Here is a 576,716-nt window from a genome sequence, read left to right as displayed (position 1 = left end):
AAAACCCTCCAATTTCACACAATGACCTCAAAATAGATGGTGCGCAGTTATTATTTGTCTAATCAAAAATGTGAAAAATATCCAATTTTAATAATTTGTCATAAAATTTGTATTATATCGTGAATTTTAAAAAAATGAAAATTTAATATTTCATATCAGAAAGACATTCTTCGTATTCAGAATACGAAAAATACTGTCGAAACGCTCAAAACGCTCATTCCAGATCCCTTAAAATGACCAAATGAGGTTAATTAAGGGAAGGGGTATGAACGTTTGGACAGTATTTATTGTGGGACATTAGAGCACATCAGACATATCGAATTGCATTCTGAATACGAAGAATGTTTGAAATTTGCAATGTAATACACATTTTATGGCAAATTATTAAAAATTGATGTTTTTGATATTTAGTAAACTTTATAAATCTGATGATTTATACTTAAAGTGTATGTTGGTGGGATGAAAAGCCGACGATCAATTGAAAATTTTGACCTTTCGTATTAAAGATATCGATTTTTTTCCCAAAACACCAAAAAAAATTAGGTCTTTTTGGGAAAAAAATCCATATCTTCAATATGAAAGGTCAAAATTTTCAATTGATCGTCGGCTTTTCCTCCCAGCTACATACACTTAAAATATATCATTAGATTTATAAAATAAAGGAGTGTTATATATCACAAATGTTAAAAATATCAAATTTTAATAATTTGTCATAAATTTGTATTATATCGTGAATTTCAAAAAATGAGAAGTATTTGATATCAGAAAGACATTCTTCGTATTCAGAATGCAATTCGATATGACTGATGTGCTCTCATATCCCACAAAAAATACTGTCGAAACGCTCAAAACGATCATTCCAGATCCCTTAATAACTCTCAGAAGTAGGCCTACTTTTCCTTTTTCATTGGGGGTGAGCAGGGAGCAAGGGTTCAAATCGGGGCTCACGAACCCTGTCCCCCCCACACACACACACACCCCCACACACACCGCGCGCTAGTTACGCCACTGGTTTTCCTATAGGCCTATATTGGTAGCGCATTCCATGAGATGAGATCTATTCATTTCTATCTCACTTCAATGGGCATGGTAAATAAAAATGAAGTCATGAAAAGATTACGTGTTTGTATTGTTCTCAGAAAATAACTTCGCCCTTTTGCGCTGAGTGTTACTTCCGGTGTTGCAGAAAATATTCGTGCTGTCTATATACTCGGGAAATTACAGATGCGATATTTAAATTACCCCAAATATAATAATGTTTCAACCCCTTTTCTAATCGGAACCCTTGAATATAGTCATTTCAACCACTTAAAGGGTCATTTTCTAATTGTGACCCCTGAATATAGTAATTTTTTGACACTATAAATAGGGTTATTTTTTTATTAGGGGTCAAATCATTTTTTGACCCTAAATATAGTCATTTTTAACCACAATTTGGGTCAAATTTTTCACTAGATCACCGGGGTCAAATTTGACCCTTTAGTCGGTGCATAGTTGACTTGGAAAGCGGGGTCAAAAATGACCCTTTCGTGTTGACCCCATAGTTTTTTTTTTTGTGTGTGTAGAGTTGGGCAACTTTTGGCCATTTCATCTATGTAAATGTGATATATGCAGTAGGATATTTACCATGGAAATTTTTCGTGCACATCGGTAGCTTTATTGATATAATGACTCACTTCGAGGACTGCTATATATCAAAAATTTAAAAAAAACATGAAATTTCAGTTTCATGAATTATTTTCCATAAAATGTGTATTAGGCCTACATTGCGCGAATTTCAAAAAAATCAAAATTATTTGACATCAGAAGCTCATTCTTCGAATTCAGAATGCAATTCGATATGTACGATGTGTTCCCATGTCCCACAAAAATACTGTCCAAACGCCCATACCTCATCCCTTAATGTTTTTGTTTCTTTCCTGTCTTCAGGTCTTTGTTACAAAACAAGCAACATGAGGGGATTGGTCATTGCTTGCGTGGTCCTTTTCTGTGCCGTTATTGTACATTCAGCTGACACGTTTTGGGAAAAAAAGAGCGCGGTAAGTAACCCTTTTCCCGTTCAATCATAGAATTGAGGATGATCGATTGTTTATGCCCGTGGCAGAGCCGAGGCCATAAACAATCGATCAACTTTTGGGGCACCGAGGCTCCTTAGAGGGCGCACTAAAAAGGCCCATGGAAAACACTAAACGCTTTTATGCAAATTTTCTGCTCGTTGCGCTCCCAACATATCTAGACCATTTAAGGTTTGCAAAAAGGTTTGCAGGTTTGCAGGGGTATAGTAAGGGGGTACTACACCCCTGCCCAATTTTGTGCCTATTTTTGCAATTTTCTCAAAAAATTATAGCGCATTAGTGACAAGTAAGATATGTATATTATAGGGGCAAGGACTACAATTACTGCACTGGGAATTTTATTTCAAAACAGACAACAGTTGTGGAGTTAGTCAAAATGAGGGAAAACCAATATTTGATCAATAAATCAATAACTACTTGCCTTGAGTTGCTGAATTTTCAGTGCAGTAGTTGTAGTCCTTGCCCATATAAGTGTATACATATATTACTTGTCACCAATGCACTATAATTTTTAAGAAAAATGCAAAAATTGGCACAAAATTGGCCAGGGGTGTAGTAACGCCTTAATGTTTAAACAAATTGTTGACGAATTATAAGTATCCGATGTATTGATAATACGTGTGTCATAAATCTCTTCTACAGGTTCAGGACTCCGGGGACTCTGGGAAGAAGAGCGCGGTAAGTAATTTTTCTCAATTTTACTGGGAAATTTAACATGGAAATTTGCTTAAAAATTAGTATAATTTGCCGTTGCCATGGAAACTGCTTTAAATTCTCCTAATAGCTTAAAATTAAAGAAGCCTTGTAAAACAATAATATATATGTCTTCAATAATATAAAGTGTAACTTTGCAATGCAAGAAATTGCTCAAAATGGTGAAAAAGGGTCAATTTTTGGCCTTTTTTAAGGGAAGGGGTATGAACGTTTGGACAGTGTTTATTGTGGGACATTAGAGCACATCAGACATATCGAATTGCATTCTGAATACAAAGAATGTACTTCTGATATGAAATAATTTTGATTTTTTGAAATTCGCAGTGTAATACACATTTTATGGCAAATCATTAAAATTGATATTTTTGATATTTAACAGTACTTGAAGTAAACTTTATAAATCTGATGATTTATACTTAAAGTGTATGTAGGTGTGATGAAAAGCCGACGATCAATTGAAAATTTTGACCTTTCGTATTGAAGATATGGATTTTTTCCCAAAACACCAAAAAAATAGGTCTTTGGGGAAAAATCCATATCTTCAATATAAAAGGTCAAAATTTTCAATTGATCGTCGGCTTTTCCTCCCAGCTACATACACTTTAAGAATATATCATTAGATTTATAAAATTTATTTCGAGGACTGTTATATATCAAAATTTGAAAAATATCAAATTTTAATAATTAGTCATAAAATTTGTATTATATCGTGAATTTCAAAAATGAAAATTATTTGATATCAGAAAGACATGCTTCGTATTCAGAATGCAATTCGATACGTCTGAGGTGCTCTCATGTCCCACAAATAATACTGTCGAAACGCTCAAACCGCTCATTCTAGATCCCTTAAATGCGTCATTTATTCTGCTCCAAATAGAAATAGCTAGTGTATGTGATTTCGGATTACGCAATCGTATCACGTGGGATGTTTGGTCTTGCAGTCGCTTTATAGAATTGGGGAGTGCTAGTGTTAATGTTTAAAATTGAGTATTAAGTATCCGATGTATTGGTAATACGTGTGTCATAAATCTCTTCTACAGGTTCAGGACTCCGGGGACTCTGGGAAGAAGAGCGCGGTAAGTATTTTTTTTCACAATTTTACTGGGAAATTTGCTGCTCCATTTAACCTGGAAATTTGCTTTAAAATTAGTATTATTTGCCGTTGCCATGGAAATTGCTTTGAATTCTCATGTAATAGCTTAAAATTAAAGAAGCCTTGTATATCAATAATATAAAGTAACTTTTGTAATGCAAGAAATTGCTCAAAATGATGAAAAGGGTCAATTTTTGGCCAATTATTAAATGTGTCTGACATTTATTTAAATAGAAATATTAAGTGTATGTAATTTCTGATTATTACGCAATCGAATCACTTGGGATGTTTGGTCTTTAATGTTTAAAAATTGTTGGCGAATTTTAAGTCTCTGATGTATCAATAATACGTATAATTATCATAAATCTCTTAACTACAGGTTCAGGACTCCGCCAATTCGCTTGGAAAGAGCGCAGTAGTAAGTGATTTATCAATTTTACTGGGAAATTTACTTAAAAATTAGAATATATTGCCGTTGCCATGGAAACTGCTTTGAATTCTCCTAATAGCTTATAATTAAAGAAGCCTTGTATATCAATAATACAAAGTGTAACTTTTGTAATGCAAGAAATTGCTCAAAATAATGAAAAAGGGTCAATTTTTTGGCCAGATGCGTCATTAGCTAGTGTATGTAATTTCGGATAATTACGAAATCGGATCACGTGGGATGTTTGGTCTTGCAGTTGCTTTATACGCCGTAGAAGTGACGTAGTTAATCGCATTATTAACTACCATAGCAATAGATGAATACAATTTTGACTATACCGCCCTGCACTACAACGTTTACGCGGAACCGATGCATTGAATCATAGATGCCAAAGAAAGGCTGATTACTCGCACCTGTAAGATAAGTATCTTTGAAAAGAGCGGTATTGTATTCAATCTATGTTTGCTGACTTTCACAGGTGATTAGTGCAATCTGCTTGTAGTGCAGGGCGGTCTGTTCAAAAATTGTATTCATCTATTGCTATGGCAGTAAAGCCGATTATGACGTCACTTCTACGGCGTATAGAATTGGGAATTGCAACAAAAACTAGACTGCTTTGCATTCCCTTTTTGATATATGCGAGGATGGGAAATGATGCAAGCCCAAGAAACTGTGATTTAATTCTATGATTTAATTTAATAAAACCATGATAAAACATGGGTGTTTTTCGCAAATATTGCTTTATTTTGTCTTCTATTATAGGATTTTAAGGAAATTTAGGGTGGGTGGGACGTGTAGGCCTACCTCCGCCCCCCCCGCTTCCAAAAGTGTGCACGGGTAGGATTCCCTTTTTGTTGTTTTCTGATCACAAGATGTATTACTTTTATTTTCTTTAGAACAAGACTTCAAGGCAACACAATACAAGACAAGGGGTAAGTTACACATTGAAATTCAAGGTCATTTTTGCAACAGAAACTAGACTGCTCTGCATTCCCCTATTGATATATGCGAGGATGGGAAATAAATGATGCAAACCCAAGAAACTATGCTTTAATTTAATTTTATTTTATTTTATTTTATTTTATTTTATTTTATTTTATTTTAATTTAATTTAATTTAATTTAATTTAATTTAATTTAATTTAATTTAATTTAATTTAATTTAATTTAATTCATTTACACAACCTCGTGTATAGAGAGGGACCGATTGGCTGTTTTAAGAGCTTGCTTGGTATTTGATGGGCCAGTGCTCTTTTGTGCGCAAAATTGTTCAATCTTATCTTATTTTGGTCCAAAACATGGTGTTTTTCGCGCTAAAAAGTAGATGCACAAGGTAATTATTGCTTTATTTTGTCTTCTATTGGGATTTTTATGAAGAATTTAGGGTGGCGGGACGTGAACCCTCCACCCCCTTGCTTCCACAAGTGTGCACGGGTTCGATTCCTTTATTTGTTTTCTGATCACGAATGTTGTTGTTTACTTTTATTTCCTTCTGTAGATCAAGACTTTGAGGCTAAGACAAGGGGTAAGTTACACATTGAAATTCAAGGTTATTTTTGCAGCAGAAACTAGACTGCTCTGCATTCCCCTTGTGATATATGCGAGGGTGGGAAATAAATGATGCAAGCCCAAGAAACTATGCTTTAATTTGAATTAATTTAGTTGATTCTCGCGCTACAATCAACTTTCAATTTCAGATTATTTTTGCCCAAATTGAAGGTAAATTTTACTCTATTTTGGTCCAAAACATGGTGTTTTTCGTGCTAAAAAGTAGATGCACAAGGCAATTATTACTTTATATTGTCTTCTATTAGGAATTCCTGCATGGAAAAATTTAGGGGCGTGCCCCCCCCCTTCCGCCCTGACTGAATTTGTTGTCGATTTACTCCACTACTTTAATAATTTAGAATTCACACTACCCCTGTGGAAGATTTAGTTAAAATCTAAATCTTCCACAGAGGGAATGGGAGTTTTGAATAGAATAGACAATTTGGGTAACTTCCATTTGAAATACTCACTCCAGTTGAGGAAGATACAGGTAAAGGCATGGAACAGGGTGGAGTAAAGGTTTCAGAATAATTAACACTGACCAATTATATTTGAAAAAGATACTGCCCCTGTTTAAGATATTTCCAAAATATTCCACAGGGGTAGTGTGGATTTCAACTGCAATAGCCCATTGAAGATTAAAACGCCCTCGTCATGCTCGTCAAGACATGCAGTATCTGCTATAAGACGCATTGTGTTGAATAACAACTCATCGGACCAAGTAAAAAGGCAGTAATTTGTTTCGTCATGCAGATACTGCGTATTACCAATAGACCGTATCGAATAAACTCAAGCGGAACGGTATAACAATTGAATGGCAGCCACGTTGGTTCTAAGTTTTAGTGACAGAGGGACAGGTGTCTTGTTCGATCACGTGTTTTATTGTACTATCATGCGAATTGCCCTGTGGTTCCTTATGGTGGACAGAATTTTATTTAAATGAGGACGAGTGACGTAGTATTCGATAGGGTCTATTGGGGTCCAACGTATAAGAGTCGCCGGCCTCGGGCCTGCCGGCCCTGCCTGCGGCCTTGATGTTGTTTACTTGGGAGGGAAGAGGTATCCTTCTGTTTAATAATAATACATAATATATCTTATCTGTTTTTACAGAGCTTGCTGGGGAACTGCGTTTAATGCAGTGGCTGAAGCGTGAGCTTAAGCTTGACTAGCATGTGATTTGAACAAGAGCAAGTTAATGCTGCAGCTGAGATGGACTACGGACACCGTTGATTCCTAACACAAATAGGACATAATTCTTTTTAGTACTAAGGGAACGTTCATAAATACCTTGGTGGGGGGGGCTGGAAAATTTGTAGGGGGGGTCAAAAAGTTTTGACCTTCCAAAAAGGGGGGGGGGGCAAAAAAGTTTTTGACATGGCAAAAGGGGGGTCAAGAAAGTTTTGACACCCATAAAGGGGGGGGTCCAAAAAGTTAAATACAAATTTGTGCGCGCTACGCGCGCACATTGTCACAATAAAGCTCTTTTCATCCCGATCATAGGCGTAAATAGAGTAAAATACAAAATTTTTGCACTTTACGCGCGCAGTAAAGCATTTTTTTAAAGCTCCGGTATATATGTATGTAAAGCAACTGCAATTGTTTTTCGTCTGTGCTGCAAAATGTCATCCCCCACACCAAGAAAGCTGGATACACCCCTGATACATCCATGCAATAACTTTTGAGACCTTATTTGAAAGCAATTTATTTATATTTTATGATGTCCTGACAATTTAGGCCTAATAAGGCCTGTAAGAGTGACACTGATAAATGATTAATTTATTGCGGATCTGTTTGCTTGAATTTGTAACAAGGTTGAAACTGTATAAGTTTAATCCACTGTACTAGTAAAATAAAGCATTACCTATAGTGGAAACAAGAGTGGAGTATTTTAAGTACTAGTATACCTTCATTATGTGTGTGTGTGTGGGGGGGTAAAAAGTTTGGGTGTTTACAAAAGGGGTGGTCAAAAAAGTTTTCAGTTCATAAAGAGGGGGGGGTTCTAAAAGTTTAACATACAGACAGAGGGGGGGTCAAAAAAGTTTTGACATACCGAAATCAAAATTTTCCAGCCCCCCCTACCAAAGTATTTATGAACGTTCCCTAACCAGTATAGCCGAATAATCCCATCATAATGTTGTGCATACAAGTGCTCTGAAAAACTATGGGTCCCGAGCTGAACCTCGTACATTGTGTCACCCATTAAAGTTGCCACAAAACATTGTATCACAATGTTGTTGAGGTGGACAACTGGGTTTATTAAAAACGTTTGCAAAAAATAGTTTACAATGACATTAGACAACAGATACGGACCGTAATTTTAAATCAATTTGTCAAGTTAGAATATGCCCAAATAAATGTAACAAACTGCTAAGTGCTTTTTCAATTTGGGCATCTTCTCCCTTAAAAATTATTCACTGACGTATGCCTTACGATATTGGTAAGCTTATTCCGTGGTTTCAAACCAAGTTCAGCTTACCGTATCGGCATAGGTATACAGTAACGTAAATATTCGATTATTTAATATAGGCCTACTGCACATGCTGCATAAGATTTTGCAGTTGATTTTTGTCATTATATTAGTTCATCAATCAAGGCTTGACCTCTATGGTTTCTTCTCCGTAATATGGAACACATTAATGAAATCAACATTAACTAAATTAGAAGTGATATCTAACAACTAAGTTGAACTAACCAAAGAAACATTCAGGGGCGTGTCCAGAAACCTTCAGCGTGGGAGGGGTTGCGTGTTCTTCGGCATAACCACAGTGTACGGTGATGTGTCACACATATATACTTTAGGATGCTGACATTCTCTATACCAAGTTTTTGGTGTTTTTGCAACCCATCAGTACCATCGAGTACTAGTACCATTTCTTTACAAAGTAGGGCCTACCAACATTTGTCCACGTTGGGTTCTCTTACGAGCACTTTTGCCCAAAGGCGTACAAATGGGTGCATGCATTCTTCACTTAAACCCACCCATCGATATACCAAAATTGCTGAAAATGTACACCAAAAGCGTGTCATATCCCTGTGTTCATTCTATTTGAAATTCATACTCCCCCTGTGGAAGATATTTCCAAATTCTTCCACATGGGTAGTCAGGCCTTGCCGTTTGAGGCGAGCGATCGCTCTCGCTCGCCACCGCTCGCCCAAACTCAATTTCTAGCGAGCGATTTTCAACTCGCCAAATACACTAAATATCACTCGCTGCGAATCGCTCAAAATTGAATCCAATATCAATTTACATGCATGTTTCAGAACTTCAGTGTATCCTGTATCCGATCTACCGTATTACCTGGATACGAAAGAAAGGTTGTGAAGCTTTGTGAACAGTGTGTAATATAGTTTCATATTATTAGTATATATGAATGATTTTTCAGACCTAGCGAGTGATTCGATAAAAATGTAGAGTGATTCGACCACTCGCCTAGCATCATGCTAGCGAGTGATTGACCACTCGCCTTTAAAATCTAGACGGCAAGGCCTGTGTAGTTATGAAATGAACTCGGGGCGTTATTTTCACAATCCTGGGCAGTGCAGTGGGCACCTGATATTAAAGATAATTGCTAACAAAAATTAAGTATAACCATTAAAAATAATATGAAAGCAATAAGTAGTATTTGTGTCTTTATTTTTTGTATTACATGATTACCCCCGGGATGATTACATGCCACTGCAGACATAAATATTCGATGCAACATCTGTTCGTTATTTAATCTACTACCAATCTATTTTACATAATGCTGAACTTCTAACGAATGTTTGATGGCGTAAAATCGATCATAAATATTTACACCAGACATTCGACATGGCATAATTGATTTTACGTCAACACCCATTCGTTAGAAGATAACAAGTAGAGGGCATTATATTTGTACACAGATACGGCTATACCTATACACAAGGGTCTCAAAAGTACAATGTCTCAAAAACACACAAAGGTCTCGGAAATAAACACACAACAAGGTCTCAAAATTATAATAAGGTCTCAAAAACACAAAGCTCTCAGAAACAAACACACAGTAATGTCTCAATAGCACAATACGGTCTCAAAAACAGAGAAAGATCTTAAATACAGAGTAAGGTCTCAAAAACAGAGAAAGGTCTCAAAAGCAGAGAAAGGTCTCAAAAGCAGAGAAAGGTCTCAAAAGCAGAGAAAGGTCTCAAATACAGAGAAAGGTCTCAAATACAGAGTAAGGTTTCAAAAACAGAGTAAGGTCTCAAAAACAGAAAGGTCTCAAAAGCAGAGAAAGGTCTCAAAAACAGAAAGGTCTCAGAAACAAACACACAATGTGTCAATAGTAAAATAAGGTCTCAAAAACAGGGAAAGATCTTAAAAACAGAGAAAGGTCTCAAAAACAGAGTAAGGTCTCAAAAACAAAGGTCTCAAAAACAGGGAAAGATCTTAAAAAAGAGAAAGGTCTCAAAAACAGGGAAAGATCTTAAATACAGAGTAAGGTCTCAAAAACAGAGAAAGGTCTCAAAAGCAGAGAAAGGTCTCAAAAACAGAGATAGGTCTCAAAAGCAGAGAAAGGTCTCAAATACAGAGAAAGGTCTCAAATACAGAGTAAGGTCTCAAAAACAGAGTAAGGTCTCAAAAACAGAGAAAGGTCTCAAAAGCAGAGAAAGGTCTCAAAAACAGAGAAAGGTCTCAAAAACAGAGAAAGGTCTCAAATACAGAGAAAGGTCTCAAAAACAGAGAAAGGTCTCAAAAGCAGAGAAAGGTCTCAAAAACAGAGAAAGGTCTCAAAAGCAGAGAAAGGTCTCAAATACAGAGAAAGGTCTCAAAAACAGAGTAAGGACTCAAAAACAGAGTAAGGTCTCAAAAACAGAGAAAGGTCTCAAAAGCAGAGAAAGGTCTCAAAAACAGAAAGGTCTCAAAAACAGAGAAAGGTCTCAAATACAGAGAAAGGTCTCAAAACAGAGAAAGGTCTCAAAAACAGAGAAAGGTCTCAAAAACAGAGAAAGGTCTCAAAAACAGAAAGGTCTCAAATACAGAGAAAGGTCTCAAAAACAGAGAAAGGTCTCAAAAACAGAGAAAGGTCTCAAAACACGTTATGGTCTCAAAAACACGTTATGGTCTCAAAAACACGTCAAGGTCTCAAACCAGGTATTACAACCGACCGTTATATGTGCAGTACCACATGCAGTACTGCACACATCAGCTTGCAGTTTCGCATGCGAAACTACACATTCCGTCACGCACTTCCGCATGAGGAACTACATATCCCAACTTGCATTTCCGCATGCGGTGATGCAGGTAGGGATGTGCAGTTCCGCATGGGGAACTGCAATATTTTTGGTGCATTTCCGCATGGGGAATTGCAATTATTTTGCAATTGCACGTTATCGATAACCGTTGGAACTATAATAGAATGTGGTCACAATGTCAAGTTGATCATTATTATAATAGTCATCATTAAGGGAACTGGAATGAGCGTTTTGAGCGTTTCGACAGCATTTTTTGTGTGACATGCGAGCACATCAGACCTATCGAATTGCATTCTGAATACGAAGAATGTCTTTCTGATATCAAATAATTTTCATTTTATGAAATTCACGATATAATACAAATTTTATGACAAATTATAAAAATTTGACATTTTTCACATTTTGGAGATATAACAGTCCTCGAAGTAAATTTTATAAATTTAATGATATAGTCTTAAAGTGTATGTAGCTGGGAGGAAAAGCAGACGATCAATTGAAAATTTTGACCTTTCATATTGAAGATATGGATTTTTTTCCCAAAAAGACCTAATTTTTTTTTTTTTTTTTTTTGAAAAAAATCCATATCTTCAATTCGAAAGGTCAAAATTTTCAATTGATCGTCGGCTTTTCATCCCACCTACATACACTTTAGGTAGAAATCATCAGATTTATAAAGTTTACTTCGAGTACTGTTAAATATCAAAAATATCAATTTTAATGATTTGCCATAAAATGTGTATTACATTGCGAATTTCAAAAAATCAAAATTATTTGATATCAGAAGGCCATTCTTCGTATTCAGAATGCAATTCGATATGTCTGATGGGCTCTAATGTCCCACAATAAATACTGTCCAAACGTTCATACCCCTTCCCTTAAGAGGCGTGTAAAATGTATTTTAATAAAAATTAATTTCATTCAATACTAATATTATAGGCTATACTAAACCGGCCTTTCGGACAAGACTTTCCAATATATATTTTCTTTTAATTACAACAAATGAAACGAAAAGTAAAACGATAGTAGGCCTAATATTGAATTGAATAAATTCATATCTACATTCGGACATGCGACAGTAATTATTATATACATGCGACATTAATTTAATTATTCTCCTCAGCAAGACTACAATAAAAAATAAAAACTCTTACCCACTGCACATCTCGTCTTGTGTGTATGTGCAGTTCCCAGTGGCGTAACAAGTTTATCTTCAACATATGCCATATTTTTTGCGCGCTTCGCTCGCATTTGTACCATAAACTTCTTTTGTCGCCAAAAGGTGTTGGATTCACTATACTTCAAGACAATTTTTCCAACCCCATCCCTCCCATGTCAAAAAAAAAATCTACGCCACTGTTCCGGGGACACATTCCAAGCAGATCCCATGACTAACTTAGACTCCCCCTTCCCCGTGTCGACAGTGCGGCATAGTAATTTAATTTATCATGATGAAATGCCAATTAAAATGACGCATAGGCCTATTCACTGCATGTCAAAGCACATAGTCATTTGACTTAAACTTTCACAAAAATATATATATAATACATCCCATTCGGAAATACACCAAACATATTGCAGTTCCCCATGCGGAAATGCACCAAACATATTGCAGTTACCCATGCGAAAATACACCAAAAATATTGCAGTTTAATTCCCATGCGGAAATACACCAAAGTATTGCAGTTTGTCATGCGGAAATACACCAAAAATATTGCAATCCCCAAGCGGAAATGCACCAAAAATGTCCCGATGTGCATCACCGCATGTGGAAATGCAAGTTGGGATGTGTAGTTCCGCATGCGGATGTGTGCAGTACTGCATGCGGTACTGCACATATAACGGTCGGTTGTAATACCTGGTTTGAGACCTTGACGTGTTTTTGAGACCTTTCTCAGGATGTAGATAATACAAGGCACCTTTAAACATTGATGGCAGCAGTCTTTCTAACACACTTAATGAGTCCTCAAGTTCTTCCAGGATGCCTACAAATAAATATTCCTCTTCTACATTTCTAATAGGCCTAGCTTGGTTCAAGGCCAACGTAGATGGGATCCTTAAAACAACAAGAGCAAACCAAAATCAAAATTTAGGAATATAAAAATTGAGGTGTACATACTCATAATAACTATGTAGGCCTATCTCCATTTGGCCGTCTGTCTGTCTCAGTGGCGTAACTACCGGGGGGCAGAGGGGGGCAACGTGCCCCGGGCGCTACCCTTAGGGGGCACCAAATTGACCAATTCAGCATCGATTCTGCGCCCCTCCAAGCGATGAAATTCAAAAAGCACAAAATCAATTAAAAGAACATTTGAAGACAGATATTCAACTTCTATTAACCAAAATTAATTAGTGGTAGGCCTTATGTGTCCAAAATTTCGCGCGCATTTGTTTCAAGAATGGGGGGGGGGGGCATTATGTATCATTGGCCCTGTGTGCGCGCCAAGATATTCTCGGGTGGGTGGTGGGGGGAGTAGGGGCGTCAATTTTGTTTCTTGCCCCGGGCGCTACCAACCCTAGTTACGCCACTGGTCTGTCTGCAGAAGCAAGATCTTACAGGGCACAGTGTCATCGACCCTATATCTTCATGGCAGAAATCGCCATGGTAGGTTGAATCCACAGCCACGATTGGCCATTTGGTTCAGACCTTTGAAGCTCTTTGAGACGAATAATTAGTCGAGGGACATGACTAAGGCTACTCACAATAGCCGGGTAATTGATCTTGGTTGTGCGTGAATAAGCTTGTATACCCCATTGAGGTCAATGGTCATCGACTTTTATAGTAGTAGTGAGTGCAGCTGTACTACACGCTGTAGTCCATACAGGACCAACGCAATATAAAATTAGAATTTTGGTCAGATTTTGAGTTCAAGACGCATGGCCGTTTGTCAAAGCGCAAACACGTATTTTTAAGTGTATGAGACCACATCTGGTTTCTTGAGAAAAAATCATTTACGGGAGATATTCATCATTTTCTAACCCGGTATCCGAAGATTTTCGTCTGATATCAAAATCGTGCATAGCAATTCACGTGTATCGATCCCGTGTGTTCATTTTAGTGTCTCTGATGCACCAAATAATTATTAGCCAGGCGATGTCGGTGTGCAGGGTGGTATAGAGGGGGTGTAGAGGTCATTTTTAAAGGTATTGAAAAAGGCACACAAGCAACAGCCAGTCTGAGCAACAAAAAAGACACACAAGATGGAAAAAAAGACACACAAGAGGTCCGTCAGGCGTCCGTCATGTGTCCGTCGGGTCAAAAAGACACACAAGAAAAGTCACACAAGTCTCACAGACACACAAGTATACCGGGGTGAGTATGTCGGGGTGTCTGTCTGTCTGTCTGTATCGAACACACCACATACACCCACAAACTAAAAAAAGGCACACAACCTGGATAGTAGTGTAATTTGTAACTTACCTGCAGCTTTTATGCTGGCCACAGAAATAGGGAACAATATAAGAAAGCATCAGAGCTAACAACATCGGCTGATGACGAGGAGGTTCCTCGAAAGCGCTCCCGGTAAGCGAAATAAACAAGTATAGTGTTGAAGTTTAAATTAATAATTTTCAATATAAAATGTGTTAAAGCTTGTAGTATATTCCCTTTTTAATTGTAACACGCAATCATCGAAAGTCTGTTAATACATGAAATAAGAAAAATGATACACAAATCATTAAGGGTAGGCCTACTTGCCCATCAATTTCATTCAGAGGACACCTCTGGCTACATAATGTTTATGTATCAGAAAAAATTCTTGCAGATTAATTCGTTAGCAAAAATATCGTCATATTTGAATACCAGACCGAAATTACAAAATTACAACAGTGGCATAATGGACACATGATCATGCATAACTAACTCGCAAACGCAAAATTGGATGCAACTGAAATTTTGGGAATGAACTGTTTTCTTGGATATATATAGTTCATAAAACGAGGATGCTAGGATCACGAAATATTCCTTTAAATGAGACATTTACTAAAATCATTTGCTACCTGGTATCGTTCTTCTTCTGGTCCACTGTACCTATCCTTGTGCGTTCCATTAATTATCTTTCCATCCCCAAACCTTCTAAAGTAGTACTGTGATACCATCCTTGCTAAAGGATCTCGAATTATGTACACAGGGGGCTTGACGCCATAACTACAGAAAAAGACATGAAAGAAATCCCAAATTACTATGATAATGTGAAAATACTCCGTTTATTTTTGACAAGAACATAGTTTTGTAGTTAGTTGCTAAGGATTAGATTAGTTGCTAAGGGGATTAGATTAGTTGCTAAGCCTAAGAGGATTAGATTAGTTGCTGAAGATTAGTTGCTAAGGGTTTCTTGCAAGCTCTGTTATTACGTGTAATTTGTGCGTGCTTTACGCGCATAGCTGTTACATACAGGGTGTCCCAAAAAAGAGGCTCCTTATTGCGCCCTCTTTTTCTCCTATTTCTGAAAAGTTGATCAAATGTATTTTGGTATGTAAAGAAACCTTATATCGTTAGCTTTAATAAACCAAAACAATTATTTCAATCGGCTCACAATTTTTGAAGATATGCCCTCTTTAAGAAATGTACCCGTTTTTCACTCTGTCCACGGATGAGGTTTGGCTACATCAAAGATTTAAACGAAACACACGGTTAATGACATGGATAGATAATAGCATTAGGCTTGGGAAAGCATTCACTATGACTATAAGCGAGGATCACCAGCTAGCTTCAAACATCTTCGCAACCCCGTATTACTGCTGCATTCGCAAGTATCCGGCGCACAAGGATGGTACGCAACGCAATTGATGCAATGAGGATTAGGGCTGAAACCTGTATTCGTCAAGGAGGCAACCAGGTAGAGGGCAGAGCAGCACAGTAAACTCACTTCCAAAGAACCAAAAACAAACTAAACAGCCCTTTTCCCGCATTTGATACGGTGTATCACCGTATTTTGTTGCAGCGGTTGAGCCAAGAATTTGGCATCATTGGTGGTGCCCATATAGAGTGTTCCAGTCCTACCTTGAAAATCGCAGTAGTCAGGTCTTTGTGAAGGGATGCTATTCTGATAAGGTTTATCTGCCTTATGGTGTCCCCCAGGGATCGGTCATTGGCCCGATATTGTTCACCTATTACATTCATGCCATCGGGAACATTATTCGTAATCACGGCCTCCAATATCACCTCTATGCTGATGATGTTCAGCTGATTATCACCTTTAATCCTGCCATCCCGGGTGATGCAGCATGTGCCTTGTTCAAACTTTCCAACTGCATCCATGAGCTACAAGCTTGGCTCACCAGTAACAAGCTCAAGCTTAATATGGCGAAGACTTAGTTTTTGCTGCCTCTTCTGATTATCACTACATTAATCTCAAACATATCTCGCCCTTTATTTGGATGGGTTGGAGATCGCTGTATCTTCATCCATAAAGAATTTAGGGGTCATTTTTGACTATGACATGAAGATGTCCAGTTATGTTGCGCATATGTCCAAACTTTGAACTGGCAGATTGCCAATATTTGGAGGATTAGGCGGTTCACATCGTCATCATCCCTATATCTTCGTGTCAAAAATTGCCGTGATAGTACAGCGAATCCTCTCGTTTTTCAACAGCTACGCATGGCGATTTTGTTCGAGATAGGCCGAGCGACTCAGGCTAAGCATACCATGACTATCATATGAGATACCACAGAGTTTCTATATTCTACACATTATTACGATTTGTGCATGATCTAGTACCCCATATGATGTTTCTATTACAAGAAAAATCGATTTGTTTTCAGGTAAAACCAGGGTTTTGTTTCCAGTACACTAACTCGAAAAGCAATACACTAATTAGCGGGGCCTTGCAGCTTGCTGTGGATATCTTTTACTGCATTTTATAAGTAAAGATTTTGAAATCCAAAGTAAAAATTGTGATATATTTAATTTTGAGAATTACAATTATACTTTATAGGTATAAAGGAACACGTTTAGCCCATTCAGTTAAGTTCCAGGTGCAAGTCCTATAACACAATGCATATATAAACTTTCTTTATCTGTGTCAATAATAGAATATTGATTTCAACGGAGTATTGAGCTGTATGGAAAAAAAATATTTATAATACAGGGTGTCAACACGCTATATTATAAATTTTTTTTTTTTCATAAAGCTTCATACTCCGTTGGTGATCAATACTCTATTGTTGACACAGATAAAGAAAGTTTACATATATGCATTGTGATATACACGTGCGATCGAATTTTCTATTATACACGCACCTGGATCATAAATGTGTTCCTTAATTGTAATTCTCAAAATTAAATATCACAATTTTAACTTTCGATTTAAAAATCGTTACGCCAAAAATGCAGTAAAAATGTATCCAGAGCAAACAGTGATGGCCGCTAATTAGTGTATTTAATTTCAAGTTAGTGTATTTAAACAAAACCTTGGTTTTACCTCAAAACAAATCGAATTTCCTTGTAATAGCAACACCATATGGGATACTAGAGCATGCGCAAATCGTAATAATGTGTAGAATAGAACTTGATGGTATCTCATATGATAGGCTATCTCGAACAAAATCGCCATGCGTAGCTATTGAAAAACTAGAGGATTCGGCGTATGATCACGGCAATTTTTGACACGAAGATATAGGGATGATGACGGTGTGCCTCAGTTTTGATGCGTGTACGCTGCGACTAACCTTAACTAGTACTAACATCAAGCTAGTCAAGCGACTAACTAAAGGCTAGTCCAGCATGCTGGACTAAGACTAGTGTCCGAAGTTTTCCGTTTTACGGAAAACGGAAGAAAATCACGGAATCGGAGGTACAACACGGAAAATTACATTTTTGTATGATGTGACAAAAATTGTTAAAAGATAAGAGAAATAAATGTTAAAAACAATCATGAGTTGTGTATGTCAATTTTATGATAAAAATACTGTTTAATAATACCAAATTAAAGGTATATTACCAAGACATGAACACCCTATATTCCTCCAAACATCGTAATAGTCGGCCTATTATCGTGAGAATATTCCAATCAGAGCATATTGATCGCGATATTGAACACTTTATTATGACATTAATATCATTGTTTATACATTTTAAGCTTTATTCATGACACGGATTTACAAATTTAACAACACGGAAAATGGATTTTAGAAAACGGTAAACTTCGGACTCTATAGAAAGATAAGTTAGTCATCCTTGTTAGTCCAGCAAAACTGACTAGTTTAAAGCTAGTCCAGGTGTGCACCATCTGGACTAGCTTTAAGTTAGTCCAGCTGACCAATTTAGGTTTTCAGTGTTGCTCCCCATACATTTTTCAATTTTTTAACATAGTTTATCACTTTCTACGCATTTTTTCTGATTTCTGATACATATCACTGTCTGTCAATAGATATAATTAAGGGTGTGGGCAGGCGGCTGACACTGAAAAATTTGCATGGAAAAATGACCCGTCTCCTCCGCAGCCAATTTGGTTCCGCTCCATCGAAATCAAGCTGGTCACGGAGGAGACTACCCTCCTTTGTGTTTGTTCATTTGTGTATGGAGAGCCCTTTTTGGAGTCCGGAATGACTTAGGCTACGCTCTCAGCTAGAGTCCGACGCTGCATTGCACTAGAAATACCTTTTCTGTGAAATCGCTATAGAGCCAACCGGGAGCACGTATTCGTTTTGAAAATATAGCATTAAAATTAGTATCACCCTTGTTGCCCCCGTGCAGTGGAAAACCTTAATTCTTTCATTAAAAGGAAATGAAAATTAAAAAAACACGGATCTACTTGTGCACCAATAAAATTGGCACAGCAATTTGTCTCAAATATGAATGAATTTTAAGAAACATACCTCCTTAAGCGGTTTCCTTCCTTCCTTCTTTCTATCTTTCTCTCTCTCTTTCTTTCTTTCTTTCTTTATTTAAAAATATCATAAGCAATATAATTAGACATGTTATTATTTATCATTATTAGTATCACTTTTATGCCTGTTTAATATTAATATTATTATTGTTGTTATCATTATTATTTATATTATTTATATTATCATCATCATTATTATTATTATTATTATTATTATTATTATTATTATTATTATTATTATTATTATTAGTGTTATTATTATTATTATTATTATTATTATAATTATTATTTATTACTATTGATATTATATTTTTACTAAATATTACTTTTTGTCATTTAATATATTGTTAGTTATTAATTAGTTAGTATTCATAGTGTTGCATTATTATTATTGTTGTTGTTATTTTCATTATTGCTATAAATACTTTAACTTTATACAGTATAAAAAAACATATTCAATAACAGAATTAATTAAATTTAAACAGTTTAATATTATTCATCTTTATTTCATTTCAAACATGCGCATGCGTTAAAAGCGGTGACCTTCTATGCGGGGATGAATGCGGGGATATAATCTCTAATTGCCCATCGGTACTTGGTCAATTTCGCGGTCCTTACAAGTAGAGCGGTGCTCTTATATGCGGGGATAATTGCCTATCGATTGGATTGATCATGGATAAATGTATCGGCTTATCTATGGTGGACAATAGAATAAGCATTTGATTGACAAGGTTACCCCTGCGTCCCCTAGCCGCTTGTGGTATGATGAACATTGACCTGACGCCATGATAGTAGGATCTATTAGTCATTTTATATACAATGTATATACCGTATTGTCATAATACCAATATTTGTCATTATATATAATGAGTAATATCTAGCAACGTAAATGTGCAGTTCATATGCACAAACGAATACTGATCTTTATGATATTCAGGTTTTGTACATCACATATAACATGTCACATAGGAGGTCATACGTGTTGACCTTCATCTATTGTATTTGTTCATCTGTGTATGGAGAGGATTAGCGCCATTAAACGCCATTAAAACTCCATCAGTATTAGGGCGTAGTTCAGTGAACTCACCGGATTGATATTCCAAGTACTTTGATGATACAGATAATATGTATTCATGGGTCGAGAGGATTGCATTGAAAAACCTAATAAATTATTCATAACAGTTACGTAATCAATCGATAGTGCGGACACTTTTCATTTGCAAACCACCAAAATTCGTGATCTTTTAGCGTTGGAAAAGAAACCACGTGAATAGAGTGCCCTCTCAAGAATATCAACTCTCTGGTGTGGGTTTGTACCGAAGGCTGGACTTCAAAAACGTCAATGGGGAATGCGCAAATGGTCACTGAACACTGTCAATGGAAAAAGAGCTGTTTGAAATCTTTAAAACTGAAATGTACACAATTCACAATAATTATGCGTTAAATACATACCCAGCAAACACAAAAATGATTTTAAAACATTTTAAACAATTAGTTATATTTTGGGGTTTGGTTTATTTAAAAACGTTTTAATAATATTAAATGTCGGGTTATAAAGGTCATGAAAACTTTTTAAAACGTTACTGTATGAAAACGTACTATTTTCAAAATGTTATTATATAGTAAACAATTTTTTGCAAACATTTTTTACCAAATATCTTGTCAACACTTCAATAACATTGTTAAAATATTTGCAGTAGGTTATCAAAAATGTTTTTGAATGTTATGAAAACGTTTTATACTCTTTATATACCCTTTATATAATCTGACATTTAAACGTTTTCTGACAACCTTTTATAACCTTTTGCGAATGATGTCGAAACGTTTTGTGTTGTGAACTCCGCTATCTACTGATGATAGTGTACTAGTACAGAGTGCCCCCCCCCCCAAAAAAAGAGGTCCCTCATCGCGCCCTCTTTTTCTCCTATTTCAGAAAAGTTGATCACGCATATGTTGGTATGTAAAGAAGCCTTTTACCCGTTAAACCGAAACAATTATTTCAATCGGCTCATAACTTTTGCAGATATACCCTTTTAAAGAAATGTATCCGTTTTTCACTCTGTCCAAGGAGGAGGTTTGGCTATACTTCAAAGATTGAAAAGTGCATATACCATGCATGAATATAAAACATTCCTCGATTATTACATATTTGTTTCTCTGTATAAAATATTATATTTATGTTAGTAAATTTCAAAAAAGAAGCCTAATATTGTGAGTTGTAAAGTTTTTATTAAAAATAATAGAGAGACTGAATATTGTATTGCAAAAAAAGGGGAAAACTCTCGCTTTATTTCAAAAATGGAGGTTTGATTTTTAAATTTTTCCTGTGGTTTGCATGTAGTTTTTGTTTATTTTTTAGACTATGGATTCGAAGATACATGACTTATGTGCAATATTTGTTTGTTTGATTTTATACATGGTGAGATGTTCAATCTATCTCTTTCTTCTTCTTCTTCTTCTTCTTCTTTTTTGTGATTTTTTGTGATCTTAAATATTTTTTTCTTTAATTTTTCTTAATTATGTTTCTGTATAAAAAATGTTTGCTGGGTATGTATTTAACGCATGATTATTGTGAATTGTGTATATTTCAGTTTTAAAGATTTCAAACAGCTCTGTTTCCATTGACAGTGTTCAGTGACCATTTGCGCATTCCCCATTGACGTTTTTGAAGTCCAGCCTTCGGAACAAACCCACACCCTTAATTATATCTATTGGCAGACAGTGATATGTATCAGAAATCAGAAAAAATGCGTAGAAAAAAAGTGATAAACTATGTTAAAAAATTGAAAAATGTTGGCCTATACCTAGGGGACAACATGGGTAAAATTTCATAATCATGGATCAAATTTCAAAATTGCTGTGTTTTTTTTTTAAATAAAAAAACACGCCAAAGTATTCCTCTGGTCATAACGATTCAGAAAAGTATAGTTCGAAAGGTAGGAAGGTCCTAGAGGTGATTTTGTACCTGTTTGTCACATTCTTTTCGCTGGCATTTTATTCTATTTACTTTGCCTTGATTAGTATGTGCAATATTTATATATAATATCTTTGTAATTGTATATAAGCTAGTGATGAAGCATAATAAGTAAATAAATAAATAAATAATAAAAGTTTGACCTATCTGCGACAACCGTTCTTAAGCAAAGAGGCCAAAATTACGGGTTCCGTTTTTTCGGCCACAGAGGTCAAGAACTAAGTGATTCAATTTCAGTGAAAATAGTCTCCAATTGTTCGTCATCAAAATTAAGTCAAATAAGGAATTGTCCTCACCATCTAGGATGCTTCGTTACCTAGGAAACATTGCAAAATATGTCATGTTCAATAGGCCTTATAATAGGCTGCAATTAATGGTTTTCGGCCTTTATTGTCGTATTTTGGTAAAAACAAAGCATTCTAGACAGTGCAAATTGTCCTTATCCTTAACAGTTCCTTATTTGAATTAATTTTACATGACGAACAATAATTTGAGAACATTTTCATGGAAATCTGAGCACTTTTAGTTTTTGACCCCTGTGTGATTAAAAAAGGAAACAGGAGAGGACGGAAATACAACAATCAATAAAATAAAAAGATGACAAAGAAACATAAAGACAACATGGACAAAAAAGAAAGCAGCATAGGCTTATATGAACCGGGCCCGGGAACCGGGGGGCTGGGGAGAGGGCTCAGCCCCCTCAATAATTTTGGTGCGGGGCTGAATACCTTTCAGCCCCCCCCCGGTCCCCAATGGTCCTTGGTGAAGTTCAAAAATTGTGATAAAACAGGGAAAATGGGTGTTTGTGACTTATATTTTGCAAAATTTTCTGCGGGCTAGTTTTGACACGCCCCCCCCCCATGTTGAAAATCTTCCAAAGCCAACTTGAGCAGTATAGGCCTAATGATAGAATAGATTGAACGAGAGTGGGAATGAGAGAGAAAACAAAAAAACTTAACACGCTGAGAAGACTGAAGCGAGAGGAGTTCTTAAAAAGTAAGTTACCAATTACCATCGTATTTTGAGAAGAGGTAATCTTGATACCAAACCTTAACCTGTCATGTCGCGTCGTCACCGGTTCCTGTGTGCATGGCTTCACTTTACAATTAACATAGCGCCACCTGTCGCATTGTATCGGTCAATTAAGTTTTTATCACAAAAATAAAACTTAATCCTAATTTATTTTTCATGATTTGAAATAATTGGACAGTAATTGTTTTTATAGTTCGGTCATAATTTCTAATTATCATTTACAAATATACTGTCGTATCACAATTGTATATTGTTGGTTTAAACAAAATCCAATCTAAAATTTGTACCATTTGAGAAAAGTGAGAAACCGCAAAAGTTTAATACTAGAAACGCTTTACTAAATAGTAGAGAGGCCACATCCCCGGGCCACATCAGTCTATTTGATCAAGTTAAGATTTTCGCGCAACATTTTCAGACGAAAGTGCCAGCCGGGTTCTAGAATTAACCATTAGAGTCTCATCTTTCTGTTTCTGTTTAACCCGGCTGGCATTTCTGAAAAGTGTCGTGAGCTGATATATTTGGGTTGAAAAATGTAGTTTTTGTGATTTTGTTTTTTTAACAATATTGTTTTACCAAAAATGCCAATTATTAAATTTAAAACACATACAACTTTGAAAGTAGGCCTAAATAAAGTAGGTCTATGAACTTCATATTTGCTGTGGACTATTAGGGCCTTTTATATCACATGTAGGCCTATGCCTATTAGTCAACAGATAACCAGGGCTGTCAACTTTTTGGAATTGCTTGGCGTGAGACAGAGACGTACCGGGATTTGCCGACTCCAATGTACATTTTGTACCATGATTTGAGCCACGGCGCTCGATAATGTGAAAAGGGGGGGGGGTAGGAGCAACAAATTATTCATGACAATGCGTGAGATTTTACTCATTTTCTAGCTTTTTGCGTGAGCTTTACTACCTTGGCGTGAGATTATACTACCTTGGCGTGAGACCGTGAGAAAGTGACCCAATGCGTGAGACTCATGGCCAATGCGTGAGAGTTGACAGCCCTGCAGATAACCCAATTCAATGTTTATAGCAAGGCGAATGTGGTAAATCCGTTGAAATCGACCTATCCCAGCACAATTAATTGGAGGTTTTAAAAGTCAAAATCTCTATACGGTGTTCCTTACCATACTGATTTTTAAGATTTTATGTCATTAAATGAGAGATCACACTATATTGTCCATAATACTAGCTTCACTTTAATGAGTAATGGCCAATTTTCTTTAAATTGCAAATATTGTGCAAAAAGTTACCGTGATTTTCGCTTGTTTTGTCATACGGTTGTAAATTCAATGAACTAAGACTTTGCTAAAGAGCGCTTACAAATTGATATGATTCCGGTTTATCAGACAATATTTCAAACATTATGAATTTGCAACAAACCAAAATTATGAAAAAAAAAATCACCGGACATATTTTTTGCTACTTCTCCATTTACGATCCTGCCCAATTCGATATAGGCCTTCGTCACATAATGCCTAGGCACATAGAGTACCGAAGTGATGACGTCACAGAAAACTTTTTTTTGCATTTCAGCGTTTTGAATAGGCCTACAAACAGTTATGAACCAGGCCAATTTACACTGATTTCAATGGGGGTAATTAGGTATTCATGCGGCCATATCTCGGGCCCTCATGATCCGATTCCCACCAAATTTGGACTGTGGGTGTTTTTTATCATGTTCTACTGAAATATGGTCATGAAAATGCTGAAATGAAAAAAGAAAATTTTATGACGTCACACTTCGGTACTCTATAGGCCTATAGAACAGAGAAGAAGCGTTTTGGACGAATCACAATCATTACATGGCCACTCTAAATCTCCCGCTAAATCTATCATCTCCCTGCTATTAGCCCTATGTATTTAAATGTATAGGCCTAAAAGTGAAAAATCCCAAATAATAGGCCCTATGTATTTCATGTAGGCCTAGCCTATCACTCCGATTTTTTTCAATTCAAACATCTAGCTCAATTCATTGATATACATCAAGTTCTTGTCAAATAAATAAGTTTTTAAACCAAAACAAATAGCGTAAAAATGGGCATTTTGGGTTAAAAGATGATAAAAATCATGAAAAAAGCATGTTTAACCCCAAGTCAGTTTACAATGATGGAATAATTTTGTTCATAGTGCATATGCCCCAAGTTTTTCAAATTAAGGTTGCAGTCAATTTTCTTTGAAATTATGGCTACTTTCATACTTGATATTTTTGGGTTAAAATTGAAAAAAAAATCACAAAAAACACATTTTCCAACCAAAATATCTCAGGCCAAACCCGACTGGCACCTCTGTCCAAATCTGTTGCACGGGATGGACCCTGTGTATCCACAAAGTGGCCTCTCTACTACTGGTACTTTTGTATCTTTTCCAACATGTATGGACTTCACTCGAGCATCAATATACGTATAGTCAAGTGTTTCTATACGTATCCGTTGAAGAGATGGACAAAGTCGTCCATCCATCGATAACTTGTAAACAATAATCAATCAATGCAGCGAAGAAAACTTTGCGAAGGAAGTCGGCCAGGTTGCTAAAAATTAACCAGATTTTGGCACATGTAGTGGGCAATTATGCAATTCAAAGATGTGTACGTTATCCTAGTAGATCAAAGCTGAATGTAACGAACGAGGGGAGAGTTTACTGCCCCTGAGACAGACAAATGAAGTTAAAGTTCGCTAGTACTAAAGATCACAATGTGTGAATGTGATACACATGAATCGGTGTAGTGCGGTGTCCCTGAGGCCTGAGAGACTGTACACGTAGCACTCAAGACAGTACATCATTATGTAAGCTTACTACATTTTAGGAACCTCATCAGAAGTAAGAGCTCTTCATCTTTGTCATGTTCGCTGATGGAAAATAGTGGCATTTGCTTGCATTGTACCAGTACCTGGTCCTGGCTGTATATTTATGAGTTAATTTAGTAATTTGTAAAATTACAAGTAACTCAATCTCAAAGTCGACAAAGACGCAGAAAACCAGAACTAAATGTAATAAATGGTATGATGTTTGAATTTTCAACTTTGCTCAATTGCTGGGCAGGTTAGCGAGCAACTTAATAATAATAAGTTGTAAGCTTTAACATCGACATCGTGAACTTGGATTGTTTGTTGATTTTGTGCCAATCTTTGTACAATGTGTAGGCAATATTATTAATTGTCTGAAACTAAAGAGTTCCCATCCCAAACATCAAGAATGACATACTGTTGGAATAAGCACCAAAGAAACCACAATATATTTGTCAGAATATTAATTGGAACACGCATCGTAATTCAAAGTTAGAAGTGAACCAGAGTGTAAAATGGCACCCAAACCAAAGAAAGTTTTATTTGGTGGATTGTTATTGGTGTCAGCGACAATTGTTTTGACATGGATGCATTATAGCAGTAGAACTCCTGTTGTAAATATATCGGAACCTTATGAATTGAAGAGCAACATGAAAAAATCTGAGATGGTCCAGCAGACAGAAAAGTCTAAAAAATTACTTCAGGTTCAATTAGAACTTGTCAAATCTTTAGCAAAGGAAGGCAAGTATAACTTATCATGTATCAATTTAGTAATTGACCTTTTCGGTGAACCCCATAAGGCTAATGAAAGTTGATTCTCAGTTTCCTGTTACCCTACTCCGCTCAAAACAATTTGCTGGCCAAATATTTCATTATTTTGAATAAAATGTTGATTTCTAACAAACTTTAACATACAAATAAATAATTGTGGTTTTAAATATATCATAACTCTCTTTCTGTTGATTTTCAGGGATTTTCTTTGCAGTAGGAGCATGGTATATGGTTAATAATGAATTATTAATGAATACCTACTCAATTCTCTGTCCCGCACTTTTTGATCTGCTCTGATCTCATCCCGTAAAAAATATTGTGAAACTTTTGTAAGTTGTACAATCACCTTCATGTGGTTGTAAACTACATCTGTAAACTACAAACTGTGATTTATCACATGTATACATGGGTAGTTATTGGTTTACACCTGTAACAGATGCAATAATGAAATGGTATAAAATAATGAATAATGAATAATGAAATGGTCACCTACACAGTCATGAAAAATAATGTAACAGGAAACTGGGAATTGACTTTCATTAGCCTAAGCCTTTGCGAGTACATCTGAGAACTTGTCATTTGACGTCACGCCGACTTGAAATGCGCAGTGACGATGTTCGATAAGCGATGTGCGCATTGGCACAGATCGGCGTCACGTCAAATGACGAGTTCTTAGGTGTACTCGCAACAAGGCTTATGGGATTTACCGAAAAGGTCAATTGTAGCATAAGTATTGTTCCCATCCCTCCGTCCACTTTAGCCAAGCAAGTACGGTACTAAACAAGTCAGTTATGAGTTCAGAGTACCGTTTTTAGCCCTTGAAGCCCCTCCCCAGGACCAGGTCATCAATTAATTGTAACATAAAACTATATATGTCTGCTTTTACAAAATGAGCATAAGGACTAAGTTAAGGTGGTATTACATCCCTTGATAAATTTGTGACTATTTTTGCATTTTTCTTTAAAAAAAATAATAACACACTGGTAACTAGTTGTAGTAACTACAAAAAGTTATATTATAGTGGCAAAATATGTGTAAAAAAATTAACAAAATTGCCGACCGACCTACCCTAATTTTTTGTTTATGTTACGCCAATCAAACAATTTTTTTAGGCCTAACTAGATCACTATGGTGCATGTAGCAGATCTATATTTTGAATTTAAAAGCACTTCGCTCCTTCAAATTCTACATTTAGCCCTCTCTAAACTTCCTTTCTTTTTCATCTCATTCTCATCTCCTTTAACCAGCAATCGCTCTCTACTGCTCGCCTGAAATTTGATATAGAGAGTGAATTTCAGCTCTTTTTAGTTGACCATTCTCTCCTTTCATTCTATTGTAAATGCTCTAAACAGCTCTCCTTGAATGCTCCAGAAGAGCTATTTAATGCTCTCCTGCAAATTCCATTTAAGACAGTTCCTGTGATTTGTGTATAGATAGCCATACTGTACTTCCCGGATTTGCATCTAGGCCTGTTTGTTACTTGGGCATAATGTTGGTTGCTGAGCAACAAAGACAATACAAGACATAAAGTCCATTTTATTGTTGTTGTTTTTTCAAAATTCTAAGGATTTTGACACTTATTTTGACCTTACTTAAGGACAGCATATATGTTTTACCTTTAATGTGAGTTTTTTAAGGTTAATGTGTGTACATACACATGTACTATGTTGTATAAATAAAACAAAATGCAAACGGGGGCCTACCGGCCTAGTGTAAATTACAAATCTAAAAGCCTGATATCTTTGTAGAACATTTTATACATAACATTTATATTTTTAGATTGGTAATAATCGGTTGATTTTGCTATAAAATTATACAGGCATTTTCATTTGCATTCATCTCATTGACACAAGATTGTCACACTAATTTGGAAAGGGTTATTTTACAGTGATTAATTCCTGATTAGAATGACATAATTCCACTATGACATAATTCAGGAATTCCTGAATCTGGCTGGCTATCTATTCTGTAATTGACCTAATTATTAGTTATTAATTAACAGTGCCCCTCCCCTAACAAGCACCGCCATGAATTTTCGAGATTATACAAATTGAAACATCAAATTTAAACTAAAGGAGGATTTTGTGATCCTAGCATCCTCTTTTTATGACATTTTTCTGTACAAATAATGTAGATATCTATGAAAAAAGCCTATACCCAAAATGTCAGTTGATTCCGATTTTGCGTAAACAAGTTATGCATAATTATGTGTATTACACTTTTCCATAGGCCATTGTTGTAATTTCGTTCCAGTTATACCAGAACGAAATTCAAATTTGGAGATATTTTTGCTAAACGAATTAATCTGCAAGAAATATTCAATGGTACATAGCCAGAGGTATCCAGTGGTATAAAAATCTCAACTTTTTTGAGAAAAGTGGGGGGATGATGATGCGGATCACAAAATGCCCTTTTAATTCAGATCTTACTTTCAGAAACTTTTCTTAAATTACTACCACCAAATGGGATGCTTATGTTACAGTAGTGCACACATCCTGTTTAGTTTGGATAGGGGTGTGCTCAGTGCTGCTGAGAATTTGAAAGGGGACCTTTATCAATAAACCAATTTTGATATAAAATTGGATTGATTGAGCCCATATTTATAGGTTGAGCTATGAGTTTTAAAATATTGGACGAGACGTATTCGAGTCCAATATTTTAAAACTCATAGCGAGACCAATAAATATTGGGCGTAAAGTATCCAATTTTATCATTATATGTTTTGGTTCCAATATTTTTACACACTTGGATTCATCAAAACATAATAATCAAGAAATTTGGACCCATCGATATACCAAATTTCAAAATTTTTGGCCAAACACAAATTTTGATGAATTTTCATCAAAATTTCGGGGAAATTTCAAAAATGTTGGTTAAAGTGCACCACAATTGGGCTATTTTCCGTAAAAAATGAGAAAATTATGAAAAAAGGACCCATCCATATGTACCAAAATTGGCCTAGACAAAGGGGTCATTGATATAAAAAAAAAGACTGAAAATACTACCCATGTGCACATCCCCATATGGTCATCCTCATTTGAACTGATTACACCCTTGGGGCACACATGCACTTGTCAGTTGCCCTATCAGCAGCGTTCAAAATTTGGTTGTCCGGTTGCCCGGGACAACTAAAAAAGTCGCCGGACAACCAAAAATACTGATTCGGTTGTCCACCGGACAACCATAAATCTAGCCAAAAGTCACATTTGTAGGCCTACGAACAACCAAAAACTTAGACGGACAACCAGAAATTGTAATCTGGTTGTCCGTGGGACAACCATTTATTTTTCCTAAATTCGATCACTGCCTATCAGTATCCAGTGTGATTCTCAAATCCACATTATTCATAAATTGCAATACCTTCCCTGTGTACAATTATTTTGTGTAGGCCTATAGGATAGCTCAATATAAATTTTTCATGATTTGAATTGTTGGAAGCAGAAATTGTGGATTCTTGTATGAATTTGCAATTCAATTACAACAGTTTTCTGTGGGATTTGAAGGTTTTGGTTATCCGCAAAAAGCGTGAAAATAAAAACCTCACAAAAATTTCCTCCTGCAGTATCCCAACATAATTTTTTTAAAGTCTATGATCCCAAGCACAAGCAATGACCTGTTTATAAATCTGATGATTTATACTTAATGTGTATGTAGGTGGGATGAAAAGCTGATGATCAATTGAAAATTTTGACCTTTTGTATTGAAGATATGGATTTTTTCCCCAAAACACCAAAAATAAATAGGCCTTTTTGTGAAAAAAATCCATATCTTCAATATGAAAGGTCAAAATTTTCAATTGATCATCGGCTTTTCCTCCCAGCTACATACACTTTAAGAATATGTCATTAGATTCATGAAATTTACTTTGAGGACTGTTATATACAGTAGCGTAGCCAGCGGGGGGGCAGAGTTTGTCCGCGCTACTCGCACACATTGTAACAATAAAGCCCTTTTTTAGCCGGATAATGGGCGAAAATAGTGTAAAATACCATTTTTTCGCTCGTATTTCATCCCAATAATGCCCTTTTCGTGAAGCTCGAAGACATACAGTCTCTAGATGTATTGTATGATGCAACTGCAATTTTTTTCGTCCGTGCCCCCAAAATTTTATTTTGCCCCCCCTGACCAAGAAAGCTGGCTACGCCCTGGTTATATATCAAAAATGTGAAAAATATCAACTTTTAATAATTTGTCATAAAATTTGTATGATATCGTGAATTTCAAAAATGAAAATTATTTGATATCAGAAAGACATTCTTCGTATTCAGAATGCAATTTGACATGTCTGATGTGCTCTCATGTCCCACAAAAAATACTGTCGAAACGCTCAAAACGCTCATTTTAGATCCCTTAATCAAACTGTTGAATTTTGTTGAAATTCCAAAATCTTTTCAATTCCACACAGGGAGTGATTTCAAATGGAATAGGTCATTGGGTCTTTGGATGTTGAGGTACACAATGAATAATCCAAATGAACCAAGATAGGGGACATTATTAATTAAGATACTTGCATATCTTTATGACATAAATCCAAATAATATGGAGCATGTGTTAATTAATCATTTTATATGTGATAATGAAGATGACACATAGGATAATATTTGTGATTTGGTCCCTCTATTCTAGTTGATTATTAAAGCTACCCTTGTGTGACTGTACATGCATCCTCCACAACCAGGTTCTGTCAGAAATTGTAAACATGCCCCATTGCTCCAGTACAGATATTGTTCCAAACTTCCAATACATGTATCTGTGGTCTGTGCCCCCAAAATGTGGTACAAACAAACTAGTCTTTGTCAAAGACCTCACGATCGTAGGGGGGGGGGGCACGAGCGGCGAAGGCGCGACAGAGTGGCCTAGCCGCGACAGCGAGCGGCGAAGCCGGTGGCGCTCCCACTACGATGCTCCAGGCAGAGCCTTGTTGAAATGCTACAAACAAACAGTGCACATAAAAAACAGAACATTTAAAACATTCATTAATCTCCTGAAAGCACATCTTTTCTATACAATTTTGAAACCTGAAAACATGTAGAAAGTGTTAGAAAGCAAAAGGTTAAAAAAATCATAATAACAACAATTAGTTTATTTATATTTTTCAGAGGTGAAAGTTACATCAGAAGATTCATCTTCCGACTACTCTTCAGATTCCGTATTCGATGAAGTCAATGATGACGACGAAAACAGAGACACAGACAATAAACTGGTCAATAATGGATCACACAAACCTGCTCCACCAGGAGACGAGGAAGAGACAGAGAGGGACAGAATCCTTGAGATTGAAGATGAAAATGGGGAAAATAATGAAATAGATGATGACACTTCTGCCTCAGAGAGTGGGTTTTCAGAAACCAATAAATGGCCATGGGTGCAGAAACAAAACATACCAGATAATAATGTTACAGAACAGATACACATTGATACTGGTAACAATGTTGTAAGGACAATATCACCAGCTGCACCTGATGAAACACCTGTTGTTACATCTTTAGAAAAACTAATAAGGAAAGGTGTGAATTATTATAAATGGGATGACAGAGATCCAGATTCGTACAAATCACTGCCACTGAAATCAGAAGAAGATGGTCCTGCAGTAAGTCATATTTTGTTATTGTTTTATGGGTTTCTTTCTTTGTTTTGTACCCCTTGCTTTTGGCCATAAGGGGAATATTGTGATACATGACAAATTCATTAAATGTATTGGGTTTAGCGTCGGTATGGTTCGGGAAATTATCGTACGTTCAGTGTCATACTTCGGCTTCACCCAGTATGATACTTCTCGCACAATAATTTCCTGTACCTCCACTTCACCTGATCACTATCTTTGCCCCACTTAGGTCCCATAGGTTTATACCTCAAACCCGAACGCTCTATTCCTTTTGGGAGAAGGGGAAGGAATAAAGACGACAGTTGCATAGCTGGGGGAAGGGGGCAAGAGTGCCACCACAGAAAATGTCCAGGTACAAAATGGGGACGTTAAAGAGCAAAATGTCCTTAAAATGATCAAAAATGGGACAAATAATCGACAAATGGGGATGAAAATCTGGCTTTGTCTCTTAAATGGGGATGAAAATCAGACCTTGCCCCCTTGCCCCCTAGGCTTATACCTCAAACCCGAACGCTCTATTGCTTTTGGGGGAAGGGGAAGGAATAAAGATGACAGTTGCGTAGCTGGGGGAAGGGGGGGGCAGAGTGTCTCCACAGAAAATTTCCAGGGACAAAATGTCCTTAAAATGATCAAAAATGGGACAAATAATTGACAAATGGGGATGAAAATCTGGCTTTGACTCCTAAATGGGGACAAAAATCAGACCTTGCCCCTTAAATGGGGATGAAATTTTGGCTTTGCCTCCTCACACCAAAATCCTGTACCACAGACCTGTCATGTGCAGAGAATAAGACCTGGGATAGCAAAATGTAGGTTTTTAGCTGCGGGTAGCAGCTCTATAAGTCACCATGTCTCTCCGTCTGTTAGTCCGTCCGTCCGTTAGTAACAAACGCTAAAAAATGCTGTTACGCCTACATTGTTTGTCGCATGGCTATGATACTTGGTGAGGGGGAGGGCCTATACCGCCCCATACTGGAAAAGAGTTTCATTCCGAAATTTGGGAAAATGAGGGAAATTGAGGGAAGTTAAGGGAAATTGAAGAGAATTAAGGAAATTGGGAATTTTTTGAAGAGAATTAAGGAAATTGAATTTTCTTTTTCTTTTTTTTCCAATTTTTTTTTTCGAAATTTTTTTTTTTTTTTGAAAATTTTTTTTTTCCCGAAATTTATTTTTTTCCGAATTTTTTTTTTCCCACATTTTTTTTTTTTTTGAAATTTTTTTTTCCCTAATTTTTTGAAATTTTTTTTTTGAATTTTTTTTTGTTAAGCTCACAGAGGGGTTACAGGTCAAAATAGGGGTCAAACTTGAACCTGCTTCAAAGACACCAACACTGCAAAATTGAATTCCTTGTCCCGCAGCGACCGCTACGGATCCGACGGTACTTGTTTCAGATAATTTCACACTTGGATTTTGTGAGCTTACACTTACAGTTGCTTCATGTTGTGGTATTTTGGTGGGGTTACATACTTAAAGCCATATTATAACATTTCCATAAGAAATATAATTGTGTTTTTTGAATTTGATATAAAGTGTTAGTTTTCACTTGCAGATATGTCCTCTTTTAATTTAGACCCAAACAGACGAGACAACTTATTCGAACGTGAGTCTTGCTGGTTTTTTTGATATGTCATATGCCATGTACATACTGGTTATGCACATGTATCGTGTACGCATTTGACATTTTAATTTTAATATTTCCATCGTAATAATAAACCATCTTATCCCTAGCAGAAATTCTATACAGCAAGAAGTGTATCAAAAGTGTATCAAAGTGTATTAAAACTGTATCAAACGGCAATTTGATACAGTTTTGATATACAAAGGGTGTATTGAAAATGTATCAACTGAAAATATAGGGTATCAAAACTGTATCAAATACCACCTAACTGTATCAAAAATGTATGAAAAGTGTATCAAATTTGAACTTAGTTAATTTTGGCCTTGCTTGTGGTGTATCAAAAGTGTATTAAATTGGACTTTGCCTGTTTTTTAGTGTATGTAAAGTGTATCAAATTGAACTTAGTTAATTTTTGGTGGCTAGAGGTATATCAAAAGTGTATCGAATTGGACTTAGTCAAATTCTGGCTGCATACAGTGTATCAAAAGTATATTAAATTGGACTTTGCCTGTTTTTTAGAGTATGTAAAGTGTATCAAATTGAACTTAGTTAATTTTTGGTGGCTAGAGGTATATCAAAAGTGTATCAAATTGGACTTAGTCAAATTCTGGCTGCATACAGTGTATCAAAAGTATATTAAATTGGACTTTGCCTGTTTTTTAGTGTATGTAAAGTGTATCAAATTGAACTTAGTTAATTTTTGGTGGCTAGAGGTATATCATAAGTGTATCAAATTGGACTTAGTCAAATTATGGCTGCCTACAGTGCATCAAAAGCGTATTAAATTGGACTTAGTTTATTTTGGGTGGCTAGAGGTATATCAAAAGTGTATCAAATTGGGCTTTCATAAACTGACCTTTTGTAGTGTATCAAAACTGTATCAAAACCTGATCACATGTCTAGATAATGACTCATCATTTTCAAATTTGCCCATGTGGCATGCATGCAGTTAACACCAGGATTTGCATTTGGAAATGTACTGTATTTTAGAGCAAATTATGGTGTTTTATTTCTCATGATGAAGATACAAACATGCTTGTAGACTGCACATTAGGTTACAATGTAGTTGTAATCAGGGACTGTGATTAAAGAGGATATTTGATTGACTTTGTTCTGATAGGGTAAGCTTACTATATATTATTATATAGGGCCTCTATGTATATATTATTAAGCATGAATATAGCACATGCCTGTATAGTAAAAAACCCTGCTGAATCTTTTTGTTATTGGTAGCCTTTTTGTCTCTTTATTGAGGGTAACAACTTCAGTGACAAGCACTGCTTTCCAAGCAGGCCCTCTGATGTATGTATGTTCCATTTTTATTTGGGTTTTGCTTCTTTTTTGCAATACTTTCTCACACATTTGTCCTATTATGTTGTAATTTTGAACGTTGATAGGGAAAGTGCATTGAGCTGCTCCGATGATGGGGAAATTGCTAAATGTCAGCATTGGCAGTAGAGGGCAGTGTTGAATTTGAGCTTGATTAGACTAATTTCAAAATTTGACCTTTGACCCCTTCACTTTAAGCTTTGGGGGTCATTAATGTTTGCAAATATGTTAAGATCATGTAAGGATAATTCTTGTTGAATTTGATCTTGATTCAACCAATTTTGAAATTTGAAAAACTGTATCAAAAGTGTATAAAAAACTGTATCAAAAGTGTATAAAACTATCAAAAGTGTATAAAAACTGTATCAAAGTGTATCAAAAACTGTATCAAAAGTGTATAAAAACTGTATCAAAAGTGTATAAAAACTGTATCAAAAGTGTATCAAAAAACTGTATCAAAAGTGTATCAAAAAAAACTATCAAAAGTGTATCAAAAAACTGTCTGAAAAATGTATCAGAAAACTATATCAAAAGTGTATCAAATGGCATGTATCAAAATAGGGTGGTCCCGCTGGCCAGCATTAGAATTGGAATGCTGATTTGATACAGTGACATATTTGATACACTTTTGATATAATTATGTATAAAATGTGTATGAAATGAAAGGATAAGAATTGCAACGCTAATTTGATAGTTTAAATTGGAACGCTGATTTGATACAGTGGCATATTTGATACACTTTTGATATAATTATGTATCAAATATGTATGAAATGAAAGGATAAGAATTTCAATACTAATTTGATACAGTTTAAATTGGAACCCTGATTTGATACAGTTACATATTTCATACACTTTTGATATAAATTATGTATGAAATGTGTATAAAATGAAAGGATAAAAATTTCCACGCTTAATTTGATACAGTTTAAATTGGAACCCTGATTTGATACAGTTACATATTTCATACACTTTTGATATAATTATGTATGAAATGTGTATGAAATGAAAGGATAAAAATTTCAAATCTAATTTGATACAGTTTAAATTGGAACCCTGATTTGATACAGTTACATATTTCATACACTTTTGATATAAATTATGTATGAAATGTGTATAAAATGAAAGGATAAAAATTTCCACGCTAATTTGATACAGTTTAAATTGGAACCCTGATTTGATACAGTTACATATTTCATTTTCATACACTTTTGATATAATTATGTATGAAATATGTATCAAATGAAAGGATAAAAATTTCAATGCTAATTTGATACAGTTTAAATTGGAACGCTGATTTGATACAGTAACATATTCGATACACTTTTGATATAAATTATGTATGAAATGTGTATGAAATGAAAGGATAAAAATTTCAACGCTAATTTGATACAGTTTAAATTGAAACCTGATTTGATACAGTTACATATTTGATACACTTTTGATATAATTATGTATCAAATATGTATGAAATGAAATGATACATTTCATTTGATACTTTTTTGATACATTATCTTGGCATTTGATACACTTTTGATATGTATAAAATGTGTATGCAATGTTAATTTGATACAGTTTTGATACATAAAAGTGTATGAAATGAGGGTTCCAATTCAAATACTTTTATTTCATACATTTTTCATACATATCAAAAGTGGTGTATCAAAAGTATATCAAATTTCAGCCAGGGATTGAGAGGGTTTATTCAAAATCTCGGATTTTGACAAAACTACAGCACCTCAAGCCTTGATTTTTGCAGGGTATCTTAGTTTACTAAAGTCCATAACAATCGTGTAAAAAATAGAATTTTGAGGGCGTCCTCATCAGCAAAAGTTATAACATGGCCTAAAAGTTTGTTCATATTTTCTAGTCATTTTGTATTTCATCTTCCTTGCAGCAACCGCAGGACCGTGTGGTGTTCAACAGAGTGGGGAAGTGTGGCAGTCGTTCTGTGATCCTTCTTTTACGCCATCTTGCCATAGTCAATAACTTCCATATGATTTCTTCTGAAGTGTATAATAGTACGAAGATGGATACAGCTTGGCAGGTATGTTTGTTACAATTATGATGTGAATTTTTATTGCATTGTGTACCATATATTGCTTTTAAAGGAGAATGGTCTGATTTCATCACATGCTATTGTTACCTTTTAGAAGCACTTTCCACACGGGTGTCGACTGCTGATGACAAGTACCAAATTTTATTTAAAATTTAAACAAAGTCAGAGTTGAACATTATCATGATGATATTTGTATTCAGTATGAAAATTACATTAAAATGAGTACAAACAAGCCCAGTATATTGGTTCAACTTTTCTTGTGATAGCTCTTGATATTTTGAGAAAATAGCTCAAAACTTGAATCCCATATTGGCCAGCACATACATGTAATTTGAATGACCATGATCATTGAGAAGGGGATATCATTCCTGACTAAGAGTCATGTATCCTGAATCTAAACAAGGCAATTTAAGAAAAAGGGTATACCTTGCACATCATTAAATCATAGGGGTCCTTCCCTAAAATTGTAGCATGTGAATAGCTACAGGCAAGCACACAATCTAGGATATGGTCAGATTATACATGTAGGCCTACCTTTTTGCAATGCCCTTTTTCCTCAGAAGAGCCAGAATATTGTTTCTTAATTAAAGGCCCATTCAGTGATTTGCTCATCCGGATGATCATAAAACCCGGGTCATAAAATTCATCAAAATTCAGATTTTGGTACCTTTGTCATTGTCATAGATGTGCTAACATAGCCTGCGAGTGGTTCAGCCAAAAGCCAAAAAATAAGACATTTTACACGAATCTGTAATTTAGATACTGACAGTATCTAAATTAGCTACATGTATTTGAATGGGGCTTCAACTTCGTCAGTACTGCTGTTTTCTTTGTTTTTTGCCAAATTTGTCATTTCAAAAATACCTTTATGACAATTTGAATGACTTTATATCCTTCACTTTTAAAGATGAAGCCCCACTTTTGGTCTAAGTTCCTTAGGGAATTAGTCAAGGTTAAAATGTATTCATGTAAATTCTGTTCTGTCTATCATCAAAGTAACAGGTGTAAGTCAGTTCTTCACAGAAGAACTGACCAGGGTCTTCATCTTTAAGCAATTTATAAACAATTTCAATATTTTTACACTTACGCTGGGATCACTGAATGGGTCTTTAATATTTAAAATAGAATCTAATGACAGACACACAATAAGGCATTCAAAGTAACAAATTGTCAAATGTCATCTACAGAGTCATCAATCATGTTGGGTTATAACAAGGTTGCATATATAGTCTAGGGTGCATCAGATGCCCCTCATGTCAATGGATTCATCTGTCCCTAGTCTTAAAATGTTCCTATTGTCACAAAACTAACATGTGCCAAGTTTGAATTAATTTGGAGGTCGTCCTGAGGGGCCACCGAGAGCCTAAAGTTACAATGTGTGTTCCTATGTAGTAAAGTTTGTTGACCCCTGTACAATTCCAATTAGAAGCCGATAGAACAATTTAAAGTAGCTGTCATATCAAAACCGTTTGGATTTAGAAGCTCAAATCTTGGGAGCTAAGCGTACTGATAATCATCTTTGAATCTGTGATGAAAATCCATCTCCAAAGAAATGACTGCGTGTGTTTTATTGTCAAAAGCGCCCCCACAGTCCATATTCTTGGGAAAATCTATAATTTCTGTCTTAACCAAGTGCTATAATACTTTATTTCACACTGAAAGTTGTTAATATGTATTATATATTGATCTAAAGTTCAGAAAATCTGCTTTGTAAAAGTGTAATGACAACCAGGACATCAACATTTGTAAAATTTGAGGTAAAAATTACCACAAAATGCCTATTTCACTGAAATTTTGTATCGAGGGCGCTTGTGCCAATTCCACACATGCTCATTTTGTTGGTGATTAATTTTTATCACCGATTCGAAGATGATTATCAGTACTATAAGTGCAAAAGATTTGAGCTTCTAAGTCCTAACGGTTTTGATATGGCAGCTACTTTAAATTGTTCGATCGGCTTCTAATTGGAATTGTACAGGGGTCAACAAACTTTACTACATAGGAACACACATTGTAACTTTAGGCTCTCGGTGGCCCCCAGGACGACCTCCGAATTAATTCAAACTTGGCACATGTTAGTTTTGTGACAATAGGAACATTTTAAGACTAGGGACAGATGAATCCATTGACATGAGGGGCATCTGATGCACCCTAAATAACAGTTTCACCCCGAGTTTCACCAGGAGTTTCACACACACTATAAACTGGTTTTGTGGCTCAGAAACATCAAGAGTGATTCATCATCAGCACTTTATTACATTGGTAATTTTTGTCCTCTTCCTGATTTGATATGATTCCATCCAGAAAGGAAGAAACAAGGTCATGGGTCATTAATCATGTTAACCTATGCTTTTAAGCTACTCAGTGATGAATTTAATAGTTGCGTTTTCAAATAATGGTTCCAGCGTTCCATGCAGCTAGGGAGGTGTGTCATCAGCTAGGTTTATTGTTTTGCCTACATGTGAAGGATCGCAAAGACCCAAATTTTATACAAAGGACAATTTCAGGTTTATATTAATTTTATTTAACTGCACACATTTTAATGCCTCCAATGTGAAGCATACTGTGTTTACAATATCCATCCCTCCGAACCTCCATCTTCCGGGGAATACTCAAGTTTGGTTCCGGTAGGGGTGTGCCGCCGAGAATTTAAAAAGTGGATCCATCAAAATACCAATTTTTAAAGAAATTTGGATGGTCGTCAATAAACCAAAATGGTTGAAAAAGCACCCCAGTCTAATCTATGGATAAAAATGCACCCAGAATCGGCCGCACAGTCCCATACCCTCATTTTCACAAAGAAACACCCCCCCCGGTGTGAATTATTCATTTTTACCACAGATGTACTGTCATGATGAAAAGAATGATTTATATGCAAAAATCTTTAGTGGTCACCTGCTACTTTTGACAAAAAAATTGACAAAAAACACAGCAATTACTTTCATCATGGAGGGATGGTTTTTAGGCAAAAATTTCAAAATGGTAAAAATGTGACCTGTGCAGTTATTTTAATAATCTTTGATATTTACTCATCCCACCCCACACACACTATGTATTTACTGTGTATTAATTTGTTTTGTTTCTCAAGCTAAAATTTCTAATAAATAACCAAATGAAATTAATGTGTCTTGTTTTTTTTGTTTTTTGTTTTTTGTTTTTTTTCATTTGCAGGAGAGACTAGTCCATTCCATAGAACAATTTCAAACACCATTCATTTTTCAAAGGCATCTGCATTATGTTAACTTCACAGAGTAAGTTTAGCTTGTATTCTTATATCATTTCTATTTTTCATTCTTTCTTTCTTTCTACCTTCCTTTCATATGAATGAACACAACTTGCATTTCAGATTCTAGTATCTGTGCTTAGAATGGGCTATTCCATTTAAAATCCACACCACCCCTGTGGAAGATTCTGGAAATATCGTCCACTGGGGGAGTGTGAATTTCAATTGGAATCGGCATATTAGGCAGCTCCATTTGAATTTCATACACCCTCTGTGAAAGATTCAAATTGAATCTTCTTAAGAGAAAATGAATTTCAAATAGAGTTGCCTAATGTGTTCATTCCATTTGAAATTCACACTCCCTCTGTTAAAGATATTTCAAAAATCTTCCACAGTGGTGGCATTAAATGGAATAGCCCAATCTTTGCTTGAATGTATCTCCTGCATCCAGTATGCGTCCATGCAATAAACTACATGGGTGCGTACATGTATAATGATTGAGTGGTGGAAACATGCTCAATGTGTTCATTTATTTGAAATTATCACTATACTTTTATATAAATGTTCACATGCTCTGCAAAGAACTGAAACCTGAAAAAACATACATGTTCTATACATATATTTCATTATTTGAAGGTAGGTACGTGTAGTCATTTTTTGCTTTGTACATCACATTGAGGCCTGTACCAAAATAATCCATTTCCAAATTTTGCAGTTAATTGCACTTGTACTTAAGTTTATTAGTTCAATGGTTTAGAAAATCTGGCTCTTGCCATCCCACTTGCCTTAAACAAGGAAAAACGTAAAGTTGAGCCTCACAGAGTTTGTCTGGAGTGTCTGGAGTGTTTGGTCGTACTGGGTTTCTAGTGCTTTAAGATTTGGTTCAGGAAGTTGCAATTTAAAGGAAGAGTTCGGTCACAGTAGGTGCCTGAGCATAGACCTCATAGAATGAGTAGGTATGGATATTAAAATTATCAACAATCCTACATTTATATTATATGATACTTGGTTATCAGCTACTCATAAGATTAAAAGCATTATTTCATTGTGTGCAACATCAGGGTCCGCATTAAGCAATTTGATTTGTGTAGCAAAAATGCTCACCAAATTTGGAAGCCAATGCTTATGAATGGTACAAAATTGCTACACATTCCAAAATTGTGTAGCAAATGACGAAAATTGTGTAGCAAATGACGAAAATTGTGTAGCATTTTGCTACTGCTACACACTTATTGCGGACACTATGCAACATAATCCCTATTATTTTACACCACATCATACACTTGAACCTTTGACTTTGTCATTGTACATGTATTGTAATATAATTCACATATACTTAAAATGTTAAGGGCTGTGCAATAATTATGAGCCCCCCCCATGTGAGTCCCTGTGAGTGTGGGCTTTATTTTTTTCAATATTTAAGTACCGTATTCGTCCGAGTATATAGTCCCACGTTCGAGTATAGTCCCACCCCCCATTTTTCGAAAAATTCCAGAAATTGTAAAAAAAAAAATTCAAATTCAATGCATTTTGAAATCATTAATAGAGTATGACATGACATTTTTTAAATTTTTTTTTTAGGTCAACCATGAATGATCCTAGCATTCAGGTCTAGGTCCAGGGACACTCAAAACCGAAAAAAAAAACTTAAAATTTTTTTTTTTTTTTTTTTTTGAAATTGAGTATAATCCCACCCCCAATTGTGACAAATGTTCACCTAAAAAACGGGTGGGACTATACTCGGACCAATACGGTACTTACAAAAAACTGCCAGCTCAGGCTCCCCTCTGACTCGCAGTAAACTCCAAATATGAAAAAAGAAATAAAGACATTAATTTTATAGAATTTGCACCCTGTATAGGACTGATTCAATTATAATATTGCAAACATGACGTATTATAATATAACAAATTCACAATCAGCTATATGACTATGAGTTCATTGACATCTCTATCCATTGTATGACAATATGTTTCTTTTCTCAATAAAGTACTTATACTGCCAGCTCAGGCTCCCCTTGACTCGCAGTAAACTCCAAATATGAAAAAAGAAATAAAGACATTAATTTTATAGAATTTGCACCCTGTATAGGACTGATTCAATTATAATATTGCAAACATGTATTATAATATAATAAATTCACAAGCAGCTAAATATGAGTTCATTGACATCTCTGTCCATTGTATTACAATATGATGTTGCATTTATAGTACCTGTGGAAAATACATACTGAGAAATTAGGGTTTAATTATCATTTATATATCCAAATATAAAAAAAGAAATAGGACCAATTCAATTCTAATATTGCAAACGTGTATTATAATGTAATAAATTCACAATCAGCTAGATATGACTATGAGTTCATTGACATCTCTATCCACAATATGTAGTTGCATTTATAGTACCTGTGGCAAATACATACTGAGAAAGTAGGTTTCAATTATGAGGGCTCACTGCAGTGCCTCATTTCCAATAGCTCCCCTGTGTAATGTTGTGTATAAATGCAATCGTGCTTATGAATAACATTACTCAAGGCAGATATTGGAGATAACCAGTGTTGCACTTGATGCATTGATTGCTGAGTGCAATACTGCCATATCTCCAATAGCTCCCCTGTGTAATGTTGTGTATAAATGCAATCGTGCTTATGAATAACATTACTCAAGGCAGATATTGGAGATAACCAGTGTTGCACTTGATGCATTGATTGCTGAGTGCAATACTGCCATATCTTCAATAGCTCCCCTGTGTAATGTTGTGTATAAATGCAATCATGCTTATGAATAACATTACTCAAGGCAGTTTTGGTATATAACTTTTTCTTTGGGCCACAATTTTTAGAAAGTGCAGATTTGTCTTTGTTTTTTAGCAAAATTTGCAAAAATGTTTCCAAAATTGCTCAAATTTACTGTAATTTTGAACAGAAATTATTGGAAATTAGTATATTTTTGATCTCTTTTTCATCAAATTTAGTATATTTTTCAGTATGTTTTCAGCATCCCAGCCACCCATTCCTACCCAATTCAAAATCAAGAACTCCCCACTCCCACTCCGAACTCCACTTATAGTCGGCTAACAGATGTTGTGGGCTTGAATGTCACAATATTGGCATATTGAATTCCTGTGAGAACGAAAAGGCTGTAAGGTAGGCACCGGAGTTTCGCGCGATTTAAAACGGCAAAATGCGCTGGCCACTTTTCAAAATGCGCGAAAATGCGCCAAAAAATAGGTCAAAATGCGCTAAAATGCGCGATCGCCTGTTTTCAATGCAAAACACAAAAAAAAAACATCGGTAAAACAATGGCATGTCAATCAATTACGAACGACTTCCGGTTCATTTCCAGTTTCTGGAAAAAATAAAAAATAAAGATGGCGACCATCACAAATCGTCGATCGAAATGTCGAAAGCAAGGGCAAATTTCCCACATTATGCTTGGTTTAATGATCGTTATTTGTATTTTGATGTACATAAGTGAAGTTAGAACCAATATTGCGTGAATTTTCTTGTAAATGCTGCCGATTTGGGGCATAAAATCGTAAGTTTTAACTTTAAGCTTATCGATGGGTCAAAATCGTGAACATTCTCGATGGAATCCAAAATGCGCTTTGGACACCCAAATGCGCGAAAATGTGCGCTTTTGCGCGAACCGCGCGAAACTCCGGTGCCTACTGTAAGGATGAGTTTTTACATGTAGTATGGTTGTCTCATCATCACAGAGTTGATATCATGTGTATCAAATTCCTGTTACGTTATCAGTGTGGTTTGTTTTCTTCCTCCAGGGTTGTGTCATTTAGGTGTTGTGTATTATCTTATCAGGGAGGGGCCTTGTATCTGATGAGTATTTAGCAACAATGTTTAGATTTGTTCATAGATTTAGGGTCTTGCCTTCCTATTAGAATTAAGCACTTACAGTGATTACCTTTTCAGGCACACATAAAGCATGTAAAAAACCTGCCCTGAAACTGTAAATGCTATCCTTGGGTGTCTATTGCTAAAGTTTTCTTACACCTCTACATAAAATAACATTGTGTGTTTTTTGGTAGCTGTGTTGAGCATGTAAAGCTTGGAAATTAATGTTCAGCAAAAATGTGCCCATTCAGTTGAGCCTGCATCCAGTGCCCATGCACTTCTTGTCACATTACAAATATAAAACCCAAGAATGAAATGAGTCTCTTATACCATCTTTCTTGGTCAGGGGGAGCAAACTAAAATTTCGAGGCACAGACGAAAAAAATGCAATTGCATCATACGATACATAGAGACTGTATGTCTTCTAGCTTTTCGAAAAAGGCTTTATTGGGATGATGTGCGTGCGCAGCGCGAAAACAATTGTATTTTACACTATTTTCGCCATTATCCGCTGAAAAGGGCTATATCCTTACAATGTGTAGTGCAGAAGCTTGAAATTCGCTTGTATTTTACACTATTTTGGCCCTGAATTTTGCTAAAAAAGGGGCTCCTTGCCCTTTGTCTTTTCCTTTGCCCTCCTGATTTTCTCTTTCATTTTTTGTCAGAGGGCGCTTTTACTTTCTTTTTTTGTCAGGGGGGGCACTGTGCCCCACCTGCCCCACCGCTGGCTACGCTACTGCTCTTATACACTCCAGAAAGACATGTGTCATTTTTTCACGGGGTATACCAATTAACTCAAAATATTACAAAGTATCATAAATCTGACACTAATTATCTGGTATAAATTATAGCTTCAAGTGATGTGACTTATGGCTGCTGATACCATAGACTAAAGCCATGATTTCTCTGTGATACGGAAAAACAGTAAAAATCACGGAATTCTGGGTTTGCTCACAGAAATTTGAAAATGCCACAAAATAGTGACAGAAAAATTCACAGAATTCGGGGTTTGCTCACAGAAATTTGAAAATGCCACAAAATAGTGAAAAACTGTGCAAAATGTCTACCTTTTGTGTTGATTTGTAAAATGAAATAAAGAAAAGTGATCATTTAGCAGTAATCAACCATTTAAACAATATATTCTAGTATTAATTCTAGGCCTTCGATGCAAGACTCTGGCCATACAAAATGTACTACAATTAAGTTTAAGACAAAATACACTTTTAACGTTTGTTTTAACTTTTCAGTGCTTTATTGTGGAAAACGGAAAATCATGAAAAATCATCCAATTTATAACACAGATTTTAAAATTTGGTAACACAGAGAAATCATGGCTTTACCATAGACTTCGTATACAGAAACTACTGGAGTGTAATTGATATGATAGTAGCTAGCAGTTGCCATAATAATGTGTTGGACCATTAGGTGGATCTTATTTCAATTAGCGAGTCATTGGGTGAATCTGATAGATCCCATATCTGTCTGAGAGTTATGTGATAATATCCATGCATCATAATAATAAACTATAATACAGATATAATTGATATAAGTGTGATATACTTACCATGCTGACTCGAGTATAGCCCCACCCATCCCTTTTTATACTTACCGTGCTGACTCGAGTATAGCCCCACCCCTTTTAGGTGAAAATGTTTCAAAATTGAGGGGTGGGACTATACTTTTGTAAAACGTACATAACTCATTAACAGCAATAAATTAAGCAAGTTTGCAAAGTATACGATTTGTAGAATGCACTTTTGCAAGACATCAAGGTGTTAATTTTCAATAATATATTGATCTAGATAATAAAAATCGATTTTTAGGTTGCTTCGACCAACAATACCTCGTCTACCCTTAAATACAGATATAATTGACAGTGTTGTAGTCGAGTCCTCATCATCCGAGTCCGAGTCCTTGGTGTCCGAGTCCAAGTCCGAGTCCGAGTCCTTGCCAATTTCTGATGTCCGAGTCCCGAGTCCGAGCCCGAGTCCTCAATGTCCGAGTCCGAGTCCTTATGTATCAAATTCAAGCCCTGGGGTTTTGACCAATACTTTATCAACGTAGGCCTATTTTTAACCAGAATTTTAGTTCTATATTATTTTCTTGTAAATACATAATTTGTTAGTCACACCTTTCATGCCTAATATAGTTTTGGGGCTGTGCAATAATTATGCGGAGCCCGGGGAGGTGTGAAATTGCAAGAGATGCTTTTTAAGGGATTTTGGCGGCCATTTTGAAAAACGCCCTCTAGCGAGAGTTCCCCACATTTTTCGATGGGTCAGACCCCTCTGATTTTATTCAGCGTCCTCAAATCTATTAAAAAACACCTTCAAAACTTCTTGTACTCAAACCGAGAACAGGACTTCCATTCTGGACCCTACTATATCCCCTCTCGGCCTGCCAAAAATGGCTTGCCCCCCCCACTCCCGGCCTGCCAAAAAAATTTGCACCCCCTTTGCACATGCTATTTTTGAGGATCCCAATTTACATACCTTGGATATATGTTGCGAGTGCAGCGAGCAGGCAAATTTTCATTATGTAAGCGTTTCCGTACTGTTTTCTAAGCAATTTTAGAGTGTTTTATTTGAAAGGTGCCCCATGTGTCAAAATTGCTTGTTCCCCCCTCTCAGCTTGCCAAAAATTGCTTCCACCCTCCCTTTCGATCGGCCAAAAAATCTTGCCCCTAATTTTATCTTCCCCCAATGCTTATAACAGAGTATAATCAAAGACTCCCCCAACCCCAACTTATTAGGCTTGTGTTTTAAAGAGGCAAAAGATGCAATATGACAATCAAAATATGATGTCACTACCAAACACCAGGTGCCAAACGAAAGGGTGTTGGATCTGGCTGTAGGCCTATGCAGTATTATTCCGGGGGGGGGGGGCTAATCACTCACATGTAAAGGTGGTACGGGTAGGCTATGTGCGGCGGTCAAGGGTCCCTTTTTCATGCTCTCTGGCAGTTCCTTGAGACCCACAGTTTGCATCATGCTCCATGTCATTGAGCCTAACACTCTGAAAAGTGTAGCTCTTTAGCTCAAATTTGGAAACATTTTGAATTTGTTAGCTTTAAAGCCTATAATATGGCCCAATTTTAGTTCACAGACCTCCACAAAAATGTTGAAATTTCAGTTCATCAAGCCCCTATTTTGCCCATAAATTATTATTCATGTATATTCTAGACTTGCGCCTAACCAAGCAGTCATGCTGTTACAATGTCCGATTGGGCTTTCCGTAGATTGGACTTTCCGTACAAAACAAACGATTATGATTAAAATCCATTTAACCAATTAAAGATATAACTGAAAGCAATCTTGCTTTTTGGTTGTACTTTTATTTATAAACTGAATTTATTTGCATGTAAAATTACGTAAATTAATCATGTGATGTGATCATTGATCAAGCATAAGAAGAAGTTTACAATGAACGAAAATAAAAGACCTAAAAGACCCTATTTTGCTGGATTCGAAGAGGACTCAAGCCGAGTCCTTGGGGTCCGAGTCCGAGTCCAAGTCCTTAGCTTCCGAGTCCAAGTCCGAGTCCGAGTCCTTGAAAAAAGGACTCGAGTCCGAGTCCCGAGTCCTCCAACACTGATAATTGATATGAGTGTGATATATTATAAACCGTGCTGACTCGAGTATAGCCCCACCCCTTCTTATACTTACCGTGCTGACTCGAGTATAGCCCCACCCCTTTTTAGGTGAAAATGTTTCAAAATTGAGGGGTGGGACTATACTTGAATTAAACAATTAAAAGCTATATTAAATACAGATATACATGTAATAAGCCCAATCGGCATTGGAAGTTTGCAATGCATTGTAGGACAGTTTTTGCAGTTTTAGGACACTTTGTCCTTTGACCTTTCAGAAAATTCAGAAATATTGGGTTTTTGTACGTACAAAATATAATCTAAAATGTTTTACAATATTTAAAACAAATATGAAAAATATTTGTATTTTATAAATTAATTATTTGGTATTTTTAATGATCAAAATTATGACAATAATAAGAAAATTAATAATAATTACGTTAATTTTCCCGATATGTCAGAGGTCAAAGTGTCCCAAAACTGCTCTCAAAAACCGGAAGTTAGAATGGCGATTGGGCTTATTGATATGAGTGTGATATATTATAAACCGTGCTGACTCAAGTATAGTCCCACCCCTTTTTAGGTGAAAAGTTTTCAAAATTGAGGGATGGAACTATACTTGAATTTTAAAAAATTAGGTCATTTATTTTTTTGGTTTTGGAGTATCTCTGGACCTAGAGCTAAATGCTAAAATCATTCATGGTTGACTTACAACAATAACATTTGTTTTGTGTTTTTAATTTGCAAAGTGATAATTTATGTTCACGTCATACACATTAAAGATTTCAAAATGAATACAAATTCAATGTATTTTAAAATCATTAATAGATAGAGTATGACATGAACACAAATTATCACTGCATATTAAAAACACAAACATTTTGTTGTTGTTGTTTTCGTTGTTGTTGTTGTTGTATTGTAAGTAAGTTGATATTGTACTTTTATTGCCAGTTTGTTCCAACTGATGATTGAGCTATGTTTTATTTGGCAGAACAGGATAATATTTTTTTTTAAATCCTAAAAATTAGTGCTGTATTTTTCTGGAATCAGGAGTAAGCATTGGGCTATTCCATTTAAAATCCACACTACCCCTGTGGAAGATTTAGCTAAAGTCGTCCACAAGATTTAGCCTTCCACAGAGTGAGTATGACTTTCAAATAGAATAGACAGTTGGGTAACTTCCATTTGAAATACTCACTCCAGTTGTGGCAGATAATATAGGTAAAGCCATAATACAGGGGGAGTATGGGTTTCAAAATGATTATCCCTGACCAATTACATTTGAATAACATAATCCCCCTGTGGAAGATATTTCCAAAATCTTCCACAGGGGTAGTGTGGATTTTAACTGGAATGGCCCATTTCACATACATGTAGTACTGCTTTTAAAAATAAAAACTGTTTTAATTAATAATGTAACCATTTTGTTTTCTTGTAGTTACGGCGGCAAACCCCCTGTGTACATCAACATAATACGAGATCCTTTTGCTAGGATGGTATCACAGTACTATTTTAAAAGGTTTGGAGATGGAAAACAAACTGAGAAGAATAGGTTCAGTGGACCAGAAGAAGAAAGGTACCAGGTAAAAACAATGATTTTTAATCAGTTATCTTAGGCCAAAAATAAAAAAGGTTTGTCTCAAAGCTCGCGCGCGCATTTGTAAATTCGTGAGATTTGGAAAAAAAGAAATGCAGAATTTTTTTTTATTTCAAAATTTTTTTTTTTTTTAGTTTTTCTGGAAAACTTCGGCGAAAATCATATTTTTTTCTCCAAATACCATGAAAAAGTCGGGAATAAAAAAAATTGCATTTCGTGATTTGTTTTCAAACCACTCGTGAGCTTTGAGACAAACCATTATTTTTTTGGCCTTACTAGAGGTCGCCGGTTCAAATCTTGCTTCAACTAAATTTTCTTTGCTCCCTTCTTCATTTAATATCGTAGAATTCCTTCTACAAGCATATATGCCTTTTTTGATGAAAGAGACAAAAGGCAAATACCCTCCATAAAAAGTCAGCCGCCTGTATCAGTAATATAGTTGCGCAAACTCCAAATAATGTTTTTGTGGAGAGTGTCTGCCTGTTGTCTCTTCCGGTTGAAAAAACCCTTGTTTAAAGGCATAATAATTATGCAGTCAGGTCCGTAGGAGGGAGGGTGTAGAAAAATTGTAGTATACAAATATTGAATGTTTATGAGTACAATGGTAAGAATATTTTCATGAGGTGAAATATGGACTGTTCCATTGAACGAGGCTTTGCCGAGTTGAATGGAACGGTTCATACTTAACCAAATGAAAAACTTCTTTCCATTAAACGAATAAAAACATTCAACATTTGTTTTGTATAACTCATATAAAAAAAAAATTTCTTCCACTTAATTTTAAAAATCACCAGAAAAACAAAAGAAATTAAAAAGTATTACAAACTGTATTAATTTCAGAGGCGACACCAATACCTAGAATTGGCGAGTCGGGGTAGTCTCCATGCGCTCCGCTCGTGTCTGTCAGCGTTGCCATGTTAGCTGCGCGTGAGTGCAATGAAAAAAGTACTGTGCAATGCACGGGCGCGGAATGCAATTAGTCTTTTTCTATAAATAGCAAGAATAATCAATAGTAATTGACCAATCAAATGATAAGAATCTTTGTATGAGTTATGTAATAGTAAATATGGTAATTTGGTAGCTCATTTGTATAAATTTGCCTAAATTTCCTTCATTCTTTCATCTGTCTGAGGTTGCAAGTATAATTCTCAGAACTGGAAAGGAGTTCAGTAATGTGACTTGGTGGGGGGGGGGGTGGCAATTGGTAGTCTTCATATTCCACTAGTTTGTTCTAATTTGGACTTTCTTGGGTACATTTTAACATTTTCCACCTGAAAAATGGACTTTTTGTCGAATTACTATGGCTCAGATGTCAGTGACCTCTTGAGAAGAAGAACAACACTTTAGATATGTTACATAATGATTTCTGTATATTTTTCTCATTTCTTTAACAGACTTTTGATGAGTGCGTATTAAAACAGAAGGCTGAGTGTACAGGCAAGAAAGCATTTTACATTGTGCCGTTTTTCTGTGGCCAACATAAATACTGCAGGTAAGCTACCAAGATTGCAGGACTCGGACATAATAGTAGAATCGAATAAAGAAGTACTCACTGTGGATGTTTCAAAGTCTAGCAGACTTCTTTCTTAACACTATTGTTGTTGTGACAATCTTCTGTTTACTGCAGATGATACTGGTTGCTCAGCAATGCGGTTTGCCAGTTAGTTTTGCTAGAAGATCATCAAATGCGTAACTAAGATTGTATTGCCCCTCATCTCTGTTCATGATATTGTCTTGTTTGCTGATCGGTATTGCTTCCTTTATCCAACGTTTGTATCTGTCAGCTTCATTGCCTACCATCTTAGCCTCCTCCTAGTCTATGATATGATCTTTCTCCATGAGGTGATCAGTGATGGCCGAATTATTAAGGGCTCATATTGAAATTCCCTTACACAGGAAGGTGTGCGCCATCCTGCAGCTTTCCTGTGCTAGCCTTCTTTTGCTAAAATCCTGGGCAGGGTGTATCACTGATGCATATAATCCATCCGTTTTATGACCAAGCTTTCCTTAGCGAGGGGAATCCTGCCTTCTTTCTGTGTGAAAACGTGGTAGGGTATTTCAATATGAGCCTTAACCTTTGATTGAGATGCATTTCTGATAGCTGGAGTTCTTACTGTTGTCCCTGATCTTCTTGCAAAATGAACTGGCAACCACATTGCTGAGCAACCAACCAGTATCATCTGCAGTAAACAAATAGCCTGCACGCCATGGTCACTCTTTCTGAGAATTGGATGTAGGTAAGAGACATGTCTCAGAAGCTTGTTGTCTATTAGTAAGTAGGCTACGAGATGCTTATAATTAAAGACAGAGATAAAAACAATTTATCGCGTCTGATGTCACTGTCAATTACGATCCTTGATTGGTTTACACAGGTTAATTAGCCCATAAAAGGAAGACCGATCTATCTGGTGCTGATCGGAGAAAAGGAATAGCAGCAAATGGCGAAAAATTACGTACTTTTGCAAGGCAAAAAGCAGCTTTTCTAGGCATTGTCGACATGGTGCCTTCACCAAAGAAAGTTTCCTACTATAAAGACCTAACTTTTGAGATGGTTTGCATGTCGAAAGGTGCAAAATTAGGCGCCCGGTTATAAATCCGCGTTCAGCAAGTCATCATCACGACACTTGTAAACAAACCGTGCTCGAGTTTGATTGACAGGTGACGTCAGACGCGATAAATTGTCTTTATCTTTGTCTTTCATTATAGTGGTCGCCATATAGAACTCCTTCATACAATGCATTGGTATCTTCTGTTGGTCAGAAGACATAATGGATAGTGCAGATCTTGTCTTTTCATCAATCTTCATCCGTGACATGGATAGCTGATTGTCTGCCTTGGTGTACTCAACTGTGAGCAGGTGTTTTTCTGCTTTGTCTTTCAGCACTAGGCTCTTATTAATGAAGCAACCCATTGTCAATATCAGCAGCTCACACATAGCATCACGCAACAAATGATTTTGTAGCCCTTCTGTGTGGAATTCTCTGGAAAATTGGCTCTACAGATACAAGAAAAGCCAATTGGGCTAGGAATGCTTTCTGTTGCTTTCTCCTGCATATTCTCCTGTATCTCTCATTTTTCTCCTGGGCTTTCACTGTCCTTTCCTGTGCAGCTAGCTTGGGCAATTCTTGAAGGAGGAAGTACTGCTTGATTGCTTGCCACTTCTTAACTATTCTGTCTAGTGCAGGAATGAGTGTAATTAAGTGTATGAATATGTCATCATCCAGCTGAAGATCAATCAACATGTTGATATAATCATTTCTGCAAGATCGGGAGCTCTTCAACCAATGGCAAAGGTCTATAGCTAGTTCCTCAGCTGCCTCTCCAAATGCCTTAAGCCCAACATGTGTGTTACATGGAATGGACATCATGAGCCCAGTGAGTCCTTCTTCTTGGAGTGTTGCATTGATTGTACTCTATATAATTTTGTTGGCATTTGGTCCATCTGATGACAAGCTTATTAATGCTGAAAGAGGTAACTGATAGTCTGGAGGGGTGTGAGGGTTCTGATTAAAATCTGAATTCAGACTTTTTGATCTTGATTTTGATCTCTTTTTCTGCACTTCCGCTGCACAAAAGTATAGGAACTTTCCAAATTTCAAGTTTTTCAGACTTTTTTGTCTGTGGTCACTCTCACCCCTGAGTCTGATTCTTGAAGAGTTTTCATAATTTCCTTGGCAACATCACACCCCCTGGCATGTGCAAAGAATATTGTCTGTAGGAATCTAACACTGATCTTATTTCTCTCTTCTGACCAATAGCGGACAAGTAGGTCACACTGCTTTTGACCTTGGGCATTGCATGTCTCATCAAATTGAATGGTGTATCCAATAATAAAGCCTATCCAATAATTCAGTTTATAATAAATTGACAGACAGCATCCCTGTATTTCTGCTTCTGAATCATTATACAAACACTGTGTAAATGTAGTTACACATTTCTTATTTCATACTTACCTTAAGGTTGAAATCAAAACTCGACCGTCGGTTGACTGGCGGTTACCAGCAGTTGAACCATGTCCCATTGTTTAGAACAATCAGTTGCCCCCCTGTTGCCCCCGAAAAAACCCAAAATGACGAAAATTTCCACTTTTTGCAGTAATTTTGCGCAAAATTTGTTGATTTTGTTGATTTTGCCCCCCCTGAAATTCACTTTGCCCCCTAATGCCCCCCTGAAAAAAATTCCTGGCCCCGCCACTGAAAACAATCGAAACCGACTTCAACCGGACGGACCGGCGGTCAAGTTTTGTTGATTTCATTCCTTACCTGCTAATATTTGGAGAATAAAAGGATTTTCTCTTTTTCGTGTCATAATTGCATGATTCGGCCCTTCGCAAGCAAGCAAGCTTGACCACGCTTAGCAATTTTGACTGTGTGCATCGTTTTGATTTGCAACTTTTGAAAATGCACCAACTTTCATATACTGGTATCAATCTTTGTCAATTTAGAGTCAAATTGCAGCTAACAAGATTCTACACACAACCTTTCTTTATTTGAGGCGTTTATTATAATTATGTGCATGAACTACACCATCATTTTCTTATTCCTGTTGTTGTTTAAGGATCCCATCTAAGTTGGCCCTGGACCAAGCTATTAGAAATGTAGAAAAGGAATATTTATTTGTAGGCATCCTGGAAGAACTTGAGGACTCATTGAGTGTGTTAGATAGACTGCTGCCATCAATGTTTAAAGGTGCCTTGGAGCATTATCTACATCCTGTTGGTAAGTGGCCTTAAAGGTGCATGAATATATAATTTGGTTCACCTTAAGCTTGGTAATGACGTATATATGCATATTTCGCTGGCTGCAGTATCAAATCCTGCAAGTAAAGATAATCGCAAAGTGTGTACATGCACGCGTACGAGAGCGGTTGCCAGCACCCTTGTGACGCAATCACAGAAAAGCATTGACGTCACTACCGAACTTGAAGCGAACCAATGGATAGACCACAAATTTTATCATATTGTGTTTATGACTGGGCTTGTACAGGTCAGGAAGTTCCGAATAACAGTAGTGTGTCTTTTTTCCCAATCTTTGTCTCCCTTACGTATACGTAGGCTGAACTAAATGTTTTCTTGACTTTTTGACTCAAACTAAGATTGAGATGCACAAAAGTTACATTCTGAACCCTCTCCACAGGTGTCAGCTGCAGACAACAACCAAAAAAGAAAAAAAAGGCGTGGTGATTTATAGTGCGCTATGCACAGGCACAACACCTAGACGTTGATCCACAAGCCTCAGCACACTTTACAGGTTGTCGCTGACCACTATGGCCCACATCATTCCATAAACCATTTTAAAATGTCAAAATTGTACATTTGAATGACCATATTTGGAATCAGCATGAAAAATGCATTAAAATGCAGTGTGATCTACAAGCTAAAAGCCAAGTTTCGTCAGACCGGAGATGTCAAAGACAGACCCAAAAAACAACGGCTGCAGAAGCCCGGGACATCAGACTGGCAGTACTTCAAAGCCATTTTTAATGAAACAGTGTGATATTCCTTACTCATGTTTACTGATGCTGATGGCGCAGACTTGGCACATTTTGTTTGAGACCTTGTCTTTCAAAGACAGTTACTCAACCCGCCGATTATGAGCTGATCAAACTATAGTGGCCATTCCTCCAGCTAGCTTGTCCATGTGATTGGTCCTTTAGCGATCTAGGTATTTGTCTATGGTTGTTAAGGCTACAGGGTTAAGGGTACATAGTTTGTTTTTTATCATTATTATTTTTTATTTAAAATTTGTGGGAGAGTAACTATCAGTATGTGTCACAAAATGTTAAGGTAATTTCAAGGTCATTTGAGGTTAAAGTCATATTGTAACATTTGCTAAGGAGGAGGATGCCCTCAATATTTGTCAAAATTCTGTTTTTTACACAATTGTACTGTACTTTGTTAAACTAACATCCCCTGCAAAAATCAAGGCTTTAGGTGCTGTAGTTTTGTCAAAATTTGAGATTTTGAATAAAATGCAGGAACCGTCGTTTTATTATTACGATGGAAATATTAGTCGAATGCGTACGTACACGGCGTGCGGGATAGTACATACACATCAAATGCCTGTGCCGTAGCACAACCGACAAAGTGATACGCATTGGCGACATCTGTGTTTTGTTTGCTTTACCTCAGTTGTCCGGCTCAAACTTAAAAGGGTCATATCAGACAGTAAAGCTAACATTTTATGGAAAAGAAATACTGATCTTTTTTTTATGGAAATGTTACGACATTAACAGCTTTAACTAACTCGCCAGGGGATTATCTGCAGTTAGATCATTAATGATGTAAATTAATGAAGTTTTTTTATGTAGAAATTTCAATATTTTTATCTTTCTAACAGGGGAAGATACTAACCTGGACAGGTCCAGAACAACAACTCTCCACAAGAAGAAACCATCTCCTGAAGTTGAAAAGATTATGAAAGCAGAAATGCTAATTGAATACCAGTTCTATGACTATGTCAGAAATAAGTTTCATAAGACCAGAGAGGCACTAGGTATTACACCGTACACATCTAGGCCATCTTCATGACACATTGGAAAAGTTTTAGAAGACGGAAATTGAAGCATTAGTCTGACTGTGTATGCGTGATTTGAGCTGTAAGCTTTCCGCTTGGTGCACATAGTGGGACTTTTGAAAGAGAAGCTTTCTTTACGGATATGACAAGAGTGAACTGATGATTAGCAGTTTTACAGGTAATCTGATGACTTTGTCAAATTTTATGCAAAAGGGGAAAGATGTGGTGATATCTGATTTAGGCTATTACGTTTGGCAACTCACTCACATCGTTCGGGCTGGCAACCCGTTCCAAGATGGCAGCGCCCTGTGTGAATAAATGTTGATTATTGCTACGTAGATTGCAAGTGTTATGAATCACTTATTTGCCTCCGAACCCCAGCGTAAGAATAAGACATATCAACGAAGTAAGTTAAATCACACTGATGTGTGATAGGATAACAAGGCACTTCAGAGACATGGAATTTGACCTCTTGTATAGATGAAAATTGGAGCCGGACTTCCAGCACAAAAGTGAAAATTCAACTCCATTTTCATTTGATGTGTGTCAAGCCTGTGTCATACAGTGTCTGTATGCTCTTTCTGATTATCTCTTTGTTATAGTGTAAAAAGAACTAGATCACACGATGCTACGCTGCCTGACCAGCGATTGAGGTGCCGATGTGATGACGACATGATTCAATTTTCCAATCAGAACCCTGCTGAAGAACTATGCTGAAAACTATAATCACTCTCATGTAGCATAGCATTGTTTTCAATGGTGTACACCACTGAAATAAAAATAGGTTACTTGCGATTACTTAGTATGATATGGATATTGCTCTTTCTTACTAGGAGCAGGGTTGGCGATTTTTTTGAATTAAAAAAAAAATCAAAAAAATCAATTTATTTGATTTAAATCGGATTTTTTTGATTTTGAATCGATTTAAAAAAAAAAAATTTATCCCAAGAACTGCTATACCCCATGATAAAGTCTAAAGAGACCAGTGGAATGCTAGACATATGCATAATCCTATCAGGTATTTACAAAAAATCAAAACATGTTTTCAGATGTGAAAATTTCAAAGAAAAAATTTGGTAAAATCATGGGAAAAAACCTGTTGAATTCTGCACCTTGAAAATGATTTTTTAGCAATAGATAAAATGACATCATAGAGGTATTTAATTGTATCCAAAAGGTGTAGAAACATTACAAATGAAGTAAAACAAGCAATTCAAGATAGAAATTTACTTAAATTTATCAAAAACGGTAAAAACTGAAAAAGTTGATTTAAATCAGTGATTTAAAAAAAAATCATTTGATTTAAATCGTGATTTAAATCAATTGATTTAAATCGCGCCAACCCTGACTAGGAGTCAAATATTTATTAACTTTTTTTGATTTTATGATTTTAATCAATTCTATTTAAAGCAATGAGTACGAACCTCAGTCATGTTCAAGGGTAGCATAACATTTTTAGGCCTTTTATACAGGGTGGTTTTTAGACCTTATACAGGGTGGTTCAAAAAAGAACAAAATCATTAAGTATCAAGTATAGACTTTTCTAGCCTTTCTGGCAAAAAATGTAAGGACCAAATCATAAGAAGAATGTTTTTATAACTACCCTGTACTACTTCATGAGCAATATGTAGTTCTGTCTATAGATATGAATTATGGTGCTATATTTGTAATTGTTATTTACTTAATTTCAAACTATGCAATGTTAAAATTTGTGTATTACATGTCCTGCCTCTTGGTAAATATCTGTGTCAATGTGTATGTTGATTGCAACCACTTTTGTTCAGAATACTCTATTTACCAGTACAGGTCATTGGACACAACAGTAACACTGATATAGTATAATAATACGCACCAGGTAGCCAATGGTTCTTATTGTGAAATAGTGAGGGCCTGTATTACAGTATTCTATGGACTAAATAAGTGAACTAAAGAGCTCTGCTCAGTCCACTCAGTGACATATAATGCACTATGCAAGTACGTTCCCCAACCCTCTATCCCGGGGAATGTGGGAAAGTGATGGGGCCTGTAATTTTTGTTCTGACTATAATCAAATTAAGTATTTCTTGGCCAAACTGGAACATGTGTGTTGCGTCCATGTAGTGTACTAAGCGTGTACGCAGTGTAAGGCGTGTGTATACTTTCTGTATTCGCATGTGTTTATCGCGGAGCCACTAGTGTTCACAGTGTTCCAGTTTGGCCAATACTTAATTCTTAATTTAAGAAATACTTAATTTTAAGAAATACTTAATTTGATTATAATTACATTTAAGTTGATTGAGCACATCAACAGGACAGGTTTAATCCCTATGTAATCCCAGCTTACAATCGCTACCAGTGCCCCACATTTCCCAGGATAGGTGGTTGAGGAAGTGGGTAAGGAATGCGTACATCATAGCTTCAAAAGGTATCCCTCTCTTTATGAGCTCTATGGCCCCGTCCAGCCAATAGGCCAACCAAAGAATAAAGAGGAAGCTGTACTGAAATGCAATGTGATTGTTTTCACCAATTTTGTAATGTGTGCTTTCAGGCAAAAATTCTTAATTTGTAACTATAGTATTTCTTACAATTTAAACAAAACATGTTTTGATTGAAGATGATCAATTGGAACCATTTTCTATCCATCCTTGTACATGTTCCAAGTCCCACCTAAACCAGTGCAGGTTGCTGGAAATATAAACCCCTTATCAATATCAGGTCTTTCTGTTAGCCTGTGATTTGTATTATAGGCCTGTTGTAACCATACATATGTGACAATAGACATGGTATCTGGTACAAGTGTATTGTTTGGTAACAAACACTATAATTGTTAATCAAGGAAAAATAGTTGACACACTGGAGAATCTTGGGAATTTCTCATCCATCAACATAAAAGTGGAACAGAGGGCATGATCAGTTATAAAATAAAGTACTTCAAATTGTTCCAACATTTTCCCTTGATTGCCATTACAGCAGCTATGTACATTATAATAACATTATTATACTTTATGCTCAAGGCATAATAATTTATTATGCCTTGAGCATAAAGTTGCAAGTTTGTAGTTTTGAGACCCGCTGGCTTCTGAGTTGATTAGAGAATAAAAACGATAGGAATTTTTGTTTTTACTATCCTCTAACGTGTGATAGGCAGGTCCAATATTTTGAGTAGTGGATGCCGCACAGCCGGTATCCACTACGATAAAAATATTGGACCTGCCTGTCAAATCTATCATAGGTAGAGGATAGTAAAATAAAAATTCTATCGCTTATTCTCATTCTTAGTCAGTTAAATATTATTTTAATAACTGTAAACTATTTTTTAAAGTAAAAACTAAGTTACCGTCATAAAAACTCCCCTTATTATAAAATGAACGAAACTTGTTTACAACTTCACGTATTCTGTTGCGCGTGCGCGTATTCCGCACTAGTCTACACATACAACGCGATACATACTCGCACCTCTAGAAGCGTGTTACTCGTTATCAACACGCATGATGACGTGGGGTCGTCTACGGCCTGATAGACGGCACCCGAAATCATGCGATTGTCCAATCAGATTATGAGTCTACAAACTAGACCACTCCCACTGACTAAGTAGTATGTCTTTGTGAATGGAACACAACATGCACAGTGGGCATTCACAAAGAACAGGCTTGTATAGGTGCCTGTAAAACAAAGAAAATCAATTCAGCAGCAAGGAGGTCACAAAACTATGACTTTTACGCTTATTTTGTGGGAACAGGTCAGAATTGTTTAAATGTGTTTTTGTATAGATGTAAATAATTGTAAGAGATATTGATCAAAATGTTATGCAAATCAGTGGTGCTTACACTTGTACCCAGGATCAAATCATTTCAGAAAAATCTCAACTTATTTTTGATAATCCTTCACAGAATAAACCTTGTCACTGAAGTATCAAATGTAGCATAAAATGCAGCATAATCATTCAAGTCTTCACATGGGGTTACCAACATCTTTTTGTTAGAAATGGAGGATTTCAATGGGTTCGCCAAGTGTAAAGCTGTCAAGCTATTGTCAGGATTAGCTGTGGCTTCTTTAGGACAAAACTATTGGGAGTTCTGCATGTAGATTGCCCCTTGTCTACAGAGTGTCATCTTGGGCCACCCCATGTTCAATTATTGGTCTCTGTTGACAAGGGGTGGTCGTTTGTGAATGGCTCTTTTCAGAGCCACCAGAACTTTTACATAAGCAGATAGGTGAGGTCTGCTTGTTCTCTGTTGACTAGGGCTATCTTCAGTCAACAGCTCTTTTCATAACCATCAGTAGGCAAGGGATGACCTACTTGTCTTATTCTTAGGTACTTTATCCTGAAGAAGTCAGAGCTACTCCTGACAAAAGTTGACAGTTCCAACCTTGTCGACAGTGAACCTGCTAACAAACTAATTCTTATGAACTCACATCGTAAAAGCCTATCCCACAATTTATTTTCACCAATTTCAAGTGTTAATTGCATAATTCTTTCAACAAAACAATGCTTTTAATGTTTTAAAAACTCTCTGCAAAATGAACATGCATACCAGCTCCGAGACATATTTTATTTTGCCTTAAGGGTGGTCTGAACCTTGGAATTATGGAAACTTTCGGGCCTCATAACTTCTAAATTGTTAGTCTAAAGAATATAAAAGTATACATTTTTAGAATGGAAATGACTTGATGAATTCATCTGTGAGGTCCAATTTGGGCTAAAATACTCATTTTGGAGAAAATCACAAAAACAGGTTTTTGGCCCAAATTTTTTTTGAACGTAACAAAAAAAAATTGTTTGGCCCAAAAAATTTTTTTATTAATTTTTAAAAACTAGATAAAAATATCTAGGGACCGTTTTTTCATTTGTTTTAAATTTTGACCAACTTCACCAAAAATATTTGAAATTTGGGCGAAAATCAGGCTTTTTTATGATTTTTTTTAAATTTTTGCTTTTTTTGACCATTTTTGGTGCAAATTTCTTATAGTTGGTCAAAATTCAAAAAAATATAAAAACAGTTTTTTGATTTTTTTATCTAGTTTTTAAAAATTAATAAAAAAAATTTTTTGGCCAAACAATTTTTTTTGTTACATTATGCTGAAAAAATTTGGGCCAAAAACCTGTTTTTGTGATTTTCTCAAAATGAGCATTTTGGCCCAAATTGGAACTCACAGATGAATTCATCAAGTCATTTCCATTCTAAAAATGTATACTTTTATATTCTTTAGACCAATAATTTAGCAGTTATGAAGCCCGAAAGTTTCCATAATTCCAGGGTTAAGACCAACCTTAAACCCATGTCACAGAAAGGCAGTCCTTATGTATGAGATACATAGAATTGAATGATTTGCTTCTAGGTACAGAAAAATGAACAATTTAAACATGTAGTTAGGTAAAGATATGCTGATGTATTTTTATATTGTTGCTGGGCCATATGGAAGAACAGGGATATTCAAAGAGGGTAAACAAACAAACAGTAATGTCTAACTTTGATCTGTGTGTATCAGATCATATGACAAAGCTTGCTCCATTTACAAATTAATAATGAATTGTATAAAATGATTTATGTTTGCTAATTTATATCAATTTTGTTAGCAAATTGCAAATTTGGATTCTCTTTTTTTATTATTGTAAATACAATTATTGTGTATTATTAATAATAATAATCTTTTGTTCTATTGTAAAGAAATGTAGTTTTATATTGTTCTATTCTTAACCCCATGAGAACCACCTGCCTATTTGTCAAAAAGAAGTTTTCAGTATCAATTGGACCAATCAGCAACATTGTTAGACTAATTTCACCACACAAAAATTGGGGTGAATTATTTGCAAAGCTCTATTTTGATTGGTGATTAAAGTGAAGATATCACGTAATTGACCAATCAGAGGCACTGTTAGATCGGCAGGTAGTGCTCAGGGGGTTATGTCTTTTTGTTCTTTGTAGTCAACATGTATTTGTGTTCAAGTAATGGCAAAAATCTCGTACATGTTTGAAGAAGACAACAATAGCATATTTTTTTATTCCATTGTTTATAATATAGCTACATATACCATGTTCAACCTAATTTCCTGAATTCAAGTCACTTCTGGGGGAGGCTTATTAATTTTAAAAAATGAAATGAAAGTCAAGAATTTACAGATTAAATGTTAAATAACAAAAATATGTGTATGTGGTCTGGGGGTGCTTCTTATGGGAAGGAGTGCTACATATCAAGGGGCAGTACAAAATATGATGAAATGTAATTCAAAATTGGGAAGAATTTACACATTAATGTAAAAATCCAGTGTATCTAGGGACACTTCGGAGCACAGCGCTAGGTCAATATGGTACTTATTTCAGGGTTTGTTATAAATATGATTATGTGACCATTCACAACTTAACTGGGAAGTGCTTTATTTTTACATTACAAAAGCAATATATTTTTGACACTATGCAGTAATTAGTTCTTAAAACAGTAATTGTGTGAGGGCAATGTAAAATCTGTTTCTTTTGTATGGTGTTTAAGGTCCAATTTCTCGAAACTTGGCTAGTGTTCAGTTCAGGTTTCATAAGCCAACAGGCTAGCCCTTCCAATGTGGATACATTTTATTGATTTATCTTTCTAGATGATGTACAATGTGAAATTGTAAGAACTGGTATATATACAGGACTAATTGGGCTTAAGCCTTGTGGCTTAGGAAGCCTGATCACTAGCTATGCTTTCAGAAATGAACCCTACATGTTTTGTACACATAATGTGTAATGAATAGATGAGTTGACTTCTGATGTCATTGCCTGGCAGTATGCCCACGCATCATCACAATTTTAATCGATTTTTGACTGGCAGTATGCGCACAAATCATATTCTGTTCAGGACCCATTGTTTTAAAACTCCCGCCACATCACAACAAGGCTATTGAACAGGTTCTATTCTGTTCAGGAACTATTGTTGGTTGTATGCAGTGCGCTCAAGCATATCGATATACCAGTCCCCTGCCTTTGTTTAAACCATTTATCTCGATGTTTAAAACATTGAGGTCAACTCATCTATAGTCTGGTCAGACTAGCTAAACAGACATACATTTTTGCCTTATCAATAGAGGCGAGAATCCTGTTGTGAATGCCCAAACCACAAATCTCCAGGCATCCCTCTTTAGAGGCATAGCAATTAACAGTTCTGCTTTGACATAGAAGGCAATTGTTTATTGTGTAGAACATTTGATTTAGGGCTCATATTGAAATACCCTACCACGTTTTCACACAGAAAGAAGGCAGGATTCCCCTCGCTAAGCGCGCGCCTCAGGAAAGCTCGGTCATGAAACGGATGGATTATATGCATCAGTGATACACCCTGCCCAGGATTTTAACAAAAGAAGGCTATCACAGGAAAGCTGCAGGATGGCGCACACCTTCCTGTGTAAGGGAATTTCAATATGAGCCCTTATCATAAAAATGTACCAGAGATTACTCAAGCTGGGAATCGGACCAAAAGGGGCAATTTTCAATTTGTGAGCTTTTGGTTACTTCTACTTAGACACAGTGGATGAATTATACACTGTCTTTACTTTAATAAGTATATACCGTATTGTTTGTAATAAACGCCCCAGGGGCGTTGCATTTTCCAAAAGGGGGGCGTTTATTGGAAGTGAATTGTCAGTGAAAAATGCTTAAAATTGGGTTCAATTTCCGATGGTGCTCCTGTTAAAAGAAGGGATGTACGACTATACATGATGGCGGCGCCCACGGAAAATGATATTTTTGTGGGAAATACAACAAAATTACACCTGTAAGTGCATGGAATTAGTGAAATTCTACCATAATTAGGCAATGAAATGGATGGGAGTTGAGTCATAATAGGTTTTGTCCATGCAATTTAGTGATCGTGACTGACATGACTGATGCAAGTTTTAAGCTTAATAGCAATTCACGTGTATCGATCCCGTGTATTCATTTTAGTGTCCCTTCTGCACCAAATAATTATTAGCCAGGCGGTGTCGGTGTGTGGCGTAGTTTTCTTTTTGACATTGGGGGATGGAGTTGGAATTTTTTGTTGAAGTATAGTAAATCCAGCATCTTTTGGTGACAGAATAAGACTATGGTACAAATTCGCTAAATGATGAAATAATTATGTACTTTTGAGGCTAAAATGGGCAAATATAAGGTTAATTTGGACAGAAACCCATATTCAGGTGTCAACATTGGGGGGATGATTGTATGGACCATCCCCCCTGGCAAAATATTGGGGGAGGGTTAAGTTAGGAATTTATTGACTCATGCAATAACAAAAACCATTTAATTTTTACCAATTATAAGCTGCACAAACTATTAGGTGCGCTATTTTGATCCCTGTGCATGACAATCCCTTACGGTAGATTTCCCATAGGGTCACACATGGGTCTCTACAAAATTCAAGCTCTCTTAGACGTTGGTCGTAACCTTATATCTTAAAAACATGTTTCCATGTTCCAGTGTATGATGCGTAAACCTTTTTCTCTGTTTGTATGATTATATTAGGCTGGCGGGTGAGCATCATTAATTGGTCTCGTACACTGGTATGTAATGTGTTGTTTGTACTGTTCACCCTTGACTGCTCATATCCATAAGACTTGAGTCCTGTTTATCAGGGACAGTCTGTGTAGCTCAGTGGTAGAGCACTCGCCCAACAAGCGAGATGTCTGGGGTTCAAGTCCCTGCACAGGCAGGTATGTCCGTAGTTTTACTCTGGTATATCTGCTGATGCATGTTATGTTTCCATTTGTAAATTCATGTTTAAATGTGCTAGTGTGCTTTCCCCTGTATATTGATATATTAAGAATAATGATTAAGCATCATTAATTTGATCTTGTGCGGGCGGTAGTTTGTAATGTTTCCATGTTCCAGTGTACAAATGTATGATGCGTAAGCCTCTTCTCTGTTTATTAGATCAAGGCTAGGTTCATAAGTCATAGTTGTTATTAAGTCGATGCTCTTTTAAATGTCAAACATTTATGGAACATATAGCCTAAAACTGATCACATGTATTATCTTTGTAATTATTATTTTGAAACTATAGATTTATTATCTACTAAGCTTCTTTTGTCTTCCAACTCAACAGTGCTATTAACCTAAAACTAATAAGGCATATTATGTTTCGCTGCTAAACAAATTGGTTCTTTTGTCTTCCAACTCTACAAAGACTGCTACAGACTCCGAGTATTTGACGTAGAATATTTAATGTAACATGTCTTTGTTGTATAACCCTTACTTAACTAGATCTCACTAAATCTCACTATGAAAACCACTGCTCGTGCACGCATTGCACGTGACTTGATGACGCAATCAGCCTAAATCATATATGCCCAGGGAATCGTTGGCTGGGCCAACGTCGCCTGTGTGGCTACATGCTGGGGATCTTCTGCGTGGCATGCGAGGGATCCGAGGTTCGAATCCCAGGGGTGCCAAGTGACTTCTTTCTTCATCTACTCTCCTTTTTGTTTCTTCTTCCCCTTCCGATAGCAAAAAACCCTTGTGTTCAGTTAACGTTAATCTATCCCCATTCTGTTCCCAGTAATGTTTAAGTTCTAATGAATGTTTGATGACATGAAATTGATAATATGTGGCATGATCTAGCCAATGGGGGCCAAAGGAGGCAGTTTTGAAAATTGAGTTACTGTAATTATTACATTTTACATACAATAAGCTATCATTTACTGAAAACACCAAAGATCTAACATGCTTGGTTCTTAAGTTATGAAGTTTTTTGATGTCTTTTTTCTTATGTATTTTATTGTTTTTTACTCCATATTTTTACCTTTATCTCAGTTACAAATTTGCGGCCTTTGGCCCCCATGGACCAGATTGTGTTACATATGTTACATAGGATATCTGGTAGAAACGTCATCAAATATCTGTTAGAATTTTTAAAAACATTACTAGAAATAGAATGGGAATAGATTAAATAACAAAGATATGTTACATCGAATATCCTACATCCACTAAAAAGTATGTAGGGTCCTTAAATCTGATCAGGCCTATTATCTTTTGTAACTATAAGACATCATGTAACTATAGACGAATCGAACGAGCCAAGTGATGGTCAGAATTCATTGAGTCCCCGTCGTACCAAACTGGTGCTATGACTACCCAAATGGTTGGATTAAAGCCGCATAAAAATTGATGTTATATTGTATTGTGTTGTAAACTTTCATCATTCTATTGTCTACGTATAACACAGGTGATGGAATGCAGTTTAAAATCCCAGCCAAGGCTGCATCGTTTCACATTGTAGGTGGGATGGACTCGACGGGGACCCAGCTATGGCTGCCATTAAGGTGTAGGAATGCATGAAATTGGATTCGTCTATAGACCTATTTTCTGCTAATCAAGTTCTTGTCTTCCAATTCTACAGTGATGTTAGCCTTGAAGAGATCAGGCCTATTATATTTTGTAACTTTAGAGGACATGAAACTGTCAACTTATTTTCTACTAAATAAATTTGTTCTTTTGTCTACAAACAACAGTGCCTAATAATATGATAAAAGGTGTGCTTGAATCCAAATACTTAGTATGTTAGATTTTTTTTACAATTCAACATATTTTGAACCTAAACATTTTCCCCCTAACCCATACAGAAAAAATATGTCCATATTTAGATTCCTCGTCAAATTTCCCTTCAGAAAATCTATACTTTGACTATGATAGGATAAGTAATTAAAATTTTACAGTAACTTTTAGATTTGGAAGACATCTGCATTACTTACTACAGTGTTTAATATGACAACGGGTAGTTTTGTATGGAAAAGTTTGTATTTTCTAGACTAAACCAATCATAAATTATTAAAAACAATTAGTAGAATTGTTTAGCTGTAAGGCCATGAGTGTTTTAGATGCTAAATAGAGTCCAAATCCAATTTACAGCCTTTACAGAAGCAGATTACGCACTAAAAATAACAATCACATAGAGTTTGTGTGTACCACATCCCCCACCACCACGTCCCCCACCACCGCCACCCTGCCCATTCTGAATTCTATGAAGCACAGTGTCAGTATTAAAAAGGTTCAAGTATTTCTTTTTACAGGGTTGAAAGTGCATTTTATTTAGCAATAAAATGAGACCACAAGCATGACAATACCTTCTTGCTTGACAGATATCATCATTTGTTTTGAGTCGACTTTGGCAAAATGTAACGTCGCCACCTTTTTTTGGTGGCGAGCTCAAGACACACGACCATACAATACATATGTTTTGCCAAATTTGGTATAAATCGCCAGTATTAAAAATTGTTGTCCGTCAAGGTCAAGCAAACTCTTTTGAGGGGATGAGGAGTATGGCCAGTGCAGCAATGTGCTATTCCAGTTTAAATTCAAATACCCCTATGGATGACATGACCTTATCTCCCAAACGGAGTGTAGATTTTAGATCGAGTCACCCATTCAGGTAACCCCATTTGAAATTCACACTCACTGCATGGAAGATTAAGGTCATGTCTTCCATAGGGGGTGTATGGAATATTCAGCTGGTATAGCTCAATACCTCCATATCATTGTAACATTGTTAATGCCTAATAAATTATTTTTACATTTGCTTTCAAAATTGAAATGTTTTGAAGAAATAATCATGATTAATAAAAATTTACTTAACTGCAAACAGTGTATTTGTGTTTGTGATTTATTTTGCAGAATCTGGTTAAATGCGACCTGGATTGAGATTTTAGGCACAGCAAAGTAGATTTTGAGTGTCCTACTGTTCGCCCTTTTGTATTTCATTTTTATTAATTCACTTGTTTTCTGAAAATAGTACACTCAGAATTTACTTTCATTGGCCTTAAGGGATCCAAAATGAGCGTTTATTGCATTTCGACAGTATTTTTTGTGGGACATGAGAGCACCTCAGACCTATCGAATTGCATTCTGAATACGGAGCATGTCTTTCTGATATCAAATAATTTTCATTTTTTTAAAATCACAATATAATACAAATTTTATGACAAATTTTAAAAATTTGATATTTTTCAAATTTTGATATATAACAGTCCTCGAAGTAATTATATAAATCTAATGATATATTCTTAAAGTGTATGTAGCAGGGAGGAAAAGCCGACGGTCAATTGAAAATTTTGACCTTTCATATTGAAGATATGGATTTTTTCCTAAAAGACCTAATTTTTTTTGGTGTTTTGGGGAAAAAATCCATATCTTCAATACTTAAAGGTCAAAATTTTCAATTGATCGTCGGCTTTTCATCCCACCTACATACACTTTAAGTATAAATCATCAGATTTATAAAGTTTACTTCAAGTACTGTTAAATATCAAAAATATCAATTTTTAATGATTTGCCATAAAATGTGTATTAAATTGCTAATTTCAAAAATCAAAATTATTTGATATCAGAATGACATTCTTCGTATTCAGAATGCAATTGATATGTCTGATGTGCTCTAATGTCCCACAATAAATACTGTCCAAACGCTCATACCCCAGCCCTTAACTTAAAGGAGTATTTTTATGATCTTTTTCAGTAGATATCCATGAAAAAAGCTTATTCCCAAAATTTCAGTTGATTCCGATTTTGCTTTTGAGAGGTATGCATGATTTTGTGTATTTCACTCCTCCATAGACAATGTGTCTAGAACGTAATTCAATTTTCACTATATTTTTGCTTAACGAATTACTCTGCACAGGTAGATTGGCAGAAATCTAAAACTGTTGACTTCACTTACATCGCTCAGACAGACAAAAAATCACATAACGCACAGGTAAATTTTCGATTTCAATTGATTTATTATAAACATACAAATTGCATTACAAAAAAATACAATTTATACACAGTAATTGGGTCAACGACTAAATGACCATTTAAGAACAAGATTACATTTGCTAATGACTATTATTTTGATGAAAACTAGTGTAACTGCCATTTTCCACCCTGATGTGGCAGTGACGTCAGTGTGCATTTCATTGGGCGCACCTACAAAGCGGTAGTGTCCGCTGGAAGCACTGGCATACACATGCACACACTTAAAGATGCCGCATAGATGCGTGCACAAAACAGCTTCCTCAATGCTTTGACGTCACTGCCACAGCAGGGTGGAAAATGGGCAAGTTATAATCACAGCCAGTAACCTTAATTACCCTGTGTCGATCAAGTTATTAGGCAAAAAAAAAAAATTGTGTTGCCCTCAAGTGGAAGAATGGGAATGTTGGGTCGGGCGGTCAGATTTTTTTTTCTATCTTTTTTTTTTAAACCTTCAGTTTTTTAAATCCCCTCAAATATTAAATAATGCTTCTTCAATTAGGGGACATTTGTTAATTTTGACTTCTAGATACCTGTTAAACATCAATTAAAGACTAGTCTTTCAATAAAATATTAATTTTAAGTGAAAAACATTGATTTTTTAATAAATCTGTAAAATCATCATTCAAAAAAAAAAAAAAATTGCGACCCTGATTTTTCAGGATTTAGGGTCGGACGGTTGAGGGCAACACAACAATTTTTTTTTTGGCCTTATGAACATGTTCATCACAGACTAACCACAAACACCATGTCTCGGCATTGCCCGATAATGAAGTGATGGACGAAACTGCTACGCACACACCACATATTTGAAGACACAAAATACTATCACATATATGCAAAACCATGCAACGCCGGTGTGATTGTTAGATACACACCGTCAAATGAATGGCCCTCATGAATTTGCAAAAATTCACAGCATTCAAAGCACAGGGACTTTGACTGTTGATGGATATAGTCTGTGTTGATCATATTGTGCTAATTTCAATATGATAAACAGATCCTGCACTAATAGACAAAGTCTCTGTGCTTTGTATTGGATGAGGATTCTTGCATGGGGATCGATCATTCTATCATCCATGTCTAACAAGTCATGTATGGTGTTGCAAGCCTTTGCATTTACACAAAAGATATCAAGACTGTACTATATAAAGAGTTGGTGTAGCATTTTCATCTCTTGCACATCATGGGATGATTGGCTCTCATTAACAAATAATGCTGCACTTTTCATATCGGCGCAAGATTCATTTCTCTACAACCCTGTTTGGGCTATTGTATACACACCAGGGTACCTGTTAAAAAAAGATTACTGCATATAGTACCAGTGACAGCACCAGGGCCATAAAACCTCAAAATTGCTGTCGGGCATAAAAAAACATATTTTACTTGATTTTCAGCCCCCCCCATAAATCCCCTGTTCCACTAGTACTACACAGTACATGTATAAATAGCCATACACAGTAAGATTTTCTTATGCATAAGGAATAAAAACAAAGGCATGAAAAGGCTTACAACTTGATTTTAACCACTTTTACCTGTAGTTTTTATTCAAATGAATAGCTGGCAACATACCCTTGGATATTAAGTATGATACACCCTAAATATTAAAAAACTATTTATCCATTTCTTTAAACTTAATGCTTTTGTAAACCACTTACACTCATTGCTCAAATTCAGGAACTTACAGGAATAAAAGTTAGTACACCTATACATTTTTGCTACTTATTATATTTTGTGCATTGTTCTCACCATTGCAGCTTTATAAAAAAAACACAAATTACAGTAAAATTGCTCCCAAAAAAGACTGAAAAGTGATTTTTTTAGCCAAACCATTACATAGCCTTGGATTGCACTTTTGCATCCACAATCCACTGTTGAGCCAAGATCAAATGAATATCAAATGCAACATGATCAAAAGCAGTAAGGAACAGTTACAAGTATAAAATTGAAAGAGTTACATGGCAGGTGGGAAACTAGGAATGAAATGTTTATTCATGGATGTAGCACAAAGTCACATTTCTTTTCATATGTGAACAAAATCGCCTAGCTAGTGTAGCCAGTACAAACCAGGTATTAGAATTTTGCAAGTTTTTGCAGGAAATCAGGCTTTTCAACTTTGAAATAAAATGGGGGGGGGGGTCTCATTCAAGACCCAAGTCCTAGTGGTCATAAGAATATCATAAAAAAGAGGCCAAAAGACTTGTCAGTGAGCAAGTTCTATGAGTAAACAGCAGAAGCGTATATGAAATGTGAAATATTTACAGAAGTCCGCCTTAACAAATTGTGTTCTGAAGGCACTGTCAGCTATTGGCCCATCAGCAAAAAGTCACAGCCTTAGCTGCAGTTACATGTAATCACCCAAGTTTTGTTGCAGTCAGATTTGAACTTTACATATTAGGCCAAAAAGCCAAACATCCACAGTCCCACACCCACACCTCCACTCCCACATACATACTCCACACAGAATTTAGGACTGGTTAGTGAGTCCTTGAACAATATTCAGGAGACACAAAAAGGAAACATATTGGGTAATGCCACAACCCACCCAGAAGATGTCTACAAAAGTAACCCACAAGAGAAAAGCACAACAAAAGGCCACTTCGGCCAGAAAAGAAGGAAACCACAAGGAAGAAGCATATAGCATACAACACTGGGTAGATACTTCCACATGAAATCAGCCAATCAAAAGAGGTACTCTGTATTTGAACCACACTTGCCATGCGACAAGACAGTATCTCTTGCCATTGATTCAACGCTGGATGGTCCCATGGGCTATTCCATTTAAAATCCACACTACCCCTGTGGAAGATTTTGGAAATATCTTCCACAGGGGAGTATGAATTTCAAATGGAATGAGCACGATAGGCAGCTCCATTTGAGATTCACCCTCCTCTGTGGAAAATTCAGGTTGAATCTTTCTCAGAGGGTGTATGAAATTCAAATGGAGCTGCCTAATGTGTTCATTCTATTTGAAATTCATACTCCCCCTGTGGATGATATTTCCAAAATCTTCCACAGGGGGAGTGTGGATTTTAAATGGATTAGCCCACCCAAGTTCACATTCAGGTGTGGCTACAAAGACCAGTGCTGGATGGGTGTGTCATCGGTGGTAAATATGGATGAAAGATTTTCTTTAGCTTTGTTCGTCTTTTCCAAGGGCGGAAGTCATCAAGGAAAGGGGAAGAGCTTCCCTCAAGGAAACAATTGACTATTCCTATGAAGATGTTCTATGAGGTTATGCAGCTGTGGGGAAGACCATATTTGACCAACTTCATGTCTATGAATATGGGTGGACCAGAAATCCACACAATCTACAGGTGGAGAAAAGAACTGTCACTCAACTTAAATTGTGGTTTGTGTGCCCAAAATTTCACACTGATTTCTACAAGGTTGCTAAAACCTCAGCACCCAGAATTCCCATATGAGACTGCAGTCATACCTGGAATTGACTATGATGAAAAGAATGACCAATTGCTTGGATTTTTGTCGAGATATTTAAAGTCCATCAAGCCCTCATAAATGTGTAGATTCTGTGCATGTTACTATAGGAGAAGGTGAGGAAGGTTACTAAAATATTACTCTACTCAGTCCTTCCAGAAGTATACACAATGTATGAAATGCTTACCAAGTTAGTCAAGAACATGCAAACAAGATTTGATGGACTAAGGGTAACGCTAACCTGCGCCATTGTGCCATGGACGCATTCCTGAAGCTTTTGATGCAAAAGAATGACAGACCTTTGAAGGCCTAAAGTTCACATTCAGGTGTGGCTACAAAGACCAGTGCCTGATGGGTGGTGCCATCGGTGGTAAATATGGATGAAAGATTTTCTTTAGCTTTGTTCGTCTTGCCCCACCTGTTCCAAGGGCGTAAGTCATTAAGGAGAGGGGAAGAGCTTCTCTCCAGGAAACAATTGACTATTTTATTGAATTTCAAAAGGAAGGAACCAATCTGGAAAGGCATCTTGCCACTTTTGAAGGACGTTCACAACCTTTTGTGCTGGTGTGTTGGGTGGAGAACATCTGAAGCTTGCTCAGACTTTTGTGATTGTTGAACGGCAGGCATTGAACCAAGCAACAATATTGAAACCGGTTGATTACTGTTATATAAGTTGTTCCAGATATTGCACTTGCAATACCCTGCCCAGGCCAAGGACGTGTGGCAGGGCTTACTATCATTTCACTAGCACTGGAAAAGGACCAGAAATGAGGTAGTATCTTTCTTTTTGGACATTGAGGAAGATGGTATAATACTGTTTGGAAGACTACATATAATGCACTTTAAAAGTTTCTTAGCTGCTGAATCAAGATCAAATAAATGATCATCTACAATAGCCAAAGCAGCTTTAAAGTAGATGCTTTTAGACAACAAAACCACATTAGTGTGTTTTCTCAATGACATAAAACACAATCAAAATGTCAGAGGAAAGAATGGCAAAGATACTTTATTCCTATGAAGATGTTCTATGAGGTTATGCAGCTGTGGGGAAGACCATATTTGACCAACTTCATGTCTATGAATATGGGTTGACCAGAAATCCACACAATCTACAGGTGGAGAAAAGAACTGTCACTGAACTTAAATTGTGATTTGTGTCCCAAAAACTTCACACTGATAATAAATTTCTACAAGGTTGCTACAACATCAGCATCCAGAATTCCCATATTACTATCTGAGTATGAGACTGCAGTCATACCTGGAATTGACTATGATGAAAAGAATGACCAATGGCTTGGATTTTGTGGAGATATTTTAAGTCCATCAAGCCCTCATAAATGTTTAGATTCTGTGCATGTTACTCTACTCAGGCTTTCCAGAAGTATACACAATGTATGAAATGCTTACCAAGTTAGTCAAGAACATGCAAACAAGATTTGATGGACTAAGGTAACGCTAACCTGCGCCATTATGCCATGGACGCATTCCTGAAGCTTTTGATGCACAAAATCTGTGCATCAAAGAATGACAGACCTTTCAAGGCCTACTACATCACTATTTCCACTCAACTCTATATATTAGGTAAATTATTTAATAAAGTAATTTGTCAACGTCACAAACTAATGAGAAACATCTCTTGCGTTTTTCTGGATGATATTGCCAGGCGAGTTATTTTTGCAAAATTTTATAACAGATGTTTGGTCTCCTGGGCAACTTCTGTCTGCATCGCATGTTTTTTTTTACATTGCTGTACAACTTATTTATTATATAGGCCTAATTAATATGCAAGTGTTTATACAATTGAATACATGAATCCAAAACCCACCCAAGTCCATGGGAAGTGATTTTGAGAAAAAACCTGTGTATCATTTTAATTCCTTCAGTTCGATTTACCTGGTCAATATGGTAAGTTGTATGTGCAAATGGGTGGGTTAAACTGTATTAGGTATGACGATTAATAGCATTTCAGGGACTTCGTGGAGTTCATTTTAAATTCTGGACTTGGGTGGTTTTTTGAATCATATACAAAGACAATAATGTTGGAATGAGATTACCACTAGTAAGATAATACAAAATAAAGCACACACTTATGTATAATGTTGATAAGCATTCTGCCATGTAATATAAACCACACACTTTCCTTGATTAACCCCATTTTTTTTTTCAAAAGTCACTATCCAGCAATGAAGATGTTACAAGTGGACTTTTATACATACTGGATTTCAATCAATGTGTTACAAGTCTCAAATCATGGACTTGGGTTGATTCTTTCAAACATGCCATTTTTCACATGCTCAATAGACACAGAGGATGAATTTGAGTTGTTCTTTCATACATATGACAGGCCTATGTATAGCAACACTTTCCCATGCTTAACTCAATTTGGCCAAAGTATGGACTTGGGTGGCTTTTGTATTCATATATTCAATTGTCAAGTGACAACGATGAACTAATATTTAGGCAAAGAAGCATCAGAGCAGCATCACATGTTTTTGTGGGAGAAATTTTTAATTTCGGTAAATTTATGTTCAATGGAAGAATTATTATTGTGTGATTATAAACCTTTATTCTGCATTTCAAAAACCTTTAAATTAAAAGCTCTGTGACATAGAAAGACATATTTTGCAGCTTTCTTCATACCTTTCATAAATTGTTAATCACTTTATGTATTAATTCTTTTAAATCTTGTATTTAGATGATTGAACTCGCACCTGGAAGTGGGGTGTTTCTATACCCCACCATGTTGGACATGGTAAGAAGACTCAACTATTCCAAGATGGCGAAGGCTCTGGTAAATGTGTTTTATTCGGGGGGAAGATGTTTTAAAGCTGGAGACCTTGAAGAATGCAGAACCACAGATTGTGGAAGCCATCATTGGTAATTATTATTGTTGTTTACCTTGCAACAAACCCTTGATTTGCTGAAGATGTACCACTACGGTGCCACAAGTAAAGCTGTTTTGAATTCAACCAGTTTTGAAAAGAGTAACCAGTTTCTTAGACATGGGAAGCCTTATACAGGCATGTTCTTACCAAGTTTTTGCAGAGTTCAAGTAGGGATGCGATTTCTTTCCCAAGCATACTCCACAGATCTGTTGAAAACAGGAGTGAATGTTTGGAATTCTCAAACAAGAACTTCAAGCCCCTTCTAACTTATGCTCAGAACTGCATGCCAAGTTCAATCAATTTTGTCCACATGTTGGTCTGTATTTGGCAATTCGTTGAAGAGATTTTCTGTTGAGAAACATTATTAGCACCTATCTTTCAGGCACTGGACAGACACATCAATTAGAGGATTACCCCTTACCACCTGGCAGACCTCAAGGAAAACTTTCCAGTTGGTATTCTCCAAGATTTCCATCAAGGTGCGTTTACAGTAAGTTTAACAGGTAAACCCATGCCATCTAGTGGATTTGATGAGGCACATGAGCAAGAGGTTAACAAAAAATGTCAAAATGGCAATGACTGCCACAAGTGAAGAAAACGTTGCCCGCCTTGTTCAATATCTGCCTCATAGAGCAAGAGTAATGACAAATCTCAACCAAGAAATATTAAATGAAAAAGAGAACCGCCAAACTGTGGCATTTGAGAAAAACTGTGAGATCAATATATTGGGCTACCCAACAGAAGTTGAAGTCCAACCTGTTTTCTGATAATTGTCTAGCTAGTCCAAACTCTGTTCACAATATTTTTTCTTCTGAGGTTGCCGATGCTACTGTGTCTGAAAGTCTCCAAACTTATTATGATCGTGGCGAGGTTGCCTGAAGTTGAAGACTATTAAATGTTGTGTTGTGGAAACCAGCAACAACAGCAGGAAGAGAATGAATTGCAAAACATTTTCCAAACCAAAGGTCACAGTACAGTGCCCTCTCAGAGAAAAGAAATATCTGATCAACAACTTCAGATATCCTGCTTGAATTAAGGCAAATTGCACAAACTCACATAGTGAGTTATAAAATTATATTATCTTTCTTCTCTTTTACACAGTACAAATTTTAAAAAAAATTTTTAAAATGATTAATTAATTTTAATTCTATCCGAGTATGTCTAAGATCATGACGTCGCGTTCTCGTTCTATCAGTTCCATTTCCCATTGTTGATCCTCTTGCTTCCTTGCTTGCACCAATCTTTGATATTGTGCTTCTGCTCGACTCATTTTCCGTTCTCTTTCGATTAACTCCTTTTCCCAAACTTGTCTTTCTTGATCAAATGCTTCTTGCCACTTTCTTTTCTCCATCCTGTTCTCTCTGTATGATCTTCTGTTCTTCAATCAGCAAAGCACGAACAACCCTTTGTCTGACAGCCTTTGCACGGAGTGCACCACCATATGCTCTTGACACTGTCTTTCTAGGCTTGGACATTGACATAAGTTTCTTGCCACCTTCTTCTTGTTATACTATCCTCTCTATCCATCCTTTTCCGGTCCAAGTTCCTAACAAGCTCTGAAAGAAACGAAGAATATAAGAACTTATTTTAACAATAATTCTTCTCATATCTCTCTTAATTAACGATATCTAACTGGCCTCTGTCTGACTCGACTGGGGTTCCTTCTGTCCCCTTGCAATTGCAGCCCACTTTTGCTATCACCACCCGACATCTCTTCTTGATTCCTCGACTGTCTAGCTGGCTTCCTCATATTCCGATTCTCCGGGACTTTCTCGCCTTTACCTGTCCTCGGAATAATTTGCACTGCTACATCCGGGTTGAAGCGGACCTTTTTCTTCTTCTCCACACTGACTGGACGGTTGCTCAACTCACTTGACCTCTTTGGGTTCAGACTTATACTCAAGCTTTCCCTCTTTTCGTCTTCCTCCCCTGTTCCATAACTTTCGTCCGTAGGCTTCCTTGCTTTAGGCTTGGGATCTTCTGCTATTGGTATGTCCATCAGCCCTTCAGCATCCTGTGGCACCTCAGTTTCTAACTCTGACTGGTTCTCAACCGGAACTGGAAGCTCAAAAATCCAAGGTTCTAACTCTGTTTAAAAACACCAGAAATAAATGGAAGCCTCAGACAGAGCTTTCTGTGGGAAATCTATATGCAGCTACTAAGTTATGGAATAATGTTGATAACAGCATTAAAAGTTCATCATCGATTAATCAATTCCACCATGTATTTAAAAAACATTTTATGCAAAGTTACTATTAATTCTTATTGTATCTGGTTAATATGACAACATCGGATATTTATATTTAATTTAATTTATATTTATATGGATATTTATATATTTAATTTAAGGCAAGTTTGATGTGGTCTTACCACCATGCCTCGACACAAATCTGCCACTCGATTTTCGAATCTGACAAAAACCAAGATGGATCTCTGTGAGTACAAATGCAAGGAGTGTAGTAGGGTGTATAACAATCGGCAAAGTTTTTACAAGCACATTGCTGATAAACACCGAAACAGACCAATGCAAACTTTGCTCCTATGAAGTTGCTTCAAGCAGAAATGCAGATTTTTGGCGACACATTCAAGCTTGTAACAGGAGGCATGGTGGTAAGACCACATCAAACTTGCTCATGGGTATAAAAATACCTAAGGTCAAGCCAGCACATGCTGTTCCAGTGGTAAAGCCTAGTACCACCCCGACTTTGACAACAGCGACACTTTATACTGGGCTGTGGGAACTCCAAAATACTGGAGAATCCACGGCCATGACGGCTGAACCAGGACCAGGTGTCACGTCTGCAACAAGTGCTGCAATACCAGACCACGAAGACCAGACCGACACAACCAATGCCAATCCAGAAGCAGATGTTTTCAACAAGCCTCCAATGACGCCACTCACTGTGCCCTTCGACAGCAACATGATCATGACGACAGATTCTACCAGCTACGTCATCAAGACCAAGCCAAGACCCAACGACCTCGACTTTATGGCTACGCTAGCAGAACAGGACAGTGACCAGACGCCCAGACTCCCTGGTGTCACGCCTGCAACTGTAAGTGCTGCAATACCAGACCATGAAGAACCAACTTCAAGACCAGACCACCACGAGTTACACAACCAATCAAGAAGACGATGTTTTCAAACCTCCAAGGACGCCACTCACCGTGACCATCGACAGCAGCGCGACAGATTCTACCAGTACCAGCAACATGTTACATCATCAAGACCAAACCAATACCGATTGAAGAATGCATATTTCACGACGGTACACATTTCAAGTACGCAGAAGAGCGCACCTACCATCCTCCGGGCAGTGATTATTTTAAAAGTTTGGGATTTTAGACCAAATTGAACTTTCAATTTTCAATTTACTTCCATTCAGCGTCATAAAATGTTTTTGCACGTTTTCTGTTTTGTTTATGCTGCAGGAGGATATCGTCATTCGCCTCATATCGTAAACAGAACTTTTAGTTTTATGCTTATGCTTTTGAGTCTTTTATAAGACTAGAGCATAAAGCATCAAGAGAAGATCGTCATGAAAATTACTACCAGGACTTTTATAAAGATTTTGATTCCATGCTTGTGAGGACCATGCACACGTAAATAAAAAACGTTCCTGTAGAAAACCTTTTTTGTAGCGGATGAAGACAAGATTATGATAACTAACTGTTAGTAAGAGCTTTGGTGAGTAATTCTTAGCTCTGGAATATGCCTACTGAACAAGAAAGAGAGAGAAAAAGAAGGAAAATGGCGAGCTCTGATTCAGCAGCATCGCCCGTAAATGGAGGTAGCAGAATTTGGGAGGATAGCACAGTGACAGTGATGCGACACTGTGTTCGATTTAACATGAAACTAGTGAAACTAATACTCAGCCAAAGGTACTTCAAAACGAGCTGAGTAATATAACATGAGTGTATCATCACACACGCTGTGATCTCTATGAAACAGCGTGTCATAAATACTTTGTATGTATGTATGTACGGATCAAAAGTTAGATGTAATCATTAAAATGATATTTGAGATGGACATGGGCCTGAAACGGATAGACGAAAATAAGAAACTTGAGGGGAAATTGAAACACAAGTGTCAGAGGTAACTAGCAATATTTCTGAATTAGACAGCACAGTTAAAAAACTGCAAGACACAGTTGAGGATCATGCAAATCACCTACGCCGTAATAATGTGATATTTTACGGTGTGCCAGAGGGAGCTGAGAAAAACCATGAAGGAAACTGTATGGAATTAGTTTTGTTGGAAAGGGCAAACAGCATAATAAAAAAAATAGGTATTCATTTGTCTTAAGTGATTTGTAAAAAATATATACATTAAAGAAACAAATTTGGAATATAAACAATGGCACAAGCCGTACAAAATATTTCTACATTTAACATAGACTGTAAGAATTTGCGTGTTGTTCGCCAAAAAGAAAACAACAAAATTATGTTTCAATTATTGCTAACAGGAAATACATATTTAATCAAGCAGTCTTGCAATAACAGCAAACTCAATCGCGTGCTAGAAGATCTTGAAATTAGTTTCCCAGCAAACATCACGACACTGGCCCAGTAATGGCTTATACCGGTCTACTTCTGGTAATACCGGACACCGGCTGACGGTATGACGCCAGTATGAATCCGCAACTGGTCTGCGTACCTGCAGCCGTTTCTATGCCATTGTTAGCTGTGCCGTACTTGGCCCTGTATTGGGCCAACTGAATTAATGGCATCGCACCGGCACATATATGCTGGCCCAGTTCTGGTACCTGAATTATGGCACTGGACCGGCACAAATATACTGGCCCAGTTCTGGCAGAAACTTCGCGATGTGAATTGTGGGATTGCTCATCTAGCGCCTGCGCAGTACGGAAAATTCTTACCTTCAACCGAATTTTCAAGTCCAACATACGGCTGCAGACAAGAGCAAAAATCATTAAAAATCCAGTAGATACAGGTGAGATCTGTTTGTTCTTTAATATACACTCTACATGTACCTAATGTGAATTTATCCATGGTCTGAGTTTATTCTATGTCGTGTTTCGAGTCTCCATGTCAGTTTTTAAGTGAATAAAAATATGCCAAAAGCGACGGCATGCCGTTTAACATGCTCATGCGCTTCGTGGTTTTTGACTTGTCAGGGCCGATTTAGCATGCTTAGCATTTTGCAAAGGTTAAGATAATAGGCCCAAATTTCAATTTTAGCCTATAATAATACTTTAGGCATAGGCCTGCATGCTGTTGGTCTTAAACTTCGGCGTCAATTAGGAGACTTGCTAAATAAATGTTGTAATGATTATTTATTTGAAAAATTACTTGCCAGTAAAATTAGTAAAATATGGCATCACGTCAAGCTACAAAAAAAAAAAGATGATTTTTTTGTCTTAAACAAATGTAATGAGGTTGTAAGCCAGGTAGGAATTTATGGTAAGAATTTAACAACTACGGAATATAGGCCTACAAAAAACAGAATATAAAAAGTCTGGTTTGAAAAAAAAATGAGTGCCTTAAATCCTTTGATGCAAAAATATCAGGTCTTATTGATGATTGGCTGTTTGGTAAAATTGCTTTTGGGAAGGAGGTCATCAGGACAACGTATTCATAGAGGCGCATGAATTTGTAGAATGGGTGCAACGCTATGGAGCAAAACATAAATTATATATTCTTCTTATTGATACAGATTTAATTTATCAGTTTGCTGAATACAATGTCTCTGAAAAGCGTAACTGCCAACTCCGCTACTGCAGTTTGAACACTATATGATGCATTTGCTAAGCTATCAATATTGCACAATAGTAAAGTTGTCAGTTCTGCAAGTCTTTTACCCCGTTTTAGGTTTTTAAGAACAATATTGAGGGAAGTAAAAACAGGAAACGTTTAAAAAGAGGTTTTAAGAGATTTTAATGGGTGTTTTTTTTTGGTCATACGTATATTAAAATCAATATGATATTTTGGAAATTGGGTATTTTTGAATTTTTAAATGTCAATATTCTGGCTTCACCTTATGCCGTTGCGCTGTTATATATACTACTAAACCAGATGACGCAAAATCAACAGACAGGCAGGCAGCCAAACAAACAACCAGGCAGCTAAAAGGGTAACCATCTGGATGATAAAATAAGCCCCACATATGTGAGGGGGCCAAAAATAATACAAAATAACTTAAGGATAATGTCCTTTCTCCTGAGACTAAATTCTACTTAGACCAGGTCCCCGGACTAACTTTAGACCGGGTCTAAATCTTTTGTGCATACAGACCTAAGGAAGAGATTGTTGAGGACTTGTTCAAAAAGACCTCTAGAGATGACGAAGATGCTTGGTGCAGAAGAGATGCCACATAAGCTTTTGTGGAACGAACAAGTAAGGCTTTCAAAAAAAAAGATGGGCAGTCCATGCATTGGCATCCTACTATAATTTGATGGTGTATTGCCACATACAACCAATTGTCATCAGCGTACAAGACCATCAAAAATTCACTGGTCATTCATGAAACTACCGTGTGAATCCACCCCGAGAAAATTAAATATAAGTGGGTGTAAACCCGGGGAGACGTGCTGCAAATATGGGTAGCATTTTCGACCTTTTGGTATATCAATGACCCCTTTTTCAAAGCCTATTTTGGTATATGAATGGGTCCTTTTTTCGTTAAATAGCCCAATTTTGCCTTAATCTAGCCAAAATGTTCAATTTGTAAAAACAATTTGGGTTAAATTCGGCCGAAAATTTTGACTTTTGGTATATAAATGGGTCCAAATTTCTTGAAAAATTGGTATGTGGGTCCACTTTCAAATTCTTAGCGGCACGTCCCTATCACAACTAAACGCTGATGTCCTGGAGTTCATTTATAATGTTTGGAAACTTGATCAAATGCCTTAGTATCATAAAAATGTGACACTAGTATTTGATGAGATGCAAATTTCATCTGGACTAGCATACTACTAAACATCAGGCAAATTACTTAGATTCACAGATCATGAGCCTTGAGCCAGTCAAACGAATTGGCCAGCTTTGACAAACAGTACCAAGAAGATGCAGAGAAAGGACCAATGGCACCAGAAATAGCCATAATAGTCTTGGTATTAATGGCTCTGGGAATTTGTTCACCTGTATGCGTGTTCCTGTAGCATATTATTTACGCAATAAGAAATGCATCAAGCCACTACAATTGCATATATGGCCAGTTGTAAAGTCTTGGGGCTCATGGTCTGTGCATTTTTGTGTGACGGCGCGTTGTGAAACAGACAATTCTAGTCCTCACACACTTCGCAAGGAGCCTGGACATAAAACATACTACACTGACCAACCTCTCAGAGGGCAGAGACTATATCATCACCCTCATATTAAACCTAACTGCCCAAGTAATTTTTGGCAATTTTGTACTATGAAGATGTCAACTAGCATATCGCTTGTAGACCACAGTCTGCATGTCTACAAATACTAGAGTGGAAGGGGTTGGCAACCAATTTCCTTCCAGAAGATTGGGGTTGGAAGCTTGTTGATCGCAAAATATTGCAATGCATACAGACCAAGTGCCAGAAGCCGTGTGATAGATTTATTTGTATAAATTGTTGCACTCCGACTAATGTATGGTATTTGCATATTGTTGATAAAAATACAATGCAAAATACAATGAACATCAAACTTTTGTTTACAACTCAGGTTTTGAAGCTGTGTCCTGGCCTCCTGGACTTTAAGAGCAGGGAAGATGTCCTTGTATATCTAGACCTTTGGTCAGAGGGAGAACATCAAAAGTTTATAAGTCAACAACACATGGCTGTACAACCGGCACCTGTATCTGCACCACCGGCACCTGTATCTGCACCACCGGCACCTGTATCTGCACCTGTATCTGCACCACCGGCACCATCAATGTATTACCAACACTAGATGCAGCCCTCACCGTACATAATGCAACCCTCGCCCCAGCCATATTACATGTTGCATAAATTATGATGTATCCTAATCGTTACTCCTGGCCAGGGTGTCCGTACCCAAACATGCCACAACCTTAACCGGGATGCATCAAATCAATTTTCAGGACTAGCATTTGAAGGAATACTTGCGGCCCCTACTGGACACATATCACTGTCAAAAATGGCAGGGTGTGATGTGTTGGTGATTACACCAATCAGTAGTACTCTTACATAAAATACAGGGAGATCATAATACAGTATCTTTTATTTAGTGTGGACCTTTTATTTTGCTTTGCACATCACCCTGTTTCATCGATGTTGAGGATGACCAAAGACTCCTCATTTGGATGTGGGAGAGATTGGCCGAATTAGATACAGAAGCTGACATAGAGGCAGTAACCACATGATCTACATCAGGTGAATGGGACAAAAGTAGTGAGGAGGCAGGAGACGATGTAGTCATTCTACTTGACAAAGGCAAAGATGACAATTCCACATCAACCCACACTGCTGGATTTAAAGTTATGGGAGGCACATATAAAAACACAAGGCAGGATGACTTGTTTGGAGCAAAACACCATATCAAATGGACTCGGGTCATCTCCGCCCCAGCCAACAAACCCCCAATGCCATAGAGGTGGTTGTTGTTGTGGGCGACATTATAGAATGTGTGGGATATATCTCAAGGGAACTTACACAATATGTGCATCCTGCCATAAGGAATAACAAAATTGCAAGTAGAAATTGATAACATAAATTTCTGGGCTTTCAACCCGCCTGGATCCTACATGATTATTCCTGGGAACTGTATCCTACTCCTAACCAATATTACAACTTCATAGGCATGATAGCAGTAACATACGCCCAGAGTGCCATATTTGACCAGTTGGAAGCATCTTCCTTCAAGCATGTTTATTAACTTTGACCACATTAGACTGAACATAATTGTTTAAGAGTAAAACAAACCTATCCTGGTGTATTTTTCATCAAGAAGAATTTTGCAAAGTGTGTTGACTGCTAAAAATTCAGGCTTACATTGGGAACTCAAAAGAACATGTTACAGAAAGCTATAAATTATGTTACCAGCAAAGATCACAGATCTAAATCAAAGAAACTAGGAGCACCATCTCATAAAATATGGTTTTATGAACAAATACTTGCTACAGGTGTATGTGTATTCAAAAGCTTGACTCCTTCAGATTACAGGCTACACAACAAACACTTGACCGCGCTTCAACAATCTGTGATGAATATCGATCTAGAGATAAAACATTGGCCAAACTACGATCTTCAAATGAATATGATGTACATGTATTTTCTCTTTATTCTATAGGCTTGAACATCTTGAAGACCAGAGGCAACAGATTAATGCACAGGCAGAAGAATTCAAATGCAGGTAGATCATAATATAGTATCTTTTATTTAGTGTGGACATTTTATTTTGCTTTGTACATCATACTGTTTCATCGATGTTGAGGACGACCAAAGACTCCTTATTTGGATGTGGGAAAGAATGGTTGAAATAGGAGATACAGAAGCTGACATAGAGGCAGTAACAACATCTACATCAGATGAATGGGACAAGAGCAGTGAAGATGCAGAAGATGATGTCGTCATTCTATTTGATGAAGAAGACCAAGATGACAATTGCACATCAACTCACATTGCTGCATTTAAGGGAGTCGCATATAAGAACAGAAAACAGGATGTCTTGATGGAGGCAAAACACCAGATAGCAAATGGACTCAGGTCATCCCTGCCCCAGCCAACAAACCCCCAATGTCATCGAGGTGGTTGTTGGTGTAGGCGACATTATAGAATGTGTGGGGTATATTTCAAGGGAACTTACACAATACGTGCATCCTGCCACATGGAATAACACAATTGTATAAGTACATGTAGAAATCGATAACATAAATTTCTGGGCTGGATTTAATGTTATGGGAGGAACATATAAAAACAGAAGGCAGGATGTCTTGATGGAAGCAAAACACCATATATCAAATGGACTCGGGTCATCCTCCGTACCCAGCCAACAAACCCCTAAGACCCCAATGAAATAGAGGTGATGCTGGATTTAAGGTGATGGGAGTCACATATAAAAACAGGAGGCAGGATGTCTTGATGGAAGCAAAACACCAGAAATCAAATGGACTCAGGTCATCCTACGCCCCAGCCAACAAACCCCCAATGCCATAGAGGTGGGTGTTGGTGTGGGCGACATTATAGAATGTGTGGGGTATATCGCAAGGGAACTTACACAATATGTGCATCCTACCATAAGGAATAACAAAATTGCAAGTAGAAATTGACAACATAAATTTTACGGGCTTTCAACCTGTCAGGATTCTACATGATTCTTCCTGGGAATTGTATGTGTCCTACTCCTATGGCATGATAGGAGTAACACACTCCCAGAGTGCCATATTAGACCATTTGGAAGCATCTTCCTTCAAGCATGTTTATAAACTTTGAGCACATTGGACTGAACATAATTGTTTAAGAGTAAAACAAACCTATCCTAGTGTATTTTTCCATAAAGAAGAATTTTGCAAATTTTGCAAAGTGTGTTGACTGCTAAAAATTCAGGCTTACATTGGGAACTCAAAAGAACATGTTACAGAAAGCTATAAAGTATGTTACCAGCAAAGATCACAGATCTAAATCAAAGAAACTAGGAGCACCATCTCATAAAATATCCCCATTTTCACCCCTTCTCACCCCAGTACACCAATTAGTAGCAAGTTCCTTTGACATATATGTATTATAACAAAACATGTCTACAATGGCAAACAACAGGAGTACACTACCAACAATGTCTAGAATGTTCATGGCAAGTCAAAATGTGTTGACTTAACTTTGCCACTGAATGATCAGCATCACAGTGTTGATGGAGGAGAAAAGTCATGGTTTGCTGAGGTAAATTAAACTTTTAAAGATTCTGATGGAACCGAAATAACTGGAACATTTCATAGCACTAAATGCTCATGGCTCGGTTTTATGAACAAATACTTGCTACAGGTGTATGTGTATTCAAAAGCTTGACTCCTTCAGATTACAGGCTACACAACGAACACTTGACCACGCTTCAACAATCCCTGATGGATCCGTATTCTGATGGAACCGAAATAACTGGAACATTTCATAGCACTAAATGCTCATGGCTCGGTTTTATGAACAAATGCTTGCTACAGGTGTATGTGTATTCAAAAGCTTGACTCCTTCAGATTACAGGCTACACAACAAACACTTGACTGCGCTTCAACAATCCCTGATGGATCCGTATCCTGATGGAACCGAAATAACTGGGACATTTCATAGCACTAAATGCTCATGGCTCAGTTTTATGAACAAATACTTGCTACAGGTGTATGTGTATTCAAAAGCTTGACTCCTTCAGATTACAGGCTACACAACGAACACTTGACTGCGCTTCAACAATCCCTGATGGATCTGTATCCTGATGGAACCGAAATAACTGGGACATTTCATAGCACTAAATGCTCATGGCTCAGTTTTATGAACAAATACTTGCTACAGGTGTATGTGTATTCAAAAGCTTGACTCCTTCAGATTACAGGCTACACAACGAACAATCTGTGATGGATCCCAAATAACTGGAACATTTCATAGCACTAAATGCTCATGGCTTGGTTTTATGAACAAATTCTTGCTACAGGTGTATGTGTATTCAAAAGCTTGACTCCTTCAGATTACAGGCTACACAACAAACACTTGACTGCGCTTCTACAATCCGTGATGAATATCTATCTAGAGATAAAACATTGGCCAAACTAAGATCTTCAAATGAAAATGATGTACATGTACTTTCTCTTTATTCTATAGGCTTGAACATCTTGAAGACCAGAGGCAAGAGATCAATGCACAGGCAGAAGAATTGCACAATCAAATGCAGGTAGATCATAATATAGTATCTTTTATTTAGTGTGGACATTTTATTTTGCTTGTACATCATCCTGTTTCATCGATGTTGAGGACGACCAAAGACTCCTTATTTGGGAAGTAGGAGAGAATGGTTGAAATAGGAGATACAGAAGCTGACATAGAGGCAGTAACAACATCTACATCAGATGAATGGGACAAGAGCAGTGAAGATGCAGAAGATGATGTCGTCATTCTATTTGATGAAGAAGACCAAGATGACAATTGCACATCAACTCACATTGCTGCATTTAAGGGAGTCGCATATAAGAACAGAAAGCAGGATGTCTTGATGGAGGCAAAACACCAGGGCCGATATTCATAAAGCCTTGCTAAATTAGCAACCAACTAGTGCTTAGCAAGATGCTAAATCCACTAGTTGATAGCTACGTAGCAATCAACTAATTTCTTATTCATAAAACCTTGCTAAACACTTTGCTAACTAGCTATGAACTAGAAATATTTAGCTGATAACTTATTTGGGTGTTTTGGGTGCTATGGCCTTCAACAGTTGTGTAACATCTAATACAATAGGCTTATATAATACATGTCTATTATACTTGAGCTCTGAACCACAGTCAAAATGATCAAAATGTAATGACTCATTGCTGATGGTCTTCATTGAGATTTCGTTAATAAAATTACATGTGTATTTTGTAAGCTATATAGGCCTACAAGGTTGTTACGGCAAATCATAACAAAATGTCCACCATGAGTAAGCCTTCAAATAAGCGTCCGAGAAAGAACAACTTCTCGGAAGTTGAAGCTCTATTTCTTAGCGATAAATATGAAGAATTTAAGTCAATAATTGATGCAAAGCACAAAGATGCGAACACAAATCGAAAGAAGAGAGAGGCATGGGATGACATCCTCAGGCAACACCAATCGCGATTTGCTGTTGAGAGGTCGCTCACAAATTTGAAGGAGAAACTCAGCAAGTTGAAAACCGAAGGAAGGGAAGCACTCCTCTCTCAAAAGAAAGCCAAACGGCAACGGGTGGAGGGAAGCCACCGAAGGATCAAGTCCTGCTGCACAGAAGATTATAGATCTCTGTGCAGACACCCCTGGATTCAAGGGACTCGATGGTATGGAATCAGGAGGCCTGTCTAAGAAAAAGTAAAGAAGAGGAGACAGATGAGGAAACATCAATGGCTCATGATGACTACTTAGGTGAGTAAATAACTTCTTCATATCATCAAAAATTATTTTGTGGTCATTTTAAAATCACCTGACTGAATGTGATCAACACATCTATGGTTATTATATACATTCACAGAAAAGAACACTTCGAATGGTTTCTGGAGAGAATTTGGACTACTAAAATTGTTGGGTTTTAAATATTTTACTTTATTGTACATGACATACAAATATTAACATGCAAATTTGATATATTTTTTTCAAGTAATAGGTGTATTTTACATTTCACCTGTGTAAATTGTAATAATACATAATGTTTGCTTGTCTGTTCTATTTAATAGATGATGAAGAAGATGATGCTGACGATCTGAAAAGTGACCAACCATCAACCTCTGCACCACCCAAGGATGAGACTGCAGCAGAGAAGAAGGCCAAGCAGCAACAATCCTTTGGTGCTCTCATTGACATAGAACGTTCAAATGCACTACTCAAACAGGAGAACCTGCTGCTGAAACAACAGAAACTAAAGCTGGAAATTGCTCTATTACAGCGACAATTGGATAACACACCTGCTGCAAGCCAAGACTCATCTGGTCAAACCTTTTTAACTTATAAACCGTTGGAAGGGTACCGTAACCATGCAGCTGCAACATATATGCCCACATGTTTTCTATCACTTTAGTTTTAAAATGGGCATTGAAATTTCAATGTGATGTAGTGAAGATGATCCTTGGAATAGTTTTGATTCAGATGTCAATCAAGACATGGACTTTGGAGTTTTCGTGGATGCACGTCTGCTGTACTTTTACAATGATACTTATTTTTGAAAATCAACATATTAAATTAAAAAAGATACTCTGAACAAGTAAAGTTCATATACATGTTAAGTCCTTGGTTTGTTGTAAAAACATACTATACATACTATATTGCTTCATCAAATAGAAAACAACATGCATCCACTTAACGCTGCTCATTTAGCTTCATGAGCAACACTGTGTAAATAATATTAGATAATTTAATAGCATATGATATATCTTGCTTGTTGTCCTGACAAAAGCCAAGCATGATTTATCTTTATCAAATTGACATATAATTTGTTATTGAAAATAAGTCATGCATCTTTACCAAAGAGAACATTGGTAACATGTCTCCAAAATATATATTTTACGTATCAAACAATTGAACAGAATTGCTTCGATTGAACATATCTGCTTAACTAAAGATTACTTGCTATATCATAATCATTTTTCTTGTGCAAATTTGGTTAAACAATACTGGCTTAGTTCAATGTTTATTCATTCACCCTAAATTTGTTGTGTGTTTTTAAGACAGTTTCTTATGTGTAAAACACACTGAAGACCTCAGAAACAGAATATTCTGAGAACATTATTTTCATAATTGACAACAGTTAATATGAAATTAAAACAATAAATCATGTCAAACTTAGTTCAAAATCATTAAGAGTCAGTGTTCTTAGTTGGTTAATGTAACTTTCATGGATTTTGCTTTGAATTGTAAAGCTGCTTTAAAACCTGTTGGCAATAAGCGCTGCCCTTGCTCTTGGTCCATTGAGTGCACCATCGTAGTCCAGTGGTGCAGGTTGAGGTCTTCCAGGTTGCCTGTCAGCCTGCAGTGGCTCATTTCTGTCTACTGCAATGTTGTGCAAGACCGCTGTTGCTGCTATTACTTTGCAAGTGGATTCCGGATCTCTCATGCGACTCTGCACATGCATTAGATGGAACCGACGTTTCCATCTCCCAATGGTCTGCTCCACCAATACTCGAAAGTGCCTTTGTGAGCTGCATTGTAGCGTCGTTCATGAGCAGTATGTGCATTCAGGAGGGGTGTCATCAGCCAGTTTGCGACAGGGATATCCGCTATCTCCAAGGATATATCCGTCAACCATATGCGCCTCCATATTGTCCCAGACTTGGCTGCTTCTCAGGATTCTGCTATCATGAGCAGACCCTGGCCACCTAGCAACAATGTTGGTCAGTTTTCCTCTGTGATCACATATTACTTGCACATTGATGGACGAGTAACCTTTTCTGTTTACATAGTCTACTTCATTCTCATGAGGCGCTCTATCCAGATGTGTGTCCCGTCCACACACCCGATGACTCCAGGAAGCGTCTCATATTATAGAAGCCATCCTTAATCTCATCAATGTTATTCTGATCGGGAACTTAACAAAGTCACCTAGTCTTCTACATAATGCATTAGTGACGCGATGGATGGCTCTGTTTGCCGTGAGGCTGAGACACTTGTAGGGGATCTCCAACTACACAATGGAAAGTTCCAGTAGAGTAATATTGCAAGGCAATAAGTAATTGCTGATATGGTAGCAGAGCATGGTTTCTTGCAGTATCATGTTCAATGTCTGGGGCGAGTAAGTCAGCAATGTACATGATGTATCCACGGGTAAATCTATATCGCGAATAAAGCTTGTCATCGTCAAAGAAGTCCAATGGACTTCTCCTGTCTCGGAAGACGCGTTCTTTCCTTATTTGACGACGAAGTTCAACAAGCTCCATGATTCTACGAGCCATGTTGTCAGCACGGTGTCCAAATGCAGACTGACTAGTTGTCAACTAGTGACTTAGCGCTGCCCCAGATCAACTCTAAGTTTTGGCAAAATTTTAGAATGTTGCTAACTCTAACTGGGTTTTATGAATAAGAATTAGCAATCAGCTAGGCTTAGCAGCTTGCTAAAGTCAATTTTAGCTGTCAACTAGGCCTAGCGTGGTTTTATGAATATCAGCCCAGATATCAAATGGACTCGGGTCATCTCCGCCCCAGCCAACAAACCCCCAATGCCATAGAGGTGGTTGTTGGTGTGGGCGACATTATAGAATGTGTGGGGTACATCTCAAGGGAACTTACACAATATGTGCATCCTGCCATATGGAATAACAAAATTGTATAAGTACATGTAGAAATCGATAACATAAATTTCTGGGCTGGATTTAATGTTACGGGAGGAACATATAAAAACAGAAGGCAGGATGTCTTGATGGAAGCAAAACACCATATATCAAATGGACTCGGGTCATCCTCCGTACCCAGCCAACAAACCCCTAAGACCCCAATGAAATAGAGGTGATGCTGGATTTAAGGTGATGGGAGTCACATATAAAAACAGGAGGCAGGATGTCTTGATGGAAGCAAAACACCAGAAATCAAATGGACTCAGGTCATCCTACACCCCAGGCAACAAACCCCCAATGCCATAAAGGTGGTTGTCTGTGGGCGACAGTATAGAATGTGTGGGGTATATCTCAAGGGAACTTACACATTATATGCATCCTGCCATAAGGAATAACAAAATTGCAAGTAGAAATTGATAACATAAATTTCCGGGCTTTCAACCCGTCAGGATTCTACATGATTTTTCCTGGGAATTGTATGTTTCCTACTCCTAACCAATATTACAACTTCATAGGCATGATAGCAGTAATATACGCCCAGAGTGCCATATTTAACCAATTGGAAGCACCAACCTCCAAGCATGTTTATTAACTTTGACCACATTAGACTGAACACAACTGTTTATGAGTAAAACATTAACCTATATGTATTTTTGATGAAGAATTTTGCAAAGTGTGTTGACTGCTAAAAATCCAGGCTTACATTGGGGACCAACTCCAAAGAACATGTTACAGAATGCTATAAATAATGTTACCAGCAAAGATCACTGAAGAAACTAGAAGCACCATCTCACAAAATATCACCGCGTTTTCACTCCTTCGCATCCCATTACACCAATTAGTAGCCAGTCTACGAGTATTCAGTCCCTTTGACATGCGTATTATAACAAAACATGTCTACAATGGCAAACAACAGGAGCACACTACCAACAATATCTACAATGTTCATGGCAAGTTAACTTTGCCACTGAATGATCAGCATCACAGTGTTGATGGAGGAGAAAAATCATGGTTTGTTGAGGTCAATTACACTGTCTTCACTAGAGGATCCCAAATATGTATTTCATTTTTGAATATGACCTATTATTATCAAGTTATGACACCTTGAAGACCAAACAATGGTGCAAAAAGCTATCAATCAGTGTTCGATTCATGTCTGATGTAGGCCTATTTGAACTTGTGCAGGCAGTACAGCATTCTTTAAAAAAATTGTTTACATCTGTTTTCTTTCAGAACATGAATACATGAAAGAAAAGGCCCAGACAACAAGCCGCAACCAATATGTCTCTATGTTGTCAAAACAATGAATACCGACAGTTGCCTCCAAGTTGCAGAAGTCAACAAATCGGGATGTTTGAAAATCCTTGTATACGACAACACAAAGAATAATTTTTTTCCAGACAGGAAAGTCTGTCCTTATCACAGACTATACTTTAGGCTTATGCCATGGGATCATTCTAGTAAAGTGTCATACAAGAGTGAAACCAGCAGGATGTATCAAACAGACAATATCGGATACCATACTTGGCCAAGCAGAAATGCTTGTAAATCTTTGCTGTAATTTAAAAGGCCCGCTTTTTGCGTGATTTGACAGTGTCCCTAGTCTATTGATTTTATGCCAATGCTGTTACGTAATCATGTGTGTGATGTAATTTTTGTTTGAAAGACAAAAAGGTACAGTGTTTATGTAATCATTGAGAAATACCATGAAAACAATCCACATATGACGTCACAAGTCAACTCTTAAAACATACTGACTGACCCTCGTACGATCCCAACAAGAGCATCTCCGTCAAACTCAGAATCGAACGATTTCTCATAAAGGTTGCTAACTTACAACAAAGTGACAAATTAGTTCATTAAAAGACAAACTAAAAGGAGGGAAATCATGGCAATGTGTAACCAGCCAAAGTAGCTGGAAAGAGGATGCTAGACAACAAAACCACATTAGTGGCTTTTCTCAATGACATGGCACACAATTTAAAAGTCAAAGGAAAGAATGACAAAGATACTCTATTCCTATGAAGATGTTCTACATTTGCATGAGGTTAAATGCTGCTGTGGGGAGGACCACATTGCCAGTGTGGGTGGACCAGAAATCCACATTAAATTAAATTGTGGTTTGTGTGCCCAATTTCTCACGGAAAATAGATTGAAAATAGATTTCTACAAAGCTGCTACAATGTCAGGACTCAAAGTTCTCATATTAGCATGACAGACATCAGCTTGTGTGCATTAATAACGCAAGGTCTGAACAAGTCTGTCTTGATTACGGTGTTCCCCAAGGCTCTGCCATTGGACCCAGTGCTTTCTCAATCTACACATTACCACTTGGTGACATTATACATAGCCATGACCTTGGATTATGTGATGATCACCAGTCAGCATATCGTGCTCACTATAGTACAGAGTATGCTCTGCTTAAAGTACAAAATGACATGCTTCAAGCAATGGATAATGGGAAAATTACACTGCTAGTGCTGTTAGATTTATCTGCAGCGTTTGATTCTGTGGACCAAGAGTTACTTATCCATCGAATGAAAAGACAAACTGGAATTGATGGCATAGCGTTGAAATGGTTCAGATCATATCTGCATGACAGACATCAGCTTGTATGCATTAATAATGCAAGGTCTGAAGAAGTCTGTCTTGATTACGGTGTTCCCCAAGGCTCTGTCATTGGACCCAGTGCTTTCTCGATCTACACATTACCACTTGGCATAGCATTGAAATGGTTCAGATCAGATCGGCATAACAGACATCAGCTTATGCGTATTAATAATGCAAGGTCTGAACAAGTCTGTTTGGGTGAGGTGGCCCTCACGACGGGCCTCAGAACACTCTTTGGCTTGCCTTTAAAAATACTTCTGTGGCACGTAGCAACAGCTAAAGAAAGAGCACCTAGGGTGAGGTGGACAGGCCTCAGACACTCTTTGGCTTGCCTTTAAAAACACTTTTGTGGCACCATTTTAAAAAAACTGCTAATTTGTTAAGCATTATATTGGTTTAAATATTATGTTTTTACATTAAAGTTGCAGATTTATGCTCTTTTTCTTTTTCTTTGTTTTGCACTATGTATTATTATATATTATGGTGAATAGGTCAAATTATTGTTTCTTTATTATCAAATTTAAAATAAAATCTCATGGAAGAAAGAAGCGAGAGGGGAAGCATTAAGTGATGCACACCTGTCCAATAAGCCAAATCGGCATTAGAAGTTTGCAATGCATTGTGGGACAGTTTTTGCATTTTTAGGACACTTTGTCCTTTGACCTATCAGAAATATTGGTTTTTGTGCATACAAAAATAATTTTAAAAAGTTTTACTAGAATAAAAACAAATCCAAAAAATATATTTGTTGTATAAATTAATTATTTAAATATTTTTAATGATAAAATGTTTACAATAATAGATAAATAAATAATAATTAGAGCAATTTCCCGATATGTCAGAGGTCAAAGTGTCCTAAAAGTGCTCTCAAAAACCGGAAGTCACAATGGCGATTGGGCTTATTTGCAAAGAAGACATATAATCATCCCAGTAAATGCACTATGTGCATAATTGTCTTGCTTTAATTTTGTTATTTCAGCTTTCAGACGAGATATACAAGAGTATTATAAATGGCAAGCAAAAAGCCAATCCACTTCCACTTAAAACTGACTCAAAACCTAAAAGTAAAGCCAAATTAATGTAACACATGGTAAGTTATTGCATTCTGGTATCTGTCCAAGCAGTTACATGACTGATGTATCCTGTATCGTGTGAACCATGAAGTAGAATCAGGAATACAAAATCACCAACTGATGTACCAAAATCATCTGATTAAGTGTCGGAGTATAAAATAATGTGTATTGCCAAAAAGGTGTGTTTAGCTGTAACCACCATTTGCAATTGTCTCTTTCTATTCTATCATCTTAGAGCAAATCATGTCATCGTTAAATGGACATCTCAAGACGGGGGGAAACGACCCAAACAACTAAGAAGCATCCTGTCTACCATAAACAAGATTACGGCACAACTTTGCAAACTTCTAGGAAAGCAACACAACATCAAGCATCTGCTTGAAGCTAGTATCGAGCAGATTGGAAGGTATTGTAACATGTAGTTTCTATACATTATAGTAACACATTGATTTATTGAAAACCAGTATCTCTTTCAGGCTGATTGCCAAGATATAATCAAGACTTAATTTCTCATTGTCATCACAACTTTTCTACATTTTGATAAATAGCCAACTTTGCATTTATTCACCCAACATGGACTTTACTTTGTCAAACCTGAGTAAAATCTTACTCTTATGTGGATATAATTGTCCTGTTTTTTTATTTTTTATTTCAGCCTTCAGATGACATATACAAAAGCATCATAAATTGCAGGCAAAAAGCCAAACCACTTCAATTAAAAACTGATGACTCGAAACCTAAAACTAAAGCAAAGGTAACACATGGTAAGTTATTGCATTCTGGTATCTGTCCAAGCAGTTACATGACTGATGTATCCTGTATCGTGTGAACCATGAAGTAGAATCAGGAATACAAAATCACCAACTGATGTACCAAAATCATCTGATTAAGATCATTTTGTGGACGAAACTTTTTCTCTTTCTATTCGCTCATCTTAGAGAACAACATGTCATCGTTGGCGCATCACGTTAAAGACGGGGCACACAGCCTACAACACATTAGACCGATCGAAAGAATCATTAACGACATTTGCTTCCCAGAGGGCAGTGTTTTGATCAATTTTCATGACGACATGCAATACATCACATCCGTTTCGTGTAATCAGAAATTGTTACGGCAAGTTCCGATTGTCGCCGAATGATATTCAAAATGGCCGCGCCCATAGACGAAAATATGATGGAGGTTGAAAAACCCTCATTTTCCATCCCACAAGACCGTTCATCCCCTTTTATGATAAATATAATCATCTCTATTTTTATGAAGGGGACCAATGGTCAAGTTCAAAATGCCCAACATCATCGTGGCGGTGGGATGGAAAGAGAATCAAACCTGTGATGCAGCTCAGTTGCAAAAGTGCATATCCAGACCCCAATGCATATACATGTATGGCAGGTACGTAAGCACACCTTTTCACTTTCATCATGCTCAAAAGGCAACAGCATGGCATAAAGATAAGTTTCCAGCGAGCTGGGCAAGTGAAAGAGTACCTGCATCATAAGATGCGAGGGTTACATAGACCATGCATGGACAGGACTGCCTCATTTAAGAAGTTGAAGGTAATACAAATGAAAACAAAATGAAAATACAAAACTGCTGTTTCCAAAATGTAGCAAAGGAAAGGGAAGTTGACAGCACCAACCCAGAAGGCATATCAGTGATCTAGCACACCTTTTAACTTTCATCATGCTCAAAAGGCAACAGCGTGGTATAAAGATAAGTTTCCAGCAAGCTGAGCAGGTGAAACAATACCTGCGTCATAAGATGCGAGGGTTATATAGATCATGCATGGACAGGACTGCATCAGTTAAGAAGAAAGTTGAAGGTAATACAAATGAAAACAAAATGAAAATACAAAACTGCTGTTCCCAACATGTAGCAAAGGAAAGAAAGTTGACAGTGCCAACCCAGAAGGCATATAACAGTGATTTAACACACCTTTTCACTTTCATCATGCTGGAAAGGCAACAGTATGGCATAAAGATAAGTTTCCAGCGAACTGGGCAAGTGAAAGAGTACCTGCATCATAAGATGCGAGGGTTGCATAGACCATGCATGCAGGACTGCATCAGTTATGAAGCAAGTTGAAGGTAATACAAATGAAAACAAAATGAAAATACAAAACTGCTGTCCCCCATCATGACCATAGTGGTTATATAACATCTTGGTATGATCTCTTGAAAGGTGTAATTACATCTTCCAATACACAAGGTTATGTTTCTATAGTGTGTATACATTTCTCAAGTCCGTAATGAAATGGAAGGAGCTGTGGGCCTCAATCTAGATTTTTAAGCTTACCTAATTTATTATGTCATCGCATTGTATTCGTTTATTGGGATTTCCGTCATGCAATGTCAGGACTTCCTGGCCCAAATTGATGCAAAAATCGCATCGTTTATCTAATTTCCATTGCATGTACGAAGCTAAATTGTCCACGTAAACAGTCCGATCCAAGGAAAATGGGGTTCTATCGGCACAAAATACGCTGATTTTACCTCGTGGATCGGCTGACATTTCGGTCCATTTCCAGTATAAAACATAGTTCAAATTCTTAGATTTTCTATATAAACACATCAAAAGAAATAAGTCCCCCTCTGAAAATTTCGTCATAACATCGTAACGTAAAACTTTGTACCAATAAAACTTACTTAGAAATAATTATATGATTGTTTACTAAGTGTGTTGTGAAAATGAAAGATGTCCATGACTTCATGGCTGAATGAACCCAAATTGAAAACAAAAACTGCCCTTTCCACAAGTCACAAAGTAGGCCTATGCTTGTTAACTGTAAGGCATATTGGGACAAGGAATGGAACTGGCCATCTTACAACTCACTGTGCTGAACTCTGCACCAAGGGGATTTGCATGGCTGAATAATCAAGAATCTATACACATTACAGTAAATGTTCACTTGGTGAGGATTTTAAACTGCACTCAAACACATGAGGTTTTCCATTAGTAACAAGCCATGAATCAACTTTTGTGACAAGCATAGGCCTACTTTGTGACTTTTGAAAAGAGCAGTTTTTGCGTTTGCCTTCAATTTAGGCTCATTCAGCCCTGAAGTCATGGAAATCTCTCATTTTCACACAGCACTTAGTAAACAGTCATATAATTATTTCAAAGTTAGTTTTATTGGTACAAAACGAAACCTTACAATGTCATGACGACACGTTCAACGGGGGACTTATTTCTTTTGATGTGTTTATTTTAATTCCTCAGCAATTCAGGTTTCTGCTGATATAATGCCCATTTTTGGAGATTCAACAATTGTTTTAAAATTCCCTGCCAAATTTCAATGTTTATCTTTGGAAAAGACGCCAGTATCACCATTTTCGCCGCCGTGACTTCTTCACATTCGGTGAGGGATTTCCCAAATAACAGTGCGAATTCATAATACTTTGTTTCACATTAAATTATTATATTCGTAAGAAGGTAGCTTCTCCCCAGTTTTGGAAACTAGGCCAGTTTTATAGATTATTAAAGAATCAGTAAGATTATAGTTAGAAATAAAAGCAATTTAAAGAATACTATTACTAGGATTACCAGGAATTCTCAATCATAAAAACACTGTCATTACAATTATTGCCCAATCAGCTTTCAGAACGTCATTCCCCCAATTTTCTAGGCCAATCAGCTCAAAGCACTCTTGCGAGCAACAAAATTGTTCACTGTTCAAATTGATTTCGGCGAGACCAGACTTTCGTGAAACAAGCTCGTGAATTATCATCGTCTGTTACAAATTTTATACCATCTGTATTTTTTTTAGAATACCGACTTGAGGTCGCCATCTTGCCAGGTCTATAGGCGGCCGTTACATTGGTGGCAGCGGTGGGATAGTAATATTTCTCTAGGAAATAAACCCATAATTAGTCTTAAAGAGGAAAGTAAACAAGATGGCAAGTCAAGAAGTAGGCCTAGGAACAGCCCTGAGGTCCGGGAGGACACTCCCGCCTCGTATAAGGGTCGTGTTAAATACAGATAAGGATGACGAGTTTGTCCAAGCATTAGAGGGCGCTGTGCCAGAGATGCCTCTAGAACCTAATGTAGCAAGGGTGACAGTCTTGTAGAATTAAATGAAGAAATAGGCCCAGTAGGCCTAGTAAGTAATAATGGAGATGTAGCAGTAGAGAGGGAGGAAAACAGAGCCCTTGATCGTACAGTTACCGCGGCTCCAGTAAGGTCGGAAGAGTTAAATTAACTGAGCGTCTTGTACATGCATTTGTCACTCCAAGATTAGACTGCTGCAACAGTCTTCTCTTTGGCCTTCCAAAACATGAAATCGCCAAATTGCAGCGCATTCAGAATTTTGCTGCGCGTCTGACCTCTCTAGCAAAATATCGAAGAATTAAATCTGGAGATAATTCACAAACAAACTTGTGTGACATGATCAAACACTGAGAATTCATCATTATTCTCAAAACCCTACTAATACGCCTATACTCTGATCAGCTCGTAATAGGCAGGGCTCATAATATTGTGGATTGATATAAAAGGGCATACACACAGCTGGATTCAGCATCTACACGAACTGTGCTTTGCGCATTGCGTGACTGACACATGATTTTGAGAAGTTGGGACTTTATGGACTTGTGGAGTAACAAAAACCAAACAATTCTTGCCTATTACGAGCTGATCATAGTATAGATTGCTTTTTTGCTCTCATGAATTTGTTGTGGCAGGCCTAATAAATCATTTGCTTGTTTAGCTATTTGATGTTTAGCCAGTTGGTTATTGCATTGTGTTTAAGTTTCTTCCACTCGTTCCTAATTTCCTTCTTACATTGCATTGCCCATCTTGGTGTTGCTGTATTTTTCATTTATCTTGTATTATCTCATGATTATCTTGTTTCTCATTATAATTTGTTTTTTTATATGTTATCTGTACTTTTACATTTAGTTTTTATATTTTATCTGTACTTTATATTTTGTTTTAATATTGTTCAGCGCTTTGAGATCTTTTGATGTAATGCGATATATAAAAATAAAGTATTATTATTATTATAATCAAATTTGTATGGTCTAGTATTATTGAAATAAGCTTTATTCCTTTTTTCCCAACAGCGGATCAGGTGGAGATTGAGGAGATTGATGACTTCCTAGAAAAGTCAACAAAGGTCATGTTGACCCATGAAGGTAAATCAATATATTACTGATATTTGGTATTGGTGTTATTGTGACTATCAAACTTGAAATATGCAGAAATATGCAGAATTCCAATTTGCAATTACACATTATAATTAGCAAACAATGCATTCAAGTCAAGTCAGAACTTGACCCTCCAAGAACAAAACACATTCAGGAACATCCTGATTCTACACATTTGTCTGACAAACGGTTGTAGATCTGATATAATATGTAACATGACCATGGAAGAATATCACGAAGTGGCTGTGGACAGCAAGACAGGCCTCCACATGATCAAAGTAAGCATAATATCAAACACAAATAGAACTACAGTTAAAGTGTGATATATTGATTATTTTAATTTTTACTTGTAATAGATTACATGAGCTATGTGAAATGCCATGTTCTTTTAATGAAACCATATAATATAATAATAATATCTTTATTTATCCACGGTAAAACATGTTCAATATAAAAGTCATTGTTCTTCCACATGTCCGTGGCATATACACATTAAAGTAATAGCTTTACAAATTAGTACGTACAATTATTAAAACATTATTAAAACAATAGTCAGTATATTTACAAAATTATGAAAGCATAAGAACATATAATATTTAAACAATTTTTTTAAAACCCAGTAAAACTCATTTCAGTATGACATCAAAATCTAAGAAAACAGGCAAGAAGAAGATAAATATAATCACCAGAAGAAGATAAATATAATCACCAGAATAACATAAAAGTTCTACACATTATATTGCAGCATATATATCTGACACACATTCACCATGGTATAACACATAATGTCCCACCTCTCACCAAAAACAAGAATGTTACCTTCGTGAGCAACAGCCATGGCAGTTGACTTAGGATATACTGGATGAGGCATAAGTGCTACTTCACGCCATCTGTTTTCATCAATGATGTACACCTCACACTCTTTCATGGCGATGCCTCTGTCAACCCCACCAATGGCATATATGTGATTATTACCTAGTGGTACCCAACAATGACTTTCCCGTCTGTGTGTCATGGGGGCTAACGTTATCCACTTCTTGTTTACCATGCATGTCCAATGAAAGAAATTGAGGGTGCTGCAAACGCCTTCCGTGCTGTGTAGCACATGCTACGTACAGTTGGGTATTATTACCAACCACACAACTATCAGAGTTGTTGAAGTAGTCCTTTCTTGGCAGACTGGGAAGTTTGGTCAAAAGCTTCTACTCATCTTCTTCAAAGAAACTCATGGAACCATCTGGAGTGAAAGTATTAACTGCTGTAATCATTGATCTGGATTCAAATAAGGCAGGATGTGATATGCTCAGTGGAGGGTCATTTGACTGCTTGGAATTCAGTAGTTGCATCACTCTCACAAGCATCTGCTGACATTCTGGGATGGTATTTAGCTCTGGCATCTGAAGGAAAGTCAGGGTAAGGTGGGGTACTGGAACTGCATGCTCCAAGACGCACTGTTTCCAAAAGTTGCGGTGCAAACTCTTTGCGACCTTCCCAGTCATGCTTAAGCCATGCAACTATGATGTCAAACACCTCTTTCTCATCCATAACATGAAAGTCTGTGTGGTTCAATGTCTCCACAATATCAAGATTATGCAGCAAATGAAAATCGCTCGATTTTCAAGTTTGATTTTCTCGAAATGTGAATTCTGCAAATACGTCAGTATGTGATCTCATATTCCAAACATACATGGACCCCAATTATTGATAATGGTAACTAAATACTGGTCACAATTTACAGATTCTGAAATTTAAATGAGAGTACTCATTATAATGAATTAGGACATGAATAAACGAATAAGTACTGTCTGCTGATCAGTTTAAGTAATTTTATAAGTGTCCATAAATGTATTAACTTTATTTCATGTCTATTTAAAACCAACAGGGAAAATCCTCACACCAGGTCAGAACTTGACCCTCCAAGAACAAAACACATTCAGGACCATCCTGATTCTTCACATTTTTCTAACAGTTGTAGGTCTGATTATATGCAACACGACCTTGGAAGAATATCGCGAAGTGGCTGTGGACAGCAAGACAGGCCTCCATATGATCATAGTAAGCATAATATTAAACTCAAATAGAACTACCGTTAAAGTGCGATATATTGATTACTTGAATTTTTAGATTACATAAGTTCAAGAAATGCCATGTTCTTTTGATGAAAGCATCATATTCCAAACAGTTCATGTCTATTTAAAACCAACAGAGAAAATCTTCACACCAGGTCAGAACTTGACCCTCCAAGAATAAAACACATTCAGGAACATCCTGATTCTTCACATTTTTCTGACAAACAATTGTAGATCTGATATAATATGCAACATGACCATGGAAGAATATCGCGAAGTGGCTGTGGACAGCAAGACAGGCCTCCATATGATCATAGTAAGCATAATATTAAACTCAAATAGAACTACCGTTAAAGTGCGATATATTGATTACTTGAATTTTTAGATTATATAAGTTCAAGAAATGCCATGTTCTTTTAATGAAAGCATCATATTCCAAACAGTTCATGTCTATTTAAAACCAACAGAGAAAATCTTCACACCAGGTCAGAACTTGACCCTCCAAGAATAAAACACATTCAGGAACATCCTGATTCTTCACATTTTTCTGACAAACAGTTGTAGATCTGATATAATATGCAACATGACCATGGAAGAATATCGCGAAGTGGCTGTGGACAGCAAGACAGGCCTCCACATGTTCAAAGTAAGCATAATATCAACCTCAAATAGAACTCCAGTTAAAGTGCGATATATTGATTACTTTTATTTTTACTTGTAATAGATTACATGAGCTACATGAAATGCCATGTTCTTTTAATGAAACCATCATATTCCAAACATACATGGACCCCAATTATTGATAAGGGTAACGAAATACTGGTCACAATTTAAATATTCTTTAATTTAAATGAGAGTACTCATTGTAATTGGGCCATGAATATGTGCTTATCATTTTAAGTTTGGGTTGTAACAAGTTACCAATTTCATAAGTGTCCATCACCTTTTAAGATTAATTCATGTCTATTTCAAAACCAACAGAAAAATTCTTCACACCAGGAACCGCTTTAGCTACAGCTCATGATTAAAATAAGTGCACGATAAGCGCAAGCTACAATAATAAGCCAGGTTCACCTGATGAAGTGTGATCATCATGGCTGCATAAGGGGGGCCCTGGTCGGCCTGTTGTTATGGAAGGTGGTGGTAAAATATTGGCGTTAGACGGATATTGCTATCAAAAATACCAAGTGACTAACACCAAGATCTACTGGTGACCACACGAGTTCTTATTGGTTTATTCGAAATGTGAGTTTGTGTCTTCTTTGCGACATTATTGTATGCCTTTCTAATAGGCAAGGAGGGATCATTGCTGATCTCCTCCATCACACGTTCTGCGAAGACTGTTCTTGAAATGAGATCCTCATCTCTTTCATGAGTATGATGGCATGCCCCTGATTCTTATGCGAGCATTGATGTTGTTGAAATACGTTCAACAAAGACTTTCCTTGAAATGAAATCCTCATCTCTTTCATGAGTATGATGGCGTGCCCCTCTGATTCTTATGCGAGCATTGATGTTGTTGAAATACGTTCAACAAAGACTTTCCTTGAAATGAGATCCTCATCTCTTTCATGAGTATGATGGCGTGCCCCTCGGATTCTTATGCGAGCATTGATGTTGTTGAAATATGTTCAACAAAGACTTTCCTTGAAATGAAAACAAAATGAAAATACAAAACTGCTGTTATGTAGCAATATTCCAAACATACATGGACCCCATCTATTGGTAAGGGTAACTAAATACTGGTCACAATTTACAGATTCTGTAATTTAAATGAGAGTACTCATTGTAATTGGGCCATGAATAAACCAATAAGAACTATGTGCTTATCATTTTAAGTTTGGGTTGTAACAAGTTACGAATTTCATAAGTGTCCATCACCTTTTAAGATTAATTCATGTCTATTTCAAAACCAACAGAAAAATTCTTCACACCAGGAACCGCTTTAGCTACAGCTCATGATTAAAATAAGTGCACGATAAGCGTGAGCTACAATAAGCCAGGTTTCACCTGATGAAGTGCGATCATCATGGCTGCATAAGGGGCCCCTGGTTGACCTGTTGTTATGGAAGATGGCAAAATATTGGTGTTCGACGGATATCATTACCAAAAACACCAAGCGACTAACACCAAGATCTACTGGCGGTGGACCCACATGGATTGTAAAGCTCCGATGCACACAAATCTGTCTGATTTCAACAACATCAATACTCGCATCAGAATCAGAGGGGCATGCTTGCCACATCATACTCATGAACGAGATGAAGATCTCATTTCAAGAACAGTCTTTGCAGAACGTGTGATGGAGGAGATCAGCAATGATCCCTCCTTGCCTATTAGAAAGGCATACAATAATGTCGCAAGGAAGACACAAACTCACATTTCGAATAAACCAATAAGAACTGGTGTGGTCACAGCCAATGACCCTAGAGAAGTGGCGCAAGGGAAACTGGAGGCTTGGACACTATGTTGTAACTGTTATACAGCACATAACACTGCCATCTCACTTACCAACAGCCATGGTGTTTGATCAAGACAGTTACGATATGACCATCACCTTCCTGAACAGAATCAGGACAAATTTATGTAAGTTTGCCATAAAGATCACAAATCCCTTATCATTGAACACCTTTCTCCGTCTTGTGGCATCTGCAAACTCCTCAATAACTGATACCACTTCTGGGTGAAATCTTAGTAGTAGGCAACACTTCCCACTCTGTGTGCTTGATGTTGAAGGCTGAGATAGCAGCTCAGGATATAGACCTCTTGGTTGGAAATTTCTTTCTAGCCCAAATGCAGTTGTACTTTTTGTTTAGACAAAGTTACCATCAACTTTCCAAGTAATTTGCAATAACAATGAGAGAGAGTGAGAGCTAAAGAAAAATTGGCAGGCCGTGTATGATAAGATATGCAGAATTATTGACGAAAAGGTGAATGAAGATGATGAAGACAACTCGACATACAGCATAGCAGCATGAGAACACCACCAGCAATGTTATTGCAGATGGCATAGCATTATAATAGAACATCAACTCCTCATTCTATGACAGCACTACAGCTGACACTACTCTTCAGAAGTAAGTTAATTCCATTACAATACTGACCCCTACAAGGCTTCTCTTTGGTATGAATCATCCATGTGTTTTCAAGGAACTCAGCAACTCAAGCTTTCATGACAATATACACATTGATCTGGTTTCTCTTTGGTATGAATCAATGTGTTTTCAAGGAACTCAACAACTCAAGCTGCCATTACAATATACACATTGATATGGTTTCTCTTTGGTATGAATCAATCATGTGTTTTCAAGGAACCCAACTCAAGCTTTCATGACAATATTGACACTGGTATGGTTTCTCTTTGGTATGAATCAATCATGTGTTTTCAAGGAATTCAACAACTCAAGCTTTCATGACAATATTGACACTGGTATGGTTTCTCTTTGGTATGAATCAATCATGTGTTTTCAAGGAATTCAACAACTCAAGCTTCCATTACAATATACACATTGATATGGTTTCTCTTTGGTAAGAATCAATCATGTGTTTTCAAGGAACTCAACAACTCAAGCTTTCATGACAATATTAACATTGATTTGGTTTCTCTTTGGTAAGAATCAATCATGTGTTTTCAAAGAACTCAACAACTGCATCCAGCATGATGGACAGTAATGGCGGCATTTTCTCATCCTGACACACAGCACTGTCAGTGGTCTGCATGTCAGCGTGCTGATTACAACCTTGGAAACAGAGACAACTATTACTGCTGCATTAGAGTTATACAAATCTATACTGCCAGCAAACTGTTTTGGTGCAGATGACCATCAGGACCAACGGTCTTTATGACCGATTACTGTTTGGCCGAGAGGCGAATACTCAACAGGACATTTCCACAGTCAGTGCTAGTCCTGTGCATTTTCCATGTGCTACAGGCTACATGGCACTAGCTCTGGAACCAACACCACAAAGTTACGAAAGAAGAAAGAGCATATTCTTCATATGAAGAAGATGATGGTCTAAGCAGAGAGTGTGGATCAAGTGCAGGCATTCTATGACAGCACTACAGCTAACGATCAAAAAATGATATTTTCCATGCATGGCGGATGACACCAAGAACAATCTTAAACAACGTCTAGTGCAGTGCCAAACAGTGCACACAACAGTTGACATTTGGATAGATTGAAAGGCATGATAATTTTTTGGTATAACTGCACACATGATGGAGACGGTTGAAGAACAATTTAATCTGTTCTCTGTCACCCTTGCATGTGAAAGATTTATGGGTAGACACACTGCTGCCAGGATTGTTGCAGCATGGAACTCAATCATAGAGCAGTAGAACATCAGCAATAAAATTGACAGTAACTATATACATTTATGAGGTTTTCACCTGTATGTGTCATTTCATGTTGTTTCTTGTTACCAAACTGATTGAAGGACTTGTCACAGTAACTACATTTGAGTTTTTTCTCCTATATGAATCATTTCATGTTGTTTCTTGTTACCAAATCCACTGAAGGACTTGTCACAGTAACTACATTTATGAGGTTTTTCTCCTATATGCATCATTTCATACCGTTTCTTGTTACCAAATCCACTGAAGGACTTGTCACAGTAATTACATTTATGAGGTTTTTCTCCTATATGCATCATTTCATGATGTTTCTTGTTACCAATTTGACTGAAGGACTTGTCACAGTAACTACATTTTAGAAGTTTTTCTCCTATATGCATCATTTCATGTTGTTTCTTGTTACCAAATTGACTGAAGGACTTGTCACAGTAACTACATTTCAGAAGTTTTCTCCTATATGAATCATTTCATGTTGTTTCTTGTTACCAAATTAATTGAAGGACTTGTCACAGTAACTACATTTTAGAAGTTTTCTCCTATACGCCATCATTTCATGTTGTTTCTTGTTACCAAATTAATTGAAGGACTTGTCACAGTAACTACATTTATGAGGTTTTTCTCCTACATGCATCATTTCATGTTTTTTGTTACCAAATTGACTGAAGGACTTGTCACAGTAACTACATTTTAGACGTTTTCTCCTATATGAATCATTTCATGTTGTTTCTTGTTACCAAATCCACTGAAGGACTTGTCACAGTAACTACATTTCAGAAGTTTTCTCCTATATGAATCATTTCATGTTGTTTCTTGTTACCAAATCCACTGAAGGACTTGTCGCAGTAACTACATTTATGAGGTTTTTCTCCTATATGCATCATTTCATGTTTCTTGTTACCAATTTGACTAAAGGACTTGTCACAATAACTACATTTATGAGGATTTTCTCCAATATGCATCATTTCATGTTGTTTCTTGTTACCAAATTGACTGAAGGACTTGTCACAGTAACTACATTTCAGAAGTTTTCTCCTATATGAATCATTTCATGTTGTTTCTGGTTACCAACTCCACTGAAGGACTTGTCACAGTAACTACATTTATGATGTTTTTCTCCTATATGCATCATTTCATGATGTTTCTTGTTACCAATTTGACTAAAGGACTTGTCACAATAACTACATTTATGAGGATTTTCTCCTATATGCATCATTTCATGATGTTTCTTGTTACCAATTTGACTAAAGGACTTGTCACAATAACTACATTTATGATGATTTTCTCCCATAAGAATCATTTCATGTTGTTTCTTGTTATCAAATCCACTGAAGGACTTGTCACAGTAACTACATTTCAGAAGTTGTTCTCCTATATGCATCATTTCATGTTGTTTCTTGTTATCAATTTAACTGAAGGACTTGTCACAATAACTACACATATGTGACTCCTCGCCACAACTGAGCCCGGATGTCGCCAATCATCATTTTTGAGATATTCAACCAAAATATTCTGCTTGAAATTAGCTTTAAAATGATGTATATCATGTCTATTATAATAGTACTTGACATTTAAGTAGTGAAAAATCAATAAAACAGTCAATAAATCCTTTCTTTCCTATTGTTTATTGTTAAGTTCGATGGAGCATATCTCAATAGTGGCACTGGCGACATCCGGGCTCAGTTGTGGCGAGGAGTCACATATGAGGTTTTTATCCTATATGAATCATTTCATGTTGTTTCTTGTTATCAAATCCACTGAAGGACTTGTCGCAGTAACTACATTTATGAGGTTTTTCACCTGTATGTGTCAAAGTTGCTACATCATACTTGTCTGCTAATGTGTGAATACCACACACATTATCAATAGTCAGTGTTACTGTCCCTGTGTACAATAAATGTTCCTCTCCTTCAGATGATTCGCAAAGTGTTATCTTCTTTGCTTCCAATTCTTTCCAGTTTTCACCAATCAGCATAGTCAAGAAAACTCTGCTGTGTGTGGCAAGGACAAACTTATGTGCAGGAAATACCTGTTTTCCTACTGTCAAAGTCACATCACTGATATCTGCATTGTTGAAATGCTCACCAATGGTGGCAACGATCAGCCCTCGAATTAAGGATCTGAAGGGGCACGGCAACTTTTTTAGGGCAAGTTGATAATTGCCTTGGATTTTCACTGAAAAGGCAAGGCAGCACGGCAATTTGTAATATTTCAAAAGGGCTTCAAGGCAACTGTTGAAAATTTGAGAGGGGCACCAAGGCAATTTTTCGAAAGCGAATAGATGCATTGCTGTCAACTGAATTCGACACCAAAGTAAAATTTGACTCTCAACTTTACACTAAAACTAACCTGCTTGCTCAAAAAACCTGCTTAAATAATACAAAGCAATCAAAAATCAACAGTTTAATTTACTTAAATTTTGCGATCCCTAGTTCTGAGCTGCAAAACTGACTCGAAACAGCAATGAAACAGCTGTAACTTTGGTAATAATAAAGATCAAATACGCCGGGATAAAAACTATTTCGAGCAAAACATATCTAGAGATGGGCTCACATGTACAAGATAAGACGATACCGGAAGGGGGGTCGCCATCGGTTTGCAATGGGAAGTCAATGTTTGCTAATCGAGAGATCAATATTGATTTGCCCAGCGCTCGGATTTTGTTCACGACACAGGAAGCTTTAATAGTTACTAACAGCGTTTCTGATTGGTCGATAGTACGTTGAAGGTATTTCTCTGACCAATCGGGCAAATGAAGTCAGATTTCTAGCAACCAGATTATAAATAATAATGTATAAAAGCCGATGTGATTGGCTGAATATGTAAGCTTACGGTAGAGGTAATGAATATTAATTGACAACAAACTATGATTGATAGCTGGGTTACGATGCTCAAAATAGCGATCGTGTTCAAGATTTTCCACAATTTTTCGGGGTTTTAACCAGTACTTGTTAATTATTTTATAATGAAGGGGCAAGGCTAGCCGGCTAGGGCACCCACGGCAACTTCATTTAGGGGCACGGCAAGTGACTGCCGTCGGTAAAGGACATATTTTGAGGGCATTGCGGCAATGGGGGTGGGCACCCACGGCAATATGCCGTCGGTGCCGTGGGTTAATTCGAGGGCTGGCAACGATGTGGGTCTTGTGCTCAATTGCACCAGAGACCATCATGGAAGTTGTGCCGCATCTTTTGAAGGCACATGGAAGAACTGGAGTTTTGTCATCACACTAAATGACAAGAAATTTATTTGAAAGCAACATCCGATAAGGGGATTATTGCATTACATCTGTCAAAATTCTAGTTGAATTATGGTGACAATACTACACATAGTCAGTAGTTGGATTTTTTTCTTCTTTTATTGATTGTCTAATACAGTTAACAAAGGAGAGCACGCTTCCACTTCTGAAAGAAATGGCCGAGGATGGAATGGGAGAGTGGTTCGAGGATGGACCATCCAAATGTGGCCTAGTTAAAGCTTTTCCACTCTCCTAGGACGTCCTGGAAACGTGTCAATATGGATGCAGAATCATACAGGAGGATTTACCTCAGGGAGTTGACATCAATGAAGATTGAAGTTGTCAGATTCACTAAAGAAGTGGCTTTTGGAAAAAGGTGGGGAAGCCATTCTGAAGAAAGTAAGAGAAGGTATAGATGATGGACAACAAGATAAAGGGATAAAGGTAATGAGAAGAATTGGAAAGTGTATCCGAAAGCAGCAAGCCATGCATCAGGCAGTGGAAGTAATGATCAAACTTATCAAAGACACATGACAACACGAAGTGAACGTCAAGGACGCAGTGAATTAAATGCAAGTGTGGGCAAAGATGAGCAAGCAGAAAGTGACATACTTGTCTGCCAATGTGTGAATACCACACATATTATGGATAGTCAGTGTTACTGTCCCTGTGTACAAAAAGTTCAAATAGTCACCGAAATGTTCCTCTCCTTCAGGTGATTCTCAATGTATTATCTTCTTTTCTTCTGATAATTTCTAGTTTTCACCAATCAGCATAGTCAAGAAAACTCTGCTCTGTGTGGCAAGGACAAACTTGTGTGCAGGAAATACCTGTTTTCCTACTGTCAAAGTCACATCACTGATGTCTGCATTGTTAAAATGCTCACCAATGTTGGCAACGATGTTTGTCTTGTGCTCAATTGCACTAGAGACAATCATGGAAGTTGTGCCGCATCTTTTGAAGGCACATGGAAGAACTGGAGTTTGTCATCACAGTAATGTGTGGCATCACAAGTTGTTTTCCCACTTAAAGTTTTATGTTAATCAGGGGCAGTCCCCGATTTTTGTGGTTGGGAACAATTTTTGTTCAGAACAAATTCTGATTGGTTGCCGCATCTTTTGAAGGCACATGGAAGAACTGGAGTTTGTCATCACAGTAATGTGTGGTGTCACAAGTTGTTTTCCCACTTAAAGTTTTATGTTAATCAGGGGCAGTCCCCGATTTTTGTGGTTGGGAACAATTTTTGTTCAGAACAAATTCTGATTGGTTGCCGCATCTTTTGAAGGCACATGGAAGAACTGGAGTTTGTCATCACAGTAATGTGTGGTGTCACAAGTTGTTTTCCCACTTTAAGTTTTATGTTAATCAGGGGCAGTCCCCGATTTTTGCGGTTGGGAACAATTTTGGTTCAGAGCAAATTCTGATTGGTTGCCGCATCTTTGAAGGCACATGGAAGAACTGGAGTCTGTCATCACACTAAATGCTGTGTCACTGTATCAGTGATTAGTGTGGACATGTGAAATTCTGGACATGAAGTATATCTCAAATTTACGTTCATACATATTGTCAAAAAGTTTTTTTCCTGCTTTTAAAGTTTTATTAATTAGGGGCAGTCCTGATTTTTGCGGCGGGAACAATTTTGGTTTAGAACAAATTCCGATTTGAAGAGACTTTAATTTGGGATGTTATACCCGATCACCTGGGTTTCAAAATTAAACAAGCTAAGGAGTTAATAAGAAGGGAAGTAACCACCACATCATGTGGCAAATGTTTTAATGCTTCAATGCTCATTGTGGAAGAAAGAGTGAATGTTCTTAGTCATTGTGGAAGACATTGTGCCATGTGTAGCACCAGATGCACTATTGGACTATTGCATTGGAGTGAAATCAACAATTCAATAATATCGGACAGAATTAGCAATACTGGTACCAAACGCCCCTATGAATTGCATACAAGAGCAACCGCTACTTTTAATACTATTGGAGTTGGGTATGCTGGTCTAAGAACTTACAGCATGATGATGAAATCTCCTTGTTTACACAAGTCCTTGTACTCTGTCCTGGGGAAAAACCTCAGGGAAAACAAACACTAAAGGAAAGTATAGCAATTGTGCGGAAACAAGACATACCATGCCAGAGAGCTTGGCAATGATATTATTGACATCACACCTACAGTCTCTTTTGACGGAACATGGAAAAACAGGGTCTGTCATCACACAAAAACCTCAGGGAAAACAAACACTAAAGGAAAGTATAGCAATTGTGTGGAAACGAGACATACCATGCCAGAGAGCTTGGCACTGATATTATTGACATCACACCTACAGTCTCTTTTGACGGAACATGGAAAAACCAGGGGTCTGTCATCACACCAAAAACCTCAGGGAAAACAAACACTAAAGGAAAGTATAGCAATTGTGTGGAAACGAGACATACCATGCCAGAGAGCTTGGCAATGATATTATTGACATCACACCTACAGTCTCTTTTGACGGAACATGGAAGAACCGGGGTCTGTCATCACACCAAAAACCTCAGGGAAAACAAACACTAAAGGAAAGTATAGCAATTGTGCGGAAACGAGACATACCATGCCAGAGAGCTTGGCACTGATATTATTGACATCACACCTACAGTCTCTTTTGACGGAACATGGAAGAACCGGGTTCTGTCATCTCACCAAAAACCTCAGGGAAAACAAACACTAAAGGAAAGTATAGCAATTGTGCGGAAACGAGACATACCATGCCAGAGAGCTTGGCAATGATATTATTGACATCACACCTACAGTCTCTTTTGACGAAACATGGAAGAACAGGGGTCTGTCATCACACCAAAAACCTCAGGGAAAACAAATACTAAAGGAAAGTATAGCAATTGTGCGGAAACGAGACATACCATGCCAGAGAGCTTGGCAATGATGATATTATTGACATCACACTTACAGTTTCTTTTGACGGAACATGGATTAAGTAAGGATAGGAGGATACAAGTCAGCGTATGGAATAGGATTTGTTGTTGAATTTGAGACAGGACTTTGAGGTACATGTGAACTCAAAAATTCAAACTTGAGATAGATGAATTCAGTCGAGGCTTATCAACCATAAGGAAAAAGGACAGTGTGAAGCAAATTATGATGGTCAACGCCCTCAATTTAGTGCTTAGTATAGTCCGTAAGCCTCCCACGATGCAGCAAAGGAATCTATTGTGTTTTTTGGATGGGTAGTAGTTTTTGTTTATACTTTCTATATATCACATCAAACTGTCCGGTGATATTCAAAGCAGCAGATATGAAGATCCTCTTGAATATGCCCATGAACAGTGTGCTGGATATCAGAACCTTCTTACAAAACCACAACATTGATATTATTCCAAGTGATGGCAAAATATATGAAGCCTTAAATGGCAAGTGATATTACTCCTTCACAATTTATTTTTCCCATTTGTTTCCCATTTGAAGGTTAGCACTCATGACCTGTACTTTATTTTACCTATATTGTTGAGAAAGAGTGTGAAAGGCAGCGCCTCGCTGAGGCTCTAGTATTCAAACGGGTAGGAAAGGAGCAAGAGTTTAAACATTCAGAAAAAGCGTTATCACACATTTGGTCCTCTGAGAACAATCTCGATACTCTGAATGTGTGAAATGAAGAGACACCATAAAGAAAATAAAGGTCCACCAGAAACTCATTAGATTAGATGCCATAACACCCATGTCACAGAAGCTTCCAAGGGGGACCCATATGTTTGAGATCCAGAATACACCATAAAGAAAATAAAGGTCCACCAGAAACTCATTAGATTAGATGCCATAACACCCATGTCACAGAAGCTTCCAAGGGGGACCCATATGTTTGAGATCCAGAATACAGTTGCCCAAACTATACGCAAGAACAAGGACAAGAAAAGGCTTCAAACCCTTCAAAACAGGGCTGCAAGAATCATGTTCAGGCTTATAAAGAGACATGCATAGTATGTATCGTGCCAATTAATTAATGTTGTGCAATTTATGTGGTGCAAAATGTGGGTTAATCAAGCCTTTTTGGCAGAAAATCTTTAAGAGCCATTTATCATGTTTATGGAAATATATATTATCATGGTGCCAAATTATTAAGATGTAGGCTGATGCGACTATTTGTTATATTTGCGTTATCATTTTCAGATTATGGATTGCAAATGTGAAATAAAGATGCCTTGCTGGTTCATCATTTGTTTGTTTCTGGTTTTTTCACTTGTAATTTTCATTTTGCTTGCAGAGATATTTCATTTTTGAGGTAAGCAATGTGCATTTAAATTGCGGGTTTCAAAAAATTGGTAACATTGGATGCATCTAAAAACAATAAAAAAAGTACCAGTCTTGGTACTGGTTTCAAGAAGTTGGATTTTATAATATACCATTTACAGATTTGCTTATCTCCCGAAATTCTATCCATCGGGAATGTTAAAAAGGCAAAAACCAATTAACAGATGCTAACTTGGGTCAACCAAAAAAACTTTGGAAGTACCTAAAAATCTTGGTTATAACCCCAAATCAAAGTCCAAAGCTAAAATTGTGCTCAATGTTGATGGAACTTTACAATCTGATACTCATACTACCATCATGTCAGCAAGTTTTTTACAAGTGTTCCAATGATTTGACTAACAAATTACCCCATGTAAGCAGTGATTACGGAATTGCGTCAGACTCTTTTGAGAGGTTTTACCGAGTAAAGGTGTTAAACATTGAAAATAATCCATTTGTTTCCCATAGAGGTGTACATTCATTCATGGCAGAGGTTATCTTGTAGCAGGATCATATGTTTAAGAGTTCCTCGGCATAATAGAAAAGGAGGGCAATTCCATGGAGAATTCAACAAATTTATTGAAAACAAGATTCAGCAGGCATATCAGGATACAAGAGAAAATTATGCTGACAACGAAAACTGACGAGATATTTTGACTGCAGTTATGACAAAATTATCACAGACAAGTTACATCAAGTGCACAACAAGCACCCAGCCGTGGCAGTTAGAGACCATTTCCCCAAGATGTTGCACAAGTTTTCCAGATTAAAAAGGGGTTGTGCGAAATGACAGACGACGGACAAACAGAAGATTTTACAAAAAGTCTGTTCAACAGGAAGAAGGGAACGTTATTTCGACAGAGCACCAGGCAGTGGTGCTCGGTTGAAATTCAATGAGTTTCCTGGATGGGCTAGTCTTATTGACATGGCATTAGGCGAAGGAGCAAATTAATAAGTGTAAAGTTTATCACAGACAAGTGCACAACAAGCGTCCATTCATGGCAGTTAGAGACAATTCCCCAAGATGTTGCACAAGTTTTCCAGATTAAAAAAAAATGGATTGTCACGTTGTGCGAAATGACAGAAGACAGACAAACTTACAACAGAAGATTGATACAAAAAGACCTGTCAACAGGAAGAAGGGAACGTTATTTCGACAGAGCACCAGGCAGTGGTGCTCGGATGAAATCCAATGAGTTTCCTGAATGGGCCAGTCTTATTGACATGGCATTAGGTGAAGGAGCAAATTAGTAAGCATAAAGTTTGTCACAGACAAGTGCACAACAAGTGTCCAGTCATGGCAGTTAGAGACAACTTCCCCATGAGTTTCCTGAATGAGCCAGTCTTATTGACATGGCATTTGGCGATGAAGCAGAGATTCACCTTAAGCTAATGAGCAGCTGACAGAGCCAGGATTATGCGGCAGGCAAGAGAAATTGTATTGAGTTTAGCATACAGTATATCACTTTCAACTTGCTATACCTACACACAGAATTACAAGTCTGGCACATATCAAGCTAAGCGTCATCATAGCAATTTACCAGGAGTTAAGGGTTGTGTATAGCTATATCAGGTGGGTAGGGGTAAAAGTAAGATTATTGCCATTTTGACCAAAACACGTACGCATTTATGATTTGCCAAACAGAAACTAACAGAATAACACCTAAAAGTATCATATTTTGATCATTTTGCATAAATGCGACTTTCCACGATTTACAAAATGTTTGTACCGGTGTGCCTGTTGTCAAGTCGATGACAGACACGCGTACCAACCTTGAATAATTATACTGAATTGTGATGTAACATTCCGTACAGAGGGTATTCAATACGGCGTGACAGAGCCATTATCATATAAATAAAAGTCTGGCCTCCATAAGGTAACAATAAAACAGGTAATATGTATGACTGGTCGTGAAATCGATCTTGAAACCTGGCTCGCTGTCATCTTAAGCTACAGGGTGTCACTTGCATTTATTATGGAGTGCAGAATTAACTATCCATTTGTTTCCGAAATCAGTAACATGTAATTGTGGACATAGCTAGTTCTTGCTCTGAGCCCTCGTAATATTGAAAACACATGAAAAGGTCACTTAATCCAATATCAAGAATTATACAGTGTTTTAAGCTCTACATCTGTGCCAAATTTGGTGTATCTCCTATGACAACTGTATGATGTCTACACATAATTGCAAAGTAGGCCTATGCGATAGTGATAAAGCAGCAATGTCTTGTGCTTATGAAGCCTTTGCGCTGTAAGTTACACACATGCAATTTTTACACGTGCAAAACATCCAGTTTTAAGAATATCAATATCACGCCACTGAAACGAATGAAGTTTTTGCAATGAAAGTAACACAATAAGTAGGTGACATTTATGCCATTGTATTTCACACCGTATTAAAATAAATACAATGTTGATTAATGTTTTCAAACACGGTATAGATCATTCTGGAACACCCTGTATCTTAGAACCGTCCTTCAACACAGGTGACAGTATAATTGTTATATTGTTCCGGTCCATTTACGACATAGCCTTCCTGATTTTAATACACGATGATACAATAAAACACGAGCTCGGTTTGAATGGTTGTGGAATCAAACTAGAGACCTGTTCCTTTGTCACATTAATAGACCTAATAAATCAAGCAGAACGATTTCATCCCAAATCCTTTCACAGAATTGACCGTGTTTCCAGCGCTGCAGTGTTGGTATTAACTTTGGGCTTCTTATGAATTGATTGTCAATACATTACAGGTATTACATTAAAACTCAAACGGGAGAAAGAATCGCGCATACGCACGTTAGAACATATTAAACATTGTTTTAAAATTGTATATTACAATTTATTTACATTAACATTGTATCGTAAATAACATGGACATTTGGGTGATATATTGATGTAGTTACGGGCCATATTTAGTGCCGATTTGTCCCAATTTGCTTTTGACTTGCCTGGCAACACATGGCTTGTCGTGTGAAGAAGCTTGAAGACAAAGTTGGAGACCCATAAGGAATTATATTTGTTCTCAAACGGAATCATGATAAAAATCGTAAGTAAAAGTAATTAAATAACATAGCGCTATTAGCTCGCCTATGAACCTTGGTATTCGTTAGTTAACCGGATAAATAACTTTGGCAAAACTGACAAATTTGTACCAAAATTGGCGTTAACTCGTTACTGTCGAAAATGCACAAAATATGGCTTCCGTGAATCTAAACAAATTGATATTTAAAAATTGGTTAATTGTATTACCATAAATCGAACATGGATATGCAGGATGGTATCTCTAGAAGTCTTTTTGCCTAAAAAAATGGAATTTTGTTGAATTTAAAGTAACAAAATAACATGCGCCAGACAGTGGTCGACGAGTGTAAAATCAGGTAGTATTTTGTGTATTGACGAGCTTGAACATGCCTTCGTTGCATTCAAGTCGCAAATATCTATCATAATTCTTATTTCAAGGTCCTGTAAATACCTCAGCAAAAAGATAGGGTCATCGTCCAACACGGACTGCTCGAAAAGAGTTCACCTATAAAAAACTGCGTGGGCTGTTATGCGTCGTTATATGTACAGGCATATTTGAAGAATTTCCTATCAACTAATAATATTAAGATTGCTAAAATATTAATCTAAAGACTTCAATCTTTCATGTGCACCATAAATTTTGCACCTGAGATAGATATTGCTAGGCAAAATTTCACAGCAAACATGGCAGTTTTCTCCCATTTCGGAGATATTTGAGACAATACAGCTCGACCCCTTAATGCAGATGTAGCTCTCCATCCATTGCCTCGAGTTGAGATTCAGCAAGGTTGTCAAGCTGCATTACAGTACAGCAAATGTTGCTTATTATATGGATACAGCACACAGCAAATCAGACGGCACTCTGATCGATGCTAAAGATGCAAAGGTCATTGTATGTGCTGATCCTTCCTCAGCTTGAAATACATTTTCGAAACACAGCAACACATGAACTGAAAGACTGTTTTATATTTGTAGTGGATAATGATCCATCAGAAGCACCCAATATAGCAGTGAAAATGTGTATGGCAAGATAGTGAATGGGTTGGGAATTAACTTGGCGTATATAGGTGTCATACGCCGAGTATCATAGGTTTATTTGTTTTTGTCTTTACACGTCCTTTGGCAACCAACAGAAGAAATTTAACCTCATTCCTCCTCTGTCCTTGGTGAATTATGAATTACGTGAAACAAACAAAATCCTATGACGTAAAATTAACAGTGACCTTATGGTGAAGTGATGTAATATTTTGCAAATTATTACTGTTCTTTTGGTCTTAGCAATTCGAATGTGTTTTGTGTCTACTATAAAAGTAATTTATTGTTTCTTTTAATTAAAAATCATGCAGAAGATCTTGTAGATATTTAAACATGTTTAACATTATAATCAGATCTTGTTCGCCAACCAAGAAGTATTCACTTCAAAATCGGAATGTTTCTCATACCACATTATTATTTGCAAATTTTGTTGCCAACTTTATTTATTGCAGCGTTTCTGGGCTGACTGTAAACTAGTATACTGGTTCTTATATATCATTGCCAAGACATAACAAGCTACATGAAACTGACATCAAGAGTCAACTTGTGTACAATTGTTTAATGTAGACCTACCTAATACCGCAGTCTTGAACATAATGAACTTAAATTGGATTAAAAGCAAAGGACCAACTTTTCTCACTTTTTTTTAAGGTTGTTAATTTAAATTAAATATACTTTGCATGATAAAATATCTTCATCTTCATTTTGAATTCAACTATTTCTTGGGGAAATAAAACAATTGTTTCACAGATTGGATTATGTCTACACAATATGGAATTAACTTTTTCATTTGAATCATCAATCTGCATGTGAATAATTATTGTGAACTTTGACCATATCATTAATATGTATGAGACTTTTATAAAAATTAAAATAATTATAAATATATATCATTTTGTTCTTGTCATTATATTGCTGTTGAATCTAGTACTTATGCTTCAGGTATTATCATCTATTATTGAACTTAATATTTAATTTTTTTTTAGTGCCGGTCAGCGCCGGTCCGTGCCGGCTACCCCGGCCTGCGCCAACCGGCATGGCTATAACCCTGTTAGTCACTAATTGTAAGTTCAAGTTAGCAACTGAGCACAGCTGAATTGGCCCTTATATCAAATGCCAAGAAGAGACTCGCATTTGAGGAAAAAGGCAACACAACACAATCTTCAAATGAAACAAACTGGCCAATTCAATCAACTCATGCGCCGACCGGCATGGCTATAACCCTGTTAGTCACTAATTGTAAGTTCAAGTTAGCAACTGAGCACAGCTGAATTGGCCCTTATATCAAATGCCAAGAAGAGACTCACGTTTGAGGAAAAAGGCAACACAACACGATCTTCAAATGAAACAAACTGGCCAATTCAATCAACTCATGCGCCGACCGGCATGGCTACAACCCTGTTAATCACTAATTGTAAGTTCAAGTTAGCAACTGAGCACAGCTGAATTGGCCCTTATATCAAATGCCAAGAAGAGACTCGCGTTTGAGGAAAAAGGCAACACAACACAATCTTCAAATGAAACAAACTGGCCAATTCAATCAACTCATTGTGGAAAAGGAAGCAAATACACCCATTAAGGATTCCAAGATGTGCACTATTTGTGGGGGGTGCTACGCCCCAAGTGGTGTTAGCAACTGAGCACAGCCGAATTGGCCCTTATATCAAATGCCAAGTTATCCAGACAGATATTAAAAAAGACATTGACACATTAAGCAGACACAGTGGCGGCAAAACAAGGCCTACTTTTTGTTTGATATTGCTAAAATAGAATCACTTTTTTCCAAAGTAACCACCATGGCATGTCATGTTTGGTGTCCAATAAATTGTAACAACATACTTTTTATCAATGCAAGAAGTTTTGAAATCCAAGGTTTACTGGAGTTATGATCAAAAAGTATGGATGCAATAACTTTTGGGACATTCTGTACTTCCAATGCGAACCTGCTCTGGTTATTTTCCCAGTCAAATTTAGAGTTGGCTGTAATAAAATACAAGTATCATATCATAATGGGCGAGTATGCATGCATCATAGAGAATCAAAACTTCTAGCCATAAAAGATTGATCAGTGACGACAAAAAGTTCACTTTTACCTGTAAACCTATTTTAACGTAACATAAAATGTCGCAACTGCTGAGAATAATGCATAAAATTAACTCCGGACTAAAAAAAAGTGGATTAAATTTATGGGTTGGTATATTATACAAACCCAAAAGGGCTATACGTTTTCTGATCAGGTATGCCACCTACAACCAGCCCTTCATTTGGCTGTTAGATGGGTGGCATACCATTTAGTACAAGTGATCCCTGAAAATTAATTTCATCTAACATGAATTTATAATATACCAAGATTGCTTTAACAAAAGGAATGTCATCACATGTGCTTTGTATACCTTCAGTCATGTTGTATTATTAATAACCTGTCAATTTTGAACAAGTTTGTCTCAAATTCTGAATTTTATATAAGTTCCAATATAAAGTGCAATGAAAAAGTAACTGCTTTATATACTCTTTTGAACTTGCAATATATGAAATCTTTTTCGCTTTTCTTACTGTGTCCATCAATAAGTACTAATTTATAAAGTCACAAAAGCACCAGTTAGGTCACATAATTATAAATACACGTAGTGTACCCTACATTGGTGCTGCTCACAACTGCATGTACTTGAGGTATTTTATCAATGACGATTAGAGTCTTGCCTATATGCTCTTTCCCTAGGCAAACAACAAGCACACAATTTGTTAGACAATTGATAAAACGATTAGCCATCATAAATATGCGAGAATTCTCATATTACGAGCTCAATAGAGTATAGTGGAGTCGTTGTAAAAGCAATCTTCACATATATAAATCCAGCTTAGATGTTTTGCAGTATGCAAATACCATTTTCTGCAAGTACAACGGATGAAACATTTCTAGCATGTAAGCATCCATCTTCATGTGCTCTGATGACTTTCTGTTGATGTTAATGTTTCAGCTTCATGTCCAACAATGTAATCTTACCTTACTCTTTCATGCAATCCACTTCACATCCTCTAAATCCCTGTAAATGCTGCCATACATGGTTCATATTGCAACATACTTTGTAGGTAATTTACTCTAACTATACTTTGTTCTATTCATAAATGGCAATTTTTTATTTTTTTACTGTGTGTGTGCATCAATAAAGTCTCAACTTACGCTTGTGTAAATTCTCATAAGCACTTGCCAGTCAGGCATTACACAAAGTGCAACTAGCGTAGCCGTAGGTGCTGCACCCTACTGTATGCACACCCGTCCATATCAATCCACAATGTTGCAAGTCTTGCCATTTACAAGTCAAACAATGTATACATTACAAGCAGGGTTCCTACAGACTTTCAATTTTATAACTCCATGACTTGAATTGGCTTGAGCACCTCACTAACCTTTATTACCTCCAACTTACATAAAATTTCGAAAGATTTTTCCTTTTCCAAATTTGCATTTTCACTTTTTTTTCTATGAAAAAAAAAATTGCATGACTTCTGACCTCTCAGTGGAATCTACATAATATCATTATTCGAGGACTTATCCATGGATTTTACCATATTTCAATATACCTCACCTTTTCAAGAGTCTGTGGAAACCCTGAATAGATTTTGTATGCTCCTGGTCAAAAAAACAAACCCTCCTTGATTTCTCTTTGGAGTTCAGTGTCACAATGGCATGGTGTCACATCTATGTTTATTTCTTTCAAGCGAAGTATTTTTCCTACAACTCGCATTGAAAAAAGATGAAATTGTTCACTTTTAATTCACTAAATTTCAAAATTTTGACAAAATTTTGTCAAGTTGCTCTGCAGCAAACAGGGGGTGGGGAGATTTTTTGACCAGAAGTATGCAAATATCTTACACATGTCACATTCTAAAAGTAAAATGAGTCATTCATTGAAAAAAAATATTAGCTTTTTTTTTTAAATTTAATATTCTTGCTTATGCAGCAGGACAAAACATGCTTTAATATTTCAATAAAATTGGATTTACAGCTACTGAAATATGTTTTTTTTCCTGTTGCAGACAACAATTACATATCAAAGAAAAAAAATTAAATTGCTACTTTGGTCATATCTGAAGGTCATTTTTGGCGTTATATGACTCATTTTGCTTCATCACATCACATAATTTATATGACACAAATTTTAAGCTACCGTAAAAACTTGATAGTTAGCATAATGTGCTTACTATCGACCAATTTTAAAAACAAGAAATTGTATCAAAGTCTGGCGCTTTACCAACTGGGCTAATGGGGTTGAGACACGCATTTGCAGGTTTACTTGTTCGTATAAAACTATGTGCATCCATGATTTAGGGCTCTTCATGTTTGCATGTTTTAAAAGCGCTCGATAGTAAGCACATATGCCAACTATCGAGTTTTTACGGTACATGTGTGTTATTTGTAACTGACAGGCTCATTGTCTCCATACTATGCAGTAGTGCCATAATTGTGTCGATAGGAAGTAATCGCTACTACCGATACAAATTCTGTTCCTTATTTCAATTCAGGCAAAAGGTCACGGTCCAATGCCCCTTTAAACTTTGCCCAAGATAGTTTGGAACCTTCATTTCAGATGTGTAACTTTTTTCAATAAGAATCTCAGACAGATTATGCTACTGGTATGAACAATGCAGTCAGTCTAAATCTAAGGGAATTTTGGTGCAACCCTTCATCAGTTGATTTACATAGTCCATTCGGTGCCGTAGTACAAGTTAGTAACCATTGGTTACTGGTTCAAGTTCCTGGGCTCATACACCTGTTCGAATTTTGATAGGCTTTGTGTTGTGATCATTTTGATCAGTGGTTCGTAACCAAAAAAGCGTGAGCCAGTTGACCTAGCAACAGTCATATTCTAACGTGCACTATGACAGCAAATAATAAGTAGCAAAATTAGGAAACGCCAACCTTAAACAAAAAAAAAAAGAACTTTGCCAGGACTTGCCAAAATCGATATCTTTTATAACTAAAAAGCCATTCTGTATACATTCTCTATTATATACACACACATGATTCAGAGGTTAAATTTGTGGCTGGTCAGGCCCCAACAAGTGCCACATGATGAACACACTTCATCAGAAACATTTGGCAAATACGGTAATTGACTGTTTCTATGCCCAAGACTTAACTTATAGCATCAAGAACAATGTAAACAGTCCAGGTTGGCAGACTGATTAACTGTGTCAAAATTAAGATCCATATGAAGGGTTGCATAAAATCCTGCAGATCATGCCGTTTCGCAAAACTTGAGGGGAATCAGTATCTCCCTGTTTCATCATTCCCATCCAAGTAACTTGAACCCAATCTATGTTACCTTCTATCCCTCTCGTCCCTATATCTATCCCTAGACCTTCCCCCATATCTATCCCCATCCCTGTCCCTATACTTATCCTTCCTAGAATCCCCTCTTGAATCCCTCTCCCTGTCTTTCCCCCTTTCCCTGTCTTTACCCCTATATCTATCTTCATCCCTATATGACCTTTCTCTTCTGTCTTCTTGTCCTCTATGTCTGTCTCGTCTGTCCCTGTCCTCTCTACTGGAATCTTTCCGTCTGTTCCTATCTTCGTCCTCGCTTGAACTATCTCTTCTCTTCTTTTTCTTATCTTTACGGTGTCGCTCTTGCTCAGAGTCAGAAGACTCGCTCTCGGAGCTTTTCCTCCTTTTTGGTTTCTGCATGACGATAGAAAGTATGATACAATTCAATTAGTGTCAGCTTCATTTGCGATTAAGTTGCATTGGATGATCCACAAGAGTCACATTTAATATTTAACAAGTTTACAAATTAAAAAATATATACTGTTACATTAAAAGACTGACATTAAAAAACTGTATATTGTTTACTGCTAAGTATTTTAAAGCAGAAAAGTGATTCTCACACATGCTCAGAGCATCAAGCCAATTAATCGATACAAATCGCTCAGGCTAAAACGACATCGCTTTTATGAGTTGAAGAAATCTCAACTTTTAAGCGATATCGCTTGACATGTGAATGCATCAACCAATCATTTACACCCAAATGAATCTATTATTTTGCTAATTTATTTACATTTCTCGATTATTAACTTTCGGTGTTGAATTAATTCAAAACAATAATTAGTGACAGCAATGGATGGACAAGAATGTGGCATTCGGAATATTTTAATTGTTGTCTGTAATGCCTATCGTCATGATAAGTGTAAGTGCAAAAGCGACAAACGCCATCGCTTTCCAAAAGCGGTACATCGCAATCGCTCGGCGATTGAGTAAAAATTCAGCTTCATAAGTGTCACAAAATGTGGACCAGAATAACACTCAAATTTTACAATTTAAGTTCAGGCCCATGACACTTAATGAGGGGCCCATAGATCCAAGTCCAAGGGGCCCAAAAGGACTTCATACAATACTATAATATGTGACATGATCTACTCCATGGGGTCAAAGGAGGCATTTTTTAAAATTGTCTTTTAATGTAATTTAATGCAATATGTAATATTTCATATAATTTGGCCTACAGGCCACAAATTGAAATAAATTAAATCTGAATCTAAATTGAGTTACTATAAGTATTACCTTATAAAAACATTAGGCTATCATATACTGAAAACACCAATGGTCGATCTAGCACACTTGGTTCTAAAGTTTTGTGATGTGTATTTTCCTATGTATTTTATTGTTCCTTTAGTCCATATTTTTTCCTTTATCTCAATTTCAAATATGCTGCCTTTGGTCTCCATGGACCAGATCTTGTCACATATTATTCAAAACTGGTATTAAACTTCTCAGAAACATTCTGTACATACCTTAGATGACACCCGCTCTTCCGAATCACCATGACGATGCCTAGATCTTGATGCTGACTTGCTGGATGAGGGCACATCATCATCCAATACTAGGTCATACTTCTTGCTGTATAAAACAAACACACAATTTTAACCAGGTTATATTTATCCCACACTGAAATATATATTGCATTGTGAATTTGCATTTTCCAATATGATTAATGCTCTACCCAAATAATAAAACATGTTTTGATAGGCTTTTCAACTTTGCATTCCACTTGTCGCTTCCAGTGAGTATGACAATATAAATAACCTGCAATACAGTACAATGTAATTAATTCCATTAATCTCAAGAAAAGATATGCAGACTTCTAGTTTTACACCATGAAGCTTGGACAACTTGAACTACAATCACCTTGTAATAGGCAAGAATTATTCAGTTTTTGTTACTGTACGCATCAGTAAAGTCCTAATGCCCGCATGAATTCACAAAAGCATGTGTCAGTCATGCAAAGGGCAATTCACACAGGTGCTACACCCAGCTATGTGTACGCCATTCTATATCAATTCACCATGTTATAAGTTCCGCCAATTATGAGCTGATCATAGTATAATTCAGGGTTCCCGCACATTGAAACCTTTAAAATTCAAGGACTTTTCAAGGACTTTCAAGGTCCAAAAGCATGATTTTCAAGGACTTACCACAACACAAAAATCATGATGCGTCTCTCCATGCGGCACATATTAACGAAAGTGGCAGCTCCCTAAATTTTGTCAAAATTATACTTTAGGTAAAATTCCAATTTTCAAGGACTTTCAACGACCTTGTGCAAATTTCCAGGACTTTCAAGGCCTTAAAAGGAAAAGGTGTTTTCAAATTCAAGGACTTTCAAGGACCGCGGGAACTCTGTTAATTTTTGGAGAGAATTTGATTACTTTTTTTTTAACAATTCAATTAGCTGAAATGCAGAGTTGATATTCAAACATATAAACATCAGGTTCATTATAAATCATGCTTGGAGATAGAATCTTGTGGTTATCCACCACAAAGTAGTGTGCAGCTCATCACGGTTATCCAATATTTAGACAAGTGGACAAATTACAAAATAATGCTTATTTTGAACATTCCATGCATCCTTTTTAATTTTAAACCACACAAAAATTGGAAAACTCTGTACAAAGCTCTTACTTATTACACTACAAGTTTCTTATTGTGGCCGCCTGAACATAATACACTGTCGGCAAGGTAACTAACTGGTGTACACAAAGTACCAACATAGTACCAATTTGCTACTGCACAGGACCCACCAGCAGTGGTACTGTACTGGTACTACACTGGTACTGCACAGTATCAGCCAAGTACCTTGGCGACGGTGTACCTACAGATGTAGGCAGCCCCAATAGGAATCTTGTGGTGCCTGTGTGTCACCTGTGGTGTAGATTCTACACTAAACTCTGACATAGTACTTTTGAATTTGAATTAATTGGTTAACACTGAGAGGTATTTTCTCACCTTTGTCTGCTTGTCTGGTCTTTGATTTTGTACTGTGGTCTGCCATCAGGCTTCTGATGCTCCCAAACCACTGAAATATGGAAGCAGAATGAAAATGTACAGTCAATTGATTATATCAAATAACAAGTGCTTTGTACAAGAAGACAGCAAACAATGCCCTTCAATACCAAAATGCACAACATTGACATCCACATGGGGGTCATCAAAAACACTATTTTTGCTGATAAGCAGATTTGCAACAACATCAGGACAGTTTTCATGGTGTGAAGCTGAGTGGTTTACAAGTCATTGTGCTGAATTCTATGTCAAATCTCTCTCAGATGTCTTGAAGAAATCTCCAACTCTACGGATGTTCATTAAAATCTCTTAAAGTGTAAGACCCACTTATGGTTCAAGTTCCTTGGGGAATTAGTCAAGGATAAAATGTATCCATGCAAATTCTGTTCTGTCTGTCATCAAAGTAACAGGTGTAAGTCAGTTCTTCTGTGGCGAACTGAATCAGCGGGGCTTCCTGGTTAAGATTCACAAATTCAAATCAGGAATGTGATTGAGGATTTTAAAAAAAATCCTGAGACCACTTGGTTACTATCAAAACAATACAGATTAATTGTGTGCATAAGGAGCAGAGCAACCGGATTATCATGACTCATGGCGCACAGGTGGGTGCAGGGGCCAGCTATTTAAAGGCTCAAGGAGAGCTATTTTGGGCATGGATTTCATGAAATAAAATTAATACACATTGCATCAAAAGCTCATTTTCCTGAAGCGCCATTAGCATTAAAAACAAATTTTAAATTAGGGATTCAATCATGTTTGACCGTTGTTCATCAGGGCGGCTTTGCGTGTGTGAAGTAAACCACGCAGAGAAGTCGGACGCGAGTGGTTAAACGGTGAGTAAACCAAGCAAACATGATTGAATCCCTTTCAACAACGAAAAGAAGCTAAAGATCGTATAATTCACGATTATTTCACGAGGAAATGTCAGTTAATCATTGTCACTAAGCCTTACAAAAACTTCGATGATTTCTCTGTTAATATCATCAATAAAACTACAGAATAAAACGGCAAAATTTAGCCGCTATCTGAAAATACTGAATTCAACTTTGTAAGCTTGCATACGCACAAAGGTTCCAGGCATGACGAATTTACGCACTCTCGCGAACTCGTAGTCGTAGTCTCGCTTCAGCAGATACACGCTTACAGTAAAAGTGTGGATTCATCACGGATTAACAACGGTTGGCTCCTGTACAAAGGTATAGGAGGAGTTGTTGAAAATCCAGGTGAATCACATGTCTATCAAATATATATCCGAGTATTTTATGTCACCCAAGGGTAGAATTTAGTTTCAACTTGCAAGAATCCACTTGGATTCTGGCAACAGCATTTTACGAGCATCTCTGCGAGAATGGATTCTTGTCTAATTTCTGAGCCTGTGGACACTATTTACTTTTTCTATATTCTGTACTGACCTTTGCCCTGCTTATTGACCTTTGCCACTGACTGACTGAAGTCCACATGGATACGCCTCTCATCAATCAGCACATTGTCCATCTTGAAGTAGGCCTCCTCGCAGTCTTCCTCCTATTTTATGGGTGAATACAATCAAACAAACCTGTTATTAAATGTTTTACCTCATCTAATCTACTCATGCATACTCATTGCTTGTTTAACCTGAGAGTACTAAATTAAGAGAGGCGCTACTTCGATCGCAAAAGTGAGGACAGTGTGAGCTCGGGACCTTGTGTAAGAGCTAGGTGACTAATGTCTTGGCATACGTCATCTGCCTTTTTTGGCTAATGTCTTGGCAGACGCCGCCGCAATAAAAACGTCTTTTCTCATATTTTCTGAAGTTGTAAGTAATTATCTCTTTCATAGATTATCTAATTACCTTTTAAAACAAAATGTATGGTACATTTACCTATATAGAATTGTTTTTATAATTTTATTACCGATTTAACCCAGTAATTCTCACTCGTTGTGCATGATGATTGGCAGCTGCATATCGGTGGTGCAAAAAGGTGACTGTCAGATCTTACGTGGATGGCAGTAGACAGATTGCAACTGACTGACTTGCACTGTTTGTCATGTAGACAGACCGTGACCTGGGTCGATGAGTACAAAGCAGGGGATGCGACTGTGACACAGGTCTTGTCCTCGGAATTGGTATAGGCAATTTGTACAGAGTACCGATAGCCTGGTTTAACCACATTGGACCTGTTGTTTGCTTGCCAGCACTTCAACTTGGATATTTTTGAATAACATTTTCCTAAGTGCATGATCTTTCAAGTTTTATATGAGACCAAATTTTAAATGTTGACCTCAAATGACCTTAGCATATGACGTTGAACACCCCTCCCCAAAAAAATCTGAAGTCAATCCGCCTATCCATTCATGAGATACAGCATCCGGAGGTACAGAAGGATGGACAGTGCAAAAACAGTATGTTTCGCGGTGGAGGCATAAAAAGACAAAAGGTGCTGGTGATGTTATACACAGGGATGTAAATGGGCAAAATATTCATTTCCTGAGTATCCATCTGATCCATGGACAGGTGGCCGAGGGTATTGAACATTTAGGGGGGTTTGTCCGGGGAATAGACTGCAGGTTATCGCCCCTCCTAGAAAGTTTTATGGCTCTTATTTCCGGATTTTTTGGGGTAAATTTCCGGAATTCCGGTAATTTCCGGAAGATTACATCCCTGTATACACTTACCCTTTCAAATTCTATAAAGGCATACTGCAATGAATCATCTGTCACCTTGTCTTTAATCACTTCACAACTGCAACAAATCAACAAAATAGAGGCTGTCAGCGTGACGTCATATGCCGCCATCTTGTGGGTACACGCTGTGGGATGGATGTTCGATCTCCATGTGTGCAACAGCAAAATCACTGTGTTGATCCACGATAACAGCTGCGTGACAAGCTGCGCCCTGCGCGTAGTGTCCGACGCATGAACACACAGATCATTTGTACCCACAAGGCGGCGAAAGGCTGACAGCCTCTATTATTACCAGTTCACATCCACTACTTTTGATCGGCTGGAAATATTTCAAATAATTAAAACAAAAACTTATAGTCCGTCAACTCAGAAGTACAAAGTAAATCTGTGGCATCGCATTGGTGGTCGATGCTTGTATTGGAATGCTGGTATTGGAACACAACGCATAAAGAGCGTGGTGCGCTCATCAAGTACAAATTGCGCAGCAGTTGACGCGCCAACTAAGCATTTACACACGCATTGCACTGAAAGAATTATTCTCATACCTCCAGTTCCTGAGGTCTATTTACTTTGTACTTTTTAGTTGACGGACTACAGATAATAAATTTCAGCCTTTTGCAAAACATGCATGAATTAAAAGTGGGGCTGTTTTGGCAAATATCAGAAAGGACCACTGATGGTCCCATGTTTGACAATAACCCTGCAACTATCAAATTACGAATTTACTGAACAGAAGGGAAACAATCATGAAATCTTAATTGACAATATTTAGGTCTTTTACTTTTGCAATTGTGCATGATTTTGGCTGTAATTAAGAGAACAGAGATAATCTGACTGAACGACCCAAGATTTTGAGGGCAAGCAAACAATTTTTAATGGGAAGCCCTATGGAAAGCAATTTAAATATATTTCAAACTAAATAAATACCAATATTCCAGGTAACATGGACTAGGAATGAGCCATTTCCAGTTAAGATCCATACACCCACTATGGAAGACATAACATTAATATCCCACACAAGGGGATTTCAAATGGGGTCTCCCATCCAGGTTACCCCATTTGAATTCACACCCCCTGTGTGGAAGACTAAGGTCATGTCTTCCACAGGGGATGTATGGATTTCAACTGGAATAGCCCAATGGTTTTTTTCCATATTTCATGTGTGTCTGAAATAAGTCCCATCACCCCTCCCATAAAGGTTAAGCTATCACTTGATTAATCAGGGTTGCCAAAAGATTTCAGCCCGAATCACGGGTCAAATAATCGAAAAGTCGCCCAATTTTTCTCTTTACCATTGGTTTCTATGGGTCAGGAGACTATCGAAAGTCGCGGGAGCCAAAGTTGAAAAGTCGCCCAATTTTTTTCTTAAGCATTGGTTTTTATGGGACAGGAAATTGTCAAAAGTCGCAGGAAAAATCTTCAAAAGTCGCCCAATTGGGCTACCAAATCGCGGGTTTGGCAAACCTGTGATCAATCCATCACAGTATCTTGTAATACAGACCACAAAAGAATACGTGGATTTAGGGATTCTCTAACGGAAGTCAATTTGTGCCGAAATTCCTTCCCACAATGCAATAGGCGTATTGCATAACAAAGTAGATGGATTAACCTCCGAACTGCATCTATTGTTATGTAATATGCTTATTGCATTGTAGGGAGGAATTTCGGCACAAATTGACTTCCCCTAGAGAAACCCTGAATCCGCGTATTAAGGTACCAGTAACAAAAACAAATACGGTAATATTTAAACCTCATTAAAGAAACGGTGATCGAAAACCCAGGCAGGAACAAAATCCAAAATTGTACTTGAATGTTCTAATCAATGGAAAGCATGGTACTAATCCTCTTGTTCAAGAATGCTTTGTATACAAATAAAATAAGGCATCCAATGGAGCAATCTGCAACTTCTGAATTTGCATCTTCCTTTGGATCCTGAATCACAGTGTCTATATTTCTTAACATATTTCAACTAATGAGGTCTCAAATCTGAGCTAAAAGATGCCGCTATTGGCTGCTGGTTCTAATTATTTACATATATGTGACACGATCAAGGGAAATGAGTCGGATGTCGCTAATATTGATTTTGAGATATTGCCAAAGAAAGTGTTAAAATACTTTTGTTTTATATTATTTTCAGCGATTGATAAATTAATGTAACTTCACAAAGAAAAGTCGTATCAACATGGGGTTTTCAGTTTCTGAAAGCTCTAAATGTCCTCTTTAGAAACATGTGTAAAACTCATTTTCAACCAGGGCCGACATGTGACTCATTCCCCTTGATCATGTCACATATGTCTTTGTTTACGCTATACAGGGGTGAAAATAACTGGTACCTTAATGCTCTGCATGCTAGCCAATTAGCCATAGGCTTCAACATAAGAAGTCCAAGTTTTGAGATATTTTCTAAAAATATCAAGAGCTATCTCAAGAACCACTGAACCAATACCAGGCTTGTTTGTACTTATTTTAATGCATTTTTCATGCTGATTCCAAATATGGTCATGAAAATTCACATTTCTGAAATTTTTGACTTGAACAAATTTTGAAACTTGTCTTTTAATTTGCAGTCGACACCTGCGTGAAGAGAGTTAATTATTTTGTGGTCTGTAGGTTTGTGCACTCACCTGTTAATTTTACCAAATCGAGAGAAGATGATTTCTAAATCTTCTGAGGTAGTCACTGGGTTCAATTTACACACAAAGAGTACATTCTCTGGAGGCTTCACATCAGCATCGGGTAGATCACCTATCTATATTCAAATAAGATAAACATTCAGTCTTGAAGCAATATCTTATCAAACTTGGCTATAAGTACTATTCTATTATGATAATATACCCTGTTGAATACTACCCCAGAGGGGGTACTCAAGTTTGGTCTGGGTACGGGTGTGCTGCCAAGAATTTGGTACTGGACCCATCAAAATACCCATTTTTCAAGACCCATCCATATATACCAACAGTCAAATTTTTTAGCCAAATTTAGCTCAAATTGTCTTAGTTTTTAGAAATTTTTCCCAACAATTTTGAGAAATTCTAAATCACAGTCAGTCTAGGCAAAATTGAGCAATTTTCCCAAATAATTGAGAAAACCTTGCAAATCCATAAACCAAAATTGCCATAGAAAAGGGGGTCAGTGATATACCAAAAGGCTGAAAATGCTACCCATGTTTGCAGCACATCCCCGTATAGTCATTTATACAGAGAACAATATATGAGACGTGATTCAAACAGGTGATTTAATTGTCATTCAGAAATAGCTTGTTCCACCATGGCTGCCATTTCAATGGTTATACCGTTCCAGTTGGTTTGTACGATTGTTCTGCAGCATCCAATGGTATAGGCTATCTTTCAATATGTATAAAACATCTTTGAGTACTACAGCTTTATTGTACACAAGAAGCACCATAGTGGGCTAATTCAGTTGAAATCTATACATCCCCTACCTCAGTACCAAGGGGTTGTAGATTTCAAATGGAGTCCCACATTCAGGTAACTCCATTTGAAATTCACACTCCCTGTGTGGAAGATTAAAGTCATATCTTCCATATTGGGTGTATGGATTTCAACTGGAATAGCCCATTTTAAGGAATCAAGCCTGATTTGGAAACCTTGTTTCACTTTTGTAGTACGTCTCGTCTCAAATTGAGAATAACACCATGTTGGATTTTGCAGTGGCAATTTCGAATTGCATGCGCTAACCTTTTTTTTTAATCTTTGCAAGGCTGTCAGGTTGCCATCTTTATTACAACAATACAAATACATTTAAAAAATACAACCTTTTTTCATTTTTTTTTTATACAGAAACATAATTTAGATAAATTAAAGTGAAAATTATATAAGATCACAAAAAAATTACAAAAAAAGAGATAGATTGAACAATGCACCATGTATAAAATCAAACAAACAAATATCTTCGAATTCACAGTCATGCATACCACAGGAAAAAATTTAAAGATCAAACCTCCATTTTTTGAAATGAAGTGAGCGTTTTCCCCTTTTTTTTGCAATACAATATTCAGTCTCTATTATTTTTAATAAAAACTTTACAACTCACAATGTCAGGCTTCTTTTTTTGAAATTTACTAACATAAATATAGTATTTTATACAAAGAAACAAATATGTAATAAAGTTGTCTTGAAACACCCCAAAAATCTTATCAAAATTTGAAATGGAAAAAGTAATGTCATGTTTATCTTGAATAATCTGAACAAAGTCATCCCAAATAGGTTTGACACAATCACATTCACAAAAGATATGAATGATTGATTCAGGAAATTTGCTACAAAAATCACAAAGGGAAGAATCTTTCCTATTAATTTTGAAAAGAAAGTCATTAAATGCAATTGCCTTATGGAAAATTTTTAAATAAAAGGAACGAAGCCTTGTATCAATAGAACATTTAAAATTACGCAAATGAATTTCTTCCCAGTCCGTGTCCTCGGGGCCATCATCATCAGAATCAACATCGACAAGAGTCTCCCAAAAATCAATACGATTCTGTGGAACACATGTCTCTCTCAAAATAGAATAAGAGTATCTTGGAACCTTTTGAGCTTGGCGAAGACCAGTAGTGACATCTTCACTAATTCTAACTTGCCCATCTGAACCCCGAAGCCATGAGCTGGGAATACATTTCATGAGAAAATTAAATTTCCTTCTGTCATGATTAGAAATACCAAAGTCCAAAACCAATTCTTCAAACAGTTTACTACCTGGTAAGGGAGGATTAAGAAAGTCATTAATATACACGCCACGCCGCTCAGCTGCAAGCTGCATGTCACACCACTCCTCATAAAAAAAAATATTTTTGGTCTTGGACCTAATATTTCTATTGTACCAAAGACATTGATTAAAGCCCATATCAGAAAATTTTTTATTATAAATTTCTTGACAAGCCCTGTCACGATAAACGTACCAAGTCCTAAGCGAGTCAGCTAATTGAGAACAATCAAGTTTATTAAGAAGACTCTCAGGAGCGTACGAAAGCCATAGCAAATCACCATTGCGCTAACCTAATCCCCAGGGGTGTAGTAAGTAGTCACATGCATAAAACAACACAATTTACCTGTATGTTGGTGACGCAATTTGTTCAACACACTTATGGTACTCTCAACAGCTTTCAATTTGAGACAAGACAGACTATATACAGGTTGCCATAGTCATGCCACCATTTGCAATGTAATATATTTTGTTCTCTTTTTCCATTATTCTCTGTTCTAGTTCGAAATGGAAACAATCAGGACTTGGAATGTGCCAAACCATCAGCTGAACAATTGTAAAAGTTGAATGTAAAGGAACCTTTGCTACCAGATTTATCAACTTTTGTTACAATCAGGACTTGGAATGTGCCAAACCATCAGCTGAACTATTGTAAAAGTTGCATTAAAAGGAACCTTTGCTACCAGATTTATCAACTTTTGTTACAATCAGGACTTGGAATGTGCCAAACCATCAGCTGAACTATTGTAAAAGTTGCATTAAAAGGAACCTTTGCTACCAGATTTATCAACTTTTGTTACAATCAGGACTTGGGATGTGTCAAACCATCAGCTGAACTATTGTAAAAGTTGAATGTAAAGGAACCTTTGCTACCAGATTTATCAACTTTTGTTACAATCAGGACTTGGAATGTGTCAAACCATCAACTGAACTATTGTAAAAGTTGAATGTAAAGGAACCTTTGCTACCAGATTTATCAACTTTTGTTACAATCAGGACTTGGAATGTGTCAAACCATCAGCTGAACTATTGTAAAAGTTGAATGTAAAGGAACCTTTGCTACCAGATTTATCAACTTTTGTTACAATCAGGACTTGGAATGTGTCAAACCATCAACTGAACTATTGTAAAAGTTGAATGTAAAAGAACCTTTGCTACCAGATTTATCAACTTTTGTTACAATCAGGACTTGGAATGTGTCAAACCATCAGCTGAACTATTGTAAAAGTTGAATGTAAAGGAACCTTTGCTACCAGATTTATCAACTTTTGTTACAATCAGGACTTGGAATGTGCCAAACCATCAGCTGAATTATGGTGAAAGTTGCATTAAAAGGAACCTTTGCTACCACAAAAGATTTATGAACTTTTCAAAAGATAAATATAGCATCTTGTCACACAAAAGGCCTATTATTTCCAATATCTATTTTTGCCTTGCCTCAACTGACCTATGGGATAGCCCAAGTTGCAGAAAAGGAGCCTTTGCTACAAAAAAAGTATACACAGTGACAAGAAGGACCAACTTTTGAAAATATGACGATAAAATAATGTTATACCGTACCATTTCCAATATCTGCGCTTTTGCCTTGGCTTCTTTCTCCTTGAATCTCTCCTCTACTTCTTCTGCTGCCATTCCTTTGGTGTCGTCAATTTCTTCATCTGCTCCTATGCGTCCACTCTAAGAATACAAAGACACTTTCATTAGTTATCAGTCTGACTTGGCACCAAGACACTTCTTGTGTCACCCTCATTGACAGCCCTATCTTTCAGATTTAGTGACGATTCACTCTAACCACTTAAGTGCAAGACACTCTTTATATTATTTCAGTTTTACAACTACTATCAAATGCATATAGGGCTACACTACAGGTAAATTAGGTAATTCTTGGCCACATTTGAACTCTTGGAATGCCAGTGGCCCTGCAATAAACACGCGTGCGCACATAGCCCGGTACAGAAGAAAGTATGCCAATGCCATACATTGCATACATGCTTAAGCTACTTGGACGCAACAGGTACGTTCGAGCTTGGCCAAGAAATACATAATTTACCTACATGTAATGTCAAGCTCATGATACTCAGTTTGTCCCAGTCAACTACATAGTTGCCATTGGGCAGGACAAACCTATGTGTCATTGGCCCCTGAACATGTTTAAAACAAAACCTATGTAACCTCTTAGCAGACCAAAAATACATGGGGAGGCGCTTCCTGCCCAATGACCCTATTGTCAGCCGGTTCATGCCCGGATGTCCGACCGACAAAATAGCATCATTAGCTTGCTCCTTACCTCCAGCTGTTCTTTGGATGGCTCTGGTGATCTATCTGGGATCTCTAATCCCTTGGGATCATCATATGGATCATCAAGGATTACTGTATGGTTAATCCTAAATTACAAAGATAATAAAAGTCAATAGTTAGCTTTACAACCAAGTTTATAACAGGTGTAAGTGAGGTAACGATCCACTCCCTGAAAAACATGGCTCTTTATACGACAAATTATCATCACCCAAAAAAAAAAAATATTTATTTTATGTATTTTTTTTTTACACTTCCAGAATTTTTTTTTGTGGCCACATTTCCGGAATTCCGGGAATTTCCGGAAGATTTACACCTCTGTTATAAGCCTTCTGTATGAATCATATTCTTAACTTTTTACAATACAATTTTTAAATTAAAGTACAGCATGCACATAAATGTTTTGAACAAATTCGGCTATTGTGGTTGAAATTCAAACATCGCCTATGGAAGACATGACCTTCGACTCCCACACAGGGGGTGTAGTTAGTTTTCAAATAGAGTTACCCATTCATGTAACCCCATTTGAAATTCACACTACCTGTGTGGAAGATTTAGGTCATGTCTTCAATAGGAGCTGTATGGATTTCAACTGGAATGGCCCAATTGTCACCCAAGATTTGAGAGAACCATTTGACTATGTTATCTAAGGGCTATCCAACAAAAATAAGATACGAAAACAAAGATATATATATATATATACGCCCCCACTATTTTTTAGTGGTTGAGCACTCTCGACTACTTTTGGAGTAGAGACTGTTCTGGTTGGCTTGATTTGTCATTTTTTCGACACCACAGAATGTATATTCTTGTATATACATTCCTGTAAATTTGAAATCATGACAAATTATCCGTCTGATGATCGGTTTACCCAATGATCGTAAGTGAGGGTATTCCGTGAAACTTTAAGTAACGGTTGCCTTGCCAGAGGTCTATACTTTGAATTTGTTTCTATAGCTCACCTGTAATGGGTTTGAGCACTCTAAATTCCAAAGTTAGTCACTTGTAAAGTATACTTGTTATATATATATATATATATATAAGTCGTAAGTTCTGCGTAGTACTGTATTGAAATTGTAGAGTCGTAGATAATAAGTAAAAACAGTACCAGTTTGTTGTATAAAACACACAATGGTTTAATATAAACACACGACGTTTAGGACCAATGGTCCTTTATCAAGTGATGCCAAATATTTGAAGCGAAACAAAACAAAACAATATATCGCGACGTTGTTAAGCAGACCAAATAAACGCGGATGTGTGTACGCGCGCGGACACAAAAACTAACGCGCGTGAGCGAAAGACGCAAAAGTTAAATCAACACACGTTTATTTGGTCTGCTTAACAACGTACGCGATATATTGTTTTGTTTTGTTTCGCTTCAAATATTTGGCATCACTTGATAAAGGACCATTGGTCCTAAACGCCGTGGTGTTTATATTAAACCATTGTGTGTTTTATACAACAAACTGGTACTGTTTTTACTTATTATCTACGACTCTATATATATATGCACGAATGGAAATACCCATCCGATCGTCTACCCAGGGTAACCTTACCCAGGGTAACTTTACCCTGGGTAGACAATGTGATTGGGACTTTAATATAGAGTTACGATGCATGTACAACATACAGCTGTTCTTATACAGCTCTATAGAGCATTCTAACTTGGGGTGATCACAAAATACGTCCCCTACTGGATGTAACAAAACAAAATCATAGTGTCAACCCAGGGTGACCGTTGAAGACATTTTGTCAACCTCGGGTTGTTACTTTAATTTGCGTGTTCGGCGAATCGCATAAACACATGCGCGCTGTTGTATTTACAGTGTTCCCTAATTCGATAATCTGATGCTATGTAATAGCGCCAAACGCATATAAAAGACGATAATGTTCATAGACGATAATTGTGATAGACATTACATGTTGGCAAGAAGTCATACGCCATATACCTTGTTTGTGTTAGCATAGTAACAGCACACGGTTATATATCCAGATTTTAATTTAGTAATATAGAGTCTACCCAGGGTAAGGTTACCCTGGGTAACCTTACCCAGGGTAGATGATCGGATGGGTATTTCCATTCGTGCATATATATATATATATATATATATATATCAATCTTCACGAGAAAGCAAACTTTAAGTCTTTCTTCAAAACAAATACAGGTACAGAAATAGTCCGAATAATCAGACCCAGAACAAAATATTAATTTCTGACATGATCTTGTACTGGGTCTGAACTGTTTCCATATGAAATCTTGATGGCAAATTGGACAATAGAAGTACATGGTTCTACGTGACAGCTTTTTAATCCCTATTCAGGTTAGGTGAATCACGCTATTGTGGACCATCCTTCTGATACTTGAGTGTTTGGACACGCTGAACGGTTTTTGTCTACCTCTCTGTTTGTAAACAAACCAGGAGGTCGAAATAAATCCTCCTCGCCGAATCACGTAAAGTCAGCGTAATAGTACGGCACTAGTACAGAAATATAATTGTAATACAGAATTATTAAAATGTTGATTCGGTTATTTAAATTCCTTGAGTGATATAAAGTTTTTGTGGAGCTTAATTAATAGCAGTATGTTTTAAAACATCCAAAAAACGGACATACCTGGTATATGCTTTATGCCCCCAGCATACTTTCCTGCCGCTTACCGCTGCAGCAAGCGGCAGGGCGTTCCAACCAATGACAAGCCTTGATTGTGTCCGTTTGTCTGCAATGCGCGTGCGCCACACCGCTCAGCGGCAAGCGGCAGGATAGTATAAAACCAGCTTTATACTATTACCCTTTTATTATATGAATATCAGTATGTTCAAAGAATCCATTGAGTTCATAATAAAAGTTCTGTCCAGGCTTTGGAGTTCAAAGAGCTGATTTTTCCATTGCTGTTTTATGGATGAAGTTATACACTCTGGTCTTCAGTTGTATATAGTAATTCCCAATGAAAAATCTAAACCAAAGAAAAAAAGGTGGCAAAAAAAGGTGGCAAACATCCCAAGTCACAGCTAGGCGATTCACTTCAAGGCAGTGGCAACTGCAGTGGTCGAGGAATCCCTCACCTACGAACCAAAATAACTGATGTCCAGTCCTTCACGACATGGATGCCACTGCATTTCCCATGCCATCAGCAGTACCAAACCCGGCCCCAATGACTGGTCATGTAGACATCGACCAAGACGTAAAAATGCCAAATGGCCTATAGACCCAAGGTCTATAGTGCATGTGAAATCTTGAGACAGTTTTCTGCAATGACTCAACATCATGATGAGAGACGGAGTGACATCCAAGCTGAGCTACACCCACTCCTAGCTCGAGATACTCTAGCTAAAATACAGGTTTACATTTACTATCTTACATTATCTTGCTGTATTTCAGCTAGAGCTGCAAACGACAAGCTTCCGGGTTTTTTTGGAGAACAATACTGTTACGTAAGATGAAGAAGAAACCCGCCTCGGAGCCCGCCCTACTCATTATTTCATTGTACTTATTGCAATTTGCCTCACACATTACGTAATCAACACAAAGCTTTTGTGAGGATTAGTGAGTGGATAAGAAATTGACAGTGGAGGATACGAAGGACACGCCGATTGTTAGTTGTCAATCATGAATTGCCGCAATGTATTAATATTTTACTGCATGGCATTCCGCAAAACACCAAGACAAATTATGCCGTATTTTTCCAAAGATCATCTCATATGAAGTAAGCTGAATGCGATCTGTACTTTTGTAACATTCCGATCGCTTTTGACCACCTATTATCGGCGAATTTGCTTGCAAACACGTGAGTTCATGTTGTGTAAACATAATTAGCATAGACACAAATGAAATTATGATGCAATACAATGCAATTTGAATGCGCAGCAGATCTATAGAAATAACGTTGCCCGGTTTTATGCAGAATTAGACCCTGTCTGGAGACGGAGTGACATCAGGAGGGTGAAAGTGCATAGGAACAATGCCGGAAACTACGTCACGCTATTGTTCGACTTAAACTACATCATTTTTAACCCCTTCCGTTTCCGTTAATACAGCTTTAGTCTCCTCCACCTTCGCAACACGGTACGTGGAGTGATTGGAATCATAATGACAGCAGAGGAGAATACTAGCTGGTCAGACAATTTAATTCTATCAAGCATATAATACCTGAACAATCACCGTCATTTGATCGATTTACTACAGAATATATTGTATACACAAAATATAATTTTAAAATTGTAAACCTGTTAACTTATATACTTGTGTACTAAAGTATAAGGACACGTGAATAAAATCATGTAGAAGACAAAATGGCCGCTAATCCGCCTATTGTCTAGACTTAAACTACATCTTCCGGTTTGTTACGTAATACTAGGATGCCATGCCCTGGTGACATCCAAGCTGAGCTACACCCACTCCCTCAGATCAAAATTCACATTAATCAGCGCACAAACACAAACAAAGCATTGACTACTATTGTATCACTGAACATACATCAATTCATTACCCACAACCCAGGTGTGCAGAGCACTAGAAAAGTTATGAAAAGATCTTAACAAAAAAAGGATTGAACACCCAGAACTTCCCAATCAATAGTATCACACAACCAATACTTATACAGGGTGACTGACCAAACAGGACAGTGACCCAAGACCTGTTGTGACCTATCATAAGCTTTAGGCAACAAGCAATGCTTTTAAAAGGACGCAATGGCGCGCAATTTTAACTCAACTGAAATTACTAAATTAATAACTAGCTTACAATTCTAATGTGACACCAATAAACTTTCTCCTTCAAGGAGGATTATTGCACAGTTTACACGAGGACTCTATTGCTGGAAATTTATTTCCAGCAAAGGAAAGTCCTCGTGTATATTGGTAATTTTGCCAGGCAATACCCCTGGACCTCTGACCTTTCAGTTTCCTCAAAATAGAACCGGGGCTATTTTTTCAAGACAGTACTACACTCTCCAGAGAGTTTCTCTGCAATGTTGATGGCTTTTGCACACTTTTGTTATGTATTTACCTGGTTATGGTTTTATAGGTCACATAGGGGGGCCCAGATATAGTTGATTCAGATCATATTGCTGGAAACAAATGTCCCCATGTAAATTGCATCACCAGGGCAAGTCATCCATCAAAATCAAATTTATGGTTTTTATGTAGGCAAGGGTAAAGTCCTCATGTAAATAGGCCTTATCACACATGATATTTTTACTTGACTTTTGAGAACACCGAACATTGTGTGCTGTTGCATCCCCCACCCATCCACCCCACACGTAACACACATCAAGCCTACCTAATATCTTGATATGGTCTATTTTCTTTATCACATATTGCTTCATTTATCTTCATCAAGATCTCCATGCCTTCTGAGACTTCACCAAACACTGTATGCTGCCCGTCAAGGTAATCCAGGTTCTCGGCCAAGGTAAAGAAAAACTGTATATCAAACAAAATAGAAAATCATTAATAATATTTGCTGTATGTTGTTTCAATTCATATCACATTGCAAAAATAATGTCTCTCTATAGACGAATCCAATTTCACACATTCCTATACCTCAATGGCTGCCAAAGTTGGGTCCCGTCGGCTCAATCTCACCTAAAATGTGAAATAATGCAGCCTTGGAGGGTATTTTAAACTGCATTCTATCACCCGTGTTACACATATACAAAAGAATGATGACAGTTTACAACACAAAAGAATCTAACATCGATTTTTAAGCGGCTTTTTGGTGTGTTAACGTTGCGGGGACCCAAAGATGGCCGACCAAATCCTGACCATGACTTGGCTCGTTGGATTCGTCTATAACTATTAGCAGTCAATTGGTAAGGCATTAAGACTCCTGTGCTGTACCTTATATCCTCGAATAGTCGCCCGTTCAATTAAACGCAACCCACCAATTTCTTACAACCAAGATGTTTCAAAAATGATGATATTTATAGGCTATCTTGTGTAGTAAGCTTACCAAGGTGCACACACAACCCCTTATTTTGTCGAAAGTCTGATCGTAAACCCGGAATTGAACCAGCAGTCATCGTTCCTAAGTTCATAGTTTATCATTTCAGCATAAGTTTTAAGCTTACCTAATGATTATAACAGGAATTATCATTCTAAAAATGACCTCTAATAAACGCCCTCTCCCCTTTTGAAAATGCAAAGCCCCTGGGGGCGACTGTTCCGAGGATATTAAAGTTGCATATATGAATGAAGTTAAATGGTTTATAGTTTGTTTTTAAATATCATTTATATTAACAGTGAACACATTGTACTGTAAACCCAACATGACTGCCTTATGGCTGAAACTAAACAATCATGGACCATAGTAAAAGCCATTTCTTTTCGCATATGGTATGTGGTTCATTTGGTAATTTGGGTGAACCGGGAGCTATCTGAAATCTAACAGCCATATTAACAGTGAACACATTTCATTTTTCTGTGAACCCTATGCCACTAAACAATCAAGGACCATATTAAAGGCATTTCTTTTCGCATATGGTTTGTGGTTGATTTGGTAATTTGGGTGAACCAGGAGCTACCTAAAATCTTACAGTCTAAGCCATATTAACTGTGAACACATTTTTCTGTGAACCCTATGCCACCAAACAATTTCTTTTAGATGTAGCTTGCACATATAAAGTTTTCAGTAACTTCTGAATACTGCCTGTTGTAATTTTTATTCTCATTACTTGCATTATATAAGCTAACAAGCCATGAAGTACAGATGTGTTGCCAAATCATTCATAAAACTACACATATACATTTGCATCCCTTGGTACTCAATACACTAGGCTGAGACATCCCAGCTTCTGTTTTATCACCCTTACACACTTACATTGAACCTCCTTCTTGACATCCACTCAAATACAGTCAAAATAATGGTAATCGCCTACCTGTATCCCACTTTCACAACTGATAGGGTGGTAAAATGTACTTAATTAGTGTAGCCAGGACTTTGTCAGTGGGGGCAAGGCACCTTTCAAAAGGGGGGGGGGGGGAAATGACAAAAATGGCCAAACATGGGCGAAAAAGTATCTGCACTTTCTTTATTCTCTCCCCTTCTTCTCAAGCTCCTCCCTCTATCTGTCTTCCCCCTCTCCTAGCCCTCCCTCTCTCGTTCATCATGCCACTCACTCATGCCCACAGCTCTCTCACACACCCATACAATCCATTCTTCAATCAATTAATAAACTATATAGCAGCGGAGAAAATCCAATCTGACAATCAGACATCAAAACAAACATACAGATTGACTTTCAACTACAAAACCTTTATTCAAAAACAAAATTCCTTAAATATTTTGTACAAATTGAGTTGAAATTCTATATCATCTAAGACTCAATATTTAAAAATGTAATATTCCCGTAAGAAATTCTGTTGTTAGCGTGTACTTGCTTATGTTCTATGTGATGTCAAATTGATGATAAGATGTACTACAGTTCCCAGAATCCTTTGTAACATGTTTCGTCATGTCATGTTATCAAATAACACTCCAATTTCTTTACACAGGTAAAATATGCCTGTTTCATATTGAGAATAAACTGGCTAAACAGATGTTGTTAGCCAGTAAAAGTACTACAATTTGCAAGATTAGGATCAAAAGAATGTCCTCTGTTCATTGAGGTGATTTTTGTTACCACAGCCCCATGTTGAACTACATAGCCTAAAAGCACAAAAAAAACTGAAGCTGAAAAAATGTATTGTATGAAGTGTAATATTTCTTCTCTGGAATTCATTTATTTGATTGTGTAGATTTTAAATGGAGTCATCCATTCAGGTAACCCCATTTAAAGGAGTATTTCGTGATCCTAGCATCCTCTTTTATGACATTTTTCAGTACATATCCACGGAAAAAGCATATTCCCAAAATTTCAGTTGATTCCGATTTTGCGTTTGCGAGTTATGCACGATTATGTGTATTACACTGCTCCATAGACAATACGTTGTAATTTCGTTCTGGTGCACCAGAACGAAATTCAAATTTCATGATATCTTTGCTAAACGAATTAATCTGCATGGTTTTTTTTTGTACATAAACATTATGTAGCCAGAGTATTCCAGTGATATAAAAATCTCAACTTTTTTTTTTGATTTTTGTTTGTGGATGAGGCTGTGGATCACGAAATGCCCTTTTAACTTTCACACTCCCTTAGCAGAAGATTAAGGTCATGTCTTCTATATAGGTGTGTGGATTCATTCTGGAATATTATTTCAAATGTGGAAACAGCCTATCTATCAATCATACCCAGTCACTCAAAGCCTTAATGTACAATTTCCGTCAAATTTTAATTTTGTTATTTTTAATTCAAAATGTTGAAATAATATTAGTAATAACTGCCGGGAAGGGTTGCTGTCCATTTTAAGTTGAAATAACAAGGTAAAGTGAAAGAAACCCCACTGGTTATTTTGACCATTTTAACATGCAGTTCTATGGGAGGACATATTATCATAATTTTTAAATTATGATAATATGTCGAACTTTGCTCTGTTGTCCTACAAAGACAACAAATTTGGCCGCTTCCATTTAGGTGCAAGTTGGGACATTGGGTGCAAGTTGGTGCAAGGTGCAAGTTGGGACAATTAACTAATTTCATATTATAAGATCATACATTATGGCTTCAAGCAATGTGTCTTGCAGCCAACTTTTTACATGCTTTCTATTATTGCACCACCTAATTTTTTTTAATTTTAACTTCATATTTGTTGAAATTAGAAGGAATGTGATCAGATTCACTACATAAACAATTTCTTATTTACTATAATCAATTGTATTTTACAATTTCTTTTTTTACTCTAATTCTAAACATTTATAATAAAGTGTTCAAATGTCAGCAACAATGTGAACTGTAAACAAACTCCAAGGGGGTTTCTTAGTGAAAATATGGGTGCAAGGCTCTTAGGCTTAGATTTGGGTTGCCAAAGAAATTGGTGGTTTTTTTATTTGTAAATGTCCTCAATTTTTGTAATGTTTGTTGCACAAAATATTTTCCAAAGTTAGCAACCCAAAGTTTAAGCCAAAATAATTTAAAAATCCAGAAAGTCAGCATATTTTTGGTTTATCAGAATTCCATAAATACAGTACCACCAATCCAAAACCAAGAAACCCCCTGGGTATAGAGGCACATTGGCGCAGCGGTACGGGCTCTCTGCCTTGTAATCGGTGGATTGCGAGTTAGAGCCCGGCGGTGCCATCGTGCTGTGCTCTTGGGCAAGGCGCTTTTACCTTACTTGCCTCTCTCTACCCAGGGGTGAAATGGGGAGCTGTTATGAATATTGTCCATTGAGCGAAATAAATGTAAAGCGCTTTGGTGCATGTGCACATGTATAAATACCAACATTTATTTCATTATTTTATTTACAAAACATTAATTTTTAAGTGAACACAATCTTTACATGAAACATGTGTAAAGATCCTGTTTAAAGGAGTATTTCGTGATCCTAGCATCCTCTTTTTATGACATTTTTCAGTAGATGTCCCACGAAAAAAGCTTATTTCCAAAATTTCAGTTGATTCCGATTTTGCGATCGCGAGTTATGCATCATTATGTGTATTACACTGCTCCATAGACCATGTGTTGTAATTTCGTTCTAGTATACCAGAACGAAATTAAAATTTCACGATATCTTTGCTAAGCGAATTAATCTGCAAGAAATATTTTGTAAATAAACATTATGTAGCCAGAGGTTTCCAGTGATGTAAAAATCTCAACTTTTTTTGTGAAAAGTGGGAGGATGATGCTGTGGATCACGAAATGTTCTTTTAATTCCTAAATATGATCTATACACTAGTCTAACTCATGAATATCTTACACCAAGGATACACCAAAGATCACTTCTCTAGTATGGCACATTTTATGAATTCACTGCTTGGTTTAGAAACAATAACATTGTTGTTTAAATTCCATTTCATCTATGTTTATATGTACATTTATGTGAGTGTTTGTGTTTTTATGTGTATCACGACTTGCATGCTAAACAACATGAATTTATCCATGTCACAACTTTTGCATAATACAAGTGATGTACATGTACAAACCCAGCAAACACAAATATTTTGTAGCATTTTCCAAAAGGCACGCAAATGTTGCCAGAAATGTGTAAATGTCAAACTATAGGTTACAACACATTTTCATTACTTTCACAAAGCAATGATTTATAATAACATTTTTAAAAACCTGTTTTTGATAATGATATACTATGTTTTAAATGGTTCTATAATCTTTAAATTCCTTTTTTTGTGCCACCTACATACTCTGTGACAAAAGGGAATCATAATCGTCTAATAAGCCCAATCGCCATTGTAACTTTTTTGGGATACTTGACCTCTGACAAAATTATCGGGAAAATTGCTGTAATCATTAATAATTAATTTATTATTGTAATAATATTATCATTATAAATAATAAAATAATCAATTTATACAAGAACCAAATTTTTGGGTTTGTTTTTATTCTAGTAACACGTTTTACATTATATTTTGTACGCACAAAACCCCAATTTTTCTGAATTTTCCCGATAGGTCAAAGGACAAAGTACCCCAAAACTGCAAAAAGTATCCCACAATGCATTGCAAACTTCCAATGCCGATTGGGCTTATTTGGTAAGATTACCCAAATAATATCAATAAGTTCAAGAACTCAAGCATTTTTAATTGGCATAAAATTTATATCTAGTTCCAATTACAACATAAATTAAGTTTGTCTCATCTCAATTTGAGAGTTAACAATGGATTTGAATTGCACACACTAACCTTATCATATACACACATGAAGTAAGGTGGTGTTCATCCATATGCTGGTGACACAACTATGTGGACGCACTGATTCAAATCTGCCACTGCAAAATCCAACATGGCGTTACTTTCAACTTTAGATGTGACACATTATTATCAAATACAGAGATAAAAAGAATTTATCGCGCCCGACGTCATCTGTCAATCAAACTCGAGTACAGTTTGTTTACAAGTGTCGTGACGATGACTTGCTGAATGCGGTGGTATAACCGGGCGCCTTATTGTTAATTTTGCACTTTCAAACATACAAACCCTCTCAAAAGTTAGGTCTTTATAGTAGGAAACTTTCTTTCGCGAAGGCACCATGTCAACAATGCCTAGAAAAGTTGCTTTTTGCCTTGTAAAACTACGTAATTTTTCGCCATTTTCTGCTATTCCTTTTCTCCGATCGGCACCAGATAAATCGGCCTTCCTTTTACACGCTATTAACCTGCGTAAACCAATCAAGGATCGTAATTGACAGTGACATCGGACGTGATAAATTCTTTTTATCTGTGTCTTTGATAATATACAAATTGTACAATGGTATCAAGCAATTTTTTGTTTGTTCCTATTTTTAGATTTGTTCTATCTGCTTTGTCTCTGCCGAGGTTACTTCTACAGATCTACGAGTAGATGCAAAATGGGCTGTTCCATTTAAAATACACTCACCCCCTGTGGAAGATTTCACTGCCACAAATTTAGTTGTACCTTATTGTTTTGAAATATTTTCTCAAAATATCAAGAGCTATCTTAAGAACTACTGAACCAATACTAGGCTTGTTTGTACTCATTTTAATGCATTTTTCATGCTGATTCCAAATATGGTCATGACAATTTACATTTCTGAAATTTTTTTTTTTTAAAAAAATTTGAAACATGTCGTCTGCAGTCGACACCCGCGTGAAGAGAGTTAAGGTCTATCAAGCTGGAAATCGCTTTTAGGTTTTATATGAAATCCCAGCTGAAAATTGTTGACATTTATAAAAACAGGTTGAATTTTACAAAATTTGTCCTAAAATTAGACAAATTTGTTTGGAACTTTCCCCCAAATGAAAATGTTTAGATCTGGATAATTTAAACTGATGAACTTGGTTGAAATTCCAAAATCTTCCACAGTGGGGTGTGGTTTTCAACAGGAACAGCCCACTAGATATGCTGAATCTAATATTCACCCTGTTCATCATCTTCACCTTCAGCTTCAGCAGAGTCAACACCAACTTCTTCATAATCCTTCTCAAGGGCAGCCAAATCTTCACGAGCCTCAGAGAACTCGCCCTCTTCCATACCCTCACCGACGTACCAATGGACAAATGCACGCTTGGCATACATCAGATCAAACTTGTGATCCAGACGAGCCCAGGCTTCGGCGATGGCAGTGGTGTTGCTCAACATGCAGATGGCACGTTGGACTTTAGCCAGATCACCACCAGGTACGACAGTTGGTGGCTGGTAGTTGATGCCTACTTTGAAACCAGTTGGACACCAGTCAACGAATTGGATGGTACGCTTGGTCTTGATGCTAGCGATAGCCGAATTGACATCCTTTGGAACGACGTCACCACGGTACAGCAGACAGCACGCCATGTACTTGCCATGACGAGGATCACACTTGACCATCTGGTTGGCTGGCTCAAAGACAGCATTGGTAATTTCAGACACTGTGAGCTGCTCATGATAAGCTTTCTCTGCGGAAATGATCGGTGCGTAAGTCGCAAGAGGGAAATGGATACGTGGATACGGTACCAGGTTAGTCTGAAACTCCGTCAAATCAACATTTAACGCACCATCAAACCGTAAAGAAGCTGTGATTGAAGAAACAATCTGACCAATCAAACGATTCAGATTTGTATATGTTGGACGGCTGATCTCCAAATTTGACTTGCAGATGTCGTAAATGGCTTCGTTGTCAACCATAAAAGAACAGTCAGAATGTTCCAAGGTGGTGTGGGTGGTGAGGATTGAGTTGTATGGCTCGACGACAGCGGATGAAATCTGAGGAGCTGGGTAGACGGCAAACTCCAGCTTGGATTTTTTGCCGTAGTCGACAGAGACACGTTCCATGAGCAGTGAGGTGAAACCAGATCCAGTACCGCCACCGAAGCTGTGGAAAATTAAAAATCCTTGAAGACCTGAGCACTGATCAGCCTGAAACAAAATCAAAGATAAAAGTATTACACAACAGCACTGATCAATATTGATCATCATATGAATTACATTGTACTAGAGGGAAATAAGCAAAAGGACTTGGCAGCTATGAAAAGAAACCAGACCAACTCGGCAACAACCGACATGTAAGTGGGTAGTGTTTATACAGGGGTGCGAGTGACCTCTATTGAAAAAAGAGGAACTTTGTTCAAAAGAGGAAAAAAGAGGAAAAGCACTGAAATATGCTCAAAATAGAGGAGATTTCACACCCCTGTTTATACCTCGGCCCCGTCTACGCCAAGCTTGTATCCTCGGCAGATTTCTATCAACTTTTATGCCACTTTGAAGACAAGCATCTAGACCAATCATTTTTGGATTGCACAGTATTTTCCTTAGCCATTGTGCATCAAATGTCTGAAGAGAGTACTTTCTAAACCTCTCAGTTTAAGATTATAATCATGATGATTTTGACTTCGGGTAGTACACTGAATTTATATTTATGCATGGAAATTCAGATTTGTAACTTCTATTGTATCATTTTGATGCTGATGTATCAAAATGACAATGGGGCACAAAGTAGGTCGGATAAGGCAGTAATAAACCTTTCCTACTCACAAGTTTTCTCAGCCTATCCATCACAATATCAATCTTCTCTTTGCCCACTGTGTAGTGACCACGGGCGTAGTTGTTGGCGGCATCCTCTTTACCGGAAATCAGTTGTTCTGGGTGGAAAAGTTGACGGTAGGTACCGGTGCGGACCTCATCTACAGAAACCACAATATGACATGTTATGGGTGAATCATACTTATTATGTATGGTTGCATACAAACAAATCCACTGAAAAGAGCTGTTCTTCAGTGAACGGCTCTTTTCAGAGCCACCAAACCTGTTGACAAGGGACAGTCTTCAGTGAATAGCTCTTTTCAGAGCCACCAAACCTTTTACATTAGCAGATAGGCACGGTATGCTTATTCTCTATTCTCTAAGGGGCAGTCTTCAGTGAACGGCTCTTTTCAAAGCAAAAAGGCGAGATCTGCTTGTTCTCTGTTGACAAGGGACAGTCTTCAGTGGACAGCTCTTTTCAGAGCCATCAGCACGCAAGGGGCAGCCTACATGTCTCATTCTTAGGTGGTCCTACATCATAAACTGGGGTACCCAAAAAGGTGGGTTTGTTACATTTTGATGTGCAGCATGGATTTCAAAACACTGTCTCTTGAGTATTCCTTCACTTAGAAGATTCATTTAGGTCTTAAATTGAAGCTAATTTGTTCTATCTTACTCATGTAAGATGCTGTTTTAAAATAATTTGTAATTATTTTTTGACAACATTTGAAATGAAATGTGCCAAGGGTGGTTGTGGATTAGGGGGAGGGCGGATTAGGGGAGGGAATCATATTGGAAATTTGATCTAAAACCCCCATTAAAAATTTGAATCTAGTAAAAAAATGTCTAAATGAACTCCCAGACCTTGAAACTAAGTAACTAAATACATAAGGTCATTTAAAAGACTAATACTTGCTTAGAATTATTGTATATGTGGAAATAAAAGGGCCCAATACCCCCCCCCCACACACACACACACACTGCAGCGTTTTTTGCCCGCATTCTCTAATTTTTAACAGATTTTCATTAAAAAAAACCGTGTCAAAATGCTCAAAAGGATGAACCGTTTCAAATGAGACTATGTAACACAAAGCTACCCCAGTTTATGACACAGGACCAGGTACTTTGTCCAGAAAAAGTCAGAGCTATTCCTGACAAAAGCTTGACAATACTAGACTGTATATAGATAAAATGTTCACTGAGGTCAAACATACCTATAACACTAGGCTCAAGATCAACAAACACAACACGTGGTACATGCTTGCCAGCACCTGTCTCATTGAAGAAAGTATTGAAGGAGTCATCACCTCCTCCAAGGGTCTTATCATTGGGCATCTGACCATCAGGCTGGATACCATGCTCCAAACAGTACAACTCCCAGCATGCATTGCCCATCTGCACACCTGCTTGCCCGACGTGAACTGAGATGACTTCACGCTGATGGAGAAAAAGGTACAAACAAGTTTATGGTTAATATACTATTGCCGCTAATTGCAATTCTGAGAACTGCAATGATAAGGCCTGTCGATGTCGGGATCTTTAAAAAATTGATATATTGGCCACTCAATATCGATAAAAAATGATAAATAGATTTTCCTCCCAATTTTATTTGTCAACATTCATCCATAGTCCATACATGATAACCATCTACTATTAGTTCATCCTCAGTTTTTTTATTCGTTGCTGGCATGGAATGCCTTTCTCCTTGGAACCCCAGTAGTATGATATCATCACATGACATAGGACAATTGCTCAATTTTCTGAATTTTCGATACTTTTATTTCGGTATCGGCAACTTGGATATATCAATTTTCTCCAGAATGTGATATTGACGATATCGATATTATTGTATAGTCGATTCATTGATTATTATTGATATATTGACAGACCTTAGCAAAAAATGACTTATGCATCAAAAGATCCTTAAATAGTGTGACCTTTGCCATGGAAAGGGAATAGAACGTGCGGGTTACAAATTTGGTAACATGGCAGAAAAGATTCTCCAGACTCTTCTTCTGAACATTGATATATGATTTGTCCATTTGAAACACCTGTCCTACGAAATTGTTAAATAAGAGCACTTTTGGCTGCATGGCCCCTATACTGTGTACTAAATGTGGGTAAGAGAATGAACCCTCCTGGCAAACTTGAAAAGTGTGAAAAACCCTGGAAAGTGCTTGGATTGGCTACAAAGGGCATAGCATTTGAGAAAATAACAAGAATGAGCGAAAACTTGACAAAAAAAACCTTATTTCAGGTTTAAGATGAACATTTGCATGCCTGTAAATAAACTGTATGGTTGCACAAAGTTAAGGGGACATTCATCATACTCATGTCCATCGGTGGCAACAGAAATGTTTTTATTCGGCGGAGCATAGGAGAGAGGAAACAGTGGAAATTATCATAATTTTGGGTTTTTACTGGGGGCATGGGAGTGTAAGAGCTCTGACTAGGGGCCCCCTGACTGTAATGTCACTGCAAAAAATGTATTCTTCTTTGGATCAGCTCTCAGAGAAAATACAGAGCATTATTTGATAATTTTTTCCATTGCATTTAGTTTGTTAAAATTAATACAATTTTATGACGATATCAAAATTATAATATAGTGTTGTTCTTGACATCAGCAGAACTACTCAACCCTATCCATTTTATCTGAGAGGGATGTGCTTGTACACATTTAGAAATTAACAAAAAAAAATAATAATAAAAACAGTAATATAAATTTTAATTGATTAATAAATGTTAGTCATCATGCAAGGTTTTCTTTTTACAATATAACAAAATTGAATGACTCACATGGTAATTAAAACACAAAAACAAAAATTCACTCAACCTGAACCATTTGAATCCAGGAGATATCTTCCACTTCCCACAATGCATTTCTTCCTGGTACTGATTTACCATATTCAGTGCAACATGGGTTGACAGTGATAAAAATACCCCAATTACCTCAATCTGGATGAATTTTTGTCACTATCGACCCATGTTGCAATGAATAGCAAATCAGTACAGGGAAGAAATGCATTGTGGGAAGTGTAAGATATCTTCTGTGCATTTGATTGCAGTTATTTAAAAGCTACAGCATGTATGTCCATGTTCAGTGGCTTCGTAAGGCCTAAAACAAATTGTTTGATTGGCGCAACCCAACCGACCCTAAAAATAGGCCCTGGCCCTAGGCTTTTTTTTTTTTTTTGCAAAAAATATTAAAAGAATTAAAAAAATAAAAATTTAAAAAAATGAAAAGTTTCAAAGCCTTTATCATCATGCAATTTACAGCTTAGAATGTGTGTGTTAAAAAATAATAATAATAATAAAATTGCCGACCGACCTACCCTAATGTTTTTTATGTTACGCCAGACAAACAATTTTTTTAAGGCCTAATTGAGAGTTCTGAGAACCAGCACATGAATACTAGGCATGTTTGTACTCATTTCAATGCACTTTTCTCATAGATTAATAAACATTAGTACACAAAAAACACACTAAAATTAGAGAAAATATAATACCACAAAAATAATTGTATAATAATTGTTTCTCACTTTGTATTAAAGGAGGATTTCGTGATCTTAGCATCCTCTTTTTATGACATTTTTCAGTAGATATCCACGAAAAAAGCTTATTTCCAAAATTTCAGTTGATTCCGATTTTGCGTTTGCGAGTTATGCATGATTATGTGTATTACACTGCTCCATAGACAATGTGTTGTAATTTCGTTCTGGTGCACCAGAACGAAATTCAAATTTGGCGATATTTTTGCTAAACTATTTAATCTGCAAGAAATATTTTGTACATATACATTCTGTAGCCAGAGGTATCCAGTGGTGTCAAAATCTCAACTTTTTTGGGGAAAAGTGGGGGGATGAGGCTGTGGATCACAAAATGCCCCTTTAATATAATTTTCTGCAGAGGTTTAAATGAAATTTAAAAGCTGCAATTGTGCTATTCCAGTATCAATCTATACAACCCATATCTTACAACATCTCTTACACAGGGGGTGTAGATATCATATAGAGTCCCATAACCCCATTCAAAATTCGCACTCCCTTTATGGAAGATTAAGGTCATGTCTTCCATAGGGGGTGTAAGGATTCAACTGGAATAGCACCTTATTGGTCCCTGGTAAAGCAACCTCACAAACACAAACCATAAACAGTGCTACTTTGCCATGACAACAGTGCATTATTAATCAATTCTAAGAGCATACAATATTTTTCATAATGCGCTATTGTCTCTACGCTACAGTTCCTTCACAGATCACTGAATCTAATTAATCAATAATGCAGAAATCAAACCATGCTCTAGCAACAGGTTTAAACACATCTTACAGCTGCTCGGTGCAAATTTCTTATTACCATAGTAGGAAAATACACACCTGCTTTGTAACTGGCACTGATAATAAGGTAGATTTGCAAAAGGCAGCCTTCTCTAATTTGCTCTATTAGATGTTGTTTCCAAAGCAGACTTATTTCAAGTGTGCTTAAGATTCCAATGCTAAGGTTGCTGCAAGGCGATTATGCCGCATAATTTGGCTACTTTCAAAATAGACCAGCTATTCTTTGGTACAGTAGCCCTTATGTTCTTTTCATTCCATTTTGTAGTTTTTAATTATCTTTAATAGGTTTTTGAGCCTAAGTACTAAAAGTGTTTTATAGCTAACTATTACTTGGCCAAGAAAGTAATTTTTGAAAGCATGTGTGCTTAAGATTCCAATGCTAAGGTTGCTGCAAGGCGATTATGCCGCATAATTTGGCTACTTTCAAAATAGACCAGCTATTCTTTGGTACAGTAGCCCTTATGTTCTTTTCATTCCATTTTGTAGTTTTTAATTATCTTTAATAGGTTTTTGAGCCTAAGTACTAAAAGTGTTTTATAGCTAACTTTTACTTGGCCAAGAAAGTAGTTTTTGAAAGCATGTGTGTTCAGGACTGCACATTTCGATTTGGTCGTCTGTTATGGTGAGAAATAAGATCATTGACAGAGTGCAAACCACACATTCAGTGTGGCAACTCTGTTCTCATGCATTAATCACTAGGATCCACAACATTCTCCATTAGGACACAGTTCTTTAACCCCAATACATTTGTACATTCATTGAAGGACCTTTGAACATTTGGGTACAAAAACTCATACTATGCAACTTGAGATCAAATTTTGCAACAAAAGTGTTTAATTGAGGTTACTGAACTATGTCATTGGGATGAGGCCATTGTGGTCATAATGAATGGTTAAAATACCGAGTGCTGGCACATCGCAGCTATGAGAGTTTCACCGGCATCTATTGATCATTTGCAGCAGGGACTTATTATTGACATCTCTCTGGTTACAGCAACCATTAATATTTGACATGAATTGACATTCTCACACAAAAGATTTATTTCCAATTAATTATCAATTTATCAAAATTTGCAACTTAACAGATGCATGATTTAACATTTGCGTACCCTGAGCTGGCTATTCCGGCTTACTTCCATACACCCCCTATGGAAGACATGACCTTAATCTCACACATAGGGGGTGCACATTTCAAATGGGAGTCGCCAATTTAAGTAACTCCGTTTGAAATTGAGATTTAGGTCATGTCTTTCACAGGGGGCGTATACATTTTAACTGGAATAGCCCAATTTCAACACATGAGAGCTAAACCAATATTCAACATGCATCAATAACTTACTCGCACAAGGCCTTTTAAATGTACGTGTTACCATGAATGATTACCAAAATTACCTACAAAATTAGTTGAATTGTTTCTTGAAAATGATCACTTTATTATTCTGGTTTAAAAAAAACCAAAATATTCTTTATACACACAGCTATAACTGCATCAGCGTTTCACTCGCTCCCAAATATTAAAGCACCAAATGTGAAGTTTTTTCAAAACAAATTGGCAACATTTGACAAAAATACAATTTCATTGGAATGTGCCATTTTCTTGCACCACATCTTAACTTTCTCTATTTAAGGACACTCAGGGTGAGCTCTATACTGCGCACGATTCAAAACACCACCAAAAGCAATAACAGAATGGTAAAATAATCAAAACTACCAACACTTACCATTTTGATGTCTTTTGTTTGATGCTTCTCTGCAAACCTGATGCACAAAAACTAAAATTGCCGATGCTCGAACGGAGACTTCACGTTGCTACCCAACTGCGATGGTTAAGGCGACTGGTATAATGACATGTCGTCACGCTTGTAGCTGCATTTATGACCAGTAGTCCCCAATTGATCACCACGTAACCATAACGACACACGCTATATTTTTCATATTGTGCACAGAGCGTAACATTTTTGTTTGAAATTACTTGTAATAGCTCATGCTCCCTGAAAAGCACTGCGAGTAAGACTGCTTATGTTTGTTTTTTGCTTGTCTTTTTTTCATAAGTCACCTAACAGGAATAATTTTATATACATTCAGTAATTTTTTACACCACTACAAGTCACGTACAGTTGTCCAAAAGTTTTAAATATTTATTGCACTTTCTCAGTAAATTACAATAGCTAGTTTTAAGAATGTTGAATATAAAAATGGTACTCTCATTTTATTCAATTCCTATTTGGTTCCTGGCTCTGTTTCTTAGCATTCCATTACAATTATATTTCTATGGTTATTTTATTTACAAGAAAATTATGTTTTTCTTTGATATGACATAACTTCATATATGACATAACTTCTTTTAACAATAGCTTCATATGTTACAATCTATTTTAATTTAGAAAATTCACCAAAAAAAAATAGCCAATTAGCTGCTAATAAATAAATCACATTATTTATGTCAGTTACTTATAATTCACTAGTTAGTCAGTCAACCAATCAGTAAGCTAGCCCGCCAGCCAAGGGACAAAATAACAGGGTTCGAACAGAGCTCTACTTTTGTTGAAATGGGTTCTGTATGAAGTACAAACTACTTGCAACCAACCTAGAGTTGGCACGCAATGCTATATGTATGTAATCTGGCACAAAAATACGAAAATATTGAGCCTTTTTACCAGGAGAGCATTTCAGCTTAAAATTAGGTCCCGGTCATGTTAAATAAGATGGGAGCTATATCATGGTAACCGGTGGGCTCATACAGCCTGAGAGCCTGCTTACTTTTTCCCTTGCCACTAGCCTGCCAGTCACCTTGTTGTAACCATGGACACTGGACACCTATCTAATATGTTATATTAAAATTTCTGTTAGTATCTTTCAATTAAGGCAACATTCCTAGCAAAACAAACAATACAAACAATGGGTGGAAGATTTTGGAAATACCTTCCATGGGGGGAGTATGAACTTCAAATGGAATCAGCACATTAACCAACTCTACTTGACATTTGCCCTCCCTTTGTGGAAGATTCAGGTTGAATATTTCTCAGAGGGTGCATGAGATTCAAATGAAGCTGCCTGACATGTTCATTCCATTTGAAAGTCGAATACTCTCTCTGTGGTAGATTTGTATAATCCTCCACAGGGGGAGTGTGGATTTTGACTGGAATTGCCCAGTATATTACATTCTTAGATACTTTGCTCTGATTATTGCTTTTTAAAGTTCTTCACACACTTGAACAAGAAGTCTAAAAGTGCAGTAGATGCAACTTAAAATATTAATATTAACCAAATGACGAACTTGTAGCAGGCACTCATATTTTACTGTGTTATAATCATCTAAATAAAAGAAAATAGCCATTATTAATCATTTAATCACTTCATACATTTGTGAAAATCTAAAGCTGTTTGAGCTTTTAAATTAGTTAAGGCATTTCTTTAATAGTAAATAATTTTATGAAAAAAACAAAAATTCCCTCTACATTAACGTAGCTTTGTGCATATGGACCATAGTGGCTAGCTTATTCATAGTAAGGGTTAGCTTTGCTCCAAAGCTGACCTATTTTCCGTCCAATTGAAAGAAAAAATGAAAAACCATGCCATATTACACTATAGTAAACACCGGCTTCGCCTAGGTTAGTGGACTTTTGCGGTTGGTGGGTGAGGTAGACCAATATCTGTGGGTTGTCAGTGAATACTGCATAGTGGTCCTACTTGTTGGTGACTTATGTAGCTTGCCTAGTGATAGGGTAGCTTGCAAGGTATTACTTTTTTACAGAATGGTCTAACCAGGCAGGGACTGGCCTTACACTAGTCACTTGCTTGGGTTTATGTTACTCAGGGATCACTGGATCTTCTAAGGTACTGCGAGGGCTCTAATCAAGAGCTACGTCAATGTAAAAGAGAAACCCTGTTCTCCAGACTTAACTGACACAAATTGTTAAAAACTGACAAAAAACATTTTTCCTATATCAACCCAAACTTCCAAAATATTTTTTTTTTAATATTATTATTTGGTTCTGTAATTCATCTTAACTTATAAAGTGATGAAAGTGATTAATTGACAATTCTTATCCAACTTCATACACAAATCAGAGTAATACCAACATTAACACGAGGCCTATATTCTAAATAATGAACTGCAATGGGACTGTACATGTATTTTAAAAAACCACTCTGCCGGACTTCAAGGCTCCCTCCGCTTGTAGAACAGTGTTTTCTTTTTTCGTTGCCTGAAGGATGCGCAATTAGGTTTTGGGAGCAACTTTACCATGTTTGGTAAATATTATTGTATATTTTCATGTTTAAATGCCAAAGAAAAATAATTTCCACATTATTTTCTCACATCTGAAATTAACCCAACAACGTTTACTGAAACCTATGTTTTCCTTAAGACCTAATCAACAATTTGCTCGTAAAAATCACTGAAATTCAGATATTGGCACCTTTGTTAGTGCTGAAAGCCGTGTATTAAAGACAAAATCAAACATTTTAGATGAATTTGTAATTATTTCTCTACTTAAGGGATCTAAAATGAGCGTTTATTGCGTTTCGACAGTATTTTTTGAGGGACATGAGAGCACCTCAGACCTATCAAATTGCATTCTGAATACGAAGCATGTCTTTCTGATCTCAAATAATTTTCATTTTTGAAAATCACAATATAATACCAATTTTATGACAAATTATAAAAATTTGATATTTTTCAAATTTTGATATATAACAGTCCTCGAAGTAAATTATATAAATCTAATGATATATTCTTAAAGTGTATGTAGCAGGAGGAAAAGCCGACGGTCAATTGAAAATTTTGACCTTTCATATTGAAGATATAGATTTTTTTCCCAAAAAGACCTTTTTTTTGTTGATGTTTTGGGGAAAAAAATCCATATCTTCAATACGAAAGGTCAAAATTGTCAATTGATCGTCGCATTTCATCCCACCTACATATACGTTAAGTATAAATCATCAGATTTATAAAGTTTACTTGAGTACTGTTAAATATCAAAAATATCAATTTTAATGATTTGCCATAAAATGTGTATTAAATTAAGTGTAATTTCAAAAAACAAAATTATTTGATATCAGAATGACATTCTTCGTATTCAGAATGCAATTTGATATGTCTGATGTGCTCTAATGTCCCAAAATAAATACTGTCCAAACGCTCATACCCCAGCCCTTAAGGGGTACTACACCCATTGATTTTTTTTGCATTTTTTGCATTTTGTGAAGAAATTACAAAAAAAATTGGACAAAGTGGTATGCAAAATGAAGGGCAAATCTTCTCGTTTTATTGGTGGTATCGGTATCAATGTAGCTTACATGCTTTTACAGATAGAAGCCAAAAGGAGGTACATCACTGATGATTTAAATTCACTTCATTTTGGAAAGCTTACTATCAACGGATTTCGTTAAAATTTTGGATATGTGTTGCTAACACATTAGGGAAATAAAGTTGATATGTAAAATGGGAATAAGTGGTTCCTGATTTCTTTTATGACTTCATGAACTTGGTGCTCCACAACTATCAAAAAAGGAACTGGTTAAAATGCTTCTATTTTCAATGTTGAGCTATATTTTGTATTTTTAACTTGCGACATTATTGCACTGAAACTTAATTAAGCCATAGGTAACAGGTTACAACAACCATACTACAGCAATGATGAAAAAATTGTATTTCTTGTCACCTATACAACCATATTGGGTAGTTTTCCGTAAGCTTACCTTTTGTGATTTTGGTAACTATTTTATATTTATTTGTGAAATCCGTCTCAACTAGGCATTCTAAATTGTACTCACCATTTACATCCCAAGGTATATTAGTATATCCACCATGCACTTCTCGATATATATCCAGTTAAAGACAGAATATCAAAATTATGCCTCATATGATATCACAGACTCTCACATGTGTATTCAAAATTGATGCTTAAATTTGACCTGAACCAATTGACCTATAACCTGACATACGGTGACCTAATAGCCTTTTCTTCTCCTAACAACTAATGACTATGCATCCATTGTATAAGTGTTTATTTAATTTATTCAGTGTTATATCATGGTAGGTATTTTGCATGCACCACTATAGATTTTCTATAGAGAGTATAACAAAGGATTTAATGTATTCTATTCATGTACCCTACTTGAACATTTTCAAAAGAATAAATTATGGTTTGTTATGAAACACAGATCTGAGTTACTAGGTTACAGTAAACAAAAAATATATAGGGTTAAAATGACTTACTAAAATCGTTGAAAGTCACTTTATATGTAGATATATTTTATAAGTTAAGGACATGAGGTGATAAACATATATATGTACTTAATAAATTTGCAAGAAAAAAAAGAAGAGGGGTACTGATGAAAATCGGGGTATTATATCGCCTTAAGTACAGAAATTAACTACATGTATTTGAATAGGGCTTCAACTTTGTCAATATTGCTGTTTTCCTTGTTTTTGCCAAATTTTTAATATTTTTACACTTTCGCTGGGATCACTGAATAAGCCTAACTAGTTCCAACTTTTATATTGTTACTACTGATTTGATCATAAGCATTTAGGATTTTTAAAAAAACTTGCTTTATTTCTTAAGCCTGCTGTAATATACTGCTAATAATATTTTACTAAACTGAGATCAGTAGCATTTAAATAGTAGATCACATGATATGAAACAGAAAAAAACCCATTAACACCAATTTTGTTCCATTTTAATACTCTTCCCCTTCCTGCTCCTGATCTTCATCAGCAGAGTCAACACCAACTTTTTCAAATGGAACAGCCCAATAGATATTCTGAATCTAATATTCTTGACCCTGTTCATCATCTTCACCTTCAGCAGAGTCGACACCAACTTCTTCATAATCCTTCTCAAGTGCAGCCAAATCTTCACGAGCCTCGGAGAACTCCCCCTCTTCCATACCCTCACCGACGTACCAATGAACAAAAGCACGCTTGGCGTACATTAAATCAAACTTGTGATCCAGACGAGCCCAGGCTTCGGCAATGGCAGTTGTGTTGCTCAACATGCAGAGGGCACGTTGGACTTTAGCCAGATCACCACCAGGTACAACGGTTGGTGGCTGGTAGTTGATACCTACTTTGAAGCCAGTTGGACACCAGTCGACAAATTGAATGGTACGCTTGGTCTTGATGCTAGCGATAGCTGAATTGACATCTTTGGGGACAACGTCACCACGGAACAGCAGACAACAGGCCATGTACTTGCCATGACGGGGATCACATTTTACCATCTGGTTGGCTGGCTCGAAACAGGCATTGGTGACTTCAGCAACAGTCAGCTGTTCATGGTAGGCCTTCTCTGCAGAGATGACAGGGGCGTATGTGGCCAGAGGGAAATGAATACGTGGGTAGGGCACCAAGTTGGTCTGGAATTCTGTCAAGTCGACATTGAGGGCCCCATCAAAACGTAGAGAAGCCGTAATAGATGAAACAATCTGACCAATCAGGCGGTTAAGGTTGGTGTAAGTTGGGCGGTCAATGTCCAGGTTACGGCGGCAGATGTCGTAGATTGCCTCGTTGTCGACCATGAACGAACAATCACTGTGCTCCAAAGTGGTATGAGTGGTCAGGATGGAGTTGTATGGCTCCACAACTGAAGTTGAGACCTGCGGCGCTGGGTAGATGGAGAATTCCAGCTTGGATTTTTTGCCATAATCGACAGAGAGACGTTCCATAAGGAGAGATGTAAAACCAGAACCAGTGCCACCACCAAAACTGTGGAATATCAAGAATCCTTGCAGACCTGTGCACTGCTCACCCTGAAAGGTCAAACAAAAATAAAGATCATTTTGATATGAATTTATGACCTTCAAATCATCTCTTGACAGCAAAATATATAGTTAACTAACCACTTAGCCTGCACTATGCATATTACAACAGGCATGAGGATGAACTTTTCTTTAAAAAAACAGAAAAACAAGAGTGAAATTGGCCAAAATACAACCCTAAAATGGGCTATAAAGAAATAAATTGTGTAAATTTGGGCAACAATAAAAACCTGAATTGAGGTTTACACCTGAAAATTCTTGTGCCTGATATAACGGAAAAAATTGAAGCATGTAACCAATGGTTTCAAAACCAAACCACTGAAAGACTGATGGCACACTACCAGAACAGAATGATTGAGCCAGGTTTATATTGTTTGGAATAATAGAACATGGTTAAAGCACTAGTTCTGCCAGGGCCTCGGCAGTCATCTGGCGGCTGGGTTTTGAAGTCATTCCCAACTTGAATCAACATTTTGCCCTTGAACATGTTTAAAACAAAACTTTCATGGACCCCGCAAAGCAGATTGAAGAAGCAAGAAGCATGACCAGCACGAAGCATGAACACAAGAGGATATATCAGTATAAAAAATCTTAACCCAATTAATTAAATCCTCACCAAAATTAAAATAATGGAGGTAAGATCAGGTAACTTATTACTAATTTGTATTAAGATAATCAATTACATCATGCGGCAAACAAATAATTTCCCACTATATATACCTGCCAGAAAACCAGTCTGGTCGTTATGAATGATATCTGGAAGGACCTTTTTCAAACAACTACAAGTTTTGCTTTAAACATATTCAGGGACCACTGACACAGGAGGTTTTTCCTGCCCAACAATGATATGTGACATGTCATGTCAAAAGCAGACACTTTTGAGCAGGATCGTAAATGGAGAAATAGCCAAAAATCTGCCCGGGGTGATTTTTTCACAATTTGGGTTTGTTGCCAATTTGTTATGTTATTAATGTTAAAAATATTGTCTGATAGTTTCAGACCGGAATATAACTGGCATCTTGTATTTTTTGAGACATTTTTCAAGGTAATTCCTACTCTCAACATTGTCAATAATATTTTTAAAGGCCAATATCTCAATATCCAATTTTATAATACCATAACTTACCAACTCATTATCCTCGCTTAGGAATGTCCGATTTCATTGGGGAAAATGGCATTATGGAGCAAAATATGTAAAAACCTCAAAATTTATAATCTGCTCAAAAGTGTCTGATTTTGACATGACACGTCACACATATTCCCGTTTTTCACTCACCAGTTTGCGAATTTTGTCCACGACACGGTCAATCCATTCTTTACCAATGGTGTAATGTCCACGTGCATAATTATTAGCAGCATCTTCCTTGCCAGAAATCAGCTGTTCCGGGTGGAAAAGCTGACGATAGGTACCGGTACGCACCTCATCTGGATGATGGAGAGAGAATTGTAAACAATGTACAAATGATGCATTCTATGCAAAGTTGATCTGATCTGCCAACCTTTAACCTCATCCCTTAATATTTTTTATGTTTCATTATTTTTTTCCCATTTCAACTTCAAGATGATACATTTCGTTCAGGGTTCCAAAAACTGTTTTTTATAGACCACTTGGCATGTGACGTCAGTATGCGCGCACATTATGGCAATTTCGATTGTTCTTTGCCCTGCAGTGTGCGTACGCATCGTAGTTTGCTAAGGGCACATGCATTTTAAATCGCCCGCCACATTTCATATAGTACAAGAAAGCCATTGAATAGTGTAGCTGCTCGTTCAGACTATTGATAGACGAGTTCTTCGCCTTTGTTGATAAACAGTGATGTCAAGTGGTCTATGACGAAAGCTATCGGGCTCTTCCAGTTGAAATCTATACACCCCTTATGGAAGACATGACCTTAATCTCCCACACAAGGAGTGTAGATTTCAAATGGAATCATCAGTTAAGGTAACCCTAATTGAAATTCACATCCCATGTGTAGAAGATCAAGGTCATGTCTTCCAAAGGGGGGTGTGGATTTCAAATGGAATAGCCCATAACTGATTCTGTAAAAAGTAGTCTTTGCATGTGCCTTTTGTCACTGACAAATATTCCTTATGGGAGGCTATTTTGTGAAATTTGGGTACAAATCGCCCCAAGCCCCTTGCATTTTGCGCTCTGTTTTTGTGTTTCCATTAAATTTAACTTTTCTACGAGTTAACTTCTGACATCCATGCCTGGCAGTATGCGCACGCATAATCTCAATTTCCATTGTTATTTGCCTGGCAGTATGTGCGCGCATTATATTTTGTTCAGGGCTCGTGTTTTTAAAACTCCCGCCACATCACAATAAGGCTATTGAACAGTGTAGTGGTTGCATGGGGTTCATTCAAGCATATCGATATACCAGTCCCTTGCCTTTGTTGATTAACATTGAGGTCCACTTATCTATATGGACTGAAACAGAAATATAATTAATGTTCTCACCGATGACAGTAGGCTCCAGATCTACAAACACTGCTCTTGGGACGTGTTTTCCTGCTCCAGTTTCGCTGAAGAAAGTATTGAAGGAATCATCGCCTCCTCCAAGGGTCTTATCACTAGGCATCTGACCATCAGGCTGGATACCATGCTCCAAACAGTACAACTCCCAGCATGCATTGCCCATCTGGACACCGGCTTGGCCAACGTGGACTGAGATGACTTCCCGCTGTTGGGAAAAAAACATTATTATTTTGAATTGTTACTATTTATATAAAATCACACAAACATTCAGAGTTACAATATTACTGCATGACTGGACATCAGCCTGCTAATTAAGAATTTAAACAGGGCAGCTAATCCAAAGGAATTTATCAAGGGCACCTAGACAAATGCTTTTGACTTGCTTGAAGACAGGGCACCAACACAATACCATTGGTGCCTTTGGTTATTCTGAGGGCTGTTGGACTTTTGATACTATAGTAAAACTTCCAGAAATTTAAGTCCCTATAAGCTACATGTATTGACCCTTTGCACAGTCATCTCAAAACAAGGTGCTACCACAAAGAGTTTGTTGTGTGCGCATGTAATACGCCTTTCATGCACACACTTTAAAGCCATATTATAACATTTGCTGAGGAGGACGCCCTCACTGATTTTTTAAAATTCATTTTTTACACGATTATATTGTACTTTATTAAACCAATATACACTGCAAAAATCAAGACTCTAGGTGGTGTAGTTTTGTCAAAATCCGAGATATTGAATAAAACGCCGGAACCGGTGTTTTATTATTACGATGGAATTATTAGTCGACGCATACACGATGTTCATAACACACAGTATGCATTACGCACGGCGTATGGGACGGTGATCTACACAACAAAGGGTCGTACCATAACATGACCGAAGGAGTGGTAGTAGGACATGCGCTGGTAGTAAATTCCAATTTTATTTGCTTTGCCGTAGTTATTCGGCTCAAAACTAAAAGGGGATATATCTGACAATAAAACCTAACATTTTATGGCAAAGAAATGCTAATCTATTTTGTATGGAAATGTTATAATATGGCTTTAATTACCACATACAAAACCCTTCTGACACATTGCTAGAAAAGCGCCAAAAACAAAAAAGCACTGTTGCGCATGTGTCTGCATGGAGAACCATGTTTTGGTAGAAAGATGGCGGATCTGTGCAAAGGGTGAATAATAAGCGACTTTGATAATTCAGAAACAAAGTGCATTGAGGATTATTCTGGTGAGATACACAATCCAATTTCCCACACTAGTCGGGAATGATTGTGATCGTAGTACTTTTCAGTTATGACAGTGGCGAGTCTAACCAATACTTTGCTTAATATAAATCAAGAGCTGTGACAAAATCAAGACCAAACAATGTGCAAAACAAGTTAAAATCATTTTCACAAAGTGAAAAGTTCAACACCATTGAATACTGTACAAGTTTATTTTTCCTGTGACATTACCCACAATGCATTTCATTCTCGCTTAAGGGGGTACTACACTCCTGCCCAATTTTGTGCCTATTTTTGCATTTTTCTTAAAAATTATAGCATATTGGGGACAAGTAAGATATGTATATTACAAGGGCAAAGACTACTGCACTGGAAATTTATTTCAGCACAGACAACAGTTGTGGAGTTACAGTCAAAAATGAGGGAAAACCAATATTTGATCAATAAATCAATAACTACTTGCTTTGAGTTGCTGAATTTTCAGTACAGTAGTTGTAGTCCTTGCCCCTATAATATGCATATCTTACTTGTCACCAATGTGCTATAATTTTTGAGAAAAATGCATAAATAAGCACAAAATTGGCCAGGGGTGTAGTACCCACTTAATGATTTCATTTGCCGTTTCTGTCTCAGACCTGTTGCTACTGTTTTCCGATGCAAATAATTAAACTTTTAGTAAAAGAAATTAATTTCTATGGCAACGGCAAGCAATTTACCATTTTTATTAATTATTCAGGAGAGGAAAGAAAGATCAATATTCCTTTACAGGAAATAATTGTGCGTGGCAATACACATTAATTTTTCAGATCCTCCATTAAGCAATGACGAGATCATTAACCGTGACAACATCAAATAAATTCAGTTGTTATGTATAGGGTGCATTTTGAGATAAGACAAAATGTAATATTTAATTGAATACATGAGTGGAAGAAGGGCCCAACTCCAATTTTTTACAAAAATGAGTTAGACCCAGCATTTTATTGCCAGCAGACTGTTCTTCCTTGTGTGTGAAAGATGAGCCAAAATCCACTTTCCAAATAGTCTTCCACATATAATTAATCCTGGTTTTCATGGAAGAAAGGCCCAACTCCATGGAGTTGGGCCCTTCTTCCACAAATATTGGGTTAAAGAGGAATTTTGTTCATCCATGAAATTTGCTTTTCACTACAATAAACTTTCTTGCTAACATATTAATATGCTTCTACTTGTGCAATTAATGGATAATTTCCTAATTTCTGTAGCTTTTTATAACACATCTGCTTACGGAACTGGCACTTGCAGTATATTAGTGGAAGAAGGGCCCAACTCCAGCTCAGTATTAAGACCTGTACCGTTGCCGTGGAAACATCATATATGATTTCGAATGTATGTAATACTGTATGTTCATGTATTAAAGGTCCCCTGAAAATGAAAACATTCTGTCTATAAAACTTTTCCAAATATTCAGTTTTTTCTTAATATCTCAAAAACAGTTTTGATGGAGTTGGGCCCTTCTTCCACTCAGGTATTCAATTTTGTATGTATTTCATTGTGCTTGACAATACAAAAATTCCAGGTATGAGACTGCACTTTCCTAAAAAACAACTGAAAATGTGTGTGAAACTGGCAAAAAGTACCAAAACAGGCTGAAATTAAATGAATTGAATTAAACTGAATTCAGTTTTAAAACTGAAAATTCTCATGCCTGAAATTCTCTGCGACTCAAAAACCTCAAGTGCAATTTCTATTGGATTTTCCATACATACGTTATATGGATAAGAATATTCAAATAAGACACAGTGATGCCGATGCAGCGCACAATTGGGCTACTTGGCGATCACATGCCACTACTCAAAAAAATGTGCCGCTACTTGCCTAAAATTAGGCTACTTTGCAAGAGCCAAGTCACGGCAGTAGTTTGATTATTTCCTTTCAATTTAGCAGATTTAAAAGGTTTTGAGTCTCTGAAGCTCCCAATTGCAATTACAAAGGGTTCTGTGACCATTTATTGATCGGTTGGTAACTTCCAATTAAGTACCAGAGTTTGTAAGTCAAGTGCTTTTCCGCCCAATTGGGTGATTTGGGTTCTGAAATTGAGTAAATCTGCCCAAATATCCAGTATTCAGGTATTGGGCGCTCTTTTTGGAAGCTTAAAAATTGGGCTCCTCAATGGTGTCCGTAATGTTAAACTTAAGACCCCCAGTCAGACATGCATGTTTTTACCAAGTAAAGATGGTCCAACCATGGTAGGAGTCGCGTGTAATTGCAAGTGACCATAGTCAGAGTCAGGGTTCGCAGGTTTTTGCCGCAGGTGAAAAAAAACATGGTTTTAACTGCTTGGCAAAAACATGGTTTTAACCGCTTGGCAAAAACAATTTTTGCCAGTTTTTGCCGGCAAAAACGAAAAAAGTGATTTATAGTTCAGTTGTTTCATCTCAAAACAAATTATTTAAAGGAGTATTTTGTGATCCTAGCATCCTCTATTTATGTCATTTTTCATTAGATATCCACAAAAAACCTATTCCCAAAATTTCAGTTGATTCCGATTTTGCGTTCGCGAGTGATGCATGATTATGTGTATTACACTGCTCCATAGACAATGCATTGTAATTTCGTTCTGGTGCACCAGAAGCGAAATTCAAATTCACAATATCTTTGCTAAGCGAATTAATCTGCAAGAAATATTTTGTACATAAAGGTTTCCAGTGATATAAAAATCTCAACTTTTTTTGAGAAAAGTGGGGGATGAGGCTGTGGATCACGAAATGCCCTTTTCAGTTACAAAAATTATTTTAACAAGGCCAGATTTTGTAATTATAAGTAACATATTAAGAAATTAAAGGCATGCATTGTCATTGCTCTATGCATTTAACCGAAATGTGGCATATCAGATTCAAAACTTTTTTTATTTTAAGGACTTGATGAGACAAAAATTATGTTGAATGATTCATTAAAAGTTGTGTGCTGCTGTTTATGAGCTTTCTGTGTTATTTTTTAATATTTGAGTGACTATATGCGAGTTTTTGCCATTTTAAACCACATTAAACCAGGCAAAAACTGTTTTTTGCCAGTTTTTGCCACCGGTAATGGCAAAAACAGGTTTTTGCCGACAAAAACCGAACCCTGATCTACTCGTACCATCATTCCCCAATGATGCTAATTAGCATCGTTAGCACCAAAGTTACCATGGTCGGACTATAGTTAGTACAAACAACCAACTGCACTGTACTGTGTGACCATACATTGTCAGGAGTGTGAGTGGCAGAATTTATCTCTCAGTTGTGATCACAATTTAGCAACTCTCACTTCCACTGTAGGTTTTTTTAAACCAAATGGTGTTTTTGCTTTAAGCCATTCTGAATACATCTTTGTCCCCTGTGAATGTCACCGTGTTTGGGTATCATACAGCCTCATACACTTACGATGCATGCAACAGCAATTTAGTCTCTTTCATACATTTATACAAAACGCAGAGGGACGTTCAATGTTTTAAATTGCGGAAATCAAGATTTTGCAAAAAATGCTGAAAAAGTAAATTTTTTAGTCCGCTACAAGGAGGAGATCTTACAGGCCTGCATTGTTCATTCAACTATAGTCGGACCATGGTAAAGAAAATGATGATGGTCGGATGATGCAATTATGTATATGACCAGAGTCTTATTTTTTATAAATTGAAGAATATCAAGTAGAACTAAAAGTAGAAATCTGCTGTATATTCAGCTTTCAACAACTTCTAGAAATAATATCAGCCACTTACCATTATGAGTTGATGGTTTCTAGTTTCTTCACTCCTCGAAAAAAGTAAGACTTGTAACGGCCAACTATTGCTTCCCAATTGTAATGATTAGGACTGCCGGTATCAGAAGTGTTGTTTCTGCGCCGCTGCAGCACAATTTTATCCCTACCCTTATGCTACAATATCCTCCTTGATTGGTTGCATCCAGTCACCATGGCGATTTGATACTTAACGAACAATTTACTGTCTCCATTCCATCGATATAATGTACTGAAAGTATATCTATTAGTGCCGGTTGAATAAGCTTCAACAGGTTGCTGTAGGGACCATTATTAATTGCAATCATTCTTTTCTATAGAAATGGGCAGGTACAACTCGTTTCACAAAACAATGCTAGGTATGTTCACAAAATTTTCAAGTAGGGTATTTCACATGGAAATTATTTTGTTTAAAAAGGTGATTATTTAACTTAAAAAATGAGGGGTTAACCATGTCTGTAGGTCAAAAATTAGCGAAGTTATGGGCAAATGTCTGTTTTTAAAAAACTGCACTTTTCTGCGACCATCATTGACAATGCCTTACAATGACTTACTGTACAAAAAAGGCATGTAATGCATCATTTTTCACCACGGCGATCCATTTTACACAAAGGCGATTTTATTTTATGAAATCTAACTTTCACTGCATGCTGACTTCTGTATCAAGGATAAAGTACCGGCACATTTTAGACTACGTCGTCAAGTTTCTGGTGTCCAAATTTCAAATTTTTTATTTCCTATGGGGATTACACAGTTAAGCCATTGACTGTGAGCTACTGTGGTCCAAACTTTTTGGATTGAATGTCGCCCTCTATAATAAGGAATGTGGACATGTCTAACAATGCAGTGTTAATAAGTCCATGTTGGCTGTTAACAGTTTCAATCCATCATAAATTTGAGTCAAATCGTCAGCCTAATACGATAATTGTAAAGTTATTTTTTGTAATTTTGAGAACAAAGTACAAAATATGGTTCAAGCATGCATCAGTTACATAATCACCATAATTCTGTCTTGTTATTCCCTTTATTTTGTCTCATTATCATTTGTTCTTGTGCCAAGATATGTGAATAAATAGTTTTAAATGCATGCTTGAACCATATTTTGTATTTTGTTCTCAACTTACAAAAAATGACTTATACTTTGATCAGACAAAGTATAGGACTTCAATTAATAGTTTGTGATGCTTCTGGCGAGATGTCACAAGGCAACTCTCAAAATAAAATATATTAATATTAATTCGCAATGTTATAAGGCCCAGAATACAATGTTCGTTTTTCAAAAACTGATGAAATGTTTAATGGATCAGGCAAATGACAGACTTAAAAATAGTGCCTTACAATTACAAGTTACACTGCTGAGTTTTCATAATTTCATTTTTCATAATTTCAAAGCTTTTAGACGTCCACTCCAAATTCATTTCAGGAGATATACAATGTCAAGTCAACCTTGACTCACAAACCACAACCTAAACTAAAAATTAAACCAGCATTTCTGCCTAACTCTAATCACAAAATAAATTATAAAATATAACAAGGGTACACAATAACAACAGGTACACAAACACTTTATAATGGATATTTTTCAAAGGAACTATAACATTCCTGTTTAAATGCAAGAAATTGAAACTTACATTTGGCAGACTTTCTAACACATAGCTCATTTATTAAGAGCATACATTTGTATTTCGCGACATCTCTCACAAAGTATGTGAATTAAAATGCTTGCAACATTTTATTCATTGTTCTACAGTAGGTACCTTCTTCTTGTGGACTTCCTAGGGTCACTCAGCCATAGCTAATGCATTTTACCCATTAACCATGGCAAGTATAAATTGACTAATTAATCAGAAACACACCAAATCAATGTGAATAGCTTGGGATCTATCATATATTGATTATACGATGAAAAGAAATTATTCTGAATGACTTGCAGCCCATCATATCATATCAAAATTATTCCGACTGACTGTTGCAGGCCTAGAAATGTGTGGCAGTGCGGGCGAATCCATTTGGATTTTCGCAAGAGAATTTTGGAGAATCCCTGATTCACGCAAATCTACAACCCGCTCCTGCTGCACAATGATTGAAAAATATACTGCCCTCATACGGTTATGACAGTCCAATTTGGTCATCCAAGATGGCGGCTCTGGCGAATACAAAACATTGACATGCAACCGATGGCCGTTTTTGCTGTTAAAATGCCCTCTCAAATCAGTATTATTGTACAAATTATTAATGATTTAAGTACAGGGTGTCCCCAAAAAAAGAGGACCCTCGTTGCGCCCTCTTTTTCTCCTATTTCTGACAAATTAATCAAATGTATTTTGGTATAGTAAAAAAACCTTAAATCGTTAGCGTTAATAAACCGAAACAATTATTTCAATCGGCTCAAAACTTGTGAAGATATGCTCTTTTAAAGAAATGTATCTGTTTTTCACTCTGTCCACGGAGGAGGTTTGGCTACTTCAAAGATTGAAAAGTGCATATACCATGCATGAATATAAAACATTCCTCAATGATAACTTTATAAAATAACAACTTTATTTTAGGGAAGGCTTTACCGGTGGGCTTGTGGGTTATGGATTTTGTTAAGTGTCATTAATTTGGGCAACATTGATGTGAGATGGAACTTCTTTTGCTATACTTGCAATTACTTATGTTTTTCTCGGTTATTTTATGCCTTTTTGTTTTATTATGTTTCTTACTTTCTTACTTTATTGTTTCTTGCTTTCTTTTTATTGACAACATAAGTCACTTCTCTTTTTGGAATAAAAGGTAGCTCTGAAAAGGGCTGTTTAGTTTGTCTTTGGTTCTTTTGAAGTGAGTTTACTGTGGTGCTCTGCCCTCTACCTGGTTGCCTCCGTGACGAATAAAGGTTTCAGCCCTAGTTCTCATTGCATTAATTGCGTTGCGTACCATCCTTGTGCGCCGGATACTTGCGAATGCAGCAGTAATCTGGGTTGCGAAGATGTTTGAAGCTAGCTGGTGATCCTCGCTATAGTGAATGCTTTCCCAAGCCTAATGCTATTATCTATCCATGTCATTAACCGTGTGTTTCGTTTAAATCTTTGATGTAGTCAAACCTCATCCGTGGACAGAGTGAAAAACAGGTGCATTTCTTAAAGAGGGCATATCTTCCAAAATTGTGAGCCGATTGAAATAATTGTTTTGGTTTATTAAAGCTAACGATTTAAGGTTTCTCCACATGCCAAAATACATTTGATCAACTTTTCAGAAATAGGAGAAAAAGAGGGCGCAATGAGGGGCCTCTTTTTTTTGGGACACCCTGTACATTATACCATAATTCGTCATTTTGGGAGTTCAGTGCGGTTTATGCTTACATAATGAAGTATAAATAGTCAAACCAGGACTCAAACTGGGTACATATTTTTTTCTTTCTGTAAACTGCCAACGCACTATGCGAATCTACATGGATTCGCCCAGTTGATGTTTTACGAGAATCTTCACGCAAATCGATTCGCGGATTTGCATCGGATTTCTGAGCCTGTGTTGCAGCCAATCATATCATATTAATATTATTAAAGGGCAAATCATAACAAAGAATGTTAAACCTTTAGGGTGGCATGACATTTTAAAATAAATTTTGAGAAATTCACATTAGTACCAAGGTTATGCATCGTTTATTTACATCAAAATATTACTATTAACTACACATAATCAAATTGGTAAATTGCCACTAGAAAATGCCGTTGCTTATTCCACCATATCATTGTCATCTTGTGCTCAATTATCACTTTTTTACACTTAGAAGTTACTTCATGGTAAATAATGTCGTAAAATATTGTCCTTGTCGACAACAGCCCTACTAAATCATGCCACCATGAGGTATCCCTTCTGAAATGACGGCATTCCCAGGCATATGTGAATTTAGGGAAACATTTGTAATTTTGAAAAAAAGTTCAACACAATCAATTTATTAGTATGCAATCGTTTTTCGCTCCATACAATAAATAAATACAAAGTAGATCATCACATAACACTCAACATAATTTAATTCTGAAAACAAATCACATATCTTTGTATTTCATAGTTCATACATTCTTGTACTCATAATTACTAAATCAAAGGATTTAAGGATGGACAAAGTAATAAAGAGGTAATTTTAAGAAGCTCATTTAAAAAAAGCATAGCCACCATGATTTTATTGTGATGGGGCAAAGCCAAATTTGTGTCTTCTGACACTTTACCATCCCCATTTTATCACTGAAAAAAAAATTGGGGACAGTTCCACTCATTGCCAAATCTATAGAAATTGTTTCTTCACAAATTAAGTTTCTATCAAAGCAAACAAACTCTCACGAAAAAATTTGGGAACTTTGTCGTGCACACGATTCTTGATGTGAATCAGGACAGTGAATAGATGCTCACATATATTTAATGCATTAATTCTTTCCAGCTTATGCAAAAGCATATTTTCTTCTTTTTTTTAAAAAACATTTTATGCTTTATTAGTAATTACATATATTATTTATATCACTGGTACACCAAACCATAATTGCTACAAAATATTGCACATGAAGGTAGGCCCATTATCAATTGTCGAAAGTATCGATAGTCAGAAAATTCATAGACTTCCGACATGATGGTACACTCAATGGTAGTATCGATACTCAAATGATATGGCACACATGCTTAGATTATCCCAAATTACAGTCTCCAATTCCAAGCTGAGCCATCATGTCATCTCAAACCCCTCTAGAAGATAAAAAAAAAGACTTTGCACTATCGTTTTGTTATGTAGGGGACCTATTCTGTTGTATAATAAACATTGAAGAATACTTAAATTGCATCTTGAAAATGTGTCAATATATCGATACTGTATCAATGTGTTGCATAATTTGCTTCCAATATATCAACTACAAAAACTGTATCGATAACAGGCCTACATGAAGGATATAAAAACATCATACTGAACAAGAATATAATAAGTACAATTTTAAAACACAGTGAAAAGTATGGGGAAAGCAGGTGCAAGCACCTATGCCATCAATTGAATATATGAATACAAAAGCCACCCAAGTCCATACTTTGGCCAAATTGAGTTAAGCATGGGAAAGTGTTGCTATACATAGGCCTGTCATATGTTTGAAAGAACAACTCAAATTCATCCTCTGTGTCTATTGAGCATGTGACAAATAGCATGTATGAAAGAATCAACCCAAGTCCATGTTTTGAGTCTTGTAACACATTGATTGAAATCCAGTATGTATAAAAGTCCACTTGTAACATCTTCATTGCTGGAGAGTGACTTTTGAAAAAAATGGGTTTAATCGAGGAAAGTGTGTGGTTTATATTACATGGCAGAATGCTTATCAACATTATACATAACTGTGTGCTCTATTTTGCATTATCTTACTAGTGGTAATATCATTCCAACATTATTGTCTTTGTATATGATTCAAAAAACCACCCAAGTCCAGAATTTAAAATCCCTGAAATGCTAATCGTCATACCTAATACAGTTTAACCCACCCATTTGCACGTACAACTTACCATATCGACCAGGTAAATCTAACTGAAGGAATTAAAATGATACACAGGTTTTTTTTCTCAAAATCACTTCCCATGGACTTGGGTGGGTTTTGGATTCATGTATTCAATTCCAAAAGTAAGTTAACCCTAACTGCTCTGAATGCTACAAACTACTATAGGCGGGTGCCTTCCCCTTCAACAGGCAGGGTGTGCAACACATAGGGCACCTCTGACCAAACCCACCTCGGGGCGTTAGGCAGTAGCGTAGCATCATAGGGGCATGTGCCCCCTCCCTTGCAAAAATCCTATAGGAAAATTGCCAAAAAACAGATTGTGCCCACAATCAGACCTACTGGCCCCCCACCCCCCCCCCCCCATCATGGTCGGTCCCCCCTCCCAATGTGATGACCCACGCTACGCCACTGGCTTGCAAAAATCCTATAGGAAAATTGCCGAAAAACATATTGTGCCCCCAATCAAACCCACTGCCCCCCCCCCATCATCGTCTGTCCCCCCTCCCAATGAGATGACCCACGCTACGACACTGGCGTTAGGGTTAAAAGATCTCCATTCAACTCAAAAACCATCAAATAAAAACATAATAAAATAATACCCAAGATCACATAAATAAAATTTACACCTAAAAAAGAAATTCAGTTTGTAGACATACCGTCGTTTTATCTTTTCAGTTTCTGTTTCCGTATCCGTATCAGTTTTTGTAAGTCATTGTTATTCTGAAGTGGTAGTCTCCCAGGTGTGACCAATCTTTTATTCTAGCCTTTTGTTACTTACTGAAAATTTGAAGCTCGTGAATTTCAGTTTTCGTTTTGGTAAGTTATATTGATTTTTTACATAAAACCTTGAGATGTGCAGTTGGGTGCTAATCTAGACAAAAGAAGAGTCTAAATTTTACGGTCCTAAATTCGCGGTAAATTGTACGGCTTCAATTGACTTGTGTTTGGTGTATATGCACTTACGCCTAGACGCAAGTGGCTCCTAAAATAGTCTTACATTGAAATATATACTAACCATGTTGCCAAGTTATAAGCAAAAGTCTTTCATCTTGGCGATTAAACGAGCGTCTGAATTAGTCAAATATCTCCCAATGAGGCGCGTACAAGTGGTGATATGGTAATCATGTTTTATATTGAAATGCAATACAAAAGAATTGCATTGGAGCAAAGATAATGTATTCTATTCATTCGTACCAATGGCAAGCTAATCTGATAATTGGTTGGGCCTATATGTAAGGCTAGCTTCAGACTCCGTATTGTACGTACAATATTGTATGCAACATATCTACGTTGTTTAATCTATTGCCATTCTATTTCCAGTAATGTTTAAGTTCTAACGAATGTTTGATGACGTAAAATCGATAATATATTTCTACTAGATATTACATGTAACATATTATCGATTTTTAGTCATCAAACATTCGTTAGAACTTAAACATTACTGGAAATAGAATGGCAATAGATTAAATAACGTAGCTATGTTGCATACAATATTGTACGTACAATACTCGGAGTCTGTGGAGCGCTTAAGCCTCAGGTTTATTTTAAATGTTTATTTTTGCAGAGCTTATTTTCAGCCATGGATCATACTGATGAATTTCGCAAGGGAGGGGGATGGAGGGAGGGAGGGAGATACTTGAGACTGAACAAGTGGGAGTGGGAGGGGTGAGGAAGAAAGATAGGAGATGGAGAGACTGAAAGACTAGAAAGAGAAGAACTCAAGAGGAGAGAGTAGGGACCGGGGAAGGAGTGGGGGGACTGATCAGGGGGGACTGATCGGGGGGCAGGAGGAAGCAAAATAGAAAGATAGACATTGATACGAGGGAAGGGCGACACTGTGGCCATGCACAAGTGCATTGGGGTTCGACAGGCTCTTAAGGTTATATGAGATCAAATATTGCTTTCCCTACTGGAAAAATATATTGCGACTTTACACGTAAGAAAACATCTGTACCTATCATGCTGAATAAAGAAATCAAGAAAAAAATGTGTGAAAATGTGTTTTTTTGGTCTATTTTGTAATGCTGTCAATGAAACGTATGTGACTTTGTTTACTCGTCCTCCACAACAGTCGCTAAGTAAAATTGATTGACAGGCAATTCTGTCACGTGGACAATTATTTCGATTGTCTAAAACACAGACGTCTAAAAGGATCACGTATTTTGTTAGCAGGCAAGCCGATTGCAAAATTCTACGCCGCTGCACTCGTACTACAAGCTCTATTTAGGCCATGCATGACGCACGGCGTGGCCATGTTGAGCTCGATTCCAATCATGCCAATACTAGTCCCAAACCAAACTGGCCCTACCTATACATTCATTTTTATCTTGATTTATTTATTTGCTTATTCGGGTTGTTTTTATTATTATTTATTTATTTATTTATTTATTTATTTATTTATTTATTTATTTATTATTTATTTATTTATTTTTATTTTTTTATTTTTTTATTTATTTATTTATTTATTTATTTATTTATTTATTTATTTGTTTGTTTGTTTGTTTGTTTGTTTGTTTGTTTGTTTGTTTGTTTGTTTATTTCTTTCTTTATTTTTTATTTATTTATTTATTTATTTTTTTTTTTTGGTTATTTTTCTGTACTTACATATCATAATACTTTCCGTGTGTTTTTCTTTTTTTACTTTTGAATTTTATATTACTTGAGAGAGATGTCTAGTTGTCTATGGTTTAACATGTGTAATATTTATGCCCAAACACTCGTTTGTACTTTCCCGTAGGTGGCCTGAAAAGCTAAATTTTGATTTTTAATCTTTTATTTTAGTCAGAGTTACATAATGCCCGAAATCAACTAGGCCAATGTGCGAGTGTCAAGCACATTTGCCACAGGGTTTCATTCAAATTCGAGTAACTTCCCATTTGACCCGCCAGATGACCTTTGAGAGAGGACCTCTGGTTTGCACAATTTTGGCACATTTATTTCCAGGAAGTGTTTGCCCAATCACAGCTATTTTCTTTAATAATTAAAATGTTGCAAATGTTCTGAATCAAGTGACCTTTGAACTTGTTTTCCTTGACACTCTTGACCCTTCAGATAAGAAGTATTTCAACAAACCATAGCAGTAGTGATCTATTACTTTCAGGGTGACTGAAAATTTGATTATCTCAGTATTATAATAATCTGTCGGGGTGTGTTAGCGCAGCTGTAACAGGAAAATTTGCATCTATTGTGTTTACATACTGTTTTCCTAAGCCGCCTTAGAGCGTTTTATTTATGCCAAACATCGCTTGCCCCCCCTCTCGGCTTGCCAAAAATTCCCCCCCCCCCCCCCCTTTTGGCTCGCCAAAAATTTCTTTCCTCCCCAATTTTACCCTCACCCAGGGCTCATAATTTATATTGCACACCCTGACCATGTTAGGTTTGTGAATTGGGTTACCAAATATTTGTCATGTGCAAAGGGCAGGATTTGTTGGCAAGCGGAGAGGGCGGGGACTGGGGAAAGGATTTTTATGGACCCGGGTTATGGACATGCCGGGGGAAGCAGTATTTTTGTCAGGCCATTTTCACTAGGGACCGTTCACAAACACTTGTTAGGGAGCCTGATGCAAAATGGGAGGCCTTAAAAGTTTTGACCCTCGAGGCCCTCCTACTAAGGGGGGCCCTGAAAAAATTGACCACAAATTTTTCCGGGAAAATTGAGTTTATATGCTTTTCTGATGATGGGGTTGACCCATAATTTTCATGTCAAAAAAGAAAAGGGGTGGGCCCTGAAATTTTTGAGACCTGAAAAGGGGGGGGTGGGGCAAACAATTTTCGTGATAAAAATTTTTTTGCATCAGGCCCCCACTAACAAGTGTTTGTGAACGGTAGGCCTATTATTTGAGGACTTTTTGTAATTCTATAATTTTCATTTATTCATTTTTATTATTTTGTTTTATTTATTTCATATATCCTAGGCCTAGGGCCTATATTTAGGAGAGAGGGAGAGAGAGAGTGAAAGAGAGAGACGAGAGAGAGAGAGTGGCAGGAGAAAGAAGTGGAGGAAGAAAACGGCACAGAAATTGGACACAGTTGTTTGTCATATAGCAGGGCAAATTGGAATTGGGCGAACTGGTTCTTGGCCATGCGGACATGAGCAGGCGGTGGTGGAAGCGATATCGCAATTTTTGACGTCGCCAACACATAATCATGAAATCTTCACAAACAATTCTAAATTTGTTATGTGGTGTCAAAGCAAAATTATCTTACTCTAAAACCGTTGTGGTACGACAATTTACCACACTACACGTATGTTATTTTTCAATAAATGCTAACCGTGTATGTTGAATGGGGCTGTCAGCCTTGTATTTTCGCCAGCCTCGAACGTCACGTGTCGCGTGACCTATGCCGCCTGATGAGCGCGATACGTCGACTCGGCGATACGTCATTGGATGCGAGCTGTCTGTATCATACGATACAACGTGTGTGTGTTGTGCTGGCTTGAATTCTCGAGGAAATAATATAAAATGGTCCGTATTTCTACATTTTTGATGAAAAAGTAAGTATTTAATTTTTGATTAGAATGGCACGCTAATCATTAATAACCATGTCCATTGTGCTGTGAACAGATTGAAAGATAAAGCTAAAACAATTCATTTTGTTCATGTGTATTTCTGTCATGGCCCATAACTCGAGATATTGAAATCCGTGAAAATGACAGCATCAATGTGACAAAACGCACAGATATTTCATTTTTGGCGAATCCTAGTAAAATTAGCATACCACGTGTTGTTTAAGAAGGTATCATAGAAATAATGTGGCTGAGAATTCTGGCGATTATATCATACACAAAAACGATATTATTGATGCAAAATGACAATAAAGTGGTACCAGATTTCACTCAAAATTTTGTCAATGCATAAGCTTATAAAATAAAATCCACACAAGCTGTGTTTTCAATTGATAGCAACATTATTATGTTGACCTGTTTATAGTCTGCAGCCAAATCGAGAGAGAAATCGGGACTTGTATAAATAAATTATGGCCTCTGTCACAAAAAAATCTTCATGCTCATTATACGTGAACAAAATTGAAACACTTTCAAAGTACATTTGTGCATGAGCTAGAATAATAAATAATAATTAATAATAATGCTTAGAATGTTAGCTTCGAGATGACCTATGATTTTTAGGCCTACGATGTTTACTTTCTGCAAAAAAAAATGGTTTAGGTGGCTACGTAACAGCCAATTTGAACCTGGAACCATCCAAATTCAGCGTAACCTTAAGCGGACCTTTTGTGATTTAAGGGCTTATTTTCAACGTTTTTACAGAAAAAAGTGGACTTTGTCATTCGGATTGGCATGCATTTTGTCGTTAATGTAGATCAATTTACCAATGTTAAAGACTTGAGGGCGCTAGACCATTAAACACACTGGTGTTAACATAACCTTTTCTCTCCCGGTTTTATTGACATAGGCATTCGCCCTATTGAAATAAGCTGATTGGTACTTCAAAGTTAACAATGAAGTCAGATTACAGTAAACTTACTGAATCCCTTGCGTTTTTGTATCTGAACAAAAGACTTACGGAAACTGAAAAGATAAAAAGACCCATAGTACATTTTACACCCAAAGCAAAGGGACCAACCTGTTCTTCATGGTTAAAATTTGTTGTTTTAAGGGGGTACTACACCCCTGGCCAAATTTTTTGCCTATTTTTGCATTTTTCTCAAAAATTATAGTGCACTGGTGACAAGTAAGATATGTATATTATAGGGGCAAGGACTACAACTACTGCACTGAAAATTCAGCAACTCAAGGCAAGTAGTTATTAATTTATTGATCAAATATTGGTTTTCCCTCATTTTTGACTGTAACTCTACAACTGTTGTCTGTTTTGAAATAAAAATTTCCAGTGCAGTAGTTGTAGTCCTTGCCCCTATATATAAATATCTTACTTGTCACCAATGCACTATAATTTTTGAGAAAAACACAAAAATACATGTATCCAATACTTGAAGATGATTGTAACTCTTTCTTTTTTTTAATCTGCACAAAATCAGGTGGTGGCCGCATTGCATTCTCTAAATTCAGTAAATTGTCATCGTCCACAGTGTAATTGAATGGGATTATTTTGAAATTTTAAAACGCTTGAAATATCACAAACAAATAGGCCTATGTTGATAAATAATATAAATACAAGCTAAAACCGTTGGGGTTTGATAATGAACCCTACAAAACTAACAGAGTATATTCGAAAATGCCATACGGCCGGGCGGTTTCACAAGTTGCCGGCTCGATCATGTCATCCACTGCCTGCACAAAAGGTCTCCTTCAGTCTAATAATCGTCATATTCATCTTCTTCTGCCTCTTGTTCCTCCGAGTCTGCAGCTACTTCTTCGTAATCTTTCTCTAAAGCAGCTAGATCTTCACGAGCCTCGGAGAACTCACCCTCTTCCATGCCCTCACCGACGTACCAATGAACGAAAGCACGCTTGGCGTACATCAGATCAAACTTGTGATCCAGACGAGCCCAGGCTTCGGCGATGGCGGTGGTGCTGCTCAACATGCAGACGGCACGCTGGACTTTAGCTAGATCACCACCAGGCACCACAGTTGGTGGTTGGTAGTTGATGCCTACTTTGAAACCAGTTGGACACCAGTCAACGAATTGAATGGTACGCTTGGTCTTGATGGTAGCGATAGCTGCATTGACATCTTTGGGGACAACGTCACCACGGTACAACAGACAGCAGGCAATGTACTTGCCATGACGAGGATTACATTTGACCATCTGGTTTGAAGACTCAAAGCAAGCATTGGAAATGTCTGCTACCACATTTTGCTCACAGAAAGCTTTCTCTGCTGACATGAGAGGAGCGTATGCCACAAGAGGAAAATGAATTCGCGGATATGGCACCAAGTTAGTCTGAAACTCTGTCAAATCAACATTCAATGCACCATCAAATCGCAAAGATGCAGTCATCGAAGACACAACTTGGGCTATCAGTCGATTGAGGTTTGTGTAAGTTGGTCGAATGAGCTCAAGATTCTGCTGACATATATCGTAAATAGCCTCATTATCAACCATGAATGAGCAATCAGAGTGCTCTAAATTGGTGTGGGTGGTAAGGATCGAGTTGTAGGGCTCCACAACTGCAGTGGAGACTTGAGGCGCAGGGTAGATGGCAAACATGAGCTTGGATTTCTTGCCATAGTAGATCGAGAGATGTTCCATTAGGAGAGCAGAGAAACCAGAGCCAGTACCACCTCCGAAGCTGTGAAACAAGATGAAACCTTGCAATCCACTACACTGGTCGGTCTAATAAAAGAAGGAAAAGAAATGTTCTTTATACATTTGTTGGTAGTTCATACTTAACAAACCTATGTTCTGATTACATGTCTTACCCAGTAGACACAGAAATACTATATTGTCTGTAATAAACGCTCCCCCTCTAATAAATGCCCCCTCTATTTTTTCTGTGATTGACAAAAATGCAAACATTTCCATGCCATATCGTGTAAGTAAGCTTAAAACTTGCTTCAGTCATGTCAGTGACGATCGCTAAATTGCATGAATAAAACCTATTGCGACTCAAACTTCCATCCATTTCATTGCCTAATTATGGTAGAATTTCAATAGATTCTTGCTTGATGATGCACTTATGGGTATAATTTTGTTGTATTTACCACGAAAATGCCATTTTCCACTCAATTTTCATGGCGGTTCCATGGTATTATTAGTATAGTCGTAAATCCCTCCTTTCTACAGGAGCACCTTCCGGAAATTGAATCAGGTTTTTAAGTTTTTTTCACTGACAATTCACTTCCAATAAATGACCCCCTTTTGGAAAAATGAAACGCCCCCAGGGCATTTATTACAGACGATATAGTATTTTTAAAATGTTATAAACATGTTATAAACACGTTCTTCAACTTAACAACCAATTTATATAAAAAGTAGATCATAAGGTGAAAAGCTGTCAGAACAAAGACTATACTGGAAGACAGAGATAAAAAGACTAGTTTGCGTCTGACGTCATCTGTCAATCCAACTCGAGCACGGTTTGTTTACAAATGCCGTGATGATATGAGTTGCTGAATGGCGGCTGTAAAACCGGGCACCTTATTGTTAATTTTGCACCTTCAAACATACAAACCGTCTCAAAAGTTAGGTCTTTATAGCAGGAAACTTTCTTTCGCGAAGGCACCATGTCAACAATGCCTAGAAAAGTTGCTTTTTGCCTTGTAAAAGTATGTAATTTTTTTCACCATGTTCTGCTATTCCTTTTCTCCGATCGGCACCAGATAAATCGACCTTCCTTGTACGCGCAAGGATCGTAGGGAATTTGATTGACAGTGACGTCAGACGCAAACTAGTCTTTTTTTTTTATCTCTGTCTTCAATTATAATACATATCTCACATGGTGCAGCATGAAGACAGCTCCAATACAAAACACAGCTGAATAATCTGGGTTGAAACTTACCATCTTGTTGATTTTATCCAAGCATTCCTCTATTTTCTCTCTACCAATAGTGTAGTGACCACGTGCATAGTTATTGGCCGCATCTTCTTTGCCAGTAATTAGCTGCTCAGGGTGGAAAAGTTGGCGGTAGGTACCGGTACGCACCTCATCTGTTGGGAAGACATCAATATTCATGATCAGCATTTATAATCCTGTGTGCAAAATAAGGCTGGGATATTCGGTCAGACTCTCAGGAACCAGCCCATCCCTATGGTACAGGTTACCATACAGTCATGCAGTGTGTTTCTACAAAGCAAACGGCTGCGGGTGAATTTAAGTGAATTCGGAATTGATGCAAGGAATATGCGGTAACAGTCCGAGCAGGAACAGATCGGGTAAAGGTGAATGCACGGTAATGCGAGTGAATCCTGTCAACCACCTATTGAGGTGGTTAATAGTGGTGAATAGTACTACTGAATACACTTGGCATTGACAAGGTGTTGTCACTTCCTATTCAAAGGCGTAACGCATGATCGTTCCCAGAGCCAAAAATACCCCCCTATTTTGCGCGGTTTCAAGAACATTTTCAGCATTTGTTACCCCTATTTCACACAAAAACGGGTAAAAGTCAGCCTTAAAAGATACCCCTATTTTTTGCATTTCAAGTATACTTTTCAAAAGCACCCCTTTTTAACATTTCAAGGATACACACATAAAGCATATGTTCTGATTCATTTTCTTTTCTGAGGAGACCTCTTTTGTCCTTTTAATATACGAGGAAAACAAATTAACAGAAAAGTAAATACACCCAATTGGATGCATCATGTGGTTGATATGATACAGTTATCTACAATGTATACTTCAAGCAACAAGCCATGCATCGTTCATGAGTATGCATGATGAGTATTTCAACATTCTCATGAGTGTGCAATGTGAGTATGATACTGATGTGTGTACTCAACAGTACCCACATGGTACACTTCTGGGAACGGAAGTGGAAGAAACTGGTAGTGTTAAACAATGATTTTGTGTGTAAAAAAAGTCTTTGTAATTGGGCTATCCTAGTAGAATCCATACAGCCCTTATGGAAATCATGACGTTAAATCTCTCACACAGGGAGTGAACATTTCAAATGGAGTCACCCATTCAGGTAATTCCATTTGTAATATATACCCCCTGGGAGATTAAAGTTCTGTCTTCCATGGGGTATATGGATTTCAACTTGAATAACCAATTGTACCACACAAATTACCTACAAACTACAGTTGGTTCCAAATCTATGAAAATAGCTCGGGGCACATGTTTACCAGCGCTCGTCTCACTGAAAAATGTATTGAAGAGGTCTTGCTCTACCCCAATGGTCTTATCACTAGGCATCTGACCATCAGGCTGAATACCATGCTCTAGACAGTACAACTCCCAGCATGCATTGCCAATCTGCACACCAGCTTGGCCAACATGGATTGAAATTACCTCCCTCTGTTTGAAAAGAACAATGTGGTATGAAATGCTTACAAGAATTACATATCAAAGGGGCACCTTAGGAGAACAATGCTAGTGCATTGAAACGGTCAACCCAGGTTAAATAAGAAATAAATAAATATTACGGGACTCACATTTGGAGAGGCTACAGTATCACACCTTATCCTAGGAGAATCTTCAGGCTGTCTGTTAGTTTATAGAGTTCAATTTTATATTGAAGTATACCTTGATGAATGACAACCTTCACAAACAAATTCTTTACTTGCTTTACATTGTAGGCCTATCTTGCATAAAAAATATGGTAGGCCCACCAATCAAGCTTACAATACAAGTAGGGATGACCAATGAACCATCAACTTGATTAGAACACTCCCATAGACATGCAGGGAGCTCAACTGTGCACTGCTTGCACAGACATTTCTAAATTGATCCCATTCTTTTATTTTTCAATATTTTTCTGTAAAAATTGGGGAAGTTAATGTCAATTATATTTTGTAACTATCTTGCAAATTACAGCAACATAACTTATTTCATTTTCCTGTAAGTGCGAGTCAAATTTGGTCCATCGCCACAGTGCGCTTAATTGCCAGTGGCTGAGTTCAGCACTGCTCAAGAATGGCACAAAATATTCATGTCAATAATTTCAGGTGAAAAACGTGGCCTACTGAGCTGTAATTTGGCAGAGTTGCCAGTAATACCTCTATCATACCCTCTGTAAAAAGGTTAAAAAATTGAACAAGTAGATCTCGAGTTACAAATTAAATCACCAGCTTCCCTTTGGAATTTCCATACTCCTTTCGAATCATGCTAAGAAGACACCTTTCTGAACATAAATGTGAAGTTTCGAGCCCATTTGATGTATTTTTCACCTGATTTCAACCCTAAACGTTTTCTTATATTTAGGCCTATACCATATACAACTTGCTGCTGGCTATACCTTGTTTAGAACTTTCAAAAGAAGTACCTGAATGTGCAACCATAACTGTTTCAAAATAGCCCGCGAAAGTCATGCAGGTAACTCCGAGGTCATGTATTGAATTTTTGCTGAACCATGAAATGGTATCAGCCTATAGGAGTGAATGTTACTTACTAGCTTACTTACTAGCTTACTTACTAGCTTACTAACTGACTAACCATTTGGTCTGAAATGGACATATCTCTAAATGCCACGAAGGTATGACCCCATGAGTGGTGTCATATGAAAGAGAAAAACATAAAGAATATAATAAAAATATTTCCAAACGTCGAAGGTCATCCACGGGTCACAGGGGTCAAAAAGGTTTTACTAACTGACTAACCATTTGGTCTGAAATGGACATATCTCTAAATGCCATTGACGGTATGACCCCATGAGTGGTGTCATATGAAAGAGGAAAACATAAAGAATTGACCCCATGAGTGGTGTCATATGAAAGAGGAAAACATAAAGAATATAATAAAAATATTTCCAAACGTCGAAGGTCATCCAGGGGTCACAGGGGTCAAAAAAGGTCATTTTAACCGAAAATGGTCCGATTGAGCTTAAATTTAAATGCAATGATCCTTATGACATTCTAAACATTTAAAAATATTTTAAAATTCATTTAAGGTCATTAAAAGGTCATAAAGGGGTCAAAGGTCAAGTTTTTCAAAATGCTCCAATTGAGCTGAAATTTATAAGTAATGATCCTTATGACATTCTAAACATTTTAAAAACATTTTAAGATTCATTAAAGTTCATTAAGGGGTCATAAAGGGGTCAAAGGTCAAGTTTTCCAAAATCCTCCGATTGACATTCTTAACATGTTTTAAATATTTTAAAATTCATTTAAGGTCATTAAGGGGGTCATACAGAGGTCAAAAGTCAAGTTTTCAAAATGCCAGCTTCTCACGATCAAGGTATATATAAAAGCGGCAATTAATGAAACAGTCTTATTAAAATTAATACTATCCTGCACAGTATTGCTGCTTGATCAGATCGTCACAGTCATCCGCCTAACTTACCTCGTGCCCTTGCAAAGGGCACAGTTGCTCTAGTTTATTTTATATTCTTTACTTTTCCTCTTTCATTAACACCACTCGGGCGTTCATACCTTCGTAGCATTTCGAGATTATGTCCATTACAGACTCAGGGTGACAGTGGTATAGGCCTGCCACAATATACTGCCGAAGCCACATGGTTCAGCTATGGTGCGGTTATCGCTCTAGTTTTGAATGAGGAATACTACGGGAACCAGCACCTTTTGTTAGAAGTCACACATGAGCATGATGAGTGAAGTGGATAACCTCTATTGTTGTGAATGAGTCAATGACCTTCAATGACACTTAAGATTTAATTTGCATACACCTACTAATTGGTCATATTAAACCCAATAACACTGAAATTTTTGGTTGTGAAGAAAAAAAGTTTACCGGGACTTTGCAATTTTGATTTTGTGCCATATCGGCCATCTTGGATGATTTTTGGCAAAATGTTCTCTAAATGCATGATTTCAATGCCTCGGTTTGAAAAAATAATTTATGCCATTGACTAGTAAAGTGCCATTTCATAAGAAACCCTTTGATACTTTCACAATATGCTTGTTTCATGTTTGCATATATGTTAAAATAAAGAAATATATAAAGGTAAATATATGCTTATGCCAATTTTGCTCCCTAATTGCTATTTTTGGACCTTGTCATTTTATTTCGTTCCAATGACCGGTCAGAATGGGAAACTTTGAAAATTCATAATTCGAAAAGTTTTTGACCGATTTTGACAATTTAACCACCAAAATACTTCTATTGATGAGTTCTATCCAGAAAACAATATTTTGTAGCAATAGGGGCAACATGAAATTTTGATGGTTATCCCTAATACAAGGCATTTAATCTTGCACCTACAGTCAACAACTTTAAAAAAGTGAATGCATTGAAATGCAATTAATAATCATTCATAACCTCATTAATAAACGCGATGCGTGCGATCCAATCATATTTTATTATTTGCGAAACGAAAACGCTAACGCAAATCGAGGTCATTAATATCTCACAATTGACCGCAAAATGCGTAATTGTTCCAATGTCGCGCACACAATTGACTTCTGCGTGCGCGGTATTGTGCGTCCAACAAACTGCGCGCGCGCGGGCTGCCGCATTTGGATTGCGCGCTACCATAGTTGCACAGATTGTGATACGCACTTTTGTTACTGGTCGTTCTGTTTTAGCCTGATCGATTTTTGGCAAGGGAAGATGTAAAAATCATCTATTTTTATAAACTTTTGAGCAAAATTTTGTGTTATTTTGTAAGGTGAAGAGATTAAAGTGCGGTTATGAATGAGGTTAATAACTTTGCATCGGTAATATGTCGGGCATTGTGAAAAATCTAAACATTTTGCTTTGGACCTCGGAATATCCCTCGGGGCCACGCCCTCGGGATATTCCTCGGTTCCAAAGGCAAAATGTTTAGATTTTTCTAATGCCTCCAAATAACCGATGTGCAGTTATTAACCTCTAACTATTACTGCCACTGGTCAGGTGCTGGGCAAAACTGAGGTCTATCCTTCATGTAAGCCTACACAAAATTAGTCTGTTGTCAAGACTTCATTGAGGGATTAGGTAGCTTCATTCTGTAAGCTGTATAATCCATGTCTTGACACTACATGTAGGTTACCTTGAGTATGCCCAAACTGACATACTTGTCAAACATGGTAAAGGTACAGGGACGGAGTGCCCATCTCTCTTTCAAAGGGATTGGGCCCCGATTCAACAATTAATGTTGCTGTAGGGGATCGCTATCTCTTCTACAGTGAATCTGTTACCTTCCCAACATTGATTGAATAAAGTCGGTACCCATTTGTATACCAAGGTAGGCAGGGTTGTAAAAGCTAGCAAAAGTTTAGTGCCGGCTAGAATTAAGGGAAAATTTAATCAGAATGCCAATTACTTGACAGTAATGGCATTTGACAGCTGTTTTGGGGACAATTTGTCATATTTAGTGCCAACCATCGTGGCTACAACCCTGAAGGTAGGGAGAGGCAATATGGGTGAAGTGCCTTGCCTATAAGGGCTCATATTGAAATTCCCTTACAAAGGAAGGTGTGTGCCATCCTGCAGCTTTCCTGTGCTAGATCTTTTGTTAAAATCCTGGGCAGGGTGTATCACTGATGCATATAATCCATCCGTTTTATGACCGAGCTTTCCTGAGGCGAGCGCTTAGCGAGGGGAATCCTGCCTTCTTTCTGTGTGAAAACATGGTAGGGTATTTCAATATGAGCCCTAAGTGCACAACATAATGATGCTGCCGGGATTCGAACCCACAACCTCAAGCTACCTTACGATTATGAGTTGAAGTCTTGGACTGCTATGCCACTATGCCCCCTTGTTAAACATGGAAGGAGCCAAATAACATGAATTTCTATTCACAAAATGCAATGTGGTTGGAGATTGCACGTTGTTGTTTTTTTCATTATTAAATTAAATAAGGTCAGGCATGCACTTGGTTTTATTTCAATGTTTACTTTACAGTGAAAAATGAAATATTAATACTTACCATTCTTTCTACAACTCTAACAACAGCAAAATAAAACTTAAGATTGAAAGACAGCAAGATGATGTTTGTATCAGCAAATTGGAGCAACAGTTGTCTCTTCAGGTGATGACTGCTAATAACGATATATAAACATTTTTGGTGTTTTGCTTTCCAACAAAAAGATCAGTGCATTAACTGTCATAGTAACCCTCTCTGGTTCACTTAGCGACTCCCTAGGCAGCTAGAAATTTCATTTATATACCAGAATCACTTAAGTAGAATGTGAGGTTTGTCTAAAATCCAACAAATAATTCAGATGTTATGCTTCACGGCACAGAGTCTGATCTCATTAGATAAAGGCGATATCAGCTATCCTCGAGATAGAAAAAATTATTTGTATGGATAGTTTCAACATGAAAGTCTATAATACTATCAGCATTTATCTTTGTCGCATGAAATATTTACCAAGAAGAAAAAAAGCAGCTCCATTCAATTTCATGTTACTGTACGTGAACATACAGAGGATGGACCTACAATATTGATAAAAGTGTCAAATTTTACCCTCATTTGTTTGCTTCCACTCTAACTGACTGTCTTGCAACTTGGTATTTTAGCACAACTATCCTTCTTTCAAACAAAATTCCATCTTTTAATGGTTTTATGATTTCACAAATCAATGATAGCTGCTTTAAGAACTTTTGGACAGGTGCAGAGAGTAACATCACTTCAAATTTAATTTGGTGAAATATTCTCATTGTGAGCATTCGCTCAAAGCGCTGACATACACACGTCAGAATTACACTGTCTGGTTGTCATTTTTCTTTACATACTTTTTCCTCTTTACTTTCTTCTCTCCCCCCTTCTATGATTTGAGACTTTGTACAAATCTCTCTGGCAAGTCATCTCCCTTTCTCTATGTGCATGTCTCTCTCTCCACCGTTCAACACTTCACACATGTACATATTTCAAAGAAGAATCTACACTGAGAATTTCAATTGAATGAATCCATGTTTGAACAGCTGTATTCGTCCCAACCGTGATCGTATATTGAAAATTTCAAACTACAACGCGAACGCACGACCTTGGATACATTATTACAATAATTAAAATACTAACCAATCACAAGTGAGTTGGCATGGTCGGATTTACATTCACGTCACGCACACGTGAGCGTTATCACACAGTGTACGCGGACGGTCATCACACTGTTGTGCAGCTGCGTTCATTCAATTGAAATTCCCAGTATAGTTGCCCTCTCCTTCCACATTACACACATTCATGTTTCAAAGGAAAAATTACAATCCGTAGTTCATTGCTCTCCAATCACACTGTTTGAATTTTTCTAGGAAATTTCCTACATGGCTGATTCACAAGTAAAATGTGTTCACTGTCACTTAATTGAATTAAAATGTCAACGTTTTCATCCGTAATTAAATTATTTATTCTTTATCCTTCATAGACCTCTTTCTTTCTTACCTGTGATCCATGACATTCACTCCCATTATTCACCATGGAAACAGCTCCTTTCTTAGTATGCTTGATCCGAGGCGATGTCTCCATCTCAAAATATTTGGCTTGGTCTCCATAAAGTTTACTGAAGCAAATAAAAGAATTGGAATTAAAATCATCAATTAGTCCTAATAGTTTTTACTTCCATCACCAAGAATTTGAAAAAGATTTCAGAATGCCCTATTTGAACTTGGATTAAAAATCAGATTTTAACTAGGGTCTATTTTTGCCAAGAAGTTGAGTCCAACCGAGGTGGATTTTGTGTGAACTGGGAGCTACATGTACTTGGGATATATTGATACATTTATTTTGACATACAAATATTACATGTAGATATTGAGACTTTCTGTCAAGAGAGTTTCAGCTGACATTTATAAGTAGCTCCTGCCAACAGAATGCCATTTCATGATACCAGGTGGGCAAATAGAGCTCAGGTGCTACTTAATTTTGCCCTTGCTCAATGCCATATACACCAAACTCATACAGTAAATTAACTATATTAACCCTAATCTATGACCTAATCTCACACAAGTACGATTGTAATGTAAGTCATGACCAAATTTTGTTTGTTGAAAGTGAAAATTACAATTAACATTTGCTGAACATTACATTAAAGTTCAGTACATGAAGTTAAATCAATGGACCTGAAGTTGGCACTATTTTGCATTAATTAAAACAAATTACAGCTTACAAAGGCATACAAAGGATTGCGCCTTTTCAACAGCGAGGCCACACCTTCGGAATGAGTTGCCCATCACTGTCCGAGGTCAAGAAAATATTACCACTTTCAGGAATCTTCTTAAAACTCACCTCTTTCCCACTGTTTAGCTCTTTTGCTTTCTTGTCTTCTCTCTTTTAACGCTTTGCCTACTTTTGTAAAAGGCGCTTTATAAATCGCATTGTTTATTTTATTGTTTATCATTATTTCATCTGTATTTCAAGTAACTGAACTTTTTCAGGGCAGGGAATAAAAATTGATACACAGGTTTCACAATCTTACCTGAAGATGGAGGCTCCGCCTTTACCAGTTCCTGTTGGATCACCAGTCTGAGCCATAAAATCTGTCTGTAAAAGAATGTACATTTTGTTTAATTAAATCTTGTCTACATTTTGTAAATTGTTTTTTGTTCAGAGAAATCTGAAACCAACTTTATCATAAAAATCTACAGACCATTTTGTACTTGTTTGCATAGCAAAATTTTGGCTCAATTTAATGTCACAAAGAGATAACAAATGCAACAGAAATTACTTCATTTAGAGGCTTTTTCTAAAGTTGTTGATCTTACAAAATCCCAGGGGATACTCAATACAAATGACCATATACGGGGATGTGGTGCAAATATGGGTAGCATTTTCAACCTTTTGGTAAACAATGTTTCTATGACCCCCTTTTCTAGTCCAATTTTGGTATATGGATGGGTCATTTTTTCAAAATTTTCTTAATTTTTTTAGATAATAGCACAATTTTGCCATTTAAATGTTTGAAATTTCGTCCAAACTTCGAGGAAATTTGTTAAAACTAAGACAATTTGGGTAAAATTCGGCGGAAAATTTTGAATTTTGATATATCGATGAGTCCTAATTTTTTTGAAAAAGTGGTATTTTGATGGGTTTACTTTGGGCACACCCCTACCAAAACCAAACTTGAGTACCCACCCCCCATACAAAACATTTCCATTCATTCTGGAATTTATAACCCAATAGGCCCTTCGCACTTGATTATTAGTTTCCTGTTGAAGATTTTGAAAAAGGGACGAGGTGACTTTTAATTATTAATTATTAATTATCTTTTATTTTATTTTATTTAGTTTGAACTATGACAAGCAACCTTCAACTCATTTTGACTAGAGCGGGCATTTAATTATTTCACAACAATATTTGATTTTATAAATAAGTGAAGGTGGAGTTGTACTCTTTGTTCATTCATCATTATTGTTGACATTATTAAAGTCAGAAAATGACAAGTAGAAGTAGTTGAAACTTATTTTAAAGGAGAAAATTAGAAATAAAAATAAAATAATTAATTATTTTGAGATTTTCAATTTTGGACGCGGGCGGTAAACAGGAAACTAATAATCAAGTGTGAAGGGCCATATATGTGACTCACCTGTATTGAATGGAACAAGCAGTAATTGTAGTACTTGATTTTACACAGCTTCAAGAAGTTCAGACAACCTGAGAAGGAAAGAAATTAATTGGTATTCAAATTTTAGTCTGCAGATCAGTGCATACAATGCTTCAGTGTGCAATTTTTTTTTAAATGTCAACCATGAATGATCCTAGCATTTAGGTCTAGGTCCAGGGACAACTATAAAACCGAAAAAATAAATAACTTCAAAAAAAAAAGGGAATTTCCTGCCCGGGTAATAGGATTCTCGGGCGGGACTCAAATTCCCGGGACTCACTTATAGAAAAACCCTTATAGAAAACCCGGGTTTTTTCTGAGAACAATACAAAATACGTGATCTTTTCATGACTTCAGTGACGGGACCTCGATGGCCATCAGCAGTAGTCCTAAACCTAGGCATCGGAGTTTCGCGCGATCGCAAAAAATCACGATTTTGGGGGTCCATCGCGATTTTGGTGGTCCATCGTGAATTTTGAGAATTTTGCCAAACACACTACTTTTCAATGTAAATTCACCAATAATAACCTTCACTGGTAAATAATGTTCTCATACAGATCCAAATAAGTAAAATTAGGTACTCACTAGAAATATTTCGATTCCTGTCAGGAATCTTGTTCACTCTGGTTGTGGTGAGTGGTAGTGTTTCTAGATCTTATCGGCAAACTTTGTGACTGGTCTTGATGACGTCACATGGGTTGCTGCCGATTGATGATCTGATCGTAGATCCGATCAAGTCTGTACGCCTCGATCCTTGTTCATGGTGGTGTTGCCTCTGCTTCATTATCCAAATTGCCTCTTTGAGCCAGCGGGTTGTTTTGTTGGCTTCTTGGTCGATGACTTTGGCCTCCTCCCACCCAATTACGTGATTATTTGTGGCTGTATGTTCTGCTATAGCTGATTTGTATGTTTCTGTGGCGGATGCCTTTCTCTGTGCTCTGGTGAATGTTTTTTCACCGGCCTTTTCAGATTCAGTCTTGTGTTCTTTTAACCTGGTTGACAATAAGCGGCCTGTCTCCCCTATATAGGTTTTCGGACAGCTCTTGCATGGTATCTCGTGAGACAGCTTCAGCTGTCTGAAGGGGGTCTCGTTTATCCTTGGGGTGCACGAGTGCTTTGCGGATGGTGGCATGTGGTTTCAGGGATGTTGAAAAACCATGCTTTTTAAAAATCCTTGACACTCTCTCAGATAAGCCTTCCACATACGGAAGAACTACCAGGCCTTTGCTTTTGTCTTGGCTGTCGCTAGCTTTGATTTTCTTTTGCTTAGGGAGATCTTTTTCCTCTACGACTTTCTTAATTGACCACTGGGGATAGCCGCATTGGCCGAGAGCTTGTTCTATGTGGCTCTTTTCTCTCACGCGGTCCGCTTCTTCAGAAACTAAAGAATCCTTTCTGTCGATGAGGGTCCTCACAACACCTAACTTGTGGTGTAACGGATGGTGCGATTGAAATTGCAAGTACTGGTCCGTGTGCGTTGGTTTTCTGTATATGCACAATTTGAGGGACCCATCATCTTTCTTGGTGATTAAGGTGTCCAGAAAAGGGATACTGTTGTCCGATTCTTCCTCGTACGTAAACTTAATGCTGTTTGTCGGGTCGACTTGGTTTAGATGAGCTGTCAGATTCTCCGCTTCTCCTTTCTTGATTACTTCTAGAACGTCATCGACATATCTCTTCCAGATTCTGGGTTTGCAGCTGGCCGGAGATGTGGTTATGGCTTCCTTCTCGAACCATTCCATAAAAAGGTTGACCGCTATGGGACTTAGGGGACTGCCCATTGCCATACCTTTCTTTTGTTGGAAGATTTTGCCTTTTGATGTGAAATAGGTGGTGGTGAGAATGAATTTGATTAATTCCATCAGGTCGTCGACGCTGAGGAGGGTCCGTTTTTTTAAGTCATGGTCTTTTTCCAACTTTTGGCGGATGATCTTCAGCGTGAGATCCACAGGTGTATTTGTGAATAGGGACACGACGTCGTGCGAGATCATGTATTCATCATCACCAATGGTGATCCCGTCCAAGTCCTCTGCTAATTGTTTGGAATTGAGGACGTGATGGTCTGTGTTGCCGACAAGGGGACTGATTATATCTGCCAGTGATCTCGACACATTGTAACCAATTGAGCCAGTGTAGTCGATGATTGGACGCAACGGAGTGTCTTTCTTGTGGATCTTAGGACTGCCATATATGCGCGGGACAATCTCCGCTGTTGGGAAAAGGAAATCCTTGTCCTTTTGGGAAATTTTTTCCTCACGCAGAAGTCTGTTTAAAGTGCTGACAAGTTTCCTTTTATATTTAGGAGTAGGGTCTTCCTTTAGCTCTTCATATGTACTGGTGTCATTAAGCAGATTACTAAGCTTTTCCTCATATTCGGTGGTATCTAATATAACGGTGGCTCTACCCTTATCTGCACCTAGGATTTGGATGGATTTTTCCTTCTGAAGTTCTCTAATGGCAATTCTTTCATCCTTAGTTACGTTTGATTTGGGAGCTTTGGTCGATTTGATAGCCCCTACTACCTCCGATCTAAGCTGGGCTGCATCTCCCTTCGGTAGTTTCCAACACGACTTTTCACAGGCAATTATGTACTCGTTCGTGATCGATGACTCAATCTTATCGGGGACATGGCAAAATTCAAACCGCGACTAAGTACCTTTTCTTGTGCCTTAGTTACTTTAAATTTAGATAAATTGACTACCCACCGCTTTAGCTGGCTTCCGCTGAGATCAATCTTGTCATTAAAAGATGCACAGGCGGCCTTATTAAGCTTCGGTTTTGTTGTTTTCTCCACCAACCGGTCGAACTTATTTTGTTGACGGGCGCGGACATCTTGGAAATGCTTTTCGCGAGATCTCGCGAGATGTTCGGTGATTATTTACCAGTGACTTTTATCAACGATCCTGATGAATTTGTTCAGAATAATAACCTTTTTTACAACATAACAGGCTTAAATTTTTATTCTTTTATATTTTTAAGATAATAAAAGCCCCAAAATTTTGACCCACCTGCTGAGAATTGAAGTAAATTCTGCAATACTTGTAAATGCAACGTCAGGAAATCGTGCACTTTTTGCATGCTTTCCTGGGGAAGTCCCGATTGATTTGTTTACAACCAAGCATGTGCCGCTAACGTGCGGTTAATGTTTATTTAATTATTTATCACAACCTGACAATATTCAATTTTTAATATTTTAAGTTTATTTTCTCATAAATAATCTAGGTTTCCTTTATTAGTATTATTGTTACGATGAATAAAAGCAATTTTAAAGACAAAATCCAAATGATAACCCCTTTTTCGTATTATTTGTGGTAGCACGTGTTTTAGTCTTTGTAGCATCAACAGCACGTTAATTTAAAAAAAGAAATGGCAAATGCGGAAGTGAAAGTACGAACGAAAATTGCTCAAGCACTGTTGGCAGGGCACCCTTTTTAAAGGGTGCCACTTTGAAATTTGGAAAATCATTAAAAGGGTGGGGGTTTAAACTTTGTTGGTAAAAAGGGTGGATTGATATAAAGGGTGGGTGTAAAATAAAAAGGGGTGGGGTTGTTTCAATTTTTATTGAATGATAAAATCATCCCTATTTCCAAAAATAATTGCCAAACCTGCAAACCATATCGCAAGAGAAAATTCCATTTGATGCATGTTTACATCCACTAAGCTGACATATTATAAATAACCATACTTCGCAAGCGCCACACGTGGTTCTCTCTTTGCTTCGCATACACCCATAATGTTAGCAAGTTACCGGGATTTAAACAGTGGCATGACATTGGCTGCAGCTTTTTGAGGGACTTCAGTGTGTTCAAATGGCGGATAAAGCATAAGTGGTGGGGGTCCTGACTTTGTACATAAAAAGGGTGCCTGGGTTAAAAGGGTGCCACAAAAATAAAAAGGGTGGGGGTATGACCCCTCTGCCAACAGTGTCAAGATTGACAGACTTTGCTCATGTTTTTGCACCTGTTTTTGACCACGTTTCGGACCAAAACTGAAACGAGAAAAATTATCATAGCGAACGGAGATGGAATATCACGGCGAAAATGCACTTTTTTTTTTTTTTTTAACAATCAACATTTGATGAGGTGTAGACCCGGGGTATGTGTGTATTGTCATAATCGTGAATTTCAGATGGACGCACAAAAATCTGTCTGGAAAACGCATTTTCGCGCTTTTTTACTTGAATTTTCGCGCATTTTCACGCTTTTTACAAAACCGGCCGCGCATTTTGCCGTTTTAAATCGCGCGAAACTCCGGTGCCTACCTAAACCTTAAACATCATTTTCCGAGGCGCGGAAGTACACCAAATTGGTGTCGAGTGACCTTTGACATTCTTTTGTGGCGAGTGATATGGTCTTTCAATTCACGCCGAGTGTCCTTGACAGGCTTGACTATGCTTCAGTGGTCATGAAAGAATTCAAAAGATAACCTCTGCCCCAATAATCCCAAGCTATTGTCTGAAACTGCACCTCGGAAGATGTATGGTAAGAACTCAGTCCTCAAATGATAGTCATATAACGACCAAAAGATAAGTGACTGACTATCATTGACGACTGAGTTCCGCAGACTACATCAGCAGTAAATTTCGCTAGGTTACTTTAAGTGCCATAAATAAAAAAGTTCATAATATTACACGCTCATATTTGTCTGGGTCAGAATTCGAAGTGTTATCTCTGATTTTATATGTGTAAACATGACTATACTATTACTAAGACTAAGAATTCCAATTGAATGAACGCAGCTTTCAACAGCTGCATTAGATCCAACTGCGATCGTATATCGCGTATTTCAAACTACAACGCGAACGCACGACCTTGGATACAATCAATGCTAACCAATCAGTCTGGTCCAATCACGAGTGCGTTGACATGGTTGGATTCACTTCCGGTCGCATGTGTGTAATTTTGTGTAATACAGGCCAAAAACTTACCAAAAAATGATTTTTGGATATTTTGGAGGTTTTGACCCCTTTTATTAATCAACATGACTTTTGAAGAAAAAATATGTTCCGTTTTTGCGAAAACGGACAGTTTCCGCCTAATTAATGTACACGATTCAATGTAAATTTGAAATTTTTTTAAATGCATTTTTCTCATTTTCAACTATTATCAGAACAATTTATATTGCACATCATTGGAATAGAGTTTTTGGAATATTTTGTATCAGATTATGTTCCAAACATGATTGTGAACATCTTGGAGTCAATAAATGACTCTTTCAATAAAAGGCGTCTTGTATACAGGGTGTATAAAAAGTACGTAAAATTAATAAATTATTTTTTTGAATTTTTAAGGGGGTACTACCGTACTACACCCCTAGCCATTTTTTTTTGCTTATTTTTGTGTTTTTCTCAAAAATTATAGCGCATTGATGACAAGTAAGATATGTATATTATAGGGGCAAGGACTACAACTACTGCACTGAAAATTCAGCAACTCAAGGCAAGTCGTTATTGATTTATTGATCAAATATTGGTTTTCCCTCATTTGTGACTGTAACTCCACAACTGGTCATGTTTTTTGAGGTGGGCACCCAAAAAAGGTGGAGCTGTCACATTTTCCAAAAAAAATTATCTTCTTCTTCATATATTTTTGCTAAAATCCATCATGAAGAAATGGTTTTGGTCTCATTTGGAAGATAAATTATTAATCTAATGAAATAGTAACAAATACAGTTGAACAAATGTATTAATTAATTACAACCGCTTAATTAAGTTAATTAGCCAGGGGTGGAGCCGGTAGAGGAGGAGCCGGTAGAGGAGGAGCTCTGTGTAAATCCAATGAGAAGTTGGTGTTCAATAATAAAATATATGCACTTTGTTGTCTAATAGAAGTAAAAATGCATTTGCATAATGTTAATCTTATTTTTTTTAACTTTCTATAACTATAATTGCCTAGCTAATCTTAATAAACTTAGTAATTAAGGATTTAACGAGCTTTTAATTAATGCAGGGGAATGTGTGTCATGCAATACAATGGGCTTTAAATTTTGCATGCATGAAAAAAGGAATGAAAATAAATCTCATCTGTCATAAATAGATCTTTTAAATTGTTTTATCTTTGAAATATCTATCAAATAAATCTTCTCAAAGGAGATTATTGCAGTCAAAGGATTTAATCTGATGACATATTGATCTCTGGTTATTGTTAAATAGTTTATTGATGTAGGCTAATTGTGCATCTGTATATGCCTACATACATGTACCATTGTTACAATTTATTCACTGTGGATTTTGAAACACCCTATATGGAATTGGATATTTAAATGTGATATTATAGCAATTCTTTAAACTATTTTGTTTCCAAATTTGAAGTGCATTTGCTTACAAATGGCACTTAGGGAAATGTTACATTAAATTAAACAATTTAAAATACAACTTTTTTCACACCCTGTATAACATAATGGGCTTAACAAATATAGTGCAAACTAAATATTTAATGAAAGGACTAATTGTGTACATTCCAAATACCAAGTTCATTTTCCAATTTAATATACTATGTAGAAATATTAGAGTGGTAAAGAAATGTAATATTTTAGGTATTTTTCAATGGAATCACCCTGTATGATATTTTTGGCACACCCTGTATATCCATTCAAACTTAACAGATTTGCAATCCTGACAATATATGCTTTCTAAAAATATATACTTTTACATAGTTTGGGTGAAAACTTTTTGAAATATAATCAGAAATACAAAAAAGGAGTTGATTTTTGACAAATTGCAAGATGTGACGCAATTGGGTCCCACCTCAAAAAACATGACCAACTGTTGTCTGTGCTGAAATAAAATTTTCAGTGTAGCAGTTGTAGTCCTTGCTCCTATAGGCCTAATATACATATCTTACTTGTCACCAATGCTCTATAATTTTTGAGAACAATGCAAAAATAGGCACAAAATTGGGCAGGGGTGTAGTACCCCCTTAAGTTTCTTCAAATTCGATATTAGAAAACAATAGAATACATAAGGAATTTAGTGCATTCCATGCAAATCAGCGTGCCACTTACAAGTAGTGATACTGAAAATGTTTTGATGTTTCAGAACAATACTCTGATGTGTTACTCACAATTAAATACTTAAAACAGCCTTGTATTATGTACTGTTTAAAAGATATTCATTGCAAAACATGTCTGGGTATGACAAAAAATAACATTCCCATTCACTCAGCACACACAAACTTCCTCCTGACCCACCTGCTCCTCCACCCCCGCAATTTCAAATGTAAACTGCTGCCATTTTTTTATTTAAACTTCTGTTTCATTGACATTTTCCACAATTTTTACTCCATCCTTCCTAGCTCAATAGGGAAAGGGGTTGTTGCAGAATAATATTTTTTGTTCCGCCCCATTTAGAAAAATGTAACACCTCCACCTTTTTAGGGTACGAACTTGTGACATGCGACCTTCCGCGTTACTCACGCACAGTCGCACACAGGCTGGCGTACATCGCACAGTGTACGCAAAAATTTGTCACGCTATTGAAAGCTGCGTTCATTCAATTGGAATTCCCACTATAGAATAACATTTTCCCATTTTTTGGAAGTCCGAATTGCTCGTTTTTAGTGGTCATGGACAGTGTTCGATTTTCATCTATTTTTTTGTGTAGCAAAAATTGCTACTCACTTTCAGATTTGAGTAGCAATTCCAAAATTTTGAGTAGCAGTTTGTTTTCACCATATTTTATCGATTTTTTTGCATTTTCTTGTCTTCTCACAGATTACTCAATCCCGGTACTCAATGCTTAAAAAAATAGACAAAAATCAAGCACTGCATGGATACCATCTTTAGGCCCCTATTGGAAAAGAGAAAGACCTCACCTTCTGGGAAAATCCACCTTATTCTAGTTACATTGCCCTTCCCATCCATGGATCTGATGTTTTGAAATTGCAACAATAATTTACACATACCACACCCATGCATGGAAAACTGTAACATTTGTTAAGCGTAATATTACTGGGTAATTTTGTCATTTGGAAGGAAATTTACTAGATGATGTGAAACTATACCATATAATGCGCCGGTTAACATAGTAGAGAGGCAACGTCCCGGGCAACGTTATGCAATTGCAATTGCAGACCGAATGTGGTTCAAAATTCGGCACCTAAACTTCCTAAGCTGATTATCATGTGCCCTTTCTAAACGCAAATTTTCCTTCAGTAATCAAGAGAAGTCCTACATTTTTGAGTAGAGGAAACTCACTTATTTACTAGCTGAAGCATTAAAATAATGTGAGGAATCTATGAAATCCTAAAAATCTTGTGTAGTTTTGGAAGATTGTCACCAAGGACACACGATATTTCCGTCTCACCACTGAACTATACACCCATATAAACATAGCTACTTCTATGATGTCATAAATGAATATGCATGTTTTTTGTTATCTGGTAATACATGGAAGTATGTAACACAACGTGTCATTTGCATAAAATTTGCATATAAGGGAGGATACTGTATTTCGTTTAATGGCGTAAACATCACGATTTGGGGACTTTTGGGTCATATTTTTGTGGATGATTTTCTTGGAAATGGAATTTATGGAGACATTCTTGACTTCGACAAATGGTAACTTGCAAATGATGGTATATCAGCGTGGTTCACGGTGCAAGTAGGCATTTTCCTGATTTTTTGGATCGCATTTTTTGCTACTGGTCTGTGTAGTTGAGTAGCAGTTTGTAGAAAATGACTCGCATTTTGCGATGCGAATCCAGGTAAATCGAACACTGGTCATGGATGGTGGTTTTGACCCTTTATAAAGCCTGAAAACATCAATACTAAAGATAGGCTATCAGTCGCTTGTGCAGATATATGTTAGCATTGGATTTCATTTCTTGTTCATACATACGCGCTATATATAGGTTAGTCCGAGGTGCTCTGACGATAACACTCCGATCGCCAGGCAATCTACGTTAGGCCAGTGGGACAACGAAACCGCTACGTGAACGAGCTATATATAGGTATGCTAGGTGAATTCAAATTTGCCATCAAACTGCATCATTTCATATATCAAATTAAGGAGTACCTTTAGAATACCCTACCACATCGACGGCGCCAAGCTGCACCTTTTTGGTAAAACTACACCGGCGTCGCGTCGGTAGAATTACTTATTAATGGGATAGATTAGAGGTATATGAGTCAGGTTTTTAATAAAGTATATATGTCGGCGTTTGACTTAATGAAGTTTGCATTCATCAAGGTAATAAGTGTTAGTACGATTAAATTATTGTGGTTACTTCTAGATAGTAGCAATGTCATATTTTAAATTTAATTTAAGCATAATGAAATAACTATATTGCATTATATAATGACTTAGAAGTATTAATTATGCATAACAGATTTTAATGTACTCAAGTAATAATGATTGATCGCATCAAAAGATGATGTTAATAAGCATGATATAATTATAATTAGTGTGACGTATAAGAGGCCGATTGTAATTGGTTATGAATGATTATATAATTCTAATTATTATGATGGATTAGAGGGCGATGGTAGTTAATTAATAATTATGACATAATGATAATGAGTGTGAGGGATAAGAGGGTTGTAAGTAATTAACAATGATTGTTAAAAGTGATTAAAGTTATATTGATAAGAGGAATGTTAATTGTTAATGAGTGGTTTGTTTAAGAAGATGAGTAGCATTTATTTCATGGAGTAAATACGTATCATAATATTGAATATTGATGTGATGGAGAATAAAGATATCGTTGTCGCCGTGCTACAGCGACGCCACAAAGGTATCGCTGTTGCTGTGCTACAGCGACGCGCAAGCTAGACCTTTATGAGGGGCCTACACCGACGGCGTGTAAGGTAGACCTATTTCCGTAAGGCTACACCGGCGGTCCAAAGGTGCACCTTATGTAGGCCTAATTGTTAAAGTTGCCATATTAGCAAATGAGTGTGGTGGAGGAAGGTATCGTTGTTGCTGTGCTACAGCGGCGGCGTAAAGCTAGACCTTTTTACAAGGCTACACCGGACGGCGCTGAAGGTATCGCTGTTGCCGTGCTACAGCGACGGCCCGAAGCTATCCCTTTTTAATGGGCTACACCGACGGCGAGAAGGTGCCGTTGTTGCCGTGCTACAGCGACGGCGCTAAGGTGTCGTTGTTGCCGTGCTACAGCGACGGCGCAAAGCTAGACTTTTTTGAGGGGCTAAGCCGACGGCACGAAGGTATACCTATTTCCATATGGTAACACCGATGGCACTGGGGTATACCTTACTTGGTCATGTCACCAAATGAATGTAGGGGAGGTAGGTATCGCTGTTGCCGTGCTACAGCGACGGCGCCAAGCTATACCTTTTTACGGGGCTACACCGACGGCGCGAAGGTATCGCTGTTGCCGTGCTACAGCGACGGCGCCAAGCTAGACCTTTTTACAGGGCTACACCGACGGCGGAAGGTATCGCTGTTGCCGTGCTACAGCGACGGCGCGAAGGTGTCGTTGTTGCCGTGCTACAGCGACGGCGTAAGCTAGACTTTTTGAGGGGCTAAACCGACAGCGCGTAAGTATACCTATTTCCGTATGGTAACACCGACGGCACTGAGGTATACCTTATTTGGTCATGTCACCAAATTAATGTAGGGGAGGAAGGTATCGCCGTTGCTGTGCTACAGCGACGGTAGCCGGCTATACTCTTTTACTGGGCTACACCGACGGCGCGAAGCTATCGTTGTTGCTGTGCTACGCGACGGCGCAAAGCTAGACTTTTGCGTATTTTGTAATGACTTTATCATGTTAGCAAATAAAGGTAAGGAAGAGGAAGAAGGTATCGCTGTTACCGTGCTAGAGTGACGCCGCTAACCTATACCTTGCCATTGGGTGAAGGTTCGCTGTTGCCGTGCTACAGCGGCGCGCGAATGATTTTTTTATTATTTGATTATTTAAAGAATAAAAATTAATGACCTGCTTGGTTTTAGGATTAACCAACACATGTTTATTTACGCTTCGCCAGCCCATACCCGACTATTAAAAAAGCCGTTAAAAACTAATCCCTATTAATCAACATGCACGTATTGAATCATATATTTGCATATTGATACAAGTGATCGTTGGATTGTAGATGATGATGCTTGGGCGTTATACATATGATGCACATGTGAAATGGGGAGTTGCTTGTTTGTTGACAAGAGCAAATATTAAGTTAAGTTGTCATTGGTAAGCGCATAATGCACATAACTTAGTTTGCACCTGGTTGTCACTGGTTGGGGCATTTATGAACACGTATACACTGGTTTATGTGATTTCATAATTTCCAGATATTATAAATAAAAACAGGACCGTGACCACTGAAAAATTAATTAAGAAGAAACAGAACTTTTGCACCTGGGTATCACTGGTTGGGGCCTTTTATGAACGAGCGTATACACTGGTTTATGTGATTTCATACTTTGCAGTTGTTGTAAATAAAAACAGGACCGTGACCACTAAAAAGTTAATTAATAAGAAAATGGTCATTCATCGCTCATACAGTTCCGACTAATTAGGTGAAAAAATAAGCATCATAAGACATTTATTTTACAAGTTCAACAAAACATTGTGAATGAAACAGAACTTGTAATTATCTTCCATCTTTATTCAGATTTGTATTGAGCGTAAAAAAGCGGTCAATATAAAGTAAAGCTTTGCAGTGGTAGGGCGTTTTATGAACGACGTATAATCATGATAATTTTTATCATTTATACTTAGCAAGGTCTTTTAAAAAGAAGAAATTTGGTACAAAAATCATGGAAATTGGTAGTAGGGTTGTTGAGAAATTGTCGTTCAAAGTTCACACGGCGATGTCGCTGTAGCCCTGCAACAACGATAACCTTCCTCATAGGCATCGCATTAATGGGTGAATATTTATAAAGTTTGTTTGTTTGTTTGTTTGTTTGTTAATTCATTAATTATCAAACGGCGATGTCGCTGTAGCCCTGCAACAACAATAACCTTCCTCATGGGCATAAGATTAATGACTGAATATTGATAAAAGTTAATTGTTTAAGAACGTTAATTAATTGATTAATTATCAAGCGGAAAGTCGCTGTAGCCCTGCAACAACGGTAACCTTCCTGGTGTGCATCAGAAAATTTACATTTATAATTAATGACTGACTATTGTTAAAAGTTAATGTTTTTATTTAATATTCTTAAGTTAATTAATAATTTTTTATCTCTTCTTTAAATAAGACAATTAATGAATGGAAACTGATCATTATGCAGATTTATGATTCCTGGCTGATTATGGGAAGCAAAGCAATAACTATGAATATTAATTAAATTTAAAATTTACTAATGTTCCTCTTCTTGATTATATAGTGGCATTATTAATTAAATTACTACAATGTGGTTTTGAATCTCTCTCGTTCGTTTATTTAATTTGCTGAATTAAGTGATTTATTAATTGCACTCATTCAATGTAATCATATCATCGAGTTTCGCGCCGTCGGTGTAGCAGGGCTAAAACTAGGGTAGCTTCAATGACGGCCAAATGTGGTAGGGTATAGTAAAGTTTAGCCCAAATTAAAGCCCTTGAGTAAACAAAGCCAAAACTGAAAACCATTTTTTCATAGCACTTTCCGTAGCAAAGTTACATCTTGTCAAAGATTGACTTTCATCAAAAAGTTTCAGCTAGCAAAATTCCCCAAAACGGCATTTCGGGGTGTTTCTAGATCTTTTAAGTCTCATTATGATAGCAGCTTTTTTAATGGAACTGCTATCCAAATCCTCTAAAATTCCATGTGCGGGTGACTTATCACCATAAAAATCACATATTTGGGTCAAGTGAAGTATAGAAAACATATTTATGTAGGTTTCTTTCTTCGGGCACTTGTTTTAAATTTCTATGTAAAAATGCATTGACATTGTCGGCGAATTTGGCTGACTAGCAAATGTGTTAACTAAGGTTTGCCTTAGCCCTAGAACTCTGGCCATAGTATCCGTTTTTACTTCTACTAGGGCCAGAGGCACTTACATTGAAAAATTTGTTGGAGATGCTTGAACGATCCAAAAAAAAAAATGACAGCATTTCAATGCTTGATCGAGGTCACTAATTAACATGATAAAACCCACTTGAGAACACACAATCGCGGTCATTTCTAAAGATGCATTTATACTCAATCGCTTTTGGAGAAACCTGAATCGCACGCATGGTCAGTGTACTAAATCGCCGTCGTATTTGCCTGCTGAGCATGCGCATGATTTGCTGTTTTTCAAAAGCGACACGTAGGCCTATATTGACACCCTCTGTCGGTCAACGTTCTCTAAAATTGCACACATAACTTGTGTAGTTAGCGACAATGATTCAGTCTGGGTATAAACACAGCTTTACACAATGACTAATTTACATAGGCACAAAAGACCGTGTTCATGTACCGTTACTCAGCCAAACATGGCAGAGTAGGTCCCGGATTACCCTGAGTAAAGATAGTCACTTGTGCTGAGCATGAAATTGGCCACTTATCGCTCACTGTTCAAAATGTGACATCTACACCAATTACAGTCCCGAAACTGTCTACTTTTTAGCCGACCTCAATTCCGAAACATTTAGTGATAGTTAAAAATGCGATCCCCAACCCTTTGGTTACCTTTGGACGAATTTTTCGAAATATACGCGGAGTCTCCGTGTCTGAAATTCCCCGGTACAAACATCGAAAATTTCGCAATTCTCAGTTCCGGTGATGATACTATATCCGCATCGCTGACATGAATATGCATATCTCTGACCCCTGTAAGGTCAAAAACGTGGCGTTGATTTCAACCAATCCGATCCACCGTTTAATAAGCAGCTTGATACTGACGTCATATCTGAGGTGACCAGGAGGCAGGAGCTACCATTTTGGTAACCTGAACTCGACTCGTGCGTTCTTTTGGTTCACATAAATCGAACAAAATTTTCAATAACGGGTAATAGTATGATTTCAATTTTTTATTAATGAAGTTACTTGTAGTTTTGAGGAATGACAAAGTTGTTTTTGGAAACTTAGATGTTTGTTTCAACTGATGATGTAGGATCGCAAGGTGAGTGAATTCGTGAAGAGATTTGCTTGTTTGAGTGATAGTAGGATACGGGTGTAGGCTAGTCCTCTGTGTTTGACCGGCTCCGGCGTCTCAATTCACGGCGTCTCAATTCGTACCTGCTTACCAGACAGCAATACTGCGTATTGCTGTATGGAACCAGATATAGTCCCGGATCTTCTGTACATGTTCCTATCTCCTCAACGTTATACCTTTCCAACAAGGAAAGAGATACGAAAGGCGAACGTCTAGTTTGCCTGGGTTACCTACTATATAACGGCGCGCGTGATTGGTCGAGAGCCGGGCATAAACAGCGTTTATGACCGGTGGCCCGGATGTGCGATCTCGGGGTAAAGAAAACGAAGGAAATTCATCCTTTTTTATGATGTTCCTTGTTATCGTTTGTCATTATTTTGATGAAATAAGAATCACAAAAAATGTTCTGGTATGTATGAACGGGGTCAAGCGGCCCCTCGGGCATAAACAACCGTTTAGTCATGAAAATATATGAATGAACCCCTAATTTATTGTTCACTGTATGGAAAAGCCTCTTCTGTTGTATCTTGTAATAAATTGGTTGTATTTCCCACGCACAAGCAAGGAAAGAAGCTGAAGGAAGGATCAAAATTCGGAAGACGAACTGTCAGTGAGATGACGTCCTTTTTCAGAGCTATTTTCACTTACATCTTGGTCGTTCTTCAGGGTATAGATCAACAACAATATCACCCAATGTTGTTTCTAACAGTACAGCCATTTTTAAGCCAAAAATATAGTCAATACAGGAGCAAATTTAACTCAAACTGCCTGCACAAAAACTCAGAATTCGTACATGTGCGCTGCCATTTTCTTTTGCAGAAGCTAAAGACTGCCCTCTGTCGACAATAAGTTCTGACTTGCCATATTTAAAAAACAAAATTTTGTGAAAAATGAAGAGGGTACAAAATAACTGAGATGGACTGTTGGTTGGACTGGATGGGTTATAGGCCTACATGTAGCCACCACCTTCTGTCTTGGAAATTTACCTGACTGGCGCCCTCTATTTTGGATTACCAGCTAGAGATGCACTAAATCATAAGATAAAAGTCACAGAATTGTTTGACCATCTCGGAGTAGATTTACCTTTTCTACCGTAAAGATTACGTAAAGATTACGTATTATTGCATAAGTGGATGGATATTATGTTGTGCCAGGAAATAAATCACTTGTAGTCTGAGATCCAACAAGAACGGATAAGTACTATTGTGTTTCCTAGCTGTTATATTATATGCAAATCTTGCGTGTATTGGGAAAATGGTCATTCGAGTCATGTCAAACCAAATTTGTGATGTCAAGAATAGAACAAAAGGGTTTGCTAATGAGCAGCGATAGACTCAAGAACGAGTCAGAAATTAGACCCTACATTAGTAGAAAAGGTGTATATGATCGTTACCTCGATTATACACAAGACATAGGCTAAAGTTGTAGCTTCGATAAAGTATCGGAGCAAAAGTTTTGTGCATGTACATTTGCAGTATAGTATACTGCATTGGTATCGTACACAGTGTGTGTACTGTACATTATAATTTGTGCTCAGCTCAGCGCTGAGAAATTCACTTGCAGCACATGCTTGTCAAACACGCTGGCGCTAGACTTGATCAAGACTTGCGTTCATGCTATAGTGGACCTAAATAGGCTAGGTCTAACTTGCTTGGGTTTGGACTTAGATAAGTCTAATCTTTGTTATGACTGGAAGCATCCTTGCCCTTGACAAGTAAAGTTGTAAATTTGTTTCTGAATTTAATTCAGGGACCATCTCAGATTTAGTGAGATAGTAAACAAGCCAGTTTATTGTAAAATAGACTCATTATGGCCGCAAAATATCCAGGGGATATTGAACAGGTTGAGAATGCTAGCAAAATTAGCAGGAGATCAAAGAGTAGTATTAGCAGTGCTATTGTTAAGGCTGCTCTCATGTAAAGCAGAGTTAATGAGTAAACAAACAATAGTTCAAAAAAGACAAGCAATTGAGAAAAAAGAGCTTGAATTGCAACAGCAAAAGGAGTCTATAGAGATAGATGCAGAATTGGAATTAGAAAATACCAAATTAGAAATTTATGAAAATCTCAGTACATCTGAAGGTAGTCAGGAAGGTTCGCCTCTACCATCTACTATAGATAGCCGAAAAACTGTACAAAGTTGGCTTGATAATCAAAATGATAGTCCTGGAAAGGTTGAAATTCAGGAACCAGTTGTGCAAAAATCTGATGTCAGAATGCAAAGGCCTACATCAGATGTACATGTAGACAGGTCTATGGCAGCTGGTCAAGACATATCTCCTGAACCACAGGGAGAAACTGTTCATGTTAAATTGGCTTCTAATATAAAGCAGTGTAGTGATAGGAATATAGTACCTCATCATCAGGAGTCAGACCAGAAAGTACAGGTGAACTTGAAAGTACCAGTGCTACCAAATAGACTTCCTGCTTCGTTGAAACCTAGAAATATGGACCCAGTAGTCAGGCCGAAAGTTAGACAGCCAAAGTTCGAAGACCACAGATCTGAGCGTGATGTGAACCGCCACGGCTTGATTACAATAGTTATCCAGAGGAATACACATTCCGACCAAGACATGTGCATGATGATGCACCTCCTATGAAGACATATAGACACATGCAGGGACCAGCACCCGCAGATCAGTATGATCAGTTTATGCCATATTACATGGACTATAGACCACAGCAACAGCCTGTTGGCCCCCCACATTTTCCAACAGTTGGTGTACCCACACAGCCTGTTGGCCCCCCACATGTTCCAACAGTTAGTGTACCCACACAGCCTGTTGGCCCCCCACATGTTCCAACAACAACTAGTGTACCCACACAGCTTGTTGGCCCCCCACATGTTCCAACAACTAGTGTACCAACAGAGCCTCAACAGCAAAGACAGGCAGATCATTCTGCAGACCAAGCTGAACAGCTTAGTGAATTAACCAGATTGCTGATAAAACAGCAGTTGCGAGCTTTATTGCCAGAGACGAGATCCAGACTTTCGATGGAGATCCGTTAAAGTATACATCATTTATGAGAGCCTTCGCATTTGGTGTCGAGGACAAGACAGATGATGAGAAAGAAAGACTGGAGTTCTTATGTCAGCATACAGATGGAGATGCCAAGAAATATGTAGAGAGCTATCTTCTTTATGAGGATCCAAAGGAAGGCTTCGAGAAAGCTAAAGAAACTTTAGCCAAGAAGTTTGGAAGTGGCCATAAAATTGCACAAGCAATGCTGAAGAAGGCCAAATCCTGGCAAGAAGTTAAAGATGAAGATAAAAGCCTAAATGCCTTTTCGCTATTTCTTACCGAGTGTAAGAACATGATGCAGACAGTGGATGCCTTAAGTGAGTTAGATCATTCTAACACCCTGAAGATTCTTGTTGCGAAACTGCCATACCGACACAGGAATCTATGGAGAAATAAAGTGTATGCTATTGAAGAAGAACAAGGAAATACAGTAAAGTTCAGCGATCTTGTTCAGTTTGTCGACAGACAGGCGAGAATAATTGCGAATCCAGTGTTTGGTAGAATAGGGAACTCAGAATCCTTCAGTAGCAACAAGAAGAAAGCCTTCACTACAACTGCTCAAGAGCCACAGAGAAGAAAGCTTCAAACAAGTCATGCACCTACTGTGGAGATGGCACCAAGCACAAGATCATGGAATGCAGAAAATTCTCCAAGTTGCAACCTAAGGAGAAATCAGCCTTCTGTTTTGACAAAAAATTGTGCTTTGGTTGTTTGGAAGCAGGACATGCTAAGAAGCAGTGTAAGGATCTGTTGAAGTGCAGTAAATGTCAGAAAACACATCCAACTGCGATGCATAGAGACAAACGAGAGCAAGAATCTCAATTACCTAAACAAAACAAGTCTCAAGAAGAGGCAACTGTTAGTAGCAGTAATGTAGTGACTGGTTGCACCAAGACTCTAGCTTCAGCAGCTACAAGTAGTGACACTTCACCATTAATGACCATTATACCAGTATTGGTGAAGCATGAAGCCAGCGATAGTTTCATAGCCACATATGCTTTCTTGGACAACGGTTGTGATGCGGTTTTCGCCCTTCGCTACTACAACAGCGAATGAACCTGAGGACTCAAAAAAGAAAACTGCTAATAGGAACTTTGACCTCGAAGGAAACTGTGAACTCAAAGGTGGTGTTGGATAAGTTGCTAGTGGGTGATTTAAATCAGAAGAATTTCATCCCGTTACCACAGGTGTATATCGAAGACAAGATTCCAGTTTCCGCAAAGGACGCACCGACTCAAGAAGATCTGAGAAGATGGGCACACCTTTGCAATATACAGTTGCCAGTAATACCAAGCGAGTACCCATGTATTCCAGAGGTAACAATGATGATTGGAAGCAACACTCCGGCAGCCAGCATGCCGCTGGAATTAGCCACAGGAGAAATTGGTGAGCCATACGCTATACTCACACCCCTGGGATGGGCAGTGTACGGTATTCCAGGAAGATCCAGCCAGCAAGTTCAAACCTACTTCTGCAGTGTAACAGAAGGTAGCCTGGAAACCATGGAGACCCAGTTCCAGTCTTATGTGACCCCTGAGTTCAACAAACGTATGAGTGATAGAGGCCTGCCAGTCAAGCAGCTGGTAGAAAGACCAGACTGGATACAGGGGCCGGCGTTCTTGTCAGAACCTGAGGAAGAGTGGCCGGGTGTAGAACCGGCAGTATCAGAAGAATCTCCAGAGTCCACAGACGTGGAAGTCCACGCTGTTACAGCTGAAGACCAGAGCCAAGATAATGCTATAGACCAGCTGATAGAGCACTACTCCAGCTGGACAAGGCTCAGAAGAGCAGCGGCCTGGTGGCTGAGACTTAAGAAGATTCTTAGAACCAAACAGAGACAGAGTCACAACTTCACAGACGCACTTACTGTGCAGGAGTTGGAAGAGGCAGAGTGTGCAATCATAAACCATGCACAGAAATCTCTGCAACTAGACTCAAAGCTTACCAATTTAGACCCACAGGTGATGGATGGGATGGTAAGAGTAGGCGGTAGACTGAAAAACGCCAAGATACCGCAGAATGCGAAGCATCAACTTATCATTCCGAAAGATCACCACATAGCGACTCTCCTAGTCCGTCATATTCATGGAGAGATTCATCACCAGGGTAGTAACCACGTTCTCGCCGAATTACGACAGAAATACTGGATTGTGAAAGCTCGAGCTAAGGTGAAGTCAGTCTTAGGGAAGTGCATAGTCTGCAGAAGACACCGAATCCCAGTTAGCAAACAGAAGATGGCTGATCTTCCGCCTACCGAGTAAAGAGTGATGATCCAGCCTTTACAGTCACTGGATTAGATTACTTCGGACCCTTCCATATAAAGCAGGGCAGAGTAACTAGGAAGAGATACGGTATGCTGTTCACGTGCATGAATAGCAGAGCAGTCCACATTGAAGTCGCTCACACCCTGGACACTAGTTCCTGTATTGATGGGATTAGGCGATTTATAGCAAAGGCGTGGACCAGTCAAAGTAATGCACTCTGACAACGGAACCAACTTGGTCGGTGCGGACAATGAGTTACAGCGCTCTGCAAGAACTAGACCAAGACCAAATACAGAACTTCTCAACATCCCACACATTTGAATGGCGATACAATCCACCAGCAGCCTCCCACCACGGTGGAGTATGGGAAAGACAAATTCGTACTGTAAGGAAGTTAATGTGTGCCATCCTCAATGAACAACACCTGAAGACATGTAGGTCGGATGAGCAACTTCATACCTTCATGTGTGAGATAGAATCGACGTTGAACAGCAGGCCACTCACAAGAGTGTCGGATGATCCGGATGACTTAGATGTCATCGCGCCCCGTGACCTCTTGTTGCTGAGACCGAGGGCGGACATGCCACCTGGGTGCTTTGTCGAGAAGGACATCTACGCTCGTAGATGTTGGCGTCAGATCCAATACCTGGCAGATCTGTTTTGGCAAAGGTGGCTGAAGGAATATTTACCTGAACTTCAGCGCAGACAGCGCTGGCTGCAGCCACAGAGGAATCTGAAGACGGGAGACGTTGTTCTCATAGTAGATGAGTCAGCTCCTAGGAATTCCTGGTTGATGGGAAAGATCGTCACAACCTTGCCAGACAAGAATGGTCGAGTGCGACAGGTTGATGTGCGAACCAAGTCATCCACCCTACGGAGGCCCATCAGCAAGTTGTGCCTGTTGTTGGAGGCAGAAGAATAAGCTGTCTGTTTCCATGGTTTCTGGAGACTTGAAGTCCAGAGCCTATGTCTTTTATGTTTGTTAGATTGACTTTGTCTTGATGTTTCCGGTAGGGAATGTCGCTGGTGTCTTGTTGTTGAATAATCAAAATCATGGCCTATTGATAACAGATTTCACTAGGTGACACTTGCGCAGTGCGTAGGTCTTCAATGCAAAAGACATCTGCGCAGGCAATACAAATTTATACATTAGGGAGACACTTGCGCAGTGCGTAGAGTACGCGATGCAGCACTTCAAGAGATGCGTGAACACGGTAACACAAATCAAATGGGTTTATCGGAGTAAGATTATTAAGAATTTGGGGAAGAGCTTTTATGGAACGTTTGGATTTGTCTATTTTTCAATGGTGCACTACCTTGTCTGTGTGTTCTGGCCAGGACATGGACAATTGTTGTGCAATTTGTTTGTGGAATGTTTTGAAAGGCATTGGATTGATAAGAGAGGATATGTTTTGTAATGGAAATGTATGATTCAAAGGTTTGATTCTTTGATGGAAGTCATCCGTGAACATTTGATTGCCTAACATGGAAATAGAGCATTCCTTGTATTTGTACTTGTACTTGTAATTGGCAACCATGTTGTTTTCGAGTTGCCACGTCGTTGTTCGGTTTGATTCAAGAAAAGAAGAACAAAAATCATACTGACACGAAACACCCATAAACACCAACAAAAAAACAAATATTATTGTATGAAAGAAAGATTGAATAAAAAAGAAAAAAATATAAAAAAATATTTTTGAGTATAGTAATAGCGTCGGTAATCGTTTGTGCCACCTATGGCTGTATGGAGCCATTTGCTTCGGAACTACCGACCATAATTTAGGATCAGCAAACGTTTGTACCACTCATGTTGGAGCATGAGCTTGAATTGCTGATCAATGGATCCAGCGAGTTTGTAATTCATCAAGTTCATCATGGACCGTCGGATTCAGGGAACCCCGCAGTAAGGAGCAGCGTTGGAGCAGTAAGCCAGCAGCGCATGATCTTCTTCCAATGTTTCATCTGGAGTGCCGAACCGATGTGGATTATGTTATTTGGACAATGGACATTTGTGATTAGGACATGAACACTATTGATTAGGATTCAAGATAACTCATGGAACCAGTGATTCTTAGTGAAATTTGCTAAATTGTTTGATACCACAGTCAAAGTGCGATAAAGCATCATTTGAACTATATTATGACTGTGAACTATATTATGACTGTGAAATGTGACTAATGCGCTGCTACAGTGTGAACTCTTACATTATACTTAGTTATATTAGTGGAGAAATCATTATAGACGGTATATAATCTCCAGAAAGCATGTTCAGTAAAGTTGGAGATAAAAGATTATTGTTAAATTTTGGCAATGTTTTGGCCCAAATTTAGTTTGCCATTTTTGGATCAAAATTTATTGTTTGTTAATTAAAAGAAGTGCTTAGTAATTGCATGTTTGACACATGGCAATTAAGGGGGCGTATGTAGCCACCACCTTCTGTCTTGAAATTTACCTGACTGGCGCCCTCTATTTTGGATTACCAGCTAGAGATGCACTAAATCATAAGATAAAAGTCACAGAATTGTTTGACCATCTCGGAGTAGATTTACCTTTTCTACCGTAAAGATTACGTAAAGATTACGTATTATTGCATAAGTGGATGGATATTATGTTGTGCCAGGAAATAAATCACTTGTAGTCTGAGATCCAACAAGAACGGATAAGTACTATTGTGTTTCCTAGCTGTTATATTATATGCAAATCTTGCGTGTATTGGGAAAATGGTCATTCGAGTCATGTCAAACCAAATTTGTGATGTCAAGAATAGAACAAAAGGGTTTGCTAATGAGCAGCGATAGACTCAAGAACGAGTCAGAAATTAGACCCTTCACTACATGTAAAATGGATGGATGGTTCCCGGGATGGTTCAACAAAATATTATAAAGTTGGGATGGTCAGACCATAACCAGGATTTATTCGTGGGGGGATTTGTAAGGGGCTGTGCTGTGCAATAATTATGAGCCCCCGGGTAAAATTTCCGAACGGCCCGTTCGGGCGCCAAAAATCGCTTGCCCACCCCCTCTGCCTCGCTTCCCCCCTCGGCCGCCAAAAATTCTTTGCCCCCCCCTTGCACGTGGCAAATTCTTGGGATCCCAATTTGCAAACCTTAAATGGTCTATATTGCGAGCACAGCAAGTAGGAAAATTTGCATATAAAAGCGTTTTCGTACTGTTTTCCTAAGCCTTTTAGAGCGTTATATAAAAGGCGCCCCATGAATGTGTGCCAAAAATCGCTTGCCCCCTCTTGGCTGGCCAAAATTGCTTCCCCCCCTTGGCTCACCAAGAATTTCTTGCCCGCCCCCCAATTTTACCCTCCCCCAGGGCTCATAATTATTGCACATCCCCTAAGAAGTGAACTTCAGCGACATGTCTGCTGATGTGACTTGGCTGCGCCTGGCTCCGCTATTATAGCAGGCCCCAGGGCTGTCAACTTTTTGGAAATGCTTGGCGTGAGACAGAGGCGTACCGGGATTTGCCAACTCCAATGTTCATTTAGACCTACCGCGATACGGTACTATTCCAACACTGCTTCTCATCACTGCCCCCTTTTTTCGGTGCGGTGTCTAGGCTCTCACCGAAAGACACCTAGTTTCGAACTGCTCCGCACATCCCACTTCCAAAGTCCATGATCCAGTGCCAGGGCCCAGAATGGCCTCCTTCTCAAGTTTCCTTGATCTTTTTCTCTCTTTTTAAAATTCAACCAGTGCACATTTTGGCATGGCTTTTGTGCATTTTGTTCAGTTGAGCCTGGTCACATTATACTATTATTATATTGGAGCAACGGCGGGGCTCCAATATAATAATAGTATATTGGAGCAACGGCGGGGCTCTGTTGCAAGTTGCGATTTTGGTGCTGCTGCCCCCCCCCGCCCCCAGTTTTTTTGTCAGCAGATGCTGTATTTTTTGCACTGTCAAGTCAGATATTTCTAATATCTTCTTCAGTCTGTTTTTTTGTTTGTTTTGTTTTGTTTGTTTTTACTTTCTTTCGTGATAGACAACACATGATGCAGTCATGTCTACAGTAGAATTCATCTCGACCTTTGCAGGACTTAACCCCATTAAAAGCTATTAAACCAAGATAACACTCATTGAAACAGCTCAACTGATGATCGGATCTTCTCTGGTTGTGCACAAGTGACTGTTTTCATGTGCGCTATCGCAATAAAGCTGGTATTCATAGCTTCAGTTGGGTAACCGATTACAAAGGAAGCGAAAGGAAACAATGTTATGTGTGGCTTTGTTCATTTAAATCAGACAATGTCGTGCTTTTTGTAAACCAGCATTCTTGAAAATGAGCAACATAATGATTTTTGACTTAACACGGTTTAGAAATAATTTCTTCATATTTTTGGTGTTATCTGTCGTTTACATGTCCTTCCTAAAACACAAAAGTACGACCCTCTCCAAACACCTAAATTAGCTAAAAATTTAGGACATGTTACAAAACTTTATTTTCTAGAACCTATTTAGAATAATTTAAATGTAGCTTTTACCGGTTTTTTGTGGCATCCTTCAGAAGTGAGCGGTCCGATACCAATATTTTCGGTCAAATCTCCATTCAAATAACACGGGGAGTTGGCTAGCTATGCCTTGCCCTCACTCATATTTTACAAAAGTGCGACCTTTTCTGAACATCTAACCTAGCTGTAATTTTAGGTCATGTTAGAGAAATATATTTGCTAGAAGTTTTGGAGAATAAATAAAATATTGGCTGGTTATTTTTCACACAGTGATGTTAACTAGGCAAGTGTCCATTCTCCCAACATACATCATTTGTAGGGTCACGCGTCAATGGTGAGAGCACTGTGTATTGTGTATAGGAAAACGGACAGTAACTGCAGTATGAAGTTTCTATCTGTAGGCCCTATTGAAAATGAAAAGCAAAATAATTGTTAGAAATCACTGTGAGTGCTGCTCATAATTATTTTTAGTAATTGGTTTAGGGATTTTTTTGTCCAATAGGAAGAATTGTCTGGCAACACTGTAAATAAAGATGGCTTCGCGGTGCTAGGAAACGAACGAAGCTTTCCATGTTTCTCGGTTAGTTAGGTAAGCTTAAAAAAATGTATATTTATTTAATTTGTTTACTTAAACACAGAAATCATCCTGTGTTACAGCCCTTTCATACTTTTGCGCAGTAACCTGACCTACATAGCTTTGAACAGTGTCAGCCAATGTTAATGCATGAGGTGCGCCTGTTTAGTGTTCTCACTCATCATGGACATGGCTGCAATGAATGAATGATGCATGCATATTGTGTTGCACTTGATTGAAGTTGAAGGAAGGAAGTGTGATGAGATGACATGTATTGGCATTGCATGATTGCCAATCATAATTGCTGTGAGCCTGTGACTGAATTGTTGTAGGTATAACAGCTGAATTCAAATTTACCATTCAAACCGCAGCATTTTATTTATCAAATGAAAGCCCTTGCCTTGAGTAAAGAAAGCCAAAACTAAAACTGTTTTGTCATAGCGCTTTCCGTAGCAAAGTGCCAAAGTTACATCTTGTCAACAAAGATCGACTTTCATCAAAAATATTTAGCCAACATTTTTAATGCATCAATTAAAAAACAAAACAGCATAGTCTCATGATAGAGCAGCTTTTCTATGTGGAATCAAAATCCCTCTAAAATTTCATGTGCGATTTTCTCATCACAAAAATAAATCATATTGGGTCAAGTGAAGTATAGACAACATATTTATGTAGCCTGCCCTATTGTAGGTTTCCTTGAAAAATCTGTTCTTTTAATTTTCTATAAAATATGTATTGTGTTTGGCCTGGGGCCCCGGTTTGGGCCAATTTGGCTGACTAGCAAATATATGTGAACTGAGGTTTGCCTTTATACCTACTACGTGTTGTGTTATGACCAGCCTTCCCGTTAGTGTGCGTCATTGCGTCCAGACGCGTATTTTACAAATTTGGACGCAAGTTCACATGGCTAATCAAGTATTTTGCGTCCATGTCACATGCATGTGGAGTTGTGGACGCAGACAAAACTTCAAAATGTTATCATTAATTGATGATAAAAATAAGAAATTTTTATTCTTTTATATTTTTAAGATAATAAAAGCCCCAAAATTTTGACCCACCTGCTGAGAATTGAAGTAAATTCTGCAATATTTGTAAATGCAACGTCAGGAAATCGTGCACTTTTTGCATGCTTTCCGAACGATCGCTGTTTGATGGCCTGGGGAAGGGGAAGTCCCGATTGATATGTTTACAAGCAAGCATGTGTCGCTAACGTGCGGTTAATGTTTATTTAATTATTTATCACAACTTGACAATATTCAATTTTTAATATTTTAAGTTTATTTTCTCATAAATAATCTAGCTTTCCTTTATTAGTATTATTGTTACGATGAATAAAAGCAATTTTAAAGACAAAATCCAAATGATAACCCGTTTTCGTATTATTTGTGGCAGCGCGTGTTTAAGTTTTTGTAGCATCAACAACACGTTAATTAAAAAAAAGAAATGCGGAAGTGAAAGTACGAACGAAAATTGCTCAAGATTGACAGACTTTGCTCATGTTTTTGCACCTGTTTTTGACCACGTTTCGGACCAAAACTGACACAGAAATGAGAAAAATTATCATAGCGAATGGAGATGGAATATCACGGTGAAAATGCACTTTTATTTTTTTAACAATCAACATTTGATGAGGTGTAGACCGAGAATGCGTGTGTATCGTCATAATCGTGAATTTCAGATGGGCGTAAAAATCTGTCTGGACGCAAGTTTTTGCAACCTCGTCAGCAAACTTGCGTCATTACGGACGCACATTTTTAAAACCTTAACGGGAACCCTGGTTGTGACAGAGCCAGAGGCAGAAAGCTGAATCTTGGCCAGCGATCCAGTATACCCTAATAGGAATTGCTTTATTCTGTGGGAGGTAACTTGATTTTTTACCAAGATTCTGATCGCTGCGAGTCAGAGTGCAGAGAGAGTCTCAGTGCAGAGACAGTAATTTTAGCACACTACTTCAGCGGTCTGCCAATTTGGCACAGTTTGTTGCGTATATAGAACTGGGGTTCTAATTGGCTAATTGAATTACGTCATCATCACATCGGCATCTCATTTGCTAGTCAAACTGCGTAGCAATGCGTGACCTAATACGCGATAAAGACCAAAGTTTTACTTTTACATCAAGGTTTAGTTTTGCATCATGGTTAAAAAGTTGCCAGACACTTGGGAGTCATGGAGTCAAGGCTTAGTATATACCGTATTGGAAGGAGGGCAGGGCTTCAATAAATGCTAAATGCCATGGTGTAAAAACAAGGTGAAAAGTAAAACAACTTTTTGAAAACAAGTGATAATGGTCATTTTTCATGGGAGATTTTGTCTCGAAAAATAATTTTAAAATAATCGTAAAAGCAAGAAATATACCTTTATTTAATCAGCATCACTTCCGTGAAGTTCCATCACATGAAAAGATGAGTGAAAAGTTGCAGAAAATTTGAGAAATATATGGAATTTTCTCGGAAAAATACATCACATTTTTTGAGAAATTTGCCATCTTGGATAAATGCAAAATCAAACTCGCTTGAAAAGGCATGATTCCCTAGCATAAATTGCCGTCAAAAGGCACATGTATACATCATATGCTCATAAAACAGTGTCGCCTGTTTTACGTCAAAAATAGCTAGTATTAAAATGTGAATTTTGGAACAATGGGTTGTAAAATGCCAATTAAAATTGTATCTAGCAACTTTTGGAATAGGCTTAGCCCTGAAAGGAAACTATTTTGAGGGTAATAAGTGAAAAATAGGGTATTTATCAGTCCCCAAAAAAAAAAAAAAAAAAACCTGAAAGTTAAATTTTTCTTCAAAAGTAGCCTCCAAAATAGGATTTAAAATGTATTTTGAGGTCTAGACCACAGAGAAAAGTGAGAAAATACAGTAGAATTTGAAAGAAGAAAAACAAATTACAATTATTAGTTTGCATTATTTTTGATAATTCTCCATCTCATAGGATACATCATGGGTAAGAAAGGAAAGAAGAAAGGTTCAGGGAAGAAGAGTGGCAAGAAGAGTGCCAAGAGTGTGAGTGGAAAGAAGCCTGCAGAACCTCAGATGACTATCAGAGAAGCAATCATTGCCTACCAGTAAGTAATTCATACATTATTTGATAATAGTATTATTTCCGTAGTACAAAGATGCATTTTCTTGCATAACTTACTCATATACCAGTATTGTTACAGACTTGTAAATTTCACCCACTAGTGAGATGAACAAAAAAAAATTCACCTCACTGAGGAGTTAAAAAAATCCCCACCCAACTCTGTCTGTATAAAGGTATACATTAAAATTGAAAGCACAAAATTTGAAGAAAAAAAATAGCTGCTAAAGGCAACGAAACAAAAATCCACCTGACCCGAACTCTCACCCCCCCCCCCCCCGAATCAAAAGGTACATTCTTAATATATGACTGATCTTACTGGAATAATATTAGGAAATTTGTCTAGGAAGCTACTAATCTATTTATATTTCCAAAGGTCTTGTGGTTCTTGAGTTATTGCTGTAATATACCAAAGTGTTTACCCTCCTGTGAAAAATCATGCACAAGGGCAGAAATGGCATCCCCTATATCAAGCCTTGGGATCTCCTTTGTAGAACCTGTACCTTTCCTCAGTCTTGAGTGTCGATCATCTTCACTTGTTTCAATATTTGAGCGCAGGTACCCTTAGGTCACACTCCGCTCCAACTTTTAAGTATATCTGATAGCTCAAATAATGCTCTGTTAATTTCTTTTCCTTTCTTTCCAGAATAAATGTCAAAGAAAAAGCTCTTGAAGATTTTATGTATGAAATTAAAGGCTTGGAGGAGACAAATGCCAGACACAAAGAAAGAGTGAGTACTGGATCGGATGAATAAAATACTCAACAAATACAAATAATCATATATCATTATTGTGAGGGATTTGGTCAGGAATTGAAATAAATAAAACTGCTGTTAGCAGAAAATTGGGATGGCCTTTATAGAGATTTCACCCAACCTAACCTGAAATAAATAGCATCTGAAATCATCTTTTAACAAATGATTTTTCATTATAAAAGGATTTAAAAATTGTACTAGTAGTGTGATACTCCTGTAGCCTTTTCTCTGATCCCTTGTGTTCGCTAAAAGATTGTGCCCAGAGCCAGCACTCTAATTGGATAGTTAAATTAGCCGGCACTCAACTTGGGCTAGCTACAATCCTGGTGTGATGATGGGTAGTCTAAGCAAATTCTAACCATGTCTGGCAAAGATTGAACCTCATAAGGGAGTGTTCATAAATACTCTGGTGGGGGGGGCTGGAAAATATGTAGGGGGGTCACCAACTTTTAGGAGTTCTGAATAGGGGGTTAAAAAGTTTTGGGTGTATGAACAGGGGGGGGTTAAAAAGTTTTTCGGCACGTAGAGGGGGGGTGTAAAAAAATTTTGCGCGCTGCGCGCGAAATGTTTCCATATTGAAACAGAACAAAAGTACATTTGATCCAGTGTTAAAAATTGTCGTCTATGACTTAATTTTGAGGTTTGTGTCAGTTCTTTCTGGTCAGCTCTTTAAATCACAAAAAGCTGTAATATCTTTGCTCTTCTTTAGTGTTGACAATTTGTACAATAATATTTCATGTAGTACAGATTATTCATTTATTATCACTAATATATACAACTAAATCATGTTGCATTATAATTATAGGCGGAGGAGGCTTGAGAACCGGGGTACACGTCCTCCCCTCTAATGTTTTTCCATGGGGAACATCCTCTAAAAATTCTGAAAGAAGAAAAAATAAAGCAATAATTGCCATGTGCAACTTTTTTTAGCACATCGAAAAGTATCATGTTTTGGGCCCAAATAGGGTAAAATTGCACAATTTTGCGCTATGCGAACTGGCCCATCAATTTAAAAAAAATGAAAGAGAAAATCTGGAGGGCAAAGAAAAGGAGCAAGAAGATCGACCCTTTTCCATATAAATTCAACCCGATCATGGGCCAAAATAGTATAAAATACAAAATGTTTGCACGCTGTGTGCCCACATTGTCACAATAAAGGCATTTTCATCCCATCATGGGCGAAATACACAATTTTTGCACGCGTTTTGTCCCAATAAAGCCTTTTTTTTAAAGCTCAAATACATGTACAGTCTCTCTAAAAAACAAAATCGTTTATATATTTGCAACTGCAATTTATTTTATCGTCTGTGTCCCCGAAATTTTATTCACCCACCGACCAAGAAAACTGGCTACGCCCCTGTATTTTGGGCTAAAATAGTCTTGTTTTTAAGTGCTTCGCCGCAACAAAAAGTCCCAGTAAACATAGGCGTAGATCCCGGGGGGATGGCACATTCAATCATCCCCCCAATGTTGACGCTTGTATGTGTGTTTCTGACCAAATTAAGCTCATATTTGGCCATTTTAGCCCCAAAGTACAAAATTTTTAAAGGCTTCAAGCTGTATGTAATCCACTTTTACATCAAATTTCATTCGTTTAGCTTCCAAATGGCAAAAATTTTAGCATGTGCTACTAAAATCATTTCCACAATTCCACATCAATGACATGCATACAATTTCATTGCACTTGAATACAAATTTAGTAGGCCTATCATTAATGCCATTTGAATGGTAGTAGAATTGAATTAGGAGAATGGTACATTATGATGGGGGGGTCAAAATAGTTTTGAACCTATATGAGGGGGGTCAAAAAGTTTTAGGTCCATTAAGAGGGGGGTCAAAAAGTTTTGGGTTCGCGAAGAGGGGGGTTAAAAAATTTTCGACATGAAAAAAATATTTTCCAGCCCCCCACCAAAGTATTTATGAACACTCCCTAAATAAGCAAGAAACACAGCTACATGGATTATGGGTGCAGACGGTGCAGTTGCATACCAGGCGAAATTTCCCAGAATACAAATGGCAGACTGGTATTCTGGGTCCCGGAATATAAGCAAAATATATATTTCTTGATCATGAGAGCCAACTTGGGTAAGCACAGATATTCATGATTGAGCATACTACGCAAAGACCACATGATTATGACACAAACACAGCTTTCAGTTGTGGCTAGGCAAGGTCAAGGTTTGGTCATGTAGGTTGTTTGATTAATTGTATTATTCCACAAAAGGTACTCTGATGCAGAAGGTACATGCTCTCATGATCGAGAATGAGATATTTTGTTTGTAGGATCAATGATGTGCACATTTTAATACTAAGTTTAAATAAAATGAGGTGGAATTTTAACTGGAACAGGCCTAAAAGAAAACATCACAAAATGTATTCAATTTTGTTGCAATCTTTCAAGGGGCGTACATTTCTTCTGTCCCCTCCCCTGGTATGTATGCCAGTGCATGTGTGGGTGCATTGAGTGTGATTGAAAACTGCATATATTATTATGTGAAGGTAACATTTCTTACCTGCATGACTTATGTATATATTGGTCTTGCGTATTTTATCACTTTTGTCTAGGATAAATTTCTGTAGTGTAAGATTTTAAAAATGCTCTCTGTGTATTTTATATATCTATTTTGCTGTTGTAGAGTAAGAGTTTACTGTAAAGCGCACTGAGACCTTGTTACTTGCGCTCTATAAATGCCTTTTTATTATTATTATTATTATTGCAATACATTCAAAAAGCATAAAAATGAGAAAACAAGTCATTCTATGCAGTTATCAAAGGATAAGGTATCATTGCGTTACATTCAAAAGGCATAAAAATGAGAAAACAAGGCATTCTATACAGTTATCAAAGGGCACCCAATACACTAACCTCATTCTTTATATTCCCTTTAGAATGAAAGACTGAAAGAAGAACAACTCTTCCACATCCGCAACTTGCTGAAGCAATCCAAGGAGCGTGACAAGGAGCTTGAGCAGTCTAATGTAGTCAATAAGGAGCAGGTAGATATTGCACTCAAGGAGAAATGGGAAGCTGCACAGGTTGAAGATAAATTAATTGATGGTAAGTATGTGTGCATTAATGCTCTGCATGCTAGCCATAAGCTTCAACACAAATGTCCAAGTTTTGAAATATTTGAAGAGCTATATTAAGAACCACTGAATCAATACTAGGCTTGTTAGTACTCATTTTAATGCAATTTTCATGCTGATTCCAAATATGGTCATGAAAATTTACATTTCTGAAATTTATGAATTTAAGAACATCAACTCAGTAGCAAGGAGGTCGCAAAACTACCAATTTGTGACTTTACGCTCATTTTGTGGGAATAGGTCACATATATTGCATTGTGTGTGTTAATGTTCCAACACCCTCCCAGGTAGGCATATCATATGAATAGAGAATATAATTTATGATTTATTGGCAAATAAGCATATTAGTTTTCTCTTTTGTTTTATTAATTTGTAAAAGTGTCACATAAAATGGACCAAAATAACAATTATATAATAATAAACACAACACCAAAAGAAACTCCTCACTTGCATAACCCGTCATAAATCTAAACCTGCTCATTTTATGGCAATTTGATTGACACGGTCGTGTGCAGCATCTTGTTAGCTCCAATTTGATACCGCATTTGCTACCAAAAGCTCTAAGGGGCTGTGCAATAATTATGAGCCCTGGGGGGATTTCCGAACAGCCTGCCAAAAATCGCTTGCCCCCTCTCTCGTCCTGCCAAAATCGCTTCCCCCCCTTGGCCCGCCAAAAAATCTTTGCCCCCCCTCCCAATTTTCAAACCTTAAATGGTCTAGATATATGTTGCGAGCGCAGCGAGCAGGAAAATTTGCATTTTAAAGCGTTTCCGTACTGTTTTCCTAGACTTTTTAGAGTGTTTTATTTAAAAGGCACCCCATGAATGTGTGCCAAAAATTGCTGCCCCCCCTCCCTCTTGGCTCTTCAAAAAATTTTGCCCCCCCCTTGCTCGTAAAAATTTCTTCCCGCCCTGCCCCCCAAAAAATTTTACCCTCCCCAGGGCTCATAATTATTGCACAGCCCCTAAATTGACAAATATTGATACAAGCATGTAATTCTATGGTATTACCTCCAAAACGTACACGTTAATCCGGTATTGAGTAGATTGTTGGTGAAGATGATGATGTACATGTATGTAGTAAGAAAATACAGAGTGATGAGTAGGTAGAGGACACCCGGCCCCCCAACTCAACACAAAAGTTGGCTACCATGTGAGTTACCAAATGTTTTAAAGACCCCCTTTGCAATGATTTTTCATCAAATTTACCCCCGTTTTTCATGCAAAATCAAGGACAAAATTAGGCCCAAAACAACCCCTTTTTTGTGGGTTTCAATTACTAGAATTTCCAATACCCCTTTTCAGTGACACTAAATATTGACATAAAATTACCGGGTTTTCCCAAGTACCCCTTTTATCCAAATTTTGCAGACAGTGCAAATTAAATACCCCTATTTTGCTGATTTCACGGTCAAATTTTGTGGACTGTCCAAATTAAATACCCCCTAGTTTCCCCCTAGCGGTCCTCGCTACTGATAAAAAAACTTACCCCCTTTTCCGCGCTATTTGGTAACTCCCATGGTTGTCAATTTTTGTGTTGAGTTGGGGGGCCAGGAGAGGACACAGAAGCATTCGTTTTGAGTTGCAATCATTCATTTCAGTTGTTTCTTCCTTCTGATTGTTTTTACAGCTCTGACACTTGAGATTAAAAAGAAAGAGAAAGAAATAGCAAATGAGAAAAACACTGTAGCCAAATGGGAGGCGTACAAAGAAACAGGTCGTCATGAGCATGCTACACATATCAAGCTATTGGATGAGGAATTGACTGATATGAGGGCTAGTTTTGATGAAATGAAAGGTTTGTGACATAGTTTTGGTATTTCATTCTCTGTCAAAAGCATAGAAGTAGCCTTTTCGAAGTATGGTGCACACAATTGACCTTTTCGGTAAATCCCATAAGCCTTTGCGAGTACACCTGAGAACTGCGCAGTAACAATGTTCAATAAACGATGTCTGCATCAGGGCAGATCGGCGTGACATCAAATGACAAGTTTTCAGGTGTACTCGCAAAGGCTTATGGGATTTACCGAAAAGGTCAATAGAGGCAGTATTCAATCTGGGTAAAACCTGGCAAATTCAAAAGCATTTACTCACTTTGTGCAGCGCCATCCTATTGTGCCCGCCATATCTCGAAAAGGCTAATTTCCAGACTTTTGAGAGCTGTTGAATTTTTTTATTTTCAAGAACTTGTATAGATGTACCCTATCGAATGCAACGACACTCATCCTCATTTAAAGGAAGTCTCCGGCAATCACAACATTATGCCATATATGTTAGGAAAATTATTATCAAGCACAAATCACATGGTTTTATTTTAAACAAACTCATATTAATCATAAAAACAGCTTTGTCTCAACAAGTGATATTCAAAATTATCGAGTGCCAAAATTGTATGGTGTAATCCCAGTAATACAATGAAGGCTGGCGATAGTTGAGCACAAATAACCATGACCTCATTGCATTAGACAATTTTGGGCACTGGAATTTTAAATATCGTGTGTTGAGAGACGACTGTTTATATTGGTTTTTTATGGTAAATATGAGTTTGTTTTAAATAAAACCATGTGATCTGTGCTTGATAATTTGCGTAAATCAAAGTTGATTCTCGCAAACTGTTGTAGTTTACACAGAAGTTGATTTGCAAGAATCAAATGAGTCCCGCAAATTTATTCTGCAAGAATTAAGATTGATTCTCCAACTGTGAAATGAAATTCTGACACTGCTTATGTTCTCCCAGGTCTCAAACATGCTTCCTCAAATTGTTGATTTCCTGGAGAAAGTTTTTCACATTGTATAATTGTTTTTGCTCACAGGTCACTTGGAGAGAACACTGAATATAGCTAAAGACAAAATCAAGACATCAACTGAAGACAGACTTAGTGAACAGAAACACATAGCCTCACAGGTATGATGACATACATTGGGCTATTCCAGTTGAAATTCACACTACCCCTGTGCAAGATTTTGGAAACATATTCCACACGGGGAGTACGTTTTTCAAATGTAAATGGCCAGGTTAATCATTTTGAAACTCATACTCCCCTGTATTATGGCTGTACCTATATCTTCCACAACTGCAGTGAGTATTTCAAATGGAAGTTACTCATTATCTATTCTATTCTGTTCAAAACTCACACTCCCTCTGTGGAAGACTTTAGCTAAATCTTCCAGGGAGGTAGTGTGGATTTTAAATGGAATAGCCCATTGTTTACACCAGTGGCATAGACAATTGAGAAACTGCCCCCTGTGCATGTGAAACTTCTTGCACCCTTGTGGGCTGCTGGCTACCATGATATTTTTATTTTATTTTTAGGCCTTTTTTAAAACCATTTTTGTCAGATTTTATATTATAAACCAATTCAGGGGTAGACATAAAGCGCAATAATCAGCTGGCCCAAGGGAAAATCCACTAGCCCAGGTTTGTTGGACATTTTTTTTGCGGATCTTTGGCTTGTTTAAAGTTAACAAGTCCCTTTAAATGTGTTAACGTCATGCTTACTGCTGTTTGGGTTTTAGTCACCTAAATATTAGGGGTCCTGCTATCGTTCAATTATGTTTGGGTTAAAAATAGAATGTAAACAAAAGTCATTGTCACCAAAGCACAAATAACGATCAATTACGCTAAATTTTGATCATGAAAATTGGTGAAAATGTTTCATAAATTACAAAATAGTAAGTAAGTAGTAGAATATTAGTTATCTACTTCATCATCTTTCTAGTTTTGTAACATGTCATAAATTCATAATTACGCCAAAATCCCAACTGGCCCACTGGGCCATCCAGATGGAAATTTTGGCCCGACAAGAAAACTACTGGCCAGTGCTAGATAGCCAGTGGCTAAATTGACCCCTGTCAATTGATCTTTGACTTTGAGGATGTGTTAAATGATGTAATAGGACTTTAACCATTGCCCAAAGCATGAAAACAAAAGTTGCATTGATATTTTGGTAGCTCACAAAAATACTACATACTGAGGATTTACTAGGCCCATCAATTTAAATAATAACACAGATATAAAGAAATACAGGTTTCTTCAAAATTGAAACAAATTAAAAAATTTGATATACAATTGCTGATTTCCAGAAAGCCATGACCAAGTTGGACAAGTGGAGCACTCAGGAAGTCATGGATAATGATTGGTTGAAAAGAGGATTTACTGGACCCATCAATTTATAATAACACAGATATAAAGAAATACAGGTTTCTTCAAAATTGAAACCAATTTTACAAATTTGATTTACAATTGTTGATTTCCAGAAAGCTATGACCAAGTTGGACAAGTGGAGTACTCAGGAAGTCATGGATAATGATTGGTTGAAAAGAGAGGTAAGAAAGATTTACAGTAACCTACTATTATCGTCCAGTTGTAAAGTTTGAGAATAAATACAGAAAATTTGAACCTGGCAAGAACTGGGACAGTTGGAACAATGATGGACCAGCTGGGAAATAACATCTACAACTCTGGCGGAAATTCGTTGCCACACCAGCACGTTCTGGTGTTAAAAGCACGCAATCGAAGCTAAATATGTGATAGTTCCGTATTATTTTGTATAATAGTTGCAAATGCACATTCAGATTACACTTGCCCTTCCCCACCCCCATTTTCCAATGTTGGGAGACTGTAATGTAGAAATGATGACGATTTTGTCCAAATCAACATTGCAATAGGGGAGCGGGGAAGGATGTTGGCCAATTAACGCTCAGGTGTGGCAACCTTTTTCGCCAAGGTTGTCTCTGCCGAATGCAAAATATTTCATCTAAATTTCGTGTTTGTCTCATAACTCAAAAACGGAATGTCGTATGATCTTCATATTGCACACGATTTGGGAGTAGATAATATTCTTTTGAATCATAATAAAATTTTTGACAGAGAGTACTTGGTTTATTTAGGGAGTGGTCCCTCAAATCACCATTTATGTTAAATTACACACATTTCGTAATTAAGGGATCTAAAATGAGCGTTTATTTGCGTTTCGACAGTATTTTTTGTGGGACATGAGAGCACCTCAGACCTATCGAATTGCATTCTGAATCTGAAGCATGTCTTTCTGATATCAAATAATTTTCATTTTTGAAAATCACAATATAATACAAATTTTATGACAAATTATAAAAATTTGATATTTTTCAATTTTTGATATATAACAGTCCTCGAAGTAAATTATATAAATCTAATGATATATTCTTAAAGTGTATGTAGCAGGGAGGAAAAGCCGACGGTCAATTGAAAATTTTGACCTTTCATATTGAAGATATAGATTTTTTCCCAAAAAGACCTAATTTTTTTGGTGTTTTGGGAAAAAAATCCATATCTTCAATACGAAAAGGTCAAAATTTTCAATTGTTCATCGGCTTTTCATCCCACCTACATACACTTTAAGTATAAATCATCAGATTTATAAAGTTTACTTCAAGTACTGTTAAATATCAAAAATATCAATTTTAATGATTTGCCATAAAATGTGTATTAAATTGCTAATTTCAAAAATCAAAATTATTTGATATCAGAATGACATTCTTCGTATTCAGAATGCAATTCGATATGTCTGATGTGCTCTAATGTCCCAAAATAAATACTGTCCAAACGCTCATACCCCAGCCCTTAACTGCATGATTTTCTGTTAAATATCAGTAACGGAAAATCGTATCAAGTTGCTGCTACACACAGGTTTTTAGTCCATTTTATCCATTTTACAATTAAACGTAAATAACTTTTTTCATATCATTTTCACGCGGACCGACCTATGTATATTATTAATTATTAAGATGCCAAAATAATGCAAAATGTGTCAAAAAACCTTCTCATTTGCCATTACATGCTGTCTACTGAATATAGTACACGAAAATTTCATCATTTTGAATGATGATGAAATAGCCAAGTTTAACTATTAGACCAACAATAATACTGAAGGATTAAGAGAGGAAAAATATTAATTTTAACAAAACTAACAGCGGGTTCGAACCGTGGCCTGTAGTTTAGAAGTCGGCGCCTTTACCGCCGAGCCACGGAGAAGTGAATGAATTCAAGCCATATCTAATATATTAATGTTAGTTTAAAATTATGCAATGCATATGGTATCAAATTGACCTGAAACGTCTCCAATACACATAATTTCATCGATTTACAACGATTGTATATGTTGGCAATGTATTTAGGGTTATAAAAATAAAGTTGGAATTTCGATTCACCACCTTTCTCCATGTTGGACAAATCTTAAATAAAGAAAATAATCTAAATTTCTTTTAATTTGTTTGTGTCGACCGTCGACCATTAAATCATCAACCTCATCTCCATATGTGCAATGGGTTACTGATCTTAAATGCATTTGTATGATATGTTAATTCTACTATGAGGTTATAACATCTCTGTATTAGGTTAAACCAACCAGAACGGCATAACAATTGAAATTGTAGGTGAATGAGAATTAAATCACCTGTTTTACTGTACATATACGCATTGCATAATTTTAAATTAACATTAATGCATTAGAAATGCTCACGAATTCAACGACTTCTTCTTGGCTCAGCGGCTAAGTCGCCGCCTTTGAAATCTATAGATCAGTGAGATCAGGGTTCGAATCCTCTGATGACTTTTCTATGATTATAATTTTCCTCTTCTGATCCTTGCTATTATTATTATTAGGTCTAATACTTAAACTTCACGCTATTTCGTCATCATTAAAATAGTTTTATAATTTTGCGTGTACTATCTTCAGTAGACAGCATGTAATGGCGAATGATATTTTTCACATATTTTGCATTATTTTGGCATCTTTATAAATAATAGGACACATAGACCAAGCCATGTATAAATTACATGAAAATAATTATATTTAGTACAGAGTACATAAACAGGCTAAGACTTTGTGAAAATTGCACATGAATCCGGCATTCCGTGCTAAAAAGATATGAACGAAAACGTAATTTCAGATGATTTTTTTATATGTTATTAGAGACAACTCTGGCGGAAATTCGTTGCCACACCAGCACGTTCTGGTGTTAAAAGCATGCAATCGAAGCTAAATATGTGATAGTTCCGTATTATTTTGTATAATAGTTGCAAATGCACATTCAGATTACACTTGCCCCTTCCCCACCCCCCATTTTCCAATGTTGGGAGACTGTAATGTAGAAATGATGACGATTTTGTCCAAATCAACATTGCAATAGGGGAGCGGGGAAGGATGTTGGCCAATTAACGCTCAGGTGTGGCAACCTTTTTCGCCAAGGTTGTAGTTCAACCTGAGCAAGTTGATAAACAAGTGTGACATGAGAGTGGTGGGAGACATAAAGATGAAAATTTCATCAAGGGTAGATGCGGTATTGTTGGTCGAAGCAGCCAAAAAAAATCGATTCTCATTATGTAAATCAATATATTATTGAAAAATAACACTTTGATGTTTTGCAAAAGTTCATTCTACAAATCATATACTTAGAAAACTTGCTTAATTCATTGTTGTTAATGAGCTATGTACGTTTTCAAAAGTGTTGTTGATTCAGCCCTCTGTACAACATAACTCAAGAACCACAGGTCCTACAAAAGTATATCTGTGATATTTGAATTCTTCTACACGCTCGCTATGAAATGATCAATGCAATTTTTGCCAAAGCTCACTATCAATTGCAAGATGCTGTAAACTACCAAATTGCAACAGTTTAGTTGTTAACCTTAAGTGTTACAGTTTTTATTCAAATTTTTCTGTCTTCGTACAGGCTGAACTTCACAGGGTAGAGACCAAGCAACTCGCTTTGGATGTCGAGGAACTAGAGAGGCAGAATCTGGAGTTGATGAGTACACTCTTTGATTGTCGCATAGAAGACCTGAAAATATCAAGGTGAGAAGCAAACTACTGACTCCACCAGTTTTGTATGTTGCTTGTGGAGTGCAAAACAGTGTACCTCCAGATTATTTCATCATGTGCCTGGCAAACCTTAACCCCCTGAGCACTACCTGCCGATTTTTTAAACATTGCCTCTGATTGGTCAATTTGCACGATATCTTCATTTTAATCACCAATCAGAATAGAGCTTTACAAATAATTCACCCCAATATTTTTGCGTGGTGAAATTATTCTAACACCATTGCTGATTGGTCCAATTGAGAATGAAAACTTCTTTTTGGCTGATCGGCAGGTAGTTCTCTTGGGGTTAACTTAAAGTGCATACTTGTTAAGTTTCTGCGTGTAATACATGCTCAAGCAGAAAGATGAATGGCAGAGGTAACAAATGTGCCCCCTCTGGATGTATTTGCCTGAACAGAGGCAAGTAGGGAAAAGTACCTTATTGATGTGAATGCCACAAAGTCCAAGACTGAACTATAGAGTGTCTTTTCTCAAGTTGAGATAACAACATGTTGGATTTTGCAGTGGCAGATTCGAATTGGTGCCTTTACGCAACTGCGTCACCAGCGTACGGACAAATCACCCTTCTACAGGTGTATATGCCTGTATTAGCTGTCAAGTTAGCTCAATCGATAAGTCGTTCGACTATGGTGCGAGAGGTTGCAGGTTCGAACCCTGGTGGTGCCTAGTTTGTTCTCGTGGAAAAATTGAGTTAGCTTGAAATTCCTCTGGACAAAGAACTTACTGCCAATTTGTCTTGTTGTAACCCGTACGAAACTCGAGGAGTTGATTCTGGTTGCGATGGTTATTTGTGGAATGTCTAGGGTGTGCGCTCTTGAAGCAGAAAAGTCCCTGAATTGTTGTTTAATCAGGGACTGTCTTTTGTATTTTCCAGAGGAGCATTAAAACACTCCCCTGGAGCTTTCAAGGAGAGCGGTGGTAAAAAGCTCCCCTGGAATAGTTTAGGAGAGTGGTGGAGTGGTTTACATGGTTTAGGAGAGCAGTTTTGAATATTTGACAATTATAATTAATCAAAACACTGTATTTAGTGTAGAATACATGGAAAGTCACTTCAATTTATAACCTTTAGCATTTTAGGCGCACTAGTGCGAGTCCCTGGTTTAATGGTTTATAGAATGATGTGGGGCCGTAGTGGTCAGCGACAACCTGTAAAGTGGGCTGAGGCTTGCGGATCAACGTCTAGGCGTTGTGCCTGTGCGTAGCACACTATAAATCACTGCGCTTTATTTTTATTTTTTTCTTGCCTCCTGGGATTATGTTGGCATGCGCAATATAAATCTGTCACTGCAATATCCAACTTGAGATGAAAGACCATAAATGATGGTGTACTTGGCACTGAGTTTAAATACATGATATAGAGTACGTTCTATATTTCAATATGCTTTATACTGCTTATTCTATTGTTATCAATGATACGAGTTACAATCTGAAATAATTACTTTTAATTGATATTGTTTCCAGAAATTTCTACCTGAATCAATTTGGAGATCATGACAATCTTGAGGAGGATGACAGAGGCCTATTGGAATCAGATTTAGCTAAGCTTGATTTTGAAGAAAGACCAGCTATTGAAGCACCCAAAGGTACTTTATGACGACTGATACTAAAAGGGTTATTGATGTACCTATTGTAAAGGATTATTTATAGGATTAAGCATTATTGACAAACAACCTTTGGGGAGGGGAAATAGTGCATCTCCAGATGATTGAACCAGTGTCCCAGCAAACTTGATTTAAATGTATTTTTGTCATATGTGATGCGATCAAGCAAAATCAGTCGGAACTCGGAAATATTAAATTTTCTGTTTCTTATAAGTTAGTAAAAATCATTTACAAAGTTGCATTTTGCAGAAAATCCCATTGAAATTGGACATCCTGTTCCAAAGATATGAGCAATTAAAGGGTTTCCAAAACAACAGGAAACAAAATGAAATATTCACTTTGTTTGGCTATATCTCAAAATCGATATTTCTGAGGTCTGACTGATTTTGCTTGGTCGCATCACATATGTGTGTAATGCAGTGTGGTCTTTATGGAGATTGGAGGGGTTGAACTCCCAAGAAATGCCTCAGATCCTCAAATACAAACATGTTTGCCTTTGCATTTTTTAAATGTTTGACTCTCCAAAATTACAATTTTGACCTCAAATACAGACCTGAAGCTGACCTTTGGTGGAAAATCTTCACAAAAAAAAGCTGAAAAACAGTGTGAAATTGGGGTAAATTAGCCGGTCTGAAAATATAAGAAATCAGGTAAATTTGAGCAAAAAAAACCTGAAATTTGCTGAAAAGCTAAAAAGTTTCAGGTCTGTGAATAAACTTTATTAATGACCACATTGGTGTTATATAAAGTTTTGCATGCAGTAATGAATTCATTTTAAGAGTGGTTATCCAAGACTCACTCGGTCCTCTTTGACTAAACCACCTTTTGCGATACCAGTGAAACGCAATACCAGGGAGTTGGGACTGAGTGAGTTTTGAAAAGTAAAGCAGATTCACATGTCTGGCAATAGGGGACTGAGTGAGTTTTGCAAAAATGGGATAGTTTATGTCAATATTTACAATGATTTTGACCAAAAGTGGATTGGGTGAGTTTTGAGCAACCACTCTTCTAATTATTATGTGATTTTAAAGTTAATTTTTTATTACTTCCACGGTCTATGCTGTGCGCTGAGTGTACACAAGCGTAAACACAGAAGTGATAACAATCACGCTGATTGGCTGATCAACGGAGTTGACAACAAGACGGTTGACCCACTTCTTCACAATCTTCTTCCCATCACCAGCGTGTACCCGGACCATGGAAGTAATAAAATATTTACTGTAGGTCTTTGTCATGCATAACAATCCAATGTAGCAGATTGCCCATCACATGGGGTTACCGTAGTTTCCGGAATATAATTTGGTTCACCTGAAGTTCAGTAGTGACATTCCAACTAACCGCCCCTGTACGCATGCGTGTACACTCAGTTTGTTTAACTTTATGTGCGCGATTTGATACTGCGGCGAGCGAAATACGCACATACGTCACTACCAAACTTGAGATGAACCAAATTATAGCGTCTGAGCTATCCTAGTCCAACTTCTTTGGGTAATACAAATTTATATCTAATCATATGTGACATGATTGATCCATGGGGGCCAAAGATGGCAAATTTGAAATTGAGATGCAGGCAAAAATATGGAGTAAAAAACAATAAAATACATAAGAAAAACTTTAGAACCAAGTATGCTAGACCTTTGGTGTTTGTATAAGGTAATAATAATAGTAACTCAATTTTCAAAAATGCCTCCTTTGGCCCCCATGGAGCAGATCGTGTCACATATTATCAAATAACTATTTTTCATTTATATCTCAGTTGTTGCTAGGAAACCCAGACCTGCAAGTGCTACTCAGCGTGCAGTAGAGGAGCGGGTGTTTGCTCTTCAACCTCTGGCTGATGATGATGATGATGATGACGAGGAGGAAGAAGAGGATGGAGCTTGGGGAGGAGAAGATGAAGATGAGGATCTTGACCACTATTTGCAATATGATGATGAAAATTTTGGGGTAAGTAGATTCAAATGTAAGCCAATCTGACAGTTCCACCTTGAGTCATACCATTCTGTGCCAAGTGTTACCATGTTTTTCATGAACGCAATTAAAAGGAAAATGGTTGAATGTTATCTTGTAAAAGAATTATCCCCAAATACATTTCAACTAGAGTCCGAAGTTTTCGAAACGGAAGAAAATCACGGAATCGGAGGTACAACACGGAAAATGACATTTTTGTATGATGTGACAAAAATTGTTAAAAGATAAGAGAAATAAATGTTAAAAACAAGCATGAGTAGTGTATGTCAATCTTTATGATAAAAATACTGTTTAATAATACTGAAATAAAGGTATATTACCAAGGCATGAACCCCTATATCCCTCCAAACATCGTAATAGTCGGCCTATTATCGTGAAAATATTCCAATCAGAGCATATTGATCGCGATATTGAACACTTTATTGTGTCATTGTTTATACATTTTAAGCTTTATTCATGACACGGATTTACAAATTTTACAACACGGATTACAACACGGAAAATGGATTTTAGAAAACGGTAAACTTCGGACTCTAATTTCAACAGTGTAGAAATATTTGGCATTACTGTAACCACTCGCAGGGCCGTAGCAAGCGGGCGGTCGGGGATGCCATGGTCGCCCCAGTTTTTGAGGAATTTGCTATGTTTTTCTTTGTATCTTTATTTCAATATGGGCATAGATTTGTAATTTGGCTGCCCCATATATTTGTGATGGCCGCCCCACATTTTTCAACCTTGCTACGGCCCTGACCACTTGTGTATAAGCCCGCCCATCTAGATGGCAGATTACATTTCAAAAATGAGGGTGGGCTTATAACCAAAGAGGGGTTAGTACTTGAATGTAAAAATAAGAACAATCATCCAAATTTGTATATGCCTGATGTACCAGTAATTTCTATCATCTATGTCAATGTTTTTTAATTATAAGTACCAGATATGGAATGTTAATTATCAACTGATATTCTTTGTATTTGTTCTTAAATGTGAGAGAAAAGCATTGATTTGATTAAAGAACGCCCACAGGGAGGTTACTAGACGCATACTGGATACAACACATGCATGTAATTATACTTGCATCAAAAATGGCATATTGTGTTCATCCATTTTAAATTATCACTGTAGTTTCAAGCAATGTGTTTCAAGACATGGAAAAAATGTGGTCAAGCCAGCAGCATTGGAATATTCAAGATGAAATCCATACACCCCCTAAAGAAGACATGACCTTAATATCCTACACAGGGATGTAGATTTCAAATGGAATCACCCATTTAGGTAACCCCATTTAAAATTCACACTCCCTGTATGGCAGATTAAGGTAATGTCTTTCATAGGGGTGTATGGGTTTTAACTGGAACAGCCCATTGTTACTGATGAGCCATATAATCTTAGGTTTGTAATACATATCAAAGACATTTGATTTGATTTGATTTGATTTGATTTGATTTGATTTGTTTGGGCTTGACAACTATGGTACACCCTAGAAAGCCTAGCTCTCATGAAGCTTATTTCTGTTGGGGTCTATTTGAACACCAAGATGGGTTAACACCCTACTCTCCTCGAAACTGACTGTGAGTTATATGTACAGGTATGGCTCTGTGAAGGATAGAATTCTCTCACGGTTCATATACCCAACTCTAAATGCACCATGGGGAGAGTGGAAGTCTGAATTTCATCTACAGATGTTGCCAATATTTGCCCCTCGCTGGGAATCATACCTGGGACCTCCCGACACTCAGGGATTGAGTTTTAAGGCGTGCGAGTGTGATCACACACCTTAAATTGCCTGTCTGGGTGCGATTTATAGCACACCTTGATTCCTAAACTTCCTATTGAGTGCAATTTAATAGCACGCCTAACAGCCCACCTTAACATTTCCAGAAGTGCGATTAGTAGCACACCTGTTACTTTCAAAACTCAATCCGTCACACTGAGCCATGCTCTCCCTGTCATCTGTGTAAATCCATGACTTGAGTGCAAATGTTCCATCAGCTTATTAAACCTAGCTTTCATTCTTCCCTTGTTTCATATTGGTGACCCAATAATAAACATGATCTATAAAAAGTTAGAATCAGTAAACAACAAGTAATGCCAGTGACTTACTCAGATTTTTTCATGTGTTGCTTCAATACAGGAATACCTCAATCTCGGACCTGTTGAACTCAAACTTCTGAGAGTAATCGGACACCATGCGCCTCTTCATCATCCAGATAAACTATCTGATGCAGAAGCTGAAGCAAAGCTAGCAGCACCTGATGTATGGCCAGTAACACCTGATATGCTGAGAGCTGTGACAGAATCACCAACTGTGAATACCTAAAATACCATTAACAAGTGAAATAGGAAAGGATATTATAGAACTATACGGGAGGTGACTTTAACCCAAAACCGTAAACGTTCGCCTAATGGCGCACCTGAGCTCCTTTGCCTTGGGATAAATTTCATGTACAAATAGAGAGCTCCCTCCTCTAAAAATCCCAACAAGAATTAAGGGTAAGTACCCTTATTTGCTGGTGGGATTTTATGGGAGGGGACTTTTAGTTTGAATCTAAAATTCAAGTTATGTCAAGGTAGCCCGTAGCGCCATTAGGCGAACGTTTATGATAACGCTATAGCACTTGATGTATGGCTACTGTCCAGCCCTGACACTAAATACACTGGGCACTGTACATGTGACATCAACAGAGACTCCAATAATTATTGTGAACAGTGAACACATGCAAACCTTAAACTAATAAATATTGCATCTGGGCATGAAAAACCTATGTTATTTGTCCCTGTTACTCATTTGGTAAAACGGGGAACTATACAAAAAGTCAAATTTGAAGGTATTTTCATTTTGCAGGGACATCAAACACACTTAACTAAACTCATCCCAAAAAGAAAGTATCCAGTTTGATTTTATTCCATAAGTCACAGATGTGGCCTTAAATCAAAACCTACTAAAAGTATGTTACAGATAATTATTTTCCGCACAGTTTGATACCTCATTTGTTCAAATCAATGCAGAATTGATGACACAGTGACCATTTGAATGCAATTACCTCAATTTTAAAAGTTGCAGTAATTCCTATTGATTTGGTTCTGCTTCTCAATTATGGGCAGATCAAGGGCGCATCAGACTCACGTCTCACTGAGAGCATGCGAAGATGTCTGACAGTCATTGATGCAGCAGGAGGACATACCAGATATTGCCTGTGAAGAGTGAAGGGCAAACATTAAGGAAGGAGTAAAAGAGTATCTGCATTCAATAAAACACATGAAGTGAAGTCAAAGAGTCTTAGTTCGTCTCTGTTATTGTGTACCTTTATGACGAATCTTGAGAAGCAGGAAAACCACATCAATAGGAATTACTGCAACTTTTAAAATTGAGGTCGTTGCATTTAAAAGGTCACTGTGTCATCAATTCTGCATCGATTTGGACAAATGAGGTATCAAACTGTGTGGAATAAATTTATCTGTAACATACCTTTGGTAGGTCTTGATTTAAGACCCCATCTTTGACTTATGAACCAAAATCAAACTGGATACTTTCTTTTTGGGATGAGTTTACTTAAACTAATAAAAAAACCGTTTTTGAACATTTAGGTAGATTTTGTGTCACCTGCGCAATGTCAATAATTTAAGAAATGTTCAGTTCCCTGTTTTGCGGAAGAATTTACATTTACATACCTAGTTTTTCATGCCCAGCGACGATATTGATATACCAAAAGAGTGACAACTGTATGAAAGTATGAGGGTGAGCCAACAAAGCTATAGACGAATCCAATTTCACACATTCCTACACCTCAGTGGCAGCCATGGCTGGGTCCCCGCTGAGTATATCTCACCTGAAATGTGAAATGATGCGTCCTTGGCGGGGATTTTAAACTGCATTCCAACACCCGTGTTACACGTAGACAAAAGAATGATAAAAGTGTACAACACAATACAATATAACATTGATTTTTTAATCAGCTTTAATCCACCCAATTGGGCAGTCACAACACCAGCTTGGTGCGCCGGGACCCAATAATGGCCGACCAAATCCTGACCATGACTTGGCTCGTTGGATTTGTCTATTACCCCTGTGATACTTAATAACATTTTGAGTAGTTTTCGTAGGTCCAATGGCCATTATATGTTGGCAGATATGCCATGGTGTACTCAGCCACAAAGCAACTCTATGAACTATGACCTAGGGAAACAATTACAATATTGTCTGCTCCAGATACTGATATGTACCCTTTGACATTCATTATCAAATTCAAAGTTCAAACCCAACAAAAAGTTAAAGGTGTGTGACTCGATCAATATTTCATACCCTCAACTCACCTCAAACTTGATGAGATTTTGATATCAAATGAAAGATCCTATTTTCTCATTAACATATGTTGAAGAGAAAAATAGGATCTTTCATTTGATATCAATTTATTACATGATTGTCATTAATAAAACACTGTAGACTACCAGTAACACTCTGATAAAGACATCGTAATTTGATAGTTTGTCTTAAAGCTCCTCAAAGTTTGAAAACCTAATGAGGAATGCGTTTTTTAGTGGGTTTTTTAACTTCATTTTTTTTATCTGTGGGACGAAACTTTTTGATAAGAATAGACCACCTTTTCATCTGTCAAGGTTTCACTATAGTCAAGATGAAGAATTTTATTGAGATTTACAATTTAGGCTAGATGTCAGGCGTGATATTTTTGTGTGGTGGATTTAGAAGAAAAAATAAAACAGCGGAAAAAAACCTGAAATTTACTCAATCCAGCGGGAATGATGCGCAAAAAGCGGGCGATTTTACTAATGTGCGCCGGAGCTTTAAGACTATTTTTCAAGGTGGCCTAAATATCAGTTGTCGCATACAAGGAATGTTTATGTGTTCTTTTTGCATGAATGCTTGAAAGGGATGACATTTTATGTTGTACAAAAGTTTTTCAAATATATCCAGCCACCTTCCTTTAACTTTGTGGTTTTCTATGATGATTCAAAATAGATTTGGCCAATTGCAAATGGCATTTGCCATGAGGTTTTGAATCGGTGAAAATCATCTCCACTGTGTCTTATTCCATCCAGCTTGTTTTTTCCGTCCAATTTGTAATTTTTATTCACTATTTATATGAATAGTATATATGACTTGTAATTGATATAGTAATTGTGTCAATCAGCTGCATTATTTTGAGAACTGTCATGATATTGACCAAGATTCTGTACATAAATATGTATAAAATAGTTCATAACTCCGAACACTTATTGACAAATAAATGTGCAATGGCTGATATTAGTGAAAGGAACTAATTTAAGCTCTGAACTGAAAGAGAATTCAGAATACAAAGTTCATTTTTCAAAACCAAGTGAGCTATGTCCACACACCTCCGACAAATTTCGGCCTGTAGAGGACGCACTACTCGCGGAGATGATTGGGTCATAGATGTCGGGCCTCTACAGTCCGAAATTGTCGGAGGTGTGTGAACATAGCTCACTCTGAAGAAGAGTGTCGCCCAAGACACTCAAAACTGTCAGGTCAGTGAAAAACAATATTTAATTGGTTTTGAAAACGAACTTTGTATTCTGAATTTCTGCAAACCTGATGAATTTATTTACAGACATGAAAGAGAATTATTCCTTTCTTAGACAAGTTCCTATATTCTGTGGCTTCCTCAAGAGAGAGAGAGAGTGGTGTCAGTGCGTGCTCCAGTCCAATTGAATACCTGAGTGGAAGAAGGGCCCCAACTCCATCAAAACTGTTTTTGAGATATTAAGAAAAAACTTAATATTTGGAAAAGTTTTATAGACAGAATGTTTTCATCTTCAGGGGACCTTTAATACATGATCATACAGTACTACATACATTCGAAATCATATATGATGTTTCCATGGCAACGGTACAGGTCTTAATACAAGCTGGAGTTGGGCCCTTCTTCCACTAATATAGTGCAAGTGCCAGTTCCGTAAGCAGATGTGTTATAAATAGCTACAGAAATTTGGAAATTATACATTAATTGCACAAGTAGAAGCATGAATATGTTAGCAAGAAAGTTTATTTTAGTGGAAAGCAGATTTCAAAATTCCTCTTTAACCCAATATTTGAGGAAGAAGGGCCCAACTCCATGAAAACCATGATTAAGTGTACGTGGAAGACTATTTAGAAAGTGGATTTTGGCTCGTCTTTCACACACAAGGAAGAACAGTCTGCTGGCAATAAAATGCTGTGTCTAACTCATTTTTGTAAAAAATTGGAGTTGGGCCCTTCTTCCACTCAGGTATTCAATTAGTATTAAATGGCACATGTTGACTCAAAGAACTGGTGTGATTACATGATGAGATAAAAGGCGGTACATCTGTACACACACAAAGTAACTGTGACTAAGTAACTGTGAGTAAGTATTGACATCACTCTCTTGAGGAAGCCCAAAAAGGTGTGACTTTTATAAACATTGATAGTATACAAATATTAATTGTCTGTGATTGGAATGGAACAATACATCTTTCACCGAGTGATTATATTTCGACCATTACACGAATGTAAGACAGTTAATTTCAAATACTAGGTTTACCTGAATGGGCAACTCCATTTACAATCAATACCTCTATGTGGAAGATAAAAGGTGATGCCTTTATAGAGGTATCTGGATTTCAACTGGAATAACCCAAGCTATGATAAATCAGGCATATTGGATTGTTATACGTTGGGACCAAATGAGTATAACTCGGAATGAAAACAATTGAATACCTGAGTGGAAGAAGGGCCCAACTCCAATTTTTTTTAAACGAGTTAGACCCAGCATTTTATTGTGCTTCCGTGTGTGTGAAAGATGAGCCAAAATGAGTATAACTGGCATTTTATGGCGAATCAAACAATAACCTGGGTGATAATCTTGATCAGATTATTGCTCAATTTCATGTTATATTACACGCAATATTGCCAACATGGATACACTTCAATATGTTTGCCAGCTGCATACCAAAATCATCCAGGTGTGTACTATTTTGCCACAGAATGAAAATCGGAGAACCTGTAGTCAGCCCCCATCTTGATACATGCATGGGGCAAAAATTTAGGATATTCATGATTTGCTCGAAATGCACCCAAAACTAATCAGCGGTTGTGATGGATATTAGACACACTTAATGGGAACACCTAGTGAATGCGTCCAAGGAGTGACGCTATATATTATAGTGTGATTATCACAGAGAATTGTTTTCATTCAGTTTGGCATATCATCTGCAAGGACCCGAATACCTCCCCAATTTTTTCCCCTTAATTGAACACGCTGTTGCACATGGCAGAATAGAGACTGCAAATATGTGACATGATCAAGGGGAATGAGTCACATGTCGGCAATTTTCAATTAGAAGTCTTTTACACCATTTTCTGGCAGTTTATAAATGCTACATTTTGATGCAAACCCATCAAAATCAGACATCTGGTTACCGAGTTATAAGCAATTTTTCAATGGCTCAAAACAATATAAAACAAAATTTGAACACTGTTTTTGCCAATATCTCAAAAACAATATTAGCGACATCCGACTCATTCCCCTTGATCATGTCACATATTAGCTCTCTAATCTAACCTCTAACCAAACCAAGTGCAATGTGTGCCTTTTGTACATGGATGAATTATTGTGATGTTATGAAAAAGAGAACTTGCAAAAATAGCAAATAACCAAATATTTACATGTTCTATATGTGTACATTATTTTATTAAATACAATAAAGCTTATAATTGCTCAGTGGTTCAAATTACATTTTCCTATCGTATTTTACTTCATTTCTGTTCATTGTGTGGGTTGAAAATAAAGAAATAGGTATTTCTTCAATTCTATTTCATTATTTCGAAGTCAAGCAAGAAAAAAGCGAAAAAGTTCTTGAGCTTGCATGGTCACACCCCCCCCATTAACACCAGTGTGAGTAAAGTTTCACACAATTACCATGACCATCCACCACGAAGTGGTAGTAAAGTCGGCTCTAGATCATTTTCTGTTTATTGAAGATTTGAAAAAATGACACCTCAACCAGCTTCATCGGACATCTGGAAGTGAAGTTATGGTTCATCAAAGGTCAAATTCCTAATATGTTTTACATAGAAATCCATTTACTGTTTTTGATTGTATCTCAAAATGGAAAATGCAGACTTTACGACCAGTTTGTGGTGGTTGGGCACATATTTGCCCTAATTAGCGACACAGATGTCAATTTGGCGCTTACTATAGCATAGAAATGAAAGTTATAATTGAGAATTGACACACATAAACTTTAAAAACTTGGTTTGCTATGAAATTTAAAACATTGCAAGTCCCTTTTGGAGAGCATTGCCTCAGGCCCAAGACACTCCGGAGCTAGTTTGAGAACAGTACAATATATATGTGATTCGTAATAAATTATCGTGCAAACCTGTGCTAGTCTCTTACACAACCAGTTTGTGCCAGTCCTGACATACAGTCTGTGATTGTTTCAACACGTCCATGACGACATGGATAATTTATTAATTATTAATTTATTTAGAGTTACATTTTTGACATGGTGTTGCTATCCTCAGCATCAGTATAGGCTGTGTGTACGGAGTGTCTCATTTCATTGTATAGGATCTCAGATTGCCTTTATGCACTCACTCCAACACAAGTACCTGCCATATTGATACACATGCAGGTGAATCAGGTGAATCAGGTGTGTCATATGTTTAATGTACAAATAGCCGCAATGGTTGTAGTAAATACTTGTCATTTTTGTGTATTTAGAAAATAAGACAAGAACACCCAAAATGTTTGGCAAATTTTCTAATGAATCGGTATTTTGATCAGTGATGGTGGAACCATTACAATTTAGGGGGGGATATTTTGCGCTGGCATTACTAGGACATTTCCGAAAATCAACTTTCAAGGGCCTTAGAAGTGTTATTACTGTTGTCTGTTCAAATCTGAAATACTGATGCATAAGAAGGTCCACAAATACTTTTTAAAATAAGTCGAAAAAATATTTGACGAAATGAAAATGTGTAAAAAGGTGTACGTAGCCTTATATGATTTACACATAAGGGCTAAATTATAGCATTATAATGGTTTGTAATGTAAAAAAAAAAAGTTGCATCTGAGTCCATAGAAGTCACCTCTCAAGCAATAAAGTAGGCCAGGTCTATTCATGTGTTTGTTAAAGAAATCCTGACTGCTATGGACTCGGGTGCAACTTTTAAAAGTCTCTTTTCTTACACAATTAAACCATTGTGACTGAACGCAATGATGTGTGAGGCTATAAATTGGTCCACATGTGTGAAACAAATAGGGCTATACATACCTTTTGTAATATATTTTTTGACTATAAAGTGATCACTTTATTTATGAAAACATGTCAGATGGCAACATGTCAGATGGCAACATCTTATGACCACTTCACTGTTATTCAACAGCCTCACTGTCCTGTACTTGATTGAGCATGAGCTTTAAAAGCAAACCAGGCCTCACGGTTAGATTGTAGTTGCGGCAGTTTGACGTCACACGCCATCACTTCATCAGTTCTACAAGCAGGACTGCTAATAAGTTGCACAAAGAACACAAACTTCACTTAAACTTGATTTATTGATTAACATAATTATTAATCTTCGCCAGGCAATGTTGCATGGTTGCAAGTTGTATTTCATGACACATAAAGTTTGAGGCCAATTTCAGATTATTGAGAACTATTTAAAAATAGAAAACAGAATAATAATATTAATATATGCATTATAGCCCCATTCATTGATTTGCTGATCCGGATGATCGTAAAAATCATCAAAATTCAGATTTTGATACTTTTGTCATTATCATAAATGTGTTAACATAGCCTGTTAGTGGTTCAGCCGAAAGCTGTGTATTTAAGACAAAAATAAGGAATTTATATGGATCTGTAATTTAGATACTGACAGTATCTAAATTAGCTACATGTATTTGAATGGGGCTTCAACTTCGTCAATACTGTTGCTTTCTTTGTTTTTTTGCCAAATTTTTCATTTCAAAAATACCAAATGACAATTTGAATGACTTATCCTTCAGTTTTAAGCAATTTATGAACAATGTTAATTTTTTTACACTTTCGCTGGGATCACTGAATGGGTCTTTAAGCAAACTCTAATTAGGGTCGCTGTATGTCAAAATCTACACATGATACAAGTAGTAACAGGTACAGTTGGGCAACAGGCAGTATAATTCCAACCTTGACTCCATAACCTTGACCACTGCCAACTAAACATATGGTCAAATAATTTAACATAATTTGTAGGAATGCTGAAATCTGTGAGGCTATGTCATTACCAAGCTTCAAAATCATAATTTGGAGCAAATCTAGAACTATTACGGCTTCCATGCCTTATTTGTTCAGTTTTCTTCATACTATGTAATGCCAGACCATGTAAAAGGCCAAAAATCAGTGTCATGGGATTTCAGTACATGTACTCACTCAGTAGTACAAGTACTGAATGAATTGACACTCATCTCATTTACAATATCAATTATGTTTTTGAACAAATTAGTCTGATCTTATATTTTAAATATAAGATCAGACTAAATAATTTAGTAGATAGTGTAGTTCAATTTTCTTCATGATTTGAATCGCCAGATTCAGTTTTAGCAGACTTTAAATAACAACTGGATCGTCAGCTGTTTGTTTTTGATTCTTTTATGTATGTATGTTGCAGTATTTTGAACATCTGACAATGGTTTTATTTGCCCCAGGGGTCTTGGATTTTGATTGGGTTCCTTTATTCATGTCCAGTTTGTCCACTTTAAGTATGAAATAAGTATGCGGTAAATTACACAGTTCCTGCGCGCCGTAATGTCAAAAGGAATTAAGGTGGCTGCATCGGCTACCGTGTCATGCTCAGAATTCCTTGAAAATGATATAGGATGTGTGTATTGATGAGAAAACCTTACTTGCCAAGTTTTAATTTTTTGTCATCTCAAAATCCCATTGAATTACTACAGGGAAGGACTTTTGGCACTTTGCCAATTTCTCAAAATAGCAACATTTTTGAAAACAAAGATTTTATTAAAACTGATTTTTCTCTCCTTTATAGCAGTTGTATATAAAAGTTTTAAGTTTCATTTTGCTGCCAATATATCACAGAATAATACAAACCAAGTTTATTTTCTGACTTAGTGTTACTTAAGTATATATTTAACAGGAATGTTGGTACTTTTTTATGATTTTTTGATTTTTCTAGAAACACTAAATTACCTAAATTCTAGGATTTTTTTAGCCAACAGGGAAGAGTGCTATGGTTACCAAACTTTCAGGGATGGTAAATAAGATTAATATCTAAATTCTCTCGTCAGTTTTTTCCAATTAAGTGTTTCTATTTTAAGCTACAGTGTTTTGAACATTCCCTAAAATTAAAAATAGAAAAAATATTTTTTTTCAAAAAGTAAACACTTAATCAAAAAAAACTGACGAGAGAATTTAGGTATTAAGCTTATTTACTATCCCTGAAAGTTTGGTAACCATAGCTCCTTCCTAAGTGGGCAAAAAAAAAAATCAAAAACTGTCAAAATTAAGGAATTTTCAAAAATAAAGAAAAACATAAGAATTGTTACAATTCTTATAAGACTCTTAAAATAGGTGGGGAAAATACTTTTCTTTGTTATGTTAAAGATTTAAATGAATAGACCTGATTGATCAGACACAGGAGCTATTTTTCTGCAAGGGTGTTGTATCCGAGGCAGCTACCTTAAGACACTGCTAGGCACACACAAATGCATGAGCGTCCTCATACATGACGCACGATACGCTTACGCAAAATGGGCGTACCTAAATTCGTACTTCAAAGTGGATAAACTGTAGGACTAAGGTGGGACTACAGGAAGATGTCACAACAACTTTTCATTGAGTCCCTGAACATTGGCACTAATTAGGTCAAATACGGTACCACATAGGGTTCATTTTTAACTGAACCCCCCTGAGCACTACCTGACAATCTAACATTGCCTCTGATTGGTCAATTATATGATATCATTACTTTAATCACCAATCAGAATGGAGCTTTGCAAATAATTCACCCCTATGTTTTTGCGTGGTGAAATTATTCTAACAATGTTGATGATTGGTCCAATTGATAATGAAAACTTGTTTTTGGCCAATCGGCAGGTAGTTCTAATGGGGTTAAGGAGTAAATATCGTGATTCACATTAAGATATTCCGTCAGCGATTGCTCTTGTGAGTATAATATTTGACCGCCATGGTCAACATCACCTTTCAAACCACCATTGGATTTTCAAGTGAGTGTCATAATAATTTTATTGAAAACAGCTCCACAAAGGAATCTGTGTGATCAATACATGCAGATCTACTATAAATTTCTACTATTATTGTAAATTGCTGTCTTAGTGTGCATTCACATGCAACATCATTATATTGACATTTAAACACACAATGACAAATGTTCCATGTTGTATTCATATTACGCAGGCTTTGGATGTCAAATTTTTCCCATGATGCACTGCATATTTTAGCATCTCCCTAGCAACCACTGGAGGCACATCATATTGTGAATCAACTAAATTGCAGAATCTAATCCAACCCAAGTTACAGAACCAAAGTGTTAAGAATAGGGTTAAGAGTGGGTGGATTATATTCTGCAATTACACCAGGTTCAACTTTTAGCACCCCTGTCATGAACACGGGAAGCCAACCAAGTCCCAAGAACCTGCCCCGATGCATTTGTCCAGTTCACTATGTTCATTATCGAACAGTTTTAGATCCATCTGGAAAACACAGCATTATTTAACTTCTAGTAGACCTTCAGACCATAATGATATCAGCAGTTGAGTGTCCTCTGTTCCCTCAAGATCAGACACTGATATCCACTGGCCCTTGGCTTCTTGGAGTTGAATCATTGTTGCCAGATTGTCTATGGGACATCTGAGGCCATGACACTGCAAAGAACAAATTTTGAGAAATAAGGTAAATGTAATATCAAATTAATAATTAGTATCCACCACAACTTTTCTTCAACACCCACCTGCACACCAGTAGCAGGTGACATGGTGGCACAGCGGTACAGGCTCTACCTGGCAATCGGAGGGTTACGAGTTCGAGCCCCAGCAATGCCATCGTGTTGTGCACTTGGGCAAGGTATTTTACCTATTGCCTCTCTCTACCCAGGGGTGAAATGGAGAGCTGTTAGGAATATTGTCTATTGAGCACAGTCCAAAGGTATGAGCATGCCTTGGGCATTGCATGGCAGCTGACATAATAATAATAATGAATGGTTCTTGTAAGGTGCAAAATCTTCTACGGAACTCGGAGCACGCAAAAACATGAAAAAGACAAACAAACAAAGAAGCAATTAATTCTGTGAATTTGGAAAAGCTTGCCGGAAGATATAGGTTTTAAGCTGATGTTTAAATTGAAAAAGTGTGGGGATGCTACCGATTGCTACGAAGGCTGTTTGGAAGCGAGTTCCAAACAGTTGGAGCAGCAAAATGAAATGAGCGTTCACCAGCTGATTTGAGGTAAACTTAGGGGCCGTCCATAATTTTCGCCATTTTCACATGCGTACGAAGCGTACGTAACTTTTTACCCCCCTCCCTCCCCCGAGTTACGTACAAATAAAATGGCAAAGGATTTCCATGAGTATAGGCCAACTGCTAATAGCAAAATTGAAATGTTGGGTTGGGGTTGGGGTTAGAGTTTAGGTTAAAGGTTTGGTTAGGGTTATATTAGTGTTCGAGGAGGACAGTTGGTTCTGGATAAATGTTTTTACACAGTGGCATAGTCAAGGGGGGGGGGCAGTTGCCCCCTGTGAAAAATCTTGCCCCCTCTTCCCCCCCCTGTGGGATGGTGACCGCCCGACATTTAAGACTTTTTGTGTTTCTGACCAAATTTACATTATATTTTGCTATTTTAACCTAAAAAGTTTTTAAAGCGCTTCAGGCAGTATTTATTCACTTTCTGTACCATATTTCACCAGTTTAGCTTCAATATGGCAACATTTTTCGCGCGCATAAGTAACATTAACTGATTTTGTCGCCAAAAGGTGACCCCCTTAAAATTTGTCTTGCCCCCCCCCTCTGAAAAAGTGCTGGCTACACCACTGTTTTTACAGATAAGTTGAGAAATGCTGAAAAACATCCTTTTCAATTTTCATGATTACGTACAAATAAAATGGCGAAGGATTTCCATGAGTATAGGCCAACTGCTAATAGCAAAATTGAAATGTTGGGTTGGGGTTGGGGTTAGAGTTTAGGTTAAAGGTTTGGTTAGGGTTATATTAGTGTTCGAGGAGGACAGTTGGCTCTGGATAAATGTTTTTACACAGTGGCATAGTCAAGGGGGGCAGGGGGGCAGTTGCCCCCTTGTGAAAAGTCTTGCCCCCCTCTTGCCCCCCCCTGTGGGATGGTGACCGCCCGACATTTAAGACTTTTTGTGTTTCTGACCAAATTTACATTATATTTTGCTATTTTAACCTAAAAAGTTTTAAAAGGCGCTTGCAGTATTTATTCACTTTCTGTACCATATTTCACCAGTTTAGCTTCAATATGGCAACATTTTTCGCGCGCATAAGTAACATTAACTGATTTTGTCGCCAAAAGGTGACCCCTTAAAATTTGTCTTGCCCCCCCTCTGAAAAAAGTGCTGGCTACACCACTGTTTTTACAGATAAGTTGAGAAATGCTGAAAAACATCCTTTTCAATTTTCATGAAAACGAAAGCCATCAATAAATAAAAAATATAGCTTAAAATGCAGCCCGAATCTAAACTAAATGACTAATGCACTCCACATTCTGCTGAACATCCTGTACTCTCTTTTCACAAAGAACCCCTGGATCACATCATATAAGGTGGAACCAGGGGGCATCCTTGACATGTTTGACACACACTAGAGCCTTTGCTGCCTTTGATCCTAGCGCAGATAGAAAATACTTTTTAAGTATTTTGGTATGAAACAAATTAAGCATAATGTAAAATAGGACCACTGTGCATATTAGACTCAAAATTAAAGATAAAATCATTGTTTGCATGGCATGTTATAGAAATTGTTCAAACGAATTGAACAATTTTAGGTCAATTGGTTATGAATAGAATATTGGAAAATATCATAATTTTTCACTTTCATTTTTTTCATTGCTCAAACAAATCGCCATTTTTCTTACGTACACCTGCCCAGGATTTTTACCCCCTCCTCCCTCTTACGTACGCTTTGTACGTAAGCGAAACTGGCGAAAATTATGGACGGCCCCTTAACCCGCGGAGTTTTGAGTAATTTTTCAGAGGATGATTGAGGGAGCGGGAAGTTCTAATGACAGTGGAATAAATGTAAAGCGCTTTGAAACATATGAAGGGTGTTGTATAAATGCTAACATAAATACATACATACATACATACATTTATTTGTTTGTTTGTTTGTTTGTTTTATCTGGCAGCTATCTGTTTTAATACTCCAAATGTCTGGTCGGTAACATTATTATCATCCACAACAATAACAACAATATAATATTTAACGACATTTTCAACAGCAAGACCTGAACTAAATTCACACAAATATGTTTCACACAGCAATTCCTAAGTAAGACCAAGTTGAAAAATAACATGTGAATGGTTATAAATTTGTTTACCTGTTTAGATTCTGAGCTCATCATGTGATCATCCCTTGTATTCTTCACTGAGTGATACACATAAATCTCGCTTGGTTCATCATCATCATCATCCTCCTCCTCTTCATCCTGGTCTGTATCAACATGTTCCAAGTAACTTCCATCTTGAATCTCCAATCTTGAGACTTCTTCCTCCTCCTCCTCTTCTTCCTCCTCTTCCTCCTCCTCATTATCATCGCCATTTTCTTCACCATTTTCTGATTCCGGTTCTTCATCTTCATCCTCTAGCTCCTCCAGAGATTTCCTCTCTATTTTAGTGACATAAGTATGATCTGGAAATGTCAGCCTTACTTTGGACTTTTCTGTAGGCATTTCACCTGCAAATAAAAGACAGAAAACACAGTTAAAAATGTATAATTGATAAGGTATTTTACAGAGTAGTTGTACTTTCAAAATGGATGTGTCATACATTGGGTTTTATTCGCTGCCGTAATGCACGTTAGTAACCATTTGTTACTGGTTCAAGCCTGAGTTCATACACCTGTTCCGAATTTTGATATGCCATAGGCTTTGTGTTGTGATCATTTCGATCAGTGGTTCCTAACAAAGAAAGCGTGAACCAGCTGACCTAGCAACGGTCATATTGTAATGTGCACTATACCAGCGAATAAAACAACAAATCATGCCAATCCAACACCACACACCACTAGCCAAAGACAACCCAAAATCCTTTCCAGAAATACACCTGCCATTTGCAAACCCTTGTCAACCTGCAAGCTAAACCATCACAGCCATGTTTAGTTTGGGTAAACCAGCACAACCAACAGTTGATTTTATGTACATACTTCCTAATGAACAAGCAGTGCTTTCTTTATTTGTAGGAATTTCAAGAACAAAGGGATATGAGACAACACAATGAGGGGGGGGATAAAGCAATGTTGAATAGGCCTATATTGTGTGCTTTTCTGTGACTTATAGACCCCAAGCCTTGGGCTAAGGCTAAATCAACATTTTTGAACATGTTATTGCTAAATATGGCAGCCTTGTGGTTTGCTGTATAATATTATAAGCCATTGAGCTAACTCTGCATCTACAGTAAGCCAAAAAATTAAGGTACCATTTGTGTTCATCCCTGTATATCCTAAACAAAGACCAATATGTCCAAGTTAAAACAAGCAGTCAGTACCTGTACTCGTAGCTCTGATTTAAGACCTTATTTGTTGAAATTGGTTGAGAATTAAAGAAACGGTGAACTAAAATCTAAGAAAAAAGCAAAATCAAAAGTTGCACTTTTGTGTTCTGATCAATGAAAGCACGACGCTAGTTTTAACGTGCTAATCAATGGAAGCGCAGCGCTAGTTCTCTTGTTCACGAACACTTTGTGTACAAATCAATAGGGCATTTAATACAGCAAATAAACTGCAACTTTTAAATTGGTATCTTCCTTGGGTTTTGAGATCGCCGTGTCTTAATTTCTTGAACAATTTCAACGAATGAGATCTTAAATTCGAGCTAAAAGATGCAGCTATTGGCTGCTGGTTCCAATTATGACATATCTGTCTTTGTTTAGGATATACAGGAGGGAAACATAACTGCATGGTACCTTAATTTTTTGGCTTTACTGTATATTATTGTGCTTAGGTGACAAATCCCATGTGTACATTACTATCAACAATTCCTTTGTATTATAATGACCTGATGAGTGCAACATCATCACATATTATACAGCCAAAAAGCCCTTTGGAATTGTTAATCCTATTTTCTCATTTCTGGAAAGTCGGATCACTCACAACAGCATGGCGACATTATGTCACATGTCCCACCTTATTACGTTATGAGGGATGGTGTATAGCACTGGATATTCCAGTGGAAATCCATACGCCCCGTATGGAAGACAAGACCTTAAACTCCCACACAGGGTGTGTATATTTCAAATGGAATCACACATTCAGAAAAACCCAATTGACATTCACACTCCCTGTGTGGAAGATTAAGGTAATTTCTTCCAGGCATATGGATTTGAACTGGAATAGCCCAAGCTGGTATTCTTTCAATGTAAAAACCATGACGACATGTTTGCTTACCTTTTGGCTCACCTACTTTCCCATCCTTTGAGTAAGGTGGAAGCCTATTGGCTGTGAAGTCACACATCATCTCATTGGCCGCAGTCTGGTCTTGTGACTCTACATGATCGGTTAAGCTTTGTACGAGCTGCTTCAGCTGAGATCTGTGTGTTGCTATCTGATCCTGCAGAGGGAACCGGCAAAAATACATATAGATGCATGTAATAAAAGATTCAATCAGTGCAGACCAGTTGCATAGTTTCCTCTCAGTTTTGTGTCTACGTTTAGTCCAAACAAATCCCACATGCATCATTTTAATCAATATGGCCTGCAATGTCCAACATGTTCCTTACTTCCAAGCTCACCTGTTGGTTCTTAACTCTCCATGTGGGTGTCGACTGCAGACGACAAGTTTTTTTGTTAATTCAAAAATTTCAGAATTGTACATTTTCATGACCATATTTGTAAAATGCATTAAAATGAGTACCAACGAGCCATTAGTTCAGTGATTCTTGAGCTAGCTCTTGATATTTTGAGAAAATATCTCAAAACTTTTTATGTTGAAGCCTATGCCTAGCATGCAGAGCATTGAAAAGTGATTTTAGCCAATAATTAGAGATGTGTTCTGTAACACACTTTTCATGTAAATATGCCATGGTAATTCTGATCTAATAATCAGATTGCCATATTTGTTAACACTTGTTGCATGTACAATCACTCCATATTACTCTATAATACTATCAAATGCAAACTGTGAGCTCCATTTAGCAGAGTCTAATTCATAAGCATGAAATTAACTCAGAATGTTGCACCTGCATGACATCAGGGTAGAAGCGTGCCATGATTGGTTGTCGTCCTCAAAGTATGGCATTTCGTCTGCATGACAAGATGTCAGACACAACATTCCGAGTTTAATTCTGGTGGCGAATATACAGTGGAACCTCACACAACAGAAAGCATTCATCTCTTAAACTACTGCTTACTTCATCTCCACCAACGTAAGTAGGAGGCAATCCTTTGCGGAAGGCTACATCTGAATCCAATGCATCCTGAAGGATGTCTGGCAAGGCTAAAGACAGCAGGTCTCCCCATGACCTACACAAAAAAAGTGATGATAGATAAAAGGTTAAATTGCCAAGGGGTTTCTCTATGCATCTGAAACACATAAAATCACATACAAATACACCATTTCATAAAATGAACACTTGCATCAGTGAACATATCACCGTTAATGTTCTGCAATTATTGTCTCTACATGCATTTTTAAATAATTGTGCCCTGCTACCATCAAATGAGCATAAAGTCGCAAGTTGGTAATTGAGACATCCTGGCTGCTGAGTTGATGTTCTTTGTTTGCCGTACACCTGTACAAACCAGTAGTATGTCCTTCGAGAATGGCCCACTGTGCCCCATATTCACAAAGGACATACAGACATACTACTGTTTTGAACAGGTGTGTGTGAAACAAAGAACACCAATGCAGCAGCCAGACCGTCTTGAAACTACCAACTTTCAACTTTACGCTCACCTCAGGTCACAATTGATAAGAGAACTTCATGCACAAACTTGTGCCATCTTTTGATCTGATATTTTCCCAAAATACTGGAAAAAGTAAGCATCATATACATTACATCTTCCTTTCACTTCTTCCCACCTTTTTGATACAAAAAACCAAAAACTTACGATCTTTGATATGTGCTGATGGTGACATGGGTGGAGTGTGACGGGCTGTCTGCAGGTGTCATGGCATAGTGGATGGTCCCTCTTGGGAAATACAGTAAATCACCTGGCTGTAAAGAATGGAATTAGGCAAGACATAAAATTAAGAGTTTTAAGCCCTATACATGTATACCATGCCAACTTGCCAAGTCTTCATTGTGTCAAGATAAGTGTTAATCATTAAAGGCACTATTCTTTGTTTTACCTCAAGAGCTACTCCTGACGAAAGCTTGACAGTTCTAAACTTGTCCGACGGCGAACCCGCTAAAAACCCACTAATTGTTATGAATTCCCGTCGTAAAAGCCTATCCCACAATATATACAGTGTTTTTGATGAAAGCTAAATTAATACGATACATGCGTTAATATGCCAATACAACAGATTGGTCTTACAATAATACTTGTTTGTATATGCTTGGATCTGTAATTTATTTGCTCAAACTCCATAATGGCATCTGGATTAATTTAGTTTTCATCAGAAGCACTCTATATGCTTGTAGACAAGGTTTTACGGTATGCACATTTTGCTGATCGCTGCATCAAATGAACTTGCCAACTTAATCCCGCAGACCATACACTTATAGGTTAATGAACGCATATTACTTGTTGGGAGAGAAATTGGACAAAATAATGCGCTTGCGCTGATGTTGATGCGTCTAATGCACGAGCCCCAAAGGGGGAGTGCATTAGACGCATCAACATCAGCGCAAGTGCATTATTTTGTCTAATTTCTCGAGCAACAAGTAATACAAGTTCATTAACCTATTTCATACACAAGAAGAAAAAAACATGTGATTTTTACCTTTTTATAACAAAATTATCACTAAAAATATTGGAAAATAGAACCAAATAAAAATGAATCAATCCTACGTGACGCGCACGAAACACGGCGCATAGTACGCGGAGTGCAATTAGACACAATCAATGCATGGTTTGGATTTTTCTAACGCTTGCTCTGATTGGTTCTCGCTATCAAAGAGTGTATGAAATGTGTACAAAGGCAATTTGTTTGTATGCTTGTGGCACAACTGTGTTAAAGTAGTGATGTCATTACCAAACTCACGGTGAAACAATGTGCAGTACACAGATCAGGGTTAGAATTAAGGGGTTGGAGATTGGAATTTGGGTTTGTGTAACATTGCTCCCAAAATTCACTATCATCTCTATATCGGGAAATCAAGTCAATGTTCATTAAAGATTGACAGTTTTGTAAGGTAGAAGTGTCTTTGCACCACAACAAAACATTCTTGAAACATTCATCAGGATCATTCTTCGCATTTGACTTCACCGTTGAAAGTGTTGCAAATTTATTTGTCAAAGTCATAGTTCCTTAAAGTCTAAAAAGGAAGTTTGGTGACATCATTAAAACAAGTCAGAAGTGTTGCTGGTTCTACAAAAACATCTAGAAATACCAAAACAGAGTGAACAAGATTCCTGACAGGAATTGAAATATTTCTGAGTGAGTATCACTTTATTGCATGTGGAAACGAAGCTTTTCGACTTTAATAAAACATCACATACATTTTAACAATATTCTTATTTCATCTACCGCACCATGTCATGTCATGCTACGAACACCCCCCCACACACACACACCCCTACACACCCCCACCATTTGAACCCAAAGTGTACTTTTCAAATATGGACACACATTGGGTAATCCATTTGATATCCACACCCCCACTGAGGAAGACTTTGGAATTCCAACCAAATTCAATAGTTTAAATAATTCCAGAGCCAACCATTTTCATCCACAAAAAGGTGAGGAAGATTTTGGAATTCCAAATTATTTTCAACTGAAGCCAAATAGTTTCAAATTCAAATGGATTTGATCAATTTCAAAACAATTTCAACTGGATTTTAAACATGAAACTGGCAAATATTTACAGCTTGGTTGAACATAAGGTGTGCGGATTCTAAATGGAATAGCCCACTTCCGAAGGTAGGGTAGGGTCCAGTTCATTTTACTGTCTATTGCATATAGTTAGTAGATGGATCTACATTGTATGGCTACAGTTAGAACTCACTTTCATCATTATTTGATGGTGATTACCCAAGCACATAACTCAAAACAAACACAATGCTACAGACTTCTTGTATCCTTCGTCAAAGGCAAGTCTTTTCGCAGTCAATGGGTTACCTACCTTAAGCGTGATATCATGAGTAGGTTTACCAATAGTAGACTGGTCCAAGTCCTGGCTGTAATCTCTGGGTAACTTGGTCGGAGGTTTGTGAAGTTGCCAATGTTTGCGACCTTCTAGTTGTAGAATGAACACCTGCAACAAATTTGATACATGTATTGCATTCCACATTACGTAATGTGAAAAGAGAATTATAAGACTACAGAATATTTGATAATCATTGCATAATGAATGATCAGCAAATATGCTGGAAAAGGTCTATATATGTGACACGATCTGGTCCATGGGGGCCAAAGGAGGCATTTTTGAAAATTGAGTTACTGTAACAGCGGCATACCGTGGTCGCTCCTACCCGGGGCTGAAGAAAATTCAATTTTGCCACCCCTTCCTCAACAGCCCGAAAAGGTTGACCCAATTTTTTTTTCTATTTTTTTTCTTTACTAATTCTTTTTGCCGCCCCTTTGTTTGCCGCCCCTTCTTCGTCCGCCGCCCCTTCGTTTTGGCCGCCCCTTGCTTTTACCCTGGGGGGCTGGCGCCCCCAAAGCCCCCCTCCAAAATATGCGCATGTGTAATTATTACATTCTACATATAATACATGTAGGCTATCATTTGCTGAAAACACCAAAGGTCTAGCATACTTGGTTCTAAAGTTATGAAGTTTTTGATGCCTATTTTAAATGTATTCTATTGTTTTTATACTTCATATTTTTGCCTTTATCTCAGTTTCAAATTTGCTGCCTTTGGCCCCCATGAACCAGATCATGTTACATATACAAGAAGCATTTTTTTGTGAAACATATAAAACTTGACAAAATAATTTTCTTGTACAAAATCCCAAGACCACCCCAACTTCACCGAAATTTGGTAACTGATGTCGAGAGAGAGATAAAACATATGTGATACATTTTGCAATTTTTCTTCAAAAACCTAGTTCAGTAACTGCTGATATTATTCATACATTGTGTTCTGGTTCATTTATACTCCTGTGACTGAAAAAAAAATCTCATATGGCACGTGCAAATACATGCAACAGCTGCCAACTCCATTAATCTCAAAACAATAACTTCTTTGGGTGTTCTATTGGTCATCAGAAATACAAGAAGAAAATCAACACTTTATGACATTGGCTGGAGCTGTAAAACTGAAGAAGAATATATTGTGCATGAGGCAGCTATCAAACTCAATTTTACATACGACTTTCTGGCACTCACACAAAAATTTTGTCACAAAACTAACAATAATTATTCAAGACAGTTGCATCAACTCTATTTACTTTTGGCTTTGACAGAATACTCACATCAACATCATCATAATGTGGAGCCAATCCCTGTGAATCCTGCGGTGTCATGTACACATTAGCTCCTACTAGTGAGTGAAAGAATGACTCCAGATGTTCATTGATACGCCACAGTTCATCCTGTAGTATTGGATTGACAATAAAAATGAAATGATAAATGGTGATGCATTGGCATAACCAGTAGTGATGTAGGGGATTTGAACCACTCAGTTAGGAACTGGAGCCCCCTTGAGTCTGCTAATGAACTGGCATTTTATACAGGACAGATTTCCTCCTCAAAGCAGCAGTTGACCCATGTGCACTATCACTTTTACAGGGCCTCTGATTGGTTAATTACCGAATATGGTAATCTGAGTTACCAATCAAAATAGAGCTTTTGTATCTCTTGGCAATTTTAGCTTAATCCCTTTCAGCCATATTCATTCTTAACATATCTCTGATTTGCTCAATACATGATATAAGTTATAACCAATCAAAAGAGTTCTTAGTGGCTATAGTGGCTGATAATTAGGCCGGTAGTGCCCAATGGGGTTCAAATATAGAGTTGCCAGGGAAGTATGTACTATCAGAAAGAGTTCAAATCTTCCAACTCTATAATCAAGTAAAGGCTGTTTGACTTATATATAGCGAAAATTATTTGGCTTTTGTTACTGCGCACATCAATTAAGTCCCAACTCACAATCACATAAAGCATGCGCCAGCCATGCATTACGCAACACACAACTAACATACATGTAAGCAATGTGCCCAACTGCATGCACCCCATTTTATATCACTACACAGTGTTATAGTAGTGGATAAAGTTCAAAAACTTAGTACATAATTGATGTTTTCATGCAGATGTGTACAGAGTACTAGGATGTACTACTCAACATGCTGAAGACCAATCCACATCAAAATATCTGGTATGTGTGCTAGTGTGTTCTGCATGGTGGCCTAATGCTTAAAGTGTTCTACTCAAGTGTGTTCAAAACCTGTCTGGTACATGCACCACATGACTGTATTTGTAAATGGCCAATACAAAATCCGGTTGTACATGCAAAAGGTCAACAAGCTGCATACAAGCGCATACACAAATGATACACTTGATGCACAGGAAATAACTGTACAATATTATTGTGATACAGAAATTATTTAAACAACAAGGTTTCTATATGTACCTGAAAACATTGTGGCTGATGAAACTGTACTGTTGCTTTGTCTTTGTCCATCAGGTTCTTGATCTTCTTCTTGGTAGCTCTCCCTTCCATATTCAAGGACTCCTTCTTCTCACCATCAAATCTAAAAAAAGTGAACCCAAGATCAGTTTATGATTATGTTGGGTGGAAGAAAACAGGTCTTTTAGGGTCGTTTGGGTTACAACAAATACACAAGTATAACCTTCTATAAATAAAAACATAAATTTCGGATTTATATCGCACCTTTTCCCAGCTAGATCTTGAAGGATTCAAAGCGCTGTAATTTCGCTGCCATGGTGAATCATCACAATCAGATCGCATCATCTAGGCCAGTTGCAGCCCAACCTGGCGCAGACCTATCCCACTTACATGGTAGATTGTATCATCCACCATTTATCTGTGCAGCTCCTCAAATTCCATTGGGTGAAGGAAGTTTTTGATAACCAAACAACTAATTTTTTGAAAGCAGGAGGAAACCGGAGATCCCGGAGAATAACATACTAATGCAGGAAGTCTTTGGTTACTTGAAAATCAAGAAGAGTTCAACAAAATGGGCTATTCCATTTAAAATCCACACTACCCCTGTGGAACATTTAGCTTAAGTCTTACACAGAGGGAGTATGAGTTTTGATTAGAACAGACAGCTGGGTAACTTCCATTTGAAATACTCACCCCATTTGTGGAAGACAGGGGTAAAGCCATAATACAGGGGGAGTATGGGCTTCAAGATGATTAACCCTGACCAATTACATTTGAAAAACATACTCCCCCTGTGGAAGATATTTCCAAAATCTTCCACAGGGGTAGTGTGGATTTCAACTGGAACAGCCCAATATGCATTCGTCCTTACCTACACACATTGATATTCTCCACAAACTTGATGTTTCTCTGCAGCAGAATACCCTCCAAAATCTTCCTTGAAAACAGTGTCTTGTATGTCTCCGAGTACACCTTATCTCTTCTTTGGATGAACAACGGTTTCTTCTCCCAGTACTCCGCAACGAATCTCTCCACACTCATTGGAGCTATCAGGGAAGCGAGGAACTTTTCCGGTGTGTCAAAGTCAAATACTTTCTTCTGCTCTTTTGGTTTCTTGTCAGATTTAACCTCGGATTTGCTTGATTTTGATGCTTTGGAGGCATTTTGCTCTTTCTTACTGAGTTTACCACTTTTCTGGGAAGTTTTTCTTTTCTTTGCCCCACCATCGCCATCTCCACCTTTGAACTCTTTTGTCATACTCTTCTTACTCTTTACAGATTCAGTTTCAACACCATCTTCAAATCCATTGACACTAGCATTACTTTGCGACCGCTTCAGCTTACTCTTTTTACTATGTACCACCACATTTTCAAATGCATCATCATCATCATCATCTTCAAGATTTTTATCAACCACACCATTTCCCAACTTGGACTTTTTGGATGGTGAAGACCCTTCAGGTTTGAGTTGCTTTTTCTTCCTCTTCTTCCTCGATGACTTGGTTCCGGTTTCCTTCTCTACATCAGGTGGGGCTGGATCAGATATCTCCATCACGTCTGTGTCATCTGGCTTTACTTGCTTTTTCTTATTCTTCTTGCTTGATAACCTGCTTCTGGTTTCCTCTGTTACAGCAGGATGAACTGGGTCAGATTTCTGCATCACATCGGTTTCATCTGGCTTGACTTGCTCTGGACTCTCAAGCTTGTTTTCACCCTCCTGCAACTATGACAGTTTCAAGAAAAGTTATCATCATTAGTTCTGATCTGGGTAATGCTGTGTATAAATACAATCATACTTTTGAATAACATTACACAGGACAGCTATTGGAGATAACCAGTGTTGCACTCAGTATCTATTCTGACTGGGACTTTCAGTTGTCCACTCACATAGAGGGCTGAGTGCAATACTGCCATATCTCCAATAGCTCCCCTGGGTAATGCTGTGTATAAATGCATTACATTACTCAATCAGGGCAGATATTGGAGATAACCAGTGTTGCACTTGATGCATTGATTGCTGAGTGCAATACTACCATATCTCCAATAGCTCCCCTGGGAAATGTTTTTTGTGTTTTCTTGCATTTTTGGAGTGCATTTTTCACCAAACTAAAGCAAATGGCGTGTCTCTTGATATTTCAGTGCTTTAATATTAAGTTATATAGTAATTTTAAATGAAAATTGAACATTAGAATCATCTAATTTGGAATTTTCAGCTCACTAATGATACCATCTTGTGCAAAATGCATAATTTTTGCCAAATTGTGGTGAAAAAACAGCCATTTTCTGGAACCTTTAAATTGCTATAACTCGAAAACGATTTGTCCGATTTGAACCATTTAAGTTGTAATCTTCTTCTTTTTGCAAGACTTATCAAATAAGCTTAAAGGTATAAGATATATTATAGTTACAAAAATGGTGTGACCCCCCTGAGAAAAATTAATTTAGTAATATTAGTAAACCAGTATTGTATAGCTCTGTATGTGAAACACTTTAGTCTGTTTCCATATAGAATGGTATGTGATGTGACTGATGATAAGTAAACAGGTGGTGTAGGACAAGATTGCCACAACTACAACACATTGAGTTGGTGAAAAAACTTATTTCATACACAGAGGGGGTTAAAAATGAAAAATGTTGATGTTTCTTGCGTAGATTCTTAAAAAACATGTTACTATTTGTTCACCTCTTTTGGCTTTGTATGTGGAAAGGGAGTAAGACAGCTTCGTAATAATACTATAATCGGAGCCAAAGATAGTTCATGTCTGACGATCGACTCCCAACAGCCTAGGATTGGTTAGTAGTGCGTAAAAGGGAGGTTGATTCATCTGGTGCCTTCATCGGAGAAAAGGAATTGCAGCAAATGGCGAAAAATGACAGTACTTTCCTAGGCATTGTTGTTGACATGATACCTTTGTAAAGAAAGCTTCCTATTACTGATCCCTAACTTACAAGACAGTTTGTATGTTTGAAGGAGCAAAATTAACCATAGGGCATGCTGTTTTACCACTGCCTTCAGAAATTTCAATCATCACAACTAATCGTAAACAAATCGTTTTTAAGTTTGATTTATCTGGCTCCTAGTTATGTTTACAGGATTCAAAGAGATTGTCAGTGATTTGCCCAATGAGAGCACCCTATACTACACTAGCTTCCAGAGAGGAATGGCACACTTTTTCTCTGATTGATGCACATTCCCTGTTAATGCGCAACATTTGTGATACTTCATGAGCACCGAACATATTTTGTACTCTTACAGAAAAGATACATAAATGGGGATAATAAATAATAACTTCTAATTAAATACATAATTTACCATTTTGTTTTTCTTATAGTTGTGCTTCTTTCTCCTAGGCCGCTTGCGCTTCTTTGCACTTTGAGTATCAGACTCCATCCTGGTGTAGTCTCTCTTCTTGTTTACCCGTCAAACTATTCTGTACTAAGAAACATAAAGTGAGAAAAAAATAATCTTTACGAATGGGTTTGATTGTTATTTGATGTTCCAAATAAAAGAAAATTTTACAAACATCTTCAGCACTCACTACAAACATAGAAATGGCCACATTGCTTCAGTCCCGTTAATGAATATTTCTTCCGTACTCCAATGGTTCCAACTGGGTTCCAACGTGGCATCACAATGATAGTCTCCTACACAACCAGATTGTGTCGTTCTGACGCTCGTCGATCCTAGCAAACCCGTGATGACGTATCAGCCAATCGTAAGCCTTGTTCATGTCCGTTTAGCTGCACTGCTCATGCGTCATGCCGATCAGCGGCAAGCGACATGAACCTATGAAACCTTCATTTAGAGCAGCCATTTTGCCATGTGCGTTCTGCTCGTGAGAAAAATTACCTTTTGTTGACATTTATCAAACAAAATTTTCGATAACGGGTCATACTAGGATTTTTTAATAATGAAGATACATTTGTTTTGAGGAATAACACGGGAAGTTTTGAGTTTTATTTCAACTGGTGGTGAAGGAAGGTGAGGGAATTCATGATGAGGTTTTCTTGTTTCAACGATCCGATAGTAGGATACGAGACGTAGGCTAAAAAGGTCTTACGCATGCGCGGTGGCGTTCTTGAAATCATCTAGAAACGCTTAATTCGCTGGTATCGTTTCAGGCTGTCTTGGTACGAGTGCAAATTTTGCTCCCTTTTGTCCAATTTTTCATGTTTTTGACACCCTAAATTAGGCAGCACGATACATGTACACGATACAAGAACTACCCATTTTACATGGTTTACATGGGGGGAAAATACATCTCACCATTTATTTAGCAGTATAGCAGACAAATGATAATGGTGGGGTGTTCCACCACTAATTTCTACGCTCCTCAATGCCTAGCCCGAGGTACTCACACCTCCTCACTACGATTTCCACTGGCCTTCTCCGTACGAAGGTCTGAGGCTCCTGGGCCTATCTGATCCAGGGTATGCAGTATCAAATTTTATTAACAAAATATCACTTCTTACCGTTCCTCACGTGAAGATAAGACTTAAACAAAACATATTTGGAGCATGTGTGAAAATTTTGGGTACATTTGAAGGTGTAAAAATGACCAAATTTGTGACCGTATCGATCTTGAGTCGTGAGTTCATTCACTCCTTACATGTAAGTAAGCAAGGCTTGTCCTAGGAGGATTGTGCTGTACATACGTGGCAGAAGGTGCTCATAAATTTACAACGTGCAAGTAAAAACCGAAGACCGGCAGGTTACAAGGTTTGGTGGGTTGGTGTAGTAGCCATATCTCTGAGGGCTGGTAGTGCCAGGGTCTGGAATTGCCTGACTGTTGTTGCTGCAATGACTGGTTGTGGTAGTCTGTTCCAGATTGGGATGGTGCGAACAAAGAAGGAGTATCTGTATGTATTTACTCTCGACTGAATGGGTTGGTAACTCAGGGTGTTGGTTGTTCTTCCCAGATGAAGTGATGGTTTAACTACAGTCGGGAAGGGGATGTTCACAAGTCCATGGTGGATTTTGAAAAACATGGTGCCCTGGTTGAGTAGTCGTCTGGTGGCGAGGGAATCCATTTCGAGGTGTTGTAGCATACTAGTTACACCCTTGCGGTTCGCTCGTAATTGTTATAAACAAACCTAGCAGCTTGACACTGTACAGACTCCAAGGCATTCACCTGTTCGCAAGAATACGGGTTCCATGCAGCTGAAGCAAATTCCATTTTTGGTCGCACTAGAGCCTGGTAAGCCTTGGACGTGTGTCGGGCAAGATGACAAGTTCCGTCGCAATACACCCAGGGTGCTACGGGCACTAGATGTGATGTTTAGGACGTGAATCACATGATCCTTCCAGTCAAGATGTTTGTTAATTGTGACACCAAGATATTTGTGCTTCGATGACTTAACAATGCTGTGACCGTCCACCTGATAGATGTGTGTCAGTGGTTTGGTCTTGCGGGTGATGGTAAGAGTCTTGCATTTAGTACTAGCGTTGCAGCTCATCTGCCACTGGTCAGCCCACTGGAAGACTTTGTTCAAGTCATCTTGGAGAGTGTCTTGGTCTTCAGTGTCTTGGTCTTCAGTGCTCTGGATGTCACGGTACAAGATACTGTCATCCGCGAATAGACGGAGAGTTGAGTTGATGTTGGTTACAATGTCATTAATGTACAGAAGAAAGAGGGTTGGACCTAGGACTGAGCCTTGTGGAACGCCTGAAATTACCAGTGACCACTTGGAGTGGGTGCCATTGATGGTGACACATTGCACACGTCCCCCCCCCCCAGGAAATCCTGAATCCAAGTGAGTGTCTTTCCTCTTATGCCATAGTAAGTTAGCTTAGATGCAAGACGTTGATGTGGCACCTTGTCAAACGCCTTGCTAAAGTCACCATAACAAAATTAATGTTTCATAGAGATAACACGGTCATGACAGTGGTGAGGAAATTGCATTTTTTTGCTGTGAAATGCCGATTTGATGAAGAAAAGAGATGCAGGAAGCCTTCATAGTGTTATTTTTAAGGATAATATCACAAAACTGAATGTGTGAGTACTTTTATGTAGGTATGCCAGGTGAATTCAAATTTGCCATCAAACTGCATCATTTTATATATCAAATTAAAGCCCTTGAGTAAAGAAAGCCAAAACTGAAAACCTTTTTGTCATAGCACTTTCCGTAGCAAAGTTTATCTTGTCAAAGATTGACTTTCATCAAAAAGATTCAGCTAAACAAAACAGCATTTCGGTGCTGTTTCTAGATCTAGACTTAGTCTCATGATGATAGCAGCTTTTCTATGTGGAACTGCTATCAAAATCCCTCTAAAATTCCATGTGCGAGTGTCTCATCACCATAAAAAATCATATATTTGGGTCAAGTGAAGTATTTATGTCTAGTTTCCTTGACCTACCTGTTCTTTTAAATTTCTATGTAAATATGTGTGTGTTCTAGGCGAATTTAGCTGACTAGCAAATGTGTTAATTAAGGTTTGCCTGGCATACCTATTTTATGAATGCAGGGTGAACCTTTGAAACTGCGACAAGAGTTCACTGAAGTAGCGAGTCCTGTGGATTTTGGATTTCTCCAACTAACCCCAACAACTTTGGTATCCTTGGAAAGAGCATCAAAAATGAATGGTGAAAACCCCAGCTCTATAGACCAAAGTACATGTGTAAGGGAGTTAGCCCATTTTCCCTTTTGACGATGACACATTTCTGTCCCCCGATTTCTGTCTGTCAACTTCTGGTCATAGTGGTAGATATGAAATGTTGGAAACACATATAATTCAATCAATAACACAGTAAAATAGTGGATGAAACTGCCAGTAAGCTTTACAAAACTGTCTTAAAAACACACCAAAGTTTCATTAAATCACCTGAACAAAAATGCAAGCTTAATATTTTATGAGTAATTTACACGATTTTGATGTTAAAAATGTAGTAAAAACTGACCGAAATTCACGCTACAAGAAACAGGAATTTTCACAATTTTTTTTGTGATCAAATAATGTCTTACTCGAGAACTCTAGCTTTGAATTGCACACGATAGTTACACATTCGAAGCTAGAGCGCTTTGCTATGGTTTTTCGGTCGGACAGCGGTGCAATTTTTTGTACTGGAGGTTATTTATTCTGTTAATGTTGAAATTTGGATCAAAGTTATTTCAATGAGTCAACTGTATCTTTTGAGCAAGATTTGCCTATTTTGGGCAGTCTAAAAATTTGCTGAAGTGTAGTTTTAGCAACGTTTTGATGCAATCGCCTGTCGTGATCAGCTGTGTTTACTTCTGAACTTCCATTGCTTTACACGGTGTCATACTTCAGCGAATCCGACTACATTTTGAATGCTACGTTCCAGGGGCGTCTATTCTTCCGTTAATCGCCCCAAAAGGGGAAAGAATAATTTTACCCCTTTGGGGAAGAATTTTGCATTTTGAAAAAGAAAAAAAAATAGAGGGGAAAAACAGAAGAAAGTCAATAAGATTCAAGGAAGATTAAAAATAAAATTAACAAATTTGGGGAAAAATGTATAACTGGAACATGTACATGTTTATGGCTATTTTGGAATGAAATAGATGGTCACTGGCTGGCAGTTACTGCTCTACATGGTAGATGAATTCATCAAGTGTAATTTAGGGAAGAATTATAATGGGTACATAGCATTAGCATACATGTAGTGGTCCCTTGGCTTTTACCCATTCCCATCCCAGAAATAATTCTTTTGAGGTAAACCATGGACTTAAGCATAAAACAGGGAAAAGTTGGGTCAGTAATTCTTCCCTGCCTGGGCAATAGTGACGTGTGGTCATACTATACAAATGTAGGTAAATAATGCACACAAAGATAAGGGAGCTCTGCTTTGCATATTTCATACAAAATCCATTTTCTTTTTAGTTTGGACATCTGCCTATCTAGGGAAGCATTTGGGATTCCAAGGGAAGACAGGACCATCAATTAGTTAACAGCTCTATTGCCCAAGTTTATCTTCCCTTTTAAACCTCAGCTTCAGATCCAAATCCTTGATTATCCTTCCCTAGGCCTAGATGCAATAGTTCAGTGGCAATCTCCGTACTCTGCTACAGAAGAATTTTAATTCTAAGGCTTTATAAATCAGGGGCATGTGAGTCACCACATATATAAAAGAGCTGAAAACTCTGAAAACAGTTAGCAAAAAGCTAAAAACACCTAGCAAAAAGCTGCAATTTGGGAAGATCCTATATACTTTTGTACAGAGCAAGTGTACTGGTACAAAAAAAGCTGAAAATCAAAAAAAAAAAAAAAAAAAAAAAAAGCTGAACTCTCACACCCTGTAAATAATAAATCACAGTTAGTGAGTTAGCTCTGAAAATAATAAAGAGCCTAGAGGTGTTTGCCAGCCTGTCTTCCCTAAATTCCCTTTGTACCATTAGTCCTTAGATGCAATGGTTCAGTGTCCAGACTGTACCATCTAGGAAAGAATTTGATTTGTAAAACGTATCAATCAGCAATTTTCGCTTGACAAAACCAGTTTTTACTTACCGTACTCTAATATTTTGTCCTACAGTTCGGAGGACTTCATCAGATGTGACCATCTGATTCACTTTCCCGGGAAACTGACTTCCGGTTGTGAAAATCATGTTGTCAATCAGGAGGACTCCAAGATACTTGGCAAAGAGCATGTCAGAAGATCCAGAGAAGTACGAGAAGCGATGGAGATCAGAAAGAGGGGGACAAAGACCATGAATAGAGAGGAAGGCACTTATTTCCTAAGTCACGTATGTGACCCACTTTTAAAAGAATTAGATGTTTTTAGGGAAGACAGAATAAAACAGCTCACAACTTAGCCTAACAGTTGTATAAAGAAGTTTCTGGGTCTGACAACACACCTATATTCAGACAAGGAAGGGAGAGAACAAGAAAATAAGGAAAAGTACATGTAGATAGCAACAAGCCTAAATTTTTCCCTTTTGCGTCCATTTTTGGGATCTCAGTTGGGGAAGAATCTGGGGACGGATGTGACACAGCGCAGTAGGGTGAGGGAATAATTTCAATTTTCTGGAAGAATAGACACCCCTGCTACGGTCTCTAGCCTAGAATGTGAAGCTATCGGTGAGCAAATTCTTGGCTAGACTTCTCAAGCAAATGATGTCTTGTGTGGTATGACTGGAAAGATCGCAAAATTTTGCTTCAGTTGATGATGTAAAATAATAAATATTCATGAGTTGGGCAAGAATATACGAGTTAAAACGAGAGGCCATGCTACATGTATAGCAGACGAAAAAATGGCATCGCCTTGGTCAGCGGAAAATTGCTCTGTGGAGCACCAACTTTGGATCGTAATTTCACACTTTTCAGCATTCTTTCCCAAATTGGACATGTATGTTGAGATTATTATTTTTTCTCTTAGGAAATGAATCCAATCTGTATTTAGAGTTGCAGAAGGTTCATAAATGGTAAGATTTCGGGAGGTAGTTTCTACACAGTAACAGATTATTGACTGACAGATACAAATTACATGTTACAAAATCACCATTTCACTGGAGCTGGACTCGCTATTATTAAAAGGCAGTGCCCTGCTTTTTGCAATAGTACTGTGAGGAAGGAGCAGCTAGGGCCATGATGTGTCGGGCTACTCAATGCCATGCTGAGACGAATATACCTAGACTCGCTTGCCAGTCCTATATACGCCGTACCTATGTATATTGAGGACTGGCTTACGCCATTTTGGATGTCAATGGGAAATACACACTTAACAATTTGCGCCGGTTAGAAACTTGAAAAAAAATCTTTAAAATTTCATCAATGTATATAAAAGTGGTACCAACCGTATTGTGCTTGCTAATTTAAGACTCGGTTGAAACAAAATTGAGGATCGAAAGCATTTTAGTGTCCAAAAAGGCAAAATTATCGTCAAAGTTCTGCGAAATCGGCACCCTTCGAAGGGTTCAGAATTGAATCGAAGCGAAAATATCCGATCTTTGCGATCAAAAACACAAAATTACAACTTTAAACATACTATTGGCTAGTCCTGCCAGCAAGACTTCAGTCTTTATCATAAACATAATGACATATACGGACCTGAAGTCTTGCAGCGGTACATAGGGATGCACTGTACGTTTAAGAAATGCAAACTTCAAGCATCAAGAAATATTCCTTGTATTTGTCAGTTTTACCTCAGAGATGCTGTAGACCCTCTCTACACAGTGTAGAAAGATCACAAGTAGAATGCTGCTCAATATGATAAATCCAAATCATGAAAATCAAGACATTTTTCAGAGCAATATTTTGACCACTTTTGCACTAAGTAAATTACTCCCATGAAGATTGCAGGTTTTGCCAACTTTGAATTCACCCAAAAGATGAGATCAATGTAGATCAATCACCTCAACTTTGTGAGTATAGACTAGTACAGTTGGATTAAAATCATCCAGGCACGCCCAAACCCTGGTACAATGGGATTAAAATCATCAGTGCATGCTCAAACTGTCCTTGAGAGAGTTCCTCAGCTACATCCTGAGAGCCCAAAAGGAGCCCACATATTGTGATGTTTCTTATTTGTGCAAAAGATAAGAATAGAGTGCCCTGTAACTCTAGGTACGACGAGTTACAGTTACTGGAACTAACTATTGGCAAAATACATTATTACCAAACAATACAGAATAGAAAATTTGACATCATTTTCTCAAAATATTGAAAACATTTGCTCACTAGACATCGAAAAAGTACGCAATCCAATTCCCGTTCAAACGCGTGGGAAACTGAAAGTACGATAATCGTGACTAAATATACCTAAGGTATATTCGTCTCAGATGCCATGTATATTTGTATGACAAATTGTGTGTGGTTGCCGAATTCGACACCGATTTATGAATAATGGTAAGCTTACTACACACGTCAACTTTATGACCAAATCTGGTAGTCCTGTTTTCATATGGGAAACATTACAAACACTTTTTGATAGTGACCTTTCAAACTTACACAATGTGGTCCTGGATGAAGCGAAAATGAAGCTTCAAAATTCAGATTTCGTCCTGTTGTGTTTTCCCGTTTTCAGCACACATGTTTCTGCTAAACACAGCCCGTCTCCTCAATTAGCTGCTGTGTTTTGATTGACTGAAAGTTTGAAAGATTACGTAATTGGTAATTCATAAAACATAATTATTGATTGTGCCTGCATCATCCCAGACCAGACCTGCATGAAATTTCGAATGCAAAAAAAGTACACAATGAGCTCGGCCAGCTGATAAAAGTGAGTAGGCCAATAATGAAATAAAAAAAGTGATCCACAGCACAGTCTCATCCCCCCATTTTTTTTTCTCAAAAAAAGTTGAGATTTTTATACCATGATCGAACCTCTGGAAACCTCATGTTTATACATACGAAATATTTCTTGCAGATTAAAGGTGGGTAAATAACCTTGATTGACAACCTCATCAGCGTTCGAAATTAGTTCGCAACACAAACTTAAATAACGGGCAAAACAGACACATCATTTATCGGTATGACATTTTCGTATTGGTGCTGCCCTATCTAAGTTTGCACTGAAGTGCCATCTCAGTTTTGGTGCGCCGATGTGGATCATGTGTTAATGAATTTTTATTTATTCTGGATAAATAATGGGGTATTAATTACAATACAAGCATAAGAGTTTAGACAAGAAGTACAAGAAGCTGTGTAATTAATATTATGACAAACATGCAACTATTTAAGCTAGAGGAGCCTTGTATTTTTTAGTGCAACGTTGCACTAGCTTTTTGTATACACTTCATCCCATACCGTTGTGCAGAGCTACTACGGTATGGGTTCCTCGTACTAGTACGAAATAGGGTCGGTCAGCCGGCCATTGGCCTGTATATAGCTGTAACTTTTCGGCCGGGCCGGTAACTTTCCGGTAACTTTTCACCCAAGCCGGTAACTTTTCAGAGTTACGGGCCCGGCTGGGCTGTAACTTTTTGAGGCATATTTCTAACCAGGGGCGGCGCCACAGGGGGGGGCAAGGGGGACAATTGCCCCCCCCCCTATGATTTTCTAAACAAAGGTAAAAGGAAGGAAAAGAGAAAGAGAAGAAGAGAGAGAAAGGGAGGGAGAGGAGGAGAAGAAGAAAGGAGCCATTCCCTCCCTGGCCATGGTTAGGAGGAAACTCCCCTTCGGACATCTTGCCCCTTGTGGAATGCTGACCTACGCGGTTTTAAAGTTGTTGGTTTATATTTTGGGCCCATTTTCGGCAAATTTTCCCCCATAAAAGTCACATGGCCTAGCTCTCTTGCCTTTTCTCCCAACTACTTTGGAAAAATCATGGCTACGTCACTATTCTGTGTCATGCAGCAATTAATCATTATAAATAAGTTTAGTCCGATATCACACTTTTACGGGGTTTCATCACCTTGTATATCCAAAACCTATACTAGAACGCCTCATTTTACTAGAACCTAATTACTAGAACCTCATACTAGAACCTAATTTTAATGGGCAAATTTTGTCCTTTTCTGACTGAAAATGCATAAAAAACTACGCTCGCAAAGTGGACCTTTTCGGCTTTTAGTGATCATAGGGGGCGACTACTTCCTGCCTACGCTCCTGATTTCGGCTTTCAGTTTGAAATATTTCCAACCTCAAGACAAGAATAAAAAAAAACCCGGCATGATCTTGATCATAATACAATGCAACTGACTTAACACACCGCGTTGCGACCAGAGACGTAGGCTAGATCCAACCCGGGGTGTGGGGTATAAATCCCCCAGTATTTTGATAGGGTAGATGGTCTACACAATCATTCCCCAATGTTCACGCCTGTACGTGGGTTTCTGACCAAAGTATATAATTATTTGGCCATTTTAGCATAAGAAGTGCAAATTTTTGCGCGCTTCGCGCAACTTTATTTCACATTTCAACCATATTTCACTTCGTGCACATTTGTACCATGAACTTATTTTGTTGCCAAAAGGTGCTGGATTTACTAATAGAGTCCATGCCTAAAACCATCGGGCTGAAAGTCGGGCCCGTGAATGGAATCCATCTGTGACAATAAAGCATAAAGACTTGGGCAAAGTCTAATATCAGTTTGTACCAATATGAGGTAGAAAGGATAGAGTGCCCTGCTCGCCGAATCTGTGAAGCAGGTTTGGGTCCCGGTTTGGGTGCTGTATAAATACACAAAGTTGAACAAATCATGTATTAAAACGCATTAAATTTCCCAGTATACCATTGTTTTTATCAAAAAATTGCTGAATTATAAAGGCAAGCACGCCTGAATCTGGCATATCACCAGTGTTGCCACGCTAAACAACTCTACCACTTTACAAAATTGGTCATGACCGAAAGTGGTCATGGTGGTAGAGTTGTTTAGCGTCCGCATGGCAACGGGCGAATGAACTAGATTTAGGAGCGTGCCTGCCTTTATTATTCAGCAATTTTTGATAAAAAAATGGTACACAGTAAAGATGAATATGCTAAAACAAGTAATTTATTTAATTTTATTAATCCATACATGCCAGAGTAAATTCAGTTCCCATTTTAGTTGCATTTGATGCTGATTTTGTTAGGTCCCTTCATTTCATAATGGCGTATTCAGTGTGTGATTGTCAATGAAACGGCAACGTACCAGTTCGAGCTCAGCGATCTATGTTTTTCTACGTCATTGGTTTGTACACTCTAATTTTGAGTAAACATATTCTATTTTTAACAAATTATTAAAAATTAATATCAAATAGCCAAATACTCAACAGAAGTGGACACACACTTGACAATAAAATATTATAATTATATAATTTTAATGTTTAACACTTTGCGAGGCTGCGATCACTAACACCAAATACAATAACACTTATTACATCACAATAGTAGTAGTATTTTATATCATATGTTATTAAATATAAAATTAGACTCGTTAAAACTATTCAACTGGACTCACGGTTTTGAGAGGCAACGGTTTCACACCTTATCCTAGGTGCATCTTCAGGCCGTCTGTTGGTCTGTCGGCAATTGGTCACTGACCAGTGGCGAGATGGTGTGAATTACAACTACAATCCCACATTTGTGAATTGAATATTTTGTCAAATCAAAGTGTTGAAATACAAAATTTATCTTCATGCCTGATCTTGGAATTACAATAACTACAATAACTTATAATAATTAACACCGAAATCAAATTGAAAAAAGATATTAACTTAATCAAGAATTTAAGGCTTAAATTAATAACATTGGATTAAATATGTCTGAAATTGGGCAAAGTTTTTACAAGTTACAACTTACTTCCAATTATGTAACCAGGGAAGTGTAACAGACTGCCATATTACTAAGATAAGATAAGTATTAGATAATGGCAAAATTCACATAACATAGTACTAAAACCCAGAAATAATATAAAATAATAATTGTTAGTAACTGTCAGGAAGGTTTCTGGTCATTTTAAGCAGAAATAATGAGGTAAGATGAAATAAACCTCACTTGCTATATTTGCCACTTAACTGTTGAGTTCTATGGGGATTTTAAATATTTAAGTTAGGACATTCAGTCAAAATTACTCTGTTGTCCTACAAACAACAGATACTCAACACACAACAAATAAACCATGTTTATCAAAAAAAATTGTAAAGTATGGCTTTAATCACTTTGAATTGTATTTATAAATTTAATGGATACAATCAATACAAATAAAATGAAGCTGATGTGATGTTCAAAATATTTACATTAAAATTAAAACATTGAAAACATTGACTATGTTGATTAATGCTGTGCTCTTCACATTTTGCATAATCATAAAATGCACGAGTGACAGTGCCACAGTGGCAACGTTAGGAATTTTTTTTTTTATGTTTGTCTTGTGGGCTAAGTGTTTTTCAGTGGGGGAATCAACAAATTTTGCACAAAATTGCTGCAAAAAGTGGAAATGTTGGTAGTTTTGGTTTTTTTGCCTTAAAAGTGCGTAGGGGGAATGGGGGGGGAATTGACTGTCCTCGTATATTTGTATTGTCTGACGCTTGGAATGCTGTTCTTTCAAAGCTTAACTTCATTTTATGATCAGAAAACAAGGATGAGCACTTGCAACTTGGTTATTATGAATTTATGATTATGTAAAAGGTAATTTAACAAAACTGTGTATACTATTCATATTATGTATGCCATAAAGGAAATTAATTAGCAAAGCGGCGGTCTAGCGGCACAGGCCTCTTTAGTTCCTCTCGAAGGCGTCTCCAAAACAAATATTGTCCATATCCATCACCTGGCCATTTTAGACACTGCACTTTACAGAGTAATTGTCTAAATAACAGAGTCTTTCTATTATCTGGAATCTCTTCCAGGATAATAAGAATTAGCTGTGGTCTAAGACCACGAACACAGCCGTGTTGTAACCCCTTAATGACCTTTGACACCAAAATCTACGAAAACCCCACAGGCATTGCCTTATGTCAATGCATATGTGCACATAGTATCATTCTGCCATGTTATTTGTGACAGAAGGGATATTTTGAATGTTTTTCGTCTTGGACCAGAAATGACCCCTTAATGACCTTTGACCCCAAATAAAAAAAACCACATACATTAGGTAAGCATAATTCATGTGTGTACATACCGTCAATCTCCTATGTTTTTCTTAGCTAATAAATTTTTCAAGGAATTTGGTTTTATACCGAAGTGACCCCTTAATGACCTTCGACCTCAAATCTTTGTATGATTCATAGACACTGAGTGATAACAATGTATGTGTGCAAGTTGCGTCACCGTCCTACGTAATTTGTGGGAGAAGTAGCATTTTAAAGCTATTTCGTTTTATACCGGAAGTGACCCCTTAATGACCTTTGAACTCAAACAAAAAATACCACATATACATAAGGTAAACATAATTCATGTGTGCACATACCGCCACTCTCCTATGTTTTTCTTAGCTTATAAAAATATTTAAGGAATTTGGTTTTATACCGGAAGTGACCCCTTAATGACCTTTGACCTCAAATCTGTGTATGATTCATAGACACTTGGTAATAGCAATGCATGTGTGCAAGTTGCGTCACCGTCCTATGTAATTTGTGGGAGAAGTAGCATTTTGAAAGTATTTCGTTTTATACCGGAAGTGACCCCTTAATGACCCTTGACCCCAAATAAAAAAATACCACATATACATTTGGTTAACATAATTCATGTGTGCACATACCGTCACTCTCCTATCTTTTTCTTAGCTAATAAAATTTTTTGAAGGAATTTGGTTTTATACCGGAAGTGACCCCTTAATGACCTTTGACCTCAAATCTGTGTATGATTCATAGCCACTGGGTAATAGCAATGCATGTGTGCAAGTTGCGTCTCCGTCCTATGTAATTTGTGGGAGAAGTAGCATTTTGAAGGTATTTCGTTTTATACCGAAGTGAACCCTTAATGACCTTTGACCTCAAACAAAAAAATACCACATATACATTAGGTTAGCATAATTCATATGTACACATACCGTCACTTTCCTATGTTTTTCTTAGCTAATAAAAATGTTTGAAGGATTTGGTTTTTACCGGAAGTGACCCCTTAATGACCTTTGACCTCAAATCCGTGTATGATTTATAGACACTGGGTAATAACAATGCATGTGTGTGCAAGTGGCGTTACTGTCCTGAGAAATTTGTGGGAGAAGTAGCAGTTTGAGTTGAAATCACGTTTTTGACCCCTGTGACCCCTACGTGACCTTTGACCCCACGAATTTCATGTGACATGTAGGGGCATGGTCATTGATGATTGTGACCAAGTTAGGTCAAAATCGGTGTACGCATGTCAGTGCTAGAGCAAATGTAAAGGTCGACAGAAGAAAGAAAGAAGAAAGAACTAGACTTAGCTGTGGTCTAAGACCACGAACACAGCCGTGTTGTGACCCCTTAATGACCTTTGACCCCAAAATCTACGAAAACCCCACAGGCATTGCCTTATGTCAATGCATGTGTGCACAGAGTATTACTCTGCCATGTTATTTGTGACAGAAGGGACATTTTGAATCTTTTTTGTCTTGGACCGGAAGTGATCCCTTAATGACCTTTGACCCAAAATAAAAAAATATCACATATACATTAGGTAAACATAATTCATGTGTGCACATACCGCCACTCTCCCACGCTTTTTCTTAGCTAATAAAAATTTTTGGAAGGAATTTGGTTTTATACCGGAAGTGACCCCTTAATGACCTTTGACCTCAAATCTGTGTATGATTCATAGACACTGGATAATGGCACTGGGTGTGTGCAAGTTGCGTCGCCGTCCTATGTAATTGGTGGGAGAAGTAGCATTTTGAAGGTATTTTGTTTTATACCGGAAGTGACCCCTTAATGACCTTTGACCGAAATAAAAAATACCACATATACATTAGGTAAACATAATTCATGTGTGCACATACCGTCACTCTCCTATGTTTTTCTTAGCTAAAAAAATTTTTGAAGGAATTTCGTTTTTTACCGGAAGTGACCCCTTAACGACCTTTGACCTCAAATCCGTGTATGATTTATAAACGCTGGGTAATAACAATGCATGTGTGCAAGTGGCGTTACTGTCCTGAGAAATTTGTGGGAGAAGTAGCATTTTGAGTGGAAATCACATTTTTAACCCCTGTGACCCCTACGTGACCTTTTGACCCCACGAATTTCATATGACATGTAGGGACATGGTCAGTGATGATAGTGACCAAGTTAGGTCAAAATCGATGCATGTATGTAAATGCTAGAGCAAATGTAATGGTCGGCAGAAGAAGAAAGAAAGAAGAAAGAAGAAGATCCTGTAAGAAAAAAGACACAGCCGTGACTAATGTCACGGCTGTGTAACTAGACTTAGCTGTGGTCTAAGACCACGAACACAGCCGTGTTGTGGCCCCTTAATGACCGTTGACCCCAACATCTACGAAAACCCCATAGGCATTGGCTTATGTCAATGCATGTGTACACACAGTATCACTCTGCCATGTTATTTGTGACAGAAGGGACATTTTGAATGTTTTTTGTCTTGGACCGGAAGTGATCCCTTAATGACCTTTGACCCCAAATAAAAAAATATCACATATACATTAGGTAAACATAATTCTTGTGTGCACATACCGTCACTCTCCTATGTTTTTCTTAGCTAATAAAATTTTTTGAAGGAATTTGGTTTTATACCGGAAGTGAACCCTTAATGAACTTTGACCTCAAGTAAAAAAATACCACATATACATTAGGTAAACATAATTCATGTGTGCACATACCGTCACTCTGCTATGTTTTTCTTAGCTAATAATTTTTTTTGAAGGAATTTAGTTTTATACCGGAAGTGACCCCTTATTGACCTTTGACCTCAAATCTGTGTATGAAACATAAACACTGTGTAATAGCAATGCATGTGCGCAAGTTGCATCACCATCCTACGTAATTTGTGGGAGAAGTAGCATTTTGAAGCTATTTCGTTTTATACCGGAAGTGACCCCTTAATGACCTTTGACCCCAAACAAAAAAATACCACATATACATTGGATAGACACAATTCATGTGTGAATATACCGTCACTCTCCTAGGTTTTTCTTAGCTAATAAAATTTTTTGAAGGAATTTGGTTTTATAACGGAAGTGACCCCTTAATGACCTTTGACCTCAAATCTGTGTATGATTTATAGACACTGGGTAATAACAATGCATGTGTGCAAGTGGCGTTACTGTCCTACGAAATTTGTGGGAGAAGTAGCATTTTTAGTTGAAATCACGTTTTGGACCCCTGTGACCCCTACTTGACCTTTGACCCCACAAATTTCATGTGACATGTAGGGACATGGTCATTGATGATTGTGACCAAGTTAGGTCAAAATCGGTGCATGCATGTCAGTGCTAGAGCAAATGTTAAGGTCGACAGAAGAAAGAAGAAGAAGAAGAAGATCCTGTAAGAAAAAAGACACAGCCGTGACTAACGTCACGGCTGTGTAAAGAAGAAGATCCTGTAAGAAAAAAGACACAGCCGTGACTAACGTCACGGCTGTGTAATCATCACATTGCGATTCTCTTCCAGGACTCTATAATGTGCCAACTCTAGCTCTTTATTACACCAATTGTCTTCAAAAAATTGTGGTGAGAGTATAACAAGAACCTTGCGGCTTCTTTGCATGTGAAGAGATATTTCGGCTAACTTTGTTCTCCCAATACGCATATCTCGACACCTAAGGAAAAGTCTGAAAGGTTCCTCTCCTTGCTCAATATTGGGTAGAAGTTCTCCATGTACCCAATCATCAGCACTTTCTTCATGGTAGGGGACATATATAGGCATCATATAGAGGAATGCCATTCTCATCATCATCGATAAGATCAGCATTTACAATAAGATGGTGTTGTTGGTTTCTTCTTCTGTTGAACAGCAGGAAAAATCTGTACTTAATGTGCCACCAATAATGCACTATCAAAATGATAATCAGAAGTAGAACTATAGCACAAGTTATACTAATTGAAATGTACTTCCCGATGTGGGATTCACAATCTAAATTGATCTCTGTAATGCTGAATCCCTTTGTTGAATCAGGGGAAAAGCATTGATAACTATAGGATGGAAGAAGATGAACCATAGATAATTTATCAGTTAGTATCCAGTTTCTAAATGGCTCCACATTGCAATCACATTGAAAATGATTGTTACTCAATTCCAATGTGCTCATATAAGGATGATCAGGGGACATATATAGGCATCATATAGAGGAATGCCATTCTCATCATCATCGATAAGATCAGCATTTACAATAAGATGGTGTTGTTGGTTTCTTCTTCTGTTGAACAGCAGGAAAAATCTGTACTCCCTGGCTGAAATTTGATACACTTTTGATACGTATGAAAAATGTATGAAATAAAAGGCTTTGAATTGGAACCCTCATTTCATACACTTTTATGTATCAAAACTGTATCAAATTAACATTGCATACACATTTTATACATATCAAAAGTGTATCAAATGCCAAGATAATGTATCAAAAAAGTATCAAATGAAATGTATCCTTTCATTTCATACATATTTGATACATAATTATATCAAAAGTGTATCAAATAAGTAACTGTATCAAATCAGGGTTCCAATTTAAACTGTATCAAATTAGCGCTCAAATTTTTATCCTTTCATTTCATACACATTTCATACATAATTTATATCAAAAGTGTATCGAATATGTTACTGTATCAAATGAGGGTTCCAATTTAAACTGTATCAAATTAGCGTTCAAATTTTTATCCTTTCATTTCATACACATTTCATACATCATTTATATCAAAAGTGTATCGAATATGTTACTGTATCAAATGAGGGTTCCAATTTAAACTGTATCAAATTAGCATTGAAATTTTTATCCTTTCATTTCATACACATTTCATACATAATTTATATCAAAAGTGTATCGAATATGTTACTGTATCAAATGAGGGTTCCAATTTAAACTGTATCAAATTTTCGTTGAAATTTTTATCCTTTCATTTCATACACATTTCATACATAATTTATATCAAAAGTGTATTGAATATGTTACTGTATCAAATGAGGGTTCCAATTTAAACTGTATCAAATTTGTGTTCAAATTTTTATCCTTTCATTTCATACACATTTCATACATAATTTATATCAAAAGTGTATCGAATATGTTACTGTATCAAATGAGGGTTCCAATTTAAACTGTATCAAATTAGCATCAAAATTTCTCTCCTTTCATTTCATACACATTTCATGCATAATTTATATCAAAAGTGTATCGAATATGTTACTGTATCAAATGAGGGTTCCAATTTAAACTGTATCAAATTTATGCTCAAATTTTTATCCTTTCATTTCATACATATTTCATACATAATTATATCAAAAGTGTATGAAATATGTAACTGTATCAAATCAGCGTTCCAATTTAAACTGTATCAAATTAACATTCAAATTTTTATCCTTTCATTTCACACATATTTCATACATAATTTATATCAAAAGTGTATTGAATATGTTACTGTATCAAATCAGGTTCCAATTTAAACTGTATCAAATTAACATTCAAATTTTTATCCTTTCATTTCATACACATTTCATACATAATTTATATCAAAAGTGTATCGAATATGTTACTGTATCAAATGAGGGTTCCAATTTAAACTGTATCAAATTTGCATTCAAATTTTTATCCTTTCATTTCATACACATTTCATACATCATTTATATCAAAAGTGTATCGAATATGTGACTGTATCAAATGAGGGTTCCAATTTAAACTGTATCAAATTAGCATTGAAATTTTTATCCTTTCATTTCATACACATTTCATACATAATTTATATCAAAAGTGTATCGAATATGTTACTGTATCAAATGAGGGTTCCAATTTAAACTGTATCAAATTTATGTTCAAATTTTTATCCTTTCATTTCATACACATTTCATACATCATTTATATCAAAAGTGTATGAAATATGTAACTGTATCAAATCAGCGCTCCAATTTAAACTGTATCAAATTAGCGCTCAAATTTTATCCTTTCATTTCATACACATTTCATACATAATTATATCAAAAGTGTATGAAATATGTAACTGTATCAAATCAGGGTTCCAATTTAAACTGTATCAAATTAGCGTTGAAATTTTTATCCTTTCATTTCATACACATTTCATACATAATTTATATCAAAAGTGTATCGAATATGTTACTGTATGCAAATCAGTATTCCAATTTAAACTGTATCAAATTAGCGTTGAAATTTTGATCCTTTCATTTCATACACATTTCATACATAATTATATCAAAAGTGTATCAAATATGTCACTGTATGAAATCAGCGTTCCAATTTAAACTGTATCAAATTAGCATTGAAATTCTTATCCTTTCATTTTATACACATTTTATACATAATTATATCAAAAGTGTATCAAATATGTCCCTGTATCAAATCAGCGCTCCAATTCTAATGCTGGCCAGCGGGACCGCCCTATTTTTGATACATGCCATTTGATACACTTTTGATATAGTTTTTGATACACTTTTGATACAGTTTTTATACACTTTTGATAGTTTTTTGATACACTTTTGATAGTTTTTTGATACACTTTTGATACAGTTTTTATACACTTTTGATACAGTTTTGATACACTTTTGATACAGTTTTTTATACACGCTTGATACAGTTTTTCAAATTTCAAAATTGGTCCAATCAAGCTCAAATTCAACAAGAATTATCCTTACATGATCTAAACATATTTGCAAACATTAATGACCCCAAAGTGAAGGGGTCAAAGGTCAAATTTTGAAATTAGTCTAATCAAGCTCAAATTCAACACTGCCCTCTACTGCTAATGCTGACCTCTAGCACTTTCCCCATCACGGAGCAGCTCAATGCTCCTTGTCCTATTAACGTTACAAATTACAACGCGATCGGATAAATGTGTGATGAGAAAGTCTTGCAAAAAAGAAGCAAAACCCAACCAAAATGGAACATACATACATCAGAGGGCCTGCTTGGAATGCAGTGCTTGTCACTGAAGTTGTTACCCTCAATAAAGAGACAAAAAGGCTACCAATAACATCTACTATACAGGCATGTGCTATATTCATGCTTAATACATATACATTGAGGCCCTATATATAATATATAGTAAGCTTACCTTATCAGAACAAAGTCAGATATTTCCTCTTTAATCACAGTCCCTGATTACAACTACATTGTAACCTAATGTGCATACAGTCTACAAGCATGTTTGTATCTTCATCATGATAAATAAAACACCATAATTTGCTCTAAAATACAGTACATTTCCAAATGCAAATCCTGGTGTTAACTGCATACATGCCACATGGGCAAATTTGAAAATGATGAGTCATTATCTAGACATGTGATCAGTTATTGATACAGTTTTGATACACTACAAAAGGTCAGTTTATGAAAGCCCAATTTGATACACTTTTGATATACCTCTAGCCACCCAAAATAAACTAAGTCCAATTTAATACGCTTTTGATACACTATAGGCAGCCAGAATTTGACCAAGTCCAATTTGATACACTTTTGATATACCTCTAGCCACCAAAAATTAACTAAGTTCAATTTGATACACTTTACATACACTGAAAAACTGCAAAGTCCAATTTGATACACTTTTGATACACCACAAGCATGGCCAAAATTAACTAAGTTCAAATTCGATACACTTTTGATACATTTTGATTTAGTTAGTTGGTATTTGATACAGTTTTGATACCTTATATTTTCAGTTGATACATTTTCAATACACCCTTTGTATATCAAAACTGTATTAAATTGCTGTTTGATACAGTTTTAATACACTTTGATACACTTTTGATACACTTCTTGCTGTATAGAATTTCTGCTAGGGTTTAATGTGCCACCAATAATGCACTATCAAAATGATAATCAGAAGTAGAACTATAGCACAAGTTATACTAATTGAAATGTACTTCCCAATCTAAATTGATCTCTGTAATGCTGAATCCCTTTGTTGAATCAGGGGAAAAGCATTGATAACTATAGGATGGAAGAAGATGAACCATAGATAATTTATCAGTTAGTATCCAGTTTCTAAATGGCTCCACATTGCAATCACATTGAAAATGATTGTTACTCAATTCCAATGTGCTCATATAAGGATGATCAGATTGGGAAAATATTGCTTTGGGGACTATATTTATAAAGTTTCCATAGAGAATCAGTGTTTTTAAGTTACTCAAGGACTCAAGGGTGCTTATTGATGCCAGTCTGTTGTTGCTTAAATCCAGATATTCAAGGTGACTGAACCAAATAGATACTTTTTCCATGATTGAAATGTAATTGTCACTTAGATCCAGATTAGGTTGCTGAACAATTTCCCGAGAACAGTATCAATAATGAAAATGCCATTGCCACTCATATAAAGATGTTTTAACATGGGGGTTTTCAAGACATTCAAAACTGCAACATAGCCTGAATCCACACTTCGCAGCTCATTAATGTACAGCTTATGTAAAACAGGCAAGTGTATTTCAGCAGCATCTGGATTTAACAAATTGCATTTGGAGAGAATTAAAGTGACAAGATTAGGACAGGTACAATTTATATGATAAAAGTCAACTGTATTTGCACTAACATCAAGTGATTCCAATTGAGTAGCAACATGACATATATCGGGACTTAAAATCGACACATCTGTGTTTTGGTACCCCATGTTAAGCATTTTCAAATTAGGTGGCGAGCATGTCCAATGCACTGTTTTATCACCACCATCAAATTCATTATATGATATGTCTATATATTGCAGAGATGAAATGTTACACAATTGATGCCAGAAAATAATCAAATTGCCACTTAATTTGCAATCTGACAGATCTAATATGGATAAAGAATTATAGCTACTGAATATATTCAGAGCACCAGATGAAAATATATCAGTTCTGGCAGGTTTCAAATTTAATTCATGTAAATTTGTTAAACCTTTGAAGGCAGACCATGTAAGATATGTGAGGTAGTTAATATTTAAAACTTGCAAATCAGTAAACTGTTCAAAAGCTGCACCTTCCACCAATAGTATATTAGCAGATAATGTAAACACCTGCAAGGATGCTTTCCAATTACCCCATGATGCAAATGTTGTTGAATTTATGTAGACTTTCTTTGAGCATGTATAACTTGTAGTTAATAGAGATAGACTTTGAAGAGGTGAATCTAGTGAGTTCAAAGCTGTTATGGCTGCATAAATGTGTATGTCATCATTAAAGCCAAGGGTTAGATTAGTGAGATTATTTAGTACCTCAAATGCTGGAAGACTGGCACTTAAAGATGTCTGCCAAAATGTAAGAAATGTCAACGGAATCACTCTGCTACATTTGCGATTTTCATTAGGGGGATATTCATTATAAAATGATGAGCAAAACATGATTTCAGGACAGGACCCAGCCGATCCACCAATTGAGATGTCAAGGTGTTGTAGGTTGTGTAATCCAATAAATAGTCTGTAAATACCATCACAGTCATAGATAGAATTAGTTATGTACAAATCATGTAAATATGAAAGTTGGGCTAAAGGAGTACCAGTGATGTAATCAGACCCATCATCAAATGACATTACCAGAGTTTATAAGTTTTCCAATCCTGCAAGTGATGTAGCGCTAAGACTTGATAGATTTTGCCAATTGAGTTTAAGAGTCTGCAGTGAGGTGAGATCTTGAAAAGGGGAACCTGATAAAGTCTTTGAGCTCCGTAAGTCCAGAAAGGTAAGCTTGTTGAGTGTGCTGAAGGCCTTGTCACTTTGCAAGGATAACGTATTGTAACTCAAATTCAGAGTTAATAGTTCATAAAGTCCAATAAATGCACCATCATGCAATACTGAAATACGGTTGTTTGAAAGATCCAAATGTTGCAACATGTGAAGCTCCTGAAATACACCATACAAGATAACACCAAGGTGGTTGAAAGATAGATCAAGTGACTTGATAGAAGTGGCTTGTTGTAATGGTGGAATACAGACTAGATCTCTGTTGCTACAATCCATATTGGTAGAATTCCACATTTTACAAGTAACATGTCCTTGTGGATAACACAAGTTTGTCCCATCTCTTGGTTTGCCGTTTGTGGGCTGAATACAACCAGAATACAGGATCTGATATAAAATAATGATATACACCCCACGGTAGTTGTATCAAGGCCATTGTGGGAGTTTGTTTTATGTATCTTAAACTCAAAATGAAGACAAAATTGGTGAATGTTTTGCAATTGGCTATAACTAGTTCCTGTTTGATGCCAAAGTTGGAAAGAATGTTATTTTTAACAATACTGTGTTCACAAGATAATGTTTGGCAATTGTACTAGTAAAGGTTTGGTTCTGATTCAGTTTCAGTTTCAGCTGAAAGGGATGTATTTCTGGAGACTTGTGGTGTGTTCTGATTCAAAGCCCTTGAACCATAATCATAATAAAATACTGACATTGACTTGGTTTCATAATAAAATACTGACATTGACTTGGTTTCATAATAAAATACTGACATTGACTTGGTTTCACCTTATTGTGAGTATTTATTACAATGTATAACAATTTGCTTAGTTAAAAATACATATTTTGATAATTCACTTTAAGTTCTGAAGCTAGATGGTTTCAAATCGGTTTTAATTTGTAAATTATGCTATCTTCAGTAGATACCACAATCTTTCAAGTATAATATGTGATTTACTTCTCTTTTAAATGGGTTAACATTGGGTCTAACGACTAAACATATATATACAATTTAATAATGATAATCTATAGCTATTTTTTGAAATAGGATCATCAGGTTTAGTAATTGTAGAGACTAAAACAAGTTAAAGACCCATTCAGTGATCCCAGCGCAAGAGTAAAAAAATAGAATTGTTTATAAATTGCTTAAAAGTCATTCAAATTGTCATTTGGTATTTTTGAAATGCCAAATTTGGCAAAGAAGAAAAAAGCAGTACTGACGAAGTTGAAGCCCCATTCAAATACATGTAGCTAATTTAGATACTGTCAGTATCTAAATTACAGATTAAATGTAAAATGTCTTATTTTGTCTTAAATACACAGTTTTCGGCTGAACCATTCACAGGCTATGTTAGCACATCTATGTAATAGTAAAGGTACCAAAATCTGAATTTTAATGATTTTTACGATTGTCCGGATGAGCAAATCACTGAATGTGCCTTTAAATTTGCCCAAACCTACCAAGATTTTATCAGTGAACCACCAACTTTTTCAAAGCGAAAATGAACCATACTAAATAAAGTACAGACTGACTTGGGGTGCTACAGTATAGCCAGGATGGGGGTTAGAGCGCTTTAGAGTTCCCCCAAAAATGAAAGAGAAAATCAGGAAAGGGAAAGGAGAAAGAAAGGAAAAGAAGGGCAATGAAAAAAGGAAAGAATGGCACAAAAAGTACCCATCGCATCTTGTGTGTTTCCTGTTTTGCAAAGTTAAGATCAAGTGTAACATTAAAACATTACCTAACTGGAGCCCATTTGTAAAACTTTCGTAAAATTGTGTAAAAATTTGGCCAAAAATCTGGGCATAGAAATGGGTCAATTTTCTTATAAAATAGGTATAAAATAATATGGGTCTACTTTCAGATTCTGTACAGCAATTCTCAAACATTTGATATCACATTGGATGGCAAAGTACTTGTCCAAAGATTATTATGATTGGCAAATTGATTCTTTATGTCACGTTGTTGCATAATCCAATGTGTAACCTGAGAGTACTAAATTAAGAGAGGCGCTACTTCGATCGCTAAAGTGAAGACAGTGTGTGCTCGGTACCTGTGTACGTAAGAGTCTGTTCGTCATGCCGCAAATCCTGAAAGGTGATTGTGAATATGTAATGATATGAATGAGCTATAATGTGACGTAGCTACGAAAAGGCGCTGTTATTGGATGTATGTGGTTCATTGGGCAGAGCCATTTATATTGTTTCCTATATGAGTTTATTGTTGTTGTTTTAAATGTGTTTTTTTTTTGTCTTTTATATGAACGCGCCGCCAATTTAGGCGTGTGCTGCTGATTCAAAAGCATCCATTCAAATAAATAAATAAAATAAAATATGCCCATATTAGGCTGTTGTTGTGCAGACGTCACGCTCTGCGAATGGTACAAAAAGGTGACTGATAGATATATTATGGCATGGCAGCAGACAGATTGCGCTGTCCTCTGACCCTGGCTGTTTGTCACATAGACAGACCGTGACCTGGGTAAACATGTACAAAGCAGGGGATGCGACTGTTACACAGGTCTTGTCCTCGGAATCGTATAGGCAATTTGTACAGAGTGCCGCTAGCTAGCTGGTGTAACTTTCTTCCAATTTAATATCTTCAAAGGCATAAGGCACTTCCATATACCGGTACTGATATAAATAAATGTGGAAGTTAATATGTACATTTTGGTCATCACCTAGTATTTCAACCAATACTAACTCCCTATTCCAAGATAATATACAGTACAGAATAGAATAGTCAAGGTTAAAAATACGACAGAAGAATGATTGTGATTGAAATGTGATCCTTTCATATAATTCATTTGTCCTAAGGGAGCGATCGTTATTTATGGCAGGGGGGGGAATGGGTAAATTTAGGGGGGAACACGAAATTTTTTTGTGGTCTTGAGGGGGGAACCTGAAATTTTTAGTTGAACCAGGAGGGGGGATTGTTAAATTTTAAATGGAGAAAATTGGGAAAACAAGGGGGAACGCGAAAATTTTGAGCGGACGCGAGGGGGGAACGCGAAATTTTTTGTCGATATTTTTGCCAAAACACCCATTCCCCCCTGCTGTAAATAACGATCGGTCCCTAATTGGATATGAAAGTTGAATTCCAATATCTGGTAAATATGAAAGGGGGACTTGGCATAATTTATGCCTAAATTAAAATTTGGAGTATTGGCTTTTTATATTATTCTTCATTTTCACTCTTTCATCTCAATATTATTTTCCATATCAGAGAGAAAAGCTAACACGTTTTTATCAGAATGTATTGATACACTGAAATGTTAGTTGCATATACACGTATTTTAGCCTGCTTGTTCTAGGGTAAGAAAAATACACTAAAATAAGGCATGTTATTGAATATTTTCAATTCAGTCAACCTAAAGGATTATAATGACCGGTAGATGACAAAAAACAACAACAAAAACTGGACAACTGACCTAAGCTTTTGAAAATTAGATTAAACATTTTTCTGTACAAATGAGTACCATATTTGTCCTAATTAGCACTGTGGGTGCTTTTCAGTCAGTCACTTTGAGGGAGTTTGCCTATTAAAAATGATGAAATGAAAATAAAAATTGGGAGTTTACCATTGAAATGGGTCCCAACAGTGGTCACTGGAAAAAATCCGGTGATAGGCAACGGGGCACTATTATTACAGCTTATTTTGTCCAATACAGTGTCCAAATTTCTCAAACATTAAAAAAATGATTCTTTGGATCTGTAAATTTACTACCATTTAGTAAATAAAATGCTTTTATTGACAATTCTTAACCAGTTTTTATATCAATTATATTTTTTATAGTCCATTTGAAAAATTTATGAGTGCATGGGTTGAAGCAAAAACTGACTGACCAAGCACTTTGTCCACAGTGGAACAGGGTTCTTCTTTGATTCAGCAATTCATTGTGAGATTTTAAAAAAAGCAACATTAATCACTTTAAAGAAGTGTGTGCCTATTAGTATTCTACCCCAAAAACCTTCAAATAAAAAGTTCCTCATCTTTTCCAAACATACATCAAAAAAGGATTGCATAGCAAAAAACAAAACAAAATAAACTCCTACCCTCGTCAATTCATGAAAATCAACTGTATATTCATATATTTCTGACATCTGAGGCAAGGTACTTTAGAAAAGAAAACGAGCAAGGTACACCAACTTGATGTGGGGAAACATGTAAAATACAGACTAGACAATATGCAGGGGGGGGCAAAACCAGCAAATGTAGGCATAGGAAGTAGGCAAAGTTCGATAGCCAAAATTACCAGTTCCAAGGCTCACAAAAGTGCTAAACCTGCAAAAACAACAAGGATCAATGATGTAAATCACTGTGCACACTCGGTAAACCAAACAACCAATGTAGGTACCAAAACAGGCAAAGTTCGATGGCCAAAAATTGCCAATTTCAGAGCCCACAGAAGTGTCAGCAAAACAGTACAAAATAACCTGGAGCAGACAAACAAAACCAAACAGACAAAAAACAACCGACGTTTCGAGCAGATAAACTGCTCTTCTTCAGGGACAGACAAAAATTAAGGCAAGTTCAAATAGAACTCAGTAGCAAACAAGATAAGCTCAGGGCAAAATAAGCATGGTACTTTCAAAGCTTAATTTTATTTTATGCACTTACAACTTGGTCATTATTATTATATAAAAGGTAATTTAACAAACCTGTGTATACAATTCACATATAAATTAATTAGCAAAGCGGCGGTCTAGTGGCACAGGCCTTTTAAGTTCTTCTCGAAGGCGTCTCCAAAACAAATACTGTCCATAACCATCACCTGGCCATTTTAGGCACTGTACTTTACAGAGTAATTGTCGAAACAACAGAGTCTTTCTATTATCTGGAATCTCTTCCAGGATAATAAGAATCATCACATTGCGATTCTCTTCCAGGACTCTATAATGTGCCAACTCTAGTTCTTTATTACACCAATTGTCTTCAAAAAATTGTGGTGAGAGTATAACAAGAACCTTGCGGCTTCTCTGCATATGTAGAGATATTTCAACTAACTTAATTCTCCCAATACGCATGTCTCGACATCTTAGGAAAAGTCTGAAAGGTTCCTCTCCTTGCTCAATATTGGGTAGAAGTTCTCCATGTACCCAATCATCCGCACTTTCTTCATGATAGGGGACATAGGCATCATATAGAGGGATACCATCCTCATCATCATCCATACGTTCAGCATTTACAATAAGATGGTGTTGTTGGTTTCTTCTTCTGTTGAATAGCAGAAAAAATCTGTACTTAATATGCCACCAATAATACACTGTCAAAATGACTAACACAATCAGAACTATGGCACAAGTAATACTTGTTGAAACATACTTCCATAAGTGTGATTTACAATCTAAATTGATCTCTGTGATGCTGAATCCCTTTGCTGAATCAGGGTAAAAGCATTCATAATAACCATGTGACTTAAGAAGATGAACCACATTATCAGTAAGTATCCAGTTTCTAAATGGCTCTACATTGCAATCACATCGAAAATGATTGTTACTTAAATCCAATGTGCTAATAAAAGGATGATCAGAATGGGAAAGCATTGCTTCTGGGATTGTATTTATAAAGTTTCCACCGAGAAACAATGTTTGTATGTTGCTCAAGGACTGAAGGGTACTTATTGATGTCAGTCTGTTGTGGCTTAAATCCAGATATTCAAGGTGACCGAACCAGATATCTACTTTGTCCATGATTGAAATATAATTGTAACTTAGATCCAAATATGTTAGGTTACTGAAAAACTTCCCAAGAACAATATCAATTTCTAAAATGCCGTTGCCACTCATATAAAGATGTTGTAACATAGGGGATTTCAAGGCATTCAGAACCCCAGCATAGCCAGAATCCACAATTGTTATCTCATTAAGGTATAGCTCATGTAAAGCAGGCAGGTGTATTTCAGCAGCATCTGGATTTAACAAATTGCATTCTGTGAGAATTAAAGTGACAAGATGAGGACAGGTGCAATTTGTTTGATAAAAGTCAACTGAGTTCTCACTAACATCAAGTGATTCCAGCTGTGTAGCAATCTGACATACATCTAGAGATATTTTCACATCTTTTTGGTACCCCATGTTAAATGTTTTCAAGTTAGGTGGCGAGCATATCCAATGTATTGTTTTATCATCACTGTCAAATTCATTAGTTGATAAGTCTATATATTGCAGAGATAAGATGTTACACAACCGATGCCAGAAAAAAGTAAAATTGCCACTTAATTTGCCTATTGACAGATCTAACATAGTTAAAGAGTTATAGCTACTGAATATATCCAGAGCACCAGATGAAAATATATTGGTTTTGGCATCTTCTAAATGTAATTCATGTAAACTTATTCTTAATCCCTTGAAGGCAGACCGTGTGAGATATTTTATATTTACAATTTTCAAATAGTTCAAATCAGTAAACCATTCAAAAGGTGCACCCTCAACAAATTGTTCATTGCTATATGTTTTCAATGTTAATGCCTGTAACGATGCCTTCCAATTACCCCACAATGCAAATGTTGTTAAATTTAAGTAGAATTTCTTTGAGTATTGTATTGTATTTAATACTAGTGATAGACTTTGAAGAGGTGAATCTAGAGAGTTCAAAGCTGCTACTGCTGCATATATGTCATCTTCAACAGTAAGGGTGAGATTAGTGAGATTACTTAGTACCTCAAATGCTGGAAGACTGGTACTTAAAGATGCCTGCTGAAATGCAAGAAATGTCAAAGGAATCATTCTGCTACATTTATGACTTGCATTCACTTGATGGGGATATTCTACATTTGAGGAGCAAAACTTGATTTCAGGACAGGATCCACCAACTTTGATCTCGAGGTGTTGTAAGTTATGTAGTCCAATAAACAGTCTGTAAATGCCGTTACAGTCATAGATAGAATTAGTAATGTACAATTCATGTAAAGATGAAAGTTGAGCTAGAGGGGTACCAGTGATGTTGTCAGACCCATCATCAAATGACATCACCAGAGTTTGTAAGTTTTCCAATCCTGCAAGTGATGTAGTGCTGAGACTTGACAGGTTTTGCCAATGGAGTTTAAGTGTCTGCAGTGAGGATAGATCTTTAAAAGGGGAACCTGATAAAGTATTTGAGTCACTTAAGTCCAGAAAGGTAAGCTTATTGAGTGTGCTAAAGGCCTTGTCACTTATAAATGATACCTTATTGTAACTCAAATTCAGAGTTAATAGTTCATAAAGTCCAATAAATGCACCATCATTCAATACTGAAATATAGTTGCTTGATAGATCCAAATGCTGCAACTTTCCGAGCCTATGAAACACACCAACAGCGATATCATTGAGTTGATTGTAACTGAGATCAAGTGAGATTATTGAAGCTGCATGATGTAATGGTGGAATACAGACTAGGTCTCTCCAGCTACAATTCATATTGGTATAATTCCACATTTTACAAGCAAAACTGAGTTGTTGATAACATGAGTTTGTTTGTTCCTTTGGTAGTTCATTTATGGGCTGAACACAAACAGAATACAAGACCTGATACACAAGAATAGTATACACACACTGTAATTGTATCAAAGCCATTGTAGAGTATGGAAAATCAAATGTCTTACAGTTATACAGCGCAAAATAACAATAAATGGGTAAATTGTTTGAAACTTAATTTCTTTCACTGATTAGTACCAAACTCTGTACGAAATAGGGGCTATGCCATTTGAAATCCATACACCCTCTATTGGAAATCAGGACTTTAATCTCCCACACAGGGGGTGTAGATTCCAAATGGAGTCACACATTAAGATAACCCACACTGAACTGTAAAATAAACTGAAACTGAAACAGAACTCCTTTTTAAATTCACACTCCCTGTGAGGAAGATAAAGGTCATGTCTTCCACAGGGGGTGTATATAATTTAACTGGAATAGCCCAATGCTATTACCCTATTATCAACTTAGATTTCTTGTTATGCACAAAGTTGCCATAATTTCTCAGGCAGATTGTACTCAACATTTAATATTGTAGTTATGGTATATAATGCAATTTTAAACAGCAATGATATTATGGATTGCAAAATAATGCTTTTTCAACGATGTATGTAGCACAAATTTGCATTTTACTTTGAAAGTTGAATTGCATTTAAGTTAAAATGCAGAATAGAAATTAGACTTCGGTGGTATACACAAATCATGCCTTAATCAATATTGGAAAGTAGCCCAATTCTGTGGATAATATGCAGTTTGGCAACTCTGATGGGGAAGTGTTTCTATCAGGCTCGTGATGTAATTTACTACTCTCGATTCCTGATTTTAGAAAATACAGTACTAATATTTTGGAACTAAAAAGATATCCCTGTTTTGCTAAATAAAACAGCTCAATCATAATCAACTAGTTGGAACTAACTCAATATAAAAAGTCAGATTTAAATTGTTTGCCAATATTTGAAAATAAGAGCCAAAAAGCATGTGTTTTTAGGTGTTTTTCTTTGTATGCTGTTACACTTAAGGGGGTACTACACCCCTGTGGTAAATTTGTGACTATTTTTGCATTTTTCTCAAAAAATAATAATACACTGGTAACAAAAATTACACATATTATTGGGGCAAGGAATCCAATTACTACACTGAAATTTCAGTGACTCAAGACAAGCGATTCAGTATATATGATAGGAAACGAGGTACATCACAGCGGTACCTTATTTCTTATCATAAATAACAAACCGCTTGTCTTGGGTCACTGACATTCCAGTGTAGTAATTGCATTCCTTGCCCCTATAATATACATAATTTTTGTTACCACTGTGTTATTACTTTTTGAGAAAAATGCAAAAATAGACACAAATTAATCGAGGGGTGTAGTTCCCCCTTAAAGACTTGTACAAAGTCCAATATCAGTTTGTACACTCTAATTGTGAGTCAACATATTCTGTTCTGTTTTTAACAAATTATTAAAAAGTATGATCAAACAGTCAAATACTCATCAGAAGTGGACACACACTTGACAATAAAATATTATTGTATATAAAATATGTTTAAATGTTAAAATTGCAAAATTCCACGACTGGTCTGGACAGGGTCTGTATAAATCGCACGGGCTAAATATTAATTGGGGTGTGTCGGAAATGGTGTAAAATATTTGTTTGATAGGAAATGTGCTTTCCATTAATTTCCATTGTGGTACTGATAATGTAGCAAATTTGCCTAAAATGGCGTATTTAGGGAGGCTGAATTTGAGTTTCGTGGGAGACACAATTTCGAACTTTATGCAACATTGGTCTGTTATTATCAAATTTATAGGGGTTTGAGGTGATATTTCCTAAACTTCGTCAGCAATTGGCATTCATCACAGCTGAAAGTACACTTGCAATGTACCATTTTTTTAACATGGGAGGAGCTTAAAATATGGCACTTAAATGTGGTACGTACTTAGAAAGTTTGAATAGCCCCCTGGGGTCAAATGTTATACACTTACGGGACAAAAGCAACTGCGCTGAGTCAAACGAACTCACGCTGTGTCTTTGTGTACAGTAAGTTTATAACATTTTGCCCCAAGGGGCCATTCAAACTTTCTGAGTGTGTACCACTTTTAAGAGCCATATATTTCAAAAAAAAAAAGAAAAAAAGCGCAGTGATTTATAGTGCACTACGCACAGGCACAACGCCTAGACGTTGATCCACAAGCCTCAGCACACTTTACAGGTTGTCGCTGACCACTACGGCCCACATCATTCCACAAACCATTAAACAACAATTCAGGGACTTTGCTGCTTCAAGAGCGCACACCCTAGGCATTCAACAAATAACCATCGCAACCAGGATCAGCTCCCGAGTTTCGTACGGGTTACAACGAGACAAATTAGCAGTAAGTTCCTTGTCCAGGGAATTTCAAGCTATCTCAATTTTTCCACGAGAGCGTACTAGGCACCGCCAGTGTTCGAACCCGCAACCTCTCGCACCATAGTCGAACGCCTTATCGATTGAGCTAACTGAAGTTAACTAAAGTGCATTTCAGTTCTGGTGAACACTTACTGTATTTAGGTTCAGTAAATATCACATCAACCTCAATAAATTTGATAATATCACAATAATGTTGTACAAATTCAGAAATTTGACCCGCACAAATATCAAATTCAGTCTCCTTAAATCCGCCATTTTAGGCTACTTCACTACATTATGAGCGCCACAATGTAAACTAATGGAAACTACATCCCCTGTCCAACAAATATTTTACACCATCCCCCGGCAAAGCTGAATTAATATTTAGCCAGTGCGGTTTATGCAGACCCCTTCCAGACCAGTCTTGTAATTTTGCGACACATGTGACATGATCTGGTCCATGGGGGCCAAAGGAGGCATTTTTGAAAATTGAGTTACTATGATTATTACATTATACTTTTAGGCTATCATATACTGAAAACGCCAAAGGCCTAGTCTACTTGGTTTTTAAAGTTATGAAGGTTTTTGCTGTCTATTTTCTTATGTATTTTATTGTTTTTTACTTCATATTTTTACCTTTATCGCAGTTTCAAATTTGCCGCCTTTGGCCTCCATGGACCAGATTGTGTCACATATTAAATGTCAAGTATGTATATATCATCTGATTTATAGATAAAATGAATGTGTCTTACTTGTTAAGAGTGAAATTGTACAAAATAATGCACAAGTACTGAGATTTTGAAGTGTTTAATTGTCCATGCCAGAGAGATCCAGGTGATATGACAAAATCTGGGAACATGAAGGTTGGCCAAATCGGTTCATACTTTGTAAGATTGATGTACTGGATGACATATTTCCACATGCCAGACTAGACCCACCTGACCCCCCTGGGTAGGGAGATATGGGTACCCCCTAATTTGGGGCTTTTGACATAGGAAAATTGCTGTGAAAACAGTTGAAAAATGGCAAAGTTTATGAAGTTATTTTTCTATCAGCAACTTCTCGATTGGATTTTATTTTGAAATATTTGTCAAGAGCATAGATTATTTGTAATATAGAACTTAAAATTGCAATGATTGGGGTCTTAGGGTTTCAGGAGGGGGTCATCAATGTTACCCCTCTTTAGCATTTTTTAAAAATGTAAAAAAAGGGTAATTTTTAAAGCCCTTTTATGAAAATATACATCTTAAATATTTTTTTTTAATGTCAACATTTTGAGGCTATATTGGTCTACTCCAAACAATAAATAGTAGATTCGGGCGGTGTAACGAATTTGAATAAAATTGGTGTTTCTAGACAGTATTTTCGCCTAATAAATTTCTTGAAAATTATATTGTAAGTCTAAAAATTGGAGGAAACTGAATGTGACAATTCCATTTTTTAGTCTTAAAATGCTTTAAATGTTTTCATATGGTGACATTGTTTTAGATTTTTCTAAACAGAATCATGTCAAGTCTGCAGAAGTGTTTCTAAATACAAAAAAAATTCATATTTAGCTATCTGAGTAAAATGCAAAACAGAAATACTGAATATAAGACTACCTTGTGATAAACCATGAAGAACACAATTGCAATATAAATGTAGGTCCATTATGTAGGCCTATTGTGTATGCATTTTTTAATTATATCATATATATTGTTTTTATATATTAATAAAATTATGCCTAAAAGCCCTCAATGTTATATGAGTAAGAAACTGTGATATTAGTTGGCTACTGTGATAATAGCTGATAACTAACATAAATCACAAGAGTTTATAAAGGAGTAAGTTAATCATTTCAAATAAATTGGATCACAGTTTACATTCACAAATAAATATTCTAGAAACACTATGCTACAAGTGCCCAAGAATCTTAGCCATAGGATGTAGTTCCAGTAGGCCTTTCTAGTAGCTGGGGCAGATATGGTCTTTTATGATCGTCAATTTCATGCTATACTGCTTGAACTGCAACTGACTTATAAATCCTGAAGTATTCACTAAATCAAACCAGGATTTTATTCAATTACAATCGCAAATTTCCAATTTTTTCAGTTCTTACAAGCCGACGACAAAGTCGGCTTGTTCTGTCTTACGCCAATTCTTTCTTTCTTTCTGGCAACCAGCCTCTTCTTCTACAAACAAAATGTGCTGACGCTCTTATTAATGCATGTTGGTCAGTACTGGCATGGGTATATTCAGGGTGTTCACAGCTTGACCATTGCTTGACCTTTGACCCTGTATGCAATACAAACTAAATTTGAACAACAAGATATGTCAAGTCATAGTGCTGCATATGATAGACCTTAGTGAGACAAAACAAAAAGTCAATGGTGACCTCCTTGTACAATGTTTACTTTGGGGTTAAAAGGTCAAAATGTGTAAAAATTCAAACGACGAGGTATAGCAAATCTGAGTGCTGCATATGATAGACCTTAGTGAGACAAAACAAAAAGTCAATGGTGACATATTTGTACAGTGTTTACTTTGGGGTCAAAAGGTCAAAATGTGTATAATTTGAAACAACGAGGTATGGCAAATCTGAGTGCTGCATATGATAGACCCTAGTGAGACAAAACAAAAAGTCAATGGTGACCTCTTTATACAATGCTTACTTTGGGGTCAAAAGGTCAAAATGTGTAAAATTTGAAACAACGAGGTATGGCAAATCTGAGTGCTGCATATGATAGACCCTAGTGAAACAAAAAGTCAATGGTGACCTCTTTGTACTTGGGGTCAAACTGAGGTCAAAATGTGTAAAATTTCAAACAGCGAGGTATGGCAAAATCTGAGTGCTGCATATGATAGACCTTAGTGAGACAAAACAAAATGTCAATGGTGACGGTCAAAGTTTAGGGGTCGAAGGTCAAATTTTGAAATTGGTCAAAATTGACCCATTAACGTTATATTTTACTGCCGGCGGCTTGTACTCAGAATCTATTGACTCTAGTTCTTTCTTTCTTCTGTCAAACTTGTAACGAGCCTTCATAGCAATATGCTTTAGGTCAATGTAAGCATATTTGGTCACAAGGACCAATGGGTGGGGGCACAAATGTTACATGACCAACTTGGGGTCAAAGGTCATCCAAAGGTCATTATGGCCAAAATGTGATTTTCACTAAAAATGCTTCTTCTTCCACAAATTACATAACACAATGACGTCACTTGCATACCTGCATCGGCTTTAGCCAATGTCTAAAAGTTGTACAAAGAATTGGGGTCAAAGGTCATTAAGGGGGTAAAATCTTACAATTGCATTATCTCGACATCCGTAAGGGGTATGGGGCTCAAACTCGGTGACAACAAATCTCATGACCAGGGGAACATTTTACAGGGGTCAGGTCAAAGGTCATGCAGAGGTCAAATTTTAGAAATGCATTTTCTGTACATCTGTAAGGGGTACGGGACTTAAACTCTGTGACAACAAACTTAATGACCAGGGGAATATTTTGGAACACTTTGCAGGGGTCAGATCAAAGGTTATCTGGGTCAAATCTTATAATTTCTTTTTCTGGACATCTGTAAGGGGTATGGGGCTCAAACTCAGTGACAACAAATCTCATGACCAGGGGAACATTTTGCACGGGTCAGGTCATGCAGAGGTCATGCAGAGGTCAAATTTTAGAAAAGTATTTTTTGGACATCTGTCTGGAATGTAATTCATAGGCCTACATTTACATGCGAGATATACAGGCTGTATCAAAACGATTGGTACCAATACATATTTTGTTTATTAAAAAGCAAACTTCTTGGAACATCATGATATCAGACATGTTATGTTATTTGTTCCTGAGAATAAAATAACCTATAGATAACTTGCACAGTCATAAAGTGATCTTTGAATGCTTTTGCATGCATCTTTGAACTGGAAATAATATTACAGCAAGACATCATAAATACTTGAGAAGTAAAACATGTTTGATGTATATGATTGAATTAAAGTATCTATTCTGGCTGGAATACTTAGATTGTGCTTGAAATATTTGAGTTATAAAATGGTATACTTTTCAATAAAATATTGGATAAGTTGGGATGAGTTGTTCTATATTATCATAGTTATCAGGATCAGAAATATCAATGGACAATTGAGAGTAAAATCCAAGAATCTTGTCTTATTTGCAATGTCCAACAAAAAGTGACAGATTTCCATTTGAGATACCCAAATATTGCGAGTATCCTTAGTGGTTACTTTGTAACTTGTTAATAGACATTTTCAACAATGCCACGATAATTGTATTTCAAACACCAGTATGAGGTAACAATTTGTTTTCTTACATTATAGGCCTAATTATTATCTATAGGCTGATTGTGATATTTTGAAACAAAGCAAATAAGTTAAGTGCACAGCCAATATACGTTGTGACAATTTGTAGATGGCTTAGAGGAATGTAACTTTGCACTTTCAGCTCCAAACAAGATCTTTAGATGTCAAATCAACTCGAAAATAATGTTGACACTTGTTGCTGAAGCAAATGAACCTCAAGATCTACATAAGAATATTTATTCTTATGATACTATTCTTGCATAGATAAGATTCTGGCATACATGTTCATTCGATTTTAGTATACGTGCAACATGGCATTATGCATGAAAGACATATCTTTCAGCTTTATGATTGTTTAATCAAATGTTCTTTAATAGTCTTCAGTATTTGATTAAAATACGATAATTTTGTTTTACACATTTTGGAGGGAATAAGATATAAAAGAATGTAGGATTTCTCCAATATATTGCACAGTGCGGCTGGACGATGGTGATAAAGGATCCATGTGTTATGAAGCCTTTGCGCTGTAAATTACACACATGCAGTTTTCGTCCATTTTATAGCAATGTCACGCCAAAACAAATCAAGCTATTTCCATGAAAGTCACAGAATAAGAAGGAGACATACATGTATGTGTCATTGTATTGCACATAATTATTCAAATTAGATACAGTGTTGACTATATATTTTTGATATTTTGTTCAAACACAGTATAAATCATTCTGCGACACCATGTAGTACAATTAGGCGTCAAAAAGAACGGTAACATGCAAAGTGTCATCTTGATTATGCACTAATAAAAAATTGAATTGCTAGGTCTATAATAACTCATATTTATATGTTGATGCTAATTGCTAAGTAATGTTGTATGATCATGATTTAAATTCTAAGGGAGTGCTGCTTACCAAATAATTGTTTATTTCTTACTTTTGTTTGAATCTGTTCATAAACGGTCTGTTCAATCAAACTGTACTTTAAAATTCCTGAGTGTTTGACCAAGTATTTTAGGTTTTTCTCATTTTAGATCGAATAAATCTAAAAACACTTAAATTTTAGTAACATTTTGCTTTTATTATCCATGTTATTAAAGTTTAAAACCTTACACAACTTAATAACCAGCTCTAAATAAAGTATGTAGTTGAAATAATCACATATTTCGTTATTATTACAATATTTTCAGCTTTGTAATATTGTTTAAATACCATATAGAAACACTGTATTTTCTAAAAAAAGCAACACCGCCCCAAGATATTCTAATTTGTTTCCCACAGCCACATGTTGGGTCACTCTAATGACACCAACAAAAATTCAAAATTAGGATGTATATTTTTTATATTTGCATTTGAATTCATCAACTAAAAATTCAATTTTTAAAGACATTTTGAGGGGGGTATGTTTAGACACCCCTAGAGCCAAATGATAGGGGCTGGTTGAATGTCAATTATTCCCTGTAATGCCCGGGGTAGATGTTTCCTACAAATACTTACTTTACTTAAATAACTTCAACCACTTGTGAAAAAATGAGAATACAAAATTGGCTTAAATTCAGGAAAAATTCATCCATTTTTAAGGGGGTAGATTGTACCAAAACAAATAAGGGCTATAAACCCTTAACAAGGGGGGTCAGAATCCTGAAAAAGTTTCAGTGAGAATGTTTCATCAAACACCCCTACTACACCAATTATGGGCAAATTCGGACAACCTTGATGTTCCTGCCACTGCCTGGCTTATTCCGGCATGATCAATTAATAGACACAGCAACATCTCAGTACAAGTTTTCATCTTCCTATAGTTGTAAAAGAAGAAAAATGAGAGTGAAATTCAAAGAAAGCATCCATTCATTCATTCATTTGTTCACTTTATTTATACACGGTTACATGTTCAAAAAACATTTTTTGTTCTTCCACACGTCCGTGGTGTAAAACAATAAACATGAAAACAAGCTTGATTAAAAGATAAATAATATAAAAGAACATTATTATATACAGGTTATTACAAAACATGATAAGAGATCATTTTAAAAACAATTATCTTACAGATGTAAAGACCATTAAGAAAATGCATAATAATTCAAAGTTAAATTTACAATTTTTCAAAATAATAACATCTTTGAACAATTACACAAATAATATCTAGTTAAAACATAAAACATATTGAGATGGATTGCATTTAAAAATAATGTTTGTTAAGTAACTTGTAATTGCGAAATATTGCATGCTTGCATCCACTAGAACAAAAAGCTCTGGGAAAGTGACCTATGATCCACAAACATATTTTTATACCACTGGAAACCTCTGCTTACATAATTTTTTATGCACAAAACAATTCTTGCAGATTAATTCGTTTAAACATAATTATATCAATTTTGTATCTTGTTCTGGCACAACACTGTGGCTATTGAGCAGTGTAATACACATAATCATGCATAACTCGCAAACGCAAAATTGGAATCAACTGAAATTATGGGGATAAGCTCTTTTCATGCATATCTACTGAAGAATGACATAAAAAGAGGATACTAGAATCATAAAATACTCCTTTAAAAGCAAAACAAATACTAAGTATAAAAATTTAATGCCAGATACAATTGATACAAACAAAATTTAGCTAATGTGATGTTCAAAATATTTATATTGAAATTAAAGCAATTTGAAAACATTGACTACATTGAATATTAATTTTGTGACTCACTCAAACATAATGTGCACAGAGTCAGCACAATGTCTTTTTTAACAGATTTTAAATCTTTAATTTAAAGCTTTAAAATCATACCAATCATGTGACAGTCACTTTTAGCTATGACATAATGTGATTTCACTGATTTGGTTGTAATTTTGTCCCCTTTATTAATCAAGAAAGTATGAAGTGTTAGAAAATTACTATTCAATTCCCTTTTCATGTCAAAACATTGACAATTTGATAATGGTTAATGTTAATGTTCTCAATGTCAATAGATTGAAAACATTGATAAGTCAATACTGGAACATCGAACCATCACAACACCTCAAAACAAAACTACACAAATCGTAAATCTATTATTATGTAAAAAGGTAATTTAACAAAACGGTATTTATGCTCTACACATTTTGTAGGGCACAGTGAATTTCGGGGAGGGGGGCAAAATCAACATATTTTGCACAAAATTGCCGCAAAAAGTGGATTTTTTTGTAATTGAGAGGCGAAGGTGAAACTGGGGAAAGAAATATATTGGGGGAAATATATGCCCTAAGCCCCCTCCCTGTAGTGCCATGCCGCCACTCCTGAGTGGAGATACATAGTACTAGTAGTTGCGAAAAATTATTGACCATCCCTCGTATATATCTGTATTTTTCTGACATTTGGAATCTTTCATAGCTTAATAACTTCATTTTATGATTAGAAAACAATGATGAGCACTTGCAACTTGGTTATTATGATTAGGCAAAAAAAAAAAAAAAAAGGTTAAGTCTAAAAGCTTGCGCGCGCGTTTGTAAAATCCCACGATTTGACAAAAAACAAATGCGGATATTTTTTTTTTTTTCAAAAAAAAAATTTTTTATAGTTTTTTTTATAAAAAAATCTGCGAAAATCATACTTTTTTTTCAAAATACCATGAAAAAAAGTCGGGAATAAAAAAATTAAAAAAAAATCGCATTTCGCATTTGTTTTTAAATTTCTCGTGAGCTTTGAGACAAACCTTTATTTTTTTTTTTGGCCTTACGTAAAAGGTAATTAACAAAACTGTGTATACAATTATTCACATTATGTATACCATAAAGGACATTAATTAGCAAAGCGGCGGTCTAGTGGCACAGGTCTCTTCAGTTCCTCTCGAAGGCGTCTCCAAAATAGATACTGTCCATATCCATCGCCTGGCCATTTTAGGCACTGCACTTTACAGAGTAATTGTCTAAACAATAGCGTCTTTCTATTATCTGGAATCTCTTCCAGAATAATAAGAATCATCACATTGCGATTCTCTTCCAGGACTCTATAATGTGCCAACTCTAGTTCTTTATTACACCAATTGTCTTCAAAAAATTGTGGTGAGAGTATAACAAGAACCTTGCGGCTTCTTTGCATGTGAAGAGATATTTCAACTAACTTTATTCTCCCAATACGCATGTCCCGACACCTTAGGAAAAGTCTGAAAGGTTCCTCTCCTTGCTCAATATTGGGTAGAAGCTCTCCATGTACCCAATCATCAGCACTTTCTTCATGGTAGGGTACATAGGCATCATATAGAGGGATACCGTCCTCATCATCATCCATACGTTCAGCATTTACAATAAGATGGTGTTGTTGATTTCTTCTTCTGTTGAACAGCAAAAAAAATCTGTACTTAATGTGCCACCAATAATACACTGTCAAAATGACTAACAGAATCAGAACTATGGCACAAGCAATACTGATTATGATGTACTTCCATAAGTTGGATTCACAATCTAAATTGATCTCTGTAATGCTGAACCCCTTTGTTGAATCAGGTGAAGAGCATTGGTAACCATAGGATGGAAGAAGACGAACCACATCATCTGTAAATATCCAGTTTCTAAATGGCTCCACATTGCAATCACATTGAAAATGATTGTTACTCAATTCCAATGTGCTCATATAAGGATGGTCCGGTTGGGTTAACATTTCTTTACGGATTATATTTATAAGGTTTCCGTTCAAAATCAGTGTTCTTAAGTTACTCAAGGACTCAAGGGTGCTTATTGATGTCAGTCTGTTGTTGCTTAAATCCAGATATTCAAGGTGACTAAACCAAATAGAGACTTTTTCCATGACTCTAATGTAATTGTTACTTAAATCCAGATATGTTAGGTTGCTGAATAATTTCCCAAGAACAGTATCAATTATGAAAATGAAATTGCCACTCATATAAAGATGTTTTAACATGGGGGTTTTCAAGACATTCAAAACTGCAACATAGCCTGAATCCACATATCGCAGCTCATTAATGTACAGCTTATGTAAAACAGGCAAGTGTATTACAGCATCATCTGGATTTAACAAATTGCATTTGGAGAGAATTAAAGTGACAAGATTAGGACAGGTACAATTTATATGATAAAAGTCAACTGTATTTGCACTAACATCAAGTGATTCCAATTGCGTAGCAACCTGACATATATCGGGACTTAAAATCGATACATCTGTGTTTTGGTACCCCATGTTAAGCATTTTCAAATTAGGTGGCGAGCATGTCCAATGCACTGTTTTATCACCACCATCAAATTCATTATATGATATGTCTATATATTGCAGAGATGAAATGTTACACAATTGATGCCAGAAAATAGTCAAATTGCCACTTAATTTGCAATCTGACAGATCTAACATAGTTAAAGAGTTATAGCTACTGAATATATCCAGAGCACCAGATGAAAATATATCGGTTCTGGCATCTTCTAAATGTAATTCATGTAAACTTCTTAATCCCTTGAAGGCAGACCGTATGAGATATTTTATATTTACTAGTTTCAAATATAGTTCAAATCAGTAAACCATTCAAAAGGTGCACCCTCAACAAATTGTTCATTGCTATATAATGTTTGCAATGTTAATTCCTGTAATGATGCCTTCCAATTACCCCACAATGCAAATGTTGTTGAATTTAAGTAGAATTTCTTTGAGTATTGTATTGTATTTAATACTAGTGATAGACTCTGAAGAGGTGAATCTAGTGAGTTCAAAGCTGCTATGGCTGCATATAATGTCATCTTCAACAATAAGGGTTAGATTAGTGAGATTCCTTAGTACTTCAAATGCTGGAAGACTTGTACTTAAAGATGCCTGCTGAAATGCAAGAAATGTTAAAGGAATCAATCTTCTACAATTATGACTTACATTCACTTGATGGGCATATTCTACATTTGAGGAGCAAAACTTGATTTCAGGACAGGATCCACCAACTTTGATCTCAAGGTGTTGTAAGTTATGTAGTCCAATAAACAGTCTGTAAATGCCATCACAGTCATAGATAGAATTAGTAATGTTCAATTCATGCAAAGATGAAAGTTGAGCTAGAGGTGTACCAGTGATGTTATCAGACCCATCATCAAATGACATCACCAGAGTTTGTAAGTTTTCCAATCCTGCAAGTGATGTAGTGCTGAGGCTTGACATATTTTGCCAATTGAGTTTAAGTGTCTGCAGTGAGGATAGATCTTTAAAAGGGGAACCTGATAAAGTATTTGAGTCACTTAAGTCCAGAAAGGTAAGTTTGTTGAGTGTGCTGAAGGCCTTATCACTTACAAAGCATACCTCATTGTAACTCAAATCCAGAGATAATAATTCATGAAGTCCAGTAAATGCCCCATCATGCAACACTGAAATATAGTTGCTTGATAGATCCAAATGCTGCAACTTTCCGAGCCTATGAAATACACCATCAGCGATATCAGTGAGTTGATTCCCACTTAGATCAAGTGAAATTATAGAAGCTGCATGATGTAATGGTGGAATACAGACTAGATCTCTCCAGTTACAATCCATATTGGTATAATTCCACATTTTACAAGCCACACTTCCTTGTTGATAACATGAGTTTGTCTGCTTGGATTTTCCATTTATGGGCTGAATACAAACGGAATGCAGGATCTGATATAAAAGAATGATATACATCCACTGCAGTAGTTGTATCAAAGCCATTGTGGAATGTACAAATGTGTCTTATACACACAGCAGCAAAATGAAGACAAAATTGGTGAATTGTTTCAAATTTACTGTCACAAGTTACTGATTAATACCAAATTCTGAAAGAATACTATTTTTATAGACTTGGATTTCCCCCATTGGCCACAAAGGAGTTGCCAGAATTTTTCAGGCATTATTATTGTCCACAATTGTAGCAGTTAGGTTAGAATGCCATTTTGAGAGAAGATATATTCTGATTGGCAAGACATGCCTTTCTTCAAAGATGAATAAATCACTGCACTCGTTCATTTTGAAAGTATACTTCAATTGCATTTACAAATGAACTATTTTTACCAGATTGAAAAGTAGCCCAATTTTGTGCACAAGATGTAGTTTGGCAACACCTATAGGGGAAGTATTTCTATATAGACTTCTGATATCTCTTATTCAAAGCCAATGAACCATGATCATAAAAAGTGCTGACATTGACTTGGTTTCACCTAATTGTGTATGCTTATGACAATATATTAAATTTGCTAGGTACAATTTTTTGGCAACTCATAAAAGTTCTGAAGCTAACAGATTTCAAATCAATTTGTAAATGATGCTATCTCCAGTAGATAGCACAATCTTTAGAATAAAATGTGTGATTCACTTTTCTTTTGTAACTGGTTCAAATTGGGTCAAATGAATAAAAGTGCTTATTATTTAGGTTTTGACAAAACTGACTACTCATTTAAGTTCAGAAGCTAGAGGTTTCAAATCAGTTTAATTTGTAAATGATGCTATCTCCAGTAGATAGCACAATCTTTAGAATAAAATGTGTGATTCACTTTTCTTTTGTAACTGGTTCAAATTGGGTCAAATGAATAAAAGTGCTTATTATTTAGGTTTTGACAAAACTGACTACTCATTTAAGTTCAGAAGCTAGGGGTTTCAAATCAGTTTAATTTGTAAATGATGCTATCTCCAGTAGATAGCACAATCTTTAAAATAAAATGTGAGATTTACTTTTCTTTTGTCAAGTGAATAAAGTGCTCATTCAATTTAGGTTTCACCTTATTGAGTTTTACAATATATTAAATTTCCTAGGTAAAAAGAAAATTGACAACTCATTTAAGTTCGGAAGCTAGGGGTTTCAAATCAGTTTAATTTGTAAATTATGCTATCTCCAGTAGATAGCACAATCTTTAGAATAAAATGTGTAATTTACTTTTCTATTTTAATGGGTTCAAATTGGGTCTCATGAAAAAAAATTCAATTTTAGTAATGATGGTCTATAATCATGTTTTTAAACAGATTCATCAGGTTTTGTAATTATAGACTAAAAAAAGTTAAATATGTCAAACCTGAGTGACAATTTTTTAAGTTAAAACTGTCTTTGCTGGCAGTTTTATCAAAAAATCCAGGCGGCGGATGACATGATCGAGCCGGCAACTTGTGAAACCGCCCGGCCGTATGGCATTTTCCAATATAGTCGGTTAGTTTTCTGGGGTTCATTATCGAACCCCAACGGTTTTAGCTTGTATTTGTATTATTTATCAACATAGGCCTATTTGTTTGTGATATTTCAAGCATTTTAAAATTTCAAAATAATCCCATTCAATTACACGGTTGACGATGAAAATTTACTGAATTTAGAGAATGCAATGCGGCCACCACCTGAAAAAATCATCAACAAGTTCTTGAAGCTGGTGTTGTTGCGATCCAACAGAAGGTCCAACTGAAGGGAAATCCTATCATATTAGACTTATTTTCAGTCTGAAGTAATTGATCTTAGAGATGACTTAGATTGTAAACTCTCTTGTCTCTGTTTAATAGACTTCTGCTGTGTTCTGATTCAAAGGTATACTTCTGAACCATACTAAATAAAGTACATACATTTAAACTGGTAAATGAATTCAAAAATAGTATGTTAAGGTATCTAAAAGAAAACAAATAATGCCTCTTATAATTCATATTATGTTATTCACTGTACTACTTGATACTATACTACTGCTAAAATATTTGTTTGCTTAAAATTGTATTATGGTAAATTAAGATGGGTTCTTTGTAAATCGTTTTTTTTTTATATATATATATATTTTATGTTTATGTGTATATTCGTTGTTTTGATTAAATTATAATTGTTTGTTAGTTAAAAGGTGGTACATCGTTATCAGGCCTCGGCTTTGTGATGTACCTACCTTCATCAAATCTTGTTAATACACAATAATTGTATATAATATTGATATAATGTTTGTATGAGATTGATGAAAAATAAAAATTGAATTGAATTGAACTTGGGTTGATATACTGTTTCCAGTAGATAGAGGATATTTACACCATGGACAAATTATGGTGTCACCATTGAATGTCATAAACTCCAGCAAAATATTCATCATTGAACCACAATTAATGTCAAAAAGGGCTTCATGTGATTTAGTAAGCACTAATTACATGCTGTTTTACTAAAAGGGGCATTAAACAAGCCTGAAAAGTGCACATGGGACATTAATTGGGAGAGGGGCACTAATTCGGTCACAATTCAGCATTCAAGAAAAAAAAATTGACAAAAGACACAGACAAAAGGTGTAATTTACCAAACTTCCTCGTATGATATGCATGCCTACATGATGCCTCTAACTGAAACAATATGTACTGGTTAGCCTGGGCTGCTTAATATACAATCTATTTATTTCATTGTACTGCATGCTGCACTATTACTTGGCATAAATATTTATGTTTACTTCAATAGGCCTATGTGACCCATTCTTATTGAAATGCAGTTCTGAGAAATGAAGTAACAAATCCTGAATGGGATTACAGTGTAACAGAAGTCAGAAAGTAATTATTGATAATTAATCATTTTTGTTATAAATACCTAAAATCACGAAAATTGTAATTTGGTAGTTATATGGCTTTCATACGCTCAAATTTTTTTGAAGGTGCTTCCTCAACCAAAAATAAATCTGCTGCAGCAGTTGCGTAGCCAGTGGGCAGACAGGGGGGGCGGTGTCCTACTCATCATGGCCGTCGGTTCATGTAAGGCCATCAGTAAACTGAAGGCATTGGTGAAAAAAAATGGGGTTAACAATAGACTTTTTTTTACCCAGGGTGACATAAAAAGGAGAGAATTGTAAAAAATGATGAAAAATTGTGAATTATACATCATTTGTGTTTTATGTTGTTACTGCCCATTATTATATCCTTCTTTTGTTTTTTGCTCTTCACTTTTTCAAACCATGCAAAAAAATTTTGCGTCAACAAATCACAACTTCTGGCCAAAAATATTTCTGTTGGTACATTTACAAGTTGTGCCCCCCCTGTTCCAAAATCCTGGCTATGCCACTGTGCTGCAGTGTTTTGGTTCTGTGGTAACAGGTCACATATTTACCCATGTGTGTTTTTTGGGATTGTCCTTCCGTGAACAATATGCTACTGACACCGTCTCACTGACTTATGAGTCACTGTTTGCCAACAAAAGTCTTTCTATTCTTATGGTAATTGTTTCGCTATATTTTATATATATGTAGGAGTTGGGTGTTTTCACATGGTGACCAACTGCTTAAGAGTTAATTCAGCAGTTGTGTATATGATATAGGCCTACCGAAGAATCATTTCTCCCCCTGAAAAGTTTTGTTATTATAAAAAGCAAGATGATAAATTTTCTTGTGTCTCAAACACAAGTTGATGCATGAAAAGTATATGTAGAAAAGTATACTTTTGTTTTGCATGAAAATTCACAAATAGTTCAGTGAACTTGATTGAAGGCAGCATACAATTCTGATCATTTGATGCATAACTTATCAGTCTGTGACATTGCACATTTTAAAACAAGAAAATTTATCAAGTAATTATTGAACATACCAAATTTGTTTAGTCCAGAGGAACCTATTTCTTTTGAACATTGTTGGACCAAATGTTTGGGTGAAACTGTGTTTTTGAACAGGCTTTTCAACAAAATTTTTCCAACTTTCAAAAATAAGATGGAATTCCATTCACCATTCCCTTTGTCTTTGCTTTAAAAGATATAGTGAAAATAAAGTTAACAAATTTCGAGCCAAACGCAATCCTGCGAACATCCTTATAGTATCACACACCACCACACGGTACACCAAGTTAGTAAAATCTCAAGATATCATGCCTCTGTGAACATGGCTTAATAGTCGAGTTGGCAGATATCATTTGGTTCATCATAATAGAAGGTTTACCTGTTATCAATCAACTGTGAATTGTCATGCAGCGATATTTCGATAATATTTTATGTTTTGTTGCAATTGTGTTTAATCCACAAGGAATACAACATTCAGTTATATGTGTACTTAAATCATGCAGGATATTTGCAGGACTAATGATGATAATTAATGGCAGCTGAAGAAGAAATTATGATTGTTTTTAATATGGGGATCAAGTAGACGGCTGTGAAAATCTAAGGATATTAATTTATTTACATTGAAGAGATATCGCGTATATCGGTAAGCCTTAAAACCTACTGCTAATTGGTGAATGGATTAAATTCAACCAAATCATTAAATTGCATGGATTCTGCTAATGTGGATTGACTGTTTCAGTCAGATTATTGTATAATGTCATCTTCGCATACGGTATATTTATGTTGATTAAGATGTATTTCAAGTTCGACACAGCAACAGATGTGATCACAATTCTTGTTTATAGGATCAACTCGACAGGTGGTTTTGAATAGGACAATACCACATGTGCTATATATAGCTGTGCATTTAATTGACTATACAAAAGTTAGTTGTAGTTACCATTGTAAGTCGTATTTGTTGCTTCCTTTTCAGTGCCTGTACACACTGTGACACTGAACGTGGCATATGAAACACTTGGATATATGGAAAAGCACTGATATTTGACTGTGCCAGTTGAATTTAGCTGAATATGAAGACTCTTTAGCTAATAAAGGTGAGTAATAATCCGGGGGTACTGGTCATTGGCAAGGGGATATCATGTGTGAGTGTGGCCAAAGATTCAGGTAAAATTTGGGTCTTTTTTCACAGTCATGCACTGCAAGTATACATATTGTAAATTAAGGAAATTTAAGAAAAAGGGTATACACCTTACACAATAAATCACAGTGTTTTGGTCTTTAGAGTACTACACCCTGCCCAATTTGTGCCTATTTTTGCATTTTTTCTCAAAAATTATAAGCATTGGTGACAAGTAAGATATGTATATTATAGGGGCAAGGACTACAACTACTGCATTGGAAACCTTATTTCAACACAGACAACAGTTGTGGAGTTACAGTCAAAAAATGAGGGAAAACCAATATTTGATCAATAAATCAATAACTACTTGCCTTGAGTTGCTGAATTTTCAGTGTAGTAGTTGTAGTCCTTGCCCCTATAATATACATATATCTTACTTGTCACCAATGTGCTATAATTTTTGAGAAAAATGCAAAAATAGGCACACAATTGGCCAGGGGTGTAGTACCCCCTTAAGATAAATGTAGCATAAAAGGTTAGATTAGGTTAATGTGTGTTTTTCCAATTGTGATGAAGGGTTTTAAGGTTAAGAAAATGACTAATTTACTTTCTTCTTATAGGGTACAGATAATGGCAATACTTATTTAGGGTGGAAATTGCACTTTGACATCGTACATTTCCAGACTCAAATGATTTATTGATTTCATATTGCTTGTAAAACAAAAGGTTTCCCTGGATTTCTCAAAAAAAAAAATGAAATGCAATAAAATCTTTCCCAAAATGAAATGCACACAGCATACAGGAAACAAAATTGGCTTTTTGTTTGTTTCTTTCTTTTTATTTATTTCTTCTTGACCTGGGTCCACATTCAGAGGGAATTTTTTAAGTAGCCTTTGTTCTTCCTTATGGCCCTGCATTATAATGTCTTATGTTCTAGTATAGACTAACTTGCAAACCATCAAATTTTGAATACGTCAAACAGATTTTCTGTACAAAATAATTTGCTCTGTTTTATATTTGTGCAGGGCCGTAGCCAGGGGGGGTGCGGGTGCGGGTGCGATGTGCCCCCCCCCCCAAAAAAAATAGAGGTTTTTATGCCTTTTTGGTCCAAAAAAAATCTGCCCCCCCATCCAAAAAGGTTCAAATTTTGAAAAAAGGTCCACTTTTTCAAAATTTATTTATTCAATTTTCAAGTAGCATACACTTTAAAGATGTTTTTTTAGTATCTTAAAGGAGTATTTCGTGATCCTAGCATCCTCTATTTATGTCATTTTTCATTAGATATCCACGAAAAAAACCTATTCCCAAAATTTCAGTTGATTCCGATTTTGCGTTCGCGAGTTATGCATGATTATGTGTATTACACTGCTCCATAGACAATGCGTTGTCATTTCGTTCTGGTGCACCAGAACGAAATTCAAATTTCATGATATCTCTGCTAAACGAATTAATCTGCAAGAAATATTTTGTACATAAACCAGAGGTTTCCAGTGATATAAAAATCTCAACTTTTTTTGAGAAAAGTGAGGGGATGAGGCTGTGGATCACGAAATGCCCTTTTAAAACTCAGAACCTTCAAATAAAAAGCTCCTCATCGTTTTCCAAAAATGCATCAGAAAAAATTACAACTGCATGCTATTAATGCCAATTTTGCATTGCAAAAAATATGTAAATTAAGGCTTTATAGGCATTTAGAAATTAAATCAAAAGTAACTAAAAGACACTTTATTGTTTGTTAGTGTTGCTCCCTGTATGCTCACCCATAACAAAAGGGGGAGGGAGACAGAGAGAGAGTGAATGCTGATGATACATTAAAGCCACATTATAACATTTCTGTTAAAATAGATCAGAATTTATTTTCCATAAAATACCGTAAACGTTCGCCTAATGGCGCACCTGAGCTCCTTTGCCTTAAGGTAAATTTCATGTGCAAATAGAGAGCTCCCATGCACTTCTGAAATCCCAACAAGAATTAAGGTTCCGTGCCCTTATTTGCTCGTGGTAATTTTACTGGAGGGCACTTTTAGGCGGGCTTTTAGGTTGTACCTAAAATTCCACTTATGTCAAGGGAGCCCATAGCGCCATTAGGCGAACGTTTACGGTATTAGCTTTTACTGTCAGATATGTCCCCTTTTAATTTTGAGTCGAACAAGTGAGGTAAAGCTTAGAAAATTGGAATTTACTACTAGTGCCCATGCATGTTACTCCCGCAGTTGTAATACGGTACAATCCTCGGGGTGTGTGTGTATGTGTATCCTGCACGCCATGTACATACTGTGCATACATGTTCAACTAATATTTCCAACATAATAATAAAACAATGGTTCCAGCGGTTTATCCAAAATCTCGGATTTTGACAAAACTACAGTACCTAAAGTCTTGATTTTTGCAGAGTATATTTATTGACTAAAGTACATTACATTTGTGTAAAAACCAAAATTAAAAAAAAAAATTGAGGGCGTTCTCCTCAGCAAATGTTATAATATGGCTTTAAGTGTAAACATTTAAGAGACACATGTACTATCATTATGAGATGGGAAATAGCCAAGTTGGTTTTATTGAAATTTATTTCCTATAATTATTTAATTTTTAATACACTCTCATCAATCTTTAATGAAGCAATAATTGGCAACAGAATTAATTAATACAATAGAAGTTGTAAATACCTTTCTTACGCTGTAATTGGTAAGGGTGTAACCAATTAAATTCTTGGAGTATATGCTATTGTCTTGATATTTCCAACTTGATATAAAAGAATTTAATCATGTGTGAAAAAGCAGGGTTGTCTTTGGTGCAGGCCCGTACGCAGGATTTCATTTTGGGGGGTGCTGATTTTGAAAAAGTGGACCTTTTTCCAAGGGGGGGGGCAATTTTGTGAAAAGTGGACCAAATTTGGACCTTTTTGTCCAAAAAGCGTAAAAACCCCATTTTTTGCTACCGCACGCTTCATAAATTCTGAAATTTTGGGACATTTTGGGACCTTTTGAACACTTTTCCAGCGTACGGGCCTGCTTTGGTGCTAAAATTTAACAGTAACAGGTAGGATTGAATGGAAGTGGGTAGGCAGCTTGTATGTAGGTGGTATGGCTTACTAAATAGGCTGTTGAATTTGAAACCATACTCCCACTGTAGAAGAATTGAGAATTCCAACCAAATTTCATAGTTCCAGATCCATACCACTCCACGCCATACATAAATTTCCCCAATATGAAATTAAAAAAAAAAAGTAAAATTAAATTTGGCGGAGGCGGGGTTCGAACTCATGGCACACCGCTTTGGACACACTATGAACCCAGCGCCTTAGACCACTCGGCCACTTGTCTTGTTAGTATCCATTTGAAACTTATTTGAAGATATAATCACAACTTCAACATAGGCCTACCACATGCATGACAAGCAAACCTACCATTTTTCTTGAATACACGTTCGATGTTTTGATCAAGTATGTAAATAACCGACATTAGACCCCAAATGTTTTTTCAGGAAATAAAAGATTAAATTTCCATAAAAACAAAACAGTAATCTTTGGTGGGGTCTAATGTAATATTCACATAGAATTTTGAACGTTTTTTCTATCCTCGTGCTAACTAAAGTAACAACATATTTTGGCGTATATAAAATTGAAATAAAATTCTCTGCCTCTTAAGCGACATCAAATGTGCCACAATTGGGTATCACAAATCGTTATATATGATGTGCAGTTAATATTCATATTTTCTTTTATATAGAGGATGCTTCAGTTTTGACAGGAAAAATATTTTCTTGAAAACCCTCTCACTTGGTTATTTTAAAAATTTTAAATTTTTTCTTATTCTAACAGCAAGCGTTTCTAAAATGCAGTATGGCGAAATGTGGTGTATTCCAGATCCAACCATTGGCTGCCATTTTCATCCATAAAAAGTGAAAAATGTGTGCAAGGTTTTGGAATTCCAAACAAAAATGGGCTATTCCATTTAAAACCCACACTACCGCTGTGGAAGATTTTGGAAATATCTGCCACAGGGGGAGTATGAATTTCAAATGGAATGGACACATTAGCAGCTCCATTTGTAACCCATCCTCCCTCAGTGAAAGATTCAGGTTGAATCTTTCTCAGAGGGTGTATGAAATTCAAATGGAGCTACCTAATGTGTTCATTCCATTTGAAATTCATACTCCCCCCTGTGGCAAATATTTCCAAAATCTTCCACAGGGGTAGTGTGGATTTTAAATGGAATAGCCCAATGTCCGATTTTGGCTAAATTGTGCAAATTTCAACTGGAATTTTAAAATGTCCACAATTTTCAGCTGGAATTTTACATAAAAGTAGCCAAAATTTCCAGCTGCATTTGACTGTATAGCACAACTGGAATTGAGATGACAGTGAAATATTCCACAGGGCAGGGCCGTAGCAAGCGGGGCGGCCGGGGATGCCATGGCCGCCCCACTTTTTGAGAAATTTGTTATGTTTTTCTTTATATCTTTATTTCAATTTGGGCATATATTTGTAATTTGGCCGCCCCACATTTGTGATGGCCGCCCCACATTTTTCAACCTTGCTACGGCCCTGCCACAGGGGATGTGTGCGCAGGATTTTAGATGGAATAGCCCAATAGTTGTTTGCATTAATTTTCCTTTTTTTTTTCATTCTTCAGATTCTGAAAATTGAAAGTATATTTTTTTTAGGTACTGGTAGCTTTTGGTAGCTTAAACTGGTATATAATTTATTTATTATATATTAAATTTATTTGGCAAAATTGACAACAATACAGAAAATAACAATAAGCAATCAATCATCATCACAAGAAACACACAACCAAGTCAATGAGCCAGGATAACCCATAAAGTTGGCTAAATATGCCAACTTATTTCCAATGGGGTCCACAATTTTGTTTAATGGCTCAGTCATACTTTACTAACAGAGCTACAATATGTGCACACTAAGGGCGAATTTCTCGACGGGTGGCTTAGCAATTGGCTTGTCTAGCCTCAAGGCTTAAGAGGTCGGAAGACCAGGCTTAACTGAAGCACATGCCCCGAAGAACGGCTACCATAGCCTCGAGGCTTTGTTAGCCTGTGGGCCAGGCTTGTAGGATTAGCCCCAGGCTTCAGTAAAATTTGCATTTCTCGAAATCAGTCTTCTGTAGCCGTAGTCTCACGCAAGCCTGTTAGACCAGGCTTACGGCGGCTTTTCTTGGCCCTGCCTCAGAGCAGGTCTTAGGTCGTAAGCCTTGGTCTATTTCAATTTACAAATTATTTAAATTGTAACGCAAAGTTTATCTTTCATATTTTGACGGTCTTTCAATTAACATGAGTAAGCAGTCGCAGTAACTAGGGGGGAAGCGGGGAGCTCTTCCCCCCATGAAAAAAAAAAGGTAAATTAGGCCTACTTCTGAGAGTTATTAATTAACCTCATATTTGGTCATTTTAACCTTAAAAACTCAATTTTTAAGGTTAAATAAATTGCATTTATCCCACTTTTGTACCATTGGCCTATATGTCACCAGGCCCATTCCATGTCAACTCCAGGGATGTGCACCGCAGCACCTCTTCAATTTTTTTTTTTTTTCTGTGTGGTGGTAGATATTGATGAGAAAGTAAAATCCCGAAAATTTGAGCTTCATACTCCCATTTCGTTTTCCCGTGGCATCAATTTGAAATTTAGAGGGGTCAGCGTAAAAAATGTGTCGCAACGCGAAAGACGATGTTTGGAGGTCCATGAATGTATAAAGGAACCATTTACAACTTTGAAAAGTACATGTATCCTGGGGTACTTATTTGTGTAGAATTCAAATCTGGCATCAGAAAACTTGTAACTCCTTTACTTTAAAAGATATAGGGCCCTCAAAATGCAACTTCGTCCATCTGGGACCAACTTTGGGGGGTCAAAACTCCAAAAGTAAAAATAATTTTATTGTCCATTTTTTGCTAGTCAGAGCCCTTTGGTAGGACATTACTCTTAACCAATATTGAGCCTATTAGAATATTTTTAGCTGAGATATTACCCATGCAAAACCCCAATTGTACATTTTTTGTACATTTTGACCCCCCTGAAAACCAATGTCAGGCATTTTGATCCACCATCAACTTCAGGTATGTTGAAAATATGTCCTTGGACAACATTTCTGAGAGATATTGGCTTTGGGACTCGATGGCTTCAACACATCAGTAAGGTTTGCATTCTCCATAGAGTTATACATAAGTCATTATACATGCGAAATCAAAAATGTGTACACATTTTTTACGCTGACCCCCCTAAATTTCAAATTGATGCCACGGGAAAACAAAATGGAGTATGAAGCTCAAATTTTCGGAATTTTACTTTCTCATCAATATCTACCACCACACAGAAAAAGAAAAAAATTGAAGAGGTGCTGCGGTGCACATCCCTGGAGTTGACATGGAATGGGTCACCAGCTTTAATAGCTTAAATATGGCATTTGTACCATCATTTTTTCAATCCCACGCCCCCCCCCCCATGTTAAAAAGAAATCTACGCCAACGTGTTCCGGGGACACATTCCAAGCAGATCCCATAACTCCTCAGACCCACTCCACCCCTTACAAACCCAAACAGCATGAACGATGCCTGCCCCTCATTTATTATGTTTGCCCCCGCTTTCCCCCACCCACCCCCAAATGAAAATGTCTAGTTACGCCACTGTGGGTATAAAGTAATTGTTCGATTTAGTTGAACATTTCAGCATATTTTTATTTTAGTGTTCATTTGAGTTAGTTGAATTTTTTGTAGTAGCTGTTGCTATCATAAGACCTACTCATTTTGAATGATGATTTTTTTAACAACGAATATAATTTTTTTTAAATTCTTTCATCATCATGATCATCATAATCATCATCATCATCATCATCATCATCATCATCATCATCATCATCATCATCATCATCATCATCATCATCATCATCATGAAGACCTATATGATACCACCTGTCCCTATCCATTTCACGGGAAAATTTTCTGGACACGTGACCAATGCGTATCAATGTGAGTGTGACCTCGAGCCTGATCTCTGACCCCCGGCGGTGACCTCGCTATTCAAGTCTTAGTAATTTTAAATTGGAATAGTATTCTTGGCTGCAATTTCGATAGAAATTTGTGTATTGCAAATTTATTGAATATCATGTTATCTTAATTTTTTCACAATGTCATCAAAACGTAATTTCAAAAATATCTACCTACGGATAAAAATATTTATCTACGGAAACTCTTACCATAATATTATTAACTTCCGACAAGTTACTTATTTTGCATCAAAGGGGATATTCTTCCTATTCAAATACATTGGTAGACCACCCGCTGTGCTCGGGGTCACATTCCATAATGCTAATATGTCTGCGCCCATGGGTGTCACGTGTCCAGAAAATTTTCACGTGAAAATTTACCTATTAATTATGCCTGCTATCCAAGCCTTAATAGTTTGATACTCGTACTTTTCATAAGTAGGCCTATGGAGTGCCTATATTATGGCAGGTTGGACATCAATTTAATACAATAGAAGAAGGACAAAATTGGTAAAGATATAGTAAATATTTGACACAAAACAATAATGCATGCAGTATTAAAACTGAATTTACGGATAAGATCCATATAATATTGTACTAACAGATAACTTCATGTGAGATCTGAGAAGACTACTGATATCAGCAGTAGATAGCACGTTGGTTGCTTTCCTTTTTAGGGGAATCGCAGATTCCTTTCCATTAGGCTTACAGTTTTACCCTTTTGAAAAAAAAAAAAAAAATCACGAATATAAAGCATAGACGTATCATTCATACAAGTTGGACTCATAAAAAGTCAAGTGGAAATAAAATAATACATAAAAGACACAAAAAACAGACACAATAATATTCTTGCATCAAGTTGTGTACGGTAGAGTACCCAAGCGCAAGACCGCGGGGCCAGGCTAGTCTTTGCGCCGGGAACATTGCGATAATGAGACGGCAACCTTGTTAGTACGGTAAACCATGAGGACCACAGCTTATGTACATCTACCTCCAACAGCCTATACAATTAAGTCGCTGGTTGAAAGGGACGAGGTTGTCAAGCGTTAAGCCTGCAAGGCCACTAAGACTAGGTTGAATTTGCGTTGAAGAAATCCGGCTAGAGTTAAGACTCGGGCTTCGAGAGCGGGCTAGGCTTAGTAGCCTCAAGGCCACCTTAAGACTACAGCTTAATAAGACTCCTGTCGGGAAACTCGCCCTAAGAGGGGTCTTACCTTCATGTAAGCAATCACGAAATTATATATAAACTTAATATATTTCCTTACATGTATGACAGTAAATCATGGAATAGTATAATTCCTCTCTACAACAAAACATATATAGTATTCCCAATCTATGGGGTTAACATTCCAATACAGCTATTCCTAATAATACTATTACAGTTAATACATTTACTCCTGTGGCATTGTTCCAATTGTGCCGAACATGGTTTCAACATTATATATACTAATATTCCTAATCATAGTATTATTGTTAATACATATTTTCCTGTGGCACTGTTCCAGTTGTGCCAAACATGGTTTCAACATGTTATATACTAATATTCCTAATCATAGTAGTATTGTTAATACATATTTTCCTGTGGCACTGTTCCAGTTGTGCCAAACATGGTTTTAACATGTTATATACTAATATACCTAATCATAGTATTATAGTTAATACATATTTTCCTGTGGCACTGTTCCAGTTGTGCCAAACATGGTTTCAACATGTTATATACTAATATTCCTAATCATAGTATTATAGTTAGTTAATACATATTTTCCTGTGGCACTGTTCCAGTTGTGCCAAACATGGTTTCAACATTATATATACTAATATTCCAAATCATAGTATTATTGTTAATACATATTTTCCTGTGGCACTGTTCCAGTTGTGCCAAACATGGTTTTAACATGCTATATACTAATATTCCTAATCATAGTATTATAGTTAATACATATTTTCCTGTGGCACTGTTCCAGTTGTGCCAAACATGGTTTCAACATTATATATACTAATTTTCCTACTCATAGTATTATTGTTAATACATATTTTCCTGTGGCACTGTTCCAGTTGTGCCAAACATGGTTTTAACATTATATATACTAATATTCCTAATCATAGTATTATAGTTAATACATATTTTCCTGTGGCACTGTTCCAGTTGTGCCAAACATGGTTTCAACATTATATATACTAATATTCCGAATCATAGTATTATAGTTAATACATATTTTCCTGTGGCACTGTTCCAGTTGTGCCAAACATGGTTTCAACATGTTATATACTAATATTCCTAATCATAGTATTATAGTTAATACTTATTTTCCTGTGGCACTGTTCCAGTTGTGCCAAACATGGTTTCAACATGTTATATACTAATATTCCTAATCATAGTATTATAGTTAATACATATTTTCCTGTGGCACTGTTCCAGTTGTGCCAAACATGGTTTCAACATTATATATACTAATATTCCTAATCATAGTATTATTGTTAATACATATTTTCCTGTGGCACTGTTCCAGTTGAGCCTAACATGGTTTTAACATTATATATACTAATATTCCTAATCATAGTATTATAGTTAATACATATTTTCCTGTGGCACTGTTCCAGTTGTGCCAAACATGGTTTCAACATTATATATACTAATATTCCTAATCATAGTATTATAGTTAATACATATTGTCCTGTGGCACTGTTCCAGTTGTGCCAAACATGGTTTCAACATTATATATATATACTAATATTCCTAATCATAATATTATAGTTAATACTTATTTTCCTGTGGCACTGTTCCAGTTGTGCCAAACATGGTTTCAACATGTTATATACTAATATTCCTAATCATAGTATTATAGTTAATACATATTTTCATGTGGCACTGTTCCAGTTGTGCCAAACATGGTTTCAACATTATATATACTAATATTCCTAATCATAGTATTATTGTTAATACATATTTTCCTGTGGCACTGTTCCAGTTGTGCCGAACATGGTTTTAACATTATATATACTAATATTCCTAATCATAGTATTATAGTTAATACATATTTTCCTGTGGCACTGTTCCAGTTGTGCCAAACATGGTTTCAACATTATATATACTAATATTCCTAATCATAGTATTATAGTTAATACATATTTTCCTGTGGCACTGTTCCAGTTGTGCAAAACATGGTTTCAACATTATATATATATACTAATATTCCTAATCATAATATTATAGTTAATACTTATTTTCCTGTGGCACTGTTCCAGTTGTGCCAAACATGGTTTCAACATGTTATATACTAATATTCCTAATCATAGTATTATAGTTAATACATATTTTCCTGTGGCACTGTTCCAGTTGTGCCAAACATGGTTTCAACATTATATATACTAATATTCCTAATCATAGTATTATTGTTAATACATATTTTCCTGTGGCACTGTTCCAGTTGTGCCGAACATGGTTTCAACATGTTACATACTTATATTCTAATCATAGTAATATAGTTAGTTCATATTTTCCTGTGGCACTGTTCCAGTTGTGCCAAACATGGTTTCAACATTATATATACTAATATTCCTAATCATAGTATTATTGTTAATACATATTTTCCTGTGGCATTGTTCCAGTTGTGCCAAACATGGTTTTAACATGTTATATACTAATATTCCTAATCATAGTATTATTGTTAATACATATTTTCCTGTGGCATTGTTCCAGTTGTGCCAAACATGGTTTTAACATGTTATATACTAATATTCCTAATCATAGTATTATTGTTAATACATATTTTCCTGTGGCACTGTTCCAGTTGTGCCAAACATGGTTTCAACATTATATATACTAATATTCCTAATCATAGTATTATAGTTAATACATATTTTCCTGTGGCATTGTTCCAGTTGTGCCAAACATGGTTTCAACATTATATATACTAATATTCCTAATCATAGTATTATTGTTAATACATATTTTCCTGTGGCACTGTTCCAGTTGTGCCAAACATGGTTTTAACATGTTATATACTAATATTCCTAATCATAGTATTATTGTTAATACATATTTTCCTGTGGCACTGTTCCAGTTGTGCCAAACATGGTTTCAACATTATATATACTAATATTCCTAATCATAGTATTATAGTTAATACATATTTTCCTGTGGCATTGTTCCAGTTGTGCCAAACATGGTTTAAACATTATATATACTAATATTCCTAATCATAGTATTATTGTTAATACATATTTTCCTGTGGCACTGTTCCAGTTGTGCCAAACATGGTTTTAACATGTTATATACTAATATTCCTAATCATAGTATTATAGTTAATACATATTTTCCTGTGGCACTGTTCCAGTTGTGCCAAACATGGTTTCAACATTATATATACTAATATTCCTAATCATAGTATTATAGTTAATACATATTTTCCTGTGGCACTGTTCCAGTTGTGCCAAACATGGTTTCAACATTATATGTACTAATATTCCTAATCATAGTATTATAGTTAATACATATTTTCCTGTGGCACTGTTCCAGTTGTGCCGAACATGGTTTCAACATTATATATACTAATATTCCTAATCATAGTAATATAGTTAGTACATATTTTCCTGTGGCACTGTTCCAGTTGTGCCGAACATGGTTTCAACATTTTATATACTAATATTCCTAATCATACTATTATAGTTAATACTTATTTTCCTGTGGCACTGTTCCAGTTGTGCCAAACATGGTTTCAACATTATATATACTAATATTCCTAATCATACTATTATAGGTAATACTTATTTCTCCTGTGGCATTCATTGATTGTGCCAAAACATGGTTTTCAACATTATATATATATACTTCTAATCATCCTAACATTGTTCCAGTTGTATTGCCCTAATATTATAGTTAATACTTATTTTCCTGTGGCATTGTTCCAGTTGTGCCAAACATGGTTTTAACATGTTATATACTAATATTCCTAATCATAGTATTATTGTTAATACATATTTTCCTGTGGCACTGTTCCAGTTGTGCCAAACATGGTTTCAACATTATATATACTAATATTCCTAATCATAGTATTATAGTTAATACATATTTTCCTGTGGCATTGTTCCAGTTGTGCCAAACATGGTTTCAACATTATATATACTAATATTCCTAATCATAGTATTATTGTTAATACATATTTTCCTGTGGCACTGTTCCAGTTGTGCCAAACATGGTTTTAACATGTTATATACTAATATTCCTAATCATAGTATTATTGTTAATACATATTTTCCTCTGGCACTGTTCCAGTTGTGCCAAACATGGTTTTAACATTATATATACTAATATTCCTAATCATAGTATTATAGTTAATACATATTTTCCTGTGGCACTGTTCCAGTTGTGCCAAACATGGTTTCAACATTATATGTACTAATATTCCTAATCATAGTATTATAGTTAATACATATTATCCTGTGGCACTGTTCCAGTTGTGCCGAACATGGTTTGAACATTATATATACTAATATTCCTAATCATAGTATTATTGTTAATACATATTTTCCTGTGGCACTGTTCCAGTTGTGCCGAACATGGTTTCAACATTATATATACTAATATTCCTAATCATAGTATTATAGTTAATACATATTTTCCTGTGGCACTGTTCCAGTTGTGCCAAACATGGTTTCAACATTATATATACTAATATTCCTAATCATAGTATTATAGTTAATACATATTTTCCTGTGGCACTGTTCCAGTTGTGCCAAACATGGTTTCAACATTATATGTACTAATATTCCTAATCATAGTATTATAGTTAATACATATTTTCCTGTGGCACTGTTCCAGTTGTGCCGAACATGGTTTCAACATTATATATACTAATATTCCTAATCATAGTAATATAGTTAGTACATATTTTCCTGTGGCACTGTTCCAGTTGTGCCGAACATGGTTTCAACATTATATATATTAATATTCCTAATCATAGTATTATAGTTAATACATATTTTCCTATGGCACTGTTCCAGTTGTGCCGAACATGGTTTCAATATTATATATATTAATATTCCTAATCATAGTATTATAGTTAATACATATTTTCCTGTGGCACTGTTCCAGTTGTGCCAAACATGGTTTTAACATTTTATATACTAATATTCCTAATCATACTATTATAGGTAATACTTATTTTCCTGTGGCACTGTTCCAGTTGTGCCAAACATGGTTTCAACATTATATATATATACTAATATTCCTAATCATAATATTATAGTTAATACTTATTTTCCTGTGGCACTGTTCCAGTTGTGCCAAACATGGTTTCAACATGTTATATACTAATATTCCTAATCATAGTATTATAGTTAATACATATTTTCCTGTGTTAATACATATTTTCCTGTGGCACTGTTCCAGTTGTGCCAAACATGGTTTCAACATTATATATACTAATATTCCTAATCATAGTATTATTGTTAATACATATTTTCCTGTGGCACTGTTCCAGTTGTGCCAAACATGGTTTCAACATTATATATACTAATATTTATAATCATAGTATTATAGTTAATACATATTTTCCTGTGGCACTGTTCCAGTTGTGCCAAACATGGTTTCAACATTATATATACTAATATTCCTAATCATAGTATTATTGTTAATACATATTTTCCTGTGGCACTGTTACAGTTGTGCCAAACATGGTTTTAACATTATATATACTAATATTCCTAATCATAGTATTATAGTTAATACATATTTTCCTGTGGCACTGTTCCAGTTGTGCCAAACATGGTTTCAACATTATATATACTAATATTCCTAATCATAGTATTATAGTTAATACATATTGTCCTGTGGCACTGTTCCAGTTGTGCCAAACATGGTTTCAACATTATATATATATACTAATATTCCTAATCATAATATTATAGTTAATACATATTTTCCTGTGGCACTGTTCCAGTTGTGCCAAACATGGTTTCAACATTATATATATATATACTAATATTCCTAATCATAGTATTATAGTTAATACATATTTTCCTGTGGCACTGTTCCAGTTGTGCCAAACATGGTTTCAACATTTATATACTAATATTCCTAATCATAGTATTATAGTTAATACATATTTTCCTGTGGCACTGTTCCAGTTGTGCCGAACATGGTTTCAACATTATATATACTAATATTCCTAATCATAGTAATATAGTTAGTACATATTTTTCCTGTGGCACTGTTCCAGTTGTGCCGAACATGGTTTCAACATTATATATACTAATATTCCTAATCATAGTATTATAGTTAATACATATTTTCCTGTGGCACTGTTCCAGTTGTGCCGAACATGGTTTCAATATTATATATATTAATATTCCTAATCATAGTATTATAGTTAATACATATTTTCCTGTGGCACTGTTCCAGTTGTGCCAAACATGGTTTTAACATTTTATATACTAATATTCCTAATCATACTATTATAGTTAATACTTATTTTCCTGTGGCACTGTTCCAGTTGTGCCAAACATGGTTTCAACATTATATATATATACTAATATTCCTAATCATAATATTATAGTTAATACTTATTTTCCTGTGGCACTGTTCCAGTTGTGCCAAACATGGTTTCAACATGTTATATACTAATATTCCTAATCATAGTATTATAGTTAATACATATTTTCCTGTGGCACTGTTCCAGTTGTGCCAAACATGGTTTCAACATTATATATACTAATATTCCTAATCATAGTATTATTGTTAATACATATTTTCCTGTGGCACTGTTCCAGTTGTGCCAAACATGGTTTCAACATTATATATACTAATATTCCTAATCATAGTATTATAGTTAATACATATTTTCCTGTGGCACTGTTCCAGTTGTGCAAAAAAATGGTTTCAACATTATATATACTAATATTCCTAATCATAGTATTATAGTTAATACATATTTTCCTGTGGCACTGTTCCAGTTGTGCCAAACATGGTTTCACATTATATATATATACTAATATTCCTAATCATAATATTATAGTTAATACTTATTTTCCTGTGGCACTGTTCCAGTTGTGCCAAACATGGTTTCAACATGTTATATACTAATATTCCTAATCATAGTATTATAGTTAATACATATTTTCCTGTGGCACTGTTCCAGTTGTGCCAAACATGGTTTCAACATTATATATACTAATATTCCTAATCATAGTATTATTGTTAATACATATTTTCCTGTGGCACTGTTCCAGTTGTGCCAAACATGGTTTCAACATGTTATATACTAATATTCCTAATCATAGTATTATAGTTAGTTCATATTTTCCTGTGGCACTGTTCCAGTTGTGCCAAACATGGTTTCAACATTATATATACTAATATTCCTAATCATAGTATTATTGTTGTTGTGCCAAACATGGTTTCAACATGTATATATACTAATATTCCTAATCATAGTATTATAGTTAATACATATTTTCCTGTGGCACTATGTTAATACATATTTTCCTGTGGCACTGTTCCAGTTGTGCGAACATGGTTTCAACATTATATATACTAATATTCCTAATCATAGTATTATAGTTAATACATATTTTCCTGTGGCACTGTTCCAGTTGTGCCGAACATGGTTTCAACATTATATATATATATATTAATATTCCTAATCATAGTATTATAGTTAATACATATTTTCCTGTGGCACTGTTCCAGTTGTGCCGAACATGGTTTCAACATTATATATATTAATATTCCTAATCATAGTATTATAGTTAATACATATTTTCCTGTGGCACTGTTCCAGTTGTGCCAAACATGGTTTTAACATTTTATATACTAATATTCCTAATCATACTATTATAGTTAATACTTATTTTCCTGTGGCACTGTTCCAGTTGTGCCAAACATGGTTTCAACATTATATATACTAATATTCCTAATCATAGTATTATAGTTAATACATATTTTCCTGTGGCACTGTTCCAGTTGTGCCAAACATGGTTTTCAACATTATATATATTCCTACTAATATTCCTAATCATAGTATTATAGTTAATACATATTTTCCTGTGGCACTGTTCCAGTTGTGCCAAACATGGTTTTAACATTTTATATACTAATATTCCTAATCATACTATTATAGTTAATACTTATTTTCCTGTGGCACTGTTCCAGTTATGCCAAACATGGTTTCATCATTATATATACTAATATTCCTAATCATAGTATTATAGTTAATACTTATTTTCCTGTGGCACTGTTCCAGTTGTGCCAAACATGGTTTCAACATTATATATACTAATATTCCTAATCATAGTATTATAGTTAATACATATTTTCCTGTGGCACTGTTCCAGTTGTGCCAAACATGGTTTCAACATTATATATACTAATATTCCTAATCATAGTATTATAGTTAATACATGACTAACCTGTGGCACTGTTCCAGTTGTGCCAAACATGGTTTCAACATTATATATACTAATATTCCTAATCTAATCATAGTATTACTAATATTCCTAATCATAGTATTGTAGTTAATACATATTTTCCTGTGGCACTGTTCCAGTTGTGCCAAACATGGTTTCAACATTATATATACTAATATTCCTAATCATAGTATTATAGTTAATACATATTTTCCTATGGCACTGTTCCAGTTGTGCCGAACATGGTTTCAACATTATATATACTAATATTCCTAATCATAGTAATATAGTTAGTACATATTTTCCTGTGGCACTGTTCCAGTTGGGCCGAACATGGTTTCAACATTACATTATATACTAATATTCCTAATCTAATATTATAGTTAATACATATTAGTTAGTATATATCAACATTATTTTCTAATATGTTCGGCAACTGAACAGTGCCATAGTGCCAAACATGTATTAACTATAATACTATGATTAGAATATTAATATATATAATGTTGAAACCATGTTCGCAATAACTGGAACAGTGCCATTGTGCGAACAATATCATACTATTATAACTATAATACTAATGATTAGGAATATTAGTATATATAATGTTGAAACCATGTTCGCATAACTGGAAGTTAGTGCCATAGGAAAATATGTATTAACTATAATACTATGATTAGGAATATTAAGAGGGTTTATCCGATAGACTCAGATGGTAGGTGGAAGATGGGGGTCACCAAATTTTGTTCATATTTTGTCAATCAAACATGTGTCCATGAGTATTTACAGTGGAGGTATTAAAAAATTTTGAGGACCCCCCACAGGGAGATACTGGACCCCCCTAAAATTGACCCCCCATGATTGTCTTCTCAGACACAAAAACTTTGAAATGTGCACTAACTTTTGATTAGAGCCACGTAATAACGAGCATCTGCAGACATTTTATTTATACTTCACAGAAATAATACACATTTTGTCTCGACATAACAATTAAAAATTCTTTGGACAACGTTTGGGTTGTTCCATTTTCAGAGAGGGGTGTAATGGCCTTTTCAGCAATTGTGTAAATGTGAAAAATCCTAATTTTGAAGCAAAGTTTGCAAGATGATTGTGAGAGTTCCTCAATATTTTTGTCAAAGTTATTTACTTGTTGGATAAAGTAGATATAGGTTGAACAATTGAGCAAATAAAAATCGTGGAGACTTTTTCCGTTTTAAAATGAGCACATCTTACTTTATGCCCTTTTTAAGAAAAGTGCAAAATTGCGATATTTTCATGCTAAACTCAGGTACGGTGATTTTCCAAGTTTACAAATGAAATTTGATGAAAAGGGAGCCTATCAGAAGTAAACAACATCAACAACACTATTACATAATAAATTGAAGCCTAAATTATTGTGTTGGATAAATGCTTAGAACAGGACTATTCCATAATTAGTTGGGGGGTCAGTACTAAAATTCTGTCTGTGCTGATTTAAAAATAACCTTTTTGCATCATGCTTTATGCACCCTCAAATGAATATGACCTTTTTCTTCCAAGGAACGCAGGTAGGGCCTACAATAATTATTTTCTATCACTATGTAGTTTACAACAAAGACAATAATATATTGGAACACTACATTGATCAAGTAGGGGTGTTATTGTGTTAAACATAAAAATGCTTATCTATCTATGATTCTCGATATTATGCTGCTGACATTATATGTATTTTTGGGTTTGTATTGAGGGTCCTTTGATGGTCAATATACTAGTATACTGCTCTCTTTCATTTGAGTGACTTCTGTCTATTAAGGGGCGCAGACCACCAAATAACCTCTCCATCATAGTGAAAAGCATGTAAAAATCAACATTTTTAAGCGGCAATTCTACCACGCATGACAATATTTTTCTTTTTTTACGTCATCTTTAGCTGTATTAAACAAAGCCTAAATTTTCACTTAAGCTCCAATTTTGTCTATCTTTACAGGTAAGGTTCAGTTTTTATTAACAAATGTTAGAAAGTGATGCTGCTATTTCAACACCGAAACTAGTACTAAAACGGGCTCTGTTAGCAGTTATTCGGTGAGGGCCTACTTTTCTTGTGAAATCGAATTTGCTTTATATAGTGTAATACAAAGTTAACTTTTTTAATGCAACAAATTGCTTAAAATGAAGAAAATGGGTCAATTTGGGGTTAAACTGCCCAAAATTCAAGGATCATAGATTATTGGGGAAATTCGCTTAAATATTACTAGTATAAATGGCCATTGCCATGGCAAATGCCTTTCCATTGAAATCTCCTAATACATATAGCTTAAAATTAAAGAATTCATATATCAATGTCATACTCATAAAGTGTAATACACACTTTTTTAATGCAACAAATTGCTCAAAATGAAGAAAATTGGTCAATTTGGGGTCAAACTGCCCAAAATTCAAAGGTCATAGGTCACAGAAAAATGTTGTTGCTGTCATCTGGGATGAGGGAGGCAACAAAAGTTGGTATATTGGGTTTTCCTTGATGATAATGGGGATGAAACGCGGGGGGACAAAACCTTTGAGTGGATCACCTGATGCGCGTTGGTACTGATACTGAGATGAAGTTTAACAGCGACCACATGGCACTGATGATGATATCTAGGACACTATCATGCAGCAGTTTGAGATTGTGCCTGTGACACTTATCAGTTTCCGTAGCAACATAGCAACTAGCCATTTATGGGGTTTTTTTGTTGTAAATTTTACCTCATATTGTGGAGTTGTGGATTTTACTCCCAAATAGCCAGTATCAGGGATAATAAATGTTCTTTCCCTGATCTTATTTTAACATACCACTGTCACCGTAGAAGGTCAAGGGTCAATACACATGGCTTGGTTGGAGCTCTCCCCTACTGACAGTGTAACAAAAGATCAGGAAAAGAAAATGTATTACCCTGATACTGGCTATTACGGGTAAAATGTTTAAGGTCATGTTCACATGATGAGGGAATTTGCCAAATGTTACCGGGGAAATTTGCTTTAAAATTAGTATAAATGGCTGTTGCCATGGAAACTGCCTTCTCTTTGAATTATCCTAGCTCACAATTAAAGAAGCCTCGTATAATCAGTAATATAAAGTGTAATACTAACTTTTGTAATGCAAGAAATTGCTCAAATGTGAAAACAGTAAAATCCATTAAACTATAAAAATTGTGTAAAAAGTCTGCAGTGCTAAAATCTAATCTACATTTTTTACTAAATGTAAAGTATGTTGTGTGTCATACAAACTTTTGTAATGCAAGAAATTGCTAAACATCTAAAAACAATAAAATCCATTAAATTATCAAAATTGTATAAAAGTCTGCAGTGCAAAAATCTACATTTTTTATATACTTAATGTAACGTATGTTGTGTGTCTATTTCGTTTTTTCCAATATTGTTATGTAAGTTTAACCTGTTGTCTAGCTTTTTCTATAATTTAAATATGAGGTCTATGGGCCTGGTTCAAAATTGGGTTAAAAAGGGTGCATTGGGTCAGAAATGGTCGTAACTCAACACATGAAGATTTGAGACTACTTCTAACTGCATAAATAGATTGATTGACCCCAAAACACATAGACTAGACACCAGAACCAAGTAAAAAGATCCCAAAATGACAAAATTATGGCTAAAAATGTGATTTTCAGGGAAAAATGCGGCCATTTTGGATTTGGCCGTGCACATTCTTTTTTGAAACCCAGGTTTAACAGTTTGTAATTTCATGTTGAGATAGGCCTAGGCCAAATATAACATACAAAAAACCTTATCCCGAAGCAAAACAAAACAAGTCCCATTTATAGCCCACTCCTAGTATTAATATCCACCCCTAGGTTATTAGGATTTAGTACTTTGGGGTATGGGGCCCTACTAGGCCTAGTTCCTATAGCTTAAGTACTGATGCATGTGAAATGATTAAGAATCAGAATAGTAGCTTTTGATTTTCATAATAATCATAATACCACTAACATGTATGAATACGAGCTTGTGACACGAGGTAGGGGCTCATATTCAAGGAGCATTATCTACTGGCGATTCTACCAATATGCTGTAAAAGAGAAACACCTACCCCTGTACTTGATTTGCATTCTTAAATGTAGTTCTTAACTCCTCAATGCAATAACTGACTATTGGCTCAAAAGGGACTGCTACAGTGAAAAGATCTTACATTTGATGTTGGTGTTGTATACAGCATCATTATACCAAAGTCACATATTGGGAAAATCCATGTTTGTGTTCTATGAAAAGTAAAAAAGTCTCCATGATTTTTATTGCATTATATAAATGACCTATGTACAGAGGTTCTCTCCTGTAATAAACAATTTGAGAAAGATTGAGGAACTCCTACAATGACGTCACAAAGTAGAGGGATATTTCACTTTTTTTCAAAAGTTGTAAAATGTGAAATATGGGCCCCCATCCCTGTTCATAAATGGAACATCCTAATATAAACATTTGTTGTTTAATTTTTTTTGATAAAGACAAAGGATGAAAGATGGTCTTTAGAAAAATTTACTTTCATAGATGCTTGTCTTAGGTGCCAAAAATGTGTTCAAAAATGGCATAAAACGGCATTTTACAAGTCAGGGAAATACGTGTTAGGGGGCATATTTTAGGGGGCCCCATGTTTCCCAGGAGGGGGCATAACAGATTTTTTTATACTGCTTATTATGAACACTTATCCAAATTTATTAAATTGCCAAAATATGGTTGAAATTTGCTGACCCCCATCTTCCACCTTTTTCCCATGGCATCTGTATTTCTCAGAAAATCTCTCTTAATATATATAATGTTGAAACCATGTTCGGCACAACTGGAACAGTGCCACAGGACAATATGTACTAACTATAATACTATGATTAGGAATATTAGTATATAACATGTTGAAACCATGTTCGCACAACTGGAACAGTGCCACAGGAAAATATGTATTAACTATAATACTATGATTAGGAATAATAGTATATATATATAATGTTGAAACCATGTTTGGCACAACTGGAACAGTGCCACAGGAAAATATGTACTAACTATATTACTATGATTAGGAATATTAGTATATAACATGTTGAAACCATGTTTGGCACAACTGGAACAGTGCCACAGGAAAATATGTATTAACTATAATACTATGATTAGGAATATTAATATATATAATGTTGAAACCATGTTGGCACAACTGGAACAGTGCCACAGGACAATATGTACTAACTATAATACTATGATTAGGAATATTAGTATATAACATGTTGAAACCATGTTCGCACAACTGGAACAGTGCCACAGGAAAATATGTATTAACTATAATACTATGATTAGGAATATTAGTATATATAATGTTGAAACCATGTTTGGCACAACTGGAACAGTGCCACAGGAAAATATGTACTAACTATATTACTATGATTAGGAATATTAGTATATAACATGTTGAAACCATGTTCGCACAACTGGAACAGTGCCACAGGAAAATATGTATTAACTATAATACTATGATTAGGAATATTAGTATATATAATGTTGAAACCATGTTTGGCACAACTGGAACAGTGCCACAGGAAAATATGTACTAACTATATTACTATGATTAGGAATATTAGTATATAACATGTTGAAACCATGTTCGGCACAACTGGAACAGTGCCACAGGAAAATATGTATTAACTATAATACTATGATTAGAATATTAGTATATATAATGTTGAAACCATGTTCGGCACAACTGGAACAGTGCCACAGGAAAATATGTACTAACTATATTACTATGATTAGGAATATTAGTATATAACATGTTGAAACCATGTTCGCACAACTGGAACAGTGCCACAGGAAAATATGTATTAACTATAATACTATGATTAGGAATATTAGTATATATAATGTTGAAACCATGTTTGGCACAACTGGAACAGTGCCACAGGAAAATATGTATTAACTATAATACTATGATTAGGAATATTAGTATATATAATGTTGAAACCATGTTTGGCACAACTGGAACAGTGCCACAGGAAAATATGTATTAACTATAATACTATGATTAGGAATATTAGTATATAACATGTTGAAACCATGTTTGGCACAACTGGAACAGTGCCACAGGAAAATATGTATTAACTATAATACTATGATTAGGAATATATTATTATATAAAATGTTAAAACCATGTTTGGCACAACTGGAACAGTGCCACAGGAAAATATGTATTAACTATAATACTATGATTAGGAATATTAGTATATATAATGTTGAAACCATGTTCGGCAACAACTGGAACAGTGCCATAGGAAAATATGTATTAACTATAATACTATGATTAGGAATATTAATATATATAATGTTGAAACCATGTTCGGCACAACTGGAACAGTGCCACAGGACAATATGTACTAACTATAATACTATGATTAGGAATATTAGTATATATAATGTTGAAACCATGTTCGGCACAACTGGAACAGTGCCATAGGAAAATATGTATTAACTATAATACTATTATTAGGAATATTAATATATATAATGTTGAAACCATGTTCGGCACAACTGGAACAGTGCCACAGGACAATATGTACTAACTATAATACTATGATTAGGAATATTAGTATATAACATGTTGAAACCATGTTCGCACAACTGGAACAGTGCCACAGGAAAATATGTATTAACTATAATACTATGATTAGGAATAATAGTATATATAATGTTGAAACCATGTTTGGCACAACTGGAACAGTGCCACAGGAAAATATGTACTAACTATATTACTATGATTAGGAATATTAGTATATAACATGTTGAAACCATGTTCGGCACAACTGGAACAGTGCCACATGAAAATATGTATTAACTATAATACTATGATTAGGAATATATTAGTGTATAAAATGTTAAAACCATGTTTGACACAACTGGAACAGTGCCACAGGAAAATATGTACTACCTATATTACTATGATTAGGAATATTAGTATATAACATGTTGAAACCATGTTCGGCACAACTGGAACAGTGCCACAGGAAAATATGTATTAACTATAATACTATGATTAGGAATATTAATATATATAATGTTGAAACCATGTTTGGCACAACTGGAACAGTGCCACAGGACAATATGTACTAACTATAATACTATGATTAGGAATATTAGTATATAACATGTTGAAACCATGTTCGCACAACTGGAACAGTGCCACAGGAAAATATGTATTAACTATAATACTATGATTAGGAATATTAGTATATATAATGTTGAAACCATGTTTGGCACAACTGGAACAGTGCCACAGGAAAATATGTACTAACTATATTACTATGATTAGGAATATTAGTATATAACATGTTGAAACCATGTTCGCACAACTGGAACAGTGCCACAGGAAAATATGTATTAACTATAATACTATGATTAGGAATATTAGTATATATAATGTTGAAACCATGTTTGGCACAACTGGAACAGTGCCACAGGAAAATATGTACTAACTATATTACTATGATTAGGAATATTAGTATATATAATGTTGAAACCATGTTTGGCACAACTGGAATAGTGCCACAGGAAAATATGTATTAACTATAATACTATGATTAGGAATATTAGTATATATAATGTTGAAACCATGTTTGGCACAACTGGAACAGTGCCACAGGAAAATATGTATTAACTATAATACTATGATTAGGAATATTAGTATATAACATGTTGAAACCATGTTTGGCACAACTGGAACAGTGCCACAGGAAAATATGTATTAACTATAATACTATGATTAGGAATATATTATTATATAAAATGTTAAAACCATGTTTGGCAATAACTGGAACAGTGCCACAGGAAAATATGTATTAACTATAATACTATGATTAGGAATATTAGTATATATAATGTTGAAACCATGTTCGGCACAACTGGAACAGTGCCATAGGAAAATATGTATTAACTATAATACTATGATTAGGAATATTAATATATATAATGTTGAAACCATGTTCGGCACAACTGGAACAGTGCCACAGGACAATATGTACTAACTATAATACTATGATTAGGAATATTAGTATATATAATGTTGAAACCATGTTCGCACAACTGGAACAGTGCCATAGGAAAATATGTATTAACTATAATACTATGATTAGGAATATTAATATATATAATGTTGAAACCATGTTCGGCACAACTGGAACAGTGCCACAGGACAATATGTACTAACTATAATACTATGATTAGGAATATTAGTATATAACATGTTGAAACCATGTTCGCACAACTGGAACAGTGCCACAGGAAAATATGTATTAACTATAATACTATGATTAGGAATAATAGTATATATAATGTTGAAACCATGTTTGGCACAACTGGAACAGTGCCACAGGAAAATATGTACTAACTATATTACTATGATTAGGAATATTAGTATATAACATGTTGAAACCATGTTCGGCACAACTGGAACAGTGCCACATGAAAATATGTATTAACTATAATACTATGATTAGGAATATATTAGTGTATAAAATGTTAAAACCATGTTTGGCACAACTGGAACAGTGCCACAGGAAAATATGTACTAACTATATTACTATGATTAGGAATATTAGTATATAACATGTTGAAACCATGTTCGGCACAACTGGAACAGTGCCACAGGAAAATATGTATTAACTATAATACTATGATTGGGAATATTAATATATATAATGTTGAAACCATGTTCGGCACAACTGGAACAGTGCCACAGGACAATATGTACTAACTATAATACTATGATTAGGAATATTAGTATATAACATGTTGAAACCATGTTCGCACAACTGGAACAGTGCCACAGGAAAATATGTATTAACTATAATACTATGATTAGGAATATTAGTATATATAATGTTGAAACCATGTTTGGCACAACTGGAACAGTGCCACAGGAAAATATGTACTAACTATATTACTATGATTAGGAATATTAGTATATAACATGTTGAAACCATGTTCGCACAACTGGAACAGTGCCACAGGAAAATATGTATTAACTATAATACTATGATTAGGAATATTAGTATATATAATGTTGAAACCATGTTTGGCACAACTGGAACAGTGCCACAGGAAAATATGTACTAACTATATTACTATGATTAGGAATATTAGTATATAACATGTTGAAACCATGTTCGCACAACTGGAACAGTGCCACAGGAAAATATGTATTAACTATAATACTATGATTAGGAATATTAGTATATATAATGTTGAAACCATGTTTGGCACAACTGGAACAGTGCCACAGGAAAATATGTATTAACTATAATACTATGATTAGGAATATTAGTATATATAATGTTGAAACCATGTTTGGCACAACTGGAACAGTGCCACAGGAAAATATGTATTAACTATAATACTATGATTAGGAATATTAGTATATATAATGTTGAAACCATGTTTGGCACAACTGGAACAGTGCCACAGGAAAATATGTACTAACTATATTACTATGATTAGGAATATTAGTATATAACATGTTGAAACCATGTTTGGCACAACTGGAACAGTGCCACAGGAAAATATGTATGTAGCTAAAATATTAAATATGTATGTAACTAAAATATGTATTGTTTTGCTTTTGTTTTGCTCTCTACTATTTTCGTGACTGCTTACTTGAAGGTAGAACCCTAAGAGGCTGTCCAATAATTATGAGCCCTGGGTGAAGGTAAAATTGGGGTGGGGGCAAGAATTATTTGGCCATCCAAAATGGGGTGGAGGGAAAGCAATTTAGCAGAGAATGGGGGAGCAAGCGGTTTGTGGTACACATTCCTGGGGCCACTTTTTAAATGAAAGGCTCTAGACAGACTAGGAAAACAGTACGGAAACACAATTATCTAGACCATTAAATGTTTGCAAATTGGGATCCCAAAAATTTGGCATGTGCAAAGGGGCGTGGGGCAAAGATTTTTGTTTATGGCAGGCTAAGAGGAGAGAAAGCAATTTTTGGCAACCTGGTAGCTGAGCGGGGGGAGGGGGGGCAAGCACTTTTTGGCATGCTGTTTGAAATTTACCCCCCGGCTAATACTAGTAATTATTGCACAGTAAAGAGACAGTTGAGGCAAACCTATTCCAGAACTTAAGCATCTGAGTTTTAAGTTTACTTTCTTACATTTTAAAAACTAGGCGGATTTGTTGAACTAATTATTACAGCTTAATTGATGACTCGAATAACTTAATAAAAATTTTTTATTATATACGAAATCAATTAATTTACTATTGTTAATTGTGATAAAACAGTAAGTTGTGCCTGAAGGGATATTGGCCAATTTAAATTTGGCGTTAATTCTGATTAATTAGTTGATATTTCATTAATAACAAGCATCGAAACAGCACCGATGGTCGATCCAAAGATTTAACATATTTGTTTCTGGTGCCTAAAGTGAGTATATTCTGATACACTTGTTGAAAATCATGTAAAAATAATGTTATTAATCCCTCATCTTCTCATCTTTTTGTTACACAGGTTATACAAACATATAATACACCATGGGTTCTTCCGGATCTAAACAGTCCAAATCAAAAAAGAAGAAAGCAGTACAGAAACACAGTAATCTTCCTGATCACCTGTATGAGTTGCTTGCTAAATCCTTGCGTAGTTTACCATATCCTGAGGGAGCTATCACCCATGATATGATACAAGCAGCCGCAACGTACACAGAGGAATTAGATGCAGTTGATCAACAAGAAATAATCAAGAAAGGTAGAATAAGTTATCTTTTTGATTAAAGCTTTAATTTGTTGATTGAAATGCAACAGTTTGGTTTCTACTTAAGAATATCCAGTTGGCACTCCTATCACCACCACAGATGAACTTTCATACTTTCATAATAGTTGCACAGGCAAACTTTTGTGCTTTCATAAAGGTTTTCATGAGTTGTGACTGTATAACAATGCTGAAAAAACTTGATAGTTAGCATATGTGCTTACATCGAGCGCTTTTGAAAACATGAAATTGTACCAAAGTCCGGCGCTTTACCAACTGAGCTAATGTGGTTGAGACACAAATTTGCAGATTTACTTGTTCGTATATAACTATGTGTATCGATGATTTGCTCAAAACACTTTACACTTTTGTGGATGGAGCACTTCATGTTTGCATGTTTAAAAGGTGGTCGATAGTAAGCACATATGCTAACCATTGAGATTTACGGTATATGAAAGGAACATAATTGCATATATTCAGTGTTTACATTATTATAGTATCTTCAGTAGATAGCAGTAGGCATAGTTTTTACATTATATTTATACTATCTATAGTAGATAGTAGTTATACTATCTTCAGCAGATAGTAGTAGACACAGCATTCATATTATTATGCTAGCTTCAGTTAACTTGCTAATCATTTTGCTATCTTCAGTAGATAGTGATATGCAAAAATTGTGCACATTATAAATGTACAACATTATTTTGTTATTTTCTGTAGATAGTAGGCATTTAATAATTATGTACATTGCATTTATTTTACAGTGACATTTGCCAGCAAAATAGATTTCAATGTTGATATCATTAAACATGTTAAATGAAACCAAATACATACCTGCCAACTACTCCGATTTTCGCGGAGTTATTCCGATTTCCCGAGTTTTAAACCCCCGAAAATCAGAGTACTCCGATTTTCTGAAAAAAAAAATAAATAAAAAAATAAAAAAAATTTTAATTTTAATTTCATTTCTTTTCCAAAGTTTTTGGCGACTTTGGAAAACCACTGACCTATTCTGAAGTGATAGGATCATTCACAGTTAATTTGAAAAAAATTGGAAAAAAATTACAAAAAAATTACAGTTCGTTATCCTTAATATGCAAACCACTAACTAATGTTTACCTCTTCACCTTGTTCTTTATTGTTGTTTTTCTATAAAATGTGTCTTCTGTGAAGGGGCTTATATGGGTTTTTTCAGTGTAGAAACCCTCTAGCTTTGGGGGGCTTCGCCCCCTCAACCACTCAGGGGCCCTTAAGCGGGCCCCTGGACCCCCACCGTCAGAGGCGATACTACGGGCGCTTCGCGCCCTACGTTCGCCATGTACTCTGTTTTCTAGGTTTTCAATGTTGGCAGGTATGCAAATATTAAGAGTATTTCAAACCAAAGTATTTGTGAATATTATCAATCATCCAGGTAGATCAAATAGTTGACTAAATTATAATTCTATTCAACTGGAGTCACTTTGCTCATGGATATGACGTGATACCGTATTCGCTGTCGTAGTGCAGGTTAGAATATGACCGTTGCCAGGTCAACTGGATCACGCTTTCCTTGTTACGAACCACTGATCGAAATGATCACAACACAAAGCCTATGGCATATCAAAATTCGGAACAGGTGCTTGAGCCCAGGCTTGGAGCAGTAACCAATGGTTACTAACGTGCACTACGACAGCGAATAGTAAGTCCAGTTGAATAGAATTATAATTTAGTCAACTATTTCAAAATAAAGTTTACACTGGTTCAGTTTTAAGGAGAATGGTGAACAATGTCCAACGAATTGTCTGTGTATGAACACGATGAGGCAGCCATAGATCAGTAAATGAAGAATGGAATAAATAAATGGGATTACATTACCAACACAGATGTGCTTCTTTCATAAAAGTTACACAGATGAACTTTCATAGTTTCATAAACATTGTGTTTTTTAGTTGTGGCTGGGAGGGCGAGTTAGCGCAGCGGTAATTCCCTCGCTTTGCACCACTGAGGTCCCGGGTTCAAGCCCCGGCGCGGCCCAAGGACTCATGTGCACTTGGTTTATCCCGATTCTATGCTCGCTCTCGCAGGTTTTCTCCGGGATCTCCGGTTTCCTCCTGTATCGCAAAAAATCGGTGATTAGTTGTTTGGTTATCAAAACTTCCTTCACCCAATGGAATTTGGGGAGCTGCACAGATAATTGGTGGATGTTACAATCTAAATGCGGATAGGTGTGCGCGTTCAGCAGCAACCTAGTTGATGCGATCTGATTGTGATGATTCACCATTGCAGCGAAATTACAGCGCTTTGAGTCCTCTAAGATCTGGAGAAAGGCGCTTTATAAATCCAAAATTTATTTATATAATATATATAAAAGAGAAAAAATTGTGAGATTAGTGCATAATCTTCAGTTTCGTTTTTAAAATTCAATTTTATTTATTTCTTTTTTCAGGTCAAAGGTCAAAAGGATTATACATAGTAGTGAAAGGTGAAGCTGAAGTTTTATCGTCAACTGGTGAAGTTATAGCATCACTCACTACAGGCAGTCTTATTGGTGAATTATCTACATTGTTTTATATACCATGTACAGCAACTGTAAGAATACCAGCAAAGTGAGTATAGTCATTTTATTTCAAAATACTACATGTATGTGGGAGTGAGTGGATTAGGAAGGCCTGTGGTATTTAAGGAGTGATATTGATGTATCCATTGCCCAGTAAACACAAAAATGTTCTTAAATGTTTATTCAATACTTTTAATAACATTAAATATGAAGATCATGAATATGTTTTTAAAACGTTGCTCTAAAACATTTTGGGCAAACATTTTTGCAAAATATTTTGTCAACAGTTAAATAACATTATGTTAGAGTGTTTGCGTTTTCAAAAATGTTTTATGAATGTTACTGAAACGTTTTTATACCCTTTATATAACCCAACATTTAAACCTTTTTTTGTGTTTGCTGGGTAGCTAAAATGAAAAAAACTAGAAAATTCTATTCCAATAGACCAGCAGAGAACAATAGCAGCTTCAAGGTGGGGGCATGGGGTAAATTCCTCCATCAAAACTTTTGCCTCCCCCGTTTCCCCAGCAAAAACCCAAAATTACACAAATTTCAACTTTTTGCCACAATTTTGTGCAAAATTTGTTGATTTCCACCCCCCAAAATTCGCTTTGCCCCCCAAGGCCCCCCCCCCCCCAAAAAAAAATTGGTGTCGCCACTGGCAGGGAACCAAACGATGGATTCAAATAGATACAAGTGTGTCACAGTAACAAAGGGTTAATTGTGTCACATTGTTTTTGCTGTTTTTAAACATTAGCTAATAAATTAAGAATTTAATTGCAATGTACTCGTAATCATGTTGGTGAATGATCTCAAATTAAAATGTCATTTATACCAAATCAACAATTATGCCACAAAAGGAAGATTTATTATTGCTGAGAAAATAAATGAACTTTTCAAAAGATAAGCATTGAAATATCCTTGAGTTCCATGTAACTAAAATGGGCCGATGATACTAATAACAAAAGAATTAAAAAAAATTAAATATTACTTAGCTTCAGTAGACTGAGAGTGGCATGTTTACCTTTTGTACATTATTTGACTATCTTCAGTAGATATTGATAAGCCTACAGTTTGCCTGCTATCTTCAGCAGGTAGTAATACTAATAGGAATACAGTTTTCACATTCTGTTATCTTCAGTATAATATAGAGAAGTTTGCATAACATTTTGAACTCCAATTTGCTATCTTCAGTAGATAGTGGTATGCCGATTATTTCGAGTATAATTTTGCTATCTTCAGTATAATAGTACTTATAGTAGTATGTTATTAAAACATCTATCTTCAATAGAAAGTAGCAGGTATAAAGTTTCCATATTATGCTATATTCTTCATTATATTTTTCACATCATTATGCCGCAATATTCAGTAGATAGTGGTATGCATACACTTTGCTCATTATTCTGTTATTGTTAGTAAAATAGTGGTAGGTATACATTGTGCACATTTTTATGCTATCTTCAGCAGATAGTAGTCAGTGGCGTAGATTTCTTTTTGACATTAGGGGATGAGGTTGGGAAAACATTTTTACAAATGCGCACAGAGCGTGCAAAAATTTTTGGCATATTGAAGCTGAACTGATGAAATATGGCGCAAAAGTGGAATAAACTTGCACAAAACACACAAAAATTTGCACTTTTAGGCTAAAATGGCCAAATAATTATGAGGTTAGTTTGGTCAGAAACCAACATACAGGCGTCAACATTGGAGGGATGACTGTATGGATCTTCCCCCTATAAAATGTATCCCCCATGATCTACGCCTATCCCCATATGAATACTATTATGGTTAGATGGGAAATAGGGCAAACTACATTTTTCCAAGGGTACTAGCTACATGCCTATCACCCTAAACCCCGAATGTGAGGGGTTATCATAAATATTCATGAGCAAATCATGCCACTTTGTTGATCAATCATAAACAAGCATGACCTATTTCACCATGTGATAGCATACAGATACTAAGCTATAGTACATGGTTAGAGGGGAAATAGGGCAAACTATTTTTCCAGAGGTACTGGCTATGGGCCTAGCACCCCAAACATTATTCTGCTATCTTCAGTAGATAGTAGTAGGCATACAGTTTGCGCATTATTTTGCTATCTTCAGTAAATAGCAACAGACATACTGTTTGCACATTATTTTACTATCTTCAGTAGATAGCAAGATGCATACAGTTTTCACATAATTATGTTATCTTCAGTATATAGCAACAGACATACATTCTTTGCATAATTATGCTTTCTTCAGTAGATAGTGGTAGGCATACAGTTTTCTGCTATTTTCAGTAGGCCTAAATAGTAGTAGGCACACAGATCCACAAATAAGTTCATCAGGATTGTCGGTACAATAGATATTTGAAGGTTTCTTTATACAAATCCAAAAATTTGGGTTGATGTTTCGTACCTCAATGACATAACATCAACCCAAAATTTGGATTTGTACAAAGAAACCTTCAAATATCTAGTAGGCACACAGTTTTTACATAATTATGCTATCTTCAGTAGAAAGTAAACATAATTGTTTTGTATTTTGTGTATCATATCTGTGATCACCTGTTTGTGTATAATATGTACAGACACTAATGTAATTCAAAACAAGACCAAGATGAGTATCAGTGTTAAAAAAACCTAATATAATTTAAAACAAGACCAACATGATTATCAGCATTAGTAAGAAATCATACCCATATAATAATAAGTTGATAAAGTTACAATCTTAAGAGAGATATTACAATTGACAGAGAAAACAAGCTAGACAACATATTTTTACAGGCACAAATTCAAGCTTAGATAAACTAGAGAAATTCTTTAATTAAAAATAGATTAAAGAAATTAAACAAAAGAATCAAAGTATTAAATATTTTACCAGTTAAGTTCAGGTTCACAAGGAAATGATATCACAAATGCTGTGTTGTGTATTGATGTAACCCAGTTGCCTGCTTCAACCTGAATTGTTTACTAGGTCACTGGATAATACATTTTAGTTGACTCAATATTGTTTAATTTTATTTTACACAGCCAGTACTATGTGAGCAAGTAATACTGTACTCGATAATGTGTCTAAACCAAGTAAACACATGAATAATATAGGAATTGGAACCGATCTAATTCTTAATATTGCAATAATCTTTACATGAACGTATCCTGTACATACAACACCTTTATGTTTCAATTGATCTGCCATACAAATTCAATAACATGTAACAAAATTTACTAATACTGCAATGATGAGGAAAATATGTAAAATCATGTTAGTCTTTCTGGTGAAAATATTGTATTTAATTATTTTTATGACATAAACATTGATCATTCTAAATCACTTATGTAATTATGGGTAGACTGTGCATTATTAGCCCCTGAAAAAAGATTATATTTGGGGGAAATACCAACAAAAGCAAAATGGTACATGACTTAAAAAAATAAAATGAAATGATGTGCGAATTTGTTTTATTGTATTTTTTGTGACACTTTCTTTTTAGCTGTACAAGTTTCTTGGCATACAAGTTTTCAGTCGTACAAGTTTCTTTGCAGCCAAGTTTCTTTTATTAAAGGAGTATTTCATGATCCTATCATCCTCTTTTTATGACATTTTTCAGTAGATATCCACAAAAAAAGCTTATTCCGAAAATTTCAGTTGATTCCGATTTTGCGTTTGTGAGTTATGCATGATTATGTGTATTACACTGCTCCATAGGCCAGTGTTGTAATTTCGTTTTGGTATACCAGAACGAAATTAAAATTTCATGATATCTTTGCTAAACAAATTAATCTGCAAAAAAAATTTTGTATATAAATATTATGTAGCCAGAGGTTTCCAGTGATATAAAAATCTCAACTTTTTTTGAGAAAAGTGGGTGGATGATGCTGTGGATCACAAAATACCCTTTTAATACAGAAAATATTATTACTGATACTGAAAATTGTTTCTACATATGGTGCACTCAATATGACTAACACTTGTATTATATTTTATATTCAATTTCAGAGCTTCTCTTCTATTAATCAGAGCTGAGAAACTCCGTCAAGCTTTAAAAGACCAAGTTGTATCCATGTCCTTATCGGATTACTTTGTATCCAAGCGCTACTTTGATACAAATGGGATTATCAAGGAACCTGATGTTTTATCACAACAAATTACCAAGTCAATACTTAAAGAGGTATGTGTCCTTTAAAGATTACAAATTCCATGATTTTTGCTATTTTTATAACAAAATTGTCACTAAAAATGTTGGAAATACAAGCAAATGCACAGTGGCAGCACCAGGAATTTTTTTTCTGGGGGGCATGTGGGGAAAAGTGAATTTCAGGGGGGGCAAAATCAACAAATCTTGCTCAAAAATGCCGCAAAAAGTGGCAATTTTCGTAATTTTGGGTTTTAACAGGGGCAAGAGTTCTGACTGGGGGGCATATGCCCCCTCATGGCCCAACGTGGTGCTGCCACTGCAAATGCATCAACCCACAAGAAAAATAAATGCATCCAACAGTATTGTGTGTAGTACACACCTGTGCATTATACACCATCAATGCATGGTCCACATTTTTCTAATGTTTGCTCTAATTAGTTCTTGCTACCTAAGAGTGTATGAAATGTTGAAATTATTTTTTTTCTCCTGGATGCTGTTACATTGTAATTAAATCAGGAAATATTCATGTTCTGTATGTGTCCTACAAATTGGTTTTCCCATTACCCTGAGTGATGAATAATTAATAATTATTATGTTTTATATGAATTTAATATTGACATTATTGTCATGGTGCTGAGTCAACATTGTTGCATGATAAATGTGATAGCATCAATACACTAATGTAAACATTCAAGAGACATGAGTTAATTGTTGTAGTGCTTGATTTGTCATAACATTGTGCAGCGATGCCAAGACAAATTGCCGCCTGTGAAATTGTTCACACCATTCTTGGGAAAACATGGTGAGACTTTGTAATTTCCCACAGACTATGGGTGGATTTGACAGGATTTCACACAGGAGACTGAAACTTGAGTTGGAGTTAACTCGGAGACTTGGACCTCCAGAGAGTCAGTCTGAGGCATGCACTTTGATAATTTTAAAAGAGGTTCAACTCAGCTTAAAGCCATATTGTAACATTTGCTGAAGAGGACGCCCTCAATATTTTTCAGTTATTGCGTTAAAGCTGCACAGTGGATTAATATGGTTTTGCTTCAGCCCAGACAGACAGCCAAACAACCAGACAAACAAACAATAAGGTATCCATCTGGGTGATAACATAAGCCCCACATATATGTGTGGGAGCAAAAAACAGAATTTTGAAAAATATTGAGGGCGTCCTCTTCAGCAAATGTTACAGTTTTAAGGGCTGGGGTATGAGCGACCTTGAAGTTCCGGTATCTGGAGAGGGGAAGCAATGAGTTACCCCAAATCACAGCGGCAGGTAGTGACTGGGCGCCGAGTGCTAATATATATTTATTTTGGAAGGTTCGTGTTTGTTTTAAATTTTGGGGCGTTTTTCCAAAATTTGATATTTTTGGTCATATTTCAAAAAAGCGACATGCCAAAGACAACTCTTTGGGCACATAGTTTGTTATTGTTATTGCAGTTCTTTTCCACATACCTACGTTAACATTCGATTGGGTGATTTACTAATATTATATATTTTATGACTGCAATTTGGCGTTTTCAATGCGTTTTACACGTATCATGAAATTAACGCAAATATCTAGTCACGCTGCTTTTAGAATTTTTACCTGATCGTCGGCTTTTGCAGGCAACAGAATGCAGATTGGCTCACGATAGATGTCGTATTCCTCTATGTGGTTCACTCATTGATAAAATGAGTTTGCGTTCCTTGTAACAACACACACATTGCCGTCTGGAAACCGGGTCTGGTACTGATTTTGGGACAGCCAATAGACTTCAGCGCCGTATCAAATCTCATAAAACCCACACGACTGACGACTATGTGTTTATGTTTCCCGCACGAAAGCTTGTGTCTACATCTATTACTATACTTCTTTGGAAACGTTGACCTTTGACCATTCTTTGTATTAACGCCCTGATATGACCTTGATATGTTCGCTTGATTGGGTACGTTATAGCATCCATTTCATTCATTGTTAGGACTTGGTCAGTAGATAATACTTGCAGGGATACAATAGTTTAACATGGTGTGTGAGCATGGTGAAAGACTCATTATTGATTAGGCACGGACATATTAAAGGGACAGGTCCTTTGCGTGTATAGCAGAAAATTATAATAGAATGTGTGAATAGAATGTTTGGAATTTTGCAACTAAAATACTAACTGCATTCTGCATTATGTATTTATTTATTTATTTAGGCCTATGCCTATTTATTTATTTACTGACTTATTTATTTATTTTATTTATTTGGTATATTAGTTAGTAGGCCTAGTTAGTAATATTCCATGATAGGCCTACGTCGGTTTATTATTGATTGTTGATAACTTGACAACTTGATTGATTGATCGATTGATAGTCATTTCACATTATATTCCTAGTTTATAGGCCAATTTGAATAACATCGTACATTAGATAAATAGACCTATCAGTATTGATTTATTCTATTCAGCAATATCAAGGATTACTATCAAACTTCTCATAGCTGATTGTCAGTTGGCTCAGTGGTACGCAGTAGGTTTTACAACACCGAGGTCCCGGGTTCGATTCCCACCTCTGCCTATTTTTTGCAAGGCTGAGAAAAAATGAAATTTCTGGACTGCAAATTTATTTGGAGCGTGATCTGAGCTGGTCCTTTTCTGGTGGCTGTGTCTGTTACAGGCACACTCCCTCTGCATCCAAACCAGGTTCACGCTCATTACACCTCCCTTAACGCAATAACTGATCAATTTTAATCGTGACTTGGACCTCCAGAGAGTCAGTCTGAGGCATGCACTTTGATAATTTTAAAAGAGGTTCAACTCAGCTTAAAGCCATATTGTAACATTTGCTAAAATTGGTCATGATGTAATGCATCTTTAAATGAATCTGGCTTGTGATTGGTCGCCCAGATCTCGTTATTGTTTAAATCCTCTCGACACGTACCATTACCATTAACTATACATGGTACACATCTATCTTTGGAATGCGGCGCTTTTGTGCTGGCGCGAAAGTTGGTGGATGAGCGACGCATCTAGTGCGATTGTACCACCATGCTTAGTCTTGTGATTGATAAACAAGTATGATTGACAGTGTGTTTTAGAGAACGAAGTCCCTGGGTAAAGTTCTGCTTAAAAGTGAAAGTCCATAGTCGATTTTTAACTCGTAATAAACTGGCAGATTCTAAAATTAGAATTGTTCAGTATTGAAGTGCCATTATAGTTATGCCATTATGATATGTTGCATTCAATAATATAAGGCTACATATACTTTACTTGTACGGTCACAAATATAATTATATCAAATTTTCATAACCATCTTATACTATTATTTTGATGTAATACATATCAGTATAATTTCGAGTTCAACTGAATGCGTTCATCATGATTAATAATGTATTTTTATTTATCAAAAAATCGACTATGGCATAGTCTAGTGAAAGGGTGCAAAAACAATCTTTGTTAAGACAATTGTTTTTAAGAACAAAACAGTTTTCAATAAAACATTTACAACCTTGTGTTATATGCTAATTGACCATATAATAATTATACATAATATTGTGATCAACTGCTTTACTTGTCTTAACTTAACTGAACACATAATAATTATATACATATATTATGATCAACTGCTTTACATGTTAAATGTTAATTGAACACATACTAGCTCATACTAATTATATACATATGTTATGATCAACTGCTTTACTTGTTAAATATTGATTGAACACATAATAATTATATACATATCTTATGATCAACTGCTTTACTTGTCTCACATGTTCACAGCTATGAGGTCAAAGGTCATAAAAAGATCATTTCTGGTCTGAGACCAAATACCTTCCAAATGTGGCTTCTCTCACAAATAAAACAAAGCATGATGATTGATGCCACAAGCAGACAAACATTGACATTAGCCAGTGTCTATGGGGTGTCCATGTTCATATGGGTCAAAGATCATATAACCGGCTGTGTTTTTGATCTGAGTTTTGCTTCAAGCTTCGTTCATTTTGTTTACTGTTTTATCCTGAAACGTGTGAAAGAAAAAAGTCACCGCGATTTGCACAGGGTACGTTTGTAAAAGTTACGTACCTTGGTCATGGTAGCTGCATACAAAAATGGATTAATGCAGGAGTTGAGGTACAACAAATATGCCAGTATGTCCCGAAGGTACACATTAATACACTGAGGACAAAAGGTGCTAACCAAAGCATACAATATGAATGGCAGTGTACATATGTTGACAACCAATACAATAGCACCAAGTAGCATGCCTGCCTTCTTGTAGCGCTTGTTAGGGTCAGCTTCAACCCTAGGCACAACTGCTCTATGAGACATTGGTAAAGAGGAGCTACCACTTGGTCCTGCAGCAGACCTTCTTGAGCTTGAACTCACATTTTGAGATGACCGTGTACTTGTACTGATGCTAGGATGAACCTTTGGTTGGTGCAATTTCCGTTTCAGCCGAACAAAAAATGCAATACTGAATGATTCAATTGCTAGGAGTGGACCAAATATACTTAGTATAGACAACACAAGTGCATAAACTATGTTATGCTTTGGTGGTGGGCGGCAAGTTTGGTTGAAGTCAAAGTAATCATGTAAACCAGGTGGTGTTGACAGCAAATCCCAAAGTAGAACTTCATTGGTCCCCAGTAGAATCCCATAGAGCCATATCCCACCGATGATACACATTATGCGCTTTCTGGATTGGATCCTCAGATACTTAGGATACTCTCGTGAGATAAGCAGAAATCGATCCATGCTTATTACTACAGTTGTTACCATTCCAACACTGACAAACAGATTAGCCAGGCATGCTAACAGCTGACATCCATATTTGCCATATGGCCAAAATTTCATGGCAAGAAGAGGGAACTGGTAAATTTGCATCAGGCCTATCCCAAGGTCAGCACATGAGAGGTTCAAAATCAATAAATCGCTAGGCTTCTGTCGCAGAACCCTTACTTTAAGGAAAGCTACAATTGTCGCTATGTTGCTAATAATAGTTAAGATGGTTATAACGCTGACAGCAACTACATACAGAATGTGTAGGCTACTAGTAGGCAGATCCATTTTGATACCTGAATATTCAAGGTATTCTCAAAAGTGTAAATCTGCTAACCCACAAGTAGCTATTTTCAAAATAGTTGTGAATGATGCACAAACAGCCAAGCAGTGACTTGATCTACAAGACTTTAAAAAGCTTGTGATGCTTGATGCTACTCCCTATTCCAGAAAAATAAAGCACTAATTTTTTGTGATTAAAAAAATATTATCAAGTACTGCCAAATGAAACATAGCTCAATCCTAATCCTTTAGTTAGTCCTAACTGGCAATAAAAGAAAAAATTCACTATTTTATTAATTTCTAGAAAAAAGAGCCAAAAACATGCATTTTCGGCATATTTTCTGACAATCGAGTCACAAAAATCAAAGACTTGGAACAAGTCTAAGCATTCAAAATCTTGAGTATATGCCGAAATTTTGCTATAATTTTCACTTTTTTGTGTTTCTTTAATTAAATTATCGGTTATCAGATTGAAACATGTCTTTTCCAAAAATTAATCTGCATAAACTGAAATTAGGCTTGATACAAGTATTTGGGCTTGATTGTCACAGCATACGAAAAACACCCTAAAAACGCATGTTTTTGGCCCTTATTTCCAAAAATTGACCAAATATAAAAATTTGACTTTTATTGCCAGTTAGGACTAACTAAAGGATTAGGATTTAGCTATGTTTCATTTGGCAAAACATAATATTTTTTAATTCCAAAAAATTAGTGCTGTATTTTTCTGGAATGGGGAGTACTTCTCTTTGTTGAGTTTTTAATGTTTGTATGTCTGTTTTGTTTTTGAGTGTTTAATTTAATTATCAGGTGGTGCAACATCTTAGGGTTTTGCTTTTAGTTGTACCTCCCCATCTTTTTTTTTTATATAAATTTATGTTGGTGTTATTCTATGTGTGATTTTGATGGAAATAAATTGAATATGAATATGAATATTGACTTTCACTACATTGATAAAGACAGGCTGCACTTTTCTTGAACACACGAGGGATCTATCATATATTATTATGTATCAGGTTTTGTTCCTGAATCATAAATTTAAAGAGTAAAATAGTGTGAATGTAAGAAAGAGAACCCATGCAATTGAATAAAAGAGTACATTCAACTTAATCAACAGAGAGGATTAGCAACAATTTAGTTGCTAGCTTTTATGGAAACTTGCCCAACACAGTTATATTAAACTTATAAGCGTATTATTTATTTTTTAATTCACAAAAAATTTAATGAATGAATGAATTTCAAAAATAGGTACAGTCTATTACGTTGGTTGACTGTTGATATTACTTAATAAGATGGATATTAAATTTGAGAATATTCACAAATTTATCTATCTATTTGTTGATTTTACTATTTTATATCTTTCAATGAAAAATGTCTAGGGAAGGAATTAGCGACAACCACAAAAGCAATTTCTTTCGAGTTTGTTGCTATCCATCCCTAGACATTTTTCATTGAAAGATATTTCTTTAAAAGTATTCAAGAAGACTGCCCTTCGGGTATTCTTTATCACCAACGTCTAGTTATAAACATTATTATTTATTATTTTCAAACACTGCACATGTATTAGTTGCTATTGCACCTAAATATTTACCCTCAGCGTGATCATAGTGTGATCGGTCAAAGATAGATTTTGCTCATACCTTTTTTGATGAAAGGTACTTGGGCACTAACACCTTGAGTGACATTGAAAAAAATAAATTTTCACTTGTTGCCGTGGTAACAGGCAAAAACCAAATTTCCTTGTTTGGTCTGTTTTTAGCAATTTTAATGTTGAAAATTTGCTCATTTCGATCAGCTTCCATTCTAACAATATTTAAATGATATACAAATTTTATTTTTAGAAAAATACACTTTGAACTATATGGCTTTCTAATGCATGCAAAACATTTATTCCCCGGATTTATCCCTGATGGCTATAAAGGGGTGTAAATACATTCGGCAACACTGTAGATTTGAATTTCTCACAAAATGACAAAATATGACACATTTCACTCACAAAGAAAGGGGCCCTTCCTTGTGGGCATGCAGGCACATTGGCCACAATAATCTGGTGTTAAAACTTTGGGCAGTACTTTGGAAAGTCATCATGGTAATTAAAAGTATCTAAATCTGAGGTACCTCTCTAGCTATCGCTACCCTAAACATTTTAAACTTTTAATACAATATTAATTTCAGTTACTCTAAATCTGTTTTACTGAATAAATGTGAATCCAACTTTAAAATGTAATTTTAACTCTTTTGTCATTGTTTTGGAAACTTGATTAACTTTTGGATCAAATTGTCAAATTTTATTGCTCTAAGGTCAACAGATTTAGAAAAAAAACTTTTGAAATCATGCGTCCAATACAGAAAATATACAGTTTTTGTGATTTTGAAAATGTCATTTGCATCATTTGAATGAATGGTATATTTGCATTTTTATTTCTCTAAACGTAATAAAAGTAAATTTATATGTCTTCTACTTCTAATTTGTATATTAAATTATATCCTCCCTCGAAAAACCTTGACATCTAAGTCCTTTTAAGGACATGTGCTAAAATTCAAACATCATATTAAATTATTCAAAACTCTCTGAATGCCGGATTTGCTTACTTTTATATCACTTTACGTCTTAAAACAACTTTAACAATATGTATTAAGAAAATTGAATCATATTTTCAAAAAAGCTTTAAAATCATTAAGGGAAGGGGTATGAACGTTTGGACAGAATTTATTGTGGGACATTAGAGCACATCAGACATATCGAATTGCATTCTGAATACGAAGAATGGCCTTCTGATATCAAATAATTTTGATTTTTGAAATTAGCAATGTAATACACATTTTATGGCAAATCATTAAAATTGATATTTTTGATATTTAACAGTACTCAAGTAAACTTTATAAATCTGATGATTTCTACCTAAAGTGTATGTAGGTGGGATGAAAAGCCGACGATCAATTGAAAATTTTGACCTTCGTATTGAAAAATTAGGTCTTTTTGGGAAAAAAATCCATATCTTCAATATGAAAGGTCAAAATTTTCAATTGATCGTTGGCTTTTCCTCCCAGCTACATACACTTTAAGACTATATCATTAAATTTATAAAATTAACTTCGAGGACTGTTATATCTCAAAATGTGAAAAATATCAAATTTTAATAATTTGTCATAAAATTTGTATTATATCGTGAATTTCATAAAATGAAAATTATTTGATATCAGAAAGACATTCTTCAGTATTCAGAATGCAATTCGATAAATGCTCTCATGTCCCACAAGAAATGCTGTCGAAACACTCAAAACGCTCATTCCACTTCCCTTAAGTGACTTTTATTTATTTATTTTTTTCATTTACATATTTGCATATTTTGCATGCATTAGAAAGCATAGATCAAAGTGTATTTCTCCAAAACCAAAGTTTTCATTCAGACCGCAAAATCTAATGTATGGTATAGTAGTAGCAGACCTGATGATTATTTGTGCTATTGGGCAGTGGCAGAGGCTCTATACTAGAGCTATTACGGATATGAACTTATATTTAATAATATACATATCTTATGATAAACTGATTTTTATTGTCTTGTGTTAATTGAACAAATAATAATTATATACATATATACTGCGCCAATAAAGTATCCTTACACTTGGAAAAATAATCACAACTTCCAAACTGAACAATATTTGGGTAAATTTGTTTTTTTTTAATAGATGCACTATCTAATCTGACACCACATTGAATCCAATGTGACTTCAAGAAGCAAAGTTACAAGCATTTGATTAGACGAAGGTCCAGTTTTAAAAGTGACAAACTGGCCTATTCAGAACTCCACGGACTAGACATCTGGTTTGAGAGTGGTGAATGGCTAATTTATGCATTTGGATTTAATTAAGAACAAAAGGAACAAAAGAAAACTGAAACAAAAGAACTGACAAATAAAATGAAAGTTATGAAAAGTACAGAGAAGCAAAAACTGAAATAAAAACTGCTTTAAATAACGCTTCATTGAAGAAGCTGTGTTGTCTCTTTGTTACACTTGTTGGAATCTTTTTGCGCCTTGTATAGGCCAGTTTGTCACTTTTAAAACTGTACCTTTATCTATTCAATTGCTTGTAACTTTACTTCTTGAGGTCACATTGGATTCAATGTGGTGTCATAATGTGCAGGATTAGATAGTGCATCTATTAAAAAACAAATTTACCCCAATATTGTTCAGTTTTGAAATTATGATTATTTTTCCAAGTGTAAGGATACTTTATTGGCACAGTATATTATGATCAACTGCTTTACATGTCTTACGTTAATTGAACACTTTTATATACATATAATTATATACATATATTATGAATATAATTTACTTTACTTGTCTTACATGAATTGAACACATACTAATTATATACATATATTATGATCAACTACTTTACATGTCTTATGTTAATTGTACACATATAATTATATACATATATTATGATCAACTACTTTACATGTCTTTGAACACATAATAATTATATAAATATATTATGATCAACTGCTTTAACAATTATATATACATATCTTATGATTAACTGCTTTACTTGTCTTACGTGATCACAGCTATGAGATCAAAGGTCATAAAGGATCATTTCTGGTCTGAGACTTCAGGCTTCGTTCTCAATATTTCGTTAGTACTGTTATCCTGAAACATGTGAAAGAAAAAAGTCACCGCGAGTTGCACAGGGTACGTTTGTAAAAGTTACGTACCTTGGTCATGGTAGCTGCATACAAAAATGGATTAATGCAGGAGTTGAGGTACATCAAATAATTCAGTTGGTCACGAAGGTACGTATTATTACACTGAGGACAAAAGAGGGTGATGATAACATACAATACAACTGGCAGGATGCAGATGTTGACAACCAATACGATAGCACCAAGTAGAATGGCTGCCTTCTTGTAGCGCTTGTTGGGATCAGCCTCAGGCATTGGAATAGCTGCTCCATGAGCCATTGGGAAAGAAGAGCTACCACTTGGTCTTGCAGCAGACCTACTTGAACTTGCATTCACATTTTGAGATGACATTGTGTCGCTGCTTGGATGAACCATTCGTTGGCATAATTTTTTTATCAACCGAACAAAAAATGCAATACTGAATGATTCAATCACAAAGAGCGGACCAAATATACCTAACATAGACATCACAAGTGCATAAACTATGTTATGCTTTGGCGGTGAGCGGCAATCTTGGCTGAAGTCAAAGTAATCATTTAAACCAGGTGGTGTCAGCATATCCCAAAAGACAACTTCGACGGTTCCCAGTAGAATACCATAAATCCAAATCCCAGAGATGATACACATTATGCGCTTTCTGGATTGGATCCTCATATACTTAGGATATTCTCGTGACATAAGCAGATATCGATCCATGCTTATTGCTGCAATTGTTACCATTCCAACACTGACAAACAGATTAGCCAGACATTCTAACAGCTGACATCCATATTTGCCATATGGCCAAAGTTTCATGGCAATAATAGGGAACTGGTAAATTTGCAACAGGCCTATCCCAAGGTCAGCCAACGAGAGGTTCAAAATCAATAAATCACTAGGCTTCTGTCGCAGGAGAAGACGTACTTTAAGGAAAGCCACAATTGTTGCTATATTGCAAATGATGGTCAAGATGGTCATAATGCTAACAGCAACTACATACAGAATGTGTAGGCTACTAGGCAGAACCATTTTGAATATCAATTATGCTAAACCTTATCCACAAGTTGCTTTTTTCAAAATGGTTTGTTGTGAATGATGCGCAAACAGCCAAGCAGTTACTTGATCTATAGTATGCAAGACTGATGTGCTCCACAAAGCTTGTGCTACTTCTTCTCTTTGTTAGGGTTGACATTGACTTCCTCTACTTTTCTTGAACACACCAGGGGTTTATCATATAGGTTTTGTTCCTGAACCATGCATGTGATGCATTTAAAGAGTAAGAGTGCGAATGTAAGAAAGAGAATATATGCAATTGAATAAAATGGAACATTCAAATTAATCAAGAGAGAGGAGAGAAAAAAAGTGAGAGAAAAGAGAAGGCTGATAAACAAATGTTGAAAGAAAAAGAGGGAGTGAGAGCAAAATTAAAGAACAGTTTCATGCCATATAATTTAACCCCAATCATAACTATTATAAATGCCCAAAGATAGAGAAAGAGCATGGTGAAGTTGGCCTGAGATTGGAAATTGGACATTCGTTATTAGGCTGATTTTCACTCTAAGAAACTTTTTGTATCAATCACATGTCCTGGAGTAATTTGACACCATTTTGGACATTCAAAAATGTTTGACCCAAAAAATCCAAATTAGAAAATTATCGATACATTGGCTCAATTTTCGTGTATTTACATATCTGACTTCTGACCCCATTTTGACCTCATGTACTTTTTTTCAAACTAGAGATAACATTCACAAAAATAGTGTTACTATTATACCGATTTTATGCACAGTTGGCTCTAGAGCAGTGGTGTAACTAGCGGGGGGCAGAGGGGAAAGCGTGACCAGGCGCTACCATTAGGGGGGCACCAAATTGACCAATTCAGCATCGATTCTGCACCCCTCCACGCAATGAAAGTCAAAATTTTCGGCGCTTCGCGTGCATTTCAACACAAAATCAATTGTTTCAAAAATGGATGGGGCATTACGTGTCCTTGGCCCTGGGTGCCACAACCCCTAGTTACACCACTGCTTGCTTCTAAGATATTATTGGGTGGGGGGTAGGGGCGCCAATTTTGTTTCTTGCCCCGGGCGCTACCAACCCTAGTTATGCCACTGCTCTAGAGGCATCATAAACTTTTACTGGAAACCGCTTTGCCATGGGGATCAGTATAAAGTGATGTGGTTGAAATAAGTTAGTTGCTACCTTTTACGGAAACTGGCCGAAAGCAGCGCAATATTAAATATAAAAGCATGTTTATTTCTTATTTCCAAAATAGATACAGTCTATTATGCTGGTTTCCTGTTGATAACTGTTTTTTTATCTTTCAATGAAAAGTGTCTAGGGAAGAAATTAGCGAAAACCTCAAAAGCAATTTTGACGTCATTGCTAATTCCTTCCCTAGACATTTTTATTGAAAGATATTTTTAAAAAGTATTCAAGAAGACTGCCTTTCAGGTATTCTTTATCACCTACCCTGTGCCAGCCTCTTTATCAACTCTTGTCAAATCATGACAATGATTCCTGGGACATATCATGAGGATGCAGGAAGATGAACTATAATATGCAGAAGATTACACCCCATTACATGGTAGACATGGTAAAAGAAGACCTGGATGGCAAAGAACATCCCACTTGTCTTATGTGCAAAAACTGATGTGGTCTTCGACAACTTTTTACTGCCAGATGCCATTACCACTTTTGCTTCAAATTGTAGGGCAATTCCTATATTCCCATTTGGTCCAATCCCACTTAGTCCAATCCCATTTGGTCCAAATCCCACTTGGTCCAGTCCCAGTTAGTCCAATCTCACCTAGTCCATGTCCCACTTAGGCCATGTCCCTCTTAGTCCATGTCCCACTTAGCCATGTCCCTCTTAGGTCGTTCCCACTAGGGCCATGTCCCACTAGGTCCATGTCCCACTAGGGCCATGTCCCACTAGGGCCATGTCCCACTAGGGCCATGTCCCACTAGGTCCATGTCCCACTAAGACCTTGTCCCACTTAGGCCATGTCCCACTTAGCCATGTCCCACTTAGGTCGTTCCCACTTGGGCCATGTCCCACTAGGTCCATGCCCCACTAGGGCCATGTCCCACTTAGGCCATGTCCCACTAGGTCCATGTCCCACTAGGGCCATGCCCCACTTAGGCCATGTCCCACTAGGGATGTGTCCCACTTAGGCCATGTCCCACTCCATGTCCCACTAGGGACATGGCCCACTAGGTGGCTATGAAAAGAGGCTTTCACTGAAGACTGCCCCTTATCAACAGAAAATAAGCAGACCTCGCCTATCTGCTAAATTTAAAGGTTTGTTGGCTCTGAAAAAGAGCTGTTCACTGAAGACTGCCCCTTGTCAACAAAAAACATAGACTACATAAATTATACTGTAATAGAAGTATACGGCTTACCAGGAACGGTTTGGTCACTCATGGACCGTTAGATTGATTGCATGTGCGATGAGCGTATATATCACTTAATTGCGGACATGGTAAAGATTAGCAGCTCTGTGATTGGTTGTTTGAAAATAGAGAGCGCCACATACGACATGGGCTCTGTGATTGGTTGTTTGAAAATAGAGAGAGCCACATACGACTGATTTCTTTGCTGTCATTTCTATTGATAGTAGAAGTTTAATTAACTTTGATTTCCAACCTTTTCGGAGCTACCAAAGCTTTAAATTTAGCAGATAGACAAGGTCTGCTTGTTTTCTGTTGACATGGGGCAGTATTCAGTAAACGGCTCTTTTCAGAGCCACCAAAACCTTTAAAATCAGCAGATAGGCGAGGTCTGCTTGTTTTCTGTAGACAAGGGACATTCTTCAGTGAACGGCTCTTTTCAGAGCCACCAAAACCTTTAAAATTAGCAGATAGGCAAGATCTGCTTGTTCTCTGTTGACAAGGGGCAGTATTCAGTGAATGGCTCTTTTCAGAGCCATCAGTAGACAAGGGGTGGCCTACATGTCTCATTCTTAGGTACTTTGTCCTGAAAAAGTCAGAGCTACTCATGACGAAAGCTTGACAGTTCTAAACTTGTCAGACGGCGAACCTACTAAAAACCCACTAATTAAATGTAAGAAGTTGTTTGGTTTTTTTTACAAAATATATATCGAGTTTGAAAGTGTAAGAAGTCATTTGTTTCTGAATGAAAATCAAGATTTAGAAGGGAAAGTGTAAGAGGTAATTTGTATTCCTTACAAAATGAAAATCTATTATATTAAAATATTGACTAGTACCTAAGATGTTGGTCTACTTGTGAAGCAATATGTGAGGCTTCTGTACGTGTGAGGGAGTACACCATGGTACACCCCCTCCCGCACCTACCCCCAGTGGCGTGCGCAAAGGGGAGCAGGGGGCACAGCCCCCACTTTTGTTGGTCATTGGGAAAAACATCAAAATTTGCCCCTCACACTCCTAATCAGACTTCATTGGGGAACTGAACAACCTGGCCGCCCCCACTTTCAATGTGCTGCGCACGCCACTGCCTACCCCTTTCTTTCTTGCAATTCACTGTGGCTGTCACAATTACTTCAAAAAGCTTGCAAAATGTTTGCATGCCATATAAGACAGAGAATGGTATACAACATGGGTACCTGTTTGTGCTCCCCCAACAAAAAAAGGGGAAAAACATAACTATATGTGTTTCATTATTTCTTTGCTCTCTAATATGTATAGATGTAAAGTAGAGTAAAACCTTTCAGCCTCTCATATAGGTCACAGTTCACCTTGTCTTTGTCTTCTTTGTCTCTGTCCCAGTAGTTTTTTGGAAGGACGAACAGACAGAAAAGTGGGGTAAGCAATGTATTCCAACCACCGGATCAAGAATGATTCCCTAACCCTAACCTTAACCATAACCATTCCCTAACCCTGACCCTAAATCTAACCCTAACCCTAAATTCTTGATCCGGTGGTTGGAAGACATCGCTAACCCAAAAGTGGTTACTCACATCCTAAACATAGTTCAGGTGAGCCTAGTACAAAAATTTGGTCTGCTTTATTAAATCATTTTCCTTAATCTTGTCTCATTTTCCATCAGATGCCAATGTTTAGTGCCTGGGGTGAGCAAGCGATTGATGACCTCATAGAAGGTTTAAAGAAAGGTGGTGATCCTGTGCTGTTAGTACCAACCAAGTCTTTCCTGATCAATGAAGGAGATCCTGCAGATGAAATAGTTATTGTAGCCAGGGGAAGGTAAGACATTTATAAGGCAGATATGGAGTCTAGATTGGATATCATGAGAAGAATGGGCTATTCCAGTCAGTGGTGGCAGCAGGGGGGTGGGCATGGGGAAAATCCCCCCCAGCCAGAACTCTTGTCCCCCCCCCCCCCCGTTTCCCCCAGTAAAAACACAAAATTACTATAACATTTCCAATTTGGTGGCAATTTTGAGCAAAATTTGTTGATTTTGCCGCAACTTTGAGCAAAATTTGTTGATCCCCCCCCCCGGAAAAAATTCCTGGCGCCGCCACTGATTCCAGTTGAAATCATTACACACCTACCCAGCAAACACTAAATGTTTTAAACAGGTTATATTTTGGAATTTTGGTTTTGGTAAAACATTTTATAACATTAAATGTCAAGCTATACAGCGTGGGCCAAAAACAACTTTACCCAGTTCATATCTCAAAATTGAAAAGTCTGCTGCAAATTGTTTTTACATATTCGTAAAGAACATCTTCTTTAGAGTATTTGGTGAAAAAACTATTCAAAAATGTATTAAATTAAAAAGCGTGATGCTAGTTTTAAATCAAAGAGTCAAAATTAACTTTGTCCACTTGAAGGCCTACTAGCTGTCGCGTCGCATCACTGCAATGGCGAGTTCGATAAAGAATGAGAACCACTTAATATCGCACACATTTGTTCAGCAATTTTATATAACACAATCAAATAAATCAAACATGAACAATTTAAATGTCAAGCTATGATATTTCGTCATGATATGCAGCTTCCACGCTGCAAAGATAAACACAATTCTCTTCAAATATCGCAAAGCAATTGTAACCTCAGCCCTGATTTTTTTTTTGTCATTACGAAATGTTATCTACAAGAAAGTTTGAAGTTATTGCGTTAAGTGGTATGTTCGGCAAATTGTTGCGTCGACAACTGACCGCTGCTCTGAACGACCAGTTCTTGGACTTCCGCTCCGTGCTTTGCATCTATTCATCACACTTCCGAGGTTGTGAAAGCTGTTCGTATGTAGAGTTATGGTAGATTTTGGTGGGATCTAATTACGTTCGGGAAACGAAAATTATCCGAAATTGACGCTGCACTACCAAAAAGCTTTATGTTCTTAATTAAGTATACCTCTGCCATAAAAGTCATCTCTTGTGTTGTGAATTGCCGTATCTTGACACCTTGCCAACCTATTTAGAAATAAGCCACGATCACAAAACGCATACGAAGGCCTATTTAAAAAATTTTGCCAGATAAAACCTTTGTAATTGTGTAATTTTTATGCTAATTGTTGGTTAATGACAGGAGTGAAGTTCGAGTACATGACAAGTAAATGGGGGTTAAAATCGATTGTATTTCTTTCATGCACGTAAAACAATCATCACGTTTCCAACTACAAGCCAAACGAGTTTACCAATTACATGTATGCCTAACGCATATGTATGCCGTACTCTTAGCAATCGGACACATACCATTGAATTACGTGTGGACAAAGTGATTTTTGACCCTCGGACGTAAAACTAGCACCATTTTGTTAATTTAGCTTCTTTTGCTTTTAGAAACATATACATTTAGAATATGTAACAATATTATGAATAGCTCTTCTACAATTCGAGCAACCACCCTCTGAAATTGGGTAAAGTTGTTTTTGGCCCACACTGTATAAATATCATGAAAACGTTTTGCATGAAAACACACTACAAAAATATTTTTTTATGTTTTCAAAATGTTATTGAAAAATATTTTCTGCAAACAATTCTTACCAAATATTTTTTTAGCACTTAATTATAAGTTATCAAAAAATGTTTTTGAATGTTATGAAAACGTTTTATACCCTTTATATAACCTGACATTTAAACATTTTCTGGAAACCTTTTCTAACCTTTTGCGAATGCTGGGTATGGAATACATGACCTTAATCTCTGGCTCCCACACAAGGAGTGTGAATTTCAAAATGGGTAACTCCATTTGAAATTCACAGCCCTATGAGAGATTAAGAACGTCTTCCAGGGGGTATATGGATTTCAACTGGAATAGCCCAAAGTGGTTTACTGTCATTGATGGATCCAGGGTTTGAAGTAAGGGGACTAGAGTGTTTCCTTCTCTTTATCTTCATTTGATTCCTTTCTTCTCCCTTTCTGGTCTTTTTTCCTCTATTTTGGACTTAAAGAGTGGGCATGCACCACATTGGCTCCTATATGGATTCACTCAGTGCTGGCTGTAACATCACCAGAAATGTGTTTTTTGAGGGGCGTGATTTATTTTTTTCTTGTTTTTATTGGGGGGGGGGAAATCCGATTTTTTTTCTAAATTTGCCGATTATGGCCCATACTACTACTAGTGGATTCGCCATGATTTTTTTTGTCCTGACTGGGGCCTGGGGAGAGGGCAAAGTAAAAGTATATGGGAAAATACCCCCATGCATGATGCTACCACTGACTGGCTGCAAATCAAGTTCACTTCAGGCTCCTGCTTACATTTGCTGTGCTCAATACAGCAACCACACTCTACGCATGACAACCGGCCACTCAGGACTCCAATGCCACCTCTTAGCTGAGCCTTGATACTGTGACAAGTGAAATATGCACGAACATCACTACCAAACTAGAGGGGAACAAAAGAATACAATATAGGCCTAATAGTTATTTAAGTAATAAGGTCTGGAACAAATTTCTGTTGCCCTCTTATGATCTCACACCACCAAATCAGAGTCCCATAGAGATATGTGCTAAATTTGCCTTAAGAAAACGTCATTTTTTTCTTCACAGGAGCGACTCAGTTTTAGCGACAGCTATGATGGTTGAAATCAGCCCTTGCCTGATCCCTCTGGCTTGGAAAAAATATAGGTTGACCATCATTATTTTTTACGACTGGCCCTCAAAGTCTACGATGTCTGGGAATTTCCTATTTTTCAGGCAAAACCATGCCGGTGTTTCTGTAAAGAAAAGGCTGCTTAAAATCATTAAAAGTTATTCGATCTCTCCCATCTGTGGTACACTTGCAGGAATTAATATTACTAATCATGACCAATCCAAATTTGGCTAAAATTATGCAAATTTCTGCTCATTTTAATGCTTAAATTCAGAATCAATGGGTTTTTCTGAGAAGTGAAATTCAAGGGCGCACAACCATATATACTATTTGGTGGTGTGAAATCTGAACTATCGATAAACACATATTTTACTGTACAAAAAGAAAACTGATCAAATTTTTAAAGAAATTTTCCATTTTTAATTTTCATGCCAAAATGAAATATTTGATGATGAAATTGACACTTATTAAACTACTCAGAACATTAGTGTTTGCAGTGGCGGTGCCAGGAATTTTTTTCCCGGGGGGATTGAGGGGGCAAAGTGAATTTCAGGGGGGGGGGGCAAAATCAACCAATTTTGCGCAAAATTACCGCAAAAAGGTAAAATTCTCATAATTTTGGGTTTTTACTAGGGGCAAGAGTTCTGACTGGGGGAATTTTCCACCTCATGCCCCCCGTGGCACCGCCACTGAACTGAGTGTTTGTTCAATTTAAATAGTAATACAGGCCTACCAATATATTTACCTCTCAAGTGTTTAAAATAAATAATGGTCCAGAAAATGTTTTTAAAAATAAATAAAAAACCTTTTCTGACCTACTGATCATAAACTTTTTAGAGCCAATGGTCAATAGACCTTTTTTTAGGCCTAATTATGGTACTAACTTCAGAAGGAAATCAAAATGCAATTTAAGCTATCTACTGAAAACAGTTTCTAAAATGTAATTGTGATTCACATCTTTGATTTAGTAACATGTTTACTCAATAAGTCAATAACCATGATAACAATCAATTATAATTATACTCCATTCAAAATTATCAATATGATCAAAACTAGAAATTCCAAACAGTCTTTATGAAATATTTAAATATTCATTAGGATTAAATATTCATTAGGTTTAAATATTCATTAGGTTTAAATATTCATTAGGTTGTTAATGCTCTGCGTACTAGCCCGCCCATGCGTTTCATAAACGGAAAAAGTTCAAGTTTTGAAATATTTTCTCAAAATATCAAGAGCTATCTTAAGAACTACTGAACCAATACTAGGCTTGTTTGTACTCATTTTAATGCAATTTTCATGCCGATTCCAAATATGGTTATGAAAATCTAGATTTCTGTAATTTTTGAATTTTTAAATTTAAAAAAAAAAATGTCGTCTGCAGTCGACACCCGCGTGAAGAGAGTTAATAATTCACCATGCATTGTGATATTCATTTCTTATAGAGTGGAAGTATTGAAGGAAAAGGGGTTGATTGCTGAATTGGATGCAGCTAGATGGCCAATTTGTTTGGGAGAAGAAGGTATGTAGGGTTCATGCTTTAAAGCCATATTATAACATTTGCTGAGGAGAACGCCCTCAATATTTTTCAAAATTCTGTTTTTTTACACTATTATATTATACTTTATTAAACCAACATACCCTGCAAATATTTAGACCCTAGGTCATGTAGTTTTGTCAAGATCCGAGATCTTGAATAAAACGCAGGAACCATCGTTTTATTATTACAATCAAAATATTAGTCAAACGCATATGTGATGTTCATAACACAGTACGTACATGGTGTGTGGGACAATGATCTACACAACAAAGAATCATACCATAACACAACCGAAGAAGTGATACGTATTGGCGACATCGGCGCTGGTAGTAAATTCCAATTTTCTTTGCTTTGCCTTAGTCCTTGGGCTCAAAATTATACAGGGCTATATCTGACAGTAAAAGCTAACATTTTATGGCAAAGAAATAATAATCTATTGTTTGAAAATGTTATAATAATATGGCTTTAAGGGTTATGGTGATAGCAGGGTGGCAAAGCAAGTTCAATGGCTCTCCACATCTAGGGGTATAGACCTTTTTGGAATCACACCTTAAGTTTGTTCGGTTTATATAAGGCGGAAAAAATAAGACTCGTAAACAACGTGTAGTGATATAGAATGGCGTGCATGCTATTGTGTTGCGTAATGCGTGACTATCGCATGCTTATGTGAATTTAGGCGAGCATGAGTTGGGACTTTATTGACTCGCACAGTAACAAAAGCCGAATAATTTCTGCCTTATATAAACCGAACAAACTTTAGTGGCCAATAAACGATCATATTAACCGCCTGAGCACTACCTGCTGATCTAACATTGCCTCTGATTGGTCAATTACATTATATTTTTACTTTCATCACCAATCAGAATGGAATTTTTTCAGAATTTTTTTGGATGGTGAAATTATTCTAATAATGCTGATTGGGCCAATTAATAAGAAAAATTCTTTTTGGCCAGTTCTCATAGGATTAAATGTTTGAATGATGTTGAAACTGATATGAGAGTAGAAAAAAAACAAGGAGAAATAACCACTGTATTATTTATTTTAGTGTAACATTGATGGCTTTAAATGTGTTATTCACATACACTGTTACTTCAGACTACAATATCGATTGACTGACGTCACAAGAAAAAGGTCTATACCCTTTGTTTCACCTCAAGTTTAGTAGTGACAACAATACTTTAAGGGATGGGGTATGAATGTTTGGACAGTATTTATTGTGGGACATATCAACATATCGAATTGCATTCTAAATATGAAGAATGTCAAATAATTTTGATTTTTTGAAATTCGCAATGTAATACAAATTTTATGGCAAATGATTAAAAATTGATATTTTTGATATTTAACAGCACTTGAAGTAAACTTTATAAATCTGATGATTTATACTTAAAGTGTATGTAGGTGGAATGAAAAGCCGACGATCAAATGAAAATTTTGACCTTTCGTATGATATGGATTTTTTTCCCAAAACACAAAAAAAATTAGGTCTTTTTAGGAAAAAATCCATATCTTCAACATGAAAGGTCAAAATTTTCAATTGATTGTCGACTTTTTTCTCCCAGCTACATACACTTTAAGAATATATCATTAGATTTAAAAATTTACCGAGAACTGTTATATATCAAAATGTGAAAAATATCAAATTTTAATAATTTGTCATAAAATTTGTATTATATTGTGAATTTCAAAAAATGAAAATGATTTGGTATCAGAAAGACATTCTTCGTATGCCATTCGATATGTCTGATGTGCTCTCATGTTCCACAAAAATTACTGTCGAAACGCTCATTTCAGATCCCTTAAATGTGCAAACAAAACGCCCTTGTACATTCTGTTGTTAGATGGACTGTGCATGTTTCTCACTACCAAACTTAAAGCCATATTATAACATTTGCTGAGGAGGACACCCTCAAAATTTTTCAAAATTCTGTTGTTTCACACAGTGTCGTAGCGTGGGTCATCACATTGGGGGGCACCGACCATGATTTGGGGGCACCGGGTCTGATTGGGGGGCACAAGCCATTTTTCGGCAATTTTCCTATGGGATTTGTTAAAATTTCAAATTGATTGGGGTGCATGTGCCCCCCATGCCCCTATGACACTATGCCACTGGTTTTACACAATCATATTGTGCTTTATTAAACCAACATACCCTGTAAAAATGATGACCCCTAGGTGCTGTAGTTTTATCAAAATCCAAGATTTTGAATAAAACACAGGAACCGTCATTTTATTATTATGATGGAAATATTAGTCGAACGGATACGTGATGTTCATAACACAGTACGTACATGCCGTGTGGGATAGTGATCTACATAACAAAAGATCGTACCATAACAAGACCAAAGGAGTGATACATATTGGCAACATCAGCGCTGGTAGTGAATTCCAATTTTCTTTGCTTCTAGTTGTTAGGTTCAAAATTAAAAGGGAATATACCCGGGGGAATATATCTGACAGTAAGAAGTAATGTTTTATGGCAAAGAAATACTAATTTTGTATGAAAATGTTATAATATGGCTTTGTGATGAAACAAACTATTGATGGTAGAGCTAATCCATTTGAAATACTGAGTCCATAAGGTGATTTTTTTTCATAATTGGGTAAAGTAGACTGAGTGAGTTTTGGAAAACCACTCTTCAATTGGTCAGAAAAATTTTCAGGATATACACAGTATTATTAGTAATATTCTGTTTTCTTTCTATCCACATAGGTTTATTCACAAGCAACAAAAGCCTGGTATCTGTAAGGTCTCGATGTCCTTGTACAGCAATCATTATCAAGAATGCTCTTATTAATGAGATAGCAGAAAAGGTATGAATAGGTACCATTTTTTTCATTCATTTGTGATATACCTAATAATTACGGGCCTGTGTATACATATCGCTATTAAATTCAGACTTCCGCTCTCCCCATGGTTTGTTTAGAATTGGGTAAACGAATCATGAAAGTACTCCGTCCTTCGGAGAGGACGTTAAACCGTCGGTCCCGTGTGCAGAGAGCCATACCTGTACATGTATTTCGCAGCCAGTTTCGAAAAGAGTAGGGTGTTAACTCCTGACTGTTCCCAACCCGTCCCGGTGTTCAAATGGATCTTAATGAAAATAAGCTTCAATAGAGGCTTTCTTGGGTTATCCAGGGTTGTCAAAGGCCAAACAAATCAAATCAAAAAAAAAATTGTATGCGCTGGAATGAAATAGCAATTTTCTTCATTTTGCCTCTTTTTTTTGACTCAAAAATTAAAAGGGGACAATGTGATCAGTAGCTATCAGTGAAAACTAACTTCTCAAATAGGAGTCTATTCTTTATGCAAATCACACATATTGCTTTAATCAGTGATGAATCCACACTTTTACAGTGGTGTTTATGTGAATGCAAGTCAACAGCAGCACGCTCACACGTAATATAAATTTGATCATGCCTATAGAACTTGTGTGCGTACTGCATATACTTGCTTACGAGTTCACCAGTCGAGTATGTCCCAGCTGTGTGAAGCTCAATAACGATCGGCAACCTAATACACGCATTGACGATAATAAGCACTGAATGAAATAGCAAATTTCTTTGTTTACCTCATTTGATGGCTCAAAATTAAAAGGGGACGTAATGTGATCAGTGAAAACTAACATTTTGTGGAAAACAAATGAGCATCTATTCTTTATTGAATTGCACATTATTGCTTTAACCATTAAGGTCTGCATGTGTGAATGTTTGAAATAGCTTTCTGATATATTTCCCTGTTATGTATGTGCTTTTTTTCAATCCCAGCATAAAGATGCAGGTACAGCAGACTACACAGAGAGGATAGATAGATGGACTGTCCGCCCTGGAATGGATGAGGAAAGTCCTATCAGAGTCAAATATGGTGCTCACATAATATTACCGGTATGTATTGATACTTCCCCCCTCCCCCAGGGTTCGCTAGTACTGTGGGTGTGTGCACCACCTCATTGTAAATGCTGCCAACTGTGGAGGTGTGTGTGTTTTGCCACATACCAACTGTGGAGTCTGCTAACAACCGTGGAGCTCCACAGTTGGAGATAACCTCAAAAAATGGGGGTTTTGAGCCATAGAGGTGGGTATACCATGCACCTGCCATTTTCTGATTTGTAACCCGTACGAAACTTGTTGAGCTGATCCTGGTTGCGAAGGTTATTTGTGGAATGTCTAGGGTAGCTTAGGGTGTGCACTCTTGAAGCAGCAAAGTCCCTGATTTGTTGTTAAATGGTTTATGGAATGATGTGTGTGTGGGGGGAGTGTATAGGTAATTAGGTAGGGGTGTGCACAGGGGTGTTTCTTTCTCTAATGTACAAGATACATGTCACAAATTGTGGACCAATTTGACAGGTATACTGCATACTAAAATATGTGCAAATCAATCAATCAAGCAATAAATCAATCAATCAATCAGTCAATCAATCATGGGTGTGCCTTTGAAGTAAGAATCTGTTTAAGTCACTTTGGATAGTTTGTGATGTTTCACACAAAGTTAAAATCAAAATATCATTCATGTATATCTGAATGGTTATAGTGTTGCATCACTTTTAAGGGATGAGTCTATAGGAATAACGACCAAACAAAGAAATTCTTGTTTAAGCCGTAATATTGTAGTCTTTCAACCCTTTCACAACTTCAGCTGTGTAACTTACAAAAATTCCCGCTAAAAAGTGGTTCTTTTAATTTTAGAAAATACATTAATAATCGCATTGGACTTTTCGTACTGATCGTACTATAAGTGACCACCAGCCTATAATGTTCTATTCACACTTTAGACTGGGATTACATGTGACGTCATTGCCAGGCAATTGGTCTCTATTGTTCCTTGTCCGGAAATATGCCCACGCAGTCAGGGACCGTGCTTTTAAAACTCCCGCCAGATCACAATAAGGCCATTGAACTGCGTAGTAGCCATACGTACTCATTGAAGTATAACGGTATACGTTCCTTACCGACTCATTATTAATGTGTGGAAAGGGGTCAGGGACGACATTCTGATCATTCTAATCCTTTCTTTTGAGGTCAATAGATAAAAGAAAGGCCTTGAACACAGGTGCCGAGTTGTAGATAATATTTAATCATCAAAGCTGATGGCATAAGAAATTTCGAGGAGGCAGCGCTTATTATTTCTTGTAAACACAATCTAATGTGGTACTCACTACATGTAGAAGGCCGGGCGGGTTTTGAAAATTAGTGCATGAAGCTAGTAAAGATATAGCTTTAATCAATTAAAATACTATGGCTGGATATCAAAAAAATCGCGAGGCATTAAGTATTAATTTTTATATTATTATGACAAAATCCAGTCCCTTCTCAATTGAATAGGCTCCGAGATTAGACTTTCCTTTCCAAAAATAAATTATATGGCCTAGCTGAGGACATGATATAGGCCTAATCTAAACCCATATTCGGTATCCAGAAACCTTCACAGTCTCGCATCGCATTAAACTAGACAAAGTTCGCTAAACTGAGGCCTGCTTCAATTGCCAACCTTTATCGAGGCGAGTTTGAGGTTTCATAGTCATTTTTTCCTATACCATTTTTCACCCGATGTGGCAGTGATGTCAGCGTTGTGAACAGCTGTTTATTTCGGCGCATCTATGCGGTGTCTTTAAGCGGCGTGCGTATGTAGGCCTACACCAGCGCCATCGAACTCCAGCGAGTGATGCTGCGCCTAACAAAATTCGCATCATATCACTTTCCCGCCATGAGTGTCGCAAAATACATCCTCTCCCCGGGGGAGTACAGATTTATGTTCATTGCATTCTGGAAAGCGGACATTTCGGCTGGTGCCTTCATCACAAAAAAGGAATCCCCGATCATCACGATAATGGCGCGCGATCACGAACACCCGGTAAGCGGTAGAGCGTTTCAACCAATGACAAGTCTTGATTGCGTCCGTTTGTCTGCAATGCGCGTGCGCCACGCCGCTCATTGCAACCGGCATGGTAGTATGAAACCAGCACAGAGGAGTAAGATATCTTACTGACGTGACCCCGGATGTGGCGTCACTGTCACATCAGGGTGAAATGTAGTCTCGGTACCAGCGGTTTGTGCTCCTCCGTCACCGTTAGTGACGGAGGAGCACAAACCGCTGGTACCAAGACTAGGTGAAATGGTATTGAACAACGCATAAAGCAGCCAAATTTGTCATAAGTTTGAATAGCCATTAGAACAACCGTGAATATAGTGTCAGAAAGTCTTACACATCTTAGTATAACCTTGTCGTTTAGTGTGACACTGAATGCAGCGCCATATTTGGAATATATTCGTACACGGTGTGGGCAAATAGTTGCTCAAATGTAGGCTAAGTAGGCCTAAATCATGAAAATCGCTTAATCGGAATAATACTAACCAGTAACGGACACTGAGACAGCACTACGTTTGAAGTTTGAGGTAAGTAAAGCTTTTCCTTGTTATAAAAAACAAGGAAAAGGCAGTCATTTTATCACAACGCGATATTTTAAAAAAGTACATTTTGAGAGGGCCTACGCTGGTTCTTTTGATTCTAGTGTAAAATCTGTTCATCACATGTAGTCCGATTTGGTATCTATGGTCTCATCAAAGTCTTGAGAACTCGTTTTGATGTTATGTTGGTTAACAAAAACGATACAGTTAAAAAAAGCGGTATTTATGCAAGCGACGTATCTATTGTGTAAAATGCATTGAAAATTGTCGGCTAAAGAGGGCATAAATTAAAATCGCGAAGAGTAATAGCAACAATAACTATCTACATTCCAAGCGGAAGCGCTTTTCAAAAACATACCACCTTTTTTGAGGCAATCGCTGAAACCGAAATATGAAATTCCAGGCCATCTGTAAAAAAGTGCGTGAGCAGAAATTACCATGAACTTGGGTCACTGAAACAAGTGTTTATATTGGTGTCAGGCCTATCATAGTGATACAACAATTATCCCCCAATAATGGCTTTCATTTGAACCGTTATTTGTTAAACTGCGATTTTTACTTTTGAGAAATCAATGAATGTATCAAAAAACTTTTCGAAAGTCGATTTAAAATGGCATAACCCGTTAATTCAATTTAACAAGGGTAAGCAAAAGTACTTGATCACATCAACAATTAAGGGGTGGGGTATGAACCTTTGGACAGTATTTATTGTGCGACATTAGAGCACATCAGACATATCGAATTGCATTCTGAATACGGAGAATGTCCTTCTGATTTTTTGAAATTTGCATGTAATACACATTTTATGGCAAATGATTAAAAATTGATATTTTTGATATTTAACAGTACTGAAGTAAATTTTATAAATCTGATGATTTATACTTAAAGTGTATGTAGGTGGGATGAAAAGCCGACGATCAATTGAAAATTTTGACCTTTCGTATTGAAAATATGGATTTTTTCCCCAAAACACCAAAAAAATATGGTCTTTTGGGGAAAAAAATCTATATCTTCAATGTGAAAGGTCAAAATTTTCAATTGATCATCGGCTTTTCCTCCCAACTACATACACTTTAAGAATATGTCATTAGATTTATAAAATTTACTTCGAGGACTGTTATATATCAAAAATGTGAAAAATATCAAATTTTAATAATTTGTCATAAAACTTGTATTATATCGTGAATTTCAAAAATGAAAATTATTTGATATCAGAAAGACATTCTTTGTATTCAGAATGCAATTCGATACGTCTGAGGTGCTCTCATGTCCCACAAAAAATACTGTTGAAACGATCAAACGCTCATTCCAGATCCCTTAAGATGGCTTGTCTTCATTGTCTACATGTAATCATACTACTATGATCTGAATCTGAGCTGATACCAACCCAAACTAATGATTTAAGGCTATGCCAGGTTTATTATTATTATATTTGTTCTAGCGCAAAAGAAACTTAAAGTTTTTATTGTTTTAATTTGATATCATTAATAAGACCTCTATGAAAGATAGAAAACAGAATATAAAAAAATCTGAAAACCCACCTTTAATATGTGGTCTCAATTTCAAAAGTGTACCATAAGGCGACAAAAAAAAAATGGTTTACAGGCCCAGCAGATTTTGCATTTTGAGATTTTTTTTAATGTCGTTACAATCATGTAAAATCAGCTGTTTTTTGGCCAAAATGTATAGATTTTGAAAAAAAATCAGTAAATTTTAAACATATGTTGCAAAAAATCATCAATTTTTTTGCCATATTTTTCAAGCTTTCAGTGTTATTTTAAGGTTATTTTATCATCCAGAAAAGAAAAAAAATCCCCACCAACCAACCCTACTTGGAAAGTCCATCCATTTGTTAACAGGGTTTTTATTTCATCGCCTAAACTAGTGATATTTCAAATGATTTGTTGTGATAAGGAAATAGCCTTTATCACAACATTTTGTTTGTCAGTCCAGTGGCATAGCCACCTGGGGGCGCACCATCATATGGAAAAGTAGTCTCCTTTGCTCAAATAAAAGGGGTCCCACAGTTAAGCAGTGGGAGAAAATTGTCTTTTTTCACTTTCAACTTCAATTATTATAAAGGGAAAGTCTTTTATTTTTTGGCTCACTCTTAATTGTCTCATGTATATATTAAACTTTACTTTCCCAGATTTTCAAGGAAATCTGATGAAAGACCTTGTCGTACAAGAGCACTAAACACCGCAAGGTATTCCCAAAATCTCACTCGATTTACGGCGAAATACACTGACATGCACCCGTGTCTTTAAAATAGCGTGCTATAGACGGCCCTCACTTGATAATAGTCAGTCCGATTGACTTGGCTCAAACGGTATTTCATAGAAATACTTTGTCAGATTCTACTCTCTAAAAAGGAATCTGATTGGTTACAAAATGCCGCCGTACCATAGGAAAAACCATACCATCTTCCCTAGAGCCCTGCTTAGTGTGTTGTGTGGTAATGTATGCATTGTGCATTGACCTCGGACGCCTCTGTACACACAGCGTGCACACACTGGAGTCGAGTATAAATTATTTAAAGAGACTTTCATAGGAAAACTTTTCCATATGTGGAAAAGTTAGGCCCACTTTTGTGCAGAAAAGATTTGACCAGTCAGCTGTGCTATGAGCATGCACAATAATGACCAGGGACAGGCGATTTGCGCGGAACTTTTTTTTCCGCGCAATTGGCTATTTTTTTCCTATGGGCAGGGATACATGATTTGCACTGAAAAAGAGTTCCGCGCAATTCCGCGCAATTTGCTATTTTTTTCCGCGCAAATCGCCTGTCCCTGATAATGACCTATCGTCATGCATGCATGCACACACATCATGCATAGGGAGTTTATTGATGATCGATGACCCCGGTCAATAGACATCCGGTTCGCCATGCTTGATAGTAGCTATCGGCTGATTCGTCGGATGTATTTTAGGGCAAAATGTCACCCTGTTCCCCTTATCCAATCAAAACAAGTTTTATATCACAAGAATCCTTAGCTCAAGTAGGTCAATAAACCAGCCGTGTTCTCAAAAAAAGTCCCATCACTTTAATAGGCTGTTACATTTAACGCAAGTAGCCCCAGAAAAAAGTGAAAAATTAGCACATTTTCCATTGACGGCACAGAATTTTGAGCGAAATAGTAAGTTAAAGTTTAAAGTTAAAAAGACACCCTGTTCTCATCATCAGAAATTTTTGAAGTGAGGTTTTTATTGATAATGATACTTTTAACATGCTAAATCCGGGCGTGTTCGTGTAAATTTGATCAACGCATGAACAGCGTGCGGGTAGATAGAACAGCAGAGAGGGAATTCACCCATGATTTCCTGTGGTTAAGCGGCGTGCATCGCTGAGCAAATGCACTCAAATTTTCCATATGAGGGGGGCATGTGCCCTGGTGCCACCTTAGGGGGCCATGTGCTATAGGGGGCACCAGATTGACCAATTCAGCATCAATTCTGCGCCCCTTCCAAGACATAAAAGTCAAAATTTTTCATTTCAGCACAGTGTCATTTGAAATATCAATTTAAGACCGATATTGAACTTCATTATAACCAAAATCAATTAGTGGTAGGCCTTATTTGTACACATTTTCACATGCTCCGCATGCAATTGTTTCAAGAATTGGGGGAGGGTGCCATTATGTATCCTTAGCCCTGGGCGCCATAACCCCTAGCTAAGCCAAGCCACTGTGTCAGTCAGCATTCAATGAACTGTCACTCTGTTTTTATAATGATATTTTGATTCTATATCAGTAGATAATTGTTCTCTAAACTAATAAATATATGTGATATCTACCCAAACTTCCGGCTTCATATCTAAATCAAACAGTTCCAGACTAGAATAAACTGAAAAGCAGACATCTTGATTTATCATTTTAATTTTTGTACAGTTTAATTTCATGACCTAAACATGTTTGTTCACAAATAGAAAGGATGTTAACTATTATGATACATATATTTTTCTATCCTATAACATTTTAACCCCCTGAGCACTACCTGCCGATCTAACATTGTCTCTGATTGGTCAATTACATGATATCTTCACTTTAATCACCAATCAGAATGGAACTTTGCAATTAATTAACTCCATTTTTTTGTGTGGTGAAATTATTCTAACAATGTTGCTGATTGGTCCAATTGATAATGAAAACTTTTTTTGGCTAATCGGCGGATAATGGTTAAAATTATATTTAGAATCTTAGTATTTACATAATTATGATATGCTCTTGAACAACTCAGGTTAAGAAATTGTCTTTTATTATTTTGATGAGAACATGTACCAATCAATATAGGTTGAGCCAGCAAAGTTTCTTGTCCAGGGGAATTTCAAGCTAACTCAATTTATCCATGAGAGTGTACTAACCACTGCCAGGGTTCGAACCCGCAACCTCTCGCACTATAATAATAATAATAATATTTATTTGAATTACTTGCAAAATACAACAAAAATAACAGTACATTTACACACTTTACATTTCCTACACATGACAAAAGCAAATAATTCAGGATGAGTGAAATGGGATTAAAGTCCAATTTTAGGAAATTTTGAACAAAATGACCCATCCATATACAAAATTTGTCCTAGAAAAAGAGGTCATTAAAGCCATAATGTACGATCTTATAATATGAAATTGTTTTTTTTTTTTTTCAAACCTGATTTTTTTGCATATTTGTAATATTTACACATGTCCCAACTTGCACCTAAATGGAATCGGCCAAATTTGTTGTCTTTGTAGGTCAACAGAACAAAGTTCGACATAATATCATAATTAAAAATTATGATAATATGTCCTCCATAGAACTGCATGTTAAATGGCCAAAATAACCAGTGGGTTTTCTTACATTTTACTTTGTTATTTCAACTTAAAATGGACAGCAACCCTTCCCGGCAGTTATTACTAATATTATTTCAACATTTTGAATAAAGAATAACAAAATTAAAATTTGACAGAAATCGTACATTAAGGGATGGGTTCATTAAAGTAGCGTTCTCCGAAAAGTTTTTCGATAAATTCATTAATTTCTCAAAAAGTAAAAATCTCAGTTTAATAAATAACGGTTAAAATGAAAGCCATTATTGGGGGCCTAATTATCGTATCATTATAATAGGTCTGGCACCAATGCAAGCATTTGTTTCGGTGTCCCAAATTCATAGTAAAATATGCTGACGCTATTTTTACAAATCGCCTGGAATTGCATATTTAGGTTCCAGCGATTGCTGAAAAAAGTGGTGTATGTTTCTGAAAAGCGTTTCCGCTTGGAATGTAGATGCCTATTATTGAGCTAAATGTCCGTGATTTTAATTTATAAGCTCTTTCATTGACAATTTGCAACGTCTTTTTCATACCATACTATATGCCTGCTTGAATCCCGATATTTAAAAAATTTGGGATTTTAAACCAAACAACCAGCAAAAAGAGTTCTCTAAACTGTCTTCTAACCGCAGATAACATTAGATCGACTGTGCTATTGGTAGAATTTAAGCGAGAACCAAAAGTGTTCGCCGAAGTCATGCAAATATGGACTATCGGAGAATATAGCGTTTTGTAAGAAGTTGCATTTTTGACAATGTTTTATATGTTCTTGCTATGAAGAACATTAAGAATTTACTTCAAACGTTGTATGTAGTTTACATACCTATTCCGGTTCGGCTATGTATATATTAGAATCCTTGATCGTCGTTATTTGCAATGTCTTTTGCACTTTTCTCCTCCATAAAATGGCGAAAATATTCCTATTACAGAACAACACCTCCAAGTCACTTTAAAATACCACAGCACTATCATGACTATATAGCTTGCGTTGACAGTTCTGACAGAATACAAGTCACTACATGTATGCATTGAGCGCATTGGAATCCCAATTCTTTCTCACATTGATTGATTTCAAACAATTGATTCGAACCAACGCCCTTGATCCTAATGTACTGTGTTCAGAAGTTTTGAATTGAGTTATCAAATTTGTAACAGCTGGACTCAGTCTTTCGTATAATAAGCGTCACATTGTAATTCACATTAGATAAATGAATGTGAAATGAATAAGAGAGTAATTTATCGGTGAGTTATGTACTGGGACTGTTTTCTATATAACTGTATTATTTCTTGTTGTTTTCTATTATATTTGTTGGTTTAGTTTATCGCTATGCACAGCTCCAAGATATAGTATATTAGTATAGTGCGTTTTTTAATTTTTTAATTCATCCTATTATTTTGGCTTCAGATGGGCATAAACCATTATTTACAGTTATTGCTGATAGTATTTCTTTATTTTTGGTAAACCGAAATAATAAACTATAAAACCATTAACTGATAGAATATATTTCATATAAAGTAGCGTGAAAGTCGATTCGAGTTTATCGTCCCCGCCGTGTCACTTTTTGGAAACCAAAATACCGCATCAAATTTTCAAAAATGCCAAAATAATTCATTATTTTCAAAGTATCAGTGTTTTCACCAGTTTTAGCAATTGGAAACATATATTTTGTTTGTAAAACATATATTCATAACTTGGAAGCATGAAACCAGGCTCTTTTCTAATTTTTCTAGTCCTTACCCATATAAAAAAAAACATGTTTATAAATCACATGTATGAGTTTGGCTTCAAATCAACACGCATTTTAGGTCAATATTGAAATCTGATGAAATAATGAAAAATGAAAAAAGAAAAAGTCACCTCACCAACCTGAAAAAAAGTAACGATAAACTCGGAATTGACTTTCATGGGCCTAATCTATACTGTCATGTTGGTGCAAATTAGAGCATTTGAGATTGTTCATCAGGTGGTAAAAGTTGTTCCTGATAGAGCATCGGTGGTCGCCGTTTAAATTTCAAGCCGTAACAGTATCAGAAATGTTGAATGATATCAGGCAGCTGTTAATTGCCTAACCCACCCCTCCCCAAGCCTCGAAATAAGCAGGCACCCAGGAGCCAATGGTCATAACATTTTGGCTCCTGGTCCACACCAAAACCAGGCTCCTCTTTTTTTTTTCAAATAGAGCCTGTTAGTTAAATCGGTTTTTGTATGTAACATGTACAATTAAAAATTAAATGACTCATAGTCATAGCTCTTTAAAAATGCCTCCTGGTTCACTAGATAATCACAGGACCAGGAACCGCTTTTTCCAAATGTGTGGTTCCTGGTCTAGATCTGCTTATTTCGATGCTTGCCCCTAATATAAACCCCGGGCCATAAACACAATACATGCCCCTCACATCCACACACGTACACCTCGCTCTGCTTTCACTTTGCAATGGAGCTTATAACTCCCCATAATAGAACTCAGGAAATCATTTTGTATTCTTACATGTCAAAACTAAGCATACGCCAGTCATTATTTTGCTATCGGGGGAGCACTTCAATTATATGAGATCTACTAATGACGCCTACTAATTTCAAAAGACTTTTTGGCAACATTATCAGTGATAAATATAATAAAAGTTGTCAATGAAACAATAAAAGCGTCTAAATCATGATGACGATAGATCCAATGTTATATTATGTTTGACATATTTAATCAGTGGCGTGGATTTCTTTTTTGACATGGGGGGGGGGAATGGAGTTGGAAAAAAATTGAAGTATAGTAAATCGAGCGACAATATATGGCAATTATGGTACAATTGCGCACTAAGTGCTCGAAAAATTTTGGTATTTTGAAGCTAAACTGATGAAATATGGTGTAAAAGTAGAATAAATGCGCTTGTGGCGCGTGAAAATTTGCACTTTTGGGGCTAAAATGGGCAAAATATGAGGTTAATTTGATCAGAAACCCATTATCAGGCATCGACATGGGGGATGACTGTATGGACCATCCCCTGGCAAAATATTGGGGGATAAATCCCCCATCCCGGGATCTACGCCTATGCATGATATTTTTGGATTTTAGTATATTTTGATGTTTTCATAGTGCAATAGTATTTTGGTTAAATTAATATTTTTGCGTGCAATAATATGACCGAAAGTGCTTTTCTGATCTAATACTTTTTTCCCTATAGATGCAATTTTGATGTCTTTTAAAAGTTTTCTTAAAGTGTTTAATATTTATATGTATGTTCAAATTGTAATTTTACATGTAATTTGGCCGTTTGGCCACGATATATGTAAAATAAAATACCGATATTAAATAATAATAATAGCTGATTTCTCTACTAAGTAGAGAAATTACAGATTCATGTAAAATAACTTACTTTGTCTTTAATACAGGGCTTAAGGTTTGCACATCGAAACTAACAAAGATACTGGACAAGGTGCTAAAATCTAAATTTTGCTGATTCATGGATTTCTACATTCTCCGGATGAAATCACTGAACAGGCTTTTTACAGCCCTACATACATGTAGGCCTACTACGCATCAGTCATATTCACCATAGACCCTAGAAAATAACGCCACTGAGCTATATGGAAGTCCCCCCCCCCCCCGGACAAGACAAATTTCAATACCATTTAAAGTTAGAAGTACTTGCCCACTGAAGCATGATTAATAGCTGCTAGTATTGCATAATATTATTACTATAGTCTGGTCAGTACTAAAATCGCAGAGTGATTTAAAAATATTACTATAGTCTGGTCAGTACTAAAAGCGCAGAGTGACTTTATTTATTGCATTTTTAATTAAAAGAACCACTTTTTAGGTAAGTTACACAGCTGAAGTTGTGATAGTATTGAGATACAACAATATCATGGTATAAACAAGAATATGTTCCTTTGGTAAAAATTTCTATAGTCTCTACCCTTAAGGCTTTAATATACCACATGGCTGAAAATGTGACCCCTGTTCTCTCTACTGTCTATGGTTTCAGTGCAGTATGTTCCTGTATGGTCATTTGTACTTAATTTTTTATATGCAATCCAAATCATCCATATAATAAATGGTTAGTACATGTTTTTGTCACAAATTTAACTCTCTGGATGAGTGTTGGGAGTGAAGTTGTACAAAATAATGCAAATCTACTGAGATGTTGATGCATCTAATGCAGGAACTCCAAAGTGGGGAATGCATTGGACGCATCAACATCTCAGTACGTTATTTCTCAGTGCATTATTTTTTACAATTTCTCGAACAATTTCTCAAGCAATAAGTGATTCACACGTTTATTAACCTATTTCATACACAAGAAAAAAATTCCATGATTTTTGCTATTTTTATAACAAAATTGTCACTAAAAATGTTGGAAAATACAAGCCAATATAAATGCATCAACCGACAAGAAAAATGAATGCATCTGAAAGCACTGTGTGTAGTACGCAAATTAGGCGCCCATGTATACACAATCAATGCATGTTTTATATATTTTCTAACATTTGCTCTGATCGGTTCTCGCTATCTAAGAGTGTTTGAACGAGTAATATTACAAGTGCCAACAGATGCCTTAAAGGATCCAAGTCCAATCAGGTAATTTATGATCCATGCAACCCCAATCATCTGTAATACTTTCAAATGGGTAGTACATGTATTTGTCCAAATGTTACTCTGTGGATGATTCTTTCTTTTTATGGCAATATAGAAAAGTAAATACCCCAATAAATACAGCAAGTAATAATACAAGTAGGCAACAGATGCCTATAAGGATCCAAGCCCAATCGGGTAATTTAGGATCCATGCAACCCCAATCATCCGTAATACTAGTTGGGTAGGGTGGGTAGTATATGGGATTACAACTATCTGGACTCGGACATCTGTAATACTCCGGACAAATGTAACTCTCTGGATAATTCTGAAGAAAAACTATCTGATCTTCATATATCCATTCTTTCAACTCTTTATTTGAATCTGAATCATTGTAGCAATCACAGTGTAGTCTTGCATATGTTAAATCTAATATACGTAAGGTAGGGTGTTGCAGGACAGATTTGGATATAACGTTAAGAGCTGTGTGACTCAAAATCAACGTTTCTAACTGAGGCAGATTTTGCAAATTGTTTATAATCTTAGTAGAGTCATAATCATTGTTATGGCTGTAATTGAGAAATATCAGATCCTTCAAAATTACTCCATCCAACAAAGTTGGACTTTGAAACTGACAACAGCTATTTTCACTTACATCAAGATATGATAATGATGTCAAGTTATTCAAGAATGTAATATGATCATCATTGAGATGGGTGATAGAATTGGAACTAATATCAAGGACTTCAAGCTTGGGTACATTGAAGATTGTCAATTGAAATCTATAAATATAATATGTACCTTTCAGATACAACTGTTCCAAATTGGGTGCCTGAAATTGCTGAAATTTTGTTTGACGAAAATCAACGTCACTCTCTGAAAGATTGAGGGTCACAAGATGGGGGAATACGACACTCTCACCAGTTACTAGGTCATGATAATATTGCTCATGACTGGCATCCAACACTTCAAGATTGGGGAAGAACTGACATAAAGATGTGATATTGTAGAATTGATGGCAATAAAGCCATGAGTGACTCATGTTTAACTTTTTCAAATTTGGGAGTATACATGGAAGCTTACATGACTTCACATACACAAATGTTATATCCAATGTTTCCAGGGAGGACATTGAACATAGTGTATCTTCAAAATTATATATTTCATCACTTTGAGATAGATTCAACAACTTTAAGTCAGTACTGTATGTTAAATTCAAATGGGCAGCTTCCATGTCACTAAAATATGTCAGATGTAACTCTTGCAAATTGTACAGACCTCTGAATGTATCTTTAGTGCTTTCCATTCTATAATCTGCACGTACACCCAATACTTCAAGTGTTGGAAACCAAGCAAATGAAGAATCGTGAAACTGAATAGTATTATACCCCCAATCAGTATATGGTAATATGTATTCAAGTTTAAGATCATGCAGTAATATATTTTGTTTGGCTAATGGTTCAAATGTAGATAAATCCACATATTCATCATCATATCTATCATGCACATAAAAAGTCAGAGACAAGTTCTGTAGCGAAGACTGCGAAAAGGCCAAAGCTTCCATAGCCGTATCTATATCTGGATATATATCAACATTGAGACTAGTGAGATTTCCTAGGAGCTGATAGGAAATATCTGGTACCACATGGTTGTACTCAGAAGTAAAGGGATAAGAGTAATGGAGTGATTTCAGAGGAATGGCCTGTAGACAACCATCAACTAGATTGACATTACTATCAAACAATTCCAATGATTCCAGTCTTCTTAGGGAGCACAAATTCAATTCGACTTTGATTACATCCCTCAGAATCAAGTGCTGTAATGTTATCAGATCATTCAATAAAGTCTCCAAAGTATCCATGTAGTCCCTACCCATCGTCAAGTTAACATCCAGATGAAGTAAGGAAGTGAGTTTGGCAAATGGTGCTCTGTCGGAAATCATCAAAGATCTGCTAAAACTTACAGAAAGGTTCAGTAGGTTTTTGAGTCCAGCAAAAGTCATAGCCGTCAGATTGGATATGTGATTACCAGTAAGGTTTAGCACTCGTAGCTGGCCTAATCCCATAAATGCTCCATCTTCTATGAAGGATATCTCATTATGAGACAAGTCCAAATGTGTCAGATTGCTTAAGGCATCGAAAGCCTTGTGCTCAATAACGGATAAGTTATTTGAAGATATATCCAAACAAAGTAGGTTGGTAAAGGTAATGAATGCATCGCTAGGAACATCAATTAACTGATTGTTGGATAGATCAAGATACGTCACATTGTTAGCGTTGATGTGTGGTAATGACGGCATACAAGGTAGATTCCTGTAGGCACAGTCCAGATTGGTGTAACTCCATACTTTACACACAATGTTAAGTGAATCAATACATATGTCCTCCTTTGATGCAACACACAATGAATTCAGTGCTTGAGAAAACAAAAACAGCCCGATGAGCTTTAACACTAAAGATTTCGCAGTCATTTTGAAGCAGAATATTTTTTTAAGTGAGAGAGAAATGCTGCATTGACTATGACGTATAAATACATCCAATGAACTGCCGCGCCCTGTTGAACTAAACCAACAACAAATTGGCCTATCGGGATATTCCTGTTGAAATCCATACACCCCCTATGAAAGACATGACCTTAATCTTTCACACAGGGAGTGTGAATTTCATATGGAGTTACCTGCATGTGGGTGGCTCCATTTGAAATCTACACCCCCTGTGTGGGAGCTTAAGACCATATCTTTCAGGGGGTGTGTGAATTTCAACAGGAATAGCCCATTCTCATGGGTGGGTTCAAAGTCAAACCAGCAGATAACATTCATTAATTTGCTGCTAACGCTGCATACATTTTTTACGGTATATCAGAATATTTTAGCTGTATTAATGTGTGTGTGATTTTAACAGTTGTGAGCAGTTTCACAGTTTCTTTTATTCTCAGTTTTTCAAATAGGTACACTTTTAAGCCTACATGATTGTGAGGGTCAAAATAATTTTGTCAGAATTTAAATTAACGATTCTGAATTGAACTGCAAAAAACATACTAAAGCATTGACACAAATTTCCCGCTATACTATACCTGATACTTTAACTTTCAACTGTTCAGAAAGATTAGACCAGCTATCAACAAAAAAAATATTTTAACAAAAAATTCTGCCTGTTTCATGCATTGATATGTGATCATTTTTTAGCTGTTTGAGTACCGCCAAGCATCAATTCACAACAACTCATAACAAAAATAGGATTTTTGCAAAGACCCCAGCTTGCCATACTTTGTAGAAATTCATGCAGAATTCTCGCTATTCACAATAAGGGCGCCGCCAGCGGTTTGCGATGTAATCGTGATGTATCATGGGAAAAGGTCGGCATCCAAGTCCGCGCAATACGAATATTACCATGCTATTACATAGGAACATGTGACAATATTTTTATTTTTTTTTCTGACAAAAAAATGAAAGAAAAAGTGCCCCTCAGACAAAAAAATGAAAGAGAAAATCAGGAGGGCAAAGGAAAAGAAAAGGGCAAGGAGCCCTTTTCTAGCAAAATTCAGGGCCAAAATAGTGTAAAATATAAATTTTTTCCTCGCTACGCGCGCACATTGTAACAAAGCCCTTTTTTTGTTGGATAATGGGCGAAAATAGTGTAAAATACCATTTTTTTCGCTTGCAGCAGCACATCATCCCAATAAGGCCCTTTTCGTGAAGCTCAAGACATACAGTCTCTATGTATTGTATGATGCAACTGCAATTATTTTAGTCTGTGCCCCCAAAATTTTATTTTGCCCCCCCTGACCAAGAAAGCTGGCTACGCCCCTGCTCATTATGTTACTGACAGGTGTCAATCATTTTGTGACAGGCTGTATTCCATTATTGTATCTAACATGAACAGAATTCAGTGGGAATTTTAACACATGCATGTCAAAAGGCTGTGGTGTATGAAGTGGGGACAAAGTTCAGACTCTGCCATGTTAAACTAAAGGATCAGGGGTACTTTTTCTTGTTGAAGCACATAAGTTGTATTTTACATCATTATCAATTGTGCCATAGTCATATTATGGTAAATACTGCAAGGAATCAGATAAGTTAAAGTACTCTGAATGCATTATTATAAAACAGTATTTTTTAAAAATAAAGAAGAAGCTCTGTGACATTAACAGCACTTTGATAGCCATGGTAACTATAGATCTCAATCTTGAGTATTACCTTTATGTAACATCCACAGTGCAGAGTTAAGGTCCATTCATACGCCGCAATTGCTTTGCGGTGCATTGCCAATTTGTACTATCTTCTGAAAACAGCATATTTGGAATATGCTTTAGAAAAAAAAAGGAGTTTGTACTATCTACTGAAGATAGCATGTTTAGGAAGAAAATGGATTTGTTCTATTCACTGAAGATAGGGACTTTACTAGCATTTTAGTAAGGATTGTGTACTATCTTCTGAAGACAGCATATTTGGAGAAAAAAAGAAACGAGCTTTGTACTATCTTCTGAAGACAGCACATTTGAAAAATAAAGGCTTTAAGAAAACTTTGTGCTATCTACTGAAGATAGCATATTTGAAAAGAAAAGAACTTTGAAAGAAAGGACTTTATACTATCTTCTAAAGACAGCATATTTGGAAAAAAAGAAACAAGCTTTGTACTATCTTCTGAAGAGAGCATACTAAAGAACTTTGTACTATCTTCTGAAGACAGCACATTTGAAAAATAAAGGCTTTAGGAAAACTTTGTGCTATCTACTGAAGACAGCATATTTGAAAAGAAAAGAACTTTGAAAGAAAGGACTTTATACTATCTTCTAAAAACAGCATATTTGGAAAAAAAAAAAAGAAAAAAGCTTTGTACTATCTACTGAAGAGAGCATACTAAAGAACTTTGTACTATCTTCTGAAGAATTTGAAAAAAAGGCTATAGGAAATAAAGAACTTTGTGCTATCTACTGAAGATAGCATATTTGAAAAGGAAAGGACTTTGTACTATCTTCTAAACACAGCATATTTGAAAAAAAAGAAAAGAGCTTTGTACTTTCTACTGAAAATAGCATATTTGAAAAAAGGGTGTTAGGAAATATAGAGCTTTGTGCTATCTTCTGAAGACAGTGTATTTGGAGAAAAAATGCTTAAAAAGAAAAGAGTTTTATACTATCTAGCCTACTGAAGATAGCATATTTAGAATGAAAATGCTTCAGGAACAAAATAGCTTTATACCGTCTACTGAAGATAGCATATTTAGAAAGAAAAGAGATCTGTTTATCTACTGAAGATAACATATTTATTAAGGAAAGGACTTTGTACTATCATTCTGTAGGAAGAAAATGACTTTGTACTATCTACTGAAGATAGCATATTTAGAAAGAAAAGAGATCCGTTTATCTACTGAAGATAGCATTTTTATTAAGGAAAGGACTTTGTACTATCATTCTGTAGGAAGAAAATGACTTCATACTATCTACTGAAGATAGCATATTTAGAAAGAGAAGAGATTGGTTGTATCTATTGAAGATAGCATTTTTAATAAGAAAAGGATTGTACTGTCTACGGAAGATAGCATATTAGAAAGAAAGAGTTCTGTTTATCTACTGAAGATAGCATATTTATTAAGGAAATGACTTTGTACTATCTTCTGAAGATAGCATATTTAGAAAGAAAAGAGATTTGTTGTATCTTATGAAGATAACATTATTATTGAGGAAAGAACTTTGTACTATCTTCTGAAGATAGCATATTTGAAAAAAAAGGCTTTAGGAAGAGAAGAGCTTTGTGCTATCTACTCGAGATAGCATATTTGGAAAGAAAAGAACTTTGTACTGTACTATCTTCTGAAGACAGCATATTTGGAGAAAAAGGCTTAAAAAGAAAAGAAATTTATACTATCTAGTCTACTGAAGATAGCATATTTAGAATGAAAATGCTTTAGGGAGAAAATAGCTTTATACTATCTACTAATGATAGCATATTTAGAATGAAAAAACTTTAGGAAGAAAAGCTACTGTAGGAAGAAAAGTACCATCTACTCAAGATGTAAGGGCATATTGGCGCAGCGGTACAGGTTCTGCCTTGTAATCGGTGGATTGCGAATTCGAGTCCAGCGGTGCCATTGTGTTGTGCTCTTAGGCAAGGCGCTTTACCTTACTTGCCTCTCTCTACCCAGTATACATGAATGGGAATCGAACCAGCATATAACATTGTGTAAAGTAAGGTCATTTTTTCTTTCATGTCTATTGCCAGTTTGAGGCTCTCCTTGCATATGGCGGAACCGTGCAATGGGCGAATAATAGTGATCCTTTCATTGTCATAATCCTATCGTTTTAGGTGCTGTTGAAGAGACTAGGTGATACTCTCAAATCCTTTAAGCCTTGTGTACAGTCTTGCCATAGATTTTTAGATAATTCCTTTTACTTTCACATAACCTTATCATTTTAGGTGCTGTTGAAGAGACTAGGTGATAGTCCACTGTTATTTGAAGCCCCTCTTAGCCTTGTGTACAGTTTTGCCATGGATATTGAGATTATAATTCCTTTAACTCTCACATAACCTTATCATTTTAGGTGCTGTTGAAGAGACTAGGTGATACTCCACTGTTATTTGAAGCCCCTCTTAGCCTTGTGTACAGTCTTGCCATGGATAATTGAGATTATAATTCCTTTAACTCTCACATAACCTTATCATTTTAGGTGCTGTTGAAGAGACTAGGTGATACTCCACTGTTATTTGAAGCCCCTCTTATCCTTGTGTACAGTCTTGCCATGGATTGTGAGATATATTAGAGTCACGCGGTAGCATGACCAGCAAGTTTTAAAAAAAACGACTGATAAAGAAGAATAAACAGATGCACCGCGGGACTATATTTACACGAAACAAAAGCGCTATTGTTCTATGATATTTTTGCTGGGTACAAAATATATCTAAAACCATGCTAAATCTTATTTACTGTCCAAAGTGTAATATTTTAATAACTCATTAATTCAAAATGTTACACCAATCTTACAGTCAATCCGATTGTTTGATAATAAACAAACATTCTTGCTTCATTTCACGCGGTATTTTATAGCCAAAATTAGTGGCAAATCATAGCTAATCATACTGATATCCAGAATCTTTCGACACTGCTACAGCCATACATGGCTGTCACTGTCACACTACCTTTTGAGATTCACTTCCAAATATACCCTAGCATTTTCCTGGATACCCTCCATACAAATTCTGGATCCCATTCGCCATAAAAATCAAGTTTTTCACAATTCTTTTATTCTTTCCGGACCACAGCATACATTCATATTAATAAATACTCCACTTTTTGCGTCGTTATATCGAGGCGTCCCGTGGTGAAGCGGTTCAGGCCATGGACTTCTAATCCATTTATGACTTTTTGCTCAAGTTGAAACTTCCCACCACCTTTTTTTTTTTCAATGTTTTATTAACCAATTTATTGTCATAAATCAAGAATAACACCATTTTGAACACCCATTGCTATGGTGATATTATTTTTTTTCATCAAACAATTTATCAGTGGCTCTGTTCACAGCTCAGACTGAAATTATATTTGGAATAAATATTATAAATTGTCACAAATTAAAAATCACAAACCGCGAAAGATCGCCAACAACTGCCGCTAAATATTGATATCCAACTAGATTTCCCCACAGGGCTATAAAGAACCACAAACCGCGAAATTTGGATATCCAGCTACATTGCCCCGCAGGGCTGCAAAGAATCACACACCACGAAATATGGATATATCCAACAAGCTTACATTATAAATTAGCTCCCGATAGAGGGCAGGGCTTGATAAGGGAAATTCAAATCACAAACCGCGAAAGTTCGCCGACAACCGCCTTTTAATAGGGATATCCAACTAGATTGCCCCGCAGGGCTACAAAGAACCACAAACCGCGAAATTTGGATATCCAACCAGATTGCCCATAGGCCTATCGATTATAAAGAACCACAAACCGCGAAATATGGATATCCAACAAATTAAGACCACAAACCGTGAAAGATCGCCAACAACTGCCGCTCAATATTGATAGCCAACTAGATTGCCCCGCAGGGCTATAAAGAACCACAAACCGCGAAATTTGGATATGCAACTATTGCCCCACAGGGCTTCAAAGAACCACAAACCACGAAATATGGATATCCAACAAGCTTAAACTATAAATTAGCTCCCGATAGAGGGCAGGGCTTGATGAGGTAAATTAAAACCACAAACCACAAAAAAAACGCCGATAACAGCCGCTTAAAGGCCCATTCAGTGATTTGCTCATCCGGACGATCGTAAAAATCATCAAAATTCAGATTTTGGTACCTTTGTAATTGGCATAGATGTGCTAACATAGCCTGCTAGTGGTTCGGTCGAAAGCCGTGTATTTTAGACAAAATAAAGCATTTACATGAATCTGGACTTTTGATACTGACAGTACAAAAAGTCCGACTCGAGATCGAAAGAAGCTTTGCAACACGCGCGTTGCGTATTGTTTCTACTACTTATTACATCAGTAGCTACTATTTTAAACAAAATACACAATTTTAACTGTTTTTCTTTTTTGAATTGACCGTTAGTTTGCCTCGGTGACCTTTAATTGCTTATTTTGTTTTCTACTACAAAAATTAAGCGTCTGTTTTAAATCAATTTAGTCACTCTACTTCCCCCGTGTTAGAAACACTGGACTAGGAAGTTTTCCCAGTCGATTGGTGGCGCACTGTACGAAAATCTCGATTTTCTCGAGTCGATCTGAGTTGAAGTAGAAAACCTTTCTAAAACTTCTGTTTTTTGACTTATTTGTCGATGTATTCAGGGGAAAAGTGGTTTCATGAAATTCTGTAGACTTATTCTTTATTTCTAAGCAACTCTGACAAATTTCCATTTTTTTTAATGTTCCTGTGAAATCACTGAAAGGGCCTTTAATAGGGATATCCAACTAGATTGCCCCGCAGAGCTACAAAGAACCACAAACCGCGAAATTTGGATATCCAACTAGATTGCCCGCAGGCCTATCGATTATAAAGAACCACAAGCCGTGAAATATGGATATCCAACAAATTAAGACCACAAACCGCGAAAGAGCAACAACAACTGCCACTCAATATTGATATCCAACTGGATTGCCCGCAGGGCTATAAAGAACCACAAACCGCGAAAGTTGGATATGCAACTAGATTGCCCTTAGGGCTACAAAGAACCACAAACCTTGAAATTTGGATATCCAACAAGCTTAAACTATAAATTAGCTCCCGATAGAGGGCAGGGCTTGCTGAAAACAACAAACCACGAAAGATCGCTGACAACCGCCGCTTAATAGGAATATCCAACTAGGTTGCCCGAAGGTCTATACAAAGAACCACAAACCGCATGAAATTCGGATAGCCAAGTAAATTGCCCGCAGGGCTACAAAGAACCACAAACATTAAAACATGATTATCTTGCCTAGTCGGGGCATTTAGACGCTTCCGTAGTAGGCCCTATAGGCTTAAATATATGCGCATTAACCAGTTCCGACTTGAAGTAGGCCTAAATCGGACTTACTCTCTGTGTCTCTCTGGCATTGTCAACATTGGGTGTGTGTTGTTCATATTTACATTTTCTTTACATATTTACGTGTATTAAAATGTATATTAACATTACAGTCACGCGTGATTTGAGCAAGTTTTAAAAATAAGCGACTGATAAAGTTTTGTTTAATTTATTTTTATTGTCATGAATCAAGAATAGCAATCTCAAACATCTATTTTTCGTTTTATTCGTTTTATGGAGCACTTCGTAACCTGATGACTTTCCAAGCTTGGAGCTGATAGGCTACATTCATAAAAAGAAAAGAAATCTACCAAAAAAACCGTTGACAACGTAAAAGAAATCAGCAAGTTTAAAAAACCCACCTCGGCTCACTTTTTGAAACTTGGTCCCATTTTGAACACCAACACCAAATCACTGTTTTTATTTTATTTCAACAGAATACAGCGTTTCCAACAAGATTACAAGCCTACTTGTTATTCGTTTAATTCAACCATTAATTATGATTATTATAAAACAAAACACAATAGGATATTGGTTTACCATGCAAGAACAAGATAATAACCTTTCAGGTCGTTTCAGAAAGCTTACAAATTAATATCGCATTTGCACATTAAAGATACATAACACTTCTGGAAATGTTTTAAATTTATATAAATATGATAAAGTTTAAATCAGTATCTTTTACAAATGGGACCAAGTTTCAAAAAGTGAGCCGAGGTGGGTTTTTTTAAACTTGCTGATTTCTTTACGTTGTCAACGTTTTTTTTTGGTTGATTCCTTTCACTGTCACATAACCTTATCATTTTAGGTGCTGTTGAAGAGACTAGGTGATACTCCACTGTTATTTGAAGCCCCTCTTAGCCTTGTGTACAGTCTTGCCATGGATAATTGAGATTATAATTCCTTTAACTCTCACATAACCTTATCATTTTAGGTGCTGTTGAAGAGACTAGGTGATACTCCACTGTTATTTGAAGCCCCTCTTAGCCTTGTGTACAGTCTTGCCATGGATTGTGAGATATATAATTCCTTTCACTGTCACATAACCTTATCATTTTAGGTGCTGTTGAAGAAACTAGGTGATACTCCACTGTTATTCGAAGCCCCTCTTAGCCTTGTGTACAGTCTTGCCATGGATTGTGAGATTACTCAAAGAGCTGATGCCAAAGTTATTATGGGTGAGTATGTTAATTTTGAATCCCAAGTATACTTGAACAAAAAAAAAAACAGTTTGTTTCCCGTAGCGTGCACACATTTCGTTTTTCATGGCTTATTTTGCGCATCAGATTTTTTTTTCACTCTTTCAAAGAAAACAAATAATAAAAATCAGAAAAATAACAAAAAATAACATAAAGCACTACTGGGGTAAACATTTACACATTTTTTTTACACAACAAACCAGCGTAGTGAAAAACAAAACAGATGGTGTTGCTTGTTTATGTAAAACCAAGCCCGTGTGTGTGAATTGTGCATCATTTGTGACAGTACTGCATTGAACTGAATCCGCCCAATACTCCTCTGCTGGCAAAAAAACATGTACCAGCGTTGTGCTCATGTGCTTCATGGGTGATTTTGTTGCGGTAGTGGGTGTAAAATAGTAGCAACACAGCAAGAAATATGGCAAAGTTATAATTTTTCCCTGAACGATGCTGTTGTTATGAAAAGTTTTAGTTTATTTTGGCTAATTTTTTCAGTTTTTTCAGTATTTGCACAAACAGCACATAGATCAGCAGTAGATTGTGATGACACATTCAGTGTGTACCGTAAAACCTCGTCTACAAGCATACATAGGGTTTTTGATGAAAGCTTAACTTTAACGAACCAGGCATATATATACCAATACAATAGATTGGTCTTACAATAATACTTGTTTTTATATGCTTGGATCTGTAATTTATTTGCTCAAACTCCATAATGGCGCCTGGAATAATTCAGCTTTCAACAGAATCACTTTATATGCTTGTATACGGGGTTTTACGGTATTTGGTGGATCGTATTAAGAAATGGGGCTACCATAATCGCTGACGGCGACTGGACACTTCACATGCTATTTAGGAAAATATCAACAGAGAACGCACATCAGGAGATGGGGTAGGCTTAAAGTTATAAGCCCTCGATTGACAGAGCAAAATATTGAGAATGTAAAGCTGTATCACAATTTTATACCTCATTTTGATTGAAAGTTGTAACAACAGGTACATTTTGGAGTGCAAATTGAGATGCCATACAGCTTCCTTCTGGATCTTGTTTTACTAGTGGATTTTTTTTTCGTAGTTAATCAATTTTTTAAAACTGTCATTTACAGGTAAAAGTGCATTAGCAAGAAGAAAGAGCAGCAAGCTTGTGCGCAATGAAATCAGACAGGAATCTGATTACATGAAACCACAGAGCCCTAGTAAACATGGAGTAGCCTTGCCTACGTTAACAGAAGGTGAAGAAATCACAGATGCGTTTAGGATTCCTCCAGAAGGGGAGATGACTGTACAACAAGCGGAGGAAACATTTGAAGGTGGGTAGATGTTTCATATTATACAAATGTTAACCATCTACCAATGTAAATGTTAAAATATAATCATGAGGTGAAAGATGGATTGTTCCGTTACACTGGCCTGTATGGACGAGATGGCCGAGCGGTTAAGGCGTTGCGCTGCCGGCCAGGAGAATACGATCGGTGAGGGTTCAAGCCTTGGGCTTGACTTAGGTGAGAATTCTCTTCCTCTCCCCCAAAAGTTCCTAAAAGGTCAGAAATCCTGCAATTGCGTTCAGTTACACCACAGAATGTAATTTGTAAAATTTCTTCTCGCCCCCATACACTGTTTAGCATGTGCCGGTATAGGCAGTGTATGTGTGATGTCTGTGGTTCGGAAAGTCACATAAAGCCGTTAGTCCTGTGTACAGGTGCACATACCAGCGCACGTTAAAGTGTCAGAGCTATTCGAAAAGAGAAGTGGAGCCATCCCAGGTTCTGATACCTGTACTCAACCCTCTAGGTTCAAGAGGACCAGATGGGCGCGATACAACTATACAAATTTGTCTACCCATAAAATCCTGTAGAATGTAGAATGACGGTATTTGATTTATACCATTCGTACATAAATTCTATAACTTTTCAAAGAAGTTTTATTCTCTTCTCTTTTGTCAATACAACACAATGGGCTATTCCATTTTAAATCCACACTAACCCTGTGGAAGATTTTGGAAGTGTTTTTCACAGGTGGAGTATGAATTTCAAATGGAATGAACACATTGGGCAGCTCCATTTGAATTTCATATACCCTCTGAGAAAGATTCAACCTGAATCTTCCACTGAGGGATGAAGCTACTAATGTGTTCATTCCATTTGAAATTCATACTCCCCCTGTGGAAGATATTTCCAAAATCTTTCACAGGGGTAGTGTGGATTTTAAATGGAATAACCCAATGTTAATACACATCAAATACTGCAAATTTCAGATTCTGACAAGTTTCTAGTGGTGTTAAAAGGAGCAATGGTGCTAGGAGAGAACAGTGACTGGACATGCTCAGACGGAGAAATGCTATGTAAGTTATCCTCTACATAATATGCAAAGTTTGAAGAATCAACACAAATGGCACAATTTTTTCCTTATTGGTCAAATTAGATGCTTTGATGGGACATCCAAAATCTGTTTATTTTCTGGGCAAAACATACTGCACAAGATTGTGCTTAAAGGCGTTAAAGCCATGTGTGATTTGCTCCACAGCAGCATCCTCAATTTTTCTTGAATTTCTACTTTTTGCATGATTGTAATGCCCAATGGTGTACTAAGATACCACGTGAAAGACTAAGCCTGAAGTGCTTTAATTAGAGTAAAATTTAAGTTTTTATATAAAATTCGCAGATCTCTGGTTTTATTCTGAGTTCACCGATGGAATGATGGCTAACATGTGTCGTGAATGTGAGCTCATGTGTACATGTATCATTAGTGACATATAAAGTGTGTGCATATCGCTATTCATATTATCTCTTATTTATACGTCCCAGCTGCTTGAAACTCCACTACATAATACATTGAATACGATTGGCGATACACACATTGTAGGCACTGGAATGAAAAATTTGTTTTACCTCATTTGTTTGGCTCAAAATTAAAAGGGGACAATGTGATCAGTAGCTATCAGAGAAAACTAACATTTAAATAGGAATCTATTCTTTATGTAAATCACAAATTATTGTTTTAACCCCCTGAGCACTACCTGCCGATCTAAAATTGCCTCTGATTGGTCAACTACATGATATCTTCAGTTTAATCACCAATCAGAACGGAGCTTTGCAAATAATTCACCCCAATTTTTTTGTGTGGTGAAATTATTTTAACAATGCTGCTGATTGGTCCAATTGATAATGAAAACTTCTTTTTGGCCAATCAGCAGGTAGTTCTCATGAGGTTAAAACAAATTCTTTTTTTTTTGTTCTTCACAGGGTACCAAGGAAAGTTAAACACAAAACCAAACTCACAGCTAAAGGAGATACTCTGACTCTGCAACTCTCTGGTGCTACTGTATTAGAAGCATGTGGTAAACATCCACACACAAAATTATATGTCCCATCAACTCTAAAATAAAGGATCTGACTGTAGTCGGGGAAAAGACTCATACTGCTTATTAAAAACCACGTTACACAGTGTCATCGCCCCGGTATCTTCATGGCAGGAATCGCCATGGTAGGTTGAATCCACAGCCACGCATGGCCATTTTGTTCCAACCTGTTTAATAGTTTTGAGATGCATAATGGGCTGAGGGACATCTGACTAAGGCTATTGACAATAGCCCGGTGACTGACCTCTCTGTGTGTGAGTGATCATGGTATGCGGCACTATGCGCCATGAGGTCATCTGCTTTTAGATTGCCTCCACAAGTGGCCTACGCTGCGCTATAGTTTGGCACATATAAAATCAGAATTTTTGTCAGTTTTGAGCTCAATACACACAGTTCTTTCGTAATACGCAAGCTAACAACTATCATATCCTTTCAACACATATATTCAAGTGAAAGGGGAAAAAATGACTTCTTTAGAATAAAAAAATTACGGGAGATATTCATCATTTTCTACCCCGGTATCCAAAGATTTATCGTCTGAATATCAAATCGTACATAGCACATTCATGTGTATCGATCCCGGGTATTGATTTTAGTGTCTCTGCTGTACCAAGTAATTATTAACCAGGCGATGTTGGTGTGCATTACAGCCTGCCTAACTTTAACTATGTTACAACTTGCCTAACTGCTGTCTTCTTATTGAATGCTCTAATTTATTGGCTGACAAGTGTGTGCTCTGATTGGATGCTGAAGCTGTATTGGGCTATTCCAGCTGAAATCCATAATCCCTTTCTTCCTTACAGTGTAGACTTCACTGGTCAATAATAAATCACACTGTAGTTAGAAGCATGCAGAGAAAACAATAACATAAGAGCAGAACCATGTGCGGAATTTGTAACAGGTTAGAAACCCCTTTGGAACACATGACCTTAATCTCCTACACAGGGGATGTAGATTTCAAATGGAGTGACCCATTCAGGTAACCCCATTTGAAATTCCCACTCCCTGTGTAGGAGATTAAGGTCATGTCTTCCATAGGGGGTGTATAGATGTCAACTTGGATAGCCTATTCCAATGGAGCTGTGCTCCGATTGACTGGATCTTTTTAGAGTCACTAAGTCTTCTAACCCAACTCACCTGCCTACGGGAAGGTGCCAATTTGGGCCTTGGACCACAGATGCATGCAATACTACAACCTATCAGCTTTCAAGTAATCTACCTTCCATACAATCTTTGGACCTTTCACTGACATGTTAGTGCAGAGACAGCACCAATGCTTATTCATAATCAAATTTCTTGCACGATATATGCACACCGTGTGTGATGTAGCGAGGAATTAGGCAATGCAATGACTTCGGTGTGTGCGCATTCTTTGCGCCGGAACACTTCACATGCTCACAACTACCATATTTGCACATTGTATGATTTCGCACTGCTGTAATTGGTAAATCCCTTTTAGCCTGTTCAATTTTTTGAAGAGCAAAATGTAGGTTGTGATTAAAATTGTTTATTTAAACAAATTTCAGAAAATAAAATCTTGAGATTTGGGTGTGTGACAAGTTAAAATTGACGGTTTTGAATTCAGTTAATAACTTTGCATCAGTTACATGTCAGGCATTATAACATTTTGCTTTGGACCTTGGGATATTCCTCGGTTGCAAAGGCAAAATGTTTAGATTTTTCACAATGCCCTCCAAATAACTGATGCACAGTTATTACTAAAAAGTAACCTATAATTCATGACCTCATGAATATAATTATGTGATGCTTGTGATTCAATCATATTTTATTATTAGCAAAAACGTGAACACAAATGGAGGTCATTAATATTTCACAATTGACCACAAAGTGCCAATTGTTCCAATCTCGCTCAACACAAACAGGCAGGCATAATCACCATGAGTAAGCCTGTATAATAATTGTGTATTAAATGCGCATTAAAACTGTGAACGGAAGATATATTTTCAGCAGTTTTTTAAGCAAAGAATTGTGTTATTTTCATGAAACAAATTTGTAAAATGGAGGTAATGAATGCCAATAATAACTTTGCACCATCTGTTTTTACTATCATTGCGTCAAATTGTCGGGGATTGTGTTGGACCTCAGTATTTTTCCTAGGCCTAAAACAAACCCAACCGATTTCCTGCAATGACCTCAAAACAAATAGTGAGACCGTGACCTTCTAACTGATCAATGAAGGGCACTTCAGAGATCATAAAAAGAACTTCCAAATATAATCATACTATATATATATGTGACCAGATCTGACCGAATTAGGCTTAAGTCAGCAATAATGAAACTGAGATATAAGCAAAAAGTGAGGAGGAAAAAACCCAATATAAACCATAAGAAATTGGACACATAAAAGGTTCATAACTTTGTAACCAAGTATTCAAGAGACCTGGGGATTCACCATTAGTAAGTGTAGGTACTGAGCAAGTTAGTAATGGTAGTAATTCAATTTTCAAAATTTCTGACTTTGGCCTGAGTGGATCAGATTGGGTCACATCATTCTTATTGCCTAAAAACTTATGCAGCATATTGATACCTGCAGTGGCAACCTCCTATAATAATAATTTATTGTAGTTTATAATAATTATTCATAGGGATCATAATAGGTAAACTTGTTAACTTCTTCATTAACTTTAACATTTTCTTTAAAGTTCACAATTTAAAACAGAAAGTATTCTAATAGAAGATGTTGCAATAAATTCCAAAATTGTGTTTCCTATAAGATTTTTAATAATTTTTAGATCACTTATGCCTTTCTTTTGCCAATGTATATAGCATTATATGTTTTAATTCATGCATTTAAAATAAAGCATGTAAATGTAAATTTTTATGCATGAAAAAAATTCTTCACACATATCAACATTACATCATTGGGCAGGAAAACCCTCCTTTGTACTTGTGGCCCTTGAACATGTTTAAAACAAAACTGCCAAGAGGTTACATAGGTTTTGCTTTAATTAAACATGTTCAGGGGCCAATGACACGTAGGCGATTTTCCTGCTCAACAATAGATTTATTTTAAATATGTCCTTCAACATGTTTATACTGGACACCTCCCATCACCATGATTTTATTCCCCATTATTTTTGAGAAGTGTAACCCGCAACTGGGTCATTTCACTACTCTGCAAAAGTAGGCAATGATTCACTCACTGTGTATTTAGTGGGGAGACTGTAGAGAAACACTTATTGTGACCTTCAAGCTGCTTAACCCTCTCCAAATGGGTGTCAACTGCGGACAAAATTTCCAAAATTTCCAAAATTTCTTTACAAATTAAAATATTTCAAAAGTGTACATTCATGACCATATTTGGCATGAAAAATGTACTATATTGAATTCAAACAAGCTCAGTATCAGGGTTTTCTTAAAACATTTTGCTGAAGGGGTATATTCCATATTTTGCACCCTTTCAATTGGGTATTTTTCATCTGAAGAGGTATAAAACATTGCTCAGAGGGTATATTTTTTATTTTATCAATGTGTGTCTCAATTTCACTGAATTGTTGACCCAAAATGTTCGCTAGTAAATACTATTTATTACTACTAACCCGTGCCCCCACTAGCTAACGTTATAATCCCATGGTTCATTCTCATAATAAGAAGGGTAAAGTTTTTTTTTATGTCAAATCATTAAATATACGAACGTGTATGTTTTCAAGATTTTTTACGCATTGGACTGTTCGCTTTGCATTTGAAGGGGTACAGAAAGTGTGTGAACGCGTAAATAATGTGTGACTTTATTTCTCCGTGTGATTTGTACGTTAAAGTAAACCTTGCCTAGTATTGGTGCAGAGGTTCTTGAGTTAGCTCTTCATATTTTCAGAAAATATCTCAAAACTTGGAATGTTGAAGTCTATGATCACACTTGCTACTTATCACAGTTTAAGTGACTTCCAGCGTACCCACAGTCACCCATACTGTTTCTATTGGGAGCATTGCCTATTGCCCACCTCAAAAGGCAGTTGACAGTGAGGCTACCCCGCATCACTGGGACAGTTACCATGTATTGCCTCGTATCACCTTGCATTTCCACACATCACCCATCAACCTGTAACTTTATGCTCAGTAGTTTTGTTTCATATACAGTGTACAAAAAGTATGTGAACACTTAAATCAAAAGCATTATCTTAAAGACACTTAACTTAATTAACCAAATAAAGTAGCCAATAGATGGGGAATTTTGTTCTGTTTATTTTGATACCTCATTTGGCATGATGCAACTTTATTTTCCCAAGTTAATACAAATTTGAAAGAGAGTATTTCAAAAGTGACAAAATTTACCCGACTTGTCTCTCCAAACATGCTAATTATGAGCACGGCGAGTGAGTGTTGATCTGTCACACTGTAATGAGCCTGTTACAATAGCCAGTAGGAATCACCCTGAAGGAGGAAATAGCCCAAATTTGTCCCTTTGAAAAGCTCTCTTGGTATGATTTGGGGGAAATAAAGTCGCATCGTGCCAAATGAGATATCCAAATAGGCAGAACAAAATTAGCCATCTATTGATTACTTTATTTGGTAATTTCAGTCGAGTGTCATTAAGATACTGCTTTTGTTTTAAGTGTATTGATACTTTTTGTGCGCAGTATATAATAATGTGATTATATTTATTTTTCTACATTTTACTTTATCAATGTATAATTATTATATAATAACAGCAATAATTTTTAACCATTGTTATTATATAACTTAGGATGTCTATATGATCCAATATATGTATATGTTTATTTTGCACAATAGAGTTTATGAAAATAAAATATCTAGAGACTTTTTATATCAATCTTGCTAGTGTCACTGCTTTATTTCCTTATAGTATACATAACGTTCAGGATTGAAAGAAATCAGTTAAAGAAATGGGCTATTCCATTTGAAATCCATACACCCCCATGGAAGATATGACCTTAATCTTCCACACAGGGAGTGTGAATTTCAAATGGGGTTACCTGAATGGGTGATTCCATTTGAGATCTATACCCTCTGTGTGGGACATTAAGGTTATATCTTCCATAGGTGGGTGTATGGATTTCAACTGGACTTGCAACTCCTTTAACCATCATACCTTCAAACTCATGGTAACTCCTACATATAAATCCTATGAACGAGTTATTTGAATAAAATTGTGTGTCCCAATTTAAAGAGTTCAAATATATTGCTATGCCCATGGTTTGCAAATCTGTTCAACTAAAAAGGTCAATAGCCTTTCTCAACACTTACAATTATAATGTAGCATCTCTGTCAAGAGCATTACTTTTGCCTGTCCCAGGAGCAATCTCCCAGTCTTAAATGATGGACAGACTGGTAGCTAGATAAGACACTGCCTGTGTAAAACTTGTAGTAAGGGACGAAATCAAAACTCAACCGCCGGTCGAGTTTTGATTTGATCCCTAAAGCATAGTAGTCACGCTGGAAGCTGTTGATTACCTACCAGAGTATATTGCATGACACAGATCTAATGTTTTTGAATGATACTGTCATACTTGAACTTAAAACTCTGATGTTCTCCACATGTAAACACTCCCATGATTTGTTCATTTTACAGCCTAAAAAATTACTGGTATCAAAAGTCCACTTTTTGTTCCAGTATATCAGAAGTTCCAGTCTTTGCTGTTGATGATGAATCTGAAGGGCTATCAGCTGTGGCTGCTGATGAACTTGCTGTTGCTGATGAATTGCCTGGACTAACTGTGCCAAGTGCTGCTAGCTGTAATAATGAAAGAGATATTGATTACATCATTTCAGATCTGAAACCATCTAAATGGTTTAATGTGGCTAGAACTTAAACATTTATAATAATTTCATGTTGTATTGTACACATTGTTAAAATATTTACTTAACATAGGTGAATTTTAATTCATAACAATCGGCTGAAACCAGGCAAAGCCCAATAGTACTCAGAGGTAACTAAATTAAAGGGATGCCAACTAAATATGTTAGGGATCCCTACAAAGACAGGAAGACAAACAAATGGGTTAGAGAACTAACAAAGACTCAAGACATCTTGGCAACAGTTTACAAAGTTCATTTTTCAAAATGAAGTAGATTTGTTCACAAACCTGACAGTTTCGAACGTCATGATGGACATCGAGTGTTGAACTATGTCCCAACACATTCCCCAACGAATCGGTTTTGAAAAATGAACTTTGTAAACTGGGATTTTCTGCAAACCTGATGAATCTATTTACATCTTGGAAACACAGGAAATGGAATTGGGCAGCGCACATCAGTTGTAGAACAGACAACAGATAGACAACAGCAATAAGTGTATGGAGACCTATGGTGGGCAGCAGGAACAGGGGCAGACAATGGAAGAGATGGAGAGATGAGTTAGACCAATACTGGGGAACAGTAAATTTGTGCAGCAAGGCTAGAGATAGCCTGGTGGAGACATGCTGAGGCTTTCTTCCAGTAGTGGACAGACAATGGCTGATGATGATAATGATGAACCAAATATGACGGGACAGGAATTTTAGAACCAGGATGAAAACCAGAGCAAAGCATGCAAAGAAAAACCTGGGAAGAAGCGCATGGATCAGCAACCATTCTCACATGTGGCAATGCATTTAGTGTTAAGACACTGTTCTCCCATGATGCACAGGGCGTTGTGCGCAAACATCCAGGCATTACCCTGATTGGAACTGGCTATGAGATCTTTGTTATCCACCGTATGGTTTGAGTCCAAATTCATATAGAATTATGGCTATTGTGAAATAGCTTTTATGAATGATATACTTACTCTTTGCCTTGCTTTATGTGGTTTACCAATGGCCAATCTGCAAAAAGAATGACAAAGAAAGAAGTTTTTTTCAATATAATGAAACTAGAGATACAATATGTGTACAAAGCGGAATTTCTGATGAGCGGCAGAAAGACATATCTCCATTACCTGCTGTGTATGATTGCTGGGGATATGCTTATGTTCAACCCAATGCACAGTGTATTCCCCAAAACGCTAACTCATATCACAATTATAAACACATCAGCTAATGGAGATAAGTCTTTTTGCTGCTGATCCATTTCAATCTTAAATTTTACAAAGTGGATACAAGATAAATAGGAACCCAGACCCATCTTGTTAATTTCCAATACTTGGCACTCATTTATACATTCCACTAAACACTAAACCTACTCAACTTGGTACTCAACACAAGATAACCGTTGTCTTATATAATATAACCAGTTTCAGAGATGCCACTTGCTTGTTGAAAAAAATCAGGAAGTTGCGAAGCGTAGCCACTCATTCATTTCCAAAAAAATCTGAATTCTTGGCTAAAAATGGCAAAAATCGGGAATTCCTGATAAATCAGGAAAAGTAGTATCTCTGCAGTTTCAATGCAAAATCAATATTGATTTAATAAATGGGCTATTGCAGTTGAAATCCATACACCCCCTATGGAATACATGACCTTTATCACCCACAGGGGTGTAAATTTCAAATGGAGTCATCAGGTAACCCCATTTGAAGTTCACACTACCTGGATGGAAGATTTAGGTCATGTCTTGTCTTCCATAGTGGGTGTATGGATTTCAGTTGGAATATTCCAATAAGACATCCAATTATGATGGGACATGTCCATGTTTGTGTTTTTTGTGAATATCAATGCATCAATACTCGACTTCACTGAATTGATGGAAACAATATGCCATAATATATATCTCATGTGATCCACAAAGAGAGAATAGAGTATTAGAGCTGTCTGACCTAATATCAAGTCAGTTTTCAAGTTATATGGAATGCATACACTTTGAAGTTTGAACACATTAAAACTAGTTGCTGTCCTTAATTATTTCTTACTTGGGGTAATCCATCCTTCCAGTATCATGCAGGCTTTACATTTAGGATGACTGGAGATGTAGCTACAATGTGTACATGTTCCCTGTTCCTAACCCTTACAGTTTTTTGCAGTGCGATTAAAATGAAAGAGTAGATGTGATTCAAAATATGACCCAATCCTAAAGACTTGGATGCTTTTAAGCTTAAATCTTGCCTGTTACTTGGCTAATCCATTACTGGGATCTTCTAGCAGCATGCAGGTTTTACATTAAGGATGATTGGAGATATGCCTACAACAAATACACGTACTGTATTCCTAACTCTAAATCTTAACCCTAATTCTAAAGACTCAAATGGTTGCCTTTAAGCTAACATTATGCCCAGGTATCTTACTTAAGCAATCCTTGACTGAGGTCTTCCTATAGCATGCATGCAGGCTTTCCATAGGATGACTGGAGATGAAGGCCCCCCCCCCCATGTAGCTATATACAACAAGAACATGTACCTTATTCCTAACCCTAAATCTTAACCCTAATTCTAAAGAATTGGATGGTTGCCTTTAAGCTAATATTGTGCCCAGGTATCTTACTTAAGAAATCCTTAACTGGGGTCTTCCAATAGCATGCATGCAGGCTTTCCATAGGATGACTGGAGATGTAGCCCCCCGAATGTAGCTATATACAACAAGAACATGTACCTTATTCCCATATCTAAATCTTAACCCTAATTCTAAACACTTGGATGGTTGCCTTTAACATTATGCCTTAGTTTCTTACTTAGATAATCCTTATTGAGGCCTTCCAGTAACATGCAAGCTTTACATATAGAATGACTGGAGATATAGCTATAAATATTATAGAACATATTCCCTGTTCCTAAATCTTAACCCCAAATCCTACTAAGACTTAGATAGTTTTCCTTTAAGCTAATGTTATGCCTTAGTTTCTTACTTGGGTAATCCTTTATTGAGGCCTTCCAGTAGCATACAGGCTTTACATATCGGATGACTGGAGATGTAGCCACAACGAGAACATGTTCCCTGTGTGGGCATTTTGACATCTTTCTTGATGCTAAGGCTCTCTCCTGAGTGTATGATATCTGGTGGAAAATAAAGCAATCTTACATACATTCAATAGTGAAGTTGAAGACTGATGAAAATTATAATTCTTCCAATAATATTTCCACCAAATTGGCTAAGGTAAGAGATTTAAGTATCATGAAGTAACACCACTTCAATATATTCTTTCAGCCAAGCAGTCCTTCTTGGAAGCATAAAGTCAATTCAAACTCAAAGCATTTTGAATATCCAAATTATTAAAATAAATTGAAGAAAAAGACCATGTTGTTCAGAGGCATACATTTTCAGCTGTGTTAGTGGTCAGGATCATAATTGGTGTCTTGGTATTTGCCGGCCTAAGTGAGCTATCCATTTGCCACCTCCTAAGGATTGCGTCAGCCTGTCTGAATCACTATGCAATACACAGAATGGCCGGGCTATTACAGTTGAAATCCATACACCCCCTATGGAAGACATGTCCTTAATCTTCCACACAGGGAGTGTGAATTTAAAATGGAGTTACCCATTCAGTTAGCCCCATTTGAAATTCACACTCCCTGTATGGAAGATTAGGGTCATAGAGGTTGTATGGATTTTAACTGGAACAGCCCTATTTTTTTTTTCCATGTATTACATTAAAATTGTGATAAAAACATTAAGCACTACCACTACTCAGCGATATTACTCAGTTACTAACCAATAATGGAACTTGGTCTGATTTTCTCTAGATCTTTGAGATATGTTCTTGCATAGCCTCTGTATGCATTAGGGGAGTAGATACACTCTGTAGAAAAATAATCCAACTTCTTGAAGTAAGCATACCTGTATAAAAAAAACCCACAGTCAATGAATATATAACAACATCCACTACAATTGATTTATATTTGGGTGTGCCGTCGGATATCATATTATCCGATGGCACAATGTATGAAAACTACAGTACTGGTGCAGCCAGTCACTTTGTGAAATTGGTCAAGCTTTCGTCAGATGTGGCTCTGACTTCATCAGGACTTCAACATCCTCCACTGGCAAAATGCCTTGGTGTCTTACAGGGGCACAAAGTACTCAAACAATATTGATATTTGGAAGTTTGAAAACTGAATTATTTTCATCATAATTGTTCCCTCCAATAGGAACATACTGTTATGGGTAATCCGAGGAAAAATGAAGGTTTCTGACCCAAAGCATTTTCTAGAGCAAAGTGCGAACCCCACCAGATGGGATCCAGGAGCAGTACCCAGGCGGGTGCCAAGGGCAACACTTCTTTCCAAAAGTAGGCTAAACAGGTTTTGTGGGACACTAATTACTATCATATACCGTATTCGTCCGAGTATAGTCCCACGTTCGAGTATATTTTTTTTTCCGGTTTTGGAGTGTCCCTGGACCTAGACCTAGATGCTAGGAAAAAAAAAATTTCAAGATGTTTTGTGTTTTTAATATGAAAATTGATAATTTGTTTTCATGTCATACTCTATTGATGATTTCAAAATGCATTCAAATTCAATGCATTTTGAAATCATTAATAGAGTATGACATGAATACAAATTATCAATTTTCATATTAAAAACACAAAATATCTTGAATTTTTTTTTTTTTTTAGGTCAACCATGAATGATCCTATTCCCAGCATCTAGATCTAGGTCCAGGGACATTCCAAAGCCAAAAAAAAAAAAACTTAAAAAAAAAAAAAACAAAATTTCTTTTTTTTTTAAATTCGAGTATAATCCCACCCCCCAATTGTGAAAAATTTTCACATAAAAAACGGGTGGGACTATACTTGGAGCAATACGGTACTTTGTTTACTTTAACCAAATACAAAACCTTCTATTTGAAGAGACAAAACAATGTAAATGTCTTATTGAATGTACTTTCAACTGGAACAGTTTGTAAACTTTTAAAAAGTTCTAGATTTAGTTTCTGCAGTACTCACATTACTATTTCTTTCTCATAGGTGTATTTGAATGGTTTACATCTTGGAAGTGCTCCATCTGTGCCCTGAAAACAAAAATAATATATTATAACAGGGTGTCTCAGAAAAAACTGGCAAAAGTAATTTTTGAACAATTTATTGTTTGAATCAAACAGAACTAAATAACTTTCTTTATTTGACCAATAAAACAGTGATCGCATATCTTTTTTTAATTATTTTAATTGACCTTTATGCTTAGGGGTTCTTTTTATGCTGACATGCCTAGCTTTCTTTGAAAATGTCATCTTCCCAAAAAACATTGCCCCTCCCAATGTCTAGCAACATATGAAAGCTCCTAGACACTCCTTTGACCCTGGTGAGGTCAAGGTGTTGGACAGCGATTCCAGGTGGTTTCAGCGAGGGGTTAAGGAAGCGGTGTACATCGCAGCCTCTGAACCTGACCTCAATAAAGACCAGGGGCGCCACCCCCTACCAGCCGCCTACAAGAGGCTACTCGGGTCAAGTGGTTTGGGTTCACTGCCCAGATCACGTGTCCCGAGTAGCGGCACGTCTCCCAGTACTACCCCCAACTCAGTGCTGAAGAAGTGATCTCGGATGAGACACAGAAATTCCACTCGTAAGTGAAATTTTACTTTTGCTTGTGTGAATAAGTTTTAAATAAATACTAATAAACAAAAACTTATATACACTTACTGTTGTGATTGCTGTACATCGCCTTAGTCTTGCTATATCTCCTCTCAAAACTATGGAGGAAAAAACAGAAAAAAACATGTTGTTGGTCTACTCCACAATGTATTTACTGTTTCTAACCAAAATTTAAAGAATTAATTTTTTTTAATTAAAAATTTGCCCAAACCAAATTTAATATAGTCTGACTAAAATTGAAAACCACACAAATTTTGTTTCAATCGATACCCAAATGTTTCTCTGGTCATAAATGGTCAGAAAATGTATTATATTTACCACAAAATGGTCAAATGTTAAGCCTGAAGATCCACAGGGGTCCAATAACCTATAACCTTTATGATCAGAACTTTGCAACAATAAGTCTTAAATAAGAGAAACTATATATTTTCTGAATCCTTCTGATCAGATAAATGATTCAGCATGAGTTTGGACAAAATTTGATCAATTTTAAATTTTGACCCACATAAACTTTGACCTTGGGAATCTCAAATTGCCCAGGAATGTCAGGTTTACACACACCCAGAATCTTATTTTCCATCACCATAGAATAATAATCAATAGAGGAAAAAAAACATTTTAACTAGCAAACCGTCATACCATGCTCTGCAACCAGACGAATATGAACCAAAATGTTCAATTACAGAGCTATTTGGTATTTCTTTTCTCAATGAATTAAATGAAATATTACATAGACAATGATTAACCAACATTCACCATTTTCAAAGTCAAAATAATTTAATAGAAAATGTTTAAGTTGTAGGAAAGTTATATGATAATGATACTCACCATTCATTAGGACAGTCTCAGCAATATCATCTGCATTGTGACCTATAATGACACACAAAAATAGGTAAAAGTAAGATGCAAGTTGCAAACAAACTAATCACAAATAATTTCTGGCAATAACTTTACCCCAACCTCTTAGGGCTCATATTGAAATTCCTTTACACAGGAAGGTGTGCGCCATCCTGCAGCTTTCCTCTGCTAGCCTTCTTTTGTTAAAATCCTGTGTGATTATAACACTGCAATTAGCCACTTAAATTAGGAGCGCGCTTTCCTGGGTTGTGCGATGAGCCGATTAGTTCAATTAGTTCAACAATCAATAAAATTGCCAGTCTTTGATAAGCTTTTATTATAATCCTTGTCACCAGACCACTTCAAAAGGCAGGGTGTATCACTGATGCATATAATCCATCCGTTTTATGACCGAGCTTTCCTGAGGCGCGCGCTTAGCGAGGGGAATCCTGCCTTCTTTCTGTGTGAAAGCGTGGTAGGGTATTTCAATATGAGCCCTAAAAGAGAATGATTTGTGAAGTATATAAGTGACATAATTCCGAGGGGGGTCCTCTGTAGAAAAAGGGTAGATACGTATGTGCCACTGGAATGGGTTGCATTTTTAACCTCTTATGGGTCATCTTTTGTGCTGTTACTTTATGGACGGTTTGGTGTTTTTTCAGTGGTCAACTTGACTATACAAATGGGCCATTTTGCAGCTTGTTTTGGTTACTAGCAATATGGCAAAAGTCAAAAATTGGAATTTTTTGGAGGCAAATATAAGAATGGGGCATATATTTTTTACAATTTGCTACTATAAATATGGGTTACCTTTTTTACCCACTGGCAGTGGCAGCACACCTGAATTAAGTTTTGGATAAAGCACCCCCCTCCCCTCCCCCAACATAATTATATTCACTATAAACTGCCCTGACCTGATCCTGTATGAAACATATATTTATACAAGCAAATAAATCACACACTTTAAATTGTACATAGAATACATTCACGCTTCAATAATATTCTATAAGACAAGTTAAGTTTGTACAGTGGCATTTCATACATATTGCTATCGTGGGTAGTGCCAAGTTCGCCGAATTTTTTATATAGTTCACATGATGTTTGCAGCTTTATATAGATATTCATCGCAAATAACCTGGACCATTTTATGGACACAAAAGGGTGCAAAAACTTAACCAACAAGATTTTGAGCCAAGGAAAAGCTCACAAAGGAACCAATGTTAATATGATTGAGGTGTTTCATCATATGTCAGTTACTGACAAATATACTACACAAGGAAGTAAAGTAGGAATTAATAATTTGATCCTGTACAGTGTGTCAAGGTGTCCATTGTATGATACATGTATATATCAATACAGCAGACACAGGTCCCCTGCAAACTTGTGCTATCTTGCTGCTCAGACTGACGAACATCGCAGGAACACATTAATGGTATTTTAGTTTTATCAGTACCCATTATGCTACATGTACTTTCTACTGGTCTCATCACCATTCATTCCAATTAGTCTATGCATAGCGGATTATAGCGCCATCAAAAGTTGTCAAAGAGATAAATGACACACTGCCAGTAGATTGTCCGCACATGTTCCGAGTGCGTAACACTAGCACTCTCACCTTTATGATCAGTAGGGGTGGCAGAAAGATAAATGACTCACTGCCAGTAGATTGTCCGCACATATGCTAAACGAATAACACTACCACTCTCACCTCTGTGATCAGTGGCGGTGACAGAAACTAAACTTGCAGATAATCAGCAAAAACATCAGAACCAACTATTAACAGCAGTGTGAGCACTGTGTAACACTTGAGACAAGTACCTGTTTCAGGTAACACCATTGGTTCTTTCAGGCTGTACCTTTTAGTGACATAACTTGCTGAATTTAAACTGAGTATGGATGACTTGCTGTTACGAGGGGTGATGTCATTGACTTTGTTGTTATTGGCGAATTCGCAGAATACAGTTTACATTCCAACAACTGATTTAACACCAAATCTAGGAACAACTGACTATCACCTGCAGTGTAATATTGATAATTTCCAACCTGCTGTGGATCGTGCATTGCTATGGACAAAAAATGGTCAACTTATCAGTTGGAATAATGACATTCAATCTATGTTTACAAGTGAGTTTAATGTACGGGAGCGAGTGTTGGGATCAACAACTTTTTATATCCTTACTATACTGGAAGTTCTTGCTACACATGGTGGTGATTATCAATGTCTTGTAGCAGATGGACAACCTACAGGTTACACCGAAGTAGCTTCTGCTCAGGTGACTGTCCAAGTACCATATTTTCCTCCTTTTGGAAATCCAATGTGTTCACCTACTGATGGTACCATAGTCGTTGAAGGAACTCCGTTACTGCTGTCGTGTACATCATTACCAGGTTATCCTGAAGAAGTGAACATATTTCTGCAGCAAGGAGCTACTGTTCTATCATCATCAAGTCAGACAGTTAACAATTTAAAACGGATTGACTACCAATACACCCAGGCTGTCACATTAGCTGATGATGGATTAACATTTACATGTACAATTACTGGAACTGGACAATACACTGGCATGACAGAGGATTGTACAATCGGGCCACTAGATGTAGTGCCTGGTATTCCACTGTTAAGACCAAGCATTCTGAACAAATCTGTTGGAGAAGATGCCATGTTCACTTGTACATTGTCTACTTCTGGTACCATCCAATGGCATTGGTACACAGAGCCAGCAACACAGCTGACTCGTTATACCACAAGTTCTGTATATGAAGGCATGACATTCACACTCATGGATGTTCAACTTTTTGATGATATGAAAGTTGTAATATGCAGAGCCACTGTAGGAAATGATGCTGTTGAAGGCAGGGCAACTCTTAATGTCATTCCATTGGCTCCACAACCTACTACAAAGGCTGCTACAACGAAACAACCAACCACTGCAGCAAAGGTAACTCAAAGAAGAACAAACCCACTAGTAATAATTGTACCTGATGCAACAACTCCAAAACCTCAACCACGGGTGACCAATGGTATTTCTGAAACGATGAAGACAATGCCTGCAAACCCTTCCCCAAAATCTGACATGCACTCTTTAATTCTACCCATGACTGGTTCTCCACTGCCTGACACACACAGTTCAAATATCCTTGTGATTCCTCTAATTACAACAGCAATTATTCTTGTCATCTGTTTTCTTGTCATATTTGGCCTTGTTTTCAAGATATGTCATCACAAAAGTGAAGAAACTAGGACAGACAGAGTGAATGATCAAATTGTAGAGTTAGGCAAAAGAGAAGAGAGCAGGCAAAGAGATTTGAACATAGGACTCTCAGAACACCACACTTATGAACGCCGTATCAATGAGCAAGGGCTACAGAACCGCACTTATGAGCATCGTATTAATGGTACACAAGGAATGGAAAATCAAAATCCTTCTGCACATCAGGCATTAGATGATCATGGATATGAGGTGGCACCTACCATCCAGGTAGATTCACAATATGAAACTCTACCAGCTAACTCTGCATCTGCTGGTCAAGGACAAAATCCTTCTGAAGAACACAAGTATACGGATCTAAAAAGGGATGGGGTAGAAAATGAAGGCTACATGTCACTTAAAATATAATAAAATTAAAAGTTCAAGACGTCTTACTTGAAGTGAAAGATAGACCCTGTTTACCTTGTTTACACTGGGAGAAAGCCACAATTCTTGCCTCAAAATTGATTGTGATTACATACATTACAGAGGTGCCCTATGTCTTGGCCACCATTGGAGGGGAGAAACCCAGGTAGCAGTATGTTGTAGCACTCGGTGCTGTTAGGGTTCAAATAAAAGAAATTTCAAGTCTCACCAAAAGTACAAGGTGCGATTACTTGAGTATCATTTATAAACTCAGGTATAGTAGTACACCTGTGTTTCCTTATGCAGTGAATTGCCATGATGCAGAACTTGTCTTGATGGTATCAGATAAATCAAATGTAAAATGTGCATAATAAATGATCACATTTGTGATTCTGCACTCTATTCGCTATACTTAACTTAGAAATAAGCTGTAGCAAGCAAAAAGAAATTTTACTTGTTTATTCAGATTCTCAATTGACACCAAGTATGTGTGTTGACTAATTATATCCTGTATAAAACCTATTAACCCTAACACTGAACCCTGCTTTTTGATATCGGAAGTCAAAGAAGATACGAAAAAGTCAAGAAGAAGAAGAATTTTTGACTTGGCACCCCCGGGATTCGAACCTTTGACCCTCCCCGCATGCCAACCACACGATCACGGACCGGTAGCTACACGGGTTATTGCTGCCCGGCCAGCAATTCCGTGAGCATATAACACTTGGGGTGATTGCGTCATCGCAGACCCTGGGATTCATGCATGCACAGAATTTTTCATCGTGGTATTTTGTGGTATTAACAGGTGTTAGGGTTAACATAGGCTCTAATCTGGAAAAATTTAGGGTTAATATGTGAATAATATTCACTGAATATACTCAGATATCAATTGTATAATTCATCAGTGTTATCACATAGTCATGATAGTGGTGTATGTGAAAAATCAGGCAGATCCAAAGTGAAGTATGTTGATATTTCCCGAAAAACTGTTATCACATGGTGACATTTAACTTTGACAATCAATTACACAAGTGAGAAGTATGATTTAATAACATTTTCATGTTTATAAATCAAAGAAATATTTGACTTATATTATAACCATAATAACAGTAATAACTAAGGCAAATTGTACCATACATAAAACCTGTGAATATACTCAGATATCAATTATATGATTTGCTCATATCTCTAATCTTTCTTTGAATAGCTTTATCAGAGAAATATTCATTTATATTATAACAGTAATAACTAAGGCTAATTATATATCCGATATAAAACCTGTGAATATACTCATAACAGGTATCAATTTGTCAGCAAAGTGTTACATGTAATCCGATTATCACCATGTCAACTGGATCACGCTTTTGAGTTGTGCACCATGATCGAAATGATCGCAATACAAAGTCTATGGCATGTAATACTAATTCCAAAATGTGTGTGATCCGCTTACCAAGGAGTTATGCAACCACTTCACTGACGAATTGTATAATTGTATAAGGAATTTTATGAAGTAAAGTAGTTTTTGTTATCAACTGCTATTAGAAGCAATGTATAAGCTGATAATATTCTTTAGGAATACTGTACATACTGTGAATAAATAACGCACATTTGATTTGGGATGAACATGAGATAAATTACTTGGTAACATTACCATTTAGGGAAACAACATTGCTATCTACAGTAGATAGCATTGACACTTTCCGAAAATGACAAACTTTTCACTCCATAATTTTAAAACACTGCTATGACTGAATAACTGACATGATTTGTATAGGCATAGTATGGTTTTGTGCCCCACCCTATGAGTTTTATAGGCATGTTTTGGTTTTGCGCTCTACGCATCAGTTTTAAGAGAGCAACATGCAAAATTTAAGCTTGCTGCGGTATTCCCTTGAAAAGATATGCAACATGAGTTCACCTGATAAAAAAAGTTCCAGTTCCATTTGTCTTGTAGTAGTAGTATTTTTTGTTTCTCTGTCATCATTTTTGTGAGTGTTCAGATATACTTTGGTGGGGGCTGGGCAAATTCTGCAGGGGAGGGGCAACAAAAGTTTTTTTGACCTCTTGAAGTGGTTGTTGGGGTGACGTTTTTTGTTCCAAAAACATGCAGTACCATAGCTACATTGAATTACCATATTAGTGTTAAAGTAACTAGACATTTGTGCACACTTCTTATACGTTTATCACAATAGGTGCACTTGATTTTAGAAAGGGAGTGTGGGAACAATGTGTAATTTTGCCTCATTTGGAAATTTTAACAACATGTAGTAGGCCACTGATGCAATTGATGCTTCTATTGCATCTATTACAATTGAGGTGTTTCATCATAATTCTATCATTGACAAACGTACTGTACAAGGCAGTAAAGTAGGAATTAACCATTTATTTCAATACTGAAATGCTTCTATCAGTCTGTACCATTTGAAGATTTTTCAACCCAGTATGGATAACCAAACCATCCACTGCAGTGCAGTGTTTATAATTTTCAACCTGCTGCAAATCGTGCATTAGCGTGGGCCAAATACGGGACCAAATATTATGAAATTATTAGCTGGGACATTGCCATACAGGATAAGTTTTTGAATGAGTATGAAGTACAAAAAATATCATTTGAACCAAGTTTAACTGTGTACGTCCTTATATTGTTAGAGGTAGGCTTTACGCACGGAGGTGGTTATAAGTGTCTTATTGCAGATGGACAACCTGAAAGTTACACTGAAGTAGATTCGGCTTATATAAGTCTCAATATACCATATTTTCCTCCTGAAGGAAATCCAATGTGTTCACCTAGTGCTTATGCCATAGTAGTTGCTGGAAATCCATTACTTCTGTCGTGTACCCCGTCGTGTACATCACTACAAGGGTATCCTTATCGAGTGGGAATGCAGCTGCAGCAAGGAACTACCACATTAACATCAACATTTTATTCAACTAATCAATTACAACGAATTGACTACCTTTACACTCTCTCATTGGCCTTGGCTGACAATGGAGCATCATTTTCATGTACAATTACTGGCAATACATATGGGTTATATCGAGAATACAGCGAGTCATGTAACATTGGCCCACTAAAGGTAGTGTCTGGTCTTCCACACATAACACCAACCATGTTGAACAAAGCTGTTGGAGAAGATGCCATGTTCACCTGTGAGTTGTCTGTTCCTGGTACTGTTCCTGGTACCATTGAATGGTACACAGAGCCAGCAACTCAGTCGTCTCAATATGCTACAAGCGCTATATCTGGAGGGATGACATTCACACTTACTAATGTTCAACTTTCTGATAATATGAAGATTGTGGTATGCAAAGCCAATGTAGATGGTGTTGATGTTGAAGATAGAGCAACTCTTAATGTCATCTCATCGATTCCACAACCTACAACTAAACCTATTACAATGAAAGAAACCACTGCAACAAAAGTAACTCTCAGAACAACAAACCTGCCAACAACTATACCTGATACAACAACTCCAATACATACAACTAAACCTACTACAATGACGCAAACCACTGCAGCACAGATAACACTACAAGATTCCTGGCGACGGTGTACCTCTGCTGCACTGGTACTTTGCAGGTACTACTGCTGCTACTACCGAGTACCCCATCCCGTGGTAACCGACGTTGGTACTACACCAAAGTACCAGCGTCGGCCACCATACTGTAGATACTCCCGTAGTTGAGTACCTATGTCGGTACTCCACCATGCGTCACCTCCGAGTCAACTGCGGTGTACCAAGTAGGTGACTTATAGGCACACCATAGTGTGGGTACTTCTAATAGTCCTTCCATGGAAGTACCTGCACAGTAGCCGCACCTACTGTGTACCCATGTGTCACCTACTGTGTACCTCATGTGTCACCTACTGTGTACCCCATGTGTGAAGTAGCAATGAAGGTACTCTTGTCGTGTTTTTGCATTCCTAATCGAATCGCCCAGCGATCACCGTGATCTGGCGTACTCACTCATATTTGGCCGTGACGACGAAGTTACGAAGAAACATCATCATTTTCTCAGTTTTTAAACCAAAAAAAGTCAAAATTTCCTGATGTTTATGTCTTCAAATGTTGTGCATGTAAAGATTTGCTGACTTAGATCATATTGGGCACACAGTAACTCTTGAATTGTAAAAGATTTTGGAAAGAAAGGTTCGCCAAATCACCGTAGATAACACACGCAATTTTCCTATTGGACTGTACGTGATGTGGGTTGCATATTCCGTGATTTTCCGTTGGTGTTTTTGGCATTTTTCGTCACAGTATAACCACTTCAGTTGTCTCGAATGTTCGGTAAGTAACTGAAGCCGATAACTTAAGTAAGCTTTATTCTCAATTCATCACCAGTTTGATATTAAAAAACGTGCTAATTAATATTATTTATTAATACCATGAATACGTGGTGCTTTGTTACTGATTTTAAACTGTATGTTGACAGATGTAAAATGCACATTATTGCCAGGCTAGCCTAGCCTATAAACATGATAAAAAAACTTTAAAAGCATACTGTCATCACTGTGATTCGAGTCATCCCCGGGGAGTATTCTCTGTTCAGTGACAGTTTAAATGTGTATTAGGCGTAATTAAATATCTGGACATGCTAGACTAAATTAAATAATAAAAAAAATGAGTGAGAGGCCTATCTATGCGGATTTGTCGCCCTAAAAAGGGGACACGCCTGTGTTAATTAACATTAGCATGTGTTCCTCACGGACCAACCTGGGTAAACAAACAAACAAACAGGCGGAGTGCCCATCTCTCTTTCAAGGAAGGACAAGGTGATTGGGGCAGACTCCTTCCTTCATGTAATGTTACTGGGGGGAGGGTCAAAGTTTTAGGCCACTGGCACTGTACGTGTGCCACCTTGTCCGTGCCCCTCACTACAGTGCCACCGTGGCCTAGCAGGGCGTATTAAAGACAATGCGAGACACAAATGATATATGTGTGCGGATTGGACATATATACGATGCAAGCATAAGAAATTGTGCAAAAAAATGAATATGATCGGGGCAAACTGAGAGGCCGTTATTAAATCTACTAAAACTTCAGTTCAGAATATAAATAAACACGTCATAGTCTGGCAAACAGGTGATACAGTATAAACATAGCCTACGATCTGTGCCTAACTTAGGCTAGGACTAGTCTAAAAGGGTCACCTTTTTGTATGATTTCTAGGCTATTACACTTACAGCAATTTTGGTTCACAATAGGCCTGTCAGTGACAATCAATGTATATGTGTATGTAGTCTGGATCAAAGAAGATACACCTTGTGTAGAGGGCACATGCCTAGGGCAGCTAGGCTTGCACAGATTAGGCTTCGAATAGGAAGTTGAGGCCGGGCTTACTATTTTAGTCAAATGACATGTCATTAAAAGATTGAAGGGTAAAAAACACTGAGGCCTAGGCTAATTGATAAATAATAGGGCGGGCTATTATATAACGCTTAGGCCTATCTTAAATTTTTAAAGACTATTCAGGTCACGGGTCAGGTCAGTATTAAATTCTGAAAAGTTAGGCCTACTATCGGCTTGGCTAATAAAATAACAACATACCGGTACAAATCATGTTTCTTGTACTTTCCTCATTCAATTAGGTCGGTGCCTTGAAGTGAACTGTTGCAGCAACTTAGCCACATGATAGTTGTGAGGAGAATGTGTCGATGCAACTAACGTCTACGTCTAAAGAGTTTAGTCCAGAACGAACAGATTGTGTTCCATATAAAAGACCTGGTATGTGTAAGTTTTTTGATTTTAAGGCACATGCTAATATTTTGATTTCATGATGTGGTAGTGGTACAATCATAATTTCACTATTAAAAGACAATGATCCCTGCCATGTGACAAGGCACTAAACGATAATGTTCCACGTGACATGCCGAAATGACTTTTCCACTACTTTTGATGTGTGTATGTAGGGTCGCCATAAAACTAAATTTGTATTTACAATAAAACTCAAAATCTCTTGAATGTCCCTTTAATAATAATAAACAAACACGTGCCCTTGGAATGCACAATTTACTAAAAGATGATTATGATCTCATGTGACTATATGAAAACGATCTTTCCTGAAAATCTTTAGAATCATAAAACTCAGAATCTCTGAATGTCCCATTAATGAAATAGTAATACAAATACTGAATCAAACAAACATCTTTAAACAGTCTTTGTGCACTTTCCATTTTAGACTTGTTTTAGTTTTTTTTATTAAAATGTCTTGTCTAAACTTGTCTTTAATTATGTTCCTTTTTTCAGATGAAAATTTGCACATTGCACAGGAAGGAACTGACCTAGATACAGCAACAAGCTAAAGACCAGAGAATAGGATGGATGATCGTCCCTACATGAAATATCTTCATTTGGCAATTGGATATTGTACCACAGTGAAACTGACCTATAGGGCACAGTTGCACAATATCAAGACATCAAGAACCCAACCCATCAGCTTTAATATCATACCTCAAAGAATAAGAAAAACTTTGGTGACAACAATGCATCTTGGTCAGAAAAGAATTAAAGGTTAAACAGGCGTCAAATTTCATATCTTGTTAAAAACCACACCAAAGTATTCCTCTGATCATAATGAATCTGAAAAAGTATTGTTTGATCTATAAAAGCACTATGTTCTCTATTTTAATATAAACAAAAATTTCAAGGGTCACATTTTTGGCTCCATGGGGATAAAATTTCAAACACTCTTTAAGATTTTCCTAAACAGTTACTCTAATTGTATGGTTTTTGATACCAATTCAAATAATGAATAGTTTGCACCATCTAAGATGTTTCGGTACGTGATGACATGATGAATACTTTGTAGGGCTTTTAACTTTTTTCTGAGTAAGGTGTATTTTTTCTACCAAAGTTTTTCTGATCCCTTAAAGTCTTAAAGAACTAAATTGCAAGCTCCAACGACAAATATCGCACAATGTTTGAAATTCATGCATCATTTATTAATGTTGGAGGGAAAACCATGACTGATAAAAAATTAAATTTAATGAAAAGAGTCATTGAAATATAAAGATGAATATTCAGACCAGGGGTCTTACTTAAATGGCGGTGTTCCTCAAGGCAATGTCATTGGTCCTGATTCATTCCACTGATGCCTCGGATAAGTATGTGGTTGATTTGACTGTTGGTGAGAACAGAGCCTATGATGGCACCAGCACAATACAAGCCCCAGTCTATGATGTTATGTACACTTTGACTGATAAAAACAAATGGAGGCTGTCAGGTGTTGTTCAAGTCGTAGTTTCCAATCTATAGGCTTTGATTTGTTTGGGCTCCCCATATTAGCATTTATCTGACTTTCCCATTTGAGAATAATTTCTTATTATCTTGTTTTATCTTTATATGTTAAAATGTTTTTACATATTTCTAGTGTGCAATTAAACATGTTTTTCAGTATTGCAATTAGTGTAAAAATCATGTAGGCTAATTCAGCCACTCGGCTGCAATATGAACCAATACATAATATTGAAATTATTATAGTTAGTTCTCTGGGTTGATGAGATGTACACATTTTAATCTTTACCCAGAGCAGCCAGTGCACAGAGCAGCGGCGCACATCGTTGAAAAAAAACCACCTATAGCAAACAACTATAATCTGTATACCTTCCTCGAGTCAGTAATAATATTTAGGTATTGCTTTTTATTGTATCTCTAAAGGTAATGATGAGAAGTATACAAAAGTATAAATTTTCAGAAAGGAAATGATGCAAAGAATCCAACTAGCATAACAGATTCCTGAAAAAATTAATAGTTTTTGAGAAATTCTCAAAATTTTATTTCACTTTACAGACTCGAGGAAGGTATATGGACTATAGTACATCTGGTCAGGTTCGAACCGGCAACCTTCGTAATACTAGCATGATGCCTAACCAACTGAGCCACAGAGGCATGTTGCAGAATGGTTAGAGCGTCATTATAGTATTATGAAGGTCGCCGGTTCGAACCAGGCCTAATGCACTATTTTTTCAACGTTTATGTGTGCTGCCTGCTCTGAGTAAGGCTAAGGGCCTGTGCAATAATCATGAGCCCTGGGGAGCAAGCATTTTGGTTGGGAAGCTAAAAAGGGGCAAGTAATTTTTGGCAGAAAGGGTCCCGGACAAACGATTTTAGTTTAGACACACATTCATGAGGAACGCACTAAAAGGCTTAGGAAAACAGTCACGCTGCACGGAAAGCGTTATAAAAGATTTCTTTTGAAACTTTTGCACTATTGATGCGATCAAGCAAAGTCAGTCGGAAGTCTGCAACATTAAATTTTCAGTTTTGTATACGATAGTAAAAAGCATTCTATACAAAGCTGAATTTTGCAGAACACCCCATTGAAATTGAACATGCAGTTCCAAAGATATGACCAATTTAAGAGTTTCCAAAACAATAGGAAACAAAAGGAAATAGTTGCTTTGTTTGGCTATATCTCAAAATCAATATTGCCGACTTCCGACTGATTTTGCTTGATCGCATCACAAATGGTTTAGCCTATCATGGTCGGTAGGCATCATCAGAATGATGTTTGTTGATCCTTCTGATGTTGTCTACAACCATGATAGGCAAAACAATCAATAATGAGTAAATGTTTTGGTTTTGTTCAAAAGAAATCTTTTATGTTTAACAACAAATCTGATGAATCTACTTAGTGACGACGGAAATATTTTTCTGTTCACGGCGCTAGGCCGCATTATGTATCTAGACCATAAAATTTTAAGGTTTGCAAATCAGGATTCCCAAAATTTGGCATATATGCGGCGGGGGGGGGGGCAAATATATTTTGGCTGGTCAATGGAAGGGGGGGGGGGGGCAATTTTTGGCACGCCCATTTTACCTCGGGGCTCAATTACATGACAAAATGAGCCAAAATCATGGAAATTTCTGGTCATTTTAATATTTAATTCATGTGTATATCCTTTGTTCGTAATGGAATCTGGCACTTACCCGTCAAAATAATGACTGACCCCTTTATAGGCGATGATAAAAAACCCATGTTCTACGGGCGGAAGGCCGTTGCAAACATATTCTAAAAATATTCAGCCAAAATGAGTTAAATTTAGCCCCAAAACGGCTGATTTTAATTTACATGCTTTTAGCCAAATTTTTAAAAAAATTCTCCAAAACGCATAAATTCTGGGTCGGTCGCCGGGCCCGTAGAAACGGGTTCTTTTTTTCGTTGTCGCACGGAAGATTGAACAAAAAAATCAACATCCAGGAAAACTTATAAGGACCCTCTCCCACTGACTGTCGGTCTGTAAAATGTATAGTAGGCATAGACCCCATTAGGCCTACACCAAATTAATGAGTATAGAGGCCGAGATGCCACTTTTCAGGTTTTAGCCAGGTTTTTAGTGAGTCCAAATTCCGCTTTTTTATTCATTTTCAGCCCGTTTTGGGGCTTTGTGGCCTGCATTCACATGCTTTTTCAGGTTTTTCTCACCAGTTTCAGGTTTTTTGAGTGAAACTGAGTGGCATCTCTGTAGAGGTCAAAGATAAACAAATATTCCGGTGGAGTATAATTCTGGCCCGGTTTTTAATACTCGAACAATTGTGAGAGTATTTTCAATGTTACACTAGCCACAAATCAAGGTGAAACTTTGTGTTTACTTGACCAATTTGCAGTTTTTACAATATTTTAAAGCCCCCAAATCAATGTGTTTGTTTATACTAGGCTAAAAAGGAAAAAAAAAAGATTCACAGCAATTCTGGTGATACGAATATACCCGGCGGAGTGCAAATTTACAAGGGGCCCATATTGAAAAATGATCCATCCCCATCAGTCATCCAAAATGATGTTTGCCATATTGAACTGTCTTTCTGGTAACAAACCAGTAAATATACACCCAGAGACATCTAAAGACACTTGCAAGAGTGTTGCAAGTCCGTCACGTCATAGGCCGTCAAAAAACATTTTGAAGGCCTATGGGCGTCGTGAGAATTCTAAATTTTAGAAAGTGAAATTGCATCTTTATTTGTAAACTTGACGTCGAATGTTCTATTTAGTATTTGTTGAGTGGTTGTATCTTTTGCCTCTGCCGATATAGCTGTATTCCGTGTTTTGGATTGAAAAAAAGATTTTTTTTTAAATTTCTGACCCTGACTCGAATTCCGTGTGAACCTTCGCAAGCCAAGGGTGCAGAATAAAAAATGTGACGCTTCCATTTTTGGAAGGTATTCGATCCTTGATTTTGTTGCGGTCGGATGTTATATCAAGCACAAATATATTAAACACAAAATTTTAAATGATTTTACCACCAAACCTCAGTATTTAAAAAAAAAAAGTCTCAAATCGCGGCGATATTGCATTGTGATTTGAGTGACGAACTTGCAATTCTAAGTTAGTCCACCCCGAGGCCGGGACCGTCGGGACACATATTTTTTTCCAACCACAGTCGTGCGCCCCTAACCAACCCTAACCCTTTCCTATGTGTTCTGGGTTGATAATATTTTGCATCCCGTTATGGTTGCAGAAAAAAAAATAAAGCGTCCGGGACATTCTCCTCCGCCGACGGCCTCCCCATGTCTTGAAATCAAATGTAAACACAATGTCAGAGCGCACATGGATGTCAAAGGTCAAGCTTATGTGCGGGGTTTCTGTGCCCTTGAATCTTCTTCAGTGTTCTTTTTCAGCTCCAATGTTATATTTAAAAATGTTGTTAAAACCCATTCACTGATTGAAAAAAAAATAAATCTATCTATTTTTATAACTGTAATAATTCTGTACATTATAATAAGTTTTTCTATATAAACTAATGTGTATTAAATACGAAATTCAAAAGCAATAAATTATTAAATATCACGCTACTGATAAATATCCGAGTTTGAACTCTTTATTATCATAGTGAAAGACTAAGTTCCATATATCCACATATAAAAAGGAATTTTACTTCTACGATGAGGTTAAAAGGTTGCCCGAACTCATGGGTGACGTCATTGTTTACGGCTGGAGTACCGCCGTCGGTACTCAGCTGCGGAGTACCTGGCAGGTGAGTACCAGTGTCGGTACTCGGAGTACCTTCAAAGTACCTACGCCATGAGGTATTCGCGAGTTGCAGCCGGCTTGCTGGGCCACAAGGGTCTGGTGGCCGACGTAGGTACTCGAGAGTAGCAGCGCTGCTACTCACATGAGAATCCCGTAGTGAACTCACAGAACAACAACCTCACCAACAACTGGACCTGAAACAACGGCTCCACAATTTACAAATATATCTACAATGATGAAACAAACCACTACAGCAAAAATAACTCAAGGAACAACCAGCCGGTCAGAAACTACTGTACCTGATGGAACGACTCCACAATCTACTACTATACCTGCAACAATAAAGCTAACCACTGGAGCAAAAGTAAATCAAAGAACAAGAAACCCACAAGAAATTGTACCTGATGCAAAGACTCCAAATCCTCAATCAAGTCTCCGATGGTAATTCTGTAACAATGAAGACCTTGTCTCCAGACCCTTCCCTAACCTCTGACACACACTCTATACTGCTGTCCATGACTGATTCTCTACTGATGGAAACACAGAGTTCCAATAACTTTATGATCCCTTTCATTATGACAGCAGTACTTCTTGTCATCAGTTTCATCATCATAGGTGGTCTTGTGTTCAAGAAGTATCGTCGCAAAAGTGAAGAAACCAGGAAAGATCTAGTGAATGAGCATATGGAGATGGACTGAAAAGAGGATAAAGAGAGATTCGGACATAGGACTTCCAGTAAAACCCAACGAGAATTGACTCAGAATTCGTCAGTGTTATCACATATCCGTGATAGTGGCATAATTGTGAAAAATCGGACGTACACATAGTACATTAAGATTTCACGAAAATCATATCACACAGTGACAAATAACTTTGGCAATCTATTACACAAGTGAGAAGTATAATTTTATAAAATTTGTGTATTTTGGAAATAACTTTCAAATATCTACTGTAAGTCAAAGATATATTTCACTTATCAGCTGTTATATTATAACAGTAATAACTAATATAAGACTAATTATATACTATATAAAACCTGTGAATATACTCAGATATCATTATTGTATAAGGAATTTTATGAAGTAGTTCTTGCATTCATCAGTCAACTGCTATTAGAAACAATGTATAAAAGCTGATAATATCCTCCATGAATATTGTGAATAAATAACACACATTTTATTTGGCATGAACATGAAATGCATTACTACAATAGCATGGATAATTTAGGTGAACAACATTGCTATCTACAGTAGATAGCATTGACACTTTTTGAAAATGGCAACATGTTTCACTCCATAATTTAAAACACAGCTACATGTATGGCTGAATAACTTGACTTCATAACAAATTGGTATATGCATATTATTGTGGTTTTGCACCCTACACCACTGGTTCATGGGTTTAAAGTACAACATGCAAAATTCATGCTTCAGCAATGCTGTGGTATTCCCATGGAAGATACGTAAAGTGTGTTCACCTGAAGTACAGTTCCAGTTCCATTTGTATTCTGGTAGTTGTTTATGTTGCACTTTCATCATTTTTGGGAGTGTTCAGAAAATACTTTGGTGGAAGCTTGTCAAATTACAGGGGGGGAGCAAACATTTGAATATATGAATACAAAACCCACCCAAGTCCATACGTTGGCCAAATTGAGTTAAGCATGGGAAATTGTTGCTGTACATAGGCATGTCATATGTACGAAAGAACAACTCAAATTCATCATCTGTGTCTATTGAGCATGTGAGAAATAGCATGTATGAAAGAACCACCCAATTCCGTGATTTGAGTCTTGTAACACATTGATTGAAATCCAGTATTATATAAAAGTCCACTTGTAACACATTCATTGCTGGAGAGTGACTTTTGAAAAAAAAAATGGGTTTAATAAAGGAATGTGTGTGGTTTATTATTTATATTACATGGCAGAATGCTTATCAACATTATACATACCTGTGTGCTTTATTTTGTATTATCTTACTAGTGGTAATCTCATTCCAACGTTGTTGTCTTTGTATATGATTCAAAAACCACCCAAGTCCAAAATTTAAAATGAACCCTACAAAGTCCCTGAAATGCTAATCGTCATACTTTATACAGTTTAATCCACTAATTTGCACGTAAAACGTACCATATTGACCAGGTAAATCTAACTTAAGGAATTAAAATGATACACATGTTTTTCTCTCAAAATCACTTCCCATGGACTTGGGTGGGTTTTGTATTCATGTATTCATTTTTGACTCTTGAAGGGGTTCTCAGAGGAGGGATTTTTTCTCTCAAAACAATCATGCATTGAATGCCCAAATTAGTGTTAAAATGGAAATATAAATAGCATGGAACTCCTAAGTTTCTAAAGTAATGTTAGTTCAAATATCTCAAGGACAGTCACTGCTGACCTTATTGGCCTTTTGACTGCTCCTCCATAATCATTGCTGTTTTTAGTACATGGTGTTACGTAACCCAGTGCAAAATTTGCTACATTAGTGGAACCAATGCTTTTTAGCTTCTGAATACCCCTACGAACAAAACCTGAGTTGGTTCCATTTTTTTCGAATGAATGTCTTGGTCATGCCATTTTGAAATTCAAAATGGCCACTATATTTAGCCTTTTTTAAGTCATATTTGTCCCGAAAGCGTACAAAGTCATATTTTTCTTAATGATTATTTATACTTTTGATCGTCAAAATCTACTAAGAACATAATTAGGGTCATTTTCTAGAATCCAAGATGGCCGCCAAATCCAAAATGGCCGCCAATTGGTCTAAAATGGTCTGCCAGCTATAAGGACATTGATTTCTTTCCTTTTTGCTGATTATTTTCACTACTTATGTTTCTGAGAATCCACTGAGAACTAAAAACTTAATTTGGTCCATTGTCTCCAATCCAAGATGGCCTCTAAATCCAAAATGGCCGCCTTTAAGTAAAATATGGCATACCGCTTTAGGCAATTACTATCATTGAGAGTAAACTACATGTATCTCATTTCTGTCAGATATAGATAAGAAAATTATTGTAAACATATTAAAGTAGTGCAACAAGATTGTTTAAGGAGAATATAGGCGTATTTCACCTTTCAAAATGGCCGCCATAGTGTCTTGAAATTGGCTAAGAATAATTTTTCAGCATTTATGCAATGAAATGCAGAAAATCATGTTTTTAAAAGCTGAAATTTCAATATTGTAATTCATTTTTAGACATTTATGATAGAGCTGACCTTGAGGCATGTAAATGCCTAGTTGTAATCATCTATGTTATTAGTAATTTCAAGTTCCTCAGTTTGGTGCACAGCTGTATTGGTACACTCTTCATCTGCTCCACAAGCACATGCTTCTGTACAAGTCTGATCATGTCGTCTGCAGGATCATCTTCTGGAGCATTTGCTTATTCCACATCCGCACCTAACAAGCTCGACAACAGACACAGGAGCTATTGCAATGTCTGACAGGATAGGTACTGGAATGTTATCTGCATCAATCGACCATTCTAGCTTGAACGGGTGGAATATTTGGATTTACCACAAGGTCTTGACTCCAAACATATGCTTGCATATGCGCCCGCAGAATGTGTTGATGCCACGCACCAGAAGTTGGAGGGATTTTATCAATCACCCTGGTTGGCTCTTGAAGCGTTACCATCTCAGTTTTCAGCTGTGTTGGTCTGTAGGTCATTTTTTGTGCCAATGAGCCTGCACAAAAACCTCTCACAGCCTAAAACAACACTTTGAGAAGGCATTTCTGCATCACCAAGTTGACTCAGTGCTGTGAGTTCTTCGGGTGTTGCTTCAGTGAAGGCCTTGAAGGCAGTCTTCTTGCCTATACCGTTGATATGTCAACATGTGTCGCATCCTGTTAAACAATGAAATCCCGGAAGCGCTGCTGCTTTTGATGTCCCAAGACGGATATGTAATGGTTTCAGCGAGAGTTTCCTTCTGTTGTCACCTGTTCCCATAAGCATGGTTGTCTGAAACCATAACATCTGTATCTTGGGTCATGATATGGACATTCATTCCAGCTTCAGAGATCTCTGCTGCATGTAGCATGATTAGCCTGTATGCTTCCTCTTGTGTACTAACACCTGTCGATGGCTGAGCATCATTCATGTTGCTTTTCACATGCACACATGTTACAGTGACTACTGGAATCTTCAACTGCAAAACTGTGTTTGCCAGGTAGATTGTGAGGGAGTCCTTAGTTTCATTGTTAGCCAAAAATAGCTTTGAGTCGTGGATGGGGGTTGTGTCAGCAACAATGTAGGCTCTCGCTGATTCTTGGACTCCTAACTTGCGACGTCTGATTATATCTTTGATTGAGTTTTCTCTTCCATAATTATCAAAGATGACATGGCAACCTTCATAGTCACTATAACACGTCTGCATGTGAAAACCAACATGAATGATGCCAGCCATCGACAGGTGTTAGTACACAAGAGAAAGCAGACACTCTAATCATGCTACATGCTCACAATCTATCAGGCAAACAAAGTTTTGCAGTTGAAGATTCCAGTAGTCTTTGTAACATGAGTGCATGTGAAAAGCAACATGAATGATGTTCAGCCATCAGCAGGTGTTAGTACAAAAGAGGAAGCAGACACTCTAATCATGCTACATGCAGCAGAGATCTCTGAAGCTGGAATGAATGTCCATATCATGACCCACGATACAGATGTTATGGTCCTTGCTCTTCGAAAACTCACGGTTCTTGGTCTTCAGACAACCGACAACCATGCTTATGGGAACAGGTGACAGCATAAGGAAAATCTTGCTGAAACCAATACATATCCGTCTTGGGACATCAAAAGCAGCAGCGCTTCCGAATTTCATTGTTTAACAGGATGCGACACATGTGGACATAATTTATCAGAGGTATAGGCAAAAAGACTGCCTTCAAGGCCTCTACTGAAGCAACACCTGAAGAACTCACAGCACTGAGTCAACTTGGTGATGCAGAAATGCCTTCTCAAAGTGTTGTTTCAGGATGTGAGAGGTTTTTGTGCAGGCTCATTGGCACAAAAAATGACCTACAGGCCAACACAGCTGAGATGGAAACGCTTCAAGAGCCAACCAGGGGGATCGATAAAATCCTCAAACTTCTGGCACGTGCCATCAACACATTCTGGGCGCATATATTGCAAGCATATGTTTGAGTCAAGACCTTGTGGTAAATCCAAATATTCCAGACCCCTTTCAAGCTAGGATGGTAGAGTGATGCAGATAACATTCCAGTACCTATCCTGTCAGACATTGCAATAGAACTCCCGAGTCTGTTGTCGAGCTTGTTAGGTGCGGATGTGGAATAAACAAATGCTCCAGATGATGTTCCTGCAGAGTGCAGACGACACAATCTGACTTGTACAGAAGCATGTGCTTGTGGAGCAGATGAAGAGTGTACCAATACAGCTGTGCACCAAACCGAGGAACTTGAAAATACTGAAAACATAGATGATGACAACTAGGCATTTAAATACCTCAAGGTCAGCTCTACCATAAATGTCTAAAGTTGAATTACAATATTGAAACTTCAACTTTCAAAATCATGATTTTCTGCATTTAATTACAGCCATTTTGAAAGCTGAAATGCGGCCATTTTGAAAGCTGAAATGCACCTATATTCTTCTTAAACAATGTTGTTGCACTACTTTAAGATGTTTAGAATCATTTTCTTATCCATATCTGACAGAAATGAGATACATGTATTTTACTCTCAATGGTAGTAATTGCCTAAAGCGGTATGCCATATTTTACTTAAAGGCGGCCATTTTGGATTTAGAGGCCATCTTGGATTGGAGAAAATGGACCAAATTAAGTTTTTAGTTCTCAGTGGATTCTCAGAAACATAAGTAGTGAAAATAATCAGCAAAAAGGAAAGAAATCAATGTCCTTATAGCTGGCAGACCATTTTAGACCAATTGGCGGCCATTTTGGATTTGGCGGCCATCTTGGATTCTAGAAAATGATCCTAATTATGTTCTTAGTGGATTTTGTCAATCAGAAGTATAAATAATCATTAAGAAAAATATGACTTTGTGCACTTTCGGGACAAATACGGCTTAAAATGGCTAAATAAAGTGGCCATTTTGAATTTCAAAATGGCCGCCAAGACACATTCGAAAAAAAATGGAACCAACTCAGGTCTTGTTATCTAGGGTATAAGGGGGCAAAAAAACCTTGGTTCCACTAATGTAGCAAATTTTGCACTGACTTATGATAATTCTACGTAACACCATGTACTATTTGTATGATTTTGTAATTTTATATTTTTATTATGAAAATATAGTTGTTTGATTGTATTGAAAACATGGCTGAGTCAGTACTCTTTGGTTCTACCTCATTGGCAAAGACAGACAAACAGACAGATGGACACACGGACAACAGAATACAGTAACACATAATCCACTCTTTCTTTTTGCAAAGCCAGGAGGATAAAAAGGCCTACTGTGAGGATATATTTTCAATTAATTAATTATAGCCCATTTGGCTTCTTCAAGAGAGTGACGTCATCGCGTCAGTCAGTGTTACTTCGCATGTGTACAGATGTTTCACTTTTGATCGTGCATGTGAACACGCCAGTGGTTCCTTGAGTCAACACATGCGATTTAATATTACGTGCACTGGTGCCGCACTCATGTCACTCTCTTAAGGAAGCCAAATGGAATATGGGCATACATAAATATGTTTGTGTGGAGTAAAGTAAAGGGAAGAGTTATAGCCATAGGAAATGTGGATTATAAGGGGATGTTACCAACTATGATGGACTTTTATTTCTTTATGACAAGCCTGCTTATATATTGACAAAATCATACACTGTTGTTTAGTTAAAGTTCTGTAATATTCCTTTATTCTGGATAACTCAATGAAATACATTATGGGTACTGGTTTCCCAAAAGGCCCAAATATTGCATAAAAATAAAAGAAAAATACACACTGTACAAAGAATATACACACACATTAAAGTAAATTGTGGGATAGGCTTTTACGACGGGAATTCATAACAATTAGTGGGGTTTTAGCGGGTTCGCCATCGGACAAGTTTAGAACTGTCTAAACTTTAGAACTGTCTAAACCAGGAATGTCCGATGGCGAACCCGCTAAATCCCCACTAATTGTCACATTAAAGTACTTAACAAAATTTTTTACACATACATGTATGTTTATCAGGGCCATGCAGGGGATACATAAACATCAGAAGCACTTATTATTTTACAATGTACAAAATGCATTTAAACACAGAATGACAGCAACAAAATATGAGGCTATAACATACTGACAAAGTTAAGCTTGTAAGATTTTTGTCACACCTAAACAAATGGTGTTGGGGACATGCATCAGTCCAAAATTATGTTTGATTAGGTGTGTAAGTAAGGGTGGGGTGCGCACGTAAGCTACATTGCTGCTAAAAAAAAGCTATGAAAAGGTAACTTTTTAGCACATTTTTTTTATCCTCATCAATTCTATAATATAACTGTAATCTTGGAAAAAGTCTAATTAATAAAAAAAAATACCAGAAGTAAAAGTACTACAACATTGTCTCCATTTCGTTGTAAGAATTTGGTCGTAATCGATCTACAAAATGATTCGATACTCGACTTACAGTAGCATAGAGTAATGGATTCAGTACAGAATTGATTGGTAGAGCAAATGCTGTAACCCATGGAAACAATTCAGGAGGGAGTTCCTTTACACCAGTCTGTGCTAGAATACCCAAAGTAACGATTGGAAACCAACACATGAGGTCAGTCAACGCGATGGCACCCATCTTTATAGCCATTTTCAAATCAGTTTTGAGCAAGGAGAATCCTGATTTGCAAATATATATGAACAAGAGTATGTAACACATTGCAACTATTAAACATAGTAAAAAGTTAAGCCCAAGAAAAAGACCAATCGAAAAATAATTTCCAGCTTGTGAGTCAATTTCGGTGAATGTTTGTAAGTGTAGATATTCATATGGTGCATCTGGCCCACTGTATAATATTGTAACATTTCTAATGTTTTCCTTATATATTTTACTTCTAGCCAATGGTAACCCAATACACACATCAGAAAACTGATACAATTTATCATCTTGGAACAAAACTGTGACAATGCTTAATGCAAAAGCAGCAACCCATGCACATGTTGTCATTACAACTTGTGCTCTTTTGCCAAATAGTTTGTGTGTTATAAAGATTTTTCGAAATGCCCAAAGTCTATCTACAGCAATGAGGGTTAGAAAGAAGAGGGATGCTTCACTTGATAAGACTGATAGAAATCCTGCAAATTTGCAAAATGCACTGTTTCTCCAATGTTCAGCATATGAAGGAAAATACTCATTATAGTTATGATCAATGGATGCAATGACTAACAAATACAGACCCATAAGAAAATCTGCTGCTGCTAAATTGGTGATAAAAACAATTTGCTTCACTTGCTTTTCATCTGCCATTTTAGATCTTATCTTTTCACATCCCCAAATGAACACTGCGATGTTCGCAAACAAAGCACAAAAGCCAAAAATCCATGTACAGAATTTAACTGCGAAAGAAGGAAGGAGCTGCTTACATGTCAAATAAGGAGATTTCTCATTTCTTGGAATACATTGAGACTGACTTGATGGTTCAAGAAAGCAACATGAGGCTGGGTTGTCTAAATAAACATAACTATCGTTTTGCAGAGTCAATCCCACAAAAGATGTTGCTGTTATCTTAGTGAGATTATTATATACCAGGTTCAGATATTTCAGATTGGGTAAACCATACAGTGATTTACTTTGGATTTGATTCAGTTCATTATTACTGAGTGACAGAACTTTCAAATCTGTTAAATTGGCAAATTGATATGGATAAAGTCTGCTAATTTTGTTTGAACGGATATTTAAGAGCTGCAATGGCATTCCATTAAATTGGTGGAAAATATCTTTTGGTATCTCAGTCAACTTGTTATCAGAGAGATGTAGCACTTGTAAACTTTTGAGGTCTTTAAATACAGAAGACAGCAAGGATTCAATTTCATTATTAACTAGATATAAGAACTTTAACATTGACAGACCGTTAAAAAGGTCACCTGGAATCACCTTGAGTTTGTTTCCAATCAGGAGAAGTTCTTGCAATTGAATGAGATCACCAAATATGCCTGATGGTAAAGATTCAATCATATTGTTACTTAGATCTAACTCAAGTAACTTTGTCAACCCACTGAAAACGTCAGTATCAATCAATGAAAGTCTGTTTTCATTCAGTCCAAGCGTTTGCAATTGACTACAATCTCTGAATACACCTGACTCTAATGATTCAATGATATTATTACTCAGAATTAATTCATCTAACTTTGTCAACCCATTGAAATTGTCTACTGGAATCACCTTCAGTTTGTTTTCACTCAGCTCAAGTATTTGCAACTGATTTAGATCTCTGAATATACCTGATGGCAATGATTCAATGCTATTGTTACCTAGATGTAATATCTCTAACGATGTCAACCCTTTGAAAAGGTCAACATGGATCACTCTAAGTTTATTTTCATACAGCCAAAGACTTTGAAGTTGTTGTATATTTTTGAATACGCCTGCATGTAATGTTTCAATGCTATTGTGTTCCAGACTTAAAACCTCTAACTGTGTCAACCCATTTAAATGGTCAATGTTTATTTCCTTCAATGCATTAGAACTCAAGTACAGGAGTCTTAAACTATGAAGATGACTGAACAGGTTATCAGCTATGAACGATATATGATTATTTGAGAGAATTAATGATATCAATGTAGACTTAGCTGGAAATATTGCCTGGTTCAGAAAGGAGAGCTGATTATTAACAAGTGATAAATGGGTTAAATTCTTGGGCAGATCCATTGGAAATAATTGGAAATTATTTGATGCAAGATCCAACAAAAGCAATTCATCAGTAAGGTTTCTTATTTGAGATAAATTACAATCAGGTAAAGACAAAACCTTTAAGCTTTGCATGCCAGAAAATATATCTGGTTCTACTTCACTAATAGAATTTCCACCTACATACAGTATTTGAACATCAGCTAAACTATCCAACCAACTATGTGAGATAGAAGTTAACTTATTTACATTTAACAATAATCGTTTTAGAGCATACAAACGTGAGAACGAGCTGGTTTCTATACTTGAGATTTGGTTGAAAGACAGATCCAATGTATGAATGTTTTCTAAACCTTTGAATATACCTGGTCCGATTGTTTTTATCTTATTCTCGTTCAGGAGTAGAATAATTACATCGGATTGACTGGAGAAGCTGTGTGGTTCTATGTGAGTCAGCTGTCTATCAGAGAGGTCAATGGCAGTTGAGTTGGCAAGGGTTAAAGCAGGAGAACCAGCGACCAAAAGGGTTTCCATGTTAACAGGTACACCTGGACAGTTAGTAAGGAACAACTGGAAGCGTAAGGTACAGAAGCATGTATCAGGACATTCCGGGAATACAGCTAAAAATATATCATCTGGAAGATCAAGGTCAAATCCAGGAAGTTCATCTGACGTGAAGCTTGGGTCACCTTCAAATGTTATCTGGAGAGATGGCCAGTAATATGTAAGTGCCTCATATGCAATTTCAAAATATTGAATAAGGTAAATCTCATCAATGCTATGGACATTCTTACATTGCGGGAACTTATTCTCTAACACAGAAAGATTAGCAGTATCAAACAAATTTGCATGTTTAAAGTCACTTGTTGGTACAATCATATTACTGTCCTGTATTTGTAAAATTGAATCCGTAGTCATGTTGATATGAATGGTGCTACAATTAACAACTATTGCGCATGGTTCCGCTGTTGCTGATCCAATCAAAGCAAAAGATTCATTGAGGCATTCTGCTCCTGATTCTTGCAGGACAAAGTAGTCATAAATAGTCCACGAGGACAACCAAAGAACATTCACAGTAATGCCTTGGTCATTAGATGAGGACACCTCAAAGTCACAAGTCTCGTTCGTCTGAATTGTAAGTGTATCATTCCGCGGGATAATGAAGTGCTGATTTTGACATCTTACAGTATTGCTGGTTCCTGGAATTTCAGACAATGCTATACCTATGCAGATCATCGCAACTGTCGATAAAAGAAGGGGATGATACGCCCTGCTTGCCATCATGAAAGTTCAGCGAAAGAAGATAATTTTATGCGATTTCAAGATTGGGCGAGTTCAATTCAGTTTTCAGTTCTGTATTGTGTCAATGATCCCTTCGGTTCATATCAATCACAACTGCAAGTAACAAACTTACACTATGGTTATTACTTATGTGACTGGTTTCAACTTCTTCAAAATGTTAATTTCACACCTAATTTTTTCATACAGTACAGAGTGTCTGTTTCATGCCGACTATAGCTTCAACAATCATAAACTCTTTTTTTTTTTAAATCATGAGCATACTGATGAATAGTCGTAATATCCGCACTTATTCTTTACATACAGTGCATACATATCCTCAGGCAGATACAGTTTTCAAAGTCTGCTAACCACAGATGATAGTGAATGGCAAAATATGATACAGTGGTTTCACCAGAATTTTCTTTCAGCTTTTCATTTCCTTATATCACACAATTTTCTTTTGGCTGGCATTTGTGTCCATATCGTGTATAGTAGTTACCAAGTCCATTTATGATCACGATCGCAAAAATCCACACATGCAATCTTGTGTGAGTGAGTAGGTACAGTAATATTATAACAGTTCCAGTGCCTTTAACTATTCACTCAATTCTGCATCAGCAAATTACTATTTTGCATTCAATTACATTTCCTCTGCCTCAAACAATGTTTGCATTTTCACTTAACAGCTTCAGTTCCCTCCAGGTTTTCTACCTGTTATCTGTCACTACATATAAGTATGATACATCAATTCTCAAGTACTATTTTGCATTATGTTACCTCCACATTAAGCAAATTTTGTATTTTCACAACACAGGTTGATATCACGTTTCAATGCCAATAAGTATGGCTTCATTTCTCCAGTGAGTAGGAAAGCACAAATTTCATTACGTTACCTTTCCATTAAGCAAAGTTTGCATTTTCACATCTGAGAGTATTCACTTAATTCTCCAGCAAGAAAGTTCAGTTTGAATTATATCTTGGTCACACATTTCAGAACACCATTATAGTCCTTTATGACGTACGACCAACATACTTGCTCACTGCAACAGTAAGGATGGAATATGTCATTGGTATCACCAGAGATCACCTGTGCAGTCATTACACCTGTTATACTGCAAAAAAATAATTGGCTGAAACAAAGTTTATTTTACAATGCTGAAAACTTGGTTCGTCATGTATTGCAGAAGCTATAGTCTTCCTTCTTATGTATTAAATCCCAGTGTCGAATCTTAATATCATGCAAGCCTGTGTACAATTTGAATGAAAACTACCGAACAAGTGTCTATATAGTATACGTGATTCAATTGCCAAATATAACATGATTAAAAGTCTCAATGTGGACCAATCCATATGTCGACTACTAGCACTAATGCACTGCTTGTAACCAATCCAGCATGACCTGTTCCAGTAAAATGTACCTTTAGTGTATTTTTGAAAAAGGTGTATATTTACTCATTTGCAGAAAGAGGCAACAATTAGCTATTTAATGCTACCTTGCTTTTGAAAATTGAAGGTTTAGTTTTGAAGTTATGATGAAATTAGCCAATTTTTTTCTTATGTTTTTCTTTATATTTTTTAAGAGTAGTTTGTCTCTTTCTTTGAACTTGCCAGACCGACTTTAGATATATTTTGCTGGAACAAGTCGCATTATTATAATCATGTGGGTAGCATTTGCAAGATATCTTTCGCTTCCCATAATGCATTTCTCCATTTGAATTTTCTGTATTGATTTGCTATAGCAATATGGGTCGATAGTGACAAAATGTACCTCAATGAACAGAGCACATCCAGATCTAGCAATATGTTTAGTTCTTGACTATCGACCCATGTTTAGCCAGTCTATTCACAACATGAAAACAATAGGAACCTGTACAAAGTATAGGAGTGTCATTTGATGAAATGAGGTGATATGTCATGTTGCAAAGTATTCTGGGAAGGGTAAGATATCATCTCTCAGGTCCAATACCCACAGACAATAATTCTGAAGCCGAGACTAAAAGGTTAAATCAGTGATTCACAACTTTGAAATCCGGGTTTTATGCCTTTCACTTCAGGAAGCCTGAGGGCATGTGTATCTTCAATTCCAGCGTAGCAAGTACAATATTTACAATAAGTTCAACAACCACAGACAAAAGTGAATGGCAAAACGATAATTTAAAAGGGAATCCCCTGAAACTTATACACACTGTTGAAATAAATTATTTTGATAATACACCCAATAAGGATACATTAATTTATGGATATATTTATATTAGTACAACATAGGAGTTTTCAGTCTCTTATTTCTAAATGCTATGTAAATTGGCTCAAAAAGGGTATGTGGGGGCAACAACAAGGACTCACAATAAATGCAATAGCCAGGCTATTTCATTAAACTTGTTCATCAATTTTAATGCAATAGAATTTGTAACATTTGAAAAAAAATCAGATTTTTACCAAATCATAATGAATACTTCAATGACCTATTTTCAAATATTAAGGTAGGTGCTGTATTTGTGAAAAAATCCCAGGTTTTTAATAAAATCACAGATATATGATTGAAAATATTAGTTGAACTTGCTTGTAGCCATTATCTCATTGGTCATATGAATCATTGATGTATAAATGGACGTCCATAAGTGGGACTGTTAGTTAGCTTAATCAATAAGGCATTCGACTATGGTGCGAGAGGTTGCGGGTTCGAACCCTGGCGGTGCCTAGTATGCTCTCGTGGAAAAATTGAGTTAGCTTAAAATTCCCCTGGACAAGGAACTCACTGCTACTTTGTCTTGTAACCCCGTACAAAACTCGGGGAGCTGATCCTGGTTGCGATGGTAATTTGTGGAATGTCTAGGGTGTGCGCTCTTGAAGCAGCAAAGTCCCTGAATTATTGTTCAATGGTTTATGGAATGATGTGGGGCTGTAGTAGTCAGTGACAACCTGTAAAGTGTGCTGAGGTTTGTGGATCAACGTCTAGATCACTGCGCTTTTTTATGTGTATTATGCATCTTTATGTTGTAAATCTATATGTAGCTGATCGACCATAATGATCAACAGATACACGCATTGACGATACAGGCGGCGGAATGAAATAGCGATGTTGTTCATGCTACCTCATTCATTTGGCTCAAAATTAAAAGGGGCATGTAGCGAACACTAAAATGTTCTGGGAAAAAATTCAAATCCATTTTTTATTGAAATCTTACAATATTGCTCAAATCTCAAATTTAGAAATTCAAACATTATAGTATGCATCGCAAAAGCTCAAAGCTGTATCATGCCTAAATGAACCCTGTTAAACTTGTTCGCATGTCACACACAAAGATATACCATTATAGAACTAGCCCCATTAGCCGACGAAAAAGAAATCCTGTTCTACGGGTGGACAGACCTTTCAAGTAGGGTCGATCGATTTTTTTTTAAATGACCAAAAAAAAAATCACCAAAACCTGTAAATAATTTGCAATTTGAGAAAATACAAAAAAAAAAAATTTTGTTCCTGAAATTTCAGAAATTTGTACAGGAAAAAATTGTTCCCAATTTGTTCAAAATCTGTGTTGGTCAGGCCCGTAGAACAGGGTTTTCTTTTTTCGTCGCCTTATAGACCATTATAGAACAAGTTCCAGTATAATTGAAACATTATTGTAACCATGGCACCTATGTCATCACTGCTCTTCTAAATTGATTTACAAAATGTCCATCCACAACCAAGATGAATTAATTCCACTAAATTAATTGAAATAAATTCCCATTTTTATTCTCAATTGAGCCACTTTCATTTGAAAACAGAAAAACATTTTTTTAACCGAAATAAAATAGTTCTGCATTTTTCTAGAATCAATAGTAGGCAAATTTGGGGGCAAATTGGAAGCTGTTCATATAATAGGTCTATATTCATGCTTCAATAGTATTCCATAATAAGGCAGGTCAAGTTTTTGTATATATACAAATAGCATTTATATATAAAAACTTTTATTTTGTATATTTGCCAATTTATCTTATTGTTCTCAGTGTAAACGTTTGCTACTTAAATAAATATATGCATCAGATAATTTTATGGATACAACTTCACACAAGGGTGTCAACTTGAAATTTTATTACTAACCAATAAGATTCTGGTCAAGAAAAGTTCACAAAGGCATCATTGCTAATAATATGACTGAGATATTTAATCAACTGTCTGTTTATTGGACTATTATAAAATTGGCATCAAATGTACTACACAAGGAAGTTCAGTAGGAATTTGCAGTGGGTGTAACTGTGTCTATTGCATGTACCATCTCGTGGACAACGATAAATATCAATCTTGACAATTTGATCAGTGGAAGGTGGTAAGAGAGACCAGATAATCAGTGAAAACAAAGGATCCATCAGTAATGAGATAATTAAAAAACTATCAACTGTGTGTATGCACTGTGTATAAGACTAGTATACCTGTTTCGAAAGACAACTATACTTGTTTCGGGCAACACCATTGTTTCTTTCCAACTGTACCTTTTAGTGATATAAGTTCCTGAATTGAAACTGAGTATGGATGATTATTGAAAAGATTCATCAGGAATACAGTTATCAGATTACAAAATTTTCATAGTAGAAATTCCAATAGAAAAACTCACTTTTTTTCCATACAGTTTCGGCAATCCTAGCTGTTGCCTTTCTCAATGGTATATGCCATTTGATCCCTTGTTGGATGGTATGACGTCATCAGAAGATGATGACGCCCTCAGGATCAATTGGAAAGAAAGAGAAAAAGATCACGGAGGAGCAATACAAAGATCTATACCCAACAACAGAAAACATCCCACGGGTTTACGCGACTCCCAAAATTCACAAACCTAATGTGCCACTCCGTCCAATAGTGGATTATACGGGGTCCATCGGGTATGCGACGTCACGAGCATTAGCAGACATTCTGTCCCCCCTTGTAGGAAACACCCCTCAGCATGTAAAAATTCGCAAGATCTCGCTGAAGAAATGACTGAGATTTACATTGAGGAAGATGAAGTGTTCGTATCGCATGATGTGGTATCGCTATTTACTAATGTGCCCATCCCCAAAGCGCTCGAAATTGTGAGACAGAGATTAACTGATGATAAAACCCTTGCGTCACGCACTATCCTCTCAGTTGATGACATTATGAATTTGCTCGAGTTCATTCTGACAACTACTTATATGACATATCGGGGTCAGTTATACAGCCAAAAATTTGGAGCGGCTATGGGCAGCCCAGTTTCCCCGATCATTGCTAATATTGTCATGGAACACTTTGAACAGATAGCGTTAGTAACGGCTCCCCTGAATTGTAAACCGAGACTGTTCAAAAGATATGTTGATGACATTTTAGAAATTGTCAAGAAAGACACTGAACATCAGCTAACTGAGCATTTGAATAAAGTGGATGATACGGGCAACCTAAAATTCACTTATGAAACGGAGGAAAGCGGGTCAATACCATTTTTGGACACGCTCATAGTGCGTAAACCGGATGGTAGTGTCAAACTTCTGGTCTATAGAAAAGCGACGCACACAGATCAGTATCTGAATTTCAATTCCGCCCACCCATTACATCATAAACTAGGGGTTGTGAGAACCTTGTTGGACAGAAAAGATAAAATTGTAACAGAGCAGGAGGACAAGAAAAATGAAGAAGACCACATTAAGAAAGCCCTTAACACTTGTGGCTACCCTAATTGGGCCATTGAGAAGGTTAAGAAGGAAAAAGAACAACCTAAGAAAAAGACCGCTAGCAAGACAGTTGAGGACAAAACTAGGGCTAATGTTACGCTCCCGTATATTGAGGGGGTAACTGAACGTGTTCAGCGAATCTTACGCACCCACAACATCGCGTCGGCTGTTAAACCACATACTAGTTTAAGACGGCTCTTAGTCCACCCGAAGGACAAGGTAGACATGGACGACAAAACCGGCGTCATTTATGAAATCCCTTGTTATAATTGCCCAAAAACGTATGTAGGCGAAATGGGTCGCCGGTTCGGTACTCGAAAAAAAGAGCACAGAGTTGAATCGGAAAAAAGGATGGCCCAAAATTACACCAGGGCGGCCCGGAAGGATTCGCAGTCAATTGAAATGAAATCCTCAATTGCAGAACATGCTAGTAAAGAAAACCATCTGATTAACTGGGACAATCCAAAAATTCTAGCTACGGACGACACAAGAAACACCAGATGGATAAGGGAGTCCATCTGGATCCGGAGGAAATCACGACCAAGCATGAAAGACAGCCTAATGAACAGCGGCGAGGGGGCCTTCCAACTGAGTCACGTCTATGACCAATTGATCCTGAGGGCGTCATCATCTTCTGATGACGTCATACCATCCAACAAGGGATCAAATGGCATATACCATTGAGAAAGGCAACAGCTAGTATTGCCGAAACTGTATGGAAAAAAAAGTGAGTTTTTCTATTGGAATTTCTACTATGAAAATTTTGTAATCTGAGTATGGATGACTTGTTACGAGGATTGATGTCATTGACTTTACTATTACTGGTGAATTCACAGAATAATGTATATATTCTACCACAAGATTTATCACCAAATCTAGGAACAATGAACTATCAATTGCAGTGCATAATTGATAATGTCCAACCTGCTTTCTACAATGCATTAGCATGGACCAAAGATGGTGAACTTGTCAGTTGGAATGATGACATTCGACCTATGTTTCTGGAACAGTTTAATGTATACCAGTATGAAATACAGGAAGGAATACTTTACTATATCCTAACAATTACACAGGTAGGCCCTGCCCATAGTGGTGTGTATCAATGTCTTATCGCAATTGGACAACCTACTAGCTACATAACATTAACCTCTGCTCAGGTTCCTGTCCTAACACCATATTTTCCTCCCGAAGGAAATCCAATGTGTTCACCTGGTGTTGGTACCATATTAGTTGTAGGCAGTCCATTAACTCTGTCATGTACATCACTACCCGGTTATCCTGATGAAGTGAATATGTTTCTGCAGCAAGGAACTACTAATACTATTCTATCATCATCAAGTCAGATAGCTAACTATTTAAAACGAATTGACCACCCATACACTCAGAATGTTACATTGGCTAATAATGGAGCAACATTTACATGTACAATTACTGGAACTGGGGGATATGTTGGCATGATACGGTCATGTACAATCGGGCCACTAGTGGTAGTGTCTAGCCTTCCTCGGATAACACCAAGCATTCTGCACAAATCTGTTGGAGAAGATGCCATGTTCACTTGTACATCGCCTACGGCTGGTACCATCCAATGGTATACAGAGCCAGCAACACATTTTTCTCGATATACTATAATCCCTATTTCTGGAGGACAGACATTCACACTCACAAATGTTCAATTGAATACTGATGATATGAAGATTGTGGTATGCAGAGTCACTGTAGGAAGTGTTGATATCGAAGTCAGAGCATATCTTTTCATCTCATCGGTTCCACAACCTACAACAAAAGCTGCTACAATGAAACAACAAACCACTGCAGCAAAGATAACTCAAAGAAGAACAACCCCACCAGTAATTGCACCTGGTGCAACAACTCCAAAGCCTCTACCAATGGCTTCCCTTACATCTGACATGACTGATTCTAAATTGAATAACACACAGAGTTCAAATAACCTTGTGATCCCTCTTATTACAACAACAATTGTTCTCCTCATCTGTTTCATCATCATAGGTGGTTTTGTTTACAAGATGTGTTGTCGCAAGAATGAAGAAACCAGGAGAGATCTGGTGAATGAGCAGAATGTTGAGATGAACAGAAGAGAAGGAAACCAACAAAGAGACTCTGATATAGGCCTTCCAGCAAACAAACCTTATGATGTGCAAGGACCACAGAACCACACCTATGAACATATTAATGAGCAAGGATCACAGTACCATACTTATGAACATCCTATTAATGATGTGGAAGGAATGGGAAATCCGACAGTAGATATGGAAAATGATCATGGATATGAGGACCCAACCCAGGTAGATTCAAAATATGAAACTCCCATGACTAACTCTGCATCTACAGGTCAGGAACAAATATCTCCTGAAGATCAATCAGATCATCAGGACATAAAACATACGTATTTCATGTAATTATTGGCCCTGGCAGAACGTACATGTTGCATACATGTTACATAATATTAAATGTGCACCCAGTACATGTATGACATGTGCATCTTGTCGAGGATCCAGGAATTTGTTCTCCTGTCTTTCCATATCACTTGCAGAAGCCTCCTGTAACACAACATCTCAAGCCTCGGCTTTTCCATATGAACTGACCAACTGGTGTGATATAACACATTTTGTTCACTGTAATGTGTGACACGATCTGCGCCACTAGGGCCATGGGGAGGCATTTTTGACAATTGAATCACTATAATTATCGCTTTATGGAAACATATTCTGAAAACACTAAAGTTGTAGCATACTTGGTTGTAAAGTTATGAAGTTTTGTGATTTATATTTTATTGTTTTTGTACTCCATATTTTTGCCTTTTTTATCTCAATTTCAAATTTGCCACATGGACCAAATTGTGTCACATATGTTTTCATCTTTAGATAGGCTATAATATATGTGATGCGATCAAGCAAAATCAGAACTCAGAAATATTGAATTTTCAGTTTCTTATAGGATGGTAAAAAGCAGTTCCACAGATGCATTTTGCAGAAAACACCACTGAAATTGTGTGAACAACCAGTTCCAAGATAAAAGCAATTAAAGAGTTTCCAAAACAACAGGAAACAAAAGGAAATATTTCCTTTGTATAGCTATATCTCAAAATCAATATTTCCGAGTTCCGACTGATTTTGTTTGATCGCATCACATATGGGATAAAGTGAAAGAAATTATAAAGTATCCACTTACCGGTACAAATTTTGTCAGCTTTGACTAAAAGAGCTCCTCGGTCTAGAGCTTGACGTCTAAACACACCACAAAATGTACCTGTGTCATGTATTGAGAAAAAAAAACATTGAAACTGTGATATTCAAGCATTTAATGCACAATGTGGTTTTGTAAATTACTCCTTTTTTGCAAATTGTTGAGTTCCAAGTTTGATAGACAGGCCCTACTGATAAACCAGAATGTGATTGACAGTCTTGTGAATATTGCTGTATAGCAGGAAATTTTTTTATACATGCATAGCATTATAGTACTGAACAATGTACCCTATTTGACCTGGTAAATATGAAATATAAACTTCATAATGACATTGTCTTTTTTAAAGACAGTTCTTGTTTCAAATGAGCTCTGGTTTTTGCAAATGATAGTTAAATGATTTGGCTTTTCATTGATTGATTGTTGAAAACATTTGTCTAAATATCACCCCATTTGTTGGACCTCCTTTTTATGGCACACCCTGTATATAGTAACATTACTTACAATTATTCTTCAGGCCAATTTGTTTGACTATGTCATCCATGGTCCATCCATACAGCTCCTGTAAAATGGAATTAGTTCAAACACATACATCTCGTTGATATTATTATGCAAGATTTATCTAGAAAGATTTATTATTTTTCAAATTTGGAACCTAAACCATTATTCTGTAAATGGTTGTATATATAATACATTATTTTAACGCATACATACACCATTTTGATATGAAGAGCACTTTTATTTTTGTGATTTTATAAAGACAGATTCATTTCCTTTTTTTGCAGTTGAATATATTCATTAGGTGTTTGATAGTGATCGGAAGGTCATTGGCACATTCTCTTACTTTTTTTTTTCAAGTTGGGTTGTGTGCCGGTCAGGATTCATGTTTATTTGTTGTCTTGTTTAATTGTAACACTTTGGGTTGGTAAACTGTTCTTTCTTTCTTATTAATTATATTCAGTTTCCTCTTGAAGCGAGCAATCGTTCCCCATTGTGCTAATTTGTTCTTGTGCAGGATGCATATCCCCCCTACCTACTTTATTTATACATATTTTCATTTTACTTGGCAAAAGTAGACCAGATGACCATCAGTCATACTTGATGAAGTCCTCCGATGTGAAAGATGAAATATTGTAGTGAGTAAAAATTCACTTGATTTTGTCAAGCAAAAATGGAAATATGTATAGACAAATTTCCAATAACAGCCAGTTTTTTCCAACTGTTAATTTTCTGTCAATTACACCATGAACTTTCAGAGATGCAGTGAAATCTAGGCACGATGGTGGCAAGTATAATGGGCTATTCCATTTAAAATCCACACTACCCCTGTGGAAGATTTTGGAAATATATTCCACAGGAGGAGTTTGAATTTCAAATGGAATTAACACATAAGCAGCTCCATTTGAAACTCACTCTCCCTCAGGGGAATGTTCAGGTTGAATCTTTCTCAGAGGGTGTATGAAATTCAAATGGAGCTGCTAATGTATTCATTCCATTTGAAATTCATACTCCACATGTGGAAGATATTTCCAAAACCTTCCACAGGGGTAGTGTAGATTTTAAATGGAATAGCCCATTGTTATTATTCTATCAGTCAGAGTGTTGTCATAACTTGGCTATAACATGTCTAGTCTTCAACCACACTCTGACACTGGAATGAAAAATTTCTGTGGTGAATGGGCAAGGTACAGAATTTGTAACAGCCCAATTTGTTCATGAAAAAGTTCCAACTAGTTAAATATTGTTCAGTTTGATATTCTCTCAGTTTCTGCTCAAGAAAAATATAATCCATTGTATCAAACCAAACAGAATGAACAAAAACTGTAATTTGAAGTTTCACTTCAGATCCAGGGAGTAAGAGTGGCAGATAAAGCAAAGGCCGGGCTGTACGACTGTCAGAATAACATAAAACTCATATTATCTGTAAAGTCCACCATGGAGTGGTTTCTCTAAACTGGGAAAACAATAAAACTACAGAACCTTTATTTTTTACCAGAGTCTTTGCCTTACCTCATAGGAAACAATCTTGAGAGGAAGTTCATATTGTTTTTCATTCCTTTTCACTGTCTGAAAAAAGAGAATAAACAAAAAAAATATATAATTTTATATTAATTATGTACATATGAAATATTTAGACTCTTCTACTGATGACAAAACTTCATTTTAATACCTATCAAGGGACTTGTAGTTTACATTTCAACTTCTGTATCACCCCAAATCATTTCACATACTGTATTTCCTCAAATAGTTGCTCCCCTCAAATAAACACCCCCGCCACTTTTTTAACCAAGATGTTTGTCATTTCAGCGTGAGTTTTAAACTTACATAATGATTTTAATGGGAATTATTATCATTCTAAAAATGACCTTAAATAAACACCCCGTTTGGAAAATGCAACGCCACTGAAGCGTTTATTTGAGGAAATATGGTATATCGGCTTTAAATAGCCTAATAATAACCTAACATTTTATGTCTTTAATATTTTGAGTCAAATTTCAATATAATTTAAATTAATCTATGCATGTGTATTTTGATAATCTTATATGTTTAAAGGATTGCTTGTTTGTTTATTTTTTATTTATATGATTATATTTTCACCTTTTAGTACTCTTTTCCTTCTTTCAACAATGAATGATAAGATAAACAATGTCTATAGTCTGGAAATATTCATTTATATTAATTACTGCAAAATACGAAAGGCTAAGAAACCAATTGTTTTGAAATGCATACGTGTACACAGACTGATAATAATCATATCCCAATTAGTGACATCCTGATTTGTGTGATCAGTTACTATAGCAACCGTGTCAATTTTGTATACAGGGCTTTAAATAGCAGGTCAAAGTCTGAGGTTCAGCAAATTTGTAGGAAGTAAATAATATCACTACATGACACAGTCATAACTAGTATTCGGTATCAGTGTCAAACAACATTGGTGGAATAAGTCATGCATGGCTACAATCAGCAACTTCAATGCACTTTAGTGAGAGCATGTTTTAGGCGAGTTACAATATGGGCGAGTTAGGTAAAGGCGAGTTAAAAAGGCGAGTTACCCCCCACAGAGTCAGGCTATTTTTAGATATTCCCATGGGTAACACTATGAAGTCCCAGTGGCGAGTTACAGTAACACTATGAAGTCCCGGTGGCGAGTTACAGCAACACTATGAAGTCCCAGTGGCGAGTTACAGTAACACTATGAAGTCCCAGTGGCGAGTTACAGCAACACTATGAAGTCCCAGTGGCGAGTTACAGTAACACTATGAAGTCCCGGTGGCGAGTTACAGCAAGACTATGAAGTCCAAGTGGCGAGTTACAGTAACACTATGATGAAGTTCCAACAGTGAATTAAAAATGTCACAGTGTATTAAGTACTGTTTTTTTTTAAGCTGCTAGTCCAAAATCAGCAAAATCAGTTTCCATTTATCATATATTTCTCTCGGGCTTGCAATGATCTTGGGAATTAATATAGAGGCAGTGCTACTCTCACCTGTGCATAGGCTGCCCTCTTCTTCTAGTATAAATAAAATCCGAAAAAGTTATACAAATAAAAGTCATAAAACTTTTTTTATACACTTTTTTTTAAAAAACACAACACAAAGGGCACAACACATAATCAGTCAATTGATTGATTACTCAACTATTTTATGTACCATGAATAATCGGATATACAAGCAACCACTAATATAAAAGAAACCTAATCATATCTCACTACTCTTGAAATAAAAAATTTTAAAAATCATACAAATACATTTTCATCAACATCAGTGGCGGTCACTGTGCATTCTACTGATACTGAAATCCTTTTGTTTTACCATCAAAAACTAGTTAGGACATACTGCACACACAGAAAAAAAAATCAAATTGTATGTGCCAAAGTCAAAACACATAATGCCTAGGCAAATTTGTACAGTATTAATGGTATTTGTAATAACTATTGATTGCAGTATTTAAAATCAAGGCTGATATCTATTTATATGATAAAGTATAATATGGAGCGGACATGAGTCAAAGAATACATTAATGGTATCAATTTTTTAAATAATCATTTTTGAATTTTGACCAAAACTGCATTTTTCACAACTCGCCACATGGACTTTCCGAAATTCGCAACTTCGCCACATGGACTTTCCGGAAATTCACAACTCGCCATGTGGACTTTCCGGAAATTCACAACTCGCCGCGTGGACTTTCCGAAATTCAACTTCGCCTCGTGGACTTTTCGGAAATTCACAACTCGCCTCGTGGACTTTCCGGAAATTCACAACTTCGCCGCGTGGACTTTCCGGAAAACACTGCAGGGGGTAACTCGCCATTTTAACTTCGCCACATGGACTTTCGGGAAAACACTGCAGGGGGTAACTCGCCATTTTAACTCGCCTTTTTCTAACTCGCCTATTTTTTAACTCGCCAATAACCTGTTCTCCACTTTAGTTAGTAAACCACAAAGATGCCAGACTTTTTATCAAAGATACCTACAGCACAGTAAGAATGGAATCATATTTTGAATAATTAAATTGTATCTACACACTGGCTTCAAACACCACCTATGAATGATTGTGGTATTGAACTAAATGAGTCTTCACCATGTTACTGGATACTGTGTTCAGCGAATTTCACAAGGGTTACAATTCCATGTTCTACTCTTCCAAAGCAATATGTTTTGACAGTGCAAACTTGAACAATGGACGGATATTTTATTAAATATCACCATGCACAAATAAAAAGCTGATAATCGTTGTTCTACTCTTCCCAGTGAATTTCGCACAGCCTCAGGGTCCAAATAGACAAATCTGACAATTTGATAATAAGGTCTCAGAATGGGAACTTGATATTCCCAAATCAAATTGATTCGCAAAAACGGCTGCTAGGAATTATTTGTCTTATGGTATTGGTAAGATATTTAACTTTATACAACTAGTAGCTTGGTTGGAACATCAAACCATATACCAAAGCAATATGTTTTGACAGTGCAAACTTGAACAATGAGCAGATATTTCATTCAGTATCACCATGCACAAATAAAAAGCTGATAATCGTCGTAACCAATGAACCAACACAGTATCCACCATGTTTATTGTCATTTTCAGTGCAATACTAGTTTCTATGGCAACCTCTGCACCTGCCGATGATGGCGTACATCCATTTCATCCTGGCAAGGTGCTATTCATATCATTTGATGGTTTTAGATGGGACTACCTCACACGTACTGATACGCCTAATTTTGATTGGCTAATCGCAAATGGCGTTACCTCAGATCACGTCACCAGCTCGTTTATAACCAAAACATTTCCTGTGCATTACACCCTAGTTACCGGTTTATATCAAGAATCTCATGGATTTGTCGGAAACGATATGTACGATCCGGAATTAAATGTTCAGTGGTCTATAAAGAGTCAGGTAAAAGACGCCATCTGGTGGGACGGTGGCGAACCGATATGGGTGACCAATCAGAAGCAAGGATTTCAAAGTGGTGTTTTTCAATTTCCAGGAATGGACATACCGATAGGTGGACATAAACCAACCTATCGCTTGCCAAAATATAACGGTAATTTATCCAATCATGAGGTTATTGATCTTATCATTCCTCTCTTCGCAAACAACTCGATCAACCTAGGCGTTTTATATTTTGCAACGGTGGAACATGCGGGGCATCTACACGGTCCTGAATCTGTTGAAATGATACCAGCGATTCAAGAAAGTGATCGAACCATGGGGTATTTGATCACAAAATTGAACAAGATTGGAACCCTTAATGACATCAACATTATTGTGGCATCAGATCACGGAATGACGTCGGTATCAAATGATAACATCGTCAGATTAGGGGATTACATTAATCCCGATCTGTGCAGGTTTATTGATAATAATCCTGTCTATGGAATCTGGCCATATGATGGTAAGTATCAGGGACAAATTGATTTACACCAGGAGGAAATGGGGGCATTAAAACACTAAATTAGGCTTTTCCAGTTGAAATCCACACACCCCCCTATGGAAGACACAACCTTAATCTTCCATACAGGGAGTGTGTATTTCAAATGGGTTTACCTGAATGGGTGACTCCCATTTGAAATCTACACCCCCTGTGTGTGAGATTAATGTCATGTCTTCCATAGGGGGTGTATGGATTTCAACTGGAATCGCCCATTATTTACCCTAAAAAGGGAACACAAATATTGCCTCACAATGCCCAGGACCAGCCAGCTCCATCTACCGGACACAAATGTACCTGAATTGCCCTGTGTATCTTCTTTTTTTGACCACTAAACACCTTAATTCGGGGGAAAATAGTGTAATACCGAACACTAGGTTTTTTCAGGTAAACAGTAGAGAATGCAAAATTTGATACTGAAGTTTTGAGTTAATGGAAAGGGAGAAAAGATAAATTTATTGTTGAATGATTGTGAATGTCTCCGATCCCCCCTGGTGTATATGCATCAGTCCTCTTTTGATGGAAACAAACAGGGGAGTTCATTATAATAAAGTTACTTTTATTACCTCATTTGACCCATTCCATGTCAACTCCAGGGATGTGCACCGCAGCACCTCTTCAATTTTTTTCCTTTTCTGTGTGGTGGTAGATATTGATGAGAAAGTAAAATTCTGAAAATTTGAGCTTCATACTCCATTTCGTTTTTCCCGTGGCATCAATTTGAAATTTAGGGGTCAGCGTAAAAATGTGCATAGCGAAGACAACGTTGGAGGTCCATAAATGTATAAAGGGAACCATTTACAACTTTGAAAAGTATGTATTCTGGGGTACTTATTTGTGTAGAATTCAAATCTGGCATCAGAAAACTTGTAACTCCTTCACTTTAAAAGATATAGGGCCCTCAAAATGCAACTTCGTCCATCCAGGACCAACTTTGGGGGGTCAAAACTCCAAAAGTAAAAATAATTTTTTGGTCCATTTTTTTGCCAGTCAGAGCCCTTTGGTAGGACATTACTCTTATCCAATATTGAGCCTATTAGAATACTTTTAGCTGAGATATTACCCATACAAAACCCCAATTGTACATTTTTGTACATTTTGACCCCCTGAAAACCAATGTCAGACATTTTGCCCCACCATCAACTTCAGGTATGTTGAAGATATGTCCTTGGACAACATTTCTGAGAGATATTGGCTTTGGGACTCGATGGCTTCAACACATCAGTAAGGTTTGCATTCTCCATAGAGTTCCCTTTATACATTTTGACCTCCAACATCGCATGTATAATGACATTATTTACTATATTTTTAAAGTAAAGGAGTTATTTTCAAGTTGTTGATGGCCATCGAGGCTGACTCTCTAAATTTCAAATTGATGCCACGGGAAAACTAAAAATAAATGGAGTATGAAGCTCAAATTTCGGATTTTACTTTTCATCAATATCTACCACCACACAGAAAAAGAAAAAATTGAAGAGGTGCTGCTGTGCACATCCCTGAGTTGACATGAATGGGCCATTTAATCAAATCGCAACATTGTGTTGTTGCTTTTTTGTAAAGATACAAACAGCTTTTCATCCAATTTGTAATAATTATAAATTTCCATTTGAATTGGCAACCAGAAACCATACCCAATGACACCATACATAAACCTATCACACTGCCCTCTATAGATTAATTTTTGAGGCTGTTGAAATAGCAACTTCATTCCAAAGCCATGCCGATAATCCTTGTGATATTTTTTAAACAAGTGGAATATTTTTCTTCTAAATCACTTTAGAATTAAAAACTTCGGTCGAAGTTTTGCCACAAGTTTAAAAAAAGAACGGTTAGTTCATGAAAAAGAAGAAGTGAAATTTAGCAAAACGCGACAAGGTTTATTTGCCCGTAAGAGAGCTCTATTGTTCCGCTATTGTAGCCGCTATTGTATCCACTATTGTATTCTATTCATAAAAGCTACTGCAAGAATCGCGGCAATCCCTGATATTGCTGATGTCTACCGCCATGCGTTTAGCATTTATTAACAATCAAAATTATCCCATACTCTTACATTTATAGTCTTATTCTCACCTTTTATATAATATTCAGAAATTGCAATTAGGAAAACTACTAACTTTTCAAGTGAAAATATATATTCCATCGAAAATATATCAGACTTAATTGTATACATAGAAATCTATTATACCCAACCCATATGACTTGTTCACAAGTTGATGCTTTACAAATTACCCTCACTTGACCAAACACGCATAATACATGATCGAAACACCCAGCAGAGTTTTACATAAGATTACGTGGCTTGTCTTAACGATTCAAAAGATGGCACTTTCTTACCCACTGACACTAGCTAATTTGCATGGCAGAAATCTATAGTGCGGACACTCTTCAGTCGCAAACCAACAAAATTCGTGCTATTTTGGCGTTCTTGCAAAAGAAATCTCGTGAATCGAGCGCCCTCTCAACAATATCCCTAGATGTTTGCCAATAATGACACACTCTAGAAACGCCAACATAAATCACCCAACAGCTTCATTTTAAGAATTATTTCAGTATCCAAATCAATAGGAACAGAAAGAGTATGGTCTACACATTCCAGGAAAATGTTTTAATTGTTTCTTCCGCCATTCTATATTTCCCTAAAATTATCACCTTTTTTCTCCAAAATCCTATGTAAATGATTCTCCACGCTACGCAGAAATTATGTGTGATAAATCATACAAATTTGCCACAATTTTACATCACTTTAGACAGTATTGCAATATCTTGATGATTTTTAGGCATTTTGAACGGCAACTTGAGTATTTTCAGAAATCAAATATCGCGCCAAGGGATGACACTCTTATTCACGCATTCATTTACAACGCAAACTTGTATCGAATCCCGGTGGTTTGCGCACCAATGAAATGTCCGCACCCTGGATTTATTAATCCCTGGTATGAATTATGTATTAGATTTGTCAAGGCAATAACCACGATCCGTTTTGTAATAATATAAAAGCACTTGCAATAGAATCCCGCTGAGTTCAATGAACTGCGCCCTGAAACCGATGGAGAAGTGCCCCATAAAGAAGCTATCCCATTGACCTCTACAATGTTCAACACAAAGTGAACGATGTTATAACTTGGAGGGCTAACAAACCAACACCGCCAAATTCGACTGACGTGTGTACAACGTGGGATGCTATGAGGAAATTGAATACTCGTTGTCTGATCATACATGTGTGTTTATGGTTCGGATAGCGGTTACTTAGCAACTCTCATTCCGCCTTGGGTTTATTGAATACACTCTATATAAAGTCATCAACATGTCGTTTCCAGTCCTTGGCTGAACTATTGGGTTCAGCTATTATTTTTTTTAATAATTCTGTTACCCCATAGCATTAAAAAACTAGTATTTTGATAATTAAAATAGCTGGATGCGGTATGCAGCTGACTGGGGTGGTTACGGTCGTTAAAACCACTAGAACCACAAACCGCTAAATATGGATATCCAACTAGTTTGCCCGCAGGGTTACAAAGAACCGCTAACCGCGAAATATGGATATCCAACTAGTTTGCCCGCAGGGTTACAAAGAACCGCTAACATGAAATATGGATATCCAACTAGTTTGCCCTCGGAGCTTCAAAAACCACTCACCCCGAAATATGGATATCCAACTAGTTTGCCCCCAAGCAGGGCTACAAAGCACCATTAACCATGAAATATGGATATCCAACTAGTTCACCTCGCATGGCTACAAAGAACCACTTAGCGCGCAATATAATATCTACCAAAAAACGTTTCAAAACGTAAAAAGGGGTCCACAGTTTAAAAAATCTTTCCTGTGTGGCTTTTCACCCTTTTTTAAACTTGGTCCCATTTATGAAAGTTTTTAAAGACCCATACGAAGTCATCTATAGGCTACTTGTTGGTTTTCTTAGTTGTCAATGTTTATTTTGTAGAGCAAATGAATTAATGTTTTTTCCGTATAGACGTTATAATGTATTTTGTAGCAAATACTCACTTTGTTAAATTCTTCATCGTCATGTGCGATTCTGCGCCTTATGTACAGATGTAGGGCCTATATGTAGCAGGTTGACACACAGTCAATTTGCTAAGTATATATAATACTCTACTACTCTTTATGATCACATAATATAATAAAACATAAACCTTGAAATGTTTTTGATAATACATACGGTAGCCTACGTCATATTGCACCGCTTTCGAACAGTCTTAAACCTATAAGAGTACATTGAACTGCATGTAAAAATTAGGACTCATTCTTCATGTTAATACTACTTTACTAAATGGGACCAAGTTTAAAAAAGGGTGAAAAGCCACACAGGAAAGATTTTTTAAACTTTGGCCGCTTTTTACGTTTTGAAACGTTTTTTGGTAGATTAAATAGACGAAAACCAATTAGATGGTTTTAATTAGATAGAGAAATTATGGAAACTTATATCAGGTCAACTTCTTTATTCAAAATTTAATATAATTGGCCGCTGATAAACTTCAGCGAGAGTGCCAAGTTGCTAAGTTACCAAGATACTCTAGTACATACCGATTCATTGTAAAGTGGTCCATGACGAATGGGAAGAAAACAAACTGACTATGGCTCATCGCACAACCCAGGAAAGCGCATTCCTAATTTAAGTGGTTAATTGCAGTGTTATAATCACACATGATTTTAACAAAAGAAGGCTAGCATAGGAAAGCTGTAGGATGTCGCACACCTTCCTGTGTTAGGGAATTTCAATATGAGCCCTTAGTAAATGTAGGTCTCCCCAAAACTGAACTTCCATCTAAAGTTAACTACTGGTCTACCAAATCAACAATTATAAATAATACTAAATTTTCCATTCTTCAATTTCTCACTATGAAATAAATTGCATTTCAGATAATAACATAGAGACCATCTATCAACGTTTGGTGAATACACACCCTCATATGACAGTTTACAAGAAGGCTGACATTCCTGAGCGATTCCACTATAAGCACCATCGTCGCATCCCACCTATCATTGCCATTGCTGATGAACACTGGCATATAATGGTTGGCAATGAGACCTCATGTAAGTATACCATTATTTGATGACTTTACCTTTATTTGCACAAATTCATCTTCACGTATAGGGTGAGAAGCTAATACAGAGTACATAATAAAGGATGTTAATATTGTTGACCAGAGTCTTTTTTAGTGTCCAGGTAGAGCATATAATATGATATATTGATGTGGCAGGTTACAGAATAGTTGCTGCTTATTTACGAAGGACATTGGGACTATTTCACTTTCCCAACACTGCCTTGGTGCTGGTGATTTTATTTTTCAAAATCTAAACTGAACACCAGGAGGCAAGAGGACAATTATAATTGTTAGTTTGAATGTTACTGCCACTTTCCTCCCTCTCCCATTGAATTTAAACAAAAACAAAAGTTATCATCTTTCCATGATCTTATTTTCTCTTTCCCTGCACTCCTATCTAAAAAACTAAAACCTTGCACCATTAATGACGATATGAGACCTGTTCTCACAACATGAGCAGAAAGTTGCCAGGGAAGAAAAGGAGATATAGTTATTGTACATGTCAGAAAACAACAGAAAACAAAAAAATTCTTAATTGAAATACTGAGTTTTGAAGATCAAGTGAGGGAGCAACCCTGACAAGTTATATAAGTTCATTTTAAAGCTAAATAATCCAGAGATCATGAATCTGGACATAACTCGAAATAAAAATTAGCAACTTTTCTCTCATTTTGTGGAAACATGTCTCATAATTTTAAAAAGCAATGCTTGCCTCTGTCTCTACTTTACTATTTTGTATAATCATTTTACACTTTCTCCTGGTAAATAAAAATAACTTCCACATACTTTTACTTTTTCACATTTTTCTTCCTCAAATTTGCAGGGTACAAGGGTAACCATGGATACGACAACAGCCTACAATCTATGCAGACACTTTTTGTAGCTCATGGACCAGCCTTCAAGAAGGGTTACCATGCCAAAACATTCACCGCTGTAGAGTACTACCCAATGATGTGTTACATCTTGGGAATCAAACCTGCTCCCAACAATGGCTCCCTATCATCAGTCATGGCAATGTTTGCTTCACCAGGTTCGGGGTCTATTTTTCATATCTTGCTACCGGGTATTATTGGCGTGTGTGCATGGTTACTCTATGCTTTTGTGCAGTACAAAATAACAACAACTACAGTACGACCGCATATAGAAACTCGGAAGAGTGGAAAGAAAGGTCTCTGATACATGTGCATTGATAGTAGGAGACCATACAGGGTTTTGTTTTTGACAGTGCAGCTCCGAATGACTCCTAAACAGGCTATTCCAGTTGAAATCCACACTCCCCCTGTGGAAGATTTTGGAAATATCTTCAACAGGGGGAGTATGTTTTTCAAATGTAATTGGTCAGAGTTTATCATTTTGACACCCATACTCCCTCTGTATTATGGCTTTACCTCTATCTTCCATAACTGGAATGAGTATTTCATGGAAGTTCCCCGATTGTCTGTTCAAAACTCCCTCTATGGAAGACTTTAGCTAAATCTTCCACAGGGGTAGTGTGGATTTTAAATAGAATAGCCCAATGTTACCAAAACAGAGCGCTGCAAGACCCTTAATTTGGATCATTTCAGTTCATTGCTCTGGTTTAACTATTTTTCCAGGCATTTGATTTTGACAGTTCACAGTTCAGAAAGAGCCCCTTTTACTGATACTCCATCGGCTCATAAATATTAACCATTTCTAGTTCTGCGGGAGTATCCACACCAAAAGACTTGATGATGTGCTCCCCCCTTCAGCAGTGCATTATGTTACCATGTTTTGCATTAGATTGGAATCTACTGTATTGCATACCGTAAAAACTCGATAGTTAGCATATGTGCTGACTATCGAGCGCTTTTGAAAACATGAAATTGTACCAAAGTACGGCGCTTTACCAACTGAGCTATTCGGGTTGAGACACACATTTGCGGGTTTACTTGTTCGTATATAACTATGTGTATCGATGATTTGCTCAAAACCCTTCACACTTTTGTGGATAGGGCTCTTCATGTTTGCATGTTTTAAAAGCGCTCGATAGTAAGCACATATGCTAACTATCAAGTTTTTACGGAAGTATTACATCTTCATGTGCTTACCTCTAGAGAGTCATCCCTATACCCTGTAATGCCTTCATCAACAGACAGTAGCACTAAGTTGAGTCCATAGTTGTATCTTTCATTTAATAATTTCATCACATATGCTAAAACTGTAGAATCTGCAATGTAATTTAACATATATCTGTTACTGAGACAAATTTTTATTTGTTGGGAATTTATACTACTGTGTTACTTATTAAACTTTTCGTTAAATTTGAAAAAAACTACATTTTAATACATTTAACAATGTGTTATATTATAGAAATTGGTAAATTAATGTTTTAATGCTGTTGGTAGAACTTGACATAACACTGTTCAAAGAACTTGATATACCGTATTCATTCCAATAAGCGCCCAGGGTGCTAAACAAAGTCATTTTGGGTGGGCGCTTATTTTTTACCTGGTTTTCATAAGGGGCGTTTATTAGAGACAAATTCATGTATGTTATAAAAGGGTCCCGACGCGTTCTAGTAGCTTTTCTGATGCAGAAAATGTATTGCAAGTTTACACAAAACTTGTAGTCCTCCAGCTTTTGAACTTTATCAACATGTATCTGTCACTTCTACATTAATGGTACCCTTTAGCAAATTGAAAATACCCTGGGTGGGCGCTTATTGGGACATGGGCGCTTATTGGAATGAATATGGTGACACTGTTCAAGGACACTAGATTATTCCTCCAAAATGATGAAAATAAATGTCAATGTTGCTGAACATATTAAATGACTTTCTTTTTATACAAGTGACTGGTTTATTGAAGACAATATAGCATCCATTTCCAGGCCTTGCCGTTTGAGGCGAGCGATCGCTCTCGCTCGCCACCGCTCGCCCAAACTCAATTTCTAGTGAGCGATTTTCCACTCGCCATGGACACTAAATATCACTCGCTGCGAATCTCACAAAATCAGCCAGCGAATCAGCAAATTCAGTATTTAATCGATTTTGTACCCCTCAACGTGAAGAAAGGTACAAATTTTAGTGCGCTTCGCGCGCATTTGAACGTGAATACCATTTTAAAACCGAAGCTCTACTTGATTATACCCCAATAAGTGTAATGTGAAAATTCAACCACTCGCCTAGCACCATGCTAGCGAGTGATTAACCACTCCCCTTTAAAATCTAGACGGCAAGGCCTGCATTTCTTGGCCTTAGAGATATGATTTCCATTTCCATTTATAAGGTGGAATCTTACGACAATATTTGAAGAAAATGTGTTTTCAAAATATTTCTAAACAAAATAACCCATTGTAAACATCAAAGCACGCAGTAAACATGGTAAATGCAACACACAATTATAGTTTAGTGCCCTCAATCAGTTGAATTTGTAAGGAACAAAAAGTCACAAGATTGAGTGGGGAAAACTTACTGACATGCTGTACTATGAAATACTGCCCTCATATTTTGCTAACAAAATGTTACACAAAAGTACAAACAAGTCACTTTTGGAGGGCGCTGTGCCAAGGAGCATAAAATGATGAAAGCTCTGTGGTTCTCTCTTGGCAGCCTGAATTAAAAAAGCTTGAGAGTAAACTATTATTCTTGTGGTATCAGAAAAATAAAAGTTATATCAATTTATATCTCACAGAAAAGACTAGGTTCAAATCCTTTTCAAGGATGAAAAAGTTTCTTCCTTGGCTGACTATAGGGAAAGAATAAATTAGGACGATACTAAGCACCTGTTTTTCTCAATAAAACAGCACCATCTTTTGGGAGAAAATGTTTTGTTTTGCATGAACACATAATAAATTGAATTCATCCAAATATACAAGTGAAGTTTTATGCAGCGTTCGGCCTTTTAACTTTTTGGCCTGGCCGGTAACTTTTCTGACTGGCATCTAGTTGCCGGCCCGGCTGGCCGGTAACTTTTTAAGGTCAAGCCCGGCTGGCCTGTAACTTTTTGAGGCATATTTCGTTTTATGTGTTATGTGGGAGTGGGTACTAACAAGCTCAATGCATGACAATTAGTAAAAGCCATACTAGTTTCAAACATGCACCTCCTAATCAGGTTTCATAATGACCAGTCAGCATGATTTTTAGTCTATTTTTAATTTACCCAACTTTTATTTTCCATAGTGTGCAAAGATTGGTACAACAATCTCTGCATCAAGACTCAAAGTAACACTTACCCTTGCCCCCAGATGCCCCTATTGCCACTGTCTCTCCTGGTGTGAAGAGGTTAGCTTCACAGATGGTATGATGGACCACTGCTTCAAACACCTTGTAGAAACAATCTCTGCATCAAGACTCAAAGTAATACTTTCCTTTCCCCCAGATGCCCCTATTGCCACTATCTTTCCTGGTGTGAAGAGATTTCACAGATGGTATGATGGACTACTGCTTCAACACCTTGTAGAAACAATCTCTGCATCAAGACTCAAAGTAATACTTACCTTTCCCCCCAGGTGCCCCTATTGCCACTGTCTCTCCTGGTGTGAAGAGGTTAGCTTCACAGATGGTATGGTGGGTCTCTGCTTCAAACACCTTGTAGAAACAATCTCTGCATCAAGACTCAAAGTAACACTTACCTTTTCCCCCAGATGCCCCTAGTGCCACGGTCTCTCTTGCTGTGAAGAGGGTAGCTTCACAGATGGTATGATGGACCTCTGCTTCAAACACCTTGTAGAAACAATCTCTGCATCAAGACTCAAAGTAACACTTACCCTTTCATCCAGATGCCCCTATTGCCACTGTCTCTCCTGGTGTGAAGAGGTTAGCTTCACAGATGGTATGGTGGACCTCTGCTTCAAACACCTTGTAGAAACAATCTCTGCATCAAGATTCAAAGTAACACTTACCTTTTCCCCCAGATGCCCCTATTGCCACCGTCTCTCCTGGTGTGAAGAGGTTAGCTTCACAGATGGTATGATGGACCTCTGCTTCAAACACCCTGTAGAAACAATCTCTGCATCAAGACTCAAAGTAACACTTACCCTTGCCCCCAGATGCCCCTATTGCCACTGTCTCTCCTGCTGTGAAGAGGGTAGCTTCACAGATGGTATGATGAACCTCTACTTCAAACACCTTGTAGAAACAATCTCTGCATCAAGACTCAAAGTAACACTTACCCTTGCCCCCAGATGCCCCTATTGCCACTGTCTCTCCTGGTGTGAAGAGGTTAGCTTCACAGATGGTATGGTGGACCTCTGCTTCAAACACCTTGTAGAAACAATCTCTGCATCAAGACTCAAAGTAACACTTACCCTTGCCCCCAGATGCCCATATTGCCACTGTCTCTCCTGCTGTGAAGAGGGTAGCTTCACAGATGGTATGATGGACCTCTGCTTCAAACACCTTGTAGAAACAATCTCTGCATCAAGACTCAAAGTAACACTTACCCTTTCCCCCAGATGCCCCTATTGCCACTGTCTCTCCTGGTGTGAAGAGGTTAGCTTCACAGATGGTATGGTGGACCTCTGCTTCAAACACATTGTAGAAACATTCTCTGCACAGTGCGTCTCCCTGAGGTAATTAAAAAAAACACAAAAAACTATCAACACCCTGTTTATATTTTTTTAATATTGGACACCAACAAACCCAATAAATGATAACAATTTTTCACTAGGTCCGTAGCAAGGATTTATTATATTGGGGAACGTGATTTCCAAAATGTAGATTTTTTTCGAGAAAAAAATCAGTACTGTCTCATAAAAAAGTTCCCTGGGATTTGGTGGATGGGGTGCATTGCAACTCCACAACCCCTTGGCTACATGGCCCTCTCTCTTACCAATCAATGATTATTTTCCACCTTAACCATCACCAATATTTTTTATTACAACTTTATATAAAAGTCTTGACTTTTGATGAGGTAGCAATAGCAAATAATGTGCATCAGCACTGGTCTGAGGTCCTTAAAACTACAGACACTAAAACCTGTGACTGAAAAACTTATAAAAGGCCTTAAGGTTAAAATTAAGGTTAAAATACATGAATTGTTTTTAAATCATTTATTTATCTCTTCATTTTAATTCTTGCTTTTTGGTAAATGGGAAAGCCAAATGCTATAGTCCGTTTAGCTTCCTTAAGACAAGCGTCTGTGTCTGATACACCACTGCATCAGAAGTGGTATAATATCATTTTATTTATATACATGTAGGGCACAATCACTTTGTGGTGCATCACTTACTGCAGATGCACTGATTGTGACTGGATCACTCAAGGATAGTAAGGCCCAATTTCATTCTCTTTTTTCCACAAAAAATATATTTCATAAAAGCTGACACTTTTACTACATGCAACAAATAAATCAAAATAACACTTACTGTCAAACACAATGACTCACAATTATTGCTATGAACATTATACACCATAAACATACTATTTATGATCCTTTCATACAAGCATTTTAAAACAATAAAATCATGTTTAAAATCTATGTACTGACAGATTTATAGTCCCACTTCTACTCAACCACATTAAAGCTTAAATCAACTACAACCCTATTCCCTAACAACAAAGAATGTTAGAATACCAACAACCCCACCCCAAATCTGAGGAATATGAATGGTTTTAGCACATGCACATAGGCCTACATTGGGCTATTCCAGATATCATCCACACCCCTAAAGATGACATGGTTAGAAAAATTTAATGTAGGATTTCCCGAATTCATAAAACCATGTAGGATACTACATTTTAATGATGGGAATTCCCAATCAAGAGGCATTTTCATAATGGGAATTCCCATGCAATGCACCTTTCAAGATGGGAATTTCATGCAAAATTGAGAGGAAAAGGAGGGTGAAATCCCAGTGTCATCTTTGCTTTGATGGTAGTGTGGATAATATCTGGAATAGCCGGGTTGCTGTATAAACTGTCAAACAAGATATATAGATTTGTGCCAACATTTTAAAAAAGTTTCTCAAGAACAGCTGCCCCATTCATATTTATGTTACTGTTAGTAGCCTACTTCATTCCTCAATATCTATGATTGGAGGCATTCTACTTGTAACTTTCAAATAATTTTGGCCATACAAAAGTCATTTCTGTAACAGCATTTTATCAAATTAAAAGGCGAGCTGTTGTAAACTGCTTATCCACAACAAAAGCCTGTGTAGTAAAATCCACAAATTACTGCAAATTTTATAAAATTTTACCAAATATTTGGATTTATTAAAAGTGCTTGAGGGCATATATACCAATTAGGCCTCTGATGCTAATTAACTACTACACTTCACCATGTTATACTAAAACAACATGAACATCGTATGGTTAAGTCATCAAAATCACACACACACATTACGTTTTATATCCACGCGCCTCACCGGAAGTGTTTTATCACCATGTTTTATAACATTAATACTACTTGCTGACTAGCCTGGATTGATATCACAGACGCCTTAATCCCAGGAGCAATATTATGACAATTTGGAAACAATAGCTTACATGATTTAGAGCGCATCTCCCGATTAATAAGTGTTGATAACATCATGATGGTGGAGTCATTATGTTTTGTGGAAAAATATGTTCATGATTTTTAAACTGAATTTCTGATAACTTATTTGATTTCAGAGTAAAGAAATAACTGAATAAATAAATCAATTAAGTGAATAAATAAATAAATCAATATCTGAATAAACATATAAATATCTGAATAAATATAGGCTATAAATAAAAAATAAATAAATAAATAAATAAATACAAATAAGAGAGAAAGAAAAGAAAGAAAGAGAAAGGAAGAAAGAAAGAAAGAAAGAAAGAAAGAAAGAAAGAAAGAAAGAAAGAAAGAAAGAAAGAAAGAAAGAAAGAAAGAAAAAAGAAAGAAAGCAAGCAAGCAAGCAAGCAAGCAAGCAAGCAAGCAAGCAAGCAAGCAAGAAAGAAAGAAAGAAAGAAAGAAAGAAAGAAAGAAAGAAAGAAAGAAAGAAAGAAAGAAAGAAAGAAAAACAGGAAGAAAACTATATAATCAAGCCTCAGTCGGACTCTTAATAAGATATAAGAATAAGCTTTAAATATGTGAATGTGAAAAATGATATCTCATTGGCCTAAGAGCCCTATATGAAAATATGTGAGCCAGTGCACATAACAACTAAAAGAAACATTTTCAAGACTTGAAAATCATATTTTGTTCAATATTTAATATATGCTAAAAACCACTAAGTGAGCAAACTGAAAAAAAAATGAAAGCATGGAAAAGAAGACACTAATATCAAACAGGGATCCCACCTGCAAATGTGATATCCAATGATTGATTTAATTTCAAAACTTATGTTGGACCAATACTTAATACCTATGATGAAAAAACAATCTGTGACATTGAAGATGGGTGTTGAGTTAAACTTGGTTAAGGGTCAGTATTATAACCACCGAGGCATGACCACCACGCCTCCCTGCTCTATTCCATAGAGGTAACTCTACAATACCACCTATAACAAAGGCTTTGCCAAGATGGTAACATCATCAGTATCTTTGGTTGGTTTTCTACCAATGGTGTTGTACTTGCCACAATATGGAAGAAGCATGTGTTCTGGTTTGGATCTTATGTTAACAAGGCTTGGAACTGCCATTACCAATTTAAAATTTCTTTCCTGGCTCAGTCTTTAACTTTTATGGCTAAAATCATGAAAATAGATCAAAATTCATCATTTTTACACTGGTGAGTAGTACTAACTTTAAAATTATGTGATTTAAAATAAAACTCTTATAAGCTCAATCTGGAAAATGAAAATTGAATTTAAAACTCCTTTTCTTCCATTTTTCCCCTGGAACATGAAATAGTGCTCATTTCACTGTATGTTGAGAACATCTTTGCAAAAATGTGCTAAAAAATATATATCTTCAACATTGTTCAATATGAAAGTTCAAAATTTTCAATTGATGGTCAGCTTTTCCTCCCTTTAAGGGCTGGGGTATGAGCGACCTTGAAGTACAGGTATCTGGAGAAGGGAAGCAACGAGTTACCCCAAATCACAGCGACAGGTAGTGACTGGGCACCGAGTGCTAATATATATTTATTTTGGAAGGTTCGTGTTTGTTTTAAATTTTGGGGCGTTTTTCCAAAATTTCATATTTTTAGCGATATTTCAAAAAAGCGACATGCCAAAGACAAATCTTTTGCACATACTTTGTTATTGCTAATACAACTCTTTTCTGCATACCTACGTTACAATTCGTTGTGGTGATTTAGTAATATTATAAATTTTGTGACTGCATTTTTGCGTTTTCGATGCGATTTTAGGCTTACCGTGATTTAACGTTGATATCTGGTCTTGCTCCTTTTATAATTTTACTTTGACCGTCGGCTTTTGTAAATAACAGAATATAGATTGGCTCTGAATAAGTATCGTAGTCCTCTTGGTGGGTTTTTCATGATATAATTAGTTTGTATTTGCATGAAACAACCCAAAATCGACTCTCTGAATTTGGGGTTGAATGCTGTTTCCGAATACCTGTGGACTCAAACAAGTGCACAGTGGCGACTATGGTTTTATACTTCCGCATTCATGATTGCGTCAACGCATAATATACTTCTTTGTATAGGTTGAGTGTAGCTGGTATACAAAAAATTGGTTACATGTCAATGACCATTAACTTCAGGGATAGATCCTTTGCACACCTTTCTATCATGCAGTATCTTTACCCACAGACATGTGCCTGTGTCACGTGCCAATATTGCGCAACGTTAAAGGTTAATATATATTTTTGACATGGAGAAGACTGTGTGCTTCTATGGCCGAGTGGTCTAAGGCATTGTGGTTTCTTCGTTGCTGTTCTCAGTGTCGCTTGTTCGAATCCGTGAAACATTATCAAGAATTAATATCACAGGTTTTATTGTAGATAGGAAGTTGGCTTAGTGATACTATCTGTTGATTCAGAACCGGAAGGTGCCGGGTTCGATTCCCACCTATGTCTATATTTTTTAAAGACTTGGAAAATTACTGCAGTAAGTTTATTTGGCGCGCGATCTCAGTTATTCATTTTCTGATGGCTGTGCCTCTTACAGGCACACTCCCTCTGGAATCCAAACCACGGTTCGCTCATAACACCTCCCTTAAGTATATTTAATAAATTTACTTTGAGGACTGTTAAATATCAACAAAAAAAAAGTTTAAATCAAAATTATTTTATATATCAGAAAGACATTCCTCATATTCAGAATGCAATTTGGTGTGTCTGGTGTGCTCTCAGGTCCCACAAAAAATATGGTGCAAACATCATTATCCGAACCCTTAAAGATGAAAAAAAAAAAACCCGATTTGGACCACATATTGGGCCATACAATTAAAAGGTGAAAGAACATGATTCATGCAGCACCATGAGCCTATTACAAACATGCAACACACAATGCACCCTGTCCACACACCCCACCGTAAATCCCCATACAACACCCCCCACACCCACACACACACACCCCCACACCCCTATCACCACCTACATCTTGAAAACACACAAATTTCCCAATAAACACACCATATCACATTCACACAATCCAACCCGCACAACAATCTGCAAACAAAACTTCTTATTTTCTAACCACTTGAAGAAGAATACCATAATTAGTTTACCCAATCTAAACACCAAATATGTTATTTTTGCCTGGTCCCACCTGTTTCAGCATGTACTGTTTCCTTACAATAACCTGTATACAATATGTGCCTGTATGACAACCTTACAGGGAATTTCACAGTAAACTGTTAAGGACCTTAATTTGTATCATTCCTGTAATATACCAGGCAAAATAAGAGGTAAACTTACAAGTCAGCCACAGCTGCCTTAAGTAAAATATCTTATTCTTGTTAGCATATAAAATGTGCTGCCATTTTGGTGAGTTTCATAATTATATAACATCCCTTCCTCTTCCCTGTAATCAATCCTTTCTCCTCTCATTTCCTATCTCCTTCCTGACTTCTATTCTTTCCACTCCTCCATTTTCTCTTCTTCCCTCTCCTTTACTTTAAGTTTCCTCTCCTCTTCTTACCTCCCCCCCACCACCACCACCCCATTTCCTTCCCAACCTGTTTTCCACAATTAACAGAAATCATAATTTCTCAGGAACAGTAAGAGATGGCTTCAAAACCCAACCACCTATTGACTGCCAGCACCAAGGAAGAAGCAGCAGTTCTTTTGTTCTAACAATAGAAACCAGACCCAACCCGGGGTGGTACTTACTACTTAGTACAAATTACCATACCAGAAAGAGCCACAAATGAGGGTCGCGTGATCGACCTTTTGGTATAAAAATGACCCCTTTTTCTAGGTATGCATAATTTTGGTATATGGATGGGTCATATTGTAATTTTTCTCAATTTTTTCAGAAAAAAATTGTACAAACTCAGACAATTTTGAGTTTTGGTATTGCAAGGATGACGCGAGCCTCACGAGGGCGCTGCACATATCATAATGTGAAGATGGAGAATAAAAACTGTGAAGGACTATTTAATATCTAAACTGAAGAGCAAATAAAAGGACATATTTCTAATGATCAAATAATATGATAAGGACGTCATGAAAGAAAGGCCTATAAATAGGGAACAGGGAAGATCATCCATGCGTGATGATGATTGGATGTTGAAGTCATAATATCTCAAATCATCTCATATAAAATCAACCATTTACGTATGAAACGGTAAATGAAATGATCGGAAAACTTCGACCTCAAAATCATCATCATTCATTTCGTATATTAATAAACAATAATTCAGACTGAGACTTTGAAATGGTAAAATAAAATGACAACTGAAATACAAATTGAAGTTTGATTGTCGTAGATTTGTTATATTATAATGCGTATATATTAAAAAATGGTAATACAAATATTTATCAGAGTGTGACATAAAATATAAATGGAGAAGTTGAGCCTATAAATATTTAATCAGGATTTCAACCCAGGCCCCTTTTTAAGGGAATTTCTTGTTTAAGAAAGTCTTGAATTGTGACTGAGAAGAGTGGCAATAAAATACAAGAATTACTCCTTTACATAAATCCCAAGGGTTTAAAATATACAAAGAAATTTCTGTACTCACAGAAATTTGGAACTAAATTTTACAGCAAATTAAAAGTGATTTCTTGCCGAAAATCCAGGCCTACTTTTTAATGCCGATAATCAGAAATCTATTTACCAATTGGGAATGAATCTAAATTTATCCAAAGTTGGAATCCAAAATATAAAAGTCCAAACGCGAATCCATAGTCCTACAAAATGGGAATGAATCCAAAGTGCACATTTTAGAATATAATTTTAAGACTAAGAATTTTTGGGAATCATCACCTTAAAGTGATTAAATATAGGTGCTTTCACCTTAAGCATGCATGCAATACAAACTTGGCCGAAGGTCATCTGACGGAGTTTCTAACACAAAAATACGGCAATGTTAATTGCATGCATGTTCATTAAAAGACCTATTTTACATTAATAATATATCATGGATGCAAAATCTAAGCTTAGGAAGGGACATAAAAAATAATACTACCGGTGATGGCATTTCATCTCGTATTTTATGGAAGCTTAAAAATTGTGATCATCATAAACAGCCAATCGCCCGGCGACGATCAAGCCGAAAGTTGAGTTAATTAAAATAAATGAGAGTTGCTTATTAATTAGCAAAACAATTTCAAAAATACGAGATGACGATCCGATCACCGGTTAAAAATAAAAATAATCCATTTTGCCATTATAAAAATAGCAAAATGACCACCTTGGTGGGAATTACCACCAAGGGGTTTAGGTTAATTAAAAATTAACTGATCATACCTAAAATTATCGATCCGATGGTCAAACCAAGTTGAATTCTCCGTATGTAATAAAATGCGACTATCTCCTTTGGTCCCAAAGCAAAAAGTGAATTGTTTTAGAATCTTTTCCTGCATGTTCCAAACATTACCGTCCGTTCGCGTATTCTTTCCTGAATCGCGCAAGCAAATTTGGGTCAGCGATTTGTGGCGATAGCTACGCGACGCATGTTTTTGAGTCTCATGACGCCTACAAAAGCAACCACGCAAAAGCAAATCTAAAATAAAGGGTGAAATAAAAAGATAAACTAATCAAAATATGCTGAACGCTGCCGACGGTAATCACGGAATAATGCAGGAAGCTTTTCAATATTTTAGGTCTACTGGGAGTTTCGTTTCAGCTGGCAGTATCCCTCGCCGAGTGTATAACAAAAATGGCGACCTTCATAGCGGGACATCGGAAGAATTTATATAGTTTTAATTTGAGTTCTGAAGGCAAAAAATACTACTAAAATGGAAAAATAAAGGATAGGGGACTTTGAATGAGATATTTAATTAAAAGGTGAGCTGAAATTTGGCAGGGAAAATTAATGTGAAGGTGGAAACAAACCAAATAAAAATACTGAAATAGAAAAGCTTAAAAAAAATACGGGGTCCTTGGATCGCCGTTACAACACCCCCCGCTCAGAAAAACTGTTTCGTCCGCGAAACTCCTCAGCATGGTCCTACAAAACATAAAACATAAATAATTATCATATATGCACATGTTCCTAATAATATGTTTACGACAATATAATGAACTCAGATGAACACCATAGGCCTATTGATATTTGCATTGTTGATACAAAGTGTTGACACGATCAGCTGATCTTTGTTTACATATAAACAGCTGATTACAATAAAAAGAAGAATCGGGCCCCAAAAGAAGTGACGTCATTTAATCGTCATATTTTAAACTTCGTTGATTTTTGCCTGCTTTTGAGAATACAAAAAAAATCTCTAAAATTTCTAGCGCAGAAAATTCTTTCTTTTCCCCATTTTTCTTTTACAATTTGACCAAAACAAACATTTCAAGATATATGTACATAAACTTTCTTAAACTTGCACTAGATAATTTCGTTTGAATATTTTAGGAGCTCATAGGCCTATTTCCTTTAATCACTGCGTTGTCCTTTTTTAAAACATTTCTTGTTTGCAAGAAAAATCTAGCAACACTTCGTAATTCGTCATGTGATTAATGTCAACGCAACGGTGAACATCAACGCTAATCAATTTCACATATTTCCAAAATAATTAGACATTAAATCTATCGTGAATTAATAAACTTTGCATAAATACGGGAACATGGCAGCATGGAAACCAACATCCAAACTACGTTGCATCTATTTTGCAACACATGTGGGACTACAAAAGTAAAAGAAGTGATCGTCTAAATCTAAGACCATGATTCATGAAGATTCGACTGTGCGGTACATCACAATTCACATGCTATGCAACACTGATGCAACGGCATAATTTATCTAACATGCTCAATTTTGAGATTGCACCATGCAGGGCTAGTGCTAATGAAATAGTGAAGGTAAGGATGCAATTTAAAATTAATTCCACGTAAATTTCTGAAACATGTTTAGCACATAAAAAACCATTACTCATTTTTGTACAACAACCTTCCAATACATTTAAACAAGAAATAAAACTACAGCCAGTACACAGAGCCGTTGTTGAATTTTGACTATTTTGCAATTTAGAAAGAATTTGGATAATTTAGAACTTCGAATTAAATGGCTTCTAAACTAAGAAAACATCTCACCAAAACATTTTATTAATGATTGAAGTTCTCATTAATTAGGATTTTAAAATCAAAGCGTAAATAAACCAGAGTCACTTGTCATTTTTAGGAGCATTTTGAAATCAAAGTAAACGAAAAATTCAAAAATGCTCGCATTCAGCAAAGCTGTCTTGATTTCTTGATCCTTTTCATCTACTCTGTCTTTGATGGTGGTCGGTGACTTGTAAGCTGTTTCAGTCCATAGAATTTTGCTTGCTGCTGATTTACCATCAAACGACCTGTCCCTCGCTGCTTGCTTGTCCTTTACTGGCTATTCCGGACCTGGTTGGATGACAGTCGCGTCGCTCCCGAGCCGGTGACTGGTAGTGGTAGTAGTCTGGCGTTTCACTTGGTGACTTGAGTTTGCTGCCAACTCACTTCCAAAAGAGCTGTCTCTCGTCACTTGATGGGTGGCTGGTTCTTCGCTGGATGGCGAGATGTCATTGGCCAACATCGTCATGATGAGTGCTTGGTCATTGCAATCTTGTACTGCCCAAGGCCCAAAGCGATGAATGGCTTTTCACCTGGATGGTTAGAAAAAGAGAGGGCCAGGATTTTTTTTTTTTTTTTTGGGGGGGGGGACTTTCTCACTTCATGAAACATGTGCAGTAAATAGTATCTTCTCTCTTTTTTTCTCTTTTTAGGGTACTTAGCCACTGGGGACGAGTGACTTCCTATACTGCTGCGGGTACACAGCAGGGGCTTTGCACATGTGGGGCTAGAGGTAAGTAGAATATTTACCTCATTCTTACTAAATGCTAGGGCAGGGCTACATGAACTGGGCTCTCTGGATCACCACCTTGCTGAAATCAAGCGCTATGAAATTATTTGGTGTCCAAATTTAAAATATATATTTATTTTTTTTTTGCTACCGTACTGTACATCAACTATTCCATTTCTCATGCAACCAATTGCATGACTGACTATTTAAATTCAGTTGATCTTTCCAGTACTGTAAATATTCATTGATTTGACTGTTCCGTAGCTCATGCAACTCAGTTGTATGAGCGACAATTTGACTGAGTCAAATCTTGCACCATTTAATAAAAATGCTAGGTGCATATTCTGAAACCATGTGGGACACAGGTAAGACACCGTCGCACCAACCAGTCCTGAGATCAAGGGATCTACAACCAATCCGTGTAATGCCTTGTAGCAAGTATACCAACATGAGAACAGAAATAAAAATAGGGTTTAGGGCTACATATTTTTTTTTTTTTTTATTTATTTTTTTTTTTTTTTTGGACAGGGGCATGAAAGGCACTTTGCAGATAATTCGTAATACTAAACAATTCACATAGCTCTTATCAAAAAAAATAAAAACAATAATTTTGACTCAAAAGTTCCTCCCTAGGTCCACAGTCCAAACATGGAAATAATCCACTAATAAAATGATCTCTCATGCACAATATTTATCAATTGAATTTCCTTTGTCATTCACAGGCAATGAACCTAAAACATCCATCCATACTGTGGATTATTTAAAAAAATGTATATCCATGCCCTGGATAATACGGCCTAATAATCCAGACTCTGGATTTATTCCTAAAAAAAATGTATATCCATTCCCTGGATAATACGGCCTAATAATAATCCATACTTCGCTTTCTGGATAATACCTAAAAAAATATGTGTCCATACTTCCACATTCTGACGGCCTAAGATATCCATACTTCGCTTTCTGGATATATACCTTAAAAAAAATGTGTCCATACTATCACATTCTGACGGCCTAAGATATCCATACTTCGCTTTCTGGATATATACCTAAAAAAAATATGTGTCCATACTATCACATTCTGGACGGCCTAAGATATCCATACTTCGCTTTCTGGATATATACCTAAAAAAATATGTGACAACTTCATGAGTACTCTGCTATGACCTTCAGATTTTTGTCTCTGAACACAATTCTCGCATTATAACGTACCCAATTAATCATATCTTTAAAAACATAAGTGCTCTGCTATGCATTCCAAATTTTTGTTTCTGAATACAGTCCTCGCATTATAGCGCACCCGATTAATACCCTTTTTAAAAACATTTAATAGTGCTCTGCTATGTCCTCCGGATTTTTATTTCTGGAAACAATCCTCGCATTATAACGCCTCCAATTAACATATTTTTAAAACCATAAGTGCTCTGCTATGTCCTCCAGATTTTTGTTTCTGGATACAATTCTCGCATTATATAGCGCACCCGATTAATCACCTTTTTTAAAAACATATAACAGTGCTCTGCTATGCCCTTCAGAATTTTGTCTCTGAATGCAATTCTCGCATTATAGCGCACCCGATTATCACATTTTGAAAACATTTAATAGTGCTCTGCTATGCCTTCCAAATGTTTATTTCTGAAAACAATCCTCGCATTATAACGCACACAATTAACAACATTTTTGCAACAACCTAGCCATTAATAGTATTACCTGACTTCCTGGTGATTTTTCTTTCTGGCCTAAATTTAAAATGGCCTTCAATTACGGGCATTGTGGAGCGGTCACAGTGGCCATCTGTGAAACTCCTCAGGTAACAATATTAGTGGTTTTATATCCCAGCGGCCAGCGCTGGTAGACAGCTTGTGCAACACATTGTCAAAAAAAATAAAATAATAAGTCATCCCATATACATCCATATATTTTGGGTACCTCATTCCATGGATCGTATCCTTATTTCAAATACTGAATGGCCTAAAATGGATTTCCATCTGCAGTCTTAAATTTAACTGCCTAAATTATTCCTCTATTAGGGGACCACACATACATGTACTACACATGTTTAACCAAATTTTTCAAAAATCTTTTCTTGAATATATTTTTAACCTATGAGCTATGTGAACCATTTGTATTACTTTTTACTGCAACTATACACATTGTGCGATTCAGGACCAAAAAAAAAAAAAAAAAATACTTAGTTTTGACATCCATGAGTATATGGGGCTTGTGCACTTTGGATTTCTGAGAAGGAGTTTACAAAAATGAATAAAATTTAAAGGGCAAGTGAACTTCTTTCCTACCATATTTTCTATCTTTCTAATTCTAAATCAACAGAGTTGATTTTCATATATGGCTATTTGTGTTCCATGGTTTCTTTACTCTAGCCCAAATTTAAACTGTTCTAATTCAACTGATAATACCGACGCTGATAATGATTAAGCTTTGGGCCATTATTGAAGGCTTGGTTTCGGGAATTTCCCATATTCATTTTCTCTCTAACTTGTTCGGCAAATCTAGGACAATTAATTTTCTTGTGCCCTGGTTGATCACACCAGAAGCAAATTATCTTGTCTCGTTGGTCTTGGTCATTTCTCATTCTTTTCTTATTGACCATTTGATTTTTTATACTTTTCACTCCTGATTGGATATCTGTCAGAGTCTTTTGCAATTTGTTGGTCTCTAATATTGATGTTTTCCCTAGAGATTTGGAGTTAATGGCTCGGACTCCTGTGCTTTGGTAGTGGAATGAATTTTGAGGGAATTTCCGGGCTTCCACTTTAATTGCAATTCGCACTGCTTCATCAAGGGAGGATGGTTCCTTAAAACACACCCATTCCGCACATTGGCACAAACAATAGCATCAACGAAGTAGTCTTGAGCTATGCGTTCTTGCATCTTATAATGTAGCAGCAGGATGGCTAGCGTTTCACCAATCGCCTAACTTCGTGGGCCAATTGTGGGTACGTTTCCCCAGGTTGCTGAGCCCGATTGCGCAACAAAACTCGGAATAAATCTTCGTGTCCCTGGTCACCAAATCGTGCTGTCAGGACTTTTACCAAGTCATCAAAACTTTGAAGCGTTTGTTCATTAACATAACCAAGGACTTCTAGGGCTACCCCCTTAAGACTATGACCAAGCCAAAGCAATTTCTCATTAGAATTCCAATCATTGAGTTTGCAAGCCATTTCAAATTGAATCAGAAAATCGGACCAGGTGGTGGTCCCATCATAGGTGGGTGGTTTTACTGAGAACTTATGCTGTGCAATTGAATCCTTGATTTCATGCATGTCATGAATTATGGATGACATGCTTTCTCGGACTGTGGCAATTTCTCTAACCACTTGATGCATTTCAACTTGTTCTTTATTTTCACCGGCATTTTCCATATTTGCATCAACAAAAAGGGTGTTATCATTTTCTGGGTGATTTTCAACAAGTGGAAGTTCTTGGGGTCTGGGTCTAGGTCTGACTGAACCACTTGACGATCCGAAGGAAGTCTCAATTACACAGTCATTAGCCCCAATTACCTGAGTGTCACTGATATTTTGACTCTCTGTTAATTCGCTTTCTAATTCGTCTCTTTTATTCTCATTTTCTACAGGTGCATGATCTTTTCGGCTGCCGATGAGTCTTCCGGAACTCAGGGAACGTGCTCCCTCTTCGCTATTCATCACTTGACGGGGTTATTTTCCTAAAAAAAAGAGAAAAAGTATCCCACTTCTGACACCATTGCAAGGATGACGCGAGCCTCACGAGGGCGCTGCACATATCATAATGTGAAGATGGAGAATAAAAACTGTGAAGGACTATTTAATATCTAAACTGAAGAGCAAATAAAAGGACATATTTCTAATGATCAAATAATATGATAAGGACGTCATGAAAGAAAGGCCTATAAATAGGGAACAGGGAAGATCATCCATGCGTGATGATGATTGGATGTTGAAGTCGCAATATCTCAAATCATCTCATATAAAATCAACCATTTACGTATGAAACGGTAAATGAAATGATCGGAAAACTTCGACCTCAAAATCATCATCATTCATTTCGTATATTAATAAACAATAATTCAGACTGAGACTTTGAAATGGTAAAATAAAATGACAACTGAAATACAAATTGAAGTTTGATTGTCGTAGATTTGTTATATTATAATGCGTATATATTAAAAAATGGTAATACAAATATTTATCAGAGTGTGACATAAAATATAAATGGAGAAGTTGAGCCTATAAATATTTAATCAGGATTTCAACCCAGGCCCCTTTTTAAGGGAATTTTCTTGTTTAAGAAAGTCTTGAATTGTGACTGAGAAGAGTGGCAATAAAATACAAGAATTACTCCTTTACATAAATCCCAAGGGTTTAAAATATACAAAGAAATTTCTGTACTCACAGAAATTTGGAACTAAATTTTACAGCAAATTAAAAGTGATTTCTTGCCGAAAATCCAGGCCTACTTTTTAATGCCGATAATCAGAAATCTATTTACCAATTGGGAATGAATCTAAATTTATCCAAAGTTGGAATCCAAAATATAAAAGTCCAAAGCGAATCCATAGTCCTACAAAATGGGAATGAATCCAAAGTGCACATTTTAGAATATAATTTTAAGACTAAGAATTTTTGGGAATCATCACCTTAAAGTGATTAAATATAGGTGCTTTCACCTTAAGCATGCATGCAATACAAACTTGGCCGAAGGTCATCTGACGGAGTTTCTAACACAAAAATACGGCAATGTTAATTGTATGCATGTTCATTAAAAGACCTATTTTAAATTAATAATATATCATGGATGCAAAATCTAAGCTTAGGAAGGGACATAAAAAATAATACTACCGGTGATGGCATTTCATCTCGTATTTTATGGAAGCTTAAAAATTGTGATCATCATAAACAGCCAATCGCCGGCGACGATCAAGCCGAAAGTTGAGTTAATTAAAATAAATGAGAGTTGCTTATTAATTAGCAAAACAATTTCAAAAATACGAGATGACGATCCGATCACGGTTAAAAATAAAAATAATCCATTTTGCCATTATAAAAATAGCAAAATGACCACCTTGGTGGGAATTACCACCAAGGGTTTAGGTTAATTAAAATTAACTGATCATACCTAAAATTATCGATCCGATGGTCAAACCAAGTTGAATTCTCCGTATGTAATAAAACGCGACTATCTCCTTTGGTCACAAAGCAAAAAGAGAATTGCATTATAAACTTTTCCTGCATGTTCCAAACATTACCGTCCGTCAGCGTATTCTTTCCTGAATCGCGCAAGCAAATTTGGTCGCAGCGATTTGTGGCGATAGCTACTGGCGTACGCATGTTTTTGAGTCCCCACGACGCGCCTACAAAGCAACCACGCAAAAGCAAATCTAAAATAAAGGGTGAAATAAAAGATAAACTAATCAAAATATGCTGAACGCTGCCGACGGTAATCACGGAATAATGCAGGAAGCTTTTCAATATTTTAGGTCTACTGGGAGTTTCGTTTCAGCTGGCAGTATCCTCGCGGTGTGCATAACAAAAATGGCGACCTTCATAGCGGGACATCGGAAGAATTTATATAGTTTTAATTTGAGTTCTGAAGGCAAAAAATACTACTAAAATGGAAAAATAAAGGATAGGGGACTTTGAATGAGATATTTAATTAAAAGGTGAGCTGAAATTTGGCAGGGAAAATTAATCGCGAAGGTGGAAACAAACCAAATAAAAATACGAAATAGAAAAGCTTAAAAAAAATACGGGGGTCCTTGGATCGCCGTTACAGTATAATGATGGGTCCAAATTTCTTGAAAAATTAGTATATTGATGGGTCCATTTGAAATTCTCAGTTACCCAAACCAAACTTGAGTAACCAGCTCCCCTGGCCCAACCTCCAGTTGGCGGACAGCAGGTGGATATGTTTTGAAGCCACCCCTCCGTCAAATTTAATGGATATTTTTAGCAATAACATTCTGTCGATATGGCGCTGTATGGCGTAAACACAGAAGTGGGTTCTCATTGGCTAATTGAGTCACATCATCATCACATTGGCACCTCATTTGCTTCTTTTACGTGATAATCAGGAAGAGTATGGACACCGCTGAAGAAATTTGCTAAATACTATATTGAATTCATACATAAGGCAGCTATTTACTTTCCCTACATTCTCTTCATATTAAAGAAACCCTCCCATTCCTATATGTAAACTAAACCTTGAATATGGGCATAGTTTGTGTGCTCTTCACAAACCTGCTATTTTTGTCTTTTGTATTGCCCTCTGCAAGATGTTTTCAGACCATCATTAAGACAAGTTTGTTTCCTTTGGGCTATCACAACTTGCTTACATACTTGTGAGGTATTTTAACACCTACTGTAAAAACTTTCCCATACACTAAAATCACTGGTATAAATATGTTGTAAGAAACAATTTTGTACCCATGGATCCCCACTCCAAAGTGGGCCAAAATAGAACTAGCCCCGTTCCACAAACCGCGACGCCTCTCGAAATGTATAGGTATAAGAGTACAGCACACAGCACACAGCCTGTGCTAGGCCAAAACAATCTCACATTCATCAATTTCAGTTTGTGAACCTAGGTTAAAGGAATATTTTTTTAGGAATTGCTTGAAAGTGGAGGATAAGTCATTAGGTGTTTGTTTATATTGCAAAAATGGGCAAAAAGGGAGAAAACAACAGTGTTGATACTATACTGAGCCAGTAAAGTATCCTTACACTTGGAAAAATAATCATAATTTCAAACCTGAACAATAATGGGGTAAATTTGTTTTTTTAATAGATGCACTATCTAATCCTGCACATTATGACACCACATTGAATCCAATGTGACCTCAAGAAGTAAAGTTACAAGCAATTGAATAGATGAAGGTTCAGTTTTAAAAGTGACATACTGGCCTATACAAGGCGCAAAAAGATTTCCAACAAGCGCAACAAAGAGACAACACAGTTTCTTCAATGAAGCGTTATTTAAAGCAGTTTTTATTTAAGTTTTTACTTCTCTGTACTTTTCATAACTTTCATTTTATTTGTTAGTTCTTTTGTTTCAGGTTTCTTTTGTTTTAAATTAAAGTCAAATGCATAAATTAGCCATTCACCCCTCTCAAACCAGTTGTCTAGTCTGTGAAGTTTTGAATAGGCCAGTTTCTCACTTTTAAAACTGGACCTTCGTCTAATCAAATGCTTGTAACTTTGCTTCTTGAAGTCACATTGGATTCAATGTGGTGTCATAATGTGCAGGATTAGGTAGTGCATCTATTAAAAAACCAATTTACCCCAATATTGTTCAGTTTGGAAATTGTGATTATTTTTCCAAGTGTAAGGATACTTTATTGGTGCAGTATACATAAAGCTCCTTTTAATTGTGTATAGCTGTAAGTGTCTGTACGTACAGACAGATTCCTCCAACATTGACTAAAATTTGACCTTTAACCCTTAATAGCACACACAACTTGGATGTAGTATAATTTGAACATGAACGGGACAAAAATTCAATGTTGCACCAGCATTGCACCCTGCCAACAAGAGGCTGGCTATGGATCTGCAAATGGGGGAAAGTACAGGAAGCTTAAATATAGGTAGGGGGAAATGGTGCCCTGGCTGGCACTGCCACTGGTAATTCAAAAGGAACCCAGATGTGTGGCAACCCTCAAAGTAATATTACTCTGAAAGAAAGTTTCCACATCATCATCAAGAACTTGTCAAGTCATAAGTAAATTTGTTCCCAGTCAACAAAACCTCTTCAGTATCCAATTAAACCATACCGCATCTACTGCCTTCTTGAGAGTCGAAAACATGTCAACCATCACGTTGTGTCCTCCTAACCGAAATTAGCCAAACACTCAACCCCAATTTAGGTGTTTGCAAGCTTGTTTTAATTTCACTAACTTCTAATAAAATCCAACTAATTTCTATCACTAAACCTCAATTATAGGAGATGTTGATCAACAAAGAGGTACATTACACCTACTGGGGTGTGTTTGCACTGTGTATGTTATCGTGTGTGGGGTTGTGTTTTTTACTCAAATTTGGGTAATCATGAAGGCATGTTTCGGAATACATTTACAAGTATGAGACATTGTTGTGTCAATAGTGGTTTTCATTGAAGGTGGGCTTCTTGAAGTTTGACCCACTTTCACTGACATTTTTGTCAAGATGCTGTAGTACATTCATAACAAATACTTTGTATATATACTTTGTCTCACCAGGAGTTGAGAGCCCGGTTGCGAGTGATGTCAGTGCTTTTAGCTGTTGTTGTTCAGCATGGGCATCAATCCGGGGGTGGTGTTCCCTTTTTGGCAAAATGACCCATTTTTTGCTCTTTTCAGCCACTTTTTTGACAATATATTCAAGATGGATTGATGCTAATGCTGTGTAGACATGACAACAAACTGCCCTTGTATGTATGTGTATATGGTCAGCAGTGCGCATTTGATTAGTGCGATTTGATACTGTGACCAGCAAAATGTGCACCTACCTGTACGTATGTCACTCTGGATGAGACAAAGTATAGTAAGAATCTTTCTGCTGGAACAAAAAGTGTTTTCCTGAAAAGTTTTCCGCTTTCCACATTTACAGGCACATTAGCATGTGATGAAGTTTGAATATGATGACAGGGACCAATTTTAAAATGATTTGGAATTTTTACAAACATTTATTTGCTTACTTATTTAAATTATCCACTGACTTACAAAAGTTCCACAAACAAATGCAATTTTCAACATCTTTGTACCGTAGTTCCTTAAGGGGGTACTACACCCCTCGATAAATTTGTGTCTATTTTTGCATTTTTCTCAAAAACTAATAACACAGTGGTAACAAAACCTCATTTCCGATCATATATACTGAACCGCTTGTCTTGAGTCACTGAAATTTCAGTGTAGTAATTGGATTCCTTGCCCCAATAATCTACATAACTTTTGTTACCAGTGTGTTATTATTTTTTTGAGAAAAATGCAAATATAGTCACAAATTTACCACAGGGGTGTAGTACCCCCTTAATATAAGTATTCAGCTGTGACAAAAACATAAAAAGTTTTCATTTCTTCAGTTTCCGTTTCATTCGCCCCAATTACATCCCACATATAGACCATTCAACCTCATAAAAACACCAGATATTTACCAATTCAACAAATGCAACATATGTTGTATACATCATATTCCATCCACCAAACCATTCTATTTACCCCCATATTTACCCCTAGTATTACCACACACCTATGTTGTTGACTTTCACTTGGTACTACACACTACCCGACCACATCAGAGGCGGTGTATTGCTACTACTGGTATGTAACAAGTAAATACTACTAAGAGGGGGTAAAGTGGTTTAACTTAAGATTAGGGCGAGGGGGTAAATTTACTTATCCCCCTCGCAAACAGTAACATTTGGTGTGTTATTGCAATATGTTATAAAAGCACTTGAATGACAAAAGTAGGTATTTGTAAGGCCTTTTTGATTTGTGCCCCAGGTACTTATTGTTAATTATTTTCCATTTGATATTAGTATGGATTTTTGTTGTAAGGTGGAGGCATTTTCCAATAGCCTGTGATGTACAGGGTATACATGTATGGCCAACGGGTTTGTTAACTTATAGCTCTAGGGTGTAGCCCATTAGCGAATTTTCCAGGTGGTGGCGCATTGCATTCTCTAAATTCAGTAAATTTTCATCGTCAACCGTGTAATTGAATGGGATTATTTTGAAATTTTAAAAGCGCTTGAAATATCACAAACAAATAGGCCTATGTTGATCAATAATATAAATACAAGCTAAAACCGTTGGGGTTCGATAATGAACCCCACAAAACTAACCGACTATATTGGAAAATGCCATACGGCCAGGCGGTTTCACAAGTTGCCGGCTCGATCATGTCATCCGCCGCCTGGAATTTTCTGCAACTGTGGTTCCATCTTGGATTCAGATGAATTGTTGAGCACTATTGAAAATGAATCTACAAATGATTGTTCAAATTTAGCCCTTACTTCTTCACCCTATGTCTTTCCTCTACCACAACCTACTAAGAAATATTTTTCAATTTTTGTGATCTCATTGTGATACTTCCAAGGCAAACAGATGGATCGATGTTTCAAATAGGATAAAATATGTCTCTGAGTCTGAGAGAGAAAGAAGAGGGTGTGCGGGAGGGAGAGAGGGGTGTGTACGAAAGAGAGAGAGAGAGAGAAGGTTCTTAGGATAGTATAGGTTTGTTACTAATTACAAGAAAGGGTCTTTTGAGCATGTAAGTAATAACAAAAATATGACCTAAAGACTTCAAATGTTGCAAAGTTGATCAATCAACTACCCCCACCCCTCCTGTTGCTTCCCTGTCACTGAATATCTGACTATTTTGGGCAAAAAATGCACAAGTTTATGTAATATTTCAGATTTTTACCCTCCCACTTGGCACAGCTGCTCATAACCATGCAATCATGTTCCCCACAGTGAATTAAAAAAAAGTTCAGCCACTCAGCTCCTATCATTAGATGCCACCTTAACTGCTAACACTTCTCAATTCTCTCAGGAAAAGTATCCCAAAAAGACACACACATCAAAGTCATCAAGTCTTCTTCCTACCTGATACCAGCATCGTATCAGAAAGTAATCCTATCCCAGGTAATTACCATATCACGTTTGCCTAATATGAATCGTGTTTGACACTCCTACATCCAACGGTGTGATATCAGTAGCTTTCGCGCTCTTGAACACCGAGCCAAACGGGATTGTGTAGGTCTTGGGTAAACACAGTAAGGTGAAACTGTGAACACCCAAGGGCGATGTTGCAATATTCAACATCTTGACTGCTCTTCATGTAAGATGAGGTAACATAATGATTGCTACAGGTACATGTCTAAAATTCATCAGCAAGAAAGCAAGTTTTTTCTACCATGAATGTCATCAGGATACAACTTGGGCTGCTGAAATTGCCGCAAAAAGTGGAAATTTACGTATCTTTCGGGTTTTGCCTCAAAAGTGGAGGGGGGGCAAACCCCGTATCGCCGCCACTGCCTGAGGTTAGATACACATTCAGCTTTGATATGTTGATATGATAACGCCATATCATACCTAACACCACCTAAGACCTACAAAATGTGTGCAATAAGCACAAAAAAAACACAAAGTAGACCACAAAACAGTAACTTGTTTTAAACAGGTTAACTGTGATCCCTCAGTGTACTGAAAGATCTTGTGAATGGACCCTGGCCTGGGGACAAATAAACCCACTTATTCTGCCCATGTCAGTGGTCTCTATAAAGAGGTTTTCTTTACATCAAGAATTGGACAAATGTGTGTATAATGATGACCGTGAAGAAGCCACATTTTGCCATCAAGAGATATTTTATTGATGTGTGGATAAGGATTTCTCTTTACATAATAATAATGAAGTACATAAAAAATGACTCTTTTGATATTGATCAAGAAAACAAGTCCCGTAATTATCTTTTGAAATTTTCTTCTAACAGGTCTGACACCATCTCATACTCTGTATGCAAGAGAGCGATTTATCCTCCAAATGTTGTCTTCAGCAGTCGCATGCACAAAGAGGGAGGGGGCTGGGAGTCATGGTCTCCCCACTTTCATCAGTTAGTCGGGGGAATGCATTCAGTCAGGGGGAAAATGCGCCTACTTGAGAGAAGATTTACATGCCCCCCACGCTTGTCGGGGAAAATGGACCCAGTCTGTGGAAATAAATGCATCTAGTCGAGGAAAATCTATGGAACTAAGGAAAAAATAGTTAATAATGAAGAATTCAAACTTACGAAAAGAAATCTGGGGTCAATGATGCCCAATTTTAGTTGAGCCTGTTTGAACATTTTTGAGTAGTCTGGGGAATCAAGCCCCGTGGCAATCACTCTCAAAAACCTGCACACTCCACTGGTCTTCAATGATTGCTGTAATAATGATGAAATAGGAAGTGAAGATCAAATTCTCTCTTTTTTGGGATAAATTTGATCCCTTTTAAATCTTTAAGAATGAATTCTTCCTATTTAATTCCACTGGAGTTACTTAGAAGCAATTCACTGTTATAGAATATATAGATATACCTGCTGGCTTGCAATTTAAATACTTGAACAAATTTGGAAACAAGACGGGTAACAGACCAGCAAGTTTCTCCCAGGCTCAAAATCTCTGGACAAAATTAGCACTGTGCACTGTCAATTAGTCCTGTTTCAGACCAATTTGACCTAATTTGAGGCAATTTTCACACATTTTGTTACAATTGGTATGCATTTGTCCTGGAAAAATCATTGTGTGAGTAGTTCAGTGGGATGATCTTGAAATTTGTCTCCCTTGTGGAAATTTCACCCAGAACATCGCTACCAACAGCACAGGGTAAGTAAGAACAAGAAAATATAATGGCTTTCACTTGGAAATGACATTCAAACAAACCAATGTGTGAGATTCACTCATAGCAAACATTAACAACTCTTATTAACGAATCCAATGTAGCATAACGCCGTGTCGAATAACTCCTTACGCCTTAGGAAAAAAATGACACAGTAACAAGTTGCGCCCCTAAAATTGATGATTGTTAGTAACACGGCAATGGCAGTATTTGTTAGCTTAAAATCAAGTTTTAAATTGAACATTGATGGCTTGACACACTTATGTGGGCATTGTTTGAGGAGGGGATCTGGAGGAGTTTGCAAGTTTGAGAGAATTATTACCCCTTATAAGGAGACAGGTTAACCCTATGCACACTGTTGCCTGCCAAAACATTTGGAAGATGTAATTTTCCACTTAAAAATTGACAATAATTTTCAAAATATTTATATCATTAACCAAAATATTTTATATTGTTTCTCTTGATCCTTGAAACATCTTAAATTTCTTCATCATTAAAAACCATTTGGTATGGAAAATTGACACACAGACACACAAAACCACAAATCAAAATGTCATAATGAGCCAAATTAGTTCACAACTTCCATGTTTAATCAGCTAGACTACGACCAAAACATTGATTTTTTTGGTTAAACAAGTCAATTTCTAAATCTCTTAAACCAGTTACACTAAATTCCTACTCATTCAAATCTGATTACATGTTTTAAGAATATTGCTATATAAAACACAATAATTCTAGTTTTATTTCAACGATTTTGTTAAACTTTTCCTGTATCGATTGTCTGCACTATACTGTAAAACTCTGTGTGTCTATAGGGTTTAAAAGAAGTTTGAATGCATGCTAAGGCATGATTTCAAGACCTCAGGCTCTGTTATGTTTGAACTTAGTTTTCTTGTTTTGTCCTCATAACACACAGATGGCCCTATATAGAATCCCAACCATTCAAAGATATCAAGTTTACTTCCAATGTACCGAGGTTAACTCATTGATTCGACGCATAAGTATATTTAAAATACAAAAAAATAAAAGACGTTTTTGTTAGAATAGTTGTATATATGCATGTGGTATAACACAGATTTAAGGAACAAAAGCAGCCGTGCTGTTTATAGTTCTGCGGACTGTGTATGATAAATAGACTTAACAAGCTTTTCTAGCTTATTAAAGTTCTATCAAGCGTCTATTGTCAAACTTTTTGTGTGACGGTTTGAATTTGGGGGGTTTTCTAATCGAGTAATATGGTTCCCTATTGAACAGTTTACGGTTTATAGCCTATTATTACTACTCAAAATGTATGGGGTATAAAGAAGAAGGGGGAAAGAAGCCTTAGGTCCATTTGTGGTCATTGTAAATTTACTTTTCATTTCTTTTAAACAAACTTGAAATGAGTTTGTGCATATTGCAAAAAGAAGTTTGGTCAAACTTTTTGATAACATTGATGGATGGAGTTTACCTTTCTTCTTTTTGAACTTGAAGTGAGGTCTTTGATGCATGTGTGGAGAAGTCGGTCAATTTTTTGTATTTTGGATGAAACTGATGGATGGGATTAAGGTGAATAAAAACAAATCAAGAAAAGGAAAATTATTTCAGCTTTGTGTCAAACTTATAAAAATATATCATGATTCAGACTTATATCAATGCTTTGTGCACAAGCTGTGTTTGAAAGTTTGGTCAAACTTTGCTATTATATTACTGAATAGGATTGTCAACAAAGCTTTTGTCAACTAAGTTTGTTTATTTACATGTAGATTGGAAGAGTTGTGAACATCTTGCATATGAATAATTGTACTCAGGAGTAGGACCCCGTTAACACAGAGCCCAAAGTTTTAGTAGACTTTGAACTCGAATTCATTTGTGTGAAACAGGGTCGCCACATTTTTGAACTCAACTTCAGAAGTCGACTTTAAATGACGACCCAGAGCAACATTTTGTTGAATTCAAAATTGTTTTCAAACTCGACTTTTGTATTGTAAACAACTTAGAAGTCGACTTCTAAGTTTGTGGTCATTGTAAATGTACTTTTTAAACAAACTTGAAATGAGTTTGTGCATATTGCAAAAAGAAGTTTAGTCAAACTTTTTAATAACATTGATGGATGGAGTTTACCTTTCTTCTTTCTGAACTTGTAGTGAGGCCTTTGGTGCATGTGTGGAGAAGTCGGTCAATTTTTTTGTATTTCTGATGAAACTGATGGATTGGATTAAGGTGTATAAAAAAAGAAAATTATTTCAGCTTTGTGTCAAACTTACAAAAATATATCATGATTCAGACTTATATCAACGCTTTGTGTGCAAGCTGTGTTTGAAAGTTTGGTCAATCTTTGCTATTATATTACTGAATAGGATTGTCAACAAAGCTTTTGTCAACTAAGTTTGTTTATTTACATGTAGATTGGAAGAGTTGTGAACATCTTGCATATGAATAATTGTACTCAGGAGTAGGACCCTGTTAACACAGAGCCCCAAAGTTTTAGTCGACTTTGAAACAGAGTCGCCACATTTTTGAACTCGACTTCAGAAGTTGACTTTAAATGACGACCCAGAGCAACATTTGTTGAATTCAAAATTGTCTTCAAACTCGACTTTTGTATTGTAAACAAATTAGAATTCGACTTCTAAGTTTGTGGTCATTGTAAATGTACTTTTTAAACAAACTTGAAGTGAGTTTGTGCATATTGCAAAAAGAAGTTTGGTCAAAGTTTTTAATAACATTGATGGATGGGGTTTACTTTTCTTCTATGCGAACTTGTAGTGAGGTCTTTGGTGCATTTGTCGGTCAATATTTGATGGATTGGATTGGGGTCAACAAAAAAAAACAAGAAAAGATTGAATCATTTCAGCTTTGTGTCAAGCTTATAATAATATATCATGATTCAGACTTATATCAAAGCTTCGTGCACAAGCTGTGTTTGAAAGTTTGGTCAAATTTAAAAGTTTGGTCAAACTTTTTGATTACGATTGATGGATAGAGTTTACGTTTCTTCTTTCTGAACTTGTGAGGTCTTTACTGCACGTGTGGAGAAGTCGGTCAATTATTTGTATTTTGGATTAAACCACAGACCCCTTTTCTAGGGTCTGTGATTAAACTGATGGATTGGATTGAGGTGAATAAAAACAAATCAACAGATTTATGTCAACTTATAATAATATATCATGATTCAGACTTATATCAAAGCTTTAAATTCAAGTTCCGCATGAAGTTTGGTCAAACTTTGCCATATATATATATGAATGGGGATAGTTAAGTAGATTGGAATATTTGTGAACATCCTGCATCATGTTTCACATAAATCTCAGTGAAAATTTAACTTTGTATATATCAGAAAACACTAAGATGAATTATATTATTATGTTTAATAAATCCCACCAGTCTATACAATAACTTTCAGTTCCTGTCATTTGTTGTGTTTGTTGTTTCCATTTTTTTTTATTTGAAGTAGCCATAATTTAAAATACAAAAATACTCAAACAAAGTAAGTGTTTCCAATTATCATTTGCAATGCACAAATTTACATAAAAATAAGCAGTGTAGCACCATATGGACTCTCATCGTTTCTGCATAAGAATTATTTAAGATATTGTTGGAGTGTTGGTGTTTCAATCAAAAGTCAGTCCCTTATAACAAATTTAATGCACTGAGCAGACATGGCAGGGGCTGCAATTTGGATTAGTTTTTAAAAGCAATTATTTCCCTATCTCCAACCATCTTCATCCAGCCTGTCATCTTACAATATCCCTCACTGTAGTCTTCTATTTAAAAACCTTATGGCCCCTCATCCAGCCACCATTATCCACCACATAAATCCCTCAGGTTCGATTTCTTTGAGCTTGGCTAGTAGTCGGGCTTCCGAAACCAGTAGGCTAGCCCTACCAAGGTGGATCCATTTACTGATTTATCTTTCTAGGTGATGTATGATGTGAAATTCTAGGCACTAATAGGACTAATTGGGCTTAAGCCAGATGGCGTAGGAAGCCTGACCACTAGCCATGCTTCGAGAAACAGGCCCTATGATCCTCTCCTTCATTCTTACATTGCCATACCTAATCACTAAGCTATAAGGTATCCATCCTCTCACTCTTCCAACCCACCCACATCCAGCTGCGCATCTAACACCATCCTCTTCAATTGAACATCACCACCCTCAACCAGTCAACATGTTACTCTACCTGGCTCCTGACCATCCAGGGGTGAATCCAGGACTATCAAATGGGGGCGCAGAGGTTAAAATTGGCTGCAGTGGGCTGTTCACATGATCTTCTCCATTTTAGCCTATTTTTTAAAGTTTTTTCCTTACTTACCCACATTTAAATTTAAACCTCATCCAGCCAGCCATCTTTTTACTCTTTTCCTCAACATCCTCCCATTAGCATGGTTATCACACACACCAAATGCCCCCAAGCATCTTCTCTGTTCTCCTCACCCAGCTACTTTAAACCACCTGACCAAACCCTTAGAATCATCTCCTTCACTTTCAGTTTCCATATTAAATCACCCATAAGCTATCAATCCTCTCCTATTCCAAACCCACCCTCAACCAGACACCCACCCCATCATACTCTAACCCTCACCACCCCCTTCCCTTCATCACCTTGAACTATGAACACCCTTTATAGTTGCCCTTCACCCAACCACCCTTCATCCACTTCAACCCCCCTTCAACTACCCTTCATCCCTTTGAACTAGCAGAATACCCTTTATAATTGCCCTTCACCCAACCACCCTTAACCACCAACCAACCCTTGTAATCCTCTCCTTCCATCTTAAGTTTCCATATCCCTACTAATCACCTATAAGCTTATTTACATCCATGCATGCAAGAACAGCTTTCCTCCTTACAGTTAAATGGAGTTTTAATTTCTTCAAAATTTGTCAGTAATTGTTTGCCAAATGCAGCTTAACAGCTGTTATCGCTCCCGGCAACAAAGACGAGTGTAAGAGGACCCACAGCCATCTTGGTGAAATCTTGGCTGGTTCCTGGTATATCTTGGCTCCAATTAGTAAGTATCGAGATTTCAAAATGTCTTTTTAAAAATGAGGAATGTTAACTTAACATTTTACTTAACTTTCTGTTCAAAATAGTCAGTGTTATGCTACTACTTGTACTTGTATGCAATGCAAATTCAGCAATAAATTTCAGCTCAATTTATTTTCTTACAAGTTTTTCCATCCACAATGAATCCTTACAAATTTAATTTCATTGTAAATGCGACCATAAACAACCAGACACAATTGCCCCCACCCCCTACTTAAAATCAAGTGCACAGATGATCATGAAGCAACCGATACTACCGCCATGAATACATGCCATTGAGCATACTTCGTTGTATACAAAAACCCTCAACTTTTTTGTACCAATGAAGAAACTACAATGAGTAATAAGTTGGTGAGTTATGTTTAGAGCAAGTGAAGAGTTTAGATGCAAAAACCTATCTAAACATCTCAAAAAAAGCCCCTTAAATAATGGCCATTATTCAAAAAGGGGCTATTATTCAAAAAGGGCTATTGTATTACAAATCTGTAAAATGCGTTGGAAGCAGAATTTATTTCTGCGCATTTTGACACCTCATTTGATACGATAGCCCAGAAAACAATAAAACACCGGTCAATTTAATGTAGTGAGGTCTAGACTTGAAAGTTGCACTTACATACACAGATATCATAACACAGATTTCCTTCCATTATACTGAATACAAATGAATAGAATTTACTGGAACTTTCAAATCTTGGGTTACATTGATTTAAATGTACGCTCTGACGTCAATATTTAGTCAATTGCTACAAATGAGGTGTCAAAATGTGCAGAAGTAAATTCTGCTTCCAACGCATTTTTCAGATTTGTAATACAATTACCTGTTTTTGAATAATGGTCATTATTTAAGGGGGTTAGTTACTTTTTTTGAGATGTTTATTTTCTCAATTTGAGATATTGCCAAATATAACCTGTCAATATTACAAAATATAATATGAAAATATTTGCTACTTTTTGTTCATATTTTCACAAATTTAAGTTGGGAATTTTTTAAGTAGGGTGTCAATTTAAAACCAGCATTAGGGCACAGGTTGGTGGCCTGATCTCAAAAAGTTTTGAAAATGGTGTATGTTGTGTTTTGAACCTGAACTCTTCATGTGTTTTCTGCTGAATTTTATTCTCTCAATATCATTATGAATCTGGTTGGTTTTTTTACATATGTGGTGTGATCAAGTAAAATCAGTCTAAAGTTGGGCATATTCAATTGTTGGTTGTATACATAATTATATCACATTGTGATTTAAAAAATTTTTTTTGATAAATCTGAGTAAATAAAGATAAAAGGAATTTTCAAAACAATGTAGACTCTACTCATTTATTTCTCATTCAACTCCCAGTCGATCCTTAATGTAATATTTTGTGTAAGAAAACCCAAGCTAACCCTATCCCTAACTCTAATCCCAATCCCAACTCTAAATTCTTTGTATAAAGAAATGAAGGCACAACCCAACTCCCCATATCCAAACTCTCAACTCTAAAACCACCCTTCTTCATTACTCTCAACCCATTATCACTTGTGTGTGAAAAGAACATCCATGCCCTCTGGTAGAAGACACCACATACACCCTGGTATTGTGCTCACCACCATCTTACACCCCTGCCTTGAAACATAAACCAAGGTTCCTATTGTCATCTACAGTCTTGTTAATGAGCCAGCAATTCTTGGCCCGCACGGGAAGCATGACGTTCCAGCCAGCTAGCAGCCAGGCGGCACATCGCCATATCGCCAAAAAGTTAATTCATCCACCAAATGCTAGTTAACGCCAAGGACCCACTTAAGTGCTTGTTCTTATCATGCTTCTGGATGTGTTAAGTGCCAAAATATTTTCCATCTGAGAAGGTTTTGAGTATCGATGCGGGAGAGTTTTCACAACAAAAGCACTTCTTAAGGAGTATGCTTGGTTTATCTTTAAGAAAGTTAGCTAAGGGCTTGTTAATAATGCTACTTGAGTCAAACAGTTTATTGCCGCTGAAGCTGTTTTTTATTGTTTTCATGTATTGTCATTTATATACTACACAAGAAGACACATTAAGAGGGTAAACTACTTTATAAGTCTTTTTAAATCACCGACTTGCAAAGTTTTGTTGATCGCTTTCTTTTCATTGTTCAACGCTATTCATTGCCTATGGTATGTGTGCAGAAGTAGTGTAAAATCTACTAAAAGGCCATGTGCTTGTTTTTAAGTTGTAATTGCACGGTGGATATTGTTAATGTTGTTAAGGGCTGGGGTATGAACGTTTGGACAGTATTTATTGTGGGACATTAGAGCACATCAGACATATCGAATTGCATTCTGAATACGAAGAATGTCATTCTGATGTCAAATAATTTTGATTTTTTTAATGCGCAATGTAATACACATTTTATGGCAAATCATTAAAAATTGATATTTTTGATATTTAACAGTACTTGAAGTAAACTTTATAAATCTGATGATTTATACTTAAAGTGTATGTAGGTGGGAAGAAAAGCCGATGATCAATTGAAAATTTTGACCTTTCGTATTGAAGATATGGATTTTTTCCCAAAACACCAAAAAAATTAGGTCCTTTTGGAAAAAAAATCCATATCTTCAATATGAAAGGTCAAAATTTTCAATTGACCGTCGGCTTTTCCTCCCTGCTACATACACTTTAAGAATATGTCATTAGATTTATATAATTTACTTCGAGGACTGTTATATATCAAAATGTGAAAAATATCAAATTTTTATAATTTGTCATAAAATTTGTATTATATTGTGATTTTCAAAAATGAAAATTATTTGATATCAGAAAGACATGCTTCAGTATTCAGAATGCAATTCGATAGGTCTGAGGTGCTCTCATGTCCCACAAAAAATACTGTCGAAACGCATAATAAACGCTAATTTTAGATCCCTTAACATTGCTAATATGCTGTTATATAAAAATACTAAAGGGCTGTGTCAAAATAGTAAATAAACTGTGCTAGTGTACCTGCACACTACATGTTTACTATCAAAATTTGTGAGAGGCCTCTAAGCCAGGCCAGCTAAATGGATGAAACTCACTGTCTGACCATCTGTCTTCCAATTCAGAAACAATGTTGCTAAAAAAAACTCATATGTATGGGTGTGCACACAAACCACAACAAACACACACCCACGCATGATTTTTACCACTACACCAAACAGTAGACCCATATTAAGATAGATATCTAGTTGACCTGTCTGGTCTACACTGTGCATGTTTAATGTTAAATAAAGTAGACAAAGTATATTGAATTAATAATTTGTGATACTTTTGACGATCAAACTGAGCTGATCAAACTATATGTACACTCATTCCTACGTGTATAGATTGGCAAATGAGGACCTAGGGCTTCCAAACCCAGGATTTTCCAACCTGAGGACCTTCAAATTAGATCTTTTAAAACAAGGACTTTGTCCTCCTGAAACTTTGCGCCAAACCGTGGACTAGCTTGAAGTTTTAAAACTCAATCGACTCTAAACCTGACCCTGTACCGCATAAGTCTTAAATGGTCTCACATATGCATTTTTACATTGTTAGCAATATTAAAGCCAGTGAAAGGAACCGAGGACATCCCTGGTTGGTGTGTGTCCACTGTTATGTAAAGTCTATTCTGGTCAACATCCTTGGCTGCAAGCATTTACCAACACACACCATCAACCACATTATATGCGCCCACATACCACACAATAATGCCAGTACAATCTGCATTCATTAATTCACTTTGTTTAAGTCCCAATCTGTTCTATTACTACCAACATGACACAATGTTCTTTTCAAGACAGCTTACATGAAATTCAAATTATATCATCATTACATAAGTTAAAATGTTTTGACTTTTCACAATAACACAGCAGTAGTATACATTAGCCTGGAGAAACTTGCACATTTCTTTCAAGCACACTCATCATATTTCAATTGTTATGAAACGAAAATGCGGAGAAAATGAGAATCTAAATGCGATGCCCTAAAACGTTTCCCTGAAGCGTTTTTTCACTCCGCGATCTCCATCTGAAGGGAACTCAATCCATTCTACGACATCTGTACACTGAGCATGAATAAACACCATTGATACACAGAAATTAACCCTCAGCAGACAGCACACATGTCAAATTCTGAACAAATTATTGCAGCAATTTTTCATAAAATTAAGAAAAAAATCAGAAATTCTCACTTTTATTAACATATTTGAAATCTGCATGTAAAATGCATTCGAATGAGTACAAACATGCCTAGTATTGGTTAAGTGACTTCAAGACAGATTTATGCATCTTTGGAAAATGAATTTTATCCACTGTGTGCGACCTATTTGCACACAAAGCACTAATATGTTTGCTCAAAACCTAATTCAACTTAACCAAGTGTCCTTTCAATGTCCATTTTCATTCATTCATTCATTCATTCGTTTCACCCTGAACCCAACCTAAATCATAATACCACATTTATTTGAAAACCACACATATCGCTTACATGCCCACTCAATACTCCGGTTATTAATAATAAACTCACTCCTCATTGTGTGTTAAATGCGCAAACACTCTTCAAAAATATGACATTCACTTTTGCAGTAACTTTATGAAACCAACTGTTTTTTAACAAGCTCTAACACAATTGTAATCCGCACTCATGTTACACTGGATTCATAGCGAGTCGCTTTGAGTGGAGTTCTGCGACTTAATTCTTAATTGTGGGAGTTTATTTTTTTAACGGTCCTTAGCTAAGAATCCACTTAATGCGGGGTCCTTGTCCAAGGCATAGCAAACTCCGCCCGGTGTGCGGTTACCGGCAAGATTCTCTCGACGAAGGTGCGACAGATGTTGCAGTAACGGCATCGTGTTAACATCTTATCTCCAGCAATCAAGTGTTAAAATGATTCGCTTTCAAGGAAGTTGGATTGCCATATCCACAAGAATAAAGTTTGGTAGTTGATACCATTAACACCACTGGCACACTTCAAATTAGATCCAAAATGCCAACATGTAAAAATTTGTTGGTGTTTTTCAAATCACTTCACCCCTGACCAAGATACTTTTATAGAGGCCTATTGCACAATTGCTTCATACCACTACACTTCACATTATTTCCATAATCATGGTGACCCCTCCCATTACAATCCTATATGGATGTACCCTTATTATAGGAGCAGCAGTACCCTCATCAGCCTAAATCAAAAATGTGACACGATCTGGTCTATGGGGGCCAAAGGAGGTATTTTTGAAAATTGAGTTACTGTAATTATTACATTATATATACAATAGGCTATCATTTACTGAAAACACCAAAGGTCTAGCATACTTTGCTCTTTTAAGAAAAGTTATGAAGTTTTTTGATGTATATTTTCTTATGTATTTTATTGTTTTTTACTCCATATTTTACCTTTTATCTCAGTTTCAAATTTGCCGCCTTTGGCCCCCATGGATCAGATCATGTCACAAATATCCATCAAAGCCCATCAACACATCAAGCATAATAGGTGGTAAAATACTAGAGTCTTTACCAACTGAGCTTTTATTTAACTGATATTAGTTACCATGGCTCCAATTATTACTTAATTTTGACCCCATACTCTGCATAAATTGGAAATGCAATCATTATGATAATTCCAGCTTGAGTACAAGTTTTTGTAATCTGGCAACACTGACTTCATCCACTACTGTAAAAGGCCCTCCTGCCTTTTGGTACCTTTTGGAACTTTTGATACCAGCGCTTAATAACTAGTACATTTACCAACTGTTGTACACATCATCAATCATCAAATGCCCCAGTAATCAATCCTGTCATCCCATACAATTTGACCACAAATGTTGCAGCAATTTCTAATGACCAGTTAAATACTCATTACCATAAGAAGAAACATCACAATTGGCTTTCTGCCCGACATCAATGACTACCCAGATTTAACCCTACTCTATTACAAAAAGTTTACATTACTGACAAAAAAAGGAGTTTTATTACTTACAATTGAAGTTTTTCTGACAGTAATAAAAGGTTTTGCTGTTACTTCCTTAATGAAGTTTGTATTGTTGACAAAGAAAAGTGTGAATTACTCAAGAATGACACAATAGACTGCTTACAAAGCTACATTAAGCCCATATGTTAAGTTAACTCAATTCTGTGACTGAAAAGCAACGTAGGGGTAAAATGGAGTTCAAATGTTGATACCGTTCTACCTGACCCACATATTTACCTGTTACTAGAAAAAAAACTCAGATGACACAAGAATTTTTCTTTCATGCTTGACCATTTTAGCATACAAATTTTGCCAATTGCACATTTGTCTATGTTTAATGTTCTATGAAATTATATTTGACAATTTTTGCTTGGAAATGACAAATTTTGTTTAAAAACTTCCAAGAAAGACAATACATTCACTCCACTTCACAGATTTTACATTTTAACCAACCTCAGTCCTCCCGATATCATAAAAAAATTTATGCCACTGCCTTTTCTGTGTGTTAAATTTATTTTATAAATGGTTCAAATGGAAACGAAAAATGGATATGAAAACAGAACATGAAAAATCGGACCACACATTATTTAAGAATACTAAACCTTACAATTGTAAAATAATGACATTTCTCTAAATGTTTTGTTTGAAATTTAAAAATCTAACAACTATAAAAACAAAAACAAATTTGAAAAACAAATTTGAAAACACATTTGTTCCAAAATGCTTTTAATTGACTCTTTGCATATCATGAACTATACAACACTGATGAACTGTTTTGGTGTTAATTGTTATAATATGTTTGTATCATTGTACATGGGTTGTTTTTTGCAAAGCGACATGAGCGTCTCTCGACGGATACCGGCGCTTTATTAAGTGTACATTATTATTATTATAATGAATTTTAAACTGGTTGTGAATGCACTTTCATCTCAAATTATCAGTAGTCAACAAATCTGAAAACTTGGCACTATTTGCAAACTCGATTTGTGCCTGTGACATCTGCAGAAAAGGATTAAAATTAAATAAATTATACTCCACCAACACATTTACTCACAACAATTAGTACCTTTGTTCTATTTTTTAATAAGAAATTATGAAAAAAAGAGGAAAATTTCCACCACAATGAATAATTTAGGCTGAAACAGAGCTATAAGCTTATAGCAGTGTGCCCCGTCTCCCAGCACCTGTACATGGAGATGGCTATCTTGGTATGTACTTGTATTACATCTTGTATAGGGCGGAACACCTGATGGCCCTAACAAGATCTCCTAACAAGATTAACCTGCGGATTAAAAAAGTTCCACTGATTAATTGCCCTTAAACCTGATCTAATTGCCCCTAAACCTGATCTAATTCAGATTAGCAAATCAGATTGACTCAAGATCATACATCATGATTTGGTTAAAAACAAGTACCCGCTGTGATTGTTCTACATGGCAGAGGGGTGCCACTCCTTATACAATAATGGGTATGTAAAATTTGAACGGGTGAGGTAGTTTTACTTCACAAGAAGCCTCCTTTATACAAGGGTTGCTCTCATAATCCGTAGATTGAATAATAATGTTTGTAAAGTGTTAACTTGAGGGATGAAACCTAAAAGCAACACATTTTAATGTATAGTACCATTTTTTCAAAAAAAATTATACTTTTTCAAATTTTTCCGCCCTTTTTTCTTCACTAATTCTTTTTGCTGCCCCCATCGTTTTTGCTGCCCCTGTTTTTGCCGCCCCTTCGTCTTCAGCCGCCCCTTCATTTTCGCCACCCACTGCTTTTACCCCGGGAGGGCTAGTGCCCCCAAAGCCCCCCCCCCCCAAATATGTGCATGTTATGCCTATCCCTCCCCCACCTGCAACAAGAAACTGACCCACATTTCAGTAACACAGCCCTACAATCTACTGCCCTATACCCTCTTCAACAAATAATAATCAAATAAAAAGAATCAAATACACCCCCTCCCTTAGGCATACAAGATGCCCGTCCCACAATTGTGCAGCTTGTTAGGGAAAACACTGACCCATTTCACAGATTAAGTCAATCAAAGAAAAATATTGCTTTATCTGATCCCATAAGTCACTGGATTTGTCCCATGTTATTTACCAGTTAATGGAACGCAAATAACCATAAACAGATTTTCAAAGCTATTAAAAAATTGAATTAGTAAAAAAAAAAGTGATAAGTCGGTCATATCTGAGAATCTTGACATACAATGTGGATTAGAGGTGCAAACATGTGTGATTAGCGCACAGATTGATTGCAATCATGAAGTAAGTCAACGATTCAATCAATTAAATCAAGCAAGCGTGGCCTGGTTCATTGGGTGGGGGAGTCACAAAGAGGAGTTTTGTTTTGAGAAAAATTGTGGTGTCTAGTGAACAAGAAAATGGGTTATTGAACTCAATGTCTGGTAGATGCAGGCATGAGAATGATCATCCATGAAAAAACCTGTGTAAGTGTTTAAAAAAAACCCTGAAAAAGTAGTGAAATTGGGCTAAAAAGTCAAAAAACGGGCTGAAATTAGAAGAAAGTGCAGAAATTTGGACAATAAAAAAGCCTGAATTCAGGTTTAAACCTGAAAATTCTCAGGCCTGTACAGATATATTTTTCTCATGGTTTTAATGTTTTAAATTTCAAAGAGGTAGGTAGAATGATACCTTACCCTTCCCAGAATCCTTTGCAACATGATACATCACCTCATTACATCAAATGACAATCTCTACAGGTTCCAGCATGTTTTTGTTAAGAATAGACTGGCTATGGTTGATAGTCAAGAAATAAACATTATTTTGTAAGAACTGGATGTGCTCTGTTCATTTCTTCACTATCGACCCAATTTGGACTAGATATCAAATCAGTACAGAAAATTGAAATATGAGAAATGCATTATGGGAAGTGTTAGATATATTCTCTGAGTAGAATCTTTTCTGTCGGCAAAACTTTATAACTAATGTTCAAAAACCTAATCTATACAAAGGTGGAGAGTACTTTTAAAAGATGTATTTTGTCATTTTACATGTATACATACATACATACCCCACACATATACACCCCTAATCACATAGACTTGCTAGTGAGGACTACCGCTTATTTCCTTATTACCCCAAGACAGAGAAATTGAAAACACTCGGACGCAAAATTTGCATGCATGTTGGCAATCAGACACGACAACCATTTATTGACTTTTGTTTAAGACCCGCACCAGTACCTACAACAAATAAACAAACAAACAAACAAACAAATTCTCAGCCGTATAATTGCCAAATATATAATAGGAGATTCTCTAATCGAGCTTAATTACCCAACCCAAGACTCTAGCGAAACAACGACCAAAGGCGCAGAAAATCTCAGCCGTATAATTGCCAAATATATAATAGGAGATTCTCTAATCGAGCTTAATTACCCAACCCAAGACTCTAGCGAAACAACGACCAAAGGCGCAGAAAATCTCGTTTTAGCAAAACCAAATGTGATCCAAACTTGCACTCTGGTGGCCGCCACCCGAGGCTAAATTCTGAGCGTTTGACCCCGAACCCGTGGATTATTCATCAAAAATCATGGCTGGAAACTCAACAATAAATTATGGTACTGGTGCATACAGATCCCACGCTCCCAAGTGGAATTCCTGAGACTCTTCAACAGGTGGTCTACCTGAAGTTACAAGGATCAAGTCTTAATGTTAGCATTCTATGACATATACATATATCATAATAAATAAATACAGAAAAGATAATTCAAAACCCAGCATTATTTTCTTTTGCTTACTGTGTGAAGTCTTTGACCTTATAAAAGACTACTTTACTGTTTTTGATGACACCGGACCTGTGCCTGCATGTAACAATACGATTGTCAATTCCTGTACATATATATAGTTTTGACGACTTACTTTCCCTCTTGAACTATCATTCTAAAAAGTTTGATACAAAACAATTATATAAATTTTATGTAGCAACATATTGAACACATGATCTAATTAAACAGTGTACATTGTAAATATGAAGATCTGAGAAAGGGAAATTAATTGCAAGTCACATGTAATTTTAATGATCGGCGTCAACTCTTTATTCCTCCCTCCTTATCTACAGGGAGCATAATTCTTGATTTTTCTTTTAAACTTACAGACAGTTAAATGCTTTAATTAGCTATTATTTAACACACTACCATGTAGTAGATAAAATATATCTGTATTTATACAGGTCATTATCTCATTACTGTCACACATAATTATATTTTACTTCCTTCTCACATGTCCACACAGGGCGGTGGGTGGGAAGATTTTTTGTTGTTGTCGTGTCCAATACAAAACCAACAGTGAATAAAACCACCTAATCACGCTTGAAACCCTGCTGGCAAATCCCATTGGTTCCCGGGTCGAGCCAAACAATACAAATTTATCTGCATGACAATGATTGACATCTGACCCGGTAAACAATAACATGGATTGGTCCATTTCTCAGCAAGGGTAAATTGAGTTTAACTTGTTGCACTGTGTTAAACTTTATTACCCCAAGACAGAGAAATTGAAAACACTCGGACGCATAAAATTTGCATGCATGTTGGCAATCAGACACGACAACCATTTATTGACTTTTGTTTAAGACCCGCACCAGTACCTACAACAAATAAACAAACAAACAAACAAACAAATTCTCAGCCGTATAATTGCCAAATATATAATAGGAGATTCTCTAATCGAGCTTAATTACCCAACCCAAGACTCTAGCGAAACAACGACCAAAGGCGCAGAAAATCTCAGCCGTATAATTGCCAAATATATAATAGGAGATTCTCTAATCGAAAGCTTAATTACCCAACCCAAGACTCTAGCGAAACAACGACCAAAGCGCAGAAAATCTCGTTTAGCAAAACCAAATGTGATCCAAACTTGCACTCTGGTGGCCGCCACCCGAGGCTAAATTCTGAGCGTTTGACCCCGAACCCGTGGATTATTCATCAAAAATCATGGCTGGAAACTCAACAATAAATTATGGTACTGGTGCATACAGATCCCACGCTCCCAAGTGGAATTCCTGAGACTCTTCAACAGGTGGTCTACCTGAAGTTACAAGGATCAAGTCTTAATGTTAGCATTCTATGACATATACATATATCATAATAAATAAATACAGAAAAGATAATTCAAAACCCCACACAAGGGACTTATTTTATAAGGAACTTGGTTAATTCCCCCTTAAACTTGTTTGTTCACTTTGCTGCACGGATATCATTACCTAAACCTCCTCTATCGCTCCTGGATGATACACAATGGAATGAGGCACATATTTAAAAGTTGACTAGCGCATTTGAGAGCGTCTGTTTGAAAACCAGAAACTACATGGTGATATATCTGCCTATGTTTGATAATGCTACTGATAACTAAATGGAACCTCAATGAATTTTATTGTTGGCACATTGAAATATAAATCACAGTTTGGCTCTGTGCCACTAATTGCTGATTAGCATAAAACAGCACTATAATTTCTTTGCTGGATATTGACTGTAATCCATATAATTCTCCACAATAACACTACTAAATTATGCTGGCTCTATATGCCACAAGATACATTGTATCGTCACAATAGGATATTGAAAGAAATCAACGCGATAACTAGCCGGCTGCGCAACCTCACAAAAAACTAGAAAAAATGAGGGCATAGTACTTGGCCCCAGAGTCTAGCTACCCCATGCCAACCTGGAGTTGATTCCTACTTCCCTTTAACAGACTTAATCAAACAAATACAAGCACGATTTCAAATGTGCAACAGAATATATGTGTTGTTGAGATATAAACCGCACCTGACGTGATGTACTCAACCACTTCTACCCTCGTAGTCATACTATTACGTAGCATAAAGCACATCAATATAATATCAGAGGGCTCACCACTGTATAAATTGTTTCTTGTACAATTTTACTTACAATGTAATCAATTTTTAAAAATCCAGATATTAGTGATATTCCAAGTCCCATGAGATTCATTTGTCCAATGGAAATTTCCCATGTTGTCCCCTAAAGTTTTCGTCCAACTCTGCGAAATTGTATAAAATTTTTGTATATGTTGTCCACTACCAATGCGAAGTTGGATGAATTTACGACTCTTTAAGTTAATTCTTCTTTCTTCACATATATGAAGATGTTGATTTGATCTTTTTGATGATCAACATCACAATGGTTAACTTTCTTTCATACTTTTAGTTACCAATTGAAAAATCTTTTCGTCTATCTCGGGCAGAAATCGAGTTATTCTGTTGTGTAGTGAAAATAGGCCTTGTGATCCGAGTAGGGCACCTTGCACTGGCCAGTACACTTACGCACAACCGCACATACAGAACCCAGTGATTGGGTTGTTTAATTCCATTTTGCGTCAGAAATATTGGACCAATGTGGCTAACAGCATTCTGCCTGATGTCTTGCTTTATTTTATTCTATTTCAGCACTCTCGATGTACATGCAACCCTTTGTTCCTGAGTTGCCTTACCAAAGCGCCGGTCATGGCTAAATCCTGCACAACCCATCTTCGAAATTTCCACTACTCGACATCGAAGGAATGCTCAAATTAAAATTTCCCATGCAAAGTTCAACTGTGGTTGATCAAACGATGCTATTATATACACCAAGAGAAGCCCTAAAGTATTAACTTTTTCGTTAGCTGGACTCGAACTTCAGAACTTATTTGGTTCAATAGACTTCTGACAGTACAATTTGTGTAAAAGATGCATGCTCTCCCTTGTATTGCTCGTATGCGTAAGTTCAGTTTCGCAGATGACACAAAATTTTCAATATGCTTCGCTGTGCATGTCAAAGTCTACTGTCGCCTCACACAAAGTCTAGTAGTCACTAGCAATTATATGGGTGTCCAGGTGTACATGTACATACAGGCCAGGCTTGTTTCTTACCACCAGCATCAAAGTGTCATTGGTATCGCCTGCAATATAAATAAAAGAAAGAAAAAAGAAAGAAATGGGAACCAACCTGCCAGCACATCTATACTAATTACCCTGTGTAACTTGAATAAACCTCCTCGATTTTGTTTGTGATCCAACACAAGTTATCAGGAGACAGATGAATATTTAATTTGTATTAATTTCTTTCCCTGACCATTTTTATGAACCATCGTGTTATGTGGATAGGCATGACAATTTATTTGTGCGATCTACTCTCATACAAATTTAACCCTTTCAAAATATGACATTTACTAATTACTAATTCCAAAAACTGAAGCAATCTTTGCCTTAATTACCCTTAATCCACAATAAAAATGCTTTGACACAATATATCCTTGTCATTGTATCACAAATGCAAGGGATGAGGGAACACATTTTCCCAATTTTCACATAATCCGGCTTTTACTTACTTGACCTCAAGAATTTTTTATCCCCGTTTTTCATGAAATCCTTTCTACATTAATTAGTTCTTTGGCCCTGCTTAACGATTTTTCCTAATTAGATATCTTTATATTGGTTTCATGACCATCCAATTTATTTTACTTTACTTTAAATTGACCCCGTTGTGGCCAACAGAGCGATGACCAATGTATTTGCGGCACTCATAACTACTCCTCCTTAAATCACCATCCAAATATTTGACCTGAGATTTACCACAAGATTATTAAACTATCCAAGATCCTTCTTCACCAAGTTTTATGATCTAAAATCTACCGTTGAACTTCTGAACTTCACATTACTAATACCATCAAGTTCTATAAAGACTCGAAGAGCTCGTCCACATTCCCGTTGAGCCTGTGATAAAAGCCTAACAAGGGATGCAAGGTAAAAAAGGTATGCAACTATGATCAAAATCCCTCACACAGACCGTAACACACATGATAAACCCTGGTCTTTCATTATTATTATTTATTTATTTATTTATTTATTTATTTATTTATTTTTTTTCAATCCAAATCCAATTTTCAATCCAAATCCAATCCAAAGGAAAGAGCATTGCAATTATTTATTTATTTATTTATTTTTTTTTTTCTTCTCCATTTTCAATCCACATCCAATTTTCAATCCAAATCCAAATTCAATCCAAAGAAAAGAGCATTGCAATTATTTATTTATTTATTTATTTTTAATCCAATTTTAAATCCAAATTCAATCCAAATCCAAAGAAAAGAATATTACAATTCCAGTCCAATCAAATTTCCAATCCAAATTTCAATCCAAATTCAATGCAAAGAAAAGAGCGTTGCAATGTTATTTATTTATTTATTTATTTTTCCAATTTTCAATCCACATCCAATTTTAAATCCAACTTCAATCCAAAGCCAAAGAAAAGAACATTACAATTCCAGTCCAATCAAATTTCCAATCCAAAAACAAAAACCAATTTTCAATCCAAATTCAATCCTAAGAAAAGAGCATTGCATATATTTTTTTATTTTTTATATTTTTTATTTATTTATTTATTTATTTATTTTTTTTTTTTCAATTTTAAATTCACATCCAATTTTTAAATCCAACTTCAATCCAAATCCAAAGAAAAGAACATTACAATTCCAGTCCAATCAAATTTCCAATCCAAATCCAAATCCAAGTATTCAATAACAATTCTCGTCTAGGGACATATCGGGGCTATCCTTGTTTTTCGATACATTTTGTCTACAACCCGTGACTAAAATTAGACCTACACTATATGACCACAAAAACCTGGCCTGCTAATGTTATACTAACAATTATCACCTAAAATATGCTTGCATTAACATAAAAAGGTGAAATCACACCTAGAAATTGTCTAAAATTTTACCACAAACGCATAATCACATAAAATTCGCCAGGGGGTGACGGGCTGTCTTTACCCCATTTTGACGAACGAGGGAGACGGAAATTGCACAAGGATTTTTCCAGATTTTTATGGCTAAAATAAATTGCCTTTGTGAACTATTTTGCTACAAGTGGCGTTAAATATTATCATCTGTACACCGTATATTTTGCTACTTAAAACTATTATCATTATTAGGGATTTCCCAACCCAAACACGTAATCGTTGACCGACATTATCATCGTCTTACCCGGGCGTCTTACATCTTCCCTTTTGTTATTCTATTTTTATTGATTTTGTTATTTACAAGTAGGAAGATAAAATTGACCATCTGTAAATTCTCTACTTATGATTTTCCAGCTTTTAATACGTAAATTCGTAAGCCAAATGATCCCACCATTTTTTGAGTTTTAACTATAAAAGGGATCCCTTGAATGAAAACCACATTAATTTCAAGAAAACTGACAATATTTCTTGGCACTGCTTGAACTGAATTCGGCACCACATTAAAATACGACTGTCAACTTTACCCTAAAAACATATCCGATGGTGAAAAAAACCTACTTAAATGAACCGACGCAATCAAAAACGATAGTTTAATTTGCTTAGATTTTGCCATCCCGAATTCCGAGCTGCCAAACTGATTCGACAATTGCTGTAACTTTGGTAATATTTGTCCAAATTAGCGGGTAAAAACTATGGCTCAAATGTATACGATGACACGGAAAAATTCGCCATTGATTTGCAATGGGAAGTCATTGTTTGCCAATCGGGATATCGATTGATTCGCCCATGTCAAATTCTCAAGGACCCTGACGTCATAATGAGCGTGTCTTTTATTACGCCTTGCCTTATTTGGATAATGGCTACATGTGCATTGTAAAACCCTGCCCCTACATAACAATTACACCTCATGAATTATTCATAGAACCACACTTGGTAAACAAACATTAATATTATGCGTAAAGCCACAGGACTATTGCAAAGTTTTGGAGCACTTTTCGTGTGCAAGAAAACACCATTAAATATTATTTAGATGCATTTAAATACAATTTCGACTCCGCATTATACATAAATTAAATAAATTTATTCTCACCCGGATATTTCTCCGTCTAATCAGAAATTACTCAACCACAAATTTCATGAAGTCTTGAAGATGACTGCTTTGCGTGCATGTTGTGCTGTTCAGTGGGATTCGTCACCGTAATTTTCCGGAATTTTCCTGACGATTGTATAGAATACTGACTTGCTAGCTCACAAAACGTGCACAAAATGTTGATATTACTACCTGTATCAATATTTTTTACATCCAAGTTTTAGCACTGCATGCCAGCTACCGAACTCGCCACCAATTATACATAGCGCAGCATTAAATTCGAACCTGAATCCTGATTATATTGTTGTGCAGTAAGCAGAAACAAGGTAGAAAAATCAGCGTGTCCTTGTTATTGATGCAGTAAGCGTGCACATTTTAAGCTTCCCAAAGCTTGATTTTTATCATCAATCAGTCAGTTGTTTATGTCTTATGAAGTTGCTGTTGATTTCTAAGAATCGGTAGCCAAAGATTTTTGTTGTTGTCGTGTAAAATACAAAACCAACAGTGAATAAAACCACCTAATCAGGCCCGAAACCCAAGAAGGCGGCAAATCCCATGGGGTCCCGGGCCGAGCCAAACAATACAAATTTATCTGCATGACAATGATTGACATCTGACCCGGTAAACAATAACATGGATTGGTCCATTTCTCAGCAAGGGTAAATTGAGTTTAACTTGTTGCACTGTGTTAAACTTTATTTCCTTAGCTCCAAGCTCCAAAGCTAAATCTCCCAACTGGGAGAACAAGACATGATCTTAATACGCATTTTTACATTGTTTGCAATATTTTCAATTGCTAGTTGTCCTCAGTTATCATTGTATTTTCGGGTCTGCGCATTCGTTTGCAGATCTTTTCAACCGCACACCAAACATATGTAACACAATTAGGGGTGTGATTTTCGGGTAATTTTGTGCCCGGGTACCCGGCACATTTTTCGGGCGGGTATCCGGGTACCCGAAATTGCACAAAAAAAAAATTAAAATTAAAAAATTAAAAAGTTATTTTTTTCCTGGTTTTGTAGTGTCCCCGGACCTAGACCTAAATGCTAGGATCATTCATGGTTGACCTAAAAAAAAATAATTTGAATTTTGCACGATGTTTTGTGTTTTTAATAAGAAAATTGATATTTTGTATTCATGTCATACTCTATTAATGGTATCAAAATGCATTGAATTTGAATTTCAAATTTTTTATTTTTTAGGTCAACCATGAATGATCCTAGCATTTAGGTCTAGGTCCAGGGACACTACAAAACCGAAAAAATAAATAACTTTACTCAATTTCAAATGTGCCGCCTTTAGCCTCCATGGACCACATAATACACTTGCACACGGAAGTTGCAGGATTTTTAGTGATAGTCCTACCAACAGCAGATTGGGCAAGTACTTTCGGTTGCTTGTTTTGTCAGAACATTAGAAACAACTAGCGATGGACACAAATAAAAAAATCTTTCCGAGTGGGAACTGTAAATTGTCAATATGTTCTTGTTCTTGAGACAGTATTGAGTATTTACCCAGACGGGTTACGAGTTTTTAATGTTATTTAATATTCAATCCATACCACTAAAGCAGTGAAAAAAGTGTTATTTATTAGTTTAAAATATATTTTGAAATTTGCACAATATATTTACACATCCGTCATCCGTCTAAATAGAAAACTTAGTAAACAAAATTAGAATGATGTATAAAGTGCTTAAAAGTGAATGATTAGTAATTAAGTAGGTATTTTTTAAATGCAAACTTTGGCTAAACACAAGAAAAACAGTAGTATTGACAAAACTTAAAGCCATAATGTGATTTGCATAAAGAATAGATTCTTATTTTTAAATGTTAGTTTTCACTGATCACATTGTCCCCTTTTTAATTTTAAGCCAAACAAATGAGGCAAAACCTTTCACATGGTATTTTAGTACACTATTGGTCATTACAATCATGCAAAAAGTAGAAATTCAACTCAAATTGAGGGCGTCGATGTGGAGCACATCACAACATTATGGCTTTAAGCCCCATTCAAATACATTTCTAAAGTAAGGTAAAGGAGTCGAACCTGAATTTTACAGGACGGAGTGCCCATCTCTCTTTTGTTAGCGATTAGGCCAGACTCCACTATGAAATGTTGCTATGGGGGGATTGCTAAACCTCCTCCACAGCAAGTCTGTTACCTTCCCATCATTTAAGAATGCCCGTACCCATTTAAATACCTGGGTGGAGAAGAGTAATCGAGATAAATTGCCATACTCAAGGGCACAACATGATGGCGTTTGTCTTTAATACACAGCTTGCAGCTTAACCACTAGCAGGCTATGACCCTGTTCACATTAGAAGATTTCTTCATTCGATCAGATAAGTTAATCTTGATTAACTAATTAAGCATGCGTACAGTACACATTACGCTGAACGAAGACATTGCACTGTACACATTTCATGAAAATTAACGAAGCTTGAACGAAGCTATTAATGCCCGGCTATTATTTAAGCCAGCGAAGGTCATTTGTCACATGATCACTTTCCTTCATCGAACGAAGCGACTGTACACATTACAAAATTAGCTTCATCGAACAAAGTATTCCTTCGTCAAAACAACCTTTTTAGCTTCGTTGAACGAAGCAATTTTAATCTTCGTCGAAGGAAGAAAAGTGCGTACACATTAGGAAAAAACGATTTTTAATCTTCGTTCGAGGTTCGTCGAAAGAAGAAAATGTTCTAATGTGAACAGGGTCTATGTTAGCACATCTAGCACTACTATTACAAAGGTGCAAAAGCTGAATTTTGATGTGGTTGTGAATTTATTTACAGATTGGACAAAAGTTTTGTGCATTTTCCACCCCTGAGGAAAATCATGCACATGGGGTGGAAATGACACCCATATCAAGCCTTGAGATCTCCTTTATAAAACCCATAACATTCCTCTTGTGTGTCAGCTTTATTTGTCTCAATATTTGCTCCCTTCCAACCTGCCTTAAGATAAAATGTTATCTCTACTTAAAACATTAAAATGTCTCATTCATAAGAAACCATTCAGACTTAATTTCAGACACATGAGTAAATAACAACGCACATACAAGTGTCACTTGTTATTTATACGAACCTTATTGAATAAAGACTCGAAGTATTGAAGAAAAACATGTTCCAATATATTTTGATTTTAAAAGGCTATGTTGATTGTGCAACATAAACTTGCAGCAGAAGACAGATCCGGTTTCCAAAAATGTTTTTCATCCAAAACTTGCACATAAGAATAAAAGTTGCAGGGAATTAATTGTCAATATTGCGGTGGGACTGTTCCATTTGAAAACCACACACCCACTGTGGAAGATTTGAAATTCCAGTCAAAGTTGTAGCTTACATCAGTATGAGATTCTAACAACTCAATATTCACATAATATACCTACAGGTTTGTGTAGTGTCACGCATGAGACTACACATCCATGAAAAAGTCTGGAAATTGTCAAAAAAGCTGGAAAAGCACTGTAAAATTGTTCAAAAACACCTGAAAAAGGGCTGAAAATAAATAAAATTGTAGAAATTTTGACATCACAAAAGTCTGGTTCCATTCCAGGTTTTCCCATGCATGAGCATATTGTAAGAGCTGGTAAAAAGTATTGGATCCAAGGTATTCATAAACATTAACATGTTTTATGTCAAAATAAACATGTTGTTGCAACTTTCATTTGGTAGAAAACATCCTATGTGTCATTGGCCCCTGAACATGTTTAAAGCAAAACCTATTGGCAGTTTTGTTTCAAATATGTTCTAGGGCCACAAGTACATAGAAGGGTTTTCCTGCCCAACGATGATGTTAAATAATGACTTTGCCACATAATTAAGTCAGAATATGGACATTCTAATAATTTCAGTTGACCACCCTCATCCCTCAACCCAAAATCTGTGCAAGTGCCTTTAAGGGATCTAGAATGAGCGTTTATTGCATTTCGACAGTATTTTTTGAGGGACATGAGACACCTCAGACCTATCGAATTGCATTCTGAATCTGAAGCATGTCTTTCTGATATCAAATAATTTTCATTTTTGAAAATTACAATATAATACAAATTTTATGACAAATTATAAAAATTTGATATTGTTCAAATTTTTGATATATAACAGTCCTCGAAGTAAATTATATAAATCTAATGATATATTCTTAAAGTGTATGTAGCAGGAAGGAAAAGCCGACGGTCAATTGAAAATTTTGACCTTTCATATTGAAGATATGGATTTTTTCCCAAAAAGACCTAATTTTTTTTGTGTGTTTTGGGAAAAAAAATCCATATCTTCAATACGAAAGGTCAAAATTTTCAATTGATCGTCGGATTTTCATCCCACCTACATACGCTTTAAGTATAAATCATCAGATTTATAAAGTTTACTTCAAGTACTGTTAAATATCAAAAATATCAATTTTAATGATTTGCCATAAAATGTGTATTAAATTGCTAATTTCAAAAATCAAAATTATTTGATATCAGAATGACATTCTTCAGTATTCAGAATGCAATTGATATGTCTGATGTGCTCTAATGTCCCAAAATAAATACTGTCCAAACGCTCATACCCCAGCCCTTAAAGTTCAGTGTTTTTAGCAAATTATCTCCAACAAACTGATATTGATCAGTACTCTACCCCACACTAATAAATCTACACATTTTTTTATTTCAAGAACTCTCCTTGTAAAACCCCTCGAAAAGTACTTATTAATACACAAAAGAAAGAATGCAGATGTGGAAATATCATTCAAAAGTTTGCCAACTTTGAAAAGAAATATTAACTGGTCACTCATTGAAATTACCAGCATTGTGGGCTAATTATTTCTTCATAATAAGTCCAAAATCCTAGATTAGCACCACCTAAAAACAACTCCCGAGGTAAAATTGCTAATTCCCAATCAGCTAAGACGGACGTCCACTCCCCAAAACTTGAGAAAAGACAATAAAAGAGTGATTAGTATCCCAAGATCAGTGATTCCCAATCCCGATTTGTGTTGTTAAATAAACACCACCCCACTATCGCCTTGTAGAAGGTGTGTCCTACATAGCATTGTATAATACCCTGGACTATTTGACAGAGTCAAAAGCACTCTATTAAGTCATCAGCGACCACAAGAACCCTCTTTAATTTCACGCCTTGATTGCGCCACTGTAAAACCACAAACCTTCATCGCTGCACACTTTCACAAAATCAAATACAGATTTACGCGTATTAGACAAATCAAATAGCTATAAAAGAAGCATCAAGGGTTTAATTCCCTAGACTGAGTTTCCAGAACTCCCAAGGCTACTCCTACGGGGTGAATACACCCCGAACCGAGGGCGTAAGAATGCCTGTAGCGATACCGACCACCTGTGAGTTTAGCTTATGGAGCAGCGCTGCGCTGGACAACAACCGATTTTCCAACATTTTGCACGGAGCGGAATGGTCCAAACATATCAATGTAGACCAGTCAATTCAACCATAGCTGCAGCACTTCACAAACACAATACAAAATTTCAATCACAAATCGATATCACCCCAATTAGGAAATCGCCGGCTCAAATGATGGATGAATGGTGAATGTCCGATGTGATGCCTCGAAATAATAAAATGTCCAGCTTACATCGGAAAATTGTTTTGTTTTACTCCAGATGAGTCAACAACTTAGAGAACATTTCAATCGGAATAGAGTAAATTAAGCATGAATGATCTATGGTAGATTTCTAGATGTAGTATTTGAACTTAAATGACAAATATCAGATTTCTATTTTTATTTCTCTGACCAGGGCATTGTTTCAAATAAGTGAAAGTACTTTGTACTAGGCCTTTCCACCTGCTGTGTAGAAAGTCATAGATTGATTTTTGATGACAAAACAAAGGAGGAAAATATCATTTTAATTTTCATGCAGCTCTACTGTTGAAAATTTATTACTTAATTTTTCTATTTTAATGATTACCATTTAATATATCTGATTCAGTGGCAGCCCCATGGGATGGGGGGCATAACGGGGCAAATTCTCCCCAGTCAGAACTCATGCCCTCCCCTGTTGCCCCCCATAAAAACCCAAAATTACAAAAATGTCCACTTTTTGCGGCAATTTTCAGCAAAAGTTGTTGATTTTCCCCCATTCATTTTGCCCCTTCAATCCCCCCCGCTCCAAAAAAATTCCTGGTGCCGCCACTGATCTGATTATTTTTGATCAGATGATTGATGCAGTATAATAAAAGTTTAATTTCTAAAACAACTCTGTAACAGACTCTTGAAAGAGTTCATCTCTCTTTGATTTGAATTTTGAAAAAGATTCAAAGAAACATTGGTCAGCATAAAGCACAAAACAGCTTTTACTAATCTGAATGTGGGATGGTAGCATTGATGGGTGGAGGTGGAAAACTAATTGGCTAATTACTGGATTTATTAATCAATAAGTCAAGACCTCCAGTTTAGTGATTATATTCAAGTTCAATCAACTGATTTTAGTATTCCAACTCAGCGCTAACAATACCCCCTAACCTCAAGTTAACTTAACCCTATCCCCAGTGGTGTAGCCAGCGGGGGTAGACTGCCCCCCTGACAAAAAATGAAAGAAAAAGTGCCCCTCTGACCAAAGGGCAATGGGAAAAGAAAAAGGGCAAGGAGCCCCTTTTCCATCACACACATTGTAACAATAAAGCAATTTTCATCTCGATCATCTCGGGCAAAAATAGTGTCAAATTCAAAATTTTGCACATTGTCCCAATAAAGCCTTTTTTGGAAGCTCGAAGACATGTACATAAAAACAAAAATTTCATGTTGCAACTGAAATTTTATTTTGCCCCCCCCCCTGACCAAGAAAGCTGGCTACGCCCCTGCCTAACCCTAAATACTAACCTTAAACCCTAACACTAAACAACCTTTATCGCCCACTAACTCTAACTTAATCTTCACCATAACCCTAAAGTCTACCACTAAACTTAACCATAACCCTACTCCTAATCCAATAACCCAAAGCCAATAACCAAAACCCAATATTATCCCTAAACTTAAACCTAACCCTAAGCCTAACACTAACCCTAAATCCTAACAATAAACTTAACCCACACCCGCACACTGTAACCCCAACCTAGTGACCCTAAAACTCTGAACCCTAACCCTAAACCACCGGTGCTAACTCTAAACACATCCCCTAACCTTAACCCTAATGCTCAAATTTGCTAGACAACCCTAACCCTAAGGTACTGATTGAACTTGAACAATCGCACACAATTTTTGACTTCACCACTGACCGTCATTCAAGACCCCTGTACAGATTACAGAACTACAGTTTTTCTACACAAGTCTTACTCAAATCATAATTTATTTGTTTCAATAGACCTTAATTGAATCAATTCCTTGTTTTTCAGCTCTGCAACTTCTGAAGTTCATGATTAAGTGAATCTCTATGGTAATCATTGTGCAGGAGGCATATTTATGCATGTATTACTTTTGTTTTTATGTATTTCTTCACTGCTGGAAAAATTAACTTTATATTAATTCAACTTGACAATCTGCAAACATTGCCAGCCACAGCTGTAGTGCAATAAACCTAACATTTTTGAAATTACATATTTCTCACTTCAAAAAGTTGTTTTTCTTCAACTTCCCAAATCAAATACTCATAAATGAGTCTCATTCATGACAACAACAGAAAAAACCCATTTGATCTGCTTCAGCTGATTCATGAGAACATACAATCTGTTTATAAGCACGAACACTATTTCCTCAAATTCACTATTTGAAAACGGTGAAAGGAAAGGAAATATGGCTTTACTAAACAAGTCTATAATATAGGCAAATACAATATTTCTCAATAGAGGAAATATTAGAGAAGGAAAAAAAGGACAGAATGAACAAGTGAGAGCAATGCCCTGAAGGACCAGCCCCGAATAAAGTTTACTTTGAATCGGCAATGCCCTTAATACACACCGCTTAGAGGTAAGCTTAAGCTCTATCCAGCTCTAGAAATGACACCTCGCCAATGGGTGAAGTCAACTACAAAATCGCAATGCCGTTCATAAAAACAGCCTGATAATTGCAAAGAAAGCACCATAGCGGGGCTAATTGGTAAAAAATATCTCGACAAAGGCAAGCATCTTGGGGCAAGGCCTAAGGGAAAAGCTTGCAAGAAGTTGGATTAACAGGATTTAAATTTCTTGGGGAAAATTGTTTGGTAGAAAACCAAGTCTGTTTACCAAGTTTTAAGCTCGTCGCTAGGCACGTGCACAAACTGAATTCTTTCCGTAGAAAGTATGAGTAAAGTTGATGGAAGAGTGCATAATATGAACCAAGCCTGGTCTTTAATTGTAGAAATAGACAAAGTGAAAGTGCTTGTACCACAAACTAAGAAATTACATTGACATTTTTTACTAAAGTTAAGGGATCCGATAGCAACGTTTGTACGGTGTTTTCTGTGGGACATGAGAACACATCAGACATATAAATTGCATTCTGAATTTTTGAAATTTGCACTATAATACAAATTTTATGGCAAATTATTAACATTTGACATTTTTTTAGTTTTGATATTTAACAGTCCTCAAAGTAAACTTGATCAATCTAATGATATGTACTTAAAGTGTATGTAGCTGTTAGGAAAAGCCGACCATCATTTGAAAATTTGGAACTTTTGTATTAAAGATACAGATTTTTTTACCCAAATAAAAAGTTTAGGTCTTTTTGTATTATATCACAAATGTCAAAAATCCAAATTATTTGATATCAGAAGGACATTCCTCACATTCAGAATGCAAATCACTGTCTGATGTGCTCTCATGTCCCACAAAAAAACACTGCAAATCTTGCTATCCCTTCCTTTTTATAAAGCAAGAAGATTTTCCCACTTGTTGAAATCAGCATTATTTATATCACTTCAGTAGTGTATTCAGAAGTTTCACAACTTCAAATAAAAACTTTTCACTTGACCTTTTGAAAAATGCAAAGATAACAGCATGTTTTTCACAAAAGAGGAAATTTGTCATTAATGTTGTCAAAATAAGGTTATATTTGTGTGATTTGTGATAGATTATTCTACAGTCTGTTGGCAATGCAAATCTTAGGGTACTGATAACACCTCTTCAATATGGAAATCATCATCTATAGAAACATGTTGGTTTACAAAGTACCTATTAATAAATCCGACACTTGGTTTAGTCTCATTTGATTGCAGAATAATGTATAAAATGATGGATAAACATAAGTCTGTCATTAAAATGATGGGTTCTAAGATGGCTGTTCCAAGAAGGGGATCCACCCCTGGTCATTTCACAAATTTAAATCAATTTACATTACAAACATGTAAGTTTTCTCATAAATACTAAGTACATTGAATATGAGCTTGCTTGCTTGCCTGCCTGCCTGCTTGCTTGCAATGGCGTAGCCAGGGAGCAGGTGGCAGAGTGCACCCACCGAAAATTTTCTGGGACAAAATGGGGATGGTAAAGATAAAATGTCCTTAAAATGACAAAAAATGGGACAAAAAATTGACAAAAGGGGACAAAAATTTGGTTTTCACCCTAAATGGGTATGAAAAACTGACCTTGCCCCCTAAATGGGGATAAAAATTTAGCTTTGCCCCCTCACACCAAAATCCTGGCTATGCCACTGCTTGCTTGCATATTTGCTTGCATGCTTGCTTGCTTACATGCCTGCTTACATGTTTGCTTGAATGCTGATTTGCTTGGTAGGGGGTGATGGTAAATGGCTAATCATTTGGGCTGGGTGGCAAGCTTGGATGCTCAAACAGTTAACTGATTATCGCCTGATCCACTGGTTGATCATTCAGTCCATATGAGTGATGTCAAATTTTTACAGACAACCCTTAAAACCAAGGCACTATCAGCGACTCTGAGCGAAAGCATTAAAAATGCAGGATTGGCTTAAGGGATCTAAAATTAGCGTTTATTGCGTTTCGACAGTATTTTTTGTGGGACATGAGAGCACCTCAGACCTATCGAATTGCATTCTGAATACGAAGCATGTCTTTCTGATATCAAATAATTTTCATTTTTTGAAAATCACAATATAATACAAATTTTATGACAAATTATAAAAATTTGCTATTTTTCACATTTTTGATATATAACAGTCCTCGAAGTAAATTATATAAATCTAATGACATATTCTTAAAGTGTATGTAGCAGGGAGGAAAAGCCGACGGTCAATTGAAAATTTTGACCTTTCATATTGAAGATATGGATTTTTTTCCCAAAAGGACCTATTTTTTTGGTGTTTTGGGAAAAAAAATCCATATCTTCAATATAAAAGGTCAAATTTTTCAATTGATCGTCGGCTTTTCTTCCCACCTACATACACTTTAAGTATAAATCATCAGATTTATAAAGTTTACTTCAAGTACTGTTAAATATCAAAAATATCAATTTTAATGATTTGCCATAAAATGTGTATTAAATTGCGAATTTCAAAAAATCAAAATTATTTGACATCAGAATGACATTCTTTCGTATTCAGAATGCAATTCGATATGTCTGATGTGCTCTAATGTCCCACAATAAATACTGTCCAAACGTTCATACCCCAGCCCTTAAAGTGAAAGATAAGTCAATAAAATTGTGATTTGGTATACTGTATATATTCAAATGAGAAAAAATAGAAATGAAGAAAATAGCAGTGTTGATAAAAATGAAGCTCCACTGCTTGTAGCTACAGATATCCGTATGGACAACCTCCATACATGTTAACCGAAATGTGACATGTTACCCTCATTAAATTTTTTTGATCTTATCATTTGCAGGGTACATTAGCACACTTATTTGCCAGCGAAGTAGTTACATACCTCCCTGGTAACTGGATCACACACCTTTTGGAATTGGTGATACATGCCATAGACTTTGTGTTGCGATCATTTCGATCGTGGTGCCGCGTGATCCAGTTGACATGGTGATAATCTGATTACACGTAACATTTCGCTGGCGAATAGTGCCTTGAAATTCTTGCCCAACTGTTAAATCTGTTTGGTAATCAGAAGGTTGTGGGTTCGAATCACATGCCGGCACATTCCCTTGCTCTTTTTAAAGTTGGGTTGATTTGTGTTTATTTGTTGTCTTGTTTGAGTGTAACACTTTGGGTTGGTAAACTGTTCTTTCTTTCTTATTAATTATATTCAGTTTCCTCTTGTAGCGAGCAATCGTTCCCCATTGTGTTTATTTGTTCTTGTGCAGGATGCGTAGCCCCATTACATACTTGTTAAATCATAGATCTTCAAAAATTTGAAGACCTGTGGTTAAATTATTTATTTCAGATACACAAGGGATCCATTACTTATTTCAGATGCAAGAGGGATCCATTCTATGTGGACTGTTATTCCAAGTTGTATGCATCAGGGAGTGCTAAAACCTATTAGAACAGCTATTGCATCACAAAACCCTTCTTGTTTTCAAGAACTTCACAACAAAATTGTTCATCTTTACACAATTTATGCCCATTTGTTTGCACATACCCTGTCAGACGTTCTTCAATTTCACAATCAAGTGTTTATGAAAAACATCTTGCACAAGTATGGTAAATGTCACAATGTATTTATTGTATAATTGATTGAATATATTTTGTTTGAGTAGTGATTTAATCTTTAAATTTAGATCTGATTTGTATTCAAATATCACATTGGACAAGAACTATTTTTTCTTATTTCTTTTTAAATTCTGCGACAAAGTCTCGTATCATCGTATGGACAAGAAGTGTTTTTGTTTCTTTGAATTCTGAAACAAAATCTTACAGGACAAGAACTGTTTTTATTTTTTGAATTCTCACTTGATACTGGAACGGAAGTGTGAAGACTTGCATGAGAAAAAAAGGTGATTAAAATCACAATCACAGATTTTTCATGATAGGTTATAACTAGCCCGTAAACGTAATGATTCATGCCTGTGTTATAGTGCCCACCCCACCTCTCTGTCCCAAGTGCCATCAGACACCTTTACAATTCAATATACAATGGCAAGCTCTGAGCTGTTACAATGGTGGCACCAGGATTTTGTAAGGGGGGGAACAAGAAAATTTTAGGAGAGAAAATCTAAAAAATATGAATACAAATTTGCATTTTGGGCCCAAAAAGTTGACATTTTCAAATATCTTAGTTTGACCAGAGGAAAGGGGTAATGCCCAAGATTGTGGGACAAGTGCTCCCCATGACCCCTTCTCTTTTGGCACTGCCACTGATTAGAGCGTCCGCCTCACGATCGGGAGGTCGCGGGTTCGGGCCATACCAAAGGCTTTAAAAATGGTACCTACTGCCTTCTTGCCAGGCGTTCAGCATTGAAAGAATGGAGTAGGGAAAGTTAAACACATGGCTACCAGTGGACTAACCCCCTGCTGTAGCTTTTCTGCTTGCAGACATGTGGCCTAGGGGGGGGGGTCACTCACATTGACACGCGCGTATCGTGTTTAAGGTGTCAAAACCACCAAAAATTGGAAAAAAGGGTAGCAAAATAGAAATTGCTAATACGCGGAAATGAAATTTAGGGTATGAAATTTGATGCAAGGAATAAAATCCCTGTTTAGGGTATCGTTTAAATCCTTGTTTAGGGTGCTTTTCAAAGTTGATTATCGCGGATGGTGTACAGGCCACAATGGGAGTGACCCCGGGGCCTAGGGTTATGAAATGGAGATAGGCGCCCAATGGGCGAAAAGGCTTGGGAAGGATTTAACTTTTTTTTAACTGGCTTCCCATACCATTCACACAAATATGAGTCTGTATACTTTTCCTGCATCAGCCAGTACCAATTTAAACACCTGGGAGGAATGCACTAAGATTCTCTTGGTTGGGCTGACGTCACACAAAATGGAAAAGCACCAAAATCCTATTTGTCCATGTACATTCTACCTGACTGCATTTCATCTTTGACGACTGCACCCACTCCGAATTTTGTGCAAAGGCAACAACAAACCTGCATGTCCAACCACAACCGGACAAACTGCCCTATGACCGGGCTCTTGTTCATGTGGAATATTCAGGCTATAGTTACATGCCTGCTTATAAATCCCCATTAATTAGGCCATATACATACTAGCTGTCACAGCCTGCAATTAAAAAATTGCTACTGATCAAACGCTGGATCGGTCTTGGCAAGTGACGTAGCAACAAAATCGTCTTCAAGTCAACTGCTTATGCTTTGACGCTATGGTATGCTAGCGATTTATCGATCAGATATCTGCAATTGCTTTGCCGATAAGCGATGAAAGTTGCATCACAAAAAAAAACCCGCTATGATCCTTGCGGTTGCCTAGTGTCCTTTTTATGTCCTTCCCCCATAATATACCAAACATACAATCTCTATTCATGCATTCATTTATTCCACACTCATTTGCTCACACCTTTTTAAGAGCTGGTTCATGAAATGTATATCAGGTACTACATTCAAATATTCCACACAAATGCGCAATGACATTACATTTTTTTCTCAAAAGTAGGGTAATATGACACTAGAGTGCTACTTAAGTATTCACCTACCATTTTGCATGAGATTTAAAAACTGTAATAACTTCTAGAAAATTTATTGCAAACTCATAATACTCCAAATCAATTCAAAGTGTATTCTACAAACTGCTACTTTTTAAACTTACTAACCCTACAACATATGCCCATATCCCTTCTCAAAACAAGCACAATATTTTATAAATGTTTATTTTACATTTCTGATCTCCATTCTCACTATAATATGTCCCCACTGGCTCAAAATTTCCCATATTCTAACACTTGTAGAATCACAAATATAGTTTTGCTTAGGGGTGGATCTCCCTCGCTTAGCCATATTTTTGATAACTAAGCGGTAGTTGTGCTTAGTATAAGCACACTAGGTTTAATACTGATACCTGTAGCACTACCACCATGGGCAATTTACCAGGGCTAGTTCTGAGCACGGCAGCATGCCCTAGAACCGATTACACCCAAATCTGGTTTTGGTATTCATAAGTTTATGTAGTATTATCATGGCTTTGAGGAACCAAAGGCAAAAATATTATTGGAATTGAAATGTTAAGCTTCTCAACTTGTACTAAAATATCAAATACATAAGGTATGATACCCTTGTACTTAGGCAGTATTTAAAGGGGCAGATTTGAGGCTATGTGCTCAAAGGATATGCTGAACAGCAAGTCAGGTTTGCATGCCTCAGTCAGGTTCATGTGCAAATGCACCAAACCAGGAAAGACCACCATCACAAAGTTGTACAAGTATATCTGCTAAACATAAGAGTTCACAGCCTTTTGATCAACTAGCCATTATAAACTATTTCAATATAAGAGGTCCCCAGTTCGAATCCTGCATCAGCCAAATTTTCTTTGCTCCCCTTCTTTATTTCAATATATGAAGAGCTTTGTTTCAAAACCCCTTACATCCACTTGCCCATTTTGAGAACACATCAAAAATCATCAAAAAAATCACTGATATATGGAGGTTTGCAACAAAAGCAGTTTTTGGCGGGATGCTTGGGTAGGATGAGCATCCCGCCAAAAACTGCTTTTGTTGAAAAACACCTTATATCAGTGATTATTTTGATGATTTTTGATGTGTTCTCAAAATTGGGCAAGTGGATGTAAGGGGCTTTGAAACAAAGCTCTTCATATCATCCACAGAATGCAGAATACTGTGAATACAGCTACTAAATCTAAACTGTGATGTCCTAACAGTGATGACATGTCTGCTTTTAATAGTTGCTGACCAGCACTTATGGTCCTGGATCATAACAAATGAAGTCACCTTGTAGAGGTGCTATTCATTTTAATATCATGCTTTATTCCATTACTGACCACCTTATACTAGTGGCTCTATTCATTTCATAATAAGTATTATAAAAGAACAAGCTTCTGGGGACTCGGACTGCGTGTTGTAGTGATACAAGAAATGGCCTCAGAATCCTTTGGTCGATGCAATAGGATCGACAACATGCTCATCTATCAAGGCACAGTTATTTAACCCCAAAACATTTGCACATTCATTGAATGACCTTTGAAAATTTGGGTACAAAAACTCATACTCTGAAACTTGAGGTTAAATTTTGCACTATGGAATCCCCAATGAAATCGGACATTCCTAATTGAGGTTATTGGACTATGCCATTGGGATGAGGCCATTGTGGTCCATAGTGATGGTTCGAGTTAGAGTTAGACAGAGGGGCTGTCAAGCGGCAACTCCTTGTGCCTCTTCTTTTAAGAGCATTTGTCACAAAAAAAGAGAGTTTGTTTTTACAAAAGGGACAAGGTAATGGTCTTATTACCGGTATTAGCATTTTGTTTGCATATTAACACACAATACCATTCAAGAACATAATGCTTCATAGATATGATTTGCATATAGTTTAAAATAAATTAACTAAAATAATGCAATTAAAAAGGAAAGCACACACAATTTCAACAGACATTCTGATTTTCCTCAAAAGCATGCACAGAAACAGATGCATTTAACAAGTTAAACAAATGATCTATCAAATGACATTTCAAAACTTCAACTCCATCCATCTATTATTCCTTCCTTGTTTGCCTGTCACAATACCACATACTATTTACAAAAACATTACCGACAGTTATGTAAATCTCATCCAAGCCTTTACATTCAAATGACCAATAAACACCAAATGCCCATTTCAAGTCCCCCTGCTACCTTCCACTGACACCCCTCCAACTTGCAAGCTGTTCAACAAAATCGTCTTACTTGAATACCTCCGGGCAAAAGTTAAACCATTATCAGTTCTCCTTTTACAACACACATCATTGTTAGTTACCCAAAATGAGTTCTTAAAGACGCCCGGCCGGGGAAAGAAAACACTGCACTTGGCCAGCCGAGATGGAGGATGGATGAATTCCGAGGTTGGACATGGGAAGTTGGTTTTCTGTAAAGTTAGCCTTGGCCTTTCATTACACTGGCGTACCATGTTAATTGATTTTTTGGAGAGCTCATGTTTAATATGGTCTCTTTTGATCAGGAATGAGATCGTAGACATATGACATTTTTGTTTTCAATATACTTTTTCAGTCTAGACAACTGCACAAATAAAGGAACTTCAGACACATGCCTCATGACAAAATGGCAATTCAAAAGAGTTTGCAAAAAATGACCCTTTTGGACAAATTACAACTTCTCTAGAAAAGATCTAGCCATTTTTTTTTGGCTTGGAGGATGCATTCTTTTGTTGATGCTGTTGCCAAGAATAAATTGAATTTCTTGATACTGTTCATAAAAAGTCCCACTTTCTTTGCTGTCAAAAACATAAGGTCTGCTGTCAAAAAAACAACATTAAGGTCTGCTTCTCTAATCCCACTAATTCTTTGAATCCTAACTTGTCCTATTCTGAACACACAAATCTAAATCCTTCAACAACTACAACCCTAATACTACCTGTTTCAGTAATAAGGTGCAAACAATGACCTAACATTCTTGCCTTTTATCATTATCCAAAAAAAATGAAATTATTTACTTCTTTGGCAAAATTTATCATCTGAACTATTCATTAAAATTTGATCAACAAGAGACAATGGTCAATACTTTTTTGCTTCAAATGTCTTACTCAGCAGAAAACTGTCTTAAAGGCAACCCTTGGTTTTAGAGGCTTTCATTATTAGCATTATTAGGGTTGGCATTAGGTTAGGATTTAGTGCTAGGAATCAGAATTAGGGTTCAGGATAGGGTTAGGATTAGGATTAGGGTTAGGTTTGGGGTTAAGGTTAAGGTTGGAATTAGGATTACCATTAGGGTAAAATAATATAAGACCCTAAAAATGTGTATACCTCTTAAATATCAATTCTTAGTACCAGATGATTAGCAACTCATACTGACACTCCACTCCCAACATAACTCACCAATATTGAACTCCCAACCTCACATCGTCTTCAACTTGTCACAGAAGATTCACTCATGTCCTGAGGGCGATTTACACCAGGCAGAGAGGAACTATATAGCGAAGTAACACAGCGCCCCCCAGGTTTGGTTACCCGCCTTTTCCTACCATGGGCACGTGCCATCTAAACCATCCCCCAATCTCAGGGGTACAGACGTTTAACAAAAGAGTGTGATTCTAATTCACAGCCTGGAGCAAATTGAATTAATGCGTATTTAATAGCAAGCTAGCAGTTTGGTATACACTATGAATGTTGACTTGTATTACGGCCATACTAAATTAACTATTTGTTTGCAATTAAAGACAAAATGTTGCTAAGGAGAAGACCAATTAGAAGATGTTGACAAGAATTTTATTTTAGAAATAATAACTTTTGATATAGTGAATGTTTTTTAATTAAACCTTTATCATTTAATGAGACTTTTATTCAGTTAATGTAACTTTCAGTGAACACAGAAGACTACAAAGTTCTCACACTTTTATATGGGAAGTAACTTCAATAAAAATGTTTTTGTTTAATATGAACGTTTAATTTAGTTCATTATTTTGTTACTCCAAAAACTAGTTCAAACTAAAACCTTTATTTTTGTTCACTTTTTATTATAATTAGTTCCCTTCCCCCTTTTCTTATCAATATATTGTTTTAATAATAATAATTTAGATTCAATGTTCATTCAGCATGTTTAGGGCCCTTATCATTGAAATAAACTTACTACTGGTACTTGTATGTACTACAAACAATAAAATACAATTTTTTTTATAATATATTTTCTTATCAAACCACACCAAAATACAGATATGAAAAATCAACTCAAATATTTGCTAAGCTCGCAAACAAATTATCCTTCACGCCCATGCCCCATACTTGCCACCAAATACACCATGGTCGCCATGGCAAAAAACTTTTAAAAATTGGCCATGGAACAGATGTCTGTAAACATTGGTGCAGGTGCCGTTGCTGTAGTCCATCGTAAGCTCTGGGTAGTATCTCCTACGCAAGCCCATGAGTAATCCAGGCCCCAGTGGTAATTGCGTCCTTCTGTTCAACGTTCTGTTCTGGCATTGTCCAGTATTTGTGCAGGGGTAGGGTGTAAGGCGACTAACGTATGGGACTGTGGGGCAAACAGCTATGGGACTGGACAAGAGCAATTGTCTTTTAATTGACATTATATGGTTAGTACACTACTAACAAGATTGAGATGTGTGTACTCTTATTATTAAATTGATTGGGAAATGTGTGCATGCTCTATTTTAGGAAAGAAAGAATCGATTTTCTCCCGTATAATATGGACAAAACATGGGTCAGTTTGGACATCAGCGATGCTTATTTTCATTTGCCATTGTTAAACTTTAATTGAAAAATGAGCCAGATTTTTTCAAAAATGAGCCTGATTTTTTGCACACTTTTCACATTGTATCTTGGGATGTTATTGATTTTGATTTTCCCAAGGAAAGATGGACAATGCATGGTCATTTGGGACATCCATGTGCGTTTATTTCCTTTGACCATTGTTATGGTCCAATGACAAAACTACGGAAATTATGAAGTCCATATTTTATGGCTCAATTTTCTTATTTCTTATTCACAAATCAAAATATGGAGGATTGAATTTCATACATATCATTGTTGAGCTTAAAGCAAGTATGGCCATAAATAATGCCTATTTCTAAGATCAACATTGACCACTTTGGGAAACTTTGGTATTGAGCCATATTTTAGCTTCATATGTGTGCTCTTTATAAATTCCTTATTATTATTATTATTAGCATTATTGTAGACATATGCCCAATTGAAACTTTTCAACCAATACTATAAACCGTAATAAAATAGTGTGATCTCTCGCAATATCTGAAATTGCCTGCAAACGATATAAAGAAGGTTTGGCATGAATTAAATTCATTTCACCAAGGTTTATTGTCACCAGCTATCAGAACAACATCAATATACAATTTGATGTGATAAAAATTTCACTGCTTGCACTATTTTATTGACACACCCCTCTACACACACACACATCCCTGCCATCACCCCATAACTTGAGGATCTACCCTCACTCCTGTGTAATGTACATAACATCAATATATAGTGACCAATCACTAACATCATACTAATATTTCCCTAGAAGACAAACAGATGACCGGTTTTGATGCAAGGTGGAGTGACTGAAGTGCGGTCCTTGAAGCTCTCCCCTCACTCACTCCTGTAGAATGTACACTAACATTGATATATAGTGACCAATCCCTAGCATCATACTAATATTTCCCTAGAAGACACAAGACTGACAAATTGTGTTAAAAGGTGGAGCTACTGAAGTACAGTCCTTAAAGCTCTCCCCTCACTTACTCCTGTATAATGTACATAACATCAATATATAGTGACCAGTCCCTAACATTTCCCTAGAAGGCAAAAGGCTGACAGGTTTTGTTAAAAGGTGGAGCTACTGAAGTGCTATATACCTTGAGGCTCTTAATACATTTGCACTTAGATTGGCAGTATTAGATAACCAAGTGTGAACTTTTCACTTCTGGATACTTGCAAACCTGTCCAAATGTCCCTGCCAAGTCGGTGGATTTGATATATTACACGTACAAAGTCAACATATGACACTTGGGCAAGGAAAGATTATCAGATAACAGGCTTTTGTCTTTAAAATACCCAAATTACAGTTAAATTTCGTCATACTTTGACCCGATTCGAAATGAATTCAGTAGATAGAAGGTGATAACTTCATTTGGTAAAAAATCTTGGGTAGATAGCTATTACTCTCTTCAATAAAAACATTAAACAGTTGCTATCTCCAATAAAATGCTATCTTCAGTAGATAGCTATCACTATCTCAATAAAATACATATTTAGATACTTATTGCTTTCTTCAATAGATTGCTATCTTCATTAGATATTAGATAGCCATTGCTATCTTCAATACATAACATCATGCTATCTTCAGTAGATAGCTAGCGATATTTTCACTAGCAAACAAATGCAGTCTTCAGTATATAGCCATTGTGCTAACTTCAATAGATAACAAATTATGCTATCTTCATAAAGATAGTGAGTCATATTTTCAATAGACAGCAAATGTAATCTTCAGTAGACAACTATTAAATAGATAACAAATTATACTATCTTCAGTAGATAGCAAGTGATATTTTCAACAGACAGCAAATGTAATCTTAGTAGATAACTATTAAATAGATAACAAATAATGCTATCTTCAGTAGATAGCAAGTGATATTTTCAATAGACAGCAAATGCAATCTTAGTAGATAACTATGAAATAGATAACAAATTATGCTATCTTCAGTAGGTAGCGATTGATATTTTCTATAGACAGCAAATGTAATCTGCTCATTTAGCTATCTACTGAAGATAGCAACTGTTATCAATTGAAGATGGCATTTGAAGGCCATTGAAAATATATCTAGTTATCTACTGAAGATGGCACTATATATTACTGAATACATCACCTGTTTTCTACTGAAGAAAGCAGTAACTATTAACTATAAGTCATTATGACTGCACCAGCTATAAACTGAGAGCATCAGAAGATATTATCTAATGTCTACAGAAGGTAACTTGTCAACAGGAAAATTCCAAATGCTAACTACTGACGATTTAACTCCTTTGTATACATTGTAAATGAGCAGTAAATGTGGTGATCAAGAAATGCATCTTTTAAACCTCCTGTGACCATATTTAACACATTGACACAACATTAGTTTCACCACTTGCATAAACTCTAATTCACCCATAAAATATTACAACTAATTTTGGAAAATCTGTCATTTTTGTCTTAATTAAACAAAGAAAAACTGATATACCCAGATTGTATCCATGGTAACCCCCAAATATGATGTACATATCAGACCTATCCAGAATGAATCAAATTGACACAAGGAGCCATGTATTAATAAGGTCAAATCTCAAGAGCTTTAGAAGCTCATCAAGGCTTTTGTAAGAAAAGACTGGTAACCGATCGGTTTCCTTATGATGAATGGAGAGAAAACACTTCAAAACCACCGATGGCTACACTGACTAGTTACATCAAGATTGGCACTTGACAGGGGAAGTAGTGTATTAATATTCTATAATTAACATCTAAGATATGAAAAATCAATCTTATATACCAAAGACTATTTAGAATAAGTCCTCAGTAAGCATGGTAAGCCTAGCATTCAAGCCCTAAAATAGGTAGCTACATTTTAAAGATCCTGCTAGGATCGAAAGCTCAGGCCCCTAAAACTTTAAAATATTACATTTTAAAGTGTAACGTTAAAAACACAATTCTATTTTAAAATAAAGTAATTTTCTTTTTCTTACAAGACAACAAAATCTAAATTTTTGGTGATGCATTTCAAAATAACTTAAAATATAAGTTCAATTGCATTTTATTAGGCTTTGAATTTGACTCCCAAATATTTCTTCCATTGAACGAACACTTTTAGAACAAAATGTTGTTTAAAAGTGATATGATGTTGCATACTTTATATTCAGAAAATGCGCGAAAATATATTCTTAAGGTGCTAAATAGTCAAATATGAAAACAAAAATTTGGTAAAAAAGTGTCACACATCATTTGTTAACAAATTACCACCCGGTTTTCCCCAACATGTAGACAGATGTCAACCGGCACCAGTTCCACACGTTAACCATCATCTATCACAGCACTCATTGACACCCGCAAGTGGCGGGTCACTCTACCACGCATTTAACTCCCATTTAAACAGGTTCCTACACCAACAGATGTACTGACAAGCATTTAATTTAAGGTTAATGCTTCATGCACTAGCTTTTAAATAGGTTAACCATACAGTGTTAGCAGGTAGTTCCGTTTTCGACTTAATTTCAAAAGGCTACATTTTTAGCCACTGAACCAAAACTAGGCATGTTTGGACTCATTTACATGCATTTTTCATGTAGATTTCAAATATGCTAATGAAAATGTGAAATTTTCAATTTTTGTGCAAAATATTTTTAAAATAATTGAATGTGTTATGAAAAGTTACCATACCATCTGTGTTTCAAGGGTGGGTTAACTCAACTGGTTAAACATGTTAAACAGGAGCAGGGAGATGAAGGATGGTGATGATGACTGGTAGGGGCTGTGTGCCTGTTATTGACATTTATATCATGGTATAGACAGAGACGGGTGGCTGTTTTAATACTGTACTGCATGAGGGGTATGAGATGGGACAAAGAAGCCATTTAGGCCACTTATGTGACCATCATTTAGGGAAGGGGCAGATTATCTGGGGCATGTCATCATTTAGGGAAGGGGTTGATTATCTGGGGCATGTCATCATTTAGGGAAGGGGTAGATTATCTGGGGCATGTCATCATTTAGGGAAGGGGTATATTATCTGGGGCATGTCATCATTTAGGGAAGGGGTAGATTATCTGGGGCATGTCATCATTTAGGGAAGGGGTAGATTATCTGAGGCATATCTGTCAAGATATGTTAACCTAATTGGCAATATACCCTTCTGATTGGTTAAATATACGATATAGCCATTTGATAACCAATAGAAATAAGAGGTTTTAGATCTATAACCAATCACAAAAGAGCTCTTATCTCTTGGAAATTTTAAGCTTATTCCCCTTGACTATTCTGACCATACCTATGATTGGCTCAATACATGATCTAGTCCTCTTTATGTAACAATCAAAATAGTTCTGACAATTTAAGCACTATGGGGTTGAATGAAATTTGTGGTTAGAATGTGTTAGTTAATGCTCTGAACAAGAAAAGAGGAAATCAAACACTTCTCCTAGACTTCTGACATTTGGGGTAGAAAGTTTGCTTCCCTATATGAAGAGCTTTGGAACTAACAGACAATACAGGCATGCTACAAATCACACTTCTGGAAAAGGTGGGCTGTTAGGTGTGCTATTAAATTACACTCAATAAGAAGTTTAGGAATCAAGGTGTGCTATAAATCACACCTGGTAAGGCAATTTAAGGTAGGAAACTCGGTTCCCACACGTCGGCAAGGAAAAAATTATAAAAAATATTCTGCCTCCTGGTGCACACCTCTTGATTTTTATGAGTAAACTACACATCCCAATGCTTGAAACCACAAAATATTTGAGCTGCTAATTTGCATCAATTAATGAATATCAATTAATTAGTTTAACCTTAATTTTAAGACTAATAATTATTGCTAGCAAAAACTTCAACTCTGATTCCAACTTTCACTATTGGAAAAATTGTAAATAAATATTATCTAAAATCTCTCGCCAGCTTTTTCGCCTAAGTCCATTAATTACGTAATAGCACGTGTTTCTAGTCTGTGAAAATATTGATGTCATTAAAAATTTATTTCTACTTAAAGAAGCTGAAAAGTAACAAAAGCTGGCGAGAGAATTTAGGTAATCTTGTTATGTTTAACTTTCAATTAAAAAAAAAAGGCTACATTAAGTCAATTTTTGTGACAATAATTCTGAAATTCCCCTATTTTAGGCTTTTTTTCACAGAAAACACTTTCGCGTATTTAAGAGTCCAAATATTATGTAGCATGTGGCAAATTTCATTCATAAAGAAAGATCTATTTATAACAATTAATCTCTGCTACTTTAAAAGTCTCTGACCAAAGTCTAATTCTTTCACTAGGTGGGAAAATATTATTCAGATAACGCCCTCAAAGTTCTGTAAAACTTTTTTCCGCTAAAACAGGGAGTCTTCAGGGGAGTCTTTTAAGATTGCCGTAATTTTGCTCGCTGCCGTTTTTTTTCGTGAACTCTCATGATGCGTGTTATCGCAATTGGAAAAAAAAAATTTAGGCGATGCCCGGCGCTGCATGGGCTCCTTTAGTTGTAGTTTGTACAGCGTTCAATGGGACAGGTCTGGCGAAATCATGAAATTACCAGACATGTAAAACCAAATAATAATGGTTCAGTTATAGAAACATGCATATCTCCACTTCATTTATGACTTTGAGGTATTGGATATTTACCAAATTGACTGGTAAGTTAATTGTGCGCACGTAAACTAGTGAAATTGGGAGCCAAATAGCTCCGTATTTTATACAAGCAGTGTGTGGGGGTGTGTGTGTGTGAGTATAGCATGATAGAGAATGTTCACAGCTGAGCTCCCGGGGCTGAGCGGGGGCTGAGCTTCGTGACATGACAAGACAAGAGCCGCTGTACATTGAGTGTGTGAATTGTGTCGCTCACTAGAAAGCACTGATAATTTCATATATTCTTACTGTACAACTCATAGCATTAAAAAAAATTCCCAGAAAAATTTGACAAAAATGTTCAATGAAACTACGGCTACGCTACGCAATGTTATTATTCTATTCATGCATACACGTTACTATTGTGATTGCGCAATATCAATGAGACGGCTAAGTTAATGAAAATTAACATTTCGTTTTTTGCGGAATGATTTAAATGATGCCCGATCTGTAATTTGGGGAAGATATTTATTACAGGATAGGGCACAATTAAGGAAATTTTGAGGGGATTCGGTGCATGACACGATAGCCGACGATCCGACCTTAAGGTGTACGATGGTGTGTGATCACACTCGCATGCCTTAAAACTCAATCCCTGTAATAGTACACAAAATTGTGAAAAAAAAACTGACTTTTTGTGAGAGAAAGTTGCCTAAAAATGTGCCTAAAATATTTGTCCATGCCTGCATATGAAATCAGGAAGTGGCTTTTCACAAAGTAAAAGAATTAAGTTTGGAACTGGGAACATTTGTTTACATAGAAAATTGTACATATTGTATAGAACAGAGAATGTATAAAGTTCATACAACAAAATACATAATACCACAAACAGCAGCAGAACACCTAAAACCCAGCTGAGAAAAATGTGGCACTAAACCAACTATTTAATATTATTCAATTATTTCTTATTATTCAATATTTCAATAACAAATGAACTTCTACACATTTTCTAGGTCAAGCAACACTAGAATAAAATACCAACATTGATAAGTTAATCCATTCTCATTAAATGACACCACTATGTTAATCCCAACTCATTAAGTCTGTCAAAAAACAACAAATCTTACTTAATCCAAATATTGATACAATATTTACAACATTTCACTCATCATTACGATAACAATACCATAATTTTGTCAGCTCATACTTTTATGACTCTTCGACAAACTACCCATTTAATTGCTAGTCTTTAAACTTGTCAAAATTAACAAAAACATGCGATAAAATTAACCTCCTGTAACTGTTATGAATCGCAAAACAATGGAATATACCACCTGCAAAAAATACCATTTAAGTTTTTTTGTATTTTTGTTGAATAATTTCCATGCTACCGCAGTTTCTCATTTACGCATCATGCGTCATTTGTTTAAAAAGATTACATGCAAACAATTAAACAGAACAACTGCGTTGACTGTGGGTGGTCATGATTGGCAGTTGATGGGGCATGATTGTTCCAGTATTTTTCGCTGCTTGGTGGTGTGATCTATGCAAACACGTGTAATGGTGATGTTGATGAAGACGAGAAACATGAATATTGTTCATACGAGGCTGCAATCTTCAAACTTTAAAAATCTTAAGAATTTCAGCATATTTGTATTGCTAGATTGCAAAGTTACGAGCAAGAACATCAAAACATTGTAAACTTTAACTAAAATACATCAGAAAACAAATAATTTATCAACTTGCTAAGGAAGACATGAAATAGCGAAATGGGGACTATTTTGGTAGAAAAGAGGATATTTTCTATTTTCAATTGACAATGGTAAGCTGTATGTGTAATTGTTTAGAAGTATTTGGTAATCCTATCTCGGGGGTACTGAAGTTTGATTTTAGTAGGGGTGTGCTGCTGAGAATTTGAAAAAGTGGACCCATAAATATTTCAATTTTTCAAGAAATTTGGACCCATTGATATACCGAAAGTCAAAATTTTCAGCCAACTTTAACCCAAATTGTCTTAGTTTTTACAAATGTTCCCAAAATGTTTTGGAAAATTGTGGCTAGATTGAGGCAAAATTTGACCATTTTTCACAGAAATTAAATTTTTTTTGTAAAAACGACCTATTCATATACCAAAATTGGCTTAGAAAAAGGGGTCATTGATATACCAAAAGGACGAAAATGCTACCCATATTTGCGGCACATCCTCGTATGGTCATTTGTACTAAGTAGTAAGTACCCCCCCCCCCCCCATGGCCCTATCTACCAATTTTAGTTGTAAGTTGAAAAGACTTAAAAGTGAGTGGTCTGATTGAATAACACACAATGATTGCTCCCTCACATTGAGACCTATCACCCAAATATCATTTTTACAAGATTTGAGTGACCATAAAAATTTGTTAATGAGCATATGTGCCTATTAACGAGTTGCTTGGTCAAGAACAAATTTTCAAGGTACCGTAGTTTGGTAAACTTTTTCGTTTTTTTTCTTTTAATTTACAAATATCTGTTAAAATATCTGTGAAAAACGACCCTAAAAATTTGTTCTTGCCCGAGCAACTTGTAATAGGCACATATGCTTATTAACAAATTTTTACGGTACATTGTTCCAGCGCTTTGGATTCTCAAAGCAAAAATGTGTATCACAGTGACCTATAGAAGTTAGAATCAGTACATGACTTCTGGGGTGATCAAACTTTGTTTTTGTTCATACCAGTTACAAAACGAAACTTCGGGTCCAAAATTCACTGGAGTTATGAGGAAAAACTAGCTTTCACCTGATACCATTTACCAAAGTCTGATTTGATGGAGTAAAGTGGGGTAAGTGATGTTTTCCAACCATCGGATCCAGAATGAATATTTGGGTTAGGGTTAGGGAATCATTCTTGATCCGATAGTTGGAATACGTTACCGTAAAGTGGTGGATGAAGCTGTCGATAAGTTCATCCACCTTTAAGCTTGGTGTTTACTTGGTATTAATACATGTAGCTCCTATGGTTACAACTTGGGAGCGTGGTGGCCGAGCGGAACAGGCTCCGACCTAATTTGAAGGTTGCGGGTTCGAGCCCCGGCGACGCCATCGCGTTGTGCCCTTGAGTAAGGCACTTTATCTCGATTACTCCTCTCCACCCAGGTGTATAAATGGGTACCAGCATTCTTAAATGCTGGGAAGGTAACAGACTCGCTGTGGAGGAGGTGTAGCGATCCCCCTATAGCGATATTACATGGAGGAGTCTGGCCCAATCGCCAATGAAAGAGAGATGGGCACTCCGATCACTGTTAATATGCAGGATCGCCTCCTTTACCCTACAACTTGGTGTTTTGGTGGTTTATTACTACGTCCTCATAACCTTATGACACAGATCCATGTGAACATCACAACGGTGATCTAATCCTGTTTAATTTATGCAAGATCATGACTCTTGCACACAACATCTTTGGGTTAATAGGTCTGATCACATCACCTGCTATTCATGCCTGGAGATATGTTTGTCATAATCTGTAATGGACACTATTACAACTTGATTGCACAACTTTTTCTTAGCTTAAATTCTGCCTGAACAAAGTTCTGGGAAAAATGAGCGTTTTATATTTTGTGCTATGCTAAACTAGTCTTTGTCAAAGACGACTCATAATCATTGCCGACAATCCTTGTCACAAGGGGGAGCGGTCAAGCTGCGACAGCAAGTCGGTGGCCGCGAAGCAATTACCAGAGAGTCCGGCTCCCTGCCGCAGCAGTGCTATTTAAACTACTGGGTATTTTTACTGATACAATGTTTTTGTGGTAAAATAACTATTCGGGTCTACCTTTCAGAAAGGCTATCATGCGCATATTTTGGGAGGCTTTGGGCGCGCGAGCCCCCGGGGTAAAAGCAGGGGGCTTTTACAAAACGAAGGGACGGCAAAAAGAATTAGTAAAGAAAAAAGGGCGCAAAAAATTTGAAAAAGTATAAAAAATTGTGAAAATAAAGTTTAACGATGTGCAACAAGTTAAACTCAATTTAACCTGGCTGAGAAAATTTTAATCGATCCCATGTTTTGTTCTCTGGGTCAGAGGTCAATTGTTATGGCAGCGTGTTTGTTTTCTTGACCGGACCAATGGGTATCGTCGCCTTTCGCGGGCTTGGGTGTGTTTCGTTGGTATTTTTCACTGTTGATTGGAAATCGGACATGACAACATCTAAATAATTTTCTTTGCGATCTGGATCCGCCAGTGATTGAGTGATATTCGGTAAGCTTAACTGCTTCCGTATCCAACCATCAATAGTCAACTCATTTTGAACTGCAATTGTTGTACACGTACACGACAGAACAATTTTGCGGTATAGATTATTGAACTGAAGGTGAAGCTGATAAATTATCAATCATGGGTCGGAATTCTAACAAATCGAATAGACGACCAAGCTCTAATTTGCGTCAAGTAAATCGGGCGGCGGATAATAATATGGACAGAAATGCAGATCGCCAAACTAGATCACAGGCGCAAGCCATCAGGCGTCTGATGTCGACTGATAATAATGATAATAACAACGGGAGAATGGTGGTTCTGTTTCAAGTTCCCAAGTTCAGAACCGTGGTCGAGGGGCGTGGTAGAGGGCGGGAAGGGGCCGTGGTGGTCGTGGAAGTGCATCTAATGCTCCAGCTGCTCTAGGGGCCCCACCGCCAGAAGTCATTGCAGAACTTGAACAACAAGAACAAAATAATGAACAAGTGCATGTACAGCCAGCAGCGGTACAGCAACCAAGACCAATGGGCCATGAACATGTACAATTCCATGAACATGTACAGGGACAGGTAGATGATGTACAACAGGTGCAACAACCAGCAGTGCATCGTGTGGTAGAGGGTCAACCGCCAGTAGTAGTTGGTCAACAACAAGATGCGCAGCAGTGGCAGTACCAAAACCAGGCCCAGGGAATGAATAACAGAATGGTGAGAATGCCTGGACCAAGAGGTGTAGCCGATCGGCTGTTAGAAGGTACATATGAAAATAATAGTAGTGTGATAAATGTAAATAATGCGTTGCCATTGCCAGTGATGAGTAATGATGTTAGTATGAATACATGTACAGTACCAATGAGTATGAATAACAGGATGAATTTAAATAGTGCATGTACAGTTTCAATGGGTATGTCGTCAAACAATACCACAAATAGCATGAATAGTAATGCATTGAATATGATTGGGAATGGGAGATTGGATGATCATGTCATAAATACAATGAGTAGCGGTACTGGGGTTGGTGCAACGAGCAATAATGCATCTAATATGCTTCAGATGAATTCTATTGGGAATCGTAATACAATGAATTCAAATGTCATGGAATTGGGTTCAGGGACCGGTCATATTAGAAATGTAAGTGGTGCAAGCTCAATCAATACGGGTGGAATCGGTAGTGCAGGGGTCATGAATATTCCGAGTACTACATGTATCATGTCAAGTCAAGCTGCCCCAAGTGCAAATATGCACGGGCAAAATAATAATACGAGTGTCTTCACAGGTTCAGTAGACCATATTCCTTGTACTCCTGTATTATCACCATATGTGACTATGAATGATATTAGCCAACATCAATTAGGTTTTTCCCCTCTGGTATCAGTGTGCAGCCCGTTGGGCATATCTGTACCTCAGAATATTAAAACAAAAATTGTCAATGGGGATTATGTAGATTTAGCGATGCTTTTGGAAAAAATAAGTGACCCCAGCAAGCAATTTGAGGATGAACGGGGCATGACACTGTCAGTCAACCAAAATGGGCAGATTATTTGGAAAAGCAATAAGGTAAAGAAGGTCATAACAAGTATACACTCGTGGACGTCTGTGTTTTTGGTATACAGCGCAGTGTTTTGGAAGCGCACCTAGCGGGTTCAGGAAATGCTAAAATACATGGATACGGTTAGAACTGCGGCATCCAGGTTTGGCGGCTTTGGGTGGCGATCGTATGATCAACACTTTCGCATGCGACAGCAAATGCAACCTACACGCTCATGGGCTATTATTGATGGGGAGCTTTGGGCATTATATGTTACATCACCAAGCTTCACTAGCCAGAGTTTAGAGAATAAGGGTTTCGTAGTTCGAGGAAAGCAAAGAGGGGGGTTTCGGCAGTCATTTCGATTCAGAGGACCATCTCGAGTCGGTTGGTCAGGAGGATTGTCAGGAAAACAAAAATGCCCACAGACAAAGTGTGCTTTGACTTCAACAAGTTCGCTTGTGCTCGACCAGAATCGTCTACAGCCACAGGTGCTCTGGCTGCAAAGAGTTCGGTCATGGGCTTTTCAATTGCAAAAAAGCAAAAAAGTAGTCAAAGTATGAAAGGTTGTAGCAAATCGCACAATGATATATGCTTATGTTGCAAATATCCTTCACCAATTAAGCTTGAAGCTTTAATGCCATATTTGAAATTATATCCCGATAGAAAAGCAGCATCAGTGTTGGGTGAGGGTTTTCAATTTGGATTTAAATTAGGCTTTAAAGGGCAGAGGTACTTGAAAGATGCTCCTAACTTAAAGTCGGTAGACTTGGAACCAGAAAAAGCTATGGAAAAGTTAATGAAAGAAGTTAGATTGAAACGTCTTGCAGGTCCCTTTTCAAGTTTGCCCATTTCTAATTTAATGGTATCTCCAATCGGCTTGGTGCCCAAATCTGAACCCGGGAAAGTAAGGTTAATTCACCATTTGTCGTACCCGGAAGGTAAATCAATAAATGACGGGATTGACCCAGATGTGTGTGTAGTAAAATATGCAAATTTTGATGTGGCTGTTCAGTTGGTGTTAAATACGGGAAGGGCGCCCTCATGGCTAAGGCTGATATTGAATCTGCTTTTCGGCTGTTGCCTGTGCATCCTGAAGATTTTCAGTTGCTAGGGATGAAATTAAATAACCAGTTTTTTGTGGACAAGGCTTTGCCTATGGGCGCCTCATGTTCACCGGCCTTTTTCGAAACATTTTCCACATTCATTGAATGGGTGGTCAAAAGGAATCGGGGTCAGATAAGGTCAGCCATTATGCAGATGACGTCGTATTGGTTGGTTCGAATGACGTTGCAAGCAGGTCGTCATGCCAACGCCTTGTAAGTGTTTTCGAAGAGGTATGCTGAAAATTAGGCGTCCCCTTAGCAAAGGAAAAATCAGTAGGTCCGTCCTCAAAATTGACTTATTTGGGCTTAGAGATTGATGCAATAAAGCAAATTGTTTCGATACCTGAAGGTAAATTGTCGGACATTAAGAAAAAAGTACAGAATGCGCTAAAGATGACACAGATTGCAATCTGTAATAGGTTCGTTGTCATTTGTATGCAAGGCAGTTGCACCCGGTAGAGCCTTTTTACGGCGTCTAATTGACATCACATGTGGCATTAAAAACCATGGTGCAAGTTGAGGTTAACTGCTGGTGCAAAGAGGATTTAGAGATGTGGTTGCTCTTTTGGAACATTTCAATGGAACAACGATTATCCCGAACAAGCTTGGTTTATAGAAAGTGACTTACAATTATTTACAGACGCAAGCGGGAGATCGGGTTTGGTGGATATTTTAGAGGCAAATGGTTTCAGGGCAGGTGGCCAAATGCAAAAATCAAAAAGCGTTCTATAGCCTGGCTTGAGTTTTTCCCAATATTAGTGTCGGTAGTGTTATGGGGAGAGCAGCTTATTGGGAAGAGGATTATTGTAAGATCAGATAATATGCCAGTAGTCAAGATCATTAACAAACAGTCATCAAAGTGTCCTCAGATTATGAAACTGGTCAGATTTTTCGTACTCCAGTGTTTAAAACTCAATTTAGCCTTTTGCGCAAGGCATATACCGGGCAAGGTTAATGATATTGCTGACGCTCTCTCTCGGTTTCAGATGTGCCGTTTCAGAACAGTAGCGCCGCAGGCAGAGTCGGTGGGCACACCGGTGCCAGACTTCCTTTGGACGCTCTAGTGAGTGAATCTCAGCGTCTCTTACGTGCTTCATTGGCTCCAGGAACATGGATAGTGTATAAAAGGAATATAGAAAATTTATAGATTTTAGAAATTGTTTTCAGTTAGGGTCAGAGTGGCCAGTAAGTCAGGACCAAATAGTATCTTACATATCGTTTTTATCAATGGAGAAGTGTGCCCCATCATCTATTAATTCATGTATATCGGCCATTGCATTCGTGCACAAGATTAATGGGTGGTCTGATCCAACAGCTTCTTTCCTCATTAAAAAATTGAAGGAGGGGTGTAGAAGGTCCAATCCTAGGACAGATTGCAGACTGCCAATTAGCCCGACTATGTTAAAAAACATTATCGACAAACTGACATCAACATGTAAATCGGAGTATGAGATAAAATTGTTCAAAGCTGCTTATTTATTAGCATATTTTGGTTTTTAAGGGTAGGGAATTTACATGTGCAAGCACGAATGGGGATACAACACGTATGATAGCAGCTGATGATGTTGCAATCAGAGGGTCAGATATGTTTGTCAAGATAAGAATGTCAAAAACTGATCAGAGGGGGGCTTCAATACAGCTCAAAATTGAAAGTTCATCGCACAGAAATTTGTGTCCTGTAAGAGCAATGTTAGAATATTTGGAAGTAAAATCAAATGGCAGTGGTCCATTGTTCACTCATTTCAGTGGAAAACCTTTGACATCATTCCAGTTCACGCACATGTTGAAAGAGGCGTGAAGTTATTAAACCTATCCCTTCCTCCTTTAGTTCACATAGTTTTAGGATCGGGCAGCCACGGCAGCATCCATGAGTGGGTTTTCAGAGAGTATGATCAAAACAATGGGGCGATGGAAATCGTCAGCATTTCAACTCTACATAAGGCACGAGCGCATGATAAATTTTAACTAATATGATTGAGGAATTTGTTACAGGTCCAACGCTTGTGATTTTCCAAGTGCCCACTTGGACATAATGATGAGTGACAAACTTATGTCAATGATATATTGTATTTAATGACATTATGACAATTATTAACAAATAAATTTATGTTAATTTCAGAAAAGTAGGTGTAAAAGACGGTCATCATCTGAGATGGCAGGCTAAGAGTATGAGTTTGGTAATACAAAGTACATTGTAAATGTATACATGTTTAACTGGTAAAAATTTATATTTGGAATCTTTAGGTTCAGAGCAGAAAAAGTATTCAACGCCACCTTTCGGGTCATCACCAGCTAGGCTGTTGCACTACAAACTTACACACTATAATGCTGTATCTAAATACTCGACAGCTTTGTAAGGTCAAACTTTTCACTGTGAGGTTACCACGCTGCGCGGAAGCTGTTTTGTGTGACCTTTATGCTAATTCAGTGACCCGTGTTCACTCATGCTGCCCTGCACTTCCGCCGTGAATCAAATCATCCTCCAGACACGCTCCATAAGATATGCTAATGCATGGAGTACAAAGAATTACTTTGATCAATACCAGTTAAACAGGTGATTGGTATTGTACTCCATGCATTTGCATATTATCTTGAGCGTGTCTGGAGGATGATTTGGCCGAGTAAAAATAAAAACATGTTTCTCGTCCGGGTTTAAAAAAGGGGGAAGAGGGGCTTGAGGCCCTTTTTATTTTATTGTTCTGGTAGGTACGCCCCCGCTAGTGATCACAGAACCATCCAGAATTGTTTCTTGCATGTTAGCAAGGCTATAGAAAACATCTCAACTTCCAAGACATTTTTCTTCAAAAGTTTTGACTGAATTTTAAAAAACTGAAAATAAATTTGAAGCGGCCTCAAAAAAGGAAGCGGAAGGGGACGAGAAACATGTTTTATTTTTATTCGGCCTTATGATCTTCCGTGCAGTAGAAAGCGGGAAAATCCGAAATATTACTCAAATTTGGTCCAACTTTGGCCTAAATGTAACACAAAAATCGAAAATGTAACACGTTAAAACTAGCACAGTGTTATACTGTGTAGTTTTCCGATGATGCAAAAAATCAAAGTATTCATCGAAAAAATCCAAGAAATTGTGAATCTTGCGATGAAATTTATACATCAAAATGTTTCAGAATTGTCAACTTGCCTAAAAATTCCGTTGATCAAAAACATGTGCCCTGAAAAATGTCATTATTTTCCTTATCTCTTCACCGATTTTCAAGGTTTAAAAACTTCGTGTAGATTGCCATTTTGTCTAAATGGGAGTAGAAAGTTGTCAGATTCAAAACATTATTCAACCCTCAAAGACCTTTCTAAAATCCCGTGCGAACACACGAAGATTAAAAGTTCGGCTGGTCATTCGGCAAACATCGGCAGAAACTCGCTGAGTCGACTGTGATTGGTCAAGCGGCTGGAGCATGCGCGAGTAATTTAACAAGCATTTGGATACAGTAATATTTGTAGTGTGTTGGTCATCGCTAGCAGAGGCAGATTGAATAATTCTTTGTTTTCTCTTAGTTTGGGATAGATGTTAATAATCAAGTGGTGTACCCACAGAAAACACGAATAGCTGCTTGCCGTTTTGTTCTGTTTTGTCCTCTGCAGGCTCTATGCGTCACGTGGGTCATAAGGCGATAGTATAGTGTTTCGGGCCGGTCAAAAGAATACGCAACTGCATGGCGGTGGACAGGTTAATTGGTTCGGCAAACCTGGGTCCAGATGCGAGGACTAGTTGGTAAAGTGTTGTTCCAAATGAAAAGAAGGCCATTCCTACAACTTTGATTGTCCATGGCACCAATGATATATTGTCTACCCCAACATGGCAAATACGAGAGCGATTGCTATAGAACTTACAAGGTTTAAGAGAAGTGCTACCAAATACCAGGATAATTTGGTCGGATATTTTGGTTAGGTTGGCTTACATGAAGAAATAGTAAAGGGGCTGGAAAGAAATGTCAGAGAAACATCAACAAGTATGCACATGGGGTTATTAAGAAAGAATTGGGAGGAAACGCTCATATTGTAGTGCATTCCGGGAATTTTACTTCCTCTAGGCGTAATGAGCATGGCAGACCCATCTATATGTATGATTGTGTACACCCATCAGATTTTGGGCTCCTTGTTTTCAAGCAAACACTTTGAATGCCCTAGTTCACTTCAATAATTCACCCCAGTCGATAGTTTATCCTCCAGGTGCGCTAGGGAGGATTATTAAGTACTTACATGTACATGTACATGTAATTTGACAACAAGGTGAACTAACAAGTTTTAGGGGGGGAGGGTTACATAAGTTCCTTATAAATACAAGTAACTTGTGTGGGGTTTTGATTTATCTCTGATTTATTGATAATGATATATATATGCACATATTATAAAATGTAACATTAATAATTAACAACTTATCCATTGTAACTTCAGGTCCCACGCCTGTTGAGTCTTGGGCTACGTCGTCTGGGAGCAGTTGACCTGTATTCACCCTTGTATAGTACCTTTATTTATTGTTAATGTTCCAGCCATGATTTTGTGTGTTAATGATCAAACAGGGTTTTGGGTCCAACGCCTGGAATTTAAGCTCTGGGTGATGGCCACCTGCGGCAAGTTTTTGATCACGTGTTGTCGTATGGAAAAATTTATTGCGGCATGGCGTTGCGATAAAGTGGATAGTCGGTGCCCACTGGCATCTCAAAATTTCCGATCTAATTTAAATTCTCTTTGCGACTCTGGCCATTGTGCCGCTAGGGTTTTGGGTTGGGGCAATCACTCAATTTTGAGAATATCTTTTATAACACGGCTGAGTTCATAGGTACGGGTGAGGGTCTGATCAAAGTGAAATAAATTGGTTGTCGTGTTTGATTACCAACATGCAAGCAAAATGTTGCGTCCTGGTGCTTTTTAAGTTCTCTGTCCAAGGGTAAAATGGTACTATACATCAAAATGTGTTTCTTTTAGGGTGCTAGCGCTTATAATCCTTTTTTTGCTCTTCACTTTTTCAAACCACCGAAAAAAAAAATTGGGTCAACCTCTTTTCGGGCTGTTGAGGAAGGGGCGGCAAAATTGAATTTTCTTTCAGCCCCCCGGGGTAGGAGCGACCACCATACGACACTGGCTGTAATGCCAAACACACAGCTTCAGCTCATTTAAACTTTTTTGCATGCTATTACTGGTAATATTAACATAATACCAAGTTCTGTGTTGTAATGCACAATGTTAAAAATGCACATTGGGTAATCAAATCAATGCTTTCAATAAAATGACAATTGGACAAGAAAAGTGCGAGTATTTGGTGTTTAAGCCTTATTTTACAACAGTTTTTCTTTCTCTTTCTTTCAGTCCCTTAACAAAAAACAAACAGACAAAATCAAAAACAAAGCATTCAGCATAATTAAGTTTTTACTGGCTTTCTTTGTCTTTTGATCTTTCCTTATTCCTTCCATCGTCCTTCCTTTATTTCTCTCTTTTCATTCTTCTGTTCTTTTTGCCTAGCTTCCTTCCTTGTATTAGACATCGGGAAAGGGAAGTTTTATTCCACATTTAAATTCAAGCAAAATATTGGGGGTTTTTTCCACTTCACTTTTCATTCTGCCTGAAGCATTTTAATATAGCAGTTGAATATTTATACTTTTAAACTTGCAAGATTTAACTAAGTTAGTGATGACATATTTTGACAGTTCAATAAAGCAAATCACCAACTAAAAGAGTGACAACTAACACCAATTCCATTTGGTTATTTATAATCACTATTCCAACAATTCACACCTAAAATATTGTAAAACTAACCATCTAACACCTATGGTGTGGTCTCAGTATTTGCCTAAACAGATGAGTAAATAATGCTTTTAGCATGTTTTTACACAAATTTGTTCACTTCAATTGGCTCAATTTGTACATTAATAAGGCACAAGTTTCATTGACTGTAAACTGGGTGTTGTTACAATTGCCTAATAACCCTAGTGTAAAGGACCAACCCAAAAGAAAAACTAAGCCCACAAATTGTACATCCCACAGTTGACCCCCTTCTCCTCCCTCTGAGATAAAGTGTCAGAAGCCACTGCAAGAAGTGGGTAAGTGCAATAATAGATGTGTAGATGAGTACAATATACTGTGTGTGAATTGGCAAATGTTCACAGGGCAGCTATTGCACTTACCCACTTCTGGCACTGAGCCCCACTGAGCAGTCGATATATGAAAATTTTTAACTCCCTCTCCCTTTTTTATGAAACTAGTTTTGTTTATCTATGAGTTGTCGATCTTTAGTTTGTTCCCTTAATACAGTTTTAGAATAGGGTGGTTGGAGCTTCCAAAATGTCTCAATCACTGTCATCACTCCAAAAATATTGACAAAATGGATGCTTTTGCAACATGGTTCCTTTCCTTTGCACTTATTTTCGTAAGGACAAGAGATTTCAGCAAATTTGGCAACATTGCGAAGTTAAATACATAATTATTTTGATGATGATAGCTTCAAATCGCAAACTCCAGCACCCCTCTGGCACCCTGGCAGAACCGCTAGTTATCTGTGTTCTATCGTATAGAACAATATATATAGAAACCAAGCCCAATCATCAGTTCGTCCAGGCCACCGGTGTTGACCTTGAGTTTATAAAACCATCCCTTGTGAAAAATAGGCTATGTTTGAAGCTTGGAGTACAGGGAGAGTGATACTGGTAGTACATCCATGCACCTGAGCTTGGTATTAAGATAGGACTTAATGTTACACAAGGCCCCCCCACCCCCCTTAAAAATATTTGCAAAAGTCCAAAAAATCCCAATTTGCAAATTGTGCATTTTATGCTTGTTTGGTCAAAAAAGGTCCAAATTTTGGGAAGAAGGTCCACTTTACACAAAATCACCCTGGGAAAATGGTACACTTTTTCAAAATCTACACCCCCCTAAAACACCCTGCATATGGGCCTAATAATACAGAAAGCTTCTACTTCAAGTTCACTCTGGTAAGTGTTCCAAATGTGAAAAGGTATCATTGATTGATGACCAAGAAACTTTAAATTTGGTTGAATAAATAACATCTAAAAGAACTGGGTAGCTTAAGAGATTTCAAACCACCACTGTAATTCATAAACATAGATATGTTTGAAATTTCCATAAATCCTCCCCATGAAGTACCAAGTGTTCTGTTTGTCTTTGCAAATGGTTAACTTAACAACAATACCACTTAAGCACAAATAGCAACTACTCTTTTTGACCAAAATATTTTTGAAAAACATCTCACCTTTACTCTACTAAAAGTGAAAGAAGTTTTAAAAAACAGCCTTAAAACCTTGAGTCAATTTGCTTACATTTTTAGACTAAGATCCACAACATGCTCATCTATCAAGGCACAGTTCTTTAACCCCAACACATTTGTACATTTATTGAATGACCTTTGAAAATTTAAGTACAAAAACTCATACTCTGCAACTTGAGGCCAAATTTTGCACTATGATTGTTTAATTGAGGTTATTGAACTATGCCACTGGAATGAGGCTATTGTGGTCCATAGTGATCTCTGAAGGTGACCAGTGTTGTTTTTATACTACCTGTTACCTGCTCATTTCTAAGCAAGCAAAGTCATTAGACAACAAAATAGCATATTTTGCCATCTTCTACCTGTTTACAGTAGGGTGAGAAATGTTTTGGTATAAATAAACCAGTGTTGCCAAGAAATACCTTACATTACAGACCACCAATCGAAGCCCATTTGCAGTTCCATAGACTTTTGGTGAAATATTCCTGCAAATACCCCATAATTAATTTTAAATTAGAGTTCCAAGAACTTAGTTCTGAGAAATGATCACAAAAAGTTCCGGACATTTTATGTCCTCAAATCTATTCTGGAGCCCGCATTTGTGAAATCTGAGCAGCATGTAAATGTGGCTGAAATGGTAAGCCACTGGTGTTAATAAAATTTCTGACAAACAGGAACTTGGTTTGGTAGTATTATTTATTTCTTCATGCTGGTGCAGATAACATAAAAACTGTATAATATAAACTCCGGAGAACAGAAATGATAAAACAACCAGAGCAATTGCTCTGTGTTACAACCCCATGTTGATGCGTCTGTGTTGAGAGATAGAGTGAACTCCCCGAGTACGCGCTACAGGTTTTATTGGAAGTTCCCAAGTATCAGCCCACACAAATCCCGAGCTGTGATTGGTCGAGATTGCATCTTTTCGCATTTCTATTGTTCCCAATAAATGACTCGGAAAGATTCGGCAATAGCCGTTGGTGAAAGGAATCGGAATCCGAAATCGTGAATTTCCCAACAAGAATATCCTACAAAAAAGTATAGATCCCCCATCAACATTCTGCAATGTTACAAGCAGATACACTCTAATGTCACATGAAATCATAAAGGAAAGTCACCCCACCCAAATCAACCAATATCAGTCAACACAAAACTTGACTCAACTCAAATGTTTTCAATTTTTGTACTTATTCGGCCAGAAACATGATGATTTTTGCGTTAAAATCACCAAAAGTTGTAATTTTGCAGTGACGCTTTTTGGGAGTCCCTATGCATGACATGGTTGAAAGCAGCCCAGTTGGGCTACTAAATCCTGGGTTTGGCAACATTTAAATGGACCTGGCTAACTGGGTGGTACTAGTAGGGATTGCAGCCATGTAAATAAGCAATTTATGAATAAAGAAAAACTTGTGAAATAACGCTGATGGCAAAACTACTGGGAGTGTGAACAAAGTTCAATATTGGACAAAATAGCTCATTATTAGCATAAAACACTGTACATGTCACTTTCAAATGATTGCCATTTTAATGGGACCTTCCCTCTTGCCATTTTCTTTCAAGTATGCACAAGCATCATTCTGCAGGTGCAGGTGGTTGTTCCCATTTACAATGTTGATGTCTCAGGATAGTTTCCAAATTTTGACACGTTTGTTTCCTCCATTTTAGTCACTTTTGATACCAGTCTATCTTACTCTTGCAAGTAACATGCGTGATTATACCAAAATAACACTTCATAGTTCGTAGCTCCAGAGACTCCACAAGACCAGGACGGCCCCATTGTCACATTTTTTTTGTAAAACACTTCTTTTGGAAAAGCAAATTTTCCTCCTAATGCTAAAATTTCTTGGTCCCCAATCTTCATTGATTCCCCACCTTTTCTAGCCCAATTTTTCCCCTTTTCTCTTCATGATATACCAACATCTTAGCTCTCAGCCACAACCTACATATTTCTGTTTATACCATCATCTTCTAGCATCCAACTGAAACTTAACCAGTACCTTTTAAACACTCATTATTGTCCCCTCTATTGACAGCAAACATCACTAAATTGTGACAAGTGGTGCTGCCCAACAAAAAGGGAATGACCTAGCATGAGTTAAAGGTGTTGATTTAGTAGTTAACAATATGCCAATAAGAGATGAAACACTTGGAAAGCAAAACATGAGCTATTTAACTTTGGAAGGTAAGCAAACTAATCAATGAATGGATCAATGTGTGAGGTTTTTTGGTTCCAAGGCACAATATGTCAGAAAGTAGTCAAGAATGAAAAGAAAGTTAGAAAATAATGAGGTTTACATGCTTTGGGGGTTTAATATCCATGCAAATTTTGTCACAACTTGTCGCTAAAAAATCTTGATACAAATTTCTTCCCAGTTCATGGTTACAGTCTTCATTTTTAAAATAAAATTGGCAAAATGTTAATGCCTTTATATCAAAATTTCTAATTCTATTGCGAAGGGCAACACTACATGTATCTGCAGAACAAATGACATTTGATGGCAGTTTCATTGACATCAATTGTTTTGCATCAAGTGTAATTTAAAGCAAAGAAGAAATTCAAAACTGAATTTGGTTGACAGCTAAATTGTATCACACACATGCAATGTACACATAAAAATGAATATTTAATATTCAAGATTTTGGGTCTGTGGTCAAGTATCGGAAGAGATTATAACTTTATGAACTGGATTTTATAATATTTTCTGCTTAATTACTTCAATGATAATCGATACACCCTACCATAAGTATGTGGTTGCATCCTACTTCTTATGCACAATATTAAAATCTGTGGTCATATGACATTTGACACCCAATATTATGGAATTGTTGATTTTGTATTGTTTTTGTTAAGTCAACATATGAACACTAATATGAGTTCAATTAGTTCAGTGAATAAACTTAATAAGTTCATACAAAGTACTTAGTAGACTTAAATTAACTTCGTAAGTTACCTTAATTAGTTCATATGGGAAAATCACATTTCGAGAAAGTTTAAATCCTTGGAAAGTTAAAACAAAGGGGACAATTTTTCAATACAAATGCCAAAACATGTTTACACAATAAGCAATGATTTTCAAATCATAAGCTTATAAGAATCAGGGGCAGTGGCAACTTGTGGTCAAAGAAATTAGTTGTGGAAGCAAAAATGAGGTAATAGTGTATAAAAAGTACCCAAAATGAATATTGACCCAGGTCTTATAAGGTGTTTTACCCCTGGTGGGGAAATTATTTTTTATTATATTCTTTACTTTGTTCTCTTTTATTTGACAGCACTTCTAAAGAGGGTTGTATCTTCTTGGCATTTTGAGTTATGACTCAATCACTCAAAATATGAATATTGACCCAGGTCTTATGAGGAGTGTCACCCCAGGTGGGGAAATAATGTTATTATATTCTTTACTTTTACCTCTTTCATTTGACACCGCTCTGGGGGGATGGGGGTCATAGGCAAAAGAACTTGTGAAATGACAGCTAACTCCTTTAAAAATAATGAGGACAATACATAGTTACAAATTATTTTTGAATTGCAAGCTGATTTAAAACTGACATCGAGCCAGACCGTTTTCACTCTAAAGCTGAAATTAGCTCCTGACTCTTGAATGGCTCAGTTGGCTCTTACAATTCTAATCTATGTTTAAAAAGCCATAAGTTTTCCGTATTCTCTTTGGAAATTCAGTTTTGTCAATATGTCACTTTCCTTGTTGTTTCCGTTTTCTTGTGACTTTGTATGTTGTGTCCGTTTTACCTTTTGCTCATTTTAAGAAGCTTAATAAAGATATATTACAAATTATATGCACTTTTTGCATGTTTATTTGAAAACAACAACAGACAAACATTTTTTAAATTTTTTCTTTGTATTTTATTCACTTCTTTTAATTATTTCAATTTTATTTATGAAATCATGTTTTCTGTTTTCTACCTCCGATTCCGTGAAATTTGTCCATTTTCCAAATCACAGAAAACTTCTGGAGCATACCTAAGTCATCATGGTCATATGTGAATAATGGGTATATTTCTGGCACATTCTTTTTCTGCAACCAATAATTATACACACATTTCACTAAAGTGCACTCAAAGTTTGAAATAAAGTTATGCCAACAGAAGTACCCTCAATGAATACCAATTATCCCCACAAAGTTTTCATATTTCCACTGCTTTGGGTCATTTATATAGCCTAAATCCCAACAATTAAAAATGGCTTAATTATGAGTTTAGACAAAAAGTATAGCTTTCTTTTAATCCAACTAATGCCGACAGCAAAATTTATATAAACAAAAATGATTCCTTGATGAAGCCAAATAGGATTAATGGTCAATAAAAGCTCACAAAAATGATATAAATTACTTATAAAATGGTGACTCTTTGAAATATGTCAAATTTGCAACTCAATTAAAATCTGCTCAGGGTTGTTATTGTTTTGTCTCAAGCACCCTGACAAAAATTGCAAAATTATGAAATCCGAAAAGATAATCTGGATTTATCGCCACACTTCTATTTTAATATCTGTGAGCTGTAGGGTTGCTGTTATCCGAGGCGCGTGCCTGCGAGTGCGTGGCTAGGTGCTCTGTATGTCTACCTTCTGGAAATCTTTGACTTAAGCATTTATAAAAACATCAAGGTAGACGAACAATATAAAAAAATCTGGATCATGAATAGCCACACCTTAATTGGTGCTATTATAAAGATGCCCTTGACTTTGTATGGTGTATTCATATGGCATGTGCTGTGCATATGGCATGTTATGCTAGATCTATGCCATGGGCTACTTTTGGTGACAAAATTCTTCTACTTTTATCTGTTAACCCATTGACAACTACCTGCCGATTGGCCAAAATGAAGTTTTCATTATCAATTCGACCAATCAGCAACATTGTTAGAATAATTTCACCGTGCAAAAAATTATTGAATTATTTGCAAAGCTCCATTCTGATTGGTGATTAAAGTGAAGATATCACATAATTGACCAATCAGAGGCAATGTTAGATCGACAGGTAGTGCTCAGGGGGTTAATATTTGGTAAGTACTTAGGTAAATTTGGTAATTAAGCTTTATTTCTCATCTTGAATATGAAGTGTGCTGTGCGTATGGTCGTTTAAAGTTAATCTTTGCCATGAGCTGATTTGGAGACGAAATTCTCCTCTTTTTAAAAAAAAAATTGCCTTTTCTGTATTTTTGATACATAAACTGCACTTAACCTTATTTTGTACTTGAATGTGACATGTGCGTAACATATTATGCTATAAAGCTCAGCTTTCGCCAACAGCTTCTTTGGTGACAAAATTCTTCCATATTTGTGTACCTTTAGCTTAGGTGAGACCCATTTAGCAACAATTAGGGCCAATTTGATTCTTAAATGGTCAGACAAATTTGTTTTTGATTGCTAAAAAAAGGTAAATCACGTTCCAGTGGGTGGAAAAGTTCACATTCAACCACATATGAACAAAGGGTATAGATGAATCCAACATCCATTAGTTTTATGACCATTAGAACATTGATACCGATGGTAATAAGCACTGGAAAGTGATGGGTATCAATTATTTGGATCAGTCTATTTTCTTCACCAAAAGATTGACTCTCAACATTTTGGACCCATCCACAGATCCACTACACACATTACCATTTTGAGGTTTCAAAATTAAACAGATCTGCACTTGTTTGATTTTGTTTGTTTGTTTGTATGCTTATTTCCTGCTTATTAATTTTGTTTAAAGAGGAAACTGGTCTGGATTGCAAAGCTTGTATAGTTCATTGCCATATTTAATCACAGATACAGAACAATCACATCAACATATCAACTTCCTTAAACAATAACATAAGCAATAACAAAACTTCCAAACTGTATTTAATAAATAATACCAGTCATCTGGAGTCCTCATATTAACCCTAAACCCAAACCCCAACTCTAGCTATAACCATGATATAACCAGATCCCTTAAACGAGGGTATACAAGTATTTTGGTATCATGCCAAGAAATCATCTCCAAGTCCAACCTACAAGTAGTCTATATAACAGGTCACTGACCTGTGGTAGACATATTGCCATTCTAAGCCTGCTATCTAATGAAGACAGCAACATGAAGGTTATGGATCCAAATGCCAGTATTAGGACATTTGTGTTGCTAATCTGTCCCCTACCCTTTGACTAGTTGTTACAAATACTTTCAGCTCCACAAAGATTGCACAAAACTCGTTTATATACCGGTATACCATTTTCTTTATTTCCTCTTTATTGAAAAGTTTTTTCAATTTGTTTGGTTTGAAAAAGAACATTATCATTACTATTACTAACAGTTCCAAGAATATTCTTTGTGTCTATTAATATACACTTAAATGACTATATTTCATAAACATGATAAATGACTGGCATTTATGTCAATTGGCTGACATTTATAATAGTTAATCATGATTCTATATAATTTTACCCAGCCCCCTAATTATACAATTATTAACCAATTTGCTACAATTATTCATCTGTCTCTTTCACAATAAAGAGTTATCCTTTCTTTATATTTTTTATCATACACACACACTGCAAAATCATGACAAATGTTCATTCATCAATAGGTTCTTACTTTTTGGCCCTTTGCAGAGTTGTCAGATCTTACAACACACCTGTACATTCAGGTTCTACTTTTTTAAACAGCCTCAAATTTACAGAAATCAGGGCGCTTTGCTTTTCTAATATTAATGATGGGCTGATTCCGATGTCAAGATACAGCAATTATGTTTGTTTAGATATAATTTTTTTTTGTATTCCTCTTATTCCACTTTTGTTTTAAATTTAATTCTTTTCAACCTGTTGAAAACTGCTTATACACAACAAAAGCTTTTGTAGTAAAATTTACTTTTTAGCGGTGTAAGCTTTTGATCCATCATCCAAGCAGAATCGTTATCAAAGGAAAAACAAGTGTTGATTATTACATTTCAATGTGCACCATTACAAATATACTAGCTAGCAAGTTTGCCTTCAATTGGGTGTCTAATTTCTTTGCTACATTCAATAACAATGCTCAAAATCAATGATTTGGGTGCTTTTCCCTTGAAATTGGGTGACTTTGAAACAGAAAAACTTTAGACACCTAGTGGTATCACACACAAAATTTGATAGCCAATTGGGATAGCCAATCGGGATAGCCAATTGGGCTAATTTGGACAATTTTCACACTACATTTGACCCACTTCTAATCTTCAAAAGAAGCCAATAGTTAAGAGAAAAACTAAGCTACTTCTTGACATTTACTGCTGCCACTCTCTAAATGTACACTGAGTGGAAAGAGTGGAACAAAAGAGTGAGAGAGTGAAATGGAGGACAACCCCTTTTTGAGTGGAAAAATTTCACTCTAAAGGTATTGTAAAAAGTAGTCTGTATACTCCATAGAGCTGTATACCATGGTATACTCTCAAAAGAGTGAATATTGCCTAAAGAAAATGTACTTTCTCTCATTTTAGAGTGTTTTCCACTCAAAAACGGGTTGTCCTTCGTTCAACTCCTTGAAAGAGTGGAATTCACTCTTTTACATTCAGAGAGCACTTTCAGTTTCCTGTCCCATTGGTGTTACGAGCAAAATTTGGCTACTTTTCTGTGATTTGATTCTGTGCTATTCTGGCTTAAATTTTTTGGCCACCCTGACTGTAGCAACCCAGGCCTTTCCCTGAACATAAGCCCCGCATAAGCCTTACAAAGAACTACCTCACTGAAGCATCCAACCTACTGACACTCATTCATGTTTCCTTTGTTCCCTAAAATCGATAACAAAAATCATGTTATAACATTACCTTCTGTTTAAGCTTTTAAAAAATCATTCTGACCAATTATGGCATTAGTATTACAAACTCTTTAAAATGCATTTATAATAAGCTTACAACAACACCTCTAATTAGGGTGTTTACAAAACCCTTCCTTAAGAGGCCCTTATGCCAGACACAGCTCAATTGATAGACAGTTGAAAATAATGCTGACAATATAATAAATGCATATTACCAGAGGGAATGTACAGTCTTGTATTATGGGGTCCCATCCAGGGAGGCAACTCAACCCACTGTTCTTTAACAAAAAGCAAAGATACCCTTAAGGGGCCTTTCTGTAGATGTACATAAGTAAATCAAATGGGCGAAAAACATTGTGTGCTTGTTGGTGTAGATTTTAATTAGCTTTGATTTAGTTTTAAAGTGATTTTAAAGAAGTCTCAAACAACTATTATACTTGCGGGCATTCGCATGAGAGAAGCGTTATTATTGTACTTTGAGCAATATTTCCTACATTTTACACTATAAGCAATTTTCCTTTATGAAATCTTCAAAATTGGAGCAAATTTCTTTAAGGGTGTAATGGATCTTCTGAGAAAGTATCAACATTTTTAAGACGAATAGTATTAAAATAAAATGAGAAAAGGTATTTGGTATAAATATTTCAATTTTTTTAAATGACTTACAATTATGAAACTCAGGCAAACTAACATAATTTAAAGCAATATCATTGTTATCCTGTGCTCAATTACTACTTGGTAAATAATTGTGATCTTAAGGTAGCTGTGTACTCTCAGATACGCATGTAGTAAAAGTGCCATAACTTTGTAATTATTCACGCAAGACATATAAAAGTATACATTTTTATGAAGGCAAGACATCAATGAATATCAATATAAGTACAGTTTTGGTGTAAAAACAACAATTATGAAGAAAATCACAAAAAGTGAATTTTGGCCATTTTTGTTCGGTACATCATAACAAAAAAACACTCTTTCCAAAAATTTTTGTTTTGCTTTTATCTTAATCTTGAGGCACCATTCCAAAAACGCTTTTTTTAGTTTTTTGATATTGGCCTTATTTTTTGAGATATTGACCATATAAGGCATCAAAATGAACGTTTTAAAATTCACAAATGCCTATTTGCACAAAATGATACCTAAAATCGGAAATAGACCAAAATATAAAAAAATAAGAAAACCGTTTCTTAAATCGATCATGCTTTTTATGATGAGCATAATTGCTTACCTATAGATGCTGTATTTATTGAGTTATCGTGTACCTAAATCGTCATTTTACCGAGAAAATGAACATTGAAATACAGGCCGTTGAAGTTTAAAGTGGTCACATTTTGCACTTTGATCGAAGCTTACAGAAGAATGCGGCAGTTCCCGTTTTTCTACCTTACATTACGTTAACATCGGGTAAATCCACAGGCCCTTGAGAAGTTTGGGCGAAATCTATTCATATCTTGATGTTTAAATCGGGGAAAGAACTTGAAAAAATTCACATTTTATAAGCTAAAACGGAGCCATTTGACCGCTAGGTTTTTGTGAAATCAGTGCTTCCGTGGTGTTTCCATAAGATGCGCCACGCATGAAGATAAGCGTCGCGTATGCGTAGCGTATTTGTGCGTTACCAAATTGCGCGATACGCAACGCGATGCGTTGTTGCGTGCGTGTACCCTGATGGTACAACAAAGATTTTCTTTCCTTTTAAATTTCAAACACGAGTGGAATAGTGAAATAAAATCCTTAAATATTACAAATCTGGATTTTCATTCCTTGTATTTATAAAAAACATAACAAAGTACAAACATATCAAAAAAACTCAATTTCGCGAAAGAAACAATGTCTAGAGTACACAGCCGCGTTAAGCTTATCTCTAATATTTTCAATGACTAGTCTCTGTTGGTTCATGCTTCAATTGGTTCATGCTTGTCGACAATCAGGAAAATTGCATTGTCGACAACAGCCTTGTCGACAAAAGCCTTGTCGATAACAGCCATATATCAATTTGTGGCATGGAAATAGATAAAAATGCTTATTTACAATCCATAAAATTGATAAAACATGTCTGTAAAGTACTGCCTAGTCTGCCTTCCACCATTTCATATCTAATAAACTTTATAAAATTTCTAGTAAAACTGTAAAAAAGTTCCCAAACTTTTTTCCAGAAGAAACTTGAAATGTCATTACTTTTGGTCTTTTGTTATGAAGCACTCGATCTCCTTAACCCCCATCCATCACTCCTTCACAAAACAAAAATAAACAAAGGACAAAACAAATAAACAGCACTCATTGTTCTCATTGTTCTCAAGTACTTTTGTACCTATATTCTTACACATCCACACACAACCATCGCTCCTCAACATTCATCCTCTTTCCGATCTTTTCTTCTTCTTTCAAAATTTTAATAATTGAATAGCACAAAATTGACCGCCTTAGGCCAAAAAATCCCAGTTAAGGGACTTTGACCAGCTCAAAAGTGTAGCGTCCACCTTTTTACAAGTATCACAACTGTCCAGTGACTGACCAGTAGCCCCATCTGTTCTGCTAACACCTCTCGCTGGCCAAACTTGATTTTAATTGACTCCTCAATTCCGTTTTCATTTAGTTTTCCAGTCAATCAACTCATGAATGATCAACAAAGCAAGTACTACATACCCATCTAAACAAATTATTTCTACCAATTTATAATGACACATCATACCCAGGGGGATCCCCGTAGATGGACATTTGAAACGGGCCATTTCATCTTTGTGATATAATGTTAATAAAACTGAACTGAATTTGCAAGAAAAGGAAAGATCATTAGGCCAAAAAAAAGGTTTGTCTCAAAGCTCGCGCGTGCATTTGTAAAATAGCGAGATTTTTTCCGTAAAAATTCGGCGAAAATCAGATTTTTTTTTCTCAAAATACCAAAAAAATACCAAGTCAGGAATGAAAAAAAAAAATCGCATTTCGCATTTGTTTTCAAACCACTGGTGGGCTTTGAGACAAACCATTATAATTTGTTGGTCTTATTGTCTTTTTTTTTGGCTTTTGACATTTCTAAATCAACAATGTCACTCACCCCACTCTAAAGCCATAGTTTTCAGTGTTCCACTTTTGAAATTCCGTTTTGTCAATTTGTCACTTCTGCGTTTTTCCTGTTTTCTTGTGACTTTCCGTGTTTGGTCTGTTTTACCATGTTTTGCCGGTTTTACAAGAAGGTTCATAAAGATATCATTATAAACTATATGTGTACATCCATATCAAAATGATGCACTTGTCGGCTGCACATGTGTCTCTTTTTACATAATAGCTAGGAATAAATACCAGACTCATCTCAAGTGGAGGTCATTTCAAATCATCTCCAAGTCACATGGTTTAGGAATTCAGAGAACATTCCATAACCATGTGACTTGGGGATGATTTGAAGTGACCTCCACTTGAGATGAGTCTGGTATTTATTTCTAGCTATTATGTGAAATGAGACACATGTAGCAGTCGACAAGTGCATCTTTTTGATATGGATTGACACATATGCTCTTTTTACACCTTTATTTTATTGAAAACAACAACAGACACACATTTTTTTATTTGTATTTTATTCACTTTTTCAATTATTTCAATTTTACTGAAATCCTGTTTTCTATTTTGTACCTCCAATTCCATGAAATTTTTCCGTTTTCTGTATCACAGAAAACTTATGGCTTTAACCCACTCTCTTGTCCCGTAGGAAAGACTAGCCTAATTCACTCATACATATCTTGACTACTGAAGTCTATAATTCTAAAAAAAATAATACCTTCATCAATAAATTACATAATTAATATTTTATGTAGGGTATACCCAGGGAGTGGAGGGCTGTTTGGACCATCCTCATGTAAATGTATATTAAAAATGCAGCACTTTATAAACCAGCACTGAAACCTACATCTCACATTTCATATCAAAATTAATGACTTTTCATTTTATACAAATCCTGAAAGGGTATCAATTTTTCTGTAAATCTCTAAGAAATCCTGCAAAGGATATCAACTTTGTGGTGAAAGTCCATCAAAATCCTGATCTCTTTCTACAAAGCTCTGGAAAGAATAGATACCGGTATTGAATTTCTGATAATCTGCCTTGTGTAGATGTTGCTGGGTTTGTTTCCTAACTTAACATGAAATACATGGGCTATTCCAAAAATTAATGTCCCCCCCCCCCCCCCCCCTAAAGAAGACATGTGAATTTGTACCATAAATTTTTGGGAATTCCCAGAACAAAATTTTATCCAAACAAATTGGGAATTCCCATTTTGATAAAAAATTGCTTAAAAATATTGGAAATTCCCAGTGATCCAAAAGAAGAAGTGTAAATTTTTGCCAAAACTTTTGGGAATTCCCATACTAAAATTTTAGCAACAAAAAATGGGAAATAAAAAAAATGCTTAAAAAACTTGGGAATTCCCAGTGACCCTAAAGAAGACAAGCAAATTTTTGCCAACATTTTTGGGAATCTTTTTCTTGGGAATTCCTGTGTCTTCTTTAGGGCTGTGAGAATAATCATCATTTTTTTGGGGAATTCCCAGAGCAAAAAATGGTGAAAAGTTTTGGGAATCCCATGTCTTCTTTAGAGGGAGTGCCTTTAATTTCAGGAATAGCCCATTATATTGCTTTAATATCCAACAGCTTTGAAAAGTCTAAATGTGGTATTGAAAAGCTGCCACCCATTCTGATTTAATCAAATGCATTCCAATTTTTTTTAAATTCACAATTTACATGTTTAGCAAATTTTCTAAATATTTAAATGGCTTCCGAATGGGGTAGTTGGAGACCAACTTTAAAGCGATTTAATTCGCTATTAGAGAATCCGCCAGGAACTATAAATTTTCTGGCTTTTTTCTGCTTTTGTATGTATGCTTGCCTGGATTATCAATAAATCAAATCAAATCAAATCATATGTTTAAACATTTATATCAACAGCCTTAATAATTTGGGCATTTTAAAATACATATTTATAGCAAAAGAGACAAAAGACATAAGTAGACAAAAGAGCTGTTGACATGTCCACAAGGTTGACATCTTTTTTTTCAAAGCTGACATCTTTTGTTTTTCAAACTGAAAATATCAGATATTTATGAAATGTATTTCAACAATAACATTTCTGTTTTGTGTTTTATTTGCAACAACAAAATTGAAGTTTTAAGGGCTGGGGTATGAACGTTTGGACGGTATTTATTTTGGGACATTAGAGCACATCAGACATATCGAATTGCATTCTGAATACGAAGAATGTCATTCTGATATCAAATAATTTTGATTTTCTGAAATTCGCAATTTAATACACATTTTATGGCAAATCATTAAAAATTGATATTTTTGATATTTAACAGTACTTGAAGTGAACTTTATAAATCTGATGATTTATACTTAAAGTGTATGTAGGTGGGATGAAAAGCCGACGATCAATTGAAAATTTTGACCTTTCAGTATTGAAGATATGGATTTTTTCCCAAAACACCAAAAAAAATTAGGTCTTTTGGGGAAAAAAAATCCATATCTTCAATATGAAAGGTCCAAATTTTCAATTGACCGTCGGCTTTTCCTCCCTGCTACATATACTTTAAGAATATATCATTAGATTTATATAATTCACTTTGAGGACTGTTATATATCAAAAATTTGAAAAATATCAAATTTTTATAATTTGTCATAAAATTTGTATTACATGTATATTGTGATTTTCAAAAAATGAAAATTATTTGATATCAGAAAGACATGCTTCGTATTCAGAATGCAATTCGATAGGTCTGAGGTGCTCTCATGTCGCACAAAAAATACTGTCGAAACGCAATAAACGCTCATTTTAGATCCCTTAATGTACATTCTAATGATGTTAATTTTGTGCTTTAGTTCAAAATCTCTTACTGTAACAGGTCTCCATATGCAAAAAACTGCACCCACCACCCTTGACCGCTGGTCACTTTGCGCTACGCTTGCTTCGCTCGAAATGGACACAGACTTTAGGTGTTCCTATTTCTGAGTTTCAACGGTTGCCACAGGTGGTATGCGCCATGCATTCTCTAAATTCAGTAAATTTCCATCGTCAACCGTGTAATTGAATGGGATTATTTTGAAATTTTAAAACGTTGGAAATATCGCAAACAAATAGGCCTATGTTAATAAATAATATAAATACAAGCTAAAACCGTTGGGGTTCGATAATGAACCCCACAAAACTAACCAAGTATAATGGAAAATGCCACATGGCTGGGCAGTTTCACAAGTTGCCGGCTCGATTGTGCCACTCGCCGCCTGGTTGCCATATCAGTTTTCTGTCACAAGTACAGATTGTCAAAACAGTCAAGAATCCTTGTACATACAAGTAGTCCCATATGGCAGAAAAACTTATGTCCACTTTTATGCAAAGGCCGGTCAATGAATATATCCATCAGATTGAATCCTTTGGACATTGGTGGACAATACATAAGTCACATCATGTACATCTCATGTCCACTTGATGGCCAGTAAGTATGACCCATTCCCATGAAGTCACATAAACATTGACCATTTTGGCCAATTCTGCTTGCAACTTTCAATCTTTTGTGCCATCTATAACCAGACAATGTGACAAACCACAATCCCTGACTCCATGCAAACATCACTGCAAGATTCTCATCTGTGTGACGCCGATGTCACATCAATGTCACTCCATCGGAAACCACACCTCGGTTTTCCATATCGCCGGTCCGAAATAGCCGGGTAGCCAGCCTCCTAGGTTTCTACAGAGTGACTTCATGGGCGCGGTGACTTCATGAGGAGAGTCACACCGGTGTGACTACGCGACTGGGCCTGGGTGCTCAGTACCGGGGTTTTGGGTTGCCGGTTTTGCTTTTACTGCCATATTTGTGATATTCTCTTGATTTATTGAATTAATTTTTTTTATTTCTTGCTTTTTTTTAAGGGATTAGGAAGGGGGAAATTGCAAACTGAACTTCAAAAATAAGGAAAATATTAGATGAATAAAATAAATTTGTTAGTAAAAGAAATAAACATGATAAGTAAACAAAGTATAATTCAATAAACTAATATGATGAATAAGATACATTTTTCTTAATTGATGGTTATTTGAATAACTAAATAAAAAAAAAAAGAAAAAGAAATAAACATGAAGGAACCAATAAACATGCAAAGAATGGAAGAAACAAAGAAACACTTGAAAAGAAAACAACTTGAGAAAAATTGCAAATAAAGAAGTTAAAAGTAGGAATATTATAAGAATCATGTAGGCCTATTGATGAATTAAAATGTTAAATGTGTAAAATAAATTAATAATTATAACAATAATATTAATATTTGTGTGATAAAAAATAAGACACAATTTCAAACAAACACTGCAATATGCCTATAGGCCTATTGGATTAGAATAAATAAAAACAAAATTTAGTGAAATATAATTAAGTGAATATCAAACTCAAGCAACAAAAACAAGTTAGCTATTTTTAAAAAGTGCATGCATCAAGTTTACAAAAATACACAGCAAACAAAAGTTTACCTACGAGTCTCCAGTCGACGACAATGGCAACAAAATACAAATAAAAAAATTCCCCGATTTATAGGCATAATTTGATAACGTAAAAAAATCAACGTGAAAAAGGAATCAAACTAATAGGCCTATAAAAACACCATTTTGAAAAACGGAAAAGGAAAATAACACAAGCCAAAGTTTTGCATAATCTTAGAGCCGGCAGGAAAAGTATAAATTTGTAGTAGGCCTATATTCAGGAAAGTGGCAAGAAGTAAAACAAAATGCATGCTAGGCCTATAAATCAATTTTAAATATAACAGAAAAATTCTTGCTTCAAAATGAGTAAAGTTTTGGCAAATCAAAATGTATAAATTGAAAATGCTAGGCCTATAGGCGAACTTGCTGAAAATAAAATAAATATCACTTTTAAAACATTTAAAAACACAATTTATTTCAAAAAAAAAAGTGTCAATAGGCCTATATAACGTTATCATGCAAAATATGAAAAAATAGGCCTAATTTGATTGCAAAACATGCCATCTAACCACTGAAGTAAACAAAGCAATGATATAAGTTTTGTAGGAAAACAAGCAAACAAATGAACAAAATAAAAACGTTTGAAATGAAACAAACAAATAAACCAAGAACAAGAACTGCAAATTAAACACACACTGTTGATGAGATTATTAAACAGACAGCACTAAAAGAATTAAAATTTTATAAAAGAGAACATCAAATAAATGAAACAAAATGAATCGGAAGTATCACAGTTGAAACATAAATGATTATAAAGAATGCAAAAGCACGATAAAAAAAAAACAAAGACGGCATCGCGGCAGTACGGCTACACACCCATGCACTGCAGTACAGCATGCATCAATCAATTAATTATAAAACCAACATCATTCCATTCATACAAGCAGTAAACAAGCATGATACGCGATTTGTCATCACCAGCGTATTTTGTAGATATACGCGCCCCCAGAGTGTTCGTGCTCATAATAGGGTCGGTCAACGACCTTTTGGCAGCGTAGTCACCTTGAAGTTCGCCTACTGGGTACCGAGTAGGCGACGCACGGGGGCACTGGCTGCGGAAGTCACTTTGATGTGACTACAAGATGTGGACCACTGTCGGAATCTAGTCAGTGGTGTACATCATGAGTCGCCGATCTTGCATCGAGCAGGTAACACATCGGAGGCTAGCAGTTGTAGTCACTGCGTGATGACACTGCTGCATAGTACCCTACTGCCTTGTTTCCGATGTAGTCACTCTCCTGTAGTGACTCCGTCGGCCACCATAAGGTAGGTTATTATGGCGTGACGGCGGTGGTGACTGCAGAGATCCAGTGCGATGTAGTCACTCTGCCGCCAGGAATTTTGCAGTGATTAGGGTTCATTACCACTGGTATTACCTCTTTTTGTCAAACTCTCCCAATTCCACAAATGTGGAATCCACATAGATCCCAAGAGCTGCGATAGAACACCACCAAAAGTATGAATATTTCTAATTTGCTCTGGTATATACAGTAAATTACTTTGTATTAAAAAATCTCAATCCCATCATTAGGCAAAAAAAAAAAAAAAAAAAAGGTTTATCTCAAAGCTCGCGCGCGCATTTGGAAAATCTTGAGATTTGGAAAAAAACAAATGCAGAATTTTTTTTTATTTAAAAAAAAAACAATTTTTTTTTAATTTTTCCATAAAAATTCGGCCGAAAATCAAAAATACCATGAAAAAAGTCGGGATTAAAAAAAAAAAAAATTGCATTTCGCATTTGTTTTCAAACCACTCGTGAGCTTTGAGACAAACCATTATTTTTTTTTTGGCCTTATCAGTTTCCAGTCCTGTAGATGTTCAAAAAGTACAAGTTGTCAAAACTATTTAGGATCCATGCATGTATGATCAAGCTTTCCCATAGGCATATGGAAACAACTCATGTTCACTTGTAAGCCAAGTATGTAGCTGGCAGCTCTCTCTAGAATCTATGCGAGCATCAATTAATACATCATTAAACTTAAACCCCTCGGACAATACAAACATGTGCACAAGTCACATCAAGTACATCCTAATGTCCACTTGATGTCCATTAAATAACTGTTACATTATTATCATTGACCGCTACATCAACGGTCACACAAACATTGACCATTTGGGCCAATTCTGTCTGTATTTTTCAATCTTTCCTACCATCTATAACCAGACAATGGGCCAACCTCAACTCCAGACTCCATGCAAACATAAGGGTTCATTAACACACCTACTGGTAGTATTAACCCAGAGAAGATATTTTACTTCCCATAATGCATTTCTCCCATTTCAATTTTCTGTACTGATTTGCTATCTAGTGTAACATTGGTCGATAGCGACAAGTACGTCAATGATCAGAACACATCCAGATCTTGCAAAATATGTGTATTTCTTGATTATCAACCCCTGTTTAGCCAGTCTATTCTCAAAATGAAAACAAAGGGAATGTGTATAAAGTAATGGGAGTGTCATTTGATTGATGAAACAAGGTGATCATGTTGCAAAGGATTCTGGGAAGGGTAAAGTATTTTCTGTGGTATTCATAACCCTTTTCGCCAGCCCATTCGGGCTGGTACCTGTTTCAGGTTTGGGGTCAGTTTACTCAAGAGATTATATTTTAGTGGTATTGGAATGATTTTTTTTTTACTTTTTGTGGTTAAATTTTTTAAGAAATATTTTAATTCGATTTGTTAGGAAAAGTAAGTATGTTTTGCCGTTTAAAAAAAAAAAAACGAGTGAGTATTACCAAAGTTATGTTTGAACTAATTAATTATGACTTTAAAAGTTTAAAGGCCTAAATGTAACAATAATAGTTAATATATATAGCATCATATGGTCAGCAGAAGAAAATCTGACATCACCTATGATGTCATATCAGTGTCCTTGACCGGGGTCCTTACTCCTTGACCACTGAACAGCGTGATATCATGTTGATAACAGATCTATAGAATCAAAATCTTCATCATATCCTCGGATCATATCACAGATTCTCAACAATCTGTGATCATATGGACCATATTGATGTGAAAGTAGTTATCTATCATATCCTGTGTCGTTTTATGGATAAAATGACTCAAAATGTTATTGATGAAATGGTTGCTATCATAAACATCAGTTTTGTCTTTTCAACGGGAAAAATCCGATGCAAAATAAAGTTTTTAGGGCCTAGCTATAATATGGGCATAATTTATGCATATAGTATTGAACAATGTACCCCATTTGACATGCACTTATAGATAAATAAATTGTCTTACTTTATTAATTTAATAACTTCTTTATTATAAATAAAATGACACATAACTATTTGATTCATAAAATTACATTCAACAAAATGATTGAAGAGAAAACACACAAGGCACTAGGCAGACTGTTATAGAATGGAGTATGTAAGATGCCATGTCCATAGCTTCGCAGGAGTTTCCGACTAGCAATCAACATGATCAGCACATTCAGAAAAACACAGTTTAAGAGTGAAGATTGTAGTGAGTAACCAGTCCTTTATAAATGTGCTGGCCACTATCTATTATAATATAGTAGGCTTAAACTATACATTGCGAATTAATTAAGTTATTTTAAAATAAAATGTACATGTAAGTTAACTCAAACCGGCAGTGTATATATCGAAAGCAGTGAAATCGGACATTCCTAAGCGAAGATATTGAGTTCGTAAGTTCTGGTATTACAAAATTGGAAATTGAGATATCGTGGGTAAAAAGCTGAAAAGACAAAAAAAACCCAACGACAACAACAACAACAACAACAAAACAAACAGACCAGAACAATTTGGAGTACATGTAATGAATTAAAAGAGTTGACATGAAATTAGGAATTAATGTTTTCTGCTGTTTCAGTGTGCATGTTCTCATCGTTGATGGTTTGGTGGACTGTCATGTAGATGTAAGCGTGATCCTAAAAATGCCTTTCACATTGACCAAAACTAATTACAAGACCTCTTCTACATTGAGGCTGGCTTTCCCTTTTAAAGGGAATTTTTATCATTCAGTTTTCACATTTAGCACAGACTACACACACATTTCCCATGAGCTGTGATAGAAAATTTATATTTCAAAAAATGTGATGTGATCAAGCAAAATGAGTTGGATGTCAGGAATAATGAATTTGATCATAGCCAATAATATATTCATCTTCCTCTGTATTTTATTGTTCTGTACAACAATAAAATAACCATATCTCTGAAACCATTAGCTTATTGTTACTTAGATTATTATGATAGGGTTTTCAGCAAAGTAAAGCTCTGGGAATTGTTAGCTCATGTAATGAATTTGATAACTGAATTTTTGATTTTGATCGACATCAGACTTATTTAGCTTGATCGCATAGATCTTTTCACAAATTTTGAATTCTAGTTTGTTTAGTATTACTTTGTAATCACTTTTGAAAAATAGTGAATCCTATCTTCAATACAGTCATACATTGTATCAGCTTTCAGTCCACATTTACCCAAAAGTACAAGTTTATCTAAACAGTTTAGGATCCATATATGAACAAGTTGTGGAGTGTTATTGAAATAGGTTGCTCTTTACAAATTGATCAATTACTCATTGATGCCGGACAATACACTAATATAATGATCGTACTAAATTTTAAAGTGCAAAAATAGTCCGACTCAGCTTTATGTAAAATTTCTATAGAAATACCCATCATATCACGATCCAGGTGTTTAGTTCAAATCATCCGTAACCACCTTCTTGAATTATAAAGATTTAAAATGTTTGTTACACAAATTGAATAAACGTAGATTCGTAAAATCATTAAAGTGATTAGACCATCAATAGTTCTTTATGCCCACTTCTAATGTATTAACTGTTGAAGTAGTTGCGTTTAGGTCTCTATTTTGCATAATAAGGAAAATTGGCAAAAAGGTCATATAGGTTCATATGAAATGGTCATTACAGTTGTGAACCTCAAGAAAGCTACACCTATCGCTATACCTGAGCAATGATACTCTTCTCTGTGAATCGAGTTTACGATTTTGGAACAACCATGCAATTATGGACACTATTGTTTATCTTGGATAATTTTGTGATGGAATCATTCCGAGGATATATATCGTTGATTCGCAGCAGAAGGACCAAAATCAGGTACGAAAAGGTACGAAAATTTTAAATGTACTACAACACATTTTACCTAGGCCTATTATTGTCCCTGAACTTTGTCGGCAAAAAACAAAACAAACTTCGCCGCCTTCGACGCGAAATAAAAGCCACCTCAACTTCCAGTCCCCCTTCCGAAATCAAATGGAGCGTCCCTAACATTGTAATATTTAATTACCGTAAAATGGGGGTAACCGGTAAGCGGGTAACTTTGGTCGTTCAAATATATTTTTAAATGGTCATATTTCCGTACAGCAATATTGTTTTTAGTCATATTTGGTCTCAATTTGTTAAGAAATATATTTGGAAGAAATAAAAGTCGCTCATGTCCAATTTCTTTGAAAGTTACGAAAATATTGGCATTTTTGACCAAAAATGAGCATTTTTTACATTTTTTCAGACAAAATAAAATCGATATTTGTGAGCAAGGATGCATGCTTGCTTAATTTTGCATAGTGGTCAAATGTCACAAAAAACAAAACCTTGCCCATATACAGCGAAGATCAATTTTTTTTTTTTTTTTTTCTTCATGGAATGTAATACTCTGACCAAAGTTGCCCCAAATGCGGGTAACTTTGGTCAGGCTATTTTCAACCCCTAGGGCACCCTTTCAAAATTATTAAAAAATCTTTTTCAACTTCAAGGTGTAGAAGGGAACCCTAACGTCATAAAAAAGAGATAATTAGAAATATATTTGGTTTTGTTTGGAAGCAGTGGTTTAAAAAATCTGAAAAGTGCCCAAAGTTACCCGTTTTACGGTATCGGATAGGCCTACTGATCGATGTAAGTAAATATTCAAGCATGCCAAAATACCATCAGATGAAACATCAGATATACTAATGACAAATAAAAATTATACAGAAAATAGACCTACTGTGGCTTTTATCATTATTAAACATGCCCGAAGAGAACGATTTGAAAATAAACAGATTCATAGGCCTAAATACATTGATACAGAATGTGTATTATGGATGTAGCAATGTTGCCCAAAATATGACAAATTATATGTAGGGCCTAAGCCACTGAAAACGTATAAAAATATAAAGAAGGAAAAAAATGTTATAAAAACAGTAAGCGAGAAAGAAAGGTCCAAATAAATAAAAGTAAAGGCCTAGGAAGTAAAGCCTAAGTAAGGGTAAAACACATCTTGCATAATAAGTACAACGTACTTAGCCAACAATTTAACCTGCCCGTTTTGATCTTGACTTGCTTTTCACAGATTGCATTGTAAGGGCTCGGATAGCGACGTTTTTACGTATTTTGTTTGTGGCACCTGAGAGCAAATCAGACACATCCTTCTGATGTCAAATAATTTAGATTTTTATTAAATTCGCGATACAATACACATTTTAAGGCAAATTATTAAAAATTGATATTTTTGAAATTTAACAGTCCTCAAAGTAAATTGTATAAATCTAACGATATGCAGTAAATAGTAGGAAGTTGGGTTGAACAGCCGTCAACCATATGAAAATTGTGACCTTCATTATTAAAGATATAGATTTTTTCCTCAAAACACTAAAAAATGTAGGTGTTTTTGGAAAAAAATGTTTAAGTTCTATATGAAAGGTCAAATTTTCAATTGAGTCGGCTTTTCATCCCAGCTACATAGGCCTATAGTTTAATTACATATCATTAGATTTAAAAAGTTTACTTCGAGGACTGTTAAATTTGGAAAAATATAAAAAATATGAAATTTTAATCATTTGTATTATATCGCGAATTTCACAAAATCAAAATTATTATTATTTTTAGATATAGGGACAATCCTCGTATTCAGCATGCAATTCGATATGTCTGATGTGCTCTCAGATCCCATAACAATACTGTGCAAATGTTGCTATCCGCTTCCTCAATTTATTGTATTAATGAAAATCATTTTCTTCTTGTTTTTCAGTATCATTGTTTTGCATGAATGAAGTGATGATAACAATACCGCACTTTTCGCAAATACTTGCTTTTCAAAAGTGCAATTGATATTAACACTACATTCGTAAATGCCAGTACTTTTTCCCTGAAAAGTATTTGCTTTTCAGAGAAAAGAGAAAGGCATTTACGAATGGCGTGTTATTGTGATCATCTCTCCATTCGTAGAAAATAATGGAGCGGTAAAACAATAGCGCGACGTCATAGGTGTGTATTAATGGACAATACAAACATGTGCACAAGGCACGTCAAGTACATTATACATCCCAATGTCCACTTGATGTCCATTAAAGTAACTGTTTCATTATTACATTGATCAATCCAATTTAAGCCACACAAACATCTATTTTGGCCAATTCTGTCTATTCTGGCCAAACCTTCAAACTTTCCTCCTGGACTTTCCTACCATCTATAACCAGACAATGGGTCAAATATGCAAACAGCCAAACACGCACATAGACTTGATGCAAATTTAAGGGTTCATTGCCACACCTATTGGTATTATAGAATAGAACCACTCCCTTTCTTTTCAAAATATCTTTTCTACACAATTTCCAACAGTGTCAGTATGACACAATCAACAAACTTGTACCAAATAGTAAAAATTTTAGATTTCCAGTTCCATGACCAAATCTGAAATTGGCACATTTAAAACTAACACTAACAAGTAGTTCTGTAAGTTTCATATTTTGAAAGCTTAACTTTTTACAAAGACTAAATTTGTTGCTGTACATTAAAGCTGGTTAATTTTTATGCAAATGTTCTGTTACTCAAATAATTAATATATGTCACAGGGATGTGAGTGCAACTAAAAAATCCCCAGACATGGGTCTCTTTTGAAATAAATTCCATGCATTGCACACACAAAAAACCAGTAATTTAACTATTTAAGCTCAAAATTCTGATTGTTCATGCACTTTGTGCCACAATTGGGGACTACAAAAATTGGTTGTATATATCTTTTAAACTGAAATCCTTAGGTATTAAGGTCCCTATTTTCTGCAAAATTACGCTTAAAAATGGGTCAGGGTTTGCAGCTCAAATATACCTCCAACCAGTTTAAAAGACATAACACTATCTTGAATTCAAATGCTATAACAGCAATCTTTAAAACTTGATTTTAAACTTGAAATATCCTCCAAAGGTCCAATCGCCATCCATACCCACAAGGTTAAATCATAATCATGATAATAGACTATATAATAAAACCCCAAGTTCAAGAGCAATGCACAACAGAATGCCGAAAACTATTCTCACAGCCTTAGGGGGGTTTTGGCTAGCCCAAGACCCTGAGTTTGAATATGAGTAGAGACTTGTGACAAAGTGCTTGCACACTCCTACCCATCCATTTACCATTACAAGCAAGTAAGGAGCAATTTTAAGCAACTTGAGAACATAATGGCTGCTTCTTGGCAGGAACGCACAAAACTGCATACAACTTGATGTAGACTGATATGCAATGAGCCAAAATGATCTCATTACTGAGGGGGAAGTTCAATAACACCATTGAACAAGCATAGGTCAAAAGTTGACCTCAAGTTGAGGTGTATGAGTTTTTGTACCCAATATATTCACAGGTCATTCTAGGCATGTAGAAGCCAACTAGAGTTTTAAAGAACTTTGTACTGTGAGCAATTGAGCATATTAGAGATCCTAGTGATATGCATGGGCCTGTCTACTAACCCCCTTTTTATAGATGAATTCCACAACCAAAACACCCTTTTGCATGTTTTGAGGATCTTGTCACCTAATTACTGCATTTTTATTAATTGATTTTGCCAAATTTTCCTTGTTTCAAACCATTTACTACCTAATGACCACTTTCTTTTTGCCAAATATCCATATATCCCTATAAATGCAGCAAAAGTATCACATTTTAACATATTCACATTTAGCAACACAAAAATATTTTCAATTTTATAGTTGCAACTGCAATTAGCATAAAAGTACTTTTTTCAGACCTACACCGAATAACACCTTTTGCCCCTAGCAATCAGTCAATGGCCTAGCTTTGGTTTCACATGAATCAGGGGTAGATTCATCAATTTCATACTTAAGTATTGCCCCCCCCGTATTCAGAAAAATGTCAAAGAGGGTTGCTTAGCCGAGACCACTGCATCATGTCCCACATGGCAGCTATTATTAATTCTCAGCAATCAAGATTCTAAGCCACCCTTTCAGTATCTATATCACACCAGAGGAGTGTGTTCACTATTTAGAAACAAAAGCTCAAGCTGCTAGAAGAACTGCCACAGGCATATGCTTGCAGTCATCAGATGAAAGCAAGAAGGTTGTGAAGTGTATAATACTACCACAGCACTTACTGTCTTTTTACATGCAACTGTTGAACTGATCTCAGAACTCTGCGATATGTGCCACTGTGGTTTCCATACGTGTTTTGGAGTCACTACTTCATTTGCATGTGTAAGCCTATGTTGTAGACTGGTACCCCTATGTCCCCCTCCCCTTTGTTCCCTTTCCTTGCTTTTTCACTTTCTTCCCCTACATACTTCAGCCTCAGATCACATCTTTTTGACAATTTGTTTTAGGGAAGGGAGAATGTGATTGTACTCCAAAAAACCCATTTTAGTATTTCAGTCCACTGCTGGCTTCATGAGTGGAAGAACACTTTCTTCATTAATCTTTTTCAGAGAAACATTGCCCCTTTAGTTTCTTTTATTCTTCTGCACAACTGTGGTTTCAGACAGACCATCTTCCGACATATGTAGGATGGACTAGCCAATGGTATGAATTTTATGTGCCATTGTGGTTATTTAAGCCCAAACTATCCAATATCAGTAACCACTATTTTTGGCACACTTTTGACTTAATTCAGAAACCACAAGACAATGATTTCCAATACATTTCCTCATGCGTTTTGTATACCTGTTTCTTAGAAACTACTCAACTATTATGCATTTTTTGTAACATAGGAATTTTAAGGAGGTGAGACTCGATCGAAAGCATCATTCCCCATTTACGTTCATAAAAACTGAGATTTTGGAATCAAAAGAAAGCTCATATTTTTCTCATTACTATAAAATTTAATGCCTGGGATATGTTTCATTTAGATAAGATGTTGTGAACAAAAATGTGCATAAATTATGGTAATCACCCCGAAAGTGTATGGAGTATTGTCATACAAGTTTTTGCTTCTCATATCAAACCTGTTGGAGCAATACAACTCCAAATTTGAAAACATATTGTTTTAATGGTAGGCCTCAATATAAGATAGAAAACAAAACATGAAAATATTGGACCATGCCTCTTCAATTAAGTCAGCATTTAAAAAAGGAATCATGTCTTCATGTTTATTGATCAATATTTTGAAGAATCAGAAGGAGCACAAGTTAGCATGATGGATGTAATTCTAGAATGAAATATATCTATTACTGATTTTCAATCAAACAGATTTGGTCAAAACATATGTCCATTTTAAAGTAAATTTAGCAAGGTTTTGGTGGGCTTTTTTTGCATTCAAGTTTCACAAAATAACTAACAGGTATTACTCACCATAATGACCACATGAAACATGTCTGCTGTAATCTGATAAACATAATTTGTCAAAGATGATTTTCCTCATTTTCTATGTGTTTATCTGTCTGAATTCTCACAAATTGAATTATTCAACAATCCCATATATTCAACTCAAACTGAACTTTATTCACAGTTATCCAATTCAAATTATGAAAGACCCAGACATCACCTTACCACTGTCCATTTTTACAACTGCATAAAAGCTTAACAACTACAAAACATACGATTAACATTCACTATTTAACTATTTATTCAAGTTCCATTCAAATCACAGAAATAGGAACATTTTATGACAGAGTTGAATTACCCCATTACCATGGCAACATACGCTCTCTTATCCTATTCCCTGAGGGTATCATTAGCACATTGTGGCATAATAGCGCACGGAAAATCCCATACAATGAGGCACGACTAAATATTATTATACCACTTCCCCCTCCCTGTTTGCTATAGAGTATCTTCTAAGAATCACAAGACTCAGGAAAGAACAAAAAGCACCCCCTTATGTTCAAAAGACTCCCCAAAGCATTGAGGAGAGATTTCGAAAACAGCAAGCAACATCCCGTCCCCCGTCATCTTCGATATATATCTTATATTGCTCAACACTAAGGCCGGGCCTTAAGGCACCACCATCTGCCCCTGTCTTCTCACAAAGCTATTCCAGTTAAAATCCATACACCCCCTGGAAGACATGACCTGGGGTATAGATTTCAAATGGAGTCACCCATTCAGTAGCCCCATTTGAAAATCAAACTCCCTGTGTGGAAGATTAAGGTCAAGTCTTCCATGGGGTGTATGAATTTCAACTAGAACAGCCAAGTGCAAATATTATCTTGCTACTAACTACAACAAAAATATTTGACAACCCCTGGGGTCTTTGGTCCTAACTCAAAAGAGGCAGTTTTTAAAAAGTAGAAGAAAATGGGCAGTTTGTTTTTCTTTTCCTTCTTCTTGTCCCATTTTTAATGTTGCCTAATTTTAGGGGCGAGGAGGGGTAATTTGTTCACCAGACTCAAGAAGTTTGCACAACATTTTGTACCATAAATGGCCCATCTGCTCTCATTGTCTGCACACTGTTATTTTCCAGTTTTGATATTCTCAATCTCTAACCTTCAACTTCTTTTATGTCACTTCAGACTTGAATAAGGGGAACCTAGTGCTGGGGCAAAGATTCTTTATAATCAAAAACAAAGTAAAACCTTGAAACTACAAAGAATTGCTTTTGTGCATTTATACCATCAACAGTGACAATACACCAGACATTTGGGATGTGTAAGCTTACAAAGGAACAATCACAATCATTACATAGAATAAAACGTTTTTCATCTGGATGATTAATGTAAAGCAAATTTTAAGGGGGGAAATGGTTTGGTTGTCCTTGACCAACCATCATGTCCAACCGACCACCCAAAATGAAAATGGGATTTACAAAAGAATACAAACAGCAATTTTGGCATTCTGAATTATGAATAATGTTTTTAAAGTTGCATTACTACAGTGCTGAACTGTTTACAAACATGAATGAAGTGATCCAACATTAGTAAAATATTTAATAAAAGTACACAGCTGAGCATTTTATCATGATTTCTGCCATTCATTCCCCTTTTATTTGTTTTTGTTTTTTAACTTTTTTTGTTACATTGTACTACCCAGGCTCAGTAGCCAGGGGTGCGATGCACCCCCAAATGTCAAAGGCCCAAAAGTCACCTTTTTTGACCCAAAAGTCCCATAATTGCGGCGTGAAGCGAGTGAAAAATAGAGGTTTTTTATGCCTTTTTGGTCTAAAAAGGTCCAAATCTGCCCCCAGTCCAAAAAGATCCAAATTTTGGAAAAAAGGTCCACTTTTTCAAAATCAGCACCCCCCCAAATAAATCCTGGCTACGGGCCTGGTACTACCATATACATGTAGAAACTGAATGGACTCAAGTTTATGCCGATTTTGCCAGATTTTCAGCTTCGATCTAGTGAACCGGTCATTACTTTCATGCAAAAGCAGTATTTAGGCATTATTTGTAGGTTAACAAATAACAATCCTTAAAAACTCACTTTTAATAGTAACTAGAATTTCACGGTTCTGGACCTAAGATATCTTCAATCACTGCTTGCTTTGCTCGATATTTGAGGGGATCAAGGTTTGCGAACGGGGCTTGCTCCAAGTTCAATTCCCTCGCCAATTTGAGGGTCATCGGCACTCATCGCGGTTTGCAAATAAGGCTAGTTCTACCAAGAATGTAGATAGAGTAATCCGGGTTCTAACTTTTGAGTTTATGAATATATTAAAAGGGCAACCGTGATCCACAGCATCATCCCCCACTTTTCTCAAAAAAAGTTGAGATTTTTATATCACTGAAACCTCTGGCTACATAATGTTTATGTACAAAAATTTCTTGCAGATTAATTCGTTCAGCAAAGATATCGTGAAATTTGAATACCAGAACGAAATTACAACACATTGTCTATGGAGCAGTGTAATACACATAATCATGCATAAGTCGCAAACACAAAATCAGAATCAACTAAAATTTTGGAATAAGCTTTTTCGTGGATATCTGCTGAAAAATGTCATAAAAAGAGGATGCTAGGATCACAAAATACTCCAGTGTCTCATATAATTTACCATTGGGGAACTGTGTTCATGATGTTCTATCTTTAAAAATATTCCCATTAAAAATCACGGTACCATCCATTAGACAAGGGACGAAATTTACTGCCATTGTTTGTTATTGAATTTGTAGGATTTGTAGTGCACTTGCGGTTTATACAATATAATAAAGTTTATTGGCCAATGCACAATAAACAGATTTACCCCCTGCAAAATAGCCTAGCCCAAAATTGATTGGGTTTCTATGCTTTGGTGCAGCATTCTTAAAGTCCAATCAGCATCAAGGCCTATTGTCTGAAGCAGCCAATAGGATTTGTCGATCGCCCAGCCTTGTAGGCCTAATTTCCAGGAAATAAGCACACAACATTCTGTCACGAAAGGAGTAAGACGTAGTTTTATTTGTGGAAAAATTTTCCCACCCACCACTCCCAAACAAAGCAAAAGAAAAAATACAACATTTTTCTTTCTCTTTTGTACGAGTTATTTGTAGTGGCTTAAGGGGGTCTTGGGGGCGCAGCCACAGAATAGCGCACACAAAGTGCTTTGCGGGGGGAAATTGGAGCACTTATTCAAGGGCATTATGCAGGAAAACCAGATGGCTTGACTGGGGGTGGAAAATCGGCCAGGGCCAGGAATTTCATCCAAAATGGGTGGATATTATGTACTTGCCCCTATAGGTTTTGGCATTTAAATGGTTTCAAAATAATTCATAAAATGATGAATGCAATAAAATTACACTTTGTATATAGGAAGAGCTCGGGAAATTCCCGGGAGGGCCCGTACCTTATGGGGAGTAATGTTGGGAAGGGTTCGGGAATTTCCCGGGAGTGGCCCCGTAACTTACGGGTAAATAAAAATTGATGTAAATTTCTCTGAAGTTGGATTACAAAATTGTATATGCATTCGGGAGGACCCCGTAACTTACCTGGCCCCCAAATTGGGGTAACAAATAAAAAGGAGTTTACTCCAACAGATAATTTGCAAATTTTGAGTAGCATACTGTGCTTTATTTTGTATGGGGGTAAATCAAATGGTAATTGGGATCAGCATTGGTTGATTCAAGAAGAAATTATCACTGATCAGCATTTCAGAACTTGGGGTGATCAGTTCTTTGACTTTTATGAATACTTCGCACCACTTCCAAGATGAAGTCAAGCACGACTGCTGACTTCTAACTTTGACAAATACTTCAGTATAGTCCTTCACTATAAAATAGGTCCGCAAATGAATAAGTACATTTGCCAGGATTTGTGGGTAAATAAAACATTTGTCACATCTTTCAGATAGAAAGAAACAGTGATGCCAATGCTGCACCTTAGGCACACAATTGGGCTACTTGGCAATCACTTGCCGCTACTCAAAAAAACGTGCAGCTACTTGCCTAAAATTGGGCTACTTTTGCCAGTGTCAGGACGTGCCAATAATTTTGTATTTTCCTTTCAATTTAGCCAATTTATAAAGGTTTTGAGTCTCCGAGTCTGAAGCTCTGAATCTCTGAATTTCAATTATGGGTACTAAGGGTTTTGTGACCATTTATTGAACGGGCAGTAACTTCCTATTAAGAAAAAAATAGCGTATTGATCTATTATAGTGCGCTATGCACAGGCACAATGCCTAGACATTGATCCACAAGCCTCAGCACACTTTACAGGTTGTCCCTAACCACTACAGCCCCACATCATTCCATAAACCATTAAACAACAAATCGGGGACTTCAAGAGACATTGACAATCCACATTGTCAAGGGTGTGCGCTAGGCACCGCCAGGGTTCGAACCCGCAACCTCTCGTACCATAGTCGGACGCCTTATCGATTGAGCTAACTTGACTGCATTATCTACCGAAAGTTTTTATTTAATAATGTCAAGTGCTTCTCCGCCCAATTGGGTGATTTTGATTTGCGTTCTAAATTCGGATAAATCCGCCCAAATATCCAGTATTGGGCGCTCCTCAAGTATTTACCGGTAAGCAATGCACAACATAAACTAACAGTTAAATCTGCCTTCCCCCACTATTTAATTTTACTAAACTCAATAGAATATGCAGACTGTGGAACAATTTATAACGTTCCAGATAGTCTCTGTCCAGTCACCACAGTTGAAAAATGTGACTGGTCTTGCATGAGACCCACACATTAAAATGTATATATGACTGGCATGTTAGTCTAATGAAATTTTACCAACAAATCTGTGATGGAAATTAAACTATACTCTTGTGCAAACTTGAAATAGTGTAGTGTTCACATAGTAATATGCACGATCAACCGATCATTGATTCTCCCGATATTAAACAACATGTCTGATTTGCCCAGTTTTTCAAGTTTAGCACTGCAAACTACCGTATACACACATTCCACCGCTATAGTGCATGGATTACACCATGCCCATTCTCTAACTGATGTCGGATGTCCATATTAAAAGGAAAGAAAGCAGCTACAGGTTCACATTATTTCTGATTGGGTGAGACCAATTCTCAGTCTGAATCAGGTGGTGGCCGCATTGCATTCTCTAAATTCAGTAAATTTTCGTCGTCAACCGTGTAATTGAATGGGGTTATTTTGACATTTTAAATTTTATTTAAATTTTAAATTTTATTATTTATTTTAAATAATAAATAGGCCTATATTGATAAATAATATAAATACAAGCTAAAACCGTTGGGGTTCAATAATGAACCCCACAAAACTAAAGTAACCGAGTATATTGGAAAATGCCATACGGCCGGGCGGTTTCACAAGTTGCCGGCTCGATCATGTCATCCGCCGCCTGGTCTAAATTAAAATGTAAAGTGTCATAATTTGCTAGAGAAGTCTAGCCAAGAATTTGCTCACCGATAGCTTCACATTCTAGGCTAAAGACCATTGCATTCAAAATCTAGTCGGATTCGCTGAAGCATGACACCGCGTAAAGCAATGGAAGCTTTGAAGTTCAGAAGTAAACACAACCGATCAGGCGATCACGACAAGCGATCACAAAAAATATGTTGCTAAAATTACACCTAAGCAACGCTAAAAAACGATAGCAACATACTCTAGCATCAAATGAGTAACTATCATGTGCAAATTCAAAGCTACAGTTCTCGACAGTGTCCGTTTAAGGAAAAAAATCTGGTCATCCGCCGGATAACCATTCATCCATGCCATAAAATCTGGTCATCCGCCAAAATTTTTGGTCATCCGTATATTATCCCCCAAAGTCGGGATTTCTCAAAATTTTAAGTATCAAAAAGTAATGTAAACAATCAATATTTAACAGGCACATAAGTTACGCATTTAAGCAATGATTTTCCCTTAACAAATTGCATGTGACCAGTGACCATTCACGTAAGAAATAACGAATTAGTTAGCCTCTTCATACTCCAGCCATGGGCGGCCTTCCTTCCACGAAGGTTTAAATGTTCTCATCCGTTTATTTTGATCATAATCTCTATCCAGATCCCTCTTCTTAGATTTAGAAGTAGAAGCATTAGTTTCTTCGCCACGGGTCCCGCATACGAAGAAATTCGAATTGAAACTTGCTTCGCCATTTTTTCTCAACGCGCGTGCGGCGACGTTGAAACAACGTTTTGCTGTCAAACTGTCACGACCTCAAAGGCACAGTTCCAAACAAGCATAATTGCGTGGAAGCGATGTTCAGTGTAGTGTATCATTTACAGATTCCTTCTAACAGGCCAAAGGTCAAGCGAAATAATAACACAATCACAAAGACACAGTACGAGTACGGAGTAAAAGAAATCTGCACAGTGCACACTAATTATAATCGAGCCCAAACTAGGTATGTGGGGATGCGGCGGTGTGAAAGCGAAATACGAAGACTTCCGGGATGGATGTTATCATGTTCCATACACGACCGTGCGTAAGCTTAATGATTTTAAATTGACTTTATCGAACAATTACTATTTCAATTAGTTGGCGATTTTAGCTTTAAAATCATGGAAAACTGATTGGGAAAACTGAGATATAATTACGTTTTAAATTAATTTTGATGAGGAATCGTAGGACATCGTTTCAGACACCGTAATGGTGAAAAATATGTGGACGTCCGCCGGATAAGCGGCAGTGAATTTCTGGTAATCCGACGGCAATTTTGGCCGTCAGGACGCCCGGATTACCACTTAAAACGAACACTGGTTCTCGATGAAAGTCATCATAGATTCATCATATTCATATCAATATCATGCACTAAATATAAAGTGATTATAATTGGCAGTGGGACAGAATTGGTTGACAATTAGTGGGTTTTTAGCGGGTTCACCGGTTTTACCCTTCTTCTAATCCCCTGTATACCCTAAGATCATCCTTCACTGAAAAGATTATTTCCTTTTTAGCTCGCTCGCTCTTTCTTTCTAAATTGTCTTTTTTTGGGGGCTCTTTTCTTCAATCCCGTTATCCCATCCCGTATACCATAAACCATGACCCTATTAAGCAAGTTTAGTTGGCTATGCACACCTATGCGTGCGAGTCAAAGTGGCGCGCGTCGTGTACGCAGACGGGCTAACGACAGCGCACTTTCTGCTAGACATGTGGATGCATTGGTTGGCATATTTGACCGAAAAACTAACTTTTTTACTGATTTTGAGGTCAATTTTTGACTGTTTTCAACCAAAATAAAGACCAGTCCATTTCCTGTATATTCCTCAATCTCCTGTATGAATTTGTTGACATTTGGATCCAAACTGATGGAGCCTTTGGATCTTCATACATAGATACCCTCCTCGTCTGGTTACAATTGTAGCGTTGAGGAGTAATTAAGCAGAAGCAGAAGAAGATACAATGCCTATTTATAGTAAGATTCCCGTCGTAAAAGCCTATCCCACAATTTAGGATTAGTTGAGCTATGTCTACATGGATCGAATCCATGGGTTCCTACAGTCACCTGACACATGCTGCCCTGAGGGCCGATGACCGGGCCGATGACACTAGCCCTAGAACTCTGGCCATAGTATCCGTTTTTACTTCACTAGGGCCAGAGGCACTTACATTGAAAAATTTGTTGGAGATGCTTGAACGATCCAGTACAAAAAATCAATGCTTGATCGAACCAATACAAATGTGTGTCAGGTCACTAATTAACATGATAAAACCCACTTGAGAACACACAATCGGCAGTCATTTCTAAAGATGCATTTATACTCAATCGCTTTTGCAGAAATCTGAATCGCCCGCATGATCAGTGTACTAAATCGCCGTCGTATTTGCCTGCTGAGCATGCGCATGAATCGCTGTTTTTCAAAAGCGACACGTAGGCCTATATTGACACCCTCTGTCGGTCAATGTTCTCTAGAATTGCACACATTTTACATAACTTGTGCAGTTAACGACAATGATTCAGTCTGATGATGAGTAACTATGGGGTATAAACACACCCCTACACAATGACTAATTTACATAGGCACAAAAGACCGTGTTCATGTACCGTTACTCAGCCAAACACGGCAGAGTAGGCCCGGATGTTCGGTACATGTTCCTATCTCGAAATCAGCGAGAATAAGAAAAGCTTAACGTCTAGATGACACACATTCGATGCCGGACGACGATGGGTGTAAAATGTAAGCTATGACTATGTCTATGACGATGTTGACTAGTACACCACACTACATTTATACTAGTACTACTAGTATACACCACACTACTATTAATAGCACTGACAAGCAGGCTAGATCGTTCTGTACTTCGTAATTCATGTGTACATAATATAAACACACACAATGGCAATCCTTCCGAATTCAACAGCTTCGTACACAGACCAAAACATGTCACGATCCAACAGCATCTAAATTTACACATTAGTACGGTTTTCAATTAATATTATTGTGTCAATCATTCTTACCGTCTTTGGCCTCTTAAGGATAGCTGATCCACCGCATATCTTGCACGGAACGGGCATTTTTATCTCTGGTAATTTTAGTGGCTTTCTCTCCACGTTTGTGATCAGATGTAAACATTGCAATATGGACTGGCAATCCAGGTTGGCTATTGCCAAGTGTGATAGACCAGTGAATCTGATTGGCCTTCCGACCAATTAAAAGTTTTTCACTGGCATTTCAGCCAATACGATTGCGTTGTACATGCTAGCTGCCTGCTACTGTATTACGCACAAGTGACTACCGTGTTACGCTGTTGTAAATGTACATTGTTTTGTGTTGACCAAAATTTGGTCAAGTGTCAACAAATCTCTTCTTTTTTTAAAGAAACTTAAAATAGCATTCCCAATGGATAAGACTTTCACAAGAGTGTATTAGCATTTGTCTTTGCACATTTTTCCTGCTCATTTATTTAATTCATTCAATTCATTCATTCAAAATAATTCATTCATTCATTCATTCATTCATTCATTCGATCATCCATTTCAAGTTTAATTAATTGGTTTATTTTTTAATCAATTAATTCATTCATTCATTCGATCATTCATTTTCAAGTTTAATTAATTGGTTTATTTGTTTAATTAATTATTTATTTATTTATTTATTTATTTATTTATTTATTTATTTATTTATTTATTTATTTATTTATTTATTTATTTTTATTATTATTATTATTAAATAAAAAAGGCAAAATTGATTTGATATTACATATCAGTTCATCAGACTGGTATTACACCCGGGTATTACAAACATTATTTATTTATTTGTCAATTTATTTATTTATCAATTAATTTTATATTAATTTTTTTTTGTATTATTTGTCTTTCTTTTCTAGATCGTTCTCGTCCTTCTATTTAGTTTTTCTTTATCTTTATTGGTATTTTTTATATATTTTCCTTTCTTTTCAGTTCACTCTTTCTTGTCTGTCAATCAAAAATATTTTACTTGAAGAACGATATCATGACATGGCAGCACACGAGCCATTGTGTTTGAATTTCCTATTGTCGATAATCACTCATCATAATTGTCTATATTTTCGGATATTATTATACATGATATCGCGTATTAACCCGCATCAATCTAGACTGCTCATCTCATCCCACACTAATTTTGATAATGAAAATCTCTATGTATCTAACCTAATTATGTTCTCATTCTTTTGTCCACAGACATCATCTTTAACTAGATCTCCTCAAACATACTGTGCCAAGCGTTTAACAGAAATCTCGGTCTAAAAAAAAAACGTCTGGCTAGCTTAAAGGCACCCATTATCCCCATTCATTCCTGGCACCAAATTCATCGAGGAGACTGATTTTTTTCATAATTCTATTGTTCCATTGATTGGCATATAATTGGTTTCCCGTGTTCCCGAACCATACAATTTTAAACAAAAAAGACCTTTTTTTATCATGAAAAATTGCATCAAATAATAAAATCCTATCTTTTACGTCTATTCATGGTTTATTTGCATGGCCAAATATTAGACAAATAATGAAATTAGTCCAGTAGACTACATGCAGACAACATACGGTTGATGTACTGGATGGTAGAATTTGATGTATATCCGAGTCGAGTCTTTTAGAAGTGCCTAGTTTAAGGTGGTACTACATGTACACCCCTGATAAAATTTGTGACTAATTTTGCATTTTTCTCAAAAAGTAACTACACACTGCACTGGTAACAAAGGATATATTATAGGGGCAAGCAATCTGAAATTTCAGTGATTCAAGACAAGTGGTTCATTATGTTAAGAAATGGGGTACATCCTAGCGAGTCACTGAAATTCCAGTGTAGTAACTGGATTCCATGCCCATATAATAATATATACATAACTTTTGTTACCAGTGTGTCAAATGCAAAAATACTACTATAGTCACTAAATTATCAAGGAGTGTAATACCCCCTTAAACTTATCTTTTCATATTTTGATATTGAATATCTCAACCAACTGGTTTCATAATGATATTGATAATATTGTTAAGACAGGAGTAATTTTTAAATTTATAAGCCTTTGCCGGCCAAACATCAACGTAACCAAATCGTTGACCCCCCCCCCCCCATTTTTCTATCACAATTTGTTCAACATTTTGCATACAATTTATTTTTAACCTTACCTAAAAATAGCGCAAGTGTAAACAAATTAATAAAACTGTATAAATTGCTTAAAAGTGAAGTATAAGTCGTTCGTATTTTTGAAATGAAAAAAATTGGAAAAAAAACGAGGAAAATAAGAGTACGGTACATGTGTTGACAAAGTTGAAGCCCAAAGTATAGCTAATTTCTCAACTTATCATGCTTATAGAGATAATATACAGTTTCATGTATACTATCTATAATAAATTACTGAGTTTTTCGAATTGGTAAGGCTAAAAACTTCTACGTTTTACATTATTTCGAAAAGCGGATTTTTGCGTTGCGTGAGAGTAAAGTTGTCCGCACCCCAATAAAACGGCCAATTTTGTTTTTGTTTACGTTAAGGGTGTCAAATTATGTTAATTAGTTTCAAAGGCACTGGCAGCGCACTGCATGCTAAAACTTTTCACGCTAACACAATACACTAATGTTGACATAGCCTGAAATAGCCTGAAATTGGCCTTCTGTTTTGGCATTGGTGTGAAGATACTGTGACCAAGCTAATTATGTGCACCAAAGATAATTAACAAATATTTTGTATTAAAGTAATATTTAGGAGTAGTAGTAGTAGATAAAGAAACAAAGGTGTGAAGGCCAGTGATCAGTGAATGCACTATCCATCCATTCATGAAAATGTACAATAAGTCTATTGAAATGTTCCCTTCATAATAGGAGAATTATGATGGTTAGTGACGTCAGAACAGTTTGTCATTACTTCTTTAAGGACCAGGTATTTACTGATACTTTTAACATAATAACTATTGTTTTATTTCCAAGTAACATTTTATGACCAACAAATGTAAAGGCCCTTTGTCTTAAGATTATGTAGGTGTATTTCTTGCATCATCATCATCATGTGCACAGGAAGTAATTATTAATATTCAATTATGTAAATTCATGTTAATTTGTTAGACTGACCATTACATCATTGTTAAAGATTACTTGCTATTGGATGAAATATTAATAAGGAGGTTGGACTTGTACTTCCTCTCCAAAATATAAGATTGATACTTTTGTAGGATTGAGACAGTTAACAGTTAACACTTGGTACTAAACAGTTAACACTTGTTACTTGTGATACTAAACAGTTGACACTTGGTACTAAACAGTTGACACTTGATACTGACAACATGTAGCATCTTAATAAACTTCAACTTTGGGTCGATCCCTCAACATTGGACTCCGTGTTTACCTCTTCGCTAATTTCCCCATACTACTATATTAACGCCCCGTTACAATACTATGCCTCTACTCTGGATGGTCATTGAATTAGGGGTTCATTCATATATTTTCATCACTAAACGGTTGACTATGCCCGAGGGGCCGCTTGCGGCCCGAGGGCATAAACAAAATACATACCAGAACATTTTGTGATTCTTATTTCATCAAAATAATAACAAAAATAACAAGTAACATCATTAAAACCATGAATTTCCTTCGTTTTTCGATCGCACATCGGGCCACGGCATAAACGCTGTTTATGCCCTGCTCTCGACCAATCACGCGCGCCGTTATATAGCGCGTATGTATGAACACCTAATTAGTCACACATAGGTCAACATTTACTCAAAAGGATGAAATGTCCTTTTTGGAAGATTGTCAACATCTCATAATGTCCTTTTTGTAGGTCAAGATGGTGCAATTGCCTATTTGCCTCTCAAACCACTGACTTTTATTTACCATGAATAGGCCTACTCTGCTCTTTGTGGTAATGCTATGTTATCAGCATTGTATGATCATAACTTAATAATATGAAACAGAGTGTAAGGAAATGTGAATAAAATTGTTTCATCTGCACAGTGGTGTAGCCAGGACTTTTTCAGAGAGAGAGAGAGAGAGAGAGGGGGGGGGGCAAATTGTCACAAATGGGCTAAAAAGTACAAAGTACAACAAATTTATCCAAAATGGGCTAACAAATAAAAAGTACAACAAGTACGTGCATACAAATCTTAAATATCAGGTCAGCCAGCATACCACAGGGGCCAAGAGGGAATTGAATAAAATTGTGTTCATCTGCTCAGTGATGTAGCCAGGACTTTCGCAGGGGGCAGCAAGGTACATTTCAAGGTGGGGGACAAACTTGGACGAAAATGGTAAAAAATGGCCAAAAGGTACAACAAACTTGTCCAAAATGGGCTAAAAAGTACTGTAAATGCATAAAAAATCTTAAATATCAGCGCGGCCAGCATCAAACAGGGGCAAGAATTCTCACGGTGGATATGATATGTTGGCAAGAAGACTTGCTTCGATCACGATGTAATTGCAATTTCAAGCCATTTATTTATATGGGAAGGATACTACATATTATATTTCTAAATGATAATCTCCTCTCATACCATTAAGGCCAAGTAAAATAAAATACAAGTTTCTCGTCCCCGCCCGCCTCCTTTTTGTCCGCCGCCTCCTTTTATTTACTATTTACTATTCAAAAAAAAAAAAAAAAAAAAAAAAATTTTTTTTTTTTTTTAAATTAAAAAAAGTTTTTAACTGTTTTTACTACCCTTGCACAAATTCTAACCCACCCCAAACCTTACTACATGTATACAAACCCACCCAAGCCCAACTAGCCAAACACCTTTGCCCCAACCCCCAAAACGGAATTAGGGGGTGAAATTGATTTCACCCCAAAATCGGACATATATTTAGCTTTTAAACTTAGTAAATGCATGAATATATTAATCAATTAAAGTTTCAATTACTTTATTTAGCCTCATCTCATCAAAATGGCAATTTTTTATGGCTAATTGTAGGAAGGAGAAACCTTTCACATAAAAATTCTAAAATTCTAAAAATACCCAAAAAATACATTCAAGTGCAGAAGCTTTTTTCTACCATAGTCGGACGCCTTATCGATTGAGCTAACTTGACTGCATTATCTACCGAAAGTTTTTATTTAATAATGTCAAGTGCTTCTCCGCCCAATTGGGTGATTTTGATTTGCGTTCTAAATTCGGATAAATCCGCCCAAATATCCAGTATTGGGCGCTCCTCAAGTATTTACCGGTAAGCAATGCACAACATAAACTAACAGTTAAATCTGCCTTCCCCCACTATTTAATTTTACTAAACTCAATAGAATATGCAGACTGTGGAACAATTTATAACGTTCCAGATAGTCTCTGTCCAGTCACCACAGTTGAAAAATGTGACTGGTCTTGCATGAGACCCACACATTAAAATGTATATATGACTGGCATGTTAGTCTAATGAAATTTTACTAACAAATCTGTGATGGAAATTAAACTATACTCTTGTGCAAACTTGAAATAGTGTAGTGTTCACATAGTAATATGCACGATCAACCGATCATTGATTCTCCCGATATTAAACAACATGTCTGATTTGCCCAGTTTTTCAAGTTTAGCACTGCAAACTACCGTATACACACATTCCACCGCTATAGTGCATGGATTACACCATGCCCATTCTCTAACTGATGTCGGATGTCCATATTAAAAGGAAAGAAAGCAGCTACAGGTTCACATTATTTCTGATTGGGTGAGACCAATTCTCAGTCTGAATCAGGTGGTGGCCGCATTGCATTCTCTAAATTCAGTAAATTTTCGTCGTCAACCGTGTAATTGAATGGGGTTATTTTGACATTTTAAAACGCTTGAAATATCACAAACAAATAGGCCTATATTGATAAATAATATAAATACAAGCTAAAACCGTTGGGGTTCAATAATGA

At 36.5% G+C, this 576,716-nt stretch overlaps 11 protein-coding genes, 3 long non-coding RNA genes and 1 other non-coding gene across 18 annotated transcripts in view; 8 read left to right on the top strand and 7 right to left on the bottom strand.

The window, feature by feature from the left end:
* Positions 1-67,419, top strand: part of LOC140157252 (uncharacterized) — a 246,147-nt gene extending 178,728 nt beyond the window's left edge. The window contains exon 2 of the long non-coding RNA XR_011859653.1: positions 67,068-67,419. This is a non-coding gene — a long non-coding RNA (uncharacterized lncRNA). The remainder of the gene's footprint in view (positions 1-67,067) is intronic.
* Positions 26,092-56,056, top strand: LOC140157248 (uronyl 2-sulfotransferase-like). The gene is made up of 8 exons (XM_072180375.1): positions 26,092-26,437; positions 31,567-32,057; positions 36,916-37,065; positions 40,249-40,328; positions 49,178-49,322; positions 50,731-50,828; positions 53,894-54,054; positions 55,675-56,056. The coding sequence occupies exons 1-8, from the start codon at positions 26,212-26,214 to the stop codon at positions 55,863-55,865; spliced, it is 1,542 nt and encodes a 513-aa protein (XP_072036476.1). The 5' UTR covers positions 26,092-26,211; the 3' UTR covers positions 55,866-56,056.
* Trnav-aac (transfer RNA valine (anticodon AAC)) lies at positions 64,423-64,494 on the top strand. The gene has a single exon. It is a non-coding gene; the product is annotated as a tRNA-Val (tRNA).
* A 55,004-nt stretch (positions 67,420-122,423) lies between the features above and the next one.
* LOC140157245 (peptidyl-prolyl cis-trans isomerase-like 4) lies at positions 122,424-207,065 on the bottom strand. Its single transcript, XM_072180370.1, has 13 exons — positions 206,904-207,065; positions 192,212-192,279; positions 191,105-191,169; positions 190,072-190,189; positions 140,929-141,071; positions 135,641-135,737; positions 134,914-135,030; positions 131,259-131,383; positions 128,626-128,692; positions 127,383-127,494; positions 125,914-125,983; positions 124,422-124,527; positions 122,424-123,312 (listed from the first exon to the last, which is right to left on the bottom strand). Exons 1-13 carry the CDS (start codon positions 206,971-206,973, stop codon positions 122,953-122,955), a joined length of 1,518 nt encoding a protein of 505 aa, XP_072036471.1. The 5' UTR covers positions 206,974-207,065; the 3' UTR covers positions 122,424-122,952.
* On the bottom strand, positions 146,395-155,318 carry LOC140157244 (tubulin alpha-1 chain-like). The gene is made up of 4 exons (XM_072180369.1): positions 155,208-155,318; positions 150,369-150,591; positions 149,167-149,315; positions 146,395-148,551 (listed from the first exon to the last, which is right to left on the bottom strand). Exons 1-4 carry the CDS (start codon positions 155,208-155,210, stop codon positions 147,568-147,570), a joined length of 1,359 nt encoding a protein of 452 aa, XP_072036470.1. The 5' UTR covers positions 155,211-155,318; the 3' UTR covers positions 146,395-147,567.
* Positions 159,855-168,947, bottom strand: LOC140157243 (tubulin alpha-1A chain-like). 2 transcript variants are annotated; one of them, XM_072180368.1, is made up of 4 exons: positions 168,697-168,947; positions 163,715-163,937; positions 162,530-162,678; positions 159,855-161,244 (listed from the first exon to the last, which is right to left on the bottom strand). In XM_072180368.1, exons 1-4 carry the CDS (start codon positions 168,697-168,699, stop codon positions 160,264-160,266), a joined length of 1,356 nt encoding a protein of 451 aa, XP_072036469.1. In that variant the 5' UTR covers positions 168,700-168,947; the 3' UTR covers positions 159,855-160,263. The 2 variants fall into 2 exon arrangements, with proteins under 2 accessions (XP_072036469.1, XP_072036468.1); XM_072180367.1 differs by lacking the exon at positions 168,697-168,947 and having other exon boundaries at positions 163,715-163,955.
* Positions 180,495-187,773, bottom strand: LOC140156503 (tubulin alpha chain-like). Its single transcript, XM_072179446.1, has 4 exons — positions 187,738-187,773; positions 183,881-184,103; positions 182,646-182,794; positions 180,495-181,480 (listed from the first exon to the last, which is right to left on the bottom strand). The coding sequence occupies exons 1-4, from the start codon at positions 187,771-187,773 to the stop codon at positions 180,497-180,499; spliced, it is 1,392 nt and encodes a 463-aa protein (XP_072035547.1). The 3' UTR covers positions 180,495-180,496.
* Positions 207,066-219,517: 12,452 nt separating the features above from the next.
* On the top strand, positions 219,518-237,794 carry LOC140157242 (coiled-coil domain-containing protein 83-like). The gene is made up of 10 exons (XM_072180366.1): positions 219,518-219,647; positions 220,308-220,392; positions 223,306-223,474; positions 225,133-225,300; positions 226,316-226,407; positions 227,760-227,828; positions 231,216-231,337; positions 232,826-232,947; positions 234,722-234,912; positions 237,068-237,794. Exons 1-10 carry the CDS (start codon positions 219,523-219,525, stop codon positions 237,251-237,253), a joined length of 1,329 nt encoding a protein of 442 aa, XP_072036467.1. The 5' UTR covers positions 219,518-219,522; the 3' UTR covers positions 237,254-237,794.
* Positions 237,795-247,229: 9,435 nt separating this feature from the next.
* On the bottom strand, positions 247,230-269,860 carry LOC140157241 (ribosomal oxygenase 2-like). Of its 3 annotated transcripts, none has more exons than XM_072180364.1 (11): positions 269,758-269,860; positions 262,168-262,285; positions 259,727-260,577; positions 258,859-258,979; positions 257,699-257,818; positions 256,405-256,536; positions 254,225-254,331; positions 253,525-253,636; positions 252,563-252,725; positions 250,500-250,855; positions 247,230-247,817 (listed from the first exon to the last, which is right to left on the bottom strand). In XM_072180364.1, the coding sequence occupies exons 2-11, from the start codon at positions 262,243-262,245 to the stop codon at positions 247,662-247,664; spliced, it is 2,196 nt and encodes a 731-aa protein (XP_072036465.1). In that variant the 5' UTR covers positions 262,246-262,285; positions 269,758-269,860; the 3' UTR covers positions 247,230-247,661. The 3 variants fall into 3 exon arrangements, with proteins under 3 accessions (XP_072036465.1, XP_072036463.1, XP_072036466.1); XM_072180362.1 differs by having other exon boundaries at positions 262,168-262,290; positions 269,758-269,853; XM_072180365.1 differs by having other exon boundaries at positions 262,168-262,280; positions 269,758-269,852.
* Positions 269,861-288,652: 18,792 nt separating this feature from the next.
* LOC140157894 (toll-like receptor 4) lies at positions 288,653-291,364 on the bottom strand. The gene has a single exon (XM_072181141.1). The coding sequence runs from the start codon at positions 291,362-291,364 to the stop codon at positions 288,653-288,655; it is 2,712 nt and encodes a 903-aa protein (XP_072037242.1).
* An 18,158-nt stretch (positions 291,365-309,522) lies between these two features.
* LOC140157240 (uncharacterized) lies at positions 309,523-391,545 on the top strand. Its single transcript, XM_072180361.1, has 11 exons — positions 309,523-309,638; positions 336,572-336,808; positions 339,237-339,396; positions 343,334-343,505; positions 358,202-358,356; positions 362,595-362,671; positions 365,403-365,503; positions 366,458-366,574; positions 389,040-389,157; positions 390,285-390,488; positions 391,433-391,545. The coding sequence occupies exons 2-11, from the start codon at positions 336,595-336,597 to the stop codon at positions 391,537-391,539; spliced, it is 1,425 nt and encodes a 474-aa protein (XP_072036462.1). The 5' UTR covers positions 309,523-309,638; positions 336,572-336,594; the 3' UTR covers positions 391,540-391,545.
* A 5,791-nt stretch (positions 391,546-397,336) lies between these two features.
* LOC140157239 (cytoplasmic tRNA 2-thiolation protein 1-like) lies at positions 397,337-570,970 on the bottom strand. The gene is made up of 13 exons (XM_072180360.1): positions 570,859-570,970; positions 455,719-455,842; positions 452,385-452,503; positions 441,330-441,386; positions 439,824-439,881; positions 439,308-439,385; positions 404,780-404,821; positions 404,000-404,049; positions 403,307-403,371; positions 402,074-402,198; positions 401,270-401,417; positions 399,282-399,318; positions 397,337-398,249 (listed from the first exon to the last, which is right to left on the bottom strand). Exons 1-13 carry the CDS (start codon positions 570,913-570,915, stop codon positions 398,106-398,108), a joined length of 1,104 nt encoding a protein of 367 aa, XP_072036461.1. The 5' UTR covers positions 570,916-570,970; the 3' UTR covers positions 397,337-398,105.
* Positions 412,388-415,335, top strand: LOC140157237 (uncharacterized). The gene is made up of 3 exons (XR_011859652.1): positions 412,388-412,691; positions 413,993-414,128; positions 414,651-415,335. It is a non-coding gene; the product is annotated as an uncharacterized lncRNA (long non-coding RNA).
* Positions 444,146-451,670, top strand: LOC140157236 (ectonucleotide pyrophosphatase/phosphodiesterase family member 5-like). Its single transcript, XM_072180359.1, has 3 exons — positions 444,146-445,215; positions 450,131-450,304; positions 451,139-451,670. The coding sequence occupies exons 1-3, from the start codon at positions 444,387-444,389 to the stop codon at positions 451,489-451,491; spliced, it is 1,356 nt and encodes a 451-aa protein (XP_072036460.1). The 5' UTR covers positions 444,146-444,386; the 3' UTR covers positions 451,492-451,670.
* LOC140157235 (uncharacterized) lies at positions 464,334-469,695 on the top strand. The gene is made up of 3 exons (XR_011859651.1): positions 464,334-464,624; positions 465,518-465,597; positions 469,190-469,695. It is a non-coding gene; the product is annotated as an uncharacterized lncRNA (long non-coding RNA).
* Positions 570,971-576,716: the final 5,746 nt, after the last annotated feature.

Source organism: Amphiura filiformis, chromosome 7 (assembly GCF_039555335.1).
Source record: "Amphiura filiformis chromosome 7, Afil_fr2py, whole genome shotgun sequence".
Taxonomy (NCBI): Eukaryota; Metazoa; Echinodermata; class Ophiuroidea; order Amphilepidida; family Amphiuridae; genus Amphiura; species Amphiura filiformis.
Note: the sequence above shows the minus strand (reverse complement) of the source record. Positions and strands in the feature narration are given on the sequence as shown.

What these genes read in the sequence shown, in the direction of transcription:
- LOC140157248 (XM_072180375.1), top strand. Translation starts at nt 26,212, where the DNA reads ATGGCACCCAAACCAAAGAAAGTTTTATTTGGTGGATTGTTATTGGTG. An exon ending in CAAATCTTTAGCAAAGGAAG is followed by an intron (nt 26,438 to 31,566) that starts GCAAGTATAACT and finishes TATATTTTTCAG; the next exon opens with AGGTGAAAGTTACATCAGAA. An exon ending in CAGAAGAAGATGGTCCTGCA is followed by an intron (nt 32,058 to 36,915) that starts GTAAGTCATATT and finishes TCTTCCTTGCAG; the next exon opens with CAACCGCAGGACCGTGTGGT.
- LOC140157244 (XM_072180369.1), bottom strand. An exon ending in TCTTGAGCCTAGTGTTATAG is followed by an intron (nt 149,316 to 150,368) that starts GTATGTTTGACC and finishes TGGTTTCTGTAG; the next exon opens with ATGAGGTCCGCACCGGTACC. An exon ending in TGGATAGGCTGAGAAAACTT is followed by an intron (nt 148,552 to 149,166) that starts GTGAGTAGGAAA and finishes ATTTTGTTTCAG; the next exon opens with GCTGATCAGTGCTCAGGTCT.
- LOC140157243 (XM_072180367.1), bottom strand. Translation starts at nt 163,955, where the DNA reads ATGTTTTTTTCCCAACAGCGGGAAGTCATCTCAGTCCACGTTGGCCAA. An exon ending in TCTGGAGCCTACTGTCATCG is followed by an intron (nt 162,679 to 163,714) that starts GTGAGAACATTA and finishes TCCATCATCCAG; the next exon opens with ATGAGGTGCGTACCGGTACC. An exon ending in TGGACAAAATTCGCAAACTG is followed by an intron (nt 161,245 to 162,529) that starts GTGAGTGAAAAA and finishes TTGACCTTTCAG; the next exon opens with GGTGAGCAGTGCACAGGTCT.
- LOC140156503 (XM_072179446.1), bottom strand. Translation starts at nt 187,773, where the DNA reads ATGTTTGACAAGTATGTCAGTTTGGGCATACTCAAG. An exon ending in TTTGGAACCAACTGTAGTTT is followed by an intron (nt 182,795 to 183,880) that starts GTAGGTAATTTG and finishes TCTTCCCAACAG; the next exon opens with ATGAGGTGCGTACCGGTACC. An exon ending in TGGATAAAATCAACAAGATG is followed by an intron (nt 181,481 to 182,645) that starts GTAAGTTTCAAC and finishes TTCTTTTATTAG; the next exon opens with ACCGACCAGTGTAGTGGATT.
- LOC140157245 (XM_072180370.1), bottom strand. Translation starts at nt 206,973, where the DNA reads ATGGCTGTACTGTTAGAAACAACATTGGGTGATATTGTTGTTGATCTA. An exon ending in GCTTGTTCCATTCAATACAG is followed by an intron (nt 191,170 to 192,211) that starts GTGAGTCACATA and finishes ATTCTTTTACAG; the next exon opens with ACAGATTTTATGGCTCAGAC. An exon ending in AAGCGCAGATATTGGAAATG is followed by an intron (nt 131,384 to 134,913) that starts GTACGGTATAAC and finishes ATTTGAATATAG; the next exon opens with ATAGGTGATCTACCCGATGC.
- LOC140157242 (XM_072180366.1), top strand. Translation starts at nt 219,523, where the DNA reads ATGGGTAAGAAAGGAAAGAAGAAAGGTTCAGGGAAGAAGAGTGGCAAG. An exon ending in ATGATTGGTTGAAAAGAGAG is followed by an intron (nt 227,829 to 231,215) that starts GTAAGAAAGATT and finishes GTCTTCGTACAG; the next exon opens with GCTGAACTTCACAGGGTAGA. An exon ending in GAAGACCTGAAAATATCAAG is followed by an intron (nt 231,338 to 232,825) that starts GTGAGAAGCAAA and finishes TATTGTTTCCAG; the next exon opens with AAATTTCTACCTGAATCAAT.
- LOC140157241 (XM_072180364.1), bottom strand. Translation starts at nt 262,245, where the DNA reads ATGGAGTCTGATACTCAAAGTGCAAAGAAGCGCAAGCGGCCTAGGAGA. An exon ending in ATCAGCCACAATGTTTTCAG is followed by an intron (nt 257,819 to 258,858) that starts GTACATATAGAA and finishes CCAATACTACAG; the next exon opens with GATGAACTGTGGCGTATCAA. An exon ending in GAAAGTAGGTGAGCCAAAAG is followed by an intron (nt 250,856 to 252,562) that starts GTAAGCAAACAT and finishes TTTTATTTGCAG; the next exon opens with GTGAAATGCCTACAGAAAAG.
- LOC140157894 (XM_072181141.1), bottom strand. Translation starts at nt 291,364, where the DNA reads ATGAATTGTAGCTGGAGAGACCTAGTCTGTATTCCACCATTACATCAT.
- LOC140157240 (XM_072180361.1), top strand. Translation starts at nt 336,595, where the DNA reads ATGGGTTCTTCCGGATCTAAACAGTCCAAATCAAAAAAGAAGAAAGCA. An exon ending in CCAAGTCAATACTTAAAGAG is followed by an intron (nt 343,506 to 358,201) that starts GTATGTGTCCTT and finishes ATTTTCCATCAG; the next exon opens with ATGCCAATGTTTAGTGCCTG. An exon ending in TGATGCCAAAGTTATTATGG is followed by an intron (nt 389,158 to 390,284) that starts GTGAGTATGTTA and finishes TGTCATTTACAG; the next exon opens with GTAAAAGTGCATTAGCAAGA.
- LOC140157236 (XM_072180359.1), top strand. Translation starts at nt 444,387, where the DNA reads ATGTTTATTGTCATTTTCAGTGCAATACTAGTTTCTATGGCAACCTCT. An exon ending in TGGAATCTGGCCATATGATG is followed by an intron (nt 445,216 to 450,130) that starts GTAAGTATCAGG and finishes ATTGCATTTCAG; the next exon opens with ATAATAACATAGAGACCATC. An exon ending in GGTTGGCAATGAGACCTCAT is followed by an intron (nt 450,305 to 451,138) that starts GTAAGTATACCA and finishes TCAAATTTGCAG; the next exon opens with GGTACAAGGGTAACCATGGA.
- LOC140157239 (XM_072180360.1), bottom strand. Translation starts at nt 570,915, where the DNA reads ATGCCCGTTCCGTGCAAGATATGCGGTGGATCAGCTATCCTTAAGAGG. An exon ending in ATAGGGATGACTCTCTAGAG is followed by an intron (nt 441,387 to 452,384) that starts GTAAGCACATGA and finishes CTCTTTTTTCAG; the next exon opens with ACAGTGAAAAGGAATGAAAA. An exon ending in TATGAGAAAGAAATAGTAAT is followed by an intron (nt 402,199 to 403,306) that starts GTGAGTACTGCA and finishes TTTTTTATACAG; the next exon opens with GTATGCTTACTTCAAGAAGT.